General features: G+C 39.5%; 1 protein-coding gene across 1 annotated transcript; it reads right to left on the bottom strand.

The window, feature by feature from the left end:
- Positions 1-106,876: 106,876 nt before the first annotated feature.
- Positions 106,877-569,626, bottom strand: LOC149205295 (ubiquinol oxidase 4, chloroplastic/chromoplastic-like). The gene is made up of 9 exons (XM_089394977.1): positions 569,195-569,626; positions 534,643-534,790; positions 437,418-437,511; positions 437,064-437,179; positions 315,701-315,809; positions 271,189-271,257; positions 108,060-108,131; positions 107,768-107,815; positions 106,877-107,620 (listed from the first exon to the last, which is right to left on the bottom strand). Exons 1-9 carry the CDS (start codon positions 569,356-569,358, stop codon positions 107,388-107,390), a joined length of 1,053 nt encoding a protein of 350 aa, XP_089251103.1. The 5' UTR covers positions 569,359-569,626; the 3' UTR covers positions 106,877-107,387.
- Between the last annotated feature and the right edge of the window lie 7,090 nt (positions 569,627-576,716).

Raw genomic sequence — 576,716 nt, 5'->3', positions numbered from 1 at the left:
TTGACATATTTTACAAGTTTTCACATACTTTTCCACTTCAAATCTCATTTTTGGCCAGAAATAAAATCTGTTCAACTGTTCATAAATCTCCTCTATACTAAAAAGTCCTACAAGTCCACCACTATGTTTCTCTTTGATTAAGTTCTCCCTCATAGAACAATTTGGTATGTACAACTGACTTCTCTTAAACAACAGTCCATATTGTAAGAAATAATCCAACCATTTACTCCTATCCATCAAAACAGGGTTCTTACAAGCTTCAAATGCCTCTTTAAAATCTGAATCTCTTTTATATAATTCTTTAAGAAAATCAAAACCCAACACTTGAATTTGACTCTCTTGAAGTAATACATTTCTCCTACTTAAGGCATTTGGAACTTTGTTTGATTGACCATTTATGTGTTTCAAGACAAAATGAAAGCCCTGAAGATACTCTACCCACTTAGCATGTTTCTGGTTAAGCTTTGGTTGCTGCATAATATACTGTAGTGCATGGTTATCTGAATAAATTATCAACTCTTTTAACATCAGAAAATGTCTCCACTTCTTCAATGACTGCACAATTGCATAGAACTCCTTATCATAAGAAGAATACTTCTTCTTTGAATCATTCAGCTTTTCACTAAAATAAGTTATAGGTCTATCTTTCTAACTTAAAACACCTCCAATAGCTTCTCCGCTGGCATCACATTTCACTTGGAAAGGTTTACTAAAATCAGGTAGAACCAAAATAGGTTTTTCAGTGATTTTCTTCTTCAACAGCTGAATATTTATTTATTTATTTTATTATTATTATTATTATTTTATTTATTTATTTATTTTTATTTTTTATTTTTTGTTTCAGCAATCCATCTAAATGGCTGTTTATCCTTCTTTATTGTCTCAATAATAGGAGCATTGATCTTACTAAAATTCTTTATGAATTTCCTATAAAAACTGGCAAGACCATGGAAACTTCTTACCTCAAAAACACTTTTAGGTGAAGGCCACTCCATGATTGCCTTGATCTTCTTTGAATCCATCTTCAGCCCTTCAGCAGAAATAACAAAACCCAAATACACTAACTCTTCTTTCATGAATGAACACTTCTTCAAATTCAACAATAAATTCTCTTGTTGTAGTCTTTGTAAGACATAATTTAGATGTCTTATGTGCTCCTCCTTAGACCTGCTGTAAACTAATATATCGTCCAGATATACTATTACAAATTTACCAATAAATTTTTTAAGAACTTCATTCATGAGTCTCATAAACGTACTTGGTGCATTTGACAACCCAAAAGGCATTACTCTCCATTCATACAATCCCTCATTTTTCTTAAAGGCAGTTTTCCACTCATCCCCTTCTCTTATCCTTATCTGATGATACCCACTCTTAATATATAGTTTTGTAAAATGCTTTGCTCGACTCAAACAATCCTTTAAATCTTCAATTCTAGGTAAAGGAAATCTGTACCTGATTGTGATTTTATTGATGGCTCTTGAATTAGTACATATTCTCCAGCCTCCATCTTTCTTTGGACTCAACACTGTTGGTACTGCACAAGGACTCAAACTCTCTCTGACCAGTCCTTTGTCAAGCAGTTCCTGAACTTGCTTCCTAACCTCTTCATTCTCTGTGGGAGTCATTCTGTAAGCTGCTTTGTTAGCTAGATTTTCTCTAGGAATCAAATCTATATGATCGCTGATTCTTCTAATGGGTGGTAACTCATTAGGCAAATCATCAACAATTATTTCACAATAGTTGTCCAACATTTCTTGAATTTCAATGGGTAAATCAGAAACTTTAGTGGAAGTTTACATCAATCTCTTGAATCTGCTATAAGTATTCCTTTCCTCCTAGTAATAGAGTTTTTGGATTAGTCTTCTTTCCTGATGCATCTTCTTCTCCCATAGGCAGCAATGTATGACTGATACCATCTTTACCAAACTTGTAGATGTTTCTTTTCCCATCATGCATAGCTCCTCTGTCATATTGCCAAGGTCTTCCAAGCAATATGTGACACACATCCATTGGCATCACATCACATACAATTTTGTCCTTATATTTGCCTAATTGCAACTCCACTTCACACTGTTCATTCACTAGCAGCTGATGTCCCTTTTGTAACCATGACACCTTGTAAGGTGTTGGATGTTTCATTGTCTTCAGCTTCAATTTCTCCACCACTTCTGTAGAGACCAAATTATCAGTGTTGCCATTATCAATGATCATCTGACAACATTTCCCTTGAACCTTACACACTGTTCTGAACAAAGTCTTTCTTTGTGATGGTTCAACTAGCTCATTTGTTGGCTTGAGCAAAACTTTATTGACTACCAAAGATTCTCCTCTCTCTAGTATATTTTCTTCTTCTGTCACCGCTGTTGGTGTTGCTTCTCCCTCAACTTGAGCAACAATTTCATTCCTTTGACTTGTTCTTGCATTCTTTGGGCACTCAAAAGCTCCGTGTCCCAGTTTGTTACATCTGTAACATCTTTTTTCTCTTCCTCTGCCTCTGCCTCCTCTTCCTCTAGAAAAACTCCCTCTGCCACTTGCATCACCTCTTGTGGTTGCATGCTGGGTTGAGCTACAACTAGCTCCATCTTTAGGTGCTGTAGATCTTCCTATACCACCTTGACTTCCCCTTCCTCGGAAAGTACCTCTCCCTTTGGCAGACTGCTTCCTCATGAGTTTTTCTTCAGCTTTCAGTACCATCTGATAAGCTTCCTCTACTGTTTTAGGAGACAATATACTTATCTCATCTTGAATGTCCATCCTAAGACCATTCACATATCTAGCCACCTTCTCATCTGTATCCTGAGTTTGTCCAGCTCTTATGCTTACCTTATAGAATTCCTCTGTATATTCTCTCATTGTCATAGACCTCTGTCTAAGATTCTGCATCTGTTTGAACAAGGTTTGATGATAATTACTTGGTAGAAACTTACCTCTTAGCTTTGCTACCATCCTATTCCAATTTCTGATTGGTTGCTTGCCAAGACTCTTTCTTTCTACCTGCACTCCATCCCACCACAATGTTGCATGTCCTTTTAGCTTGGTGACAACAAAATTTACTTTCTTCTCATCTTCTATTTCTTCATAGTCAAAGAATTTTTCCATGCCATTAATCCAGTCTATCAATTCTTTTGGATTCAATCCTCCTTCATATATTGAAACCTCAATCTTTGGCCTAGTTGTGGATCTCAACACTGACTAGAAGAATCTCATCTCAGGAGTGACTGTTATAGTTTCCTCCTCTCCTTCAACTTCAATTTGAGGCTCACTAACATTTCCATCATCTATATTTCTCCTTGTTGTTAAGGCTTCCATTCTATCCTGTGTCTGTTGCACAGCTTCCCTCACTTCAACATTTGCAACTGGCCGTCCTCTTCCACCACGTCCTTGTCCTCTTCCAACTCTGAAATCCATATTAGGTCTCCTTCTCTTGCTTATGAGATTCAATTAAGTGTCAAAAGATTTCTCTGATACCACTAATGGTGGCCTGGGTGCAAGCGATATTGACAAACGTTCAAACCCTGAAACAATTTCTTCTAATTCTAGCTATATCTCTTCTTCTACCTCCACCGGAGTATCAGTCATTTATTTCTAGACTGACTGTTTATAAATTTCCCTCTTTTTTGGTCACTATCACCAGTCCTTTTCCATTAATCGCCTAACCCTTGTTATTGGGAGCAATTTTCACAACAGAGACCCTTTTCTCACCATCGAAGCTGTAATTCTGAAGGAATCACGTAATACACTATCGGTAGGTTTAACCGTGTCTTAGTCTTTAAGAAACCCGACCATACAACTTAACTGATTCTGCTTTATAACTCGGTCCATAACCTTTTTAGGAACTACATAAAATCACATGGAAACAATGCGCTAACCCAAAAGGCCGGATTCCAAATGTTATATAACCACGCTTATAATTGTCGTTGGCTCCACTTTTGTACTGTCAATTTTATCCAAAATCCAACGGACAACACGCTTCCCGATTTTTGAACCAACTCCACCACTATCAACCGTTGATCTTGTAGCTCCAGATCTAACGATCTAAACAAATATCAGGCGGCTAAACTACGCACCCTAAACTCCCCAATAAGTGGTTTAACTTGCTCCTTTTCCGCTACATGGCATGCTCTGTATGGAATCAGAGCCCAAGGGCTTCAAAACCACTTACGGTCTTTCGTCCGCTCGAAATCTACCGCGGTTTCTATCAAACTTGCGATGCAATGACTATTGCGGACTCGATAGGCTATAAATCCCCTCCTATAGCGTTTCGGATCCGAATGTATCGGAACTTCAGACTTCGGCAGTTCAAAAGGCCAGTCCTTCTCCCCTCAAGTGTTGCGATGTGATAGTGTTCGTGGACCCGATATGGGTATCAACCACACGTAAGAATATTTCAAGTCTAGAACTCAATTCTAACTAAGGTTTTCATGATTTTTCAGTGTAAACCAGAGTTTCGCCTGCGAAACTAAACAATGCATTTAAAGGGAACGGGGCACGTCGATATGAAGGAAAAACACTCAAACCGACTCTCATCAGAGTATTAACTGGAGAAGCAGGGCTGAATCATTGTTATAAGGACTTTAAAAGAAAACACCGCGTGAAAGTCAAAGATATGCATAAATACCAGATTTAACAGACAACAGGTGTTTAGATGCATAAAATGGGTTTCGAAGGTCACAAAGCCTCTGGGATCGACCAATTCACAGAGATATCAACTTTTCCTTAAGCAATATGAGATAAAAACACTCGGTCAAAATCCCATTACAATAGCATCCAAATTACACATATATTGGTTTGTGTTAACAACTAGATCCTAAAACAAAGGCTTAAATTTATTGTAACTATCAGTTCTACGAGACATCCTCCTCGAGAACCTCCACTATGCTTAACTAATCTTATCTGTTCAATGAGGTATTCTCCTCGAGAACCTCCACTACAACTTAACTATTTAACATTTATTACATCATCATTTATTCCTAGATTCTATCTTTATGCTTAACTAGAAAAACATGGAAATTGATGGCTAAAGGATCCCACTCCTTTGCTTGTAGATTTTTTTGTATTTTTGGAATAAGTTTGAAGTTTTTTTTTTTTTTTTTCCCTCCAAGTCTCATGCTTGTAGTGTCCTATCTAGGGTGCTAGACTAGGCTATATTTATTATCGACCAGGATGCGTAGACTTAGAGGCATGCGTCTACAGTATATAGACATAAAGGATTATTAGCTAAGTGGTTATGATGGTAGGTTACAGGACTTCTTTACGGAAGATTGAGGTGTGTTACCTATCACCCAAACACTTAGGTCACTCAGTTAATCTACCTAATTACAACACTGTCATTCAATTCATTTACCAAATTAAAACACTGTGTATCACTTTAAACCAAGATTTCAATCTCCTTACGGAGACACTATGCATAAAACCCCTGTTCAGCAAATACTCAGCATTCAACTAATATTCATGAAAGATAAAGACATACTGAAATCATAAGCATACTTTAAAATGATAACAAAGTTCATGACATTACTTTAAAAGACAACAAAGGGATCGAATCCCTTAAAGGATACGATTCACGATCTCAGTGATGAACTGTTCAAGAACTATCATAAACATCACCCATACGCATTCTATTGAAATCAAAAACCAATTCTAATTGCTGTGCATATCATTTAATACCCTAAGTTGTGAATAAAAAGAAATGACAGTATACCAGTTTAACGCAGGGCCCGTCCGCGTTTCAGAGGTATACTGGACTGTGATCAACCGATTATAGAATCAACGCAACAAGGAAAATCGTGACTGCAACCGTGTTCTTGGTATTAAGTTCAAAACTCTGTTTTCAAAACGATACAATGATAACCAACCACTAACTACACAGAACTGTGTTTACATATGTTTTTACAACCTTTACATTTCGAAAACGAATGCACATTCATGATGCAGCTGTTGTGGCTTTTATCATGTCATGACTTTTAAAATGTTTCTATTCTGAACTGATTTCAAAAAGGAACAAAACTAAATCAGTTTAGAATGCTATGTTGTTGCTTCCTTTGTCGCCAACATGCTATACTTTGACCATTGTTGACCGCGCATGTAGGAGGGTCGGTTCTGTTGTAGGATAGGTATTCGTCCATGCTTGGACATTCTACTTTTCATCCCTACCCTTCGCTCTAGCCTAGCTGTCATGCCACATGTCAAACAATAAACCAATTACAGGATGTTGTAACTTCCTGTAGTCATTTTACCAAAAATTCCTAATTCTTTAACATAAAACTCCTAAATCAATTTTAATGCATTTTAATAACTATAGTACTATTAACTAATCAATTTCAAGGGATCTAAGAGATGTATGATGGAAAGAGGTAGGCAAATGATATGTTTTAGGAGGAAAAAGGAGGTCATGGAATGGTACCAACATCTCTCCCCGACTTAATGAATTAGCATGACCTCATGCTAACCCCGAAGTGCTTCCCTTGAATTTTGTCCCTGCCTGTATCTCTGCTGCCTTCAGCAATATATCCACATTCTTTTTCACCTGGGCATCTTTCTGACCATGGAGCTCCTGCTTTAATCTTTTTTATTTTTCTTTGAGGGTCTTCTTTTGGTTGTACCACTTAGTGGCCCATTTACAAATATCTGTTTGCTCAGCCTCAAGTTCATTGATTCGCTCCCTTAACTTTTCATTCTTCTGTTGAGTCTCTTTACTCTGCGCTCGGAGCATTTCATTTTCTTTCTTGATAACCTTTTCCAGCATATTAGCCTCCATGAGTTCTTCCTTTAATTTCTCAATTTGTTTCTCCAGTTTCTAAATGGGAGGTGGTGAACCTTTTTCTTGCCTGTTATTGCTTTCAACCTCTATATCAGCTCCTGGTCCTGGTTGTGAGTGGGCACTACTCTCAATATCCATCGGTATAGGTGCGTTGGATTCAAGCTGGTCTTCTTGTAACTGGGCTTTTGATGCTCTCCTCGTTCTTCTTGAATAGGTGGTGAAAATTTTATCTTGCTCTGTTTTCTGAGCATCCTCTTTTCTCATTTTCCTAGTCCTTATGCTGTTCACAGGTGGAGGTACCTTGCTTGCTTTGGATACTGGGATCTCTTCATCGATATCCTTCATGAATCCTGAGTTCTCCTGCAGTTCTTCTTTGTCTTATTCATCTTTAATTTGGTTAGCAGCTAAGAACTCCTTCCACGTTTTCCCTCTTCTCTGCAATTCATGCTCAATAAGAATTTTAATTAACCCAAAGTGATATAAGCTCTTGTCTTCATTTCCCTTCTGCTTTTGGATGGTCTTCGACATCTTGGTTAGGCTTTGCAATAGGAAATATGGTAGACTGATAACACACTGCCTTTTCAAGTGTAGCAGTAGTTTAATATGGTATAGATAGACAATACTGTAACGGCCTTCACAAGTTATGAATTTTTGGAGGATATAGACCATCTCGTCCCAGGGATGCATCAACCAACTCCTTGGGACGCCTTTCTTCCAATTAACTGATGAGACTCTGGATCTAGACATAAATTGAGTCCATGACTTCTCTTTAAATTGCTTTGTCTTGAAGTACTTCTCCCCTTCTGGGCTGATCCCTATTGACTGGGCTATGGTGTCTTCCGAAACCCTGAATGAAAAATTACCTATCAGGGCTTTCTCTCCGTTGAATGTGAAAGCGAATTGTTTGGTAACCTCTTCATTACTTCCACGAAATTTCTCTAAAAAGGGAAGCCACTGTATCTCTTTGAGAATTGAAATGCAATCTTCGTGATACTGAGAACTGTCGAACATGCTCGGCTCGACCCTATTGGTCATTTTGGCAGAGGGTCGTGCTCTAACTCTTCTCTGTTTATGTTTTGCAATTCCAACAAAGAAGTTTCAATTTGTTACCTGGTGGTGTCGCTCCCTTAATATCCCATATGATGCTCGGTTGGCTGTCTTGTGATTATGGTGGAAGTCGAACCCGAATGGCTATATTTCCCTCTTGTGGCGCTCACTGCTTTCAATCCTTACTGTGGAAGTCACGGGAGTCAAATGCCAGCGTGAAATAACTGAGAATGATGGTGAAATAACCAACTACACTTACTTCATAGCGTATTCATCTTTTGGAACAGAGGAATGGCTGTACCGCTTGTATGGATGCCATCATAGAAGCGCTGGAAGCGTATATGCAATACTGGGGTATGATTTCAGGGAGTCCTCTGTATCATTTGGCTACGTCGGGTGGTGGAATCATAATTCGGCCGTGTGGGATACAATGAATAAGCCCGCTTAACATTTGTTTCTTTCTTCTTTTTTTTAAAAGAACAATTCACCACGTGTCCTGCTTCTATTGGTACTCGGCCAAATGGAAGATGTTGGTATGGCTGTAAGATACGATTGACATAACAAGGTTGATATGAAAAGGGGTAACGAATTTAGAGGTATGAAATAGGTTGGAGTATGAAAGATGATAAGAATTAACAGTAAGATAAGGGATGATGGAAAATGTAGTGTCTTTGAAATTGATCATAACAGTCACAGTCATTAAATTCAACATTAAAAATTAATCTAAGAAATTAAATGTTAAGAATAAGGAACACATTACACTTTTGTTGGTTGTTGTTGCATTGGCATGCTGAGTAGGACTAGTCTCTTTTGACTATTCTTTGCTGTTCATAACAGGTCCCCTGAGATAGATTCGAATGCAACAGGTCCCTCTGAGATCTTGAAGATGTTCATGCAGCTCCTTTGAAATCCGGAGAAAGAATTATATGTATACAGGTTCTTTGATCTTTGGTATTTGATGGAGTCTTGGTGCCCAGCAACCTGTGGATCCTTGTAGAAACTTGATGAGGCTTTGTTGAAGTAATCCTGAAGTAACAGTCTCTTAACAGGTCCCTTTTATGTGTCTTAAACAGGTCCCATTACTGCTGGTGTTGGTAACATGGTCTTCTGGACAGAACAGGTCCCCCTGCATAATGTTTATAACCAGGTCCCTCTGAGATAAAACAATGACAAAACAACTTCTTTATTGAAATCTGGAATGCTGAAACAAACTGCTTTGGAAATTTACAGTGAGGAGATGAGATAAGAAATCTTTAAGAATTTACAATGGAGAGATAAAAGAACAAAATGCTAATGCTTCTCTCCCCCACTAAAATTTTGACTTGTCCTCAAGTCATTATTCAGTTGATAAATGAAACAGTGAACCAAAGAAAAGGAATTCTTACCCGCCAACGAATTGGTTTTCAAGTAAGAATTCGGGGTTAGAGTGTGCCAGAGTCTGGTTTTCACATCTAACCCAGTGTTATTATATATATATATATTTATATTTTTTAGATTTTGTTTTGTTTTTTTTTTTTAAATTTGTTTTTGAATTTCTAAATTGAAAGGAAATGAACTAAGGCAGGGATACTGCAGCTGAAGGCTGCAGTATCTCAACCTCTCTTTGTTGAGATACTGTTTGGAGAAAATTTTGCTTGCTGATGGGCTTAGTGTATAGTTTCAGGCGATGACCATTGACAGTAAAGGAACGACCTTCTCCATCAATAGTTGTGAGCTTGACTGAACCATTGTCGTAAGCCTGAATAATTTGGTATGGGCCCATCCAATGGGTGGTAAAATTGGCTTTATGATCTCTGAATTTAGAGTCAAAAAGTAAAGCCCAGTCACCTTCCTGGAACTGCTTCTTCTTGATATGTGCATCATGCCACTGCTTCCTTTGTTTTTGCATGAGGATTGTGGTTTCCTCTGCTTGCTGCCTCATTTCATCCAGCTGGTTCAACTGCTGAATTCTTTCTTGTTGTGCTTTGTCCAAGTCAATTTGCAAATCTGCAACCTGTTTAAAAGTATGTATTTGAAACTCGATAGGAAGCATTACCTCGTTGCCATACACCAACTGATATGGTGTAAATCCTGTAGTATCCTTCCACGTAATTCTGTAAGCCCAGAGTGCATCTTTGAGCTTCTCTTCCCAATTCTTCCTGTTCATTGCCACAGTTTTAGTAATGATCGCTTCCAAAGTTTTGTTTGTGGATTCCACCTGCCCATTGGCCTGTGGATGGTAAGGTGTACTTATTCTGTGCTTGATTTGGTATTTGTCTGTGATGTTCTTCACTAACTTTGAGGTGAATTGAGTACCTTGATCAGTCACTATCTCCCTTGGTACTCCATACCTTACAAAAATCTCTTCAAAAAGGAAATTTACCACTGTTTGTTCGGTGGCTCTAACTAGTGCTTTTGCTTCAGCCCACTTTGTGACGTAATCAATACATACTAAGATGTACTTCTTACCATTGGAGGTTGGGTTAATGGGTCCTATAAAGTCTAGAGCCCATTTTTCAAATGGCTCTAGGTGAACTTGGGGCTGAAGGGGCATCTCGTCTGTAGCTGTTGGCCTACCCATTCTTTGGTAGCTGTCACAACTCTTCACATACTTCTTGGCATCCTTAAAAATGGATGGCCAGTAGTATCCAAGAGTAAGAACTTTGAATGCTGTCCGCTTAGCTGCAAAATGCCCACCACACGGTTCATCATGGAAAGATTTTAAAATATCAATTATCTCATCATTTCTTACACATCTTCTAATAATCATATCATAACCAGTGTAAAATAAATCGCCATTAAGCCATGAATATCTAGCAATTTGTTTGACTAGTCTCTTCTTTTCCTTTGCAGTAAAGTGTGGAGGTGTCCTTCCTGTAGACAAATAATTGGCCAAATCAGCATACCAAGGATTTACTATGGAAATTGAAAATAAGTTTTCATCTGGAAAAGAATCTTCAACCGGAAAAACCTCACCTGGATTTTGTAGTCTAGAAAGAAAATCTGCCACCTGATTCTCTTTACCTGGTCTATCTAACACTGTGATGTTAAATTCCTGTAACAATAATAACCATCTGGTAACTCTGCCACTAGTTATTGGTTTATTCATTAAATGTCTAATGGCAGAATGATCAGTATTTACAAAGACTTCATAACCAGTTATATAATGTCGGAATTTATTCACAACATATATGATTGCAAGTGTTTCCTTTTCTGTGACTGTGTAGTTTGACTCTGCAGGTGTGAGATTTTTGCTAATGAAATAAATGGCATAATTACAAGATTCCTCTTTCTGGCCTAATGAGGCACCCACTGCAGTGTCAGATGCATCTGTAAAGATATGAAATAGTAGGCTCCAATTAGGCCCTCTTAAGACTGGTGCGGTTGATAACTTCTTTTTGAGTACTTCGAATGCTTGTTGGCAGTTCTCATTCCAGTTGAAAAGTACATCTTTTGTTAGAAGTTTAAACAAAGGTAAAGCTATTTTACTAAAATGTTCAATAAACCTTCTGTAATAGCTTGCATACCCAAGGAAACTTCTTACCTCTCTTTGATTCTTTGGAATTGGCAAATCAACAATGATCTGGATCTTTGCTGGGTCAACTTTGATGCCTTGAAAAGAAATGTAGTGGCCTAATACTATCCCTTCGTTTAACATCATAAAGCACTTTTCATTGCTCAGGGACAGATTAGCTTCAATACATCTTTTCAAAACTCTTTCAAGGTTCTCTAATGCATGTTCAAATGAATTGCCGTACACTGAAAAATCATCCATGTAAACTTCAACACAATCATGAACTAAATCAGCGAAAATAGCTAATACAGTTCTCTGAAATGTAGCTGGAGCATTGCAAAGTCCAAATGGCAGAACATTGTAAGCATAAGTGCCTCAAGGACAGGTGAATGTGGTTTTGTCCTGGTCTTCTGAGGCTATCCTGATCTGGTTGTAGCCACTGAAACCATCAAGAAAAGAAAATGATGACTTCCCAGCTAGGGTGTCTAACACTTGGTCTATAAATGGTAGTGGGAAATAATCTTTGAGCGTTGCTTTGTTCAGTTGTCTGTAATCAACACAAATGTGCCACTTACCATTTTTCTTGGGCACTATAACCAATGGGGATACCCACTGACTGTCAGAAATAGGATATATAAAATTAACTCTCAACAATTTTTGCAATTCTTCTCTGACAATATCCTGGAGCATGGGGTTCATTCTTCTCTGTGGTTGCCTAACTGGTTTGATAGTACTATCTGTATAAATATGGTGAGTGCATGTGTCAGGGTGAATCCCATGCATATCGGTGTAGTCCCAAGCAAATGCTTTCTGGTATTTTCTCAATAGTCGAATCAATTTCTCTTGCTGAGATGAGTCTAGGTGATTGCCTATGTTCAGAGTTTTCCCTGGACTAATCTCTATGATCTGACTCTGTGTGTTGGTGATGGATTGAATTGGAAAAATATTGTGAAATGTGGTTTGCAAAGATTGAATGGTGCATGTTTCCTGAAAGTTTTGGGCTAAAAGTACATTTGCAGCATGATATTGGTCGTTTCTCAAATTTTCGGAAATATCAGGTTGAGAAAGGAACAATTCTACCAAATCATTATTATTTTGTTCTTGGAAATCATAGATTTGGTCAATGCTAAAAACAGATTGTACTTCTTCTTTATCATTGTATTTATCATCAAGCCAGAAATTGTGTGTTACTACTGGTGATTGTGCCGATGGATAAAGAGTGAGTTGTTTTCTTTCGGTCCCTCTTGAAATGATCATATTGCCTGATCGACATCCTATGAATGCATCAGCAGTCGCTAACCATGGTCTACCAAGGATGATAGGGTGCCCTCCTAAATTGGATTTGGGTTGAAGAACTAAGAAATCCACTGGATACTCCCAAGAGTCTAGTGAGACAATTATGTCCTCCAAAATCCCTTCAAGAATCACTTTAGACCTATCAGCTAGTTCTAGAACAATCGTTGTATGTTGCAAATTTATGAGCTGGAGCGTTCTCATGGTTTCAAGAGTCATGACATTTATTGCGGCCCCAAGATCTATCAAAGTGTTTGGAATTTGTATGTTGTTAATGATGGTGGTCACTTTGGGAATGCCAGGATCAACATACTTTTCCATGGAGATGGTATTGGTCATAAGGCCAGCTAAATGTCCTATAACATGAATGGTTTGAGGATCAATCCTTTTCCTAGTAGGCTTCTTGAGGCACATGTCTTTGATGGCTTTAGTATATATGGGAATGTCTTTTATAGCTTGCAGCAGTGGAATTTTTATGTAGACATTCTTGAGTTCATCTAAGACATCAAACTGTGGTATAGACATTGGAGGTTTTATTTGGACCAATCGGTCTGGAAAAGGTGGATGCAATGGTTGCATCTGCTTATCTTTGGTATCATCGTTTGGTTTTCTTTGATTTGTCATTTCATTTTCATTTTCTATGTTTTCTTCTTGCTTATCTATTATTGGAGAATCTTTGTGGAGTACCCTACCAGACCTCAAGTTGATATTTTGCAAGGGTAGTGTGGGATATGAGGTTCCCTCTTCTACATTGTAGGCTGGCCTCTCTGCTCTGTTATTTGGATTTGGGACAGTTTGAGCAGGAATTTGAGTAGGTCTGGGAGGTTGTGAGTTAGATGGAAATTGCAGTTGTGGTGGATTTATTGGTGGAGGAGCAGGCAGTGCTTGTTGAGTAGGTTGAGGCTGATAAACAACTTGCTGAGGATACTGCTGATATGGTTGAGAATGTGATGAATACGGCTGATGGTATTGTTGATATGGTTGTGAATATGGTTGGTATGATTGAGGATATGTATGATAGGATTGAGAGTATTGTTGAGATGGTCTCCATTGTTGCTGTGGGTGGTTTTGGTGCTGCCATGGCATGGGTACATTCCATGAATTCTGTGCATACATTTGATCATTTATAGGAAATTGCAAATTTTGATTTGGAAACATACCTTGAGGTGCTGGCCTTGGCTGCCATTGTCTCTTTGTGCCCATGTAATACACGTTTTCCATCTCTGCATTAGCTGCCATATTACAGTTCTGCAAAACCTTAACTTTAGGACAATTAAATATATCATGATGTTCAGTACAGAAAGCACAAACTTGGATGTTTTCTAGTGGGCAGTCTTTTAATGCATGTTTCTTCCGACATTTTGGGCAGAAGATAGCCATTATCTGATCTTCATCTTCTTGTTTCTTCTTGGCTTTTAGAGTGTCAATTTGGTTCCCTAGGGTGCTTAACAGATCTGTTTTAAAATCTTCTAACAGATTCCCTATTTCAGCCCTTGTGACACTTGCTGAGGAAGATTTTGTGACTTTGGATGACAGGGTTCTTTTTCCCATTTTAGCTTTGCTCCTTGAATACTTTTCGCATAACTCAACGATTTCTTCAAAGGGTAAGGCAGAAATGTCACCTTTGCCCATAAAGTTAAGATCCTCCGTGTATTCCTCTCGGATGCCTTTCAAGAATATTGTGCGGATCAGATCAAGAGGCATAGTTCGGTGTTTGGATTTTTGTAAGTTGTAGACAAACCGTTCTAAGTATTCCTCTAAGGTTTCATCCTCTTGTTGGCTCATTCTAAAGATATCATCTTTGGAATCTTTGGATCTACAGTAAGGTTGATATTTCCTTAGAAATATTCTTCTCATGCCATCCCAATCAACTATCGCATGCTCACCAAGCCTCATGAACCATCTTAAGGCTGATGCCTTTAATGTCGCTGGGAAGAGTCTAAGCCTATGGGCATCATCTGTATAGCCATATGTTCGACATACAATGTCAAACTCGAACAAGAATGAGTCTGGATCTTCTGAAGCAATACCATAAAAGTTTGGTAGCACGGATGGAGGTATGTTTTTCATTTTGATCTCATCATCTTCTTGTGGTTCATGTATAGGAAACTTAAAAGTTGACTCTTCTTCGTCTCTCTGTCCTTGATTTGGTACTGATCCAGCTCCTTCCTCAGCCATTCTAATAGGTCTCTCTGTGTCAGTGTCACTTGTTTTAAAGAGGAGATTAAAGAAAGATTGTTCGGTCACTGTGCTACTTTCTCCTTGTGTGGAAGATCTAGGAAAGTGCTTCTTCTGCGATTTATGTGTTAATAAAGTTTGCCTTTCGATGAGAGTAAGTCTTTGTCCTGACTTTTGTTTATCCTCTAATGCTTGTATGGTGACTTCCTCAGCTGGTGTTGTATTCCCTAAAGAGTCTGCTCCTGATGATGATGGGTTAGTTTTTGGATGGTGGGGGGTTTTTATGAATCTACCTTGATTGTCTCTAAATCTAGGCATAAATGAACATGATTTCTAAATCTATGTTTTTGCTCGTTTTTGTTTATTGAAATTTTTTTCTTTTTAAATCCTTTAAGTACGCCTCCCCGGCAACGACGCCAAAATGTAGTGTCCTATCTAGGGTGCTAGACTAGGCTATATTTATTATCGACCAGGATGCGTAGACTTAGAGGCATGCGTCTACAGTATATAGACATAAAGGATTATTAGCTAAGTGGTTATGATGGTAGGTTACAGGACTTCTTTACGGAAGATTGAGGTGTGTTACCTATCACCCAAACACTTAGGTCACTCAGTTAATCTACCTAATTACAACACTGTCATTCAATTCATTTACCAAATTAAAACACTGTGTATCACTTTAAACCAAGATTTCAATCTCCTTACGGAGACACTATGCATAAAACCCCTGTTCAACAAATACTCAGCATTCAACTAATATTCATGAAAGATAAAGACATACTAAAATCATAAGCATACTTTAAAATGATAACAGAGTTCATGACATTACTTTAAAAGACAACAAAGGGATCGAATCCCTTACAGGATACGATTCACGATCTCAATGATGAATTGTTCAAGCACTATCATAAACATCACCCATACGCATTCTATTGAAATCAAAAACCAATTCTAATTGCTGTGCATATCATTTAATACCCTAAGTTGCGAATAAAAAGAAATGACAGTATACCAGTTTAACGCAGGGCCCGTCCGCGTTTCAGAGGTATACTGGACTGTGATCAACCAATTATAGAATCAATGCAATAAGGAAAATCGTGACTGCAACCGTGTTCTTGGTATTAAGTTCAAAACTCTGTTTTCAAAACGATACAATGATAACCAACCACTAACTACACAGAACTGTGTTTACATATGTTTTTACAACCTTTACATTTCGAAAACGAATGTACATTCATGATGCGGCTGTTGCCGCTTTTATCATGTCATGACTTTTAAAATGTTTCTATTCTGAACTGATTTCAAAAAGGAACAAAACTAAATCAGTTTAGAATGCTATGCTGTTGCTGCCTTTGTCGCCAACATGCTATACTTTGACCATCGTTGACCGCGCATGTAGGAGGGTCGGTTCTGCTGTAGGATAGGTATTCGTCCATGCTTGGACATTCTACTTTTCATCCCTACCCTTCGCTCTAGCCTAGCTGTCATGCCACATGTCAAACAATAAACCAATTACAGGATGTTGTAACTTCCTGTAGTCATTTTACCAAAAATTCCTAATTCTTTAACATAAAACTCCTAAATCAATTTTAATGCATTTTAATAACTATAGTACTATTAACTAATCAATTTCAAGGGATCTAAGAGATGTATGATGGAAAGAGGTAGGCAAATGATATGTTTTAGGAGGAAAAAGGAGGTCATGGAATGGTACCAACAATGCTCTTGCATCAGTATTCCTCTAAAAACTTCCTATCTGGGGTTACCTTTAGATGCCCGATGAAAGTTCAATTTCACAAATCCTATTGGCGGGGAAACAAAATTGAGGGGGAGTTAATCTGAGAGTGAATGGAAGGAGACCATTGAGATCCCAACATTACTGACAAGAGATCTACTTTTGAAAGAATCTCTGCTTCCTCCCCCTCTTCTTTCTAATCATCGACTTCCCACTTCTATGCCAATATTGATTCCCTTACATTTTGTTTTGTAATGCTCCAATTCATCTAAGTTGAGGTCCTTTTGTTCTTAAATATAATCCTATTACATTCCTTCCACATATTCCATAGAATAAACCTAAGGCTAGTACCCAAGCTCTGTTTATAACTAGATTTTTGAAGAGAGTGCCCCTCCATTTCTCTATGGTTTCCCCTACGCTATTCCTTGAGTGATCTAGACCCCTGAAGGTACTTCTCACTCTACTCTAGAGTTAGTCCACTTTAGTGCATGAATTTAACAAGTGCTCCATACTCTCTTCTTTATTTTGGAAAAATTGATACTAGGAAGGCCTGATATAGCCTTGATGAAGAATATGATCCCACATTAGGAGTCACCGACGACCTAAGAGGCATAAGAAATTCCCTAATGTTGGCCATAACCTGGAGGTACATATTTTCCACCATAAGGGCTCTTTAGGGAACCCCTCATGGCTAGCCGCTAAGTAGTAGGCTTCCTTAATTATCAATGTACCCAATGATCTATAACCCCATATTAATCTGTTAGCCTCTTATGTTAGTGGACTTCTTCGGTCTCGTAGCGTGTTATTGAGGATTAACCAATTATGAACTCTAGTTCTGCAATTGGAAAATCTTTTTCCGTTCTTTAGACTCTCCAAGTTAAATTAGGATCTAGAGCTCTCTAGTAATTTGCAACTGTCATGGCCTCTTTGTTCAATAGTAACTCCTTAAGAGGACCCAAGTCAGTTGTACTATCCAATTTAGGCCAATGTATTGTGATTCTTCTTAGAAACGAGTCATTTTTCCATCATGGAGTTCCCAGAAGATATGATCCTTAATGATGTGATTGTTTATTTGAGCCAGGTTCCAAATAGGGGAGCCCAAGGGGTATTATGCTCCTCTTAACTTCTCTTCTTGTGATCTCCCTTGACTACACTTTTTGTCCCATATTCGCTTCCAAAGCTCCTCCCCTCCTTGAATCCATCACCACCACAATTTTGGGCCCATCACATTGTTGAGAAATTATGGGTCCCGAACCCATCCCCCCATAAATCTTTTGGAGTTTCCACAATAATTTATAGAAAATAGAAATGATTTCTTTATATATTCTTTTTGGGGTTGCAAAAATAGATAGATGAGATATTACTTGCAAAATTTCTTTCAATAAGGTGGCCCACCCCATATTAATCTGTTAGCCTCTTATGTTAGTGGACTTCTTCGGTCTTGTAGCGTGTTATTGAGGATTAACTAATTCTGAACTCTAGTTCTACAACTGGCCGATCTTTCTCCATTTTTTAGACTCTCCAAGTTAAATTAGGATCTAGAGCTCTCTAGTAATTTTCAATTGTCATGGCCTCTTGGTGAGGACCCAAGTCAGTTGTACTATCCAATTTAGGCCAATGTTACTATGATTCTTCCTAGAAACGAGTCATTTTTCCATCATGGAGTTCCCAGAAGATATGATCCTTAATGATGTGATTGTTTATTTGAGCCGGGTTCCAAATAGGGGAGCCCAAGGGGTATTATGCTCCTCTTAACTTCTCTTCTTGTGACCTCCCTTGACTACACTTCTTGTCCCATATTCGCTTCCAAAGCTCCTCCCCTCCTTGAATCCATCACCACCACAATTTTGGGCCCATCACATTGTTGAGAAATTATGGGTCCCGAACCCATCCCCCCATAAATCTTTTGGAGTTTCCACAATAATTTATAGAAAATAGAAATGATTTCTTTATATATTCTTTTTGGGGTTGCAAAAATAGATAGATGAGATATTACTTGCAAAATTTCTTTCAATAAGGTGGCCCACCCCATATTAATCTGTTAGCCTCTTATGTTAGTGGACTTCTTCGGTCTCGTAGCGTGTTATTGAGGATTAACCAATTCCGAACTCTAGTTCTACAACTGGCCGATCTTTCTTCGTTTTTTAGACTCTCCAAGTTAAATTAGGATCTAGAGCTCTCTAGTAATTTACAACTGTCATGGCCTCTTGGTTCAATAGTAACTCCTTAAGAGGACCCAAGTCAGTTGTACTATCCAATTTAGGCTAATGTTACTATGATTCTTCCTAGAAACGAGTCATTTTTCCATCATGGAGTTCCCAGAAGATATGATCCTTAATGATGTGATTGTTTATTTGAGCCAGGTTCCAAATAGGGGAGCCCAAGGGGTATTATGCTCCTCTTAACTTCTCTTCTTGTGATCTCCCTTGACTACACTTTTTGTCCCATATTCGATTCCAAAGCTCCTCCCCTCCTTGAATCCATCACCACCACAATTTTGGGCCCATCACATTGTTGAGAAATTATGGGTCCCGAACCCATCCCCCCATAAATCTTTTGGAGTTTCCACAATAATTTATAGAAAATAGAAATGATTTCTTTATATATTCTTTTTGGGGTTGCAAAAATATATAGATGAGATATTACTTGCAAAATTTCTTTCAATAAGGTGGCCCACCCCACTATATTCAGTGAGCGGAAAGTCTAGATTTCCAGCCTCTTAGAGAGTTTTCTATATAGCTCGCTCTAGTAGGAAAGTCTTGGGGGGTTTTAGACTAAAGGTAAAACTTAGTATTTGGTCGGTAAGGAGTCAATTGAGAAACCCAGAGTGCGAGCCAAGTTTTGCTGAATTGGTTTAGGTGTATTAAAGAAATACAAGTTGGATTTCTCCTTATTTATCAACACACCTAAGGTCTCCTATAAATCTGATAAGATGGAGTTCAAGTCTTGCGTCTCATGCATTGTCGTCTCTCCAAAGAGTAGATTATCATCCACAAACTATTGATGCGTCATTCGAAGATCCTGGCCCAAGATTTTGATTCCCTTCAACTAACTAGACAAAACTGATTGACCCATCCTTTTGACTGCTATAATGAACAAGAAAGGAAAAATAGGATCACCTTGATGGAGTCCCTTAGAAGAGATGAATGTTGATGTGGGGGAATCGTTGAGCATAATGGAAAAGAAGGGGGTCAAGATGAGAGATCTGATTCACTTGATCCACGTGGTGGAAAATCCAAACACCTCGAGGGTTCTAGTGAGAAAGCTCCAGCTCAAACACTCATGTCCCTTGGATAGGTCCAATTTGGCTAGCATTCATGACTTCTTGCTACTTTTGAGAGAATGAATAATTTCATGGGCCACCACTATGCCATCCAAAATTTTTCTGCCCTCCATAAATCCTATTTTCTCCAGACTAATGATATGCTTCAATAAGGACTTTAATATTATAGATATCACAAATGTGATGCAGGAGCATCTAGACCTAGCCAGCAGTGTGATGGAGTGGTCACGTTTTGTGGAGGAAGACTTGGTTGTTAAATTCGTATTAATTTCAAATAAATGTAAGTAGTTAAGAATGGCCTAATTATGAACAGAATTGGGAATAAATGGTGTTAGCACTTGAAATTTCACCTCAGGCTGAAAAGGCAAATCTCAAAGCTACATCAAACCATTCAGCCTCGTAGCTAGCCCTACGGGGCAGGAGAAGGCTCTCTCCGGTCAATCTCGGCAAATTTTCAATGAAATGAGATGACCAATCAAAGGTAACACTGATATTAGGCTAGTAAACTGATTAAAAGGTTGATTTGGGGGTTTTTGGTGGCAAATTGAGGATCTGCAATTTAGGGTGTGGGGATTTGACACAGTTTCTGCAGGGGGGTCTTTGGGGCAAGGTAGGAGCTTGTGTAGATGTCTTTAGCTGAAATGGGTGATCAGGAAGAAAGATAAGAGGGCTAAAGAGAGCAAACAATGGTTTTGAATTCTCTTTAAACAGCAGAAAACATAGAAATTAAACAAATTTGAAAGCAGAGCATGGCAAGCATGAATTCTAACTTTATCACTTCATTTGTTTAATATGCAGCAGTATAGAAAGGAAATGAATCACATAATAAAGCTTACAATAACATGAAGAGACACACCATCAACACAATGAGTCCACAAGAATCCCAATGATGACTGCAAAACCCTGGTATTCCTTAGCCAAAATTGCAGAGATACAAGTGAATAATACAATGATAGTTCCTCCCTCAAGAGTCCAACCATGAAAATGAGCATGAAAGTACATAATATAGATGATCTAACCTCTTCCCTGCCTCCATGGGTCGAGCTCACTATCCTAGGAGCTGTTTGAACAACTTCTAAACTAAGCACTACAAAATAGGCAGTCAAAACAACTTGCCTCTAAAAACTTGGAAACCAGTTCATACAGTCAATTTTACCATTTTACATGAGAGAAACTTCTAGAAGAGTAAAACAAGAGTAAAAGTACCCAAAAAGTGCCACAAGTACAGTCAAAAGGACCACCATCGACCTCAGCAAGTCAAACTGGAGCTAAACTGCAAATTCTGGGCTAAACTGGTCAAATCTGGCAAAGTTCCCTCAACGGGTCGCGCACATCCAGCTCAACGGGTCGCGCACTTTGGAGCCCTGTTTGGAGACCTTCCCGGTGTCAGAATGAGGTGCAGGATAGCTCGTTGGAAAGGTCTCTGAGTCTACTTTCAAACCCAATCGGAATTTTTGGATTTGGAGGTAATTTGACCAGTCAAAAGTCAATTCTCCCAAGACTACTTCTGCAGCTCAAAAAAGGGGCAGAAAGTCAAAATTTGACTGTATTTTGACCTTTTGGAGGCCCAAAACTCCATGAAAACTCAAGGTAATGCATGGGAATATGTAACTTTGCATGAAAAATCCATCAATTCTGAGTTTCCACAAAACGGAGCTACGATGACAAAGGGTCTCACCCGTTGAGAAGCCAAAACCTGTAAATTGCCCAAAAATGCCAAAAATGAGCCAAAACTTCCAAATTTTTTTGTACTTGGTGCTGTGAAGAGGCTAGTGGGTGTCATGATGAGTGAGAGAAGCCTCGGCCAAGATGCGGAGTGGATTGGCCTTCTTCTTCCTCCTAAGAGCCTCGGTCAACCTTCTTTGGAACATTTTCATCTTTGCTTTACAAACGTGCATCCTAGCCCAATAGTGGTTTTTCATGTTCCTTAGCAGCTTTTTCTCTTGGTTGGCCTTAGCCAACAGCCTCTCCAAGTGTGCATTGACCCGGATGAGCATGGATTCTCTCTCAGCAGGCAATAGGTCACCGGGCCTCCTACGGTTTAGGACTCGGTCACTACGAATCCTCCAAATCTCATCAAGTGCCTTCTCCTCCTCCAGCTGTGTGTTCCGCTGCTCTAGATATGTGATAGTCCATTGGGCACCCTCAAGTCTCCGCTGCAAAGCATCATTCTCGGCCCTGAGCTGCTGAATGATCTCCTTTGCCTCTTGGCTAGGAGAACTGACCTCAAGATCAATCACCGGATCCTCATGAACCATGGGCTCTTTGCCCCTCTGCAATACCTGTGCTGGTGATGAAAGCGAGGCCCCTTCCACCTGCTGTGGAGATAACACTCGCTGCTCTGAAGATGAAGGCGAGACCCCTTCCACCTGCTGTGGAGATAGTACTTGCCTAGCTGCTGCAAATAAGGCCCTTGGGCCTTTCTGATAGGTGACCATAGGAGTGGAGCTGACATGTCGGGTGATGGGAGCATCAGGCTGCTGAGATGGTCCCCCCTCCTCATGAATGGCCTCCTGATGTGGCTGAGGTGGCACTGTGAAAAACTCACGGGAGATGAACTCCTCCCATGAGATGCCCTGCTGTGTCAACTGATGCAAAACTATGAGCTGAATCAAACCATAGTGACAAAGGCTCCTGTACTGCTGGGCCGGGGTCTTCCTCTGCAACATGGGTACCATCCTCTGAATGTTCTGAAACAGGAAGATCAGGAGGTTCATCATCCTCACCCGGGTGAAATGCATCAACAGGCGAATGTGATATGAATACACCTGTGAAAATCTGCCCTCACATGTGAAGTAATGCATGATGAGTCTCATGAGGGGGGCATACTCACTCCGAAGAAATCTGAATGGGAAAACACCTGCCAACAGTTTCACAAATGATGGCCGGACATAAGGCTCAAAGTGAACAAAATCAAGTAGTCTGCGCTTAGAACACACCTCACCCACATTCGGTATACCTGTAGCCTCTGAGATCACCTCGGGTGTCAATATGAAATTCACCCCTGTAAGAGTGACATGTCCATCATGGAGGTGTAAGACAAACAAGCGGGCCAACTCTCTATGATGCTGAATCTGAGAGAGCCTCTCACAAAACTGATAGCATGACATGTACTGGAAACAACTCAGTGCCAAAGGACAAGCCTGTAACTCTGCCAATGAAGTAGGCTCCTCCCTCTTATGGTGACCTCCCTTACCCCCTCTACGAGGCCTCCTCTGTTCCTCAATCTCTGTAGATGATGAATGGTCATCACCTTGCTCATAAGTCTCGATATCTGACATGGTTTTGGAGCAAGGTGGGCAAACTGAAGGACAAATTGAACTGCTGCCTCTGCCTGCAAAAGTACTGAACTCTATGCTGTTTCAAGGGGAAAAACATGAGGGGAATGTTAGGGGAGGGAACTTCTTAACAAGGAATGGGAATATATGATAATAACAGGGAATTTTCAAGGGAAACTTTACAAATTGTCATGCATATAGGAACAATTTTAACATTGGGAAATCATTTGCAAAGAACATCTCATATGGGACAAAACATGTATGATAATGAACATGTAAGGGGATACATATATCAATAGGGGCATAGGGACACCATACACCAAATTTGCTTGTAAGAGTTCATGTGTGTCATAAGGCAAATTTTGCTCTTTTTTCTGTTCTTAAGGAGTACATGCACATTAAGGAGTACATACACATTATTTTCACATCAAGGGAAAGTGTTCATGTACAAGGGGATGTCAAGGGTATATAGGGGTTATGTACATGCCTTTAGATATACAACATATTAAATTCACATGACTCTCTTCTTTCTTTACATATCTTTTCTTTTTGTTTTATTTTTTGCATGTGTATGGTAGAGGGAATTAGGGTTTTGAGTGCTTGTGAGAGGGGTAGGGTTTATAGCTTAGGGATGGGGGAAAAAATCAACATTTTATGTGCAAATCATATGGGACAGAGATGCAAGCATGACTATGAATGAAAGAGGGGAAGAAGGAAGGGATCAAATGGGACAAAAACACTTGAAACAGTCACAAAACCCTAGCACTTCACAAACATTAACAAACAGCCACATTAATCCATTCATTTGCAAATTTAGAAGATAAAGTCATGACACACATCATTATTTTCACCACCAATATCAACAACCATGGATTGAGTGCCTACCTCGACCGATTGAGTAATTTTGAAGAGGAGTAAGGGAATTTGTTTGAAGTTTTGGAAGCTGGCAGCTGAACGGGTCGCGCAAAGCCCTGGACGGGTCGCGCACAGCCCAACGGGTCGTGCACGAGCCTGGACGGGTCGCGCACCTGCAAACTGCCCGAAACCCTTGGAATTTCGCCTCCTTCGCCTTTCACTCTCTCACAATCTCACTTGCAAACTTGAAATGCATAATAAGAGTGAAAGGAGGGAACATCACCTTTTATAATCTCACTTTGAAAAAATTTCATCCAAAAAACCCACTTTATAAAGTCTATTTTGACACTTTTAAAAAACACTGATTTTCTTGGTTTCCTTTATCCTGAATTTGACTTTTTGAGTGCTTTTACCTGATTCTTTTTGCAGGGAGATCATCTGAAGGACTGTAGCAAGGGGACCAGGGTTGTTGCTGCCTTTTTGAAGACTTCTTGGAAACTTATTCTTTTTACAAAATTTATCATGACCTTGGCTTTTAAAAACAGGGTTTTTAAATCCAAGGTTAAAAATGAACTATACATGATGAAAATTTCAAAGGAACATGTTTACCATCCTTCCTCTGGCTTGCTGGTCACTCAAGGACTTTCAGAGACATGACCTTGCTAAGACAACTGACCAAAAACCCTAGACCTGGAATTTTTACATTAAGACCAAACAAGGGCAGCTTGACAAACTTCAATGACTGATATGACATGATCCAGCAAAGCCAAGAGGGGTATGAAGAGACCAACTCCTCCATCAGGGTTATGGCATGCCTAACGGGATGTAAACTTTGACACTGATGAGACACCTACTAATGCAAATGCAAAGAGCTTTGATCACTAATGGAGGGCTTTCAAGACCGACACTAACAAATGGCAAATGATCCTCCTTGCGTGGAGATCAAGCCAAGTAGTCTAGTTTGTTTAGATTAGGACAGGACTTGAATTCCAAATGCATAATTTATTCCTCCAATTGTGGAGGAGATGGTTAACTTAGCATATATGCAATTTCCTTTGTTTTCTGAAGGGGAGCGAGAGGAGAGACAGAGAGGGAGAGGACCCGAGAGCACTGTAAGTCTATGGTTGTGTAGAAGGAAGAGGCAATTAATTAGATTAATTAGGCCACAGAAGGGGGAGAGCCCCAAATATATGTTTGTATTTATGTTTGTATACAGAGGATTGATTGGAGTGATAGAACTGTGTGATTGAATGCATTTCTTTTGGGATAGACTGCTTTACTTGTGTGATCAGGCCGAAGGGCGAAGCTCTATTATTTGTTACTGTGAATAATCAGTGTGCATGCATAATCACATAACCGGCCTGTGGAGGCTTGAATTCTTGTTTTTCTATCTATTTTTGAATGCTCTTGATGTCGGACTGTGTTTTCATATGTTTTGATGGAGATCTAGTGTTAAAGGATCAATTGATGAGCGCATTCCATCGTTCTGGTGTCATAAGTGAAAAACCCAAATACATTAAGTATCGGGCATAAAACACAGTTGGATTGAGAATCTGGATCTCAAATCCTTTAGACAGAGATTTTGAATGTTATCGGGTCAGTAGAACCCTGAATCACATAGCCCCTGTGTATTTCCTTGTCGCATCATCGAAAGCCATTTACAAAGGGAAATCACACTAAATCCTTAGCGGATTCGGAGCAACATAGTTCAAAATTTGTACACGGAAACTTTGAGTCATATCGGGTCTGGCTTATCTATCGCATCACGCAATTGTATGGGCACACGACTAAAGCTTGTCCCCAAACCCTTTGCGATTGCGATTGTCGACGTAAATCGCATCGGTCTAGCGGAGTGGGAGTTATATATTATAAAGCAGGCTATACCATCAATGATAGCGATACGATATCACATCGGACCTTCGATAAGGGGATCACTAATAGTTGTTGACCATTGAGACCTCCGATTGCCGATTTAGCGATTGAATCTGAGCCATCCAATCAGGTAGATCCCGATCTGCGACGATAACAAATATGATTGTGTAAAAAGGCAGAAAAGCCTTGTTTCAACATTTTGTAGAGTATTCGGTCACGAAAGGGAACAAGCATGGTTTAAGCTTTTTCAAAGGCTTTCCACTCCCGATAGAGTAAAGGGCCTATATTTTGTAGAGAAAGGGTGTAAAGCGGGGTGATTTGAGATTTTTAAGGGTAAATGCCTATAAAACGCTTCCGATGAATATAAATGTGAGCATGGGGGCATGAAGCTTTAATAAGGGACTGTTAAAGGGAAATTAAGTTCCGATAAGGAGTTTAGGTTGTAGCAACCTGAGGATTACACCATTTTTGGTATCAGAGCAGGAAAACGAAGAAATTTCCTACGAAGGGATGTTTTCCTTATGAAGATTTAAGACTACAGAGGTATGGAAATAACAACATGTTGAATGAATGAAGTTTGGTACTAGATTACAACAGCGAAACTGTACAAGAACTTTTGGGAGGTTCTTAGAGATTGTAGCAGAACGTGCAGAAGCAAGAGACAGAGGAAATCCATTCAAACACAGGTGACAACATAAGAAAGTGTGAAGACTACAACACTATAGAACAAGAGAAGCTATGAGAGAAGAACCAAATGTGTTCTTAAAAGAAGAGCTGTTATGCTCTTAACCTGCAAAGTAATACCGAACATAGAATATGCGAAGAAAAGATACCCAGAACACTGAATATGCGAAGAAAATATACCCAGAACACAGAATAGCAATGATTTTATTACTCAGAGAGAAATGTTCACAAGCCTCTTCGAGGGGGCAACCTCCAATAGAGAAGAGCTCGATTACAAAACAAGACACGATACTCCTCGCAGGGAGTCTCTATCCTTTATATATGACTCATACATGCAATACCACGGGCCAATACCGTGGGTTTTACTAATACCATCTATCTAATACTACCGCCCATTTACCATCTATCTAATATTACCGCCCATTTGCAACTAACTGTGGTCCCGTCATTAATTGCGGGTTAACCACTTACAAATATTAATATGGGCTTTATTGACTCTTGACTATGACGTGATCCCATGACATAAATAAGGGGGTTAGGATGGGACCCTAACATGCCCTCCCCCTTAAGATTAGCCTTGTCCTCAAGGCTGAAGTTGCGGAAACTGCTGAAGAATAGTGGCTGGTTCCCAAGTTGCATCTTCCAGAGAGGTGTCTTTCCATTTGATGAGGACCTCCTTAATCATGCGGCCGTGCAGGTGCTTGTCTCGTGTGTCTAGAACCTGTTCAGGTTGAAGCCAGATTGACCCTTCTTCGTCCAATTCAGGTAGACTGGTTTGAACTCGGAAATTGTTCCCAATCACTTTCTTGAGGCACGATACATGGAAAACTGGGTGGATTTTTGCTGTAGGTGGCAAAGCCAACTTGTAAGCCACTTCTCCAATGCGCTGAAGTACTTGGTATGGTCCGTAGAATTTTGGAGAGAGCTTTTGACAACCCTTGTCTTTGAGTGATGTTTGCTTATATGGTTGCAGCCTCAAAAAGACCTGATCCTCTTCTTGAAATTGGCGCTCTGAGCGATGTTGGTCAGCCTGTTGCTTCATACGGTTCTGAGCTTGATGAAGATTCTCGCGTAGATGGGCGAGCATGGTTGCGCGGTGTTGTAGGAGTTGATCCACGGCTTGTACTTTGGAGCACCCCATGAGATAAGAAGTAGGGGAAGGCGGAAGTTGACCATAGACTGCTTCATAGGGAGTCATTTTGGTGGTGGCATGATAGTTGGTGTTATACCACCATTCCGCCAGAGGTAACCACTGTACCCAGAGGTGTTGCTTTTCTGAAGTGAAACACCTAAGGTAGGTTTCTAGACATTTGTTGACGGCTTCGGTTTGACCATCTGTTTGCGGATGATATGAAGTACTGAGTTTGAGTTGAGTGCCTTGTATTCTGAAGAGCTCCTGTCAAAAATTACTGGTGAAGATTGGGTCGCGGTCGGACACAATAGAAGTGGGCATGCCATGCAATTTGAAGATCTGATCCATGAAAGTTTGAGCAACCAAAGTTGGTGTAAATGGTTGGGGTAGGGCGCAGAAATGAGCATACTTTGACAGTCGGTCCACAACCACCATGATGACTGACTTGTTCCCAGACTTTGGAAGACCTGTAATGAAATCCATGGAGACCTCCGTCCAAATTGACGCCGGAATGGGCAATGGTTGTAATGTGCCTGGTGTGTTTACGGTTTCCCCTTTGTGGCGTTGACAGACGTCACATTCTGCTACGAAAGTAAGGATGTCCTGTTTCATGCCGGTCCAAAAAAATGATCTTCTGGTGCGAGCATATGTCTTCTGAAAGCCCGAATGTCCTGCAATGGGAGATGAGTGCAATTATGCCAAAATGTGACTTTTGAGGGTGGATGTTGGTGATATTACGACTCTGTCCTTGTAGCGAAGAATATCATTCTGCCACGAGTAGCCGTTGCTGGAATTAGGATCTACCTGCAATTGAGAAATGAGTTGGGAGAGCCCTGGATGTGAAAACCATTCCCTGCGAGCCTCTTCAATCCAGTCTGGGATGGGGAGGGAAATTGCGAGCATAGTACTTTCCTCCTCAAATTGGCGCGACAATGCATCTGCTACACTGTTGTCTTTCCCTTTCTTATAAATGATCTCATAATCATATCCCAGCATTTTGGCTAACCATTTATTTTGTTGTGGGGAAGATAGGCGTTGCTCCAAAAAATATTTAAGACTGTGATGATCTGTGTGGATTTGGAAACGTCGCCCCAACAAGTAAGGTCGCCAGGTCTCGACTGCATGTAAGATGGCCATCATTTCCTTCTCGTAGGTAGATTGGCCCAGATTCCTCCCACTTAGTTGTTGGCTGGTGAAGGCCAATGGTCGCCCTTCCTGCATTAAGACCGCTCCAATACCTGTTCCTGAAGCATCACATTCAATGACAAATGATTTGGTGAAGTCCGGTAGTGCTAAGACGGGAGTGGAACACATGGCGGTTTTGAGAGCGGTAAATGCCTGTTGTGCTTCCTCGTTCCAGAAGAAGGAATTTTTCTTTAGGAGTTGCGTTAGGGGCTTCGCTATGTGGCCATAGTTGCGGACAAATTTACGATAATAGCCTGTGAGACCCAAAAATCCTCTCAAGCTTTTCAAGGTCTTAGGTTGAGGCCATTCTTGCATTGCCTGGATCTTTTTGGGGTCCACCTTGACACCTTCACGCCCCAATGTGGCCCAAATACTCAACTTCTTCCATGCCAAACGAACACTTAGACATCTTGACAAATAATTTATGCATGCGGAGCAGTTGCAAGAGTAGATCTACATGCTGAAGATGTGCCGCCCAAGTGCCACTATAGATGAGGATGTCATCTGTTATCACAAAATCACTACTGAGGGCTGCAACCAAGCAAGATTTCATGTAACTCTTTCAACCTAACTTTAGATCAAAGCTTAGCCTCTTTGATCAGAGAGGGCTCTCTCACAAACTCTTGATAAAAATCATTCACTACAACAGATGGCTAACTCTTTACTCAGTCATGAAAGCAAAAGCTGGTTGGAAACATATCAAACTGGTTCTCATTGGGCTATGGAGTCTCATATACTAAGTAAACAAGAAAAACATATTCATTTCATGGAAGTCAAGGCTCTTTGCATTACATGTCAAACATACTCCATCAAAACCACAGCTTGCCAAACACACAGGAAGTCAGAGCATAAGATTATGAATTCTGAGTGATTGTGTTACAACAAGGCTGTAAAAGAACATAAAATATAAAACACCATCATTATATTTGAACACAATAATCCATCGAGAATCTTGAGAAGAAATAAACACTGTTTTACTATTACTGTCACAAGTCTTACAATGGCCCAAATAACTCTGTTTTTGTATAAAATGTCCAACCCCTATTACATCCTAATTTCCTCCATTTATAGGAATACATTCCTCCCTTTCTAGAGGGAGCTCGAAGGCCCTATTAACTACTCCTACATGCTATTTAACTAATGCATTAATTACAAAGTGCTGAGCTGTAATTGCATACAATCCTAAACACTAATTCCATTCTCCTCGTATGCTTGGTTCTACTTGGATGCTGGACAGCTGTATGATTTCTGTTATGGCTAAGACATGTTGAGGGAACATTCACCGAGCAAGCTGGTCTCGGATGCTAGCTGTATAGACAGCTTATTAATTGATAAAGATGATCACCCTATATCCACGGTCCCATGTCTTCCATTCCTCTTCATCATTTAAAAACCACGCTCCAAGCTCTTTAAACCTTTAATGACAACACATAATCACCATATGCCATATGATCTGGATGCTTCGTGGACCAAACAGGTGTACCAACCGAAAATTCTGGTAACCCTACCAATACCCTAGTAGCTCGGTCATAAAGTGCCTTAAAGATTCGAATCCAAAGAAGTGTGCTTTTATCCTTTAATTATCAGGTTTCCACGTCCATGATGTGCTGGCCATTATTCCACGTGCCTGTGTGATGGCAAAATATTTCAAAAAAGATTGGCCGCTTGGTTAATCCTAATTGACCAACTGAACTGTAACATGCAGCTACAGCAGTTTCGTAGCGCGCTACGAAACTGCTGTGTAATCACAAAAACATAGTCTTCTAATGACCACCTGATTAGATAAACCTATCTCTGTTGTCTTCAAGATATTTTTTCTGCTTTCTTTCTGTTAGTTATGACATTCTTTGAGGTGAGGAATACCAGAACAGCTGGAGCCATCTTTTAAAACCTCATCTAGAAACCTTAATCATACAGAAAGTTCACAGACTTCATCTTCCATGAGTCGGTAATGTTTATCAAGCCAACTTCGAATTAGCTCCATATAAATACCAACTCATGAATTTTCCTATCTTTCCAATGGCTGCTAATTCACCGGTAACTGACAGTATCTGCAATGCCTTCCATTAATAGTTTTGGTATCAATAATATCCTTTGCTGATTCCAGATCACCTCAAAAAAAACATGAAAACCATTTTGTTTCCAACCATCATTAACCTCCGCGGCAAGTCTTGGAATAATCGTTGCCTTTTAGGTTTCCTGTTCTCAGTTTCTTTTGGTCACTACACCTATAGAATTGCGCATACCTCTGAACATCCAAAACTTTTTGCATCATAAGACTATTTTTCATCCCAATGAGAAAGCAAGATCCTAGCTTGCTTCACTGATAAGTTCATGGATTCCTGAACCTTCCAAAACATAGGAAAGAGCATGTGGAGCTGCCCAGTATTCTGCTTCTTTTTTTTTTAAATGAGCTGGTCTTCCATAAAACTTCATGCTCCCAATAGCAACAACGCAGCAATAAAGTATAGTACCACCAGGCCCCGCCTCTTTTGATGTGTTGTAAATTGGAAGAGTAAGGTCTGCAATCTGCGTATAATACTGTAGCTCACTCTTCAAAAGACCCGGTGTTGAGAGGCTCAATAACTCACAACTCGCATAGACTAGTTCCTCCTCCGATGCACATTTTCTATCTGGACTGCTGCACCTTCGTATATGAGTATTCGACATAGACGCCACTATAGCTTCAGTATTCCAATCTATGCTTGGAATACTATTACCCTGGTTATCTACTAGTTTCTTTCCCATTAGAAGCGTTTAATTGAGGATGAAGCTCTCTCTATCATGTCGCCTCCTAAAGCAACTTAAATAATACGAACACCTTTCCGGCAACCATAAGCAAATTTTGACCATGTGTCTCTGTCTTTCATCGGTGGCAGAGCTAATGAACGAACAGCTAATATCTTCGTTTGCCACATCTCTATCCCGGTGTCATTAATCATGGCGACCCTGTGGCAATCAAAACCTTTATAAAAACCACTTGACATTTGGCATTTAATCACTGCATTGCATAAGAGAAAATTCGAATGCTGATATTGTCAAACAGTTAATGCGCATTCTCCATGCTAGTTCACGGACATGGCAATATATAGCATCCATACGCGCCTTATGATCAAATGCGCAGCCCTCAACCTTTGCTCTTTTTCTCATAAAATGTGCCAGGTCACTATTAATATCAAGAAGCATTGTAACCGGACTCTGTAAGTGCGGGAAATCTTTTCTGCACTATGGCTAGTTTGGTTTTACAATCATCATCAGCTGACTGAAATGACTGAATCATTCTCTGGATCTTTTCTCCTATTTCCCATCAAGGCTCCTCATGACAATGCCATCAACAACGGGAGACTTTCTGGCCTCTGCATTAGCATTGTCAGGCCCGAGTTTAAATACCTTAACATCTGTTCCCCCAGTGGGCATGAATTATTCATATCTGTATGACCCTTCTCTTCGTACATTTCTAACATCTTGACAAAACTCACATGAATGATTTCCAACCTTTTGAAGTAGCTTTTTCATTCCTCCACCAGCAGAACTTGGGTAGTAAATCATAACACTGTGATCATCTCCATGAACTGGTTTTTCCACAAAAGGCTTCATAATTCACTTTCCATGGACTTGAACAAAATCCCTTGCTCCACAAAGTAGTCCAACACAAGTGCATAACTTGGAGTGGGAATGCCAAATTTTTGAAGGCGCTCATATACCTTTCGACGATCATGGAGAAGATGTTAAGGTCTAAGCTCATTCACAAGGAAAGGCTTTCAAAGAGTAGCATAAGCTTCAACTTTCTCAAAAGGGTAGCTGGTTTAATAAAAAGCAATCACAAATTGGCCACTTCATCGTTGTTTCTTCAAGAATGATGATGTCTCCAAATATTATGATCTCAAATTCACCAAATGCCCTCAGCCAATCAAGGATGTGCTTCTTGGCAGCAGAAGGAACCTTCTTTTCCATTACGCATACTCCAACTGCGATTCTGGAGGGGGAATCACCGACATCCATCCCCATATTTCGCAATTCCAAAGATTTGAAACAACAACTTGACTCCTATGTTGTTTATGTAGCTGGTATAAAGGAATGTTACTGTGCGATGCTCTTTGGCCACCGTGGGGAACTACACCATCGAGTGCCTTGAGAGAATTGACAATCAACCCTAATAGCTCTTCAGATTGCTCTGGCCATTTTGTCTCTTGCTTTTGATTAGAATTGTTCACTCTCGAAGACTCTTGTGCAGTTGATTCTAGAGGTGATGAAACAGGCCAAACTGCAACCTTTCCCGCAGACATTGTTGCCAGTAAGTCAGTGCTTTGCACTGCTTGCTCCATCCATCCCAACATCAAGGCGTTGATCTACAGGATTATTTAGAGATTCCGGTGTTCCATTTTTCCCTCTTAACTCAACAACAGTTCTGTTAGTTGCAGTTCCATTATTATCCAAAATGCTTCTTGACCTTTCAGAAGCATCATTGCATTTTTTCCTTTCTGATGGCTGACAGCATTTCACCATTATATCTAATAGTAAATGGACAATTGCTTGTTGTAATACTTTAACACCTGTTTTGCAAAATCCATAGATCAGAGCATTGTATGCAACAACACCAGAGTTATATCCTTTAGTCAGCATTAGACCTTTAAGCACATCAACCTCATCCACAGCAGTTGTAGCCAGTGTACAATAGGCATGCTAGGATTTGGACCTTCACTGAAAACTCGAACCAATTCCCAATTTCGTAGCACGCTACGAAACCAGCTAAACAGGTAGCGCTGCGAAACTGCTAAAAGAATTCTGGCGCTGCGAAAACACCCTGTCTTTAAGCTAGGCTAAAAATTTTTGGCAACAGCATTTTCAGTGATAACAGTGGCTCCACTTGGGATAGTGTGCCCTTGAGGTACACTAAGAACATGCAGCTCCAGTGCCTTATCCATTTTTGACAAACTAAAATTTGCTTGACAAGCATGACTGTAGGAGAAAGAAAACTATATCTACTGAAAAAGAAAAATGCTCAGTTAACCTTGAGCTTATTTGCATTTACCTACCTACCTACCCTAACAATTCAAACTTCCCTCAGCTCAATCAATATGAAACTTCCAATGCAGCCAATCATTTGCCTCATCTGATATTTGATTTCTTTGACTGTCCCGGAGTTCAGAGCCAATGTGATAGTGTGATGACCGCTGCCACTGAAATTGTCTCTGATCTTCATAGGAAAACTGAAACACTGGAGAGTAAAACTCTTCCATGTAATCAGCTACAGGATCCCAGAATACATGATCAGCTTGGTTTTCGTTGTAACTTTCCAGCTGTGCAAACTGATCTTCAACCACAGTGTTCAGTTCCTCCATCGTGAAAGAGAAAGGAACCAGCATAGTCTCCTTGCGTTCAGCCATAAAATATTTCTGAGAATAATAATCATGATCAGGAAAACTGTATGCCTGAATTTGTCCTTCTAAACCTTCAATTTCTTTCTCAATATCTTTGGCAAATTCATCAAAAAATTTCATCTTATCCTCTGACTTGCAGTCAAAGGTTTTCAGATATGAGGATAAGGACAAAGAAAGAGATTCATTTGTTTCTTCTTTACTATGATCATTATTCCATTGTTTAAAACCTTCAACTGAGGGAGAGTCTGCCACCACCTCTGTCCATTCCTCCAAAAACATAAGCCAAAGGTCTTGAAATGACTTAATGGATTCGGCAGGCAAGCATTCAACCCACTGTTTGCATTTCCCTTGAAGTGAATCATAGAATAACATAATGCAAACATCCTCATGTTTAACTCTAAGAAGCTGTGTAAATTCACAAAAATCTGATATATGATTCAAGGTTAAACTTAAATCCTCTCCGTTGAATTTTGGACCATTCCTTAGAAAGTATGCATCCTTGGGAAAATGATTTGGGAAACCATGAATTCCTGAGAAATCTATGCATGCATACCTTGAACAAAGAAGAGCAGCTTCTGGGTCTTTCATAACTCCAGTGGAATCACCATGAATATATAAACCTTGAATTCTTCAACAATGGAGTCGCCAAGGTAGTTTTGCAGCCTTGAAAATCATTTGAACTCCTGCTACCTTCAGAAATTCAATCTTAAGCTCCCGGCAGACGCACCAAAATGTTATCACAAAATCACTACTGAGGGCTGCAACCAAGCAAGATTTCATGTAACTCTTTCAACCTAACTTTAGATCAAAGCTTAGCCTCTTTGATCAGAGAGGGCTCTCTCACAAACTCTTGATAAAAATCATTCACTACAACAGATGGCTAACTCTTTACTCAGTCATGAAAGCAAAAGCTGGTTGGAAACATATCAAACTGGTTCTCATTGGGCTATGGAGTCTCATATACTAAGTAAACAAGAAAAACATAGTCATTTCATGGAAGTCAAGGCTCTTTGCATTACATGTCAAACATACTCCATCAAAACCACAGCTTGCCAAACACACAGGAAGTCAGAGCATAAGATTATGAATTCTGAGTGATTGTGTTACAACAAGGCTGTAAAAGAACATAAAATATAAAACACCATCATTATATTTGAACACAATAATCCATCGAGAATCTTGAGAAGAAATCAACACTGTTTTACTATTACTGTCACAAGTCTTACAATGGCCCAAATAACTCTGTTTTTGTATAAAATGTCCAACCCCTATTACATCCTAATTTCCTCCATTTATAGGAATACATTCCTCCCTTTCTAGAGGGAGCTCGAAGGCCCTATTAACTACTCCTACATGCTATTTAACTAATGCATTAATTACAAAGTGCTGAGCTGTAATTGCATACAATCCTAAACACTAATTCCATTCTCCTCGTATGCTTGGTTCTACTTGGATGCTGGACAGCTGTATGATTTCTATTATGGCTAAGACATGTTGAGGGAACATTCACCGAGCAAGCTGGTCTCGGATGCTAGCTGTATAGACAGCTTATTAATTGATAAAGATGATCACCCTATATCCACGGTCCCATGTCTTCCATTCCTCTTCATCATTTAAAAACCACGCTCCAAGCTCTTTAAACCTTTAATGACAACACATAATCACCATATGCCATATGATCTGGATGCTTCGTGGACCAAACAGGTGTACCAACCGAAAATTCTGGTAACCCTACCAATACCCTAGTAGCTCGGTCATAAAGTGCCTTAAAGATTCGAATCCAAAGAAGTGTGCTTTTATCCTTTAATTATCAGGTTTCCACGTCCATGATGTGCTGGCCATTATTCCACGTGCCTGTGTGATGGCAAAATATTTCAAAAAAGATTGGCCGCTTGGTTAATCCTAATTGACCAACTGAACTGTAACATGCAGCTACAGCAGTTTCGTAGCGCGCTACGAAACTGCTGTGTAATCACAAAAACATAGTCTTCTAATGACCACCTGATTAGATAAACCTATCTCTGTTGTCTTCAAGATATTTTTTCTGCTTTCTTTCTGTTAGTTATGACATTCTTTGAGGTGAGGAATACCAGAACAGCTGGAGCCATCTTTTAAAACCTCATCTAGAAACCTTAATCATACAGAAAGTTCACAGACTTCATCTTCCATGAGTCGGTAATGTTTATCAAGCCAACTTCGAATTAGCTCCATATAAATACCAACTCATGAATTTTCCTATCTTTCCAATGGCTGCTAATTCACCGGTAACTGACAGTATCTGCAATGCCTTCCATTAATAGTTTTGGTATCAATAATATCCTTTGCTGATTCCAGATCACCTCAAAAAAAACATGAAAACCATTTTGTTTCCAACCATCATTAACCTCCGCGGCAAGTCTTGGAATAATCGTTGCCTTTTAGGTTTCCTGTTCTCAGTTTCTTTTGGTCACTACACCTATAGAATTGCGCATACCTCTGAACATCCAAAACTTTTTGCATCATAAGACTATTTTTCATCCCAATGAGAAAGCAAGATCCTAGCTTGCTTCACTGATAAGTTCATGGATTCCTGAACCTTCCAAAACATAGGAAAGAGCATGTGGAGCTGCCCAGTATTCTGCTTCTTTTTTTTTTAAATGAGCTGGTCTTCCATAAAACTTCATGCTCCCAATAGCAACAGCGCAGCAATAAAGTATAGTACCACCAGGCCCCGCCTCTTTTGATGTGTTGTAAATTGGAAGAGTAAGGTCTGCAATCTGCGTATAATACTGTAGCTCACTCTTCAAAAGACCCGGTGTTGAGAGGCTCAATAACTCACAACTCGCATAGACTAGTTCCTCCTCCGATGCACATTTTCTATCTGGACTGCTGCACCTTTGTATATGAGTATTCGACATAGACGCCACTATAGCTTCAGTATTCCAATCTATGCTTGGAATACTATTACCCTGGTTATCTACTAGTTTCTTTCCCATTAGAAGCGTTTAATTGAGGATGAAGCTCTCTCTATCATGCCGCCTCCTAAAGCAACTTAAATAATACGAACACCTTTCCGGCAACCATAAGCAAATTTTGACCATGTGTCTTTGTCTTTCATCGGTGGCAGAGCTAATGAACGAACAGCTAATATCTTCGTTTGCCACATCTCTATCCCGGTGTCATTAATCATGGCGACCCTGTGGCAATCAAAACCTTTATAAAAACCACTTGACATTTGGCATTTAATCACTGCATTGCATAAGAGAAAATTCGAATGCTGATATTGTCAAACAGTTAATGCGCATTCTCCATGCTAGTTCACGGACATGGCAATATATAGCATCCATACGCGCCTTATGATCAAATGCGCAACCCTCAACCTTTGCTCTTTTTCTCATAAAATGTGCCAGGTCACTATTAATATCAAGAAGCATTGTAACCGGACTCTGTAAGTGCGGGAAATCTTTTCTGCACTATGGCTAGTTTGGTTTTACAATCATCATCAGCTGACTGAAATGACTGAATCATTCTCTGGATCTTTTCTCCTATTTCCCATCAAGGCTCCTCATGACAATGCCATCAACAACGGGAGACTTTCTGGCCTCTGCATTAGCATTGTCAGGCCCGAGTTTAAATACCTTAACATCTGTTCCCCCAGTGGGCATGAATTATTCATATCTGTATGACCCTTCTCTTCATACATTTCTAACATCTTGACAAAACTCACATGAATGATTTCCAACCTTTTGAAGTAGCTTTTTCATTCCTCCACCAGCAGAACTTGGGTAGTAAATCATAACACTGTGATCATCTCCATGAACTGGTTTTTCCACAAAAGGCTTCATAATTCACTTTCCATGGACTTGAACAAAATCCCTTGCTCCACAAGGTAGTCCAACACAAGTGCATAACTTGGAGTGGGAATGCCAAATTTTTGAAGGCGCTCATATACCTTTCGACGATCATGGAGAAGATGTTAAGGTCTAAGCTCATTCACAAGGAAAGGCTTTCAAAGAGTAGCATAAGCTTCAACTTTCTCAAAAGGGTAGCTGGTTTAATAAAAAGCAATCACAAATTGGCCACTTCATCGTTGTTTCTTCAAGAATGATGATGTCTCCAAATATTATGATCTCAAATTCACCAAATGCCCTCAGCCAATCAAGGATGTGCTTCTTGGCAGCAGAAGGCACATTCTTTTCCATTACGCATACTCCAACTGCGATTCTGGAGGGGGAATCACCGACATCCATCCCCCTATTTCGCAATTCCAAAGATTTGAAACAACAACTTGACTCCTATGTTGTTTATGTAGCTGGTATAAAGGAATGTTACTGTGCGATGCTCTTTGGCCACCGTGGGGAACTACACCATCGAGTGCCTTGAGAGAATTGACAATCAACCCTAATAGCTCTTCAGATTGCTCTGGCCATTTTGTCTCTTGCTTTTGATTAGAATTGTTCACTCTCGAAGACTCTTGTGCAGTTGATTCTAGAGGTGATGAAACAAGCCAAACTGCAACCTTTCCCGCAGACATTGTTGCCAGTAAGTCAGTGCTTTGCACTGCTTGCTCCATCCATCCCAACATCAAGGCGTTGATCTACAGGATTATTTAGAGATTCCGGTGTTCCATTTTTCCCTCTTAACTCAACAACAGTTCTGTTAGTTGCAGTTCCATTATTATCCAAAATGCTTCTTGACCTTTCAGAAGCATCATTGCATTTTTTCCTTTCTGATGGCTGACATCATTTCACCATTATATCTAATAGTAAATGGACAATTGCTTGTTGTAATACTTTAACACCTGTTTTGCAAAATCCATAGATCAGAGCATTGTATGCAACAACACCAGAGTTATATCCTTTAGTCAGCATTAGACCTTTAAGCACATCAACCTCATCCACAGCAGTTGTAGCCAATGTACAATAGGCATGCTAGGATTTGGACCTTCACTGAAAACTCGAACCAATTCCCAATTTCGTAGCACGCTACGAAACCAGCTAAACAGGTAGCGCTGCGAAACTGCTAAAAGAATTCTGGCACTGCGAAAACACCCTGTCTTTAAGCTAGGCTAAAAATTTTTGGCAACAGCATTTTCAGTGATAACATCATCAAAGAAGACAAGGACAAATTTTCTGAGATATGGTTTGAGGAGGTGATTCATAAGGCTCTGAAAAGTAGAGGGGGCATTACAGAGACCAAATGGCATGACCAGGAACTCATAATGGCCTTCATGAGTTCTGAAAGCTGTCTTGGGAATGTCGACTTCCTTCATGCGAATTTGGTGGTAGCCTGAGCGAAGATCCAACTTAGTGAAGAATTGAGCCCCATTGAGTTCGTCCAGCAAATCGTCAACCACCGGGATGGGAAATTTATCTTTGACTGTTAACTTATTGAGGGCCCTGAAGTCGGGACACATCTGCCACTCCCCATCTTTCTTGAGGACCATGACCACTGGGGATGAATAAGGACTAATGCTGGGACGAATGACACCTGCTTCCAACAATTCCTTGATGATTTTTTCTATTTCATTCTTTTGGGTGAACGGATATCTGTATGGCCGCACATTTGGGGGTTGGGCCCTTGGAACCAATGTGATGCTATGATCATGTTCCCCTCGCGAGGGTGGAAGCTCATGAGGCTTGTCAAAGACCGTCCGATGTTTATTTAAAATCTGTTGCATCTCAGGATGAATTGGCAGAGACATGGTGTCGACTACCTGGATGGCATTAAATTGAGCTACCACTCCATGATGGCCCTTTTTTAACAATTTTTCCATCCTATGCGAGCTGATGATAGAGGGGGCTCCCGCCTGTAGTCCACAGAGGGTATGTGTGGAGTTGTTCTGCTTAAAACTCATATATAACTCCTGGAAATCCATTGTGATTGGCCCAAGAGTGCGGAGCCATTCCGCGCCTAGGACAATGTCGCACCCCCCCATGTGTATTGCAAACATGTGGGTTTTCAATTGATAATCCCCCATTTGAAGTTTGACATTTTCACAGCGACCTTCACATTTCATTGTGCCCCCATCTGCAATCTGGACTTGGAAGATAGAAACTGCCCTGACGAAACAATGTGCTGCTTCAGCAATCTTTTGATGGATGAAATTATGGGTACTTCCACTATCAATCAAGACTACTACTGGGCGATGTTTAAGAAAACCCCTGATTTTGAGAGTTTGAGGGGAAGAAATTCCTGCCAATGCATTTAGCGAAATAATTGGTTCATCAGATACAATCTCCTTTTGGTTATCTTCTTCGATCGCCTCTGGTTCCTCAAGTGGTGGATCTTCCTCGGTGGAGCTGTAGTCAGTGGCATCTATTTGAAAAAACTTGGGCTCTTTGCATTTATGACCCGGGGAATATTTTTCATCACAGTAGTAACATAGTCCTTGCTTCCTTCTTTTGGCCATTTCTGCAGGTGACACCTTTTGAATCTTAAGTGTCTGAGTCGTATTGGGAGCCTGTGAGGGACGACCTTTAGCGGGGAAGTTGGGGCGGCTGGATTGGGCTGTTAATGCACGTTCCACCTTACGAGCTACCTGGCAAGCCTCTGTCCATGTGGGAGGGTGGTGGAGTAGAACCTGAGCTTTGATGGCTTCTTTAAGACCGCTGATAAAGCATTCCATGTAGAACTCATCTGTGAGACCCCTAGTGCGGAAGGCTAAGGCTTCAAAAGCAGTAATATATTCCTCCACTGTACCCGTCTGTCAGAGCTTAGTGAGATGCCCCAAAAAAGAGTCTTCCTGTTCAAAGCGACTTCGAAGAGCTTTGGCAAATTGGGCCCAATTCTGAAAATGTCCATTGCAACGCTGATGCCATTCCTTCCATTGCCATCGTTCATTGTCCAAGCACATGGTGCCCACCATAAGCTTAGTCCCCTCATCTATGATATGATTCAATTGGAAATACTGCTCCATTTGTGCTAGCCATGCGGACGTGTGAGAATCGTCAAATTTATGCATATCCAACTTGGGAGGTCGCTGACTGGGTGGTGGATGGGTGTGCCAGACGTGATGAGAGTGGCTAGACTCACCCTCATGGTATTCATGGCCATTATACGCCTCCTCGTGGGCTGGCTCCTTGCCCTTTGGGAGTGCATCATGTATCTGGAGACTTATTCCTTTAAGCTCAAGTTCGATATTCTTCATCGCAGTTTGGAGGGAGTTCACATGGTCTTCAATTTTGTCTATCCTTTCATTGGCCATCGCTTGAGCGCGAGTTTCTACCATACACCAACCTGATGAAAAATTGGGATCGCCTAAATTTTTTTTTTACTAAGAAATTGAATGGTACCACCTTGCTCAGCTCGTCGTCCTGATTCTGATGGGCTAGGTCACCAATAAGCGCCCCGGAAGATCTCAGACTTTTTTTTTTTTTTTTGGAAAACTCCTAACGGAGTTTTACTCCTTCCTGATCAATACTGCAGTCGCCAAATCCTCAGAATGTCAATGCCGCCAAAAGTCCTGCGAAAATTATATCCAGGGACAGGAACCCTTCACAACTACTCCGATCTGGTGGATCTGAGAGATCTGAATGGTGGAACAACTGCTGCTGCTGATCTGATGGAGCTGCGTGACTGATGTCGGCTGCTGCTGCACTTGCTGATCTGGAATAGGTGATGTGTGATCCCCCGATAGAAAGGGAACTATGGTCTTGAGGAGTGTCAGGTGCTACAGATCGCAATATACATAAGGGTCTGACAGTAGCACTCGGCCCAATGTTTCAGGGCTCTAACTAAGGAGGATCGACCGTACCCTTAGCCGTACAACCCGACTACCCTATCGTACGGGCGAGTAATCTCTCCGAGTGCTGTTCTCGGTGTACTGTAGCCACAAGACGGCCGAAGGTTTATCTATGGCGAGGCTTCAAGGGAGCTAGGGGGCTTCCTATATACCCAGAGGGTACGTGGAAGACAGTCCGTGCGCGGTTCTGTCTAATGCGCTACTACTCGAAGGGGTACCCACAGGGGTTACAAGGGAGTCCAACAGACGTGACCACCTCTTGTATTTCCTGCGTGCATGCCTCCCCAAATCCGCAGGTTTATGCGCTTAACGACAGATCCCGTGGTTTAAAGACGCCGGAACACGTCTCTAGCCAAAATTTTTTTTTGCTAAAATTTGGAGATCCCACCGAGCCCTGGAAAGTGCTCTGATACCACTTGTTATGCTCTTAACCTGCAAAGTAATACCGAACATAGAATATGCGAAGAAAATATACCCATAACACAGAATAGCAATGATTTTATTACTCAGAGAGAAATGTTCACAGGCCTCTTCGAGGGGGCAACCTCCAATAGAGCAGAGCTCGATTACAAAACAAGACACGATACTCCTCGCAGGGAGTCTCTATCCTTTATATATGACTCATACATGCAATACCACGGGCCAATACCGTGGGTTTTATTAATACCATCTATCTAATACTACCGCCCATCTACCATCTATCTAATATTACCGCCCATTTGCAACTAACTGTGGTCCCGTCATTAATTGCGGGTTAACCACTTACAAATATTAATATGGGCTTTATTGACTCTTGACTATGACGTGATCCCATGACATAAATAAGGGGGTTAGGGTGGGACCCTAACAAGAGCAGGGAAAGCACTCTGAAGTGGCAGTGAACCTGAAGAATTCAACAAGAGATTGGACAGAGAGGACAGCTGAAGTGTTCTCAAGAGAGAGTAAGAGATTTCAGAAGCCTAGAAGGAGCAAACGTGTTGCTCAAGAGGAGGTTCCAGATAGAGGACCATGCTTACCAAAAGACTGAGTGAGGAGAGCTTAGTGAGGTAAGATCACAGTAAGGAGGACTTGTTGTTGCAAAGGCTTGTTACAGAGGAGTAAGGAGCTCATGAAGAGAGAGGAGAAGAAGATGACTATTGATAGTCATAACAGAGGTTCAGAAAGAAGCCACAACAGAAGGAAAGATGCCAAAGCAAATGGCATGAGGATGAGTCAAGAAGAGTTTGACAGAGAGAGAGCTGAGATAGATTTCCAGATTGGAATATTGATGGAGATGTTGCAAAGAAGTGATGAAGACCAGAAGCATGGTTGGACCATGAGAAAGAGAGTAAAGTGGCAGAAGCTACAAGAGAAGAGAAATGAGCAAGTGAAATTAGAGATAGCAAAAGAGTTGAGGAAGATTGAGCAGATATTGAGTGCTCAAGAGAAACTAGAGGAACTCAGAGAAGCAGAAGCAGAAATGGAAGTTTCCATTTGTAGACCAGAATAAGGTGAAATGTTGGGTGAAGAGGATAATGAGAGATCAGCTGAAGATCTCATGGACTGTTGGCATAGTTTAGAAAATCAGGATATATGTTGACAAGGGAAGCAGATGAGGCAATGAAGCCTTGTGATTTTAATTCTCATAGTTTGTGTATGTTTGTAGGATATGTAGAGGATGATGGACAGTCTGGTGAAACCGTCACAAGTAGGAATGAAGCTCTTGAGGTGAAGTATGATGGAAAATTACTTTTAAAGGAAGAAGCTGCTGATCTATTGCAACAGAAGGAGTTCATAGATGAAATTCTGTTTGGTGCGAAACAGTCAGATGAAGTTGATATGGACCAGAAGTCTAATGACAATGCCATAGTGGTATTACAAGAAGGTAAACAAATGAATTTGTTTAATGAAATTGATGAAAGAAGCTTGTCATATGATAGTGTAGAAGATAGGATAACTCAGGAGGATTTCCAGGAAAAGAATGAAGTTGAGAATGGAAGTTGTGATGAACTGCTGGAGAGATTTCACAAGGAAATAGAATTCTTGGAGAGATTGCTCAAGGAACCTGAAGAAGAAATGAAGCTTTCAAAACCTGATGGAGAAAAGGATATGGTTACTATGTATGGTGTGGAAGACAACATTAATAAATATGATGCTGAAATCAGAGAAATTGAGCAGAGATTATTTGAAGGTGAGATGAAAGATCAGGAGCAACAAGGAAGTTACGTCCTTAGAGACATCAAGGAGACAAAAGTATTAATCTAGCAAGATGAAGATGGAAGGAACCTGTTAGTGTCAGTCTTTCCAGCCTTCCTCCAGTGATCAAATATGCTCTTACAAAGTGATCTCAGAGTGTCAAGGTCAAATTTTGTCATTTCAAAGAGTTTTCAAGCAAAATTTGGTCACTAGGCATTAGATCTAGGGTTTGCTTTCACTCCTTCTAAAGTTTCCCAAATGCCCATCTATGTCACTATTCAGCTGAGTTTATCATCATTCAGAGGGTTGTTATTATCATCTCAGTGTCTAATGAGTCATTTTACACCTTGTTCATGCTTCAGTTGCGCCTAGGTAAGGTCATTTCCCTCTCCTAGGGTTTTGAAGGCAATTTCTCTTGGACGGTCAAATCATCGGCAAAAATTGTATCCTGATGTTCATACACCTTCCCCTATCCTTAAAGTACCTTACCAAATGCTTCCCATCACTGAGATCCCCCAAATTCCTCATTTTTGCACAAACCCTAGTTTCTAGCTACAACCTGGCAATTTTCTAGGTTGGGCCTGTGTTTTGCCCTTTTGGACCCCTTCCCCTCACTCAATCCCTGAGATTCCACTTTCCCATGCTTCCTAACATCCCTCCCTACTTCCAAAAATTTCCCCAAGAATTTAGAAGCCCCTTATCCCCTTCATTTCGCTTCATTTCGACAAAATTCCTTGTTTCACACATCGGGGCAAGTTTCACTCAAATGATGTTTCAGAGCAATCAAAGATGAATTTTGCAAAATTGAGAGAGGTTTTTGTCCACAACATGCCAAAGAAGAAAAACCTCCTTCACTTTTTTCACAGGTGTCATGGTTTTAGAGAAATGTCAAAATTACAATTGCCGGATCCAAGGAGGTTGGCCAAGGCACTAAAACGACGGAAAAGGCCCGATCCACTCCAAAATTTGGTCAAAGCCTCTTTGACTGAGCATGGTACTTGATTGGGGACTCCCAACCCAAATTTCAAGAAATTTGGAGAAAATTTTGTCATTTGTGAATTTTTTGTGCCATAAACAGGTTTTTCCGCTTGACGGGTCTCACCCCCCGCGCGACCCTTTCATTTGGCAACTCCGTTCCGGGAAAACTCAGAATTTATGGATTTTTCATGAAAATTTACATATTCTCATCCATTGCCAAGAGATTTTGTGAAGTTTTGGGCCTCCAGAAAGTCAAAAAACAAGCAAAAAATGACTTTCTGCCACATTTTTGAGACACAAAAAGCAGTCTTGGGAGATTGAAATTTTGGAGGGGAAAATGACCACCAAATTCAGAAATTCCAGTTGGGTTGGAAAGTAGACTCACATACCTTTCCAACAAGCCTACTCTTGCCCAATTTGGACACCTGTAAGTGCCCCAAAAGTGCCCTCAAAGGCGCGCGACCCGTCAGGCAGAGGCGCGCGACCTATCAGGCAATTTTCTCAAAATTTCACTGTACAGCTCAGAAAAACGCAGATTTGACCATGTTTGACTTTTTGGAGTGGATTGTTATCCTCCTTGATGTAAATAATGTAATTTTTTTGATACTTTTACACTTATGTATCTCTTCTAGAAGATTCATTCATGAAATAGGTGAAAATTAAATGAATGAATTGGTTTCCTAGCTTATAGAGGCAAGTTGTTTTGACTGCCTAGTTTTCAGTGCTTAGTTTAGAAGTGGTTGAAACAACTCCTAGGATAGTGAGCTCGACCCCTAGAGGCAGGGAAAGATGTTAGATGATCTATATTATGTACTTTCTTGCTCATTTTCATGGTTGGACTCTTTGAGGGAGAAGCTCTTATTGTATTATTCACTGTATCTTTGCAATTTTTGGCTAAGGAAGACCAGGGTTTTGCAGTCCTTTTTGGGATTCTTGTGGTTACATGTATTGATGGTGTGTTTCTCTATGTACTTGTAAGTGTGTTATGTGAATCATTTCCTTTCTTTTCCTTCTGCACATTAAACAAATGAAGTGTTAAAGTAGAATTCATGACTGTCATGCTCTGCTTTTAAGTTTGTTTAATTTCAATGTTTTCTACTGTTTAAGGAGAATTCAAAGTTATTGTTTGCTCTCCTTAGCTCCTCACCTGTCTTTCTCATCCATTCACCTCAATCTAAGGCATCAATATTGTCTCCTATCTCGCCCCAAAGAACCCCCTGCAGAAACTGTGTCCAATCCCCACACCCAAAATTGCCATCTCCTTAATTTGCCACCAAAAACCCTAAAAACCCCAAATCAACCCATTCGATCAGTTTACTAGCCTAAAATCAGTGTTACCCTATTGGTCATCTCACCAATTGAAGATCTTTACCGAGATAGACCGGAGAGAGCCCTCTCCTGCCCCGTAGGGCTAGCTACGAGGCTAAGTGGTTTGATGTTGCCTTGAGGTTTACCTTTATCAGCCTGAGGTGAAATTTCAAGTGCTAACAGAACCAACGATTTGAAAGGGATGATCAGCTACATGAGAATGAATTTGAGGAAGACACTAGATTGCATAAGTATAACAATTGGCAGCAGAATGAAGAACCAGAGATTAGTCTGGCAGTGCAAAGAAAGACAAGAGAAGACTGAAGATACAAATGGAGAATGAAGAAAAGGGTCAAGTGGAAGCTATTGCAACAGTGGTGGAATGGAAAAATGATGAACGAGTTCAAAGGACTTGAACAAATTCATATTGATTTGTTAAAGAAGGAAAGACCTAGAGAAATAGAGTCACAACAAGAAGGATCTGCGGAAATCCAAAAGATCTATGATGGAGGATTGGTGCTTGAAGCATCAAAAGAAAATGAAAGGTATTGTATTTTGAAAACTGAAATTTGTTGTGTGCTTGCAGGTCATATAGACTGGAGGAAAGACAAGCAGTTATTGGAAATTGTTATATTAACAGGTGGAGAGATGACTACTCACAGTCATATGCAGAATAAGCAGGAAGATGTCCAGTCAGATGACATCCAAAGGATAAGTCAAAAGGAGGATGGCAAAAGAATTATTGAGATCAAAGGATACACTGAAGTAAGGCGACTGTTTAGTGTTGTCATAAGTGAAGGGAACAACGCAGATATGATTTTTCAGAAGTTAAAGGAAGGAAACTCACATAATCATGTGAAGCAGAGGAAAGGGCAGCTATTAAACATAGCTATAGTGATTTATGTAGGCATTAGACAACTGTTGAAAGGAAAGCAACTACTGAAAGTTGATACAGAAAACTTTGTAGATGTTAAACAGTCATTGGAGATTATTGACCTTGAAGGAAGCCAGAGTAAAGAGGGACTAAAGACAGATGATGCAGACAAAGAAGATTGTACAAAATTTTTGGGAGAAATTCCAAATGAGATGGCAGATTTGTGGCAAAAGTTAAGCCTTTTGAAGAGGAGGCAAGGAAACCAAGGAACAAGTGATCAGGCTATACAACCAGATCGGAATAAGAATGAAGAAGTTGTCATGGACGATAAATATGAGAAAGAAGTTGTCAGAAGTGTTGACATAATAAGGAAGCAAGGTAAAGTAATTATGTTTAATGAATTGATTAATTCTGATGAAGATTTATATGCAGGTACAAGGCAATGTGAAATGAATTTGAAACAAGGAGCTGATTCTAAAGATCAGATCGAATTAGGGAGGGATGAGATCAGAATGTCTCAAAAAGATGGAATGATGCTGAATCTATAGTATGAGAGTGTTGAACTTGAAATGAATTCAAGAGGTGATAGTAAAATAATTCCTATTATACCACAAGGATTTATTAATAAAGAAGAAGCTAAAGATGAAATTTCAGAAATGTATATGGGAAAATATTGGCACAGGGATTATGATGTTCTTATTCAAGAACACAATAAGTTGCAGGGGAATAGTATTCAACATATGAGAAGTGAAGTGGACAAAGAATTGGTTGAGTTATGGAAACTCATACAACAACATTCCAATAAAACAAATACAGGACAAAAGAAGAAAGGAAGATTGGCTAGAAGGAATGGTACAGGTGAAGGGAATGGAAAACTGCAAATTAAGATGAGCAAAACAACAGTAAGATATGTGAAAAGGATAGCAGCAGACAGTGAGAACATGGCTAATGGGACAATACAGCATAAAAGAGGGAGACCTGAAGGACAACCAACAATAGCAGTAACCAAGGACAGACTACCAAACCAAGTATGGGATCCAAGAGGACACAGATCAGAAGTGCATGATCAGGAGATCATGATTAATTTAAACCTTGGGAGTCTGATGTAGGAGCATCTAGACCTAGCCAGCAATGTGATGGAGTGGTCACATGTTGTGGCTAATACAAGTTTGGAGGAAGACTTGGTTGTTAAATTTGTATTAATTTCAAATAAATGTAAGTAGTTAAGAGTGGCCTAATTCTGAACAGAATTGGGAATAAATGGCAAATGATCCTCCTTGCGTGGAGATCAAGCCAAGTAGTCTAGTTTGTTTAGATTAGGATAGGACTTGAATTCTAAATGTATAATTTATTCCTCCAATTGTGGAGGAGATGGTTAACTTAGCATATATGCAATTTCCTTTGTTTTCTGAAGGGGAGCGAGAGGAGAGACAGAGAGGGAGAGGACCCGAGAGCACTGTAAGCCTACGGGCTGTGTAGAAGGAAGAGGCCATTAATTAGATTAATCAGGCCAGAGAAGGGAGAGAGCCCCAAATATATTTTGTATTTATGTTTGTATACAGAGGATTGATTGGAGTGATAGAACTGTGTGATTGAATGCATTTCTTTTGGGACAGAGGGCTTTACCTGTGTGATCAGGTCGAAGGGTGAAGCTCTGTTATTTGTTACTGTGAATAATCAGTGTGCATGCATAATCACATAACCGGCCTGTGGAGGCTTGAATGCTTGTTTTTCTATCTATTTTCGAATGCTCTTGATGCCGGACTGTGTTTTCATATGTTTTGATGGAGATCTGGTGTTAAAGGATCAATTGATGAGCGCATTCCATCATTCTGGTGTCGCAGGCGAAAAACCCAAATACATTAAGTATCAGGCATAAAACACAGTTGGATTGAGAATCCGGATCTCAAATCCTTTAGACAAATATTTTGAATGTTATCGGGTCAGTAGAACCCCAAATCACATAGCCCCTGTGTATTTCCTTGTTGCATCGACGAAAGACATTTATAAAGGGAAATAATGCTAAATCCTTAGCAGATTCGGAGCAACGGACTTCAAAATTTGTACACGCAAACTTTGAGTCATATCGGGTCCGGCTTATCTATCGCATCGCGCAATTGTATGGGCGCATGACCAAAGCTTGTCCCCAAACCCTTTGCGATTGCGATTGCTGACGTAAATCGCATCGGCCTATCGGAGCGGGAGTTATATATTGTAAAGCGGGCTATTACCATCGTTGATAGCGATATGATATCGCATCAGACCTTCGATAAGGGGAGCGTCGATAGTTGTTGACCATTGAGACCTTCGATCGTTGATTTAGCAATTGAATCTGAGCCGTCTGATCGAGTAGATCTCGATCCACGACAATAACAAATATGACTGTGTAAAAAGGCAGAAAAGCCTTGTTTCGACATTTTGGAGAGTATTCGGTCCCGAAAGGGAAAAGGCATGGTTTAAGATTTTTCGAAGGCTTTCCACTCCCGATAGAGTAAAGGGCCTATATTTTGTAGAGAAAGGGTGTAAAGCGGGGTGATTTGAGACTTTTAAGGCTAAATGCCTGTAAAACGCTTCCGATGCATATAAATGTGGGCATGGGGGCACGAAGCTTTAATAAGGGACTGTTAAAGGGGAAATTAAGTTCCGATAAGGAGTTTAGGTTGTAGCAACCTAAGGGTTGCACCAAAACGACATTATCTTATAAATCAAATTACATAGAAGAATGGGAATAAACCGACTTGGCTTACTGTCTATATTGATTTGGGATCAATGTTATGAAAGTGGCATTTAATCCAGACCATATATGATGTGTCCTACAAGACTCCTCTACCAAGGCATGGATGTATTTGCTAAGAAAGTGTCAATGAGCCTTGAAGAAATCTGAATTGAATCCATCCAGTCCTAGTAGCTTATTGTAAGGCATCTCCTTCACTACAATTTCCACTTCCTCGAACAAGATCTCCCTTAGTAGAGCCTCATTTTTCTCACTTGAGATCAATCTCAAGATGTGACTGGTTACTTTGTTAATAACTTCACTTCGGTCTTGATCCCATTTTGATAGTAGATCTGAGAAGAAAGATATCAGGTCCTCCTCCATCTCCTTGTGTTCCACACAAAAATCTCCTTCCCTAGACGCGAGGGAGAAGATTCTATTATTTTGGTGATGATGAGTCATGGAGCGATGAAAAAATATTGTGCTAAGCTCCGCCTCTTTTAGCCATTGGATGTGGGATTTTTGCCTCCATAGCACCACCTCCTGTTTCTGTATCTCCTCCAGATCATGAATAATCCTTCCTTCCTCCTCTGTGAAATTCTTGGAACACCCTTCCATTATGATTCCACTCTGTATCTCCGCCATTCCATTCTCCAATTTATTCTTTTCAACAAAGTTGTCCCAAATTCCATCTTGTTCCAAGACTTACTTCTTATTTTTAATTTATTTAATTTTCTCTGGAAGATCTGCATCAATCTACCCCCTTGAACTGATATTTCCTTCCACCATTGTTCCATCTTGCTCAGAAAGTCTAGTTGATGGAGCCAGAAGCTCTCAAACCAAATTGGTCTATTCCTTGGCTCTGTTTTCAGATCGATTTCTAGTCTAATCGACCAATGATATAATCCAAGGCTTGGGAGTATCATTGCTTCAAAAAACACGTCTCGAACTAGCACCTCCTTTGAGACGAGAAATCCATCAAGTCAACTTGAACTTGCTATCTCCCGCCTCTCTGGTTATTCCAAGTATGTATGCCATTGCGAGTTTTCACATCCACTAGCCTCAAGTCCTGTATGGTTTCATTAAACAGAGGCATCTTCAGATGTAACCTCATGATCTCCCCGCTTCTCTCCCAGGCTTCTGATCATGTTAAAATCCCTTCCTATAATCGAGGAATGATCTTGAAAGGATTCCTTAATCCTTCTTAGGTCCATAAGGAGTTTCTCTTTCATTCTCAATATGGATGGCCCATATACCACCATCAGAATGAACCATTCCCCTGCTCCTATATATCTCAATATTTTGGTTACACTATGAGGCATCACTACCAAGTCTTGGCATAAATGATTTGAGATCCCATATCATTACAAACTTACCTATTGTTTCACGAGCATCAATATCCATTGCCTCACTTTTTCTCCAACATTGCCTTGCTATAGCCTCTAACTTTTATCCATATACTTTTGTTTCTTGTAACAATACTACTTCATGTTTCTCCTTGTCTGTCTTTGTCTTTAGATATTAGAGATTGCCTTTACTATTTAAGCCCCGAATGTTCCAGGAAACTATTTTCATTGGCAAGATGAAGGGTGCGCGGGTAGTACTCCATGATTTAGATTATTTAGTTAGATTTCCACAAGCATTCACCTGCTTCCTTGAGCGCTTCCTTCGAAGATTTCCATCCCTTCTTCCCTTTCTTAGCCACCAGAGGTTTAGTTTGTGAAACGCTTTGGGCATCACTGTCTTTATTGGAGGTGGTTATCCTCAGATCCCCCTCTGGCTTAGCTAGCCCAGAGCACCACTACCAAAACAAGTTCCAAAAAATGTATAAGTTGGCTAGATGGGATATCCTTCACATACGCTCAGGCCCAAACATGAAATAATTGCAACCTTGTTTTCTCATTTGCATCCAATTTGTTTTGTTTCTTCTCTGCTTCTAGTGTCTTGTGTGGATAAATTTCAATCATCCTCTAGTTCTTCAGGATATTTGTGTTTGGGGGTCACCTTCTCCATCTCTTTATTTTTCGGTTGATCTGTGTCTGATATCTGAATGGCCATGATCTCTACTTAGTTTTCCATGTCGCTTGGTTTTTCCATTTGATTTATGTTAGTGAATGGATTGTTGTCCATTACCTTTGGACTTTGCACTTGAGAGGAATTCTATGTTGAGGGAGTCGTAGAGTTTTGAGGGGTTCTATTCCCTTGTTGAGCTAGTTGATCGTGCAAAGTTTTACCCCTTTGAGGACCCACAAATTGGAAACCCTAGTCGTCTTTTGGCTTCTTGTTCCTATCATATTCTGCTATAGTGAGTGGACAACTTGGAAGAGATGTCTATATTCATGGCACTGTCATCGCTTAAACGACACATGCTCGTAGTCAGGTGATTGAGGCCAAACTGAATCATGGTATTCCAAGTCGATAGAGTCCATAAGAGGTTAAGAGATATTCACGTATACACAGATTTAAACATAAGAAATAAATGTCGTCTTTTGGTAATCACAAATATCTTCACGAAATATCCAATTGCATTACCTATTCCTTCTAAAATATTGGGTTCCAAAAAGTCTTCTGACAGAGATAAAAGGCGAACCCACATCTAAGTTGCTAAAAATTGCACTTTCTTAGGGTTGTAACATTCTTCCTAGAACCGAATGAAGAGCCCCACATTGTTCATGAAGTACGACCCATTCTTGAAGACCCACTCTAATTTGTTAGATCTGCAAATATAATAGTGAATAAACCTTTTTCTCTTAGTCAAAGCTCTATGGGACCCTTCATATTCCATTTTTCCTGGATCCATTGCATGATCTCTTGCTTCTTCGACTAGATACCCATAAACTTACAGATCAAGGAATGGTTCTTCATGAATTACCTTAATTTTTCCAACCGGTTATTCAGAATCACAAACTTGGGGTTTTGGGTTGCTTTCGAAACGAAATGCCCTTCCTCTTTCACTTGCCATTGAGTTCCCAACACTAGGGTCTCCTTCGCTTCCTTACTTCTTGTTGCAGAACCTAACCTCCCATCCACCACTTTTGAAGGACCGATTAAAATATTGTGATAGGAAGATGGATGCACCCGCTCCCCCCTCTCGAGGGGCCGCTCAACTTCTCAATCCTTAGGGAGGTTCTGCGGACTAGCCCAACAAGCGTTGACGTCACCAAAGCCTACAAACTTCAAGGATTTGAACACGATACTAAACGCTGACATAAACAGAAAGTGAAACAAAATATTAATTTTCATTTTTTAATTTATTACTGTTAAAATTTATTATTATTATTATTATTATTATTTTTTCACATAATCGGTTGCTATTTGTATTCCAAAAAAAGATTGGGAGACTGAGCTCCTGTGTTACAGAGTTTTAAGCCCGAGGGCGAAGCTAGGAGATGATTGGGAAGACAAAATTTCCCTTTGCTTCTGTCATTTCTGATTTCTGGAAAACAAGAGTAAGTAAAAATTCTAACAAACTGAGACAGAAGTAAGCAGTATCTGCAACACATATTTAATCTATGCTAACATGGTTGATCTGGCGGGATGTTGAATCTTCTAGATTACTATCGACTTCAGCATTCCTGAGACTTGAAGAACTGGTGCTGGGTGCATTCCTTTTCTCCATCATGTACTTTAGGATTTCGATTGATTCCTGGACATGGCTGCATTTGTTGGCCAGATCATTAAACTGTGTCTAAAGTGAGGAGACTCTGTGTAGAAATAGATTGATATCAGCTTCATATTTCTCACTGGTCAGTTTGGCATGGGAATCTATTTTGGCATCTAGCAGTCTTCGATGCACGCAGATTTGTTCCAGTTCCGCCTGTAGATTAGCATAATGTAGGCAGTCTTCAGATCTTTCCATATTGTAGATGTTGGGAGCTGTCTTAGTGCACTGTGTGGAATGAGAAAGACCTGGAACGATTAATGTGTTCTGTCCAGTCGAAGAAGATAAAGAAGAGGATGGGCTAAAAAGGAGATCGATCAGGAGAATAGAAGAACTGAGGGGGTAACCTTTCTGAGATGAAGAAAGGTAGAAAGAGGGAAGGCGCCGCGGGGAAGCGATAGAGCATCGATCAGGGAACAAAGGGGAATGCAGATGAGGGAGAAGCAGAGAGTAGTAGCGAGCTGGGGAGGCAGTGGAGACCAATGTCATAGCCAAGCCGGGAAACAAGGAACAGGAGCAAAGGGTCGCGAAAAAAACAAGAGAATAAAACTGAGCACAGGAATGAGGGGGGATGCTTGATTTTAAAGGATGAAGACCACAGAGGTGGAGGCATAGGATCACGAGAGAGGGGAGGAGGGAGTCACGAGAGAGAAGGAATCAAGACAATCGGGGTAGATTGGAGGGGGCAATGGGACTGTTGGGAGGAGAGAAGATCTTAATCAGAGATTTGACAGAGGAAGGGAGATGCAATTGTCTGTCAGAGAATCCCATGAAGATGCTGCAAGGGACAGGTTCAGATGAATTACCACAAATCGTGATGAGGGAGAAAATCAAAGAAGATTTCCTTTGGGTTTGCCACAAGCTCTGTTGGCACGAATGTTAATCGTTTGCTGAAGGAAGATATTGGATGCCTTTCGGTTGCAAACCATGAGACTGATGATTGTGGCAGAGTCTCCAAAAATCAACGCTTTTTTAATTCCAAATTTTTGGAGTTGATTTAGACCTTGATAGAGGGCAAGAGCTTCTGCTATGTTGTTGGATAAGGAGTCCAGCCCCCATTCATAAGTGACTATAATGCTACCACTGGGATTGTAGATGACTCCGCCTGCACCTGCTATTCCTGGGTTGGATTTAGAAGCTCCATCGAAGAAGAGATAATGGAGATTGCTGCCTCGGAGCCAGCTAAAAAATTCTTCTTCTTTGTTTCTTATTTTCCAGCTATGATTGGGGATGCTAGACTGGATGCTTGAATTAATTTCAATTTGATTGCTATTATTTCTATCTAACAAATAGCCAATAAAATCCCTTTCCTCAACACAGAGGTTAGCGACATCAATTTTCTTCAGATTTTTGGCAGAAATGGTTTCTAACGTTAAACCTTTTGCCTTATTGTAGAGGTTCCTTATGATGGTTTCCTTGTTTTGGAAGATCATACGGTTCCTTTCCAACCAATATAAGGGAATAGGGGAGGGCATCCCAGACCCGTTTGGCTATATTGTTCTTCTTATGCTGCCAAGGGTAACTCTTCTTCCATAGATTCAGAACCTCGCCAGTGGAGTTTTGGGAATTCCATGGAAGATGATCGTTGGGAAATATTCGTTTCTAGCAAGAAATTGCAAAAGAGCAGGTGATAAAGAGATGCTGGATGGTTTCTTCTGCTTCTTTACAATTTGGGCATCGCGAAGGTCCTGATATACCTCTCTTTTGCAGATTATCAACAGTGAGAATTTTCCCTTTCAAGAGGGTCCAGATGAAGAATTTGATTTTGGGGATGGCCTCGGATTTCGAGACAATTTTCCAATGAGTCCAAGCAGGAGTGTTGGGACTCAGAAATGTCATATTTTCATCCACCTTTTTCTTCACTATTCCTTACATTTCATCATCCCATTAACCTTTTATCGTATCATTTTCATAAATACATTTGGGTTTCACCTTCTTATTTTCCATTTTATTCATTTTTGTATTACAAGTGAATTTATGATTAAATATTAGAAAATATACATATTTTTATATATATCTCAAGAATATGTGAGTTTTGTGATGCGTAGGAAATATGTGAAGAATTAATTCCAAGAGACTTATCCATATCTCCTCCACCATATTAAGGAGATAATTATGCAAGCCTATTCCTAAGGAGAAAAGCATGGAGGATTTGGTTGGCATATCTTATCCAATTCCTAAGGAGAAAAGCATGGAGGATTTGGTTGGCATATCTTATCCAATTCCTAAGGAGAAGATCATGGAGGATTTGGTTGGCATATCTTATTCAAGATATGTGAGAGATTTATTGAGAGATTTGTGGGATCATATTTTGTAATAATGGGAAAGTAGTTAAAAATGCTTGAGAGATTTGTGGGATCATATTTTGTAATAATGGGAAAGTAGTTAAAAATGCTTGAGAGATTTGTGGGATCATATTTTGTAATAATGGGAAAGTAGATTAGTGGATGATCATTATGAGTTGTTACTCATCCCATTGTATAAATAGGAGTTCAATCTCCTCCATTTGTAATCTGGAAGTTTTTGTAATCTTAGAATTTTAAAATAAAGGATCATACTTCAATTTTGCTTCTACATCTGAGTCTCCATTGAAGTGGTATGCTTGTGGAGTTATGGAGGGCCCCCATGGCCTCACTTGCATGCTTATTTGTTTATAATTTATTTTATGTTTTTGTTTGATTTCAACTTTCAAGTTTTGTTAAATGTTCTAATATTGGAAGAGTCTTATTTGAAGGTGTTCTTGTAAGATAACCGTAAGATCTCATACAATTATTAGATCTAGGTTTATTTCATTTCAGCTTTTAATTTCTTATTAGATGTTCTAATGTTGGAAGAGATCTTGTAGAAAGTATTCTTGTAAGAGAATCATAGATCTCAACCAATTGTTAGATCTAGGCTTGATTAGTTATTAGGAATCTTTCTAGATCTATATATTTTAGATAAGCACTTCTAAGTTTACCTTCTCGGGTTGACATTAAATTAAACTCTAATTTGCATCCGCATTTTAGACCACACAAGGAGCATGATATTCTTTGTTACATAAGTATTGGTGGCCAGCTTGAATTGTATAGTTGGAGCCTGTAGGATCCCGTCAGAAACTATCGATGTCATTTTTAGTTATGGGGGCGATGTTGTGGAGATGAGCTTGAAGGATGTCAAAGCTCTCCTTAAGATCTGAGGGTATGGGTGGAAAAGTCCATCCCATCCATATCTACAAGTGGGTGTCCCATTGTGAGATTTGGTCCAGATAGTGAATTCCTTTATTGTAAAGAAAGAGAAGGATTTTATCTGTACCTGGTTGGCTGCTGATAGATTGATTCCCCATAATTTTGTCAGCACCAATTTTTATACTGCTGCCTCCCTTGGGGACTTTGGAGGTGTTTTGGGCCAAAAAAGGGATTACTTTTTTGCATAGTTTCCATATTTTTGAACTGTTTCTAGTGGGTATTTCACAGTCCAAAAGCTTCTGTCTTGGGCAGCTCAGATATTTGACTTCTAGAACTCTTTTCCACCATGCTGGTTGCTCGCTGATTAGTCTCCACACGATCTTGCCTCCAAAAGCCAAATTCGATAGCTTGGGAGATCTGATTCCGAGTCCTCCACACTCCAGGCCTTGAATTACTTGCTTCCAGTTAACAAGATTGTATCTTTCCTTTTTTCCCCCTTGCCAAAGAAAATGGCAGAGAATAATATCCATTTTATTGTGGAATATGGCCGGGGCCTGCATTAGAGTGAATTGATAGAGTGGAAGAGATGAGAGCCCTGATTTTAGGAGTACAAGGCGGCCTACCAGATTAAGCCATGTAGAACCCCACTGTTGCACCTTCCTCTTCATCTTGTCTATAATTTTGTCCCAGATCTCAGCTTTTAAGGGCCCAATGCTCACAGGCATTCCCAGATAGGTGAAACATTCCCAATTCCATTTGCAAGGGACCCCAAAAGTGTTGGCTATATTATGAAGGGTTTGGGCTATTGCATGCCAACCATAGATGTAGCTTTTTTTAAATGATTGATCATGCCTCCTGAATAACTCATGTATTTGTCCAGAAGAGTTTTGAATCGATGAGCTATTGTGACAGATTCCCCTCCTATTAACAAAGTGTCATCCACAAATTGGGAATGGTTTATGTTTTTGACTCCGTTCTCAAATTTTATGCAGCGATGAGACCAGTTCGTCTCTTATGATATAAAGCTTTGCTGAAGGATTCCGCCATCAAGATAAACAGATAAGGGGAGAGGGGGCAACCTTGCCTCAGCCCTCTCGAAGATTTAAAGGGAGGTCCAGGTCTACATTGACAAGAGGGGAGATCCAAGGCCCCATGATGCAGGCTTTGATGTAGAGCCCAGATGGCTCCTCTTATTTCTTCTTCTTCTATCTCCTTACTCAAGCTGTCATTGATTTCTTTGCTAATCCCACTTGGAAGGTATTGCAGCAAGTCTGAATAGTCTTCCTCTCCCTTAGTTTCTGTTAGCAGTTCTCTATAATGATCTGAAGTTGCCTGCTTGATAGCACCTTGGCTGGTTTGTAGGTTGCCTTCTCTATCAACAATAGATGTTATGCTATTCCTAATTTTCCGAGTTGTAGTTTTCTTATGGAAGAAAGCCAAATTTTTGTCTACTCCTTTCAGCCATAACTGCGTAGACTTAATTCTCCATTTCTTCTCTTCTTCTCTATTGATACGATATAGCTGGAAATAGAGTTTGTATTCACGATCTTTATCTTCCTGCTGGAATCCGCGCCCCTCAATTGTGCTATGGAGATCCTCCAATTTGGCTTTGGTCTCTCTTTTCTCTTTTTCCGGCTCAGTGTAGCAATTTTTTGCCCAATCTTTAAGATCATGTTTGACTCTTTTAATTTTGCTTTCCCAAATATATCCCGGCGATCCTTCTATGTGCTGCTGCCAACTACTTTGAATAATACTTTTGACTGTTGAGTTGTCGTTCCACAGGGGACTATACTTAAAGGGAATAGGTCCCAATGAGCAGTGGGTTTCAAGAATCAGAGATGTGGGGTAGTGATCAGAAGCTGTGAAGGGATGGATGAAGGCATATGCTGCAGAGAAGGTGGAGAGGAGTGAAACATTCACCAGGATTCTGTCCAACCTTTCCATAATATTGTTTTTCCCTAACCTGCGATTGTTCCAAGTGAATCTGTGGTTTTTTGGGACTACATCAATAAGGTCTTGGTCCTGCATGATAGTCTCCACCTGGTTTCTGTAGGGATCTGAAGAGAAGCAACCTCCTCGCTTCTCATTGGAGTGAAAAATGAGATTTAGATCTCCCCCCAGAATAATGTTATTATTTTCTTCTTCATTGATATTTTCTTTAAGAGTGCCCCAACATTGCTCCTTGTCTCTATAATGATTTGGAGCGTATACATTATAAATGACTATCCTTTGATTATTTGAAGTGTTCTCCAGAGCAGTCTTTATCCAGTGTTGATTGATTGTTTCTGCTGTGAGACTCCAAGTGTTTTGGTCCCAAAGCGTTGCGATTCCCCCAGAAGCTCCTCTTGATTCACAAACGCTCCTTTTTTTTCTTGAACTAATACAACTCCTGGTTTCTCTTGATTTATTATATCTTTTAAGGTAGATATTTTAGAGGGGTGTCCTAGTCCTCTACTGTTCCAGGAGAGGACTTTCATCATTTCATGTAGGAGTTATGGAGAGTTGCTTGCCATTCCTGTTCCTTGCTTGTTGTATCTTTATCGATTTGTTCCAAGATGTAGGACTCTATGGGGTGTTGAGTGCCCATGGCTATATACTTCTGGGTATTTTCATTTCTCTGCTGCTTGGCTGATTACCTTCTTGGCCCATTTCTCTTTTGAGTGTCTAAGGTTGCACCATGCTCCTTTGAGTTGCTTCTGGTAATTCTAGATGAGGGTGGATCAGGAGGGAGGGTGCAGGAGATAATCAGAGGGAGAGGAGATTCAGGGGCATCGATTTGAGCCACGGGTGGGGGGATTGTCCTCTGGGGGAGTGAGGATATGGAAAGGGTTGGAGGATGAAGGAGGAGGTTGGGAAAGGGGCTGGTCCAGTAGTGGAAGGGAGGAATTAGAGAGGGATGAGGAGGATGGAATGAGAGGATTACGAGCAGAGCCAGCTTCAAGGTTTGACTTGGGGGTTGGGGCTGCTTTCTTTTTCTTAACTGTTTCCCAATGTTCATCTTGCGAAGTGTTCTCTATATCAACTAATTTAGTACAATGGTTAGCAAAATGTCCATATTTGTGACATACCTTGCACTTGAAGGGAATCTGTTCGTAGTCCAATTGCTGAATGTGGGTCCAATCGTCCACCTTGAGCTTGATGGCCTCTGGAAGTCCTTTGCTAAGATCTACTTCTACGCATATGCGGGCACAAGCCTGCATGTTGTCTTTTGGTTCACTGCAGTCAATGTATCTGCCCACAACATTCCCAATAGCTTTGACTGATTCGTCTCCCCAGCAATGAAGAGGGAGATGTGGAAGCCGAACCCACACAGGAACAACACTCGGAATATCCAACTCGGGATCGAAATCCGGAGTCCATTTGTTGAGATATAGCCCTCTTGAATCCATGAAATAGGGCCCATTCCTGAAGATCAAGTCTTTGTCTTCTCTAGTTTCAAAATGAAAGGTGAAGTACCCTTTTCCACAAAATCGAATGGAGATTTTCCCTTGAGTTTTATCAGACCAATTCCTTTCGACCCATCTTTGAATTGTTTTCGGTGATGGCCAGAGCCCAATAAATTGTCCAATGAGTCCTCGTTCTGCTAGTGCAAGAGCAGCCATACGAGGCAGAGCTGGGGGGAGATTGACTTCCTACAAAACATCGAGCTTCTTCACGAACTTGGAGATTGCTGGGCGAGGCCTCTGGGGAGGTAAGGACTTAACCAGATCTGAGAATGCCTGTTGAGCAGCGGCCGCCTCCGGTGAAGCTTCCGGAGGGGCCATGGCGGAGAGCCGAAGGCGAGGCGCGATCAGTCGGCGACAGGGGCTTGACCTAGCAGGGGCGCGCGCTTGCAGTCTTCCGAAAAACAAAACACTTTTTTAAATTAAAATTTTAATATTTAGAGTTTTAATAAAATATTTACCAAAAACTTAAAAAAAATGCATTGAATTCACTAAAATAATTTTTATTTTATTTATTCTTATTTGCTAAAAACAAAATAAAATGGTTTTTCATTGCTTTAGTTTCACCTATGTAATCTTGATTACTTGTTGCTTAAATTATGTTTGTTTATCAATTTTTATTTATTTGATTTATTTTTAATTTATTTAGTTCAAATAATTTATTTACAATAATATTGATTCATAAAAAAGTGTAATCTAAATTAAATATGATTTATTTACAATAATTGATTTATAAAAAGTGTAATTTAAACTAAATATAGTTAATTAGATTTTGGAATTGATTTTATGACTTTATTTGTAGTAAAATGGTTTTAAAATATTGTACTTTTTACTATTTAAAATAAAAGAGATAATATTGGTTGCATGATTTGAATATTGATTTTAGGATTTTATTTCTAATGATATTGATGGTTAAAGTTATTAAAACCTTGAATTAACCTAAGTTTTAATTTAAAACCCCTCCCTAACGCCACTTTTCAATTCAAGAAGTAACTGAAAGTTTTTGTTAGCAACATTATGTGATTTTAATATTATGATTGCAAAAGGTTAATAATGTCTCCGTTCCCTCCATCCACCAAAACAAAAGAAAGAGAGAAACTTATTTACAACATTGTTTTCAATTTCAAGATTTCTTGTGTTTTTTTGTATGTTTAAGACCTCCTATTTTGAGATCACCATTTTCTTCAAATATGTGATTATGCTAACACTCTTAATTTCAAAGGAAAGCAATTAGATTGATAAGTATATCAATGGTGCTAGGAAACACATGTTTGACATGTCATATTTCACTAAGGCCATTTGTGAAATGAAGTGTGATGGAAACATATTTTAGGTTATCAAGAAATTCATATGCACATGATTATAATCTCCAAATCCATCATTCTCAAATGAATTTATTGACAATGAGCCATGGTATTTGTGTTCCATAAAAAGCCATCCATACAAAATGATGTATCATTGTTTTGATCACTTGCATACGAGGACTTATTGGTATTAGAATCATTCTCAATGGGTGATTCAACAAGAAGCGAGGATGTCATGGGGGTTGTTACAACTACTCTTTGTATGATTCTTGTTTTTTTTATTCTTTTAGTAGTCTTATTTCACACTAACATCGTGGAAAGGTGCATTTGGAGAGAATAAATAAATCCCTTGTCATTAGACCCCTAAAAATTGAGCATTGGTAAGTGCCACAAAAGAAATAATATAAGGATTCAATATTACAAATTAATTAATTATTGTGATAATAGGAAACTTTCACACCAAGAATTTATTTTTTTAATGGAGATAAGAGTGTTACATTTGAGAAAAATAATTTCGTAGAGACTTTTCTCTAATACCCGAGTTAAAGCAAAAACTGATCCTAAAATAAAGCTTCTACAAAAATATTTGTAAAAATACTCCATTTTATTACTCTTAACCCAAAAAACATACTCCATACTGAAACTCAAAAACCAACGTGCCCATCAATATAGATATACCATGACTTAATTTTTTTTAAGAAAGAAGCCAAATATTACTCACTAATATAAAATCTTTATAAACAAACCTAAAAAATATCATTTAAGAAAAACCGGGAGAAAAAATATTTAAAATACAAAAAAGATTAGATCAAAATTTCCAAATGTGACATCAACTCGACAACAAAGAAATCCAAAATATATAGATTCCTTCTTTACGTTCTTCATATAATGTTTCCACCTTTTCTTTTTCTCATCCTTTTCACTATTTCTAAAAACAAATAGGAAAAATTAAGAGAATGAAAATAAGAGGAGAGAGAATAAAATTAAACATATTTTGATTGTTTCCCAAATATATAGTGAATTACACTCTCCTCGTGATTCCTCTTCAACTGAATTGAAGGTTAAAGTTTTCATTTTCACTATCCTCATACTGGTGGGGATATTTTTATTTTCAATATTACAAATTAATTAATTATTGTGATAATATGCAACTTTCACACCAAGAATTTATTTTTTAATGAAGATAAGAGTGTTACATTTGAGAAAAATAATTTAATAGAGACTTTTCTCTAATACCCGAGTTAAAGCAAAAACTGATCCTAAAATAAAACTTCTACAAAAATATTTGTAAAATACTCCATTTTATTACTCTTAACCATAAAAAACATACTCCATATTGAAACTAAAAAACCAACATGCCCATCAATATAGATATACCATGACTTAATTTTTTTTTAAGAAAGAAGCCAAATATTACTCACTAATATAAAATCTTTATAAACAAACCTAAAATATCATTTAAGAAAAACCGGGAGAAAAAAATATTTCTCAATTAAAATACAAAAAAGATTAGATCAAAATTTCCAAATTTGACATCAAATTGACAACAAATAAATCCAAAATATATAGATTCCCACTTTACGTTCTTCATATAATGTTTCCACCTTTTCTTTTTTCTCATCCTTTTCACTATTTCTAAAAACAAAATGTCGTCTTTTGGTAATCACAAATATCTTCATGAAATATCCAATTGCATTACCTATTCCTTCTAAAATATTGGGTTCCCAAAAGTCTTCCGACAGAGAGAAAAGGTGAACCCACATCGAAGTTGCTAAAAATTGCACTTTCTTAGGGTTGTAACATTCTTCCCAGAACTGAATGAAGAGCCCCACATTGTTCATGAAGTACGACCCATTCTCGAAGACCCACTTTCGATTTGTTAGATTTGCAAATATAACAGTGAATAAACCTTTTTCTCTTAGTCAAAGCTCTATGGGACCCTTTAGATTCCATTTGTCCTGGATCCATTACATGATCTCTTGCTTCTTTGACAAGATACCCATAAACTTACAGATCAGGGCATGATTCATCATGAATTACCTTAATTTTTCCAACCGGTTATTCATAATCACAAACTTGGGGTTTTGGGTTGCTTTCGAAAGGAAATGCCCTTCCTCTTTCACTTGCCATTGAGTTCCCAACACTAGGGTCTCCTTTGCTTCCTTACTTCTTGTCGCAGAATCTAAACTCCCATCCGCCACTTTTGAAGAACCAATTAAAATATTGTGATAGGAAGATGGATGCACCCGCTCCCCCCTCTCGAGGGGCCGCTCCACTTCTCAATCCTTAGGGAGGTTCTGCGGACTAGCCCAACGAGCATTGACGTCACCAAAGCCTATAAACTTCAGGGATTTGAACACGATACTAAACGCTGACATAAACATAAAGTGAAACAAAATATTAATTTTCATTTTTTAATTTATTAATGTTAAAATTTATTATTATTCTTCTTATTTTTTTTTAAAATTAAAATTTTAATATTTAGAGTTTTAATAAAATATTTACCAAAAACTTAAAAAAACAAAAAATGCATTGAATTCACTAAAATATTTTTTATTTTATTTATTCTTATTTGTTTAAAACAAAATAAAATGGTTTTTCATTGCTTTAGTTTCACCTATTTAATCTATAAAATGGTTTTTCATTGCTTTAGTTTCACCTATGTAATCTTGATTACTCGTTGCTTAAATTATGTTTGTTTATCAATTTTTATTTATTTGATTTATTTTTAATTTATTTAGTTCAAGTAATTTATTTACAATAATATTGATTTATAAAAAAGTGTAATCTCAATTAAATATGATTTATTTACAATAATATTGATTTATAAAAAGGTGTAATTTAAACTAAATATAGTTAATTAGATTTTGGAATTGATTTTATTTGTAATAAAATGGTTTTAAAATATTGTAATTTTTACTATTAACAATAAAAGAGATAATATTGATTGCATGATTTGAATATTGATTTTAGGATTTTATTTCGAATGATATTTACGGTTAAAGTTATTGTTTATGAAAAGTTGTAATTTTGAGCCACAAAATTATGTTATTGATAGCACCACTCTTCAACTTAGGGGTTATTCTAAGATTTTGGTTGTAATGATTAGTAATTAAAACCTTGAATTAATCTAAGTTTTTATTTAAAACCGCTCCCTAACGCCACTTTTCAATTCAAGAAGTAACTGAAAGTTTTTGTTAGCAACATTATGTGATTTGAAGATTATGATTGCAAAAGGTTAATAATGTCTCCGTTCCCTCCATCCACCAAAACAAAAGAAAGAGAGAATATTATTTACAACATTGTTTTCAATTTCAAGATTTCTTTCGTGTTTTTTTGATGTAAAACCATGATTTTTGTATTTTTAAGACCTCCTATTTTGAGATCACCATTTTCTTCAAATATATGATTATGCTAACACTCTTAATTTCAAAGGAAATCAATTAGATTGATAAGTATCTCAATGGTGCTAGGAAACATATGTTTGACATGTCATATTTCACTAAGGGCATTTGTGAAACGAAGTGTGATGGCAACATATTTTAGGTTATCAAGAAACTCATATGCATATGATTATAATCTCCAAATCCATCATTCTCAAATGAATTTATTGACAATGAGCCATGGTAGTTGTTTTCCATAAAAAGCCATCCATACAAAATGATGTATCATTGTTTTGATCACCTGCATACGAGGACTTGTTGGTATTAGAATCATTCTCAATGGGTGATTCAACAAGAAGCGAGGATGTCATGGGGGTTGTTACGAGTGCTCTTTGTATGATTCTTGTTTTTCTTATTCTTTTAGTAGTCTTATTTCACACTAACATCGTGGAAAGGTGCATTTGGAGAGAATAAATAAATCCCTTGTTATTAGACCCCAAGAAATTGAGTATTGGTAAGTGCCACAAAAGAAATAATATAAGGATTCAATATTACAAATTAATTAATTATTGTGATAATAGGCAACTTTCACACCAAGAATTTATTTTTTTAATGGAGATAAGACTGTTACATTTGAGAAAAATAGTTTAGTAGAGACTTTTCTCTAATACCCAAGTTAAAGCAAAAACTGATCCTAAAATAAAACTTCTACAAAAATATTTGTAAAAATACTCCATTTTATTACTCTTAACCATAAAAAACATACTCCATACTGAACTCAAAAACCAATGTGCCCATCAATATAGATATACCATGACTTAATTTTTTTAAAGAAAGAAGCCAAATATTACTCACTAATATAAAATCTTTATAAACAAACCTAAAAATTATCATTTAAGAAAAACCGGGAGAAAAAAATATTTCACAATTAAAATACAAAAAAGATTAGATCAAAATTTCCAAATGTAACATCAACTTGACAACAAAGAAATCCAAAATATATAGATTCCTTCTCTATGTTCTTCATATAATGTTTCCACTTTTTTTTCCTCATCCTTTTCACTATTTCTAAAAACAAATAGGAAAAATTAAGAGAATGAAAATAAGAGGAGAGAGAATAAAATTAAACATATTTTGATTGTTTCCCAAATATATAGTGAACTACACTCTCCTTGTGATTCCTCTTCCACTAAATTGAAGGTTAAAGTTGTCATTTTCACTATCCCCATACTGGTGGGGATATTTTTATTTTCAATATTACAAATTAATTAATTATTGTGATAATATGCAACTTTCACACCAATTTTTTTTTTTTTTAGTGGAGATAAGAGTGTTACTTTTGAGAAAAATAATTTAGAAGAGACTTTTCTCTAATACCTGAGCTAAAGCAAAAACTTATCCTAAAATAAAACTTCTACAAAAATATTTGTAAAATACTCCATTTTATTACTCTTAACCATAAAAAAATACTCCATACTGAAACTAAAAAACCAATGTGCCCATCAATAGAGATATACCATGACTTAATTTTTTTTAAGAAAGAAGCCAAATATTACTCACTAATATAAAATCTTTATAAACAAACCTAAAAAATATCATTTAAGAAAAACCGGGAGAAAAAAATATTTCTCCATTAAAATACGAAAAAGATTAGATCAAAATTTCCAAATGTGACATCAACTCGACAATAAAGAAATCCAAAATATATAGATTCCTTCTTTACGTTCTTCATATAATGTTTCCACCTTTTATTTTTTCTCATCCTTTTCACTATTTCTAAAAACAAAATGTCGTCTTTTGGTAATCACAAATATCTTCACGAAATATCCAATTCCATTACCTATTCCTTCTAAAATATTGGGTTCCCAAAAGTCTTCCGACAGAGAGAAAAGGCGAACCCACATTGAAGTTGTTAAAAATTTCACTTTCTTAGGGTTGTAACATTCTTCCCAGAACCGAATGAAGAGCCCCACATTGTTCATGAAGTACAACCCATTCTCGAAGACCCACTTCCGATTTGTTAGATCTGCAAATATAACAGTGAATAAACCTTTTTCTCTTAGTCAAAGCTTTATGGGACCCTTCAGATTCCATTTTTCCTAGTTCCATTGCATGATCTCTTGCTTCTTCGACCAGATACCCATAAACTTACAGATCAGGCCATGGTTTTTCATGAATTACCTTAATTTTTCCAACTGGTTATTCAGAATCACAAACTTGGGGTTTTGGGTTGCTTTCAAAAGGAAATGCCATTCCTCTTTCACTTGCCATTGAGTTCCCAACACTAGGGTCTCCTTCGCTTCCTTACTTCTTGTCGTAGAACCTAAACTCCCATCCTCCACTTTTGAAGGACTGATTAAAATATTGTGATAGGAAGATGGATGCACCCGCTCCCCCCTCTCGAGGGGCCGCTCAACTTCTCAATCCTTAGGGAGGTTCTGCGGACTAGCCCAACGAGCGTTGACGTCACCAAAACCTACAAACTTCAGGGATTTGAACACGATACTAAACGCTGACAAAAACATAAAGTGAAACAAAATATTAATTTTCATTTTTAATTTATTAATGTTAAAATTTATTATTCTTCTTCTTATTTTTTTTTTTAAATTAAAATTTTAATATTTAGAGTTTTAATAAAATATTTACCAAAAACTTTAAAAAAACAAAAATGCATTGAATTCACTAAAATATTTTTTATTTTATTTATTCTTATTTGTTTAAAAACAAAATAAAATGGTTTTTCATTGCTTTAGTTTCACCTATGTAATTTTGATTACTCGTTGCTTAAATTATGTTTATTTATTTGATTTATTTTTAATTTATTTAGTTCAAATAATTTATTTACGATAATATTGATTTATAAAAAAGTGTAATCTAAATTAAATATGATTTATTTACAATAATATTGATTTATAAAAAGTGTAATTTAAACTAAATATAGTTAATTAGATTTTATGATTTTATTTGTAATAAAATGGTTTTAAAATATTGTAATTTTTACTATTAAAAATAAAGGAGATAATATTGGTTGCATGATTTGAATATTGATTTTAGGATTTTATTTTTAATGATATTGATGGTTAAAGTTATTGTTTATGAAACGTTGTAATTTTGAGCCACAAAATTATGTTATTGATAGCACCACTCTTCAATTTAGGGGTTATTCTAAGATTTTGGTTGTAATGATTAGTAATTAAAACCTTGAATTAACCTAAGTTTTAATTTAAAACCCCTCCCTAACGCCACTTTTCAATTCAAGAAGTAACTGAAAGTTTTTGTTAGCAACATTATGTGATTTTAAGATTATGATTGCAAAAGGTTAATAATGTCTCTGTTCCCCCATCTACCAAAACAAAAGAAAGAGAGAATATTATTTACAACATTGTTTTCAATTTCAAGATTTCTTTCATGTTTTTTTGATGTAAAAACATGATTTTTGTATGTTTAAGACCTCCTATTTTGAGATTACCATTTTCTTCAAATATGTGATTATGCTAACACTCTTAATTTCAAAGGAAAGCAATTAGATTGATAAGTATCTCAATGGTGCTAGGAAACATATTTTTGACGTGTCATATTTCACTAAGGCCATTTGTGAAACGAAGTGTGATGGCAACATATTTTAGGTTATGAAGAAATCCATATGCACGTGATTATAATCTCCAAATCCATCATTCTCAAATGAATTTATTGACAATGAGCCATGGTAGTTGTGTTCCATAAAAAGCCATCCATACAAAATGATGTATCATTGTTTTTATCACCAGCATACGAGGACTTATTGGTATTAGAATCATTCTCAATGGGTGATTCAACAAGAAGCGAGGATGTCATGGGGGTTGTTACAACTGCTCTTTGTATGATTCTTGTTTCTTTTATTCTTTTAGGAGTCTTATTTCACACCAACATCGTGGAAAGGTGCATTTGGAGAGAATAAATAAATCCCTTGTCATTAGACCCCTAAAAATTGAGCATTGGTAAGTGCCACAAAAGAAATAATATAAGGATTCAATATTACAAATTAATTAATTATTGTGATAATAGGCAACTTTCACACCGAGAATTTTTTTTTTTAATGGAGATAAGAGTGTTACATTTGAGAAAAATAAATAGTTTAGTAGAGACTTTTCTCTAATACCTGAGTTAAAGCAAAAACTGATCCTAAAATAAAACTTCATACTCCATTTTATTACTCTTAACCATAAAACACATACTCCATATTGAAACTCAAAAACCAATGTGCCCATCAATATAGATATACCATGACTTAATTTTTTTTAAGAAAGAAGCCAAATATTACTCACTAATATAAAATCTTTATAAACAAACCTAAAAAATATCTTTTAAGAAAAACTGGGAGAAAAAAATATTTCTCAATTAAAATACAAAAAAGATTAGATTAAAATTTCCAAATGTGACATCAACTCGACAACAAAGAAATCCAAAATATATAGATTCCTTCTTTACGTTCTTCATATAATGTTTCCACCTTTTCTTTTTTCTCATCCTTTCCACTATTTCTAAAAACAAATAGGAAAAATTAAGAGAATGAAAATAAGAGGAGAGAGAATAAAATTAAACGTATTTTGATTGTTTCTCAGATATATAGTGAATTACACTCTCCTTGTGATTCCTCTTCCACTAAATTGAAGGTTAAAGTTTTCATTTTCACAATCCCCATACTGGTGGGGATATTTTTATTTTCAATATTACAAATTAATTAATTATTGTGATAATATGCAACTTTCACACCAAGAATTTATTTTTTTAATGGAGATAAGAGTGTTACATTTGAGAAAAATAATTTAGTAGAGACTTTTCTCTAATACTTGAGTTAAAGCAAAAACTGATTCTAAAATAAAACTTCTACAAAAATATTTGTAAAAATACTCCTTTTTATTACTCTTAACCATAAAAAACATACTCCATACTGAAACTAAAAAACTAACGTGCCCATCAATATAAATATACCATGACTTAATTTTTTTTAAGAAAGAAGCCAAATATTACTCACTAATATAAAATCTTTATAAACAAATCTAAAAAATATCATTTAAGAAAAACTGGGAGAAAAAACATTTCTCAATTAAAATACATAAAAGATTAGATCAAAATTTCCAAATGTGACATCAACTCGACAACAAAGAAATCCAAAATATATAGATTCCTTCTTTAAATTCTTGATGTAATGTTTCCACCTTTTCTTTTTCTCAGCCTTTTCACTATTTCTAAAAACAAATAAGAAAATTTAAAAAAATGAAAATAAGATGAAAGAGAATAAAATTAAACATATTTTGATGGTTTCCCAAATATTAGTAAATTACACTTGTAATTCCTCTGAAGGTTAGAGTTTTCATTTTCACTATCCCCAAACTGGTGGGGATATTTTTATTTTCAATATGGCAAGAAGATATATTTAATGGGTTTTGGGATTATAATGTTAATGCTAGAGTTACCTGGAAAAATTAATCTCTTCATATATGTACTCATGTTTTAATTTAATTAAAATTTGTTTACATATTTATTGATATGCGATAAACAAGTTATGTACATTTGTGCATTTTGGTAGATTTGATACATAATCTCATTATGTTTTATAGCTGGTTTATATTTTTATTTGGGGTTTTTAATAAAAATGTATATTTATGTATTTTAATAAAATATATGATGAAGATTTTAAGAATCTCTAAAAATATCTATATGAAATAAGTGAATGAATTTCCATAATATATGAGAAAATTTGAAACATCGTATTAATGATATGATATTTATATATAAAATTTTGAAAAAAATATTAATTAATTATAAAATTTTGTATTTAGGGAATTTTTCACTAAACTATAAAATGATGTAAAGTTATGGTGAATTTTTTGGTAATTTATACAACCATATAAATAACATGAAAAAAATTAATCAATGAAATTGACTCATTTTCCATATTTGTAAAAAGAATCATAATTCGCCCCTCATCAAGACAATATTGCAAGCATCATGGGTTGAATTTGCTAGGGTTCTTACTATACACTCTTGTAAATCCCTCTTTTTTCTTTTGATCATTTTCACCACGAGGTTCCTATATGTATTGATTTTCGTTTCTCTCAAGCTCATGAGACATTAATGTTTTCTATCCTACTTCTATTATGGATTTGTCATTATTGGTTTTTTCGATTATGAAAGGACTCCACAAGTGCATCATGGCGAGAAACTATGGTATTATGTTTGTCTCCAAGTACAATACTTGGAGATGGTTTATTTTATTATGTTATATTTGTTGTGTGTGTGTGTGTAATGTAACATATTTAAACATGGAGGTGACATAGTTATATGGAAGTGATTTGTTGAATACATATGGAGCATAATACCCTAAATCTATTGATTTGAGCTACAAAATGGGTAATGTTGAAACATTTGTTGGCATTGACAAATTTACATATATTGCATTGGAACTTCACTTAAAACATGGAAAAATTCTAGTCACCTTCTTCTCAAATCGCTCATATTCTAGAGTTGCATTTTGAGTCTCCTTGGTCATATGTGTTTTACTTTCTTAACTTTGAAGAAATCATTCCTAATGCTTCCTAGCTTCTGGATTCACATAAATTGGGTTTCGGCATTGAATTTAATTGAATTGATATTTTCTATTGCATTTTTAGGTCTTTGATTTCTTTCATTTGTTGTTCAATATTTCCCAAATTAGGGTGCTCATAAATTCTCTGAGCTTGATCCTCTTTAAACGAGTTTCTGAATACTCATGTTGCTTTTAGCCTTTAACATTTTTTTCTTCTCCACGCCTCCCTCTTTGCCTTTCCTCCAAATATTTTGAGTGAGTTGGAAATGTGTACTCTTAAATGAGATTGAACAAAGTTACCAACTTAATATAAATTGTACCGAGTTCTCACTTTTTTATGGGTTACAAAAAATCATCTATTTTTGAAAAGTGTTGATTCATAATGCACCTTTTGTTTTGGAACATATTTTTTGACACTTTAAATTTTCTTATGTATCAAGTATGATTTTTTTATTTTATTTTTTTAATGTTAGTGATTTTCATGATAATTTCAAAATTTATTGATGCAACATCAACCCTTTTTTTGGACTTATTTTTGACACTTTAAATTTTATAATGTATTAAGTATGATTTTTATTATCATTAAATAGTGGTTATTTAACAATTTTTGAAGTAGTCTTCTTCTTCTTTTCCCTCGAGATGTTTGTTTTTTAAGTGTTTTTCATCTTTTTCCCCAAGATGTTTGTTTTTTAAGTGTTTTTCAGGTTTGTATTTTTTTTTTGTTTTTCTTCTCAATTTTTTTTGCAATGATTTTTTTTTAGTTAATAAAAAGTCAATATTTTAAAGTTAGGATTTTCTACACATTTATGTATCATTAATTAATATTTCAATGTACATCAAATAATTGTTACTAAAAAAATAATACTTTTAAAGATTTGACAAAAAAACATATTTTGAATATAGATATAATAAAAAAATACAAATTTTGGGACTTTCCTTACTAAAAATACATGTCAAATTAATGATTTTTATGGAATTTTATGTCAAAAAATAATAATATTCACATTTTTTTCTTCTTCAAAAAATAATGATTCACATAAAAATTAAAATGAAAATCCCATAATAAAATTATTAGACATATAACAACAATAATTAAATACTTATTCTTATCATAAAATCTGCAAGTCAAAACATTAAAGTATAACTAATGAATAACTCTCAAAATTGAGCTTGATTTCCAAGCATAACTTAAATTTAATTAACAATATCCTGTAATCCGTGCTCATCATCTTCAAGAGCTTCATTATATTGCTTTCTTCCATAATATTCTACATCTCAGTTTGGTCATTTTTCTCTTCTGTTGGATCTCTAATGTCTAAAAATCTCCCAAAGTGTCCCTTTCCAATCATGTCATCTAACTGTGGCTAAGGTTCTTTTGCCTTTTGTACCACACATGATTCATTAAAATCCCCTTTCCTCAAACCAAGTTCTTGCATTGCATCCGGAAGAACTTAATAATATTAATTCTTTGCTGAATTAAACTGCATTGTAGCGAGTATTTTTCAATGGCTATGCAATTCTTTCTTTTTTGTAGGCAACATGCTAGTGTTGTACCTACTCATCAAGTACAAAAGAAATAATTAAGTAAATTAGTATAATACATAAAAATTAAAAAAGAAAATATTGAAATTGATTTTTTATATCATAAAACTTCCTTGAACCTGAGAACAAATCCAAAACCGAATCTCCTTCAGTTGAACATAAATCTATAAGATAATAATCAATGCTTATGATTTTTGATAAATGTTAGCTATCTCTTTTTTTTTTTTCATCTTTATCATCTTATGTTAGTTTTCTTACAACAACATCATGAACCAATACTTGGCTATGATTCTTTCCATCTACTAGATTCAGAAGAATAGGCTTATAACTATCGTCTTTTGTACAAGATGCAACATGAATGAAATCACTCTCACTTATAATTGGTTGATCTTTGCAACCAATAAGATTTGACTTTTTTTCTTGTAACATGAAATAGCAAAAATTCATAACTTGTACATATATTTTTTTCTTAACATTAATCAAACATACAACACAGGACCATTAACACAGGACCATTAACACAGATGCGGAATAGAAGAATATAGCCAGAGGCTTTGATTTATATTATCAGAACTGATCTTTTACAAAAATATCTTCCTCAGATTGACTGCTGGAGCATTTAGTAGATATGAGTTAGCCGAAGCGTAACAAATCTACAGGCTACCTGGCATACCAACAGACTGAGTCTCAAGATTAAAACAGACTTACAGACTCAAGAGACAAACTAAGAACTGGCCACTTTAGGTTCACACTGGCTTCAAGAACCAATGCGCAGGCTTCTCAATTCTCCTAAAGACTTGAGCTCTTCTCATGATGCAAGCAGTTCAGACTGTAAGTCCGCAGATGCAGAGCAGGAGAAAAGTTCGACTCTCACTTCCCAAACCCGAATGCCTCTTACTCCGAAGTTCTCATGTATTTATAGATCTTGGAGGGAACAAACATCCGTGAGTGGGCTATGTACAGATTGACAAAATCAAAAGCAAGATGCTTTGAAAAGAACCCAAATCCGGGCATGAGTGGACTACTCATGTTATCTCATCCCTATTCCGATACGGAAAGCCAGAGGCATATGGGGACCGGATTTACTTTATATTTACACAGAGGAGATTCGTACAAGAGAATCCTCGAAAGACTGAAAAGATGAGATTTGCACATCTCATTATTTACACAGTAGATATTCTTGATCGGGGAATCTACGCAAGACCCGTCCAACTCCATTGTCGGTTGGAAAGACTTTACAACATGGTGTAGTAATCTACTTGAGGCCAGCTATAGTACTGGAGATTCCATCGTTCAATCAAGTAATTTGAAAAGTACTGGACCCATATCTCTTTCTCTGTTTCCCAAGTATTCGTGTCATGAGGGTTTGGTAATTCCAAGTAGCTAAGGTGAAGAAATGGATTGTGTTCTGGATTTATCTGCTGATGAAAATCTTCATAATTGGAATTATTGCTGGTACGAAGTATTCTTTCTTTGTAATGATTCATTACGAACCAGCGCACATGGCCACATCTTCGTACTCCTTGTAGGAAATCAAGATCACTCAAGTTGACAAGATCATTGATTGTTTTTCTTAGGACATCTGTAAGGCATGGTGTCTGCGGAGTGAAGTTAGGAATCTTTAATAAGGTGAAAGAATATGGTTTTAAGATTAATGGGGATAATCCATAAATCTTCCACCAGTCCATGAACCATTCTGGAAGTGGGTCGTCTTCTTCCATATCTTCAACTGGCATATGCTCATACCAAAAAGAGAACTGCACAGAATAGAACAGATTAGTTACAAAATTTTGTAATCCCATACCTGTGTAGAATGCCTGTTCTTGTCGTTCTTCATCAAAGTTGTCACGATCAAGAAAATTGCAGAATCTTCTAAGAGTAATATGACAACTGGTGATGCGAGAACTGTCTTCTTCATCTCTTTCTATCCTGTAGGCAATACTTCCAATGTGTCTTAGATAGTCAAGAGCCTCCAAGGCTTCTTCATTCATTTCATCTTGAAGTGGATTTGTCCATTTGTATGGTATACCAATTCTCTGTCTGACTTCTTTGATTGGGATCCAGTTATGCTCATGATCTGACAAATTCTTCTGTAAATTGAAAGAAACCCATCCAGTTGATGTTTCAATTTCTACTTCTTCTGAATTTCTTCGGATAAAATTCAGGGATAAGGCATGAATTGAATGTTCTTCAAGAAATTCTCTGCTGAGCATGTCAACAAAACTATTTTTATCGCCTTTGACAAACTCGATATCAAAAGAGTACTGGCTAAGTTGCATTCCCCAGCGAACCATGGCTGCGTCTTCAAACTCACACTTCTGAATAGCAAACTTCAGGGCTTGATAGTCTGTTCTTACTATAAAATGTGTGTAAATGACAAAGTATTTAAATTTGGAAATGCCAAGGCATACTGCTCGCAGCTCCTTCTTAAGGCTAGACCAGTTCAACTGGTTTTTAGCCCAAAGACCAGAGGAGTATTGACAAACCTCTAGTGCTCTTTTATCTGTGGGGTTTTCTTGACATAAAACTGCACCCCAGCCGACATGGCTTGGATCCGTCATTATGATCTTTTTCCATTCTTCTCTGATAGGTGAGAGGGGCTATATATTTCTCACTCTTTCTTTAATTCTTCTGACTGCTTCAGTGCAATCTTTATTCCAGGGAATAGGGTCTTTCTATAAACACTTATTTAGTAGTTTCCTTTCCTGAGCACAATGTTTCAGGAACTTTGAAATGTAATTTAAACTACCTAGGAACCTGTGTAACTGATTTTTATCAGTTATCTCATCAGGAAAATGATCAACAAAGTTGAGACTCCTTTGTATCACACTGTAGGAACCATACTGAATATTGTATCCAAGAAAGTCTATCATGGTTTTGAAAAGCTTCATCTTGGACGCAGAGAGGACTATTCCCATTTCTTTTACTCTTTTATAGAAGATCTTTAGATGCTTGATATGTTCAGGAATGTTATCAGAATGAATCAAAAGATCATCTATATACTTCTTTAGAAATTCATCCATACCTTCGAATGTTTCATCCATAATCCTTTGGAAGGCGGATGGAGCATTGATTAGGCCAAATGGCATAATATTCCATTCAAAATGACCTTCAGGAACAGAGAAGGCTGTTTTCCATTTGTCTTCTTCTTTAATCCCAACTTGCCAGAATCCAGAATTCAAATCGAACTTAGAAAAGATTTTTGATTTAGAAATCTGTGCCAGAATGCTTGATGGTTTGGGTAATGGATAAGCATCATAATCTAAAATGGAATTCAGGGGCTTATAGTTAACAACTAGTCTTGGTTTACCCCGGGCCTGTTCCACATGATTATTTACATAAAATGCAAAGTAAGCTATAGGGCTCTTTCTTTTCCTGATTAATCCCTTTTCTAAGAGATCTTTGATTTTTGCTTTGCATGTCTTTAGTTGCTCTTCATTCATAGCAACATCTTTAGATCTTTTGAGCTTGCCATTAAAATCTTTCTTGAGTGGCAACTCTACTTCTTGCTTCTTTATATGCCAAAATGCATTCGGATCATCAGAGCAACATTCTCTAAAATTGGCTGTGACATCTGCAATTTCTCTGGCGTATTTTCCATTGTTAAGTTCTTCTGCTTTTAGAACTTCTTTCTTCACCTCCATTTTGGCTAAGAGGTGTTCCATCCTTTCAATCCTAGATATTCTATTTGGAGAATTAGGATTAATAAAAGGAAAGAAAATTTATTTTTCATCCAAGCTAACAAAATAACCATACCTTCCTGATGCTCGATCTAGCTTGGCGCCATGTTTCTCAAATTTTTGAAGAAGGGAGTCCCAAGATACATGGCACAGTCTATTCCTGGGACTATTGGACAGACAAGATGAACTCCAGTGGTTTCTGTCAAAAAGATATTTACATCTGCTTCATGCTTTGTAGGAATAGTTCCACTGGCAGTTATTACCTTTGGACAGTCTGTAGGCCTTCTTAGATGTGCTGGAACAACTGTATCGCTGACAATATTTAGGCGAGATCCAGTGTCCATCAAAACTTTCCAAAATTCTGTGTGATTGCCAACTTGTACCTTTAGTTTGACACAGTACATTACATCTTGGTTTACATAGTGGCAACTCAAACCCGATCTTTCTACTTCAGACTCATCATCTGAATCTTTCTTTTTAGGACCTGGTTTAGCAATATAAGCCCAGTTTTCTTCTTTCTTGGAGGCTTCTGATTTTGAATATGAAGTAGAAGCTTCATTTGCATGAAGTAATTTGACATAAAGATCTCTGTGATTTTCTATGCATAGTCTTTTATTCTCTTTTACTATTTTCTCAGTTCTTTAATAGCCATATGCATAGCAAGCAATGTCTGTGGTAGATCCTCGCCAAATTCTTCATTCTTGAATTGTCTCGTTAGTGCTTCTATTGAAAATAATGATGCAGGGGGAACATAACCTTGATTTGAAGATGACTTTGAGGTTTTCTTTGAAAGGTGATCTGTTAGCATAGTTTTGTACATTTCTTTTAGCTGCTGATCACTTGCTGCCATCATCTGGGTGAAGAGATTTATGCTAATCTCATCATCTTCACTTTTCATCATACTTATCATATTGCACTTGCAAACATCAGGGTCACTACAGTCACAATCATTGCAATTTGTGCAATAGGGGTCTTTGCAGTATTCTTCTTCTTCTGAGGAAGAGTCATCTGCAAAGTTTAATTCATTCTCTGATTCTGAATCAGAGGAGATTAGCTCATCACAACTGCTTGGAAGGTCAAAGTAATTTACTTTACCTTTCTTGTTCTTATAAGCAATTTTCTTTTTAGAGAACTCTTTCTTCTTCTCAGGACATTTATTAGCAGTGTGTCCTTTCTTCTGGCAGTTGTAACAGATTACTTCTTTGGAAAACATTTCTGTTTTTCTGTATGGCTTCTGTTTTCTGTGCTGAACGTCTTTTTTGTGGTGAAGCGGGGAATTCTTCTTGGAAAATCTCTTTTTCTTTCTTCTCACCCCTTCAGAATTGCCAGCTTTGCCCAAATGCCATTGTTTACATAGCTGCTGATAACCATGCGGCTTCTTAGGATTGGTGGCTGCTCGAGCAATCTTCATTTGAGAGCACAGTTCGACAATTACTGCTTTGACTGCTTGACGAATGATGCCAAATTTGTAGTCGCCAATTTTGCCTGGAAGTTTTGCTACAATTGCTGAAGATACCCAATTAGGCAAGGAGGCAACAAAAATCTCTTTCCATTTTGGTTCAAGAATTAAATCAGGAGAAAGAGTGTGGAGACGATGCAGATATTCATTAAAATATTCATCAAAGTGCTGCATGTTGTGCAGTTTCATTGCAAGCAGAGTAATGACAGTTATATCATTGGTGATCTGAGGAAATCCAATGAAATTAACTGTGATGCCATAAATCAAACAACCTATCATATTATTTACAAGGAGAGTAGTGACGGGGTCCATGTATGTAGTGCCATCTGCATTTAGAATGACTGATTGTTCCCACTGTGAAAGCAGAGTAGGCAACTTCAAAGTCAGTTTCTAAAGTCACTCTTGGTTCAAAGAAAGAAGAAGAAGAAGACTCTAAAGAATTCAAAGGAAGTTTTTCAGAATTCTTTGCTTCATCTAGTCATGATGAAAAAGAAGAAAAGTCAGATGCAACAATTACCAGTGTCAATAAGATAGATGATACACCTAAACTTGAAGAGTTAGAAAGATGCATAAATAATTTCTCTCAGCAGGATAAAGAAAAATTTGGTATTTCAGCATTGAATCCTTCTGAAGAAATAGAGACTTCTGAAATTGACCAGCAAGTCCATGCTACTACTTCTAGATCCACATGGACTTCAACTTGGAATCCTGCTCCTGACTGTCGTGATTTAATGAAATCAGAATATCATAAAGATTGGTCAGCAAGTTCCACTTATTCATGGAACATTGACAATTGTACCGAAGCCGAAGTCATGTCTGTTCTGCATTCTATGCTTGTATGTTATCGCACTTATCTTGCAGATGACATTGGTCCAATAAATTCTACGAGAAGAATAATAGCTGGCTTTGAAGGTACATTAGACTCTTGGCTTAAAGCTTACCATGTAAGCTGCATGCTTGAGTTTGCTTTTCCCTTGAATCTTGATAATACCAATCCAAATCGTGTATTTGAATGAAATGTCATAAATCTCCAAAGTGGTGATGTTGTGACTTCTTAAAATCCCGTAACCACTTTATTTAAAGCTTGATAACTATAAGGCTCACTATGATATCCAATGTTTGGGAAAATGAAACCATGAGGGATATTTGCAATAACTAGGGAATATTCCCTTTTAGGTATGATATTTTCAATGTCTTCACAATCACCTAGTACTACTTGATATTGGACAATGTTGAGGCAATTCCCAATGTATTGATTAATACTAGGATCAAGTTAAACATTCTGAAAACGTTACTTTCTTTGTCTTTCTAACTAAATTTTTTGAATAAAACTTTTGAAAGTATTTGGTACTTCATTTGCATCCTTCTTCGACATCTTTAATGAAATAAACAAAATAAACAAGTATATGTATAAGTAATAAAATGAAAATATTTTACATATGAATAAAATGAATGTATTAAATCAACATACCTTTTTGAATGCAACATAAAAATCTTTTAGTGTAATCTAAGTAGTTGTGTACAACATCATCCCAATTATCTTCATTCGACATTTAACCATTTGTTCTTGTATTCTCATATAAACCTTATGAATAAACAAATAAAATAAAAAATGTTAAGAAAATGATATGTATAAAAAATATTACCATGTTCAACAACATGTTATATTTAAAAGAAAATTATAATCCAAACATAAGTAAAAATAATTCAACAAACTTACTTTTGAAATTCTTGGCACATTTCTTCCAATGATAATTAATCTGACTTCACACGAGATAATATTGATTTGACAAGTGTGTCATCCTTTACTCCTTGCATTGTTCTCCAAAGTGTGATAGTCATATCATCTAGGAAATTCTTAAGGACCTGTCTTACTGCTAATACATATTAAGGGTTTACACTTTCTAACCTTTTAATTTTTATGCCGATATTCTCCCACATGTTGAAAATATCATCAATCAAATCCCATATCTCCCTAGTTCTAAATTCCAACTGGAAATATTATCCATACCTCTGAATACATCACTTACTCTACCACCTTTTGCATTAATTTTTCCTCAATTTGATACTTATTTCCATACATCATTGCTTCCGAAAGCTTTGAGTAACATTTTCCTTATCCCCACCACATTTTTCTTCAAATTAACTATGAATAAATCTGACCCTTTGGATGAAAGTCATAGACATTCTATACTCATTATCTGTATTATGATCCCATGCCAATAATTTTTTTTCTGTATCTGTTAAACCAACATAAGTGATACATTGCATTGTTTCAAAAAGCGGGTTATAGGGATATTCCTGCATCAATTGTCTTCTAGCCTTTGTAGAATGGTTTCCCCCCAGTTACATAATATTTATAGTCAAAAAAATTTGATCTATCAAATGTTTCATTGTTGGGAATTTCAATTGGATCAACAAGAACCACATGTGCATGTGGATTGTACTTAATCAACACTTTCAAGTTATGCACATTCAAGTAGTGTGACTTTCAAATTTGATATTTAGATTGTCCTTCATTTGGCTTATAAATTTATTTGACATTAAGCTAAAATGTATGACCGCCATCAACTAAGTTGCTCTTCATCAATTGATTTTCAATCACATTTTGTTTTGTCACTAATAATTTCATCCTATAAATCAATGCATGGTGTTATGATTTCCGTGTTTCCTTTAGAACTTTCACTATGATCTTCACTGGTACCCATGATTTTTTTTCAAAATGACCATTTTTTTTATTTCTTCCTCCTATCATTTAACATATTTTCTTCTAAGTAAGCTATCTCCTCATCATCAATTGAAATATAGACATCTGTGGGGATTCTTTTTTGTTTGTTTGTTATAGTTCTTCTCCTTCAACAAGACCTCTAATCTCATTGCCACCAATGGCAACATCTTCTTTAGCTTCAACTTCCACATCTTCAAAAGTAACACATATAACTTTACTAGATTGATGCAGTTTAGCCATTCTTTCCTGATTCCGTGTATCTACTCTTGTAGTTTTAGGATCTGTAGTTTTTAATTTCTTTCTCCTTTCTTCTTCTGTTGTATATGTGTGAAAACCGTTGGTCACATTCATAATATTTGTCTATGTATAATAAATTCCCTCCAATGTAATTGAAAGATTCTTAGAAAAATCCTATCACATAAAATATAATATGTCAATGATAAATAAATTATAAAAAAATATAGTGATACTTACAATAATACATAACACATAAATATGTATAAGCGGACTTACAAAGTTATTCATAATGTGGACAATGACTTCATGACACATCTCCATAGAATCTTCTGTCAAGTCATAATTCATCTTTTTAAAATTATATCTAACCCTGTCATGTGTCTTGGGTAGTGTTACAAGAACACAAACAATCGTTGCATTAGACATCAAACATATGTCTCATACTTTGCCAACCACCTCATAATTTTCACCATATTGAATCTGACCACAATATAGAAATATTTGTACACCTTCGTTGCTTTTTCTATCTTTAATATACCATGAATATTTCATTTTATTTATTTCTAGTGCCGTCTTCCATTCTCAAATAATCTTCGGTGATTTTAAGGGGTCAATTGCTTGATTTTTACCATGTATCTCACTTCAGTTTAATTTAGTAGTATTCATAAAAGGTCCAATTGCAACATTAAATGTTGTAATTGCTGCCCTTGATACAAAAACATTCACAAATACCTTCTTTGATGCCATTTTCTTAATAAAAAAAAAAATATAATTATATATTTTATTATGATAAGAAATTCTACTATTATTATATTAAAAAATAACTAAAATTTCATTACACCATAAATTTAAAAAAAGTTAATTATATTAATATTTTTTTTTAAATCAACTTAACAACCAAACAATATAACATCTTTAAACAAACATTATAAAAATGTAACAAAAAAAATAAATGAAATAAAACAAATTAAAACAAACTAAAACAAAAAAAATTAATTAGAAAAACATAAAACTATAATTAAAAAAAACATTAATTGAAATAAAAATAACATAAAAGTAAAATAACATTAAAAAAAACTTAAAATATTAATTTTGTTTATAACATAAACCACATTTTAAAAATTGAAATGAAAAAACAAAATAAAAAACTAACAAATAAAAATTTAAAAACGAAAATTAAAAATAAAAAATATTGAAAAATTATTAAAATTTTATACTAACCAATTTAATTAAAAAAATATATAAATTCAAAATTAAAAACAAATACATTAAAAAATTTAAAATAAAACAACAAAACTATAACATAATTTTAAAAATTAACAATGACTAAATAAAATTCAAATAAACAATATTAAAATTTAAAATAACAAAATGTTGAATTTTAAATAATGGAATTTAAAATATAAAATAATATAATTTAATATATATATATATAGGATTAACAATAAATAAATAAATATTTTAATTTAAATATAGTTGAAGTAAAAAATAAAGACGGAAAATAATGAAAACTTAAATATTTTAATTTATATATATATATATATATATATATATATATATATAAAAAGAATAAGAAAAAATTATCATAAAAACCATTTTTTGAAAACTAGTTTTTCAATGGCTTCAAAATTATGTTTTTTCATCTAATTTTTTTTTAAAATATAGGTATTTTTTAGTATTTTTCCTATAAAAATCTTTAAAATGTGTTTTTATGGCCTTTCCCCTAAAATATGATATTAAAAAAAAACTTTGAAAAAAATATGTGATATTAAGAAAAAAACTTTGAAAAAAAAAGAAAATAGTAGAAAAAAAATTATTTTTGAAACAACATATTTTACCAAATTCATCTTTAAATGATGAAAATAAAAATAAAACTAATCTTTTGAATTGAAAGCCTTCTCGATGACACTTTAACTCCTCTATAAATCACTTTAAGCTTTTTAACAAATGCTCCAAAAGAGTTGATAAACTTTGAAAAAAAATATGTGATATTAAGAAAAAAACTTTGAAAAAAAAAGAAAATAGTAGAAAAAAAATTATTTTTGAAACAACATATTTTACCAAATTCATCTTTAAATGATGAAAACAGAAATAAAACTGATCTTTTGAATTGAAAGCCTTCTCGATGACACTATAACTCCTCTATAAATCACTTTAAGCTTTTTAACAAATGCTCCACAAGATTTGATGTGATGTGAGACATAGAAATAATTAAAGTTATTATATAGCCAAGATTTTGTGATTACTTTAGCATTTGTTGAATGTGAGATTAAAACTAAAATTAAAAAATAATAATATATAGTTAATATTATAGGTTTAGATTAAGTTTTGTTAAATGTGGGGTAAAAAATAAAATAGAAATTATAAAAATTAACTTAATTACCTAGCTAATGTTAAATAATTAAAGTAAAAGATTTATTATTATTTTTGAAGGAAAAAATTTAAAAGAAATTTTGTGTAGAAAATTTTGAATAGAAAGTAGGGTCAAATTTTTTAAGACAAAATTTTAGTAGAATGTTTTGAAATAAATTTTGGAGGGAAATATTTCAAATGAAATTTTTGGATGGAATTTTTTTTGCCAAATTTTTTGGGGGGAAACTTTGGAATGAACTTTTTTGGGGGAAACTTTGGAGAGAAATTTTCATTCTCTAAGTTATATATTATCATTCAGAGAGAATGCACTTGTATCATTCAACATCTTTTGTGAAAGGTCATGAATTTTTGTGATAGTGAAGTTTCTCTTTCTACATCATCACCATCTTCTTCACGCAACAACTCTATTCATATTGATGAGTATAACAAGAATTTTTTCACAATGAATAGAGAGTCAAAATTTTCACTTAGTAAAGAGTTTGATGAAAGTAGAAGTAATGATATTGATCATATTAATCAAGAAAGTCACAATCTTAAGGATTATGAGAGCACCACAAATGAAGGGGAGGATGAAGAATTTCCTCCAAATGATAATTTTAGAGGCACATATTAAGATAATACATTTTCTCTGAGTGAGGATTTCAAAGGTGCTCATGATGATGATGAATTTCCTTTGAGCGATGATTTCAAAAGCATAAATGAGGATGGTGAAGGATTTCCTCCAAGTAATGATTTGAAAAGCACAAATGATGATGATGAATTTACTCTAAGCGATGATTTCAAAAGCACAGATGATGATGGTGAATGATTTCCTGTAAGCGAGGATTTCAATGGAAGAAATGAGGATGGTGGAGAATTTCCCCCGAGCGAAGATTTCAAATGAACAGATGATGATGATCTATTTCCTCTGAGAAAGGATAAAAAAAGCACAAATGATGATGGTGAAGGACTTCATCTGAGCGAGGATTTTAACAGAAGAAATGAGGATGGTGATGAATTTCCTCCGAGCAAGGATTTCAAAAGAATTGATGATAATGATGGATTTTCTCCGAGCGAGGATTTCAAAAGCACAAATAAGGATGCAGAAGGATTTCCTCCAAACAAAGTTTTCAAAGGGACAAATGATCCAGGTGGCTCTAGGAAACCTCCAAAATCAAAGTGTTCAAAAACTTATGAAATCAAGACCAAGTTATAGATCTCAGCTAGAGTTTTCCAACGACGCAAATGACGCCTCAATCTGAGTTCGTATGCAAAAGTTATGGCAAGTCAAAGTTTTGGTCAAACTAGGCAAAAGTGAAAGTGAAAGTCAACCCAGGGTGCCACGTGACAATGCCTACGCTACCACGTGACAGAAAAGTCAACAGGTTTGGTGGGACCCACAAAACTGATGTGGCAGTCTATCCAGCGAACCAAGGGGACCCATAAGCGATATGGCAACACCACAAGTTGGCATATGGCAAGTAGGTGGCAGAGGATGTGGACCAATGAGAGCCTCCCACATGGCCCAATCACATGGTACCACATGGCACCTCAAATTAGGGCCAAGTGGCCTTGGCATGGTGCAACCTCCATTTTTTTCTTATTCTCATGGTTTTGGGAGTAGTTACAATATGGACATACGATTTCCATATATTATATGGTTTGAAAACTATATTGAAACCAAAATTGGGCTTTAAAACCATATTAAATCAACATTTTGACCCTAAAACCTCTCCAACAACAAGTAACTTAATATGACTATGCCAACCATTGTGCTAACCACACACTTTGTGTTATTCACCCTCACACTTTGTTATAAAATGTCATTCAAATGGTTCAAAGGGAACCATGGATAACACATGAGAGATGAAGGTGAAAACAGGGCAATGAAGTCATGAATCTCAAGAAGATTCTATGAATATTGTTAGAGCATATGTTAGGAAATATTTCAAAGAATATTCTCTATGAAGAATCTTTAAGATTCCCCATGGGCAGAATTTTGAGGGTGTAAAAAATATGTCTAGTTTATACTCATTTGAACCAATTTGTCGCAAGGAATGCGATGACATAATGAGTTTCTTCATATGAGTAGCCAAATTTCAGTAAACCCACAAAAGATAATCTTTGAGATCCCCGGGGAGCCCAGATTTGACCTAGTTAGAAAGAAGTTGAGTTAACAGTCATATTTCATGATTTTTCGCAAGAAACGCAATGGCGTAGGCAGTTCCTTCATCCGAGTAACTGATTTTTAGGGCATCCCCAGATTTGGAGGTATAAGATGCATTGTTGCCATGTCTTCATTTGATTTTTGCTAAGATGATAATTTGCATTTGAGATCCACGTATGCCACTTTGTGAGAGGATCACTGTATGTCACTGTGTTAGAGATTGTTACTTTGTCACGCTGGAGGAGAGATTTTATGAGTGAGAGTTCTTATATGAGAACTTCTTGTGGAGAGCCATGCTGTTGAAAATAGCAACAAGAAATGATATAAATACCATTTCAGGTACCAGTGTTGGAAATAGTAACAAGGACTGATAAAATAGAAATGCTAAAAATAGTATTGTTATAAATAACATTTCGGGATACATTCCATTATTAGTTAGTCCCTGAACTAAAATTGAGAATTAAAATTCAAATTTGATCTTAGCAATTGTTTGAAAAATAATTAATTAATTCATCTTGAGTTAATTAGTTGGAGAAAATCAAACATGAAGTTTATGTGAAGACATGCAACAATTATCCCTTTGATTGAGGAAGTTATCCCTTAATAAAGGAGATCAGGATGAGTTGTACTTTGAGTTGTAATTAGTTAGCTCAGTTAACTGAGTTAAGTCCATTTAGATTAGTTCCAACAGTTTGTGGCACTGATTGTGAGTTCAGTTAGTTAATCCATGCATGCATGTAACTAGTGTACTTCAGATAACTGAATATTCTCTCATAAATAACTCATGCATGTTAGTTCAGTCAGAGACCCAGTTGAGACCAGAGGATGGGACAGTGTACTATCAGTTGGAGGAATTTTCCTATATAGGAAACTCATCCAGGCAGAAGGAATCATCTTCTTCATGATTGCGCAGTTATTTCAGAGTTTGGTGAGTTGTGTGAGAGGTGAATTCACACAAGTGGCAACTAGAGGACCCAGGAGTTACTGAGCAAGGAAATAGGAGGCTTGGAGGACTGAAGGAAGGCATATGTGTTGTCTATTCAGTCTATGAGCAACATTGAGGGATTGTACTGAGAGCTGGATACTTTGTGCGCTAAAGCTTTGTGTAATCCAGAGATATTTCCACTTGTATGATAATACAAATAGCGGGGTTTTTAGCTGAGGCTTTCCCTAGAGTATTCTTCTGTGTTCAAGTGTGATTGATTTCTCTTCATCTGTTATATGTGTTCTATTTGATCTTGCTCAAAATCAATTAAGCTTCCGCAAGTTTGTTTGTAGAAGTAGATCAAGTATTTTGCTTTAGTATATTGCATTATCAGGTGATCTACAATGAGAATTTCTACATGGTATCAGAGCAAAGGTGATCAAAGCGGAGAACAATATACAAAGAAGGGAGAAGTTCGAAGGTTGAAGTTCCTGATTATAGAAATCAAATTCTTATCCCATCTCAAATTTCACCAATGGCGTTCAATGGTTTGAGACTCAAGTATGCCCTGAATGGCAACTCGAATTATATGGCATAGAAAGATCACATGGAAGCGGTATTAGAGGACAATGGTTTGAAGGACTTCATTGATCAAGAAGTCCCCAAGCCAGTAGTTGCTAATGCTCAAGAATTGGCAGAATGGAAGAAATGTGTGGCTAGAGCGAGGAGGATTCTTCTGGAGGGAGTTCAAGACCACATTGTCTCAAGTCTCCATGGGAAGGAGACACCGTTTTCAATGTGGAAAACATTGAAGGATTTATATCAGAACAACATCGATCAGAGGAAGCTGGCGCTAAAAGACAAGTTTCGAAAAATCAAGTGTGAAAAGGGCGACACGATCTCTACATATCTAAACAAGCTCACCACTAGCAGGGATGAGCTTGGAAGTGTAGGAATCACGACAGCCGATGATGACATGGTGAGTCTTGCTCTCCTCGGTCTTCCTAAGAGCTGGAACAACTACATAGAATCGGTAAATGGAAGAGACAAACTGCCAGCTTGGGAACCATTGTGGTCGGATATGATGCAGGAGGAGATAAGGAGAAGCACCAGCGATGGATCTTCATTAAAGCATGATGATGAAGAAAATCTAGCCTTAGCGAGTAAGGCGAGGAAAGGGAAGGGAAGGCTTTCCATTCCAAATCGAGTTCTTCCCATGGTGGGAAGAAGATTGACAAATTGAAAGTGCGATGCTTTCACTGTCATGAGGTGGGCCATTATGCTACGAATTGTCCACCGAAGAAATCCAAGAAGGGATCCTCGAAAGGATCAGATGGTGAGGCACTGGACTCACAATTCGAATTGGATTTCACCCTCATCGCATGCATGTTTTCATCGATGGTGGATTGTGTTTGGTACCTGGATAGTGGAGCCTCATTCCACATGACCGACGATAAGAGTTTATTCAGTACCTTGGAGGAGAAGGACCTCCATGTAGGAATTTACAGGGTAAGTTCCTCAGATAGAACACCAAAGGACACCGCTCACAAACAGATCACAGATCAATACACCAATATTTTTGACGTGGTTAAAACCCTCAAAGAGGGAAATAGTCCATGACCTGAGCCAACGCAACCACTTCACACAATTTATTAATAAAAGAATGAAAATTTACATAAGCTTCTCTCATGAACATTTACCCTACAAATGACCCTCCATGCTCTTTAAATAGAGATCATGGACCAATCAAGTGTTAAGCCACAGATCAAGTGTCGGTAATACCGAGGATAGAATGAACCGTCAGATTACTACATATTGTGATCATCAGATTGTAAGGTACAAAAGTACATAGTAAAGAAACACACTTTACGTAACTCTACACTAGACCAAGTTATACTTAACTATTTCCTATGTGTTGGAATATCTTAACATCCCCCCTTAAGAACAACTTGGGATAGAATTGAAGGATGTACAAATATGACACAATAGGAGAAGGAAGGAGGCATTAGAGCCTATCCCCCCTTAGTGAAAACTTCCTGAACTCCAACCATAAATCGAAGTTTAGTAAACTTCGCCTCTGTGAGAGCCTTTGTAAAGATGTCTGCAACCTGATCATTTGTTGAACAATATTGCACTTCAAAAACATGGTCATGAATGAGCTTTCTGATGAAGTGCATGTGCAGTTCAATGTGTTTGCTGCGTTGATGTTGGACTGGATCTTTGCATAGTTGAATGGCACTTTGATTATCACACCAAAGTGTAGTCGGATGCTGCTGCTGAAAGCCAAACTCTGACAGGATCTGACGAAGCCACAGGGCTTCCTTACTAGCTTCTACGACACCACGATACTCTGCTTCTGCTGAAGAAAGAGAAATGACACTTTGTTTCTTGCAAGCCCACGTAATAGGTCTTGAACCAAGAGTGAACACATAACCTGCAGTAGACTTCCGATCATCAGGGTCACTAGCCCAATCAGAATCAGTGAAACCAACCAATAGAGGAGATGCTTCTGCACTGTAATGAATCTCAAACTGAACTGTACCTCGAACATAACGAAGTATTCTTTTAGCTGCTTTCCAATGACTTTCATGTGGGTTTTGCATAAATCGAGCAATAAGGCCAACAACAAAGGAAATGTCAGGACGAGTATGGGTCAGATACAAAAGTTTTCCTACAAGTTGACGCTATAATGTAGCATCAACTTCAGGGGAAATACAAGTGACTGAAAGTTTGGCTCCAGACTGAAAGGGAGAAGGGGCTGGCTTACAAGCTTCCATGTGAAAATGGTGTAGAAGATCACATTCATACTTGGATTGGGAAAGGGAAATACCTTCCTTGGATTGCAAGACTTGAAGACCAAGAAAATAATGCAAGTGTCCTAAGTCTGTCATTTCAAACTTCCTTTTAAGGCTAGACTTCACATGGTTTATAAGGTTGGGATCATTACCAGTAAGGATAAGATCATCAACATAAAGAACAAGAATGATAAGGGACTTGCCCGCTTTCTTGGTGTAAACAGTATTGTCAGAATGACACCTAGAAAATCTAGTTTCTAAAAGAAAGCTATCCATTTTGGCATACCAAGCCCGAGGGGCTTGCTTGAGACCATAAAGGGATTTCTTAAGCCGACATACAAGGCTGGAGTCTGTTTGTATAAAGCCAATAGGTTGTTCCATATAGATTTCTTCATGCAAGTCTCCATGCAAGAAGGCAGATTTAACATCCATCTGATGGACTTCCCATTTGAAAGAGGCAACAAGGGAAAGAACAAGGCGGATAGAGTTCATTTTGGCAACAGGGGAGAAGGTTTCAGTGTAGTCAATGCCTTCAACTTGTGAAAAACCCTTAGCAACAAGACAAGCTATATGTTTATCAACTTTTCCATCTGTTCCATACTTGGTTCTGTAAACCCATTTGCATCTAACAAGTTTTCGTCCCTTTGGAAGGGGAAAAAAATCCCATGTATCATTTGCTAATAATGAACGATATTCTTCATTCATAGCTGCGTCCCAATCTGGATGGCCTGAAGCTTCTACAAAGGTGTCAGGATCATAATTAGCTGAAGCTTGAGCTAGTAATGAAGAGGCTCTATCGAACTGAGAACGTGTACGTCACTGATCTGTAGGATCACCAACAAGAGCACCTGCTGCATCCCGAGTAGCACAGACCCATTTTGGAAGCTGAGGAGTTGAAGGAGGATCCTGAGAAGGTGGGGGAGGATTTTCATCCTCGTTGTCATCGTCTGAAGAAGAAATATTTTCAGAAGTAGAAGGGATAGAGAGAGGTGGCACATCCACCGTACTAGGCCGTAGGCCGATATATTTTCAACAAACTTTACATCTATTCTAATGATAACATTTTTGGACTTAAGTGGAATAAGTCTGTATCCTTTCACATCTTCAAAATATCCAACAAAAATACATTTTTTACTTTTAGGTTCTAAAGCTTTATGTTTCTCATCTGGAATATGGGCCCATTCTTCACTTCCAAAAACACGAAAGTGACGTACATTTGGTTTAATTGAGCTCCATGTTTCTTCTGGAGTGATATTCTTTAAAACCTTAGTAGGAGTGCAATTTATTATGTAATTTGCACAGTTAATTGCTTCTGCCCAAAAATTAAGACTAAGTCCATTAGATTGAAGCATACAATTAGCCATTTCCTTTAAGGTGCAATTCTTCCTTTCAGCTACACCATTTTGTTGTGGAGTATATGGAACAATATGTTGCATTTGAATTCCATTCTCAGTGCAAAAGTTGATGAATTTGTTGTTAACATATTCTCCGCCATTATCAGATCTTAGCGTAACAATTTGATGTCCAGATTGTTTTTCAACAAAGGCCTTAAAGGCCAAGAACATGCTAAATATTTTACTCTTGAGTTTTAAGAAGTATATCCAAGTGCATAAGAGAAATCATCAATGAAAGTTAAGAAATACTTGTAGCCAGAGAATGAAACAACTGGAAGTGGACCACATAAATCACTATGCACAAGCTGTAAAGGCGCTCAGACGCGCTAAGAGACACGTTTTTCAAAACTATCTCGATGATGTTTTCCGAGTACACATTCGGAACAAACACCATCTCTGCAAGATACCATTGGAAGACTTGTCACCATATTTTCTTTACATAGATTCTGAAGGGAGCGATAGTTTAAGTGTCCAAATCGCTCATGCCAAAGTTTGCTCACTTCATCATTATGAGCAACAAATACCGAGGGAAGATTTGATGACCCAAAGTTGTTAAACTTATACAACCTTGTAGAATCATCGGCAATGCCAGTAACTAAAATCTGTCTAGGATATCTTAGGTCCTTAATTACAACATCATGAGGTGAAAATTCAATGATTTTACCTTCACCTGAATGAGTTATCTGATATACAGATAGAAGGTTGCAGGATAAGGTTGGAACACATAATACATTATTGAATTGACCATTGTCTATATGAACATTTCCAATCCCTACAACACTAAGAGATCTATCATCACCAACATATATATTTTTGGTGTTACAATCATTTAAAGAAGAAAACATGGCTTTGTTTTTGGCCATGTGATAAGAAGCTCCAGAATCAATGAGCCACTGATGAGAATGAGAAGAAGAAGATACATTTAGTGCATATCCAGACCAAGATGCATGAAAACCACATGCAGAAAGTGCTATTCCTGAAGATGAAGTTGAAGTCGTTGAGTGCTCCAAATGGATGTTATGCTTCTTCATCGCTGCTTCCAAGGCTTCCATCTTCTTAAAGCATTTAGATTCTAAGTGGCCATCTCGATTACAAAAGTGGCAATGTCTATCAGTCTTCTTCCTTTTGTTTTTATTTTCCTATCATTTTGTTGAAATGATTTTTTATTTTGAGATTGAAATGGCTTAGGACCCTTGTTTGGTTTATGACCATTCTTTTTAGGATACAACTTCTTAGGATTCTTTGAATTTGGTTGTTGCTGGGCGGATAAGGCTTTCTTAGAAAAGTTTCCAAGATTAAGAAGACCAAGATGTAAGAGTTTTTCTTGTTATCTTATTAAAGAATCACAAAAGGCATCAAAGGAAGGGGACTTGTAGTCTTTTCCTTGAGAAATGAAGACTTCTCTTATAGAATGGAAGGTGGAAACAAACACAAAGTAGGCTGGTCACAACTTAGTAAGAATGGAATAGATAAGGTTACCGTTTTCTTTCTTAACCTTAACACCTTCTAAGAGAAGTCTAAGGGTCTTGAACTTGGACAAAAAAACTGCAATGGAAGAAAATTTATTGGGGTCCAATGTAAACAACTCATTTTCGAGTTGATGGGCTCTAAGTTCATTTTTAATTCCAAAAAATTTAGTGATCTGTTTCATTGCTTCATTAGGAGTATCAAGTTCTGCGATATGAAATCTAAAGTCTGGAGAAATAAACATCCCTATCAACCCATGTGCTCGATCTTGCCTATTTTCCCATTTGGTCGCCTTATCTTCATCTTTCGGTTTGGTTTCTTGGCCTGAGGTTATTTTGTAAAGACCTTTACTTCTAAGTAAATCCACAATGTAGGACCACCATTGGAAGTAGTTGGTGCTATCAAGAATAACTTGGCATGGTCTGTCCATTTTAACAGAAACTGAAGCTATAGATGTTGAAACTAAGTGTTCCAATGGAAAGATCTCGAAAAATTACGTTGATTAAAAAAAAACGGCTTTCGGATGAAAAAGTTATGGCTTTTTAAAGAAAAGTTGTTGAAGATGCCGACAAACTGCGGGAATGTGTAGAAATAAATGATAATATTATATTTAAAAAATCCGCCTCCTTTCCAAACTTAATCTAATTAACTCAACAAAAAGAAAGACTTGAACTCAAAACCTCCATTCTCATAAAGTAGCTTTGGACCAAGTGAGCTAGATTAAAAAGTTACTAATTTTTGGAAAAGAGGAAGGGTTTTTGTTTTTCTCAGTCACTGAAACTTTGGGGTGCATGCTTACTTGAGAAAGCTCTTTTTTCCCTGTAAAACAAAAAACAAAAAACCCAACATGGACATAAAAAAAAACAAACCTTACGGCTTGAAGTTAGCTTTAACCGGAAACTAAATATTTTCCTCAATGTTTCTGATTTTCCGAGATCACACTAAGGCGCGACGGGAAAGAGCATACGCATGAGAAAAATTCTTCGTTTCTGTTTCTGATTTGCCCAGATCACGCAGAGTCACGGGGCAAAGAGCATACACAGAAATGAAAGGTATAGATCTGGTAATAAAAAAAACAAAGAGCTAAATAAATCAAAATAAACAGAGAGAAAATAACTAGAAACTGCAAATAAACACTGTATATCTCCAGATCTTAAAAATGACGTAGCTAGGGCTACCGGAAACCTTTTCGCGTCAAATGAAAGGGGTTCCTCACTTGAACAGATACTCCTAACACAATAGAGCAGTCTTCTCGGCCCGAAAGCAGTCAATAACAGTAGATATAGGAAACGACAGTCAGATGCAGTTCTACCAGCTTCAGATTTGGATCACCAATGGATGCAGCCCTCAAATAGCTCTAATACCATGTAGGAATTTACAGGGTAAGTTCCGTAGACAGAACACCAAAAGACACTGTTCACAAACAGATCATAGATCAATACACCGGTATTGTTGACGTGGTTAAAACCCTCAAAGAGGGAAACAGACCACGGTTTGAGCCAACGTGGCCTCTTCAGACAATTTATTAATAAAAGAATGAAAATTTACATAAGCTTCTCTTATGAACGGTTACCCTACAAATGACCCTCCATGCTCTTTAAATAGAGCACATGGACCAATCAGGTGTTAAGCCAGAGATCAAGTGTTGGTAATACCGAGGAAAGAATGAACCGTTAGATCACTACATATCCTGACCGTCGGATTGTAAGTTACAAAAATACATAATAAAGAAACACACTTTACCTAACTCTACACTAGACCAAGTTATACTTAACTATTTCCTATGTGTCGGAATATCCTAACACTCCAGATGTGTGTAGAGATGAGTAATGATGAAAAGTATAATGTTTCAGGTGTGGGCACGGTTTCTTTTCAGAGGGAGCATGGAGCTCGCATTACCTTGACAAATGTGAAGTATGTGCCAGGACAAAAGAATAACTTGGTATCGATCGCGATGTTGGAAAACAAAGGCTATGATGTAGTCTTCAGTAAGGGAAAGGTTTTCCTTAGACACATCACCACGAGACAAGTGAAGCAGATCGGTTCACGAGTCAAGAACCTGTATGCTCTTGAGGTTCAAGATGCATGTAAAGCCTTAAAGAGCAAGGCAACTGTTGGAGACTTGGTGGTTGAGAGGGAAAATACATTACCTCTCAACATGTAGTGCCAAAAGAAGTCTCAGACAATTGTGGAGGAGCCACAATTGGTGAAGCAACTTCAGGAGGTTGTGGAGAAGCCACAACTGGAGAAGCCGAGAGGAGATCAAGTGGAGGCGTCCACTCATGCAAAGACCTCCAGTAGGGGGAAATTTCAAGCCAAGTGGGCAAATGGATCACATGCATCCATACCTCCAGGTAGGAGGTGGGGCAATGTGGAGTGACAGTCCCAAGAAGGCTAAAATAGGGGTAGGATCTTTGAGGTACCCAGCCTCTTTGATTAGACCTTGCTACGGGAGCCCCGACGAGGAGTAGCAAGACTGGCTAAGTGGGTAGAGACCGATGCGGATGGAGCGACAGAGGAAGCCTCAGCATTAGAGGATGTTTCTTGCCCCACAAGGAGGTCAGTTGGGAGATCAATTACTTACTTCTCAGTAACTGAGTTGCAGTGCAGCAGTGGGCAGCACGATGCAACATGATGAGAGGTGCAATGCTGAGGGACAGGACCAGCAGCAGCACAGATGCAGCTGGAGGAATCAATGTGATTGATGCAGTCAGAGATCAAAGTGACAAAGGCTAGAGCAGTCAGATACTGAAGAGCACAGAGGTGCAGAGTTTTTCAGTCGACAAAGACAATAACAGTCAGAGACTTTGATGATAGAGGCATCATTCTGATTTAGGTTGAATATTTTTTTGTTTCTAGAGTTACTGGAGCAACAACACTAGGGAGAAGTGTTGCATGCAAAACATTCCAAAGGTTCATGATCGGGTTCGAGTTGAATGCCTTTCTTGTTGAGGAGTGTTGAAAATAACAAGAAGAAATGCTAAAAATAGAAATGCTATAAATAGCGTTTTGGGTACTAGTGTTGGAAACAACAACAAGGAATGATAAAATAGAAATGCTAAAAATAGCATTGCTATAAATAACATTTTAGGATACATTCCAATTTTAGTTAGTCCCTGAATTAAAATTGAGAATTCAAATTCAAATTTGATCTTACCAGCTGTTTGAAAAATAATTAATTAATTCATCTTGAGTTAATTAGTTGGAGAAAATCAAACATGAAGTCTATGTGAAGACATGCAACAATTATCCCTTTGATTGAGGAAGTTATCCCTTAATTAAGTAGATTAAAATGAGTTGTAATTAGTTAGCTCAGTTAACTGATTTAAGTCTAGTTAGATTAGTTCCAACAATTTGTGAAACTGATTGTGAGTTCAGTTGGTTGGTTAATGCATGCATGCATGTAACTAGTGTACTTCAAATAACTGAATATTCTCTCATAAATAACTCATGCATGTCAGTTCAGCTAGAGATCCAGTTGAGATCAGAGGATGGGACAATGTACTATCAATTGGAGGAATTTTCCGATATAGGAAACTCATCCATGTAGAAGGAATAATCTCCTTCAGGATTACGTAGTTATTTCTGAGTTTGGTGAGTTGTGTGAGAGGTGAATTCACACAGGTGGTAGCCAGAGGACCCAGGAGAAACTGCATAAGGAAATATGAGGCTTGGAGGACTAAAGGAAGGCATATATGTTGTCTATTCAGTCCATGAGTAGCATTGAGGGATTGTACTAAGAGCTGGATAGCTTGTGAGCTAAAGCTTTGTGTAATCCAGAGATATTTCCACTTGTATGGTAATACATATAGTGGGGTTTTTCGCTGAGGCTTTCCCCATAGTATTCTTCTGTGTTCATGTGTGATTGATTTCTCTTCATCTGTTATATGTGTTCTATTTGATCTTGCTCAAAATCGATTCAACTTCCGCAAGTTTGTTTGTAGAAGTAGATCAAGTATTTTGCTTTAGTATATTGCATTATCAGGTGATCTACTGTGGAGCTTTCTATACATGCCACTCTAGTTAATGGAGTTCTTCCTTGAATTGACAAAGATTGTTTCATGTACTCATCATCTTCTTGCAACGACTAATGAAGCGACCTCTCTACTCTTGACACCGAGCCCAAAGACGTAGTCCACACTAGACAAACTCTGTTATCATATCATTAAGTTATGGTTGTTCATAATTATGGCTTCTTATATGTTCCTTATTTCATGTTGATGGTTTTCTAAAGTGTTGTTAGAATATGCATTTTTCATGAGTTCACAAAGAAAATGTAAGCATCAGTAAAGGTCCTCTGTAATGGAGATTTTTGTTTGAAAGCATTCACGAAAATTCCCCGGATCAACAAATGATAAAGTCCCGCAAGGTCCCTAGTGACGTGCATAAAGTCTTTTTTTTGGAGGGTCAAAGTTTGGCAAATGTTGTTGGAGCAATTCGTTGTGAGGTTGGAGTAAGCCTTTTGTGAATTTGGTAAAAGTCATACAATGGATATTTTCATCACTTATTTGAAAAGGGGTTTTTCTTCTTTATCTTTATTTTAAAAGGAGGAATTTTTATAGTAGCATAACTGTTTAAAATGTTTAAGATTTCATCATTTAAAAATAAAAATAAAAGTGAAAGTGAAAAGTGATTTAGTTTTACATGAATTAACTGAGGTTTGGGTTCAGTTTCACCAAAAAAGTATTTATGGTATAAGGATTTGAACGATGATTGTGGCATAAAGTTTGTTAGAGAAGATTTTTATTTATGGTGATTATATGCTTATATGGTTGATTAAAAATAAATAAAAATAAAAATTATTTGAGATTTGGTTATTTTGAAAAGGCGGAAAAAGTTTTTATAAGTATTGTTGATTGGTGAATTGGGGAAATTTGGATTTTTTTTTAAATGACAAATCCATTTGTTGATTCATATGTAATTGAGTGAACCAAGCTAGACAGAGAAAATTATACAAATTGGAAATTTAAGTTGCAGAGGATATTGGAAGGAACCCATGCTTGGTCAATCATGACAGGAGATGAAACCAAACTAACAACACGACGAACTTCAATTCAAGATTGAGAGCGCAAAGAGAGACCAAGGCCAAGGTACTATTGTGAATGTCTGTAAAAGACAATATTATTCCACATATCGGGGATTGTGCTACATCACACAAAAACTTGAGAAACACTTAAAAGGTTGTATGAAACTCTCAATATTAATAGTGTATTATTTTTAAAGAAGAGCTTTTCTCAATTAAAATGGAGGTAAATGAAACTATTAATAATTTTCTTTCTAGAATCAAAGAAATTTCTGATAAGCTTGGTGCTATTGGTGAAAAGATTTCAAGTAGTGATCTAGTGACAATTACATTGAATGGGATGTTAGATTATTATCATATGTTTATCATTGGAATTCCAGCGAAGGGAAAAAGCTCCTACTTTTGATGAATTAACAAGTATTCTCTTGCAAGAAGGGAGAAGGAAGAATATCAATGACAGATCTCCAAATTTAGATTTGGCATCGGTGACAAAGAGGGGAGCAACCATACAAAGGAAATGCATGGAACAAGAACAAAGGAGGCAAGTCATATCCAAAATCACATCAAGGCACACCACCACCAAGGACAAATACCTATATGAAAGGGAACGATGTATGCTTCCACTATGGTAACCCTGGACACTTTGCTTAAGATTGCCATAAAAATAAATTTGATGAGTCTAAGCATAGAAGACATTTAAGCAACTTTGTTGATCAAGAAGTCTCAGTTAGTGGTAATATCAATAATTTCCAATTATTCATTTCAAAAGCCGCCTTATCAACAAAAACTGATGATGATAATGTATGGTTTAGTGACTTTGGTGCTTCAATTCATATGGCAGGCAAAAAGGAATGGTTTAATACCTATCATGAAAATAATAATGGTACTCACATCTATTTAGGAGATAATCTATCTCACTAAATCAAGGGTTATGGTGATGTAAGACAAATACAAAATGTTCTTGGAATCAAGAAGATATTAGAATAATGCTATTTTAATGTTTAATGCTCATTTATGTATTTTATTCAGATAAGATCATCTGTGATCTTATTAGCAGTTTCTTAGTAGAAACTCGCTGTTTTCTTAGTAGAAACTTGCTGTTTCTGTAAATACATTTGTATTATTTATTTGAGCTTCATGGCTCATTGTAATTCACTCATCGATTATGGTACCAGAGCCTGGACCCAGGTTCGATTCCCCCGAGTTGCATTTGACGGGGCGTGTTGGAAGAATCACTGCACCTCTATGGAATGCATAATTTCCACCTGGGGATCCTAGTTACTGGTTTGGAACGTTTACCAACACCTGCGGGTTTTGGTGTAACGGAAAACCTCTTCATGTTTGCCATCGCCATTTGCTGCTGTTGTTGAAACCATTGTTGCTGAGGGTGGTTCTGATTAGGGTTTGTGAAAGGAGGGCCAACGCGTGCTGTGGTTTGCATCATTCTTCCGCCTGAAGCTTACGCAAATGCCTCAGAAATATCCTCAACCTCCCCGAGATCCCGAATTGATGCGGACGATTTGGGTACGAGGAATTTGAATAAGTGGACGGTTCCTGCTGTTGGAAGTGGCGTGTGGGAGGAAGCCCGTGGACCTATCTGCAGACGCCAAGCGGCTCTTGTTTTTTTTTGTGGACTGGGTCTGGGCGCTGTACGCCAACGCAAGTCGGGGAATTTAAATCTGCAAAGAGGGGAGGTCTGAGAATAGATCTATTTAAGGCGTGGTTTGATTCCTTTTGTTTGGTCTCTGCAACAACGTTTACGCATTGTTCTTCCCGTGCCTGCTCGATATTTGAACGCCATAAGCACGACTAGCGATTTGCTCTGTAATCTGCGTGTTTTGGTTCGTGCTACCGCTTCTTTCCTCCTATCCACGTTGCCAAGGATAATTTATTTCCTAACCACTGGTGTGTTTCTCTTTGGCGATATTGCGTGGCTCGTTTTGGGGGTCGTAGTGAGTATGCTGTTGCTGGTTTCGGGCTCTTTTTTCACTGCCGTGGCTACCTTCTCTGCTGGTGCTCTCGTCGGCCATCGTTGCGTGCTTGGGTGATGGTTTTTTTGCAGTGGTCTCTGCACTTCGTTTATCTGGGTTTTCCGCCATCTTTAACAGTTCTTCGTTGATCTACATCGGATTTTTTTTGCCCCACTAGAATTGTAGGATTTCGGCTTGAGTTTCCTGTGGCTGCCATTATCGCTGCGATAAATGAGAACTTTTGTCGATATCAGGCGGTGAGATTTCAGATTTCCGGGGAGCCATAATCAAACACCGACCCGACAGAGGCCGCGTATGGGAAAATGGCCACTGTCCGTTCATTTTCAATGCAGTTATTGCAGATTGAATAATGCATGGTAACCCTGACTTACATTTTTTTTTTGCCCACGCCAGGCCATATCAATCTCTCTCAGTATATATTTATGGTTCTATTTCATATTGCACCAACACCTGTTAGACTTTGTCTGGATTAGCCGACATCTGCATTGAAATTCGTATCGGACTCCTTTGTTGTTTTCCATGTCTTGGGAAACGTGCAGATGGCCTCGCTAACCAACCTGGTGTTGGAAGGCAGTGATCGCTTTAATGGAACCAATTATAACATCTGGAAACAGAGAATGTTGACCATTTTTGAATATAGGCGTCTTGACCAGCTCGTTTTGGGCAAAGAGCTCAGTCCTGGAACACCTGGTGCAGATCAAGATAAGTTTGATGATCGAAATCGAGAGGCTGTTATGCTTCTCAAACTCTCTGTGACTGATGATCAGTTACCACAAATTCCTTCCGACAAGACAGCTACCAAAATCTGGCAACATTTGAAGGAATTGCACGAAACATCCGACAAGAGCAGAGCTTTCTTTCTAAAGGATTAGTTGTTCTCCATCATGATGGATGAACGTATGCCTTTACAGGAACATCTTAATAAGATTAAAGACATTTGAGATCAGCTCGAAGCCATTGTTCGGACCATGGAGGAAAAATATATGGTAGTCATCACTCTGAAAAGTCTACCAAAACCTTATGAGCACTTCATAGAAACACTCAACATTACCTCCACTAATGTTGATATGAAGTTTCCAGAGTTATGCACCAAACTCCTGTAGCAGGATCATTGGAAACAACAGTTTGTTAGTGGTGCTTCATCAGCCTCCTCAGAAAATGCTTTTGCTGCCAAATATCAGTCCTTTCAATCCTTTCAACAGAAAGGTTCTTCTCAGCCTTCTAATCTTGCTAAGAAGAAAAATGTGCAGTGTAATTACTGTCACAAGTTCGGCCACATGAAGAAAGATTGCCGACAGAGGATTGCTTCTGAACAGAAGAAGCAGGGAGGGTCTCATCAGAAAGCAAATGTTGTAGAACATTTCGAGCAAAAGGAATCTGCCTTACATGCCTTTATGGCTAAGAGGTCCTCAGATCATGCACCGTCTTCTGCCTGGTACATTGACTCTGGTGCATCACGTCATTTCTCTCACAGGCGTGATTGGTTTACTAACTTCTCATCTTTCAGTGATTCCGTGGTATTTGGCGGAGGTGAGGAGTACACAGTGGTTGGCAGAGGTACAATTTAGATCTAGTCTGATGGGCACACACTCATCTTCCTGAATGTGTACTATGTTCCCGGTATGGAAATTAATCTGCTGTCTGTTAGCCAGATTATGAGGAACTCTCCTCAGCTCGATGTGGTGTTCAGTGCGCACAAGTGATCCATTATTGACAGGGAAACTCATCTTATGGTTGCTGTTGGCCTAGAGGATCATGGCCTATATAGGCTTCTTGACACTAGTGATTCTCTAGAAGTGGCTCTAGCAGCTTGTGTTTCTCCCATCAACACTTTGTGGCATTAGAGATATGGGCATCTTAACATTCAGTATCTCTCTCAGCGATCTCGGGAGGGACTTGTGTCAGGGTTACCTGATATTCAGACTCAACATTTGGGAGTGTGCAACACCTGTCAAGCTGGCAAGCAACATCGGTCTTCATTCAAGGATGGAGAATCTTGGCGCGCATCTAAGGTACTCCAGTTAATTCATGTTGATATTTGTGGTCCTATGAATACATCTTCAGTTACTGGTTGCAAATATTTTTTGCTTATTGTAGATGATTTCAGTAGAAAGATGTCGGTGTACTTTCTAAAACATAAATTTGATGTATTTAGTATCTTTCAAAAGTTTAAATCCTTAGTTGAAAAAGAGTCTGGTTGTAATATCATAACTCTTAGGACATATAATGGGGGGGAATTTTGTTCTTTTGCTTTCTCCAACTTTTGTGATACCCATTGGCATCAAACACCAGTTAACTACACCCTACAGTCCTTAGCAGAACAGTGTTGTCGAACGTCGCAACCATACGGTTGCTGAAATGGCTCGTTCCATGTTACAACACAAGAGTGTTCCGAACAAATTTTGGGCTAAAGCAGTGTTTACTGCTATCTATCTTCTTAACCGATCACCTACTCAGGCTGTTAAGGGGAAGACTCCAGAAGAGGTTTGGTCTGGCTGTAAGCCTAAGATCAGCCACCTCAAAGTGTTTGGCTCGGTTGCATATGTTTGGATTCCAGTTGCTAAGCACTCTAAGTTGGATTCCAAAAGCCAAAAACTCATGTGATAGGGTACAGTGATCACCACAAGGCCTATACACTGATAGATATAAACACTGATCATCTTATCTTCAGTCGGGATGTAGTATTTGATGAAGACAGAGGGTTCTTTAAGTCCCCTCCTGCTGAACAGTGTTCTGAGGATCAACCTCACATTGTTCTTCTTCCGTTAGGTCCACCTGATGGGAGGGATAATGCAACATCAGTATTTGATGATGCACTACCTGAGTTCCCTCCAGAAAATAATCCTCCTCTCACTGCTCCTGTTGTTCTTGAGCCTCCTCCACCTACTCCAGATATTGGTTCTTCTACTCTCCGGCCTAAATGGTGGGCTAAAACTATTGGTGATCTCCGGGATAATGAGCTCCTTGAAGGTAGAACTTCCAGAAATAAGAGAAAACAACAACCTACAGTAAATTTTGCTCTTATGGCTAACCTACACAGTGTTTCTGAGCCTCAAACCTATTCAAAGGCTAAGGGTATACCTGAGTGGGAACAGGCTATGGAAGCTGAATTCCAGAGTCTTCAGAAGAATCACACTTGGACCCTTTCTGATCTTCCTGCAGGGAAGAAGCCCATTAGCTGCAAATGGGTGTATAAAGTGAAATACAAAGCTGACGGAACCCTAGACAAGTATAAGGCTCGCCTTGTTGCTCGAGGGTTCTCACAGAAGGAAGGCATAGACTATGAGGAGACCTTTGCTCCTATAGCCAAGATGAGTACCATATGACTCGTCCTTGCCTTAGCAGCTCAGTTCAGTTGGAAAGTCCATCAGATGGATGTAAAGAGTGCTTTTTTGAATGGTGACTTACAGGAAGAAGTCTACATGACGCAGCCTCCAGGATTCAAGGTTGCCATCAAGAACAGAAAGTCTATAGATTAGTCAAAGCACTCTATGGTCTGAAACAAGCCCCTCGGGCTTGGTACATGAAAATTGATAAGTACCTAACAGATCATGGCTTTCAGCGGAGTCCATCTGATGCAAACCTGTATATCAAGCATATTGGTGATGATATTCTGTTTGTGGTTGTCTACGTGGATGACCTTATCATTATCGGCAGTTCAACACATTTGATCCATGGGATCAAACAGGATATGTGCAACACTTTTGATATGACAGATTTGGGACTTCTTCATTACTGTTTGGGGGTTGAAGTCTGGAAGACTGAGAACAACATCTTTCTATCTCAGTCCAAGTATGCCAGAAGTCTTGTGGACAGGTTCAGAATGCAGGATTGCAAACCTGCCACGACTCCTATGGAACTAGGGCTCAAACTTTCAGCTTAGTCATCCTCACCACTTGTGGATGAATCTTTATTTAGGCAATTAGTGGGCAGCCTCATCTACCTTACCGCCACTAGGCCTGATATCAATTTTGCAGTGAGATACATTTCACGCTTCATGACAGCTCCTAAGATTGATCATTGGATAGCAGCGAAGTGTGTGCTGCGTTATGTGAGTGGCACTCCTGATTATGGACTTCTGTACACTCGGAGTTTAGATCCTACACTTAGTGGTCACACAGATTCCGACTGGGCATGTTCGGTTGATGATCGTAAATCTACAGCTGGGTATGTGTTTAGTCTGGGATCCGGTGCTGTCACATGGACTAGTAAGAAGCAGCAAGCAGTGGTTCTCTCCTCGACAGAAGTAGAGTATCGGGGAGCAGCTAAGGCATCTTGTGCAGCAGTTTGGCTTCGACGTATGCTTGCGGATATGCATGTTTCCCAGGTAGTTCCTACTCCCTTGTTCTGTGATAATCAGGGAGTACTCAAACTCGCCAAGAATCCAGTCTTCCATGAACGAACAAAGCACGTGGAAACCCATTGTCACTACATTCAACAACTTGTTGAAGACGGATCCATTCAGTTGCTGTATGTTTCCATAACGGAGCAGCCAATAGACATCTTCACCAAGCCCCTTGGTCCTGATAAGTTTGTAAAATTCAGGGGGTCTAGAGGTGTTGTAAATAGATTGAACATTAAAGGAGGGTATTAGAATAATGCTATTTTAATGTTTAATGCTCATTTATGTATTTTATTCGGATAAGATCGTTTGTGATCTTATTAGTACTTTCTTAGTAGAAACTTGCTGTTTCTATTTCTTAGTAGAAACTTGTTGTTTCTGTAAATACATTTGTATTATTTATTTGAGCTTCGTTGCTCGTTGTAATTCATTCATTGATTAGAATAATCTAATCTCTGTGTCGACTATTGTAGATCAAAATCTCAAAGTTGAATTTCTTAAGTCACATTGTGTCATCAAGGATATACAAGATAGCTACAACATAATAGCAAGAGGACTGAGAATGGGAGGCTTACACAAGCTTGATGTGACCATCAAAAGTCATCACGCGTCGGCATCTACTACCATGACAACATAAGCACTTTGGCATCAAAGGTATGGTCACCTTAATTATCATGACTTGTTGCTACTACATAAACAAAGAATGGTAGAGGGACTTCCATTGTTAAAGAATGCATATTCAACATGTGAAGGGTGTGCTTTAGGGAAGATGCATAGGGAAGAGTTCCCTACTCATACAAATAGAAAAAAAAGGGATATTCTTGAACTTGTGCATACAAATGTGTGAGACTATGTAGACTAGATCATTAGGAGGAACATATTATTTCTTGATGCTTGTTGATGATTGCACAAAATATACTTGGGTTTATTTCATGAGAAAGAAGAATGATGTATTTGAATATTTCAAAGTTTTTAAAGACTTGGTTGAGAGGCAAACATGAAAATACATCAAAATGCCGTGATCTGAACAAGGGGGCAAATATACATTAGGAGAATTTGTCAAATACTGGAAAGTCCATGGAATTGTACAACAATACACAATGCCACATACTCCACAGCAGAATGGAGCAGCATAAACGAAGAACAAAACCTTAGTGTAATGTGCAAGGAGCACGATGAAAGGTAAAAATCTTACTAATGCTTTTTGGGCAGAAGCTATTAGTATTGCTGTTTATTTAAAAAATAGAAGTCCCACAAAAATTCTAAATATTAAGACTCCATTTGAAGTTCTTTATGGTTATAAACCAGCAGTAAGTCATTTAAGAATATTTGGAAGCAAAGCATTTGCTCATGTTCCAAAAGAAGATAGGAGAAAACTTGATGCCAAAGCTATCAAGTGTATTTTCATTGGTTATTGTTCTGATCATAAAGCATATAAGATGTTTGATCCTTCTACTCAAAGTTTTTGCAAGCAAAGACGTTTTGTTTCATGAACATGTAGATGAAGGCCATAAGGATGATAGTTATGATGCATGGCATATATTCCTTATGATTGTGATGATATTACAGAAAATGTTGATGACAAATAGGAGCAAAAACAAGAGGAAGAATCTAGTGATATGCACATTTCAAGTAGTGAGAGCACACATAGAGGAGGAAAAACATCACCACAAAGAAAAAGAAAGGATGAAAGCAATGAACAACCAAGAAGGTCCTCACGCCAAATTCAGCGACCAGTAAGGTATAAAGACTATGCCTTGATGACTAAAGTGATGAATGTACTAGAGCCTTTGAACTTTAAAGAAGCTAATGAACATGCAGAATGGAGAAATGCAATGAAGGAAGAATATGATTCTATTATAAAAAATGATACATGGGAATTGACAAAATTACCTAAAGATAAAGTTCCCATAGGATCAAAATGGTTGTTCAAAACTAAATTTAATGCTGATGGAACTATTGATAAATATAAAGCTAGACTTGTAGCAAAGGGTTATTCACAAATAGAAGGGATATATTATGAAGAAACTTTTGCACCTGTAGCTAAAAAAAACACCATTAGAATGATGATTGCATTGGCAACTAAGCATAATTGGAAGCTAAATTAGTTAGATGTCAAATCAACATTTTTGAATGGAGAATTGAAAGAAGAAGTCTATCTTGTTCAACCAGAAGGTTTTGTAAAACAGGGAGAAGAGCATCTTGTTTGCAAATTAAAGAAAGCACTATATGGACTCAAATAGGCACCCAGGTCTTGGTATGTGAAGATTGATAAATTCTTCTCTCAACAAGGTTTTATTCAAAGTAAAGGAGATCCAAATCTCTATATCAAGAGGGATGAAAAAGGACATATTGTTTTGATTTCTGTATATGTTGATGATCTTATCATAACAGGAAGTGCTACCAAGGTAATTGAAAAGATAAAAAGCAGTCTGTCACAGGAATTTGAAATGAAGGATCTTGGAGAGTTGCATTATTGTTTAGGCCTTGAAGTTTGGAGAGATAATGGTAGAACCTTTGTCACACAAAGCAAATACACACATGAATTAATCAAGAGATTCAATATGAATGGATGTAAAGCAATATCTACACCATTGGAACAAAATTTTAAACTCAATAGTGATGATAAAACAAAAGAAGTGGATGGCACATTATATAGACAATTGGTGGGAAGTTTGAATTACTTAACTACAACCAGACCAAATATTGCATATTCAGTCAACATACTTAGTCAATTCATGGCAAAGCCACATGAAAGTCATTGGAAAACAACAAAGAGAGTCCTTTGATATTTGAAGGAGACTAAAAACTTTGGTATTGAATATACTAATGATTTGAATGTTGAGTTGACATGTTATTCAGATTCTGATTGGGCAAGAGATCCAGATGACATGAAGTCCACCTCTGGCTATGCATTCAGTATTGGATATGGTATTGTGTCATGGAGCAACAAGAAACAACCAACTGTTTCTTTTTCTTCCACTAAAGCAGAGTATAAGGCCCTATGCAATGCAACCTGTGAAGCAATTTGGCTAAGAAGAATTCTTGAAGACATGGGAGAAAAATAGGAAGGACCAACAGTTATCAAGTGTGACAATCAAAGCTCTATCAAATTGGCAAACAACCGAGTCTATCATGCAAGATCAAAGCACATTGAGACGCAACATCATTTTGTACGAGAAAAGATACAGTCAAAGGAAATTAATTTGATCTATTGTAATACAAATGATAATGTGGCAGACATCTTTACTAAGCCTTTAGGAAAATACAAGTTCTTGTTATGTAGAGACAAGTTAGGTGTGATAAATAATTCATTTCTCCATTAGGGGAAAACTTGGAGTTAATGGAGAAATAGAATGTTCTGGATTATGTAGAACTCATGAGAATGTCCTAGATTGTGTAGAACTCTCTAGATTGTGTAGAACTGGAGTCTTGAATATTCTAGAGTATAATAAACTCATTTTGTTCAGTATGAGTCAGCCGCAGTTAAGTAAATGAGTCAATTACAGTTGAGTACATGTTATTTTCCTTTATAAGGAAACCCGGTCATGTATTGTACAATCAATTTTGGGCTTTGGTCTGGATTAATAAAATCTCTTGTATGTTTCATCAGATTACTGTTCAGGTTCTTTATTCAAGTCTAAGTCCAAATTATACATTACCAAAAAAAAATCTATATATTTATAACTTACATTTTGGATCCTTAGCATAAACCTGGCCCTGGATAACCATTATACTCAAGTATAATGGTTTAGACAAATTCCAATTTAAATCGGCATTTATTCTACACTCTAGTCCAGGGGATAGGATCAGTGCCTGCGACTCGATTTTTCTGAGCGGGGAGGATTTGAAACTGCCTTTCTCACACAATCTGCAATTCCGGCACACTCTGCTGGAGGTAGACTACACTCCGTATCATCTTCTGTTGATGTTGTATCATGATGTGGGGAAATGAGGTTTCCATGGGTTTGACAAGCCTTCATAGTTTTACAATGCTCTGCTTCATCATCTCGAATATTAAAAAACACATCATAAAGATTTTCTGCAACACAAGGCCACAAACAATCACACATGAAATCATGTAAGCTTTACAACTTTGATGGGGACAGTGAAGAAGAGAGGATTAATTTCCACTAACACAGCTGTACTTACACGTGAAATTATTCTACAGATCACTACTACTACTTACCAATTTTTGGTCTTCGTGAACAAGGTGTACGGTCAGTCTGAAACTCATCTGTCAAAGATATTAGAATAAATTCCTTAGGTTGCAATATTATGAAACAAGAAAGTCCATGGGCTAGTCAGGCATGTCTACTGCTTGAAGTTGTAACCTTCAAATGGGTTTCTCAGTTCCACACCACATGAACTAACCCATTTCAGAATTCTACCTCTCCCCATATAGAGAATCATGTGCTATTCATGCTAAGTTCATCCTAACCTCTTAAGGGTCAAACCATTCTGTGCTTCAAGTGACTTACCAAAGAGATAGAGATCGCCTTGCATGTAGTACTTCACAGCTACATCAGGTGCTGGCAGTTTTTTCAACTCTTCTGCGTGAGACAAAAGGCAATCCATTGACATGAATGAACCAAATGTTTCTGATTTTTCCGAAACACACAAAGTCAAAGAAACCATTCAATCAAATTAAAGTAGAGATTTCCCCTTAGTACTTTCTTCTTATTTTGCAAAATACATCCACATTTGATCTACTAACATCAAAGATCCCATTTGAAGATGGGGCAATCTCGATACCACAAAGATCTCACTGCAAAATATGGAAGTGTTTTTTAAAGCAAGCCTTTTATTTTATTCCTTTCAATTTGAAATGAGGGGGTGATCCATAAATTCATGTACCATTTGTGTTCAGATTATTTATATGGTACACTGGTGTATAGTGCAAGCTAAGTTTGTGATTGAAAGGGCTCCTCTGGTTAAGGTTCGGAGGAAAAATAAGTAGTAGTAAATCTGGAACAATAATTTTCAGAAAGTACTTCTTGTGACATTCTAAACAATCTAGTTATAGATTTCTGATTAGATGTAAAATTATTGAGAGAAAGCCAAAAATAAATTCTCCAAAGAACAAATGTTACTTAGATAGTTTTCAATAACAATAGCTTTAAAAATGAAAAGCAAGAAGAGGCATTTGGCAGAAACTCATCAAGTGAAATAATTGAAAAATGAATGGTGGGCTTCTTTAACAAAAAGAAACAAAATGAGTCAAACATATGATGGAAAAGTAGTTTGTTTAACCAAATCAGCTAGAACAAAAGTGGTGTTTGTGATTATAATGGTGATGATTATATTAACAGTCGCTTAAGATCGAGAAGGCCTCTTAACAAATAAAAGGAATTAGACTAAATATTCTTCATAATGCCATTTTTATATATAAACATGGTGGAAATGAAAGTACCAATCTCATTATGATTTTCATAATCTAGGAGATTTTGAAGAGTAATTAGGTCATGAAACTGGTTGTTATGTTTTATATTACTAAGACCAGGACAAGTTAAAAGGAGAAGTTGTTCATTCTCAACCTCCTTTCTATCACATATTTTACAAATTCATTCACTTCAAGGAGGTTTTGGGTTAGTGCAGCAAACCCGGTTTCACTATAGGGGTCATGAGCATTGGTCCTGGTTTTAGCATTTTCATTTTATTTTTTAAGCTCATGATGTTGGACTCCCATTTGCCTCCCCCATGTTGCCACCTAGGCAATGTAGAAATTTTGAATAATTTAACACATATTCAATGGAGATTATCCTGATCATACAATTATAAGCGGAACATGTATAATACATAACCTCCTCTACGTTGATCATCAATTTACAGAAGCAAAAACATTCACAGGCACACATAGAAGCATCAATCAAACTCATAAACACAGTATGTATCCCGGGGAAAGCATCTCGCTAAAAACCCCACACTATCTGTATATTATATTGATTGAATCATGTAACATTACAAATTACAATGCTTATCACAAGCAATCCAGTACCAGCTCCACCTGTTACACACAATACAGCTCAGATCTGATCTCCAAATCTATTCCACTGCTTGCCTGCCTCTCCAGCTCAATACCTGCTCAAGAACTGATGAGAATAGCTTCCCAAACTCGTTTTTCACCTACAAAATAGTCACTCACTCTTTGTGGACGTGAGCAAAGGCTAAAATGTGGGCCAAATACGTGAGCAAACTCATTGGCATACTCAATCCCTTGATTGTGCAAGATCTGATGCACAACTATAGTCACAACTGATAGCAATCTGATTCTCTACCACTTGTCCCTGTTGAACTGAACATGCACTGACATGCAACTGAGTTAACTGATGTATTCTTTAGTTGTATTATGAGTTAATAATTAGTTTAACAACTCATCATTAGTCTATCTGCAGTTAGACTAACTACAACTAGTTTAACTAAGTCAAACTGAACACAACTCCATCAACTGTACCTCCAGTCCACTAAACTCAACTCACTTGAGTTCTAACTGAAGTCATGCATGCAACAACTCAACTGACTCATAAGAAAAGCGTATTTCCTTCTGACAGCTGCATGTGCCACCTCTGTAGCTCAAACTGAAGTGCTCCAAGAGAATAAGATCAAGTTTATAGTCCAAATATTATTGTGAGATAATAATATTTGACTTTTCTATTTTTGACAGCCAGTCTAAAAATAGACTTTGATCACTCACACTATGATCACTCACACTTTCATAAAAAATAGAAGTCCATCTATTTTTCCCAACTTGATCAATCATCCATAAACATAGACATGATCCATATGTCTAAAAATAGACATAGTCTAAAAATAGACTTGCGCCAAAAATAGCCTGCGGGCCCACTTAGTGAAGGCGACTCTTTTCACTAAGCTCCATCATCTTGTTGCAATCTCAACAAGAATTTCTTGTTGCACACTTTTCAACACTCCCTCTCAACAAGAAAGGCTTCCTCTCAAACCCGATCCTGTAACTCTGGAATGTTCTCCATGCAACACATCTGGCCGGTCCACTTGCTCTGTCATCAAAGTCTCTGACTGCTATTGCCTCTGTCGACTGAAACTCTGCATCTCTGTGCTCTTCAGTATCTGACTGCTCTAGCCTCTGTCACTTTGATCTCTGACTGCATCTGTGCTGCTGCTGGTTCTATCTCCCAGCATTGCATCCGCACTGCACCTCCCAACTGACCTCCCTGTTGGGATAGAAACATCCTCTGATGCTGAAGCTCTACCTGCTGCTGACAAGTGCTCCCTCTCTGACATCTGCGCTACTGCAACATCTCCATGCATCTCGCACCATTGCACACCTCTCTGTGCCACCTAGCACTGTGCAAAACACTTGTGCCTCTCGCATTGCTACAGCCTGCTAGCTATGCGCTGTCCTGGGATTCCCGGCACTGTCGCTCTCTCTGCCGCTCCATCCGCATCTGTCTCTATCCAATCAGTCAGTTCCTGCTACTACACATCGGGGCTCCCGTAGCAAGGTCTCATCCAAGAGGTTGGGTACCTCAAGGATCTTGCCCCTCCTCCTTGGGATGATCAATCCACATCACCCCACCTCCTACCTGGAGGTATGGATGCATGCGATCCCTCAGCCCACCTGGCTTGAAGTTTCCCCCTACTGGAGGTCTCTGGATGAGTAGATGTCTCTACTCGATCTCCTCTCAGCTTCCCCTGTTGTGGCTCCTCCACAATCTCCTGAAGCTGCTGCACCAATCGTGGCTCCTCCACAATCGTCTGAGACTTCTTCTGGCTCTGCATGTTGAGAGGTAATATACACTCCCTCTCAACCACCAAGTCTTCATCAGTTGCCTCGCTGCTCAAGGCTTTGCATGCATCTTGAACCTCAAGAGCATACAGGTTCCTGACCCATGAACCAATCTCATGACAACGAAAGCATCGCACCTTCGACTTGTCAACTTTCTTCCCATCACTGGAAGAACAAGATTCGAAAAGAGAAACCTTCTCCTTCCCCTTCTTCGCCTTACTCGCTAAGGCACAGTTCTCCTCATCCTGCATGGATGAAGAACCGTCTCTGGTGCTCCGTCTAATCTCCTCCTGCATCAAATCCGACCATAGTCGTTCCCAATTTGGCAGTTTCTCCCTTCCATTCACCGAGTCCTGGTAGCTATGCCAACTCTTAGGAAGGTCAAGGAGTCCTAGACTCACCATCCTCATCCGACAGTCACCCCCACACTTCCCAGCTCATCCCGGCATTGGGTGAACTTCGTGAGATACTGGGGCATACTATCTCCATTCTCACACTGAATGTTTCTGAGTATTATATCTTGCTTTGGAATTAAATTCGAATTCCACCAGCACAAAACTCAACTGCTTCCGATCTAGAATTCGTGAGAACACAATATTTCTCGTACAGAGATTGACTGTATGGGCTTTCACTGGATATTTCACCTTCCAAAGGAAGGATGAATCTAGAGGCTACCTAGCCCGATTACAGGCTCTGCCTAGAGAAATAGAATGTAAACACTTCCTGAATAGTAGATCTGATGATCAATCCTCGCTTGATATCTTGTAAAAATCTCTTCTACAAATCAAGCAGCTCCGATACCATGTAGAAACTTTTTCTACAAATCATCTAGCTCTGATACCATGTAGAAATTTTGAATAACTTAACACATATTCAATGGAGATTATCCTGATCATACAATTATAAGCGGAACATGTATAATACATAATCTCTTCTACGTTGATCATCAATTTACAGAAGCAAAAACATTCACAGGCACACATAGAAGCATCAATCAAACTCATAAACACAGTATGTATCCAGGGGAAAGCATCTCGCTAAAAACCCCACACTATTTGTATATTATATTGATTGAATCATGTAACATTACAAAGTACAATGCTTATCACAAGCAATCCAGTACCAGCTCCACCTGTTACACACAATACAGCTCAGATCTGATCTCCAAATCTATTCCACTGCTTGCCTGCCTCTCCAGCTCAATACCTGCTCAAGAACTGATGAGAATAGCTTCCCAAACTCGTTTTTCACCTGCAAAATAGTCACTCACTCTTTGTGGACGTGAGCAAAGGCTAAAATGTGGGCCAAATACGTGAGCAAACTCATTGGCATACTCAATCCCTTGATTGTGCAAGATCTGATGCACAACTATAGTCACAACTGATAGCAATCTGATTCTCTACCACTTGTCCCTGTTGAACTGAACATGCATTGACATGCAACTGAGTTAACTGATGTATTCTTTAGTTGTATTATGAGTTAATAATTAGTTTAACAACTCATCATTAGTCTATTTGCAGTTAGACTAACTACAACTAGTTTAACTAAGTCAAACTGAACACAACTCCATCAACTGTACCTCCAGTCCACTAAACTCAACTCACTTGAGTTCTAACTGAAGTCATGCATGCAACAACTCAACTGACTCATAAGAAAAGCGTATTTCCTTCTGACAGCTGCATGTGCCACCTCTGTAGCTCAAACTGAAGTGCTCCAAGAGAATAAGATCAAGTTTATAGTCCAAATATTATTGTGAGATAATAATATTTGACTTTTCTATTTTTGACAGCCAGTCTAAAAATAGACTTTGATCACTCACACTTTCATAAAAAATAGAAGTCCATCTATTTTTCCCAACTTGATCAATCATCCATAAACATAGACATGATCCATATGTCTAAAAATAGACATAGTCTAAAAATAGACTTGCGCCAAAAATAGCCTGCGGGCCCACTTAGTGAAGGCGACTCTTTTCACTAAGCTCCATCATCTTGTTGCAATCTCAACAAGAATTTCTTGTTGCACACTTTTCAACAGGCAAAGACACAAGTAGGCGAAAAGAAAGAGTAGAACAAATTAGGATTTGTAAATTTTGCTGTAGTATTTCAACTTCCCTTTATTGATGATTTCATTCTCATTCGATGGATGCGAGATCTAATATTTGACACTATTAATTTGACTGTCTTCTTTTATGTTCCAATAATTATGGCAAGCTATGTTGCAGGAAACACCCTCCTAACTGCCGTACCATTATCTAAAATAGCTGGAAACACTGAAACAGGTACAAAACTGCCTGAAAGCACTGCTGGCTATAATGTATGGCATTTCCCAATTTGGAAATGCCATACAGTGAAACCGATGACATTTCAGGGCTGTTTCTGTGCAAATACAAGCCATTTTGACAACTTTTTTGTTGTTGTTTTATGGATAGACTGAAATACCCAACAGTGGCATGGGAGCCCTAGATGGCAAAAAAAACACTTAATTAACCACTAATAAACACATCTAATCTCTCAACATACTCAATCTTTTGATTTTTACATTTATTTAAAAAAAATTAGAATTCTTTATAATCCCTAACAACCTCTTTTTTACTGTAACTTCAAGCACTTCATTCACTCATTGTTCACACTTTTTTCAACAAGAAGAGCTTTCTACAGCAGCAGCAAGCATTTTACTTGTGTTTTGGTGCATTGGGAGCAAGCCTTGGTGCATTTCCAGCGAGAAGAAGGGTGTGGGCAGCAGATTTATTTGGCGAGTAGATTTATTTCTATTATTGCACCTGTTTTCAAAACTGTAGGCTCAATTCTTGAGAGTAGATATAATCATATCTTTTAGGCTCTCTCCATAGTCTAAATTGGATTTTAGAAGAGAATAATGCTAAAACTACACGGATTAAGGTCACAGGGATTCAGAAAGGCTAGGTAGATCATAAAATTCATCACCAACCACCACCAATCTCAAGCAATATATCAAAAACACTCCAAATTTGAGTTTCTCAAAGTTGTTGAGACAAGATATGCCTCAAACTTCCTCATGTTGTGCTGCCTTGTTGAGGTCAAGTCTGCATTCATGAGTATGGTGTGGGGTGCAACTCAGGCTGAGTGGAGACAAACAGATTTAGAGAGGGCAAGTATGGTGCATAGGGTGTTGATTGATGAGAATTGGTGGAGAAAAAAAGTTTTCTTGCTCAAGTTCACATTACCTACATTTGAACTTCTCTGAGATGCAAACACAGACAAACCTTTCTTGAGAGAGATTTATGATGGCATGGATGACATAGCTGAGAAAACCATGGAAATTATTACATAGGAGGCTCCCACCTTTTTTCTTTTCAGATGCTGATTTTGTAGAGCATGCAATCATTGTTACAAGGTGGAATGGCTTTAACATTCCATTGCACACTTGGGCACATACTCTACATCCAAGACTTTATGATGAAAATTTCATTGCTCAAAGCAATGGGAAGAGGAATGCCCTACACAGGGACAAGCAGGTGGCAAATGGAGTGAAGAAAACCTTTCAAAGGTTGTTTCCAGCTTCTTTACAAATTGCAGCAGAGGAGGAATGTTGGATTAGAGGATTTTGCAGACATATCATCTTTGGATGAGAGGAGGAGCATGAACCAAGTTAAATGGTGGACTTCTGAATGGGAAAATGGTGTATAACCTTGTCACGTGTATTTTATCACAAGCAGCAAACTCTTCATCAACAGAAAGAAGTTGGTGCACCTATGGTTTCATTCATTCCATGAAGTACAACAGTTTGGGATCACAAAAGATTGAAGGTCCTGTATATGTGCATTCAAACCTATGACTTGTGTCTTGTAGGGATCAAGAATATAGAAGTGGGCCTGATAAAAAATGGAATATGGATGCAGAATGCCCTAACCTGGAACTCTCTTTTGTTTCTCTTGATATCAGTGGTGATGCAACCAAAAGTGGAGCTACCTCTTCTTTTAATCCATGCTCTAGTTCTGTTGAACAAGTGTCCTGTCCTATTTTTGTTGATGATGATGACTTGTATTAGGATATGTAACTGTACTTGTCTATAACTCAGGTTTTATTTCATTTTCAGCACACATAGCCTCATGTATAAAGGCTGATTTTCGATTTTGCATCATGTAATCATCTATGGGAGTTAATATAGACACGATTTTCCTTCTGAAATGTTATTTATGTGTATCATTCTTTTTCTCTTGCAAGATAATCTCTCTCTCTCTCTCTCTCTATATATATATATATATCTATATCTATATATATATATATATATATCCTTTTTTCCCCGACATATCCTTTTTTTGTGGCGCGGGGAGGAGGGTTCACATTTCCAGGCATTATTGTTTTGGAAACTTCTAAACATTTCCACGTTTTGTGCAACTTCTAGCCCAACTTCTTTTGATTTGTAGTGGTTGTTGCAGTGCTGGAAGCAATAACAAGGAACCTATCCTTGCTTAATCTCACTAGTTTATGTTTATATTCTAAGTATCTAATCATGGCTTTATAGTATATACTCTGTGGAAGTACATGCAATGTCAATCAAGAAAATGGGGTAAGAAGTGTTGCATTTAAATTTAAAATTTTAGGATATAAAACATTTTTGAATTTGTTTAGATTTATTCAAATTCTCATGAGAGACGTTGCATGCCCAAGATTTACAACCATATTAAAGTATTGGAGAACAATTTGTCTTATGCTAATCCTAGAGTTCAACATTTCTGCATCTATTTTCAAAATAATAATAAACTTTCCAACTGCCATTAATTATCTTTCTTTTTTAATGGTAACTTTGAAATTATATTCAACAAAATTTGTGCTTGGATGCACAACAAAGTTACATAGAGATCAACTTAGTGCTGTTACATCGATTTTGGGAAAAACATCATCTTGGTCCAGATCCAAACAATCTATTCTATAACTAAACTATATCAAACTAGGGAAATGATACTATATACACTTTGTAAAACACCCCTCAAATGAGACAAAATTTGACCTGCATGTAGATTTAACCAAATTGAAGGACACCCAGTTCAACCTCGGAGAGCTAGAGCTAAAGTCTACAATTGATTAAAATTTCCAATGTGACTGCTAACTGGGCTGACAACTGATCATTAAGGAACTGAACGAAATGAGACTCTCGAGTTGATTTCCAAGGTTTAGGTGTGGCGCCCACCTATTTGGGTAACTAATTCATTCATTGTGGAGTTGTTGGAGCATAGAAAATGAAAATAAATTACTCTTGGAGGGATTATAATCCTGATTGTATACATCGAAATGTTGACTGGAGTTGAGGGTCGAAGGGGGATGTGCCATAATGTCGGTGCCTTATGGTGTTTTTGGAGTCCCATCTTATAATTTGTTTTTCCAAATGAAGTGAGACTACCATAGATATTCCTTGGAGCAAGGCATAGGCCTCTATTTGGTTGTTGGAGGCATGTCCTAGACTCCAAGAGAAGGTTGTGTTTATTATTTCTCCAGGACAATAAATTACACCCACCCCCCGCACCTGCCACTCCCATGTTTCGTTTAGATGCACCATCAAAACAAGGTACATTAGCATCTCGAGCTTTAAGCCATTGGTGAAAATCGCATGGGGGGAAGGAGGGCTACCATTTCTCCCTATGAATAGGTGCACCTTCATAATGAAGATGGAGATTGAATTGGCAGGACCAATGTTCCTTGTATAAAATCCAAGATCTGCGATTTTTGAAATTGAATTGGTTGAGATTGTAAGTGCTCTACCAAAAGGGATTTGGCTCTCTACTACCACCGTTGGCTAAGTTGATATGCCTTGAAAGATGGCCCTACTTCGGGCTAGCCAAACCTGCTAGCATATGAATTTAGGAATAACTTGCCAAATCCATTTGCAAAGAGATTTTCCTCGAAAATGTGCCTTATTCCTCTTACACCTTGATTTGAAGAGTCGATGAATGCAATTTGCATCTGTAAACAAGAAAACAAGCTTTGGAAGACATAGCCCAAACATTCTCAGTATAATCACACTCCAAAAAGAGGTGGGATGAGGACTCCCTACATGAAGCACATAAGACACATTGAGAGGGGTTGTGAATACCATGCTTTTCTAGATTCTTAGCAATAAGGGGCTTCTTATGGGACAAAATCTAGTAGAAAATGTTAATTTTTAGGGAGCCCATCTGATTTCCAAACATATCTCTAGGAGCTAGAGATGGGAGGAGACCTTTCCAAGAATATTTGGGCTTCATATCCTCGTTTTACAAAATAAGAGGTTGAACCCAAACAACATGAGTCATCATCCTTCAAGTGATTTGGAGCATAGTACGAGAGTTCCATAATTAGGAAATAGGGGAGCGAACTAGGGGAAGATGTGACCATTCCCAAGTGCCAACCAAGCTAGTCACCTTGACTTGACCAGCACAAAATGTCAAACACTAAACATTTACTTGCACTATCCATCCAAACCTTAAGAGGAAGGAGATCTAGATTCCGCCCAATTGAGAGTTTACCCAATATCCTATCTACCCAAATATTGATATGCTTACCATTACCATCAAACCGAGGATAATTTAGACCTAATAACAGGGGGGGTTGTTGAAATAAACTACCAAATCAAATAGCCCCCTTGAGTTGCGGCTGCTAAACTAGACTTCTCTTCCTATCCCTAGCTAGATATTTTTGATGTATAACTTGTCTCCACCACTGATAACTATTTGAAATAAGCCACCAACGGAGTTTATCCCTAAAAGTGACATCCATAAAGGAGGTGTCTCTAACTCCTAATCCTCCATGGCTTATGGGACTTCTTACCACAACCCAATTTACTAAATCATACATTGTGGAATTAGATTTACCTCCTTACAACAAAAAATTGTGTAATTTTTGGGAAATAGAATGTCTGACTGCATATAGGGCTAGAAGAGCAATAAATTGGAAAAAGGAAAAAGTTGAAAGTATTTCCTTGAGAAGAACTAGGCGGACCATTGGATTTAGCTAATGAACCCCCCCATGGGAAAATTTCACTTTGTGCTTCATAATAATAGGCTGCCATGATGGGTGGGGAAGTGGCTTAATGCAGATGGTGATGTGAAGATATTTGAAGGAGGACCAACCCTCTTAAAGAGGATAATGAAGGACTCAATATAGGGCTATTTGGGTTACACGACTTGCATTCCAACTGTAGAGAAAGCATTTCTTGTTGAAGAATGTAATTAGTGTCGGTCTTCATAACTATATTTGAAACGTATTTGTCAAAAGAAAGAAAAATATATTTTATTATTAAATAAATTGGCTTATTAAAGCATGAGGTTCATGTTTGGGTCAATTGTTTTTAGGTCAAAGTCTCCATTGAAGACTTCTAGGGTTTATGTTTAGTGTCCTTGTCCATGTCACAATGTAAAGAACCCTTCTTGGAAAATATTTGTCAAGAAAGAAAATCATTTTAACGTAAATTAGGTCAATTAGGCCGCCTCCACCAAGTTGGCCTCAAGGAAGGACAAGTCGACCTCATTAGAAGAATTCGATCACCTAAAATGACTATATATAAGCAACAACTTGACTCATTTGGAGGAGATCTCACACAAGCTTGAATTGAATTAGCTGGGAAGTAAAAAAGGTGCAAAATTCAAGAAGGAAGCTGGAAACAAAGTTTTTGGGTCTCTCTCTCTCTCATGTGCAACAAAATTCTAAAGCTGCATCAAGGTTAAAGTTGTGAAGTTGCTGCATCAAGGTCGAAGTTGTGAAGCTGCTAGGCTGAAACTATTTAAATTGCTAGATCGAAATTGCAGTCTTGAAGCTGGGTCGAAGTTTTGTTGCCGAGAAGCCGAAATTTCTAGATTGTTGTTGGGTTGAAGCTGTTGGATAAGAAGATACTACTAAATCATCTTGGAAGGTTGACTTGGTCGAGGAGTATGTTGGTCTAGGGTCTGGGTCTATCTCATTTGAATAACTGAAGGAAGAGTTCTTGACTGGGTTTTCCCCTATATAGGGGTTTTGCCCTCGGTGTGCGCCTACATCTAGTGTCCTTGATATTCATGTTTTCGGTTTGGTAATTGCTTGATGAGCTAAGATAAAAAAGAACATAAAAAAAACAATAATAAATCAAAGAAATCACAAGTAATTATCAACAAGAGAAAATCTTTCTGCGTTTCTGATTTTCCAACATGGTATCAAAGCTAAGGTGAAGAAGAAGAAAAAGGCACCCTAAAGATCTATTGAAAGAAAAAGGAGATTAAAGGAAGATCATTAAAGGGATCATATAAGGGGATAAGCCTACTATCTACAAGAACTATGTCTAACTCAATGAAGGGAGAAAACAAACTAGAAGGAGCCTCCAACTACAGGGCATGGAAAAAGAGGATAGATCTCATCCTCGAGAAGAATAAAGTTTTGGATTTAGTTCGAGGAAAAATCAAGAAGCCTACAGATGAATCAAGTGAAGCAGAGAAAGCAAAGTTCAGAGAAACCAAAATATTGGCCATGAACCTAATAGTGGATGGAGTAAAGGACAACCTCATTCCATATATATCCAACATAGATTTCACTCAAGAAATGTATGAGGCTCTATCCAAATTATTCACAATCAAGAACATTGGTCAAATTGCAAGCCTCAAGAATGAATTAAGAACTATTAAGATGATGAAGGACGATACTGTGGCATCCTTCTTTATAAGGATATCTAGAATCAGAGACGAACTTCAAGCAATAGATGAAATTGTACCAGAAAAAGAGCTCGTGATTATTGCCCTTCTAGGACTACCAACATCATGGAGTGCCTTTGCATTAGGAATCAACAGTTGGAAGGATACTCCAACATTTGAACAAATGTGGAATACATGTAGTCAAGAAGAAGCCAGAATATCATTAGTAAGCAACAAGGAGGAGGATGAAGAGGAGAACATCTCAAATGCATATTCAGCGTATCACAAGAAAAAGGGAACCTTCAAGAAGTACAAAGGACCAAAGAAGAAAGTAGACTTATCAAAGATGAAATGTTACAATTGTCACAAGATGGGTCACTACAAAATTCATTGTCCAGAGAGTCCAAGGAATAAGAAGAGAGATAGGGATGAAACAAATATTGTCGATGAAGCTCCACCAGAGAAGAACAAGATGGAAGAATCTAAAGTCAAAGACTTATTTGCTAGGGACTCTATTCCTTACATATACTTCTATTCTAAGTTTTGAGTTGTTTTCCTTTGTGTTTTGATTTCTAAAACTTGTAGGTCTAACATGTCTTGTTAGAACAACTTTTATTGTAGGTTTCCCCCAAGATTGGATTAAGAGGGAGCCTCCACCAATTTACCAAAAGATAAGTATTTTGTTCTTTGTTTCATCTTTTTAGGTTTGGTTTCTCACATCAAGACTTGTTTGAATTATATGCTAATAACCTTTTATATTTTCCGTGTTAGGAAAGCTTGCTAAATACTCAAGGGTTATGGAAGAGACTTCAAAGGATAGACTTGAAGCATGGAAGAAGTTCTACCCTTCAAGAATTGATGTTATACAAGGTTTGTTAAGGAACAACTCGAGGTATGTCTTCAACTATAAGATTTGTTATAAAGTTCCCTTCATGCAAAAGGTATGGTCATTCTTTCTTTTAAAATTAGCTTTACATTACTAACATCGTTATGTCTAAGGTTTTGAATCACAACGATTCTTGTTAGGGTGATTAATCATTAGATTGAATCTACCCTCATTATATTATCATTCTTGTGGAACCTGTTGCACTCAAATTGTCAAGGCTCCAGGGAAGCGGAAGTACCAACATTTTCAACAAGAATCGGATCACATATTGATCTGAAAATGGAGCACTTAGGCTTCTTGTCTAACTTACAAGAAACTCTCCCACTTCCAAAGCCTAAATTATTCCCAAGTCTTTATGATTAACCAATGCGGAATTAAATATGTGCTTGAACAGTAGGTGTATGCTGGTGTTGCTTATTAAAACTGTTTATGAGCTGTGATTTAATGTGCTCAAACTAATATATAAATACATATAACAGTAAATAAAGCAATAGAGACAATGCAACAATAAAACACACACAGAACAACAATATTAATTAGGAGTTCACCCACGACTCTTAGGCTACGTCTCTGTGAGCTCTAGTCAACTCAACTGGGCTATCTGGGATTATGGTATAAGTCTTTTTTACAAGCTCTTGGCTCAACTCCTATTGTTTTACATAGAAACAGTGGGTCCAGACACCATGTCATTCCCTGGCTCTTGAAGCTCTGGCTCTTGGCTCTAACTTTGGCTCTTCGGCTCTGGCTCTAGCTCTGGCTCTTTAGCTTTGGCTTCTTTGGCCCTCTATCAGTTTACAACGCTCTGGCTTTCCACTTGAACTCCAAGTGACTCCCTTGGCTGCGTGCGCTTTTGCTTTCTGTGCTGCTTGTTTTGTTGCTGCCTTTTTTTGCGCTGCTCTCTTACACCTTAGCTTCCTGCTTTGGCTTTGCTTTCAGCAACAACTCCAACAACAAAACCCACTTCTATCTCTAACATTCATGGCTTTTAAGCCAATTGGTGATTGTCTGTTCATTTTCCCCTTCAGGCTCTTCGACTTCCTCAGCCATTCCTTTGTCAACCGTGATCATGAGGAATCATTCCTCTTCCCGGCTCTGCCTCTTCGTGCTTCAAAACGCATCCCTGTTGCAGAAACGCCCGCCTGCAAGGTGGCACAGGGAATGATGGCTGTTTTCCCATGGAAAATGAACCAACGACCTCCTTTCAAGCGAAAATCCACGAAATACTGTGTTTTGGGCTTGAAATGGAAATACACAGGAAAAACACTATCGGGCATGAAATCCGGATGTGAAAGTCCATTAAATTGCCCCTAAAATCCCTATCGGGTTTGCCTTCCATTGCATATCCCAATCGCTTTGGTGGCATGGCCAATGGCCAAAAATCTATTAAACGGGAAATACAAAGGAAAATCCGAATTTCCGGATTTGAAAGTTTATGAAATCGGGCTTTTAAACCCCATTGGGTCCGGTCCTGATTGTAATCGCAAGTCGCAACAGCCGAGGGTCCTTCCCTTTTGGGATTGCCAACAGCGATCCACTGGTATCGGCGATCGCAGTTGCAAGTCGAACTATCGCATCGGCCCGAGGCCTTTGCCTTATGGGTGCATATGCCTGACTCCGACCCGATCATCGGAGATCACTGATCGGGGGTCCCTTATGCTCGACCTTAAGTCCTCCTCTTGGCCTTATGCGATGCGATTTCCTCAAATAGCCTTTTAGGCCATTTTTAATGGAATTTGCCCCTTTTTCAAAGGATAAAGGGAAACTTATTCTTGCGATAACTTCTTCATCTGAAGTCCGTTTTCGCCCATTCAAGTTGCGTTGGATTCAGAATGAAGAGATCTCTGCAATGAGACTATTTCTGAGAGCAACCTGCGACTTTCATTTTCCTCTGATTCACAAAGGATTTGTGCCATTTGGCACCTTTTACCTCTCATATGAAGTCTTTTAGACTTAGAGGTTTATCCAGGATCCATTTTTGGATCATGCCTTCCCACTAAAAGAACTTTTGGTCTCCAAAAGATTGATATACTGTTCTGAACAGTAAATGAGAGTGACTCACCCTCTTCTTTCAGCCTCCTTACACTTGCTTTGCATAGTGCTTCTAACCAAAGTCTCTGACCACTTCCCTTCTTGGATGGGCTGGTCTTCCTGGGAAGAACTGTCTTCCTCCTTGCCTTCCTGCAAAACTTCTGCTGAACTGGTCATAGAAGGTGGTTTGAACTTCTTTGCCTTGATCATTAATCCAAGGTGGCTCAAACAAATGTGAAGTACATCTGCTCCACAAAACTTTCATTTATATGTGTTAGACAAACTGTCAACAACAACTGTTAACAACAACAAAAATACAGACAATAACTGGATGGCCTAAACTCTTGCTTCAACAAAAGAAACAGATTTCACAGCTTGTGAACACCTCCATATCTTCATCTGCATACAAATGATGGACTAGATAACAAGCCCACAAAACATGCTTTTAAACAAATGACTCTTCAAGTCAAGCATGTAGAAAAAGACCATTAGGACTCTTTTTCAAAAGATGAAACACTTCATCATTATCTCCATTTGGAGACCAAGTTAACTTTTCCCAAGTCAACATGGCATCACATGCATGTTAAAGCAATCAACCCTGCAAGTTAATTACACAATAATGTTCAAAAACAAGGAAATCATCAACATCCCTGTGTTCATGCATCTCCTGCTCATGCATGCATTTCATACTTCAACTTTTACTTAAGCACACTATACTTTCGAAGCTGAAATGAAATATAATGTAGATGCATTAATAGACATGCAATCTTAATCGGATAAGAACTCTACCCGTTTCTTACCAATCCCTTTCAAAGGTACTGTTATCACTCAGATTTTCCTAGAAGTTGTAAGAAGAGGAAAGGGGTCCGAGGTAACCACAAACCAACTTTTGGGTACAGAATCTAGCCAATCTGTACCTAGAGAGGGCTCTCTCTTTAAGTTTTAGCTTTGTTTTAGAAGGTTTTAGGCTAGTTATTAGAGCTTTGGGATTTTGATTGAGTTTGTTGGTGAAATTCAATAGCAGAGGGGTATCACTGAGTACTTCAGGCCATTGGGCTAATGGAGTCAAAGGAAGATGGCTCAACTGGATTTGGTTTCTTTGCAAAGGATGGCTTCACAGGGCAATATAGCTAAACAGGGAACAAATGATGATTTAAAAGGGTGAGATGGGCTCAAAAGTGAAGGGCAATTAAGGATCCTTCCACATGTCTTGATAAGAGGGAATTTGGATGATCACCAGTAAAAAGAAATCAAGGATTTCTTACTAAATGACTTTAATGATAAACTAAGAAGCAGGAGCAATTAAGATTTCCTTACTTATCATAGTTCAGAGGAAAACATTAAGAATAAAAACGATTGAAAACAGATTGCACTAAAGCACTTTCTGAATTAAGCTTTTTCGTTTTAATATTCAGATATGGAACATAATTGAAATATTTAAACAGGAAAACAATAACACATGAGTTATAAAATACTTATTTGTCTGATGTATTGCACTTGAATCCTGTGAAAAGTCCTTTGTATCAATTCTACATCCAGCCAGCCATGCAAGATTTGGTCCAACAACACTTTATTCCAAAATAATCAGTTTTACAGCAATGTCTAAGAATCCACCCTCAATACTCTGAATGAGGGAGTATTTATACAAAAATTTTACAATAAAATATCTCATAACAAAGTGAGATATATTCTGGGATGACTAACTATATGTTACATAAAAATAGAGACAGATGGTCTCGTAGATAGCAGATAGAGGCAAACTGATGGTTTGCTGTCCCTTTTCTTGGGAGTGTGCTGGAGTCAGGCCCTATGATTTGGCATCTTGCTGTCTTCTTCGTAAATTAGTGCTGGCTGTTCTGCTTTTTACTTTCTCACTGATACACTTTGACCTGCTCTGATACTCTTTACCTGTTTGATCTCTGTTTATCCTCTTTACCATCATTGACTGTAGTAAATAACCAAAATTTACTTTTTACCAAGGACAAATTACAAAATTTCTAGCATTTCTTCCCACCATTTTTGCTGTGGTATTTTGGTTCTTTGAAGTTTCCTGAGGATTTCATCAGTCTCGGTGTACCTGAAAAAGGTAGGCTGAACTGGAAACAAATGCTTTAACTCATGTTCAACATAGAAGAGGTTCTCCAGATTGTCATAGAGAACTCTGCCCGTAGGCAGTGCCTTTGGTGCTGATGTGCTGGTTGATGAACTTGCTGGGTAATTTGCATATTGATCCAGTTTGTCAACATAATCTATGTGCCTCATCAATTTATCATTTATAACTAAAGGGCTAGGTAGCCCTTTGTTTTGCAAAATACCAAATTTCTCCATAAAAGCATTAATTTCCTCCTGCATGTTTTGGCATCTTCTTTCCAAATTTTGCATCAAAGACCTTTTAGTTAATACCTTTTTGACTTCCAGAATAGTCCCTGTTCTATCTTCAATGCCCAGTTCTTCAAGCTGATACTTATTCTTGCTATTCAAAAAATTTATGAGCCTGGTGGCTTCCTCAGGCATCCTTCCTAATTTTGCTTTTGTCCTCTGAATTTCTTCTAAGGCTGCCTTTACCAAATCAATCTGCTCAAAAATTATTTGTATTGATGGCCAAACATCGTTTATTGACTGAGTGATGTTGGTCCAAAGAATCTTCTTAATGTCTGCCAAAGGCTTGTCAAATGTGAGGTCTTTTTCTAATGATTTTACTTTTTGTTCTAATCCTTTAATTTCCCTCACCTTTTCTGCAAAATTTATCTTTGAAAGATCATATTTCTGCTCTAAGGTAACATATTTTTCCTTTACCTTTTGTAACTCTGAAACTTGGAGTTTCATCTCCTCCATTGATTTTATTAATTCCTCTGTACTTAGACCTGTAGTCTCTGTTGGTGTTGTTCCTGTTGTTGTTGTTCCTGCTATTGCTTCTGCTGTGACCACTGGAATGTTTGGTGCCAGAGCTGTTCCAAGGGTTGAAGGGACTGTAGTGGAAACCACTGGTATTACATTGGGAGGCTGAGAGGTCGACTCTCCCTGCTTATCCTTCAATGATTTTTCCAGTTCTTGTTCAGTCTCCTTCAGCCGTTCATTAAGTTTTAGGACTAAGTCCATCAACTCTTCTTCAGACCTTTGCTGTATGACCTCAACAGTCTGTGGATGCCTTGAAGGAGGCAACTTTAGCTGCTTTCTTAAGGCAGCTATGTCTTCATCTTTCTTTTTAATTAAGGCTTCTACAACCTTCACATCTTTCGGATCATGACCTAACCCAATGATCAATTCTTCTAAAGATTTTATTCTATTGTCTTTAGCCTGTGAGGAGGCTTTCTCTAGCTGTAATTGGGCAGTTGTATTATTCAAAGAATTCTCTAGTCTATGGGCCATCATGGCCTTACCAGTCAATGTAGAGTAGACCATCTCCCCTGTTTGTTTGTGTAACTCAATTTGGTCCAAGGGATGAATGTCCTTTGCCATGACCTCAAAATTGGTTTTGAGGTAATCTGCTGCTGATTGAGGCTGTTGCACTTTAGGTTTGAAATAACTCATTATCATTTTACCTTCTTTGATGTCATAGGCTGACATCAACCTGTTTTGATTAGTGGGAGCCATTTTCAAATACTGATTGTAGACCTGGATCCTTAATGGCTCATTTCTGGCTTTTATTTCCTTAAACTTCTTTTTGATATCCGGATTGTCTTGTCTTGGTGGCCTAAAAGATGATACCTCTACACTTTGCTGTCTCTCCAGCTCCTGTCTTTGTGAGCTTGTAGATGTCCCACCTACTGGGAAAGTTTGATGACTATCTACACCACCTTTCTTTGACTATTAGTAGTTTCTTCAAAAAATTCCTCTTTTGAAAGAGGATTTAGCCTTTGCCTTTTAGCACTAGGCTGTTCTGAGGGTCCACTGGCAAGGGTAGCTACTTCCCTGTCTCTCTTTTTGTTCTTTTCCTCATTCAGAGGAGTCTGCAAGATTGGGGGTTCTCCCACATTGACTTGAGTTGGAGGAGTGTGCATGTGGGCCTGTTCCTTAGAAGTTTCAGGCTGATTAGACATTATTGACTGTTCTGTAGCCTGAGTGCTTGTCTCTGTTTCTTTACCTTTGGAAGTCCCTGTGAGTGGTGTATTGGTCTGCTGTGAGTGCCTTTGAGAGTCCCCAACTATTGAGGCACTTATCCCTGATGTTGACTTCTGAGAAGTTTCAAACTGCACCTATCCAAAAGAATCTAGGTCAAGAGTCTTTTCAAGATCTTTCATTACATTTTCTATGTTGACCTGCTCACTATCAGTTTCTACTAAGGTCCCTTCCCTCCATTCATCCATGTTGGCAAATTGTTCAATCTCTGGGATTCTATGGTGTATATATGGTGACAGCCTATTCTTCATTCTTCTATCATAGATAAAGCTATGAGGGTCATATGGAACCCAACCAAAACTTTTGTGTAATTTAAGGTGATCTTCTAAAATTCTCTCTGCTTCTCTCCATGCTTCCCTATTGTTGCAGACGAAAGGGCCTAATTGATTCTTGATTCTGAGTTGTGCTTTCTTTTTGGCTTTGTGAAAATGAACCAAGTCTGAATGTATCATTTGTCTGAAATATTCCAATGCAAACAGTCTCATTGGAACGTATTTGGGTAGCTTGAAAGGGAAAAGCTCACACCCATATATCCTGATTTCTGTATAATTCTGGTATAAATACCAGTCACCTATTCTGTACTGCTTGGAGAGCTGAAGGATCCTTTTAATGTCACCACTGATCCTGGGAGGGGAAATCCCTGTCAATAAGGTGGTTGCTAGATGAACAAACTGATCAATGAACTCATTATAGGAGTAAGGGGAATCAAAGGATTTATGGAAGATGGAAGTCCAAAAGATAACAGACCTTGGATTGCCCTTGGTATCAAGCTTTATGACAGGAAAGGGAAATTTTCTGACTGATAATAAAGCATGAGATGATATATGAAGGTGGTGTATTTGAAAACTCCTACATTCTCCAGTCTCATGAATTTTATCAGCAATAAAGGAGGCATAATCATACTTAACAGCAGGGGGCTGTCCAGGAGTAAAGATTGACAACAACACTAGGGTTAACTCATCAACAAACTCACTAGTGTTGAATCCCATAACTAAAGATATCATATCAACTATGAGTCTTCCCATATCTGTGAAGAAAGTTTGCATATAAGGAGGTGGGCCCTTAGGCTGATGTTTCTATAATATGAAAGTCTGACAGAGGCGATTAAGTTCTGATTGGGATAATTTAGTTGATTTCTCAAGTAAATCCCCAATGGAAATGGGAGTGAGAGCTTGACTGGGGTGAAATTGCAACATCTCATTGATTGACTCAATAGTTATTGGGAAGAGGATTGTTTGGCTGGGAGACATAACTGCTCTGCGGTTAGGGTCATAATTGGCATGGCATTGATGAATTATATCAGGGAAAACATGGACTAAGGGGAGAAAGTATATGGGAAGATTGGATTCCCATAGCCCTAGGACATCAGAGCCATTTAGGTGGTTATCTCTACTTTGGCAAAAGACTTTGAGGTGATTTTTATCAGAGGAAAGGTCTCTTATTTGGAAGTCCTTATCTGCCAAGGGCAGATGGTCTAAATCTCGATGAGGGGCATTAATGGGTGCAACATTCAAAGCCACCGGGGTTTCCATTTCTGGTTCTTGTGGATTCAGAAGGAAACTGTGGTTTTCTTTGTGAAATGGGGAACACAGAGGCTATGGGGGACTTAAATGACGAAAATAATGACTGAATTATTATAAATTTGGTCCTTTTTCGTCAATTTTCAGTGGAAAACCAGTATTTGTAGGGTTTTTGTTGGGAATTTGATAAATACCTCTTTTTGGGGGATGAACAATGAAATGCAGGTACTGGTGCGGCTGGAGGGTTCTGGGCGGCGTCGGCTGCAAGGTTTGGGAGCAGGTTGGCGACTGAAAACTCGACTGGCGGACCTCGACGTTCTATTGCATGGGCGCACAAGTTTACCGAATAAAACAGTGAAAATGATTTTGTTTTTGTTTTATTGGCAAAAGTCAAAAGATTGGCGGGTTTTTGGTTTTGGACGGGTGATGTTAATGACAGACGACATGACGTTTTGTCGTATTGTGAGGAGGCGGTAAGCGGTTTGATATCACACCGCTTATGGGGACAGGCGGTAATAGACCTCGAGCCAACGATTCCATAGATCTTTTGACGCGTGGCGGGGTACTGTTCAGGAAACTGCTTTGTGATGGTCACAAAGGGCCACGGGATATGCATAAAGGCCGTCAGATCTTGAGAACCTGATCGGATGGTTGTCGGGGGATATGAAATGACGGGGTTATAACGGAGGCGAGCCCGATACATTAACGATTAATTAATTATATCGGGGTTGACGTGATTGGACAAGGAGGCTGTTAATTAACCGTGAGGGTTAATTAATCCTTTATTAATGTGGCGGGGAATTTAGGGCTGTTAATTAGTTACTGTTTAACTAATTAATCCCGATTAAGGATATATTATGGTCATAATTTAACCGAGGGGTGGGATATGTAATATTTCAGGAATTTATATAGTTTACAATAATACAGGAGAGGGTAAAGTTTTACAAGGGATTTATATAATAATATGTTAATAGTTAATATGATAATGAACAAAAAAAAAACTCTAAGTATAAAAACATTTGTTGTGTGTATTTAACTTAGGCTTAAAATGAAAAGGGTTTTTATGGAAAATTTTGTAATTTTCGAAAAGGCTTATGGAGAGGAATGAATGATTTATGAATGGTTTTAAGTTCTTAGGCTTTATAAATTATTGGGCCGAAGGTCCGGTCCCTCTAGAAGTTAGAGAAATGCTCTGAGCCCCTCTAATTTAGTAAATACCTTAGTGCTTTAGGGGAAATTAGTGAAAATTTAGGGAAAATGAATGGGGAAGTTAATTATTCTGACTTTGCTTTGCTTGAGATGTTTTCAATATAATGTATGCCTTGACATTGTGATGAAAGTAATAGATTAACACATTTAGAGTCATCATCCATCATATATGATTTTGCAACCAACATCTACCTACCCTACCTACTTTATCCTAACATTTTTACTTCTTTATTTGGGTGCACTTAGATTGGCAAATCCTTATCAAATTTTCTTTTATTTTACATGGCAAAGCCTATCTAAGTCTACACTTATTACATCCAAGGGCTTAGCTTAAACTGTTGAGCTCCTTTTTCACTCTATCTATCTACTTATCTGCCAAGATTACACTGTTTGGTCAGATATTTATTCTCTATTTCTACAACATGAAATTGAAATATAAACTAGCCAAGTTTAAACTGTTTGACTATTCATAAATTGTGGCATAAGTGACAAACTACACACAATTGTTTATTACACAACAGTAAAAAGTAGTGGCATTTAGACTTGCACACTTTCCTAGTCTTTCTTTTGTTGGGGTTCATTTTCTTTCATTTTTTTGGACCATTTTTATTCTTTTTACCCTTTAATTTTTCTTTTAAGGTATACCCTCTTTACATTTTTTAAATTTTTTGATTTTTTTTGAAAATATGGAAAACCTTTGCAACAAGAAAAGGTATGAACATATTACATAGCTCATCAAGTCAATCATGACATATGACACCTATTGGTATAGGGGCCTAATAGGTACTACCTTTGTCTACACATTAGCATCATCATGTGAATCATCCTGAGACACATCATTCATGGAATCTTCACTTCCATTTCTGCCATCTTCTCTTTCCACTTTCTTTAGCTTTTGTGGAAGCATTGCTAGATTCAAAGTCCAACATTTTGCAGCAAGATGTCCCTGCCTATAGCAGTAAGTGCAACACATGTGCATCCTCTTGACAGCATCATTTGCCTTGTCCAATGGATCTTTGGCTTCTTGCTTCTTTTCCTTCAAAAGTTTCCTGTATGTGGCCATTCTCTTCCAACATCTAGAAACATTATGGTTATCCAACCCACAAAAGGAACATGCAATTCTTTTCCCATACTTATGTGGAAATTTATCATGCTTTGCAAAATCAAAAGGAAAATGTTTAGAACCAGATTTATACCTTTCTCTTTCACCTTTATTGCCTTCATGAGGAGGTGAAGCAAATGAAGAGGTGGCTCCCTTTGGAACACCATCAATCTCTTCAAGGCTGTTAGAGTCTCCCCAACTCTCTGGTTCAAGTGTGTGCTTCTGAACACCTGCATTTTGCAAATGATGTTTCAAGCTATTGCATTCCCCCTGATTACAATTTTCACACCCTGTAATGCAACTCCTTCTTGGAGCTGTTTCAATGGCCTTCATGGAAGCCTTCGAACTTTCTCCATAAGACTCTCCATAGCTAAGACCCAAATACTTAGGCCTTTCCTCAATTATTATTGGCTCAACAATACCTTGTGCATGTCTACCTAAGCCTTTTCCTTCATAGCCCATCTTGGACATTAGCTTGGAACCTATGCCTCTAGTATGTTTTTCAAAAGAACCAATATAAGCATCCTTGGAGGAATTTGAAGACAAACTGGAATGGTTTTCCTGTTCTTCAAGTTGATACTTGACCAAGGCTTATTGGGCAACAAAGCGCTGTGTCTCCAACTCATGCATCCTTTTCAGGTTCATATTTGCAATATGGAGTTGCCTCTCCATTTCCTGCAATTTGTCAGAAAGCAACTGCTTCTCTTCCTCCACGGAATTCAATTGCTCTCTAAGCATGCTGCTCTTCCTTCCATCCTCATACATTTCTCTCACCATATCCATCATGGTGCACAATTCTTGCTTCATGTTTTCATCAAAGAATCTTGTGAAGAACGCAGAATTTGAGGACCCACTTGTAGAAGTTGTCATTATGTCAATGAATAAAAAAACTTCAACAACATAAATAAAGAGCTTATTCAACAATCTTTTGCAACAAACCTCTTGTGCTCCAAAGATTGCCTTGAGGTCCTTTGGGATAAGAAGAGTGCCTTCAGCCCTCTTTCCTTCTTGTTCTTCCTGGATTGAGCTATCAACAACTTCCCCTTTACCTCTGCAAACTCAGAAAATAGTCAGTTTGCAACAAGCATACAATCAGCCTCTGACTGTTTAAACACCTTTCAGACAAGCAATCTTTGCTTTGTCAATCAAGCATTCTGATATAACCTTCTTTGAAGGTGGGGTTAACAAATTTAAGCTCTGATACCACCTGATCTGAAAATGGGGCACTTAGGCTTCTTGTCTAACTTACAAGAACCTCTCCCACTTCCAAAGCTTAAATTATTCCCAAGTCTTTATGATTAACTAGTGCGGAATTAAATATGTGCTTGAACAGAAGGTGTATGCTGGTGTTGCTTATTAAAACTGTTTATGAGCTGTGATTTAATGTGCTCAAATTGATATATAAATACATATAACAGTAAATAAAGCAGCAGAGACAATGCAACAATAAAACACACACAGAACAACAATATTAATTAGGAGTTCACCCACAACTCTTGGGGTACGTCTCCATGAGCTCTAGTCAACTCAACTAGGATCTCTGGGATTATGGTATAAGTCCTTTTTACAAGCTCTTGGCTCAACTCCTACTGTTTTACACAAAAACAGTGGGTCCAGAAACCATGTCATTCCCTGGCTCTTGAAGCTCTGGCTCTTGGCTCTTTGGTTCTGGGTCTTGGCTCTGACTCTGGCTCTTCGACTTTAGCTTCTTTGGCCCTCTATCAGTTTACAGCTCTTTGGCTTTCCACTTGAACTCCAAGTGACTCCCTTGGCTGCGTGCGCTTCAACTTTTGCTTTATGTGCTGCTTGTTTTGCTGCTGCCTTTTTTTGCGCTACTCTCTTACGCCTTAGCTTCCCGCTTTGGCTTCGCTTTCAGAAACAACTCCAACAACAAAACCTCTTTCTGTCTCTAACATTCATGGCTTTTAAGCCAATTGGTGATTGTCTGTTCATTTTCCCCTTCGGGCTCTTCGGCTTCCTCAGCCGTTCCTCTATCAACCGTGATCATGAGGAATCATTCCTCTTCCCGGCTCTGTCTCTTCGCGCTTCAAAACACATCCCTGTTGCAGAAACGCCCGCCTGCAGCGTGGCACAGGGAATGATGGCTGTTTTCCCATGGAAAATGAACCGGCAGCCTCCTTTCAAGTGAAAATCCACGAAATACTGCGTTTCGGGCTTGAAATGGAAATACACAGGAAAAGCACTATCGGGCGTGAAATGCAGATGTGAAAGTTCATTAAATTGCCCCTAAAATCCCTATCGAGTCCGCCTTCCATTGCATATCGCAATCGATTTGGCGACATGGCCAATGGCCAAAAATCCATTAAACAGGAAATACAAAGGAAAATCTGACTTTTCGGATTTGAAATTTTATGAAATCGGGCTTTTAAACCCCATCGGGTTCAGTCCTGATTGCAATCGCAAATCGCAATGGCCCGGGGTCCTTCCCTTTTGGGATCGTCGACAGCGATCTGCCGATATTGGTGATCGTAGTCGCAAGTTGCACTATCACATTGGCTCGAGGCCTTTGCCTTATGGGTGCATATGCCTGCCTCCGACCCGATCTGCCGATCCGATCATCGAAGATCACTGATCGGGGGTCCCTTCCGCCCGACCTTAAGTCCTCCTCTTGGCCTTATGCAATGAAATTTCCTCAAATAGCCTTTTAGGCCATTTTTAATGGAATTTGCCCCTTTTTCAAAGGATAAAGGGAAACTTCTTCCTATGATAACTTCTTCATCTCAAGTCCATTTTCGCCCATTCAAGTTGCGTTGGATTTAGAATGAAGAGATCTCTGCAATGAGACTATTTCTAAGAGCAGCTCGCGACTTTCATTTTCCTCTGATTCACAAAGGATTTGTGCCATTTGGCACCTTTTACCTCTTATATGAAGTCTTTTAGACTTAGAGGTTTATCCAAGATCCATTTTTGGATCACATATCAGCAACCCATGTGTCATGGTTATCCCATTCTACAAGTTGTATAATGTAAATGATCTTAGTAAAACCTTGAGTCTATGTAATGTTGGAAAAAGTAACTATGTTTAGTCTTCAATAATGTACTTGAGTCATTATGTAATGTACCTGTCAAAAGAATAAAGAAAATAATAATTATTATTATTATTATTGTGACTTATTAAAGCATGGGTTTCATGCTTGGCTCACCATGTTTTAAGTCAAAGTCCCCATTGAGAACTCCTAGGATTTATTCTGAGTCTATAGAATTATTGTACATTTAAAGAGACCCTTCTTAGGATTTTGAATCATGTAAAAAGGTTTAGTATTGAGTCAAATATGAATTATGGAACCTCCACACCATGTCAGCCTAAGGGAAGATCAAGTTGGCCTAAGACCCTATTCGACCCCACAAGAAGCCTATAAAAGGAAGGACATTGAATTCATTTGGAGCATCACTTCTCATCAAGTTCGAATTCTCTCTACTTGCGCAGAAGTGTGAAGTGGGTAGTTGGGAAAGTCTGTTGCTGGGAAGCTGAAGTGAATGCGAGTTTGGGTGAGTCTAAGGAGTCAAGGAAAATCAAAATTTGGTGGTGGTCTCTCTCTGTTTCGTGCTCTGGATTGCGAGAAAAAAGTCTTCCACATTGGATTGCTGCCGGAAGCTGTTAGCTGCTGCAAGTTGCTGGGAAGAGGTCAATCTTCTGGAGGCTGACTTGGTGTGGAGGGAAGGTTTGGTCTTGGTATAGGGTGAAGAATCTCAAAGAATACTATTGAAAAGAACAATTACTTTGACTGGGCTTTCCCCTCAAGGGGGGTTTTGCCCTGGCATGTGCCTACATCTCGTGTCCACTATTTTATGTGTTGCTGCTTTTGGTAATTGCTTGATGAACTAAAGAAAGAAGATATAAAGAATCATAATAATAAGAAACATCACAAGTAATTATCAAGATCAAGAACATATTTACTACCTCCCTGATTTTCCAACATGGAATGAGAGCTTTGGTGAAGAAAGAAGAAAAAGGCAGATCCATTCATAGGCACTATCTCAGGGAAGGAATCTATTATATTCAAGGTAGATGTTTAAATCAATCAAGGGTGAGAACAAGCTTGAAGGAGCATCTAACTTTAGATCCTGGAAGAAGAGGATTGACCTAATCCTCGAGAAAAACAAGGTGCTGGATTCGGTAAAAGGAAATGTAAAAAAGCCTATAGAAGAAGCCAGTGATGCTGACAAAGCGAAATTCAGGGATTTAGAATTGGTGGCTATGGCTCTGATGGTAGAAGGGATAAAAGATAATCTTGTCCCATTCATAGCTAACATTAATCATGCTCAGGAGATGTATGAAGCCTTGTCAAAGCTGTTCACTATTAACAACATTGGTCAAGTAACAAGTTTGAAGAATGAGTTGAGAAATACAAAGATGACTAAAGAAGATACTGTGGCAACCTTCTTTGTGAAGATAGCTAGACTCAGGGATGATCTCTTAGCCATCAATGAGATTGTTCCAAGCAAAAAATTGGTGATCATTGCTATATTAGGATTGCCACCCTCTTGGAGTGCGTTTGCTTTAGGTCTCAACAGTTGGAAGGTAGCTCCCACCTTTGAAGAATTATGGAATGCATATAGTCAAGAAGAATTAAGGATATCAATGGTTGCCCATTCTGAAGGAGTATCAAATGCTTATGTTTCCCATCATAAAGAAAAGAGATCGAAGGGACTGAGGAGGAAAGTTGATGTGTCTAAGATAGAACGCTATCAATGTCATAAGAAGGGTCACTACAAAAATGACTGTCCTGAGAATCTAAGGAACAAGAAGAGAGGACAAAATCAAGCCAATTTTGCTGAAGAAGAAGATTCAAAGAAAGTCAATCCTGATGAATCTGACATTAAGGACTTACACTATTAAGTCATTTGCTTTACATAACTTGTTTTATATGTTTTAGAATTTATAGGATTTTAACATATTTTGGAAAAATACATTTTTGTATTGCTTTAAGTTTGTAGGTTTCCCTCAAGCTTTGGAGGGAGTTCCCAACATCTTCCAAAGATAAGTATTTCATGTCTTTTCAGTGTTGGGTTCATGTACTCATTTAGTTTTGATTATATTAAATACTAATCACATTTCTCCCTCTAGTGTCTTGATCATGAAACATCTGAAAGAAAGGAGGATCTCTCAAGACAAGGTTAGTCAAGAAACAAAGGTATGCTCTAAATACATTGATTGAAAGGATTATTCATTTGATGATCTATTACTAACCTTGTTATGACTAGCTGTATTGAATCTTTGTGATTCTTGTTTGGGTGATTCATCTCTTGATAAATCTACCCACCTCACTCTTATCTAATTTTGTAGAACCCTAGACAAGTTCTTGAAAACCCTAATTGAAGGGTATGATATTGTGAAATGATAGTTGAAGTTCTTATTGATGATGTTATGTTTGGGATTTTGGAATGATCAAGAAATCCTAACTTGTTAGGATGGAATGAGAAGGTCTAAAATCCCAGAACCTTCGAGGTTTTGGTAATAGGGTTCGTTGTGTTCTACATTGGAACCCTAGCTCATTAGGGTTTGGTGGAATGTGTGAGCATGACCCTTATATTGTCTTAGAAATGATCTCCTTGGTATGTGTGTGTTTGTTTGATCAAACCCTAGTGTAATCAAGATAGTTGTGTGTCTAACTCTTATTGATATTTGTGAAGTTGGGTTTGACTAACACATGATATGAAACATATTTGCATGATGATGTACTCTAGGCATGTATAGATGTGTCCTCTTGGTTGAATCCCTAGCTTGGTCTAGGTCAAATGTATTTATGATATTGGACATATGATATGCTTATGTATGGTTATGATTTCCTAGATATGTGTTGACCTAGTCATTGATGGTCATAAGTCTTAGGACTTAATAGAAGTCCTTGTTTTAGGATTTAATGGAAGTCCTTGTCTGAAATTCTACGATGATGATATCTGGAAATCTAGGGTTTTGCAGTTAAATCCTAGTAGTGACATTGTCTAGTGTGAAATGAACAATTTGAGGTCTATGTATTTAATGATTGTTGAGATTGTGGAATTCCAAGGTTTTGAAGCTACACCATAGTCAAAATAAAATCTCTAAAATATAATTTGAGATTTGTGAAAGATTGTTGAAATTGGAATTTTTTTTGACGTGATTGATGATTGATTGGAAATATAGGGTTTGCAACTAACCCTAGTAGTAGTTGGTCATGTTAGTGACTGATTGATGGTTGATTGAAAATTTAGGGGTTGGAACTAACCCTAGTGGAAGTTGGTCATGATAATGACTAAGCTGTGATTGACTTTGATTGATTTTTTTGTATGAAATCTAGGATTTGTATGAATCCCTAGTGACAAGTCTAACATGCGTATTTTCAAAGGTTGTTAGATACTTTGTAGATCTATATTTGTGAAAACTGTTTCTAGGGTTTTCTATATGTTGTAGTAAGGCATGCCATTCCTTTGGAAGACACATTGAAACCCTAGATGGAATGAATGTTGTTATGAAGTAGTCTAGGGTGTATAACAAAGTCCCTAGCAAGATTAATGAAGAGTATATGTCTCTTGTTTGTAATTGAGTTTGGGTATCTGATCTGCATAATGATGAAATGCTTCCATGATTTTGATATGGCTAACATCATGCTTCTATAGATTTGGTTGTACTTGCTATTTAAGTTGTGCAGGTACACAATCTTCAACTTGGTGAAGATGCTCATTGATGTGATAAGCATGATGGGGATGATGATAACTCTGATGAAATGGTTGGAAGCCACGAAAGATTCTTCGATATCGAAAAGAAGCTGATCTCCCGAAGGAAGCATGAATAAAAGAGATCTCCCTAAGATTAAGAGGGAGTCTAGATAAAGAGGTGCTTCCTGGTTGAGAGGGAGGGCATAGCTTGGTATTAATTGAAGAATGAATTTCAGAGGATATGTTGCTGCATGAGAAGTAGGAAGGAAAACATATGATTGAGGAATCTTCTGTCAAAGATTCGGTTGATAGTCCTACTATGGAAGTTGAGAAGCAACATTTGTTGTTTGAAAGACCCCTGAGGTTTGTATTTGGTTATGTACATGCGAAAGTATATTATTGATTGGGGTTGTGTTTGTACAGGTGAATCTCTCGAAGGATTTGATAGCATGCTGGTTACCAATCAGTTTGATTGGGAGAGATTGGACATTCTTGATTTGTTGGATCAAGGGGTGTTGAGGCTCTGCGAGTGAAGCATTGCCTGGGAAGACATATGGTTGACACTTTGTGTTGATGTCTGGGTCCTAAAGTTGGAAAGGTGGCGTTGGTCATTGAGCTCTGACACACACCTGGATTTTGGGTTGGTGGTTAGCAAGCTTGATGGTACCTAGAGGGGCTGAAAGCTTGAGTCCACCTTAGTCCCACTTGGATAGATTTCCCTGGTCAGGAATCTAGGCCATGGCATTGCGATGCCTAAAATTGTTCATGGTTGATATAGTTTGAGATCTTCCATTATATATGTACATTATGAATACCTCCCTAGTTAAGAGGGAGTGTTGGAAAAAGTAACTATGTTCGATCTTCAATAATGTACTTGAGTCATTATGTAATGTACATGTCAAAAGAATAAATAAAAGAATTTATTATTATTATTATTGTAACTTATTAAAGCATGGGTTTCATGCTTGGCTCACCATGTTTTAAGTCAAAGTCCCCATTGAGGACTTCTAGGATTTATTTTGAGTCTATAGAATTGTTGTATATTTAAAGAGACCCTTCTTGGGATTTTGAATCATGTAGAAGGGTTTAGTATTGAGTCAAATATGAATTATGGAACCTCCACACCATGTTGGCCTAAGGGAAGATCAAGTCGGCCTAAGACCCTCTTCGATCCCACAAAAAGCCTATAAAAGAAAGGACATCGAATTCATTTGGAGCATCACTTCTCATCAAGTTCGAATTCTCTCTACTGGGCATTAGTGCGAAAATCTTGTTGCTAGGTAGAAGTGCAAAGTGGGTAGCTGGGAAAGTCTGTTGCTGGGAAGACAAAGTGAATGCAAGTTGAGTCTAAGGAGTCAAGGAAAATCATAATTTTGATGGTGGTCTCTCTTTGTTTTGTGCTTTGGATTGGGAGACTGAAGTCTTCCAAGTTGGACTGTTGTCGGACGCTGTTAGCTACATAATCGAAGTTGCTTGGAAGAGGTCATTCTTCTGGATGCTGACTTGGTGTGGAGGGAAGGTCTGGTCTTGGTCTAGGGTTAAGAATATCAAAGAATACTATTGAAAGGAATAATTACTTTGACTGGGTTTTCCCCTCAAGGGGGGTTTTTCCCTGGCATGTGCCTACATCTTGTGCCCACTATTTTATGTGTTGTTGCTTCTGGTAATTGCTTGATGAACTAAAGAAAGAAGATATAAATAATCGTAATAATAAGAAACATCACAAGTAATTATCAAGATAAAGAAAATCTTTGCTACCTTTCTGATTTTCCAACATGTAACAACTTAGGTAAGCCTATAATTTAATGACGAATTCCATCCTAAGAGGTTTTTTAACCTTGCTGATTACTTGTGTTTCTAGACACGACTAATCATAAGAGTTTTTTCCTCCAGCTTAAACCCCAAACAAAGAGTGAAATTTATTGTCGAATTATTAGGTGAGTCCTAGTGTTTTTAGTCGAGTCTGATATAAAAGTAGTTTGAGAATAATTTAAGCTAATTGGCTTAATTATCTTATTACAAATCACTTGGTTTACTAGATCATATTGTGTCGCAGATGGGTGATGTGTCTTGAGGGTCTAAGCTCACTGTGTATTCCCTCTTTGACTCTTGTAAATGAAAAATCATATATTGGAGGGTTGGATAAATAATTAAATCCCCTTGTGTAAATTAATTAATTTTTCTGGCAAAATAAAATTAAATCCTAAGCTAGAAAATTAATTAATTAGAGTCAAATTAAATTGTCTTAAGAAAATAAATTCTCCAAATGGAAAAATTCATGGGTCTTGAAAGAATCAATTTTTAAAGGTCCTCCACCAAGGGAATATTTGTATATTTAAGAAAATTTGGACCCTTGGACCTTGGTAGTTAAGTCAAAGTCAAATTTTTAAGGAAATTATCTATAAATAATTTATTTTGAGTTAATTAAATGAAATTAAATGATAAATTCGAAAATTCCTCAAAATAAAAAATCAAGCGCTAGGATTAAAAGATCTTGAAGTGTTGATAAACGACCAAGATTATTTTGAGAAGGATCAAAGAAATTAGCCGTTATTTTTCCATTTGGAGGATTCATCTATAAATTAGAGAGTCAGTTGAGTCTCTAGCTAGAATTGTTGCTGAAACATTTTGTAAATTATTGTCCTGCTGGGAACTATTTTTTCTACTACAATAAAAGACTTTGGGGTGCAACTAGAGGTTTTCTTGTTAGTTGATCTGTGGTATGTATCGATTACGAGCTTCCTATGTGGTGCTTTACTTGATATATTTTGAGATAATATATAGTGTTTGCAGGTACTCAATCCTTGGTCTCTAAGTTCACACAGAGTGTGAGCAAGGATCATCTTGCTTGGATTCCTAGTTTTTATATGGTGGATTAAATCTTCGCTAGGGATATAGTGAGCAATAATTTTTCTGAAGCGTTTTAGCCATTCTTTAAAAAAAAATATGATAAAAATTATTTTCTCAAAATTGATTTAAAAACCCATGTACAATTTGCTACGTTACCGGATCCGCGGGGGTCAAATGGTGAAACCTCGGATCCCCGAATCCGAAACTGGTACAGATACGGATACGGTGGGATCCGTACGAGCAATTAACAAAATGTTGATTGTGCAGTTCAGGTGGGTTTGGATCTTTAGTTAACTGTTGATCCAACTCAGTTAATTGAAATTTTATTCCTGTTTAACGTCTAGTTTAACTCCCGGTTTAGCTGCAAGGTATTCTATAACAAGGCGATGGTGAAATCCATTTTAGCATGGGCGAATTTGATTAGCAGCGTCGTGGAGAGCAGGTGTCCGGTGTCGTGGGTCGAGCTGTGCGGCGTTCTTTGCCCACAGCAGGCGAGCCATCCTTCCCCGTGGGCGTCGTGGGTCGGGCAGAGGACCAGGCGCGGGTGTCCTCGTTTCAGTTCTCGTTTCAGTTCCCCGTGGGCGTCGTGAGTTGGGCAGAGAACCAGGCGCGGTTTGCATGCGTGGAGTCGGTGTCTCAGTTTCCCGTCGACGCCGTGGGTCGGGCAGAGGAGCGCGGGTTGCAGGTGTGGCCGTTGTGGATCGAGCGCTGCGCGGTAGGCTTTTTAATGTGTGCGTTTTATTTTATTTTTATAACATATATGATATACGTATAGATTTTAATGTGTGTGTTTTATTTTAATTATTTTTATTTTTATAACATATATGATATATGTATACGGTATAACTTATAAATAAAATTTAAATATGGTTTATAATTTTATTTTAATAATTATTCAATATGTATTATGTGTGTTGTTTTTTTATTATTAATATTTAAATTTTAAATGTTGATTAGTTTTTAAAATTTTAAATTATGTATATTTAAAAATTAAATATGGTTAAAAATTAAAAATTAAATATGGTTTATAATTTTATTTTAATAATTATAATTTATATCAATTATAATATTATTCAATATGTATTATGTGTATTGTTTTTTTTATTAATATTTAAATTTTATATGTTGATAATTGGTTATTAAAATTTTAAATTATATATAATTAGTTATTAACTTATTTATTTAAATTTTAAATTATTTATTATAAAATAATAATTTAGAATTTTATTATTTTTTGTAATTTTATTGCGCCCTACACATGCATATATATAATAAATTATAATATATTAGGAATAACAATTTAGAATTTTGTTTTCAGAATGACAATTTTATTAATTTATATTTGGTTATCAACGCAGGTGTGACAAACTATTAAACATGGAACCATTACAGCATGAATCTAGTGAAGGAATAAATGTCAATAAAGATCCAAGATCTCCTTTATGGCAATATGTGGAAATTCTTGGCAAAAACTCTGGTGGTGGTTCATACAAATGGAGATGTAGTGAATGCAATAGCATTCGAAATGGCTCATACACTAGGGTGAAGGCCCATCTCACTGGGCAAACTAACACAGGTGTGTTAGTATGCAACGGTCCAAATGGTCCAAATGGCCAACCTGGGACAGGTTTGAGTCCTGCAAAAGTTAAGTTTTATGTATCTTTGCAAGATGCTGCTGATAGGAAATTTAGCAAGGGAAAACTCCCTATGCAAGCCTCTACAACCAAGTCTTCATTGCCATCTACACCAGCTCTCACAAGTAATAAAAGGCCTACTCTAGGACCTCTTGAAGCAGCGTTCAATAACCAGGGTAGAGAAGTTGCAGATGAGCATGTTGCTCGTTGCATCTATGCAAATGGATTGGCATTCAATTTGGTGCGCTCTCCTTATTGGCAACAAATGATTAAAGCAGTTAATGAAGCACCAAAAGGATACAAAAGCCCCGGGTATGAAAAGGTACGCACCACTTTGTTAACATCAGAAAGAAAATTTGTGGATAGACAATTACAATCAATCTGTGATACATGGGCAGAAACAGGGGTGTCCATCATTTCTGATGGATGGAGAGACCAAAGAAATCGCCCTTTAATTAATGTTATTGCAATTTGTCCTCAAGGAGCAATGTTTTTGAAGGCCATTGATTGCAGTGGAGTGGAAAAAGATGCAACATTCATCTCGACAATTCTTATTGATGCAATAGAAAGTGTGGGGTCACAAAATGTTGTCCAAGTTATCACAGACAATGCAAAGGTTTGTAGAGCAGCGGGCCTGATTGTGGAGGGTCAATACAATCACATATTTTGGACTTCATGTGCAGTGCATTCATTGAACCTTATGCTAGCCAAGATTGGTGAAATTGAGTGGATCAATGAAATATATGTAGCATCAAAGGAGATCCAAATGTTTATCACCAATCACTCAATGTCCCAAGCCATATATCGAAGTTTTGCAAAGTTGGAGCTACTAAAGGTACTCCAATTTTAATCAATGTTATGCATTATGAGTTCTCAATTTTAATGTTCAACTTATTTTATCTCTGATTTAAGATTTTACTTTTCAATATGTTTATGTAGGTTGCCGAAACTCGTTTTGCTTCCCACACTTTAGTCATAAAAAGGCTTTTGGAGGTCAGACAAGCATTACAGGCAATGGTCATTGACCCTCTTTGGGAATCATGGAGGACTTCAACTTCTGATAGAGGACAAAGAATAAAGTATATCATTCTTGATGATGCATGGTGGGACAAGGTCCAATACCTTTTGCAATTCACAGAACCAATTCTAACCATGATTAGGGCATTTGACACAGATATGCCTTGCTTGGGGGAAGTCTATGAAAATATAGATAGTATGTTGGAGAAAATACGGGAAATTATCAAGGCAAGTGAGCATGACCCCTTTGGAGTATTTTACAATGAGGTGAAAGACATAGGTACAAAAAGGTGGAACAAAATGACCACACCATTACACCTTTTGGCTTATGCTCTACACCCCAAATATTACCATTCCAAAATATTGTCTTTACCTGGTAGAGCAGCACCAAACAGAGATTCTGAAGTGGTACAGGGATATAAGACAGCTTTGAGGAAAATCTATAGGGAAGTTGGAATTGCAAAGGATGTACGTGAGGAATTTGGAGCATTTGTACAATCCACTGGGATCTTTTCAGATCCAATAGCCATGGATGATCGGGGGCATATGGATCCTATTACTTGGTGGGGCTTTCATGGTGGAGATAGCACTTATCTCTCAACTCTAGCCACGAGGTTATTATCGCAGGTTGCCAGTTCCTCATCAGCTGAGAGGAACTGGAGTACATATGGCTTCATCCATTCGGTAAAGAGAAACAGATTGGGAGCAGCAAAGGCTGAGGATCTTGTATATGTCCATTCCAACCTTCGCCTTCTATCACATTCTACTTCAGAGTATAAAAAAGGTCCAAATAGGATGTGGGATGTGGAACCTGAAATATCTGACTTGAACATGACATTGAATGCCATGACTCACCTTAATCTACTTGAGGATGCTACACAACCACTTCCTACTTCTACAACAACTTCTAACATTCCTGGCGCACGATCGTCTATTCATGATGTAGAGTTGCAATATGTAGATGATGATGATGTAGACCCATTTCATGGTATATAGACACACCTACTCTATATTATCATATTAATAAAGTGATCATTGATGAAACATTCATTTTGTTTTTACTACTATCATCTTTGTATGAGGCAAGATGCATCATTTTAGTGTTCAGATTCATAAATTGTCTAATTATTTTAGTTCTAATGTTGTGATTCATGAATGGTTTTGATTTTAAACATCAAATGTATTTTTTAAAATTTTAAAAAATATTATTATATATTTTTGTACTCGCCGTATCCTCGCCGTATCCGGATCCTGGCTTTTAAAAAATCCAACGGATCCGTATCCGTATCCGTATCCTGGTAACTTAGACAATTTGTAAAATGATTTTGTAATTTTGAGTGTAAATTATTTTTCTTACCTAGGTTGGGGTTTTAGATCTATTTTGTATATATTTGTGGTTTGGTTGTTTTTATTTTCATTTTTGGAGGTTGGATCAAGGCATCAAGTGAGAGAAGAGCTAGATATAGGCACTTGAGGGTAAGATCTAGTCTCTAAACAATTTTGCAGGGACATTAACTGAAGATTTGACGACAAAATTTAGATCTGGAAGAGGAAAAAAAATTCGAGACACGGATTTTTAGTTTTTGGCCTCGTCTTGCCATTTCACCCCCCAATCTATCATTTTAGCCCTTTTATCCCCACAAATTGGCTTTCCTTGGCAAGCGTTTCTACAAATTGGGTCACTTGGGCAAGTGTTTCAACTTTCTACAATGTCTTGGGCCTAGGGTTTGACCTCTAAACCCTTGTTTTACTTCAGTTTTATTACAACAGTCAAATCAACAACAATTAAGCCCTAAAATCACATATTTAACAGTCAAAATCACTTAAAATTGTAAAATCTTAATTTTCATGAGTTTTGGCCACTTGGGCATCTTGGATTTGACCTAGATCTAAATTTTTGTTTGCTGGAATTTTCTGCGTAAATTGCTGAATCAAGCCTGCAAATTTTTTTGAATCAAATACTTAAAGAGGGCCAAAAATTTTGAATTTTCAATTTCCAACAAAATTTTACTATTTTTGGATATATTGGGGATTGTCTTGAGCATTGCTGGGTTGCTGATCTGTCATCTGTTTACTGCTGTAATAAATTGTTAATTTTAGGCAACAATGGTATGTTCTATGCTTTAGAGCAATTTTACTTCAATTTCTTTATTAGCCCAATATCAATATCCAGATTAGCAATCACATCAACATGATAGTAAATGCAGATAGAACATAAACATAAACAGTAGAAGACAAGCCAAGACAAGAGGACACAAGATGTGGCACCAACCAGGGACAAACCCCAAAGTTGGGAAACCCTTGATCAATTCTTCTTATATTCTTCAATAGTTCAACAGAGAGAGAGAGATAGTACAATTTACAAATCTAATAATTTATGCCAACAGCAAAAGAGCCCTAACTAGAAAAGTCAAAGCTGGTCAACAGGGTAGATTTGACTCTCAATAAATTGGTCAACATCAGCCTCCAAACAACAAGATGAATCAACCCTCAAAAGAACCCAAAATCAACCTAGTCAAATCTGGTCAAACAGCCAACCTAAGGTCAGCCCTCGCTGTAGTCAACGTTTGCCTCTATTTTTGTGCCCAAAAATGTGGCCTGCCCAAACAAGATAACCCCCACAAAAACACAGTCAAAGGAGGTCAACACATGCTGGTCAATGCTTAGTCAAACTATCCAGAAATTCAGTCTCTTAAAATTTAGGCCTCCTGAAATTTCAGACGTATAGAGAGAGAGAGGCCTAGAAATCCGTACCCAATCAATGAAGAGAGAGAGAGAGAAGTGTGAAGATGAGTGTGTCCAAATGAGGCTAAGGCATCATGTATTTATATCAAACGTTGAGGATGAATAGACGTGACTATTGGGCTTTTGAGCCTACATAAGTTTGCTAGCCGACCTTGACAATTTGTCCATAATCAAAATAAATTTATAACTTCATTTGTACATGTCAGAATCAGATGATCTTTAGATCAATCCTACACCTCTCAGAGAGAGGAATCCAAGAAAAAGATCTGCTGTCATAAATAAGATGACCCATGTGGAGTTTGGCCCTAGTTGCCAATTATAACACTCCCTCTCAACTAGGGAGAACTCTATCTGCCAATCTGTACTATCTTTGCCATCAATGCACTGCTCTGCTCTACTGAACTATGAAAAAGAAGTGATCGAGAATGTATCATACCATTCTCTACTGACCCAAAGTCAGTCCCAATCAAAGGAGAGTGTGTGTCATACCACTTTTACTGACCTGAAGTCAGTTCCAATCAAAGGAGAGTGTCTCATACCACTCTTACTGACCCGAAGTCAGTTCCAATTGATCCCAGATCAATATCAATCATCCTAGCATAGGGAGTACGGTAGTACATGATGCGTCCATTGGTAGTACTATGGTCCCTATCTTCATTTCCTTATTCATTGGCCAGATGAGAGGTACTTCCCATGAGTCCCAGACTGCATGGGTAGGATGTCTCAGCAGGAGAAGGATGAAACACCCATCCTGCCTACATGTCGCCAAGGTGTATCGCAGGGGAATGCTGAACCACTCATCCTATACACAACAAACCACTAGGGGAAGGCTGAACCACTCACCCTATGGTTGCTCATCACTCCAAGAAGTACCCCAAGCCCCCAAAGCTCAATGTCCATCTCATAGAGGAGGGGAGGGTCACTCCTCGACTCCAAGTCGTTTTCGGAAAACCAAGAACTTGACCTTCCCCAGGGGCTTTGTCAGAATAAAGGCGACTTGCTCATCAGTCCTAATGTGATGGAGCCTTATTGCTCCTCATTGTACCATATCCTAGATAAAGTGGTACCTTATATCTATATGCTTGGAGTGATCATGAAACACGGGATTCTCTGATAATTGGATCCCACTCTGGTTGTTGCAGAGGATCACGGTGGTATCCAACACATGTCCAAACAACTCACTGAAGAGCTTCCTGAACCAGACAACTTCACATGAGGCCATGCTAGCAGCTATGTATTCGACCTCGGCGGTGCTCAAGGCAACCGATTTCTGCTTCTTGCTCATCCGGGATATCGAAGCAGAATCCAAAGAAAAACAACATCTAGAAGTGCTCTTGCGATCCACCACACTGCTAACCCAATCAGCATCAGAATAACCATGCAGCCTCACATCTTCGGCGGTTTTTCTCAGTCCATCAGTGGTTGTGCCCCGAAGATATCTCAGAAGATTCTTGGCACCAATCTAATGTATATGATGAGGCTCAACCATATATTGGTTCAATGTGTTAACTACAAAACATATGTCCGAATGGGAGATCACTAAGAACATCAGTGCTATTATGAGTTGACGATACTCAGAAGCATTTCCCAATTCAGGTCTAGCAACACTACCACATAACTTATTAAAGTTAAGTTCCATCGGAGTAGTCATAGGCTTGCAGTCCACCATCCCAAATATTTCCAATATCTTCACAACATATTTTCCTTGAGAGGAAAATTTCACTTGGCTTTTGCCAAACCTCCAACCCTAGGAAATAGTGTATTGGTCATAGGTCTTTCATCTCAAATTCAGAAGCCAACTCACTCTTACATTTGTGAATGAGAGGGCCTGCACTTCCATCAACTCCATGCTTGATTTTGTAGAGCCACTTAGAGGTGACAACCGATTTGTCCCGGGGTCTAAGGACTACATCCCAGACATCATTCTTCATAATTGACTCGTATTCTTCATTCATAGCATCCTTCCATACTTGATGCTTCACGGCTTCTTCGAATGATGAAGGCTCATTTTGAATGATAGTGCTCATGGCAGTCAAATATCCTTGATACATGTTCGACTTCTTGCTTTCACAGAAAGTCCCCCTTGGTGCAATGTGTCTCTCGGCATCTTCGAGGGTCTCCTTTTGGAGGAGGAGGGTTCATGAGGAGGAGGATCAATAGTATCCATAGGTTCATCAACATCAGGCATCGTTTCGTCTTCTTTTGCACCCTGATTTCCAGTGTCAGCTTCTTTGTCCTTCCTTAGGATAGGAAGGTTGTTGATCTTCCTGAGGGCCATATCTTTGTCGAAGGTGACATCATGACTTATCTCAACTTCCTTTTGACCAACCACATAAATTCTATATCCCTTAGAATTTTCACTATAGCCTACAAATATTCCTTTCTACCCAGATGCACCTAATTTGCTTCTTTTCTCTTTCGGCACATGAAAATATACAGGACTTCCAAAAATTCTAAAATGAGAGACATCAAGTTTCTTATCAGTGAACATTTCTTCGGGAGTCTTGGAGTCTAATGCTTGATGCGGGCATTGGTTTTGAACATACACAGCGGTATTTGCAGCTTCAGCCCATAGGAACTTCGGAAAGCCTTGATCATGAAGCATGGCACAAACTGCTTCTACAATAGAGCGATTCTTCCTTTCAACCACACCATTCTGATAAGGAGTGTATGGCGTTGTAGACTCCCTCTTACTGCCAAATTCTCTGCAATAATCTTGGAATTCATTGGATTCGTACTCGGTCCCATTATCAGTCTTCAATATCTTGATTTTCTTCTCAGATTGGTTTTTGATCAAGGCTTTGAAGTGTCGAAACCAAGTGAACAGTTCATCCTTCTTCTTCAAGAAGTAGATCCAGGTCTTGCGAGAATAATCATCTGTAAAGGTGAGATAATATAAGTATCCTCCCAAAGAGTTTACGGGCATCGTACCAGATAGGTCAGAGTGGATCAACTGCAATATATCTGTGGTCTTGCTATTACTTGAAGGGAATGGTCCCCTTGTAAGTTTTCATTCGACACATCCTGGACATACACCTTCATGCTCTACTTTGAACTCACACATACCTGTCACCATTTGTCTCACATCAGGTAGGGTCGTATAATGAAGATGCGCAAACCTCCGGTGCCATGGTTCAGATTGTAGAGATGTGTCGCAAGACAAGGCTCCAAATGGACTTCCTCCAACTTGATACAAAGTGTCAACCCTGAACCCAAGAGTAAAAACATCTTTAAAATTTCTTTTCCAAACACATACCTTTCCATCGATGAATGCCACCTTGAATCCTTTGTCCTCCATGGCTGAAATGGACACCAGGTTCTTCTTGAGATCAGGTAAATATAGTATTTCTTGCAAATGAATAATGTTACCTTGATTTAATTGAAGGGTAACATTCCCTACTCCCTTCACGGGATAGGTGGCATTGTCTCCAAGGATGATCTCCAAGTTTGTCTCTTTTTCTATCAGAATAGAGAGGGCTTCCTTGTATCCGGTGAAGTGCCTTGAGGCACCAGTATCAATCAACCAATTTCCCAAAGTGTCCGGAGGAGAAGCAGTGGAGAGGGCTGATATAAGATAGTACTCTTTTTGCTTATTGTTAACAACATTGGATTCTTCATACCTCAAGTTCCTTGATTTCTTGGAGGGTCGACCATTTCCTTGATGTCTCGCATTCCTTTTTCCTTTGCCATTGGACCAACCATTCCTTTGATCGTTATTGTTGAAGTTGCCCCTGGAATGATTGTGATCATCATCATGCGATGTGTCTCTTCTATTTGGACACTCCCTTGCATAGTGGCCAAACTTATTGCAAACAAAGCATCTTCCCTTCCTTCCATTTTTGAATCTCGGTCTTCCTTGACTTTGCTTCTTTAAACTCGCATTGTTCTTCCTCTTGGCATGAGCGGAGAATGCAGTGGGGTTGCTTCTATTAGAAGGCATTTCTTGCTCCACCATTCTTGTTTCTTTTGAATGCATCTTGACATCAATTCTTCGAACCTTGGAATTCGATCATTGTAGAGTATGGTGGTTCTAAATACATACCACTTAGGTGGGAGTCCTTGAAGGGTGGTGAGAGTAAGTTCCCTGTCAGGAATGACCTCTCCAATCGAGAGTAGATCATTCTCGATCTTAGTAATCCTCAAGAAATAGGATAGAATGTCCTCGTCCTTGCCCTTCTTAATATTCTTCAACTTCTTCTTGAGAATTAGAATTTGATTAGCATTACTAACCTTGAACATGCCGACCAACCTGTTGTAGATCTCCTTGGAGGTCTTCAATTCAGAGATATAGGCCACCATATGCTTGTCAATGGAATCCCTGATAATCTTCTTCGCTTTGACTTCAGCCCTATTGTACTTGGTTTTCACAACAACCGGTGCATTTGAAGGAGGCTCAAGGATTTTACCCTGCACATAATCCATCACTTCTTTTTCTTCCAAGGTCAAAACAAGAGACATCTTCCATTCATGATAGTCATATTTATCATGGAGCTTGTCTTCAGCCGGGAAGTAGGATGAGGAGCCCATTAAGCCTTTTGTCCTTGTCCAACTGTCTTTGGTGATTTCTCTTTCACTCTTGCTTGGGCTTTGTCTTCACCTTAGCTCTGATACCATGTTAATTTTTGGCAACAATGGTATGTTCTATGCTTTAGAGCAATTTTACTTCAATTTCTTTATTAGCCCAATATCAATATCCAAATTAGCAACCACATCAACATGATAGTAAAATGCAGATAGAAAATAAACATAAACAGTAGAAGACAAGCCCAGACAAGAGGACACAAGATGTGGCACCAGCCGGGGACAAACCCCAATGTGGGGAAACCCTTGATTAATTCTTCTTATATTCTTCAATAGTTCAACAGAGAGAGAGATAGTACAATTTACAAATCTGATAATTTATGACAGTAGCTAAAGAGCCCTAACCAGAAAAGTCAATGCTGGTCAACATGGCAGATTTGACCTTCAATAAATTGGTCAACTTTAGTCAACTTCGGCCTCCAAACAACAAGATGAATCAGCCCTCAAAAGAACCCAAAATCAGCCCAGTCAAATTTGGTCAAACAGCCAACCTGTGATTAGCCCTAGCTATAGTCAACGGTGGTCAAAGTCAACGTTTGGCCTCGATTTCTGTGCCCATAAATACGGCCTGCCCAAACAGAGATAACCCCCACAAAAACGCAGTCAAAGGAGGTCAACGCATGCTGGTCAATGCTTGGTCAAACTGTGTAGAGATTCGGTCCCCTGAAATTTCAGACGTGTGGAGAGAGAGGCCTAGAAATCTGTACCCAATCAATGAGAGAGAGAGAGAAGTGTGAAGATGAGTGCGTCCAAATGAGGCTAAGGCATCATGTATTTATAGCAAACATTGAGGATTAATAGACGTGACTGTTGGGCTTCTGAGCCTACATAAGTTTGTTGGCCAACCTTGACAGTCCATAATCAAAATAAATTCATAACTTCATTTGTACATGTGGGAATCGGATGATCTTTAGATCAATCCTACACCTCTTGGAGAGAGGAATCCAAGAAAAATATCAGTTGTCATAAATAAGATAACCCATGTGGAGTTTGGCCCAAGTTGCCAATTTTAACATAAATAGATCAAATTTGAAAATTTTGAATCATAGCCTCTAAATAGCCCTAAAAGTTATTTTTTCAAGTTTTGGTGAAATTTTACGATTTTTGAACATCTTGGGCACTATTTTGGGCCTCATTAGTTTGCTGACACGTGATCTATTTATTGCTGTTATAAATATATCAGATCTGAAATATCACTGAATACTTCATCATAAAGTGTGCTAAACAAGTTAATTTACATTTGCTGGTCATTGGAAATTTTTATGTTTCATTGTTGAGCAAAATTTCATGATTTAAAGTGGTTTCCTCATTGTTGTCATACCACTAACAAAGTATGGAATTTCTAAATTATTACTGCTGATATAGATTGTCATAAATCTAATCAATGAATGGATTGAATTAATCTACAATGAGCAATGAAGCTCAATAAATAATACAACTGTATTTACAGAAACAACAAGTTTCTACTAAGAAAGTAGAAACAACAAGTTTCTACTAAGAATATAGAAACAACAAGTTTCTAACAAGAAACTGCTAATTACAATCACAGATGAGCATTAAACATTAAAATAGCATTATTCTAATACCCTCCCTTAATGCTCAATCTATTTACAACACCTATAGACCCTCTGAATTTTACAAGCTTATCAGGACCAAGAGGCTTGGTGAAAATGTCTGCTGGCTGCTCCGTTGTGGGTACATACAACAACTAAATGGATATGTCTTCAACAAGCTGTCGAATGTAGTGACAATGGATTTCCACATGCTTTGTTCGTTCATGTGGCGAGTTTGAACACTCCCTGATTATCGTAGAACAAGGGAGTAGGACCTGCCTGGGAAACATGCATATCCGCAAGCATGTGTCGAAGCCAAACTGCCTCACAAGATCCGTTAACTGCTCCTCGATACTCTGCTTTTGTTGAGGAGAGCGCCACTGCCTGCTGCTTCTTCCTAGTCCATGTGACAGCGCTGGATCCCAAACTAAACACATACCCAACTGTAGATTTACGGTCATCAACCGAACTAGCGCAGTCTGAATCTGTGTAACCACTGAGTGTAGGATCTGAACTCCGAATGTACAGAAGTCCATAATCAGGAGTGCCTCTTACATAACGCAACACACGCTTTGCTGCTATCCAATGATCAGACTTAGGAGCTGACATGAAGCGTGCAATGTAGCTCACTGCAAAAATGATATCAGGTCTAGTGGCAGTAAGGTAGATGAGGCTGCCCACTAATTGCTTGAATAAAGTTTCATCCACAAGTGGTGAGGGTGACTGAGTTGAAAGTTTGACCCCTGGTTCCATAGGAGTCATGGCAGGATTGCAATCCTGCATTCTGAACCTGTCCACAAGATTTCTAGCATACTTGGACTGAGAGAGAAAGATGTTGTTCTCAATCTGCCAGACTTCAACCCCCAAACAGTAATGAAGTTCCAAATCTGTCATATCAAAAGTGCTGTACAAATCCTGTTTGATCCCATGGATCAAATGTGCTGAACTGCCAGTAATTATAAGATCATCCACATAGACAACCACAAACAGAATATCATCACCAGTATGTTTGATATATAGGTTTGCATCAAATGGACTCCACTGAAAGCCATGATCTGTTAGGTACTTATCAATTTTCATGTACCAAGTCCGAGGGGCTTGTTTTAGACCATAGAGTGCTTTGACTAATCTACAGACTTTCTATTCTTGAAGGCAACCTTGAATCCTGGAGGCTGCGTCATGTAGACTTCTTCCTGTAAGTCACCATTCAAAAAAGCACTCTTTACATCCATCTGATGGACTTTCCAACTGAACTGAGCTGCTAAGGCAAGGACGAGTCATATGGTACTCATCTTGGCTATAGGAGCAATGGTCTCCTCATAGTCTATGCCTTCCTTCTGTGAGAACCCTTGAGCAACAAGGCGAGCCTTATACTTGTCTAGGGTTCCATTAGCTTTGTATTTCACTTTATACACCCATTTGCAACTAATGGGCTTCTTCCCTGTAGGAAGATCAGAAAGGGTCCAAGTGTGATTCTTCTGAAGACTCTGGAATTCAACTTCCATAGCCTGTTCCCACTCAGGTATACCCTTAGCCTTTGAATAGGTTTGAGGCTCAAAAACACTGTGTAAGTTAGCCATAAGAGCAAAATTTACGGTAGGCTGCTGTTTGCTCTTATTTCTGGAAGTTCTACCTTCAAGGAGCTCATTATCCCGGAGATCACCAATAGTTTTAGCCCACCATTTAGGCCGGAGAGTAGAAGAACCAATATCAGGAGTAGATGGAGGAGGCTCAGGAACAACAGGAACAACAAGAGGAGGATTATTTTCCGGAGGAAGGTCAGGTAGTGCATCATCAAATACTGATGTTGCATTATCCCTCCCATCAGGTGGACCTAACGGAAGAAGAACACTGTGAGGTGGATCCTCAGAACACTGCTTAGAAGAAGGAGACTGAAAGAACCCTCTGTCTTCATCAAATACTACGTCTCGACTGAAGCTAAGACGACTAGTGTCTATATCTATCAGCCTATAGGCCTTGTGGTGATCACTGTATCCTGTCATCATGAGTTTCTGGCTTTTGGAATCTAACTTAGAGCGCTTAGCAGCTGGAATCCAAACATATGCAACCGAGCCAAACACTTTGAGGTGACTGATCTTAGGCTTACAACAAGACCAAACCTCTTCTGGAGTCTTCCCCTTAACAACTTGAGTAGGTGATCGGTTAAGAAGATAGACAATAGTAAACATTGCTTCAGCCCAAAATTTGTTCGGAACACTCCTGTGTTGTAACATGGAACGAGCCATTTCAACAACTGTACGGTTGTGACATTCGACAACACTGTTCTGCTGAGGAGTGTAGGGTGTAGTTAACTGGCGTTTGATGCCATGGGTATCATAGAAGTTGGAGAAAGCAGAAGAACAAAATTCCCTCCCATTATCTGTCCTAAGAGTTATGATATTACAGCCAGACTCTTTTTCAACTAAGGACTTAAACTTTTGAAAGATACTAAATACATCAGATTTATTTTATAGAAAGTACACCCACATCTTTCTACTGAAATCATCTATAATACGCAAAAAATATTTGCAACCAGTAACAGAAGATGTATTCGTAGGACCACGAATATCAGCATGAATTAACTAGAGTACCTTAGATGCGTGCCAAGATTCTCCATCCTTGAATCAAGACTGATGTTGCTTGCCAGCTTGACAGGCGCCACACACTCCCAACAACTAAGTCTGAATACCAAGTAACCCTGACACAAGTCCCTCCCGAGATAGCTGAGAGAGATACTGAATGTTTAGATGCCCATATCTCTGATGCCACAGAGCGCCGATGGGAGAAACGCGAGTTGCTAGACCCACTTCTGGAGAATCACCAGTGTCAAGAAGCCTATATAGGCTATGATCTTCTAGGCCAACAACAACCATAAGACAAGACCCGCAGGTGTTGGTAAATGTTCCAAACCAGTAACTAGGATCCCCAGGGTGGAAATTACGGATTCCATAGAGGTGCGGTGATTCTTCCAACACCCCCCCCAAAGGCAACTCGGGGGACTCGGGGGAATCGAACTTGGGTCCAGGTTCCGATACCATAATCAATGAATGAATTGAATTAATTTACAATGAGCAATGAAGCTCAATAAATAATACAACTGTATTTACAGAAACAACAAGTTTCTAACAAGAAACTGCTAATTACAATCACAGATGAGCATTAAACATTAAAATAACATTATTCTAATAAAATCTGAAATTGGCTTATCTCATCTTGGTCTTAAAGGTTGTCTAACTTTGCACTCAAAATCTAAAGTTAATCTTGTTGATAGAGTTATCTTGGGCTTCTAAGTTTGAATTGGCATAATATCTTGTGTTGATAATCATTGGTGGATAAGTTGATTTACTTAAGCATCTTGTGGATTGACCTATAGTTGAATTTTGCACTTGTATCGTTAAACACTCATCTTGTATTAAGATCGTTTTTCCCATTGTTGTTAAGTACTATTGGCATAAAGAGTAATCATAACTTAAGTACTTAAGAAACTCAAACAATCTTAATTCAAGATAACCTCACTCATCATCTTGCATTTAGCGTCCTAGATCTAGCTTGCATTAATAATTTACCTCCTAGCATAAGCTAGGTTGATAGAGATATAGGGCAACCCTTTTCACACTAGCTTGAGAGATTCAATTTCTCCTAGTAGTTAACACAGTGACCTTGCAGTCGTCAGAGCAACAATGTTTGCAGTGCCGGTGGCACTGGGTGAGTGGAACAAACGGAGAGGTATCGTTAATCAGGCCATTGCCTGCTTCCCATTGGCTTCCATTTCACAACTAACTTTGAGAATTGCTTCTCAAAACAGTTGGGGAAAATGTTACATTTAGACTAGCCATCTGATTAAAATTTACCAAGATCACTGCATCTCACATAGGTCTTAGGTCTTGCATATCATATAGGTTAGTCAAGCATTCAAACATCGGGTGTCCATCTGATCATTTGGTTCCAATTTATAGAAAGCAATGATTTGTGGCTCCATTAAGGCAGTGGTCTCATAATAGAAAATCTAAATCTAATCAATAATCTTGCTTAATTTCAACCAAGTGGCTAGGCTACTCATCCGTGTCTCCCAAACAAGTTGGTTTCCAACTTGTTTTCCTTCATCTCATTCCATAAGGGACTACCCTCCATAGCTTGCTGTTGGGAGACAACTAGAACAGAGTGGGTGGGGATGAGAGTTACAACCCCCGTCCTGAGCGTTGTCGCGATCCATGTACAATCCGAGCGACAACAAAACCCTAAAAAGGTTCACCGTAAAGCAATAACCTAAGGGTATGTTGATGCTAATATGGAAACCCTAGTCTACTTAGGGTTGTTGACGAAATCTAGAATTCCTATTCTTTTGATGTTTTGGTATTATTATGATAAAATCCCTAGTCCTTTAGGGTTTGCTATCCAAAATTATGTATTGAATCCCTAGAGCTTTTAGGTTTGATGAATTAGGGTTTATGAGCAAAAAACTTATAATATATATAGCATGATCCTAGGAATGAAGCCCTAGGTGTAAGTTCGTCTGTTTGATCAAAACCCTAGCCTGGTCAAAATTGTTGTATGTCTAACTTTAATGTATTGATATTTGTGTCTTGGGTTTACTCAGTAGATATTGTTGTATGCTTGTGCATGATTATGAAATCCTAGATATGTATATATGCTAACCTAATTGTTGATGCTCATAGTTTGTAAATTCTAGGGTTTGTAACAAAGCCCTAGTAGACACATAAGTAGACACCCAAAAAATATCCAAAAACATCATCTAGCTCAACCATTTTATTATATGGAGCAATAATACAATGGGGTATGGAAGGAGTTCACCTGGGCTTGCCAAAATGGCAAGCTAGACAAGTCCCATGTAGAAAAACACAATGCCCAGATGTGGGAATGAGTTGCCCCAACTATGCTCTACGCTGCCCGGAAGTAATTGCTCTGTCTACTCGGAAAAAACCCGCTATAAGATCCTCCTTTGGTTCTTAGAAAATTCTAGGAAATTAACCCCAGGCTCCTCTCCAAAAACCCACCAAAACCCAGAAAGGGTTTGACTTACTTCCAACCTCCGAAATTGACCCCTATTTCAGCGTGCTCCTCAACTGGTTGGGAATTTCAGCCCACCTGATGAATGATTGCTTCAGCCCTTCAAAATGCTGCAAAATGGCAAGGATTTACCCCTCCGGAAATCTCCCCAAATCCCCAGCTCGGATCTGCTCCTATGATCACCTCCCTAGCTCCCAAGTGTGCCCAGAAAGGCCTCTTGTGCAAGCCCACGCAGTCACTCAGATGGCTGCTTTGTTATAGCAGAATTGCTTCCGGATTTGGTTGACTTCTACCTCAAAAACTCTAGCAATTGGTGATGCAAAAACTCACCGAAAATCTTAGCAATACCTTTGCTCTCTGTTGGCTCCTCAAAGCAAATTGAAATCCTCCACTATGTCCTGGAAGCTGCCATAAAACCCCCACAAATTGCCTGAAGACTGATGCTCAAGATGCTCACATGGAAATCAACTTCCCCCTTTGGGATGGCACTCGAAGTCCACCAAAGTAAGGGGTGAGAAACTCGCTTGAGAATCTCGGTGCAAACTCAGCTAAACAGCTCAAGTGTGCTAGGTGCAAGTAAATGTCAAATTGTCAAAAGTCCCAAACTGAAGTGAGCCCCTTCTATTTAACCTTGGTTGCCTCCTCCTCATGTGGGTCCCATCATCGAACTCCCTTCCTCCCCAAGTAGCTCGAATTTCCCAAGTGGAGCGTATTTCCTTCTTGGTGGCCCCCACATTCCACTAAGAGTTCGATTTTGCCTTTTTCCATAGTGTGAGTGCCTCCATCAATTAAAAATTGGAAGTGGGGTCCTCCAACCCACTTCTCCTAAGTTAGAACCCAAAATTGTCAAAATTGTACAAAAATTATATTCTCACTTAGCAATAATTGCTAAGTGGGAATATCACAGTCCTCCCCGCCTAAATGTTGCTTGTCCCCAAGCAACTACAAAGATGGATGCTGGAGTACCTTCTCTCCCTCCCAAGTGGCATCCTCATCAGGCAAGTTTCTCCATCTGACCAAGAATTCTTTGATGACCCTGTTCCGCAATCGTCTCTCACAGGTGTCCAAAATGCTCTCCGGCTCCAAAACCAAATGCCCCTCATCATCCAAGGGCGGTAACTCTGTAGCTGTTGTCACCTGCTGGCCCAGTGCCTTTTTCAGGCAAGACACATGGAATATATTATGGACTTTGCTCCCTGGAGGTAGCTCCAACTCATACACTACCTCTCCAACCTGCCTGGTGATCCTGTATGGTCCATAAAAATGGGGCTTAAGCTTTTGAGCATGGACTATTTGTATGGTTGAAGCCTCAGGAAAACCAAATCCCCAACCTCAAACTGCCTCTCTACTCGGCCCCTGTCTGCGTACAGTTTTTGTTGGTTCTGTGCAGTCTGTAAGTTATCCTTGAGAGCTCGAAGGATATCTTGACTCTCCTGTATCCAATCCTTGGCCCTTGGGGCCCTGTTATCTCCAAATATCATGTTAGCGAAAGTCAATGCATCATAACCGTACAAAGCCCAGAATGGGAACATACTGATCCGTAAACTGCCGTGGATATTCCACTAGACAATTCGTCACAACAAATTTGATAATAGTATATTAAAAAAATTTGAGATTCTACACTATTACAGTTTTATTTAATTTCTAGATTTGTAGATTTTACTGTAATAGTAAATACATGCAAATGGAAATTATGCAGAAAAGTAGAGAACGATAAAATAAGCTCACACACACACATAAGACACAAGATATGTTCTTTGGGAAACCCTTTCAGAAGAAAACCCAGCTAGAAGGTGAGGTTGCTTCGCTCTCTTTCTTTGTCTGGAAATATGGCTACAGGTACAAAGAAGTAATGCTTGTGGCTCGTGGGCTACTATAGTGCACAGATCCTCTCTGTGTGCTCTACCTCCTATCTCTCCTGGCTATCTTTGCTCAACTATGGAACAAAATGCTCTCGAAAGAATGGAATACCTCTTCCTCCTAGTGGCCCGGTTATAACATAGCCCGATAGCCTACTAGTGGTTAATTTTGACTACATCAACTCTTAATTAGAGTTACAATATAGACTCTTCTAGAGTCTTTTACATCACAAACATGTGGTTAGACTCTTTTCCATAAATAATGGGGGATGACGCGGCATCTGCTCAAACTATAGGTGTGAAAACAGGGAGGTCAACTTCTGAGTGGCATATCTTTTGCATACGGACTCCGATTGACATGCTTCTTGCGCCGTTGGAAAGGTCTTTGTGTGTAGAATAACATTAAAAGGTGTTGCGCTAAAGAAAGTTTTACGCCCAAAAAACGTTGTTTGATGCCTCAAAATGCTTCTGGAAGGTTTCAGACCCTGTTTTGCCAAACTGGGTCCCGCCAGTAAAAACGGTCTTGTGGGTTGATTCCTCCACTTTTTCCACTCCAAATGCATCGAGATGGAAGACAGACAATATAATGATCCAATTCGGATCACACCTCCCATTTTGGAAGGCTTTTGGTCCCCAAAAGATTGTATTGAATGAGGTGAGGAAACTTTTCCTCCACTTTCTCTCTGGTGTACCATTTAGCTTTGCCTGGAAGTTCTCCCTTCAACCCAATCTGCGAAAGGTCATGCTGCCCCTGTCTTGTAGTTTTGGACCTCTTTTGCAAAACTATATCTTCTGTCAACTCTGCCTGAGCGTTTGGTGCCAAATCCTCCACAAAAGGTAGGACTTGTTCCTCTTCCTGATCTAGCATGGAAGGCTCATAGAGTTTCAAATTCTCTACATTCACAACTGAGTAAATGCATATATATGGTGATAAACTGAGTCGATAGGCATTGTCATCCACCTTTTCCAGTATCTCAAAGGGACCATACCTCAAAGCCTTGATTTTCTTACCAGGCCCCTGCAACCTCTCCTTGTTCAACTGTAGCCATACTCTGTCTCCCACCTTGAATGATTTCTCTGTTCTATGTTGATCATGCCTGGCCTTATACTTCTCCTGTGACTTCTGCAGTGTTTCCTATACCTGTATATGGATTTGCCTGATCTTCTCTATAAATTTTTCAACCCTCAAAGCATCTCCTGTAAGATCTTCCCTCACTCCTCCTTGCTGCCCATATGCAATATCAAAAGGTGAAGGTGGAAAATATCCAAAACAAGTCTCAAATGGGACTTTCCTGTAGAAGTGTGGACTGCTTTGTTATAAGAATGATGTATATATACCAGATTTTCATCCCAGGTCTTCGGATACTTCTGGTTGTATCCCCTCAGAAGCTACACCAAAGTCCGGCTGACTACCTCTGTTTGCCCATCTGTAATAGGATTTTTTTAGATCTCTTCAACTTTGTGTCCATCTTCTCCCACAATGTAGTCCAAAATGCACTGAGAAATCTTGTATCCCTATCTGAAATGATGCTCCTTGGTATCCCAAAGTGCAACCAGACTTGTCCAAAGAAAAAGTTTGTTGCTTGTTGTTCGTTGATGGTCTTTTTACAGGGCATTAGAACACACATCTTGCTGAACCTATCAACTACCATGAACACCAAAGTCCATGGAAATGCTTTCCCAAGGACGAGTAAGTACAGGTAAGGGATGATATAGACCTTGTTTCTTGTTGCTAGGCTTGCTAGTACAACAAAACGTGCATCCTCTTATGAACCTAGCTACCTTCTCTTACATCTTGGGCGAATACACATACCTTTGCAAGTTAGCCACAGTGTTCCCTACACTAAAGTGCCCTGCAACCTTGGATGTGTGAGACTCTCTAATCAGTTGCAAACACTCACCTTTAGGAACACACAGCTTATCCAGCCTGTAGAGTAACCCATCCTGGAGATGGTAGTCAACAGTGCCGTCGCCATCGTGCACATGACTCTGACTCTGCAGTTGTTGATATACCTCCTTGAAGTCCTCATCCTTTGAATATGCCTCTCTGAATGCATCATGGGTGAATGGCTCCATGTGCATAAGAGTCCCCAAAGTTGTAATCTTTGATGTGGGTGGCCTTGATAGCATGTCGGCCAACGTGTTTGTGCTGCCATTCTTATACTTGATCACCAAATGAAACTGTTGTAAAAAACCCATCCACTTGTAGCGCTTGGTCTGCTGTAGCATACTCTGGGTTTGCAAGTATTTTAACGACTGCTGATTTGTGTTGATTACTGTCTCCTTTCCCATCAAATAGTTCTTCCACTTCTTCACAGCTTGCACCATGGCATAAAGCTCCTTATCGTAGGTAGGGTAGTTAAGAACTACCCCTGAAAAACTTTAGAATGGTAACATACAGGCCTTCCTCCCTGCATCACAACAACTCCCATAGCATACCCACTCGCATCTGTCTCCACTTCAAAAGGATGTTGCAAGTTTGGTAATGCTAGAACTAGTGCTTGACTAATCTTCTTCTTTAACCCCTCGAAAGCCTTCTGCTGACCTTTTCCCCATTGGAAACTCTTGCCACTTGCTGTTATGGCGTGGAGCGGTGTTGCTACTGCTGAAAATGATGCTATGAATTTCCTCAGGTACTGTGCTGCTCCAATGAAACCCTTGACCCCAGAAACATTAAAAGGCACTAACTATTTCATGATGGCCTCCATTTTGGAAGGATCTATCTTCAACTCTCCTCTACCGATCACATACCCCAAATACACCAAACACTGCTGCGCAAACTCACACTTCTTAAGATTTGCTAGCAGCTAGTGCTTCTTCAATGTTTCCAGCACTTGGTCAAATGTGACATATGCTCCTCCCAAGTAGCACTATATACCAGTATATCATCCAAATAGACAATAACAAATGAATCTATAAAAGGGCGCAATACATCATTCATTAATCTTATAAATGTAGTTGGTGCATTACATAGGCCAAACAACATAACTAACCACTCATACAAACCTTGCCTGCTTTTGAAGCTAGTCTTCCATGTATCTTCTTTTTTGACTCGAACCTGGTGATATCCAGACTTCAAGTCCAGCGTGGTGAAGTACTTTGCTTGCTGCAACTGATTTCACAGATCGTCTATCCTGGGCAGGGGGTATCTGTTCTTGAGCGTGATTTTGTTCAACGCCTTGTAATCTATGCACATCCGCCAAGTCCCATCCTTCTTCGACACAATGATGATGTGTGACCCACATGGTGATGTACTCGGTTGAATGACACCTTGTTCTAGCAGTTGCTGCAACTGTTTCACCACCTCAATTGCTTCTATAACAGACTGCTTGTATAGCCTAATATTTGGCAATAGTTGGATCTCATGCTCCACTTCTCTCTTAGGTGGTAACCCTTTAGGCTCTCGGAACACATCCTTGTATGCCTGTAACAACTCCTCCTATTGTTATTTTTGTTTCTTAGTACACCCCTCCAGGGATGCCTTTCCTCTTATTGACTCCTCTTTAGATCGACTCTCTTAAAAACAATAAAACGTACTTCTTGCTGAAACTGATCAATTTCTTGGCTTGGTTGGCACTTATCAGTGAAATTTTCGACTTGCCTTTGTGCGTGTTGATGATGAATGATTTTCCATTCTTGATGAGTTGGTATTGGTTGGCTCTCTTGATGAATATTGCATCGCGCATGTACATGTATGGACTACCAAACACGACTCCACATACATCAAGGGGAACCACATCTAGATCTACTTCATCAATAAAATCAACACTAATAGCAAATCTAATTTTACACTGTTTTGTTACCTTCAACTCTGCATCCTTATTTACCCATCCCAATGGATATGGGTTTGGGTGATCACAGACTTCCAGCCCAACTTCTTAACCAACTCTACTGCAATGAGATTCGCCTGTGATCCTGAGTCAAATAGAGCATCAATCTGTCTTCTTGACCTGTATCTTTATATGGAAGAATTTGGTCATTTCTTTCTCTTGCTGCTGTTGAAGGCTACTCAAATTCACCTCCTTTTGCACTGACATACAGACGATCTTCTCATCCACATCCGAGCTGGTTTCAACTTGGTTGCTCAAATCAGTGGCCATGAGATTCTTCTTCTTGTTCTTTGGGTTTAGCTCTGGATGCAACTTCCAACACTTCTCCTTTGTATGGCATCAATGTTGCAGTGGTTGCTAGGATCTTTGCGTTGGTGTGCTGTGGCCGCTGTCTTTTTCTCTTTTCCCCCTTTTTGCTTCCTCTTCCCCTCCTTAGAAGCTTCCTGTTGCTCATTTTGCTTCGATCCACTTGATTGCGCTCTCTTCAGGCCTATGTTCTCCAGGTACTGTGCTTGTACACAAGCCTTGTCCACCGATTTTGGCTTCAACAACATCACTTGCTCACGCAGATGGCGGTGCAAATCCCCCAAATACTTTAGGAGTACATCTGGGTTCTTTGGAGAGATACCCAACATTATAGCCATCTTCCTGAATTTCGTGGTGTACTCCTGCATGCTTTGGCCTGACTTTTGCTTGAAGTAATGCTACCGGATCCACTGGTCCTCCATGTACCCATGGGATAAAACAATGACTTAATGAGGGTTTTGAAATCCTCCTACTTAGTCACTGGAGGTCCTCCCTCCAACCTCAGGGTTTTCGTGTAGCTCTCCCACCAAGTCAGTGCATGACCCTCTAATTTCAGCCTTGCGAATGAGATCTTTTGCCCTTCGTTGATTTGATGGACACTGAAATAAACTTCTAGTTTCTGCAACCAGTGGTTCAGCTCCAGAGCATTGATCTCGCCATGGTACGACTTGATATCGACTTTTTCTTCCATTTTAAAATAGGGATTGATTCACGACACTCAAACTAGGTTGATCTTTTCCGAGTTATTTCTTTGGCTAGTTCTCCGTGTCTTCTTGATCTCCCAATCCCCCCTCTGATTTGTCCTCTGCATTCAAACCCCCATCTTCTCCAAATATCCCCAACTTATTGCTTAGCGTTGCCATGAGGAGGTTTACATTGCGGTTTATATCCGTGACTTGTTTGAGCAGCTAAAACATCACTTTTGCAGGATCAATAAGTTCGTTTACAGATTCGTCGACCATGATTAGGGTTTTACAATTTTCGGCCCCGTCAATCTACATCCCTGCAATCTCCACAAAATACGCAAAGAAACCTGCTTTAATACCAAATGATCTGTAAATTGTCGTGGATATTCCACTAGACAATTCATCACAACAGATTTGATAATATTATATTAAAAAAATATGAGATTCTACACTATTACAATTTTATTTAATTTCTAGATTTGTAGATTTTACTGTAGTTAGTGCATACATGCAAATGGAAATAATGTAGAAAAGTAGAGACAAAAAAATAAGCTCACACACACACATAAGACACAAGATATGCTCTCTGGGAAAACCTTTTGGGAGAAAACCCAACTGGAAGGTGAGGTCGCTTCGCTCTCTTTCTTTGTCTGGAAATATGGCTGTAGATACAGAGAAGTAATCCCTATGGCCTGTGGGTTGCTATAGTGCATAGATCCTCTCTATGTGCTCTACCTCCTATCTCTCCTGGCTATCTTTGCTCAACTATGGAACAAAATGCTCTCAAAAGAATGGAATACCTCTTCCTCCTAGTGGCCCAATTATAACATAGCTCGATAGCCTACTAGTGGTTAATTTTGACTACATCAACTCTTAACTAGAGTTACAATATAGACTCTTCTAGTGTCTTTTACATCACAAACACGTGGCTAGCTCCTTTTTCATAAATAATGGGGGATGACACGGCATTTGCCTGAAATATAGGTGTGAAAACATGAAGGTCAACTTCTATGTGGCATAACTTTTGCATACAGACTCCGATTGATGCACTTCTTGCACTGTTGGAAAGATCTCTGTGTGTAGAATAGCATAAAACAAGGCTACAATAAAGTTGCAAAGTTTTACCCCCAAAAAATGTCGTTTGATGCCTCAAAACACTCTTGGAAGGTTTCAGACACCATTTTGCCAAATTGGGTCCCGCTGGTAAAAACAGACCCGTGTGTTGATTCCTCCACTTTTTCCACTTCAAATGTATTGAGATGGATGACAAACAATATAATGATCCAATTCGGATCACATACCTATGGACATGTGGTATGTTGTGTTGTAGTAGTATTTGTCCAAATGCAACCATCGTATCCATGCATGCTACTGGCTCGTCACATAGTTGCGTAATAGCTCTCTAGCCACTTGTTCACAATCTTGGTCTGCCCATTGGTTTGGGTGTGATAGCTAGTGCTCGGAGTAAGCCCAATACCCACCCGCTAGAATAACCCCTGCCAAAATCCTCCCATGAATTTGCTGTCTCGGCCATTCACGATGGTCTTGGGGAGACCATGAAGTCGAAACACCTCCTTGAAAAATAGTTCAGCCACCTGTGAAGTTGAAGACTGAGCGGAAATAGCAAAGAAGTGGGCAAACTTGGTCAATCTGTTGACCACCACATAGATGTAGTCCTTGCCTTGGACCGCAGGCAACCCTGTGATAAAGTCCATCGAAATACTCTCCCATTTCCCCTCGGGGATAGGAAGAGGCTGCAACAATCCAACGGGGTGTGTCTGCTCACCCTTGTTCCTTTGGCATGTGTCACACTCCTGGATGTGCCTCAAAACATCTCCCTTGAGGCCCTTCCATGAAAAACACTCCCTAATGGCCTTGTAAGTTTTGGTGAACCCCTGGTGTCCTGCTAATGGTGAATCATGGGAAACTTGCATAATCTTCTCCCTCAATTGGGAGTTGGGCACCAAATAAATCCAGTCCTTATAGTAGATCACCTCGTTCATCACCCTGTATCGGTCATCCGTAGTTGTACCATCAAGAACCTCACATGCATGTCAGTCCTTGGAATACTCCACTAGCAATTGCGCCCTCCAATCTGGTGCAAGGCTCATAAGTGAAATAGTAGCCGACCTCCTAGACAATGCATCGACTACCATGTTTTGCCGACCCTTGACATACTCAATGTCAAAGTCATATGCCTGGATTTTGCTCACCCACTTTTGCTGCCTCTCCTGCAACTATTTCTGCTCCAGAAAGAATCTGAGGCTGTTGTGATTTGTCTTCACCCAAAATCTGTTGCCCACCAGGTATTGTCTAAACTTGGCCAACACATGCATGATGGCTAGCATCTCTTTGTCATAAATGGAGTACAACTGCTCATGGGGAAGTATCTTTCGACTCTCAAAAGCTATCGGGTGTCCCCCTTGCATCAAGACCGCTCCTATGCCCCCCCTGATGCATTGCACTCAAGCACAAAGGGTTGTGTGAAATCTGGAAGTGCCAACACCAAACAACTGCTCATCACCTGTTTGAGGCACTCAAAAGCCTCCTGTGCCCCATCTGTCCACTCGAATGCACCTTTCTTGGTCAAATCAGTGAGGGGTGCTGCCAACTGTGAAAACCCCTTCATGAACTTCTTGTAGTAGGTGTAAATGCCCAAAACCCCTCGTAGTTCTGTCACGCTCCTAGGTGTGGGCCAGTCCAAAATGGCCCTGATCTTCTCCTGGTGCACCCTCACCCCATCTTCTCCAATAATGTGCCCTAGATAGAGCATCTCCGCGAGCCCAAATTCACATTTGGATAGCTTCGCATAGAATTGCTGTCCTGCCAAGATCTTGAGCACCTCTTCCAAATGCTACAAGTGCTCCTCCCATGTACGACTATAGATCAAATTTCAATATGTCATCGAAGAAAACAGGGACATAAGGCCTTAGCTGCCCACGAAATACATGGTTCATGTAGGACTGGAATGTGGCCAGTGTGTTGGTTAGCCCAAAGGGCATCACCAAAAACTCGAAATGCCCATAGTGGCAGTGAAAAGTTGTCTTGGGGATGTCTTGCTCACGCACCCTAATCTAGTGGTATCCTGAATGTAGGTCTATCTTAGAGAAGTACTTAGCTCCTCTAAGCTCATCCATCAACTCATCAATCTGGGGAATGGGGTACCGGTTCTTCAGAGTCTTCTTATTGAGGGCTCGGTAATCAATGCACATCCTCAGCATGCCATCTTTCTTCTTCACCAAGACAATTGATGAAGTGAAAGGACTAGAACTGGGCCTGATATGTCCCAATGGCAACAACTCTTGGATGGCCCTCTCGATCTCATCACGGCAAGCCTTGGGATGTCTGTAAAGGTTGATAATGATCACCTACATCCTCGGCTCCAGCTCAATGGTATGCTCAAATCCTCTGTCAAGTGGCTGTTCTGGTGGGATGTCCCCAAACACTGCTGGGTACTTGTCTAAGATAGCCTGAATATCTGGGTGAGGTGGCTTGGGCTGACCCCCAACCTCCGAAATCCTCAACTCCAAGGCCCACTCAAAGTCCCATGTCCCAAATCAACCTCCATATGATGTGCTGATATTGTCTGTGGGTACGAATGCATGCCCTCAGAACCAATTTTTTAAAACTCCGACTTGGGTTCAAAACCATTCGAGGGTCGACTCCAACTTGGCCCGTTTGACTTCAATGACTCGGTCGTTGTAAAAAATACATTAAATAGTGTTTTTTTTTTTAATTATTTATGAAAAAGCATAATTTTAAAGATTTTAATTCATGTTTCCAAACACAAAGCATTATAATATAGGGAGAATACAACATATGATCAAAGTAGGCTCATGAATATATCCATTATATCAAAATGGCACCCAGTGCACTGTCCAATACATACATGATATAGAGATCAAAATGAAAACACATAACCAAGGAGGCTCTTAATGGCCTCTATACAAAAGTAAAACATCACTAGTCACTACTGGCTACTGCTAGAGAAGTCAACATCATTTGGCTCAGACTCTGAATCAGAGTCAGACAGGGAAACCCATGGCTCCTCCTCCTCATCCAATTTGCAACTGCAACTGCAACCGTAGAAGTAGTAGCACTAGCAGGCGCAACAGCTGCACACTGAGATAAACGAGCTATGCGCTTGCGTCGTGGCTAAGTAGAGGAAGTGCCTGCAATTGGAGGACTTGGGGCTAGGCCTGGTACTAGTGGATCTGCATTTAACTAAACATTATGTTCAACTAATGCCTCCATCTGTAAATCCAAATCAAGACCAATATCCTCATTAGAATCAAACTCTACTGGATGACTCTCCACTACCCAATCTGATGTTGGATCAATATCTTCCAACACAATGGGATCTGTATCAGGACTTTTGTTCAACAATTGGTTGCGTCTTAGCCGAAGGTTATATTGGACATAGACTAGATCATTTAACTGTTTTTGTTCCAAACGGTTTCTCTTTTTCGTGTGAATCCTCTCAAAGACAAACCAGTTGCTCTCACACCTAGTAGCACTGCAAGTTTGACTCAAAATAGGGATTGCAAACTTTTGCAATTGAGGACAATGGCTACCAAATGCCTCCCACGATTGTGTTGCAAAAAACATAGTTGTGTAATGAGTTAGCTCAACAAATTATATCCAACTTTCAAATTATAAACAATTTAGAAAAACAAGAATTTGAAAATTGAAATTGTTTGTTTACCTGGCTCATCTGCTTCCCTTGCAATCCTTGCTAGGTTCTTGCCAAAGGTACCTATGGCTCTGCTGAAACAAGTGATCTATCGGTGTATCTCCAGCTGGTCACTCTCCTTAGGGACCATGTGGTCAATGCAATAAATCAATCCATCTCTAACCTCCCCAGTCAAAGCTTCTGCCTCCAAAGCTTTATAATGATACCTTGGGTTCAGAAAATACCTAGCTGCATGTATAGGGCGATGGAGTTGATTGTTCCATCTTTGATCAATGATTTCCCAAATGGGCCCATACTTAGCCACTCTATCCTTGTATGCTGCCTTTATTTGCTCCTTTGCTTGATCCATAGCCTCATAAATGAAGCCCATAGCCAATCTTTCCCCATCCACCAACCACAACACCTTAACCAGTGGCTCAACAACCTTCACAATCTCTGCTGCCTTTTTCCAAAATATTTCTTCATTAACTTTCTTTCTCACATCTTTGCCATCTTGTTTGCGAGACCATTGACATTCATTCCATTCATCATTGGAAAACACCCTTTGCAAGTTTCTATGTTGGGAAAGCATAGATTACAATGTTGAAAAATGAGTTGCAAATCTAGTGATGGCAAGCTTAACAATATCCTTGCCCCCTATGTGTTTCCTCATCAGGTTCAAAATCCATGAGTGATTGTAGATATATTTTGTTATGCTTTTGGCATGCTCTACAGTGTTCTTGATCCAATCTATTTTACCAATATCCTCAAGCATGAGGTCCATGCAATGTGCAACACATGGGGTCCAAAAGATAGTTTTGTGTTTTTCCTCTAACATTTTACCAGCTAGAACATAGTTAGAGGAATTATCTATGATGATTTGAACAACATTAGCCAACCCCACCTATTCAACAACCTCATCCAAAAGTTTAAACAACAAGTGTGCATCTTTCACCCTATCAGATGCATCAACTGATTTTAGAAACATGGTTCCCTATGGGCAAAAGATAACAAAGTTTATGATGGTACAGTTCCTTTGATCAGTCTATCCATCTGACATGATGGTACATATTGCTTTTTCCTATGAGCTTTTGAAATATTTTAAATATTCATCAATGGACAAAACCTCTTTTTGCAAAAGAGATCCCCTTAACTCATGCATAGTAGGGCCTTTGAAGCCCTTTCCAGCAACAAATATGGCATCAAACATAGGTTCATAATACGGTGAACGAGAAGCATTGAAGGGGATATCAACATCATACCACCATCTAGCTAAGTTGCACGAAACGGGGAAACGGAAACGAGTTTCCGAAACGGGAAGCGAAACGAAACGCGACCTCCCCAAATTTTGGAAACGGGGAAACGCGAATATATATATATATATATCTATATATATATATATATATATATATATATATTAGGAATTTAAGAGATATGTGCAATCATAAAGCATATATGATACATTCTAATTTATTACATTATGATAAAATTGTCAATTGTCAATGCATAGACTATAAGTATCTAAATTTACATCACATTTACTCATGAATAATCACATAATGAAAATAGAAATATCCAAAATCAGCCACGAGAAATTTCTAATTTTTTGTCTCGTGGTTGATTGGGAGTCTCCTCCTACATAGTCGAATGACCTTAGTGCTCTTGATTAAATACAAGTTTCATACCCTAGTACCCTACATTCTCTTGATTATTGGGAGTCTCCCCTGCATAGAGGGCTTTGTTCTCTCGATTAAATACAAGTTCCATACCCTAGTACATGATAAAATCCAATGGAAACATTGAAATCCCCCCAATCCTGAAATCCTGAAAAACAGATAAGTCTGCTGGATTTTGAGTAAGATCTAAAATTCTACTTTCTCCATATGAAATCCAATGACGGCGAAACCACTCTCAAACATCCTGAGTCATTTCATGGTAATGTTAAAAATTTAAGTAAAAGGATGAAAATGAAAAATAAAGGAGAATATCACTTTTACTTTAAGAATTTAACATTACCATGAACTGCATATCAACACTAGGGCAAACAAATGAAAGAGATCTACATTAGAAAAAAAATAAATTAAAAAACAAATGTTTTTTTGGGGGAAACATGGCCCGTACGGCCTGGAAACGCGTTTCCGGCCGTACGGCCACGTTTCCGTTTCGGGAAACGTGGCCGTACGGCCGGAAACGCGTTTCCAGGCCGTACGGTACGGGGAAACGCGTTTCGTTTCGTTTCCCCTGGAGAAACGCCCCCTAGGGCCACGTTTCCTGCAACTTAGCCATCTAGCTATGTAATCACAGGCAATTTCTCTCAATTCTTTCTTTCAATGGTCATCTAAAGTGGGCTGCATTTGACCTCTATTAGCTTGAGGACCATGTGCACTATCAGAGGAAGAGGAGGGTGTGAAATAACTTTTGATAGCTTCCTTTTAATTTTACCCTTTCCCTTTTCTTGAATAGACTCCAAAGAGGGAGGAACATAGCGAAAGGGGTTGGATGCATCAGTGCAAGGGATAGATGAAGAGCCCTCATAATCAAAATTGGGGTTGGCAACCATCATGTGTTTTATACTCCTCTTCCTCCCAATTTCAACCTCTATTTCTTTTTGCCTAGCTTTTTCTTCCTCAAACTTCTCAAATTTTTCTACCAACTCCTTCCTAATATCCCCAATTTGTTCTACTAGTGCTGCACATGGAGCAATTTGGCCTCTAATACCAACCAAGTGTTGTTTCAGCCTATGAATGCCCCCTCCACCTCCCTTAATTTTTCTATGACAAAATTTGCAATGCATTTGATTATCAATCATCTCAGCATATGCCCAAGCAACATCTTTCATTCTAGGAGCCATTTTTTGATATTTGGACTTGGAAATGAAAGGAAACAAATCTGAAAATGAAGAAAAAAAAAACAACTCTTCAATGTTCATTTCTTTTACAAAAATTACTCTTTTCAATTTCCAGATTTGCAAAAAAAAACACAAGCAAAGGCAGATTTGAGAAGTGAAAAAAAAATACCTCTAGGCTCTAGCCTCAATGTTGCTCCAACAAACCAACTCCTCAATGCTGCTCCAATGACTGCCCAAGAAGCTCCTCATTGTTGCTCCAATGATTTCCCAAGACTCCTCACTGTTGCTCCAAAAACCAACTCCACAACTCTTCACAAATGGTCACACAAATGCAATGAGATAGATGTGAGCAAAGGTGAGGGGCATAGGTAGCTTTTATAGCCTTGGGAGAGGTTATATGGACAAGCAAAAAACGTAAAACCAAAAAATAACCAAGTTTGGAGTACGCTTTCCCTCCAAATTCCGCTGTTGACCGGGTTTGACTGGCTCGGCCGAGTCGGTCGGTTTGTTACAGAACCAACCGAGTTGATGATCGGCTTGGTTGATTCGGTAACAGACCGGCCTTTGGACTAGTTTTTGTGCCGAGCTGGCCCGAGCAAGGGTCCGGTTAGGTCAGCTCGACCGATTCCGAATCAGCTTAGTCGAATTTTAAAACAATGCTCAAAACAACCAGCTTTCCATCTGGCCCCACGAACTCCATCTCTAGCTTCTGCCCATTAGTTGTCACTCGCCCTAGAGAGTAGAGCCACTGAACACCCATCAACACATAGGTGTCAGGTACATCCACCACGAAGAAATGATCCGTCACTGAGTAGTTCCCCATGGTCACGGTTAGGTCGGCTCGACTGACTCTGAATCAGCTTAGCCGAATTTCAAAACACTACTCAAAACAACCGGCTTTCCATCTGGCCCCACAAACTCCATCTCTAGCTTCTGCCAATCAGTTGCCACTCGCCCTTGCGAGTAGAGCCACTGAACACCCATCAACACATTGGTGTCAGGTACATCCACCACGAAGAAATGATCAGTCACTGAGTAGTTCCCCATGGTCACTGTCAAGGGGGGACATATGAGGTACACTGCATGGTCCTATCTCTCGACACAAGGATTGAAAACCCCTTAAACTCCTTTGTTGTGATAACCCGCCTTTGAACCATCTGTGCATCAATGAAATTGTGGGTGGCCCCACTGTCTACCAAAACCAAGACACGTTGTCCTTGCATTGTGCCTCTGATCCTCAAGGTCAAAAATTTGGGAACCCCACACAACGAAGCTAAGACTCCTCCAGTTGGTGCGAAAGGTGCTCCCCCAAGTGGTGGTGGTGGAGGTGGTCCCCTCTCTGCATGTGTCTCACTGTCACCCCCACCTATCTCCAACTCCACGTCATCCTCCTGGTCATTGTCAGAGAAGACCTCAATGTAATGGGCCTTGCCCACTGTGCATCTATGGCCTGGTGCCTAAGGCTCTTGACAGGTGAAGCATAGCTTCCTCCTCCAGAGGTCTCTCCTGGTCTCCTCATCTAACTGTCCACACCCCTAGTTGGCTCTCAATGGTGGTGGAGCCATGGTGTCACAACCCTTCTATTGGAAGACAGGCCTAGTGGGCACCTGTGCCTTGGTCCTGGGCAGAGCATCCTGCAAGTCCCAGGCTCTACTAATTGCGTCCTACAAAGTGGTGGGTTTGTTGGACCTCACCAAGCCCCTCAATGGCTTTGCTAGTCCCTCTAAAAACATGAAGACCCTCCTAGCCTTTGATAAATCTAGTACCATCACTGACAACCTCAGAAAATCTGAGATATAGGCCTCAACACTCCCAGTTTGCTTGAGCCATGTCAACTCCCCAAAGTGTTCCTTCAGGTCTCTCTTCTCAAAAATGCTCTAGTACCCTCCAAGTGAAATCCTCATCTGGTTGAGCTGGAAATAGACATCCAACTTCTCAACCCATGCCCTGGCTAAGCTCTTAGGCGATCCATGAAATTTAGGAGGAATAACCTCCCCATCGTGCTCTGTAAATCAATGCCATGTGAGTAGCCTCCTCACTCTGTCCCCTGCTCCTATTGTTTCCCTTAAGTTGACTGATACTTCACAAAATAGTCCCCCATGGGCATCTCCTCCTGCCCTTGGGGCCCTCCAGCACTTGATGCTAGAAATGTGGGGATGGTTGACCTGGGTGGTGTGCTAGAAACAAGGGGGTACATTGGGTGGATTTGTTGCATGGTGGTGCGAAATACCTGAGCCTTCACCCATATGAGTTTCTCCCTGAATCCCCTTGCCCTTGTTGCTGTTGTAGTTTTACTGCCTTAGTTCATCAACACCCCTAGGAAAATCGTTGTTGGCCTTCAAAAGATGTTGAGCGAACTCCTCTTCTTTACTCATCTTATCTCCCTCATTATCCCCATGTTTGGCCTCTCAACCTTTGGTTCAATTGTTACTGAATCAGGAGTAATTTGTAGCTACCTTTATCTACTTCTATACCTTTTCCTTTTGTAAGTGATGTTATGATTATCCTCTGGTGTCATAGATTGACAGCTGCTCCCACAAGTTGAGCCAAGACTATGAGCTCTGATACCACTGTAATATTCCTACTTACGAAATACAGTGATAAAAAAAAAAAAAAACTAACATGCACACACAAAAATTCAAATACATAAGTAGACGCTCAAAAAATCTCCAAAAAAATCATCCAACAAAGCCATTTTATTTTATGGAGCAATAGTATAATGGGGTATGGAAGGAGTGCACCTGGGCTTGCCAAAATGGCAAGCTAGACAAGCCCCAAGTAGAAAAAGACAATGCCCGGGAATGAGCTACCCCAACTATGCTCTCCGTTGCCCTGAAGTAACTACTCTGTTTGCTAAAAAGAACCTGCTAGAAGACCCTCCTCTGGTGCTCAAAAAATTCTAGGAAATTAACCCTGGGCTCCTCTCCAAAAACACACCAAAACCTAGAAAGGGTTTGGCTTACTTCCAACCTCTGAAATTGACCCCTATTTCAACGTGCTCCTCAACTGGCTGGGAATTTCGGCTCACCTGATGAATGACTGCTTCAACCCTCCAAAATGCCAAGGATTTACCCCTCCAGAAATCTCCCCAAATCCCCAACTCAGATCTGCTCCCAATGATCACCTCTCTAGCTCCCACATGTGCCCAAAAAGGCCTCCTGCGCAGGCCCACACAGTCACTTAGATCGCTGCATTGCTATAGCAGAATTCCTCTCGGATTTGGTTGACTTCTACCTCAAAAACTCCAATTGGTGATGCAGAACTCCTCAAAAATCTCATCAATACCTTTGCTCTCTGCTGGCCCCTCCAAGCAAATTGAACTCCTCCACTATGCCCTTGAAAATGCCATGAAACCTCCACGAATTGCCTGAAGACTGATGCTGAAGATGCTCACATGGAAATCGACTTCCCTCCTTGGGTTGACACTTGAAGTCCACCGAAGTAAGGGGTGAGAAACTCGCTTGAGAATCTCGGTGCAAACTCAGCTAAACAACTCAAGCGTGCTAGGTACAAGTGAATGTCAAATTGTCAAAAGCCCCAAATTGAAGTGAGCCCCTTCTATTTAACCTTGGTTGCCTCCTCCTCATGTGGGTCCCATCATCGAACTCCCTTCCTTCCCAAGTAGCTCGAATTGCCCAAGTGGAGCGTATTTCCTTCTTGGTGGCCCCCACATTCCACTAAGAGTTCGATTTTTCCTTTTTCCATAGTGTGAGTGCCTCCATCAATTAAAAATTGCAAGTGGGGTCCTCTAACCCACTTCTCCCAAATTAGAACTCAAAATGATTAAAATTGTAGAAAAATTATATTCTCACTTAGCAATAATTGCTAAGTGGGAATATCACAAAGTTTGATATTCTAGGATATGATGATAGTGTTTTCAATATGATGATTAAATCTAGGGTTTGCAACAAACCCTAGTAGAGTTTAAAATGTAAAGTAGAAATGTTATTTGATTGCATTGCTGATATCTAAGGATTTGTGTCTCTAAGATGGAATCTAGGGTTTGTAATGGATCATAGTAGAATCTATCATATATCTCTGAAAATAATATTGAGGCCCTAGATAGAATGAGACTGATTTCTTGATTAAGTCGCTTTATGTTGTAGTCTAGGGTTTGTAACAAAACCATAGCAAGAAGTTGAAGTTTAGAAGTATGTGTCTCTTGTTGATTATGAACCTAATTAAGTTTAGGTATTTGATGTCTAAAGTCTAATGCTTCCATTATTGTATTGACATGATTCTGATATAGTTAACTTCATGCTTTTGTATTTGGTTGTACTTGTTGTTTAAGTTGTGCAAGTACATAATCTTCAAGATGTTGGAGATATTCGTAAGTAAAGTTGACTTGATAATATTGGTAAACATGATGAAGAATGAAGATGATCAAGATGACCTTGATGTTGTAAAAAGGAATGAAGCCATGATAGGTTCTCTGATGTTGATCTCCCCAAATTAAGAGGGAGGGCATATTATGATAGTCATGATGGATACCTTGAAGAAGAAATTGGAGAATGAATGAAAGTACTACAATGTACTGAGGATGTCTTGGTGTTGTTGATGAAATGAAAGAAGAAAAGCTTTCGACTAGTTGCATATGAATAACTTGATATAAGTGGCATAAGGATGATTGAAGAACCCGAAGGTTTGTGTTTACTTGTATGTATATTTGAAAGTTTATTACTATTTGGGGTCTGTGCTTGTCTGTCCATAAATAGGTTGAACACTTTGGGAGCATGTTTGGACAAATGGATATATCTAGTTTATTAGGGAGAGATGGAGCATCTAATGGCGGATGCTTGGGAGGACATCTAGCCAGCCTATGTGTGTTTGATGTCTAGATCCCGAAGAGGGAGGGTGGCATTGGTCTTGTTGCTCTAGATCCCTGGGTTGATGGTTAGTTAATAAGCCTGATGGTACCTAGACTGGCTGAAAGCTTTAGTCCATCTTAGTCCCACTCGGATAGATTACACTAGTTAGGAATCTAGTCCATAACACTGAGTGTGCTGAACTCTTTGTAGTTCATTTTGGAGATCTTCCATGTACCTCTATAGATATAGGTAATTATGAATACCTCCCTAGTTAAGAGGGAGTATTGAAAAATGTAACTAGTGTCGGTCTTCATAATTATATTTGAAATGTATTTGTCAAAAGAAATATCTTTTTATTATTATTAAATAAATTGGCTTATTAAAGCATGGGTTTCATGCTTGGGTCAATTGTTTTTAGGTCAAAGTCTCCATTGAAGACTTCTAGGGTTTATGTTAAGTGTCCTTGTCCATGTCACAATGTAAAGAACCCTTCTTGGGAATTATTTGTCAAGAAAGAAAATTATTTTAATGTAAATTAGGTCAATTAGGCCTCCTCCACCAAGTCAGCCTCATTAGAAGAATTTGATCACTTAAGATGACTATATATAAGCAACAACTCGACTCATTTGGAGGACATCTCACACAAGTTCGAATTGAAGTAGCTGGGAAGCAGAAAAGGTGCAAAATTCAAGAAGGAAGCTGGAATCGAAGTTTTTGGGTCTCTCTCTCTCTCTCATGTGCAATGAAATTCTGAAGCTGCATCAAGGTCGAAGCTGTGAAGTTGTTGCATCAAGGTCGAAGCTGTGAAGTTGCTGCATCAAGGTCGAAGTTGTGAAGCTATTGCATCAACGTCAAAGCTATGAAACTGCATCAAGGTCGAAGTTGTGAAGTTGCTAGGTTGAAGCTACTGAAATTGCTAGATCGTAACTGCAGTCTTGAAGGTGGATCGAAGTTCTATTGCTGAGAAGCCGAAATTTCTGGATTGTTGTTGAGTTGAAGCTGTTGGATAAGAAGAGACTAATAAATCATCTTGGAAGGTTGACTTGGTGGAGGAGGAAGGTCTTGGTCTATCTCATTTGAATTATTGAAGGAAGTGTTCCTGATTGGGTCTTGCCCTATATAGGGGTTTTTCCCTGGCTGTGCGCCTACATTTGGTGTCCTTGATCTTCATGTTTTGGTTTTGGTAATTGCTTGATGAACTAAGATAAAAGAAGAACATACGAAAAACAATAATAAATCAAAGAAATCACAAGTAATTATCAACAAGAGAAATAATTTCTGCCTTCCCAATTTTCCAACATTTCTCAGTATTGATCTACTCCCCCAAGGCTCTCACACAACTATTTAGGATATTTTTTAACCTTGAGGCAATAGTGACCAAAGCGCCCCCTATAACGAGAGTGTTATATGCAAATTGGGCATGATTTATGTTCTTGACCCCCTCACAATGTGAATGCTTGGAAGATATTCCATTATCTCCTCCAAATCAACCTTTTGACTAAGAGAGTCAACCATCAAAATATTTAGTAGAGACAAAGGAAATCCTTGATAAAGCCCTCTCGAAGCCTTGAAAAATCTTGTGGATCTCCCATTGACCAAAGGAGAGATCCATGAGCTACTTATGCATGCCTAGATCTAGTTTAAAAATCCTCGATTGAATCCAATGTGGCAAAGAATTTCAAAGAGAAAGCTATGGCTGACACAATCAAAGGCATCGGCAATATCCAATTTCAAGATCATCCCTTTCTCTGTATGGATCTGCTAGAGTGAATTGCCTCCTAATCCAGAATAATGTTGTCAACTATTTGTCTTTTTCCCACAAATCCTCATTGGTTTTTTAAGATTAGCTTAGGGCAGAGAGGCTTCAATTGGTTGGCTATAGTCATGGAAATTATTTTATAAGAGACAATGTATAGGAATATTAAGCAAAATTTCTAGGATGATACAAAGTGTTGAGAAATCTAGGGCATAGTAATTACGTAATTTCTCTTCTATTAGTAATTGCTTGTGAGTGTTTTTTACTTCTTTAGATTAGGATCTTCTTTTACTTAAGTTATTAGTGTTCTTCTTCATCAAACAACTACCAATGCATAAACCATAAAGAGATAGGAGACACAAAATATAGGCTATCAGCCAAGGCCAAAACCTCTCACTCTTTGAGAGGAAAACCCAAACAAATTCTTTTTCTTATAGAGATTTCAATTGACGAATACCAAGACCAAGACCCTTGACCTATCTGCCACTCCAAGACCAAGACACAAGATCCTTAGTCAATGATGGTCAACCTTTTGCTCCTTCCTGCTTCTTGACTTCTTCTTCAACCTTGGCTTGCTTTAGACTTTCGACCTTCCTCCACTTCAACTCCCTAGGAGGACTGCACCACTGTTGCAACAAACTTCTCCTCTCCTCGGCCTTCACTACTGCAATATATTAACTTTCAACCTTCTTCCACTTCAGCGCTTGTTAAAATTGGCAACTAGGGCCAAACTCCATGTGGGTCATCTTATTAATGGTAACTAATATTTTTCTTGGATCCTTCTCATCGAGAGGTGTAGGATTGATCTAAAGATCATCTGATTCCGATAAGTAGTCATGTAGATATGAATTTATTTGTGTTATGGGACAATCTGTCAAGGTTGGCCAACAACCAAATAAACCCCACTTGTGCTCAACATTTTAGTATAAATAGAGGTGGCCTTCAAGTCATTTCAACACACACTTGGGATCTCTTCCTCTCTACTTTTCTTTAGGTTTTAGTAGGAGGAGAGATCCTAAGGGATAACACTGCCCTAATCTAGAGGGAGTGCCCTAGGCTCTACGCTGCCCTAATGAAGAAGCCTTAGACACAGGAGGAAAGGGAGATCTAGCACAGTGAAGGAGGCCTAACAGCAGACCCTAATGCTGCCCTATGGAGAAGCCCTAACGTTGCCCTATGAAGAAGTAATAATATGCAGCCATGGAGGGTCTAAGGAGAGACCTTAATACATTGTCAAAAAGGAAGCCTATACACTATCCTAAGGGTGGTATGGATATACCCTAGCCATAGCAAGCCTAGAAGAGAACAACGTGGAGTTAGGAGGCTATTCCAGGAGGCTGAGGAGTTGTTGAAGAGGGCCGTAGTCCATATCTTGAGGTTGAGAGGTAGGGGGAATGTTTTGGGGTAGTTAGGTGAAGGAATATCCCTTAGAAGGGCTGCCGCAGCTAAGGGACAGCTTGTTGTAGCAAGCCGCAGTAGATAAGAGGAGGTCGAAGGGTGGAATAGGGGTTGGAACAACCGAGCATTGCAGCCAAGGCTTTCCTCCCCTCTTAGAAAGGCAGCCACAGTTGTGGAGGGCTATTCTGGCCACATTTTGAAGGCTGTTAGGACTGCTGTTAGAATGCCCTAACTAGTCATGCAATGCAGCAAACAGAGAAGCCTCAAAACAATGATGATGATACATTGAAGCAACAATGATGATGATATATTGCAGCAACATGTTGATGAATGTTGCAGCATGATGGGTATACCTACGAAGTGTATCACACCATAATGAGGGGTAGCACAATGGTGAGGCTCAACTGTATGATATAGCAAGTTCATGGTGCTGCAAGTATAGCACATTGGTACAACAGCATGCAAGGGACAACAAACTAACATTGGGACAGTTGTATGGTACTTAGCAGCAAGTACACCAGGCATGTAATGGTAAAGCAAGCATGCAAGGGGCAACAAACAAACAATGGGACAACAAACATGGACAACATGGTTCAATCATGACAAATGGGACAACAGTACAACATTAGGTACAACAATCATGAGGTACAACATTGTGATGATGGGTGCAGCATGGTGCAACACGGTGAGGTGCAGCATGGTGCAACACGGTGAGGTGCAGCATGATGATGAGATGCAGCACGATGATAGGTGAAGGAGTCACCCTGGAGAATTAGTTGAAGCAGCATGTCTTCAATTGATCTCATGTATCATCTTCTTAGAGATGATCTATGCTCTCATCTAGATAAGTCAAAGTGTTGACTTTAGTTGTAAATGTACTCTCTCTCTCTCTACTGAACTATTGAAGAACATACAAGAAGAATTGATTAAGGGTTTCCCACATTGGGGTTTGTCCTTGGCTAGCGCCACATTTTGTTTCCTCTTGTCTTGGCTTGTCTTCTGCGATTTATATTTATGTTCTATCTGCAGTTTACTTTAATGCTGATGTGATTGCTAATCTGGAAAAGATATTGAGCTAATTGTGAAAATTGAAATAAATTGCTCTAGCATAGAACATACCTAAAACTAACATGGTATCGGAGCTGAGGTGAAGACAAAGCCCAAGCAAGAGTGAAAGAGCAATCACCAAAGACAGTTGGGAAAGGACAAAAGGATCAATGGATTCCTCATCCCTCTTCTAATTCACCAAGGGTGAAGTCGAAGCAGAGAAAATTATCAGAATGGCGCAGCGGAAGTTTCTGATGGCCTACCTAAAGATCACTTCTATGGGAAGTCCGATCTAAGGGTGGAAGGAAAGGCAGTTCGGCCATTATGCAAAGGAGTGTCCGACTGGCAGGGACACATCACTTGATGATGATAACAATCATTCTAGGGACATCTTCAATGATTAGAGGAATGACAGGTAATGCAGGTCATCAAGGACACGACCGACTCTTTAGAGAAAGCAAGGAACCCCAGGTATGAAGAATTGAATGTTGTTTCTGATAAGATAAAGAAGTGTTATCTTGGCCCTCTCCTTCAGATTCTTTGGGAATCTGGCTTATTGATTGTAGTGCTTCAAGGCACTCCATCGGATAGAAGGGTGCTCTCTCTCTAATTTGGTAGAGATGGAAACATTCGTGGGATTATACTTGGAGTTGATGCCACCTATCCCGGAAAGGATGTTACTACTCAATTGAATGAGGGTAACTCGATTCAGTTATAGAATCTCTTTTATGTACCTGATCGCAAGAAGAACCTGGTGTCCATTTCGGCAATGGAAGTCAAAGGTTTAAGGGTGGCATTCATCGATGGAAAGGTACGTGTTTGAAAATAGAATTTTCAAAGATGCTTTTACTCGTGGGTTCAGGGTTGGCAATTTGTATCAAATTGCAGAAAGTCCATTCGGGACCATGTTAGTTGACACATAGCACCGGAGGTCTGTGAGTCAGATGATCACAGGGATGCCTAAATTCAAAAGGAGCATGAAGGTACATATCTGAGATGTACCGAAGGAAAATCTCACAAGGGGACCATTCCCCTCATGTAGCAGGTCCATAGGTTTGGCACAACCCGAGGAGGTTTGAGATTCATAAACGGGAATCTCGTGTGTGCAGGGGGAAAAAAGCCCTCTATGGCTTGAAGCAAATCACCCCAGGTTTGATATGAGATGATTGATAACTATTAGATGAAGCTGAGATTCACTAAGAGTGAAGCCGATCCAAACAATTGTTTGAAGGTTGTGGATGATAGACCTCTCATACTGGCACCTTCTAAGAACGACCTATTTCTGATAGGTGCAGACACTCTCACTAGCAAAAGTAAGAAGGAGTTGGATTTCGGATGTGGAATGGTAAACTGCACGCCGGTGAATACCTCGTCCAGGATCTTAACTTTAAGAAGTTATATGGTGATGATGCCGGACCAGATTTGGGAAATGCCTCTGAGTTTCATAAACTCATTTGCATTGATGTTCTTGGTGAACTTCCGTCCGGATATATGTTTTGCAGTTAGCATGGTGAGCTCATATCTGGTTGAGCCTCACTGGATTGGTGCCAAGAATCTTCTGAGAGATCTTCTTGGCACAACCTCTCATGGATTGAGATACACTGCCAGAAATATGAAGCTGCATGATTATTCGAATGTTGACTGGGCAGGTAGTGTGGAGGATCGCTAGAGCACTTCTCAGTGCTAGTTCTCTTTGGATTCTGCTTCAATATCATGGATGAGCATGAAGCAAAAGTCGGTTGCTATAAGCACCGTCGAGACTGAATACATAGCTACAAGTATGATCTCATGTGAAGCTACCTGGTTGTGGAAGCTCTTCAGTGAATTGTTTGTACACATGATGAATACCACTATGATTCTCTGTGACAACTAGGGGGGGTTTCTATTGTTAAGGAATCCCGTATTCGATGATTGCTCTAGCCGATAGACATTAGATACTACCTTATTTGGGATATGGGAAGTCGATGAGTGAGGAGGCTCCATCGCATTGAGACTGATGTACAGGTCGCATACATTTTGTCAAAGCCCCGGGGAAAGGTCAAATCTGTGACTTTCCCGAACGACTTCAAGTTGTTGAGAGACCTTCTTATAAGGGTCCTGCATGTTGCATGCATTGAGCTCTGGGAGCTCTGGGGGGCTTGGGGTACTTATTGGAGCAACACACGACCATAGGGCGACTCACCCTCCCCTAATGATGCGTTGTGTACAGGGTGAATGGCTTAGCCTTCCCCTGTGATACCCCGTGGCGACTTTGGGATAGGATGATTAGTTCTCCTGTCGAGGCATTCTACCCATGCAGTCTGGGACTCATGGGAAGTACCTCTCATCTGATCAATGAGTAGGGAAATGGGGTTAGGGACCATTAGTAGTACTATGGATGGATGCATCGTTGTATCTACCGTACTCCCTATGCTAGGATGACCCCCATTGATTTGGGATCAGTATCAGTGGTTTGAGACACTCTCTTGTGATATTGATCTAGGATTAATGAAATTGACTTCGGGTCAGTAAGAGTAGTATGACACACTCTCCTCATATGAAACTGACTTCAGGTCAGTAAAGAATGGTATGAGACATTCTCATCAAATCTTCTTCTTCATGGTTCAACAGAGCAGAGCTCATCAGAGCAGTGCAAGGCATTGATGGCAGAGATAGTACAATCGGACATATGGATCAACGGATGGAGTTCTCCCTAGTTGAGAGGGAGTGTTAAAATTGGCAACTAGGGCCAAACTCCATGTGGGTCATCTTATTAATGGTAACTGATATTTTTCTTGGATCCATCTCATCGAGAGTTGTAGGATTGATCTAAAGATCATCCAATTCCGATAAGTATTCATGGAGATATTAATTTATTTGTGTTATGGGACAATCCGTCAAGGTCGGCTAGCAACCAAATAAACCCCACTTGTGCTCAACATTTTAGTATAAATAGAGGTGGCCTTCAAGTCATTTCAACACACACTTGGGATTTCTTCCTCTCTACTTGTCTTTGGGCTTTAGTAGGAGGAGAGATCCTAAGGGATAACACTGCCCTAATCTAGAGGGAGTACCCTAGGCTCCACACTGCCCTAATCTAGAGGGAGTACCCTAGGCTCCACATTGCCCTAATTAAGAAGCCCTAGACGCAGGAGGAAAGGGAGATTTAGCACGATGAAGGAGGCCTAACAACAGTCCCTAATGCTGCCCTATGGAGAAGCCCTAACGCTGCCCTATGGAGAAGTAATAATACGCAACCATGGAGGGTCTAAGGAGAGACCTTAATATGCTGTCAAAAAGGAAGCCTATACGCTGTCCTAAGGGTGGTATGGATATACCCTAGCCATAGCAAGCTTAGAAGAGAACAACGTGGAGTTAGGAGGCTATTCCAGGAGGCCAAGGAGCTGTTGAAGAGGGCCGCAGTCCATATCTTGAGGTTGAGAGGCAAGGGGAATGTTTTGGGGTAGTTAGGTGAAGGAATATCCCTTAGAAGGGCTGTCACAGCTAAGGGACAACTTGCTGTAGCAAGCCGCAGTAGATAAGAGGAGGTCGAGGGTGTAATAGGGGTTGGAACAGCAGAGCATTGCAGCCAAGGCTTTCCTCCCCTCTTAGAAAGGCAATCGCATTTGTGGAGTGTTATTTTGGCCACATTTTGAACGCTGTTAGGACTGCTGTTAGAATGCCCTAACCAGTCATGCAATGCAGCAAATAGAGAAGCCTCAAAACAATGATGATGATACATTGAAGCAGCATGATGATGATATATTGCAGCAGCATGTTGATGAATGCTGCAGCATGATGGGTATAGTGACGAAGTGTATCATAGCATAATGAGGGGCAGCACAATGGTGAGGTGCAGCTGTATGATATAGCAAGTTCATGGTGTTGCAAGTATAGCACATTGGTACAACAACATGCAAGGGACAACAAACTAACATTGGGACAACTGTATGGTACTTAGCAGCAAGTACACCAAGCATGTAATGGTACAACAAGCATGCAAGGGACAACAAGCAAGCAATGGGACAACAAACATGGACAACATGGTTCAATCATGACACATGGGACAACAATACATCATTAGGTGCAACAGTTATGAGGTCCAACATTGTGATGATGGGTGCAGCATGGTGTAGCACGGTGAGGTGCATCATGATGACGAGATGCAACACGATGATAGGTGAAGGAGTCACCTTGGAGAATCAGTTGAAGCGACATGTCTTCAACTGATCTCATGTATTATCTTCTTAGAGATGATCTATGCTCTCATCTAGATAAGTCAAAGTGTTGACTTCAGTTGTAAATGTACTATCTCTCTCTCTCTCTGTTGAACTATTGAAGAACATATAAGAAGAATTGATCAATGGTTTCCCCACATTGGGGTTTGTCCCTGGCTAGCGCCACATCTTGTGTCCTCTTGTCTTGGCTTGTCTTTTGCGATTTATATTTATGTTCTATATGTATTTTACTTTAATGTTGATGTGATTGTTAATCTAGAAAAGATATTGAGCTAATTGTGAAAATTGAAATAAATTGCTCTAGCATAAAACATACCTAAAACTAACAGCTCCCTAGGAGGACTGCACCACTGCTGCAACAAAATTCTCCTCTCCTCAGCCTTCACTGCTGCAATATATTCCTTTTCGTCCTTACCACTATAACAAACTTCTGGCACGGATAAGTGTTTTCTGCCCTTGTAATAGTCCCATAAAGTATCCTAGGAACCTCACTCTTCTTGCCCTTCACTTTGTTGGTTATGAGACTACTCCTTATCCTCTTCGCACTTCCTTTTCTAATTCAACCTTCAACCATGTTCGAAATTTTGTGTCAAAGATGAAATGCAAGCTGCCTATTTATAGTAGTTTGCCTCTGTATATGAGCCGACATGAGTGCATGTGAGCTGACATGTCCTTTGGGGAATTTACATTATTCTTTTTGAAGCTGACTTGAGGAGGAGACTTTGCTTGGTCTTGGAGGGCTATTTATACTTATCTAATGACTCATATAAAATGTAGTATGCCCAAGAAGGGTCCTTCATACATGACATAGACTCAAATTGACTTTTATGACTAGATGACAAATCCTAAAGGCTCTCAATGGGAGCCATCACTAAAAATAAAATTCCTTGCTCATGAAACCCATGAGACAAGCATAATAATAATTTTATTTTTCTTCTTTTCATCAATTACATAAAATCACAATTACACATGTCATTATGAAGACCAAACCTAGTTACTTTTCAACACTCCCTCTTAACTAGGGAGGTATTCATAATGGTACTTGGTCATTCTCAATCTAAAGAATTTCTCATAAGAAGAGTCGGATTGGTAACCCATCTGTTTAGCATCATATCAACCAACATTGTCACATAGCAAGGCCTTGACTAAAAACTCTATCTCTCCACTAGATTTGTGCACAACGCTGGCGAGACCAATGATGTATAAACACCTTCATCATTGTCTCTCCAGGAACATACCCCACTCGGGTTCTCAGGGTGTGTTCCACAAGGACTATTCTTATCTTGGATTTCTAGTCCTCAGAGAATATCGTTCCTCAACGACTACTCTTATCTTGGATGACCTAATACATTCTCAAAGAGCATCAGATGCCATATGTTTACTCAATCCTCCATTCTGTCTTCCCAAGTGAAGACAAGAATCATGTGTTCATCTCTCCCTCTTGATTAGGGAGGCCATAACTATTCCAATAAAGGAATGTACTCATTCCGACAGAAGGAATGTACCTAAGCACCCTCTTGGCTTAGGAATTTCCAAGTAAGAAACTTGTTTCCAAACTTCCTCTTAATTAGGGACCTACGTCAGCTCCTCAGAAGGAGATGATGGGACAACCAGTTGCTTGAGGAACTCCTCTTCATGATGTCATGAACTTCTTTTCGTTATCTAGGAGTCTTCATGTTTGTGACTTCTACATAGGGCACCGACCATCCATCACTTTCATTCATGAGTCAACCATGTCATCATTGGAAAGTGATCCATCAGTCCATATGTATCTTTCCTTCATGCCATGATTATTTAAGGATCTTTCATCCTACTACATGTGCATCGGTTGTGGAAGACATCCATAGATCTTCCCTCAGCAACCCTGCATAAACCCATCCAAATATTTGCTCAAAAATAAAGGAATGAACATTACCTTTGTGATGGTATTTCATCATGACATCTTTTAGTTTGCATCAGCTTTCCTGCATACATATCGACACATCTCCCAAAGATATATATTGTCAAGGGTCTCTTTCTTTTTCAGACTACATCAAAGTCTTCATATCTTCCATGGAGATATCCCAGTCAAATCTTCTTGGTCTTTCAGATGTTGATTGCCTTTACCATGGTTGTATATTCCATGATCTCTTCCTTCCTATCTTCACACATTTCATTCCCAAGAGCTTCCAATCAAAGTTTCTGAATTGTAGTCAAACACCTCATACTTCATATGAGGACATATTATGTTGATTTCATCTAGTGAAAGTGTGACCCATGCATTCATGCATCCCTTTGAGGGAGGAGATCATTTCTTTTGATCATGCTCTTAAGATAGAGCATTGGTTCATGATACTTGCAACCATATGCCATGACTTCCACAATATCAAATGTAAGCATACATACCTCATTTTTCCTTTGGGTCATCCAAACTTCTTGTAGCAACTTCCTTGATTTAAAGAGCTTCAATCCCTTGATCTGCTTCACTTTTATGCTATGTTGCAAGGGGACCCGTCTCGGCCATAATTCATGACGTTTCCTCCATTCTGGCGATCCAGGAACTTTGGAACTCGTCAGAAATGTTCCAAATTTGTCGGGGTCTCCATCGAGGACTTCAAGGCCATCCCCTACCATCCTTCGAAAAATCGGGGACTTCCAAAACATCCCTCGATAAATCGGGGACTTCTGGACGTCCCCAATATAATTTAAATTTACAATTTAAAATAAATATTATATTTTTTTAGTTTCTATAAAAAAATTAAAAAACAAAACTTAATTCATAATTGTAAATAAATAAAAAAATGAAATCGTAACCTACCCTAGCGCATACCTAAAAGTTAAAACATAAAACGTCGCTTTCATTTACCATTCATTGTTCAGCCAACAGGGAGATTTCAAGCATGCAGGTTTTCTTCACGCACGCAGGAGGGTTCAGTGTTTCACGCAAGTTTTGGGGCAGGCATCACGACAGGGGTTCACTTGGACACAGGCTTCATGCCCAACAACAAGTAGCCTTCGTGCCCTTCATGCCTAGCCTTTCACATCCAACAATGAGCAGCTAAACACAGTTTTGCGTTTTTGGAGCCAAAAGTCATAAGTCAAGCTAGAAAAACGCAGGTTAAAACGCTGCAAAATTTTTAATTGTAGTTTATGATTTATCTGTCATCACTAGAACCCATAAATGGTATTTTTTTTTAAGTTTTTGAGTGTGTTTATTTTTTTGTCAGAGTTTTCAGTTTCTTGCTTGGAGGTATCAAAAAACTTGAAGCAAAAGTGCGTTTTTGGTTGCCAAGTAAGTTTATTTTATTTTTATTTTTAAAATTTTTTAAACCAGTAGTATGGTTTGATATTTTTAATTTTTTTCCTTAAAAATTAAAATTTTAAAACAAATCTATTGTATTGTTAAATTTCAGATCCCACTTAGTAAAAACAAATCAAATTGTCAGCAATACTTTAGCAATTGCTCAACCTGAGGGTGAAACATTAGCAGGGGCAACAAAAAATTCTCTTTTCATCAACACAAAGAAACCCTTGCTTCAGTTTGTCAAAAAAATCACCAAGAATAAAAAGAAAAACAGTGGTGGTTCAGAGGAGTGGGCATGCAACCTTTGTGGTCATAATTTCAAGGGAAGCTACACTAGGGTTTACCATCATCTTTTGTCTATTCCTGGAGATGGAGTAAAGGCATGCACTTGTCCATTGGAAAAGAGAATTGAACTTACTAAACTTCACATGGCTGCCACAGGTGGCATTGTAGAGATGGAGGAGGACAACTCTACTGTCTTCAAAAAACCAAAAATTTTAAGCATAGAAGAAGAGTACTCTCAAAGAGAAATCAATGAAAAAGATTCAATTGATTTAGGTTCCAGTAAATCTAGTTCAAGTAAGAAAGGCAAAGCTGTTGTGGCAGAGTGGTTCAATGTGCAACACAAGAATGAGGCAGAGGATGCAGTGGCTGAATTCTTCTTTGCCAATGGAATATCATTTAATGCCACCCGTTCCCCTTAGTACAAAGAGATGATAAAGAAATTCATTGTTGTTGGTCCATCATTTCAACCCCCTGGTTACAATAAATTGAGGACAACATTGTTAGATAGAGGGGTCACAAAGATGCAGGGGGTGATGGAAGGCCTTAAAAAATCATGGGTTGAATATGGGTGTTCAATCGTCATGGATGGTTGGACAAATATTCAACAAAGGCCTTTGTTGAACATCATTGTCACCTCTCCAATTGGACCATATTTCTTAAGGGCAATTGATTGTACCGAAAAGATGAAGGATGCAACCTTTCAATATGAGGTATTAAAAGATGCAATTGAGGAGATTGGTCCTACAAACGTAGTTCAAGTTATCACAGATGCTGCACCAGTTTGTAGGTCTGCAAGGTTGATGATTCAAAGCAGGTACAAGCATCTATTTTGGACTCCTTGTTGTGTGCATGCTTTAAATAATGCACTCAAAGACATTGGTAAAATTTCTTGGATCACCCGCATTATTTTGGATGCAAGAGAGGTGCAAATGTTCATTTGCAACCACCATGCCTCTTTAGCTATTTATAGAATTTATGCAAAAAAGGAGTTCTTGAAACCAACAGATACAAGGTATGCCACCTACTATCTCCTTCTTGACCACATGCTAGAGGTGCAACATGCCTTAAAGGCCACTGTTATAAGTTCTGAGTGATTTACATGGGGGGAATCCAAAACAAATCAGGGAAAGAAAGTAAGGCAATTGGTGTAAAATGATGATTGGTGTGTTAAAGTGAAATACATTGTCTCATTCACTGCTCCAATAGTGGAGCTAATCAGGTGTGCAGATTCAGATTCCCCTTGCCTTGGGGAAATATATGAGTCAATTTATAGCATGATTGGAAAGATCAAGTCCATCATTTGTCAAAGGGAGCCCTCTTTGGGGTTATTTAATGAACTCCAAAGGTTGATTGAAAAAAGATGGAACATGTTTAAACACACCTCTTCATATGGCCATTTATGCACTTAATACAAAGTGGTATGTGGAGAGGGAAGGCAGAGTTCCACCAATAGATGACCCTAAAGTGAAACAAGGCTTTATTGATGCCATAGAAAAGATGTATACATCAGAACAAGCAACCATATTTTGAGAACAATTTTTTGATTTTTCTTTGCTCAGTAGCCCCACTTTCTCTAGAGCTGCAAAGAAAGATTTGTTGGGTATGGCACAAAAAAGTCCCAGTGGATGGTGGAGGATGTATGGGGACAAAGCACCAGAAATACACACTCTTGCTATGCATTTACTATCTCAGGTTGCTAGTTCTTCAGCTGTAGAAAGGAATTGGTCTACATTTAGTTTTATCCACTCTATTAAGAGGAATAGGCTTACCTCTAAAAGAGTGGAGAAACTAGTTTATGTGCAAAACAATCTTCAAACTCCAGAGTATTTACAGGGACTTGCAGCACAGTGGGATGTAGATCCTGAGGATGCTTCACAGATTGATGATGATGATGATGATGGGCCATCTATCCATACAGGATTGGTTAATGTACCATTATATGACATTGAGCTGTAGTTGCAAAGCATTGATGATGATGGGAGAGAAGATAGTGAGGCTCAAACATTTTCAGATAGACTTGATGCAGAAGATATGAATCTCTAAGTAGCTTCAACGTTCATGCTACTATGGATATTGACTCATACTTCCTTTTTTGTTGTCTTGAGACATTTTGATTTTTCCATTTGGCAACTACACTAGTGACTATATTATTTTAATTTTTGCCATTTTGGTTCTTGGACTATAGTCTATAATTTATAAATTTATAATCCATGGCCTTTTAGACTCTAATTTGAGATTTATATTTAAATTTTGACTTTTTCATGTTTACAGCTTTATTAGATTTGAGTACTATTTACTTTTACACTTTAACTGCTATTTAAATTTTGAAATGATTCATCATGCATCATAGAATGATTATGTAGATACTAGACAGTAGTAGATTGTAGGTTGTAACTTGTAACTTGTAAGTTTGTAACAAACTAATAGTACTTCTTAAGTTATGCAATGATGATGAAATTTGTTTTTGTGATGCACAATTCTCAATGACGATTAGATACTATTAGTATTAGACTTTAGTCTTTAGATTTATCATTTTAGTATTTTATTTTGTAATTTGAATTTCAAAACAGTAATAGTTCTAATTTTTATATTTATATTTATCATTTTGATTCATGTTTATGTTGTATTACTAAATTTTATTTTAATTTTTTAATAAATATAAAAATTAGTTGCAGCACTTGCCGTCCCCAACTCGCCACCCCCTGAAAATTTGTGGGTGCGCTCTAGCCGTCCTGGAAACTCGCGCCCCCATCCCCCCCGTCCCCACAACGAATGCAACATAGCTTTTATGTCATCATACCATCATCCCATGAATCCAATAAGATTGGAATTCTTGATGAAACACTTTCTTTTCCTCATGATCAGTGAACCTTTTAATGAAGATTCCATCCGAGAATCTTGAGGATCTAAAGTATCCCCATCAACAAATGTTTCCTTTTGACAGATGTATGATGAACCTTGTACTAGATGACCTTGCCACTTATGTTCCCAATGAGATTCCCAAGAGCTATATCCTTGACTTCCAAACCCTCTTTCATGCTTCTCTATGATGATGTCCCGAGCTCTTGCTTTCAATGCTTCTATGATGCCTTGATGCATCCCATTTAGTGAATCATGATAGCCATATCTTACAACATAAAACTTAGGAAATGAGAAGAACTCGGGTGAGGAAGACTATCTTAGTAATAGAAATCTCTTACTTCCTCTTTCTTGGACTTATTCTTTTCAACTTCCTCTACTTCTTTGGCAATATGGGCTTCTTCTCTTCCTCTTTTGTTGTCCTTCTTGACCTTAGGACAATCTCTTTTGTAGTGCCCATATTCCTGACACCCATAGCATTGAATCTTAGACATGTCCCTTTTCTTTTTCCAAGAACCAGACTTTCCAAATTTTCCTTTTCTTCTTGTCATTGTAGCATAAGCTTGACTTTGCTCACCTGCTCCCACATCAGATTTGGCCTTTAGTCTAGATTCTTCAATCTTGCATAGTGACCATAGATCCTGGAATGGAGTAGCTTCTTTCTTCCCATAAATACTTGAAGTAAAGTTACCCCACTCCTCCGGTAGTGCATTTAATACAACTGTAGTCATTTCACTATTAGACATGACTTCTCCCAGATCTTGTAGTTGATCCTGAATCTTAGATATCCTCATAAAGTATGAGGCTATTCCATCTTCCCTAGACATCTTCAGCTTGTAGAGTTCTTGCCTTAATGAGATGACTTCTCCAGCAGTGCTTACGGAATACAACTCTACTAGTTTGTCATAGATTTCTTTTGAAGTTTCGAGTTTAGATACATATGGGATGAGGGAATCCTTGATGGATTCTATGAGAATCCTTTGAGTCCTAATTTCTCCTTTCATATACTTGGCAAGAGCTTGAGCATCTTCCTCTCCTGGTTTTGTGATAGATCTTTTGACATGTTCCATCACCTCATTTTCAATGAGATTCAAATTTGTCATTTTCTTCCATGCAAGATAGTTTGAAGCCCCAACCAATTTGTTGCTTTCCTTGCAAAAAGACATTTTGACAGATTCAAATGTGGACATAAATATACTTACTTGATAGGATGCTCCTTCTTCTTGTTGCTTTCTTGATGTTGATGATGATATAGAGGATAGAAAACTTCTCCTTGATGAAGGTAGTTTTCTTCAAGAATGATCCTTGATCCCACAAAGAGTGAGATGACACTGCCTTTTGATCTAGCTTCCTTTGGATGAATAGTCTTCAAAACACTTTAACTTGAGTAGATGTAGGGTTTTGGCCTTCTCCCTTTTGATGGTGATTCCAATACTTCTTTGTAGACTTCTTTGATCTAGGGTTTTGACTTCAAGATGATCTTCGCTTTGATGCCTTCCTTGAGATTTGATCCTTGAGTGTCCCTTGATAAGATGCCCTTCCTTGACTTAGTCACCTTAGCTCTGATACCATGTTGAGAAATCTAGGGCATAGTAATTATGTGATTTCTCTTCTATTAGTAACTGCTTGTGAGTGTTTTTTACTTCTTTAGATTAGGATCTTCTTTTACTTAGGTTATTAGTGTTCTTCTTCATCAAACAACTACCAATGCATAAACCATAAAGAGACAAGAGACACAAAATATAGGCTATTAGTCAGGGCCAAAACCTCTCACTCTTTGAGAGGAAAACCCAAACAAATTCTTCTTCTTATAGAGATTCCAATTGACGAATACCAATACCAAGACCCTTGACCTATCTGCCACTCCAAGACCAAGACACAATATCCTTAGTCAACGATAGTCAACCTTCTGCTCCTTCCTCCTTCTCGACTTCTTCTTCAACCTTGGCTTGCTTTAGACTTTCGACCTTCTTCCACTTCAACTCCCTAGGAGGACTGCACCACTGCTGCAACAAACTTCTCCTCTCCTCAGCCTTCATTGTTGCAATATATTAACTTTCGGCCTTCTTCCACTTCAGCTCCCTAGGAGGACTGCACCATTGCTGCAACAAACTTCTCCTCTCCTCAGCCTTCACTGCTGCAATATATTTCTTTTTGTCCTTACTGCTGTAACAAACTTCTAGCACGGATAGGTGTTTTCTGCCCTTGAAACAGTCCCATAAAGTATCCTAGGAACCTCACTCTTCTTGCCCTTCACTTTGCTGGTTATGAGACTACTCCTTATCCTCTTCACACTTCCTTTTCTGATTCAACCTTCAACCGAATTGCAGAAGATGAGATGTCTGAAATTCTGTGTCAAAGATGAAATGCGAGCTGCCTATTTATAGTAGTTTGCCTCTGTATATGAGCCGACATGAGTGCATGTGAGCCGACATGTCCTTTGGGGAATTTACATTATTCTTTTTGAAGCCGACTTGAGAAGGAGACTTTGCTTGGTCTTGGAGGGCTATTTATACTTATCTAATGACTCATATAAAATGTAGCATGCCCAATAAGGGTCCCTCATACATGACATAGACTCAAATTTACTTTTATGACTAGATGACAAATCCTAAAGGCTCTCAATGGGAACCATCACTAAAAATAAAATTCCCTGCTCATGAAACCCATGAGACAAGCATAATAATAATAATTTTATTTTTCTTCTTTTCATCAATTACATAAAATCACAATTACACATGTCATTATGAAGACCGAACCTAGTTACTTTTCAACACAAAGGTGAATGATGGGGTGTCTTCTTTTGATTGCATTGTTCATGATGATGAAGAATGTATTGAGAAACTTTACACATCTCTTGTTTTTTGTTGCTAGCAATATCTTGGAGATCCCATTTATGATAGTAATCATGAAGAAGAGAAGCCAATTTTCCAGATCAATTTGTAGACTCTTTCTATTACCAATTATAGGTTTCATGAAGAGGTGCATTGTTTTGACCATGAGGACTTTGATCAATGTGAGATATCTTTCCCTTTTCCTATGGACAAGCTGGTTTGAGGAAAGCATACATATTATTACATGAAGTAGAGCAGAGTTTACAACTATGTTTGTAATCCTTCCAATATTGACGTTAAAATTGCTCGAAAACAACAAATTAGCCATGGGGACTTGAATCATACAGAGAGTTTATCCTTACATATCCCAATGTTGATTCAAGAACATTTATAATTTGATGAGATGCCATGGCGGCAAGGAGAAAAGCTTTTGATTGAAACAAAAGATAATCTACCTAAAAATGTGTTAATGGTCTCGTGCTGTAATTTGGTTCTTCAATGCGATCCTCAGTTTGATCATTGCCTAGATATTAGATTATATCATGATCTCGTTGAATTGAGGATGTTAGAGGTATTTCCAAAGGCAATGCCGAAAGGTTTTAGTTTTTTTACTTTCTTCTTGTTCATGAATCGACACCCTAAATTTCAGCTAGTGCACTTGGTTGTTTGATAAGCGAGCACATGAAGAATTCTTTCTATCTTAGTAAAATTTGTGATTGGCTTTATTGGAGATATGACTAAGTACATCTTTCATGTAAGATCAATCATTTATTTGTATGGTTGTATTGGTTATACAAATATGTTGATCAATCATAGAAATATATTTTCCTTGATATATGATTGTTAAAAAGAAAGAGAGAAGGATCTAATTTTTTGGGCAAGTTAGTAAGTTCAATGGTACCCTTTGCGAGCTACTAGGTAGGATGAATCATATTTTGTTCTTTTCCTTTGCCTTAGGTCAAGACATCAATTTTTTGTTCACATAATTGTTAGTTTATTTCCCATTGTTTTCTTTCATGTTATGTCAAGTCAAATTTTGGGAGATGGTTTTAGGTTATTAGGGTTTTATTTCAGGATAGTGGTTCTCTCAAGTTATCAAGTCATTTCTTTGTTTTATGTTGAGTTACAAAATAAAGTTGTCACAAAGAGTTGCTAGTCTTAATATTGTTGAATTTTGTAGCTATGGTCGGTCTTCCTAATTTATATTTTTATCCCTTGTAATGTATAAAGAATTTGTAAGACATGTTCTTCATGTCATTTTTATTATTTAGCCCTTGAAAGAATTATTATAAGACATGTTCTTCATTGCAGATTTAAAAGAGAAATTTTGAAATTTGAATTTTGGCTCTAAGATAGTCAAGTCGGCCCTTCCTCAAGTCAAATCAGCCCAGTGAAAAGACACACCCTTTATGGACAGGCATAACATTATATAAAGACATTTGACATCCTCCACAAAGGTACCATTTGACCTCTCACAAGAAAGACAATTTTTGGGCATCCAAGCGAAGGACAGAAGAACAAGTAGGATGAAAAGAAGGACAAAGCTCTTATCTCTCTCTAATCGCATCTGCCTCTCTAGACCTTGCACGTGTGACTTTCTAGGCAACAGTTTCTCGGCAAGCCGAAATTCTAGGCAGTTTCTGGGCAGACCGAAATTCTAGAAGGTTGAGTTTTTTGGCCATATTTTGGATGCCGAAATTCAGCCTAGAGTAGATTAGATTAGAGTGAGTTGCTGGGCAGATTGGGAGGCTTGACTTGAGGGTTGTTGACTAGGTATGACCATAAGCATTGTTGGTTAGTTTGACTTCTTACTATCATAGTTGACTAGCAACATTAGACATATCTCTTGTTGAACTAAAGAATAACTCTAAGAAAAAGGTTGTTGGGTTTTTCCCCCAAGTGGGTTTTCCCAGGGTAAATCTTGTGTTCTCTTTGTGCATTGTGATCTCTATTGTCCTTATGGTTTTATGGTTGAATTTCTGAAGTGTAATTGCTTAATGATAAATTGTAATTGTTAAAAGAAGATTTATATCATTAGAAGTAATTATCAGTATTTCAGAAATATTGTGCTTTGTTGACGATGTTGGACTTGCCAACATTTAGGGGATCTCCCCAATATGAAGTCCCAATCAGACCTCACACCGTTTGGTGTAGGAGTCCCATTTGGTATAAAGGCCCGGTTGCCAAATCCTTAAAGATTTGCCTTGGCTCTAGCTGTCAACACAAGAGAGTGATGCAATGGTGTCTTCGAAAAGAAAGGGGAGTGTGCCTAGTGAGTGTGCAGTGCAATTGTGTTGAGGTTCTTCTACTACAAAGGGGGGAGAGAAAAGTGAGCCTTTAAGTGAGAGGTAATAGTACCACCCAGGAAGAGACACACATGAACCAGAAGGACTCGTCTAACATCCAGCGGAATAGTCCACAACGGATGCGATGGTCGTTACAACCAACAAACAAGGAAAGATTTGTCTAGTATCTCGCGGAATAGTCCACAAGGATGGGACAACGATAACAACCATTACAACACATTCTCAATAAGATAAACACTAAAATAACCGAAATAGTTCAACTATCTTAGTACATGTGAAAGCAAACATGAAATACAAATGTAGAATAAATAGTCTTACAAACATTCATAGTCCATGCAAGAAGAACGCGTTGGCCTTAAAAGGCTTTTGTTATTGAGCAAAAGTTCCAAAAGACATGTTTACAATATACATCACTAGCCCCAGTAGTGGGACATTGGAGCCACTCCTTGCTCCTCAAAGAACTAGCTGATCTCTCTAATGCCTTGCGGGAGGAGCCAAGGTGAAAAGTCCTTTGCTCATACAATGAGGGGGTATATATAACCAAGGGGTGATGCTTCCCCCTTGTGACTCTTTGACTACCCTCATGACTGTTCAACTTCCTATGACTTTTCAACTTACATGACTCTTCATATTCATGTGTGTCCTTTGGACTTCCACTTTACAATACATTTGATTACAATATACATGGTCCACAATAGTGATGTGGCATATGAAAACTCATGACATGACACTACTGACATGGATTGGCTTGATGATGTGGCAATGTCAAGTCACTATTGCTGTTGAGTGCTAGATGTCTTCTTGGATATGATTTCTCTTCTCCTCCGCATAGCTTGGTGATGTGGGGTCTTCAATGATCTTAAGTCTTGGATGGTAGTTGCAAACTTGTGTCCCTTTGCTTCCTCTTGATAGATCCACTTGTAAGTTCAGCTACAAGAGAGTCTTTAGGCATGCTTCCCTCCTCCTCCTCCTTCTTCATCATCTTGCCATGACTTGATAGTGTACTTGTTCCTGCAATTCACTCATGATGGGACGACATCAATCCGAAAACTCCCTAGTCTAAGATGATGCATTATTATCCATGAACTGAGCCCGAGACAAGTGACAGATTGGGAGAAAGGGCCTAGTGACTGTGCATTGCGCAGTTCCAACAAACAAGGAGAGAACTTTATCACTGAGACTGTGCAGTGCGCAGCTCAAACTTGACTGAGGAACTTTTCTGCACAATCCTTATTGAGGAGAAAAATTGCACAGTGTCGACTGAGGCACAAAATTGTGCAGTTCAAGCAAGTAGTGGCTACTGCGGGATGAAGCCCTTGGAGGACAGACTACGCAGTTTCAAGAGGCAAGGGGGGCTAGGCATCAGAGAGGATTGAAGGGAAGATCTGCGCAGTTTCTGAAGGCAGTGAGTTCCGACTAAGGGAAGGGCATTGGTGGAAGCATCTGTGCAGTTTTGGAGGCCAAAGGAGGTTGGGCTCTCTGCTCATTGCACAATTCCAGCAGGCAAGGGAAAAGCTTGAGGGTTGAAGGTGCGAAGTGTGCAGTTCAAGGTAGGCTAGAAGGCACAACTATGTAATTATGGAGGTCAAGGGAGGCTGCTGGGCTTTGGAATTGCGCAAAACAACAACCCTGGAGGATAGTGACCATGCACTACACAGTTCTAGACAGCAGGGTCACATCCAAGAGGGCTAAGAATGCGCAGTGCATAGCTCAGTCAGGGTCCGGTGAAGCTAAGTTGCCCGGTCGGGAAGATTTTCCGAAAATGGCTAAGTGCAGGAAGGGAGATGGACTCGTGATGAACTTTAACTGTGATCACAAACTTAGCATATTTTGACGACACAACAACATAGATCATCAGAACATACAAGCAAAGCATTCCCCTCTATGTGACTGCCTCATGACAAGATGCGACAAGTGCGACACTTAAGATAGACTTTAGGACAACCGTGACGACACTTGTGCGACAATGCTCAAGACCTTGTGTATGAGTGTGACAGATGTTTACATGGTTGGGACAACTCATATACACAAAGACCGACCTTCAAAACCACTAGAAAAGGCTCGCAAACATTATACAACAGTCAAACATGCCGAAAGACGACAGTTAATCCAATAAGAAAAAGGGGCCAAAGAACTTCAAGAAAGCTCATGGAATGAGCTTGAGTGTTTGCAACAATCAAGGAAAAGACCAAGGAAGGCTCCAAAATTTAAGTGCAAGCCAAAATTTTGTAGGGTGTTGTAGCAACACAACATGCTTATATCTATTGCACTTGAAAAATCAACATGGTATCAGAGCTTAGGTGATGAGAAAGGGCATTGAGATACCTCTGGAAGAAGCTTTGGTAAGAGATCATTCTTAAGAAAGACCTACATCTCAATCTATTCGCATGTCTATGACTACGAGTTCCCATATGAAGGCAGAAAACAAATTAGAAGGAGCTACAAACTTTAGGGCTTGGAAAACAAGTATTGATCTTCTTCTTGCAAAGGAAGATCTCTTTGGTTTTGTGAAAGGCAAGGTCACTAAACCAGAAAAATTAAAATTTGAGAAAGATGATATTACAGCTATAAGTATCATGTAGATTTCATCAGAGATGATTTGATCCCATATATCACAAATATTGACTCTTCAAAGAAAATGTATGATGCCCTAAATGGTTTATACGCTATCAACAATATTGGTCAAGCAATGAGTTTGAAGAAAGAACTTCGTGATGTTAGAATGACAAAAAATGAGTAACTATAGCCTCATATTTTATGAGAATTTCTCAATTGAGAGATCAACTTCAAGTGATTGATAAAATCATTCCTGAAAAGGAACTAGTGACTACAACATTTAATGGTTTACCTGAATCATGGGACTCTTTTGCAGCAAGAATATGTCCCAAAAAAGAGGCTCCAAAGTTTGATGAACTATGGACTGCATGTACTCAAGAAGAATCAAGGCTCATGTCAAGGAGGATTCTAAGATCCAAAATAAGGTGACTTGTAGGCATATTCAACATGTTTCAAGAAGGGTGGAGGAGGAAATAAATTTGGATTTCAAAGAAGAAATGGAGGAAGAAGAAACGAAGGAAGAAAACATGCCCCTCAAGGAAAGAGGGATATGTCAAAAGTTTGATGTTATCAACGTCACAAAGTTGGTTACTTTAGACACGATTGTCCTGAAAGATTGAATGATAGAAAGTGAAAGGGAAAGTAGCATGCCTCTGCAACAGATTTTGAAGAACTTCCAAAAAGACCTAAGAATGAAGATCTAGGTAATAAAGAATTTTTCTATTTCTCTGCTCTTACTAGTTCTGTTGTAGATAGTGAAGACTTGTGGCTAGTAGATAGTGGTGCCTCAAGGCACATGATGGGAGATCGAGACAACCTCACAAGTCTAATGGAAAGAAGATTATCACAAAAGGTGGAACTTGGAGACAACAACAATTATGCAGTCAAAGGCATTGGGAAGACATCCATTGAGCTAGAATCAGGTGATAATGTTCATCTTAGCAACATATTATATGTACCAAGTTTGAAGAAGAATTTGGTTTCTATTTCATGCTTGGAAGACAAAGGAGATAGAGTAGCATTTGTTGATGGAAAAGTTCTTGTTTGGCCCAAAGGCTCTAGTATAGATTCTACTAGAGTAATTGGAGTTCATGAAGGAAGGTTGTATAGACTTTTGAAACAACCTACTCAAGCACTTGTACATAATGATATTAATCCACGTGAGCTTTAGCACAGAAGATACGCTCACCTTCACTATAAAGCTTTGCTAACCCTAAAGTAGATGGTTGCAGGTGTTCTAGATTTGCAGGAAGAAAATGGAGGAGTATGTAAAGGATGTGTGCTTAGGAAGAATGTCAAGAAACCTTTTCCAAGCAACAAAAGTAGATCTAAGGAAATCTTAGATCTAGTTCATTCTGATGTATGTGGTCCAATGCTAGTGAAATCTCTTGGAGGGTCTTTGATTATGTAATATTTATTGAATATTTCTCTCACAAGGGCATGTATCTACTTCATGAAGATGAATGAGGAAGTTTTTGACAAGTTCTGGGAGTTCAAGGATGAAGTTGAAAACTTGAATGGAAAGAAGATCAAGATTCTGAGATCTAATAATGGAGGAGAATATACTTTGTTACACTGGAACCGCTCCCGAGAGGTGGGAAACTCGTTCTAATGGTTCTCGTGCTCCCGAGAGCTTTGGAACTGTATGGGAACATTACCTTTTCAGTGGGAGCTGCAATGGGAGCTGGGGAAAGTTCCGAGAGCTTTGAAGGTAGTTTTTTTTGGAGTTTCGGCATTCCCTGGGGCTGGGGAATACAAAGCCTGTAGAGAAATATGTTAAACTACCCACAAAACATAAGGCTATGTTGAAACCTTCGCAAGAAGAAAGGCCAAAAACATCTTTAACACCGATATCCTTAATTGAGAAACTGGAGCAATCTCTTGATGGGTTAAGGAAGGTTGTGGCACCTTGACGTAAGGGCGATATCTGGGATGTCATGTTGATGAGTATTTCTTTCGCTGTTTATGTATACATATCGCAAAAGATTGTGTGTGCATATTGTATGTGGTAGCCAATGCTTAAACATTAGAGTTGTTTTGCGTTTTCTCTTTAGAATAACTAGAGAAACATATGTAAAATTGTTCCTTTGTATTTTTAAGCCAGATTGTTTCAAATACTGGTCATGTGTTGGAGAACTGATAATGAACTTGACATTTTATATATATAAAAGGGGGAGACTCAGGGAGAGAGACACCTAGAGATATATTTATATATAAGAGAGATTATATATTTAAATTGATTTTAATATTTTGATTATTATATAAATTATGTAATTTTTTTTTTTTTATATTTCTAATTTTTTTATTATATTAATATGACCGCTCCCGATTAGCCGTTTCCTGTAAATTTTGTGGAAAACTCTAGCCGTTCCCGACACCCGTACCCAAGTTCGCAACATTCCCACGTTCCAAAATCTCATGCAACATAGAGAATATACCTCCAAGGAGCTTGTTTCCTTTCGCAAAGATGATTAAGAGGGAGTTAATAGTCCCTTACAATCCAACAAAAAATGGTGTTGCAGAAAGAAAGAATAACCAATGAAGAATTTGTTAAGCCAATGATGCATGATCAAGACCTACCTATGTTTATATGGAGTGAGGCATCTATGACAACTGTCTACATTCAAAATAGAAGTCCTTGTCGAATTTTGGAAGACATGACTCTTGAAGAAACTTTCACTGGACAAAAACCTCAGGTTGGTCATTTGAGAATATTTGGTTGTCTAGTTTATATTCATGTACTAAAAGATAAGATAAGAGAATTAGAGCCTTTAGGAAATAAAGGAATTTTCGTTAGATACAACGAGTCATCAAAGGCCTATAGAATCTATGTTCCAGGTCAAAAAAAAATTGAAGTTAGCAGGGACGTGACTTTTGATGAAAATGTTGCTTATTGGAAATCAAAGAAGTTTCAACTTTCCATGGATTTTGAAGCTGGCGAAGAATGTGAAGCTCCCAAAGAAGAAGTTACTAGTCCATCCAATACTGCAAAACATCCTGAAGATCTTCTAGAAAATCCAGAAGGGCCAAGTGAACCAATGGATCTGATTGTTGTTCCTGAAATAAAAAAGAGGCCAACATGGCTTAGATCTACCTTGCAGGAAGTAGAAGGACATGCAACACCACGTGGTGCCTTCAGGGAAAGCAAGAGACCAAAGAGGTATTCTGGTTATGCAGCATTGATGACTAACCTCATTGATGTTGAACCTTCCACCTTTGAAGAAGAAGCTAGCCAACAAGTTTGGAAGGACGCGATGTTGGAAGAATACTAATAAATTATGCAATGAATGGTAGTATTGACAAATACAACGCGAGATTCGTGCCTAAAGGGTTCTCCCAAAAAGAGGGAGAAGATTATGATGAGAATTTTGCTCCGGTTACCAGGTACACTACCATTAGATCTATTATTTCAATTGCTTCTTCTATGGGTTGGAATTTACATCAAATGGAAGTAAAGACTACTTTTCTTAATGGCGTAATTGAGGAAGAAGTATACATAGAACAACCTCAAGGTTTTGAGGTCCATGAGAGACAATCTCACATTTGCAGGTTGAAGAAAGCCTTGTATGCACTTAAGCAAGCACCGAGAGTCTGGTATATACGAATTGACAGTTATCTACAGGACTTGGTTTCTCCAAAAGTGATGCTAATCAAAACAATACTTCAAGGTTGAGAAGAATGAACCCATGATTCTATTATTGTACGTTGATGACTTATTTTTGATAGGTATGGAGAATCTCATCATTAGAAGTAAGAGGGACTTGGCCTCTGAATTTGATATGAAGGATCTTGGGTTGATGCACTACTATTTGGGGCTAGAAGTATAGCAGAAGCCCAACAAAATCTTTCTTGGGCAAGGAAAATATATCATCAAGATCCTGCAAAAATTTGGAATAATGGACTGTAAGTCTATGCTGACTCCCATGGTTACAAAATAGAGAAAGCTGAGAGACTCTGAGTCAGATTTGGTTGATCCATCCATATATCAAAAGCTGATTGATTTGCTGATGTATTTGGTTAATACCAGGCATGACATTTTCTTTGAAGTGAACATGTTCAGCTAGTTCCAAGTGGAACCAAGACATAATCATTGGATAGCAGCAAAGCACATATCGAGATATTTGCGTGGTATTGTTGATTTTGGTTTGAGATATGTCTCAAATGGTGACATATAGCTGCAAGGCTATACAAATGCAAATTGGGCAGGGAGTGCTAAAGATAAAAAGAGTACTTCCGGAGGTTGCTTTAGTTTGGGATTCATTATGATTTCGTAGATGAGCAGGGAGCAAACATCTATTGCACTCAGCACTGCTGAGGCAGAATATATTGCAGCTAGCTTGGCGAGTTGTGAAGCAGTATGGCTCTGAAAGTTACTTGTGGGACTATTTGATCATGTGCTTGAGCCAACTGTAATATATTGCGATAATCAAAGTTGTGTGAAGTTGACAGAATACACAATTTTCCATAACAAGTCGAAGCACATCAAGATCTTTGATCAAAGACCACTTCATCCATAATATGGTGCAGATGGGATCAGTGAAGCTCCAGTGTGTCTCCACTGGTGAGCAGATTGTTGATATTCTTACAAAGCCTTTGTCTAGCGAAGTTTGTATACTTCAGAGACAAGCTTGGACTTGTTGAGAATGCCTCTCTCATTGAGGAGTGCTGAGGAAATAACATTATGGACTGACATTCTCCCTGTGTCAAGTACCACAGGAAAAGCAAGTCAAGTGAGGTTTGAAGTACTAACCCGAATGATGGGATTAGTTGACACAGTTGATTTACCATTCGTCTAAGCATTGACCTGAATTATGGTGAGGATTTACCATAGGTCTGAAGTGTTGACCCGAATTATGGTAAATGATTGATGCTATTGGATTACCATGTGTCACAATAGTGACCCGATTATGGAGATGATTTGTTATAACCTTTTCTTAGATAAATTTGTTCAAAAGAAGAACATCTGTCTAGTCATTATGAATACCTCCCTAGCTAAGAGAGAGTGTTGAATTTTGTAGCTATGGTCGGTCTTCATAATTTATATTTTTAGCCCTTGTAATGTATGAAGAATTTGTAAGACATGATGTTCATGTCATTTTGATTATTTAGCCCTTAGACATGTTTTTCATGTCGGACTTGAAAGAATTTTTTTTGAAGTTTTAGCTCCAAAATAGTCATGTTAGCCCTCCCTCAAGTCAAGTCGGCCCAGTGAAGAGACACACTCATTTTGGACAGGAAAAGCACTATATAAAGGTATTTGATCTCCTCCACAAAGGCACCATAAAACCTCTCACAAGAAAGACAGTTTCCAAGCATCCAAACGAAGGACAAGAAGAAAAAGAAGGACAAAGATCTTATCTGTCTCTCTCTAATTTGCATCTCTCTCTAGACCTCACATGTGTGACTTTCTGGGAAGCATTGGGCAAGCTGAAATTCTAGGTAGTTTTTTGGCAAGCTGAAATTCTGGAAGGCCAAGTTTTTTGGGTATATTCTGGAAGCCAAACTTCAGCCTAGGGAAAATCAGATCAGAGGAGTTGCTGCGTAGATTAGGAGGCTTGACTTGAGGGCTACTGACCAGGTTTGACCATAAGCATTGTTGTTCAGTCTGACCTCATAGTTAACTAGCAGCATTAGATGTATCTCTTGTTGAACTGAAGAATTTCTCTAAAAACGGTTGTTGGGTTTTTCTCATAAGCGGGTTTTCTTGGGGTAAACCTTGTGTTCTCTTTGTGCATTGTGATCTCTATTGTCCTTATGGTTTTATGGTTGAATTTCTGAAGTGTAATTTTTTAATGATAAACTAGATTTGTTGAAAGAAGATCTATATCATTAGAAGTGATTATCAATATTTCAGAAATATTGTGCTTATATCTATTGCACTTGAAAAATCAACAAATATGACATGTTTTCATTGTGTTATTTGATGTCAAAACAAAATGATTTGGGGTCCAAATTTTTTATCATTAATCCCTAAGTCTTGTTGGTTATGTTTCAAAGTTTGAGTCAGAAAAGTCATGTTAGTCTAAAAGTTTGGACCTAAGTCACTTGACACGATGACATAGGAGATAGATGACACAAGAATACAAGTATTCAACAAGAGACAAAACTTCCCTAGAAACGAGACATTGAGGACACACACACACATATATTAGTGAACGACACATGAAAATCGAAATATAGGCAAACATTCAATTTAGAAACTAAAACAATTACATGACGATGATACAAATTCAATCATACAACTAGCATTACATCAATGATGATAAATTGACAAAAACACAAGAAATTGAAACCATAACCTATAGTTTTCTCACTAAGTCATTAAAATCAATATTTATTACATGGATACTGACTCATTGAGTCACTGCTACTATAAGTGGGAACAATGTTGCAAGAAATCGCCACCCCCCGAACCTGGAGGCAAATTCGCATCCTAGATGGATCCACCATTGATCCTCCCACAGAATCACAGTTCCGCCAAATTTCATGCTTCTAGTGAAAAATAGAACCGTTACGGTTTTGTGCACTGTTCTAATGACTCGAGCCGTGGTTATGACATGAATTTTGTGCAGTTTCGCCTTGGATCGTGAGCGGATCCAAAGATAGGCAGACAATTATGCAGACCTCTGCCTTTTTTTATTTCTTTTTGGACTTAAGTTGGGTTTAGATGGGTTCAAATGAGTTAAGGGTGAGTTAGGGAAAAGAGAGGATGAGGTTAAAAGGCATTTCCCCCCTCTTTTCCTCATTCTTGCATCTTTGGAGAGCTTGGAGAAGAGAGAAGATACCCATCTATTTGTGAGAGATTTGAGGAGAGCTTGGAGTGAAGGAGGAGAAGTTAGGAGGAGGAGCTTGAAGGAGTAAAGAATGGTTGCCGTCTACAAGAGCTAAACAAGTAAGTGCAAACACCAAACTCCCTCATTTCTTGTTGTTCTTGTTTGTATTTTTTCTCCTCCCTCTCCTACTCTTTCCCATTCTTTCTTCTTGCTCATTTTATTGCAGGTTGTCCATCTATAATTATATTCCAAAATGGTGTTCTTTTGGCTTATATGTATCATTCCACTTTTGGTTTTCATGGTGTTGGTGGGGAGTAGGCATAGAAGGGAAGAAGAAGAGGATAATGGTCCCCATATGAGTGACCTAATGTATGATGAGGAGGAAGGGTTTGAAGAGGAAGGGGATGAAGAGGGCATTGGAATGCAAGGGGGAAAAGTTGCATTGACACCCTTGTGGAATTATGTGACAAAACTTGAGGGGGGAAGAGGTGGTGGAAGCTACAAGTTTTTGTGCCCTCATGATTTTCATGGAGGAACGCCTTATAGTGGTTTATATACATGCTTGAGGAGGCATCTTGGTGGGGTGTTGGACATTGATGACAAAAAGGGTCCAATAGGGATATCAATTTGCCCTAATGTTTTAGTGGAACAAAGAAGAAAATACATACAAATAGAGGAGGTTGCACAAAGAAAAGAAAGAAACAAAAAACTCATTCTTAATCAAGTGCAACTGCAACCTCTAGATTTGGCAGCTCATCTCCTCACAGTACTTTTGCAAACCTTTGAAAATAGAAGAACAAGAGCGGATTTCCTGAATGTTGCTAGTAGGGATAATGTGGATGGAAATATGGTCTGGTTTCTTTGTGCTTGCAGTGTACCATTCAATGTGCTTCACTCTCCCTATTGGCATGATATGGTTAAGGACATCAATGAAGCCCTAAAAGAATACAAGAGCCCCAACTATGAGAAAGCCAGAACTGCGTTATTATAAAGAGAAAAAGCAAAGGTTCAAAGAGATTTGACATATTTTACAAATGAGTGGGTGGATTGTAGGGCACCCATTGTATCAGATGGTTGGGCAAATGTTAGAAACCAACATTAGATAAATGTTCTTGTTGTTTCTACTAGTGGTGCAATGTTTCTTGCAAGTTACAACTCCTCCTCCATTAGTGCATCTTTCCAAAACATTGTAGATCTCCTATTGAAAACAATCAAAGATGTTGGTCCTAATAATGTGGTTCAAGTGATCACTGATAATGCAGCAAATTGTAAGGGAGCAAGAAAAATCATTGAGTGTACTCATCCACACATCTTTTGGTTCGAGTGCTTAGTGCACACATTGAACCTTTTGATGCATGATATTGTGAAGCATAAAGAATGTGGATGGATTAATGAGATTTACAAGAAAGGGAAGCAACTCATTAAATATGTCACAGGGCATACAAGGGTAAACTACTTTTATGGCACTTACTCCAAGTTGCAGTTGCTTAAACTTTCAAAAATTAGATTTGGAAGCTATTACCTCACTTTTAGGCAACTAGTGAAGGTGAGAGAAGTTTTAGCTCATATGGTGACATGTGAATCATAAAATGACATGAACATTGATAAAGATAGTGCTAATGTAGTCAAAGACACTATTCTTGATAATCACTTTTGGTCACTGATTAAATATGTTTTGCAATTCACCAAACCAGTTTATTACGTGATCAAGTTTGCAGATTCAAATCAACAAATAACTGGGGAGGTGTATGAGCAGATGGATAACACGTTGGGGTAGATTAAAGACATTGTTGAGCCTAGAGATATCACCTTGTACAATTATATTCATGTAGAGGTGGAAAAATGATGGGAAATTCTAAACATTCCATTACATCCCTTAGCATATTATGTTCCAAAACCTAAGTACTATCATCCATCATGGCTTTCAACACCAACGCCTGATGAGGGGACAAGGAGAACCACACCTAGATCTAGAGGTTCTATCTAGTTATATGAAAGCATTAAATAAATTATTCCTTGATGAGGAGTGTGCCATACTACAGAAACAATTGAGCAACTATATGCTTTACTACAAAACAATTGAGCAACTATATGCTTTGCACCGGTTCATTTGGGACCAATCATGTAATTAAAGATAGAGAGAATTTGTTTTCTCTTGAGTGGTGGTACATTCATGGAGGTGCTACTCCATTTCTACAATCTTTAGCATTATGAAGGCTATCACAACCTATAGATGGTAAAGACATTTTCTGGAAAGAGGTATTGGAGCACCTATTCTTTCATCCACAGTGTTAACCAGAACAAGTTAAATGTAGATCGGGCAAACAACTTGGTTTATGTTCACTACAACTTGCGATTGTTGTCCCATTACTGTGAGGATGCAACGAATAATAAAGACCTTAAGATTTGGGACAATTCAAAGGGCACCAATTTAGTGGATGGAGTGTTGCAATTAGAGCAATTGGAGGATGCTCTTATCCAGGGTGATGATGATCGATTTGAGATGGCACCCTCACCTAGTCCCATGGCCCCCATGTTCCATTCTTCAACTAGTGTAACAGGGGCTTCATCTTCAAGCTCAACAGTTCCACAACTTCCACGACCACCATCTTCTTCACTGCCACCATGTGGAGGCTCACGCGGTGGTTGTGGTGTAAGGAGGAGAGATTAGTAGATATATTCACAGTTTTCTACTTTTGTCATAGATTAGACTCTAGACTCTAGAGTGTTAGTGTTGTGAATTTGAACTTTTTTGTCTTACTCTTCCTAGTTCAGTGTGTAGTTGGTGGTGCCCAGGCCTATTTTGTAAACATTATTATTTGAATTTTGGTCATGACTCATGTTGATAGTTGCTCACTTGCTAGATAAGTTATTTGAATGTTTTATGATTTTATCTTCTAAATGTCTACTTTCTATTATATGCTTAAAATTTTGGTACTTTCTACCTTCTATTATCTATGATATGCTTAAAAATTTGATGTATGTTTGTAATTGCTAGAATCTAGATGGTTGATGCTCGAATAATTAATCATTGATGTACAATGGATGCCATATCTATCTTGATTTATGTACAAATATGCATGTTTTCATATCTTCTACAACTAATTTGGTATTTTGGATGTTTTTTTAATATATATATATATATATATATATATATATATATATATATATATAGATATATATATATATATATATATATATATATATATATATATATATGCTTCGCTTCCTAAATTTTTGGAAAATGACGCTTTTGATGCTTCACATCCGAAAAAACATCCCCGCTTTATGCAACATTGGGGTGAGAATGCCAATGGAAAATAGAAAACAAGATAAATACTAGAACTATAGATCACGATGGAAGAATCTCATAACTCATGACTCAGTAGTCCTCCATGTCATCATCATCAAAATCAACATCACTGCCACTTCTCTCTCCTCTGTGCTCCTCTATATCCAATCTCATCTCTGCATCTGCTAGTGTGGAGGATGACCCCTCAAAGGATCACCATCATCAAAAGTGATCAGCTCTAGCATTGCTTCATTAGGATACAAAATTTTCAATGGCAACACAACACTATTGTCCAAACCCATGTCATTAGGAAACACATGCCATATTAACCACTGCTCTATCTACCTATGAATAAGATAGAGGTTGGTGTGCACATACACCGTTGTCTCTACATTAGATTGCTCTAGTCTGCTCTTCTTCAAATTATACAAATTCTCATATGTGCTCAGATTCCTCTCCCAACAAAAGGATGAAGTAACTTGAAAGAGGAAGATCATGGCTAACTTGCCATAGATGAAGGCATGTTGCACCATGAGTTGCCAACCAAGCATAGGGCTTCTTAGCTTCCATGTCTCTAAGCACATCATAGCCTCCAAATCTCCCAATGCTAGTGGAAAACTCTATGAAGGGATCCTCCACCTCACTGAGAGATGCTCTATCCTAATATATCCGTCTAAATGAATCCTTCCCCTACTATGAAATATCACCATCCATGTGAGGAGGGACTCTGCATGATAGCCCACAATTAACCAATCATTGTTTTAGTACTTGGTATTCAATGAGTGAGCTAAGCAATGGAAAATTGTGCAATTCTTACCCCACATGATGACAAGAATATCATGTATGGTGGTGATAAAAGTCTATGTTGATGTCCCATACTTAGGGCACTTATTATGTGAAATAATGGTCTTCATCAATGTTTCACGACTCATACTCGTATAAGGCTCGTCACAGCATTGACTCGTCGACTCGTATAAGACTCGGGAACGACCCTTATAAGACTCGTCAAAATACAAAAGAAAAACTTAAAATGTGGTAAATTTTGAAGCACAAAACAGAAACTAATGACAATTCCAATCCTTATAAAAACCACAATATATGCAATAATTCATAAAATCATCTCATATCTATAAAAGTACAACATAACATATTCAGTCAGTAATACCGCCGGCTCAAATCAGGGGCCTCCTCCTCCACAACCCAATCAGACTCTAAATTAATAGTATCCAATAAAATTGGATCTGTATCCTTTGGTTGCACTTGTTTTGTGAGCATTTGAAGGTTGTAGTAGATGAAAACCAACTTCTCCAACCTCTCATGCTCCAACCTGTTTTTCTTTTTGCTATGGATGTACTCAAACACTGATCAATTGCGCTCACAAGAAGAAGCACTGCAGGGTTGACTTAGAACTCTGACTAAAAATTCTTGTAATTGTGGTGCCTCAGTGCCACGATCTATCCACCAATGAGCTGTAAAAAAATAATAACAAAGATTATCAGTTTGCAATGCCAAACATATAAAAGAGAACTAGCAAAATTGCAAGCTAAGTTCTAACAATTTGCACTTATAAGGCATTTTCTTATCCTTGAGACATTGGCTTGAGCTGAATCCAAACATCCTAGACGCTTCCTTGTACATATCTCGTTGTATGTTGATTTTGTCCTGAATATCTACATCTGGGAACATCTTCTCAATGCATATCATGACACCTCTCATCACCTCGGGATCTCTTTGAATGCTAGACCCCTCATTATAGAATAATCTCGGATTGAGATATGCTCCCGCTGCATGCAATTGTGAATGTAGTTGTTTGTCCCACCTGGAATCAATAATTTGTCATATTGGGAGATATTTAGATTCATTTCCCTTATAGAAAGCCTTGATGGCCTCTTTGGCCCTGTCCATGCCCTCATAAATATATCCCATTGCATGTTTCTCTCCATCCATCAATCTCAAGACTTTCACAAGGGGCTCAGTGAAGCTAACAATCTCAGTCACTTCGTCCCACAAACTATCAGCAAATACAAATGTTTTCACAGACATCGCTTTCAGTTTTGTGCTATCTTTCTAGAATACCCATTGCTAGCTACAAAACATTCTTCTCAAAGCTTGGTACTCATACAAAAGGCTTTGGACGGAAAGAGGGTTTGTAGAAAACTGTGTGACAACTCGGCGACTAAGCTCTCCCTCATAAGGCTCAACACCTAAGCATGATTATAAATATACTTGGTAATATGCTTGCACTCTTAAACAACGTCTTGCACCCACTCCAACTTCCCAATGTCCTCTAGCATCACGTCTATGCAATGGGTAGCGCATGGAGTCCAAAAAATGGTGGTATATTTGGCACAAAGCAACCTTCCAGCTGCCACATAATTTGCTGCATTGTCCGTGATTACTTGGACAACATTTGCAACCCCAACTTCCTCCACCACATCAACCAACAATGAAAAAATCAAATGTGCATCTTTTACATTTGCAGATGCATCAATGGATTTTAGGAACATGGTTCCTTTAGGGCAAGCTACAACAAAATTTATTATTGTTCTACTTCTTTGATCTGTCCACCCATCAGACATAAGTGTACAACCTGTAAATTTCCATGAGCTTTTAATGCTCTCCAATTGTTCCTTGACACACTCAAGCTCCTCATCTAGCTCTTCCCCCCTAAGTGCATTATAAGATGGGGCTTTGTATCCAGGGCCAGCACATGCAATGGCATCCACCATGGGCTGATAAAAATAAGACTTTGCATAGTTGAATGAAAGACTGTTATGGTACCAAAACCTCCTCACTGCCATATCTACCTCCTTCCTCTTCTTATCATTGAAACTGTCCAAGGTTGGTTGAGATCCTGGAGTTGTACAAGGACTGAAGAAAGAAGAGGTTATACTCCTGTTTGCCATAGCAGTTGAAGAGGAGTTACCAATACCTGGACTTTGAAACTATGTTTCACTTTGAGATGAAGATCTACCTATCCCAACAATCTCATCCTTCCTTCTTGCCCTCTTAGAACTTGCTTCTTTAATGGATTCCAAAGCAACTACCATTTCAGTAGTGACTTCATCAGGGAAACTTTGACAACATCCCACACCATGCCCAGGAATTTTGGCTAGGTGGTATTTCAACCTGTTTATGTCTGCATTCATTGTGGCATTGCAATAATTGCACTTGATATTGTGGTCATTACCGAGAATGATTCGTTGACCATGTGCCCATGCCACATCACGAGAATGCCTGAAACCCTTTGGTGGCACGGTGACAAAATGTGGAAGAAAAAATAAACTCAGCCACACAGGGCTGCTGTGTGGCTAAGAAACTCAGCCACATAGCGGCCCCGTGTGTCTCAGAAACTCAGCCACACAACAACCCTGTGTGGTTGACAAACTTAGCCACAGGCATTCCCAAAAAAAAAATTGCAAACATAAAAAAAAAAAGACAAAAAAAATACAAAAATGAATACATGGAAAACATTCTAACTAGGTTCATGAAGCCTACCTGAAGCTTAGTCTGATCCGATGAAGACTCATTTAGCCTCCTCCAACAACTCCTTCACGCTCCTTTAGCTTCACTCTCAAGTTTCAACACTAACACAAATTAGCCAAACACTCAAATGACAAGTGAATGAGAAATGGAAGGAAGAGAGGTGCTTATAAAGCTTTTTTTCCCCTCCAATTACCCTTTCCCTCCACCTCATTTCCAAAAAAGAAAAAAATAAAAATAAAAATCGAATTTTTGGATAGATTGTGGGTTTTGATGCCTGGAGGGCTATGTTGCCAGGAAACGTGGGTGCGGGGACGGGGATGGGGACGGCATTTTTGGAAACAGGGTGCATGGGTTCGTCGGGTAATATAATAATATTAAATTTTAATAATTATATTTAATAAATTATAAATTTATAATTAATAATATATATGAAATTTGAATTTGTATATTTTTTCAACTTTAAACAAGAAAACTTTAATGATAATCATTTAAACATGTTTAGTCTCTCCCATATAAAAACACAATTTTTTCATAGGAGATTCTTCTCAACCTGATAGTGGTCTAGACTTTTCTTGATGTCTAATCATCCACCTGCCCCATGCATGGTGTGCTCTGTGGTAAAGCAATCCCAAAAAGTTAAAACAGTGGCAGCCTTACCCTTCCACAAAACACGCTTATTCATTTAGGCATATTTTCCTAGTTTTAATCTTAACATGATGTTATCAGAATGCTGTGAGAAATTGGCAGATTTTGATATTTAATTTAGCCTTTTCCAAAATAGCCCTTCGCCCTTTAACAGCATCAGCTGATTACAGCTTATGGCTGGTCTCAATCCTACTTTCTATTTGACCGAAAATGTCTGAACCTGTATGTGTGCATTTACAGTTTATAATTTGATGGTTATTAACTTATTTGGCTTGGGAATGAATGTTTCATAAATTCATTCCAAATTGATTTACAAGAATCTGCAGGCTCAAATTACAGAGTAAGAGGTCTCTTTTCCAGTTCTGGTTTCGATGCCATATAATATTAAAGGCATTGAAGATCCACAAATACAGGAGATTCATAATTTACATTGAGACTCTAACAAACCTTGGGCATAAGTTTTGAAATTGTTTTTATAAATTTATAGCATAAGACTAATGGAGAGACTGATCATAAGAGTCTCCTACGGTAGGAAGGGAGTCATGAATGTGCAAACAGCTACCCTTTTTTTTCCAACTATGGTCATCACCTTATTAAATATTTCCACAAAGCTACAGCCAATATGATATGATATTCTGCTTGTGGGATTGTACACCCATAATGTTCCTTTTATAATATTGAGATATCATAATCATATATGATTTCAGAATACTGTGTTGCTCATAAGTTTTGAAAAACTTATCACTGTTGATAAATTTTTACAATGATTCATTACCCTTGAGCAACACGTCATGCCCACAGAGCAATGCTAAGGCATGTGAACAAAGACAGTCTTTGGAAACTGTAATCTTTGGAAATGATGGCAGAAAATTTCCTTGAGAAACATTCAAAAGACCTTACAACCATCTCTGAAGGACAATCCAGACCAATGACCATCAATGACTCCAAAAATAATATCATTCATTTATGGCATATATTCTATATTCTATGGCATATCATTCGTTTATGGCATATCATTTTTTAAATTTCAATAAAAAAAAATTATTTGAAAATTAAATTTTTAATATAGTTTTTTTATGAAGAACCCAAAGAACCCAAAGAACCCAACCCAAAGAACCCGAAGAACCCAAGAACCCAAGCACACGAAGAACCCGAAGAACCCGAAGAACCCAAGAACCCAAGCACCTGAAGAACCCAAGAACCCAAGAACCCGTTAAAGGAAAAGAACCCAAATTTTTTTTTTGAAGAACCCGGTTCTTCTGGGTTCGTCTGGGAAGAACCCGTACCCGAATCCGGTACTTGGGTGCGGGAACCCGGGACGGGTTCGAGAACCCCACCCCCGGGTGCGGGTACCCGTGCAACACAGCTGGAGGGTCTTATACAGGTCCAACGAGGGTTTAATGGGCTACCCTGAGTTTGATGCGGGTAGCCAGATCTTATACAAAACCCGTCGGGTCCAGGTCTAGGCCGCAGGTGCTATGCGGGTGATCTGGCCCAGCATAGGACCTGTCCTTACGCGCGGGTTTTATGAGGGTCATGCTTCACTGGTCTTCATAGACTCAATTGTGAATCTACAGATCAAAACAAAGAGATGATAGGGTCCATGATCTACCCTCTATCACCAACCATCATCTTGCAATGTATTTTTGACCTTTTTTGAAGAAGCTTAATCTATTTTTCTCCATAAAGACCAAAACTTTGAAATAACCATGCACCCAAGAGCAGTCATGACCTCCCTCAACCTCTCAAGCATGATGGATGATGTGTGCAATTGCAAATATGGCATGCAATTGCATCCTCAATAAGACTTCCAATCCATACTACATCGAAAGCAATAGATTTAAGTGCTAAATTCAAACAATGAACAATGCAATGTGTCCAAAATATTTGTAGATATTTATCTTCCATAATCATGGCAACAACCTTGCAATCAGGTGCATTATATGTAATAATTAGCACACATGAATCAATAGCTACATCATCAATAACTTTAATGAAAAAATCACCCATATATTGCACATCCTTGTATTTTCCAAGAGCATCCACCACTTTGAAAAATTATTGGTCCATCCAAGGAAAACACCATGAAGTTGATGAGTGGATGGTATATTGCATTCGTCCATCCATAAAAAATAATACTAACCCTAGATGATGGCCATGTTGATTTAATAGGCTCTAGCATTTTATCCACCTCCTTTGCCTTAACCAACAATGTGATTGTAAGCTTCTCTAAACCAAAAGGCACAAAGCCTATTGAAGCCCCTTGAGTTAGAGCTCCACACATCTCAATAAAAAAAGGTGATCATGCAACAATAAATGAGATGAAGTTGAGATAGAAAGAAAAAAAATGGTAAGATCAATCTCATCTCGCCTCTCTTGTTGAAATATCTTGTCCATTAGACTGATTGCCCACTTTTTTGTTGCTTGAACTGCAATCCCACTCCCAAATGGATAATTACTAGATGATTTTTGCAAGAATGGAAAAGGATTCTTGTTCTTAATTTTCCTACATGTTGCTACCACCACCACCATGGCAACCTTGGCCTCTCTTTTCAAGTCTCTTCATTTGGATGTACTCATTCCTAGACATGCTCCAAGTCCACTAGGTGTTCCCAACAAATGGCCCTTAACTTTGAAGTAGGTGATCTTAAATTGACAATGGAAAAAACTACATGTCCATAGAACATTCCCTCCTCGCTTTAACTTGGTCGTGAGCCCTTGATGACTTGCAATAGACTTTCATGGCGTACTTTTGTTCTTGAGCTTGTTGTCTTGCTAAAATAATGTTTTGTTCAACATATGAAGTTGTTGCAACCCCACTTCTAGCAGATGGAACACTAGCAGACGTTGATGAAAATGAAGGGGGGCAACATCAGTATGGGCATTCCTCCCTTTACTTTGCCCTTGTCTAGTTGCCCTTGATGATTAAGCCATGAATCCTATGAAATAAAGAAGAAAATGAATTTTTGTAGGAAAAATATCTCTCACTGTACTTTGTATCTTTGCTGAACTATTAATATCTAATAGAAGAAGAATCTGGTTGGGTTTTCCCCTTGTGGGTTTTGCCTCGGTCATTGGACCTAAATTCTTTGTGTCTCATTGTGTTCTTGGTTGTCTTCTATTGTGCATATGGTTTATGTTTTATCTACAATTGCTTAACTAATATTGCAGCATAAAGAAGTTTTGTAATAAGTGATTGTTACAGCATAGAACATCAAAATTTCAACATGGTATCAAAGCTTTGGTGATGACAAACTCACGAAGACAAGCTCCATTTGCAGCTCTCTTTCAGCAGCTGAAATATCTCTTGTTGTCTGCTCCATTTACAGCTCTCATTTTGCTGGAATATCTTTTGTTTTCTGCTCCATTTGCAACTCTCTTTCTGCTGAAATATCTCTTGTTATCCCTTCTACTTGCAACTCATTTTTCTGCTGAAATATCCCTTCTCATTTGCTGTTGAAATATCACTTGTTGCCCCTTCTTTCTTACTGCTGAAATCTTATTTGTTGCTCCTTCCTTGCTGCTGAAATCTTATTTGTTGCTCCTTACTTGTTGCTGAAATAAAAAATCTTAATTGTTGTCTTGTTTCCTACTGAAAGCATAACCAAAATTAGATTACTTTCTTGTTTATGCTCTTTCTAGTTCCTCTTGTGCAGATTCTCATGATGGTTGATTAATAGTGGTGCTTCAAGGCACTTTACTAGTTATAGAGAAGTTCTTCCAAATCTGGTTAAGAGAGAGACAGATCTGAAAATTATACTTGGAGATAATTCTACATATCTTATAAAGGGATTGTGAAAATTTCTAGATAGAAATCCAACTGCATTGACTATTATTTCTTCTACTTATTAATTTAGAAATAAGTTATTCACAGTGTTTCTACGGCAAATATCAAAATAAATTCTACTGCAACCTTCACAATTAAAATATTGCAGAAAATAAATGCAACGGAAAATACTAGCCCAAGTACAATCACAATGACAATTATTTTTGGACAATTCTCCTCGAAAAAACCCAATGCGGGAAAACTGATGCAGCAGATAAGGGTTTCTTTATTAATCTTCAACAAAAATCTCATGTACAAGATACAACCAACAAAATAGAAAAGAAATCTCTGTGAGAAATTTACTGACAATTCTGTCACACTTCCCGGCGAGATTCTAATCCAGGAGAGGACCTGCTGCCCCTTCTGCTTCTCACTGCGTCAACTTCTGCGTGAGGATTGCGCAGTCCCAACGTCAGCCTCTGCATCATAGCTTCTGCACTGCCTCTTCTCTTCTCTACGTCATCTGCTCTTGCACTTCCGACTGGTGTTGCTACCCTCTCTCTCCTCGTCACCTGCAACTCTCCCTCCAAATCGATTTCCTCTTGCCGAACTTCGACTAGTGAGAAAATTGATTTTACTTGAGCAACTGAGTATTTGCCTGGTGTGTTTTCCAAATGCCCATCGAAGTCCCTCTTATAATCCTCCAATTGAGAACCAACGATCCATATTAGATTCTAATAAATGGCTAAGATCATTTGGATTCGATCTCCGTCTTCTTCTAGAAGTTTCACTCACAATTTAGATTAATACCCTTTAATTATTTTAATTCCCTAAGTTTGGACTTAGGCCTCTAATAAAAATAATTAATTATTTTAATAAAACTGTCTCTGGGTGGAATTTCCCAAAACAATTTATGGGTATTGTGGAATACATGTGTCTAAGTCTTCCTGCAAATTTTGAGACTTAGAGCATATCCGATGCTACCGGAAATCAACAGGGATTTCGTTTTGTTTCTTTTTATCTGGATCAAGAATTTTTGTATGTACCTGGTTTAAAATTAAGGTGTTGCATGTGTTTGATAATTATGGTTTTGGTATTTGTTGATGCATGTAAAAGTAAAGAATAGTTTTACTTCTGTTTATGCATGTGCAAGAAAGTGTTGTCGAAAAGAAGTATAATGCATAGAAGGTTATGAAAGAATAACTGATAGAAATTGAATGTTGAAGATAGACTGATTTTGATTCTCTCACATTATATGAGAAATGACATAATCTTATGGGTTTTGGTAATTTTGATATTAGAGTTTACTGACAATAGTGGTTGCAGGTAAGGATCATGACTTTTGCAAAAGATGGAATGATAGTTTTCTAAACTAACCTCTTTTGCAATGATCAAAGATGGATTATATCTAATATCATTGTAGGCAATGAAGTCAATATGTATAATTATTATTACATGTCTTCACTCTAGGATCAAGATTTAAAAAATCTTTATAAAATCGATGGAAGACCTATCCATGCATTGATTCATGATAAGTAATCATAAACATAAACTGTGGCACCAAGAGTTCATTCATCTTCACTATAAAGCATTACCTCATGTGAGAAAGATAGTTTCCGAAATCCCTGAGATTAGAGTGGATTTTGATGGAGTTTGCTAAGTGGTGTTCAAGAAGATGTATTTCTTCTGCCAATGACATATGTTTGATGGACAGTGGTAACTTATAGAGGTTGAATCAAGAGGGAGCTAACAACTTCCTTCAATCCCCATTAAAAAAAAGTATTTTCAAGTCTTATGTTGTTTCTTTGTGTCACTGCTCTTTATATATGATTGGTCATTCTTCTTGCATGAGTATTTGAATGATTCTTTCACTAACTCCTTGACGAGGATGCGATCAATAAAAACAGACCCTGAAGATCATTAAGGCGCAAAATAGTGTAGGAAGAGTAAACTCCAAGAGGAAACTAGTGCAAGGATTATAAAGGAACCACTCTCACATCTAGAAAAGAAAAGAAAGCCCTACCTCAGCACCAGATTGAGGAAGATGTTGAGCCATCCCATGACTTGAGTGGACAAGTGCTCAAGACTTCTGCAAGGAAGTTGGAATCAAGAAAAATACCACCGTATCATATAACCCAAAACAAAATGGGCACTTAAGGATCTTTGACTGCCCTGTCTACTTTCATGTGCCAAAGGAAAAGATTACGACGCTGGAAGCTTTAGGTAAGAACGGTATGATTGTTGGTTATTATGAAAATTCTAAAGCTTATAGAATATATGTACCCGGACAAAGAAATATAGAGTTTAGCAAAGATATAACATTTGATGAAGATGCAACTCTTTAAAAAGACATAGACATTCCTCCTGCTAATGTTGAAAGATAGGATGATGCTTTGGATAAACAAGAAGATCCCGAGTCTGAGCCTGATCTTGCTGATGAACCCAAGGATCCCATGGACTCCTTGGATCCTTCTCCATGTGCTAGAAAGAGACGATTATGGCTTCGTGACACTTTAAAGGATGTTGATAAACATGTTGCTCCCCGAGGAACCTTCAGAGAAAGTGAGAAACCATGCCGGTTTTGAGGATATGTTGTAGCCATGAGCAACATTATTCAGGTTCAACCATGAACTTTTGAAGAAGCAATGAAAGATCAAGTGTGGAAAGATGAAATGGTTGAAGAATATGAGTCCATCATCCATAATGATGTATGTGAAGTCATTCCAAGACCACAAGGTAAATTTGTTGTATCTTCTAAATGGTTGTATAAAATTAAACATAATGCTAATGGAAATATTGAAAAATATAAAGCTAGATTTGTGGTGAGAGGCTTCTCTCAGAAAGAGGGTATAGACTATGATAAAATTTTTGCACCTGTTGCTCGTTATATAACCATCTAATATATTGTGGTTCTACTTGCTAGCCAAGGATGGTCTCTTTACCAAATTGATGTGAAGACTGCTTTTTTGCATGGCTTCCTCAACGAAGAAGTATTTGAGGAACAACCACAAAGCTTTGAAGTACATGACTAGAAAACTCGTGTGCATGGCATACCAGCTTAGGGAGAGAGCTCCTCGAAGCCTAGAAGACATGCAAAGTCAAATGCATCGGGAAATTTGATCAAGGCCAAGTCTGGTGGAGGCCTGAGATTCTGAGGAATAACATTGTATACATTGTTAAATCTGGTGCAGTAATCTTGAACAGTTTCTTGTGGACCTCTCTTTAGGTTTTCATATTCTAATAAGATGTGGAGAGGATCTTTTTTCTTTTCCCATCTGTTTAGGAAAGTCTGATAAAGAGCTTCAGGATCATTGATAGTGTTTGCAGGGAGTGCTCTAAACCAGGTTCTAACATCTCCAGTTAAGCTTTGGACAAAAACTTTCGTTCTTACATCATCATCATCAATTTCATAGTTTTCAAAATAATCCATCATTTTCTTGGTGTGTTGTTGAGCTGTATAAGTGCCAGTACCATCAAAATAGGTGATTTTGCTTTGATAATCTTGAGGCATAGCCCCTGGATTAGTAGGTAATTGCAATGGAGCATATCGGTTTTCCATATTTGCAGAGATAAGTGTAACAGCTGGAAGGGTAGAGATACCAGTCGAAATATGTGCTGTGGATGGAGGAGTGGAAAAGATGGTTTGAAGTGCTGATGGTGAACTAGGAGAAGCAACAGTAATGGCAGAAAGGACTAGTGCTTTTCCAAGAGTAAGCTCAGATTGGATAAGGTTCTGCTGGCTTCTAAGGTTCTTAGGAATCAGATTAGGATTTTGAAACACAGGTGGGGGATTTGGATCTGGATTTGATTTTGTGTAACGAATTTTCTTCTTTGGAGCCAGCTTCTGAATATATTTTGGTTTTTCCTGAAATATTTCAGCAATACAACTTTAACAGTGTCTTGTAGGAAGTTTTAGAATATGAGAGTTTTGAATTTCCCTAAAGATCTACTGGAGATAGACTGAAGCAACTTTTATTTATTCCTGTAATTGCATAGCAAAAGCAGTTTCAAAAGCTACCTGCCCAACTTCAGGTTCCATCTGTAGCTTATAAAAATAAACAGCAGTAACAAACAATTATTCAGTACCCCAGTGGAGTCGCCAATGATGTTATCACTCAGGTTGTTCCCAAAAGTTATAAGAAAGGGAATACGACCGAGGTAACCACAGAGCAATCTTTTAGATACAGATCCTAGCCAATCTGCATCCATAGAGGGCTCTCTCTTTATAATTTAACTTTGTTTTGAGGTATACTAGGCTAGTTATGATGTACAAGGGTTTTGTTTTGAGTTTGGTTGGAGGAATGGAGTTTCAATAGAATAGTGAGGTAAAGCTCAAACATTTCAGTCCATTGGGCATGATGGACTCAAAGAAAGATATCTTTCTGGATTAGGTTTCTTATTGGAGGATTTATCACAAAGCAAGGTACTCAAATAGGGGAAATAGGAGCAATAAAGAATTCACTGTTTATGCTAATTTTGAAGAAAACATTAATAATAACAGAGACTGAACACAGAGTGCAAACAAGCAAATTCTGAGCTATTCTTTTTCTCTATTATTTAGACCATGAGACATAGATGATATAGTAAACACAGAAACTGTAAGATACGAGTTAGAAGAAACTTATTGATCCATAAAACGATTCAAGAATTCTGCAACATGGTCCTTAGCATCAATTCTTCATCTAGTGAGCTAAACACAATGGTTCCAACAACCTTTTTATTTCCAAAATTGTTCAGTATTACAGACCAAACTATGAACATCCACCACCAACCAACCCCAAATACTTCGTCTGGGGGGGGATTTATACAAAAATGTCAAGATATCATACAAAATATCTGATAGAAATAATATCTGCTGACAATTAATGTTTCTTTTACATAGATAGAGACAGACAGTCTCGAAAACAGGGAGACAATAAATTGATGTAATAAATTTTATGTTGCGATGGTTGATCCGTCTTTATGAGAAGTACTGGAGGTAGGTGCTGCAAGTCGGTTCCCAGTTGTCTTCTACTGATCCTCTGTGCTGATTTTTCTGCTTTGGCCGAATTTCTTTAACGTTGATGTGATGCGTTTTGACCCGCAGGACCGTGATTTATTTCTGTTTTGCGCATTATAACAGATGGTGCACAATTTTTCATTTGACCAAAGATAAATTTACAGGATTTCTAACATGTTTTGCCACCACTCTGGTCCTGGTATTTTATGTCTCTGTAGCTTCCTTAAAGTCTCATCGGTTTCTGTGTACCTGAAGAAGTTAGTAGGGATGGTGAACAGATGCTTCACCTCATGCTCTATGTAAAATAGATTTTCCAGGCTGTCATAAAGGGACTGGCCAGATGGAAGTGCTTTTTCTCCTGAAGTACTTGCAGATGCATTAGCTTGATTGACAGCGTATGTATTTAATTTATGCACATAGTCCTTGTGCTTCATTAGACGATCATTATCTCCCAAAGGACTTGGCAAACCTTTTGATGCAGGACTGTGAAATTTTCTGTAAAAGAGTCAATCTCTACTTGCATGTCCTGGCATCTTCTGTCCAAGTTTTGCATTAGAGTTCTCATGGTTAGAACTCTCTTGATGTCCAAAATGGTACCTGTTCCGTCTCTAATATCCAGTGCTTCCAGTTCTTCACTAGTCTTGGTATTCAAAAAATGTATTAGCCTGTTAGCTTGCTCAGGGATCTGTCCCAATAAGGCTCTGGTTTTCTAAATTTCTACTTGGGCTACTCTTACTAGATCAATCTGTTCATAAATAGTTTGAATAGACCTCCATACACCACTAAGGGATTGAATGATGTTGGTCCACAAAATTCCTGTGATTTCTGCCAGAGGCTTATGCAGAGAGAGATCCTTTTCTAAGGCTCTTACCTTGTTCTCCAATGCTTTGACTTCCCTTGTTTTCTCTGCCACATTCATCTTAGATTTATCATAGCTTTGCTCAATCTTTGCCAATTTTTCTTTGACTTGCTTCAATTCAGATACTTGGAGTTTCAACTCCTCCATGGCTTTTATTAATTGCTCTGTGGTCATCGTTGTGCTGCTGCCTGGTGCTATTGCTGTTGCTGAGGTACCTGTGATGATTTCTGCAGTTGATGCTGGGACAGTGGAAGGCACTGCTGTTATGACTGTGGAAGGGGTAGTTGTGACCGTTGGAGCTACTTCAGGTGGCTGGGAGGTCGACACTCCCTGCTTTTCTTGTAATGCTTTCTCCAATGCCTGCTCTGTCTCACTTAATCTCTCATTTAACCTCATGAGCAGGTCCATCATGTCCTCTTCGGATTTTTGCTGTACTACATCTGCTGTTTGTGGATGCATAGAAGGAGGCATTTTGAGCTGTTTTCTGAGGGCAGCAATGTCCTCTTCCTTTTTCCTTATTAGTGCTTTTATGCCCTTGGCATCTTTGGGATCATGTCCCAGCTCAATGATAATATCTTCCAAGGATTTAATCCTGTTGTCCTTTGCTAGAGAAGAAGCTTTCTCTAAGTCTAACTGAGCAGAGGTGTTCTCTAATGAGTTTTGCAATTTATGAGCCAACATTGCTTTATCAGCTAGCGTGGAATACACCATCTCTCCGGTCTGTTTGTGTAGCTCAATCTGGTCTATTGGATGAATGTCTTTGGGGAGGACCTCCAGATTTGTTCTGATGTAGTCAGCTGTTGATTGTGGTTGCTGCACTTTGGGCTTGAAATAGCTCATGATCATTTTGCCCTCCTTTATGTCATAGGCAGACATCAATCTTTGCTGTTTTGTGGGGGCCATCTTAAGATATTGGTTATAAATCTGCAGCCTCAATGGATCATTTCTAGCCTTTATCTCTGTGAATGTTCTTTTGATATTAGAGGTCTGTTTGTTTGATGGCCTGGTGGATGAAACTTCCACACTGTGCTGTCTTTCCAGCTCCTGCCTGTGTGAGCTAGTTGATGTGTCTATCACTGGGGAAGTCTGTGGGCTAGTTGCCCTCTCACCTCTTAGGATTTCTATTGTTTCTTCAATGATTTCCTCTTCAGATAGAGGATTCAGTCTTTGCCTTTTTGCACCTGGCTGTTCTGCAGGTCCACTGATGGGTGTGGCCTCTTCTCTGTCCCTTTTCTTGCCTTTTTCCTCATTTAGAGGAGTCTGTAGTGCAGGAATCTCTGCTGCTTTGGTCTGTACTGGAGGAATTTGCTCTTGCTGGTCAGTCATTGTTTGCTGCTCTGTGCCTGCTACTTCTTTGCCCTTTGAAGAACTTGAAACTGGTGTGCTGGTTTCTTGTATAGGTTGCTGTGAAGTTCCAGCAAAAGATGTACCCACTCTGGTTTGCTGAGGCAGCTTGAAAGATACCTGTCCAAAAGAGTCCAGGTCAAGGGTCTTTTCTAAATCTTTCATAGCTTGTTCCATCTTTTCTTGGCGAGTAAGTTCTTCTATTAATGTACCCTCTATCCACTCATCCTGATTAGCATATTGTTCTACTTGAGGGATCCTATAATGTAGGTAAGATGACAGCCAATTTTTTACTTTTCTGTCACTTATAAAGCTATTTGGGTCATATGGCACCAACGAGAAGCTTTTCTTCAATTTAAGGTCTTCCCCTAATACCTTATCAGCATCTTCCCACGCTTCCCTTTTGTTAATGATAAAAGGGCCTAACTGGTTTCTTATTCTCAGCTGAGCCTTTTTCTTTACATTGCAAAAGTGAGTTAATTCTGCATTGATTAGTTGCCTGAAATACTCCAGAGCAAATAGTCTCATGGGCACATATTTGGGCAGCTTATAAGGGCACAGTTCACAACCATATATCCTGATTTCAGTGTTATCCTGGTAGAAGTACTAGTCACCTATCCTGTAGTTTTTGGAGAGCTGCAAGATCTTCTTTATGTCACCAGAGAGCCTAGGAGGAGAAGCTCCTATCAATAGAGTGGAGGCTGGATGTATAAACAAGTCAATGAATTCACAGTAGGTATAAGGGTATTCACCAATTCTGTGAAAGACAGAGGTCCAGAAGATCACATACCTCCTCTCTCCTTTGGAATCCAATTTCCTGATGGGAAATATAAAACTGTCTGGGTGATAATACAACAACAGATGGTATATGAAAGTTGTGTATTTAAACACTCCTTCTCTTTCCAAATTCATCAATTGAGCATGGATTTTGTCAGCAATGAAAGAGGCATAGTCATATTTAATAGCAGGCGGCTGTCCTGGAGTAAAGGTGGATAACAGAACCAGGGCCGTCTCATCCACATATTCACTGGACCTAAATTCCAAGATCACTGATATCATGTCAAGAATAATTCTTCCAGTCTCGTTAAACGAGACACACAGATAAGGAGGTGGGCCTTGGGGCTGGCAATCTGGTCTCATGAATATCTTAGCAATCCGAGCTATTTCTGCACTGGACAGTTGAGAGCCTTGCTCAAGCAAATATCCCATGGAATGAGGAGCAAGAGGCTGAACTGGAGTGAAGTGCAGCATCTCATTGATAGATTCAGCAGTTATGTAAAAGAGAACAATTTGTGATGGGGTCATAATTGCTTTACTGACAAGGTCATAATTGGCACACCAGTGGCGAGCAATATCTAGGAACACATTGACTGAGGGAAGGTAATACCTGGGGAGATTGGATTCCCATATTCCATAGATATCAGAGTTGTTCAAATGACTGTTTCTGATTAGGCAGAAAGTATGAAGATGATTTTGGCAACCAATTGGGTCTTTTATTTGGAAATCTCTATCGGCCAAGGGTAAATGATGCTGGTCTGTATGAGGTGCATTGAGGGGCACTACATTGAGGGCCACAGGGGCTTCCATTGTTCAATTCTCTGTGTTTTTAACTGGGAGGTTGAATTTCTGTGGAAAAAAAGGACAAAAGAGCAATTCTAAATGGGTTGGTATGTCAACTATGGATTGCTGCAGCTTGAATTTGGCTCCTATAGGTATAATTTGCAGAGGAAAACCAAAAATACAGGTTCGGGAGGTGGGATGGGGTAAATACCTGTATTTTGGAGGCGAACGAGTGTAATTTGCAGGTTGACTGATGAGTTGAGGAGCAGAATGCTAGTCTTTGCTTGGCCGGGTGGCGGACTGGAGCTTCTGCAGCTGCTTGGATGTAATTTGCATGCAACAGTCTCGCGAAAACAACGAATAAAAATGGGCGAAAATGACAATTTTACGAGTTTTTTTAACAAAAATTGGCTTCGCGGGGCTTTTTGGTCGGATGACGTCATCGGGATGTGACGTTTTGTCGCCACGCGGGGTACGGAAGCTGATGTGGAGGTGACGTGGCAATGACGTCAGCGGGCAGGGTCAGCGGGAGGGTGGTAAGCAGTATTGGCCCGCATTGCTTATGAGCCAAGGCGATATCGGGTGGAGGGGCTGCGAGCATGGTGGGAGGGCGCCGCGTGTCCCAGGTACGACAGTAATACCGTTGGCTCCCCGGGTGGTAAAGATCGGCGAGGAAGGGCCTCGCGATATGATCGTGAATTGTCCGATTAGTGGGCCCGGATCCAATGGCTGGCGCTTAATGGAGCTGGCAGAGGGGTATGACGCGGGGCCCATGTAATATAAACTATGGTTTAAGACTTCCCGGGGTGATTATTATTGTTTGTCGGGGTATTTGAACTGTTAATTAACCAGATGTTAATTAACCTTTGAATATTTGTGCGTGGGGAGGGTTATTATATGGTTCCAGAGAACCAATAATCCCCGCTTAAATAGAAATATGGCCGTAATCAACCGGGGGCGGGATTATTACACATTGAGGGTTTTATTGTAAAGATATATTAGTACAGGGAAGGGGAATTTGTAAGGGATTTATATATTAGTGTTAGCAGTTAATATGGGTTTATGAAAAGGGAGCTAAGTTATAAAGTTTGATAACTTAGGTTGAGGGAACAAAAGGATTTTTACATAAGAAATGTGGATTCTTTGCCTAAAGTAAGGATGTTATTTGCTTAGGCTTTTTCATGAAATGGAGTGATTTAGGCATATTGAGCAGATCTCAATATCCTTGGGGGGTTAATAAGTGATTTTGGGAGAAGTGTGAAGGGAAGTTAGACATGCCTCATTTGATGTGTAAACAAACAATTTCCATTGTACTTATGATAACCATAAGATGAACCTCCTTGAGAGACAAAATTAATCATAAGCCTGCTTCTGCAGCACCAAAACTGCCTACCCAACGTATTATACCTAACATTTTTTCTTCCTCTTACATGGGTGCAGTTGGGCTAGCAAACCCTTACAATTTTTTTTTTCTTTTCATGGGAATCCTATCTAAGTCTGCCCTTATTTCTTCCAAGGGCTCAGATTTAACTGTTGAGCTCCTTTGCTTCTCTACCTAACTATTTATTTGCCAAGATTGAACTATTTGAACAGATTTTATTCTCTATTTTTAAAAAAAGAAATTCAAACATGAACTGGCCAAGATTAAGCTGTTTGGCCATTCATCAATTGTGGCAAGTGTCAACCAACTGCACACAATGAGATTCTTTGCAAAAATAGACTAGTAGTGGCATTTTGGACTAGCACACTTTCTTGGTCTTTTTTATTTGGGGTTCATTTCTTTTCTTTTTCTTTCAACCATTTCATTCTTTTTACCCTTTGATCTTTCTTTTAGGGCATACCCTCTTTTAATTTTTTAATTTTTTGATTTTTTCAAAATATGGAAACCTTTGCAGCAGGGAAAGGATGAACATATTAGGGACTTCACCAGTCAATCATGAAATATGACACCTATTGGTATAGGAGCATAACATGCAGATCGAAGAAATCCCTCTATGGTTTGAAGCAAGCTCCAAGAGCTTGGTATGCTTGCATTGATAGCTTCTTGATGAAGCTTGGTTTTACTAGAAGTAATGTTGATCCAAATCTTTACATCAAGGCAGTCCAAGGTATGCCTTTGGTTTTGGTATTACATATTGATGACTTATTCTTGACAGGTGGAGAACCTCTTACCCTCTAGTGTAAGAGGGAGTAAGCTTCTGAGTTTGAAAGGAAAGATAGTCATTTGATGCACTACTTTCTGGGCCTAGAGGTATGGCAAGAGACCTAGTGAGATTTTCTTTTTTCAAGGAAAATATGTTGTCAAGCTACTGGAATGATTTGGTATGACATAATGCAAGTCCATGAATTCTCCAATGGAAATGAATTTCAAGAAGCTATGTGGCAAAGTTGTAGGTCCTGATTTGGCAAATCCTTCTGAGTATCGTCAACTGATTGGGGCACTGATGTTCTTAGTGAACACTAGACCGAACATATGTTTTATAGTCAATACTCTGAGCCAATATACGGTTAAGCCATCACATGCACACTGGATTGATGCAAAGCATGTGTTGAGATATCTGCATGGGACCATTAATCTTGAATTGAGATATACAGTTGGAGATTTAAGACTACATGGATATACTAATGTTGATTGGGTCAGTAACTCTGCTGATAGAAATAGCACTTCCAGGTGTTGTTTTAGCTTGGGATCTGCCATGATCTCTTGGATGAGCAGAAAGCAGAAGTCTGTTGCACTGAGTACAACTGAACTTGAGTACATTGCTGCTAGCATGGCTAAATGTGAGGTAGTTTGGCTGAAAAAGATTTTTGGGGAACTATTTGAGCCAGTTCCAGACACAACAGTTATATATTGTGACAATAAGAGTGGGATTCGTCTTATAGAAAATCCCATGTTTCATGACAAGTCCAAGCATATTGAGATCAAGTATCACTATATCCGAGATATGGTGCAGAGAGGAGCAGTGAGGCTCCATCACATCTCCAATGATGATTAGTAATTAACATTCTTACCAAGCCTTTACCGAAATGAAGTTCTTGGTTTTTTGAGAGTAGCTTGGACTTATGGTCGTGACCCTTCTGGGATGCGGTCACAACTGATCAAGAACATTGAGTTGCCTTTCCCCCCTATCAGAGCTCACAAGATTAGGGAATGATGTCGGAAAGCTCCTGAGGATGAGGGACGTCTTGTGTAGTGTGTGCCACAAGAGTAGGCCTCAATATCAATTCAACCCACAATATGGAACGTGGGAATAACCACCTATCTGGCCAATAGGTGTAGTGAGACTTGTCTAGGATGCAGGTGTTTCACCACTTTATGTTTAATGAAACTTGGTTGTGTGAGATCATTGTCATGTGTTGACAAGTGGATCCCCCCAAGAAGTGATGAGCCTTGGATGTGTGAGATCCTTGTCGTGTGTTGACAAGTGGATCCCCCCAAGCAGAGATGAGACTTGGTTGTGCGAGATCGTGGATCCCCTAAGCAGAGATGAGACTTGGTTGTGTGAGATCCTTGTCATATGTTGGCAAGTGGAAATCCCCCCAAGTGAATATAGGGTGATAGATTAATCTCCCCTATTGTCCGTGGATATAGGGTGGTAGCGGAGCTCCCCTATGATGATTCTTCTTCATTAGAGTGAGACATCATTGTTCCACATGATATAAAGCAGGGATGGACAAAGACGCGCAAAGATATTTTGTTGCAAAAAGAAATTCCTCCTTAGCTGAGAGTGAATGTTGAAAATTTGGTAGCATAAGGATGAATTTCTAAAAAATAGAAAGTCTAAAAATAGAATGTCTTAAGTATGACTTTCCAAAAATAGTAAATCACCAATTGTAATCAAGTATTGTTGATGGAAAACCTCTTCTAATCATCAAACAATCCTAATAGTTCAATTTCAACTTAATCATCATTGATATTATTATTATTATTCTTATGATACTATTATATTATTATTAAAAAAAATTCAAGCCTCTCAATTATGGCTCTCAATAATGTTCTCTTACACTCTCAATAATGCTCTTACACTCTCTTATTCCCATTAAAAGACTTGTCATAAAATATTCCTCTTGTTAGTTTCTGTAGCTTGGGATGTGTTCTAGCCACGAAATTTTGTGGAGAGGCTAGAATACATGAGATCTCCAAAACCTAGAAATCGTTTATGGAAATTCCACCTAGAAGTGTCTCAATTAGATTATTAACCAAATTTTAAATATTTCCTAAGTCTAAACTTAGGGAATATAGTTAATTAATCAATATTAATTGAAATAAGGCATGAATCACCTAGAAACTCACACAAATCGACCCAGAAATGATCCTAGCCATTGATTATGTTTTAATCTTGGCTATTGGTGCTCCGACAATGGATTATAAAAGAAAGTCGATGTGGTGATGGAGATCATCTAGTGCAAATACTCAATTGCTGTAATGACCTGCCTATAAATAAAATACGAGTATTAGCATACATATGAGACCTCCATACGATAGCTACATATGCATGGGCCCGCATGTATCACACTATATGTAAACTAGTTACTACAAGAGGAGATATAAATTAAGGTAATAAATTAATATCACACCAGAGTATCATCTTTAGGATAAATCCTTAAAACCACCATAAAATATTAATTTTAAAGTACAGATTAAAATTTACAATTTAAAATTAAGAAAATAATAAATTAATTAAAAAAACATAAATTTAATAAATTTAATTAATTCACTAAAAAATATATAATAAATAAACTTTATTAAATTAAACTATGTATCCAAATAAAGATCAACGAAATCAAATGAGATTTGATTTCATAAAGTACACGTAACCAAAATTTTGACACGGGGATGAGGAGAAAGCGGTGGATGAGGAAATAAAAGAAGAGGGAAAAACCAGTTTGGGGGGGGCAGCAGAGTGGAGAATAATTTTCAGCAGAGTGGAGAATAATTTTGGATACAAGTCTTGATTATACTGATGTTTTTGGGCACGGGGGGAATCAGATTGCTTCAACTGAAAGCTTTCTGAGATTGAGTACCTAGGTTGTACTCAGTTCGGCAGGGTGGTTTTGGCCGTTTTGGTGACATAGCCGGTCAATAATTGCAGGAAAGCAGATAGATTTTTAGCAGAGCAGACAGTTGGACAAGAATTGCAATAAACAGATTTTTAGCAAAGCGGAAAGGTTAGTATTCATTAGATTAAATTTCTTTGAAATTTTGTAATCATTATTTCAGGTTCTGCTATTTCGAATTGCTATTTAGAAATTAGCTTGAGGTTCAGGTTCTTACAATTACCCAAGCAATTCGATTTTCTCAGTGGAAACAACTCAGCAGAGAAGATAGAGCTAGAGGGTGAGTAGCAGGAGAGAAACAACATTTTGGGAGAAAGGTTTCAGTTCCCGGAAGAGTCTAAGGAAGGAAGGCCAAAATATTCAGAGGGCCAATGTAGGGACTGCGCATAGGTTGATGCAGGTCTGCCACGCAGAGGTTGGAGAAGCTATTTCGAAATTCGGAGGTAGGAAATAGCTGTGGGGTGAGAGAAAATTCTCAAAATATTTTTGCCAGTGCAATGTTGCACGAAGCGGGAGCGAAGCGGAAGCGTTTTTTGGAAGCGGGGACGCCGAAGCGTCATTTTCCAAAAATCTAGGAAGCGAAGCGTCCGCGGAAGCGTCTGCTATATATATATATATTTTATAATTTTTTGCATTTATACTCAAAACAAACATCCCAAATACCAAATTAATTGTAGAAGACATGAAAACATGCATATTTTTGCATAAATCAAGATAGATATAACATCCATTGTACATTAATGATCTAGAATCTAGATTCTTCTCCTCTTGTCTAGCCTTTGCCTCTACCTCGATTGTCTAGGGATATTAGTCAACATTGCCCAATTTTGATCAAACTACCTAATTCAAGACTTAAAATATGGTAGAAAAAGCTTAACATGTTTGATCGATGATTTTGACTTGATTGAAAGGTAATTTTTTGCTAAGGGCGTGCTGCGTGACAAAGGAGTTCAACAATTAACACCACCAACACCAGGGTACATATAGGGCTTGGTGCTCTTGATTAAATGCTAATCGCATACCTTCATACTTGATATAATCTAATGAAATGCCACAATCCTATTGATCCTGAATACCTGAAAACTGTTAAGTCTGCTGAATTTTGAATAGGATATGAAATTCTATTTTCTCCTTATGAAGTCCAATGAGGCTGGAACCACTCTCAAACATTCTGAGTCATTTCATGGTAATGTTAAAAATTTAAGTAAAAGGATGAAAATGAAAAATAAAGGAGAATGTCACTTTTACTTTAAGAATTTAACATTACCATGAGGGAGCATCTGCTATATTTATATTTCTTTTTGCTTTCATTTTTCACCCTAACCCAAGGTGGACCCACCCCCAACAAGCAAACTCACCTAAAATTTAAAAAAAAATTGAAAAAAAAAACGATTTTCTAAATGCTTTTCTGGAAGCGTACGGAAGCGTCTGGGAAGCGCCAGCGCTTCCAAATTTCCAGGAAGCGGCTAAAAAATCCGGAAGCGCGCTTCCGGCCAAGCTTCTTAGGCGCTTCCGTACGGGACGCGCTTCGGGGCTTGGAACCGGGGGGGGGGGGGGGGGGGGGCGCTTCGTGCAACACTGTGCCAGTGTTTTGTTCAAATTAGATTGCTAGCTGGGCATCTAAATTATTGTACTCAGATTTGTTGTTGAAGATTAATAATAAAACCCTCATCTGCTACACTGGTTTTCCCAAGTTGGGCTTTTCCCGGGACAATTGCCCAAAAGCCACTATGTCAATTTTATTGTGTGTGTGCTAGAATTTCTCAGTTTCCAGTATTTTATTTTCCGTAGTATTTGTGTGGTTAAAATTGCAGCTGTGATTTTATTCACTGTTTGTCGTAATAAATAAACTGCAAAATTAATTTCTAAGTTAGAAGAATAATCTCCAGTAGCTGCAATAGATAGAATTTTCACATGGTATCAGAGCTTAATTGATCAGCCAGGAAGCTCAGAAGCAGATCAATAAATTTCGCTATTCAGAGGGAGCAATAGATTGAAATTCCCAGAGACACTGCGTAGAGCCCAGTTCAAGCAGTTTGAGTTACTAGGGTAGCAATTCACCTTTTTTGTTTTATTGAGAGGAGGCAGGAAAATCGAATTGCCCAGTTAGTGATTTCAGAAGTCAGAGGGAGTAGTTGCAAACTCAGTTTTTTTGTTGAGCAAAATGCTAGTTGGATGCATAAAAGTTTTGCTGCAGGCTGCAAAATTCGCATTGGGAGGAAAAGAGAAATAGCACACTAAATTTGTTCCAGTTTAGCCATGGACAAAAGTAACATTTAGGAGACTTTAGATTTGTCTTCTAAATTGGAAGACGAATTCGCTTGCTTAGTAGGATTAGCTTCACAGGGAGTCTGGTACATAGACAGTGGAGCTTCAACTCACATGATAGGGGTTAGAGAATATTTCTCTAGCTACAAAGAGGAGCAGATGGATTTCTAGATTACTATGGGAAACAGAATGAAATGTACTCCAACAGGGAGAGGTACCATAGATTTTCAGGGGGAGTCACGAGCAAGCACCAATGCTTCAAATGTATTGCATGTGCCAAGATTGGGTATGAACCTGATTTCAGTATCCCAGTTACAGGATAAAGGGTACGATGTTCACTTTGTAGGGAGGAAAGTGTATGTCAAGCACCCGAGCTAGAAGAAAGTAAGACAGATTGGAGTTCCAAGTAACATGTTACACTGATTACAACTCGATTCTCCAATGGCACTGATAGGCAGCAACGATAGCAATGGGAAGGAGTTGAATGAATTATGGCACAGAAGAATGGGGCATCTATATCATGAAGCACTCTGTATGCTCAAGGAAACTGTAACAGGTGTTCCTAAACTAGGGACTGAACACGATGATGTGTGCAAAGGGTGCGTACTTGGGAAGTATGCTAAGGCGACATTTCCAAGGAGTGACAGCAGAGCTAATGGCGTAGCTATTTGTGGCCCGATGTCCACTAGAGCTCTCGCTGTGCCGAGTATTTCATCACCTTTATTGATGATCATTCTAGGAAAACCTGGATCTATTTCTTGAAGACCAAGGATGAGGTCTTCAATGTTTCAGAGAGTTTAAAGCTCTCGTGGAGACAGGGAAGAAGATCAAGGTACTTCACTCAGATAATGGTGGAGAGTATATTGATAAAGACTTCAAAAATTTTTGTGCGAAGGAAGACATCAAGAAAGAATGGACAACTCCATATAATCCACAGCAGAATGGTGTAGCAGAGCGGAAAAACATAACCATTGTTGGAGCTGCAAATACTATGTGATATGACCAAGATCTACCCAGATTTCTGTGGCCAGAAGGATGTAACACGATAGTGTATATTCAGAACATGACTCCTCATAGAGAATTGGGGAAGAAAACACCAGAAGAAGTCTTCACGGGGAAGAAGCCTGAAGTTAGCCACCTCAGAATTTTTGGTAACATTGCTTATTGTCACGTGCCAGATGATAAAAGGACCAAACTAGATCAGACTGCAGAGAACGAGTTTTTTGTTAGCGAAACCTCAAAGGCATTCAGAATCTACATTCCTTGTAGTAGGAAGATAGTAGTAAGACGAGGCGTGAAGTTCATGGAGGATCGACCTTTCAGGAGGTCTCGAGAGATGCCTGCCAGTGATCAGAATCAGTCCGCAGAAGCTCCTTTAGTCTAGCAGCAGGGGCAGCCACAAGAGCAGCCAATGGGACAAGCAAGAGGGTAGTCACAAGGGTCAAGTACTGTGACCAATACCATTATTTCCTCAGGGGTTGGAAATCTGGGGAGTTTTCAACAGATAGAGCAGTAGAGACAGGATAAGGAGGAGCTAGCAGAACCTCCCATGATTAGTGGTCGAGCTAGCAGAGATGTTAGTCAAACATTAAGGCATGCGAAGGAGTTTATTGGGACTCTTAGGACGAGCAAGATACAACGCAGACCGCCTGATAGATACCAAGCATTAGTAGCTTAGGTTACAAAACCTTCCATCTTTCAGGAGGCCGCACAACATTAGGTGTGGATAGATGCCATGGTATAAGAGTATAGCTCTATCATGATGAATGATGTTTGGGAGGTAGTGCCCAGGCCAGAAGACAGATCAGTTGTAGGTTCAAAATGGATCTACAAGATCAAATATGCGGTAGACGACAGTGTGGAAAAGTACAAGGCTAGGTTTGTGGCAAAGGAGTATGCACAAAAGGAAGGGATAGATTATGAGGAAACCTTCGCCCCAATTGCCAGATACACTTCCATTTGATCATTTATATCTCTAGCAACTCAAATGGGATGGAAGATTCACCAGATGGACGTCAAGACAACCTTCTTGAATGTAGTGATAGAGGAGGAAGTAAAACAACCAGAGGGCTTTGAGACTCGGGAGAGGTGCACACGTGTGCAAATTGAAGAAGGCTCTATATGGGCTCAAGCAGGCTCCCAGGGCATGGTATGGTAGAATTGACACCTACTTGCAGCAAATGGGGTTCGTCAAGAGTGACGCAGATCCCAACCTTTACTATTTGATGGTAGAGGATGAGCCCCTCATTCTAGTTTCATACGTAGATGATCTATTCTTGACAGGATCAACAGGGTTCATAGAGGATTGTAAGAGGAACCTAGGAGCAAAATTAGACATGAAGGATTTGGGGTTGATGCACTATTTCCTAGGATTGAAGGTGTGGCAGAAGGATGGGGAGATCTTCCTTGGGCAAGGAAGATACGCTACAGATATTTTGAAGAGGTACAGAACACAAGATTACAGACCCATGTCTACACCCGTGATTACCAACTGGAAGAAGACAGATGCATTGGATGACAAGGATGTCGACCCCACCTTGTATAGACAACTCTTTGGGTCTCTCATGTATTTGGTCAACACTAGGCCAGACATTTGCTTCGTAGTCAATACCCTTAGTCAGTTCATGGTGAAACCGAAAAGGGTACATTGGGTAGCATTGAGGCATATTCTAAAATACATTCGAGGCATAGTCAAGTATGGGCTGAAATATACTTGAGAGGATGACGTCAGACTTTGTGGTTACACAGATGCAGATTAGGAAAGAAGTTCAGTGCACAGGAAAAGTACCTCCGGGTACTGCTTCTGTATTGGATTTTCTTGGTGTAGCACAAAAGTCAGTAGCACTGAGCTCTGCAAAAGCAGAGTATATGGCAACTAACACAGCTACATGCGAAGCTATATGGGTTCGGAAGCTGCTAGTAAGATTGTTCAAGCAGAGAATGGAGGCGACCGAGGTCTATTGTGATAATTAGAGTTGCATAAAGCTCTCTGAGAATCCAATGTTTCATGACAGGTCGAAGCACATCGATATTCAATGTCACTTCATTTGAGATTGTGTATAACAATCAGCAAGGAGCAGTCCAGCTATAATATGTTCCCACAGAAGAGAAAGTTGCAGATATACTCACAAAAGCTCTAGGGAGAGCTAAGTTCATCTATTTCAGAGAACAAATGGGTATGGTGGAGAACCCGTTTCAGTAGCAGGGACAAGCTATTGCAGATTTTGCAGTTGCAGAAGCAACAGATGAAGAGGGAGTTACAGTGTAGATGCAGTGTTGCAAAGCCAACAACAACACAAATGCAACGTATATCAGAGTTGTGCAGTGGTTGGTGGGCAGCAACAGCCAGACATCAGCAACATGACAGGGTGTTGCTATAGGGGGCAGCAACGCTAGAACACATTCCTCACTAAGAGGGAGTGTTAGTTTTTGTAGCATCGGATGTGTTCTAGCCACGAAATTTTGTGGAGAGTCTAGAATACATGACACCTCCAAAACCCGAAAATCGGTTATGGAAATTTCACCTAGAACTATCTCAATTAGATTATTAACCAGTTTTTAAATATTCCTAAGTCTAAACTTAGGGAATATGGTTAATTAATCAGTGTTAATTGAGATAAGGCGTGAATCATCTAGAAAGTCACATGGATCGACCCATAAATGATCCTAGCCATTGATTAATTTTTAATCTTGGTCGTTGGTGCTCCATCAATGGATTATAAAAGAAAGTCGATGTGGTGATGGAGATCATCCAATGCAGATACTCAGTTGCCCAGGCAATTCGATTTTCTCAGTAGCAGCAGCTCAACGGAGAAGATAGAGCCAAAGGGTGAGTAGTAGGTGGAGCAAGAGAGCAACAACATTCTGGGAGAAAGTTTTCAGTTCCTGGAAGAGTCGAAGGAAGGAAGGCCAAAATCTTCAGAGGTTTAGCATAGGGAATGTGCAGAGACTGACGCAAGCCTCTCACGCAGAGGTTGGGGAAGCTATTTCGGAGGCATAAAATAGTTGTGGGGTGAGAGAAAATTCTCACAATATTTTTGCCAGTGTTTTCTTCAGATTAGATTGCCAGCTGGGCATCTAAACCAGTGTTGCAGGAAGCGCCCCCCCCCCCCCCCCCGGATCCTAGGCCGGAATCGCGTCCCGTACGGAAGCGTTCCGGAAGCGCCCAAGGAAGCGCGATTCCATTTTTTCCGAAGCGCGATTCCGCATTTTTTATGCGCTTCCTGGTTTTTGAGAAGCGTTGGCCCCGAAGCGCGCTTCGGAGGGCGCTTCGGGCCTCCGGAAGCGCCACGCTTCGGGCCCGGAAGCGCACGCTTCACGAGCGCTTCGGAGCGCTTCCGAAAAATCCGCGCGGGCTAAGGAATGACACTTCATTTTTTTTAATTTTTTTTAAAAGTTAACTTAACTTAGCAATGAGGGGGTGGGTTAGGGTGAGTTTAGGGTGAGTTTAGGTGAGGAATGAAAAGCATAAAGCTCCCATTCATTCCTCATTTTCTCACTTTGAGTTTATGAGAGTTGGAGAAGAGAAGAGAGGAGAGGAGAAGAGAAGAGAGGAAAGGAGAGGAGAAGAGAGGAGAGCTTGGAGGAGTGAAGAAGGAGGAGCTAGGAGAAGGAGGAGGAGCTTGGAGCAAGAGCTTGGAGGACTTCATCTACAAGAGCTAAAGAGGTAAGTTCAAACCCCAAACTCCCTTGTTTTTTTGAAAAAAAAATTGTATTTTTCTCCTCCCTCTCCTACTCTTTCCCATTGTTTCTACTTGCTCCTTTATTTACAGGTTGTCCACCACCTATATCCATATTCCAAGATGGTGTTCTTTTGGCTTCTATGTATCATTCCACTCTTGGTTTTAATGATGGCAAGGGTGAGGAATAGAAGGGAAGAGGAAGGGGATGAACTTGGTCCTAATAGTAGTGACCCAATGTATGATGAGGAGGAAGGGTTTGAAGAGGAAGGGGATGAACTTGAAGGGGACACTGAAGCACAAGATGGGAAAGGTACATCAACACCCTTGTGGAACTATGTGACCAAACTTGATGGGGGAAAGGGTGGTGGATCTTACAAATTTGTGTGCCCTCATGGTTGTCATGGAGGAAAACCATATTGTGGTTCATATACCCGTCTGAGGAGGCATCTTTGTGGGGTGCTGGACAGTGATGAAAAAAAGGGTTCTGTGGGGGTACAAATTTGCCCAAACATTTCAACTGAAGAAAGAAGAAAATACATCCAAATAGAGATGGCTGCACAACAAAAAAACAAGAAACAAAAAACTCATTCTGAATCAAGTGCAACCTCTAAATTTGGTAGTTGCCCATCTCCTCATGGTACTTCTGCAACCTCTGGAGGTAGAAGAACAATAGGGGATTTCCTTAATGTTGCTGGGAGGGATGATGTGGATGGAAAGATAGTCCATTTTCTTTGTGCTTGCGGTGTACCATTCAATGTGCTTCGCTCTCCCTATTGGCATGACATGGTAAAGGCCATCAATGAAGCCCCAAAAGGATACAAGGCCCCCAACTATGAGAAAGCTAGAACAGTGTTATTAGAAAGAGAAAAAGCTAAGGTTCAAAGAGCTTTGACACGTTTTACACATGAGTGGGTGGATTCTGGGGTATCCATTGTATTAGATGGGTGGATAAATATTAGAAACCAACATTTGATAAATGTTCTTGGTGTTTCTTCTAGTGGTGCAGTATTTATTGCATGTCATGACTCCTCCTCCATCAGTGCAACTGCACAAAACATTGCAGATCTCCTATTGAAATCAATCAAAGATGTTGGTCCGAATAATGTGGTTCAAGTGATCACAGATAATGCAGCAAATTGTAAGGTAGCAGGAAAAATTATTGAGCGTACTCATCCACACATCTTTTGGTCTGGGTGCCTGGTTCACACATTGAACCTTTTGATGCATGATATTGTGAAACACAAAGATTGTGGGTGGATTGCTGAGGTTTACAGGAAAGGGAAGCAGCTCATTAAATTCATCACAGGGCATACAAGGGTAAACTACTTCTATGGCACTTACTCCAAGTTGCAATTGCTTAAAATTGCAAAGACAAGATTTGCTAGTTATTACCTCACCTTTAGGCGGCTAGTGAGGGTGAGACAAGCTTTAACTAATCTGGTGTGTGCTGAAACATGGGATGAAATTAACACTGACACAGATGGTGCTAATGCAGTCAAGGACACTGTTCTTGACAGTTACTTTTGGTCACAGGTTAAATATGTTTTGCAATTCACCAAATCAATTTATTACATGATCAAGTTTGCAGATTCAGATCGACCAGTAATTGGGGAGGTGTATGAGCAAATGGATAGCATGTTGGGGCAGATTAAAGACATTGTTGAGCCTAGAGATACCACCTTGTACAATTATATTCGTGTAGAGGTGCAAAACCGATGGGAAATGCTAAATATTCCATTGCATGCATTAGCATATGTTTTGACACCTAAATACTATCATCCATCATGGCTTTCAACACCAGCACCTGGGGGGGGAAGCAGGAAAAAACCACACCAAGATAGAGAGGTTCACGAAAAATATATGGCTGCATTGAGTAAATTAATCCCTGATGAGGAGGAGGCTGCATTGGTACGGAGACAGGTGAGCAACTATACGCTCAACACTGGTCCATTTGGGAGCATGCATGCAATTCAAGATCGAGAGACTTTTTCTGCTCTTGAGTGGTGGAACATGCATGGAGGGGGTACTCCACTTCTACAGAGTTTGGCATTGCGGGTGCTATCACAGGTGGTAAACACTTCTTCTGCAGAGAGGTGTTGGAGCTCTTATTCTTTCATCCACAGTGCTAAAAGGAACAGGTTGAATTTAGACCGGGCAGAGAGCTTGGTTTATGTTCATTACAACTTGCGATTGTTGTCCCATTACTGTGAAGATGCAAAGTCTAATAAAGACTTGTTGATTTGGGACAAGAATCCAGAGGAGCCCAATTTGGAGGATGGAGTGTTGCGACTAGAGCAATTAGAGGATGCTCTTATCCAGGTATGTCCATTGTGGTATGAATTTTCCAATTTTCCCTTATAAAGCATTTCTCTAATTCATGTTTTTAATTTTTTTGTTAACTAGTGTTTTTTTGTTTTGCATGAATTTTTTGAGCGATTCTAGGATGATGATGACCGTGTTGATATGCCACCACCCCCACCCCCATCTGGTCCCTTGGTTCCTAGGTTCCATGGTTCAACACCAACAGCAGGGGGTTCTTCTTCCTCAGTTTCAGTGCCACGACTTACACAGGGACCATCTTCTTCATTGCCACCACGTGGAGGCCCGCCATCACGTTCTATTCGTGGTGGAAGGAGGAGAGATTAGTAGATATATTCACAATCTACTACTTTTTGTCATAGATTACTCATTAGACTTGTAGACTTGTGAATTTGAATTTTGAACCTTTTTGGCTTGGCGGTGACCAAGTGACATATTTTGTAAACATTATTATTTGAATTTTGGACATGACAAATGTTGACAGTTGCTCACTTGCTAGATAAATCATAATATGCTCTATGTTTTATGTTTTATAATATGCTTAAATGTTTTATGTTTTATAATATGCTTAAAAATTTGATGTATGTTTGTAATAGCTAGAATATAGATGATTGTTGTACATACTAGTAACTACAATGGAATCATGGATGCCATATCTATCTTGATTTATGCAAAAATATGCATGTTTTCATGTCTTCTACAATTAATTTGGTATTTGGGATGTTTGTTTTGAGTATAAATGCAAAAAAATATAAAAATATATATATATATAGCAGACGCTTCCGCGGACGCTTCGCTTCCTAGATTTTTGGAAAATGACGCTTCCGCGCTCCCGCTTCCGCTTCCGCGCTCCCGCTTCGTGCAACATTGATCTAAACTATTGTACTCAGATTTGTTGCTGGACATTAATAATAAAACCCTCATCTGTTGCACTGGTTTTCCTAAGTTGGGTTTTTCGAGGACAATTGTCTAAAAATAACTGTCAATTTTATTGTATGTGTGCTAGAATTTTTCTGTTTCCAGTATTTTATTTTCCGCAGTATTTGTATGGTGAAATTGTAGCTATGATTTTATTCACTATTTTCAGTAGTAAATAAACTGCAGAATTATTTTCTAAGTTAGAAGAATAATCTCCAGTAGCTGCAATAGATAGAATTTTCACACCTCTTACACATTGCATAAAGTATTTCAATTATGCATGTCATAAAAGATTCCTCTTACATGGTATGTCATGCAAGATTTCTATTACACACTCATTAAAGGCATGTCATAAAAGATTCCTCTCACCCTCTCTGTAATATCCCCAATTTTGATTTTCAGCATTAGAGTTGAGTTTTGGGCGAGGACACAATTTCGGCATTGGGACTTAGCAAGAAAAAGGAAAAATTGCAGCTCAAGTGGAATGTGGGGGCTAGAAGAAAGAGAAATTTGACCGAAGGAGAGAACTCGCACTCTTGGAGGAGAGAGGAAAGAGAAGGAAGTGAGAATTAGGAGAGAGAGGGAGAGTGGGGACCACAAGGAGAGAAGGGGCCAACAAATTATAAATAGAGCTTGGGGGTCTCACTTTTGGACATCTTTGATCATTTGACAATCTAACAATTGTTCTCTTGAGCTGCTTAACCAAGACAACCGTGTTGTTTAGCACAAGGTATTTCCGAGCGGGAATTCCACCCTCATTTTGGAGAACTTCGAGTGTCTCCCTAGTCAAGTAATTTGGGGAGCTCAATTCAGAGTTTCCATTGGGCATCATTGCAGGAGTTTACTTAGGAGTGCGCATTTCTTGGACACAAAAGTATTTCCGTGGAGCACCTTGTGGGAGCAACTGTTGATTAGAGGCTCTCGGTTTTTGCAGGAAATTGTCTTATAGTTAGACTAGAGTTTGGACAGGGATTTTCGGGTTGGATTGGAGGTTATCACTTGGGTCGATTTTCCTATCTCTTGATAGGGACGCAAAAGCTAATTCGTGGTGCTTGGGGGAGGATATTCCCATAGAATTTCTCATCAGAAATTTACAGAAAATTTCCTTGAGGAAGCTCGAAACTATGGAGTGATTTTCAGGGCTAGAGGTACTTGCTTCAGTGTGGGACAAATTTGCCTTCCTAGGGTCTGCGTAGTCATTTTCTGGGCTCAACTGGTAGCAATAAAATCACTTAGAGTTTATGGGATTTGAAGGCTGGATTCTCACTTCTCTTCCAGGAGAAATATTGTAGGAATTCCCAACTCATTGGAGGAGTTTTGAGTAGCAGAGATTTCGGGTCGATGGATTTAGGGCAAACCCTTTCTGGGTTTTTTTGGGTTTTTGACAAGGACTTCAAAAATAATTTAGAAGAATTTTCTGGGCAGATTTTAGGGGTCAAACAAGGGTCTCAATTCAGTTAGCTAGAGGAGCTAGGGGAAATTTGGGCCGAAATTCCGAGGTCAACATTTGGCCAATTCCTTTGTGGGTTATTGGTGGAGAGCCTGAGGTTAATTTACCAGAATTTTCTGAGCACCAGAGGAGGCCCTAACAGCAATTCTTCACAGCCAACAACAACATATTTATGGGCAGTTTTAGGGCAAAGCCAGGACAGAGAAACAATAGATTTGGGAGGGATGCAGAGCTAGGAGAGAGCAGCAACAGATTTGGGAGGGACTTCTTATTGTTCATTTGGGCTTAGCTAGCTTGCCTTGAGTAAGCCCAGGTGCACTCTTTCTAGCATAGTTTTTAAAACTGGCCTAGCTAACCGGTTACCGGTCTAACCGGCCGGTCAGCAGGGCCACCGGTTGGAACCAGCTGAAAAACCCGGTTAAGGAGGCGCTGTGGCGAGAATTTGGCCCTAACCGGTCCTAAACCGGCCGGTTACCTGCCATGCCCACCGAGGACCCACAGTGCGGCTTTTCCAAGGTAGTTTAGGGGTTTTAGAGGGAAATTAAGGGTGCTTTCCCTCCAAAAACACCCTCTCCAAGCCTTTAAGGAACAAAAACGGTTAAATGATCTTGTTTTCGTGCAATACAACCTTCGACTGAGGAGGAACCAAATGATGAACAAAGCACTTGATCTAGATCCCATTGTGTTGGACGATATTGATCCAACATCAGAATGGGTGGAGGAGATTGAAGATCCTGTGTTTGAGGCTGATTTTGATATCGACATGGCTTTAGCGGGGGATGAAGCAGATTTTTTGGTGGCATCAGAATCAGGATTAGTAGTGACATCAAGGAAAGGCAAAGAACCAATGGAAGGCACTAGTCATGCAGGTCGACAAACTTGTGCTTCCATTAGGTCCACTTCTATTGTTATTGGTGGCATTGCTACTGAGGTTGCAGATCAGGCTGAGGCATCCTTAAACTCTGAACCAGCTGATGTCTATGTAGCTCCTGATGATGATCCTATGGCTATTAGTGGTGATGAACTTGATGATTGAGCATGTGTACACTGTAGACTTGTAGTAGGCCAATGGCCTCATAGCTTGCAACATTGTTTTTGGACTTTATAGGCCATTTAGAGCCTCATTGCTTATGTATTTTGCTATTTTGTCGATGATATGTATTGCACTCGGTGCCATTTCGATATATTCACCTTTACATGGTATATAAATGAGCAAACTTTGCATATTTTGTCTCTATTGGCTTGGAATCATGGTTTTAAACCTTAAAAATAGTTTTGTTTCATTAAAAATTAATTATTTAATGTATTTTTCTAAAACCGGTTTGTTTAGACCAAACCAGTCCCGGTTAGACCGGTTCCGGTTGGTAAATCGGTTCATTAGGTGGACCGGTCCAGTCACCGGTTCCGGTTTTAAAAACATTGCTTTCTAGCAATTCATTGTACCCTCTTCATATTATAATAAAATGGCTCAACAACGCAATTTTTGGTGCAATTTCATGGACTGATTCGTGTGTTTGATTTTCATGGTTTTTATGTCTATGTTTGCTTTGTTATTTATTGTAAAAATTCCCTAGGAATATTACACTCTCATCCAAGGCATGTGTTGCCTTTCCATAATGGAATTCAAATTGTCTCTCCTTAATGGCATGAGTTACTCTTCCCTAAATGGCAAATGTAACTCCTCCTCAAGGCATGTGTATTGCTCCTCCTTTATGTCAATAATTCATTGCTCCTCCTATATATATGTGTCTCATATCATCTCACCTCACTTACTTGTGCATTGTGAATTCAAACTTGAGAGAGTTGGAGAGACTTGAAGGAGATTGTGAGAGAGAGACTTGGAGAGTAAGAGCAGAACTTGGTGAGCCAAGGTTGATTATGTGTTTGCTTCAGTTGCTGCTACCAGTGATCTTCATGCTACAACTTGTTCAGATTTGGGTGAACTTTCTCATTCTCTTGATCTCTCATTGTACTTTGTATCTCTGCTGAACTATTGATATCTAATAGAAGAAGAATCTGGTTGGGTTTTCCCCTTGTGGGTTTTTCCCTGGTCATTGGACCTAAATTCTTTGTGTCTCATTGTGTTCTTGGTTGTCTTCTATTGTGCATATGGTTTATATGGTTTATGTTCTATCTACAATTGCTTAACTAATATTGTAGCATAAAGAAGTTTTGTAATAAGTGATTGTTACAACATAGAACATCATAATTTCAACATTTTTATCCTACAATCCTTGGTAATAAAGACATTCAATCATTTTCTTGGTGACTATACTTTGTTCAGTAGGTAAAACTTTCAATCGTACAGAGCAATACTATTGCTTTTAATTATGTTATTTATAGTAATGTAGAAGGATTTGGATATCATCGTCCACCTTATTCACTTTTATCTCCACATTTTGACTCCATAAGGCACTAATTAACTTACTTTAACCTATTAATCTACAATTTTCATGCATTATAGGCTTATAGTGTTGGAAAACTAGTGAGGGCAGCATGTTAATTTATGTTTTCCATTCGTGACAATTATTTGTGATTATATTCTTTATTATGTGTGTTCTTTCATCGTCAAATAAATTCCAAACAATATAGATCATATGAACACAAGATGTAGGCATTATGCCAGGGAAAAACACCTCCAATAGGGGAAAACCTGCAAGAGCTTCTCTTCTTATCAACTTCAAATGAGACTTCCAAGACCAAAGACCTAAAGACAAGATCCTCCAAGATCACGCCAGCCACCTTCAAGGAGATTAGACCTTCAAATGAGACTGCAATAGCTTTTGCCCTTTTTCAAACCTGTGGTAAGATTAGAGACTTCATAGAAACTCGCATGTGAGGGTTGAACCAAGGAAAACATAAAAAAATTCACATCTTCAAGGGTTTCTTCTCTCCTTCACTGGTCTTCCTTCCTCTTCCAAGACTTCACACTATCTTCTAGCTGCATATCAGACTGTGAGTGATGTATCTAGTGTATACTTCAAGGGAGTCAAAATCTTACTTTATATAGTCTTTGTATGGGCTAGAACAAGCCTATCTGGGCCATCTTGTATAGTAGTTGGTTGACGAGATCTTGGAGGTCTTTTAGACTTTCCTAGTTATCAAATAATATTTTTCTCTTTTATTACAGGTGCCGAATGGGGTTATTTACATCATGACTAAGACCTTGTCACAAACCTAAAGCACACTATGGGTGCTTTGCCCTAATGACCATTGACCCAAGCATGAAACATGCTTAATAAGTTAGTTTTATTTTACAATAAAATTCCTTTTTCTTTTCTTTTGACAATACATAAAACTGACACAAATGACAATTATGAAGACCGAAACTAGTTACAATTTCCAACACTCCCTCTTAACTAGGGAGGTATTCATAATTGTCCAACTGGTATAAGGACAATACTCCATTTAAAAAGTTCTTATAAGAAGAGAACCAGATTGATAAGCATCATGTTGACCACACTTTGTCAACAGTCCAAGGATGCAGGATGCAAAACCCAATTTTCGCAAGTTATATTGTAAATGATGGTATTATGATTGCTTATGTATGTAACAAAACCTATCTAAGCCTTTGATTTTGGCAACGGATTTCATCCTAGAAAGTTTTTAACCTCCCTCAATTATGTTTGTTTCTAAACACAAATAATCAACAAAGTTTTTCTTCCAACTTAAACCCCAAATCTAGGGTGGAATCTCTTGACAAGGTCTTAGGCGAGTCCTAGTGTTATATTGAGTCTCTGTAAAAGTGTGTTTGGGAATAATTTAAGCACATTTGGCTAAATTATTTTATTACAAACCACTTGGTCTATGCTAGATCATATTGTGTCGTAGACTTGGGTAATGCCATAAGGGTTTATGTGTACATGTGTTTTCCCCCCTTTGAGAGTTGAATTAATTGAAATATCTGATGTAAAAAAATATTTTAGTGCATGGTCCTTCATACTTAGACACCATGGCTAAAATATTAATCCCCTCTAGTGTCAATTAATTAATTTTTCTGGCTAAATTAAATAAAAAATCTTAAGCCAAGAAATTAATTAATTTTAAGTAAAAAAATTAGAGAAATTAAATTCTCAATTTTTGGAGGTCCTCGACCAAGGGAAAAATGGATATTTTAAAAAAAATTGAGCCCTTAGACCTTGGTGATTAAGTCAAAGTCAGACTTTTGAAAAAATTAATCCAAAATACTAATTTTCAGATTAATTAAAAGTGGGTCTTAAGAAAAATTCAAAATTTTCCTCAACATTAAAATTTCGATGGTGGAGATGAAAAGATGATCAAGCTATTTTCAATGACCAAAATTATTTTGACGGGAATCAAGCCAACTAGTTGTTATTTTCCACTTGGAGGTATTTCTATAAATAGAAGTCATTTTGCTTCTATTGGATATCTTTGGATGATGTAATTCTTAAATGTTGGTATTGAGTTGTTGCTCTGTTGGGAACATTTTGTATCATAATAGAAAATTTTTGGGGTTCATTTCATGGCATTTTTCTTCTGTTGATTTGTGGTACATGATAGCTATGTGTGATCCCATATTGTGCTAATTATTGGTAACAATTGTTATTTCATATGTCGGTGATAAGAACATTCTATTAGTAAATGCTATCTTAGGTAATCTAATTCACCATATGATTTAACAATTTTCTTGAGAAATATTATAGAGATTTACAGGTACACTAGCCCTTGGGCTCCAAGTTCACAGGCCGTGGGGAAGAGTTGACTATGTTTGGGCTTTGAGATTTATTTATGGTATTTGATTTTGTAGGAGGGCTTCATCCAATATTTGGTTTTCGAAATTTGCTCATTCATTGTTATTTATCCAAAATTATTTCTCTAAAAAAAAAAAATTGTAAATATTGTATATTTGTAAATTATTTTGTAAATTATTTCTAACCCATTTGCTTTGCAGCACTTGGGGTTTTATTATTTTTGGGGTTTTACATTTTGTATATATATTTGGGGTTTTGACATGCTTTGATTTATTTGTGCAGGTGAACTTCAAGTTGATCAAGAGAAATTTGATGGGGTTTTGAGGCAGATCTAGGCCTAGGAAGGCAAGATCTATCCTCCAAGCTCAAAGTCCAACCTGAAGAGGAAGTCATCCAACAATTTGGCAATGATTTTCTGGCATTTTGGTATTTTTGCAGGTTTCCAGGAATTTTTTGAAGTCTTTGGCCTAGCTGTCTAGCCTTCTGAGCCTAGTCATGAGGCCTAGAGGCCTCACAGGGCCCTCGAATCCCCTCTCTGGCCTAGCCACGACCCCTTAAGGGCTTTTTGACTGCCTTTAGGATCCCTTGGCCCCTTTGAAACCCTAGTTGTAGGCCCTCTAGGGCCTTTTCTTGCCCAAAGTTAGCCCTAAGGGGTCCCTCATCCCTTTCCGTGCCCTTCCTTGGCCTCTTCTCCCGCTTCTTTTCCCTTGTTTGCCTCTTCTAGCCCTTCTTTGGCCATTTTCTAGCCCTAGTCTTGGAATTTCCTAGCGCTCTAGTCCTTGTCCTTGTTGAAAAGTGTAACTAGGTTCGGTCTTCATAATGACATGTAAATATGATTTTATGTAATAAGATGTAAATAAGAAAAATAAAATTATTTTATTGACTTGCTTCATGGGTTTCATGAGCAAGCGATTTTTTTTTTTTGAGTCAAGACTCCCATTGAAAGTCTTTAGGATTTATTTGTCATCTAGTCATAAAATGCATGTAACAAAGTCATGTTATGCTTTGTAAAAGGTCAATCTTTTCTATGTAAAGTATCCTCCAAGAACTTGTCATCTATCCTCTTCAAGTCGACCTACAACGATGAAGGAACTCTCTAGAAGAAGTCAGCCTACCTCCAGCAGTCATGTTGGCCTAAAGGACATGTGGTGAGGTGTATATATACACACACTCGTCCTCCATTTGAAGCAAGCAATTCGGTCTAACTTCGACAAGCAAAAGTACGAAGGAGAAAGGAGAACTAAAGTGTGAAGAAGGGTAAAAAGGAAGTGAAAAAAAGAGAGAATGAATCTTTCTCCTGGGAAGTGTGAAGATAAGGATACTTCTAGGGCAGTGTGAAGAAGGGTTTCTTTTGGGGTAGTGTGAAGAAGGGTTTCCTCTGGGACAACGAAGTTTCTCTGGGCAAGCGAAGGAGAAGGATTCTTCTAGGAGGCCGAGATAGAAATCTAGAGACCGAGTTTTCTAGAGGAGACCAGTGAAGACTTAGAGACCAAGATTCTCTAGAGGAAGTCAAGAAAACGCAGTGTGAAGGATAGAGACCGAGTTTCTCTAGAAGGAGCCAAGGAGAGTAGTTCAACATCAAGAACAAAGGCGACGAAGGGAAGAGGAAGAGCATCAAGGTTAGTAACAAGATTCTTGGGATGATACTAGAGTCAAGGGTTTGTGTCATGGTCTTGGTATTTATCAATTGAATATCTAGAAGAATAATTTTGATCGGGTTTTCCTCTCAGGAAGTGAGAGGTTTTAGCCCTGGCTAAGAAGCCTACATACTATGTCACTTATCTTTTATTGTGCATATTGATAATTGTCTTGATGAAGAGAATACAATAATAACATAACAAGGAAAATACTATAAGATAAAAGGTAAAAGTATATCACAAGCAATTATCAAGCAGAGAAATATTTTAACTATTCATGCCCTAGATTTTTCAACATGGTTTTAGAGCAAGGTGCTGAAGTCAAAGGAAGGGCATCTAACCAAAGAGACACTCAAGGATCAAGTTTCAAGAAAGGCATCAAAGCAAGTCGAAGGTTATCAAAGCAAAAGATCAAGATCTACATTGAAGAAACCGTAGATCGAAGAAATATACTCTAGCAAGAATCTTGAAGTTATCTTCAAGAAGGAAGCAAGAAGAAAGACCGAAACCCTAGAAGCACTTCAGAAGATCATCACTCATACTTCACCAAGGAAGTGGAAGCTCTTCAAATCTAAGGAAGATTAGATTGAAAGGAAATATTCTCTCTATTGAAGCAAAGATCTCATAGAAGACGGTCTTCCCTCACCGAAGTAAGAATCTTCTTAAAAATTCGAAGTAAGAAGTAGCAAGTTCGTCATCAAGTTGAAGATTCGATCTTCACAAGTAAGTACCTTTTTATTATAATCTAATCTAGTAAAAATGACTTCATGTTTCAAGGAGAACCAAAAGTTGGTTGGGGTATCAAACTTCCTTGTATGGAAAAGAAGGATAGACATAGTCCTCGAAGTAAATGAAGTCATTGATCATGTCCATGGAAAGGTCTCCAAGCCATCCGAAGAACAAGCATTATATGAATATATGGAAAGGGATCTCAAGGCTCAAAAGATTCTTAAGGAGTCTATCAAAGATCCACTCATTTCCTATGTAGCCGAGCTGGAGACATCTAAAGGAATATATGATAAGCTGGGAGAACTTTTCTCTAAAAGCAAGATAGAAAAGATCATATCACTTAGATCCGATCTACATAGATTGAAAGTGTCAAATGATGAAGGGATATCATCATGTCTCTCAAAGGCATCTCAAATAAAAGGTCAATTGCAGGATCAAGGTGAGATGGTATCTGATAACAAAATGATCTCCGTTATTCTAAATGTATTGACTGATGAACAAGGTAACCTCATACCCACTAGGGAAGAGGAAGTTATCCCATTCATCAAATTATGGTCTCTTTGCAAGGCAAAGGAAGACAAGATGAAGAAATAAAGTACCAAAAGATCAGACAAAAGGGAACACTTAGTGACAAGATGAAAAGAAAAATTTGGAAAGTTTGGTACTCCAAAGAAGAAAAAGAAGAACATGGCTAAGGAAAGATGTTATGGTTGTCAAAATCTTGGGCACTATAGAAAAGACTGTCCTAAACGTAAGAGGGACAGGGAAGAAGACTATTCTACTAAGGAAGTGAAAGAACCTGAGACAAAGAAGCTTAAGAAGGAAGAAGCAAAAAGATTTCTACTATGACTGAGATAATCTTCTTCATTAGAAGGTACCTTTGACTCATAATTTATAGATAGGGAGCAATGTAAATAAGATAGGATGCATCAAATTAGAAAGTAGCATCAGGATAGAAGCATTAGAAGTAAGAACTCGTGACATGGGAAGCAGAAAGTATGTCTGGTACAAATTCTACTGATTACAAAGAATATGAAGCTCTTAGGAAACCTCATTGATACTTATAAAAAGAAACAAAGGCCATCATCAATTGGGATCATCATGGTCAATAAGGAAACATTTGTCGGGTTAGGATATGAAAGATCCTCAAGTCTCTTTGATGGAATCCTCATCAAAGGATTCACGGATCTAGAAAGGAAGCAAATGTTTCATCAAGGATTTCATCTTATGGGATTCAAGGGATGATGGTATGATGACATAACAGTAAAGCTGGTCTAAAGGATAAAGTTCTTTTGAATGAAGTTGCTACAGGAAGTCTAGATGACCGAAAGAAAGATGAGGTATGTATGCTTACATAGATATTATGAAAGTCATGTCATATGATTGCAGATAATATGAATCACTATTTACATCTTGGGAAATATGATCAAAAGAAGAAAGGATCTTCTCCTTCGAAAGATTGTAGCAAGGCATAAGTCGCACTAGATGAAATCAACATAATATATTCTCATATGAATCATGAGGAAGTTGAATACAATTAAGTAACTCTGATTGGAAGCTCCTGGGAATGAAGTGTGAAAAGATAGAAAGAGATCGTGATAATATGTAACGAAGGTAGAAGGAATTCAACATCTGAAGTCCAAAAAAGATAGAGACCCTTGACCATGGATATCTATGGAAGTTGTGTCAATCTGCATGCAGGATGTTAATACCTACAGGAAGATGTCATGGTGAAAGATCATCACAAAGGTAATTTTGATTTAGAATGTTCATTTATTATTTTTGAACTAATATCTGGATGGGCTTATGTAGGACTGCCAAAGGGAAATTTGTGGATGACTTCCAAGTGGACCATATAGAAGGATGTAATGTCCTTCCGAAAAATATGGCATGAAAGTAGAATGACATGAAGCAAAGCCAGATGGAAAATCTGATGGATCACTTTCTGATGAGTTGAGGACATGACTAACTCATGGATAAAAGTGATGGATGATCTGTGCCCTATGTAGAAGTTCCCAAAAGATGAAGACTCCTTGACGAAGAAGAAATTCATGACATCGAAGGAAGGAGCTCTTCAAGCAACTGGTTGTTCCAGGATCTCCACATGAGGAGTTGTTGTAGGTCCCTAGTTAAGAGGGAGCCTGAAAAGAAGTTTCTTACTTGGAAGAAACTTGGAAAATTCCTAAGCAGGGAGCTTAGGTACACTACTTTGTGATAGGAATGAGTACATTCCTTTAATGGAATATGCCATCCTGGTTTGAAAAGGAGAGATAAACATGTCGTTCTAGTCTTCACCTGGGAAGACAGAATGGAGAATTGTGTAATCATTTGGCATCCGATACTCTTTGAGGATGAGATAGGTCATCCAACAATAAGAGTAGTCGAGGAGGACCGATATTCTTTGTGGGATCGGGGAGTCCAAGAAAAGAATAGTCCTCATGGGACATATCCTGAGTACCTGGGCAGCGTATGTTCCGAGACAGACAATGATGAGGGTGTCTATAAATCATTGGTCTTGCCAGCATTGAGCTCAAATCTTGAGGAGAAATGGAGTTGTTAGTCAAGGCCTTGCTATGTAACAATGTTGGTTGATATGATGCTATACAAATGAGTCACAAATCCCAATTCTTCTTATGAGAGATTACTCAGATTGAGAAAGTCCAAGAACCATTATGAATACCTCCCTAGTTAAGAGGGATTGTTGAAAAGTGCAACTAGGTTCGATTTTCATAATTACATGTAAATATGATTTTATGTAATGAGATGTAAATAAGAAAAATAAAATTATTTTATTGACTTGCTTCATGGGTTTCATGAGCAAGGGATTTGTTTTTCGAATCAAGACTCCCATTGAGAGTTTTTAGGATTTATTTGTCATCTAGTCATAAAATGTTAGTCATTGTCATGTGATGAAGTCATGTTACACTTTGTAAAAGGTCAATCTTGTCTATGTAAAGTATCCTCCAAGAACTTGCCATCTATCCTCTTCAAATCGGCCTACAACGATGAAGGAACTCTCTAGAAGAATTCGACCTACCTCCAGCGGTCATGTTGGCTTAAAGTACATGTGGTGAGGTGTATATATACACACACTCGTCCTCCATTTGAAGCAAGCAATTCAACCTAATTTCAACAAGCAAAAGTGCGAAGGAGAAAGGAGAACAAAAGTGCGAAGAAGCGTAAAAGAGAAGTGTGAAAACGAGAGAATGAATCTTTCTTCTAGGAAGTGCGAATATAAGGATTCTTCTTGGGCAGTGCGAAGAAGGGTTTCTTCTAAGACAGTGAATTTTCCTGTGGGGCAATGCAAAGAAGGGTTTCTTCTGGGACAACGAAGTTTCTTCTGGGCAAGCAAAGGAGAAGGATTCTTCTAGGAGGCCGAGATAGAAATCTAGAGACCGAGTTTCTCTAGTGGAGACCAGTGAAGACCTAGAGACCGACATTCTCTAGAGGAAGTCAAGAAAAGACAGTGGGAAGGATAGAGATTGAGTTTCTCTAGAAGGAGCCGAGGAGAGTAGTTCAAGATCAAGAAGAAAGGTGAGGAAGGGAAGAGGCAGAGCATCAAGGTTAGTGACAAGGTTCTTGGGAGGATACTAGAGTCAAGGGTCTGTGTCATGGTCTTGGTACTTATCAATTGAATATCTAGAAGAAGAATTTTGATTGGGTTTTCCTCTCAAGAAGTGAGAGGTTTTGGCCTTGACTGAGAAGCCTACATACTGTGTCACTTGTCTTTTATTGTGCATATTGATAATTGTCTTGCTGAAGAGAATACAATAATAATATAACAAGGAATACACTATAAGCTAAAAGGTAAAAGCATATCACAAGCAATTATCAAGCAGAGAATTTTTTTAACTATTCATGCCCTAGATTTCTCAACAGCGCTAGCCTTGTACTCAGTCATCTTTGGTTTTGCAGGAAATATTAGAGCTAACTTGGTGGTTGTAGGTGGCCAATCTCATTGGAAGTCAAACTAGCCATCAACTAAGCCCTAAGGCCTCTTGGTTTGCTCTCTAACCCTCTAATTTTATCATTGTCATAAATTTAAATTATGAAGTATTTCATGACAACAGTATATTGGAAGGCCCAACACATTTTAAAATAACCCTAAATTCATCAATAAATCACCTAGTCAATTAAGAAGTAAGCCTAAGTTAATTTGAGTTCATATAAGTGGTTTTCTTGTGGACTGTTTGGTTTACTTCAGATCTGATATGTTTGCTACAACAACCTAAAAACACTTGCAGCAGTGATTAAATTTCATAATAGTGGCATAATAAATCATCTGTAATCATATTGTATCATTATATTGTCACTTGCACTCATTAGGCTTGCATCTCTATGCATTTTTTATCATTTTTTTGAAGGTTGAAATGATTATTTGAGGTCTGAAATTTACTGCATAAGGTCTAATATAAAATTTACAGTAGTTATAAAAATGGGTGAAAGTTATCTAATCTCATTTAGCCTTTGTTTCTTATATTTTGTGGATCTTGGATAAGTGTTTATTTGAGGAATTGGGTGATTTTCTTATTGTTGCAATCACATGTTTACTGGCTGATCCATATTGCATTTCTGAATCATTGGCATCTATTTGCACTCTTGCATTAATACACATAAGTGCTCTAATCAAGTGGATAAATGTTTAATTGCTCTAAGTGACATTGCCATTGAAGATCTTGTTTCTTATTGTTATTGTTGGATAATTGGATACCTTGTTCATTGAGAAATTGGATATCTCTTGTGAGTTTCATAATCAAACTAAATTCTAATTGTGATAATGAAGCGAACAAAGTTCCTTCTACAAATTAATTACTCCAAAATACTTGGAATATGAAATTATCCATTGAGGATATAAATATTATATTAAATACGGATAAGAATAAGAATGATTTACAATGAGAACGAGAGGCTTGTTTATATACCACGCAAGTGTCTCTTCATGAAGAGTCATGTCTCATTTAGACATGCCTCTTCAACCTAATTACTACTTAATTAATTATTATTTATGATTATTATCATTTACATTATATTTATATTATTTATATATTTTATTCATTACATTGCCTCCTTCCTCAAAAAGCTTTGTCCTCAAAGCTTGTCGATGAAAAAAGGCTTGATCTCTTTTTCGGCTTTGAATGTCTTTCTCTCTCGAAATAGTCATCTTCATTGATACAAGTTGATATGATCTTCTTAGTGACAAACAAAATTGTCGCACTGAGAAGGGATTAGACCATTGGAGATTAATCTTCTGTATAGTATTTTGATCACTGGAATTTTGTAACGAATTGTTAGCATAATACTGGATTGAGATTACATCACTATTATCCAGAACATCAGTTTGTTGTTTCGGTTTTGACTGGTTCAAATATGTAGCATGGTTGATTCGTCTGTTCTCATGATTCAGATTCCGATATGGAACTTTTTTGGTTTGATTTCTCCTTACTAGGCGTGTGCCAATTTTTATATTTTCTTCTGGCAAAGATGCTGTTGAGATGGATATGGAACATTCACTTGGGATGTTCATTGTCTGAATTGCAACATCTACGTGTGTCGTTTCTTCAACTGACTTGTCTTCTTGAATTGTTATATTCACTGGATCGGTATTTGTTGTTTTGTCATCAACTTGAATTCTTACATTTGATACTTCTTTCTTGATAAATTGTTGTACCTTGTTTTCTAATGACTTCTTATCCTTCTTAAGTTTCTTAATTTGCGTCAATAATTTTTCACTATGGTTTTTAAGTCGAGAAACTTCTTCATTTTTGTCAATAGTGATTTTGTCAATTTCATTTTGCATATTTTGTAATACCTTTTTACCTTCTTGAGAAATTACTTTTGAAATATCAGATATATCTTCTGGTGCTACTGAATTAGGTTTCAATGTAACATCTTGGAGTGCTATTTTCTTCTTCCTGTAAGAAAATGTTAAAAAAAAATTCTTAGTATTTAGAATAAAGGAACCTAGAGTTTTCATCCATGGTGATCCCAAAACAATGTCACTATCATTAAAACTTAAGGTTTTCACAGTGAATTGTGAGATAAAAGTATAATCTCCAATATTTATGTGTAGATTGCTTATATCGTATTGTTTGCTAAAAATATTTGTTTCAACTATATTTGATTCAGGAATCACCAATTGATTAGCACATTTAGGACTAACATAATTACTTTTTTCAGTAGGATTGATAGAAATTATGATGTCTCTTCCTACGAGTGATCCTTTGATGTTAAATAGTGTGCAAACACATGTACTATGGGTTTCAAGAAACCTTTCATTACTAGTCTCCATTTTTGCCTTGATGTTTTTACGTAAACAATATGTCAATTGGAGCTATTTTTATTATAAAATATCACTTATTTATTCTATATATATCTTTCAAAATATTCTCCTTTAATGTGAATTGTTAAAACTTGAATACCCTTTTATTAAAAAAATACTCCTTTATATTGTTGCCCTCTATATATGTATGTATTTCTTTATATTAAGACCCCTTTTCAAAATAACTTTATTACCTTATAATAATAATAGTTTCACTTCTTTTTTTAAATAATAAATTGGTCCCTTTTTTTATATACTTAATTACTCCCTTGATATCTTTTAATGTCACTCCACTTAATATAAAAGTCACACTTAATATAAACTTTTATGATGTCACCACACTTAATAAATATAAAGGTCACGTCTTTTCATATGACACGGTCACGATGTTCACAATACTTTTTAAGTAAAAAGTAATATTTACCTTTCATGTAAGAGATTTTGTATCCCTACTTTTTCTTTAACTTTTAAAATACCATGGGCTATTACCATGGGTTGTTTTTAAAACCTCCTATAAAAAGTAATATTTACCTTTCACGTAAGAGCTTTTGTATTCCTGTTTTTTCTTTAACTTTTAAAATACCGTGGGCTATTACCATGGGTTGTTTTTAAAACCACAGGCTTCTCCACGAAAACAGTTTTAAATATACTTGGTATGAGATTTTGTATCCGTTTTGTTTTTTCTTTTACTTTTTTTTCTTCTTTTTATTTTATTTTATTTACTTATATTTTTTTTTTGGTTATTTTTTTTTAATGACCAAAGGCCTAGAAAAATGGAGAAAAGGAGAAACTCCCAAATTCTGAGCAAAATGCTTCAATTGTACAACAACAAGGTTAACGAATTTCGATAGCCAAGGACCTGGATCGGAGAACGAGCTCTATGCACCGGTTAAGCAACCTAGAGGACCAAACTGCGCTAATACCAAATGAAGCGAACAAAGTTCCTTCTACAAATTAATTACTCCAAAATACTTGGAATATGAAATTATCCATTGAGGATATAAATATTATATTAAATACGAATAAGAATAAGAATGATTTACAATGAGAACGAGAGGCTTGATTCTATACCACGCAAGTGTCTCTTCATGAAGAGTCATGTCTCATTTAGACATGCCTCTTCAACCTAATTACTACTTAATTAATTATTATTTTTGATTATTATAATTTACATTATATTTATATTATTTATATATTTTATTCGTTACAGATAAGAGATCTAATTGTGTATCTAATTGGCATATTGATAAGTTCATTGTTGTAATTACTAATTGTATCAAGTAGCATTGATCTCGTCTTTTGAGAAATTCTCTACTTGCCACATTTTCTAGCACCGTTAAGTTTGAGCACTTTTCTCTTGTGGTTGAGATTGTAATTCATCCATTTGTCAAGTACTTCATTGGTGGTAATTGAAAATCATTGTAATCGAGTACTTAAGTAATTAAATAATCTCACCTTAAGAGCACTCATCTCTTGCACTTGCATTCTAGATAGCCTCTTGCATTAATAAATTACTTCCAAGCATAAGCTTGGTCAATAGAAATATAGGCCCACCTTTCTCATCTAGCTTGAGAAGTTTAGTGTTAAAATTGGCAACCAGGGCAAAACTCCATGTGGGTCATCTTATTCATGGCTGATAATATTTTTATTAGATTCCTCTCATCGAGAGGTGTAGGATTGATATAAAGATCATCCGATTTCGATAAGTATTCATGGAGATATGAATTTATTTTGATTATGGAATTATTATCAAGCCGACTTACAACTCATGTAGGCTCAGAAACCCAACAGTCGCATCTATTCAATCACCAACGTTGTGTATAAATATAAGAGGGCTTTTCCTCATTTGCACTCACTCTTCTCATCACATCTCTCTCTCTCTACTGCGCAGAAATGAGTCTCTTCTCTACTGCGCAAAAATGGGTCTCTCTCTCACACATGTGAAGCCGGAAGCTGTTGAACCTGAAGCTGCAACTGCAGATCCAAAGATTGACTTGCGTGGCCTAGAATATCTCCTCTTTGGAACTGCGTTGTAGGTCCATCTGGATCTCCTCTAAAAGCCACAACTTTTGGTGGTGGAATGAAGTCAATCCGATGAACGGTTTGCAAGATATCGACTGCCCTAGTTTGAAGCCAAAAACTACTGAAACTGAAGCTGCAACTGTAGAAGTAAAGATTGACCTGCGTGGCCTAGAAGATCTCCTCATCTGAACTGCGTTGTAGGTTCATCTGAACCTCCTCTAGAAGCCGCAACTTTTGGTGGTGGAATGAAGTCAATCCGACAAACGGTTTGCAAGATATCGACTGCCCTAGTTTGAAGCCGAAAATTGCTGAAACTGAAGCTGCAACTGTAGAAGTAAAGATTGACCTGTGTGGCCTAGAAGATCTCCTCATCTGAACTGCGTTGTAGGTTCATCTGAACCTCCTCTGGAAGCCGCAAATTTTGGTGGTGGAATGAAGTCAATCCGACGGTCAGTTTGTGAGATATCGTCTGCCCTAGTTTGATAATGAAGCCACTAATGCTGATGCTGCTGATCTAGGGTTTGCTACTGCTGATATGAATCAGATTTATTGTACTATTTTTCTCTGCTAAATTATTGAAGATAAAAGAAGATTTGATCAAAGGGTTTCCCCACACTTGTGGGGTTTGTCCCTAGCTAGCCGCCACATCTTGTGTCTCTTGTCTTGGCTTGTTTTCTGTCGATCGTTTAATGTTCTATTTGCACTTTACTTTATGTACATGTGATTGCTAATCTGTGGAATATAATAAGAAAAAGAAGTAAACTGTTATAAGCATAGAACATACCATAACTTAACATGGTATTAGAGCTGAGGTGAAGACAAAGCCCGAGCAAGAGCAAGAGCAATCACCGGAGAGATGATTGACAAGGCTATCCTAAAGGAACTATGGGGTCCTCAACACTCTTTCTTGCCCAAGACAAGCTTCGTGAGAAAGATGACTATCACGCATGGAAGATGTCTATCAATCTAACCCTAGAAGATCCAGGAGTGCTGGACCATGTAAGAGGCAATATTGTTGAGCCTCCATCAAATGCATCCGTTGCTGCATGGAACAAATGGAAAACTGAAGAAGTCAAAATAGAAGATCATCCGGGACTCTATCAACAAGCACTTGGTGGCCTACATCTCTAAACTGGACACCTCCAAGGAAATCTACAATAGACTGGCAAATGGCACTCACGACTCTTGGAGGACTACCATCCGAATGGTACGTGTTCGGGACTACTCTTCTGAACTATAATGTAATTCCTGGTTTCGAGGAATTAATGGTTAGATGCATTCAACAAGAAACAAGGGAAGAAGAGCAAGAAATGCCCATGCCTAAAGGTCCTCCTGCTGCCTTTTCTTCTCATGTTAAGAAAAGAAATAATTCTGGGACTAAATCAAAAGGAAAGGCTGGACCTAAGGGTGGAAGAAAAGGACGACGTTACATCTGTGATAAAGCAGGTCACTATGCAAGGGAGTTGCCCTGATAGAAAGGACTCACACCGAGACGATGATCAAAATCCCTCTGATGGCAAATCAAAGGAATGACAAATTCAACAGCAAAGGTAAGAGGAGAGCTGGGGATCGAGGAAGAGGACAACCATTTAAGAAGGCTAGAAAGTCCAGGATGTATTAAATGCACCTGACCTCAAAAAGAACCTAGTGTCCATCTCGGCAATGGAAGACAAAGGCTACAAGGTAACTTTCACCAATGGCAAGGTATGTATATGGAAAAATAATGTTAAAGATGCCTTTACTCTTGGGTTTAGTGTTGATTCATTATATCAGGTCGACGGAAGTCCGCTAGGTGTCATGTCTTGTGACACAACTCTTCAATCCGAACTTTGGTATCGGAGGTTTGCCCACCTTCATTACAAAGCTCTACCCGATGTAAGACAGATGGTAACAGGGATGCTCGAATTCCAAGTAGAGAAAGAAGGTGTATGTCCAGGATGTGCCGAAGGAAAGCTCAAAAGGGGACCATTCCCCTCAAGCCAAAGCAAGACCTCTGATATATTAAGTTGGTTCACTCAAGCATATCTGACACTGGCATTAAGAGGGAGACTACTACACCACGTACTCATAAGCAGAATGGTGTGGCAGGAAGGAAGAACCGCACAATTGTGGAAGCTGTCTGGGCAATGCTACATGATCAAAGACTTCTGAAGTTTCTATGGGCTGAAACTACAAACACTGCCGTATATGTACAAAATCAATGCCCTCATCAAGCATTGGGTTCCAAGACTCCTGAAGAAAAGTTCACCAGTAAGAAACCTGATGTTTCTCATTTTAGAATTTTTGGAAGCCCTGTATATTTTCATGTGCTGGAAGAGAAAAGAAATAAATTGCGTGCATCTAGAAAGAAGGGAATTTTCGTGGGTTATGGTGAAAATACTAAAGGCTATAGAATCTATGTAGCCGGTCAAAGGGAAGTCGTAATTAGTCATGATGTCACCTTTAACGAAGATATCGCTCTGAGCAAGGTGAACAATCTTTCGACTTTGAGGAGCTCTCAAGAAGCCGACACCAGGGAACCAAAAGAAAAGGATGATGAATCAATGCCTGATGTAGAAGAGCCCATGGATCTGATTGATCCTCCTCCACATGAGCCTTCCTCTTCTAGGAAGAGGCCTTCATGGCTTAGGGGGATACTTGATGATGCTGAAGGACATGTTGCACCCCGAGAAACCTTCCGTGAAAGTAAGAAACCTAACAGGTATCAGGGATACCTGATCATCATGAGCACGATCATACAAAATGAGCCTCCATCATTCTCAGATGTTGTCAAGCATCAAGTATGGAAGGATGCTATGACCAAAGAATATGAGTCTATTATGGAGAATGATGTCTGGGAAGTAGTTCCCAGACCCCAGGACAAGACAATTGTCACTTCTAAATGGCTTTACAAGATAAATCATGTAGCAGATGGAAGTACGGAAAAGTATAAGGCTCGTTTTGTTGCTTGTGGTTTCTCCCAGAAGGAAGGTATAGACTATGATGTGATATTTGCACCTGTTACCAGATATGCGACCATCCGCTCGATCATAGACCTTGCAGCTTCACAAGGATGGAACCTACATCAGATGGATGTCAAGACCGCGTTCTTGCACAGTTCGATCAACGAAGAGGTCTACGTGGAGCAACACGAAGGATTTGAGATTTATGATCGAAAATCTCATGTATGTAGGTTGAAGAAGGCTCTTTATGGGCTGAAGCAAGCACCCCGAGCATGGTATGAGAGGATCGATAGCTACTTGATGAAGTTGGGATTCACTAGGAGTGAAGCCGATCCTAACCTTTACTTTAAGGTTGAAGATGACAAGCCTCTCATACTGGTGCTGTATGTGGATGACCTCTTTCTAAAAGGTGCAGACCCTCCCATTCACAAATGTAAGAGGGAGTTGGCTTATGAATTTGAAATGAAGGACTAAGGACTTGAAGTATGGCAAAAGCCAAGGAAATTTTCCTATCTCAAGGAAAATATGTGGTAAAGATATTGGAAAGATTTGGTATGATGGACTGCAAGCCTGTGACTACCTCAAGGATCTTAACTTTTAGAAGTTATATGGTAGTGATGTCGGACCAGCTTTGGGAAATGCCTCTGAGTTTCAAAAACTCATTCGCGTTGATGTTCTTGGTGAACCTCCGTTCGAACATATGTTTTGCAGTTAGCACTGTGAGCTCATATTTGGTTGAGACTCAATGCATTGATGCCAAGAATCTTCTAAGATATCTTCATGGCACAATTACTAATGGATTGAGATACACTACCGGAAATATGAAACTGCATGATTATTTGAATGTTGATTAGGCAGGTAGTGTGGAGGATCACTGGAGCACTTTTTAGTGCTATTTCTCTTTGGATTCTGCTTCGATATAATGGATGAGCAGGAAGCAGAAGTCAGTTTCCATAAGCACCACCGAGATCGGATACATATCTATGAGTATGATCTCGTATGAAGCTGCCTGGTTGGGGAAGCTCTTCAGTGAGCTGTTTGAACACATACCATTGTGATTCTCTGTAACAACCAGAGGTGGGATTCGATTATTGAGGAATCTTGTATTCGTCGATTGCTCCAGCAGATAGACATCATCTGGGATATGGTAACTTGATGAGCAAGGAGGCTCCATCGCATTAAGATGATGTACAGGTTGATACACCTTGTCAAAGCCCCGAGGAAAGATCTAATCTGTGATTTTCCCAAACGACTTGGAGTCGTCAAGAAACCCTTGTACAAGGGTCCTGCATGTTGCATACAATGAGCTCTGGGAGCTTTGAGGGCTTGCGGTTCTTACTGGAGCAACATACGGCCACAGGGTGACTCACCCTCCCCTAGTGGTGCGCACTGGAACAAGATGACTCGCTCTCTTGTGGGACAAGATGATTCGATCTCTTGTGGAACAGGATGATTCGCTCTGCTGTGTAACAGGATTGATGAGTTCTCCTGTGAGGCCTAGATTGATGTGTTCTCCTATGAGGCCTAGATTGATGTGTTCTCCATGGCGATTGTAGCAGGATTGATGTGTTCTCCTGTGAGGCCTGGATTGATGTGTTCTCCATGGCGATTGTAGCAAGATTGATGTGTTCTCCTGTGAGGACAAGATTGATTAGTTCTCCTATCGAGGCATCCTACCCATGCAGTCTGGGACTCATGGGAAGTACCTCTCATCTGATCAATGAGCAGGGAAATGAAGTTAGGGACCATAGTAGTACCGATGGACGCATCGTTGTATCTACCGTACTCCCTACGCTAGGATGACCTCCATTGATCTAGGAATAATGATACTAGTTTGGGACTAGTGGTAGGAGTTGTACCATACTATGACGCTGACTTTGGGTCGGTTGAGACTAGTCTAGGACCAGTGGTAGGAGTTGTACCATACTATGACGCTGACTTCGGGTCGGTTGAGACTAGTCTGGGACCAGTGGTACATACTCCGAGATTGACTTCGTGTCAGTGCAGTACTGGTCTGGGACCAGTGAGAGTGGTACATACTATGACGCTGACTTCAGGTTGGTTGAGACTGGTCTGGGACCAGTGGTACACTCTCTGAGATTGTGATACTGGTCTGGGACTAAGGGTAGGAGTGGTACTTACTATGAAGCTGACTTCGGGTCAGCTCAGACTAGTCTGGGACCAGTGGTATGCACTCTGAGACTGACTTTGAGTCAGTGGAGGATGATACTGGTCTAGGACCAGTGGAGTTGTACTCACTATGACGCTGACTTCGGGTTGGTTGAGACTGGACTGGGACCAGTGGTACATACTCTGAGACTGACTTTGAGTCAGTATGATACATCCTCGATCATTTCTTCTTCTCCATAATTCGGAAAAAGCAAAGCAAAACAGAACAATGCAAGATTAGAGCATAACAGAGCAAAACAATATCGATCAGTACAGGGCAAAACAAGACAAAGCAGAACAGGCAGAATAGAGCAGAGCAGGGCAAGGATCAGGCTGTACAGGGCAGTGCATTTGATGGAAGAATAGTAACGAACGATAGACAGATTGCAGATGAAGTTCTCCCTGGTTGAGAGGGAGTGTTAAAATTGGCAACCGGGGCAAAACTCCATGTGGGTCATCTTATTCATGGCTGATAATATTTTTGTTAGATTCCTTTCATCGAGAGGTGTAGGATTGATATAAATATCATCCGATTTCGATAAGTATTCATGGAGATATGAATTTATTTTGATTATGGAATTATTATCAAGCCGACCTACAACTCTTGTAGGCTCAGAAGCCCAACAGTCGCATCTATTCAATCACCAACGTTGTGTATAAATATAAGAGGACTTTTCCTCATTTGCACTCACTCTTCTCATCACATCTCTCTCTCTATTGCGCAGAAATGGGTCTCTCTCTCACACATGTGAAGTCGGACGCTGTTGAACCTGAAGCTGCAACTGCAGATCCAAAGATTGACCTGCGTGGCCTAGAAGATCTCCTCTTTTGAACTGTGCTATAGGTCCATCTGGATCTCCTTTGAAAGCCGCAACTTTTGGTGGTGGAATGAAGTCAATCCGACGAACGGTTTGCAAGATATCGACTGCCCTAGTTCGAAGCCAGAAACTGCTGAAACTGAAGTTGCAACTGCAGAAGTAAAGATTGACTTGCGTGGCCTAGAAGATCTCATCTGAACTGCGCTGTAGGTGCATCTCATTTAGGATAGTGAATCATCCTTAAGCAACAAATGTTCATCTGGTGACTTGGTAAATAATTTGTTTTAAGCAAGTAACTGACTCCATATAAGGCACTGATCTTTCAAGTCAAATCCAATTTAATTTTCAACTTGCTAAAATTAACCAAGTTGCTAGGCCATTCAGTTGCGTCTCCTAGATTTGTTGGTTGCCAACGGATTTTCTATCTTCACATTTCATCGGGACTACCCCCCATAGCTTGTTGTAGGGAGACAACTAGAACGGAGAGGGCAGGGATCATAGTGACAACCCTCGCCTTGAGCGTTGCCTCATCTTGCCTGTACAGTTTGGGCAACAACACATCACTCATCATAGCCAGCATTGTCATATTATCCAAGGCCTTAACGGGTACACTATCTCTCACAAGATTAGAGCACAATGCTAGGAAGCATTTCATAGGACACCATATCGCCTCATCATGGTACATACTCCACCTAGGATACCCAAAGTAATCCTACCATCAGACCATTCTTATCCAAGTCCATGTGACTTAGGATCTCCATCCTAATCCATCACATTAAATGACTCTAAGAATGTATGTCCAAGATGCTTATTCAATCCGACATTCTCTTTATCCATGTCTATGTTCTTGACTTAGGACATCAGTCCTAATCTATCAAGGTGCTTAACACAAGGAGAACCAAACAAGTCAACATTCTCCTTATTTGTGATGCATGCACTAGACTTACGACCGTTAGTCCTAGTCTAGTACATGACACAGGGAGAACCAGTGTCCAACCATACTCCCTCTCAAATAAGGAAGTCATCACTTTTCTCCTTTTAATCAGAGAATAGATCTTGCTCCTATTCAAGGAGACTTGATCCAAACTTATGCAGAAATGCAATAGAATACATATATAAACATAAAATCAGAGATGCAACAAAAATAAATCTTCATTTCAATAATATCAAAGAACTGAAAGATGCTTACAAGCAAAATGGAAATAAACTAACTCGGGTGATGGTAGCTTATCTTTGAGAAGAGATGTGGCGGCAACATTCCTTTGAACTGTGTTACAATGAGGCTCAAGTGCCTTTTTATTATTGAACAACAAAAGAAAACCCTAAACAACCAAAACCCTAACCCCGAGAGATGGAATGCTAAGAGTTCATGGACCCCGTTGGGGTTAGTTGGGCAGCCAACTTCTCGAGGTCATAACTTGGTCATATGATCTCCGTTTGGTGCATAAAATACCTCGTTGGAAAGACCTCAAAAAAACATCGTTTTGGGGGTCAAAACAACTCCAGAAGTTCACAACTCGAAAAAAATGCTAAAAATAGTAAATGCTACTATAATCAAGGACACTGATGAAACCGAATGAAGGTCTAGGTGGAATAGGCAAGTGGCCACCAAGATCCACCTGGATCAGTCCTCCCCCCTTAGGAAGCAATGGTACCCATTACGTGCAGAGCTTCCATGAGGTGAGGAAATTTCTGTTGAACTTGGTCCCTGGTGAACCATTTGCCTTGGTAGAGTTGGCCTGCTGTGACAACTCAATATAGCTGGATCCTTTGAGGCGAGTGTTCTTGATCTGTGCGTCCATGATCCTATCAGTTGTGGCCTGTCCGATGTAGCTTGGGTTGAGCTATGTTGGTGTTAGCTACTCAACAACGTCGAATGTGTCCAACAATGGGGCAAAGTATGGTTGCAGTCGGTCCACATTAAACACTGGGTGCAGGCCAAGGAATGGTCGAATGTTGAGCTCGAAGGCATTATCCCCTACAACCTTGGTGATGGTGTACGACCCATATTGGAGCGGGCGAAGCTTGCGGTGGGGCCCAACGAGGCGCTCCTTCTACAAATGTAACCAAACTTTGTCGCCCACCTAGAACTTGTGTGGTACCTGATGTTGATCATGACGTTGCTTGTACTTATCATTGACTCTGTCCAATATGTCATGGACCCACTGGCAGATGTGCTGAACGCGCTCAATGAAGTTGTTAGCCCTATTAGCTTTGGATTGGACATGAATCAAATCTGTTTGAGTAGCTGCAAATGGTATGGCCACATCAATGGGACATAGTCGCTGGAATCCTAATCCCACCTGAAAAGGGGTTGTGGCCAGTTGAGCTATGGAGAGCTCTGTTGTAGCTGTGTTGGACATAGGGGAGGCTTTCATCCCATGTGCGTGGATGCTTCGAGTTGTACATGCGCAAAATGTGCACGATCATCCTGTTGACGACCTCTGTTTGGCCATCAGTTTGAGGAAGGAAGGTCGTGGACTTAGTGTACTCAGAAACCTGTTGTTCCAATTTGAGATAATGGACTGTGGGATCCCAAAGTGTACCCACACTTGTTCAAAGAAGAGCTTAGCAGTGGCTTCTGCTCTAATACTCTTCTTGCAGGCCGCCAGAATGACTATCTTAGAGAATATGTCGATGACCACGAAAACACAGTCATTTCCATGCTTAGTAGAAGGAAGGCCTGGCATGTAAAACCATAGAGATGGATTCCCAAGGCCGACTAGGAGTAGCTAGAGAAGTATATAGGCCCTGCTTATTGATTGTTGGTTTGGCAATGGCATAGGAAGTGCAAGATCTGATGTACTTCCCAACATCTTGTCGAAAGTTCGGCTAATAAAAATACTTCTTCAGCACTGGCACTGTTTTTTCTACTTCGAAATGTCCAGTGACCCGACTATAGTGCTCCTCTCAAATCATCTTTGCATGCTCGCTTGAAGGAACATAGAGGTGTCCCAGGTGGCGTAACACAGTGCCTTCGAGGTGAAAATTTGGATCTTGCTTGCCTTCCAAGAGCATCTAGTATGTGTTGTTGAATTTTAGATCGCTCTTGTAAAGGTGCGGCCACCCCGCAGTCTTGTGTCCACAAGATCCGAGCAGTGGTCAGCGCCATAATCGGTGGTCGGTTAAGCCAATCTGCAACATTATTGGTGTTGCCCTTCTTGTACTTGATGTTCAAATGGAACTGTTGTAGATATGTGGACCGTTTTTTATGGCGATTATTCTGCAACTTTCCTTGTGTCTATATGAATTGCAGGGGTTGGTGGTTTGTGTGGATGACTGTTTCCTTCCCCAGAATGTAATGCTTCCATTTTCGGCAGGCCTACACAATGGAATACACCTCTTTGTCATAGGTGGGATACTTTCGGACTATGTTTGAAAGTGTCTCACTGTGATATGCCACCGAATGCCCCTGCTAAGTAAGAACTGCCTTGATAGAATAGTCGGAAGCATCTGTCTCAATCTCAAATGGTTGTTGCAGGTCTAGTAATGTGAGTACTAGTGCAAAGCAGAGGCAATGCCTCAACTCGGCAAATGCCTTATGTTGGGATTCGAACCAAAAGAACTTTGCTTTTGCTTCGCCCTTGGTGATTTGACTCAAAGGCTAAGTGATATGAGAGAAACCCAACACAAACCTGCGATAGAAATTGGCAAGCACCAGAAAGTTGTGCAGCTCTGCTAGAGTGGTTGGGGCTGGCCAATCTCAAATAACTTGTATCTTGGTTGGGTTCACATGCACACCCTGCTCATCATTGATGTACCCCAAATATTGAACCTGGGTCATACCAAAAGTGCATTTTTCCAAATTGGCACACAACTTGTGGTGTCGCAGGGTTTGGAGGACCTACCGAATATGGTGTAGGTGCTCTTCCCAACTCTGGCTGAAGATCACGATGTCATCCAAATAAACTACCACGAATGAGTTGGTGATGGGCCACAAGATGTCGTCCATCAACCTCATGAAGGTTGTAGGGGAATTTTTCAACCCCAAAGGCATGACTAACCATACAAAAAGGCCCTCCTTGGATTTGAAGAAAGTTTTCCTCACATCGGAGGGTTCGCTTGGCACCTGGTGATAACCAAACTTAAAATCAATCTTGTTGAACTATTTGGCCCCCTTGAGTTGGTCTAGAAGGTCATCAATCCATGGCATTGGATACCTATTTCGGACAATGTTCTTATTCAACTCTTGATAGTCAATACAGAGTCTTCAAGTGCCATCTTTCTTCTATACCAACACGACCTGGCTCCCACAAGGTGATGAACTTGGCCTGATGTGCCCTTTCTGCAACAACTCCTGAATCTGCCTCTTAATTTCATCATTCTCTAGAATAGAGCATCGATAGATTAGTCCATTGGGTAGTGGCGCACCTGGGGTCAGATCGATGGAGTGCTTGACCTGACAGTGCAGGGGTACCGCTGTGGGTGAGGTGAAGATATCCTTGTACTCCACGAACTTGTCCATTTGCTGCTACTGTGTGAAGGAGCCCTGTCTGGAGGCTGTGGATATGGCCACATTCTTCTTCTTGCCCTGAGGGCAGATCATAAGGAAGAAAAATTTCTCGGTCTGGGAAATGATCTTACTGCATTGCTTCGCAGATATCAAAGAGATGGTGGTAGGTGGTGCTACCTCCAGTATCCTATATAAATTATTTCCCAAAGAAATAATGACAGTGCGAGGACTAGATTCATACACAGCATGTCACTTCCACAAGTATGGTTGTCCTAATAATACATCACAAACTTCAAGAGGAGCAACATCACACAGTACCTCATCTGTGAAGGGCTTGATGCTATAGGGAAGGTGACACTGCTGGTTGACACGGAGATCTCGTCCTTGGTGAAGCCACTCGATGGTGTACGACTGCAAGTGTGGTGTGGTCGGTAGGCCCAACTGCTTCACGAACTTTGTTGAAATGAGGTTCTTTTGGCTTCCACTGTCGACAATGAACTGCAGCAAAGAACCCTTCACCCACATGTGTGAGGGGAAGAGTCACTCCTCCTTTGGATCTTCAGGCTCAATCTTCTAGATCTTGGTGGTGGCAATGGTGGCACTGGGCTCTGCATCAATAATCTGCTTCCCTTTATCATTCCCCTTGTCAGGTTCTAACACAGAGTCAGAACATGCATCTGATTTGGAAGCCTTCAGCTTGGCCACCAGTGATTGCTTGGTTTGACACTCGTGTTGTGAGTGGGGCTCTTATGGAACTCACACCATTTCCTTGTGTCCTTCTTTGTCTTTGTGGTGTTGTTCTTTGCTTACAGCTTTGGCGGGTTGTCCTGGGTCGCCCCGCCTTGGCTTCGACAGGTTGTCCTAGGTCAATTCGCAAATCCAAGGTCTCGCTTCTTCTATTTAAATTTATGCTTGATCTTGACAGCGTATCGATAGGTGACAACAAATGAGGAGATGTCTAGGATCTCCATCTCGTCTTGGATGTACTTGTGTAGACAATGGTGGTACTTGAGTACCAAATGCCGCTCAGAATCCTTGATACCCAAATTCGTGGGAAGGGTATGAAAAATATTTGTGAACTCCGACACCTGTTGATCGCTTCCCTGCCGTAGCGTGGTCCACTTATGTATTTATCTTCATAGCTTCCGACAGGGTAATATTGTTCCTTTATGGTGTCTCGAAAAGAATTCCAAGTGGGTGAGGCTGAAAACACTGAGGCTTCCTTCTCGTCCTTCTGTTCACAGTACGTTTCCCACCAGTCCTTGACATGAAGGGTGGCTTTGAGGAGTGCAAAAGTAATCTTTCCCTAATTAGAAAAGTCATGAACCGAGAAATATCCTTCCAACAGATTTAACCATCTATCTATGGCATTTGTATCTATCTGGCCTTCAAATATGGGAATGTCAAAGTTGACTTGTACCTTAAAGGGAGCGGAGCCTCCAAAGTGGCTACTAGATGAAGATGCGTCACCTATGGGTAGCCACAAAAAGATCTGGGCAAAGTTATCCATCATTGTTTTCCACGAACAGTAACTTTGGATGGCTCTTCATCTGTAGGTTCGGATGGATGATATGAACAGAACACATGAACACTGTAGCTTCAGGTGGCTCTTTTCGGTCCTTATATTAAAGCAACTACACTCTGTGGTAGTAATATACCTTCGGACCTGTGTAATACTCTTAAAATTTTAGACCTGTGTATTATGAGCAGACTTCCTGTATTCGTCCTTATTTTGTCTTATCTCTATGTCTGAACTTCAGATTACTGTGATTCTTGGACCTGTACCTTCCCTGTACCTTTGAACTCGGATTCCTGTACCTTGAACTCGGGTTCCCATACTCAATTTGGAATTCTTCAATCTCGGATTATAGGACCTGTAGTTTTTAGATGATTGTGCAATCTTGATAATGATCATGAGTTAGTGATTTTTCCAGCTGCCTTCAATGTAAACCTTAGCTCTGATACCATGTTGGAAAACTGGTTCGGGCGGCATGTTAATTTATGTTTTCCATTCATGACAGTTACTTGTGATTATATTCTTCTTTATTATGTGTGTTCTTTCATCATCAAATAAATGCCAAGCAATGTAGATCACATGAACACAAGATGTAGGCGTCATGCCAGAGCAAAACCCCTCGAACAGGGGAAAACCCACGAGAAATTCTCTTCTTATCAACTTCAAAATTTCAAATGATACTTCCAAGACCAAAGACCAAAGACCTAAAGACAAGATCCTCCAAGATCAAGCCAGCCACCTTCAAGGAGATTAGACCTTCAAATGAGACTGCAATAGCTTCTGCACTTTTTCAGACCTGTGGTAAGATAAAAGACTTCAGAGAAACTCACATGTGAGGGCTGAACCAAGGCAGACATCAGAAATTCATATCTTCAAGGGTTTCTTCTCTCCTTCGCTGGTCCTCCTTCCTTTTCCAAGACTTTGCACTATCTTCTAGCCGCAGATCAGTGTGAGTGATGTATCCAGTGTATCCTTCAAGGGATTCAAAATCTTCCTTTATATAGTCTTTGTATGGGCTAGAACAGGCCTATCTGGGCTGAATTGTACAGTAGCTGGCCGACAAGATCTTGGAGGTTTTTTAGACTTTTCTAGTTATCAAATAATATTTTTCTCTTTTGTTACAAGTGCCCATTGGGCTTATTTACATCATGACTAAGACCTTGTTACAAACCTAAAGCACACAATGGGTTCTTTGACCTAATGACCATTGACCCAAGCATGAAACCCATGCTTTAATAAGTCAATTTTAATTTACAATAAAATTCCTTTTACTTTTCTTTTGACAATACATAAGAATGACAGAAATGACAATTATGAAGACCGAAACTAGTTACAATTTTCAACATATAGGATTAGGCATATCTATTTTGATTTTCATTTTTCCATCATAAAACGGAAAGATTAGCTTGTTGTCTTCTCCTTTTCATGCAGAAAGTGAAAGAAACCTTTCATCTTATGAGGCATTAAAAACACTAAAAATACATCGAAAACAGTATTTAAAATGCATTTAAAGGCATAAAAACAGTCTAAACAGCTTGCTATTCCTGTTGTTTTTGGCATTTAAATTAAGCATTTTACTTTATATTTTGCATTTGGATTTGAGCCCATACTTAGCATTAATCTTCTGCATTGTTGTCCGTGCATTTAGGATTGTTTTGGATAAGTTTATGCTATCTGCTTTTTATATTTTATCACATAGTTTAGAGGGAACAACACTCTTTTGTTGGTTTAAAGGTACTTCTAATCATTTAATAATTCGCAATTAATAGCTCAAGATCAATTAGGAATAACTTCATGAAGTTAACAGGAACTAACTTTGAAGTGAGTGAATTCAAACAAGTGATAGTGGCTTGATTTCCAATGCTACTCAGACTCCCTTAGGTTTTAAGGAAGTGGGAATTTCGAGGTGATATCAGGGACAACAATAGGAAAAAAAAGCTAACTTCAAATTTTGGAAGGATGAAAGAAAACTTTATGAAACAAATAAAAAAAGAAATTGATAAATAAACTTGCCTCCGTGGAGCTTGATAAATTTATCATATGTCGAGTAGGCATGCTTCTCCACATATTCAGAAAAGTGATCTGTCATGAAATCACAAAAGTATTAATGTATGCTGCAAACAAAAAGAAAACATTTATCGATAAATATAGACATGTTACAGTAGTTGTGCCTTCATGCTGACAGAAGGGTTTTGAAAATCATTTTACATTGCATAAGACCGTAGTATGTTATTCAAATTTTATTAAGAGGTCGGATGCTTAGGTGAGAATTTGATGGGATTTAGAACTTTATGCCACTTGCCGTTATACTACAAGAATAAAATTAGTTACTAGTCCATTAGTAATTAAGGTTCTTCATATGATGACCCAGCATTTCCATTTATAGAGTATTCTTACACTAGATATATAAAAGTCTAATATCAACAGATAAAAATTGAAATTCCTCCTTAGAGCACTCCCATCTTAAATTAATAGCAAGAGACAAAAGGGGGTAGATGAAACATTATACAAGAAGCCAATATCAACACTATTACCATTCATTCAGACAAGGCAATTATGGTCTGACAATTTCAAACTGGAGCTTTGTTGCCCGTCACGTAGCATGAGGATTGTCCCAATATAAGGACCCTACCCAAGCAAGTTGTGTTTTGAAGAGACTGGCTTGAGAGCCAATCGGTTGTGCTTATTCATAGTGCATCATCTTCTAGCATCATCATCACATATGTTGGATGGCTAGCATATTAGTTTGATGGAGCACTATTCTTAATGAGCGTGTTGCATACACGTTTACTCATTTGTTAGCCCTTAGGGCCTTAGTGCTTGCATGGAGAAGGATACCCATCAGCTAAGGGTCCTCCCTAAGTTTTGTGCTTCATTTGTTTGATTGGGTGTTAATAGAGATGGTGCATCCCTTTCTAGAGAATGTCTGAGGGAGTTTACCATCCTAGGTTGCAAGAAACATGCAGAATGGGGGTGTACCATGTATGTTTATGTATGGAAATGCGAAAACACATGTGGTACAGCCCTGGAAAACATTTCTCACTGTACAAACATGTCCTCTATGTGGGAAATGACCAATAACATGTTTCCTTGCCATCCACAAGTCATATTTCCAAGAGTAAATGTGCCAATTTTGAATGGGTTTGACTGTTGGGGCCCATCAATTTGGAAGTAACCTCTTTTTAGTGGTTGATTAATCATTAATTAGAGGCTAAATTTTGACTGGGTTTAACAAAAACACGAGCTTGGGAAGTAATGATAATGTTAAATTCTTAAAGTACAGGTTTACATTTTCCCTTATCTTTCCATCTTTCCTTTTCTGTTGACATTTCCTTTATCTTTCCAACTTAATTTTTATCTTTTTATAAATTTTGAACATTATCAATAGGTGTTTAAGGATGTTTAAGTGCTTCCAACCTTATCAGACTTCATATGGAGAAAGTAGAATTTCATATCCAATTCAAAATTCAACAGAGTTAACAGTTTTCAGGATTTCAAGATTGGCAAGATTGTAGCATTTTTGATGGATTCTATCATGTATGAGGGTATGGGATTGGCATTTAATCAAGAGTACCAAGCACTTTATGTACCGCGATGTTGGTGGCATTGATTGTTGAATTCCTTTGTCATTGCCTTACCAAAAATATACCCTTCACTCAAGACAAAATCATTGACTAGGCATGCTAAGCTTTTTCTACTATATTTTAAGGCTTGAAATGGGCAGTTTCATTAAAATTGGATGGTGTTAACTAATGTCCTCGGAGGATTGGGGCAGAGCCAAAGGCTAGATGAGGTGATAGAGGGTGATAGTAATAATGAGGATCCCAATATAAATATGGTGGAACATTGCTTGTCACTTAAATTTTCTTACTCATTTATTCATAATGCTTTATATATATATATATATATATATATATATATATATATATATATATATATTGTTTGAGAATTCATGTTTCTAGTGTGTTTCCATTTCGGATTTGATACCCATTTCCCCATATCATGAAACATAGGTACCATTCCTTTTGGAGGATTTTACACATAAATTGGGAGGAGCATTGTTGAAGATTGGGCAGCATCGGGTGGAATTTCCCTATGGGAAACCCTAACGCCCCATATGAAGCCCATCTTGCCCCAAAGGAAGAACTCAATTGAGCTAAAGGAATTTCAAGCAAAGAAATAATTACATATTGGTTAAAATAGTTATTTGGGCAAGTGATTATACGAGGGCTTGAAAATACATATTTAAATACACTGATAAATTCAAATTTGAAATAATTCCCTTCTAAAATATCAAGTCAGCCTAATGTCGGACTGGCCCAAGAGGCATCTATTTCAAATAGTAATTCACTATAAATTATTCATTAAGGTTGAAAAAAGCATATGGTTTGGAATTATTTTTCTGAGGCCTTTGGATGCATCTTTGCAACTAGCAAGGGTAAAAGTAGGAGATAATACGCAAGGATGCAGCGTCATGTCCCCATTTGTATTCTTCTTCATAGTACAGCCAGGGTGGATTTCCCGGGCAGGGAATGGTCAGGTCAGTTGAGCAGGTTTATATCATCTGGGTTTCTGATGGAGTTTTGAGGAGCTTTTATGGGGTCTGATGGCATTCGCTTGGCATATTCATCATCATGAACAGTTCTGCACATCTTGTTTTTGGTTCTAGGACTTTCTAATAATTCCCGTAAAACGAGGTTATTATTGGCATGACTTAATTAATCATGCTCAAAGTGGCATTTTGGGGAGATTTATTGATGGAACACCTCAGTGTAATAGCTTGTTGGAACCGGAACGAGAACATCTACAGGATGGGCTGCTGAGAAGTGACTTCCAGTGGCCGAAGAGACTATGTTGGGCGATTTACCATTTTCCTTATTTAAAAATTACTTAATTATTCATTTAATTAAGGAAAAATAATTAATTAGAGAAAATGGGCCAAAAGCGACTTAAGTGCAATAAAATAAAATTGAAAGGTCACTTAAGATAAAGTCGATGCAGGAGCTTCTAAAATAATAATAAAATAAGATGCTTCTAGATGTGAAAATTCTACCACTGCAGCAACTAATTTACTTTTCCTACTTATTTCATCATAAGTTATTCATGAAATTACTTCAACAAATATTAAAATAAACACTGCTGTAGATATCACATCGTAATACAGAAACAAAAATATGCACACATTGACACAGTTATTTTGGACTAATGTCCCCGACAAAACCCAATGTGGGAAAATCGGTGCAGCAAGGGAGGATTTTATTATTCAACATTTTTCTTCTACAACAGGGTGCCAAACTGGCTTACCCACAGATAGACAAACTTCCAACACTTTCCTAAACCCAGCGTAGGCCCTACTGACCTCTGCTACAGCCTGAAACCCTCTGCGCAACCTCTCTAGGCTTCTGCGTCACTCCTGCAGCCTCTGCGTGGATGACGTAGGCCCTTCTGGCTCTGCGCAGTCTCTGCTGCCTCTGCGTGGCTTCCTCTGGCTCTGCGTCTGCCTCTTCTGCGCTGATCTCCCGTCTCTCTGTTCCATACTTGCTGCCTCCTGACTGCTCTCTAAACCACTGGTTCAATTTCTCAACAAACCCCGCTCCAGAAATTGAACTGACTGGTCTCCCTTAGTGTATTCTCCAAGTGCCCCTCAAGCCTCCTCTTATACTTTTTCTGTTGACATCTCAATGGCCGAGATTAAGTCCCTAATCAACGGCTAAGATTAGATCTGGCTTGATCCATGTCTTTTGGACCATTCTAACACAGATTCATATTAATACACATTAATATTTTATTTTCCCTAAGTTTAGACTTAAGGACTCCATTAAAAATATTAATTATTTTAATATCTCATGATCTGTTTAGAATCTGCCCAAACCCTTTCTGGGTATTAGAGATCTCATGTGCCCCAACCTCTCCACCAAATTTCGTGGCTAAAGCACATCCGATGCTACCCAAATCAACACTCCCTCTTAGCGAGGATTGTGCTCTAGCAATACTCCTCACTGAGTATTACTCTGATCATCCGGCATCGGTACCTGTGTTGATGCTAGGCCTCCCTACCCAACATCTTCTGAACTGTTGCATCCTGTACTGCTGCCCATGGTTCTGCCACAACCACTGTTGCATTTGTATGACAACTCCCTCTGCATCCGTGCTGTTGTTGGCCCTTTCTCCGAGCACTGCATCCGCACTGCACCTTCCTCTGCATCTGTGTTGTTGTTGGTCCTTTCTCCCAACACTACATCTGCACTGCAACTCCCTCTGCATCTGTGCTATTGTTGGTCCTTTCTCCCAACACTGCATCTGCACTGCAACTCCCTCTTTATTCGTGCTACTAACACACTACTTCTGAAAGGGGTTCTTTACCATTGTAAAAATTTCTGTTTTCCCACCCCGGTTTTCAGTTTCTCCTTATTTCTCCCATGTAGTTAAATGCCCATTCCCATAACCATACATTTAACAGACTGAAAAAAATAAATATTGCTGAAAACACAAATTCTGGAAATTTTTCAGAATGCTGGAAATTGCAGAATTAAAAATCAGCAATCAAAAACAGCCATTAAAACACATTAAAACACTGATATTTTTGGTCAACTTGACCCTGGAAAAACCCCCTACAACTCTTGGGGAAAACCAGTTTGAGAGCTCTTCTTTATTTCTGAAAATTGCCTTTTTACAGTGAGAATCATTCAGCAAAAAATAAGCAAGCAAATTTACAACTTATCTCATTTCCCATGCCTCACAGCAATCTGGAAATTACAGCAAACAGGACAACAATAAATGTTGTACGGCCTCCGTTTTGTGTGCAGAAAAATTAGCAAACTGCTCCTCGATTTTTGTGCAAAAATCTGCCTTTCACTATGTGCTGAATCAGCTGTACAAATCTGCTCAGCTGTTGCCTTGGAATGTGTGCCAAGCTGTTGTCTCCTTCTCCTCCCTGCTCAGAAATCTCTCTTGCTCTCTTGCTCTCCTTCTCCCAATCTGCTCATGAAAGAATGAATGACCTTTTCCTCCTTTTCCTCCTTTAATATAACTCCAAGTAACTTTTGGGTGATCCAAGTGACTTTTGGGTGATCTCTAAATCCAATGGCTGAAATAGATTTAGATCAATGGTTGAGATTAAATGCTCATTTAAATCTCACTTTCTATTTTTTAATTCACCCCACTTTAATAAAGACCCACTTAGTCATTTATTTCCAAAGTCACTTTTCCTTTCTAATTTTTCATTTACTTTAAAATTAGACTTAGTAACTTTATCACTTAAAGTCACTTTTAAATTAGATTTAACTTTATAAAATTATAAAGTCACTTTAGGAGAAAAATTAAATTCTTTTGGACACTTTTCCCTAGGGCAAAGATCAAAGCCTAAGGGAACCACCTGTCCTCCGGTATCAAATTTCAACACTCCCTCTTACCGAGGAAGGTGTTCGTCACCACACCCATCTTGTCTCTGAAGTAGACATGCTTGCCCCGTGGTAAGGCTTTGGTAAGAATATCTGCAACCTACTCATTAGTGGAAATATACTCAAGTTTCACAACTCCCTTCTGAACATAGTCTCTGATAAAATGATATCTGATCCCGATATGCTTTGACCTGTCATGAAATACTGGATTCTCCGTGAGTTTAATGCAACTCTGATTATCACAGTAAATCACTGAAGGTCTCAACGGCTGACCAAATAAGCCAAACAACATCTTGCGAAGCCAGATGGCCTCACAACTAGCTAGACTGGCTGCCATATACTCTGCTTCCGCTGAACTCAGTGCTACTGACTGCTGCTTCTGGCTGAACCATGACACTACTGCTGAACCCAACCCAAAACAGCACCTTGAAGTGCTCTTCCTATCAGAAGCACAACTTGCCCAATCAGAATCAGTGTATCCTGCCAATCTCACTCCATCTCCCTGCCTGTAGTCCAGACCATAATCCACTGTCCCCTGCAAGTACTGCAAAATGTGTTTTGCAGCCACCCAGTGAACCTTCCTAGGCTCACACATAAACTGACTCATCGTGTTGACTGCAAAACAGATATCTGGTCTAGTGTTGACCAAATACATCAAGGAACCAGTCAGCTGCCTGTACAATGTGGGATCCACCAACTCGGAATCCGAAGCATGAAGCTTCTTCCAGTTGGTGATCATCGGTGTCGACATGGGTCTACAATCCTCTATGTGGAATCTGCTAAGGATGTCCACAATATACTTCCCCTACCCCAGGAAGAAATGCCCCTCCTCCTGCCACACCTCCAAACCCAAAAAGTAATGCATCAAGCCGATGTCCTTCATCTCAAACTCTGCCGCAAGATCTCTCATGCAGTGCTCTATGAGTCTCTCTGCACCTATAATGATGAAGTCATCCACCTACAGCACCAGAATGAGAGGCTCCTCACCAATCACAATAAAGTAAAGGTTCGGATCTGCCTCACTCTTTGTGAAACCCATCCCCTGCAAGTATGCATCTATCCTGGAGTACCAAGCTCTGGGAGCTTGCTTCAGGCCATAAAGGGTCTTCTTCAATCTGCACACATGGGACTCCTTCCCATGCACCTCAAAGCCCTGTGGCTGCTCAATGTACACCTCCTCCTGTATGAAGCCATTGAGAAATGTGGTCTTCACATCCATCTGGTGGATCTTCCAACCCATCTTTGCTGCTATCGATATAATGGAGCGGATCGAAGTATATCGAGCCACGGGAGCGAAGGTCTCCTCATAATCAACTCCCTCTACCTGGGAGAACCCTCTAGCCACAAACCTCGCTTTGAATTTCTCAATGCTGCCATCTGCAGCATGCTTTACCTTGTAAAGCCATCTGGAAGTAACCACGGATTTGCCCTCAGGCCTCGGCACCACCTCCCAAACATCATTCTTCATGATAGAAGAATACTCCTCCTGCATGGCCTCTCTCCAGACCTGCTGGCTAGCTGCCTCCTCATAGCTAGAAGGCTCAGAGTCAAGGATGCTGGTAACCATTGCCATATAGCTACAGAACCTCTCAGGTGGTCTACTCTCTCTGACCGGCTTCTTCGGCTCAGCAACAGATGTGGCATCTCTCAAGGTGTCCTGAAGCCACTTGGGCTTCCTCTTCCCTGAGTGCACTTCTCCCATCGGAGAATGAAACTCCTCCTCCTCATCATCATTAGTAGCTTGAACTCCTGACTGTCTGTCTGCTGTCCTCCTGCCTGCACCTGAACCTGTAGAAGCTGAGGTACCGTGTGAACTATCCATCAGTGGACTCCCTAGTGAACTGCTTTGTGAATTGCTCTGCATGCTGCCCGGAGCACCACCCCTCTGGCTCGATGAGCCACTGCTCACTGACGGACCTGACATCCTCATAGATGTACCTCCTGATCCCTGCCCACTGGATCCCTGCGACTGACTCAACTGCTGCTGAGGGTCTGGCTGATCCAGATACTCTAACTCCCGTAACCTCCTAAAGGCCCTGTCCTCGTCGAACTTCACATCCCGTTTGACAACAACTCTCCTCTGTGCAGGAATGTAAATCCGAAAGGCCTTTGAGGTCTCACTGTAGCCCACAAAGATACCCTTCTCTGTGGTGGGCTCTAGTTTGGTCCTCTTCTCCTTGGGTATATAGGAGTATGTAATGCATCCAAAGATATGAAGATGACCAATATCAGGCTTCTTCCCAGAGAAAGCCTCCTTAGGAGTCATGTGCCCCAAGGCACGATGCGGACTCCTGTTCTGCAAGTAAACAGCTATGTTGCAGGTCTTTGCCCACAAGAACAATGGCAACCCCTGATCATGTAACATGGCTTTGGCAGCCCCTATGATGGATCTGTTCTTCCTCTCTGCAACTCCGTTCTGCTGGGGGTTGTAAGGAACAGTGAACTCCCTCCTAATGCCTGCCTCCGCACAATAGTCAACAAACTCTCCAAGGGTGTACTCTCCTCCATTGTCCGACCTCAAGGACTTGATCTTTCGACCTGTCTGAGTCTCCACAAGAGCTCTGAACTCCTGAAACCGCTTGAAGACCTCACTCTTGGTCTTCAAAAAATAAATCCAGGTCCTCCTGGAGTGATCATCAATGGATAAAACATAGTACTCATATCCACTCAAGGAAACATGAGACATCCGACCGCTCACATCGGAATGAATCAAATCAAGTATCCCCGTCGCTCTGCTGTCACTGCTGGGAAAAGGGGATTTGGAAAACTTGCCCATCGCACAACCTCTACAAGTATCAAAGTGATCAGTACTGAAATCTGGCACACCTGTAGTGATCTCCCGCAATGTCCTCAAGGCTCCATGATACATATGTCCCATCCTGCGGTGCCAAATCTCACACAGCTCAGAACTGCTAGCTCTGCTGTCGGTACTACTGCTCAATGCCAAAAGGGGTTGGAATGCAAACTTGTACACCTTTGCATGGCGTACACCTATCACTCTAGCTGAATCAGTTGGAGTGCCCCTGGGATACATCAACACCTGTCCTACCCTGAACAGTACCTCATATCCTCTGTCCTCCAAAGCTGAGACGGATATGAGGTCCTTCCTCATCCCTGGCACATAAAGAACCTCTGACACCTTCAAGGGAGGTTTGGACTCCCTCTGAAATGTCACTGTCCCCACCCTGACTGCTCTAACAACTCTGTCATCACCGAGTACTACCTCAATATCAGTGCCACTCTGAAAGCTCTGAGAAGTACTCACGGACTCCTGTCATATGACGTGAAGCCCCACTGTCCACATACCAGATACCTGAAGATGCTCCGCTAATCGAGGGAAAAGCATGCTCCCTCTGAACCTGTGTGGCAGGTGATCCTGCACTAGAGGACTCACACGTAGTGAACGCAAACTCCCGGTCAAAACGACCTGCAAAGTCCTCAATCTCTGCTGAAGCTGCCACGTCCTGGTTCTTCCCCTTCTTTTCTTCTTCTCCGGACACACAACTGCATAGTGTCCCATCTTTTGACAATTCCAACACTTCACCTTGGAATAGTCCTTCTGTGTGTTCCCCAGTTTACCTTTACCTTTGCCTTTGCCCCCACCACTGCTTGTGGAAGCCTGCTTCTTCCCTTTGCCTTTCTTGCCTCCTACCACCAGTGCTACGTCCTCATCCTGCTCAACTGGCTTGGCTGCCCCAAGCTGTCCTTTCCTGATCTCTGTCTGAATGCAATCATCCCAAAACCTCTCCCATGTGGGAAGGGTCTCACGTGCACAAACCCCATCAGCAAAGTTCAACCATGAACGGGGGAGGCCATTCATTGCAATACGCACCAACTCAGTGGATGGAATGGCCTCTCCAATCGCTGCCAACTCATCTCTCACATTGGTAATCTTTGTGAGATATCCAGCTGCACTATCATTCCCCATCTTAATGTTCTTCAGCTTCTCCTTCAGGACCATCTTCCGGTTCTCATTGGTACTCTGGTAGAGATTGGACAATGCTGTCCACATCTCATGGGCATTGCTCTTTCCTCTCACATGAGGAATGCAATGGTCTTTGATTCCGTCTAGAATCAGCCTCTTACCCTTATTGTTCTTCTTTTTATACTCAGCCAACTGAGTAACATCAGTGGGCACAACAACAGGGTTCTGTGCGGTATGCACCATGATATCCCAGACTTCTGCCTCCTCAAAGATACTCTGCATTCTCTCCTTCCAAACGCTGTAATTTATATGCCCATCGAGCCTATCCTCCACCCTCAATCCCAATGACATCCTGCTGTCCTAAAACTGAAAAATAGCACTGCTGTAGTAAAGATAAAACTGTTGTTTATGAAAAATCAGCTTGCTGGAATTTTCTGAGTGAAAAATTAGCAACTGTAATTTTTCCTTTTGCTGTCCCAAACTGCCCTTCAGCACTCAAGCTCTGATACCATGTAAAAATTTCTGTTTTCCCACCCGGTTTTCAGTTTCTCCTTATTTCTCCCATGTAGTTAAATGCCCATTCCCATAACCATACATTTAACAGACTGAAAAAAATAAATATTGCTAAAAACACAAATTCTGGAAATTTTTCAGAATGCTGGAAATTGCAGAATTAAAAATCAGCAATCAAAAACAGCCATTAAAACACATTAAAACACTGATATTTTTGGTCAACTTGACCCTGGAAAAACCCCCTACAACTCTTGGGGAAAACCAGTTTGAGAGCTCTTCTTTATTTCTGAAAATTGCCTTTTTACAGTGAGAATCATTCAGCAAAAAATCAGCAAGCAAATTTACAACTTATCTCCTTTCCCGTGCCTCACAGCAATCTGGAAATTACAGCAAACAGGACAGCAATAAATGTTGTACGGCCTCGATTTTGTGTGCAGAAAAATCAGCAAACTGCTCCTCGATTTTTGTGCAAAAATCTGCCTTTCACTATGTGCTGAATCAGCTGTACAAATCTGCTCAACTGCTGCCTTGGAATGTGTGCCAAGCTGTTGTCTCCTTCTCCTCCCTGCTCAGAAATCTCTCTTGCTCTCTTGCTCTCCTTCTCCCAATCTGCTCATGAAAGAATGAATGACCTTTTCCTCATTTTCCTCCTTTAATATAACTCCAAGTGACTTTTGGGTGATCTCTAAATCCAATGGCTGAAATAGATTTAGATCAATGGTTGAGATTAAATGCTCATTTAAATCTCACTTTCTATTTTTTAATTCACCCCACTTTAATAAATACCCACTTAGTCATTTATTTCCAAAGTCACTTTTCCTTTCTAATTTTTCATTTACTTTAAAATTAGACTTAGTAACTTTATCACTTAAAGTCACTTTTAAATTAGATTTAAATTTATAAAATTATAAAGTCACTTTAGGAGAAAAATTAAATTCTTTTGGACACTTTTCCCTAGGCCAAAGATCAAAGCCTAAGGAAACCACCTGTCCTCCGGTACCAAATTTCAACAACCATCCCCATCTTTTCTCTAAAGTAATCAAATTTTGACTTTCCAAGGGCCTTGGTGAGGATATCTGCCACTTGTTCCCCTATAGGAGTGTAGCTCAACTATACAGGTCCACGTTGGACACAATCTTTGACAAAGTGACACTGGATATCAATATGCTTTGACCTATTATGCAATACTGGATTCTCAAAGAGTTTGATGCAACTCTGATTATCACACATGATCCTAGTCGCCTCCATGTTTCTTCTGAATAGGTCTACTAGCAGTACTCTAAGCCTTATGGCCTCACACGAAGCTGTGCTTGTTGCCATATATTCTGCCTCAGATGAGCTCAGAGCCACGGACTTCTGTTTCCTACTGCACCAGGAGGTTATTCCTGATCTAATGTTGAAACAATACCCAGAGGTACTTTTCCGATCCACTGAACTTCCTGCCCAATCTGCATCAGTAAATCCACTCAACCTGATATCCTTCCCCTTGTTGTACAAGAGCCCATAATCAACTGTTCCCTATAAATACCTGAGAACATGCTTGGCCGCTGCCTAGTGAGCCCTCTTTGGTTCCACCATGAACTGACCGAGGGTGTTGACAGCGTAGCAAATATTTCGCCTGGTATTGACTAGATATATCAGGGACCCTATGAGTTGTCGGTATAGGGTGGGATCGACATCCTTGTCTTCTGATGCATCAATCTTCTTCCAGTTGGTGATCATTGGCATAGCCATAGGTCTACAGTCTCCCATCCCGAACCTTTTTAGAATTTCTGTAGCATACCTTCCTTGCCCAAGGAAGATTTCTTCTTTCTGCTGCCAAACTTCCAAACCTAGAAAATAGTGCATTTGTCCCAGATCTTTCATATCGAACTTTGTGGCTAGATTCTTCTTGTAGTCTTCAATGAGTCTGAATGATCCTATCAGGAAGAGATCATCCACATATAATACTAAGATAAGTGGCCCGCTCTCTACAACCAGATAGTAGAGATTCAAATCCGCGTCACTCTTGACAAACCCCATTTTCTGCAAGTAGCCATCTATTCGACCATACCACACTCTTGGTGCCTACTTCAGCCCATACAAGGCTTTCTTCAGTCTGCATACATGAGACTTCTTCTCATGAGTTTCAAAGCCCTCTGGTTGTTCAATGTATACTTCTTCTTCTATTACCCCGTTCAGAAATGTCGTCTTGACATCCATCTGATGGATCTCCCATCCCATCTGGGCTGCAAGAGATATCACAGTCCTAATAGATGTATACCTGGCTACCGGGGCGAAGGTTTCCTCATAGTCAATCCCTTCCTTTTGAGCATACCCCTTAGCCACAAACCTGACCTTGTATTTTTCAATACTGTCGTCCGCAGCATATTTGATCTTGTAGATCCATCTTGAACCTACCACAAATCTGTCTTGAGGCCTTGACACCACCTCCCAGACATCGTTTACCATTATGGAGTTATACTCCTCCACCATCGCATCTAGCCAGACCTGATGCTGAGCTGCCTCCTTGAAGCTGGCAGGCTCTCCATCCTGAGCTACTAACACCTGATACCTGTCTGGTTGTTTTCGCTCCCTTTTACTGTTCCTTGGCTCTCCGATGAAGTTCTTTGCATCACACAGAATCTGACGAAGTTCCCTTCTGGTTCTTCCTCTGCCAACAGGTGCTTCTGTTTGCTCCTCTTCCTCATCCTGAGAATCTTCCTGATCTGAGGAAGGATTCTTCACTTCCGTTGGTTGAAGAGGCATGACCAATAGATCCTCTTTCGACTGCTCCTTGGAAGGCATTTCGCGAGATCTTCTGAAAGTTCTGTCCTCCATGAATTTTACATCTTGTCATACTACTACCTTCCTACTTACTAGAAGATAGATCCTGTATGCCTTAGCGTTCTCGCTATATCCTGCTAGATACCCCTTTTTTGTAGTCTGATCCAGCTTCTTCCTCTTTTCTTCAGGTATGCGACAATATGCCAAACTCCCAAATATCCTGAAATGACTAACTTCAGGGGTCTTCCCAGTGAAGACTTTCTCTGGAGTAATCTTGCCCAATGCCTGATGAGGAGTCCTGTTCTAAACGTAGACCGTTGTGTTGCATGCTTCTGCCCACAGGAATTTTGGCATATCCTGATCATACAGCATGGCCCTAGCTGCTTCTACAATAGTCCTATTTTTCCCATCTGCCACCCCATTCTGCTCCGGATTGTAGGGAGTTGTCCACTCTCTTTTGATGCCCTCCTTAGCGCAAAAATCAGTGAAGTCCTTATCGACATATTCTCCACCATTATCTGAGCGTAAGACTTTTATTTTCTTACCTGTCAGATTCTCCACTAAAGCCTTGAACTCCTTGAATCGACAGAAAACCTCATCCTTGGTTTTCAAAAAATAGATCCAAGTTTTCCTCGAGTGGTCATCAATGAAAGTAAGGAAATACTCGGCACCGCTGAAAGCTTTGACAGACATAGGTCTGTAGATATCTGAGTGTATCAATCCTAGTACACTCTTGCCCCTGTGGTTGCTCCTAGGAAATTTCGCCTTGGCATACTTTCCTAGAGCACATCCCCTGCATACATCATCTCGTTCCGTACTCAGATCTGGAACCCCTGTTACAGTGCTCCTGAGAATTCTCAAAGCTCCATGGTGCAGGTGACCCATCCTTTTGTGCCATAGTTCGTTCAAGTCTTTGTCCCCATGACTGCCTACTAGTGCCATTGGAGATTCTAGTTGTAATCTATACAATCGATTACTTTTGATCCCGATCTGCACTTTCTTTTTCCAGCTTGGGTGTTTGACATATACCTTTTCCTTGATGAAGTAGACGTCGTAGCCCTTGCCTTGTAGTTGTGACACGGAAAATAAGTTCATCCCCAATCCTGGCACATGCAGCATGTTTGTGGCATGGAACCACTCTCCCAATTCTATCTGAAAAACTATGGTACCCTTTCCCATTGGAGTACACTTTGCCTTGTTCCCCATGGTGATCTGAAAATTCATCTTCTCTTCTCGATATTTTGAGAAACACTCCCTGATTCCCGTCATATGCCACAAGGCTCCATTGTCTATATACCATACTTCTGATGATGCAGCACTAGTCATGCATGCCACTTCTTCTTCCAACCTAGATGCCAACATAGAGAAATCGAAATCTCTCTCTCTTGTGCAATCTTTTAAAACTCTGAGTGAGTCCCCTAAGGTGGATGCCTCTACATCGTGGTCTCGACCCATAACTGATTTTCCCTTTCTGTCTCTAATTACTTGCTCTGATACCATGTGAAAATTCTACCACTGCAGCAACTGATTTACTTTTCCTACTTATTTCATCATAAGTTATTCATGAAATTACTTCAACAAACATTAAAATAAATACTGCTGCAGATATCACATCGTAATACAAAAACAAAAATATGCACACATTGACAGTTATTTTGGACAAATGTGCCCGAAAAAACCCAATGTGGGAAAACCGGTGCAGCAATGGAGGATTTTATTATTCAACAATTTTCTTATACAACAGGGTGCCAAACTGGCTTGCCCACAGATAGACAAACTTCCAACACTTTCCTAAAACCAGCGTAGGCCCTACTGACCTTTGCTATAGCCTAAAACCCTCTGCATCAGCCTACTGAGGCTCTGTGCAGCCTCTCTGGGCTTCTGCGTCACTCCTGCAGCCTCTGTGTGGATGAAGCAGGCCCTTCTGGCTTTGCGCAGTCTTTGTTGCCTCTGCGTGGCTTCCTCTGGCTCTGCATCTGCCTCTTTTTGCGCTGATCTCTCGTCTCTCTGTTCCATAATTGCTGCCTCCTTATTGCTCTCCAGGCCATTGGTTCAATTTCTCAGCAAACTCTGCTCCAGAAATTGAACTGACTGGTCTCCCTCAGTGTATTCTCCAAGTGCCCCTCAAGCCTCCTCTTATACTTGTTCTGTTGACATCTCAATGATCGAGATTAAGTCCATAATCAACAACTAAGATTAGATCTGACTTGATCCATGTCTTTTGGACCATTCTAACACAGATTCATATTAATACACATTAATATTTTATTTTCCTAAGTTTAGACTTAGGGACTCCATTAAAAATATTAATTATTTAATTTATTTTAATATCTCCTGATCTGTTTAGAATCTACCCAAACCTTTTCTCGGTATTGGAGATCTCATGTGCCCCAACCTCTCCACCAAATTTCGTGGCTAGAGCACATTCGATGCTATCCCAAATCAACACTAGAGGCTTGGATATCTATCCATCAGATCTATCAAAGAGGAGGAGGAGGTCATTTGGAGCAAGATTACTTGGGAGCAGGAGCATGAGCGACATTTTCAAAAGTTCTCGGTTTGGGAGCGATTCAAGGAGTGATTTTATATATATATATATGATATTTTGATGCATATATGTCAACAAAAGCATGTAGAATGATGAATTACATATAGAAAGCATAAAAACATAGATTGAACCATATAACAACAATCATCTAGAATTTATAATCTTCATCAACCACGTCCACAAGTTTGAAGTTAGTAACATAGTAACATACAACATATTTATTCTCATGATTCATGAATCTTAAAGTTTGAAGCTTTCAAATTTCAATATATAACATTTATCATCATTGATCACCAAAGTTGTACTTTTAAGCTAAGTGTAAGCATTACAACAAATAATATCTAACATGAAATGAAATGTTATAAAATGAAATGAAATGAAACAACTTTCAACTTTAACGAAGCATCATATTCATAATTCATTACCAATGAGTTATAATTTCCAACTTCAAACTTCAAACTTAAATTGTCATATATTGTTTACAAAAAATATCATAATAAATATGAAAGAGTCAACAGTGATAAAAACTACTAGAAACTATAAAAGACAAGTAAATCTATTATCTATTGCTAATGCTTGGGCCTCTTGCTGCCATAAGAAATGTCTAAGTTTTCAGTGTTGTTGGAAAATCAGGATCTTTGTCATTAATATCACCCTCTAAGCATTAAAATCCAGAGGTACCTTTATCATTACCTATGTATCTGTATAGGGATCTTTGTCATTAATATCACCCTCTAAGCATTAACATAAGATCGAAAAAACATAGCATGTCAAGTCAAGTTTTGTTTGAGTGATGAGTACATTTTTAGTAGGGTCATGATAGAGGAGTTCGGCAACTAATGTCACTAACATCAAGGTGCATAGAGGGATTGGTGCTCTTGATTAAATAGAGTTCCATACCCTAATACATGACAAAATCCAATGGAAACATTGCAATCCCCCCAATCCTGAAAAATTGATAAGTCTGTTGATTTTGAATGAGATCTGAAATTCTACTTTCTCCATATGAAATCCAATGAGGTCCAAACCACTCTCAAACATCCTGAGTCATTTTATGGTAATGCTAAAAATTTAAGTAGAAGGATGAAAATGAAGATTAAGGAGAATGTCACTTTTACTTTAAGAATTTAACATTACCATGAATCACATATCAATACTAGGGCCATAGGCTTGATCATTAGGTTGCACCACTCAAAGATTATTTGTTTCTTTGAAAAAAAATTGCATTTGGAATGTTACTGCAATTTTTTTTTTGCAAAAAAGGCTAGGGAGCTCCCCTAATCGCTCCTTAAAAACTAGGGAGCATTTTTTTTTAAAGGGAACACGCTCCCGAAATAGCAAATTGGGAGCGGGTTCGTGGTGGGGGGAGGGGGGGCGGCTCCCTAGCAACCCTAATTTGGAGACATCTTGAATTTGTGTATTGTGTTTGTGGAGAGGTTTGAGAATGCGGTTCTCTACTTCAACAGTAGCCCCATGACAGAAATCCTCAGGTGATTTGGTGGATCCATTCAAGGCTCACAGGTTGCAGTTTATTGTTTCCCAATTTGTTTTGGAGGCCGATTGCAGCATTATTGTCGATCTGTTTGAGGCCATTTTATCTCAGCTATATGGGTTGTATGTGCATGTAAACCCCAGTTCTCCTAATATAATAAAGCTGAGAAATTCCTGTTCATTGTGTTATGGGATTGCAGTGCTCTATTTTTTTTATTTTACATGGCAATCTTCGGTTTATGAATAGAATTTTTATCTAAAGAAATTTTAAGTTAGAATTTGAAGAAAATTTTTGCTTGTTCCAAATCTATTTTATTTGGGACACTACAGTGGTATTAGAGCATCGAGCTTGGCTCAGCTTGCGGGTTCGGTTTTCTAGTTTCATTTTTAAGTATTCGAGGGTTTACTTTGGAAGTGCCAAAGCCATCCTTTGTTGCAGAATTTTTATTTTTGTGCCAAGATTGTTGTTGCTAGTGATTCTCTGTATCAAAAAGAATATATTTTGCTAGAAGATATTTGATGCATGCACTATTTCTCAAAAGGCCGTGAAACAAACTTATCAGTTTTTCAGGATTTCAGGATTGGAGGATTGCAATGTTTCCATTGAATTTTGTCATGTATTAGGGTATGGAACTCGTATTTAATCAAGAGCAACAATCCCTCTATGTACCTTGATGTTAGTGACATTGGTTGTCGAACTCCACTAGGATTCGCTCCCAAACCAGGAGCTTCTGAAAATGTCGCTCCCGCTCCCGTTTTCACTCTCGCTCCCCACTTTCGCTCCTGATCCCAAGTAACACGGAGCCATATGATCTTGGCAACTCTAGCCGTAGCCACTAGCCAGTAGTACTGGTCACATACTTTTGTTGTAGAGGCCATCTATAGCCTCCTTGGTTATGTGATTTGTTTTGATCTCTATATCATCATCGTGTATGTATTGGACAATGCACTGGGTGCCATTTTGATATAATGGACATATTCATGAGCCTACTTTGATCATATGTTGTCTTCTATCTATATTCTAATGCTGTGTGTTTGAAAACATGAATGAAAATCTTTAAAATTATGTGTTTTTATAAGAAATAAATATTTAATGTATTTTTTACAACGACCGAGTCATTGAAATTGAGCCGGCCGAGTCGATACTGAGTCGGAGTCAGAGTCGGAGTCGACCCTTGGCCGAATCGGAGTTTTAAAACTATGACTGATTATTTCTAAACAACCAAAATTGTTTCCCACAGAAATTTTTTGAGTACAACTTCACTGTATATCAACAGAAAAAAATTTTTATCAGCAGAAGTATTTTTTTACAGAATGCATTCAATCATCTCTATGGTAGGAATAGTTCTCACTGGCAATGAGAACTATCCTGAATGGTCCCGGATGATAAAACACACCCTCATCTTCAATGAGTTGTGGAAGGGAGTGTGTGTCGGAGAAGGAGACAATGACCCAGTGCAGCCTACATCAAACAAAGAGCTCGTCATTTGGGAAAACAAGAACAGCAAAGCCTATGCATTAATCGCAGCATCTGTAAATGAAGAAGTAAGTCGCCATATTTCATCATATTCAACTGCCTTTGAAGCTTTACAAAAGCTGAAAGAACTCTATGACTCACATTCTGCACTTGAAGTTGTTCAGCTCATGATTAAACTCTTCACTCTCGAACTGAAAAATAATGATCCTCTTGCTCTTGCATCTGAAGTAAAGTCTATAATGCATGATATTAAATCCACTAAGGTTGAGCTGGATATCCCTCTTATTGCTTTTCTCAAGGCACTCTATCCTACCTACTCCAATTATCTTGAGTCTTTACAAGCAAATGGAAATCTTAAAGATATAACCTTTGACTCTCTTGTGAAAAAGTTTGCTGAAAGAGAGAAAGCCTTTGGAAAGAAGACAGCTCCTGAATCTTCTGAAGAGACTGTGTGCCTTGCTCGTAAAGAAAAGCATCCTGCTCAACATTCTACAAGAGGAAGAGGTGGACAAAGAGGAAGAGGAAGATACTTCAGAGGCAGGGGGGGCAGACATTCTCAAGGAGAAAAGGCAGACTTACATTGCATTCGCTGCAAAAGAAATGGATCACATGATGCCTCTACATGCAAGTTACCATGGGACAAAATTGAGCAGAAAAGAAACCAACAGAAAGGTAAAACTGATGATACAGATAAAGGTAAAGCACCTGAATCCACTCACGATATTGAGGCACAATGTAACATTGGAGTAAATGAAGATTTGATTAATGCTTCACTTGCTTCTTCGAAAAATGATTGGTTGCTTGATTCAGGAGCAACCTGTCATATGACTCATAGAAAAGATTTTTTTGAAGATTTCACTGACAATGTTGATGGAGCAGTATACTTTGCAGATCAGTCAAAAATCAAGCCATCAGGGCTTGGCACAATCAGGCTTAAATTGCCTGGTCTTCCAAACTTTCTTCTGGATCATGTTCTATATCTCCCACAGCTCAAGAGAAACTTGTTGTCTTTGGTACACATCCGCTAGCAAGGTCACTCCATTCATATGTTTGATGGCAAGCTTGAGGTAAGAAAAGCATCTGACCACTCACTTGTCATGAGGGGAATAGAAGAAGAAAGGCTTCTCAAACTGCAAGGAACCTCTGCTCATGCACAACATTTCTCATATATTTCTCATCATGAAGAAGGTACACTTCCATCAAGTTTATTATAGCATGCTAGATTTGGACATTTAAACTATGACAGTCTTCGCTTATTGAAGAAAAATGGTGTTGCTGGTTTGCCTACAATTCCTAGGAAACATAAGCAATGTGATGCTTGCATTCTAGGAAAGCATAGCAAACAATCTTTTCATGATTCACATTCAAGAGCACATAGGAAGCTTGAACTCATTCATTCAGATTTATGTGGTCCAATGCCGGTTCCTTCTGCAAATGGAAATAAATATATCATGACATTTATTGATGATTACACCAGAATGTCTTGGGTTTATTTATTGAAGAACAAATCTGATGCCTTTCAAACTTTCAAGAATTTTCATAAATGGATTGAAAATGATGCACAATCTCATATTGGGTCTATTCGCACTGATAATGGAAAAGAATATACATCAAATGAATTTGAAAACTATCTTCGCCAACATGGGATCAAATATCAAACAACTGTGCCTTATAATCCCCAACAGAATGGTGTAGCTGAAAGAATGAATAGAACAATCTTGAATATGGTACGATCCATGCTTTTCTTCAAAAATGTAAAGATAATGTTTTGGGTTGATGCTGTTCTATGTGCTGCATATATAAAGAATAGATGTCCATCTAATGCTATAAGAAACAAGACTCCTTATGAATTGTGGTATGGACATGTTCCTTCGGTAAAACATCTCAGGATCTTTGGTTCCACCTGTTATGCTTTGATACCAAAGGTACATAGAAACAAACTTGGTGCTAGAAGCCGTAAGTGTATCTTCCTGGGGTATTCAAACACCTCCAAAGCATACCGCCTCTATGATGAAGTAAATAAAAAGTTTGTTGTATCTAGAGATGTAATTTTTCTTGACTCATCCAAATCTGACAATGTTGTTGAGCGGCAACTTGATCGCTTGGATAGATTCGCAAAAACGAAATCATTTCAAGAATTCGATCATCAGATTCCACATCTTGAAGGGGGGATTCCTATACTAGAACAGCATGTGGAATCTTCTTCTGAAGAACAATCTCCTCTGCATGAAACTCCAACAACGGATGATGCTTTAAGTGATGTAATTGATAGAATTTGGAGACTCAATCTTGATTCAGTCCCAACTCAATCAACAGAGCAGCCTGGACCATCTCAGAAAGGTCCCCCAAAGTGGCTGACAAAGACAGTTGAAAGTGTTCATCCTGATGAAATTGGAAAAACAGGAACCAGAAATTCAAACCGACAAGATGGAGGTGATGTAGATGACTCTAATTCACCAGTTGATATGGATGTTACTTATGATTGTGAATTGAACTTGTCTAGAGATTTTGAACCAACTTCCTTCAAAGAAGCTGCTTCTCATGATGAATGGAAAGAAGCGATGAAAAAGGAGTATGATGCCCTCATAAAGAATGGCACTTGGAAGCTGGTTGATCCTCCATTTGGAACCAAACCAATTGGCTACAAGTGGGTCTACAAGAACAAATACAAAGCTGATGGCTCACTTGACAAGCACAAAGCTAGGCTTGTGGCAAAAGGTTTTGCACAGAAGGAAGGGGTCGATTATGAGGAAAATTTTGCCCCCACGGCAAAATGGGCCACCATCCGTACACTCTTTGCACTAGCAGCTCAGAACGGTTGGAAAGTCCATCAAATGGATGTAAAAACTGCATTCTTGAATGGAGATCTAAAAGAGAATGTTTTTATGACCCAGCCTGAAGGATTTGCTGTGAAAGGACATGAACATAAAGTATGCAAACTTGTGAAGTCCTTGTATGGCCTCAAACAAGCACCACGAGCCTGGTATGAAAAACTAACTGAGCATCTTCTGAAACTCAACTTCAATCATTTTGATCTTGATGATGCAACTTTATTTGTCAAGAAAGTTGGCAAAACAGTTGTGTATCTTGTGCTATATGTAGATGATCTTTTAGTGACAGGGAACAATGAAAGCTACATTGCATCCATAAAGAAGGAATTGGGGAAAAGTTTTGAAATGACTGATTTGGGCTATGTTCATTACTATCTTGGCATTGAAGTAACCCAACATTCAAAATCCATATTTCTTTCTCAAAAGAAATACATTGGAGATAATTCAAAGCGTTGACTTCTATTGCAAATGTACTATCTCTCTCTCTCTGCTAAACTATTGAAGAACATATAAGAATTGATCAAGGGTTTCCCCACATTGGTATTTGTCCCTGGCTAGCGCCACATCTTGTGTCCTCTTGTGTTGGCTTGTCTTCTACGATTTATGTTTATGTTCTATCTGCAATTTACTTTAATGATGATGTGATTACTAATATGGAAAAGATATTGAGCTAACTGTGAAAATTGAAATAAATTGCTCTAAGTATAAAACATAACTAAACTTAACACACAGTCATAGCACAGATGCAGTCCATTTTGTCATCATGTATGAAAGGTCGTGATGCCATTTGTCGGGAGTTGCAATCTCGATTGTTATCTATTTGGAGGAGAGAGAAGTTGGTCTCACCTGCTGCTTATGAGCTAGCCGAAAGGTTGGTTGAGCAGAATATTGGATTGTTCATGAGACAGTTGACCAGGGAGGAGCTAGTCACGTTTGGGGGATCATGCAGTAGGGATGAGCTAAGGAGGAATGGACTTAGCTTCATTTGCAGGGGACCTTGGGGACTTGACCACTCATTCTTGAGTGACACTGAGGAGATGACAAAGGTAGAGCAGGAGGAGATTCCTTTTGACTCTCAAGGCGAGGATTCTTCTTTAGATGAGTCCATGGGTTAATTCGAGGATGCCTCTAAGGAGCATGAGTCATGTGGAGTTGTTGACAGCAGGCCAGATTTATATTCGGGTGTGTATGGTGGGTAGTGAGTGGATCCTATGGGAGACATTCAGGATAGTGTGTCACCAGTGATGAGTCAGCATGAACAACATATGATGGAGCATGAGTCAGCTGAGGAGGAGGATGCGCACAGTATGCATGATGAGACTTTTAGGGAGATCCAATTGGAGATTCATAGTGACCCTGTGATGGAGGTGGCTGGGCAACCACCCTTGGGGTCATCCATTCATGAGGAGCAGATAGATATACAAACAGATAACAGGGTGGTAGTATTTGCAGACACATGTCTTCAGAAGATGTTGGAGAATGATAGGACAATTTTGCAGGAGATTGGTGGACTGGAGGAGCGTGGAGTTTCCTATTAGTCGAGGGAGATGGTGGTGCATCCATCTTTGGGCCGACCCACTAATGCGGTGCAGGTAGATGCACAGGTAGCTGGCAGAGCTGCTCGACTTTCAGGGAGAAACGCTCTCTAGAAGTACATAGATAGTGCTTGCAGCATAGTGTACCCACTTTTTCCCATTAGAGGGAGAGAGGCAAGATATCTCGGACATGTTTAGATTGATCGAGCAGAGCATCGGGAGTTAAGCATGGACCAATATCAGCATAACAGATGTATCCCTTGCACAAGCCTCCATACATTAGATTGGCAAGAGATCATGAGTTGGTATCCTATTGATGGTGTGATATCCTTAGTCAAGGGTGTAATAGAGCGGGGACTCCCAGACATGTCAAAGACTACATGCTCCAGTTGGCAATGGGATACAGGTCGATGACTCTTCAGCATTCCTTCCCGGCATCAAAAGAGCTAGATTAGCGGTAGATTGAGTCAGGGGTTGGACTGGAGAGAGGTGATGAGTTGGTACGCAGTTGGTGGGGCAACATTCACAGCCGAAGTTATAGCACAGCTAGAGGCTTGGAGCCTTGATCCTTGTTCTTGGTGGAATTGGGATCCAGGAGGATTTTTTGATGACAGCGTCAGTGAGAGATTGGTTTGGGATCCGAGCATTGAGGGGTCCGTTCATGGTGAGATGACAACAGAGCAGAGCATCACCCAATGGTTCGAATGGGATCCAAGGATTGGGTCTCAGTTGCGTCGGACCACCAGATTGGTCCATAGATTTGGATTGCTTGAGGCAAAGCAATCTTGGGGTTGGAGGATTGTCATGTCCCCATTTGTATTCTTCTTCATAGTACAGCCAGGGTGGATATCTAGGGCAAGGGATGGCCAGGTCACTGGAGCAGGTTTATATCATCAGGGGTTCCGATGGAGTTTTGAGAAGTTTTTATGGGGTCCGATGGCATTCACTTGGCATATTCATCATCATGAGCAGTTCCACACATCTTGTTTTTGGTTCTGGGACTTTCTGATAATTCCCATAAAACGGGGTTATTATTGGCATAACTTAATTAATTATGCTCGAGGTGGCATTCCGAGGACATTAATTGATTGAACACCTCAGCGTAATAACTCGTTGGAACCGAAACGAGAAGATCTACAGGATGGGATGCTCAGAAGTGACTTCCAATCGCCGAAGAGAGTATGGTGGGCGATTTACCATTTTTCTTAGTTAAAAATGACTTAATTAGTCATTTAATTATTGAAAAATAATTAATTGGAGAAAATGGGCCAAAAGTGACTTATGTGAAATAAAATAAAATTAAAAGGTCAATTAAGATAAAGTCAATGGAAGAGCTTCTAGAATAATAATAAAATAAGATGCTTTTAGAAGCTTGGAGATCTATCCATCATATCTATAAAAGAGGAGGAGGAGGTCATTTGGAGACATCTTGGATTTGTGTATTGTCTTTGTGGAGAGGTTTGAGAACACGATTCTCTACTTCCGCAGTAGCCCTAGGACAGAAATCCTCGGGTGATTAAGTGAGAGTGGGTGAGCACCCATCTCTTCCCTTGGTGGATCCATTCAGGGTTCACAGGTTGCAGTTTATTGTTTCCCAATTTGTTTTGGAGGTCGATTGCAACATTATTGTAGATTTGTTTAAGGCCATCTTATCTCAGCTATATGGGTTGTATGTGCATGTAAACCCCAATTCTCCTAATATAATAAAGCTGAGAATTTCCTATTCATTGTGTTATGGGATTGCAACGTTCTATTCGTTTTATTTTACATGGCAATCTTTTGTTTCTGAATAGAGTTTTTATTTGAAGAAATTTTGAGTTACAATTTGAAGAAAATTTTTGCTTGTTCCAAATTTATTTCATTTGGGACACTAAATTCAAGACTATATTTTACACTTTGGTAACAACACTATACCTTCGCACATAACTTCATGTTTGATGTTCATCTCGCATTTACTACAAGTTTTATACTTTTGGGCGACTCTTGCCATATGTGTATGTGTGTGTGTGTGTGTATGTTCTTACATATGAGTTAAGCATGGTAACAATGATGTCTCTCACAAGGCTTCTTTTATAATAACTCTTGCGCGGTTCCTTTATTATGGCTTTCGCATACCAGAGATAGGACATCACTTTGATTTTTGGCATCAGACCTGTTACCCACCATTTTGTGGGTGACATCCCTAGATTTTTTTTCTACAAGATGCTCCTCAGCCGATAGCCAACAACCCCTTGCAGCCACCAACTAGCTCGTTGTGCCATTTCTCCGCCACCTGAGCCAGCCATCTGGTCCTTCACCCATCTGTCACGATCGTATGTTTGAAGGTGGGGCTCCCAAACTTGAAGGTATGCCTTGTCATTTGGTAATTGAGTATTGTAGTTTACTTATCATGGAAACTTTTGGGCATGGATTAATGGGGGGATTTGGCGGAAAGAGTGGGCTAGGTTTGTGCTCTTACCCCCTAGACCTCTTTTGGATGTTAACCTTGGACCCTAGTCCCGTGGGATCTCTTTTACTGACCTCTAGGCTTTAGGGATGGTACTTCATGTGAAACCCTCATTTTGGTTTCGGGGTCGCACTCCCTCATCCACATATATCCCTCCCCTTCGCTCATTATAACCCCATTCATCATTCTACCCACCTGGGTCCACATTCCTCCATTGGGTCCACATAGGGTTAGCCTTCTCCTTCCCCTTGCCCACACCTTGGGTCGAGTCTGGAATGATGCACCGAAGGTTGATGCGGCTGAAAAGAAAAGTAAAAACATAATTGACCACATTCAAAGGGAAAATGTACCACAAAATGCAAAAGATGGTCGGGACAAACACATTTAGCACATGGGCAAAAGCCAATACATGAGCTCTACCCCATTATCATGGCTATCACCCTGGTTCCTATAGGCCCTAGATGAGCTTCCTTATCATTCAGGAACCCATGATTGTCCCAACCCCTGGTGGGCAATGAACCACCCTACCCTAAAGCGGGTATCCACTGCTATATCTTACACATCATTGAGCCCCAAGAAGTGAATTAAAGAAAAATCATAAAAGGAAAAAGACATATAAAGAAGGGTGGAAAAATCATAAAAGGAAAAAGACATATAAAGAAGGGTGGAAAAATCAAGGCCGGGGCACCTCATGTACCACGATTGCTCCCTCCTATATACATTATATACCCAAGTGTGGGCTTCCCTTTTTATTAGCTAACCTTGTACCCAACATGTGGCCGAGGGTTACCCCTTTTCATCCCCTACTCCATTCATCTCTTTATCACAAGCCACCACCCTTTAAAGGATGTACCTTGGACATACTATCCCCGTTAAAAGTAGAAACCACCTAATAGAATACTTGGTTAACCCCATTCGAAGCTTGGAGACATTAGCACATGCCAAAGCCCACTATGGAAGGGCATGCAATTATGAAGTGTCAACCTGTTGTCCATGGTTTGTAAGCTCTTTTACTCGACTTCCTTGGTGACTTGTTATACTGGAAGGCTAGGGGATGCATTGGATCTTATGCAGGATTGCAGGTGGTCTCCATTTTGGGTTTGGTCTCTATATACGGGGTCCTAACCCTCCAGAGGGCTACATTAGCCCATGTAGGATGTGTGTTGAGAGCCATGGGCCTCCACAGCAATAGACAACACTCCATGAATCCCCAGAGATGTGAAGAGATTACTCGATATTCACCTATTGTACGAAGAAGATGCACATGGTTAACCTTTGCCCAACTAGCCCCACAGTTGTAACATGCACTTGGAAGATCACCCAAGACTTGTATGCTGATGTGGCGTCATTTATACCATCATTTGAGCCCTTACATATGGTCTATAGGCATCTTCGACTTACTTGGAGACACATGAGGTCACTTGTATGCCCTCACACCCATTGGGAGCACCACAGGTTTATTATGTGGAGAACAAGAGGCCAACCACTTGTCCATTACATTTGGGAGTTCTATTCATCAGTATGGCACTTATGAGTTTCATCAGGCTTCTTAGAGGGTACAACGACATGTATTATTGATCATTCGACCTCTTGAGAGGCTTGTTATCTTGTTCATGCCGGTCCACTACCATCTCCATAGCCCACTGCAATAAGTACCAACTCAAAATCTCTCGCCATCCAACCCCAAGAGAGGGATTGAATATACGAACTCTCATACGTAGGACAAGCTCTCCATCTAGCGAATGTTGCACCCTGCACTGCTCATGTTGTCTCATCTCATCGGCCTGGTCAACACATAAAATATGTCGAAGTGGCTTTGCCTCTCTCCCTCCAAGGTGCAGAGGCAAACTATTGACTCTACAAGCCCCATCTATGTATGTCTGAAGAGGGTTGCTCTAATGCTCTAAAGTGCACTCTAGTGGTACCATTGGGGAATCCAATTGTTCCCCAACGTGAGTCAATTTGGTCGTTGACTCGGCACAAACCACTCTCATGCCCTCCAGCTCGTTTTGTTCTAAAATGGCTTTTCGTATTGTGGTGACCTACTCTCTCAATGCTAGAAGGTCGACTTGGAACTGATGAAACTGCCATGGGTATCTATCACCCGCAGACTCAGTCATAGCTCTGGATAACTCGACAATTATTGGCATCTCATCCATGGGTGGCTCCTTAACAAATGGCTCTATGTGTGTAGGCTCTATCCTCTCCACCAAGGTGTCAACTAGGGCTATCAAAGAGGTCTTGAATAATGGTGACTCTTGCACCACACCGCGTAACGATGTGCTCCTCACCATCATGTGGGCTCTTAGCATCATGCTCAACCTCCTCCTCAGGCTCCTGATATCTAAAGCCAGGTCTCCCCCAGTAAAAGCGCCTGCGGTCTCACCCTCTAACTGTCCCTGTCTTCCCTACTCCTTTTCAAGAGATCTGGTGCCTAGATTCTGTCAGCTTTCCCCACATGGTGTAGGTGGTTGTACTCCCACGCCTTGTGCTCCTCTAGTGTCTTTGTTGCAAGGGCAAGCATGGATCTGGTCTGACACCTTCCTCAACTGAGCCAACCTCTCATCGTTCTAGCGGATTCCACCCCAGAATTCTTGCATACTGAATCTCCCTTGAGCCATGGGTGGTGTATGGTGTAACCTGTTACTGTGCATACATGCCCAAATCTCCCATAATCTTACTAGTTACCCACAGCTAGGCCAAGATCATGCTCTGATACCACTGTAATGTTCCAAACTTAAATAAACAGTGATATGCAAAGCAAAATCGATTTACAACACAAAATTTTTAAACAATCAGGAAATTCACATAAAAACTCTAGAAGTAAGAACCAGCTGAGCCATTTTATTAATCAATGGAGCAAGTACAATAGTATGGAGGAAAGCACCTGGGCTTGCCTCGATGGCAAGTGTGATAGAACCCAGGTGATAATACAATGATCTCAAATGCTGGAAATAACTGCTCCTCTAATGCTCTGTGCTGCGTAGAAAACTACATTGTTGGCTGAAAAGGGACTACACGAAACTCCACCTCCGGTGGTCAAAAAATGCTGCAAATTTAGCTGCAAACTCCTTGACCAAAACCCACAAAAACCCAAAAAGGGTTTGGCCTATCTCCAAGCCAAAGTCGAACCCACAAAATGGTGCAATCGCCCTGTTATAAGACTTAGGATTTTAGGCCCGAATATCATCTGGAAAATTCTGAAATTTTAACCACAGACTCCTCTTAGAAAACCCAGAAAAACACAGAAATAGTCTGGCCAGATTTTGACCTTCCAAAATCAACCCCCAAGAGGCCCTACGCCCTCCAAAACTACTGAAGCGCACAACCTACAAATATACCAACAAAATCCTCCTCCAATGCTCCGGAAAAGTAGCAATCACCTCCACTAGTGTTTCCCTTGTCTCTCCCGACAAGGATCAGCCTCAATAGTTGAGACTCCACCTCCCACATGTGCACAATATTCTCCCTCTGCACTAGCCCAAGAAGTGTGAAAACCCCACTGAATAGAAGCTCTCTCTGAGCTCAAAAACTCATCCAAAATGCAACAAAACACCCAAGCCTCCCTTCCAGAATTTCTCCTGGCCAAAGCTCCTTTGAGAGATGTCGAAATCACAACTCGGCCTCTCCTCACTGCATCCTCCAGGAATACGCACCACCTGGAGACACTGGATACAACTACTGGAAATCACAATGAAAACCTCCTCCAAAAGAATGTAGATGAACCTCTCTAGGGTGGCACTCGAAGTCCCCCGAAGAAAGGGTGAGCTCTCCGCTTGAAGAACTCTTGCTAAACAGCAAGTGACTCGACTAAGCAGCTCAAGCAACCAAAGAGAAATTTGATATGCCAAAGAGGAATCAAATGAGGAGAGTTGCCTTCCTTATATAGATTTCGTGGAGCACCTTTCCCTCCAATTTTACCTCCATCGTGGGCCCTCACTTAACCACCTCCATGCAAAACTTAACCACCTCAAAATAACTTCTCCTAAGTCTAATCTCCTAATAAAATTGAATAGGCCCCACTATCTCCAAAATTGGCCCCAAAATGCAATAATTAGTCTTGTTCCAAATTAATTTAGGAAGGGACATGACACCACACGTGTGAGAGAGAGAAGCTACCCAATAGTTGTACGAACCAATGAGAGAAGGAGAGAGAAGAATGTGTGAGTGATGATGATGCCAAATGAGGTGTGAGGTCACTTGTATTTATACAATTTGCTCTGGGTGAGGAGACACGTCCATTGGGCTTCTTGAACCTACATGTTGATGTGGCCGACCTGAACAATTTGCACAATGTGGGAATAAATTCAAAATCACACTTCCACTTGTCCAAATGAGATGATCTTTATATCAATTTCGGTTCTCTTGAAAAGAGGAATTCAATGCAATCATCATCTCCATCAAATGAGTTGTCCCAAGCTAGAATTTGGCCCTAGTTACCAATTTTAACAAAGATTTATTAAACAATAAGGTTTGATCAACATCATTATGACTAGTTCCTTGTTCTAAATGGACAAATGGAGTCCCTTAGGGTAAATCCAATGAGAATGGTTTTGTTAAGGTGGATAGGATGATTGGGGCATCCACTTTTAAACCCTAGCAATTTCCTTCTGAAGGGAAATTTTAAAAATTAAGATATGCACACTCAGAGTTCTCCTAAAGGATTCCAGGAAAACAATTTCACATATCATAAAGGAGCAAGATTTCAAGATAAATTCAACAATTTATATCATGGCACATCTAGAAACCCTACTACACAAATACAACATGCAAAATATCGAAAATATGTGGTAAAATTACAAAATTTTCCATAAGAATCACTTATCAATCCTAGGAAGCCATCCTTGAGAAAAATACCATCTCCAAGAGAAATCCACACCACAAAAGATCACATTTTGGCCAGATAAAGACACAAGGACTAATGCCCACTCCAAAAGAAAGGAGAGTGTGATTAGTGATTGATGATGATAAAATGGCAAGGCCTCTATTTATATGAGGTCTAACAAGCCTTATTTCAATAATTTTACAAGCAAATCCCTAAAACAAGTTTGTTTAAGCATTCAACAAGACTAAAGCCACAATTGGACCTCAATATAGCTAAAAAACATAACATAAATCCCAAAAATAGCCCACATATACCGCAAATAATGATCTCCACCGTGACATCATCCTCCATAAATGCTTAAGGCGCCTCAAGCGAGTGATAAAATGGATCATGAGTTCTCCTTACTCCATGAAAAACCCAAACTGCATGGGAATGTCTCCAAAAAATTTATCCTCAACCATGATGTCATCCAAATCAGGCCCTATGTCCCCATTCTAGGGTCAACAGGAGTGCTAACATCATAATGGACAAGTGTTGGGGTCCAAAAATGATGTGCAAGCCCTCCCAAGTCATCTCAATAATAAAAAACCATCATCTGGGCACTAGAGCAAAACATCCATTAAACAGTGTCAACGCTAGTCTAGGGGCATCCTAGGTCCATCTGGGCACATCATCAAGCAGTGCAACGTCCAACCCCATTGGCTCAACATTTCATCATCTAGGGGTACATATGGAGTTCAAGTACCATGTGTGTTAAATTTGGACAACTAGGTCCAAACTCCATGTTCTGATGCTCAGATTAAGAGGCTAATATTTTTGTTGGATTCCTCTTTCTGAGAGGTGTAAAATCCATATAAAAATAGTCTTAATCCGATGAGCAGAACTTATATTTTGAATTTATTATTCTTAATAAATTATATGTGCAAAGGTCAGCCAGTTTTGTAATGTAGGCTCACATGCCCAACAGATGTGTCACACACCCTCATTGATGGATATATATATACAGGAAAAGTTGGAGAGAATTGGATCACAAAAACAACTCACATCTTCCTCTCTCATCCTAAAAAGTACGAGCTACCTGGAGGACGAATTTCAGCCACACGTGGGAAGGACGAAGAGGATTTTTTCTGCTGCTAGGGTTTCTGCTGCTAGGGTTTCGCAGAAGTTTGACCAGCGTTGACTTTGGTCAACGCTTGGTCCAAACAAGCTGAAAACTTGTGGGAGGTTCGATTTTTGAAGGCCATACTACCTGGCACAAAAATCGAGGTCAAAGGGTTGACCGTTTTGCTGCTGTGTTGACTTTTAGCTTGCTGCCCCTGCGTTGACTTTTCAGGACAGCGTTGACTTTTGTAGAACTGACTTGGGTTGACTCATCTACTGGTTGGAGGGTTTTTGTGACACATGCTGGGCTGGCTGACCAAAGGAGACTTTGCTGGTTGAAGCATCCTGTTGACCGCCGAAACAAACACATACATTTTTCTTGTTTCTGATTTGTCTTCTGTAAGATCTGCTTATATGTTCTATCTGCATTTTGCTTATCTACTTGTATGATTGCTGTGAGAAAAGTGAAATTGCTCTTAGCATAGAACATCTACAAAACTTTACATGGTATCAAAGCTGAGGTGAAGACAAACTCTATCTATAGCAATCATCATCGAAGGAAATGGATTCCTCTAAGCTTGAATTCAGGGAGAATGACAAGCTGACTGGAAGTGATGACTTCCATGCCTGGAAGATGTTATTAGATCTCAAATTAGAAGATCATGATCTCCTAGATCATGTGACAGGGAAGATTCAAGAACCTCCATCAAATGCCTCTGCTGCTGTTAAACACAAGTATAAGAAGGGAGAAATCAGAGCAAAACTGCTGATCAGGGAATCCATAAATAAGAGTCTGGTTGCCTACATATCTAAACTAGGCACATCCAAGGAGATGTATGACAAACTGATACTTATGTTCCGAGTAAACAATGTGAACCAAGTGCTATTCCTCAAGAACAAGTTGAAGAATATGAAGAAGGGCCGAGACGAGTCTATTCAAACTTTCTTTATGAAGTTGACCGAAACCAGGAACAATCTGCTAGCTATTGGGGAGACAATAGCTGATCGTGAGATGGTTCTCACCGCACTTGGAGGACTTCCATATGAATGGCAAGTATTCACAACTACCATTCTCAACAATAATACCATCCCTAACTTTGATGAGCTTCTGTCTAGATGTATGCAAGAAGAAACAAGGATGAAGGAATTTGATAATGAAAAAAATGCTGCCTATGTTGCTCATTCCCGAAAGAAGAACTCTGGTGGTTCCAAGGACAAAGGAAGGACTAAGACTCAAAAGAAGAAGGGTAAATGTTTCACCTGCCATAGGACTAGACACTATGCTAGAGAATGCCCCTTCCAGAAGAATTCTCCCGATAGTGACGACAACAACAACAACCGAAGGAATGGGAATCAAAGAAATGACAAATCCAAAGGAAAGAGGAAGTCTCACTTTGAAGGAAACCATCCACCTTCTAAAAGGACCAGAAATACCAGGTATGAGGAGTCTAATGTTGTTGATAAAAGAAATGAGTATATTCTAATATCTGCTCTCTCAGCTGCATCTCCGCCCGACACTATGGATGTCTGGCTAATCGATAGTGGTGCCTCAAGACACATCACCGGATTCAAGGAAGCACTTTCTGACATGGTTGAAAGGGATACTAATCTAGAAATTACCCTTGGGGATAATGCCACTTATCCTGTGAAAGGGACCGGGACTGTGACCCTCCACTTGTCTCAAGTACAAGTCCTCCATCTACAAGATGTACTCTATGTACCCAAATTGAAGAAGAACCTTGTGTCTGTATCTGCCATGGAAGACAAAGGATTCAATGTAACTTTCTCTGATGGAAAGGTACTCATGTGGAAGAAGAGCTTCAAGGAAGCTATCTCAATTGGTTTTAGAGTTGGTACACTCTACCAGGTTGGAGGGAGTCCGTTGGGAGCTATGACTTGTGATACTATCCGTCAAACCGAACTATGGCACCGAAGATTTGGACACCTTCATTACAAGGCTCTTCCCGAAGCAAGGAAGGTGGTGACAGGGATGCCTGATTTTGGAAATAATCATAAAGGTGTATGTAAGGGCTGTGCTGAAGGAAAACATACAAGGGGACCTTTCCCCTCAAGTGTCACAAAGACATCTGAGATATTGCAACTGGTCCATTCTGATCTTTCCGGTATGTTGCATGTAACATCCCTGGGGGGATGTTCTTACTATATGACATTTACTGATGACTTCTCTCGCAAAACCTGGATATACTTCTTGAAGAAGAAGGATGAGGCTTTCATGTGGTTCCGTACCTTCAAAGCCTTGGTGGAAAATATGATCGGAAAGAAGATCAAGATTTTGAGGACTGACAATGGCACTGAATATGAGTCAAATGAGTTCAAAGACTTTTGCAGAGAAGCTGGCATTAAGAGGGAGACTACCACTGCATATACTCCTGAGCAGAATGGTGTTGCTGAACGCAAGAATAGGACTATTGTGGAAGCTGCCCGTGCCATGCTATGTGACCAGGGTCTTCCAAAGTTTCTGTGGGGAGAAGCTGCAAATACTGCTGTGTACATTCAAAACCGATGCCCTCATTCCGCTTTGGACTCCAAAACTCCCGAAGAGCTTTTCTCTGGTAAGAAACCTGATGTCTCACATTTTAGAATTTTTGGTTGCCCTGTCTATTTTCATGTGCCGAAAGAAAAGAGAAGTAAGCTGGACGCTACTGGGAAGAAAGGAATGTTTGTGGGTTACAGTGAGACTTCTAAGGCATATAGAGTCTATGTACCTGGTCAAAGGGAAGTAGAGATAAGCCATGATGTCACCTTTGACGAAGATGCTTCCCTGAAGAAAGTAGTAGATCTTCCTAGATCTGAAGAAAACCATGAAGAAAGACCTGGAAATCTGGAAGAACCCCAGGATGAGACTATGCCTGATGTTGAAGAGCCAATGGACCCTATTGATCCTTCCCCTTCTCTAGGAAAGAGGCCATCATGGCTCAGGGACACCCTCGAAGATGCTGAGGGTCATGCTGCCCCAAGGGGAACATTCCGAGAAAGCAAGAAGCCGTGTAGATACCAAGGGTATCTAGCTGCCATGAGTACTATTATACAATCTGAACCTGGATCTTTTGAAGAAGCCATCAAGCATCAAGTCTGGAAGGATGCTATGCATGAAGAATATGAGGTTATTATGAAGAATGATGTCTGGGATGTGGTCCCGAGACCGAAGGACAAATCTGTTGTCACCGCTAAATGGCTCTACAAGATTAAACATGCATCTGATGGGAGTGCTGAAAAGTTTAAGGCAAGATTTGTTGCCCGTGGCTTCTCTCAAAAGGAAGGAATTGACTATGACGATATATTTGCACCTGTGGCTCGATATACCACCATCCGATCCATCATAGCCCTTGCTGCTACGCAAGGATGGAGTCTTCATCAGATGGATGTCAAGACTGCTTTTCTGCATGGTGCAATAAAGGAAGAGGTGTATGTAGAACAACCTCTGGGATTTGAAGTTCAAGATCGAGACACTTATGTCTGCAGGTTGAAGAAAGCCCTCTATGGGTTAAAGCAAGCACCCAGAGCTTGGTATGAGAGGATGGATAGTTACTTGATGAAGCTGGGCTTCACTCGAAGCAATGCTGACCCAAACCTTTACTTTAAGGTTGAGGAAGGAAAGCCTCTCATTCTAGTGCTGTATGTGGACGACCTCTTCCTGACAGGTGATGACCCTCTCATTCATCAATGTAAAAGGGAGCTTGCTGCTGAGTTCGAGATGAAAGACCTAGGACTGATGCACTATTTCCTAGGCCTGGAGGTCTGGCAGAGACCTGGAGAGATTTTCCTTTCTCAAGGAAAGTATATTGTGAAGCTTCTGGAAAGATTTGGGATGGTGGACTGTAAGTCCGTGTCGACACCAATGGAACTCAACTTTAAGAAGTTGAGTGGCAGCGCTGCAGGGCCTATCTTGGCCAATCCTACTGAGTATCGTCAACTCATAGGAGCTTTGATGTTCTTAGTGAACACCCGTCCGGACATATGTTTTGCAGTGAATACTTTGAGTCAACAGATGGTTGAGCCTCATCATTTTCACTGGGTTGGTGCCAAGAATCTTTTGAGATATCTTCGGGGCACGATAAACCATGGGCTAAGATACACTGCCGGGAGTGTGATACTCCGGGGATATACTGATGCCGATTGGGCTGGCAGTGTGGTGGATCGTAAGAGCACATCTGGATGCTGTTTCAATCTTGGTTCTGCTTCGATCTCATGGATGAGCAGGAAGCAGAAGTCGGTGGCTTTGAGCACCGCGGAGGCCGAATACATTGCTGCTAGTATGGCCTATTGTGAAGCAGTTTGGTTGAGGAAGCTCTTTAGTGAGCTGTTCCAACATGTGCTAGATACCACTGTAATACTCTGTGATAATCAGAGTGGGATTCGTATGACTGAGAATCCTGTGTTCCACGACCGATCCAAGCATATTGATATCAGGTACCACTTCATCCGGGATATGGTACAACGAGGCGCCGTAAGGCTCGATCATATAGGAACTGATGAGCAGGTCGCGGATATTCTCACTAAGCCCCTGGGGAAGGTCAAGTTCCTAACCTTCCGTGAGAGTCTTGGTGTCGTGGAAAGACCCTATGATGTGGGTCCTGTTGGACAATGAGCTCTGGGAGCTCTGGGGGGCTTTGGGGATAGCTTCTCGGAGCTATAAGCACTCATAATGCTTCTGCCCCACCCTTGTGATTATTGCGCTGGTTCGCCACTCATTTAATCTGTGCCCCGTATGCATCCTACCCATTGAGTTCAGGGCTCATGGGAAGTACCTCTCATTTGGCCAATGAGGTGTGGAAAAGCTAGAGACTATTAGCAAAGACTGATGGACGCATCAGAGATTGTCGTACTCTCTATCTAGGATGGCATGGTCCAACCACTTGATCTGGGATCAAGATTTGTGAGGTCTGGGACCTCTGGACTGATTATGTCAGTCGGGGAATGATGTCTTTGTGACTGACCCACTTCTGTTCTGAAATAAAGAAGCCAGCAAAGCAAGTTTCGGCGGGATGACTCACGATGTTAATTGCACTAATAGATGGAGTTCTCCCTAGTTGAGAGGGAGTGTTAAATTTGGACAACTAGGTCCAAACTCCATATTCTGATGCTCAGATTAAGAGGCTAATATTTTTGTTGGATTCCTCTTTCTGAGAGGTGTAAAATCCATATAAAAATAGTCTTAATCCAATGAGCAGAACTTATATTTTGAATTTATTATTCTTAATAAATTATATGTGCAAAGGTCAGCCAGTTTTGTAATGTAGGCTCACATGCCCAACAGATGTGTCACACACCCTCATTGATGGATATATATATACAGGAAAAGTTGGAGAGAATTGGATCACAAAAACAACTCACATCTTCCTCTCTCATCCTAAAAAGTACGAGCTACCTGGAGGACGAATTTCAGCCACACGTGGGAAGGACGAAGAGGATTTTTTCTGCTGCTAGGGTTTCGCAGAAGTTTGACCAGCGTTGACTTTGGTCAACGCTTGGTCCAAACAAGCTGAAAACTTGTGGGAGGTTCGATTTTTGAAGGCCATACTACCTGGCACAAAAATCGAGGTCAAAGGGTTGACCGTTTTGCTGCTGCGTTGACTTTTAGCTTGCTGCCCCTGCGTTGACTTTTCAGGACAGCGTTGACTTTTGTAGAACTGACTTGGGTTGACTCATCTACTGGTTGGAGGGTTGTTGTGACACATGCTGGGCTGGCTGACCAAAGGAGACTTTGCTGGTTGAAGCATCCTGTTGACCGCCGAAACAAACACATACATTTTTCTTGTTTCTGATTTGTCTTCTGTAAGATCTGCTTATATGTTCTATCTGCATTTTGCTTATCTACTTGTATGATTGCTGTGAGAAAAGTGAAATTGCTCTTAGCATAGAACATCTACAAAACTTTACAATGTGGAATCATCTCATAGCCCAACGCTCATCTTAGAAGGGGCAACATTCCATCATGAAGGTTGGTACTACTCTCAGAATGGGGGTCTCCACTACTATGATGACACCACCTAACAAAACCCTCTCAAGGTCAAGTAAGATCAATAATCATTAGGGACAATAACCATTAAATCATCATAGTGGGTTGTATCCAATGTTAAGGGAACAAGAATACTTCACACAAAACTCAACTTCAAATGTCTAACAAACTCGAGACCTATAAATAAGTTACCTCACTTATATTAGGGATAATTAACAACCCTATTAGGTAATTCCAGCCCCTAAGGGGAATGACATGTCCTAGGTTAGCCCATCAATCCATAGGTATTCGTGATAATGATGGTTATGAAGTGGGAAAGACTTCAAGGCAAGTGCCATGGCCATGTGACTAGCTAATGGGGATCCAACATATCAGTTTGTAGATGTAAGGAGGGAGCAATCGTGGAGGCATGAGTTACCCCTTTCCTCAGCCTACTTTTTCAGACCCTTTCGTGCGCCTTTTACTTTGATGATTTGTCTGAGTTGGTGCATAGCTCAGAATCCCAAGTTTGCTTTTGTACCTCAATACCCCTTTATGATGTAGCAATTTCTCATTCGTCAGGGTTGGGACTTTCAAGTGTTTTTTTCTTTAGATGAAGCATTAAATGCTTGAGGAACTATGTGATAACTAATAAGGAGGGTAGAGTTGATGTTAGGCTTCTCCAACACATTAAATAATATCCCCACCATCTTTTGCATTTTACATTTCCTTTCATTGTGGCTTTATATGCTTTAAATTTCTTTTAGCTACATCAACCTCTGGGGAAAAGTCTTCAAGCCCTGACTAAAGGATCTAGATGAAATGTGCCAATCACAATGACCAATGACCACCAACCCAAAGAATGGAGATGGATAATAGAGAGGGATGGAGAGTCGTAAGTATGGATTATCTTTGACATGCTACATCAATCAGTGCTTCCCCAACAGTGCCCTTCCTAAACCCTAAAGCCTCAGAGGAGGTCCCATTGGACTAGAGTTAAAGACTAACCTCCCAGTGGAAGTATGGGAACAAGGATACAAACGAGATCAGTCAATCATTTGGTTTTCCCTGTGATCCATCTTAATATGCCCATAAAATTAAATGAAAGCACATGATTGCAAGACTGGTTAAAGTACTTCTTGATAGATGACCCATATTCCTTCAAGAAGAAATGTCATTATGGAGAGAGATCAACCAAAGCAACAAGCGAAGAGTCCTAGCATATTGTTATGTGCAGACCATGACAGGGTTTCTAGCCAGCTGGCTATCCAAAGAAGAGAAAAAAAATTGGTCAGTAACAAGACCAACAAGAAATCTCCAACGTGATGACTGTTAAGAAATCTAGGGCAGTTAGATTAAAAGATTTCTCTTACTTTGATAATTGCTTGTGATGTCTTTTTATTCAACTTGATTAGATTCTTCTTTAACTTTATTATTGTTATATTTTCTATCATCAAACATTTATCAAACAATGAAGATCAAAGAGACAAGAGGACACAAAATGTAGGTTTCTAGCCACGGCCAAAACCTCTCCTCTCGAGAGAAAAACCCACAAGAATTCTTCTCTTCTTATAGAATGTTCAAATGATGAATTCCAAGACCTAAGACCCTTGACAAAGACCCCTCCAAGACCCAGTCAACCTTTCTCCCTGATGAGTTTTCTTTCCAGCAATTTCGACCTCAACAGCTTCGACCCAACAGTTTCTTCTGCAACTTCAACCCAGTAGTTTCTTTTGCAACTTCAACCCAATCATTTCTTTTGCAACTATGACCCAACAGTTTCTTCTGCAACTTCGACTTGCCCAACAACTTTCTAGCACTTCAACTTGCCTAGTAACTTTCCAGCAACTCAACTTGCCCAACAACTTTAGAAACCCTAATACAAGAGAGAGAGAGAGAGGCCCAAAACTTCAATCTTGTCTTTCTTCTTCTTTTTCATCCTTTTCTAGCTTCTATCTTGATCAAACCGAACTTGGTTGTAGTGTGTCTACATGAGGTTGAGTTCCTTCTTATTTATAGGCATTCTAGAGGTACGAATTGCTTCCTTGAGGCCTACTTGTTCCTTTATGTAGGTCGACTTGCTTAAGGCACCATGTCAAGGTCTTGGAAGTTGGAGAGCCTTTTGACTCTATTTGACTCAAATAAATTTCCTTTTACAATATGTAACATGCCCAAATGGGTCTTCCATACATGACAATGACTCAATTGACTTGTAGACTCAATGACAAGCCCTAGAAGCACTCAATGGGTGCTTTACCTAAAAATAAATTTCCCTTCAACATGAAACCCATACCTCAAGAATAACAATAATAAATTTATTTTTCTTTTTACAGTAAATATATAAAATCCTTATTACATTTCTCATTATGAAGACCGAACCTAGTTACATATTTCAACACTCCCTGTTAACTAGGGAGGTATTCATAATCCATACAAGGTACTTGAACATTCTCAAACTAAAAAATTCTCATAAGAAGAGTCGGATATGTAAGCTATCTTATAAAATTATACCAGAGCATCTTATCATACCAACCAACATTGTCACATAGCAAGGCCTTGACTAATAGCTCTATCTCTCCACAAGATTAGAGCACAAAGATGGCGAGACCAATCACTGACAAACACCATCATCATTATCTCTTAAGGCACATACCCCACCCAGGTGTTCAAAACATATGTCCTTTTAGGACAACTCCTATCTTGAAATAACACATCCTCAAGGAATTTCCTCTTCGACTACTCTTACATCTTGGATGCCCTACCACATCCTCAAAGAGTATCATAATCAATCTCAGATGCTTACCCAACCCTCCATTCTGTCTTCACAATGTGAAGACAAGAATGATGTGTCTATTTCTCCCCATGGCCTTCACTAAGACTTACGATTGTTAGTCATGGTCTAGTGTGTGACACATGAAGTAGAGAACCATATTTGTCACTCCCTCTGAACCAAGGAGCACCAACTCATTTCTATAAAAAGGAATATACCCAAGCTCCCTCTTAACTAGGCACTTGTTCAACAATAGCTCTTTGGTGGAGATCATGGTACTATTAGCTGCTAGAAGAGCTCTTCCTTTCAATGTCATAAACTTCATCTTCTTCATTATGGAGCCTTCATCTTCTAGTTTTTCTTTGTAGGGCATCGACCATCCATCACTTTAGTTCAACAAACCATAGGATTGAACCAATAGTCATGTCATCCTTCTTTTCATTAGAAAGTGATATTCTGGCCCACATCTGGCTTTTCTTCATATAGCTACCTCTTCCAAGTCATGTTTCCTTCAAGATCTTCCATCCAACCACATGAGTGCTAGTTGTAGGTGACATCTACAACTCTCTTTCGGTAGCCCTATATCAACCCATCCAGATGTTGTTCAAAAATAAAAAATTAACATCAAATCAAAGTTACCTTTTGTGATGGCCTTTCATCATGACATTTGCTTCTACAACATCAACATCCTACACATTCATAAATATATCTCCAAGACTTTCAATGTCAAGGGTCTCTTTTCTTTACAGACTTTATCAAATCCTTCATATCCTTTCTATGGAGATATCATAGCCAATTCTTTTAGTCATTGGATGTTGATCACTTATCTTATCTTATGTGACCATAGTTGCATCTTTCATGGACTCTCCTTCCTTTCTTCACATATTGTTCCCTAGGAACTTCCATACATAGTTCCTTCATCTTGTCAACTACCTCATATTCCATATGAGGACATATTATGTTGACTTCATTTTATCAATATGTGAACTAGTTCAAGGTATATGCCTTCATGCATCTTTCTAAAGGAAGAGATCCTTCTTTTTCAATCATGCTCATGAGATAGAGCATTTACCCATGTTATCTACAACTATATGATGACATGACTTAATCTATCAAATACATGCATACATACCTCTTTTCTCCTTTTGGTCATCTAGACCTCCTTTGGCAGCTTCCTTTCCTTGCTTGAAAGTACTTGACATGCTGCACTCCTTTGTCATCATAACATCATCCTTCTAAACCAAAGATCCCACCCAAGGTGGAATGTAGACCATCAGCAAAACACTTGCTTCTTCCAAGTAGAAGTGAACCTTCTAATGAAGATTCCAATGGAGGATCTTGATTATCCACATCCTACAAATGCCCCTTTCTAAAGACAATGTATGATGATTATTTTTTATGCTAGATGACTTTCTTCGAATCATATTACTACTTCGGTATGAGCTACTATCATTATGATTGCTACAACCATGTAGACTTTTACTTCAGCTATCCTTTCAAGCTTCTATAATGATGTCATGAGCTCTTTCTTCAATCATATGCTTCTAATATGATGCCATCTCCTAATATGATGCATTCTATCATACCTACAATGCTTCTCATCTTGAAAGTAATCTCTTAATCATAGTAGAGGTCTATTGACCTTCTCCATTTCCTTGTTATGTACTTGAGATACCTTAATAGTGAAGATCTATTCCTTCCTTCTTAGATTTCTTCTCATTAGGTTCTTCTACTTCTTCGGTGATATGGGCTTCAATTCTTTCTTTCCTTTTCTTGTTGTCCTTCTTGAGTTTCAGGCAATCTCTCTTGAAATGCTATATTCCTGACAGCCATAGCATTGGATCTTTGACATATCAATCTTCTTCTTTTTTTGAGGACCAAACTTTCCTTTTCTTCTAGCCATGACAACAAATGGTTGAACTTGCTCATTTTATCCCACATCATTTTTTGCCTTCAATCTTGTTTCCTCCATCTTACATAATGACTAAAGTTAATTGAATGGGGCGGCTTCCTTATTTCCAATGATGTTTGATACAAAGTTGCCCCATTCTTCCGATAGTGCATTAAGAACAATGGTGGTCATCTCTTTGTTGGACAATATATCCCCCAACTCTTGCAGTTGGTCTCTTACTTGTGACACCCTCAGAAAGTATGAGGCTATTCTTTCTAACTTGATATCTTCATCTTGTAGAGCTCAGTTCTCAATGATCACTTCTCCTGTTGTGCTTATGGAGAATAATTCTACCAGTTTGTTATGTCTTTTGACTTCTCTAATTTTTCTACATAAGGGATGAGGGAATCCTTGATTAATTCTATAACGATTCTTTGAGCCCTTAATTCCCCCTTCATAGATTTTGCTAGAGCTCGAGCTTCTTCTTTTGGTGGTTCAACAATTAAACCCTTAATATGTCCAATGGCTCCATTTTCTATGAGGATCAAATTTGTCCTCTTCTTCCATGCAAGGAAATTTGATGACCCAACCAAATTATTGCTCTCCTTGCAAAATAAAGTCATTTTGATAGTAGATTCAGTTATAGATATAAGGATACTTGTCAAGTGAAGATGCTCCTTTGATGGTGATATCTTCAACTTGATGCCTTCTTGAGTTTGATCATTGATATTTGCTTTCTTGAAGATGACAATGCTTCCTCTAGAGATGTCCTTCTTCGAATATGCTTGTGATGAGATTCTTGATTCAAATAGAGGGAGAACACCTTGATTCCTTTGATGCTTCTTCTTTGATGTAGAGACTTCAAGATGCTTCAATGTGTATACCTTCTTTCTTTGAGTGGAGGTGGGGTCCTTGAGGTCTTCTTCTTCTTGTTGCTTCTAGATGGTGTGATCCTTGAAATGGGTAGTCCTTCTTGATGCTCCTTAGATTGTTTGGCCCTTATGTATCCCTTCTTGATGATTCAATGTCCTCTTTGATGTCTTGAACTTTTTTTTATACTCTTTTTGATGGTCCTTCTTTAAGCTGCCTTTCCTTGTCTTGTCACCTTAGCTTTGATACCATGTTGAGAAATCTAGGGCAGCTAGATTAAAATATCTCTTACTTTGATAACTGCTTGTGATGTCTTTTTACTCAACTTGATTAGCTTCTTCTTTAACTTGATTATTGTTATGCTTTCTATCATCAAATAGTTATCAAACAATAAAGATCAAAGAGACAAGAGGACACAAAAAGTAGGCTGCTAGCCAGGGCCAAAACCTCTCCTCTTGAGAGAAAAACACACAAGAATTCTCCTCTTCTTATAGAATCTTCAAATGACGAATTCCAATATCTAAGACGCTTGACAAATACCCCTCCATGACCAAGTCAACCTTTCTCCTTGATGAGCTTTTTTCTAGCAATTTTGACCTCAGCAACTTCGACCCAACTGTTTCTTCTGCAACTTCGACTTGCCCAACAACTTTCCAACACTTCGACTTACCCAACAACTTTCCAGCAACTAGACTTTCCCAACAACTTTAGAAACCCTAATACAAGAGAGAGAGAGAGAGACCCAAAACTTCAATCTTGTCATTCTTCTTCTTTTTCGTTCTTTTCCAACTTCTATCTTGAGGAGATCGAACTTGCTTGTAGTGTGTCCAAATGAGGTCAAGTTCTGTCTTATTTATAGGCTTTCTTCAGGTACGAATTGCTTCCTTGAGGTTGACTTGTTCTTTTATGTAGGCAGACTTGCTTAAGGCACCATGACAAGGTCTTGGAGGGTCTTTTGACTCAAATAAATTTCCTACAATATGTAACATGCCCAAATGGATCATCCATACATAACAATGACTCAATTGACTTGTAGACTCAATGACAAGCCCTAGAAGCACTCAATGGGTGTTTGACTTAAAAATAAATTTCCCATGAGCATGAAACTCATGCCTCAAGAATAATAATAATAAATTTATTTTTCTTTTTACAATAAATACATAAAATCATGATTACATTTGTCATTATGAAGATCGAGTTTAGTTACATATTTCAACAATGACAATCACAACATGGAACCTCATACAATATGAAGTGTAACAAAACCCATAGGAAGATTAAAATCCCCTAATCTATGGAAAATGAAGACAAAATAACCTCTAATTCATTCTCTAATGATACTCAACTTTTACATCCATTTGAGAAAAATATCTAGAAATCCTAATACCCTTTCTTTTCCTATAAGAAACCTCCTCCTTCATTTGCTCGCTCTTGCTGCTCTTAATATTGATGGTAATGCAGGTGGAAGTGGATCTATTTCTTCTTCCAATTGACGATCTAGTGATAAGCAGACATCATATTCTAATTTTTTTTATGATGATGAAGATGAGATAGATATGTATGAGACTTTAGCTCATGTCATATGTTGGCAATATAGAGGTTAATTTTCAACGTATAGCCTTCTCTGTAAGGACTGTTTTTGAATTTTTGAATAGTATAACCATCTATGGGCATTGATACCTTCTAAAATGTTATTCTTGTGTATCATTCTTATTTTCTTGCAAGGTAATGTGTTACTAATATGTGTGTGTGTGTTCCCCAACATAGCTATTTGCGGGTTGGGGGCATCATGTGTCCAGAGAATTCGTATTTCTGAAACCTGTACACATCTCCAAGTTTCATGCAACTTAGCAATATATTCTATAATTCTCTGATGTCATATTCAGGGAAAAATTTAGAAGGATTGAGTGTTTGCCATGTGTACAACTGCTACATTCACTGTTATTGTTCCTAATCATCTTTGATGTGCTGTATTTAGAACATGGTTTGTCTATATCCAGATACATAATTCATCATTATCCTTTTGTGGGATTGATTTCATGAGTCCCTTGCAACTGGAAAAAAAAAAAGTAAATCTCCAAAAGCATTATTAGATCAACAAAATTAAGCATCAATTCAAATAAAACAAGAGAAATCATTTAGAACATGGCTGGGCATTTCATCCTCTAATTACTTACAAGCCATCCTTGGACTCAATATGTACATAAAGGCTGTCATGAAGTAATAGAACACGGCGATATGCTGAGCCAAAAACCGGTCAAACCACCTTTCATTTCCTCCCAAAGCCTGACAAAGCAAAGTGCAAACAAGATAAGTTTGTATTTCTTGCAACTTCAACATGCCAACCCTTTAAATGGTACCATAAACACATCAGCAATGATATTAAGTTAATGATGTAAAAGAATAGTTAATGTACAACACAAATGCTGGAAGATAAACATATACAAATACAACACATACCTACATATCATCAAAATCATTGCCTATATTGGGAACTTTGTCATTAATATCACCCTCTAAGCACTAACATAAGATAGAAAAAACATAGCAGGTAGAGTCAAGATTTTGTTTGAATGATGGGTACATTTTTAGTAGGTTAATGATAGAGGAGCTTGACAACCAATATCACTAACATCAAGGTTGTTAAAATTGGCAACTAGGGCCAAACTCCATGTGGGTCACCTCATTTATGACAGCTGATATTTTTCCTAGATTCCTCTTGCCGAGAGGTGCAGGATTGATCTATAGATCATCCGATTCCGACAAGTATTTATGGAGATATGAATTTATTTGTAATTACTTGACAAATTGTCAAGGTTGGCCAGCGACTAAATGTGTGGCACAAATCGTATAAATACAAGTGAGATTGATTCATTTCGAATCATCTCATCATCTCTCATTCTTCTCTCTCTCCTTGTATGATTAGGTATACACAAGGAAAAGGATCTCTCACACGTGGGAAGCAAGAAGACGCAGGCTGAAAGAGGACGCAGAAATTGTTGACTGAGTTTGACTGAGGCAGCTGAAGGCATATTTGACCTGCGTTGACCAAGCGTTGACTCATCAAGGGTGCGGTTTTGGTGTGCCTGCCTCTCCTAGGCAGGCCGCAGATTTTGGCACAAAAATCGAGGCAATCCATCCACAGGTTTGACCAGCATTGACTACCCTAGTTTTGGGCAGCAAGTTGACTTCAGTCAACAGCAGTTTGACTGTGTTTTTGGGGCTGTTTCTTCAGGCTGTTTGAGGGCTAGTTGACTGCAAATTGACCAAGCATATTGGAGGTCAATTTCAACTCGTTTGACCAAGTTTGACTTTGTTGATCTAGGGTTTGCTGCTGCTGATATAAAATTACAGAATTCTGATTTTGTACTATTTCTCTCTGCTGAACTATTGAAGATAAAAGAAGATTTGATCAAAGGTTTCCCCGCATTGGAGTTTGTCCCTAGCTAGCTGCCACATCTTGTGTCTCTTGTCTTGGCTTGTTTTTTGTTGATCGTTTAATGTTGTTGAATTGAGGCTTCTGTGATCCATAATATTTATAAGAAGAACTTCGGCGTAAATCACATGTAGAAAGACCTTTGTCGATGCGTTTCGAACCAACCAGTGTGGTTCATCGTCAGGACAAGTTGAAGAAACAGATCCAGCTTTGCATGTTAAATAGTATGAGCAGAGCCTCCAACGACTATCTTGACCAACGGCTAATTTTGACTTAGGGACCAGAGTCATAAAGTCATTTTCATAACTTAAAGGAAGTTAGTTATATTTGTTGACCATACCTTTAAAAATAAATAAATAAAATAATTTTAATTGGTGTTTAAGTTAATAGTTAGTTAAAAAGGTATCATTTAAAAATTAAAAATTATAAGTTATTTGTAATTTAAATGGGATTTAGTTATAGGGAAGACTTTTCTTTTAATATAAATATATATAAGGTAATTTTAAGATATTAGTTAGTTAGAATAAATATATATTAGAACGAGACAATAATAAGTTTAAAAAAATAAATAAATAAATAAATAAAAATTAAAAATAAAAATAAAATAATAATAAATAAAAATACATAAATAAATATATAAATAAATAAAATAAGATATATAAAATTAATTAAGAACATAGCTGGTAAAGGTTAAAGTTAGTTGAAAAATAAAAAATAAATAATAAATAATTAATTAAATTAAATTAAAAAAATAAAAATTAAATAGATAACAATAATAAATAAATAAATAAAGATATCCAAGAAAAAAAAATAATGATAATAATAATAAATAAATAAATATATCTTAAAAAAAAGGGGGAGGGGGTTATTTAATAATAAAGAATATTATATTTATTAATATCTATCAGGAAAAATAAATAGAAAGAGCATCACAAAATAAAAAGAAGGAGAAGGACAGGAAAAAAGACCATTAAAAAACACAGAGCAAGAAGGATAAACCCTAGGAGGAAGGAAGGCTCCAGGGGGAACAATGAAAGCTTGAAAAGGATAAACAGGGTGGGGGGGGAAGGAAAGGAAAACTAGGACGAAATGGCAGGGATCCAACAGCTACTGATCTTCCAGCCGTCATCTCTATTGAGATTGTTAGGCCTTCTTTCAATCTCAATAGCTTCCCTGAATTTACGATGATGGAACTGAGCAACTTTGGCCACAACCTTGGCCTCCTCTATACAAACCTGATGCTTGGTCTTTTCCGCATGCTCTGCTAACGCTGAAGACTTGGTTCTCCCATGTCTTAAGTCAGCTGCATGTTCGTTGATCCTCTAAAGGATGGAGCGCCCCTGTTTCCCAGATATAGGGGGTCCCATAAGAACAAGGGATCAAGTAGACCCCCTTCATGTCCTTAGGGTCAACGGGATCTTTCACCAATCGGAGGGATTTACGAATGGTGTTGAGGGGCCTAAACGTTGAGGGAATATCATACCTCTTAAGGATCCGAGCAATCTTGTCAGTGGTTCCTTGGACATAGGGAAGATGGACACCTAGTCGGCGCTCCTTCGATTCCTTTTTAATTAACGCATTTTTAGAGGCTTTAAGGAAAGCCTTCTGACCTAGGCGCCTACTATAGCCATTCTCCACAAAGACATTAAGGAGATGGGATCTCTCCTTATCAAATTTCTCATTATCAGAAATCCTAAGGGCACGAGTAGCGAGGGTGTTAAGAACACCCATCTTTTGAGCAGGGAAATGATGGGAATCGGCATGAAGATACTGCTCAGTATGCGTTTTCTTCCGGAACACAGAGTGGGAGAGAGAGTCATCCTTATTCTTAGATATAAGAATATCCAGGAAAGGGAGGCAACCATTGACCTCTTTTTCCATGGTGAACTTAATGGCAGAGGACTAACATTTGAGGTGATAGAAGAAGAGATCCAGCTCCTCTTGGCCATGGGACCAAATGACATTAGTGTCATCTACATACCTTTTCCATAGCTTGGGAAGGAGACGAGCCGAGGCTAAAGCTTTGGCTTCGAAATATTCCATAAAAAGATTCGCAACAATAGGGGAAAGGGGGGAACCCATGGCAACACCACAGGTCTGTTCAAAGAACTCACCCTCGAAACAGAAGAAAGTGGAAGTGAGACAGATCTCAACCAGATGCGCAGTATCGGGATCTGTTAGGCGATAGATCACTTCCAAGGCCTCCTTTATAGGGATGCAAGTATAAAGGGAGACCACATCAAAGCTGACGAGAATGTCCTCAGGGTTAAGTTTAATATCCTTAAGCTCCTTAATGAAGGATGCAGAGTCTTTCACGAAGGACTCAGTGCGGCCAACCAGGGGCTTAAGTTTAAGGGCAAGGAACTTAGCTAGAAGGTAGGTCGGACCACCAATGGTGTTGACGATAGGCCTCAGAGGGGCCCCTTCTTTGTGAATCTTTGGTAACCCATAGATCCTAGGAGTAATGGGACTGCTCTCAATGTTCTATCTACACTTTACTTAACATATATGCCATTGCTAATATGTGGCTAATAAGAAGAAAACAAGTAAATTGCTCTAAGCATAGAACATACCATAATTTAACATGGTATCAGAGCAGAGGTGAAGACAAAGCCCAAGCAAGAGCAAGAGCGAGCAATCACCAAAGAGAAGGTTGGCAAGGCTATCCTAAAAACTTCATGGGGTCCTCAACACTCTTTCCTACCGAAGACAAGCTCCGTGAGAAGCCTGACTATCACGGATCGAAGATGTTTCTCGATCTGACTTTAGAAGATCAGGAAGTGTTGGACCATGTGAGAGGCAATATTATTGCACCTCCATCAAATGCATCCGTTGCTGCCAAAAGCAAGTGGTCCAAGGGAGAAGTCAAAGCAAGGAACATCATCCAGGACTCTATCGACAAGCACCTGGTGGCCTATGTTTCCGATCTGACAACCTCCAAGGAAATCTACAATAGACTGGTGAGTTTATTTAAAGTTAATGATGCAAATCAAGTTTTGTTCCTTAGAAATAAGCTAAAGGAAACTAAGAAGGGCAAAGATGAGAGAATGAAAGCATATTTCTTAAGGATCACCGAGATCAAGAATGATCTCCTATCTATTGGGGAAGTAGTTCCTGACAGGGAAATGACTATCACAACTCTTGGAGGACTACCACCTGAATGGTATATATTCAGGACTACTCTTCTCAACAATAATGTCATCCCAGGATTTGAGGAATTGATGGCTAGGTGCATTCAAGAAGAGACAAGGATGGAAGAGCAAGAAATGTCCGCACTTAAAGGCCATCCCACTGCATTTTATTCTCATGCTAAAAGAAGAAACAATTCTGGGGCTAAATCCAAAGGAATGGCTGGACCTAAGGGTGGAAGAAAAGGTTGATGTTACAATTGCAACAAAATGGGCCACTATGCGAGGGAGTGCCCTGATAAAAGGGACTCACACCATGACAATGACCAAAATCACTCTCAAGGCAATCAAAGGAATGGCAGGTCCAATGGCAGAGGTAGAAGAAATGCCGGAAATCAAGGAAGAGGACAACCCTTCAAGAAGGCAAGAAACTCTAGGTATGGATCTAATGTTGTTAACAATAAGCAAGATGAATATTGTCTACCAGCAACACCTACTACTGCTCCCCCGGACTCGCTGGGAAATTGGCTTATTCACAGTGGTGCCTCAAGGCACTTCACTAGTTACAAAGAAGCTCTCTCTAATCTGATAGAAAAGGAGACCAACCTGGAAATTGTTCTTGGGGACAACGCAAAATATCCCGTGAAAGGCGTAGGGAATGTCACTCTTCAATTGAATCGAGGTAATACAATTCATTTGCGAGAAGTCCTATATGTACCTGATCTCAAAAAGAACCTGGTGTTCATTTCGGCAATGGAGGACAAAGGCTACAAGGTAACCTTCATCGATGGAAAGGTACGTGTATGGAAAAAGAATTTTAAGGAAGCCTTCACTCTTGGGTTTCGAGTCGATTCATTATATCAGGTCGAAGGAAGTCCGCTGGGTGTCATGTCACTTTAGTTCGAACTATGGCATCGGAGTTTTGCTCACCTTCATTATAAAGCTCTACTCATTGCAAGACAAATGGTGTCAAGGATGCCCGAGTTCCAAGTAGAGCAAGAAGGTGTATGTCTTGGATGTGCCAAAGGAAAGCTCAAAAGGGGACCATTCCCCTCAAGCCAAAGCAAGACCTCCAATATATTGCAGTTGGTTCACTCAAACAAATCTGGTATGATGCCTGTGAACTCTTTGAGAGGATATTTATATTACCTCACTTTTACAAATGATTATTCTCGCAAGACTTGGATATACTTCTTGAAAAAGAAGGATGAAGTGTTCACTTGGTTTTGTCACTTCAAAGCCTTGATCGAGAATCAAACCGAAAAGAAGATCAAGATCTTAAGGACTGATAATGGGACTAAGTATGAATCCAATGAGTTCCATGACTTTTGCAAAGAGGCTAGCATTAAGAGGGAGACTACAACACCATATACTCCTGAGCAGAATGGTGTGGCAGAAAGGAAGAATTGTACGATTGTGGAAGTCGTCTGTGCTATGCTTCACGATTAAAGACTTCCGAAGTTTCTATGGGCCGAAGCTGCGAATGCTGCCATATATGTGCAAAACCGATGCCCTCATCAAGCATTGGGTTCTAAGACTCCCGAAGAGATGTTCACTAGTAAGAAACTTGACGTATCTCATTTTAAAATTTTTGGAAGTCCGGTATATTTTCATGTGTCGAAGGAGAAGAGGAAGAAATTAGGTGCATCTAGAAAGAAAGGAATCTTCGTGGGCTATAGAGAAAACACTAAGGGCTATAGAATCAATGTGGCTGGTCAAAGGGAAATCGAGATTAGCCATGATGTCACCTTTGACGAAGATATGGCTCTTAGCAAAGTTGACAATCTTCCTACTCAAAGGGGTTCTAAAGAAGCTAACACCAGGGAACCAAAGGAAAAGGAAGATGAGACAATGCCCGATGTGGAAGAATCTATGGATCCTATTTACCCCCCTCCGCAAGAGCCTTCCTATTCTAGGAAGAGGCCTTCATGGCTTAGGGGGACACTTGATGATGTTGACGGGGACATAGCACCCAAGGGAATCTTCCGGGAAAGTGAGAATTCAACCAGGTATCAGGGATACTTGACCATCATGAGCATGATCATCCAAAATGAGCCTTCGTGATTCACAGAAGCTATCAAGCATCAAGTATGGAAGGATGCTATGACTGAGGAATATGAGTCCATCATGAAAACTGATGTCTGGGATGTGGTCCCCAGACCCTAAGACAAAGCAGTTGTCACTTCGAAATGGCTTCACAAGATAAAGCATGCAGTTGATGGAAGTACGGAAAAGTATAAGGCTCGTTTTGTCGCTAGTGGCTTCTCTCAGAAGGAAGGTATAGACTATGATGAGATATTTGCCTGTTACCCGATATACCACCATCTGCTCGATCATAGCCCTAGCTGCTTCGCAAGGATGGAACCTACATCAGATGGATGTCAAGACCGTATTCTTGCATGGTTCAATCAAAGAAGAGGTCTATCTAGAGAAACCCGAAGGATTTGAGATTCATGATCGAGAATCTCATGTGTGCAGGTTGAAGAAGGCCCTCTATGGGCTGAAGCAAGCACCCCGAGCGTGGTATGAGAGGATTGATAGCTACTTGATGACGCTGGGATTCACTAGGAGTGAAGCCGACCCTAGCCTTTATTTTAAGGTTGAAGATGACAATCCTCCCATACTGGTGTTGTACGTTGATGACATCTTTCTAATAGGTGTAGACCCTCTCATTCACAAATGTAAGAGGGAGTTGGCTTCTGAATTTGAGATGAAGGATCTAAGACTGATGCACTATTTCCTACGACTAGAAGTCTGGCAAAATATGTAGTGAAGATATTGGAGAGATTCGGTATGATGGACTGCAAGCCCATGACTACCCCCATGGAGCTTGACTTCAAGAAGTTAAGCAAAAGTGTTGCCGGACCCATTTTACAAAATGTTACCGAGTATCGTCAACTCATCGAAGCACTGATGTTCTTGGTGAACTCTCGTCCGGATATATGCTTTGCAATCAACACGTTGAGTCAACATATGGTTGAGCCTCACCACTGACATTGGATTGGTGCCAAGAATCTGTTGAGATATCTCCGTGGCACAATCACTCATGAGTTGAGACACACTGCCGGAGATGTGAGACTACATGGATATACCGATGCTGATTAGGCAGGCAGTGTGGTGAACCGAAAGAGAACTTCTTGGGGCTGTTTCTCTTTGGGATCTACCTCGATATCCTGGATGAGCAGGAAGCAAAATTCGATGGCTTTGAGCACCACCGACGCAGAGTATATTGCTGCTAGTATGGCCTCTTGTGAGGCGGTCTGGTTGTGAAAGCTCTTCAGTGAGCTGTTTGGATTTACATTGGATACCACCGTGATCCTGTGTGACAACCAGAGCGGGATTCGTTTATCGGAGAATCCCATATTTCATGATCACTTCAAGCATATCGCAGGTACCACTATATTCGAGATATGGTGCAGCGAGGGGCAATAAGGCTCCAACATATCGGTACAGATGAATAGGTCGCCGACATTTTGACGAAGCCCCTGGGAAAGGTCAAATTCTTGACTTTCCGAGAACGACTTGGTGTCATTCAGAGACCCTCTTATGAGGGTCGAGTATGATGTATTGAGCTCTAGGAGCTCCCGGGGGGGTGCAGGGTACTTCTTGGAGCGACATGTGACCACAGGGCGACTCACCATCCCCTGGTGGTGCACTATGTACAGGGTGAAAGGTTCAACCTTCCCTTGTGACACCCCGTGGCGACTGTAGGACAAGATGATTAGTTCTCCTGTGGGCCAGGATGATTAGTTCTCCATGGCGACTGTTGGACAGGATGATTCGTTCTCCTATGGACAGGATGATTAGTTCTCCTGTCGAGGCATCCTACCCATGCAGTCTGAGACTCATGGGAAGTACCTCTCATCTGATCAAGGGAAATGGGGTTAGGGACCATTAGTAGTACTATCGTTGGACGCATCGTTGTATCTACTGTACTCCCTATGCTAGGATGACCTCCATTGATCTGGGATCAGTGAGAGTGGTATGACACACTCTGAGACTGACTTCAGGTCAGTGGAGGATGGTATGATACATCCTCGATCATTTCTTCTTCTTCATAGTTCGAGCAGAGCAAAGCAAAGCAGGGCCAAGCAGTGCAGGGCAGTGCATTTGATGGCTAGGATAGTAGCGACAGTCAAACTGATTGCAGATGGAGTTCACCCTAGTTGAGAGGGAGTGTTAAAATTGGCAACTAGGGCCAAACTCAATGTGGATCACCTCATTTATGACAGCTGATATTTTTCCTAGATTCCTCTTGTCAAGAGGTGTAGGATTGATCTAAAGATCATTCGATTCCGACAAGTATTTATGGAGATATGAATTTATTTGTAATTACTTGACAAATTGTCAAGGTCGGCCAGCAACTAAATGTGTGGCACAAATCATATAAATACAAGTGAGATTGATTCATTTCAAATCATCTCATCATCTCTCATTCTTCTCTCTCTCCTTGTACGATTAGGTATACACAAGGAAAAGGATCTCTCACACGTGGGAAGCAAGAAGAGACACGCTGAAAGAGGATGTAGAGATTGTTGACTGAGTTTGACTGAGGCAGCTGAAGGCATCTTTGACTTACGTTGACCAAGCGTTGACTCATCAAGGGTGTGGTTTTGGTGTGGCTGCCTCTCCTAGGCAGGCCACAGATTTTGGCACAAAAATCGAGGCAATCCATCTACAGGTTTGACCAGCATTGACTGCCTTAGTTTGGGGCAGCAAGTTGACTTCAGTCAACATCAGTTTGACTATGTTTTTGGGGCTGTTCAAGAGTTGTTTCTTCAAGCTGTTCGAGGGCTAGTTGACCGGAAATTGACCAAGCATATTGGAGGTCAATTTCAATTCGTTTGACCAAGTTTGACTTTTCTCATCTAGGGTTTGCTGCTGCTGATATAAAATTACAGAATTCTGATTTTGTACTATTTCTCTTTGCTGAGCTATTGAAGATAAAAGAAAATTTGATCGAAGGGTTTCCAACTTTCCCCGCATTGGGGTTTGTCCTTGGCTAGCCGCCACATCTTGTGTCTCTTGTCTTGGCTTGTTTTTTGTTGATTGTTTAATGTTCTATCTGCACTTTACTTAACATATATGTGATTACTAATCTGTGGTTAATAAGAAGAAAAGAAGTAAACTGCTCTAAGCATAAAACATACCATAATTTAACAAAGGTACACAGAGGGATTGGTGCTCTTGATTAAATACAAGCTCCATACCCTAGTACAAGACAAAATCCAATGGAAACATTGCAATCCCCCCAATCCTAAAATCCTGAAAAACTGAAAAGTCTGCTAGATTTTAAGTGAGATCTAAAATTCTACTTTCTCCATATTAAATCCAATGAGGTCAGAAGCACTCTCAAACATCCTAAGTCATTTCATGGTAATGTTAAAAATTTAAGTAAAAAGTCCCTTTTACTTTAAGAATTTAACATTACCATGAATTTCATATTAATACTAGGGCCATAGGCTTGATCATTAGGCTGCTCCACTCAAAAATTGCGTTTAGAAGGTGTTTGCAAAAAAAAATTGCAAAAAAAACTAGGAAGCAAAAATAATTTTAGGGAGTGCATTCAAAGAGTGGATTTGGGGGGGAGGGGAGCTCCCCCACAACCCTGCTGGGGACTTATTAGCTGACCCTAGGGAGGTAGGTCATTTAAGCTTCAATGATCTGGAACAGTTTTACATAAATGACCTTAAACAAATCCTTAAATGGCATTGGCCATCATCTTGACATTCATCAATCTATTAAAAATCAAAACGAGTAGCCTATGTGCTGAATGGAGCCATAATGTAATTGTATGTCTATGAATGCTTTGGCTGACTGCCATGCTTATTTGAATGTACGGGTTTCATGCTTCTGGGCAATTTTGCCTGTAATCAATTTACATAAGATTAAACTTCTCAAGGTAGGTACTGTCAGCAAAGTTGTTAAAGAATTTGTATGTATAGGCACTGTCCAAGACATTATGAGAAGGGCATAGATAAGATGAGACAAGATAATGTTATTAATGTCCACAAATGACCATGGAAAAGGTCAATGTGACTATAAAATACAATCAGCAATCCAAGGATTATGGGATTGTCAAGAACACTCCTAAAAAGGAAAGAAAGAAAAGCTATGGTGAAGAGATACAAACATTCGTTGTGACATTCAAGAGGTATTTTTCCCTTCTTTATTGTTCAGACGGAGCATCATTATGCTTGAAAGAAGTTTCCAAGAGAATACCATCTTTAGGGGAACTCCTGACAAAATACTAGTCTATGGTGCACACTTGTCCTGAGCCATGTCATTAGTTTATAGCTTCTTTCCAGCTTGAATATATGTGTGTTTTGCAGTTTAGTATGTAAATATTATTGCAGTTTTTGTATGCAACTTTTAACATGTTTGGACACCGAATATGGATGAAATCAAAGATTATATGAAAGATGGGTATGATGTGTTATTGATTGCATATCATCTCAATTCACCCTCACATCTTCCATATTAGTCTAGAAATTAAAAACGATATTGATGTTTATGATCAAGCTGTTTGTACGGTATATGATACACTAGTAAGAGGATTTAAAATTTGATTTTTTTCCTCCAGACATGGATACCGAGAACAGGTCAGTGAGACATTGCCCACTATTTCATTCTATTAGGGAGTGACCCACTTTCACTAGCCAATCTGCTTTGGCATACGACCATCTCCCATTCCAAATCAAGTAGTTAGGTGCCTGTTACTGCAAAATCTGGCACCACAGTGCGAAGTCTCACTAAGCAATCTAGATTAAGAGCAACAACAAGAGAGTTATCACTGTCACCTCTGCAACTAATACCCTACTTTCTGTGGCTGGATACAATCCCCATAATGGAGTCTTCCCCAGCAAATCTTAGGGATAAAGTAACCCAAATGGTCTTATGCTAAATACCCCCAAGGGTTCTACTACAAGATTCACCCAAGTACAATTAATCAATGGTTAGGGTTTTGGGTAATTTGGGGTGTAATTTCAAGAGAACGAGTTCAAAGGTCACTATGGCTACTTCTAGAGGGTTTAGTTAAACCAAAAGAGACTCAAATAGGTACCCAAACACATCAAATCAAGAAATTACGCTTCACTACTAGGATTTAAATCAGCAATTCACAGCATGCAGAAGTTTTATGACAGCAGTAAGAAAACAGCCACAGAATCTATGATAAACAAGTGTAAGATTAATGTTGATCAATAAGTAAACAAGAGAATAAATTACAACAATTTCCAGTTGTTGGAAACACATATAACAACAATAGAAACCCAATAAGTCAGCCCTAATTTATGGCTAAAAATGCATGAAAAATATTACTTTTATTTTTTCAAATGAATGCATGCAAAGTCTAACCCTAGGACAATAGGGTATTGTTGCAGCAAAATCTAGCAGGCTTTGAAGAGGGGTACCTACAAGGCTATTACTAGACAAAGTGACAACAATGGGGTGATGGCCCACTGTCACCACAGCCAAATCACCCTCTTCTTTATGGACTTTCACCGATGGGAGGAGACTCCGTATGTATATAGGTCACCTAATACGTATTCCAGGTTTGAGGTATGAGGTGACACAAAGGGGTCTCCAAGGGAAAGACAGTTTCAAGCACAAGGCTCCAAGAGACAAATCGCTTTCCTTGAAAAGACCAAGTTAGGGTAATACAAGACCTAGGGCTTGATTGATAGGTCAAGAGTTGGGATGGCCAAAGGTCAAGATGCCAAGAACGGGTTTCCAACAATATATTCCAACAAAGAAATGGCATAGGAAACCCTCAAGAAGCTTCCAAGTTGAAGCTAAAACCAAACTAGGGTTAACCCTAGGGCAAAGGAAATTATGGATGAAATTAAAATGAATGCCTACCCAAGGAGAATAATCTTATGGAAATCACTCTTACCTTGGCATTTAGACTCTCTAGCACCAAAATTTCTTCTTCCCAAGAAATTCGCTCCAAGCCCTAGTTGGTTGCTTTGGCCTTAAGAGGGCCAAAATAGACAAAAGAGAGAAAAGAAGAAAAATTATGGATAAAAGTTTGTTTAATCGCCAACAATGGATGCCTAGCCCCAGGGTGGAATCTATTGATGTTTAAGGTTAGCTAAGCTCTGCAAAGGAGTAAGGATATTTTTATGCCCTAGCATCAAAACCCTAACTATTATCTTTGTGAGGTATCAAAGGCACTTGGGAGAGCTACAACACAAGTTCCCAAAGGGAATACATTCACATGTTATATAATGAGTAATGCATGCAATAATGATATATAGCTCCTATACAATTGATTTTCAACAAATTAGAGCACAATAGAAAAACCCTAGGTTACCAATATATTCCATACAATAGGCATAAAGAAAAAGTTTATCAAATACAAGGCTTACTTACAAGATAACATGCATGAAATAATCCACCATTGATCCAAGATAACTTCTCCAAAGACAAAGAAATAGTGCCAATACAAATAGCATTCCATAGGTCATATCTCTCCCACTAGAAAAGAGGACAGAAATTCTCTTAAAAGAGGTCGAAATCTCCAAGTGATGATGATTAACAAAGTGATCCTCTCCTCTAGAACAATCCAATTTAGCCTTAAAGCCTCTAAATCTCAAGTAAAATTACAGTGATGAATTGTGTTACAAGCCAACCCACTAGCCAAGACATAAAACATAAAGATTTTCCCACACGTGTGAGTCGTAGGGTTGACATCATCCATGCGTAGGGCTATATGAGCCATGCGTTGAGGCTTCTTGGTGCCAAGCTAGGTGTAGAAGCCTTCTAAAATCATCCTCTGAGGGTTGGCCCTTAGATCTCTATCAATATTCCTCTGTGGACCCCAAATTTCATCTTGGGGCACAAAGGTGGTCTCATGGGTCTTCAAATGGCCACGGTGTCAATCTCTGCTCCAACATTGAGGGTTCCAAGGTGGTCCTAGCCCTCACATGTCTAAAGGGGTGAGACTATCCTCATCTCAGTCCTGGATCAGCTACCATCCTTCATGAAGTGCTAACCCGGTTGGGGGCCTATTGGGTCCAAGTGCATCATCCCATAAAGTCATCAAATGTAGGGAAAAGTGCCAAAACATTGTGGGTACTAGAGTTGCCCAAGTGTGTGTGTGATTCTTTGTTTCTGCTTGGAGTTCTGTGGCTCTCAATTCTCTATTTATGGGTGTCAATATGCTTCTTTAAAGGCCTGGGTCCTAGTTAAGGTGCCCAAGTCATGGTTGTGGAACCACCTAGCAATCACATCACACAGTGTAACAAGCAACAAATCATTACATACAATAATCATTTTTGCATTGAAGTGGACCAAGGTTGAATGTAAAGGGTTATTTTCTAATTCATACAAGGCTTCCCTTAAAATTTGGGGCTTTGAACTTGCCATGGTGTTTCCTCCCTTGGTAGGAGTGGCTACAGGACAACCCTATTAAGTGTTTCCAAACCCTAAGGGGAAGTGACATTTCCCCATTCCATCCTTCAATCAATAGGTCTTATGTGAACAATGATGGTAACAGAGGGGAGAAGACTTCATGGCCAAGTGCCATGGTCAAAGGGACTAGTGTGATGGGGATCCACGTACTGAGTATATAGATGCGAGGAGGGAGCAAACATGGATGCATTAATTACCAATGCGGCTTTTGTTTTTCCACCCCTTTTGTGCACCTTTTACTTTTGTTTGATTTTTCTTTGTATTGTTGCTCATAGCTCAAAGGGTTAGAGCTTGTTTTGAATTATGTATAGTAGTCGTATTACCCCTTGACGATGAAGCAACTCATTTCCCATTGGGGTTGTGACATGCAAGGGTTCCTTTTGTGAGGTATAGGAGCAACATGTGCTCAAAAACCAGGTGATGGCCATAATGAGTGAGGTAGAGCTCATGCTAGGCTTTTGCCCACGTGCTAATGTGTATGTCCCAACCATATTTTGCATTTTGATATTCTTTTATTGCAATTTGTGGCCATAATATGTTTTTTCCTTTTCTTTTAGCTGCATCAACCTCCCAGGGCAAAGTTTCGATCCCTAGCTAGGTATGAGGATGTATGGGTACCAAATCCCAAAGAACCAATGGTCAATTGAACCCGAAGAATCGAAGTGCAATATAGGGCTTGTAATGTAAGATGGAAAGTGGTAAGTATAGAATCGGCATAGATGGAACATGTTTTCTCAATCAAGGTTTCCCAAGTTATGCCCCTCCTATACCCATTGGGCCATAGGGGAGGTCCCACTAGACAAGGTTCAAAGATTCACTTCCCATTTAAGGCGAGGGAACAAAATCACAATCAAAACCCCTCCTTCCAGGTCACGCCATAATCCATATCAAAGCCCAAATGCAAACAAGCATAAGCACCTGATTGCAAGATGAATAAAGTACCTTTTGATCGGAAGCCCACATTCTTCATGTGCTCTTGCGAGATGGGTGAGGCATATGAATAATGTAGGTGGCAGAGATGAATAGTGGCACATCATCGGCTAGTGGTGGCTGTCAGGGGTTGCTAGCTGGCCAGCCAAATGTGGAGTGTAGGAGAAATATTTTCGCCTCTAGAGCCACCCAATTTTGGTGGGTAACAAGTGCAAGACAAATAATGTTGAAAAATAATTATTTTGTTGTAACCTAACCTTAATTTACCTTAGAAAACATAAAGAGTAAAAAAATAGGGTTTTATTTTTATTTTATAGGATTGGAAAAAGAAATAAGACTAGTGTCTTTCTCAATCAAGGACTACTAAAGTATAAGAGCAAATAAATTTACGAAAGAAGATTGATGGAAGTGATTTCAAGTAGAGAAAAACAAGCTTTGTGTTTCTCAATTCCTTAAACCCTAACATCCTTCTATTTTCTTTGGAAATTGAAAGGGAGGAAGCTAAACCTAGGTTCCTCAAGAGAAACTTGAGGAAAATCTTGTTCAAGGAGAAGTTAAATCCACAAAACATCAACAACACTTTGATGACAATTTCATTAAACCCTAAACCTTCAACAAGTACAAGATGGAAAAAGATACTTAAAATAAATTAGCAGATATCATCATAGAATCACTGATAATCATCCAAGAGAGAGAACCATCGAATGAAATATCCTCCCCAAGAAGTTCACTACATTAGTGCTCCATAGTGCACAAGAGAGATTAGGATAGATAGTGTGCATTGATCACCAAGTGTGACACAATGATTCCAAGAGATTCAACTTCCCTTTACTTGCATGAGGGAAACCAAGTCAAATTCTCTTAATTTTAGCCTAAAAGCTCGGAAATAATATTAAATTGTGCTTACAAGTTGGATAGGTCACATATCGACCCCCAAAGATAGCTAAGCCAATGATAGAACATAAAAATAAGTCTCAATTTAACCCACACGTGGGAGCTAAAATCTCTCCAAGGGTGACATCATCCTCCAAAAGGTGTGTCTCTCAGTAAAAAGTGCAATGGATGGACCCAAGGGGTGCATCTCATCCCAAAGGTCATATATGTTGGTTTTTGTGTAGCATTGAGAGGTATTCCCACACGCCAAAAGCCCTTCCAAGTCAACCAAAGAAAATTATGGAATGAAAAATTAAATTTGTATTTTGGGGCTACATGTAGGTCCAAAATGGCCAAGTTGGCCCCACCATGACGGGGTGTGAATTTTGGTCAAAAATCACCCATTTGACAAATATAAAAACACAAGTTGACCTCGTCATTTGAACCAATTCGAATCATCACACATCTCTTCTATTTCTGATCCACTCCTACGAAGTCAAGAGAAGGAAAACTGAAGACTACGTTTGATCGAGTTTTGATTTGCTGACTTTGACTGAGAGTCAAGCTAATCTTGACCAATATTTTGTCCACGTTTGACCCCACAGAATTCAGATTTTGGGCGCAAAATTGAAGGACAATCAACCACAGTTGACCGTAGGTCTGAGCTTGACATCAGGCTGAATTTCTAATCTTTGACCAAAGTTTACCAGCATTGAAGACTACGTTTGATCGAGTTTTGACTTGCTGACTTTGACCGAGGCTCAAGCTAATCTTGACCAATATTTTGTCCACGTTTGATCCCACAGAATTCAAATTTTGGCCGTAAAATTGAAGGACAATCAACCACAGTTGACCGTAGGTCTGAGCTTGACATTAGGCTGAATTTCTAATCTTTGACCAAAGTTGACCAGCATTGAATTCTTTGTTCTTTGGAGGGGTTTTGACCAACAGTGACTCGCTCATATTTGACCAGTATTGACTGGTATCTTGGACTTGGATTTTGGCATAGATTTCTAGAGTATTCTTAAAATTATAAATATTGTTGAAGAACAATTTCTCCTTAGAATAAAAGTTGTTGGGTTTTTCCCAAGGTTGGATTTTCCTAGGGTAAATTTGTTGTTTCTATTGTGCTTGCTTGTCTCTTTATGATCCTAGTGTTTTCATTTCATAATTGTTGAGATTTTCTATGTATAATTGCTTAATGATATAAGTGACATAAGATAAATTGATTGGAAATCATTAGGAAGTAATTATCATATTAGAAATCAATTCATTCTCGTAGAAAATTCAACATGGTTTCAGAGCTTTGTTCAAAGAGCAGCCATTAAAGTTAGCCTTAACGACAAGTATTCAAGCAACTTAATTGGTTTTTGGGTCTCTTGCCTAAAATGGCACCAAGTCTTAGAGTTGAAGACAAGTTAAATGGTGGTGCCATTAATTTCAGATCTTGGAATACAATGATACTCCTCATTTTGGAAGAGTATGAACTTTAGGATCATGTGGAGAAAATCATTGCAGAGCCAAAGAGGGTTGAAGAGAAAGCCAAATATAAGAAGAATGAAGCTAAGGCCAAGAGAATCTTGGTAGATTCCATAAAAGATCACTTGATTCCTCCTATCATTGGAGTAAAGACTGTTAAGGAAGTATATGATGCTCTAGTGAAATTGTATGCAAGTAGCAACACCAATAGGAAGTTAGCCTTCAAAAATTGTCTCCATAATATCACAATGACTAGATCAGATTATGTTGTCTCAATATCTTATGAATATCTCACAGATCAAAGACAAGCTTGTAGCCACTGGAGATACCATTGAAGATTCACAGCTTGTTTCAATTACTCTCAATGGATTTCCTCAATCATGGAATGTATTATGGGCGAGTAATGTATTGAGAGTTAAGAAGTTTGTAGGTTGGTATGAGCGAGGAATGTATTATGGGAGAGTAATGTATTGAGAGTTAAGAAGTTTGTAACCGATTGTATGTTTGGCAATAAAGAATGGTATCAGAGCCAAGTTGCATTTTGTTTGAGCATATCTCTTTGAGTTCGTTGATATCCTGAATAGGTCTGTAGTCTGTTATGCCGCATGGATGGCGCTTGAAGACGTTGAAAGACTTGGATGTAGAACTTGAACTTTTGTTCTAAGAGGAAGCCGCAAAACCAGCTCTGTTTGCGATCATATTTCCAGCGATAATCGGTATTTACTTTTGAGATTCACAGTACTCTGTTTCGCGCAAGTTATTTTTAATCCGCTGCATATATCTATCACTCTGTATAAGTTTCATATTATGGATTCTCGTCCTTCTACTAGTTCTCGTCATGAATTTGGTGATAAATCATTTGAAGAAATTTTAAAGGAACACGAAGATGCAGATATTGAAAGACAAAATTCTGTTACACATGCATCTGTTATACAAGAAAAGTCTGTTAATTTATTTTCTGAACCTGTTCCTTCTGGATCTTGGTCTCTTCCAAAGATAGATCCAGAATTTAGGATTACTGGACACTATCCAGTTTTGGAGATATAAGGTGAAAGAGGAAGTCCTGCAAACTACCTCTAACAATAATATCCTTCATTCTTTAAACATTATCAACCAAGCTGAATTTGACGTTGCCCGGAAAGCAGGTTATAATTTCACCCACTTTGGACATGTCCAAGTGGGAACTCAACCTCTACACAGGGAAGGACAAGATGTGGCCTTCTTTTCATGTATATTTGATCGACGATGGAGAGCTTTTCCAAAAGCTCTCATCATTGGATGCCAAGGTACTCTTGCCTATGGCCCTGCATCATGGTCATGTGTCCTTGACTTTTCCATATCCCTGTCAGATCCCAATGCAATCAATTCTCTTATGCTCGGATTGCAGACACATGGATATGATGACTTTGATGATGATAGCAAAAATATTTCCATCTGGTGGTCCTCTGTGGTAAAATTTTACAAAAAAACTACTCCTTCAGTAGTTAAATCTGTTTCCTCACAGTCAGAATTCACGACATTAATCACTCATGATTATGGAATGAATCTCATAGCACCACAGATGATTCCCAGAGCCGCCTTAAAACCCCCTGCAGAATGGGTTACAAAATGGGAATCTATTAGAAAACCTACCAGACCATCACCTGTAAATTCCTCCACAATTTTTACTTCTAAAGATGGAAATGTTCATACCATCTTCCCAGAGTCACGAGCTGAGCGTGGTGGACCATCTATATCCATTTCCAACTCTGTACATACTCTGCCTCCCATTTACTCAGTAGACCCCGCATTTTTAGAATCAATCAAAAATCTGGTTATGAATCATGTTGCCTCATCTAGCAACCCTTTAGCTGTTGTTTGTGACCATCCTCACTGTTCCAAAACATACTGTCAGTTTTCTTCACAGCCACCTACCCCGCATGGAGATAATCAAGAAGACAGAAATAGGATAAACATGATTACTTTTATACAAGATAAAAGTAAATCTGAAGAGGACTATACCAAAACTCGTCTCTTCAATATTCATGAAGAGATAATCATACAGTCAATACAGCAGAATACTCATAAAGGCCTAGGATTTAATGATGGATCTGAAATCCCATCATACAGGAAAAATCCTATGAATAAAATTCCAAACAGTGTGGAAATTCCTTCAGATAATGAGATCATTGCATTCTTGAAGATCTTTAAAGGAATTAGTCCGTACGATCCAGATGATATGTGGAAGAAGAAAATGTTCAATTGGGACATTTTCACACACAAGTCAGAAAACAGATATGTTGAAGAACTGAAGCTTATTCCCAAAACCGAAAAGAAAAGTTTCAATAAACAAAAGAATGAGGAATGGAGAAATTGGATGAAATCTAATAACCAGTGGATTTCTTTTTATGAATGGTATTACCCTTCCTCGAATCAGATAGAAGAATCCTTAAGAAAATAGTTCAAAAATCAGGCAAAACAAAAAAGGATTCTTGATGTTGATAATTTCATTAAAGGAAAGATGGAATCTAATGCTGTCATAATTCCATCTCCTTTAGTAAGTCCTGACTTTTCTCCAAAAATACAGAAAATGTTGTCTAAACCAAACCTGCCCAAAAATTTGCAGGTCATAAGGATAAAAGGAGAAAAATTGGTGAAAGAAATTTGCAACAGTCTGCAAATAAACATGATTAGATCTGGTTCCCCTCCAAAACACAAATGGGAACTTTTTGATGGACAGATCTATCAAACAGAAAATGATTTTCCACCATGGAAAAACTTTGTTATCAGACAACAGGATGGAAAAATTTATAAACTGTCTCTAGTTCAAACAGAAGATTCAACCAAAGAATCTGTCTTAGCTACAAACTGGATGAACCTTGCTCTTTCCAGTTTGGAAAAATTTCTAAGAACACAGCATAAGTCTATTGAGGACATGAGTAATATTCTAAAAGAAATGATGATTAGAATGCTTCAGAAACAGGACTATGCTACTGTATGTTTAAATGAGAATGTCAAGACTCTTGCAGAAAATGATAAACATATAGTTGAAAGCCTGGATAACCTCAAGTTATCCACAAAAAAGAAAATTCAAGATGTAACAATTATCCAGAAAAGAGAAATTGTTAAGGTTAATTCTAGCCTTGACATACTCAAGATCCAAGTCTCGAATGTCTCTAATTCTGTTGATTCACTCAAAAACTAAGTTGCACGAAACGTGGAAATGGGTATGAGTTTCCGAAACGGGAAGCGATACGAAACGCAACCTCCCCAAATTTTGGAAACGGGGAAACGTGAATATATATATATAAGGACATTTAAGAAATATGTGCAATCATAAAGCATATATGATACATTCTAATTTATTACATTATGATAAAATTGTCAATTGTCAATGCATAAACTATAAGCCTCTAAATTTACATCACATTTACTCATGAATGATCACATAATGAAAATTAGAAATATCCAAAATCAGCCACGAGAAATTTCTAATTTCTTGTCTCGTGCTTGATTGGGAGTCTCCTCCTACATAGTCGAACGAACTTAGTGCTCTTGATTAAATACAAGTTTCATACCCTAGTACCCTACATGCTCTTCATTATTGGGAGTCTCCCCTGCATAGAGGGCTTGGTTCTCTTGATTAAATACAAGTTCCATACCCTAGTACATGATAAAATCCAATGGAAACATTGCAATCCCCCTAATCCTGAAATCCTAAAAAACAGATAAGTCTGCTGGATTTTGAGTGAGATCTAAAATTCTACTTTCTCCATATGAAATCCAATGAGGGCAAAACCACTCTCAAACATCCTGAGTCATTTCATGGTAATGTTAAAAATTTAAGTAAAAGGATGAAAATGAAAAATAAAGGGGAATATCACTTTTACTTTAAGAATTTAACATTACCATGAACTGCATATCAACACTAGGGCAAAAGTTCATTTCTATAACTTTAGACAGGCATCTAGAAGCAACTAGAAGTCACTAGGATAACCTAAAAATAGATTAGAAAACAAACTAAATTATAAAAAAAAAAAAAAAAAAAACACACACACACACACACAAGTAAAAAGCTGAAACGTGAGTCGTACGGCCCTGAAACGCGTTTCAGACCGTACTGGCCACGTTTCAGTTTCGTGAAACGTGGCAGTACGGCCTAAAACGCGTTTCAGGGCCGTACCAAACACGTTTCAGCGTTTCGTACCTATTTCCGTAAGGAAATGCTCCCTTGCCCTACGTTTCCTGCAACATAGGATTAAACCCAATAGAACCGTGGACTGCACAATTTCTAGATTATTTATCAATTCTACAGGACATAAATTCGCACCACATAGTTCACAGTCAAACGTTAATATATATTGTTGTTGAAATTTGGTACTGGAGGACAGGTGGTTCCCTAAGGCTTTCATCTTTGGCCTAGGGAAAAGTGTCCAAAAAGAATTTAATTCTTCTCCTAAAGTGACTTTATAATTTTTATAAAGTCAAATCTAATTTAAAAGTGATTTTAAGTGATAAAGTTACTAAAGTCTAATTTTAAAGCGACTTTATTAAAGTCAATGAAAAATTAGAAAGGAAAAATGACTTTGGAAAGAAATGACCAAGTGGGTCTTTATTAAAGTGGGGTGAATTAAAAAATAAAAAGTGAGATTTAAATGAGCATTTAATCTCAGCCCTAGATCTCAATCTATTTCAGCGATTGGATTTAGGGATCACCCAAAAGTCACTTAGGGTTAGATTAAAGGAGAAAAAGGAGGAAAAGGTCATTCATTCTTTCATGAGCAGATTGAGAGAAGGAGAGCAAGAGAGCAAGGAAGATTTCTGGACAGGGAGGAGAAGGAGACAGCAGCTTGGCACACATTTCAAGGCAGCAGTTTAGCAAATCCGTACAGCTGAGTTAGCCCACAGTGAAAGGCAGATTTTGGCACGATTTTCTAGAAATCCGTATACTTGTTTGCACAGAAATCGAGGATAAGTTTGCACAGAAATCAAGGAGCAGTTTGCTAGCACATTTTCCAAGGAAATCCGTATAGCGTATTGCTATTTTTATGCATGCAAATCGAGGTCCGTACAACATATTTATTGCAGGCCGTACAACAGCATTTAAGGCTGAAAGTGGGCACGAAAATCGAGGAGGCCGTACAACATTTATTGCTGTCCTGTTTTGCTGTTTGCTAGTATTTTCCAGTTGGCTGTGAGGCACGGAAAACGAGATAAGTTGTAAAATTTGCTTGCTGATTTTTTTGTTGAATATTTCTCACTGTAAAAGCATTTTTCAGAAATAAGAAAGAGCTCTCGAACTGGTTTTCCCCAAGAGTTGTAGGGGGTTTTTCCAGGGTCACATTGACCAAAAATCACTGTGTTCAAATGTGTTAAATGGTTGTTTGTACCTGCTGATTTTTATTTCTGCATTTTCCAGAATTTGTGTTTTCAGCAAAAATTTATTTTTTCAGTTGTTGAATGTATGGATATGGGAAAGGGCATTTAACTATAACGGAGAAATAAGGTGAAACTGAAAACCAGGGTGGGAAATGAGAAATTTTTACATGGTATTAGAGCTTGAGTGCTGAAATGCAGTTTAGGACAGCAAGGAGGAAAATTACAGCCTGCTGATTTTTCACTCAGAAAATTCCAGCAAGCTGATTTTTCACAAACAACAGTTTTTATCTTTACTACAGCAGTGCTATTTTTCAGTTTTAGGACAACAGGATGTCATTGGGATTGAGGGTGGAGGATAGGTTGGATGGGCATACAAATTACAGCGTTTGGAAGAAGAGAATGCAGAGTATCTTTGAGGAGGCAGAAGTCTGGGACATCATGGTGCATACCACATAGAACCCTGTGGTTGTGTCTACTGATGCTACTCAGTTGGCTGAGTATAATAAAAAGAACGACAAGGGTAAGAGACTGATTCTAGACGGAGTCAAAGACCATTGCATTCCTCATGTGAGAGGAAAGAGAAATGCCCATGAGATGTGGACAGCATTGTCCAATCTCTACCAGAGTACCAATGAGAACCGGAAAATGGTCCTGAAGGAGAAGCTGAATACCATTAAGATGGGCAATGATAGTGCAGCCGGATATCTCACAAAGATTACTAATGTGAGAGATGAGTTGGCAGCAGTTGGAGAGGACATTCCACCCATTGAGTTGGTGCGGATTGCAGTGAATGGCCTCCCCCGTTCATGGATGAACTTTGCTGATGGGGTTTGTGCATGTGAGACCCTTCCCACATGGGAGAGGTTTTGGGGTGATTGCATTCAGACAGAGATCAGGAAAGGTCAGCTTGGGGCAGCCAAGCCAGTTGAGCAGGATGAGGATGTAGCACTGTCGACAGGAGGCAAGAAAGGCAAAGGGAAGAAGCAGGCTTCCACAAGCAATGGTGGGGGCAAAGGCAAAGGTAAAGGTAAACAGGGTAACACACAGAAGGACCCTTCCAAGGTGAAGTGTTGGAATTGTCAAAAGACGGGACACTATGCAGTTGTGTGTCCGGAGAAGAAGAAGAAGAAGGGGAAGAACCAGAGCGTGGCAGCTTCAGCAGAGGTTGAGGACTTTGCAGTTCGTTTGGACCGGGAGTTTGGGTTCACTGCATATGAGTCCTCTAGTGCAGGATCACCTGCCACACAGGTTCAGAGGGAGCATGCTTTTCCCTTGATTAGTAGAGCATCTTCGGGTATCTAGTATGTGGACAGTGGGGCTTCACGTCACATGACAGGAGTCCGTGAGTACTTCTCAGAACTTTCAGAGAGTGGCACTGATATAGAGGTAGTACTCGGTGATGACAGAGTTGTTAGAGCAGTCGGTGTGGGGACACTGACATTTCAAAGGGAGTCCAAACCTCCCTTGAAGGTGACAGATGTTCTTTATGTGCCAGGGATGAGGAAGAATCTCATATCCGTCTCAGCTTTGGAGGACAGAGGATATGAGGTACTGTTTAGGGGAGGACAGGTGTTGATGTATCCAAAGGCACTCCAGCTGATTCAACTAGAGTGATAGGTGTACGCCATGCAAAGGTGTACAAGTTTGCATTCCAATCCCTTGTGGCATTGAGCAGTAGTGCCGATAGCAGAGCTAGCAGTTTTGAGCTGTGTGAGATTTGGCACCGCATGATGGGACATATGTATCATGGAGCCTTGAGGACATTGCGGGAGATCACTACAGGTGTGCCAGATTTCAGTACTGATCACTTTGATATTTGCAGAGGATGTGCGATGGGCAAGTTTGCCAAATCCCCTTTTCTCAGCAGTGACAGCAGAGTGACTGGGATACTTGATTTGATTCACTCTGATGTGAGCGGTAGGATGTCTCATGTTCCCTTGAGTGGATATGAGTACTATGTTTTATTCATTGATGATCACTCTAGGAGGATCTGGATTTATTTCTTGAAGACCAAGAGTGAGGTCTTCAAGCGGTTTCAGGAGTTTAGAGCTCTTGTGGAGACACAGACAGGTCGGAAGATCAAGTCCCTAAGGTCGGACAATGGGGGAGAGTACACCCTTGGAGAGTTTGTTGACTATTGTGCGGAGGCAGGCATTAGGAGGGAGTTCACTGTTCCTTACAACCCCCAGCAGAACGGGGTTGCGGAGAGGAAGAACAGATCCATCGTAGGGGCTGCCAAAGCCATGTTACATGATCAGGGGTTGCCATTGTTCTTGTGGGCAGAGGCCTGCAACACAGCTGTTTATTTGCAAAATAGGAGTCCGCATCGTGCCTTGGGGCACATGACTCCGTAGGAAGATTTTTCTGGGAAAAAGCCTGATATTGGTCATCTTCGTATCTTTGGGTGCATCACATACTCCTACATACCCAAGGAGAAGAGGACCAAACTAGAGCCCACCGCAGAGAAGGGTATCTTTGTGGGCTACAATGAGACCTCAAAGGCCTTTCATATTTACATTTCTGCACAGAGGAAAGTTGTTGTCAGACGGGATGTGAAGTTCGAGGAGGACAGGGCTTTAGGAGATCATGGGAGTTAGAGTATCTGGATCAGCCAGACCCTCAGCAGCAGTTGAGTCAGTCGCAGGGATCCAGTGGACAGGGATCAGGAGGATCCGAAGGTACATCTATGAGGATGTCAGGTCCGTCAGTGAGCAGTGGCTCGCCGAGCCAGAGGGGTGGTGCTCTGGGCAGCATGCAGAGCAGTTCACAGAGCAGTTCACTAGGGAGTCCACTGATGGACAGTTCACACGGTACCTCAGCTTCTACAGGTTCAGGTGCAGGCAGGAGGACAGCAGACAGACAATCAGGAATTCAAGCTCCTGATGATGATGGGGAGGAGGAGTTTCATTCTCCTATGGGAGAAGTGCACTCAGGGAAGAGGAAGCCCAAGTGGCTTCAGGACACCTTGAGAGATGCTACATCTGTTGCTGAGCCTAAGAGGTCGGTCAGAGAGAGTAGACCACCTGAGAGGTTTTGTAGCTATATGGCAATGGCTACCAGCATCCTTGACTCTGAGCCTTCTAGCTATGAGGAGGCAACTAGCCAGCAGGTCTGGAGAGAGGCCATGCAGGAGGAGTATTCTTCTATCATGAAGAATGATGTTTGGGAGGTGGTGTCAAGGCCTGAGGGCAAATTCGTGGTTACTTCCAGATGGCTTTACAAGGTAAATCATGCTGCAGATGGCAGCATTGAGAAATTCAAAGCGAGGTTTGTGGCTAGAGGGTTCTCCCAGGTAGAGGGAGTTGATTATGAGGAGACCTTCGCTCTCGTGGCTCGATATAGTTCGATCCATTCCATTATATCGATAGCAGCAGAGATGGGTTGGAAGATCCACCAGATGGATGTGAAGACTGCATTTCTCAATGGCTTCATACAGGAGGAGGTGTACATTGAGCAGCCACAGGGCTTTGAGGTGCATGGGAAGGAGTCCCATGTGTGCATGGGAATTTCTGGTTTTCACATTGCAAATTTGTTTTATTTTTGTCATAATTTCATGGTGCATATTCTGCAATTGTTTGGAGAGATTTAAGCAGAAATATAATCCAGGATATTACAACATACATATGAGGAATGATCCATATGGGGAATAAATGAGAGGTGCACTAAGATAATGATGAGATGGGTGTTTCCACCCTTACATAGTGCGATCATCTTTGGAGGGATAATACAATAAGTGTTCCTTTATGCCATGTGTCCTAATAGATCCACCTTTATGATGCTTGAATACCAACATAGGACATAAGCATGTCCATCAAGGCAAGGAGTTACCAGCCACCAGGCAGTAGTTAACAAAGCCATAAAACCAAACACCATGAAGATGAGACTAAGAAGACTGGTCATGATTGCCCACCTAGGGCAAACTAGGATACACTTTCATACTTCATTCCACATGGCCTATAGGGTCATAGATTGCACTCAATTGGGTTTGGAAATAACATGGTCCTTTGTCAAAAATTTTGGGTTACGTACACTGAATGAGGGATAACATTTCTGACAAAGTGGGAACACATCTTATGGGAGACCCCAAAAAATGTAAGAAGAAAATGAGAAAAACGAAAAAATGAAGTGAAAAGTGAACTATCCTAAGTTCTAATCCTATATGTTGTTTTAAACATGTCATGTCCCTTCTCAAACACATTTGTAACAGGGTGTTGCTACACAATTTTGGCTAAGGAAGAGAACCCATCATTTTCGACTTTGGGACTGAGGAGGCAATTCGACTTTATTTGGTTGGTAGTGGAATGTGGGGGGCGCCGACATGGGAGTTTGAATTGGCCCATTCGAATAGCTTGGAGGGAAAGTCAAATAGGTGGATGGAGAGGCCCACATGAGGCTAGGGAGGCCCAAGGAGTTATAAGGAGGGAGCAACTCTCATTTTGGATTCTTCTTACATCTTGCAATGAAAATTACTTGACTGTTCGCTTTGTTGTTTAACTGAGTCAACCAGCTTTTTAGCCACGAATCTATCAAGTGAGAGATTCAACCTCTACTTTGGGGACCATTCTACCCGCCCTATAGAGGTATTTCCAAAAGTATTTCAGGAGTTTCGGGAGTGTGTTACAACCAATGTTGCACGAAGCGGGAGCGAAGCGGAAGCGCGAAGCGGAAGCGCGGAGCGCGGAAGCGTCATTTTCCAAAAATCTAGGAAGCGAAGCGTCCGCGGAAGCGTCTGCTATATATATATATTTTTTTATATTTTTTTGCATTTATACTCAAAACAAACATCCCAAATACCAAATTAATTGTAGAAGACATGAAAACATGCATATTTTTGCATAAATCAAGATAGATATGGCATCCATGATTCCATTGTAGTTACTAGTATGTACAACAATCATCTATATTCTAGCTATTACAAACATACATCAGTATCAATTTGATACTGCTTGATGCCTATAAAATTTCATAGGACAAGCTCAAGCAAGAGAAGGAATGCAATCACAAGGAAAGTTATCAAGTTTCTATCAAGCAAGGGACTGTTAGAATTCAAGTTTGGGAATATGTCAGAGCTGGGCTCAATTGCTCATGAAGGCCACAAATCAAATTTGAAAATGCAAACCATGATTGCAAAGTCCTCCTTCAGCATTTAATGGAAGCAGCCAGCAAGGAGGCTTGGAGAGCTAATTCAAGACTATTTAGGGCAGCATCTCACTTGCTAGATCAGGCCACAAGTCAAGAAGTATTGATGCTTTTTCTGTGCTATTTTGTGGAGGGTTTGTCTCTGTTTACAAGGCTGCAGGAAGGTGCTGCTACAGCTGTATGAGGAGGAGGATTTGAGAGCGCCAAGAGGCCTAGAAGGGACCTACTGCCCTAGCTGCAGTCATCTCAAGCAACAGCACAGGTAAAGGGGGGTGGTTCCTTGTCATCGAAGGAGATTCTCATTCTTCTCTAGGCCACAAAGAAGGGTTGTTTCTACAGCAGCTTGGGGGTCTGTTTTGAGGGGGTGAAGGCCTAGTTAAGGTCCTCTACCCAGGCCACAGTCATCCTGAGGATCAGTGCAGTTATAACCAAGTATATTTTCATGTATATGAAGACCTAGACCTTGCTGTAGCAAAACCGTGAATTGTAGGAGGCTTGAGGAGGAACCTTAAGCCCCACCAGCAGTACATTGAATACCTAGTAGATCAGCATAGGTGGAAGCATAGTTGGACATAAGATCACAGTGATTTGAAGCAAGGTAAGGGCAACAAACTACATTAGCAAGAATTGCAGACTTTACAAGGAAGTCTCTCAGATCTACTCTCACAGTGTATTGATAATTTGATACTGCACCTCTGGAATAATTGGACGTTCGTTATATGGCTATGCTCTTGCTCCTGGTATGATTTACCAATAGTGTCATATGATCATTGGCATATGCTTCAGTATGATTCTTTGCATTATGACATTTGTTCATGACATCAATTCAATATGGACATGTCACTTGCTTCAGTCATATATATGTTATCGTTTCTCATATAGATCAATATTGGTATGGCTTCCCAATATTGGCAATGATGGGTATAAACCTATAAGCAGAGACTTCTTCATTCTTATATGCACTTAGCATTATGTATGGATATCACTGCTCAAATAGCTTGAGTATGGTATTGCTATGTTCTAATTACAGCAGTATATGCATGACCTCAACTTCAACAGTTGTATATATTTATGTGTGTGTGTGTGTATCAATCTCACAAATATGTATGGCATCCCTATGTATGATGGTACAGTATATGAATATATAGAAGTGCATCCATCAGTTCAGTAGATATATATATGGCTCTCTGCTTTGTACGTATGGTACCTCTACCCTTTTTCAATGTATATTCATTGAGTTGGCATTGTATTCAGAGCAGTAAGACCCCTCTACCCTTTTTCAATGTATATTCATTGAGTTGACATTGTATTCAGAGCAGTAAGACCGTATATTCAGGCTACAATGCTCAAGTTATATGGTATTAGGAATCCTATATGAGAATGATGTCATAGTGGTGTAGCTGTAATATCCTCCATCTAAGATATCAATGCTTTTGCTATTATTGATCACTGTATTGAATGCGCAGTATTGATTTTGTTCACAATCGTATTCCTTCAACAGTGTCAGCACATATATAGATACACAGTTTGAACTCCTTAGCTAAACCGTCCTATGAAATTTTATAGGCATCAAGCAGTATCAAATTGATACTGCATCCATGATTCCATTGTAGTTACTAGTATGTACAACAATCATCTATATTCTAGCTATTACAAACATACATCAGTATCAAACATACCGCGGGTTGCGTCCGGGTTGCGTCGGGGTTGCGTGCGGGTTGCGTGCGGGTTGCGTGCGCTTCCGGGCGGGTTGCGTGGCGCAACCGGATGCCAGAATCGCCCTCCGAAGCGCGGATCCGGGCCACCGCCACCTAAAAACCAGGAAGCGTGTTTAAAAAACGGAATCGCGCCACCTGCAATTTGGAATCGCGCTTCGCCTCGAGATTCCGAAACGATTCCGCACGGGTCGCGGTTCCGGGTTAGGATCCGGGGGGGGGGCGATTCCTGCAATCCTGGTTACAACACTACCCTTCAACCAGAACAGGGAGTGCGTATTTCTAGCTAGTTGGAGAATATGCAGGGGGAGTTTGGAGCTATTAGTGATCAAGCATTTGCTGGGAGAGTTAGAGGAATGGGAGAGTAGCAAAGGGCCAGCCTTTCTTGTGAGTTTCATAGCCAGCAAAGCCAGCATCCCAGCGGTTCGAATTACTGGGCTTGGGGACAGCGCAGAGGGCCAGTCCAACAATTTCGTGGAGCTAAGGAGCAGGTGCCATAGGTCGGAAACCCATCCAGGAAGTCAGGGGATTGATAGCAGAGGTCAGCCCAACACTTTGGGTCCATTTCTGGGAGGATTTATAGGCAGATTCCAGCAGGCCGAGTTTTGCAATTGCAGCTGAAGCTGGGCTCCAAGGGGGTCGAATTTCAGAAGTCTAAACCAGCCAAATTCTTTCGTGGGTTTTTCTGGGTTTTGGGCAAGGATCACACTCCTAATTTCATAGAATTTCCTGGGCAAATCTAAGGGATCAAACAGGGGTCCCAACTGAGCCAACATGCTAGAGGAGCTAAGGGGAATTTGGGCCAAAATTTCGAGGTCAACATTTGGCCAATTCCTTCGTGGGTTTTTCTGGGTTTAGGCCAAGGGGAAAGGAGCTAAAATATCATAATTTTCTGAGCATGAGAAGCAGTGATTCCAACCCTTCGAAGTAAGCATACAGAGCAATTTTCTGGGGCAGCGCAGTTCAGTTTGGTGCAGTAGTTGTAGCAGCCTTCAGTTCAACATTTTATCACCTAGGTTTTGTCATGCTTGTCCATTGAGACAAGCCCAGGTGCACCATTCTATTTTACTATTGTATTTGCTCCTTAAGAAGTAATAAAATGGCTCAACAATTCTCTATTTCTAGTGTTTCCATGGGTGCTTAATGTATATTTCATTTTTCTGGTTACTGGATTGTTTGCATGCTTGTATATCACTTATATTCCTGTTTAGGAACATTACAGTGGTATCAAAGCCATAATCTTGGCTCGGCCTATGGGAAAGATTAGAATCAAACAACATGGCGGTCACTTGGAATGAGTTGGTGAGGATACAACAAATGATGATTGATGTGGGGAAGAAGTTGATTCATTCCTCAGTTGGGAATCAGGACATGATTGCAATTGATGTGGAGTTAATGGGTGAAAACTGGAGGGCATACCAATCATTGGGTCATGGCATTCAGACGTCCCTCTATTTTTGGGAATTTTGTGGACTAAGGAGTATGCACAAACCAATGGAGATTTAGTGGGATTTTGCAGGGATGATGAGAAGTATTAAGAAAAGAAATGAAAGAGTAGTTGAAGGGGCCATGGTTGGCAAAGAGATAGTTGAGCATACAACTATTTATGAGGCATCGTCCATTGATGAGGTATTTGGCTCGTGGTTGTAACGGAGAGCGGTTCCATGCCACAAATGTGCTGCATGTACTAGGATTGGGGATGAACTTACTTTCCATGTCACAACCACAAGGCAAGGGCTATGACGTCTACTTCATCAAGGAAAAGGTATACGTCAAACACCCGAGCTGGAAAAAAAAGTGCAGATTGGGATCAAAAGTAATCGGTTGTATAGATTACAACTAGAATCACCAATGGCACTAATAGGCAGTCATGGGGACAAGGACTTGAACGAACTATAGCATAGAAGGATGGGTCACTTGCACCATGGAGCTCTGAGAATTCTTAGGAGCATTGTAACAAGGGTTCCGGATCTGAGTACGGAACGAGATGATGTATGCAGGGGATGTGCTCTAGGAAAGTATGCCAAGGCAGCATTTCCTAGGAGAAAACACAGGGCCAAGAGTGTACTAGGACTGATACAATCAGATATCTGCGAACTTATGTCCGTCAAAGCTCTCAGTGGTGCTAAGTATTTCCTTACCTTTATTGATGAGCACTCGAGGAAAACTTGGATTTATTTTCTGAAAACCAAGGATGAGGTTTTCTGTCGATTCAAGGAGTTCAAGGCTCTGGTGGAGAATCTGACTAGGAAGAAAATAAAAGTTTTGTGCTTAGATAATGGTGGAGAGTATGTCGATAAGGACTTCACTGATTATTGCGCTAAGGAGGGCATCAGAAGAGAGTAGACAACTCCCTACAATCCGGAGCAGAATGGGGTAGTAGAAAGAAAGAACAGGACTATTGTAGAAGCAGCTTGGGCCATGCTGTATGATCAGGATATGCCAAAATTCCTATGGGCGGAAGCATGCAACACAACTGTCTATGTTCAGAACATGAGTCCTCATTGGGCATTGGGCAAGATTACTCCAGAGAAAGTCTTCATTGGGAAGACACCTAAAGTCAGTGATTTTAGGATATTTGGGAGTTTAGCATATTGTAGCATACCCGAAGAAAAGAGGAAGAAGCTGGATTAGACTCCGGAAAAGGGATATCTGGTGGGATATAGCGAAAATGATAAGGCATACAGAATCTATCTTCCAGGGAGCAGGAAGTTAGTAGTACAACAAGATGTAAAGTTCATGGAGGACAAAGCTTTCAGAAGATCTCGCGAAATGCCTTCCGAGGAGCAGTCGAAAAAGGATCCGTTGGTCATGCCTCTTCAACCAACAGAAGTGAAGAATTCTTCCTCGGGTCAGGAAGATTCTCAGGATGAGGAGGAGCGAACAGAAGCACCTACTGGCAGAGGAAGAACTAGCAGGGAACTTCGTCAGATTCTGCGTGATGCAGAGAACTTCATCGGTGAGCCAAGGAACAGTAAGAGGGAGCGAAAACAGCCAGACATATATCAGGCGTTAGTAGCTCAAGATGGAGAGCCTGCCAGTTTCAAGGAGGCAGCTCAACATCAGGTCTGGCTAGATGCGATGGTAGAGGAGTATAACTCCATAATGGTGAATGATGTCTGGGAGGTGGTGTCAAGACCTCAAGACAGATCTGTGGTAGGTTCGAGATGGATCTACAAGATCAAATATGCTGTGGACAACAGTGTTGAGAAATACAAGGCCAGGTTTGTGGCTAAGGGGTATGCTCAAAAGGAAGGGATTGACTATGAGGAAACCTTCGCCCCGGTAGCCAGGTATACATCTATTAGGACCGTGATATCTCTTGCAGCTCAGATGGGATGGGAGATCCATCAGATGGATGTCAAGACGGCATTTCTGAACGGGGTAATAGAAGAAGAGGTATACATTGAACAACCAGAGGGCTTTGAAACTCATGAGAAGAAGTCTCATGTATGCAGACTAAAGAAAGCTTTGTATGGGCTAAAGCAGGCACCGAGAGCATGGTATGGTCGAATAGATGGCTACTTGCAGAAGATGGGGTTTGTCAAGAGTGACGCGGATCCTAATCTCTACTATCTAGTTGTAGAGAACGAGCCGCTTATCTTAGTATTATATGTGGATGATCTTTTTCTGACAGGATCATCCAGACTCATTGAAGACTGTAAGAAGAATCTAGCCATAGAGTTCGATATGAAGGATCTGGGATGAATGCACTACTTCCTAGGGCTGGAAGTTTGGCAGCAGAAAGGAGAAATCTTCCTTGGGCAAGGGAGGTATGCTACAAAAATCCTGAAAAGATTTGGGATGGGAGACTATAGACCTATGCCTACGCCAATGATCACCAACTGCAAGAAGATTGATGCATCCGAAGACAAGGATGTAGATCCCACCCTATACCGGCAGCTCATAGGGTCCCTGATGTATCTGGTCAACGCCAGGCCAGATATTTGCTACGCTGTCAACACCCTCAGTCAGTTCATGGTGGAACCAAAGAGGGCACACTGGGCAACAACCAAACACGTTCTCAGGTATTTGCAAGGAACAGTTGATTATAGGCTCTTGTACACCAAGGGGAAGGATATCAGGTTGAGTGGATTTACTGATGCAGATTGGGCAGGAAATTCAGTGGATCGGAAAAGTACCTTTCGGTACTGTTTCAACATTGGATTTGGAATGACCTCCTGGTGTAGTAGGAAACAAAAGTCTGTGGCTCTGAGCTCATCTGAGGCAGAATATATGGTAGTAAGCACAGCTTCATGTGAGGCCATATGGCTTAGAAAACTGTTGGTGAACCTATTCAGAAGAAATGTGGAGGCGACCAGGATCATGTGCAATAATCAGAGTTGCATCAAACTCTCTGAGAATCCAGTGTTTCATAATAGGTTGAAGCATATTGATATTCGATATCACTTTGTCAGACACTGTGTCCAACGAGGAGTTGTACAGTTCAACTACACTCCTACAGGAGAACACGTGGCAGATATCCGCACCAAGGCCCTTGGAAAGTCAAAATTTGACTACTTCAGGGAAAAGATGGGGATGGTAAAGAACCCCTTTCAGATGTAGAAATGAGTGTGTTAGCAACGCGAATAAAGAGGGAGTTGCAGTGCAGATGCAGTTTTGGGAGAAAGGACCAGTAGCAGCACAGATGCAGAGGGTGTTGTCATACAGATGCAGCAGTGGTAGAGCCATGGGCAGTAGTACAAGATACAACAATGCAGAGGATGTTGGGCAGGAAGGCTTAGCATCAGCACAGGAATCGATGTCAGATGATCAAGGTGATGCTCAGTGAGGAGTATTGCTAGAGCACAGTCATTGCTAAGAGGGAGTGTTGATTTGGGATAGCATCGGATGTGCTCTAGCCACGAAACTTGGTGGAGAGGCTAAGGCACATGAGATCTCCAATACCCAGAAAGGGTTTGTGCAGATTCTAAATAGCTTGGGAGATATTAAAATAATTAATATTTTAATGTAATCCTTAAGTCTAAACTTAGGGAAAATAATATTAATGTGAATTAATATGAAACTGTGTTAGAATGGTCCAGAAGTCATGGATCAAGCGAGATCTAATCTTAGCCGTTGATTAGAGACTTAATCTCAGTCATTGATTTGTCAACGAGAAAAGTATAAGAGGAGGCTTGAGGGTCACTTGGAGAACACACTGAGGGAGACTAGTCAGTTCAATTTCGGGAGCGGGGTTAGCTGAGAAATTGAACCAGTGGTCTGGTGAGCAATTAGGAGGCAGCAAGTATGGAACAGAGAGAAGGGAGATCAGCGTAGAGGCAGATGCAGGGCCAGAGGGAGCCATGCAGAGGCAGCAGAGACTGCGTAGAGCCAGCAGGGCCTGCGTCATCCATGCAAAGGCTGCAGGAGTGATGCAGAAGGCCAAAGAGGCTGCGCAGAGTCTCAACAGGCTGACACAGAGGGTTTTAGGCCACGCAGAGGTCAACAGGGCTGACCCTGAGATCAGAAGAAGTGCTGGAGAATTTGTCTATCTGTGGGTAAGCCAGTTTAGGACCCTGTTGTACTAGAAAATTGTTGAATAATATAATCCTCCCTTGCTACACCGTTTTCCCACATTGGGTTTTTCCAGGGACATTAGTCCAAAATATCTATGTCAGTGTGTTGATTCTTATGCATATGTTTGTTTCTGTATTACGATGTGATATCTGCAATAGTATTTATTTTAATGTTTATTGAAGTGATTTCATGAATAAACTTATGGTGTAATAAGTAGGAAAAGTAAATCAGTTGCTGCAGTGATAGAATTTTCACATCGTTCATCACCGAGCCTACGTCTAGGGATCTAGTCTTGAGGGAGACATGTGTCACTCTTTTCTCAGGGCATGTCGGGACCGAGCATGAGCAGAGGATAGCGATTAAGACTGAGGTAGTTTCCCAACATGTGTTCGGGCTCCAAACGTTATATTGGCACATTATCGAGATGGCAGATGGCAGACCTAGGGGAGATGGTTGGCAGGGACAGGAGGGATCCACATACCTTGAGTCAATTACGAGTATCAACTACCCATCTTTTGGTTGCATTCAGGGGGTAACTCTTTGGCACACGTGGCTTCCAACGATCATTGGTACTACACAATGGCAGGCACAGGGTAGATTAGCATGCATCATATTAGCCCACGATATATGGAGCCTATATAGTGATCACATGCAAGGACTAGAGACGAGGGCCAGAGGGATTCCATCGGTTGACACGGCTATGTCGCAGCAGGTCTGGCTATGGTATGCAAGGTTTCAGTTGATTAATAGATCACTTGTGATGAGCGGAGTCGTGGCAGAGAGTGATATAGTTTGCTCTTGGGATGACACATGGGGGTTCACAGAGGGTTTCATCATATGGGGAGGCAAACATTTTCTGTTGTTGCATAGGTTCAGAGTTAGATTTGGATGGGTAGGCTTAGGTGCCATGCAGATGCCTAGGCAGGATTTGTCTTGCCTCTTTTAGTATTCCACCATCGATTTCCAAGAGAGGAGGACACTGACTGCGCACGATGGGAAGTATGACATAGTCAGAGCAGCGCAGTGTCAGCATGGTGGCATCACTCTGGGACTAGCAGGGAACTGGGGCATCACAACTCTTCACAACTCAATAACCTTTACGGATGCGTCGACTACTGCAGGGGAGATCATACAGATCTTCCATTGGGCTTTAGCGAGTCACTGATGGAGCATGGGACTTCTAGTACTTTCACTAGGCAAGATAGTGAGTGGAGTGACGGGAGCTTGATGTTGAACAAGATTGCTTGGGATCTTGGTATTGAAGGATTCTTTCATATCAGGACAATGCAGAAGTTAGGCACGATCCAGTGGCACGTCTGGGACCCTGGCACATTTTGCAGTGACAGTGGGGAGCAACAATTAGAGAGGTTGTTTTCTCAGGAATTGCTTGAGGAAAAACAATTTTTGGTGCATTGGAAGAGCTTGCCGGATGAGGATGGCACCTGGGAGGGTGAGCACATTTTGGAGCACCCAGTTGTGAGGTTGCTTGAGGGCAAGCAACATTTGGGAGGGGAGGACTGTCATGTCCCTTCTCAAACACATTTGTAACAGGGTGCTGCTACACAATTTTGGCTAAGGAAGAGAACCCATCATTTTCGACTTTGGGACTTAGGAGACAATTCGACTTTATTTGGTTGGTAGTGGAATGTGGGGATTGGCGACATGGGAGTTCAAATTGGCCCATTCGAACAGCTTGGAGGGAAAGTTGAATAGGTGGATGGAGGGGCACACATGAGGCTAGGGAGGCCCAAGGAGTTATAAGGAGGGAGCAACTCTCATTTTGGATTCTTCTTACACCTTGTAATCAAAATTACTTGATTGTTCACTCTGCTGTTTAGCTGAGTCAACTGGTTGTTTAGCCACAAATCCCTTAAGTGGGAGAGAGTTAGAGGATTGGGAGAGCAACAAAGGGTTAGCCTTTCTTGTGAGTTTCGGAGCCAATAGAGCAAACATTCCAACAGTTCGAATTACTGGGCTTGGGGACAGCGCAAAGGGCAAGTCCAACAATTTTGTGGAGCTAAGGAGCAGGTGCCATAGGTCGGAAACCCATCCGGGAAGTTAGGGGATTGATAGCAGAGGTTAGCCTAGCACTTTGGGTCCATTTTCGAGAGGATTTACAGGCAAATTCCAGCAGGCCGAGTTTTGTCGTTGCAGCTGAAGCTGGGCTCGAAGGGGGTCAAATTTCAGATGTCTAAACCAACCAAATTCCTTCGTGGGTTTTTTTTTGGGTTTTGGGCAAGGATCACACTCCTAATTTTATAGAATTTTCTGGGCAGATCTAAGGAGTCTAACAGGGATCCCAACTGAGCCAACATGCTAGAGTAGCTAAGGGGAATTTGGGCTAAAATTTCGAGGTCAACATTTGGCCAATTACTTCGTGGTTTTTTCTGAGTTTAGGCCAAGGAGAAAGGAGCTGAAATCTCATAATTTTTTGAGCAAACAGAACAATTTTCTGGGGCAGCGCAGTTCAGTGTGGTGCAGCAGTTGTAGCAGCCTTCAGTTCAACATTTTCTCACCTGGGTTTTGTCATGTTTGTCCATTGAGACAAGCCCAAGTGCACCATTCTATTTTACTTTGTATTTGCTCCTGAAGAAGTAATAAAATTGCTCAGTAGTTCTCTATTTCCACTGCAATGGGTGCTTAATGTATATTTCATTTTTCTGATTGCTGGATTGTTTGCATGCTTGTATATCACTTATATTCCTGGTTAGGAACATTACAAAACACATGTAAGACAAAAACAAGAATGCAATTTCTTTTTAAATGTTTAGAGCTAAAAGTCATAGGTGGGAGCCAACAAGTTCATTGTACTAATGTTCATATTTGGGAACCTATGGTTGCCATACAAAAGAGTTGATTTACTTCTTGGTTTGTAAATGCATTCATTTTCATTTTGAATAAGTGTTGATGAAATATTATTTGAATTGAACTATATTTACTTTCAGTCCTTTATATGAATCTATCCCTATTAATATATTCAAATGAGATGCTAAACTCTTCTTATATCAACAAATAAACTAGATCGTGTGGCTTCCTGCTAGTACATTAAGTCTAAAGTTAAGTAACAATAATGAATAATAAGTAAAATAAATAATAATAATGAAAGGTCATATGTTAAGTATGTGACATGGGTTTTTAAAAGGAAACCTGCTTAGGAATATTTATATGGGACTATAATATTCCTAATTAGCCATGGCTAATTGGAATATTCGATTTTGCTCAATTTTGCCTTCTATAGTAATTTATAAATAAAAAGGTGGGGAAAGTGGGACATAACTCACTTTTAGAATAAAGTCACTTCCTAGTAGCACAACGTTGTAACTTAAAAGGGGAGCCAAGGGGGGGCCAAAGGACCACGTAGAAGGGGGCCCACGTAGACACTTGGAGGGATTGCACAGATGGAGGGAATCACGTGGCAAGAGAGAGAGGCTACGTTGGAGGAGGTGGGCCTTAGGGTTTGAGAGAGGGCAACGCTATAAAGGAGAGAGGAGCCTCCTCATTTTGGCATTCGATTATGTGCATTTGAGCTAGTCACTTCGACTTAGAGCACGCTGGTTGTTTAGCCTGTCTGCAACACTGTTTAGTGCAACGAGTGTCTCCGTTCGGAGATCTCACCCTTAGCCCCGGGGGACTTTGAGTGCCTGCTCGGGCAAGGTAGTTTCCAGCAGTCTTTTGCAGAAGGATCAATCTTTGGAGTTGTGGAGGAGCTGAGCACTTGATGATTGCGCAGTCTTGAGAGAGGGGGATGCAGTCACTTCTGGTGGGAGTTCCAGATTGGGATTTTGTGGAGGATTTGAGCTGGGAGATTGAGCAAGGCATCAACCCTTGCATATTGGAGGATTTTGGCAAAGTTTCAGGCAGAGTTTTGGAGGATTCTATTCAGTGGCAGCGCAGAGCCTTGAGGGATTGCGTGGATTCTCAAGGGGGTGATTTTTGGGGGTCAGCTATTTTAGAAAAGCTTTCTGGGTTTTTCTGGGTTTATTGAGTAAAGGTTGATTCCAGAGTTTCAGCATTTTTTGACGAGGGGAACAGCCCCAAATCCTCACTTGATTCCAGCAGTAGCAGTAGCACAACAGTTCTTCGGTGGCTTGGATGCAATTCAGAGGGGCCATTTCCTTACTATCCTGAGTGTATTTCTTCACTTTCAAGTCGAGGTGCTATCTTCCTGATCACCTCTTGTACTCTTTCCATTACTCGGTATAATAAAATGGCTTAGCATTTCTCTCTGCATTTCTTGAGTATCTACTATCTACTTATATTCCGTGTATACGTTATTGTATGATGCATCACTGTTATTTTGATCTTTCCGGCTACTATATCACATGTGTGTTATCTGGTTAGAGTTTGATTATCTGGTTAGAGATTGATTGGGTTTGAGGGATATCCCTGAAACGGGATATTACAGTGGTATCAGAGCATAGATTTGGCTCAGCGTGTGGAGCTAGCAGTCTATGACACCGAGGGAGAAGCCCTACATCTGTTACAGAGGTAGGAAATGTAGAGATATTGAACGTAGGTTGGAGAACACCTACGGAGAGGGAGACTATGTTCGGGTGGTGGACACAGAACAGGAGGAGCCTGCAGTGGGCGCAGAGCAGGAGGATCCGATGGCAGATGAGGACGGGAAGAGATTTGCGGACATGCTCCTCAAATCAACGCAGGATTTGTCGAGGCAGATTGAGGTGATGGGGCAGAGATTCATGACAGTAGAGGCTAGACAACGTGAGAACCCATGGGTTTTCCAGGTTGGTGAGGGATCGGGTACATCCCACCATTTTCCAGAACAGGGTGCCACTCAGCATGATACTACTCAGCAGATGGCCTCACATGCCCGTACACGTTCTACCATGCACACTTTCCTAGGAGCAAACATAGGGGCCGGAGCCCAGCAGGAGGCAGAGCCCGGTCATATGGGCGATTATTTTGCAGAGTACCAGGCCTATGGGCAGGAGTTCAGGGATGCCCTCTCATTCAGAGACTTTGTTCAACTCCAGTGGGATAGCAGACCCCGCGACGATCACAGAGGATACTAGCATTATCATGATGGAGACACCCACCGCACAGATAGTAGATTCCACTTGCCTACGTTTGATGGCTCATCAAACAGTTCGGCAAGGTCTTGGGTGGAGAAGCTGGACATCTCTTTCCAGCTTAACCAGATGTCGGAGACAGAGGCCATCAAGGTGGCGACATTACATTTGGATGGTGAGGCCCAGGACTGGTGGTTCCATGGGTTGGTTACACTCAGACACTCCATAGTGACGACATATGCCGAGTTCACCAGGAGATTGATGGAGAGGTTTGACCGGAGGGATCCGGAATAGCACTTTGTTGAGCTGACAAGGCTCAAACAGACTGGGAGCCCAGAGATCTACATCGCAGACTTCTTGCGGGTTTCAGTGATGGTGCCAGATCTATTCGCGGCATGGAGGGTCTACATGTTTGTTGAGGGGTTAGCAGAGCCACTTCGGGGTCTAGTCAGATCCGCTAGACCAGCCACACTTCAGGATGCTATTAGTAGGACCCGGGACTTACAGGATGTCTTACCCAGGACTCGGACACCTTACCCCCAGAGACAGGCTTTCCAGCCTAAGGGGAAGGATGTGAGGATTCTGCCTCCAAAGAGGAATCCAAGACGAGCACAGATTGATGATGATGCCAGGAGGCAGCTGAAGAAGAAGCGGTTGTGTTTTACCTGTCAGGAGCCGTGGGCACCGGGACATAGATGTGCTGCTGGCAAAGCACATTTTATTGAGGTCTTCTCTCAGAGCAGTAGGGAAGAGGATGAGGAGGATGATGTGGAGGCAGGAGATAATCATGTTGCGCAGGATCCTTTGCCACTCCCACCACCAGCAACAGGTGGTGCAGCTTTTGCACCTACCGGAGGGACCCTTGCAGCATTACAAGGAGTTCCCAAGTATTTGACGCTATGCGTACGAGGGACAGTACGTGGCCAGCGAGTATCAGTTTTGGTTGATAGTGGGGCAACCCACAACTTCATCGATGCACAAATGGTTGAGCGGAGAGGTATATAGACAAAGAGCTTCGATGGATTTTCAGTTTTGGTCCCAGGAAATCAGACCATGGTGTGTGCTCGTTATGTCCCAGAGTTATCAGTGACGATGGGCACCTACACACTGACTAACCACTTTTTCGTGGTCAATATTCCCGACACCAACATGGTACTGGGTGTTCAGTGGCTTATCACTCTAGGGAAGGTCATGACAGATTGGAAGGCCCTAGAGATGGAGTGGGATGATGAGAAGATAAGGAGGCATGAGAAGATACGGGGACAACACACATATCCGCCTCAGACTGTTTCGGCTCATCGGATGGAGACAGTCTTCCGGAAGGGAGACATAGAGTGGGCAGTGGAGTTGCGTGCATTAGAGGCATGGACTACAGGACAGACGGTGCATCCAGAGATACAGTCCATCCTTGTCCAGTTTGCCACAGTGTTTGGGGAGATTCCGCCGGGACAGCCACCGGACCGGGGGTTTGAGCACACCATTGAGCTTGAGCAGGGCATACAGGCAGTGATTACTACCCCCTATAGGCATCTCAAGGCCTATCGGGATGAGATTGAGCGGGCCATTCAAGAGTTGCTGGCTCTTGGGCACATTCAGCCGAGCACGAGTCCTTTCGCTTCTTCCGTGGTGTTGGTGAAGAAGAAGGACGACACATTGAGGATGTGCATTGACTACAAGGCCCTGAACAAAAAGACATTGAAGAACAGGTACCCCATACCCAGGATCAATGAGTTGATGGATGAGTTGAGAGGAGCATGGTTCTTCTCAAAGATTGATTTGAGATCTGGGTACCATCAGATTCACGTGAAGGAACAGGACATTCCCAAGACCGCCTTTAGGTGTCACTATTGGCACTTTGAGTTTTTGGTGATGCCCTTTCGGGCTAACCAATGCCCCAACTACATTCCAATCTCGCATGAATCACATCTTCCGCAGTCACCTAAGGAAGTTTGTATTGGTGTTCTTTGATGATATCCTCATTTACAACAGGACTTGGGAGGAACATCTCCAGCACACTGAGACAGTGTTGCACATCTTGGAGGAGCAGAAGTTCTATGCCAAGCTCTCCAAGTGTGAGTTTGGGTTGACGGAGATGTTGTATTTGGGACACATCATAGGGGTGGACGGAGTGAGGGTCCACGAGGAGAAGATCAGGGCCATCAGAGATTGGCCGGAGCAGAGGAACGTGACAGAACTTCGAGGATTCATTGGCATTTGTACTTACTAACAGAAGTTCGTCAAGAGTTTCTCATAGCTCGTTGCACCCTTGACAGATTTGACGAGGAAGGGGGCATTCAGTTGGTCAGATACAGTGCAGCGAGCCTTTGACAGGCTCAAGGAGGTTATGAGCAGCTGCCTAGTGCTTGCATTGGCGGATTTTACGCAGCCATTTGTTTTGGAGTGTGATGCGTCGGGAGAGGGGATCGACGCAGTATTGATGCAGGGAGGTCACCCTATAGCCTTTGAGAGTCGGAAGCTCCTTCCGCACGAGAGGTTGTATCCTATATACGACAAGGAGATGCTGGCCATCATGCATGCATTGGCCAAGTTCCGACAGTATTTAGTGGGTAACAGGTTCAGGGTGAGGACTGATCACAACAACTTCAGGTTCTTTTTGGAGCAGAAACAGCTACAGGAGAGGCAACAGAAGTGGATCAGTAAGATCCAAGCATATGACTTTGACATTGAGTATGTCAAGGGTAAGAACAATGTCGTAGCAGATGCTCTTTCACGTAGACCAGCCACGTTGTCTCTTATGAGCTTGGATACAGATTGGAGGCCTCGACTCTTAGTAGAGTACTCCAAGGACAAATTTGCATGTGAGGTTTTGGATGGTCAGGTGGCGGATGATAGGTACAGGGTGGTCGATGAGATCATCTACTACAGGGACCGGATCTTCTTGACTGAGGGATCTCAGCTCAAGAAGAAGATACTTCAGGCATCACATGACTCACCATTGCCCGGCCATCAGGGGTTTACTGTTAAGTTATGGTATGCTCTATGCTTATAACAGTTTACTTCTTTTTCTTATTATATTCCACAGACTAGCAATCACATGTACATAAAGTAAAGTGCAGATAGAACATTAAACGATCGACAGAAAACAAGCCAAGACAAGAGACACAAGATGTGGCGGCTAGCTAGGCACAAACCCCACAATGTGTGGGGAAACCCTTTGATCAAATCTTCTTTTATCTTCAATAATTCAGCAGAGAGAAATAGTACAATAAATCTGATTCATATCAGCAGTAGCAAACCCTAGATAAGTAGCATCAGCATTAGCGGCTTCATTATCAAACTAGGGCAGACCATATCTCACAAACCGACAGTTGGATTGACTTCATTCCACCACCAAAAGTTTTGGCTTCCAGAGGAGGTTCAGATGAACCTACAACGCAGTTCAGATGAGGAGATCTTCTAGGCCACGCAAGTCAATCTTTACTTCTGCAGTTGCAGCTTCAGTTTCAGCAGTTTCCGGCTTCAAACTAGGGTAGTCGATATCTTGCAAACCGTTCGTCGGATTGACTTCATTCCACCACCAAAAGTTGCGGCTTTCAAAGGAGGTTCAGATGAACCTACAGCGTAGTTCCAAAGAGGAGATCTTCTAGGCCACGCAAGTCAATCTTTACTTCTGCAGTTGCAGCTTCAGTTTCAGCAGTTTCCGGCTTCAAACTAGGGCAGTCGATATCTTGCAAACCGTTCGTCGGATTGACTTCATTCCACCACCAAAAGTTGCGGCTTTCAAAGGAGGTTCATATGAACCTACAGCGCGGTTCCAAAGAGGAGATCTTCTAGGCCACGCAAGTCAATCTTTACTTCTGCAGTTGCAGCTTCAAATTCAACAGCTTCCGGCTTCACATGTGAGAGAGAGAGAGAGAGACCCATTTCAGCGCAGTAGAGAAGAGACTCATATCTGCGCAGTAGAGAGAGAGAGATGTGATGAGATGAGTGAGTCAAAATGAGGAAAAGTCCTCTTATATTTATACACAACGTTGGTGGGTGAATAGATGCGACTATTGGGCTTCTGAGCCTACATGAGTTGTAGGTCGGCTTGATAATAATTCCATAATCAAAATAAATTCATATCTCCTTGAATACTTATCGAAATCGGATGATCTTTATATCAATCCTACACCTCTCAACGAGAGGAATCTAATAAAAATATTATCAGCCATGAATAAGATGACCCACATGAAGTTTTGCCTTGGTTGCCAATTTTAACACTCCCTCTCAACCATGGAGAACTTCATCTGCAATCTGTCTATCGGTCGTTACTATTCATCCATCAAATGCACTGCCATGTACAGCCTAACCCTTGCCCTGCTCTGCTCTATTCTGCCTGTTCTGCTTTGTCTTGTTCTGCCCTGCACTGATCTGTATTGTTTTGCTCTGTTCTACTCTGCTCTTGCATTGTTCTGTTCTGCTCTGCTTTTGTCCGAATTATGAAGAAGAAGAAATGATCGAGGATGTGTCATACTAACTCAAAGTCAGTCTCAGAGTATGTACCACTGGTCCCAGACCAGTCTCAACCAACCCAAAGTCAGCGTCATAGTGAGTACAACTCCAATGGTCCCAGACCAATATCATCCTCCACTGACTCAAAGTCAGTCTCAGAGTATGTACCACTGATCCCAGACCAGTCTCAACCGACCCGAAGTCAGCGTCATAGTATGGTACAACTCCTACCACTGGTCCGAGACCAGTATCATTGATCCCAGATCAATGGAGGTCATCCTAGCGTAGGGAGTACAGTAGTTACAACGATGCATCCATCGGTACTACTATGGTCCCTAACTTCATTTCCCTGCTCATTGATCAGATGAGAGGTACTTCCCATGAGTCCCAGACTGCATGGGTAGGATGCCTCGACAGGAGAACTAATCAATCCTGTCCTCACAGGAGAACACATCAATCCTGCTACAATTGCCATGGAGAACACATCAATCCAGGCCTCACAGGAGAACACATCAATCCTGCTACAATTGCCATGGAGAACACATCAATCCAGGCTGCAATGGAGAACACATCAATCCAGGCCTCACAGGAGAACACATCAATCCTGCTACAATTGCCATGGAGAACACATCAATCCAGGCCTCACAGGAGAACTAATCATCCTGCTACACAGGAGAGCGAATCATCCTGTTCCACAAGAGAGCGAATCATCTTGTCCCACAAGAGAGCGAATCATCTTGTTCCAGTGTGCACCACCAGGGGAGGGTGAGTCACCCCGTGGTCATATGTTGCTCCAGTAGGAACCGCAAGCCCTTAGAGCTCCCAGAGCTCAATGTATGCAACATGCAGGACCCTTGTACAAGGGTTTCTTGCCGACTCCAAGTCGTTTGGGAAAATCATAGATTAGATCTTTCCTCGGGGCTTTGACAAGGTGTATCAACCTGTACATCATCTTAATGTGATGGAGCTACCTTGCTCATCGACTTACCATATCCCAGATGATGTCTATCTGCTGGAGAAATTGACGAATACGGGATTCCTCAATAATCGAATCCCACCTCTGGTTGTTACAGAGAATCACAGTGGTATCCAATGTAAATCCAAACAGCTCACTGAAGAGCTTTCGCAACCAGACTACCTCACACGAGGTTATGCTAGCAACAATATATCCTGCTTCGGCGGTGCTCAAAGCCACCGACTTTTGCTTCCTGCTCATCCAGGATATCGAAGCAGATCTCAAGGTGAAACAGTACCCGGAAGTGCTCTTACAGTCCACCACACTGCCTGCCCAATCAACATCAGTATATCCAAGTAGTCTCACATCTCCGGCAGTGTATCTTAATCCATGAGAGATTGTGTCCTGAAGACATGTCAGAAGATTCCTGACATCAATCCAGTGAGGCTCAACCAAATATGAGCCCACAATGCTAACTGCAATACATATGTTCGGACGAAGGTTCAACAAGAACATCAATGCGAATGAGTTTTTGAAACTCAAAGGCATTTCCCAAGACTAGTCCGACATCATTACCATATAACTTCTAAAAGTTAAGATCCTCGAGGTAGTCACAGGCTTGCAGTCCATCATACTGAATCTTTCCAATATATTTACCACATATTTTCCTTGAGATAGGAAAATTTCCCTTGGCTTCTGCCACACTTCAAGTCCTTGCACCTTCATTTCAAATTCAGAAGCCATCTCCCTCTTACATTTGTGAATGAGAGGGTTTGCACCTATTAGAAAGAGGTCATCCACATAGAACACCAATATGAGAGGCTTGTCATCTTCAACCTTAAAGTAAAGGTTAGGATCAGCTTCACTCCTAGTGAATCCCAGCTTCATCAAGTGGCTATCGATCCTCTCATACCATGCTCGAGGTGCTTGCTTCAGCCCATAGAGAGCCTTCTTCAACCTGCACACATGAGATTTTCAATCATAAATCTCAAATCCTTCAAGTTGCTCCACATAGACCTCTTCTCTGATAGAACCATGCAAGAACGCGGTCTTAACATCCATCTGATGTAGGTTCCATCCTTGTGAAGCCACAAGGGCTATGATCAAGCGGATTGTCGTATATCTGGCAACAGGTGCAAATATCATAGTTTATACCTTCCTTCTGGGATAAACCATGAGCAACAAAATGAACCTTATACTTTTCCATACTTCCGTTTGCTGCATGCTTTATCTTGTAGAGCCATTAACAATTGTCTTGTCCAGGGTCTGGGAACTACTTCCCAGACATCATTCTTTATGATAGACTCATATTCTTCGATCATAGCATCCTTCCATACTTGATGCTTGACGGCATCTGAGAATGACAAAGGCTCATTTTGTATGATCGTGCTCATGATGGTCAGGTATCCTTGATACCTATTAGGTTTCTTACTTTCACGAAAGGTTCCTCGGGATGCAGCATGTCCTTCAGCATCATCAAGTAACCCCTTAAGCCATGAAGGCCTCTTCCTAGAAGAGGAAGGCTCATATGGAGGAGGATCAATCAGATCCATGGGTTCTTCTACATCAGGCATTGATTCATCATCCTTTTCTTTTTGTTCCCTGGTGTCGGCATCTTGAGAGCTCCTCAAAGTCGGAAGATTGATCACCTTGCTGAGAGCCACATCTTTGTCAAAGGTGACATCATGACTAATTATGACTTCCCTTTGACCGGCTACATAGATTCTATAGCCTTTAGTATTTTCACCATAGCCCACGAAAATTCCCTTCTTTCCAGATGCTCCCAATTTATTTCTTTTCTCTTTCGGCACATGAAAGTATACAGGGCTTCCAAAAATTTTAAAATGAGAAACATTAGGTTTCTTACGGGTGAATTTTTCTTCAGGAGTCTTGGAACACAATGCTTGATGAGGGCATCGATTTTGTACATATACGGCAGTTTTGCAGCTTCAGCCCATAGAAACTTTGGAAGTCTTTGATCATGTAGCATGGCCCGAACAGCTTCCATCATCGTGTGGTTCTTCCTTCCCATCACACCATTCTGCTCAGGAGTATGTGGTGTAGTAGTCTCCCTCTTAATGCCAACCTCAGGTATGCCTGAGTAAACCAATTGTAATATATCGGAAGTCTTGCTTTGGCTTGAGGGGAATGGTCCCCTTTTGAGATTTCCTTTGGCACATCCCGGACATACACCTTCTTTCTCTACTTGGAATTCGGGCATCCCTGTTACCATCTGTCTTACATCGGGTAGAGCTTTGTAATGAAGGTGGGCAAACCTCCGATGCCAAAGTTCGGACTAAAGAGTTGTGTCACAAGACATGACACCTAGCGGACTTCCATCGACCTGATATAATGAATCAACACTAAACCCAAGAGTAAAGGCATCTTTAACATTATTTTTCTATATACATACCTTGCCATTGCTGAAGGTTACCTTGTAGCCTCTGTCTTCCATTTCCAAGATGGACACTAGGTTCCTTTTGAGGTCAGGTGCATTTAATACATCCTAGAATTTCTAGCCTTCTTGAATGCTTGTCCTCTTCCTTGATTCCCAGCTCTCCTCTTACCTTTGCTGTTGAATTTGCCATTCCTTTGATTGCCATCAGAGGGATTTCAAGTTGCACCACTGCATACTGTACCATGCTTCTCTAATCATGATTATCATCATGCTGCCCATGTCCATGATTTTATCCATCATAATGTTGCTCAAACTAGTGTGCAACATCATCATGCTATCCTATATGTCCATGATCTCATGTTGCCCTTTATGTCCATGATCTCATTCATCATGATGCTCATGATCTCATACATAGTGACTTGCTTTATCGCAAATGTAACATCGTCATTTTCTTCTAGCCTTAGGTCCAACCTTTCCTTTTTATTTAGTCCCGGAATTATTTCTATTCTTTGCATGAGAAGAAAAGGCAGCAGGAGGACCTTTAGGCATGGGCATTTCTTGCACGTCTTCACTTGTTTCTTCTTGAATGCATCTAGCCATTAATTCCTCGAAACCAGGAATTACATTATAGTTCAGAAGAGTAGTCTTGAACACGTACCATTCGGATGGTAATCCTCCAAGAGTTGTGAGTGCCATTTCTCAGTCTATTGTAGATTTCCTTGGAGGTGTCCAGTTCAGAGATGTAGGCCACCAAGTGCTTGTTGATAGAGTCCCGGATGATCTTCTATTGTTTTGACTTCTCCATTTTTCCATTTGTTCCAGGCAGCAGCGGATGCATTTGATGGAGGCTCAATAATATTGCCTCCAACACTCCTTGATTCTCAAGGGTTAGATCGATAGACATCTTCCATCCGTGATAGTCAGCTTTCTCACGGAGCTTGTCTTCGGCATGAAAGAGTGTTGAGGACCCCATAGTTCTTTTAGGATAGCCTTGCCAATCTTCGCTTCAATGATTGCTCTTGCTCCTGCTCGGGCTTTGTCTTCACCTCAGCTCTGATACCATGTTAAGTTATGGTATGTTCTATGCTTATAACAGTTTACTTCTTTTTCTTATTATATTCCACCGATTAGCAATCACATGTACATAAAGTAAAGTGCAGATAGAACATTAAACGATCGACAGAAAACAAGCCAAGACAAGAGACACAAGATGTGGCGGCTAGCCAGGGACAAACCCCACAATGTGTGGGGAAACCCTTTGATCAAATCTTCTTTTATCTTCAATAATTCAGCAGAGAGAAATAGTACAATAAATCTGATTCATATCAGCAGTAGCAAACCCTAGATCAGTAGCATCAGCATTAGCGGCTTCATTATCAAACGAGGGCAGACCATATCTCACAAATCGACAGTCAGATTGACTTCATTCCACCACCAACAGTTTCGGCTTCCAGAGGAGGTTCAGATGAACCTACAGCGCAGTTCAGATGAGAAGATCTTCTAGGCCACCCAAGTCAATCTTTACTTCTGCAGTTGCAGCTTTAGTTTCAGCAGTTTCCGGCTTCAAACTAGGGCAGTCGATATCTTGCAAACCGTTCGTCGGATTGACTTCATTCCACCACCAAAAGTTGTGGCTTTCAAAGGAGGTTCAGATGAACCTACAGCGTAGTTCCAAAGAGGAGATCTTCTAGGCCACGCAAGTCAATCTTTACTTCTGCAGTTGCAGCTTCAGTTTCAGCAGTTTCCGGCTTCAAACTAGGGCAGTCGATATCTTGCAAACCATTCGTCGGATTGACTTCATTCCACCACCAAAAGTTGCAGCTTTCAAAGGAGGTTCAGATGAACCTACAGCACAGTTCCAAAGAGGAGATCTTCTAGGCCACGCAAGTCAATCTTTACTTCTGCAGTTGCAGCTTCAAATTCAACAGCTTCCGGCTTCACATGTGTGAGAGAGAGAGAGACCCATTTCAGCGCAGTAGAGAAGAGACTCATAGCTGCGCAGTAGAGAGAGAGAGAGATGTGATGAGATGAGTGAGTCCAAATGAGGAAAAGTCCTCTTATATTTATACACAACGTTGGTGGGTGAATAGATGCGACTGTTGGGTTTCTGAGCCTACATGAGTTGTAGGTCGGCTTGATAATAATTCCATAATCAAAATAAATTCATATCTCCATGAATACTTATCGGAATCGGATGATCTTTATATCAATCCTACACCTCTCGACGAGAGGAATCTAATAAAAATATTATCAGCCATGAATAAGATGACCCACATGAAGTTTTGCCCTGGTTGCCAATTTTAACATTTACCAAAACCTACAGGGCCATTAGAGAGAGGTTCTCATGGAAGGGCCTCAAGGAGGATGTACTCTAGCATGTCTGGGAGTGTGATGTTTGCCAGAAGAACAAGGGGGAGATGAGCCATCCTGCAGGATTATTGTAGCCTCTTCCCATTCCGGAGGGGAAATGGGAGTGTATTTCGATGGACTTCATCACAGGGTTGCCCATGGTACAGGGCAAGGATTGCATCTTTGTCGTCGTTGATCGACTGACAAAGTATGCACATTTTCTCGCCATATCTACACACTACACAACAGCGCGGGTCGTAGAGTTGTTCTTCAAATAGGTCTTCAAGCTACATGGTCTTCCTAAGACCATCACCAGTGACAGGGACAACCGTTTCATGGGCAGGTTTTGGCAAGAGCTTTTCTGGTTAGTGGGGACGAAGTTGACACCGAGTACCAGTTATCACCCACAGACGGACGGGCAGACAGAGATAGTTAACAAGTGGCTGGAGGGCTACTTGCGTAACTATGTCAGTGGGCAGCAGTGAGCATGGCTGAAGTGGCTGCATCTGGGGGAGTACTGCTACAACACTACACATCACATGTCCATTGGTATGTCTCCATTCTATGCTCTGTATGGATATCATCCTTTATCTTTTGTTGACGTGGTGTTTGGTGCTAGCAAGGCTTCGAGAGCCAAGATTTGGATCCAAGAGAGTCAGGATATTTTCCGAGCTCTCAAGGATAATATGGCTATAGCACAGAACCAGCAGAAGCTGTTTGCTGACAGGGGTTGGGTGGAGAGACAGTTTGAGGTAGGGGACTTGGTCTACCTACGATTACAGCCATACCGACAGTCGTCACTGAAGCAGAAGGGGGCTGATAAGCTCAAGCCCCGCTTTTATGGGCCATACAGGGTGATATGCAGGATCAGACAGGTTGCGTATGAGTTGGAGCTGCCCCAAGGCTGCAAGATTCATAACGTTTTTCATGTATCATGCCTGAAGAAGGCATTAGGGCAGCAGGTGACAGTGACAGATGAGCAACCCACGGATGATGAGGGGCATTTGGTGTTGCAGCCAGAGGCTATTATTGATACCAGGGAGTGGCAGCTGCGGAGCAGGACAGTTTGAGAATTCTTGGTGAGGTGGAAGAATTTACCGGATGAGGATGCCACTTGGGAGAGTGAGAAAATTTTGCAGCATCCATCACTTCAGTTGCTTGAGGACAAGCAACATTTTACCGGGGGAGACTGTAATATTCCTAATTAGCCATGGCTAATTGGAATATTCGATTTTGCTCAATTTTGCCTTCTATAGTTATTTATAAATAAAAAGGTGAGGAAAGGGGGACATAACTCACTTTTAGAATAAAGTCACTCCCTAGTAGCACAACATTGTAACTTAAAGGGGAGCCAGGGGGGGCCAAAGGACCACGTAGAAGGGGGCCCACGTAGACACTTGGAGGGACTGCGCAGATGGAGGGAAGCACGTGGCAAGAGAGAGAGGCTACGTTGGAGGAGGTGGGCCTTAGGGTTTGAGAGAGGCCAACGCTATAAAGGAGAGAGGAGCCTCCTCATTTTGGCATTCGATTATGTGCATTTGAGCTAGTCACTTCGACTTAGAGCACGCTGGCTGTTTAGCCTATCTACAGAACTGTTTAGTGCAACGAGTATCTCCATTCAGAGATCTCACCCTTAGCCCCGGGGGACTTCGAGTGCCTGCTCGGGCAAGGTAGTTTCCAGCAGTCTTTTGCAGGAGGATCGATCTTTGGAGTTGTGGAGGAGCTGAGCATTTGATGACTGCGCAGTCTTGAGAGAGGGGGACGCAGTCACTTTTGGTGGGAGTTCCGGATTGGGGTTTTGTGGAGGATTTGAGCTGGGAGATTGAGCAAGGGATCAACCCTTGCATATTGGAGGATTTTGGCAGAGTTTCAGGCAGAGTTTTGGAGGGTTCTATTCAGTGGCAGCGCAGAGCCTTGAGGGATTGCGTGGATCCTCAAGGGGGCGATTTTCGGGGGTCAGCTATTTTAGAAAAGCTTTCTGGGCTTTTCTGGGTTTATTGAGCAGAGGGTGATTCCAAAGTTTCAACATTTTCTGAGAACGAGAACAACCCCAAATACTCACTTGATTCCAGCAGTAGCAGCAGCAGAGCAGTTCTCTGGCAGCTTGGACGCAGTTCAGAGAGGGGACATTTCCTTACTATCCTGAATGTATTTCTTCACTCGCCTTATGCAAGTCGAGGTGCTATCTTCCTGATCACCTCCTGTACTCTTTCCATTAAAATGGCTTAGCATTTCTCTTTGCATTTCTTGAGTATCTGCTTGTATTCTTTGTATACGTTATTGTATGATGCATCACTGTTATTTTGATCTTTCCGGCTACTATATCACATGTGTGTTATCTGGTTAGAGTTTGATTATCTGGTTAGAGATTGATTGGGTTTGAGGGATATCCCTGAAATGGGATATTATAGGGACCCCCACATTGTAAAATCATTAACTTTTATTCATTCATCTTTTATGTCTCAAAAAGTCTAAAGTTAAGTAACAATGATAACCTACATTAAGTCTAAGTAACAATAATAAATAATAATAATGAAAGGTCATATGTTAATTAAGTGACATGGGTTTTTAAAAAGGAACCTGCCTAGGAATATTTATATGGGACCCTCACATTGTAAAATCATTATCTTTTATTCATTCATCTTTTATATCTCGAAAACTTTTATTCTCACGTCTCATTTAGTAAATTAAAAAGTGAGCATGCAGTTGCTCCAATTGGTATTGGAACCAATTTTACGGATCTGTAAAAGGAAAGGAGTGTGACATCATCAAGTTGTACAGCTCGTAAGTATATCTGCCAACATGTACAATGGTATGGTAGCCAAATTTGTGTGATGTCATCTGTTGTACTTGCTTGACATCCATACCAGCCATCGAATGCACCAGTCTGTATGTCAACACCTTTTGAATTTCTGCCTTTGTATGATAATGGTAAAAATCAATTGACAATACTGTACAAATAATTAACTGCTTGTGCAACTCATTTGACAATCTATATGGATAACTGATAGTATAGCATAGTTCATATGGGTCAATTGACAGGGCTGTGCAATTTCTGAACAGGTTAATTAACAGCATGTACAAGTCACTTGACAGTTCTGTATAGCTTCCATAGGACAATCCATACAGGTAATTAGGACATTCCATACAATTACGTACAATGGAGCTGATCATCCCCTTAATTCCAAAGTTTCAGAGAATCTTAAAGGTGGGATAAGCAATAAATTGTCTCCATCAAAATTGATCAAAAGAGCACTTCCCTTAACTAGAAAAATGGTAGATGTTAACTCTAGGATGGAGAAACTAGAAAGAAACTACAAACAAAATCACATTGAACTTGATGAAAAATGGATAAAAACGGGGAGAAAAGGGGAGAAATTAGACAAAAAAAACAATGATCTTAAACAGGAGTTGACAGTCTCAAAAATCAGATCATTATAGATATAAAAAACGAATTGAGACAAGGCATGGATAAGCTGCAAATGGAGATAATAGAGGAAATCAACATGGAAATACAAGGCAAAATAGATTCAAGGATAGATACAATAGGAAACTGTGGCCAACTTAAATCCACTGAAGACAACTCCTTTACAATCAAGCTCTTCAGGCACCACTACTCTACAACCTAGTCCTTCGGGTGCAACAAATATGTGACCAAGCACATTTCCCAATGAATTATCAATTGTTAATGTCAACCAAGCACCACCCTATTCAGTTCAAATAATATTTGGATACCCAATGAAAGTAAAACCATAGTTACCTAAATTTGATGGAGATGAAAAGCAAAGTGTGGCTTGGATCATTAAGAGAGAATAATACCTTGAAATACATAATGTTCACCTCTATGAGGAAAAATTAATGTATGATTCTATGCATCTTGAAGGCCATGCATATAATTGGTACATGTGGAAGTCTGTGACCAAGGTGAGCTATTATAGCTGGGCCAGATTCAAAGATGATTTCTTTAAGAGATTTTGAGGTTTGACAAAGAAAGACATCTTTGCAAAACTTACCAGAATACAATGAAAAGGTGATGTAGATGGTACACACATGAATGGGAAGTGTTACCTACCAAAAGTGGATAATCCATAGGAGAAGATTTTTCTCCTCATTTCACAGCCACCCAACCAACAATCCTATGGTGGCCTACAAATAAATTTACATCAGAGCTCTCCATGTATGCTCTAGTAAGTGCTCAAAATCAGCCCTCTAGAGCTTCGATCTGGCTCACACGTGCGACCCTAACAAATTAATTTGGCCCTGCTGGCAACTCACACTAGCTGAGAAAATATGCTTGGCTTCCACTGGAAATCTGACTCCTTTGGAAAATTGAACTTCTTTTGGAAAATAAATCTTCTTCTGGGAATTTTGTTCTTCCTTCAGCAACTCGGCCTCCTTGATCTATTTGCACCACTATTGGGAATTCGGCCTCTCTGCAGAAAATCTGTCTCCCTCTGTCAATGAGAATCGGGAAATCAATGTGAAGAATTTTCTCTTTGGATCCTGATCTTCAATCATTGCTGAAACCCCTGCTGCTAATGTCTCTCTTGCTCGAATTGTGCCCTTGCTATCACTGCAAACTGGGTGATTCAAACTCCTTGATGTGTCTCCAACTGACCCTTTGATTTTCTTTATAATCTCTCGTTGAGAAATAAATGGCCAAGATGAGATCTGAAATGATCTAATCACAACTGATGGCTAAGATCATCTTGACCCTATCAAGTGACATTTTTGGAAGTCTCTAGAGCAAAATTGATTTACCTCAATTAATCTGATTAATTAACTAATTTTCCTAAGTTATACTTAGGAAAATATTTAATAATTGGCTAAGTAATCTAATTAAGGCATTTTCCTTGGAAATATTTTCTGGGTCTTGGAGATAATTATCCTCCTATGTTCCTTAGCCTCTTAGACACCAATAGAGACTAGAAAACTTGTCTATGTTGATTTATGGTAGCATCGAATGTGCTCTAAGTCTCACATTTTGCAGGGAGGCTTGGGCACATGTATTCCAAAGAACCCAGAAAGCGTTCTGGGAAATTCCACCCGGAGATAGTTTTATTAAAATAATTAATTATTTTTAATGGGTTTCTAAGTCTAAACTTAGGAAAATAAAATAATTAAAGGGTATTAATATAAACTATGGGTGTAACTTCTAGAAAAAGACGAGGATCAAGCAGAAATGATCTTAGCCATTGATTAGCTTCTAATCTGGGCTGTTGAATGTCAACGAGGAGATTATTTAAGGAGGCTTGAGGGTCACTTGGAAAGACATACATAGAGAGTTTACAAGTTCGATTTTCTGAAGTAGAGCAGCTGCCGTGAGAATTTAGATAGTGAGATTTCGCAGTGAGGGGCAGGGATAATTTGGTTGGAGGGTCTTCTCCTAAGCCAGGATACGCAACAGAGAGGCAGAGAGACACCAGAAGGAGGCAGTGCAGTAGCTAGGAGGGGTTGATGCTGAGCCAAAAGGGTTCACGCAGAGGTAGTGTAGTCCTCCCAACAAAAGTCCGAAAATTTGCTGGGATTGACGTCTGAGCCGAGAGGGTTGAGAAAATCGACATAGCACAGAGCTGACGCAGAGTCTTAGAGGCTGAAACAGGGCCCACGCAGGAGCAACACAGAAATAACCGGGGACACGTCGGTTCAACTGCCAGATCAATGGGACTTGTTGGGTAGAGTGAGGTAATCTCAAAAATTTCTTTTGCCAATTGTATTTCTCTATAACTAGATTGTCGGGAGGGCATCCAGAGTTGTATTCAGAAAATTACTACATAATAATAAAAACCCTCAGAGCTGCTGCACCAGTTTTCCCGCATTGGGTTTTTCTGGGGACATTTGTCCAAAAAATTAAGTGTCCTTTATGTTGTATCTTTCTCTATCATTCTGTTATTGTTTTGGGCATATTATCTAATTAGTGTAGGCTTCAATGTGTTAGCTTCGATATTTGCTGTAGAAAGCAGTAAATAATTTGTTTGAATAATTAACAAATAGGAGAAGTTTAATTAGTTGCTGCAGTAGGGATTCCGATTTATGGAATTTTCACATGGTATCAGAGTGAGTGCAGGCAAAGCAAGAATAATAGTGCTAGAGAACCCATCACTGAGCAGGAAAGGAGGTCGAAAAAGCTGCAGGAGGCAACAGTTCAAAACCCCAGAGAGTTTGCGTAGTCCTAGCCGGAGGACTAAATTTCGAGGCAAGTCTCTCTCTGAGTGAAGCGACAGAGAGAAGGGCTTCTAGATTGAAATCGTGTCATGGCAGAGGGAGCAACGTTGAAGCCTCAACGTGAGGAGGAGCTGATGGGACGCAATTTTTCTGCAGGCTGTTTTGCTGGGCAGAAAGACGTCAGAAGAGAAGAGAAGCATAGTGAGGGAACTTTTCCTCAGAAGACTTCCTACCAAGAAGTCTGTTCTCTTATTGGCTAAGCAACAACAATAAGAAGAGGAGCAGTTCGACAATTTTTGTGGCAGAAATGGCAACCAGTGGCTTGAGAGATTAGGACAGGTTGGATGGGGCATCCAACTACATCATTTGAAAGGCGAGAATGTCATTCCTTCTAGATGAGCATGCCCTCAAGACATATGTCAACAGCGTGGTGCCTGTGCCTACAGATGCAGATCTGTTGAAGAAGTACAAGGCAGAAATGGCGAAGGTAAAGAGAATTATCCTCGACGGAGTGAAGGATCATGTCGTGTGTCACATCGCTAGCAGAGGGACTGCTAAGGAGACGTGGGACGCGTTGTCTACGCTGTATCAGGGATCTTCTGAGTAGCGGAAGACGTACCTTGAGCAGAAACTGAGATCTGCTCAGATGCAGAAGGGGGAACATGTGGATCCATTCCTCACGAAGCTTCAAGAGACCTGAGATGAGTTATCAGTTGTGGGTTCTACACCACAAGATTCCAATTTGGTTAGACTAGCCCTCAATTCTGTCTCAGATGAGTGAGAAGTCTTTGTCCAGAGTATCCTGGGCAGGGCGACTTTGCCAAATTGGGATGAGATGTGGGAAACTCTCAAGCAAGAGGAGCTGAGGAGAGATCTAGTCAAGTGTAAGCTTGATGGAAGCAACAACAGTGGGTCTAAGCCCAAGGAGGAGGAGGAGAATGCAACCCTTGCATGGAAGGGGCAACAGGAGCAACAGAGACGGAAGAAGGACGTCTCGAAGATAAAGTGCTTCAGGTGTGGTGAGATGGGTCACTACACAACACAATGTTCTCTCAGGAAGAAGGACAAAGATGAGAAGCACGATCCGAAGGCTGCACCCGTGAAGATCGAGGAGGAGTTCGCTATGACAATCGAGATACCTCTAGGAGGGAGGTGAGCTGATTTGGAGTTGTAGTTTGAAAGAGCTACAGATGGGTAGGATCCTTGAGAAACCCACCTCTCGGATCAATTCCTTGCTACAAGAGCCCAAATCAGAAGTAGCAGGATGGACTAGTGTCAGATGGTGCCTAGGAGTGTCACAGAGACCGTTGCAGTGGCTAGGAGGGCCAAAGACTGAACAACGAAGAGCAAAGTTGGCAGTAGTGCAGATGGCACAGAGCAGAGGTCAGCAGCAGTGCAGAAGATTTAGAGGGTCAATGTAGAGACTAGCAACAATCAGGTTCCAACATTCACATGGTATCATACTGAACACAGTTAGTTCAGTAATTTGGGATGTTTTTTCGTTGTTAATGTAGTAACAACAACAGTTTGCACTTGCAGTGTAGAGGTAGTTGGCAATGGCAGTTCCAGCAGCATCATGGATGCAGAAATTCAGAGGGAGATATAGTACATATGCAGTGTTCACAGTGGCAGGGTCAACAACAGTACAAATGCAACATTTGCGCAGTAGTTGGTGGACAACATGTCAGACATCAATAGTGCAGAGGACGATGTTATGAAGTTAGGGTGATGCTTCAGTGGGAGGCATTGCTACAGCGCGTTCCTCACTAAGAGGAGTGTTGATTTCTGGTAGCATCAAATGTGCTCTAAGTCTCAAATTTTGCAGGGAGGCTTGGGTACATGTATTCCAAAGAAACCCAGAAAGTGTTTTTGGAAATTCCATCTGGAGACAGTTTTATTAAAATAATTAATTATTTTTAATGGGTCCCTAAGTCTAAACTTAGGAAAATAAAATAATTAAAAGGTATTAATATAAACTATGGGTGTAACTTCTAGAAGAATACGAGGATCAAGTTGAAATGATCTTAGCCATTGATTAGTTTCTAATTTGGGTTGTTGAATGTCAACGAGGAGATTATTTAAGGAGGCTTGAGGGTCACTTGGAAAGACACACAGAGAGAGTTCAAAAGTTCGATTTTCTGAAGCAGAGCAACTGCCGGGAGAATTTCAATAGTGAGCTTTTGCAGTGAGGGGCAGGCATAATTTGGTTGGAGAGTGATCCGGATTTAAACAGGAATGCAACAAATTACAGAGATAGCCATATACACAAAGATGCAGCGGAAATAATACTTCATTTCATTAATGGAAAATACTGAAATATGCTTACAACCAGAAATGGAAATAAACCAGCTAGGGCGATGGTAGCTTATCTCTGAGAAGAGATGTGATGACTACATGCCTCTGAACTGTTCCGAACTGTGTTACAATGAGGCTCGAAGGCCTATTTATTGTTGAGAAACAATGGAAAACCCTTCACATCCCGAAACCTAACCCTAGAAGATGAAACGCCAAATTTTGGGCCCCGTTTGGGTAAATTGGTACATCAATTTCCTGGGGTCGTAACTTTGGCATACGATCTCCGTTTGACGCGTGTGATAGCTCGTTAGAAAGATCTATCCGAGTACTACCACTTTGGGAGGCAACATCGGTCCATGGACCCATGTTGCCCCAGATTCCCAAAAAAACGTCGTTTAGGGCCTCAAAACGGCTCCGGAAGTTCAGGACCCAAAAAACTGCTAAAAATAGTAAACTGTGCTACAATTAAGGAAACTGAAAATGCTGAGAAAGACAGTTGTGGGGGTCCAAATGGGATAGGTGGGTGGCCACCAACATCCACCTGGATCATTCCTTCCCCCTTAGGAAGCAATGGTCCCCATTGCGTTGAGTTCCTCCATCTGCTGAACTTGGTCCCTGGTGAGCTGTTCTGCAATCTCTGATGTGTTCAGAAATGGTGGGAAGCATGGTCGACGATGGTCCACATTGAACATCCACCTGGATCAGAGAGTCTTCTCCTAAGCCAGGATATGCAACAGAGAGGCAAAGATACACTAGAAGGAGGCAACGCAGTACCCAAGAGGGGTTGACGCTGAGCCAGAAGAGCTCATGTAGAGGCAGCATAGTCCTCCCAGTAGAAGTCCGAAAATTTTCTGGGGTTTGACGTCTGAGCCGAGAGGGTTGACGTCAGAGCTCTAGGAGAGCAAATCGACCTAGCGCAGAGCTGACGCAAAGCCTTAGAGGCTGACACAGGGCCCACAGTAGGGGCAACACAGAAATAGTTGAGGACACGTTGTTTCAGCTGTTGTATCAGTCGTGACTTGACGAGTAGAGTGAGTTAATCTCACAAATTTCTTCTGCCAATTGTATTTCTCTGTAATTGGATTTCCAGGAGGGCATCCAGAGTTGTATTCAGAAAATTACTACATAATATTAAAAACCCTTAGAGCTGTTGCATCGGTTTCCCCGCATTGGGTTTTTCGAGGACATTTGTCCAAAAAAATTTGTGTCCTTTGTGTTGTATCTTTCTCTATTGTTCTGTTCTTGTTTTTGGCATATTATTTAATTGGTGTAGGTTGCATTGTGTTAGCTTCGATATTTGTTGTAGAAAGCATTAAATAATTTGTTTCAGTAATTAACAAATAGGAAATGTTTAATCAGTTGTTGCAGTAGGTATTCCGGTTTACGAAATTTTCACAGTCTGAGCTACTAAAAAGCTAACACTCTCTCTTAGCGAGGAAGGTGTTCTCAACTACTTCCAACTTATCCCTGAAGTAGACAAGCTTTGCCTTACCCAAGGCCTTCATGAGAATATTTGCAACCTGTTGATCTGTGGGAATATACTGTAGTTGAACTGATCCATGCTATATGAAATCTCTGATGAAGTGGTATCTGATGTTGATATTCTTTGACCTATCATGAAAGACTAGATTCTTAGAGAGATTGATGCAACTTTGATTATCATGGTCGATACTGGTCGAATCCAACCACTAACTAAACAATCCCACTAGCATCTTCTGAAGTCAAATAGATTTACATGTGGCCATGCTTGCTGACATGTATTCTGCCTCTATAGAGCTTAGTGCCATAAACTTTTGCTTCCTGTTGCACCAAGAAACAATCCCTGATCCAATACTGAAGCAATAACTTGAGGTGCTTTTCCGATCCATTGAACTGCCTGCCCCTAGTCTGCATTTGTATATCCCATCAAACTGACACCATCACCTTAAGCATATCACAATCCATACTCGACTGTACCTCGTAGATATCACAATACATGTCTGGCTGCTCTCCAATGTACTCTCTTCAGCTCCACCATGAACTGAGTAAGAGTATTGACTGCGAACAAATGTTTGACCTTGCTTTAACCAAATACATGAGAGATCCACTATTGCATCCTCTAATGCGTCTAGCTTCCTCTAGTTGGTAATCATAGGCGTAGACATGGATTTATAGTCCTGCATCTTGAAGCTCTTCAAGATCTCCATAGTATATCTCCCTTGCCCAAGGAAGATCTCCCCATTTGTTTGCCATACCTCTAGTGCTAGGAATTAATGCATTAATCCGAAGTCCTTCATCTCGAACTTAGCTTCCAAGTCCCTCTTGCAGTCCTCTATGAAACTTGATGACCTTGTCAAAAATGGAAGTACTGGTATGAGTGGCTCACCTTCTACCATCAAATAGTAGAAGTTGGAATCTTCCTCGCTCTTCACGAAGTCCATATGTTGCAAGTAGCTGTCAATTCGACCCTACCATGCTATGGGAGCTTGCTTGAGTCCGTATAGTGCTCTCTTCAACCAGCAAACATGCATATCTCTCTCATGTGTTTCAAACCCTTCTAGTTATTCGGTATATACCTCCTCTCTTATCACCCCTTTCCAGAAAGTTGTCTTGATGTCCATCTAGTGAATCTGCCATCCCATCTGCACTGTTAGTGAGATACAACCCTGATAGAAGTGTATCTGGCCACTAGAGTGAAAGTCTCCTCAGTCTATGCCTTCTGTCTGCCCATTACCCATGGCCACAAACCTAGTCTTACACTTCTCTACACTACCATCTGTAGCATACATGATCTTGTAGATCCATCCAGAGCCAACTACTGACCTGTCCATTGGTTTAGGCACAACCTCCCATCCATCATTGATCAGGATGGAGTTGTACTCCACCATTGCATCCTAGCACACCTGACGCTGTGCAACGTCCTGATAACTGGAAAGCTCTTTATCAGTGACCTTTGTCACTGACACCTTATACCAGTCTAGATGTCTGTGCTCTCTGGTGCTCGCCCTATGAGCTCCCATGAACTCTTGCACATCCTTCAATGTCTGAAGCACCTCCCTGTTTCTTCTTCTGCTAGTGCTGGGTGGAGATTCATGCTCCTCATCCTGCCCCTGCTGCTCTGTCTGCTGTGAACTCACCAAACCACCTGCACCTGAGCTAGTGCTCACATTGGTAATAGTACTTATGCTTTACTGTCCCGGCGGCTATTGTTGGCCTACTCTGATCATTTGTTGGCAACTCGTGAGATCTTTTGAAGGGTTTCTCCTCTTGGAATTTGACATCCCATCTCACGATGATCCTCCTGCTAACAAGAATATAGATCTTGTATGCCTTGGAGTTTTCGTTGTACTCAACGAAATAACCCTTCTCTGCAGTGTGATCCAACTTGGTGCGTTTGTCATCTGGCACACGAGAATAAGTTATATTGCCAAAGATTCTGAAGTGTCCAACCTCTGACTTTTTCCTTGTAAAATCCTTTTCTGGTGTCATCTTTCCCAACGCTCTATGAGGGACTCTGTTCTAAATGTACACTTTTGTGCTACATGCCTCTACCCATAGAAACTTAGGCATATCGTGGTCATATAAGATTGCCCTTGCTACCCCAACTATCATCCCGTTCTTCTGCTCTGCGATCCCATTCTGCTGTGGGTTATATGGAGTTGTCCACTCTCTCCTAATGCCCTCCTTTGCACAAAATCCCGTGAAGGCGTTATCTGTATACTCGCCTCCATTATCTGTCCAAAACATCTTGATCTTTCTTCCTATCATGTTTTCCACAAGAGCCTTGAACTCTTGGAAGTGACTGAAAACATTGTCCTTGGTCTTCAAGAAATAGATCAAGGTTTTCCTAGAGAAGTCATCAATGAAGATTATGAAATATTCCCCAACTCCTGAGAGATCTAGTAGACAATAGGCCACAAATATCTGAGTGCATCAACTAAGCACACCACTGGCTCTATTGTTACTCCTTCGAAATGTTGTTTTCACAAATTTCCCAAGCATGCACCTTCTGCACACATTGTCATGTTCTGTGATCACTTCTGGAAATCCTGTTACGGTCTCCCTGAGCAACCTGAATGGTCCATGATGTAAGTGTCCCATCCTCCTATGCCATAGCTCTCCAAGTCTCTGCTATTGCTATTACTATTGCTGCTGCCAATTAGTGCCTTTAGAGAATTGAACTGCAATTTGTACAACTTATTGCCTTGAACCCCAATCTGTTTGACCTTCTTCCAACTTTGGTGTTTGATGTACACCTTCTGCACCACGAAATAGACATCATATCGCTTATCTTGTAATGGTAGTCTTCACAAGGGACCTGTTTTCCATAAACCTTGTTTAGTAGGTCATGGAAAAAGAAAATTCATAATGGAAGTAAGAAAGAAATATTAGGGCCATACAAAAAATGAAAAGGCAAGAGGTTGACTAAATAAAAATAATAATAATCAAGGGAGAGAAAATTACTTATTTGTTAATTTAAGAAGAAGCATTTGAGAATTGGAGGGAATTGTCAATTCCTTGATAGATCTAAAGATAAGATAAGATAAGATAATTTTATTAATGTCCAACAAATGACCATAATAGATCAACGGGATTGTCGGTTACAATGATTACATTTTGCCAAGCCGGTGGACCAAATGGTCCCCTTTAACATTTCTTTTAAAAAGCAGAAAATACATCTATAATCTAAGTAAATGTAAGTGTAGAAGCTAGAAGCTCTTGGCTTCGAAACAAAGCACTGCGATGAAGCAGAGAAGGAGAAGAAGAAGAAGGAAAAAAAAAAAATTGGCTTTTTCTGAGGTGGTTGCACATCATCATCATTATCAATGTTGGTTGCTGACGCATGTTGCATTTCCTTCCTTTTTCTTTTTGGACAATTGGATGCATAGTGCCCAAAATTTTGACGAGTGAAACACTTCACCTTTGACATGTCCTTCTGATCTTGAGCAGGGCTTCTACCTGAATTCTTCTTGCTAAATTTTTCAAAGTCCTTTTTGTCAAATTTTCCAAAATTCTTTCTAGCCTTTCCTTTTCTATTATGAGCTACAAGGGCTTGTTTTTCTTCATTCTATGGAGTTTGTGAGTTATTTCTAAACAATAATCTTGATTCTTCTTGAACACAATTAGTCCATAGCTCATCAAATGTGAGTAATTTTGATCGTGCATAGATTCCTTGAATAAATGGCTTATTACCAAACATAAAATCAGTTACAAACTTCTTAACTCTCAATACATTACTCGCCCATAATACATTCCTCGCTCATACCAACCCCCTTCCCAAAATGAGCTCCTCTTTCTTTTATAGACTAGAGGGCTTGATGACTCAAAAGTAAAACAACTGTCACCAAAAGATTGTCTAGATTCGGATGTGAATGGACAAATTCACATTATCTCGTCCCTTTTCCTTTCGGAAAGCCATCTGGCATATGGGGACTGAATCCAGGACGACTCAATCTTATCGATCTTACAAAGTAGATATTGGGATCGAATCAAGGACGACTCAATCTTACAAAATAGATATTGGGATTGAATCAAGGACGACTCGATCTTACAAAGTAGATACTTTTACTCAAAAGCCTACGAGAAAAGAGAAATATACAGACGCATATTTCATTTTACGAAGAAATATACAAACAAACGTCCTTACACCACTGTCGGTAAGAAAAGACATGATACATTTAGAGTACGAAATGAGTAATCTGAGGATGAGTATAGTGCTGATGTCGGAATCTTTCCAGAAGATAATTTGTGAAGTACTGCACATGCACTTCTTTTTCAGATTCCCAAATCTCATTCTCGTGATTTCCGGGTGGTTGTAAAAAGTTAATAGATATGAAAGGATTTTGTTCTGGATCTGATTGTAGGTGGAATTCATTGTATTCCATTTGAGTCCCATCTCTATTGGGTGTCAGCATTCGTGCAGTGAATTCATGAGTGACGAACCAATGAATATGTCCACACCTTCTTAGTGCATTGATAAAATCAACATCTTCAATTCTGACAATGTCTTCGACATGCTTGTACAAGATTCCTGTCAGGTGTGCATGTGGTTTTGAGAACCCATCAATCTTTAGTCGACATAAGGTATATGGCTTTATCAGGAGAGCACTGAGTCCATAGATTTTCCACCACCTGATAAACCAGGCCGGAAAAGGATCTTCATGATTCATTCGGGAAGTTGGCCAATCTTCATACCTGAAATCAAACTATAGATGATAAAAGAAGTTAGAGGAAATATTTTCTAAATTCATGCATTGGAAAAAAGCAGTCTCCTGCCTTTCTAGATCAAAATCAGTCCTCTGCAGAGGATTATTGAACTGCCTAATAGTAATCCTGCAATTTCCAATTCTGTCATCTTCTTCATAAAAGAGTTCATAGGAAATGTTGCCTATATGGACCAGATAATCTAGTTCACTGATTGCCAGATCATTTTCAATTTCTTGGTCATGCTAGGTCCAAAGATTGGGAACTCCTCTCCAGCAAATTTCAGATACTAGATACCATGTTTCATCATGGTATAAAATGCTTTTTCTCATATCATATCTTACCCATCCCTATCTGCCTTCTATTTCAACATGTTCTTCAGATCTTCTAATAAAATTGCATGATAAAGAGTGAATAGAATTTTTATGTCCAGGAATGAATTCAATTTCAAAATCATACTGACTGAGAGTCATTACCTATGTTGCAGGAAACGTGGTATAGAGGTCCGTTTCCGTACGGAAACGGGTACGAAACGCGGAAACGCGTTTGGTACGGCCGTGAAACGCATTTCCGGCCGTACTGCCATGTTTCCCGAAATGGAAACGTGGCCAGTACGGCCAGAAACGCGTTTCAGGGCTGTACGACCCACGTTTCCTCATTAACTTGTGTTTTTTTTAATTTTTTTTTTTTATTTGTTTTTTAATTTATTTTTAGGGTATGTTAGTGACTTCTTGTTGCTTCTAGATGCGTGTCTAAAGCTATAAAAGTGAATTTTTGCCCTAGTGTTGATATGCAGTTCATTAGGAAGTTTGAGGGATATGCAGTTCATGGTAATGTTAAATTCTTAAAGTAAAAGTGATATTCTCCTTTATTTTTCATTTTCATCCTTTTACTTAAATTTTTAACAGTACCATGAAATGACTCAGGATGTTTGAGAGTGGTTTCGCCCTCATTGGATATCATATGGAGAAAGTAGAATTTTAGATCTCACTCAAAATCCAGCAGTCTTATTTGTTTTTCAGGATTTCAAGATTGGAGGGATTGCAATGTTTCCATTGGATTTTATCATGTACTAGGGTATGGAACTTGTATTTAATCAAGAGAACCAAGCCCTCTATGCAGGGGAAACTCCCAATAATCAAGATCATGTAGGGCACTAGGGTATGAAACGTGTATTTAATCAAGAGCACTAAGGTCGTTCGACTATGTAGGAGGACACTCCCAATACAACAGTGGTCCTTCTAAAGAATGGGATGTGGATGCAGAAAATCCTGATTTGGATCTCTTTCTTGCAGCCTTATAGTCTTTATTGTACTTGCAGCCTCATATATTAATATAAATAAAGGCTGACTTTGAGATTTGGATATATAATAAAGGTTGCTTTTGGATATTCCGATATTTTTATTTTCATTATGTGATCATTCATGAGTAAATGTGATGTAAATTAAATCTTAATGTTTAAGTGTAATAGATTATAATGTATCATTTATGCTTTATGATTGCACACACACACACACATATATATATATTTAAATATTTTCAATATATATATATATATATATATATTCGCGTTTCCCCGTTTCCAAAATTTGGGGAGGTCACGTTTCGTATTGCTTACCGTTTCAGAAACTCGTACCCGTTTCCCCGTTTCGTGCAACTTAGGTTTAATCGTATCATTGATGAATGGTTGAACACGTTTCCCGTCAATATTTGTGGCATTGTTGGAAACTGCCGAATAATTATCGTTACTGAAACTGTCGAATGGTTGAACACGTTTCTCCGCCAATATTTGTGGCATCATTGGAAACTGCCGAATAATATATTTACTTTAATATTGGGTTTTTGTCGTATAGATGTTGAAAAAAAGGAAATAATAAATATATATAATATTGATATTGTTGAACGATATATACTAAGGCTATCATATCATTTGGAAAGAAATGAATTCATTGTTAAAAACTTTGTTGAATTTAATTGTTCAATGAGCGGGAAATCTATTGCCTCCCGAAACCCTATGGTAGAAATCATTTAGTTCACCACAGTGGTTTCAGAGCAGAAATCCTGCCAGCCTAGATGGTGTTTAAAGATGGAACAACCAGAAGTAAATTTTTGGCAAACAGAGTTTTGGAGGAGGCTGAAAGAGCTGCAGGCAGAAAACATTAACAGATTGCAAGAATGGAACAGAATGGTCGGATGCTCACTAAATTCTTTAGGGGGTCAATCAGTAGTTAGTGCAGGGAACCCAAAGCTTCAAGAACTACCCCATAGTCAGAAAGGAGAGCTCACAAAACTGACAAGGCATGATGACCTAATGGACTGCGAAGAGTTCCACTGTAGGCAAGATTTTCCCTCAGATAGTTTTCAACCTTCTCGGCTCCTGTCATCCACTACAGAGGTTCATACATTTTCCTCTAAAAATTCAATTATAAATGGAAGCTTCCATGCTAAAAATAGTGATCTGTGGTTTATGGGGCACTGTTACAAAATGGAATACAAACCTGAATAGTATCAGTTGAAGCTGGATACAAGACCTTCTGAAATGCTGGAAAAGCCTAGTGGTCAAGTCGAGATATTGACAAAGCATTCTCCTAATAAGTCAAACAGAAAAGCTGCAGCATATGAGGAAACTAGAGAGATCAGGCACACATCTGGTAAGCCGAAATCTTCATGGGGTAAAGAAGACCACAGAGACCAAGTAGTGGTACAAAATAAGCCTACAATTGAGGAGTTAAAAGAATTTGAACACTTCAGAGTAAATGCTCGTGAACGAAATGAATGGCAAAGAGTTTGTCCTTTCTGGCATGGTTTACCTGGACACAAGGGACTTGAAGAAGGTCCTGATTTTGTCAAACTTGACAAGCAAACAAAGCAGCAAAAGAGTTTTGTACAATTATCTAACAGTTGTGAGTGACATGCATATGGTGCCAAAAAAGAAGAAACGGGAATGGTCTCTGACTGTAAACAGAATGGAAGTGGAATTTGTAGCAGCTGGACAACTCGATACACAAGTCCTTGCATCGGCTATGGCTACTGTTGAATTTGAACCACAGGCCCCTGCTCTGACTGTGGATTGTTCAATTTGAACCACGGGCCCCTCCATTGTCTGTAGCAGCTGCTCAACTTTAACCACAGGCCCCACCATTGGTTGAGGGTGATGATTAGCTTGAACCACAAGTTTCTGTTTCAGCCATAGGAGCTGCTCCATTTGAACTACAACCCCCAACATTGGCTATGTCAACTGCTCAACTTGAACCACAGGCACCTGCATCAGCAATGATAGATGCACCTTTTGAACCATAGGCTGCTATATCAGTAATAGGAGAGGCGCATTTTGAACCACAGACCCCTGCATCAATGGTAGATGCACAAGTTGAATGTGTCTGTGCATCATCTATAGCTACTACACAACTTGAACCACAGGCCCTTGCATCAGCATTAGAAACTGCAAAATTTGATCCACAGGTCCCCTCAACAGTTGGAGCGGCCACAAGAGCTGCACTATTTGAACCACAGACCCCTCCATCTGTGATAAAAGCTGGTCAAATTGATCCACAGGTCCCCGTGACAGTTGGAGTGACCACAACCGCTGCACTATTTGAACCACAGACCATTACATCTGTGATAAAAGCTGGGCAACTTGCTCCACATGACCCTACTGTTGAATTTCCACGACCTCGGGTCTAGGTTAGAGTCTTAAAATCACTGACGCTACCAAACCAAGAATCTCAACCATAAACTACTTCGCATAGCGGAAATATAAAGCAGTAAAACAAATATGCACAAATATACACGGTTTTTAACAAAATTGTACAATATGTACAATCACCAACCTTCGTTATATTAAACCAAATTCTGAATAATACAACAGTCTATGGTATACAAGATACAATGACAAACTTAGCTGCAGCTTCTATGTCATATCTTGTCCTACCGATCCTTTGCTTCCATACTGCTCACTAGTAGTGCCTTAGTCCATCAAGGCCACTACACATCGAGACTCCAGGAGAGCTGCCACCTAACAATGCTACATGTCACTTCTGCTGCATGTACACGGGCTCATAAATCTGCTCTCTGGGTAGGCCTAATTCCCGAGCTCCAATCTGCCTCCTAGTAGCCTCTTTCATCCATCAAAGAGCTACTCATAAGGTTGCAAACTTCACCCAATCACACGCCAAGCAACGTCCTTCTTGTATGCTGCTCTACACACTGCCCTCCAATCAGATCAATGGTACCCAATTCAATCACTACAAAATATGCACCGATGAAGACTTATGGTCACTCAAACAAAACTCCAAATTGGCTCCCACAAACTACAAGTCAAACTGATCCAATCTAGTCACTGCTTGACCCAACCCAAATCAAACTTCCACTCCAAGTCTGTTGTCTTCACACTGCCCTTGACTGTCACTGGTTAGGGCATACATTGCAGACTGCAACAACCACTAACCGACCCCTGAACAGCCCTTAGCAGCCTCCCAAAATATGCGCCCTAGTCTTAGGAGACCCCTCCTTTACCACACAGTTGTCATAGGCATATATCAGCCCTTAATCTGCCCCTATGCACACCTACTGTGGTGCTATGGCCTGCGGCCTAGCACACAGTAATCTTGTAGCTTACGACCAGCAAGATGATAGAGATCTGCCCACAAAACAGTGCCCAAACAGACTCAAAACACTTACCTCTGCCTCGGCCCTCTAGGGAGCTACCTCGGCCTCCCTTCCAGCAAACTCGGCCCTCAAACAGACCCTAGAAACAACCCTATACTCCACGTTGCCCCTTCCTCCTTTGCTGCAGCTAAATCCAAGTGTCCTTCTCTTCAACAAGTTTGTGATCAAGTGTGTGTTGCACTTTTGGATCCCTAAAACAACATGCTATCACCCTCTTTTTATAGACTAAGGAGGGGCTCCAACGAATAGATGAAGAGACACATCTATTGGCTATTTTTTACATCAAGCCTACATGACTTGAAAACCATAATTAATTGTCAACTTCAAAAATTCATTTCTCCACTTCTACAACTCGGAATTTGATGATTCTCGAAGTGTTGGATTCTCTCCTTTCCGCCCTCTATCGTCTCATGCCATCACATGTAAAAATGTGCCTCCGGAATTTCCCCAAACAATATTGGGTGCAAAACCCCATCCTTGGGTTCCAAGCCCACAAGTGACCCTTGTGGCGCTTTGCCCTCCAAACCCTAAACCCTAGGGCTTGGACTACCTCCCAAGCTACACAAATCAACACTCCCTCTTAGCGAGAGAGTTATGGCCAAGACTAGGAAGTAACTCGTCGTCATCATCACTGCTCGCAACACTTGTCCAACTCCTAGCGCTCACAATCATAGCAATCCCTCTACAGTGAACTACGCGCTTCTCGGAAGTGTCGTTGTCACTGCTTGAAGCACCCTGCTTCTTCTTCTTATCCTGTAACGTCTTCCATTCTCTCCATGATTCCTTCTTGCCAGTTGTAGGAGCACCCTTTCTCCCCAGTGACCACGCGCCCTTCTTGGGTTGCAGAGCCTCCCTCTGAATCTGCAAGCTCCCTCTCGAACTAGACTCCCTCTAAGTCTCTGGAACTTGGATCTTCTTGGGAAGGTTTACCTTCTTCTCAGGAACCTGTACCTGCTCCTTTGAACCCTGCATCTGCACCTGCCCCTGCTCCTACTTCTTTGGAACCTGCACCTACTCCACTTGCTTCTTTCCATGATCCACAGGCTTGCCTGCCAACCTGTAGAGACCATGCTCTCTAACTCCAAGTATAATCCCATCGGACTTAGAGCCTCTGGGCCGGAGTCTTGCCTTCCAATCTTGGAACAAGGCCTCAAACCCCTTCCTCTCGATCATTGAGACAGAAATCACGCTATATCTAAGTCCTGGTACAAACAATACATCTTGGACCCGCATCACACGTCTTGTCTCCATCCTGAATGGCACAACGCCCAATCCTCGGATTTCCAACTGACTCTTGTCACCCAACATCATGTGCAACTTCAAGTCCCATTCAGCTAGAGTCTCAAAACCCTCCTGTGACCTTGTCATATGCTCCGTCGCACCACTGTCCACGTACCATCCATCCTCATTGATAGTACCGTGCGAGAAATGGGAAATCATAGCAAAGTCCTCTCTTCCAATCTTCTGGAGAGATCATCTATCTCAGTTGAAGTGGCAACACCAACGACTTGCTTTCCTTTCTTCTTCTCATCATTTCCCTTCTTCTTCATCGAACATCTCGACGAATAATGACCCATCTCGCCAGAGTTGAAACACTTGACTTTACTCAAGTCCTTCTTTTGCCTACCCTTCATTCGCGCTACAAGTGCCATGTCATCATCTGAAACACTCTTCTTCAGATGAAGATACTCATCTCGCAACTCTTTCTGAATGAAGTCGTCCTACAGCCTATCCCAGTTTGGCAGCTTCTCCCTGGAAACGATCCCTTTGATGAAGGGCTTCCATTCCTCGGTGAACCCTTTCAAGGCAATCCTTACCATATCTCCATCTAAGATAGTCACACTGATGGTAGCAAGCTCATCTTTGACCTGAGACAATCTCGTCAGATACGAGGTCACACTTTAACGCTTTATCATCTTGGTGGACTTCAACTTATCCTCCAATACCAATACCCGATTCTTGTTCTTATTCTGGAACAAATTCTGAAGAGCCATCCACATCTCATGTGCATTGTTCTTCTCGGACAAATGAGGTATTAGGGCATCCTTCACACCATCTAGGATGATCAATCTCGCCCTCGCATCCAAATCATCCCATATTTCCAACTCCTTAGGGTTGGTTGGCTTCTTGATCCCTTTCGTGGCAAAATCATAGATCTTGTTAACCTGCAAGACCAACTTGATCCTTACCTTCCAAGGAGTATAGTTGGACAACCCCTCCAACCTATCCTCATACCAAAGACCTGCCTGCAACTTCGACATTGTAGTGAACCCTTCACTCACAATGTGACCAACTCCCTTTCACACTGTACTTTGTTGCGCACAACTCTGATTCACTGACTTCCAAAGTAGCTCAAACATGCTCTGATACCATGTTGAATTTCCAAAACCTTGGGTTTAGGTTAGAGTCTTAAAATCACAGACGCTACCAAACCAAGAATCTCAACCATAAACTACTTTGCACAGTGGAAATATAAAGCAGTAAATCACATATGCACAAATATACACGGTTTTAACAAAATTGTACAATATGTATAATCACCAACCTTCGTTATATTAAACCAAATTCTGGATAATACAACAGTCTATCTTATACAAGATACAATGACAAACTTCATTGCAACTTCTATGTCGTATCTTGTCCTATCAATCCTTCGTTTTCGTATTGCATACTAGTAGTGCCTTAGTCCATCAAGGCCAACACACATCGAGACTCCAGGAGGGCTGCCACCTAACAATGTTGCATGTCACTTCTATTGCATGTACACAGGCTCATAAATCTGCTCCCTGGGTAGGCCTAATTCCTGAGCTCCAATCTACCTTCTAGTAGCCTCTTCCTTCCATCAAAGAGCTACTCATAAGGTTGCAAACTTCACCCAATCACACACCAAATAACGTCCTTCATATATGTTGCTCTAGGGATACTTTGGGTAGCCAACACACTACCCTCCAATCAGATCAATGGTACCCAATTCAATCACTACAGAATCTGCACCGATGAAAGCTTATGGTCACTCAAACAAGCCTCCAAATTGGCTCCCACAGGCTGCAAGTCAAACTGATCCAATCTGGTTACTGCTTGACCCAACACACATCAAGCTTCTGCTCCAAGTCTGTTGTCCTTGCACTGCCCTTGACTATCACTGGTTAAGGCATACTTTGCCAGCTGCAACAGCTACTAACCGACCCCTGAACAGCCCTTAGCAACCTCCGAAAATATGCGGCCTACTCTTAGGAGACCCCTCCTCTACCACGCTGCTGTCATAGGCATATATCGGCCCTTAATCTGCCCCTACACACACCTTATTGTGGTGCTATGGCCTGCGGCCTAGCACACAGTAATCCTGTAGCTTACGACCAGCAAGATGATAGACATCTGCCCACAAAACAGTGCCCAAACAGACTCAAAACACTTACATCTGCCTCGGCCCTCTAGGGAGCTACCTCAACCTCCCTTCCAGCAAACTCGACCCTCAAACAGACCCTAGAAACAGCCCTAAACTCCACGTTGTCGCTTCCTCCTTTGCTGTGGCTAAATCAGAGTGTTCTTCAACGAATTTGTGATCAAGTGTTTGTTGCACTTTTGGATGCCTAAAACAGCATGCCATCACCCTCTTTTTATAGCCTAAAGAGGGGCTCCAACGAATAGATGAATAGACACATCTATTGGCTAATTTTTACATCAAGCCTACATGACTTGAAAACCAATAATTAATTGTCAACTTCAAAAATTCATTTCTCCACTTCTACAACTCGGAATTCGATGATTCTCGAAGCATTGGATTCTCCTTTCTGCCCTCTATCGTCTCATGCCATCACATGTAGAAATGTGCCTCTGAAATTGCCCCAAACACGATTGGGTGCAAAACCCCATCCTTGGGTTCCAAGCCCACAAGTGACCCTTGTGGCACTTTGCCCTCCAAACCCTGAACCTTAGGGCTTGGAGTACCACCCAAGCTATACAAATCAACCCCTACATCCGTGGTAGGAGCAATGAAGACTTTCAGAAGCTCAAAATCTGTTCAAGGCTATGAGACATATGCACATGGTTGCAAGCTCCAGGGGTTTACATAAATTTTTCCTTTAGGACAGCAGAATGCCAAAAAGGACTTTTTAGTGCTGAGTGGAGTGGATGTCGCCAGAAACCTTCATGATAGCATTGGAGAATTTCCTACACTTGTTGAAATTGTAATGATGGCAATGCAGGAATCTCCCAAGTTTGAGACCATCCCAATCTGTGGTTGTGTTGTACAACAAGCAATTTTTGCATATATCCAACTAGCACATCACAAACTTCATTGTTTGAGCAACAAGCAGGATGGCGTCTTGGATGTTAGACCACAAGATATTATCGGTGTTCCCAAAGATGAATATGAAGATGATTCAACCCAGAGTGGCTCTGATGAGGAAAATCCAGATAATAGGAATGATGCTGCTAGTTGGGAGATTGTTGTTTCTGACGAAATGTCTATACCTGATCAAGAGCAACAAGTTGAGGAATATTCTTTGTTCCAGATTGATGCATACAGTGATCATACTACTGCACATGGGAAAAGTGTTATTCATGCACAAGAAAGATTGAACCAAGGGAATAGTGGAACTTTTTCAATTTCTCAAGCTGCTTTTAAATTTGTTGCACAGCTTGCCAGGGGTTTGCTTGGGTTTCGAGGGTCCAAAATGTTGTCAGATGCATCAAATTTGAGTAATCATGGACAGTGTGCCCATAAACATATTCTTGATAGGATTGATTTGGACATTTTCAAGGAAAAAGAATTCATGAGAGGTTCACAGTATCATCTGCTGAAATCGATGGATGCACTATACCCTATAGATGACTCATCTATGCTAGAAGGGAAAGAGGAAGCAGAGTTATGTACCCCAAAAGAGAATTCAAAATACAGTATTTGTAGGGTTTACAATCAAGGGCAGTGTTTCAAAAAGTGTGTAGATGATTCAGGGGAATGTACATAGTACTGATAAGAAGCAGAAAAAGGAGGATCCTTTGTCTGATTTGGCTGACAACAATGAATCTGAATACGTAATGCATCGTGATATTGTGAAGGATACCGTGGACCATTTCTTCTTAAACAAAACCAGCCAGCCCACTGATCAGCGTCAATGGGCAAAAAAGGTACAACAAGAAGGGACTGCCTTAGAAAAGAATTTGTCAGATGCAATTTATGATAGAATATATGAGGACCAGATAGGTTTGCTTAGGGTTGTAATTATTGGAGCAGCTGACACACCATATCCAGATGACCTTTCCTTCTTTGATATACATCCTCCAACAGAGTATCCTCGCTCTCCACCATCAATACACTATCGTTCTGGAGGTCTTCAATTAAATTCCAATCTGTATGTAAATGGGAAGATTTGTCTTAGTCTTTTAAACACATGGATAGGCAGAAGGAATCAAATATGGGACCCTGTGAGTTCAAGCATCCTTCAAGTTCTTGTTTCACTTCAAAGTCTTGTAATAAATTCAAAGTCTTATTTCAACAAGGTTGTAGATTCCAAGGATGAAGACGTTGTGTGTCCCCGTTTGCAATTGCTTGAGGTCAAGCAATGTCGGGAAGGGGGGACTGTGATGTTCCCAAGAGATTAATTGGCCTAAGGAACGAAATAGCCTATTGATCCCCGTAGGCTACAGTCCTCAAGAAAGGGGAAAACCCCAAAATTTCCAATTCTGGGCGAGTTTTGGGGCAGCTGGGCAAATAAACCCAAATGTGTGGGTTTGAGTAAGGGTCACTCAATCTTTTAAGAAGATGAAACCCCTCTAGAAAAGCTATAAGTAAAGAAGGATTGAGTTCGTTTTGGGCATCAATTGTGGATCATTTGTCTGTCTTTGTTTTTTTTAAACCTGAGGCTCTGAGGGTTTTAAGACCCCTTTCTTCTTGTCAATTTTGGTGGTGAAAGATTCCACCCTAGTTGCACCATTCTACCTTTTCTTCTTTGTTCTGACATAGACAATATCATCTTTAGGCAACGAATTCTCTGTTGGTTTGATTCCTTGTTTGGCACAGGAACTTTGTCTAAAGGGCAACAAGGGTTTTTTGTTAGGTTCTTGAATTTTGTTCTGGCACGAGAATATCACACGAGATTCTGGTCTAAGAATTACAGTCTCGGGTCATACTAATTGTTGTGGTCTGAGGAGATGCAAAATTATAGAATAGTGAACTCTCTGAGAAGATAATATTACTACGATCAACCGAGGGTCAAAGCCCAATAGGGTTGTCTGTAAAATTACACACGGTCTGAAGTAATCCGACACCCTGAACAACGCTGTAATAGAGGCCTCTGAAATAGTCAACTGGTGGAACCTCACATTCTGGAAATCTTGTAGCGGGTTCAGCATTCTGAAGCAATTGTGGACTTTCCTGTAACAAAGGTAGACGACACTCGCATGTATTAAAATTTGTGTTTGTTGAAATCAGTGTTGAAAATATCGGTATCGGCAAAATATCGGCGAGGGTCCAGAAAATATCTTATCGGCAATATCGTCAAAATATCGGCAAGCATAAAAAAATATTTTTTTTCAAATTTTTAAACAGAGCCGATATTTTGCCGATATTTTCAAAATATCGCGATATTTTGCCGATATTTGTCGATATTTTGAAAATATCGCAATATTTTCAAAACAGAAATATCAAGATATTTTCTCTGTGATATATCGTTTGCCGAAAATATCGTGATATTTTCGAATATCGCCGATATTATCAATAGTGGTTGAAATAATTAAGAATTAAGCTCTTGAACCATACAATCCATATATTCCTATAACATAATTCAGTTACCTGAAGTAGTGGCGAATTTTCGGAAGTGGAATAGATGGCATATGACAGGAACAATTCGTAATCAGGTAAGGAAATAGATTTGAAACCAGAAAATTTTGGCTAGGATAGCAATATATATTAATGTTTGACTGTGAACTATGTGGTGCGAATTTATGTCCTATAGAATTGATAAATAATCTAGAAATTGTGCAATCCACGATTCTATTGGGTTTAATAGTATCATTGATGAATGGTTGAACATGTTTCTCCGTCAATTCTTGTGGCATTGTTGGAAACTGTCAAATAATAACTTTATTGAAACTGCCAAATGGTTGGACACGTTTCTCTGTCAATATTTGTGGCATTGTTGGAAACTGTCGAATAATATATTTACTTTAGTATTGGGTTTTTGTCGTATACCTGTTGAAAAAAGGAAATATATATAATATTGATATTGTTGAATGATATATATTAAGGTTATCATATCATTTGGAAACAAATGAATTCATTGTTAAAAACTTTGTTGAATTTAATTATTCGGTGAGCGGGAAATCTATTGCCTCCCGAAACCCTAAGGCAGAAATCCTTTTAGTTCATCACAGATCTCCTTCTCCTCCTTTTAAAGGCTCGATAGATAGATCTGCAATCGTCTAGAGATATTTTATTTTATTATTTTATTATTATTCTAAAAGCTCCCCCTTGACTTCATCTAAGTGACTTATTAATTTTATTTTATTTACTTAAGTCACTTTTGGCGTTTTTCCTTCAAATAATTATTTTCCCCTTCTTTTATTGAATTAAGTGACTAATTAAAGTCACTCTTAATCTGCGAAAATGGTAAATCGCCCACCATACTTTTTCTGGCTACTGGAAGTCACTTCTCATCATCCCATCCGATAGATTTTCTCGTTCATGTTCCAACGAGCTATTACACTAAGGCATTCCATCAAATATTCCTCTTGAAATGCCACCTTAAGCCTAATTAATTATGTTGGCCTCAATAATAACCTAGTTTTATGGGAATTATCAAAATGCATCGAAACCAAAAGCAAGTTGTGCAGACCCTGATGATGAAATATGCCAAGCGAACACCTTTGAACCCTAGAAAACTCCTCAAAATCCCTCTACGACCTTTGATGACATACTCCTACTCCTGTGACCTAGCCATCACGTACCCTGGAAATCCATCCTAGTTGTATTATAGAGGAAACTAAAAATGGGGACTGTTGACCACTGAAGTTGCACCTGAAATTTTTTTTTTGAAAACTCCATTCCTGAGGATATGTCAGAGGCTTCATGTACCATTAGAGTTCATATCACCAGAGTTTTTTAACTCTAACTTCTTCTTCTCATCTTCTTCTGGTGTACTTAGATTCCAAAATCCCTATGGGGGTGATGTAAAGTGATGCTAGTATACTGAGTTGAGTCATGTAACAAGCCTAGGTAACTTGGGACTTTGTCATCAAGTGAGTTTACTCTGGGAGGTTTTTTTTACTTGATTAATTATTAGGTGTTTATGGGGACTTAATAATTAATTGAGCTTTTTCCTCCAAGCATAACCCCAAAGTCGGAGTGCGACTTGATGACGAAGCTTTAGGTGAGTCCTAGTGTCTAGAGTCATTGTATATTACCATACTAAATCACTCGTAAAATTTTGTAGAATTTTATTAGGTCTAAGGGTCAATTTTTTAATTTTTTTAATTTCCTGCAAGGCGGAAATTTGAATAAAATCTAAATGTAAAATGTAATAAGTGATGACTAGAGAAGTTGTATGGGGTATGTGTGCTCAAAATTACACCTCTCACCCTCAACTTTCTACTGACACACTTTGACGGATAAAAAATAAGTTCTAGACCCTCAAAACCCACTTTTCCTAAGTTTTGTGGAAAATATGGCAATAAATTAGCCCAAGAATTAAATAAATGGAGAAAAATAAATATCCACACATGCTCAAATGGTGTGGAAATGAGGTAGAAATTCATCTAAAGGTCAAAGTTGAGTTACCAAGTGATGTGGACTCCACATAAGCCACGAATCAAGCAAATCGAAATTTTTGTGGAGAAGACAACGAGTTCCACTGACAAGATCCATGATTTGAGGAAGTTAACTCGAGCTTCAAGGAGATATCATGAGTTGACTTGAGATTGGATTAGAGTTTACCTAAGTGAGGTGGAGAGCAGTCTCCTAACCGCTCCACTTCACTCTCCCACATATACTCTCATCTAATTCCAGCTCATCATCAAGGATTGTGTGGACCTCTGAGGAAGAAATTGAGTTGCCACTGGGAAATTCAAATTTGTATGAAAGAGCATTGGGATTGTCACCTATTTGTCTTGGGATTGTCACCATTTGCCTTGGGATTGGCACCCAAACTTCTATTTAAGTGAGCAATGGGCACTCACTATGCAATAATTGATACGAGCTATTGGGCTTAAGGATACACTATTGGATTGTACACTCTTTTGAAAATTAATACAAAACAATTTTGGGTTATATTTGAGGTGTTCTTCTCCTTGTGTATGGTAATATCTTGATATTCTTGCTTGTCTATCTACTTATTTCATTATGCTATTATTTCCATTATGTTTTTCAAGTTGTGTTAATGTATAGCTATCTTACATTAGCATAAGGATTATTTACTTGCTCTAGATAGAAAATGCTTTAGTTGATGTCCAATATATCTCTAAAAATTTCACATTATTGCATGTAATTAATCCCATAAGGATCTAATTTGTCTATGTGAAGTTGTGTAGAAAATATTCCTTTGGATCAAACTTCAAGCATGAGGGGAAGTTCTCAAAAGAATCAACCCACTCTTGAAATACTCAAGGAGAACCCACATTTGTCAATTTCCAAAGCCTCATCTTTCAATTTTGTCTTGCAGGGATTTCTTTTAGGCTTTGGGCTTGTCACCACTCAAACTAGCGGGAGTCTTAAAAGGGGATCCTTGAAGGGTTGCTACCAAGTTAAGGGCAACAATGGAGCAACAGCCCACTGTCACCACAGCTAAGACTCCCTAATCTTTACGAACTTTCACCAATGGGAGGAGACCCATTATGATAAGGATCACAAAATGGATTGATCAATGATAGGGTGAGGGGTGATCCTAGAAGCCTATTCACAAGAGAGGCTCAAATATGTGGCTTTCTTGCTTCGGTGTGCAAGTTTGAAAGGCTCTCAAGGAAGGGCTTAAGGAGAATTTCAAGGTTTAGGTTCAAGGTCTGTATCTTATAATGGAGGTTCCTAAGCCCTAAAATTCTTATGAAGACTTGGATTCCAAGGGATCTTTGAAAGATTATCTTTAATGGTGTATGAGACCACATGGGACCTGTCGCATTGAATTTGTCAAAGTTCCAAGGAAGCGAAAGTACCTACTTTTTTCAACAAGGATCGAATCACATATCAACAGTCGATTTGTCATGGTCATCCCATTCTGCAAATTATATATTGTAAATGATCTTAGTAAAACCCTAAGTCTATGTAACAACCTAGGTAAGCCTATAATTTGATGACGAATTCCATCCTAGGAGGTTTTTTTAACCTCACTGAGTACCTGTGTTTTTCGACACGGCTAATCAAAAGAGTTATTCCCTCCAGCTTAAAATCCCAAAGCTAGAGTGAAATTTGTTGTCAAAATACTAGGTGAGTCCTAATGTTTTAGTCGAGTCTGATGTAAAGGTGGTTTGGGAATAATTTAAGTTAATTGGCTAAATTATTTTATTACAACTCACTTGGTTTACTAGATCATATTGAGTCGTAGATGGGTTATATGTCTTGAGGGTCTAAGACGAATGTGTATATTGAATCTTGTAAATGAAAAATCATATATATTGGAGAGTTGGAAAAATAATTAATCCCCTCATGTATAAATTAATTAATTTTTCTGGCAAAATAAAATTAAATCCTAAGCCAGAAAATTAATTAATTAGAGTCAAAATTAAATTGTCTAAGAAAATAAATTCTCCAAATGGAAAAATTCGTGGGTCTTGAAAGAATCAATTTTTAAAGGTCCTCCACCAAGGGAATATTGTCTTTTTCAAGAAAATTTGGACCCTTGGACCTTGGTGGTTAAGTCAAAGTCAATTTTTTTAGGAAATTAGCTCTAAATAATTAATTTTGAGCTAATTAAAATGGAATTAAATGATAAATTCGAAAATTCTTCAAAAATAAGAAATCAACGATCAAGATTAAAAGATATTGAAATATTTATCAACAACCAAGAATATTTTGACAAGGATCAAAGAAACTAGCTGTTATTTTTCCATTTGGAGGCTTTATCTATAAATTAGAAAGTCATTTGAGTCTCTAGTCATCTTGATCTATGCCTAGAAAATTTATATTGAAGTAGCATTGTAACTATTGTCCAACTGGGAACTATTTTTCAATCATAATAAAGACTTTGGGGTGCAATTCAAGGTGTTCTTGCTTATTGATTTGTGGTATGTGCTTGACTACGGGCATCTCTATGTTGTGTTGAATATTGGTAAGATTTGTTTTTTCATTAGATGGAGATAGAACCATACTATTGATAGTTTTGGGCTAATCTTAGGTAGTTTGATTCCCCATGCGATCTAACAAATTATTTTGAGATAAATTCATAGAGTTTGCAGGTACATCAATCCTTGGACTCCAAGTTCACAAACTTAGGCAAGAATCATTGTTGCTTGGATTCCAAATATTTATATGGTGGATTAAATCTTCGCTAAGGCTATAGTATACATTGGGGTTTCTAAAGTATTTTTAGTCATTCTTCAAAGGAAAAAACTCCATAAAAATATATTTATCAAAAATTTAAAATTTTTAAAACCCTTGTATATTTGTAGATCTTGTGAATAATTTTGTAGATCTAACTTGCAAATTATTTTTTAACTTGGGTTTTGGGGATTTTTAGTATTTTGTATATATTTGGGGTTTGAGTGTTTTTATTTTCATTTTTACAAGTTGGATCAAGGAATCAAGTGAGAGAAGAGCTAGATCTAGGCCTTTGACGATAAGATCTAGTCTGTAGACAATTTTGCAGGGACATTTACTGAAGATTTGATGGAAAACTTCAGATTTGATTAAAAAAAAAAAAAAATTGAATCACAAGTTTTCAATTTTTGGCCATATTTTTCATCCTTGTAACCCGATATATCATCCTAGCCCAATTATCCCCACAAATTCGCTTCCCTTTGCCTCATTCTCCAATTTTTGTCCTTTTTTTCCCCAAAATTGACCTGAAACCCTAATTTTAAGTTTTAAGGCTAAATACTTGGCGTTTCGCAGGATTAGGGTCTCAAAAATCTTATTTTCCAAGCGGCAGCGTGATCCCAAAGTTTCAACGATGGGATCTTCAAGGCCTTGGACCTAGGGTTTGACCTTTAAACCAATGATGAGAAAAATCGCAATTTTATCGTATTATCGCGATTTTTTAAAAACAATGATAAAATCGCCCGATTTTTACGCGTATTTTTTTCGCGATAATTTCGTTTTTATTGCAATTCGAAGTGGTTTTTATCGTCAGGCTGGCGGACAACAGGTTATAAACACCACATAATACAACAAAACAAATATATATATATATATATATATATATATATATATATATATATATATATATTCATTTCATCAGACAGCGGCAGCGGTGGATTGGGAGTGACCTAGATGAAAAACCTTGGTCGATTGGGCGCTGATTGGAGGAGAAAACGACTCAAAACCCCCAGTGGATTGAGCGCTGAGGAGGAGAGGATCAATTTTCTCCGGCAAACTGACACGGGCACCAAATTTATGTGTTTTGGTTCGGTTTTTTTTTGTTTTTGGTTGGGCTTGGATAACCCATTGGTTTATCAAATATTTTTGAGTTGATTTGATGGTGTTTTTGTTTATTAAATTGTCAAAAATTCAGTGTTTTCTCATGTTACTCATGTATGTAATTTTTTTTTATTTTTGTAACTTGCAATCCTTATTTTGCCATAGGTTCACCATTCAACTTCAAAGTTCAAACTTCATTTTACAAATTTAAAACTCAAGAGTCAAGAGTTTAACCAAGTTACAAACATGCCAAGAAAATTAGACCATTTGTGGGAATTTGGTGAACCAGATGGAGTGTTTGATAGAATAAACTTGTCTTGCAAGTTGTGTGGGCAGCATATGTCAGAGGAGGGTTTATAGATTGAAGTATCACCTTGCACAAATCCCTGGATTTGATGTAGGGCCTTGCTCAAATACAAATCCGGAAATCATCCGAAGATCCATGAGATCATTGGAAAATTTAGAGCACAATAGAGAGGCCAAAAAAAAAATGAAAAAGCAAATAGCAAAGGTGGTGTTAGGCTCAGGTGAACAAAGAAGTGGCACTAGTTCTACTTCAGCATCAATATCTACAACCAACCCAGTAGCTGCCTCATCATTTTTTGTTCTTAAAACCACGTCTGGTTCACAACCATCTATCACTTCAATGCTTAAAAAAACTGAGAAAGAACACGTTGACAAATTGTTGGCCAAATTTTTCCTTTGAAGTGATATTCCTTTCAGCGTTGCAAAGAATAATCCATTTTTCCAGCCTATTGTTGATGCTATTGCAACTGTTGGCCCAGGGTACAAAATCCCTTCTTATGATGACTTTAGAGGCCGGATTCTTCAAAATAAAAAGGTTGACTGCACCAAAAGATTGGAATTTAGGGCATCATGGGCACAAACAGGATGCACTGTGATGTCAGATGGTTGGACCGACCAAAAGAGGAAAACCCTTATAAACTTCTTGGTTAGTTGTCCCATGGGGACAATGTTTATGAAATCTATTGATGCATCTTCACATATCAAAGATGCAAAAACTTTATGTGATTTGCTGGATGTGTTTATTTTGGAGGTGGGTGCAGAACATGTTGTCCAAGTCATAACAAACAATGCTGCAAATTAAGTTGTTGCTAGCAAGATGCTTATGGAAAGGCATCTTACTTTAATTTGGACACTTTATGCTGCACATTGTATTGATTTGATGTTGGAGGACATAGGGAAAATTTTCTTTGTCAAAAATATTGTTGAGTCATCAAAAAGCATTATAAAATTTATATATAATCATACATTTGTGTTTAGCTTGATGAGAAAATTCACCAACAACAAAGAGTTGGTGCGCCCCGCCATTACACGGTTTTCCACCAGTTTCATACTCTTCAATCCCTCTTGAATTCTATGTGGGATGTGAAGAGAATGTTTCTTTCAGAGGAGTGGCGTGCTTTGACAATAAGCTGCAAACCAGATGGAGAGGCCATATGCAGATTAGTTCCATACCAGGAAGACTTCTGGGTGGAAGTGCAGGTTAGTTGCTCATGAGAAGCCCGCGATGGGCTATTTGTATGAGACCATGGACAGGGCCAAAGAATCCATTCGGGCCTACTATGATAATAAGGGAGATGAGGGGTTTCATAAACAACTCCTCCTATGGGAAGTGATTGATGAACGATGGAACAACACACTCCATCATCCCATTCATGCTGTAGGGATCTACCTGAACCCCGCATTTTCTTACCCATGTGGGTTCGTGTTTGATGCTGAGATCATGGATGGATTCTTAACCTGTGTTCAGAGGATGGTGCGATCTCCAGCAGAACGTATAGAAATCTCCAAAGAAATTGAGACATATAGGATGACAGGTGGCACATTTGGCTTTGACATGGTTGTCACTGATAGGACGACTAAAATGCTAGGTATTTTTTAGTTTGTTTCAAATTTCATTGTCTCTTCAAGTTCATAACTTCATACTTTGCTTCAACTTTCAAATTTCATTTTTTTCTTATGTTTATTTAAAATTTTATTTGTAATTTTGTTGTAGATGCATGGTGGAGAATGTATGGTGCTAGGGTACCCCTTCTGCCAAAACTTGCCATTCGAATCCTTAGCCAAATATGTAGCTCCTCAGGATGTGAGCGCAACTGGAGTGTATTTGAAAAAATACACATCAAGAAGCGCAACAGATTAAACTTAAAACTTAAAATATTGCAAATTTCCAAATAATTTTTTGAATTCATTAACAATATCTTTTTTATAATTATTATTTCATGATCTTTGTACAGGTTGGAGTCCCAGCGACTTAATGACATGGTCTACATCTACTACAATCTTTGATTGTGGGTGAGGCAACTTGAGAGGATACCTGATATGGAGGCCATCTCATTGGATGGGATTGACACCACTGCTGCATGGAGGGTTGAGGTCGAGATGCCTCTCATGGATTCTGTCGATGATTGGTTAGAGCAGGAGGAGGAAGAGGAGAAGGAGGAGCAACAGGAGGAGGAGGTGACACCACCTACTTCGGCTACCCCTGCCACCAGTAGAGAACGTGGTCTACTTCCTATAGCTCCTAGTTCTTCAGCTTCTAGAGCACAACAGAGTCCACTGTCAACTCCACTGGCATCTACATCTAGAGGGAGAGGGAAAGCTATTGCATTTTCCTGCTAGAGGGGCAGAGGAAATCAATAGTATTAGACTTTAGTTATTTGGTTCATTTCATTGTATATGACATTATGAATCATGATATGAGATACATTTTTATATTTTTTGTTGATATTTTGAGGCTGAGTTAGGACTCAGGGGTCAGGACTTACTATTCAGGACATGATTCACTGTTATGTGTGATGTAGCCAATGTTCCCCAAGGTTCCGGGACGAGGGGGCAAGGGAGTGAGGGGGCGCAGGAGCGGCCTATGCAAAAGCTCCCTACCATTTTTTAGGAAACGTGGGGGAGCGTCAGGGTCTTAAAAATTTATAAATATAAAATATAATTTATTAATTGAGTCAACTATGACAATTTGGTTTGAATTGAAAAGCTACAAAGCATGATCATTGATATGAATATCATTTGAAATTATCCAAATTTATAAAAGATTAAAGTCAAGTTTGATACATCAAGAGTCATCATTGGCAAAAAAATGCCAAATGCTAAAGGCTCCCATATGCTCTAAATTTTTATAGAAAACAATTTTATATTATTAGGCACGACTGAAATTACCCTGAAAAAGCCACATTTTGCAGCTGTAGAAACTTTCTTTAATTTGAAATGAACATTGCACTAAGCTTCCAATAGGTATAAGTGTATCTAACTGCAATGATATGTTTCATGCAATATAATAAACTTCAACCTTTAACAGCTTCACAAGACAAATAGTTAGTAGTAGATAAATATGGACATGATTAAAACTAAAAGCGTAAGACATATAAATCTCCAATTTATTATAATTATCTTGTTCGAATATAGCTTGACTGCACCATAAAACCTTCTAGGGAGCCTGAGATGTTCTAAACTGTAACATAGCTTTTTTAGTATTTACAATACTTGTACAGTGCTTCTCCCATTGTGGATCCCTGGTTTGTCCACTCTGACCATGTCACCATTGTCGATGTGAAACGATTCACTCAGAATAAGCATATGATTTTTATTTCCAGCAAGAAATGAAAAGTAACATGATATATTATGGATATCTTTTCATGAAGCCAACCTAATATGGGCCCTCACTTCACCTGGAGAGAGAAATAAGCATATGATTTTATTTCCAGCACGAAATGAAAAGTAACATGATATACTATGGATCTCTTTTCATGAAGCCAACCAAATAAGGACCCTTGCTTCACCTGGAGAGAGAGAAATAAGCATATGATTTTTATTTCCAGCAAGAAATGAAACGCAACATGATATATTATGGATCTCTTTTCACGAAGGCAACCTAATAATGGGCCCTCACTTCACCTGGAGAGAGAGAGATAGACTGCACAAACAGAATATGGTCAGCTTTTATGCAGAATTATATTATATCTCTAAAACACCCGTAAATTTGCAAATCTGAAAATATGAAAGTTGGGCTTTACTCCACCTTGCAAATCTTATGTTCAGAAAGAGCCTCGATAAACATCAGCCAATACAGACGAGACCTTAACTTGGAGAAGTTAGATATTTGCACCAAGTTCAACACAGAAAAACAGAATAAAATGATCATATGTGCAAATATATATTTTAGATAAATTGAACTGAATTTAAAATTCTTATGTATATATGAATACATGGCCTTACTCAAGTATGCCAGTTGGTTGTTAGATATTCACATGAGATGAAATCAGCTCCCTCTGGAATGATGAATCCGAACAATGAAATCCAACGCTGTGAGTGGAGCGCTCAGCGAACTTGCAAAGGCTGTGCCGCTGTGAGTGTGTTGTTCATGGTTCAGGGTGTCGGTTTTATAACATGAAACAACAATTTTCCAAAACCCTAAACGTTAATTAACTCTTAATTAAATATTAAGTTCAGTGTTTAGTTAATTAAAAATTTAAAATGGTTTTTAATGCATTAAAAGTGTGCCACGTCCCCCCTCGTCCCCCCACGTCCCCTCTCGTCCCCCCACGTCCCCCTTTTCGGAAACGCCCCCTCAGGGAAGGGAAAAGTTTCCCTGGCACGTCCCCCCGAGTTTCCTCCATTTTGGGAGCGTGGGGAAACGTCCCCTACTCGTCCCCAAGTCCCCGGAGCGCGGGGGAGCGAGGAAACTAGACCCCTAAGGAGGGGGGGGGGGGGGGCGAGTCCCTGTGGAACACTGGATGTAGCACTAGAAATGATATTACACATCTTATATATTAGTTCTTTTATCACATTTATGTGTCAATGTATTTATTTTATGTTGTAGATGCTTTAGATATTAAAAAAAATGAATATTGTTGTATTTTACGATTTTTTCCTAATTTTTTCCCCTCGCCAATAATATCCCGATAACGATAACTGCAACATTGCTTTAAACCCTTGTTTTGCTTCAATTTTATTACAGCAGTTAGATCATTAATATCTAAGCCCTAAAATCATATTTTAATTGGCCAAAATCGATTAAAATTGAAAAATCTAAGTTTTCACAAGTTTTAGCCACTTGGGCATCTCTAATTTGACCTAGATCTAACATTTTAGCTTCTTGTAATATACTGCGTAACTTTGAAATTCAAGTCTGAAATATATGCTTGATAAGGACTAAAAAATTTGAATTTGAGTTTGAATTTTCTATTTTTAGAAATATTGGGCATCTTTGTTTTGGCTTGATTAATTTGTTGATCTGTGGTTAACTCATTGTTATAACAAACATATCAGTTCTAAAATTCGCTGAGTCAAACTCTCTGAAAGCCCTAAAATCGAAATTTTCAAGTTCTAGTGCATTTTACTATTTTTGGCATATAAGCCATCTAGTTTTTGGCAGTTTTATCTTGTTGGTTTGTCTTTGCTTACTGTTGTAAATCAAGAAATCAGATCTGAAATTTTATTGAATACATCCTCTTAAAGTGATCTAAACAAGCTAGTTCACATTGTTGGCCAAATTGAAAATTTTATGTTTCATGTGTTGGGCAAGTTTCATCATTTAAAGTGGTTTATGCACTGCTGTTATACATTGATAAGATCTTATTCTTCGGAAGTAGTATTGTTGGTATAAACTATCATAAATCTGTGATCAACATTGTTAGCATTTGGCATCTTGTGAAATATTATTGAAATTTGCACTTGTATCTCTAAGCATTTTATCTTGTTTAAGATGGCAATTCACTATTGTTAAATACTCTTAAAAGAATTCTAATTAAGTACTTAAACAACTTAAGAAAATCTTAGCTCAAGATAAATCTCACTCATAATCTCTTGCATAAGCATACTAGATCTAGATTTGCGCTAATAATTTACCTCTAGCGTAAGCTAGGTTGATAGAAACAGGACAACCCTTCTTATTTAGCTTGAGGGGCCTCGGCAACTCTTCGGTGGTTAACACGGTGACCTTACAATCGTCAAAGCCACAGCCCCTGCAGTGTCGAAGGCATCGGATGATAGAAGTCTAACAAAAGGTATCGTTAACCAAGCCCTAGCCTACTTCATGTTAGCCTCCTTCCCACAACCTACCTTGGAGCCCAACTTCAAAATAGTTAAAAAAAGGTTACACTTAAACTAGGCATTTAACTAAAATTTACCAAAATCACTGCATCTCACATAGGTCCTAGGATTTGCATATCATATAGATTAGTCAATCATTCAAGCAGCGGGTGTCCATCCGGTCATTTGGTTCCAATTCATAAGAAACAAGAATTTGTGACTCCATTAAGGCACTGGTCTCATAATAGAAAATCTAATTTAATCAATAATCTTGCTTAATCTCAACGAAGTGATTAGGCCACTCATCTGTGTCTCCCAAGTAAGTAGATTCTCAACTTGTTTTCCTTCACTTCATTCCATAGGGACTAGCCCCCATAGTTTGTTGTTGGGAGATAGCTAGAATGGAGTGGACGGGGATCAGAGTGACAGCCCCCGTCTTGAGTGTTGTCGCGGTGCCTGTACAATCTGGGCAACATTAGGACCAAGTGGACCTAGGATTAGGTCAAGGAGATACGGTTTAGCAACCAATGATATGCTTGACCTATTCCAAGGGATAAAGGGACCAAAGAAGGAATTTTTGTGCAAGGCAATATGAGGGTCCCAATGAGGTTTCTAGCCTAAGGAAACCAAGGGGAAGATTCAATCTCGAGGCTAGGGCTTGAGATATCTCAAAATCCCACTGTCGAAATTTCTTCAAAATGGGAGGGTACCTAGGAAACACACCAGCGCAGAGGATGCCAAGAGATCGAATTTTTTTAGTGGATGGTTTGTGAGATAAATGATGCCCTAGGTGACCTAATGGGCTAGGCCTAGAAAAGAAAAGGTGAGAAAAAGAAAATAAGTTTAAGGTGATCACCTTTATGGTGGACCAGCGCCTAATCCTTTTCGGAGATTTGGAGTCAAGAGGAATTATGACTATGGATATTGAATTTTCTATGTCAAGGAGGCCTCAAAGACAACTTTGCACAACACTAGGGTAGCAACAAAAGCAACTTCAAGAAATTTATACTTCGTTTTGCAAAAATAGATGGCTTATCAAGATGAATTTCAATGAAGAAGCATCTCTAAGAACATTCATTCATAATACATGGCCCATACATGAAGCATCACTATCTAGAAACTGAATTTCCACAACTTCACATAAATGGATGCAATAAATTAGCCCTAGTATAGCGAAATCTCATTAAGAATGTATGTGACAAAAATTGAAAGAGAAAATAGCATTAAATTGCACTTACCTATATTAAGAGTATATCCAACCATCAAGACTTTGCCAATCAAGAAACTCCAAGACAAGAGAAATAATCCAGACATCAAAATTCATTCCATGCTCCAAAATTCGTCCTCCAAGAAGGATAGTGAAGTTCTCTAAAGAGATACAAGTCCAATCCAAGTGATGATCCTAAAATCAAATCACATCACTTGTATTTATACACTTCTAATGAGTTCGATTTAGCTAATTAGGCCTAATTAGCCCCTAAAATAAAATAATGTACAAAATAACTAACTTTTGATGACAAGCCCACCAAACTAGCTTATAAACAAAAGAACAAGCCTCTCAAGAAGTCGAATGACCAATAGTACATGTCGTTGGGCCTTATAAGAGGCCTAGTGAAGTCCATAGGTGCCATAATGAGAAATAGGACTCCCAAAAGTAGTGGACAAGGGGTTGGCCCCTTGTTCTCCAAATAATAAACCTGTGGTGCTCTCAATGGGTGTGGGGGCACACAAGTAACTTCATGGGTCTCCAAATAGATCGAAGATGCTTGTAGACCATCTACAAGGGCTTGGATGATGGTGTAAGTGATGCCACATCATCATACAGGTCTTGGGTCATCTACCAAGTGCATGGTACAACTGTGGGGTCGGCTGGGCATGGTGAACCAGGTGCATCTTCTTCGTCCAATAGGTGAATCTTGAGCAATCGTTGAACGTCTCTGGGGATCCATGGAACCTTGTCTACTACTGTGGAGGCCAATGGCTCTCTACACACACCTTACATGTGCCAATGTAGCCCTCTAGAGGGTTAGGACCCTATATAAGGACACCAAACCCAAAATGGAGACCATCTATAATCCTGCATAAGATCCAATGCTTCCCTTTGCCTTCCAGTACAACAAGTCATTTAAAGAAATCGAGTTAAAGAGCTTACAAAACATGGACAACAGGTAGGCACTTCATAATGGCATGCCCTTCCACAGTGGGCTTTAGCATGTGCTAATGTCTCCAAGCTCCAAGGGGGGTTAACCAAGCACCCTATTAGGTGATTTCTACCTTTAAAGGGGGGCAGTATGTCCAAGCCTCAAGGTACATCCTTCAAATAGTGGTGGCATGTGATAAAGAGATGAATGGAAAAGGGACTGAAAGGGGCAATCCTAGGCTACATGTCAGGGTATAAGGGTAGCTAATAAAGGGAAGTTGACACTTGGGTATATAATGTATAGGAGGAAGCAATCGTGGTACATGAGTTACCCCAACCTTGATTTTTCCACCCTTCATTATATGCTTTTTGCCTTTTATGATTTTTCTTTGATTAACTACTCGAGGCTCAAGGAATAAGAGCATGATGTGTGAAGTATAGCAATGGATACCCCCTTTGAGATGGGGCGACTCATTACCTACCAGGGGTTGGGGCAATCATGGGTTCTTGAATGATAAAGGAGGCTCATCTAGGGCCTATAGGAACCAGGGTGACGGCCATGGGAATGGGATAGAGCTCATGCATTGCCTTTTGCCCACATGCTAAATGTGTTTGTCCCAGCCATCTTTTGCATTTTGTGATACATTTTCCTGTTGAATGTGACCAATTATGCTTTTAGTTTTCTTTTTAGCTACATCAACCTCTGGGGCATCATTCCATGCATGACCCAAGGTGTGGGTAAGGGGAAGGGGAGGCTAACCCTATGTGGACCCAATGAAAGAATGTAGACCCAGGTGGGAAGAATGATAAAATGGGATTATAATGAATGGAGGGGGAGTGATATATGTGGATGAGGGAGCGAGACCACAACCAAAACTAGGGTTTCCCATGAAGTACCATCCCTAGAACCCAAATGTCGATAAAAGAGATCCCCCGGGACTAAGGTCCAAGGGTAACATCCAAAAGAGGTCTAGGGGACAGGAGCACAGACCTAGCCCACCCTTTCCGCCGAATCCCCCCATCAATTCATGCCCAAATGTTTCCATGATAAGTAAACTACAATACTCAATTACCAAATGACAAGGCATACCTTTAGGTTTGGGAGGCCCACCTTCAAACATACAATCATAACAGATGGGTGAGGGACCACATGGCTGGCTCCAGTGGTGGAGAAGTTGCACAACGAGCTAGTTGGTGGCTACAAGGGGTTGTTGGCTGCTAGCTGAGGACCATCATGGAGAAAAAAAAATCACCTAGGGATATCACCCACAAAATGGTGGGTAACAAGGCTCATATCTCAAGCATAATCCATTTAATATTTATTCCTCAAAATATTGTGCTTCATTTGCTATAATCTTGCTATTTTAGAGCCAAATTATGGCTAAGCAAAGAGGGGAGTTTATTCATACTCTTTAGCTTAGCCTTTGTAGACTATTTTACATATATATTTGTAATTTTTTTGATTCATTTCATAGCTAACACTTGGTTTTTTTTTTGCAGCCCTCTCTAACTTGTTCTTGTGGCAGCTTGTGGGATTCATTGTTTGAAATTTTTAACAAGTTTTGTGCAAGACCTTGGGCTCTCACTTCTGTTAGCGCTTGAAATTTCACCTCAGGCTGAGAAAGGTAAACCTCAAGGCTACATCAAACCATTCAGCCTCGTAGCTAGCCCTACGGGGCAGGAGAAGGCTCTCTCCGGTCAATCTCGGTAGATTTTCAATGGGATGAGATGACCAACAAGGTAACACTGATATTAGGCTAGTAAACTGATTATAAAGGTTGATTTGGGGGTTTTTGGGGTTTTTGGTGGCAAATTGAGGAGCTGCAATTTAGGGTGCGGGGATTTGACACAGTTTCTGCAGGGGGTCTTTGGGGCGAGGTAGGAGCCTGTATTGATGCCTTTAGTTGAAGTGGATGATTAGGAAAGAAAGAGGAGGAGCTAAAGAGAGCAAACAATGACTTTGAATTCTCTTTAGACAGCAGAAAACATCGAAATTAAACAAATTTAAAAGCAGAGCATGGCAGGCATGAATTCATACTTTAACACTTCATTTGTTTAATATGCAGAAGTAAAGAAAGGAGATGAAGCACATAAACACACTTACAAGTACATTAAGATACACATCATCAACACATGAGTCCACAAGAATCCCAAAGATGACTGCAAAACCCTGGTCTTCCTTAGCCAAAAATTGCAGAGATACAAGTGAATAATACAATGATAGCTTCTCCCTCAAGAGTCCAACCATGAAAATGAGCAAGAAAGTACATAATATAGATGATCTAACCTCTTTCCCTGCCTCCATGGGTCGAGCTCACTATCCTAGGAGCTGTTTGAACCACTTCTAAACTAAGCACTACAAAATAGGCAGTCAAAACAACTTGCCTCTATAAACTTGGAAACCAGTTCTTACATTCAATTTTTATCCTTTACATGCATAAATCTTCTAGAAATGTTAAACAAGAGTAAAAGTATCCAAAAAGTGTCACAATTACATCCATGAAGATCATCGTTAACCTCAGAAAGTCGAAAAGGGTCAAATCTGCAATTTCTGGGTTGAACTGGTCAAATCTGGCAAAATTTCCTCAACGGGTCGCGCCCCTTTTCTCAACGGGTCGCGCACTTTGGAGCTCTGTTTGGGGCACTTCCCGGTGTCAGAATTGGGTGCAGGATAGCTCGTTGGAAAGGTCTGCGAGTCTACTTTCCAACCCAACTGGAATTTTTGAATTTGGAGTTCATTTGCCCAGTCAAAACTCAATTCTCCCAAGACTGCTTCTGCAACTCAAAAAAGGGGCAGAAAGTCAAATTTTGCATGTATTTTGACCTTCTGGAGGCCCAAAACCCCATAAAAACTCAAGTCCATCCATGGGCATATGTAATTTTGCATGACAAATCTAAAAATGCTGAGTTTTTGCAAAACGGAGCTACGATGACAAAGGGTCTCACCGGGGGTGAGACCCGCCCGGTGAGACTCGTTGAGGAGCCAAAACCTGTAAATTTCCAAAAAATTCCAAAATTACCCAAAATTCTCAAAAGTTTTTGGGATTTGTGTTGTAGCTGATGCTAGTGAGTGCCATGATCTTTGAGGGATGCCTCAGCCAAGATACGGAGTGGATTGGTTTTCTTCCTCCGCCTAAGAGCCTCGGACAACCTCCTTTGGAACATTTTCATTTTGGCCTTGCATACATGCATCCTTGCCCAATAGTGATTCTTCATGTTTCTCAGCAGCTGTTTCTCTCGGTTGGCCTTAGCCAACAGCCTCTCCAAGTGGGCATTCTCCTGAATGAGCATTGACTCTCGGTCAGCAGGCAACGGATCACCGGGTCTTCTACGGTTCAAGACTCGGTCGCTACGAATCCTCCATAGCTCATCAAGTGCTTTCTCCTCCTCCAATTGTTTGTTCCGCTGCTCCAGGTAAGTAATAGTCCATTGGGCACCCTCAAATCTCCTCTGTAAAACATCATTTTCAGCCCTGAGATGCTGAATGATCTCCTTCGCCTCTTGGCTAGGAGAACTGGCCTCAAGATCAATCACCGGATCCTCATGAATCATGGGTTCTTTGCCCCTCTATAGTACCTGTGCTGGTGAAGAAAGCGAGGCCCCTTCCACCTGATGTGGAGATAACACTCGCTGAGCTGAAGATGAAGGCGAGACCCCTTCCACCTGCTGTGAAGATAGTACTCGCCTAGCTGCTGCAAATAAGGCCCTTGGGCCTTTCTGATAAATGACCAAAGGAGTGGAGCTAACATGTCGGGTGACGGGAGCATCAGGCTACTGAGATGGTCCTCCCTCCTCATGAATGACCCCCTGATGTGGCTGAGGTGGCACTGTGAAAAACTCACGGGAGATTAACTCCTCCCATGAGATGCCCTGCCGAGTCAACTGATGTGAGACTATGAGCTGAATCAAACCATAATGGCATAAGCTCTTGTACTGCTGGGCCGGGGTCTTCTTCTGCAACATGGGCACCATCCTCTGAATGTTATGAAACAAGAAGACCGGGATGTTCATCATCCTCACTCGGGTGAAATGCATCAAAAGGCGAATGTGATATGAGTACACCTGTGAAAATCTGCCCTCACAGGTAAAATAATGCATAATAAGCCTCGTGATGGGAGCATACTCGCTCCGGAGAAATCTGAATGGAAAAACACCTGTCAAAAGTCTCACGAATGGTGGCCGGACATAGGGCTCAAAGTGAACAAAATCTAGCAATCTGCGCTTAGGCCACACCTCACCCACATTTGGTATCCCTGTAGCCTGTGAGATCACCTCAGGAGTCAATGTGAAGTTCACCCCTGCCAGAGTGACATGTCCATCACGGAGGTGCAAGACAAACAAGCGAACCAACTCTCTATGATGCTGAATCTGAGAAATTCTCTCACAGAAATCATAACAAGACATATACTGAAAACAACTCACTGCCATGGGGCAAGCCTGTAATTCTGCCAGAGAGGTGGGCTCCTCTCGCTTATGATGTCCACCCTTACCACCCTTACAAGGCCTCCTCTGTTCCTCAACCTCTGTAGATGATGAACGGTCATCACTTTGCTCATAAGTTTCGGTTTCTGACATGGTTTAGGAGCAAAGTGGACAAATGAAACTGCTGTTTCTGCCTGCAAAAAGTGCTGAAATCTATGTTGTTTCAAGGGGAACAAAACATGAGGGAAATGTTAGGGGAGGGATCTTTTAACAAGGAATGGGAATATATAAATATTACAGGGAATTTCAAGGGAAATTTTGCAAATCATATGCATATAGGAACACATATTTGTAATAGGGAAATCATTTGCAAAGATTATTGCATATGGGAAAAACATGCATGAAAGTAAACATGGGAATATATGTATTCATGTTCAATAAGGGAAAAAGGGAAACCATGCACAAAACATGCTGACATTTTACCAACAGTTTTTGTTATTTTGCACATGCATATGGTAGAGGGGAATCAGGGTTTTCATTTTTTGTTTTTGATGCTTTGGGAAAGGGGTAGGGTTTTCATTCTTAATGGCTAGGGATGGGGAAAAATTTGCATTTCATTTATAAAATAATATGGGAAGAGAGATGAACATATGAGTGTAAGTGATAGGGAAAGGAAGGGAAGCCAACCAAAGGGAAAAGTAATCTTGAAACAACACAAACCCTAGCACAATTTGGTCATGAACATAGCAGCCATATAAAGAGTTCCACTTGCAAAATTTTGATCATAAAAGCATGCCCATGACATCCACCATTCATAACAGCAATGAATCCATGTTTAGAGCACCTACCTCGAGCAAATTTGGTGATTTGGAAGAAGATTAGGGAAATTTTTTGAAGTTTGCAGCAGACCGGCTCAACGGGTCGCGCAGGCCTCCCAACGGGTCGCGCACGTTGATTTTCAGAACTGCAGAGAGGCTCTGGACGGGTCGCGCACCTCCCAACAGGTCGCGCACCTCTCTCGACGGGTCGCGCCCCTCTCAACTGCCCGAAATCGCTGCAATTTCGCTCCTTTCTCTCAATCACTCTCTCTTTCTCTCTTGCAAGCTCTAAAATGCACAATGAGAGTGAAAGGAGGGAATTTGGGCTTTTATAAGTCTCATTTGAAAAAATTTCATTTACAAACCCACTTTCTAATGTTTTTTCTTTTGACACTTTATAACACTGATTTTTGGTTTCCTTTATCCTGATTTTGACTCATTGAGTGCTTTGACTTGATTCTTTTTGCAGGTAGATCATCTGAGGGACTTTGGCAAGGGGACCAGGGTTACTGCTGTCCTTTTGAAGACTTTTTGGAATTTCATTCTTTTTTACACAAATTTAACATGACCTTGGCTTTAAAAACAGAGTTTTTAAAATCCAAGGTTAAAAATGAACTGTACATGATGAAAATATCAAAGAAACATGTTTACAATCCTCCCTCTGGCTTGCTGGGCACTCAAGGACTTCCAAAGACATGACCTTGCAAGGATAAATGACCAAAACCCTAGACCTAGGACCTTTGACCTTAAGACAAAACAAGACAAGCTTGAAAAACTTAATGACTGATATGACCTAATCCAGCAAAGCCAAGAGGGGTATAAATAGACCAGCTCCTCCATCAGGGTTATGGCATGCCTAACGGGATGCAAAATTTGACACTAATGAGACACCTACTAATGCAAATGCAAAGAGCTTTGATCACTGATGGAGGGCTTTCAAGACCGACACTAACAACTTCAAGGCTAGATTTCAAGGGAGGTTGTGGGTTGTTGTGAGGGCTACTAATTTTTTTCTCAAGGGCCGATAGCTAGAGGAGGCTTAGCCTCTCTCCTCTTGCATGCATTGTGATTGTAAAGTGGTTGATTTGTGAATACCAAAACAGTCCACACATTGGGCAGATTTGGGAGTGTCACAATTTGATTTTTACATGTAAACATTTCTCCAAGTTTGCAGACTTTAAAGGCATTTTCTTTATGCCATTCATTTGCCAATTACTTTGGGCATCTAAGGAGGAAGTCTAGTGCATCACAAGCACAAATTTTGTAAATATTTTCTTTCTTTTCGAAGTCTCTTGAGAGGTCTCTTTTCATTGTAACTATTCACTAATAAAAACACTAAATTTTCTTGTGAGGGAGCTTGGGATTTTTCCCATGGTATCCCTTCTCCCCATTTAGAGGGAGGATCTTTGCTTGTGGGTGAACTAATCATCTTAGTTTAGTTACTCTAGTTCCTATTTGTTAATTTCATTTCACTCATGCACGATTAGTTTCTAACATAGTACTCACATCCATTTTCATTTTAGCACAAGTTTTACATTTGTTTACATCAACTTCTTAAGTGTTTGCATTGATCTTCTATTACAACACATACAATATTTTTATTTTAAACCAAGCAAGTATTTTACACAATTGGCAAGCTTAAACTAATTTAATGTAGCCATCTTGGTTTCACAAGCCTCTTGAGCACTTTGCTTTATCATTGTCAATTTAATTTATGTGGCATCTTGGTTATTATTGAACATTCTTGTGTTGAAGCAATTTGGCATTGACTCTATTTCTTGCAAAGCAATTGTGGACTTGTGAAGTTTCACTTTCATTTCCATTTGAAGATATTGGTATTTTTACTTAAGCATTTTTCATTATATTCAAGCACAAATACTTTATTTTGGAAGCAACAACATTTACTCAAGCATCTCACTTAGGCACATTTTATTACTAATTCGCATTTCCAAAAATTAACCTCCAACTTAAGTTGGTTGTATAGACTTTAGGGACCCTCCACCCCTATTGACTCTTCATCGTGAGATACGGATTTCCGGGCGAGAATGGAGTCTAGGGACCGGAGTTCAATTGAAACTTTGTTCTAGAATACAACTAATAAAATAAACCAAGAGCATCTATACATCACAATTTCACTTTATTTGCAAATACAACTCTCATATATATGCTATCTTGAATTTATTTGAGTCATATTTGCAAATATCATCATTTTCTCAAGAGGCATTTGCTTTATAGTGCAAGTGTTTGGATATTTTACTTTTGCAACAATTAGCTTTCTTGTAGTTGGCATATCTTTCATTTGTGCAACCCTATTTCAAGTTATTTCATATATTTGTTGCTTCGATGATCATTTTGCTCATAAGCCATTGATGTCATTATCTTGTCATTTGAGCGTTTACTTTCAAGTACTATATCCTTTATAGTTGAAATTGATGTTTATATATGCTCATCTTGGTCTAACATTTGATTTTGCAGGATTGTCTATCATTGTATCTTGAATTCATTTTTGGGCAAGCTATTGTTATTTACTTGAACACACTAGTCTATACTTTGAATACATTATTGAATAATGCTCATATATTATATGCTTGTGAACATCTTGGAGTCAAATTATTTTTTGATAAGCATCTCCCTCTAACTTTAGTCTCCTAGAAATTCACTTTTCCTTTATTAACTTTCCATTAGGAACTGTTACCGCTCAAACTAGCAAGGGACCTAAAGGGAAAAGATGCTAGACCAAGAGCAACAAATGGAGACTTAGCCCATTGTCACCTCAGTTAAGGCTCCCTTCTATTTACAGATTTTCACTGATGGGAGGAGACCTGATATATTATGGAGTCATCGATGAAGGATAAATCAAAGAATGGATATGGAGTGACCCAAATAATCCCCTTCCCAAAAGAGTTGAAAAGATGGAGCTTGCTTGCTTTCTAAGCAAGGTACACTGTCTTCTAGGAAAAGGAAGGGAGCATTTGAGGGTTAAGTTTATGGAATATGACTTGTGAAGGAGTTTCCCAATCCTTGAAATCCTTGTTGAAATTGGTATCCCGGATGGTTCTTGAAGAATTGTCTTTCAAAGGAACAAGACCACACGGGACCAAGTGGACCTGGTGTACGTTAAGAGGAAGCAGTTTAGCAACCAATGGTCTCCTTAACCTAGACATGGTAGGGGAAAGGATCAAAAAAAGAATATTCACTTTAAAGGTGTTGAATTGATCCAATAAGGTACTAGCCTTTGGGGATGTCAGGGTAAAGTTTGATCTCAGAGCTAGGGCTTGGCTTCTCTCACAACTTCACCATCGAGATGGCCTCAAATTTGGAGGAGGTCTAGAGGAAACACCAATGCAGGAGTGGCTAGGAGATCAAACTTTTCTGGGGGCTAGTTCATCGGGTAAATGATGCCCTAGGTGACCCAACTTGGCTAGACTCAGGAAAAGGTGAAAGAAGTTGGTTTAAGGTGACCACCTTTTGGTAGATCAGTGTCATAATCTTGGGAGAATGGAGTCTATGATGAATATGAGTGAGGGCCTTTGGGTCTTGGTTAAGGAGGCCTCAAGACTACTTCGCTAGCCTTCTAGGTCAAAGAGAAGCAATCTTGCAGCTTTTATACTTCGATGTGCAAAAGGTGATAGCTTATCAAAATAAATTCGTCGATAGAATTACCCCTAGGAGATTTCATTCACATTACATGGCCCATACATTGAGAGATTCTATAATAGAGACAAAATTTCATAATTTTAGCAATAAATGCATGCACCAATTAGCCCTAAAAATAGCGAAAATCCCAGTCCAATGTATATGACAAAGTAAAACAAGAATAACATTAAAAGCATGTACTTACATGTAATAGAATATATCCAACCATCCACAATTTGACAAGAGAGAAGCTCCAATATAAGACAGACGAAATCCACACATCAAAATTCATCCACAAAGTTCCAATTCATCCTCTAAAAAAAAGTGCGAAATTCTCAAGAGAGAGAAGAGATCCAATCCAAAGTGATGATGAGAAAATGAACTCATCTCACTTATATTTATACACTAATGAGGAGTTCGAATTAGCCTCCTTGGCCTACATAAGCCCCTAAAATAAAATAATGTGCTAATATTCTAACTTTTGGTAACAAGCCCACCAAACTAGCTCACAAATGAAGGAATATACCTCTTAAGAGGTCGAATGATGAATACTACATGTTGTAGAGCCCTCTAAGAGGCCTGATGAGATCCATGGGTCCATAATGAAAAGCAGGACCCTCAAAAGTGATGGACAAGGGGTTGGCCCCTTGTTCTCCAAACAATGAACCTATGGTGCTCCCAATGGGTGTGGGGGCACAATAATAACCTCATGGGTCTCCAAATGGGTCGAAGATGCTTGTATATCATTTGCAAGGGCTCTGATGATGGTGTAGGGGATGCCACATCATCCTACAAGTCCCGGGTCAACTGCCAAGTGCATGGTACATTTGTGGGGCCAACTGGACAAATGTGAACCAGGTGCATCTTCTTCGTTCAATGGGAGTATCTCAAGCATCTTTGACCATCCTCGGGGATCCATGGAGTGTTGTCTACTGCTATGGAGGCCCATGGCCCTTAACACACACCCTACATGTGCCAATGTATCCCCCTGGAGGATTAGGACCCCGTATAGGGAGACCAAACCCAAGATGGAGACCATCTGCAATCCTACATAAGATCCAATGTATCCCCTAACCTTCCAGTACAACAAGTCATTAGAGAAATCGAGTAAATGAGCTTACCAACCATGGACCACAGGTGGGGACTTCATAATGGCCCGCCCTTCCATAATGGGCTTCAGATGTGCCAATGTCTCCTAACTCCAAATGGGGTTAACCAAGTATCCTATTAGGTAGTTTCTACTTCTAAAGGGGATAATATGTTCAAGGTACATCCTTCAAAAGGTGGTGGCATGTGATGGCATGTGACAAATAGGTGAATGAAGTAGGGAGTGAGAAGGGACAGCCATGGGCCACATGTTGGGGTACAAGGGTAGCTGATAAAAGGGAAACCCACACTTGGGTTTATAATGTATAAGAGGGCGCAATCGTGGTACATGAGATGCCCCGACCTTGATTTTCCACCCTTCTTTATATGCCTTTTGCCTTTTCATGATTTTCTTTGATTAACTACTCGGGGCTCAAGGGGTAAGAGCATGATGCATAAGATATAACAGTGAATACCCCCTTTTAAGGTAGAGCAGTTTATTGCCCACCAGGGGTTGGGACAATCATGGGTTCCTATATGATGAAGGAGGCTCGTAGAACCTACAGGTATTAGGGTGATGGCCATGATGATGGGGTAGAGCTCATGTGTTGGCTTTTGCCCACATGCTAAATGTTTTTGTCTCGGCCGTGTTGACCTCTACTGGTCAACTTCCCATGCAGTACACCCTCTTTTCTTGGCAGAAAGGGGTAGCACCTGAACGACGTGTCCGTACCAGCCTACAGTCATCAGCAGCTTGATCATTTCAATTGTAAACCCAGTCTGCATGTATGAATTGTAAATAATTTAAGCAGATCATAGTCATGTATGTAAAATTGCCTAGGTGGACCTAACTTTCTATGATAATCTATGTCCCGGAAGGTTTTTCGTCTCACCGATCCATGGATCGGCAGAGTTTTCCTTCAAACCTGACCCCAAAGCCGGTATGGATTTTGTCATTAGAACTTTAGGAGAATCCTAGTGTGTTAATATGCTAGATTATAGTTGTGTCGCAGAACTGGGTGATTTATGAGGGTCTGTGTTAAGTGGGCTTGTCCCCTTGAGATGTAAGTTGTAAAAGTCATGATGTAATGTGTCTTGAGGGTCGAAAAATGTTTTAAATCCCCTCGTGAGTCCTAAGTCCTAGGTCCTGGGTGATGTTTCCAAAGGTTTAGTTCGATGATCCATTTAAAAATGAAATAAAATAATAAAATAAATAAAAAATTTAAAAAAAAATGAAATAAATAATAATAAAAAAAAAAAAAAAAATTAAAAATTTAAAAAATAATAATAAAATAATAAATAATAAAAAAAATTTAAAAATTTAAAAAAATGAAATAAATAAAAAATAATAAATAAAAAAAAAAATTTAAAAATTTAAAAAAATGAAATAAATAAAAAATAATAAAAAAAATTTAAAAATTTAAAAAATAATAATAAATAATAAAAAATTTAAAAATTTAAAAAAATGAAATAAATAAAAAATAATAATAATAATAATAAAATTTAAATTTAAAAATTTAAAAAATAATAATAAAATAAATAATAAGAAATTTAAAAAATTTAAAAAATAATAATAAAAAATTAATTGAATAAATCGACGGATGAGATCAAGAGATGTCTTGATCTTCATCAACGGTCGAGATCATTTCTACATGGATCATTCGAACTAGCCGTTGGGATCATTTCCTTTATATAGGGTCTTAGGTGGTCATTTCAGATTCATTCGATCTGTGAGTCAGATACTGAAGAAGCTCTCTTGTAAATCTGTTTCTGGTTAATAAAGGAAGACTTTGGGGTCCATATCTTGCTGGTGTTACTCTCTTGGAATGCTGTGAGATCATTTCATTTTCTGCATATGTTATTTTCAGCCATTAATAATAGCTTTTCGTAGAGTATTGTGAGCACAGGTATCTTGTTCACTTGCTGGGGTTTGGGTGCTGTTAGGGTTTCTGAAGTAATGGCAGGTATCTCCATTACTGTTTGAGATCTAGCAGCATTTTTGCCCTCTTTGTTGACGGTTGTTTTGAGCTGTGCAGAAAACATTTTCTGAAGGAAATTTGTGGGCGTTCGGGGAAGTTCTCGGCTGAACCAGCCAACTCCCGCAAGCATTTTTTTTGCTGAGCCCAGTTGGACTTGATCCTGGGTCTATCATTCGGTTTATTTTTCTAAGTTTGCATGAGAGATTTTCTGAAGTTCTTCACAGTGACGATCTGAAATTTCTGTTCTTTAAAATGTTTTCCGTGCTTATTGTTGAATCTGGTTGTTAAGGGGCCAAATCTGTAAATTAATTAGCTGATCTAGGGTTTTAATTTTTGCTTTATGCAGTTTTTTTATTAGGGTTTAGGGTTTTTTTTTTTGGTTTCATTTTAGCACATTCATCTTTTCGAAGTTTTTTTTTTTTTAATCGCTGGATATCGTTTTGGTCATGTGATTTAGCTGATGATAGATGGTTGCTGTCCATGGTCCATGTTCCTATATCATTTAACAAGTAATCGTTTCTACATCAATCTCTTAATGCACTGGTCTGCTCAATTAATCAAATCCATCACGTCCTTTTTATAGCGTATCTCGTGTCTCCCAACCAACTGGTCGACAGTTGGTCTCATCATCTCACAGGGACTACCCCCCTTAGCCGCGGGAGACAGGCTTAAACGGAGGGATCGGGGATCAGAGTGACAGCCCCCGGTCCGAGCGTTGTCGTGTCAATCCGCGCGACAACATTTTTTGGCGCCGTTGCCGGGGACTTTGTTTTCTCGGCATTTCATCATCTTTTCATCATTCATCATCGTTCATCTGTCTATCATTCGTTTGAGCCGGCAACGCCAACATTTTTAGGCGCCGTTGTCGGGGATAGAGTTTTTCTGTCCTTGGTTTTTCAACATCTTTTCATCATTCATCGTTCATCTGTCTATCATTCGTTTGAGCCGGCAACGCCAGCATTTTTTGGCGCCGTTGCCGGGGACAGAGTTTTTCTGTTCCTGGAGTTTCATCGACATTCATCTTCTCATCTTTCTCATCTCTCATTTGAGTTGGCAGATTCAACCTTTGAGGTTATCATTTGGATCTTTCATTGCCTTATCAGTGTCTCTTCGGTGTGTTTCTTGTTTGGGTGGCGACTCCACTTTCTCATTTTTCCCAGACAAGAAGCTTCCCTCATATCTGCTTGTGATTACTTTTTGGATCCTAGAATCAGATTCATTGTTCAAGTGGCGACTCCACTTCTTTCATCTCTTAATTTTCTTGAGCATAAATCTCTTTCTATCATCCATCTGATCCCTTATTGTTCATCATGGATTATTCATTTAAACCATGTCGTTTTACTCACCGTCTCCATGATTTTCTGGAGGAGGCCATTCCTGAATTACCTATTTTTTCAGATGGTGATCCAATCGCTGCTAAAAGGCATCTAGACTTGTTTATTCGCATCATGGTCATATATTGCAGACCCCCTCAGTTTCATCATGATGATATCAAAATGCGTCTATTCGTCCTTTCTTTAGAAGATGATGCTTTGAATTGGTTTAACAATTTTCCTAAGGATTCTTTCACTTCTTTGGTTGATATTATCAATGCTTTTGAAGATAGATATGGTTATCCAAACAGCTTGCCTTCTGCCTCTAGAATTGTGCAACAGAATGAAAGTAATTTGATAAGAGGTCCAGCTGAAAGATCCCAAGACGATTCATCATGTCAGAATGTGTCATCCACCGGAAATATTGCAGATCAAGTTCATGATAGTGAAAAATCAGGGACAAATGACAATGAAAGGGAAGAGCAAAAGCAAATTTTACGAAATCTAATGATGCTGGTAAGGAATATGGAAATCAACCAAACTAATTATGTCAATGATGTGAAAACTTTATGCGCCCACCTGGAAAAACGTAATAGGGAGATTGAGGTCACGCAAAGTCACCATGCTAGAGAAATTGAGGCCATGAAAACTAAATATGAAACAGAAATTGGAAACATGCATAGCAAGATGTCAGTCTTAGAAGAGAATATGGTGACCATGAAAGCTGATCATGATAAGGAAATTGACTCTATGCAAAACAAGTTATTAACTATGGATGAGGAAATGACTATCATGACGTTCGATCATAATAATCAAGTGGCTGACATGCAAGCGAATCATAAAGAAGAAATAAATTTTATGCAGCATTGCTTGATGGACATAAAGGAAAAGAATGTTAAAGTAATAAAAGACATGCAAGAACACCATGCCAGACAAATCAGTGCTACAAAGGTTGAACACTCTAGACAGATGGATGCCATTAGAATACAGGTTCAAAGGTTTCAGCAATTGGAAGATGAAAGAAACCAGGTAACATCAACAGATCAGGAGCCTTCTCATTTGCCGCAACAAGCTTCATCTTATTATGAGGAGGTCATTAGTTCAATTGAAAGATGGTTAATTGAAGGTGATCCAGATAGATTTAAGAATGATAAAGATCAGATGCAAGATGAAGAAAGACATAGCACGCATATCTTACATACTTCATCTGATAGCTTTGAAACAGAAAGTACCAGGTCATCAGTAATTCAACCAGCCAGAAAGAAAAAGCGCAAGAGAAAGAAAATAAGAAGAAGATTTGACTCATCAGACGGCCGCGAGCAGCTTGATTTTCGGATAGGAAAGAGTCCTACCATATGCAAAATTGGACATGGCACATCCGACAAGCAGCCGACAGATTTGCCTGAAAGCAGGCAAATGCTCAGTATGCACTATATTGAACACATCTGATGCCGTAGGGCATCCTTTGTATCGTATTTCTAACCCTACTCCTTGTTTTTTCCGCATTTTCGTTTCTGCTTTAGATAGTTAATAAATGAAGAGCTTGTATCTTTATTGTGCTTAATGTATATGATGATTTTGGATGGACGCTACTTATTTTTGTGTTGTATGGATGCAAATTCTGGATTCTCACATTCCTGCAAGCAGCAACGTGTCCCCAAGTAGAGCCAGATGTTGACCTCTACTGGTCAACTTCCCATGCAGTACACCCTCTTTTCTTGGCAGAAAGGGGTAGCACCTGAACGACGTGTCTGTGCCAGCCTACAGTCATCAGCAGCTTGATCATTTCAATTGTAAACCCAGTCTGCATGTATGAATTGTAAATAATCTAAGCAGATCAGAGTCATGTATGTAAAATTGCCTAGGTGGACCTAACTTTCTATGATAATCTATGTCCCGGAAGGTTTTTCGTCTCACCGATCCATGGATCGGCAGAGTTTTCCTTCAAACCTGACCCCAAAGCCGGGATGGATTTTGTCATTAGAACTTTAGGAGAATCCTAGTGTGTTAATATGCTAGATTATAGTTGTGTCGCAGAACTGGGTGATTTATGAGGGTCTGTGTTAAGTGGGCTTGTCCCCTTGAGATGTAAGTTGTAAAAGTCATGATGTAATGTGTCTTGAGGGTCGAAAAATGTTTTAAATCCCCTCGTGAGTCCTAAGTCCTAGGTCCTGGGTGATGTTTCCAAAGGTTTAGTTCGATGATCCATTTAAAAATGAAATAAAATAATAAAATAAATAAAAAATTTAAAAAAAAATGAAATAAATAATAATAAAAAAAAAAAAAAAAAAATTTAAAAATTTAAAAAATAATAATAAAATAATAAATAATAAAAAAAATTTAAAAATTTAAAAATTTAAAAAAATGAAATAAATAAAAAATAATAAAAAAAATTTAAAATTTTAAAAAATTTAAAAAATAATAATAAAATAATAAATAATAAAAAAAAAAAATTAAAATTTTAAAAAAATGAAATAAATAAAAAATAATAAAAAAAATTTAAAAATTTAAAAAATAATAATAAAATAATAAAAAATTTAAAAAAATGAAATAAATAAAAAATAATAATAATAAAAAATTTAAAATTTAAAAATTTAAAAAATAATAATAAAATAAATAATAAGAAATTTAAAAAATTTAAAAAATAATAATAAAAAATTAATTGAATAAATCGACGGATGAGATCAAGAGATGTCTTGATCTTCATCAACGGTCGAGATCATTTCTACATGGATCATTCGAACTAGCCGTTGGGATCATTTCCTTTATATAGGGTCTTAGGTGGTCATTTCAGATTCATTCGATCTGTGAGTCAGATACTGAAGAAGCTCTCTTGTAAATCTGTTTCTGGTTAATAAAGGAAGACTTTGGGGTCCATATCTTGCTGGTGTTACTCTCTTGGAATGCTGTGAGATCATTTCATTTTCTGCATATGTTATTTTCAGCCATTAATAATAGCTTTTCGTAGAGTATTGTGAGCACAGGTATCTTGTTCACTTGCTGGGGTTTGGGTGTTGTTAGGGTTTCTGAAGTAATGGCAGGTATCTCCATTACTGTTTGAGATCTAGCAGCATTTTTGCCCTCTTTGTTGACGGTTGTTTTGAGCTGTGCAGAAAACATTTTCTGAAGGAAATTTGTGGGCATTCGGGGAAGTTCTCGGCTGAACCAGCCAACTCCCGCAAGCATTTTTTTTGCTGAGCCCAGTTGGACTTGATCCTGGGTCTATCATTCGGTTTATTTTTCTAAGTTTGCATGAGAGATTTTCTGAAGTTCTTCACAGTGACGATCTGAAATTTCTGTTCTTTAAAATGTTTTCCGTGCTTATTGCTGAATCTGGCTGTTAAGGGGCCAAATCTGTAAATTAATTAGCTGATCTAGGGTTTTAATTTTTGCTTTATGCAGTTTTTTTATTAGGGTTTAGGGTTTTTTTTTTTTTTGGTTTCATTTTAGCACATTCATCTTTTCGAAGTTTTTTTTTTTTAATCGCTGGATATCGTTTTGGTCATGTGATTTAGCTGATGATAGATGGTTGCTGTCCATGGTCCATGTTCCTATATCATTTAACAAGTAATCGTTTCTACATCAATCTCTTAAGGCACTGGTCTGCTCAATTAATCAAATCCATCGTGTCCTTTTTATAGCGTATCTCGTGTCTCCCAACCAACTGGTCGACAGTTGGTCTCATCATCTCACAGGGACTACCCCCCTTAGCCGCGGGAGACAAGCTTAAACGGAGGGATCGGGGATCAGAGTGACAGCCCCCAGTCCGAGCGTTGTCGTGTCAATCCGCGCGACAACAGGCCGTCTTTTGCATTTTGTGGTACATTTTCCTATTCAATGTGGCCAAATATGCTTGTCTTTTTTTTTCGCCGCATCAACCTCCAAGCATCATTCCAAGCCTGACCCAAGGTGTGGGCAAGGGAAAGGGGTAAGCTAACCCTATGTGGACTTAGTGGAGGAATGTGGACCTAGGTGGGAGAAATGATGAATGGGGTAATAATGCATGGAACGAGGGTAATATAAGTGGATGAGGGAGCGGGACCACACAACCAAAATCGAGGTTTCCCGTGAAATACCATCCCTAAAGCCAAATGGTCAGTAAAAGAGATCCCACGGAATTAGAATCCAAGGTTAATATCCAAAAGGGGTCTAGGGGACAAGGGCACAGACCTAACCCATTCTTTCCGCCGAATCCCCCCATTAATCCATGCCTAGAAGTGTCCATGGTAAGCAAACTACAATACTCAATTACCAAATGACAAGGCATACCTTTAGGTTCGGGAGGCCCACCTTCAAACATACGATCATGGCAGATGGGTGAGGGACCACATGGTTGGCTCAAATGGTGGAGAAATGGCACAATGAGCTAGCTAGTGGTTGTAAGGCGTTGTTCGCTGCCTACTGAGGACCATCTTGGAGAAAAAAAAAATCTCCTAGAGATATCACCCACAAAATGGTGGGTAATAGGGACCACCCCCCTTAGCTTTAACTAGGAGAGAGCTTAAACGAAGAGAGTTAGGAATAGGTGAGAACCCCATATCTTAGTTTTGCCACCAAGCCACACTTGTGGGGTTAAGGGCTTTTTCTCACTAACTTAGGTGTGAGTGCAAGGCGGCAAACAACAGGGACATTACAATTCCTCCCACGCCAAGATTGTTTGCCCTTGAGCAATCTATATCTAACCATTGTAAAGGAAACTATACACCAATACCAGGATCCCATACAAACCATTGTGTCACATGCCTTCGCGTCATCCAATCATGCATGGATCCCTTAATACCAGGATCCCAAAGAAATCTCTGGCTCACCTTGCCACCAATAGATCCCAATGCCACAATGGCTAATCATCATCGCCCATACCCCATGGCTCTAATTGTGCTCTTTCTCTGGCTAGAGATTTTGCTCTATCAATTGAATACCAACTTCTCTCCAATCCAACTCTAGGCATAGACCAAGGTGAAACCCACCAAGTTGATGTTGGGCTAGTGCAATGGAAAAGCTAATGAACTTTCGACCTTCATCCCATTGTCAACTAGAGCTTGTAGTATCTAAGGGCCCTTGTTGCATTATGCCCCTGACTAAGAATATCACTCCTTCAATAGGATACCAAGTTCTAACTCATAATCTCCCTCCAATCCATCCGATGAGAAGGATCAAATGCCAGAATGCCTGGACATGGAACAAGTCTATCATGTCGATGTTGTTCCATATTCCACCCATGCTTCTCTGCTCGGCCAACTAATAGGGACGACTCTGCCCCTTCCCCTCTAGTGTATAAAGGTGAGCTACAAGCTCTATTAATGTACCCTTGAAGAGGGCTACTCTACAACTCTGGAAAATGCCTAGTTCGGGATGTTAATTATTCCCCAATGCTAGACAACTTGGCCCCTGACCTGTCGTATGCTACTCAAAGCTCCTCTAGTGTACTGATCTCCTACAAGATAGTGCCTAAGAGTGACTGAATCTGTTGCTTCATCATCATAACATTTGTCCTGATATGCTCTATCTCCTCCTACAAACTAGCATCTGAAAGTATCACAACCATGTTGGTTGCCTATGCATCTGTCTACTCCTCATCAACGGTTGGCCCCAAAAATGGTCGCTCATCCTCCTCCGCCATGGGCTCAACATGAGCCTCTCTAACTGCCTCTCCACAGATAGCTCATCATGCATAACATCCTCATCTAACTCATACTCCTACATGTGCTCTCCCTACTAGATCATCAGTCATAGCTCATCACTCTAAATGCCTCCTCGGTCTTCTTCATTAATGGAGACAATTTGTTGCTCCTCATACTCATCCATTAGACATGGATGCATATCAAGATTGTTGTCAACATCTCCACACGCCTGCTCATGCTTCTGCAAGGTATCCTCATGAAAATCGATGGACTTAACAATAGAAGAATCCTCATCAAAAAGGTTCGATTGAATCTCCTCCTAATCTACCACTATCATCTCCTATGTGTCACTCAAGCATGAGTGTTTAGGCCCCTAATGTTCCTTGAAAATGAATCAAAGACGTTTTCTCCTTAACTCATTCTTGTTGCATGGTCAGACCCTTGTTTCCTCGTCATCACCACAAATCCTCAACAGATCCTCCTTGGTTCGTTGTCTTCTTAACAGTTTTATGTTCTACTCAACTAACCTTTTGACTAGTTCATAAGCAGCAAGTGAGACCAATTGTTCCTTCCTCCAAGTAGCCAACAACTTAAATTGCAGTTGCTTGCATATGGCATCACGGTCTCCCATAACTGAGGAGAAAATGGACTGCATGTTTGTTTTGACCATATCAAGATGGTGTTCCTTAATGCTGAAGAAGCATCAGAACATTTGAAGAATCAAATCATCACACTCTAGATCAACCATGATGTCATATGATTTGACCCTAACCATGATTTCTAAAATCTTGAGCTTTTTCCCAAAGGTAGGACCCATGTTTTTATCCAAGTTTTGAAAGGTTTCTACTATTAGTTGGAAGACTCCCCTCATGATATCATCGTTGTAAGGGGGTACATGAGAGATTAGCCTCATGATCTTACTAAGACAGGAGGCAACCAAAAGTTTAACCCCTTCACAAGGGTGCTCCAAGAACTTGTGTTGTAATAGAGCAAACATGGCTAGTTTGAGAGCCGAACTTAAATTCTTCCAACATAAATGGTTTACCTTGGAAAGGAGTGAGTCTAGTTCTTCCAATTTGAAAAGGGATTTCAATGTAGCGCTCATGAATTTCAAATTTGTCCCAAGTGCAAAGAATTTGTGTCTGATTTCTTGCTCTTTCTGCAAATCCCCTGGCTGCTCTTGTTGAAGAATGGCATGGTCACCCTCTGAGAAGGGTTTGTTGTTATACTTTTTCCTTTGGTCTATATTGTAGTCCACTAAGGTACTACTATGCTGATTTAGGAGGCGTTTTACAAACTTTATTACTGGCATAATCTCAGCAAAATGTCATCACTCTTTGATATATTCAAATGTTAGTTTTAGCAATACATACTAGCAATCACTTAGGCTCTAAGGTACAACATCCTCTCAGCATAGACTCTGCTTAGCCCCAAACCTTTAAAAAGTACAATAGCAGTATAGTAGGCCAAAAACTTTATGTTTCCAAAATCTTCAACAATTATCATTGATGAATTTCTACAAACAGTTTGCACTCAAAGTTTTGTCAAACAGATTGCAAACAACTCAGAAAACGTTTGAGCAACTGTGAATTTAAGAGACAACTCAATGACAACTTTTGTCAAACAAATCATAAGCAGCGAAAATACTATCACAGTAATTGTTTTGGGGCAAATAACAGCTTCAAGAGAAATACAATGAGAAACCTGATACACTTTCAACAATGTATTTTTCCATCAAGATGATATGGTTCAAAGTCACTAATCCACACTCAAATTCCAATCTAATACTTTGCTCCAACTATAAATATTGTGCACAATACAGATCTACTCCTCGTTCTAGGATTCAAAGACTTCGGTCTCCACAAAGTGATGAAGATCTCGGTCCCTCCTGGAGTATTCTTGGCCTGGGAAATTAGGCTCGCAACCCCTCTTGTTCTACTTAGAATCACTAGGAAGATGCCCCACAATGACAACTAATTTTGTTGAGTTTAACGGATGTCTTATATGGTTAATTTTGTCAAACATGTAAAAGACATACTGTTGTAGGTATCATTTTTGCTTAATTTTGTCTTGTAAGACAGATAATATTCAAGATAAAAAAATCATACAAGTTGTATATAAAAGACACTGAAAGTTATGTCGACGTCTTCTTATAATCTTAGAGCTCTCAGTCTTCTCATCTTATGTTAGACACCTAATCCTCGGGATTAAGGTTGGCTTAGTGTGTGTTATGGTGATCAGTTGTTAGAGTCCAAGAAAACCCGGAAACTGTATCCACGGTTTTCTTGTTGCATTAATATGTAGACTATGTGCATCATTCATAGACATCAGTAAATAGTATAGTTGAGTTGGTCTCCAATATTGTCTGTCTTACAGTGGTATCAGAGCACCTTAACCAAAAAATGCAGTTGACTATTGGGTGCACAGTTGATACCATTTTCAAGGACCTTTTGCCGCTTGTTATTTGATCACAAGTTGCTACACGAGCTGCTACACACGGGACACAACAACGAATTAAGCCTAACCTTCGACACCAACTTCCGGTTGCTATTCATATAGTTACCATCGTGGATTTTTTGTTAGTGAATAAGCAAGGCCGTTTTCAAGCAACACCTAAGGGAATCTCTTGTTCTATTGTTTGTGCAAAGGTGTCACTTGAAAACAGCCCTGCTTATTCACTAACAAAAAAATCCACGAAGGTAACTATATGAATAGCAACCAGAAGTTGGGGTCGAAGGTTAGGCTTAATTCGTTGTTGTGTCCTGCGTGTAGCAGCTGGTGTATCAGTTTGTGATCAAATAACAAGTGGCAAAAGATCCCAGAAGATGGTATGAACTGCGCACCCAATAGTCGACTGCATATTTTGGTGAAGCTGCTCTAAGACCATTGTAAGACGGACAATATTGGAAACCAACTCAACTATATTATTAATTGATGTCTATGAATGATGTACATAGTGTACATATTAATACAACAAGAAAACCGTTGATTCAGTTTCTGGGTTTTCTTGGACTCTAACCACTGATCACCATAACACACACTAACCAAACCTTAATCCAGAGGATTAGGTGTCTAACATCTCTGACTGGAAATATACAATTCACCAATATGAAAACTAGACTTTAACCAACAATTAATACATTATATCATACTTCAAAAATAGCACAAATTATTGTTACAGGATATCTCTATAACAAGTTGGAAAGTGCACAAAGCATATATTAACTTGATAATGGAATATACATTGCAAATAGCAGAGGAAAGGAACCCGTCACGTGATACAAGATATGGCAACAATACAAAGCTCAAGCTTGAAGTTCACTTCAGCAACGTGGAACATAAGAGAATGGCCCTTCCATTTCTCTGTTATTTAATCTTTGCTATAGCCACAAACATATCACAGGACACCTTCAGCAAATGGACAATACCATGTGCTCCCTTCTGATAGCCCCCTTCAACAATCTTACTGATTTGGGCTCACTATGTGACTAGGATTTCGACCTTTGTTGATGGCACATTCAACCAGCAAGTGACAGAGAGAACTCGACCTGTTCTAGTGTAAAAAATGAACCCTTCAACAAGACAACATGACCAGCATATAAAGTGTAGATTTGACCCTAAAACAAAGATTAATATCGCTTCTTTTCAATAGGGTTTTTGACACTATACGCTCAGCAAAATTTTATGTGATATGACAGTGAGAAAAGCAGTCTCATACCAACAACTAGTGGCTCCCAACACTTCAAAGAAAACGCCAATATATACTTGACCCATAATAAAGGAATTTGACCCAGTGTATGAACTCGTCCAACAAATAAATGTGAAACTCGTGTTCTACTCATACCTAGAATTCGCCCTTCCTCCTTTTTGGTATTGTTCTTCAAGAGTCTCAATCCACAACTTAACCAATACACCTATGTTGCAGGAAACGTGGTATAGAGGTCCGTTTTCGTACGAAAACTGGTACGAAACGTGGAAATGAGTTTGGTACGGCCATGAAACACGTTTCCGTCCGTACTACCACATTTCCCGAAACGGAAACGTGGCCAGTACGGCCGGAAACGTGTTTCACGGCCGTACGACCCACGTTTCCTCATTAACTTGTGTTTTGTTTTAATTTGTTTTTAAATTTATTTTTAGGGTATGTTAGTGACTTCTAGTTGCTTCTAGATGCGTGTCTAAAGTTATAAAAGTGAATTTTTGCCCTAGTGTTGATATGCAGTTCATCAAGAAGTTTGAGGCATATGCAGTTCATGGTAATGTTAAATTCTTAAAGTAAAAGGATGAATTTTCATCCTTTTACTTAAATTTTTAACATTACCATGAAATGACTCAAGATGTTTGAGAGTGGTTTCGCCCCCATTGGATTTCATATGGAGAAAGTAGAATTTTAGATCTCACTCAAAATCTAGCAGACTTATCTGTTTTTCAGGATTTCAAGATTGGAGGGAATGCAATTTTTCCATTGGATTTTATCATGTACTAGAGTATGGAACTTGTATTTAATCAAGAGAACCAAGCCCTCTATGCAAAGGAACCAAGCACTAAGGTCGTTCGACTATGTAGGAGACTCCCAATACAACAGTGGTCCTTCTAAAGAATGGGATGTGGATGTAGAAAATCCTGATTTGGATCTCTCTCTTGCAGCCTTATAGTCTTTATTGTACTTGCAGCGTCATATATTAATATAAATAAAGGCTGATTTTGATATTTGGATATATAATAAAGGTTGCTTTTGGATATTCCGATATTTTTATTTCATTATGTGATCATTCATGAGTAAATGTGATGTAAATTAAATCTTAATGTTTAAGTGTAATAAATTATAATGTATCATTTATGCTTTATGATTGCACATCTATATATATATATATTCGTGTTTCCCCGTTTCCAAAATTTGGGGAGGTCACGTTTCGTATCGCTTCCTGTTTCGGAAACTCGTACCTATTTCCCCGTTTCATGCAACCTAGCAATACACACAGTACCCTCTGCTCTTATTCTCGGCCTCTTAAGAATTTGAATACTTGCTCATAATTAAACTTGGTACTCTTCCAGTCAAGGGTTCAATATAGCTATTACAAAGGCAATCTGGCCATAAAAAAGTGTATTCGATCTCTGCTTCAGATTTAGCCAACTCATCCTCCTCAAGGATTTGGGGTATGTGGCCCTCAAAAAGCAAGAGTATTTCAACCTTTGAATAATAATAATAATGTTTGTCTCTTTAATAAAAATTTAGCGCTCGACCAATATTTGCCCCTTTTATATAAATTTAGCTCTCGACCTCCTTTTTAAAGAAAATAATTTGGCCAAATTAATTCAACAATTTGATTACATAGAAATTGTCAAACACTTAATATGTCAGAGGCAATTTCACACATCAATAGATCAAGATTCGATTAGCTTGATGGGAGCATAAACCTGACCATAGCCTCAGTAATTCGAAAGGATTCACAAGGCCTGTAGGAAGATATCTCCAACAATATTGACCTTAACTCAATCCATAATACTCCCGCAAATTTTAATGGCATTCGATCTTCTAGAAAGAAGCGCAGATCTGAAGCAATTCAATCTGATATAGTCCACCTGCAATCCAATGATAAGCCAACTAGGGTGGCTATAGAGAACCACCGCAATTGACGAGATTTTAGCTAGGGTGATTGCAAAGAATCACCGAAACTAATTTCTCTTTGGCACTCCCGAAAATAATCCACGGGCTGATCTGCAAATAAGAAACCCTCAGGCTGGCAGGATGCACAGCTCTGATACCTCTGTAATATCCTAGATTATATTTTTGCCTAAATCTCTCAGAAAATTGTTTAAAAATTTTCACCATAAATTTCTCCAAACAATTGTAGAATATGCACAATGAAATTACAACAAAAATAAAACAGATTTGCAATGTGAAAGCCACGAATGTTGTAAACTCATAAGGAATACTGTAAAACTCAGCTTTATTTAATTACTAAATATAAGATTACATGAACATCATTGAGATGAATAAACTGGCCTCCAAAATAATATGCTCCAATGCTAACCCAGCCTCCAAAATTGACTGAAAAATCAACAAGTGCACCTGTGAATTCTGTATGATGAGAGGGGTTTTGCCCACCCTCACCAAATCACCTAAGGGTTTCCGTCCTAGGGCTACCTAAATCCTAAGAACCAAGTTCTCAAAACTCTTCACAAAGACAATACACAAATCCAAGACGTCCCAAATGATTTCCTCCTCCTCCTTTAAAAGGCTTGATAGATAGATCTCCAATCTTCTAGAAATATTTTATTTTATTATTATTCTAGAAGCTCCCCCTTGACTTCATCTAAGTAACTTTTTAATATTATTTTATTTACTTAAGTCACTTTTGGCCTTCTTCCTTTAATTAATTTTTCCCATTCTTTTATTTAATTAAGTGATTAATTAAAGTCACTTTTAATCCGAGAAAATATTAAATCACCAACCATACTTTCTCTGGCCATTGGAAGTCACTTATCATCATCCCATCCCTTAGATCTTCTCGTTCTTGTTCCAACGATCTATTACACTAAGGTGTTCCATCAAATATTCCTCCTGGAATGCCACCTTAAGTGTAATTAATTAAGTTGGGCTCAATAATAACCCCGTTTTACAGGAATTATCTTAATGCATCGGAACCAAAAGCAAATTGTACGGAACTGACCTTGATGATGGAATATGCCAAGCGAATGTCGTTGGACCCCAAAAAAATCCTCAAAATCCATTTGGGACCTCTGATGATGTACTCTTGCTCCTATGACCTGGCTAGCACATACCCTAGAAATCCATCCTGGCTGTACTATAGAGGAAACTGAAAATGGGGACATTACAAATGCACAACTCTCTAGACATGGTCATCATTCTTCATGTCAGTCTCGTAATTCACGAAGATTTTGTGCTCCATGAGGCAATGCTTCACATTCTCCAAGGCAAGGCAAAAGGTTCATTGCACTCTCCAAGGCAATCCGAGTCATCTCCAAGTCAAAGCACCCAAAATGCTCTCTTCAAAGTGCCTTTTCAAGCATTTTTTCATCACTAAAGGTGGGGCGACCCCTCTTGGGGCAGCCATGAGGGTTAAATAGGACAACGTGGCACCTTTCTTGAGCAAAGCAAAAGTCACATCAAGCAAGGGTCACTCCCATGGACCAAGATCAAAAGAAAAGCAAGCAAGCCAAGCTTTAAATCATTAAAGCTAGCAAATGTTGGACAAAAGCAAGGAGCTCTCCATCTTCTATGCAATTGTTGGGAGGTCGAAGGTCAACTCTAAGCAAGCATTGAGCATCTTAAGAGAAACATTGAGCCTTCCTTGCCTTACTAAATTGACTCCCAAGTCAATTCAAGCCATTTTTTAGGGGAATGTTGGGCTATTGGTGCAAATTGGCCTCCTTTTTAAACAAGATGAACCTCTCTGAATGGGACATTCCCTCTTTTCAAGAGCTTTAAGCTATGTAAAATCAATTTTTTGTAATGATTTAGTCTCCATAACTTTTGTGGATGACAAGTCAACCTTTTTTGAGCTTTCTTAGACATTTACTAAGGAGAAAAAGGGGGTGATATGTTGAGATAAGATAAGATAAGATGACAGCCTCTTCTATAAATAGAAAGCTCACTCTCCTCCCAAATTGTTGTGAATTGTTGATATCAATTTTTCCATAATGTAATATTTCAACTTTGAAGTCTCTTTTTATTGCCTACTTTACATATTTTTAAAGGCAACTTTTTGGTTAATTCAAGAATACTACAAGGGTATCAAGATCAATCCATTGAAGGACAACTTTGTCATTTGGAGGGAGATGTCTAGGGTAAATTCTCTCACTTCTCTCTTGTTGGCGTGATGTAAGAATTAATTCTCCTTGTTGGGCCATACCCTAGGGCTTCCTCAATAAGGGTTTTGATTTTATTTCATTCCATAGTTGATTTTATGTTTGAAGGTTTTCCCCTTGGAGGGATCCCTTCTTGTAGGCCTTGGTTCCATCACTTGTCTTGATTAAACACAGAGATAATTTAACTTCTAGGGTTCTACCTTCCTTGCCCTAATCCACAACCATTGAGTAACCAACTTAAAAGGAGAATTCATCTTGACCCCAAATGCACTAGTAGAGATAAGGCATTTAAGCCCTAATCCAAAAACTAACCATTTTTTACAAAATTCAAGTTCTTATTTTTTTTAATATTTATATTATTGAAAATCCATAAAAATAGAAATACAAAAAAAATCAAAAATATTAAAACTAAAAATAGTCTCATAGAATGTGGAAGTTTGGCTTTTGTGCCTCTCCCACATCTAGCAGCCTAGAACAAAGCGGCCCTCTTCTTTTGTGGATTATTTTTTATCTAGCATCATTTATTGAGGGTTTTCCAAGGTCTTCATAAATATGGAATAAAATTGCAGCAACCTTGTACAAGGATTTATGAAGCCCCAGCCTAGGGTTTGAAGAGAACAAGGTGAAATCTAACCATACAAACTCTAGTTTCACTTCTGATTGGTTTTTATTGCATATTCATCTTATTTAGAAGTGTTTTCAACCTCTCAAAGAGATGGAATGTGTTAAACCTTGATTGGGAAACAATCTTCCCTTGACCATAGGGGGATTAGCCTTCCGACTTATGCAATTTATGTTTCAAATTGTTGTACATTCATATTTTATTGCATAAATCTGTTGACGGGATGTTATTTCATTCATCTTTCATAGCCCTAGCACTAGTAACCATGGGTACTTGATCTTGGTGTGTTTCCACACTCTCGGGTTTCTTAAAAGGCACTCCAACCTTGTGTTTTCTGTAGACTTTTATTATTTAGAGGTGTTGGAAGTACAGGACAGCAGCAAGTTTGTCTTCTTTTTGGTCATACGATCAAAAGGAATTCAAGGATAAACCGTCTCTCTTGGTGTATGAACCCTTACCTCAACTTGTGACATTAAAGGTAGTATCTATTTGAAGTATTTCACTATTTCTCAAGAGCTGGTTTGTATTTTCTGCATTATTCATTTATAAATCAGATTTAGCACTTTTCTTTAATTAACTCCTAAACTTCATCATAGATAGGGTTTTTGGGCACTAGTCTACTAAGTTCTAACTTGTTGATGAAGCAATATAGATTCTAGGTATTGGGAAACCCTCCATGGCATGGTAGGAGTTGGCCTAAAGTGAGAGGAGATTGTGTTGAAGTGACAGTAGGTATATCACTTGTGTGCTTACAGATTAGCACCTTGACCAAACCTTGCCAAGGATGCTAATCCGGGTAGTAATAGGGAGCATCCCCTATTTTCAGGGAAATTTCTCTTAAATGAGGGGGATGTCCCAATGCTAGCACCGACACACCCTATATGGGGATGTGCTCATTTCTGACCCTCTAGAGTCTAAAGGATGGGGGCATATCCTCATGCAACTCTAGAAGTCACTAATCAACCAATGGTCATTCTTCGATGTGATTATTGCATTGTGAATGGTATATTCTATTTCCTTCTTTTTTCATTTGTGTGAACCAGGTTATCAATATGTTATGAATAAAATATATATAAAAACAGTAAAAATAATATAAATAATAATAGACATAAACAATGATTAATTAAATAATAATTAGTAGGGAAGAGTCATGTTTCTACAGACATGACCGTTCGTGAAAGGGTACTTACCTGGCTATATATACAGGACCCTCACTCTCAATTGTATCATTCTCATTCATACATTTTAATATATAAATTCTTGTATCTCAATGGAGATCTACATATTCCAAGTCTTCTGGAGTATTTAACTTGAAGAACGAACTTTGTTCGTTCCATTTGGTATCAGAGTTGTTCGATCCTCTTGCCGCTCCACTGTTGCACAGAGCCACGCTCTTTGATCCTGGCCTTTGGCCATCAATCCTCTGTCAACCTTGTTGAGGTAAAAACTAAAGCATTCGCTACACATGTTGGAGTTTCTCCATTTTCGCCAATTGGCCCTTGGTCATTATAAAAAAAAAAATATATATATATCAAAAAAAATTGAAAGAAAAAACTATATTAAAAAAAATATTAAAAAAAAATTGGTTCTTCTAAGAAAAAGGATTATCAAGGATTCATTATTAGGTTTGGAAGGATTAATAAAAAAAAGGGTTACTTTTAAAACCCTAAGGTTGAGTAAAATGTAGTCTAGTTCAGAAATAAAGGTTGGAAGATTCCCATAAACTAAATATAACTATGCCTCAGTGCTATTTAGAATTAAAGGGTCTATTGCGGGAAAAGATGTTACTATCGCTATCTCGCCAACTGAAGATAAAAATTATATAAAACCTAAAATCGCAAACCAATTAGTGATTCCCGAGTCAAATATAATAGAAAAATTAGACTGTTATGACAACAAAAAATATGACATAACCAATTTACAATTAAACATTGGAGATTATACATTTGTATCACAATTCACAGTTCAAACCCTATGGAGCGATCAAGGTGACATTATTTTAGGTTCACCCTGGATGGCAACCCTGGGTTCCTTCAGCCTGAATACGGAAAAAAAGTTTTTGACATTTTCTTACAGAAGAAAAAAATAATGCTACAAGATGTTACAGTGAAGCCGAATTTAGTAATACTAGAAGACATAGTAGATATCTCAAAAGTGATTTTTCAATAAGGTAAAATAGTACTTCAAAATATGTAAAGAGAAGTTGACAAGACCATTGCTGAAAAAAATGAAGTTTCGCGACTTAAAGACCATAGTGAAAAACCACTGACGCAAATTAAGAAGCTTAAAAAGGACAAGAAGTCATGGGAAAACAAGGTACAACAGCTTATCGAGAAGGAAGCATCAAATGTAGAAGTCCAAGTTGAAGAGAAAGGAATAAATACTGATCCAGTGAATATCATAACTCAAGAAGAAGGCAAATTGGTTGAAGAAAAGACGCACTTAGATGTTGCAGTTCAGATGATAAACACCCCAAGTGAAGGTTTTGTAACCAACTCAACAACATCATCACCTGAAGTAAATCAAGACACTGCCACACACATGATAGGGGAAAGACAAACCAAAAGAACTCTTTATCTATATCTGAATCACAGGAACAAACATCTCAATCAATATACAAATTTGTATCACTTTGAACATAAACAACAAACTTATTTTCCGAAGACTATTAATGTCAATACAATTCAGTCTTGTGATGACAATTCACACGAAGTATCCAGTAAGCACAAGATTCCACAGAAGATTAATTTAGGATGGTCAAATCCATTCTTAGTGCGACAGTTTTGTCTATCACTTAGAGCATCATATCGTCTTGTTTCGACGAAGATGACAATTCCAAGACAAGAAGATATTCGAAACAGAAAAAAGAGATCAAACCTTTCATCAATAAGCTTTGAGGACAAAGCTTTTTGAGGAGGAAGGCAATGTTATGAATAAAATATATATAAATATGTTTCGTGTTTTATGCAAGACTTGGGCATCTTTTTTCTTTTGGGTTGTTTTCCTCGATAGAGGAGACCCGAGGAAAAGATGCTTGCTGCTGTTTTCTTTATTACCATGGACTCTAAACATATGGGAAACTGTTGACTCTCTCTTTTTTGATGATGCCGAGGAAAGGAGTTGTTTTCCTCTTTAGAGGAGGCTCATGCTATGCTCAGGAAGCTCTATCTCTCTTAGCTGAAGGAAGGTAGAATAGCCTTCCTGCAGAACTTTATGATGCTCAATCATACAGCAAAAGGAATGCTTCGGCATATGATATGTAACTTTTTATCATGATTATAAAAAGTTCGTTTTTTTCTTTGGAAAAAAAAATGAATAAAATATATATATATATAATAATAGTAAAAATAATATAAATAATAATAGACATAAACAATGATTAATTAACTAATAATTAGTAGGGAAGAGGCATGTCTCTACAGAGATGATCGTTCGTGAAAGGGTACTTACCTAGCTATATGTACAAGACCCTCACTCTCAATTGTATCATTCTCATTCATAAATTTTAATATATAAATTCTTGTATCTCAATGGAGATCGATATATTCCAAATCTTCTGGAGTATTTAACTTGAAGAACAGACTTTGTTCGTTCCACAATAAAAAAACTTGTTCCAACAATAATGATGAAATTATGCCTATATCTTGATGCATATCGCCTAAGAGACAAACAAATGTTAAAAAAATGGAAAGGCAGTGAGTCCTTTTTGAATATTCAAGTATTAAGATTGCAAAAACAAAAGAGAAAAATCCTTCTATTCCAAATGTGAAGACAACCCCTTATGAAAGAAAAGATCTTCAAAATGGAAAATAAATCAAAGATTGCAATGACGTCTCCATAAAATTCACGAATGCAAAGTGGCAAAAGGAGATACCTGAAAAGGTATAAGAAATCGATCTATCAAGAAACAAAATGAGAATGGATCACAAGTGTAAAAGCACAAAATCCTTACCTCCATGATAAGCAAATGGTGTAGTTCATTCCAGCTCTCCGCAAAATGTACCTTCAAGTAATCAGTCCTTCTCCACCAACCAAAACTTTCATACATGTGCAGTACTGATAGAAATGCTGAGAAGCAGTCAATTCAATTGATCAGTTATAAGGAATAAGATGCAAGCAAATCTCAATCACCATGCAAAATTGACACAAGGTGATCATAAACACGAGTTAATTATTACCACAACCATTGCAGCTTCTTATACGATAGAAAGAGCTATTACAATTAGAATAAGAAGACCGTGTACTAATATCAAGAAAGTGAAAATCTCTGATCTGATTGCAGTATAACTTACGATATAAAACATACCAAAATAAGGTACCCTTGCAATTGTTTCCAATACATAGAACCTTGCATAGTGCCGCTCACTGTACAAAGCATCTAAAATCTTTATGACTGTTTCCTGCAAATATAGGCAAGTTGCAATCAATTTCATTTTCACCAAAGGTTATCAAATAAATAAGTAAATCTTCATTGATGAACCTACATCTAGAACGAGTGAGAATAGTGCTTCTGGGTGCAACCAAGTAAAAGACATTAAGAATAGATGATATAATAACATCATTCAGATCGAAGAGTACCATAACAATCTTGCACACCCAATATCATTATAAGAAGGAAAGGCCAGTGAATTTAGTAGGCAACAAGTGGTACTGTCTAATAATTGTATATTATTATTTGTATCTCTACAGTTAGGAAAACAAATTATACGCATTGTTGACCACTCAAGTGTCAACTACATGAATTTGTTAAAGACTCCATGTCAAAGTACATTTCAGAGCATTCCATCATGGTCACAACAGTCAGATTTCAGAACTCTATCATCATCATTCAGCTTCAGGTCATCATGTTGTATCCCAAATTCTGCGGCCCTGCAGGGATGATGTAAAAATGATTCTAGTATGATGAATATAAAGACATGTAACACATCTAGGTAGCTTAAGATCTTTGCTAAAGACTTGTCACTCTAGGGAGCTTTTTCTCCTTAGCTAATTATATGTGTTTATCAACACTAAATAATGTCCTAGTGTATAGAGTTGACGTAAAATGCCATACTAGATCATGCATAAAGTTTCGAAGCATTTGGATGAGTATGAATGTCAGTTTTAATTGTCAAAATTCCCCTGTTGAACGAGATTTTTTATGTAATATCTAATGTAAAAAGTGTTGTCTATAGAAGTTGTAAAGGGTATGACTCTATGAGTACTCAAAATTGGACATCAACACTTCAACTTTCTATCTAGACACAAATTAGGGGTCAAAAAATGTGTCTATACCAATGTTGCAATAATCGCAATCAGTATTAAATCGGCAAGGGTCTATAAAAATAAAAACTCGTAAAAATCAGGATAAAATTAGTAAAAAAACGACAAAATTTAAAAAATACAAGAAATATATTAAAAATTTAAAATACAGATGATTTTTCAAAATGAAAATATCGTCGATTTAATCATTTCAAGGAAAAACTTGTGCAATTATATCACGATTTTTGCAACACTAGTCTATACCCCTCAAATTGTATTATTTCCATTTTTTGGCAAAAACTAGCAATTAAATAGCCGGAAAATAAAATGAGAGAAAAATAAAATTCTCTCCAAGTGGAAAATATTTAAAGAAGGATGTGGACTTTCCCAAGAAAGGAATCAAGTCAAAAGGTGAAAGAATCTCCACAAATCAAGAAGGAAAAATCCCAAAAGAAATTTGTTGGTCCACAAAAGCAACTAATGACCCAGAAAGTCGGTCTTTCAAAGAAGATGGTCCAAGTTGGTTCGATAAAATGAGAATTTTTCGAGAAGGAAAATTGAAAAATAATTTTTAGTGGTCCAAACCACCCCAGCAATCAATTTCAAGGCAATCAGTCGACTCCTTCAAGCAAAATATCTCTCTCTCTCTCCACGATCTGTGTAGGGGCTTCTAGAGGAAGTCGAAATTCTTTGTGGGATCAAGTCAAAGTTGAGTAACACCTTGGACCTGACCAATTTTCTACTTGGAAGGGGAATCTATCCCTCTCATTTTTTCTATTTAAGGAGGCTCAAGCTCCTCATTGTAACATCTAAACTTGGAATCGAGCTCTTCGCTAAGTGAAGCTTTGTTGGACTATGTACTTCAAATTTTTCTAAGTAATAGAAAGAAAGTCTTTGGGGGCTAATGCTTGGTGGTGTTTTTCTTCCGTCTTCTATCGTAAAATCTTATTGATTTATTGCTCTTAATACTCTGTTGGTGCATATAAATTTTTGTTATGTCACTTGCTAGTTGTGGATCTATTATTTGTAAGGGATCTTACATTCATATTTGGGTTTAGAGAAACACTTTAGAATTAGCGACTATAGTGAGTTTTTGGTTGAACCCCTAGGACTCTATTTCATTGTGTTAATTTTAGGTATGTTCTATGCTTAAAGCAATTTATACCAATTTTCACAGTTAGCTCAATAGCTTTTCCAGATTAGCAATCACATCAGTATTAAAGTAAACTGCAGATAGAACATAAACATAAATCGCAGAAGACAAGAGGACACAAGATGTGGCGCTAGCCAGGGACAAACCCCAATGTGGGGAAACCCTTGATCAATTCTTCTTATATGTTCTTCAATAGTTCAGCAGAGAGAGAGAGAGAGATAGTACATTTACAACAGAAGTCAACACTTTGACTTATCTAGATAAGAGCATAGATCATCTCTAAGAAGATGATACATGAGATCAATTGAAGACATGCTACTTCAACTGATTCTCCAAGGTGACTCTTTCACCTATCATTTTGCTGCATACCGTCATCATGCTGCACCTCACCGTGCTGCACCATGCTGCACCCATCATCACAATGTTGGACCTCATGACCATGTTGTACACATCATACTGCTGCACCTTATGCTGCACTGTTGTCCCATGTGTCATAACCATGTTGTCATACAGCATGTCTCATGTGCTTGCAGCACCATGCTTGTCATGTTGTCCATGCTTGCCATTGTCCCATGTACCTTTGCTGCCATGTCACAACTGTCCCATGTATCTATACAGCACTATGTACCTTGTTGTCCCATGCATCTATACAGCGATATGTACCTTGTTGTCCCATGCATTTATACAGCTCTATGTACCTTGTTGTCCCATGCATTTATACAGCACTATGTACCTTGTTGTCCCATGCTTTGTTGCACTAGTTAGCAGTTGTCCCACTTGTGCCACTACTGCTCCTCTATGAAACCAGATTCATCCAAAACAGGCCACGTGTCCAAATGTTGGGTCCCTATAATACTAGTGATTACCCCATTACTATTGTAGTTATACCCCTTATTAATATTGTTGTGCCCCTATTGCCCCCATATTGTTATTACTGTGCCCCATAGAATCCCTCTATTGTAATTTTTGTGGCTTTATATTATTATTGTTAGGTCGGCTGGGTTATATTGTGACTCCTTAGACTCCTATATATAGAAATGAGGTTTTGTCATTTGTATTATCGAAGAATTGTTCATTCATGTAATGTAAAGGAGGTTGCCCCTCGAAGAGGCTGAATTCTAAGGCATTGATCTATCTTTTCTTGAGTTGGTTTCATAACATTTGGTATCAGAGCCTTGGATTCTAGGGTTTCGCTGCTCCCAACAGGTCATCGTGGCATTTTCGCTATAACTTTTTTTCTGCGATGTTTCAGAAGCTAAAAAAAAAAACCCATTTGAGAAGACATCGCGCTGAATCTCGGGTCCGAATTTCAGAACTTTTCGCGCTATATTTGCGGAGATATGATCTGAGGAAGTTGGTCTTTTTGCAGACTCCTGAATTACATTCCAAACAGGTGACTTGGGGAAAATCGTCATAACTTTCTTTCTGAGCATCGGATTGAAATTTCGTAAGAAGGTACAGAAAGAGGACGGACTGTAGTTTCTTGTATATATTTTTTCAAAGCCAAAGGTTGAAACAGTGATTCGTGGCACGTCGTACAAGTTGGCTCTACTGAACTAGTCTATAAGCAAGTCACTGTGGGAGATTTTGCATAACTCTTCCTTGGAGAATCCAATTTGGATCAGACTGGTGGCATTGGAAAGAGGACGCAGAAGGCTACTACAGGTCACAATTTCAAAACTGGATGATCCGAAATTACAGAGATACATCAGATTCAATATCAAGCTTCTATGAAGTGAAAAAAGGTGTGTATTTTTTTTTTTAAATTTTTGCGTAAGCTTGGTTTGAAGGAATTCAAAGGGCATAGTAAAGCATTATTATCGGTAACTGATGCCCCGAGGAAAGAAAATGCAAACACCAAGTAAGGAACCTGAAAGCTCTAGCATGACTCATGAAGAAGAGGAAGAAATGCTACATGATATATCAAAATTACAAGAAGAAGTGCAACAAATGTCACGCTCACAAAAGCTAACAGAAGCTAAGATAAATGGCATGGAATCTAAGATAAATGGCGTGGAATCTAAGATAAAGGGCATGGAAGCTAAGATGGATGATTCGAAGACAGATTTGAAGAGAGACATGGCAGATTTGAAGACAGATTTGAAAACAGACATGGCAGATTTGAAGACAGATTTGACAAATTTTCTACAAGAAATACTTACTAATGGTGAAAAGGTTGTAAAGGAAACTCATGATGCGAACAAAAGAAATGTTAATCATGATTCCATAGACTCTAATGTTGGATCGAAGACCCACCATATTCCAAAAATCGATATGAGAAAGTTTGATGGCAAGGATCCCGCAACATGGATATTACAGATGGAGCAATTTTTTGATCTCAATAATGTGCAAAACACACAAAAGGTACGTATGGCAACTTTATATTTGGAACCAAATCAGTTTGTATGGTATCAATGGCTTTGCTCTCGTAAACAATTTATCACTTGGGCAATTTTTACGGAAGAATTGATAGCACATTATGAGGATACAAAAAGCAACACTTTTTTTAGCCAATTGATAAGTCTCAAACAAAAGGGTTCAATAATGGAGCACATTGAGGAGTTCCAAAAATTGAACATAAGGGTAAAAGATATTCCAGAGGAGCATAGGATTGATGTGTTCATAGGGTCTTTAAAGGATAATATCCAACATGATGTTCGCCTTTGGGAACCTGATTCATTAGAGAAGGCATTCAGGTTAGCAAGAAAAATGGAAAGCAAAATTATGGCAACCAGGAAGCATACCACTCACAACTATAAAGACGGAAGTGTTGTTGCCCCTAGTCTTCCACAACCTATAAGGTTGACACCACAACAATTGGAAGAAAAAAGAGCAAAAGGGCTTTGTTACAGTTGTGATAGCAAATACACTAAAGGTCATAAGTGTGCTGAGAAGAAATTATTCTACATAGATTGTGAAGAGGAAGAAGAAAAGGAGCAAGAAAGGTCAAAAGAAGAGGATATACTCCAGGAACAAAGCCTAGATGAAGAACAAATAAATCCAACCATATCTTGTAATGCATTGGCGGGAATTACCACTCCTCAAACCATCAAGATAGAAGGACAAATCAAGAAGAAAAAGGTAATAGTGTTGATTGATTCAGGAAGCACCCACAATTTTATTCATTGTAAGGTAGCAAAAGAATTGAATTGCTTCCTATATCCAGCACCAGAGTGTCAAGTGATGATTGCAAATGGAGGAACAATAAATTGCTCTGGAAAGTGCCATAATATCAAGCTATCCATGGGAGAATATGTATTGACTAGCCCAATGCTTTCCATTCCAATGGGAGGTGCTGATGTTGTACTAGGAGTCCAATGGCTACAATCCTTGGGTACAATAGCTTTTAATTTTCAAGAACTTTTCATCAAATTTTCTACGGAAGGAAAGGAAGTTGAATTAAGGGGTATTGCAGGGAAACCAGGAAAGATAATCAGCTCTAATGGTATGACAAAGCTTCTAAAAAAGGAGCAAAGAGGTGTAATTGCACAATTATGTTCGCTAGATGTTTCCACATCGGAATCATCTATTTCTCCAGATCTCCAAAAAGTCTTGGACAATCATTCCAAGGTATTTGAGACTCCCAAAGGTCTCCCACCTATGCGTGATCATGATCATGCTATTCATCTGATTCCAGGAAGTGTTCCTCCAAACATCAGGCCGTACAGATATCCCTATGTCCAAAAGAGTGAAATTGAACGTATGGTTGCAGAAATGCTAGAGGCTGGTATAATTCAACCGAGTCAAAGTTCTTTCTCTGCTCCAGTAGTATTGGTGCACAAGAAGGATGGATCATGGCGCATGTGTCCGGATTATAGGGAGCTCAACAAGCTCACTATTAAAGATAAGTTCCCCATTCCTGTCATTGATGAATTACTGGATGAATTGCATGGATCAATTTACTTCACCAAGTTGGATCTTCGTTCAGGATATCATCAAATCAGAATGAAGATTGAAGACATTCCGAAAACAGCATTTAGAACTCATGAGGGTCATTATGAATTTTTGGTCATGCCTTTTGGCCTTACCAATGCACCTTCAACATTTCAAGGTTTGATGAATTCAATTTTCAAACCATTCCTTAGAAAATTTGTGTTAGTATTTTTTGATGATATACTAATCTACAGCAAGTCTTGGAAGGATCATGTTGAACATGTTGACAGGGTGCTACAACTATTGGAGGAGAAACAATTATATGCAAAAAGATCCAAATGTTTCTTTGGAGTCCAGGAGGTGGAATATTTGGGTCATATTGTATCTCATGAAGGAGTTAAGGTAGACCCTAGCAAAATTAAAGCCATTAAGGAATGGAAAATCCCCACATCCATAAAGCATCTGCGAGGATTTCTTGGGTTGACAGGGTATTATCGCAAGTTTGTTAAGAATTATGGGAGAATAGCAGCACCTCTAACAACATTATTGAAGAAAGATGCATTTTCATGGACTCCGGAAGCAACAAAGGCCTTTGAACATCTTAAAGAGGCAATGTGCCAAGCACCGGTCTTAGCTACACCGGACTTCACAAAAACCTTTATTGTGGAATGTGATGCTTCAGGAAATGGAATTGGTGTTGTTCTAATGCAAGATGAAAGACCCATTGCTTTTGAAAGTCGTCCAATCAAGGGAAAGTTTTTAAGCAAAGCTATTTATGAGAAGGAAATGTTGGCAATACTCCATGCACTTAAGAAATGGCGACCCTACCTAATGGGAAGACACTTCAAGGTAAAAACGGATCATGATAGCCTTAAATACTTTTTAGAACAAAGATTATCCTCTGAAGAGCAACAAAAGTGGGTCACAAAGATGTTGGGTTATGACTTTGAAATCATCTACAAAAAAGGGAAGCAAAATGTGGTGGCAGATGCACTCTCAAGAAAGGATGAGGATGTGGAAGCATTGTTGTGCGCCATTTCTATTATCCAACCAGATTGGATAAACGAAGCAAGGGAGGAATGGAAGAATGACGAAGAAGTGTGGGCACTTATTCGAAAGTTACAACAAGATTCCAGTACGTCTGATACATTTAGCTGGCAAAATGATTCGTTATGGTACAAAGATCGCTTATACCTCTGTAAGAATTCCCAGCTAAAACAAAAGATTCTTATGGAATTGCACACTTCTCCCTTAGGAGGGCACTCAGGATTTTTAAAAACTTACCACAGGGTTAAGAAGGAATTTTTTTGGGATGGCCTTAAATCAGATATTCAAAAGTTTGTGGCGGAATGTTTGGTTTGCCAACAAAATAAAGTTGAAACAATTAAGACACCGGGTCTATTACAACCTTTATCCATTCCAAGCCAACGTTGGGAGGAGGTTTCAATGGATTTTATCACAGGTTTACCCAAGTCTGAGGGAAAGAGTGTCATCATGGTGGTAGTTGACAGACTTACCAAGTATGCACACTTTTGTGCATTATCACATCCATTTAAAGCCAGTACAGTTTCTACTGCATTTATGGAAACAATTCAAAAGCTACATGGAAACCCAAAGATTATTGTAAGTGACAGAGATCCCATTTTCACTGGAAATTTTTGGACAGAATTATTTTCTTGTCTTGGTACTCAGTTAGCTCATAGCTCATCTTATCATCCTCAATCTGATGGGCAAACTGAGATAGTAAACAAATGTTTGGAAGGATATCTTCGTTGCTTTGTATCTGATAAACAGACACAATGGGTCAAATGGTTGCCTCTGGCTGAATGGTGGTATAACACTTCCTTCCATACAGCAACAAAAATGACCCCATTTATGGCACTTTATGGGTATCAACCACCATCCATCACATCATATTTAAGAGAAAATTCTAAGGTTCAGGCAGTGGAACATCACATCGAACATCAACAACAAGTCCTCCAACTCTTAAAGGATAACCTCGTGTTGGCACAGAATAGAATGAAACAACAGGCAGATCAACATCGCAGTGAAAGAAGTTTTGATGTAGGTGATTGGGTATTCCTACGGCTACAACCATATAAGCAAATGTCCCTCAAGCAAGCTAAGAAGGATAATAAATTATCACCAAAGTATTATGGTCCGTACAAGGTGTTGCAAAAGATTGGTACTATGGCATACAAATTGGAGCTTCCTGCAGCTTCTCGATTGCACCCAGTTTTCCATGTTTCATGTTTAAAGAAGGTTATAGGCGACAAGCTCCCAGTTCAAACAATATTGCCAGAACTTGACGAGGAAGGAAAAATTATATTGGAACCGGAAGCAGTCACAGAAACAAGAACTCGACAGCTACGAAATCGATCAATTTCAGAGTATCTTATCAAGTGGAAGAACTTATCTGATGAAGATTCCACATGGGAGGATGAGAATTTTATACAGAAGTATCCAGAACTACTCAAGCGTTGAGGACAACACTTTTTTGAAGGAGAGGGGCATGTTGGGTCCCTATAATACTAGTGATTACCCCATTACTATTGTAGTTATACCCCTTATTAATATTGTTGTGCCCCTATTGCCCCCATATTGTTATTACTGTGCCCCATAGAATCCCTCTATTGTTATTTTTGTGGCTTTATATTATTATTGTTAGGTCGGCTGGGTTATATTGTGACTCCTTAGATTCCTATATATAGAAAAGAGGTTTTGTCATTTGTATCATCGAAGAATTGTTCATTTATGTAATGTAAAGGAGGTTGCCCCCTCGAAGAGGCTGAATTCTAAGGCGTTGATCTATCTTTTCTATCTTTTCTTGAGCTGGTTTCATAACACCAAATCCCACGAATCCGACACGATTCGATGGGAATTTGAATCCAAAAATGGGACACCACGTGTCCTAACGGGACACCATCAAATCCCGGTCGTGTCCCGATTTTGGGATTCGAATCCCAAAAAAGTAAGGGTTTATGAGGGAGGTTTTATGAGGTTTATGAGGGTTTATGAGGTTTGTGAGGGTTTAGGAGAGAGGGTTTATGAGGTTTGTGAGGGTTTATGAGGTTTTATGAGGTTTGGGAGGGTTTATGCAGATATTTGAATTTTGTATGTACTATGCATGCTATAATGTTACTAACTTACTTTGTAAACAGTAAAACTAACATCTAGATGAAGATCTATGTTTGAAATCAATGAATTTGTATTATTAATTAGAATTTGTGTAAGAAATTTCTAATTTTTAATATATATATATATATATATATATATATATATATATATATATATATTAATAAAATAATTTATAACGAATCCTATGTGTCCTGTTTTGGGGGGTCAACGTGTCCGAATCCGACACTCAAATCCCCGTATCCTACAAATCCTGAATCCCCATGTCAGGTGACTTAGCTGCTCCTATGATTGCTTGTTGTCCCATTTGTGTTTGCAGCACCATGTGACCTTGCTGTCCCATATTCCTTTGCAGCACCATGTGACCTTGCTGTCCCATCTTCCTTTGCTGCCAACACACCATAAAAACGTTGTTGTTTGTCACTTCATTACTGCTGTAATTTCTGGGATTGGTTAGGGCACACAACAGTCCCTAACCATCCTCAAATCGGACCCAGAATTTCCCTTATGAAATGCGGCCTACCCTAGTGTGAACAGACCTCATTTAGATGACTGCGTCTAGGGTATTCTAGCACTGCAGCTAGGGCTTCCTTGGAACCGCGGCTAGGGCTTCCTTAGGACAGCATCTAGGGCTTATTTAGGACAGTGTTGGTTCGAAACGCGTCGACAAAAGATTGTTTATGTGATTTTGCCGAAGATATCTAAACAGTGTTAGGGCTTCTTTAGGACAACGTTAGGGCTTCTTTCCATCTGCGTCTGGGGCTGCCTTCTATCTGCGTCTAGGGCAACCTATTTTCCTCCAACGTCTAGGGCTTCCACTCCTAGATTTCTCTTCCACTAAAACCCAAGACAAGTGGAGAGAAATCAAGATAGAAGTGTGTGTGAAAAATGACTCTCAAATCATCTCCTTTTATACAAAAACATTGAGCACATGTGGGGTTTATTTGGTTGTTGGCCGACATTGATGAATTGGCTTATAACACAAATAAATTCATAACTCCATGAATACTTATCAGAATCGGATGATCTTTAGATCAATCCTACACCTCTCGATGGGAGGGATCCAAGAAAAATATCAGCTCCCATAAGTAAGATGACCCACATGGAGTTTGGACCTAGTTGCCAATTTTAACACATCGTGCTATCTATCTCCTTGTGATCTAACAAAACTATTTTATGTGTGTAGAGATCTTTCCTGAATTAGATCTTGGGCTTCCAGGGACATTTTTGGTTGAACTAACCAACTCCCAAGAATAGAAGTGGAAGAGCCCATCTTGATTTCTTCCAAAGGCTTATCATTCAAAAAATTTGGCAGGGACTTCTTGGCCATAGATTGTGTAAAGTACTCATTTCATATCCATTTTTCCATATTAATGCGCTTCACTGAATAGATCTGTTATTTTAAGAGCTTATTTTCGCTTTCTAAAGGGCGAAGGTGTCCTCATACCTTTTAGATTAGCACTTGTTAATTTTGTGAATAATTTTGTATATAACCTAACCTTCATTGTATATGATTTTATTTAACTTATATATGCTTGTATTTGTCCTCCTTGGCTTGCACAGATCTAGCTGAAGAAGAGGGTTTGGTTTTGGACTTCTTCATAAATATGTTTTGCAAATAGATTTGCTTGAAGATCAAAAGGAAATCAAAATTTATTGTTTTTGAAGGCACAACCACCCTTGTTCGTGGCTAGAAACCATCTCCTCTCTTTTTGTTTGCGCGGACCTTAGACAGTTAGGGTTTGAAGGGTTTTCAAGTTCGATTTTGAAGAATAGCCATTGTTTGAGGGATGAAAACTCAAATCCAATTTTTGGGATGGGCAATCGAAATTTTTTTGCGGCTCCTTTCTCTTGGATGCAGGTCTAAGAGAAGATCTATTGTCTTCTTTGTGAAATTTCTCTTGGACGTTAGGAGTTCAAGCGAAAGCCTTGAGGAGAAATTCAAATTCTTGTTGAAATTGATCATTGAAGGCTTGTAAAATTAAGATCAGATAATTTTTGGAGCCTTTTCCTCCTTAGCCGTGAACAATAGAGGGTTTCCCTTTCTCTCCTTTGTGCAAAATTTCTTCATCTAAAGTGGCTAGGGTTTGAGCGAAGTGATTGAGGAATTTCATTGTAATCCATTGCTTCAAGCTTTTAAAATTTCTAGCTGTCATATTATATCTTGAAGAGGGGTTTTTCTCTTTCAAATGTTGACTTTCTTGTAAACCCTCTTCAAGGTTTTGAAACCCTCTCTCTTGTCTAAGAGGGTCTCTCCTTGTAATATTAATAAAAGAATTTCTTATTGTGGGAGCTTCGGGTTTTTCCCCCATGGTATCCTTTCTCCTCATTTAGTAGGAAAGCTTCTTAATTGATTTATTGCTAACTCATTATGCTAGTTTAGTTCCTTGCATGCATTTCTAACTATTGGATCTAATCTCTTATCTTCTAATCTAGTTTAGTTTGGTTTCACTGCGCTATCAAATTTGCATTTGAGTAACTCTTGTCTTGACCTCATTTGCATTGTAGTTGAAGTAGTCTCTTTAGTAATATATCTGCCATAATTTCAAATTTTCATTGATCATAATTACTTTTTCTTCATGGTCTAAATCGAATTTTCTCAATTCGTCCTTGAACACTCTACAATTTGCATTGCAAGTGAAGTGATACTCTTGATTGATATTTCATAACTCATTTCACATTTGGGCATTTTATTGAAGCGCTTGCCTTATTTCTCTAAAATTTTAGATCTAATTGATACTTGAGCTAATTTGAATTAGATCTCATTTACTTGTGCTTTATTTAGAAATTCGCAATTGTTTCTTTGGAATTTATTGATCATATTAACACTCAAACACATCCAAATTTGATCAATTAAGGTGGAATTATATTTCATTGCTAATACACTTAAAGCATTTCACTTTTGAAGCATTGTGGTTAATATCATTTGGAGCATTTGCTTAACATTGCATCTCATTTGCACTTGTAGATTTAGATTTGCATTTCTAAAATTTACCTCCAAGCATAAGCTTGGTTGATAGAAATTTTAGGATACTTCTTTAACTTTCATTCAATTTGATAACTTTGAGTTTGGAGCAAAGGTTAAAACATGTGACCTCGTAGTTCTCTTATGGTCGAGACCTTGAAGGAATAAAGGCACATGGGTTTCCTTGAAGTCTATGCGGGTATCATTAATGACAAAATAAGTGCCTCCTCGTCCTAACCTTATTGCAATTCACCACAATCCTTACCAAGTTTCGAGAAATTGAGGGGAAAACTCACCATAGATTAGGCATATAATTAAAATTTACCAAGACCACTTTGTTTCACACACTCATATAACATTGTCTCATCTTGCATTTGTTCATTGTACAAGTCGAATTGTGAACATTTCATTTTACTTGCAAATATTACATTGTATTGCTCTTGTACTTCTTATTTCAGTTACTTGTTCATTGTTCATTGTTCATTGATATCAACTCTATCTTATTTGAGCATTTCTCTTAAAATTACAAGTATAAGTTTCATTTACCTTGCAAGTCTTTCTAGGGCTCATATTTAAATATTGTGATATCATTCCACTAACACTTGTCTTGCAGCATTGTCTATCTTGTAACTTGAAGCATCATTTTCTTATTTTGCAAGTATTGTAACTTTATTTGAGCATTGTTTAAAAGGCACTGGTCTCTCATGTTTTATCTTATTGGATGTCATATCGATCTAATTGAATATATCCCATTAATATTTTCTCATTAATATTCATACTTGCTAATCAATCTTTAATTAAAGTTATATTGAATGGTAATTTCCTTGCTCCTTATCTCCTAGGCCTTGTTATCCTTAACAAGTTTTCGTTTTAAATCATCTTTAGGGACCATCCACCTTAGCTTAGCAAGGAGAGAGCTTAAACGAAGAGAGTTTGGAATAGGTGACAACCCCTTCTCTAAGCATTGCACCTTAAAGACCACACCTGGTCGGATTGAGGACTTGTCCCACATTTCGGTGTGCATCTTAGGCAACAACATTTTCTAGCGTCATTGTCAAGGATAAGTCTTTTGTTCTCGGCGTATGACATCTTTGACCCGGTATACAACAACATTTTTTGGCGTCGCTGTCTGGGATAAGTTTTTTGTTCTCAGAGTTCGACTAACTTTTCGTTTTAGCATTTTGGATCTCTAGAGCTAGATTTATGTTTGAGTTGGCAACTCCACTTGTTTCATCTTCCACAAGTGTGTATACTAGAAGGAATCCAATTAGCTTGGTTAATCCCACTCCGGATCCTGAAAAGGTTTTTAGAGTGCGATTGAACAGGCTCTCTTCTCATAAACTTCTTGTTAATCTTGGACAGGAAACTATCTCTGATATCTATTTGCTTTTTAGGGTGCGATTGAACAGGCTCTCTTCTCATAAACTTCTTGTTAATCTTGGACAGGAAACTATCTCTGATATCTATTTGCTTTTTAGGGTCAATTTCAACAAGACATCATGGATGACTTGTTTGCCCCTTCTAATTTCATTAACATTCAGGGCTATCCGAATGCTATTCCGAAAAAAGCCATCGAGAAGTTGCCTTCTTTTCAAGGCAATAATGCGATTAATGTCAAAACTCACATTAGGAATTTTAACCTTTGTGTAAGTAAGTGGTTTACTAATGCTAACCATAATCATGAGGATGTGAAGATGAGGCTCTTCGTCCTCTCTCTTGACGATGATTCTCTAGACTGGTTCACAGAGTTTCCTGATAACACGTTTGATTCATTGTGATCAATTATTAGTGCCTTTAATGATAAATATGGAGATAAAAAAAGAAGAAAGGCACTTGCTTAATGCTATTAGACGCATAAAGAAGAATGAAAATGACACTGTGGAGGAATTCAATAAGAAGTTTAATGATATTGTAAAGGATCTACCTCAGGATTATAAACCTCCTGAGAAGTCTCTTTTGGTGTATTATATTGATGCATTTACAGTTGATATTTCTTATGAGCTAAGACACGCTAAGCCTAATGATGTAAATGATGCTCAGACTTTGGCTGAAGAATTGGAGAAATGTAGGAAAGCATATGGGAAGTCTGAAATTCCAAGTTTTTCTAGGGGTCATCATAAGAATGAATTGAAAGGTAAAGAAGTTAAAGAAGTTGAAAGTGAACCTATTAAAGAATTGACACAACTCATTAAAACCATGCAAGTTGATCGTTTGAATCAAATGACCACCCTTCATAAACGTTTAATTAATATGGAGAGGTCTCAAGGAAACAAGTTTCAAAATAATAGAAGTAATAATGGTGGCAGAAGAGGGGCCCTCATGGATGGCAAAAGAGGGGCCCTCCTAATGAGCAAAGACCGCCAAATCCGCTTGAGTTTGCAAATGTTGTTGATCGATCTTTGCCATATTATAGACCTTGTGATAATTTTCATGATGAGGCTACTTGCCCTGTTGTGAAAACAATCATTGGCAGTGGAATGGTAGGCACAAGTGATTAGATTAATGTTGTTGGTAAAAAACATCATTTGTCTATGGAGGATTGCATGGAGGTTGTGGAGAAAATTCATGATGTGAAAACGCTCTAATCTTCTTATAGTATTAATAAATTTAATAATGAAAAGGTTATGGTTACTGAGTTGTATGGAGAGAAGCCTTCTCTGAAACAAGTCTCAGAGAGTACGAAGGATAAAGGGTTAACTTATCAACGGAAAAATAAGGAACAAAGTAAGACTCAGATTGCCCCTAGAACTTATAACCTTGGTTTGAATATTGACTTGGGAGGTAGGATTGATAATGCAAAGATATTGGTTCCTGGCACGGAAATATTAAAGATCCCCTCTCAAAAGTCTAAGCTATTGAAGGCTATTGATGCTCCTCGTGGAAAAGGTCCTAAAGAGAATGCTCTAGTGATTTTGCAAGGTATGGCTCGAGATAATAAAGATCATCAACCATTTTTCATTACCTTGCTTGTCAATGGTTTTCGTCTGTATAATTGCATGTTGGATTCAAGTGTATCAGCTTGTGTCATGACCAAGAGGATCATGGAACAGCTTAACTTAAGAGTCTCTAGACCATATCACAACATTTGCTCCATGGATTCCAAGAGGATTGAAGTTCATGGTTTGATCAAGGACTTGCAAGTTCATTTGTCAGTTTATCTTGATATAATGATCGTCATGAACATTGTTGTGAATGATGTCCCTAATGCTTGGGGCATGTTGCTAACAAGGAAGTGGGTTGCTAATCTAGGAGGGAGTATTCAGATGAATTGGTCTTATGCTACTATTCCCTCACCTAGAGGTAGTGGTTTTGTTAGACTTGATAGGGAGTTTGAAAGGAGATTTCATGTGGAAGACCCCAAGATGCCAAATAATGAGATTATATATGAAAGCATTGGGAACTATTTTGTCTTGTCTAACTCTATAGTTCCTTTGGATGAAAAAGTTGATGATTTGAAGAATCAAGTATGGCATATGTGTTTCGATGGTGCAGATTCTAAGCATGGTAAGGGTGCTTGAGTGATGCTTAAATCTCCCCTTGGTCACATTTTTAAGTTTGCCTATAGATTGGAATTTGAAGCTACCAATAATGTCACTGAGTATGAAGCACTTTTGTTGGGTCTTGAGCTAGCAAGAGATTTAAAGGTTAAGTTGCTTATTATCAAGGGGGATTCTAATCTTATCATTCAACATCTCAAAGGCAAGTTTTCTTGTAAGAATGATAGACGCCAGAAATATCGAAATGTGGTCTAGGACACTATAAAGTTGTTTGATGCATTTAATCTTGAGACAGTCCCTAGAGAAAAGAATAGCCATGCTAATGAGCTTGCAGTAGCAGCATCCACTTTGCAAATGTCTAATAGAATGGTGAATGATAAAGTTAAGATGGAAGTTATCTTTAGACCTTCAGTTCCTGATAATGTTGAGCATTAGCAGGCTTTTGATGATGAAATTCATGTGGTCTATTTCCTTAATAATTTGGATGAATTCGAAGATTTTAAGGTCAGTTGTAAGGAAGAGGGATCTAATTTTACTAAGTATGAAGATGTAACAAATACCACTCCCGGGAATATTGTAGCTTTGGAGCAACTCTTTGATAGGCACGGTGCCACAAAGAGAAAAGAAGAAAAGAAGATTGATCCAGGGGGTTTCATAGAAGCAAATATTGGTATCGTTTAGCATCCGAAGATTGTAAAAATTGGTAAATGTACTAGTGAAGAAGAAAGAAATAAATTGATGGATTTGCTTCATGAATACAGAGATGTCTTAGCATTTTCTTATGATGAATTGAAGGGTTATAGGGAAGATGTTATGGAACATACTATCCCATTGAAGGATGAAAATGCTAAGCCTTTTCGTCAAAAACATAGGCAAATTAATCCTAAGTTAATCCCCTTGGTTCAGAAGGAGCTTCAGAAGATGCTCGCAAAGGGAATTATTGCGCATACTCGACATTCATCATGGTGTTCAAATTTGGTGATAGTTAGAAAGAAGAATGGATCGATTAGACTTTGTGTTGACTTTAGAAACCTTAATTTAGCCTATAAGAAGGATAATTATCCTTTGCCTAACATGGAGACTTGTTACAAAGGGTAATGGGGTCAGGTACGATGTCTTTGTTAGACGGTTTCTCCGGTTAAAACCAAGTCTGGATTAAGAAAGAAGATCGACATAAGACAACTTTCACCACACAATGGGGTACATTTGAGTACATCAGGATGCCTTTTGGGTTGACCAATGTTGGAGCAACTTTTCAAAGGGCTATGGATTATGCCTTTAAGAGTTTAATTGGAAAAATTATTGATGATCTTACGGTGTTTTCAAAAGATGGTATTGTTGACCACTGGAGTAGCACCTGAAGATTACATGAAGACTCCATGCCCAAGGATGATCCAGATGACACTTGTACCATCAGATATCGTCAGTCAACAGAGTTTTTTAACTCTATTTCTATCTTCTCATCATCTTTCTTATAGCCAGATTCCACACCCTACGGGGAATTGTAATAAGTGATACTAGTAATGATGAGTTTTGAGTCTGTAACAGGCCTAGGATGTTGGGACTCGATCAACAAACGAGTACACCTTGGAGTGTTTTTTTATCTGGTTAAATTATCTCTTCTTTTTCAGAGACAAATAATTTTTTAGGTTTTTTCACTCACGTTTTACCCCAAAGTCAGGGTGACGGTTTGAAGATTGAGCCCCTTGCACATCTTAGTGTCTAGAGTCGATGTATATTACCAAACTAGATCACATAAAAAATTTCGTAAAATTTGGTTAGGTCTAGGTAGTCATTTTTTAATTTTTTAGATTTCTCGTAAATCAAAAATTGCAAATAAAATTGTATTTAAATTGTAATAAGTGTAGTCTAGAGAAGTTGTATGGGGTATGAGTAATCAAAATTACACCTCTCACCTTCAAATTTCTACTGTAACACACTTTGAGGGGTTAATAATGTGTTTTGGACCCTCAAAACCCACTTTTCCTAAGTTTAGTGGGAAATCTGGCAATTAATTAAGCCAGAAATTAAATAAATGGAGAAAAATAAATATCCACACATGCTAAATGTTGTGGAAATGAGGTGGAAAATTATGGGGGAGTTAAAGTGAAGTCCCAAGCTGATGTGGACTCCTAAAATCAAGGAAAGAACATATGCTCAAATAAAATCGAATTTCTGGCATTAAATGAAAAAGTTGTTTGAAAATTCGAATTTGTGAAGTTAATGCACATTTAAGAGGATTTGGGAGAATATTTGGTGGATATTTTTGTGGGAAATTTTCCCCACATGGGTTACCACCCATATACACTTGTCATTCCACCATAAAATTCGAATTTGGCACATAAGGGAAGAAGAAAATGATGTCCACTTGCCAGAATTCGATTTTTACGTTTGACATTGGAGCTCTATTCAACAAATTCGAATTTCTATTTGGAATTGTCACCTCATGCCACTTGTTTAATCACTTCTACATTGGGATTGGCTCCAATGCCATTTGTCATTGTCATTCTTCATTGGGCTTTGCTCCCAACTCTCTATATAATAGAACCATGGGCTCTCACATTGTAGAAGATTGTTACTAGCTATTGTGTTTGCGGAAGCGCTGCTGCCTTGTACACTTTCAGAAATATCAATAAAGACTTTGGGGTTTCATTCATGAGGTGTTCCTCCTTTTCGAATGTGATGAATTGTTGAGTATTGATATAATTCTTTTTACTCATGCTTTGATCTAATTTGCTTCCATACACTCTTGTAGATTTGTTAATGTAGAGCTAACTTGCATTGACATTTGATTTAGAAGTATGCTCTAGGTATAGAATGCTCTAGTTGGTTTAAATAAATCTCTAGAGTTTCTTATCATTGTTTATTGCTAAATTTATATGGAACTAATTCTTGATTGAATTTTTGTAGAGGGAACATCTTGTTGGGATACAGAATCAAGCGTGAAGGGAAGTCTTTTGAGAGACCAACCCACTCTTGATACATTCTTAAAGGAGCTCTCATTTGTTCTTGGAAGTTTCATAGTCTTATCTTACAAAGTGGTTTTGCAGCGATTCTGACCCATAGCTTGTAAACAAACCGAGAACTTATAAATTTAAATCTCTTTTAAAAAAACATTGTACTTCATTTCTCTCATTGCTATCTAAGAGCTTGAAGATGGCTAAACAAAGACGAGAGTTTACTCTCACTCTTTAGCTTAGCCTTTTGTAAATTATAATTGTACATATACATTTTATCTTGCTGATTTTTCCATTAATACTTAACTTATTTTGCAGCCATTGTTTGGATTGTTTGCTAACCCTTGTGTGGCAAATTTTGAAGAGCAACTTCCCACAACATCTAACAAGTGTTTGCAGGACCTTTGTCAAGTGTTGGGGGTTCGATTTCCAAGGATGTCATGAGCCCTTTTGAGACTTATTTTGGCCAAGTCGAGTTCACTAGAGCGCTGCCCATTTTCCTCTCTAAGCCTGGGCAATTGGAGTAAAGTCACACCTTGTTTCCCTTGCATAAGTTTTGTGAGATCTTGTCACTACTTTCTAAAGAAAAGAGGTCTAGTGTCCAAGTTTCAAGCAATTATTGTGAGGACTCTCCTTCAAGTATAGTTGAGAACTTTGAAGGGCTCTCTTCTCATTGTAATATTAATAAAAGATCTAACTTGCTTGTGGGAGCTTGGGATTTCTCCCATGGTATCCTATCTCCCCATTTAGAGAGAGGCTTCTCGTGGGTGGATTGACATTTGCATGGTTTAAGCTTTCATACTTCATTCACTTACATGCATGCTTTAATTGGGAATTAACACAACCTCACTATCACATTTCATTAAGTTAAAGTTTGTTACAATTTCATTTGAGCTTTGCATTTTCTTTTTCATTGTGGCTTGGAGCTACAAGCTTGCACTTTACTTTGGGCAATTCATCATTTACATGCAAGCATTTTATATTCTTAACAAACTTTGATTCATTTCCATTTACCTTGGTAAATTGTTTCATGAACACTTGAATACATGCTTCAATTGTATGCTACATTGTTATCTTGAGTATTGGAGCAATTTATTGTCATTGTCTATTTCAAACAAATTTTACTTTCAAGCAAATTACTTGTATCATTTTAATTCATTGATGAAACACATGCAACACTTGTAAGCTAATTTTATTCTTCCAATTGAAGTTATAATTGCAACTTATGTTGAACACTATTTCATTTTCAAGCATTGCAAATCAATCTCTTTGAAGCATTTGCATGCATCATTATATTAATTTGGGGAATTAACACAATTTGCATTTCATTTAGGCATTTTAGTGTAGGAAAGCCCCAAGCCTCATTAAAATTTTACCTCCAACATAAGTTGGTTGAAGTAGACATCTTAGGGATCCTCTACTCCTCTATTGACTCCTCACTATGAGATCCATATCATTGGGCGAGGGTGAGGTCTGAGGATTGAAGAGTTAAATTGTAATCTTGTTGTAGAGCTAATTAATAAAATTAACCAAGAGCACTTTCCATTACATTTACTTTACTTGTCTCTTGATGGTTTGAGTTTTCATATGCAAAGTCTATTCCAAAAGCAAGTATTGTAATCATTTCAAACAAGTGTTTTCTTTTCATGTTTCAAGTCTAATTGCATATTGATGTCTTGGTTTAGCACTTCCTTTCTTTTACATTTCCAAGTTAATTACTAATTTTTGGGTTTTGGCAAGATATGTTTCACATGTTTTGATTTATAAAGTTGATTATCTCAAAAGCATTTTGTATCTTACATATCTTGTGCTAACAATTCTTATTTACATTTCAAGGTTACTTTGTTTTCTCTTTTGAGAGCATTGCATTTTACTTTGAGCAAATATATCTTTAAATTGTTGAGCAAATTCCTTATAAGGCACTGGTTTTATGGTTTTTAATCATATTAATGATTGGCATTGTTATTTCAAGTTGCTCACTTCATATTTGCCCATAAATCCTTAAAAGTAATCCATTTTCACTATAACACTCTCCTAGAAACTCACATCTTTTAACTTAACTTTTCATTAGGGACCACCCCCTTAGCTAACCTAGGAGATAGCTCAAACGAAAAGAGTCGGGATTAGTGTGACAGCCCCTTCTCTGAGTTCCCTGCCACCAACCACACCTTGTGGGGTTGAAGGCTTTTACTCACTGACTTGTAGGTAGGTGTAGGCGGCAGGGTCAACAGGTATCATTCATACTAATCATCTCAGGGAAATCTTTGACAGGTGCAGAGAGTATGGAATTTCCTTGAATCCTGCTAAGTTTGTGTTTGGAGTAATTGAGGGAAATTACTTGTCACATCATTTCTAAGGATGGATCAAGATTGATCCTGAAAAAGTTGAGGGCTTTCAAAAGATTCCTTTGCCTCATAACCTTAAATCCCTTTAATCCTTCCTTGCAAAAATTAACTTTCTTAGGAGGTTTATTCCAAACTACGCAAAGATTGTTAAGCCTACTCAAAGTCTCTTGAAAAGAGATGTGAAATTTATTTGGAAAGATGGAGGAAAGAAGGCATTTCATGAAGTTAAGGGTTCCATCACGAAGGCTCTTGTTTTAGTTAGCCCAAATTATTCGAAGGAGTTTATGATCTTTTCTTTCGCTTTGGAAGATATTATTACAGGTGTTTTACTTCAAAAAAAATAAGGAAGGTCATGAGCAACTAATTGCATTCATGAGTAGAGTGCTTCAAAGTTCTGAGTTAAATTATAGTACTATGGAAAAGCAAGCTTATGCCTTGCTTAAATCTTTTAAGCATTTAAAGACTTATGTGGGATATTCTAAAGTAATTGCTTTTGTCCCATTTTGTGATTAAAGATATATTAACTCAAACTAATTGCTTAGGTACTCGAGCTAGATGGGTCGCAAAGCTTCAAGAGTGTGATTTGGAGATTAGATCCACTAAACTCATTAAGGGCTAGGGATTGGGTCAGATTTTAACCAAGGGTAATGAGAAGGTATTAGGCCTGATTTGTCAAAATGATTTATCAAAACTTTCAACCTTGACTAAGCCTCAAAGGTTAGAACTTTAGTGGTATAAGAACATAATTTATTATTTGCAAAATCTTACATGTCCTAGTTACTTAGTTGCTCATAAAGAAGAGCTCTAACTTTGAAAGAAACTAAGTATTGCATCATGAAAGATGTTCTTGGATGGAGAAATTCGGAAGGGGTGATACTTAGGTGTGTTGATGAAGTTGAAGCGAAAAAAGCTTATTTCTAAGTTCCATTATGCTGCAAAGACTACCGCCCACAAAATCTTGAGAGTTGGTTAGGGATTGGGTCAGATTTTAACCAAGGGTAATGAAAAGGTATTAGGCCTGATTTGTCAAAATGATTTATCAAAACTTTCAACCTTGCCTAAGCCTCAAAGGTTAGAACTTTAGTGGCATAAGAACATAATTTATTATTTGCAAAATCTTACATTTCCTAGTTACTTAGTTGCTCATAAAGAAGAGCTCTAACGTTGAAAGAAACTAAGTATTGCATCATGAAAGATGTTCTTGGATGGAGAAATTCGGAAGGGGTGATACTTAGGTGTGTTGATGAAGTTGAAGCGAAAAAGCTTATTTCTAAGTTCCATTATGCTGCAAAGACTACCGCCCAGAAAATCTTGAGAGTTGGTTAGGGATTGGGTCAGATTTTAAGTTTTAACCAAGGGTAATGAGAAGGTATTAAGCTTGATTTGTCAAAATGATTTATCAAAACTTTCAACCTTGCCTAAGCCTCAAAGGTTAGAACTTTAGTGGTATAAGAACATAATTTGTTATTTGCAAAATCTTACATGTCCTAGTTACTTAGTTGCTCATAAAGAAGAGCTCTAACGTTGAAAGAAACTAACTATTGCATCATGAAAGATGTTCTTGGATGGAGAAATTCGGAAGGGGTGATACTTAGGTGTGTTGATGAAGTTGAAGCGAAAAAGCTTATTTCTAAGTTCCATTATGCTGCAAAGACTACCGCCCACAAAATCTTGAGAGTTGGTTATCATTGGCCTTCCATTTTTTCGGATGTGCACAAATATGTTAGAAGTTTCCAAGCATGTCAACTGTTCACCGGGAAGTAGAAGTTAGCTGCCATGCCCTTACAACCAATGGTTGTTGAGGCTCCTTTTCAGCACTGGGGTTTATTTTTATTGGAAAATTCAACAAAAATTCTAGTAATCGCTACTCATGGATTTTAACTACCACTGACTATTTTACTAAGTGGGTAAAAGTCATTCCTATGAAGAATGACACTAAAAAGGTTGTTATGGATTTTATTGAAGATAAGATTATTACTCGATTTGGGGTTCTTGCCAAGATTACCACTAATAATGCCAAGGCTTTTAGTTCTTCAAAATTTTCATCCTTTTGTTTTAAGTTTGGCATTATTTTGTCCCATTCATCAAACTACTATCCTCAAGGTAATGGTCTTGTCGAATCTAGTAATAAGAATTTAATAGCCATTATCAAAAAGATATTAGGGGACAATACGCGGGCTTGGGATAGCAAAATCAAGTATGCATTGTGGGCAGACAAGATTACAAAAAAAAGCTACCAAAATGAGTCTCTTTGAACTTGCTATGGCTTGGAAATAACTTTATTTGAGCAACTTAGGCTTCCAGTTTACCAACTCCTTCAGAATTTCTCCTCTAATAAGGATGTTGTGCAACATAGAATTGATCAGATAGTGGAGTTGGATGAAACTCGAAAAAAGGTTTTTGAGCATAATTGTAAAATCAAGCTAAAGTTAAGAAAAAATTTGATAAATCTTCTCAAGTTTGACCTTTTCAGATAGGAGATTTGGTATTATTATGGGATCGCAAGAATTAGAAGCCATGAAATCACGGAAAGTTCGACGACTAATGGCTTGAACCTTATATTATCAAAAGAGCAACTGGACCAAATACCTTCCACTTGAACACATTAGATGGCGAGCCACTTGACTTACCTACAAATGGCCAAATGCTCAAGTTGCTCTACAAATATGACATTTGATGCCATAGGGCGTCCTTTGTATCATATCTCTAACCCTATTCTTTGTCATTTCAGTTATTAGAATAGATTTCATTTAAGCATTTCTATTTCATATTCTTAGATTAGATTCTATTTCGTGTCATTAGAATAGTTTTTATTTTAAATTGTTAGAATAGTTTTTATGTTCCAACATTTGATTTTATTTGATGATTTATGATATATATGTGAATGGATATTGCCTGATGTAAGTTGTGTGGCTTGGATGCAGATTCTGGATTATCATATTCTTTCATAAAAGAACACGTCTCTACGTGGAACAAGACGTTGACCACTCAAGTGTCAACTACACGAATTTGTTAAAGACTCCACATCAAAGTACATTTCAAAGCATTCCGTCATGGTCGAAACAGTCAAATTTCAAAACTTCATCATCATCATTCAGCTTCAGGCATCATGTTGTGTCCCAAATTCTGGCCCTGCGAGGATGATGTAAAAATGATTCTAATATGATGAATATAAATCCGTGTAACAGATCAAGGTAGCTTAAGATAATTTCTAAAGAGTTGTCACTCTAGGAATTTTTTTCCTTAGATAATTATTTGTGTTTATCAACACACAAATAATTAGCTAAGTTTTTCTCCCACACATTCCCCAAAGCTAGAGTGAGGGTTGATGGTAAATTCTTAGGTGAGTCCTAGTGTACAAAGTCAATGTAAAATTCCATACTAGATCATGCCTAAAGTTTCGCAGAATTTGGATGAGTATAAATGTCAGTTTTTAATTGTCAAAATTCCCTTGTTGAACGAGATTTTTTATGTAATATCTAATGTAAAATGTAAAGTGTTGTCTATAGAAGTTGTAGGGGGTATGAGTACTCAAAATTAGACCTCAACACCTCAACTTTTTATCTAAACACAATTTAGGGGTCAAAAAATGTGTCTAAACCCCTCAAATTGTATTATTTCCATTTTTTGGCAAAAACTAGCAATTAATTAGATGGAAATTAGCCAGAAAATTTAAATCAGAGAAAAATAATATTCTCTCCAAGTGGAAAATATTTAAAAAAGGATGTGTCTTTCCCAAGAAAGGAATCAAGTCAAAAGGTGAAAGAACCTCCACAAATCAAGCAAGAAAAATCTCAAAAGAAATTTGTTGGTCCTGAAAAGTGACTAATGACCCAAAACGTCGATTTTTTAAAGATGGTCAAAGTTGGTTTGATAGAATGAAAATTTTTCGAGAAGGAAAATTGAAAAATAAATTTTGGTGGTCCAAACCACCCCATCAATCAATTTCAAGGCAATCTATCCACTCCTTCAAGCAAAATCTCTCTCTCTCTCCATGATCAGCACAAGGGCTTCTAGAGGAAGTCGAAATTCTTTGTCGGATCAAGTCTAAGTTGAGTAAAACCTTGGACCTAGCCGTTTTTCCACTTGAAGGTGTCTATCCCTCTCATTTTTTCTATTTAGGGTGGCTCAAACTCCTCATTGTAACATCTAATCTTGGTATTGAGCTCTTGGCTAAGTGAAGCTCTGTTGGACTATGTACTTCAAATTTTGCTAAGTAATATAAAGAAAGTCTTTAGGGGTTAATGCTTGGTGGTGTTTTTCTTCCTCTTCTATGGCAAATCTTCCTAATTTATTGCTCTTAATACACTATTGGTGCATATAATTTTTTGTTATTTCACTTGCCAGTTGTGGATCTATTATTTGTAAGGTATCTTACATTCGTACTTGGGTTCAAAGAAACACTTTAGAATTAGCAAATCTAGTGGGTCTTTGGTTGAACCCCTAGGCCTTTATTTCATTGTGTTATCTATCTCCTTATGATCTAACAAAATTATTTTAAGTGTGTAGGGATCTTTTAATGAATCAGATCTTGGGTGTGCAGGGACGTTTTTGGTTGAACTAACCAACTCCCAAGAATAGAAGTCGAAGAACCCATCTTAATTTCTTCCAAAGGCTTATCATTCAAAAAAAATGTAGGGATTTCTTGGCCATAGCTTGTGAAAATTACTCATTTCATATCTATTTCACTCTATTAATGTGCTTTACTGAATAGATCTTCTAATTTAAGAGCTTATTTTCGCTTCCTAAAGGGCAGAAGTGTCTTCATACCGTTTAGATTAGCACTTTTTAATTTTGTGAATAATTTTGTATATAACCTAACCTTCATTGTATATGATTTTATTTTACTTGTATATATTTGTATTTGTCCTCCTTGGCTCGCGCAGATCTAGCTAAAGAGGAGGGCTTGTTTTGGACTTCTTCACAATTATTTTTTGTAGGTGGATTTACTTTAAGATCAAAGGAAATCAATTTTTTTTTGGAAGGCACAACCACCCTTGTTCGTGGCTAGAAACCATCTCCTCTCTTTGTGTCTACGTAGACCCTAGACGACAAGGGTTTGAAGGGTTTTCAAGTTCGATTTTGAAGAATAGCCATTGCTTGAGGCTTGAAAACTCAAATACGATTTTTGGGAGGCCATCCAAAAAAAATTTGAGGTTTCTTTCTCTTGGCCGCAAACCTAAGAGAAGATCTCTAGTCTTCTTTTGTCAAATTTCTCTTGGACGTTAGGAGTTCAAGCGAAATTCCTGAGGAAAAATTCAAATTCTTGTTGAAATTGATCATTGAAGGATTGTGAAATTAAGATCAAATAATTTTTGGAGCCTTTTCCTCCTTACCTGTGACCAATAGAGGGTTTATCTTTCTCTCCTTTACACAAAATTTCTTCATCTAAAATGGCTCGGGTTTGAGCAAAATTATTGAAGAATTCATTGTAATCAATTGCTTCAAACTTTGTAAAATTTCTCATTGTCATATTGCATCTTGAAGAGGGGTTTTGCTCTTTCAAATATTGACTTTCTTTTAAACCCTCTTCAAGGTTTTGAAACCCTCTCTCTTGTCTAAAAGGGTTTCTCCTTATAATATTAATAAAACAATCTCTTATTAGGGGAGATTAGGGCTTTCCCCCATGGTATCCTTCTCCTCATTTAGTAGGAGAGCTTCTTGATTGATAGATTGCTAACTCATTAGGCTAGTTTAGTTCCTTGCACACATTCCTAACTATTGGATCTAATCTCTTATCTTCTAATCTAGTTTAGTTTGGTTTCACTGCTTGATCTAATTTGCATCTGAGTAACTCTTGTCTTGACCTCATTTGCATTATAGTTGAAGCAGTCTCTTTAGTAATCTCATCTGCCATAATTTCAAATTCTTATTGATCATAATTACTTGTGCTTCATAGTATAAATCGCATTTGCAAGTGAGGTGATACTCTTGATTGATATTTCATAACTCATTTCACATTTGAGCATTTTATTGAAGCACTTGTCTTATTTCTCTAAAAGTTTACATCTAATTGATACTTGAGCTAATTTGCATTAGATCTCATTTACTTGTTCTTTATTGAGAAATTCAAAAGTGTTTCTTTGGGATTTATTGAGCATATTAACACTCTAAAACACATCCAAATTTGAGCAATTAAGGTGGAATTATATTCTGTTGTTAATACACTTAAAGCATTTCACTTTTGAAGCATTGTCGTTAATTATTTGGAGCATTTTTTTAACATTGCATTTCATTTGCACTTGTAGATATAGAATTTCATTTCTAAAATTTACCTCCAAGCATAAGCTTGGTTGATAGAAATTTTAGGATACTTCCCTAACTTTCATTCAATTTGATAAATTTGAGTTTGGAGCAAAGGTTAAAAGATGTGACCTTGCAGTTCTCTTATGGTCGAGCCCTGGTAGGAATGAAGGCACGTGGCTTATCTTGAAGTCAAGGCGGGTATCATTAATGACGGACTAAGTGCCTCCTTATCCAGTCCCATGGATGTGGTCCATGTTGAAATTTGTAACTAGGTTCGGCCTTCAAAAATGTATTTGAAATGTACTTATCAAAAGATTGAAGATTATTTCTAAGACTTATTAAAGCATGGGTTTCATGCTTGGGTTATCATGTTTTAGGTCAAAGTCCCCATTAAAAACCTCTAGGATTTATTCGGAGTCATTAGAGTCATTGCACATCAAAAGAGACCCTTCTTGGGCTTTCAAATCATGTAAAAAGAATTATTTTTGACTCAAAAATGAATTTAGTCTCCTCCACACTAAGTCGGCCTCAAGACAAGTAATTCGACCTCACAGAAGGCTATAAATACAAGGAGCTCGAATTCATTTGGAGCATCTCTTTCTCTCTTACATAGTTTGATCTTTGAAGCTAGAAGCTGGAAAAGTGCAAAATTGTCTAAGGACTGGAAAAGAAGCTGGAAAAGTGCGAAATTGTCTAAGGACTGGAAAAGAAGCTAGAAAAGTGCGAAATTGTCTAAGGACTAGAAAAGAAGCTGGAAAGAAGTGTGAGTTTCTAGAGGAAGATAGATGAGCTAAAGATCAAAATTTTGGGACAATTCTCACTCAATTCCGATGTGTATCAAGGGAGATTGAAGTATTCCAAGTTTGGTCGAAGTTGCTGCTGCTACATCTGTTGGGTTGAAGCTAATGTTGATGATGCTAGGTCAAAGTTGTTTGTGAAGGGTTGTCATCTGCAAGAAGAATTGAGCGCTGACTTGGTGTGGAGGGAATTTATTTCTGGGTCTAAAGTCTTGGATTATCTCGAGAAACTATTGAAGGAAGAATTGTTGACTGGGTTTTCCCCTAGATAGGGGTTTTTCCCTGGCTGTCCGCCTACATCTATTGTCTTATTGTTTTGGTAATTGCTTGATGAACTAAAAGATAAAAGAAGAACATAAAGATAAAAGAATCACAAGTACTTATCTATATAAGAAAATATTTCTACCTTTCTGATTTTCTAACATAGTATCAGAGCTAAGGTGAAGGATGAAAAAGGTAGTCTTAAGTATTTACTAGAAGGAATCTAAAAGATTGATCTAGGGATCATATAAGGAGCTCTTAGAAGAGAAGTAGCTCACTATCTTCAAGGACAATGTCTAACACATTAAAGAGTGAGAACAAGTTGGAAGGAGCATCAAACTACAGATCTTGGAAGAAAACGATTGACCTCATTCTTGAAAAGAACAAGGTCTTGGATGTGATCAGAGGGAGGATAAAGAAACCTACCGAAGAATCCAGTGACGCGGACAAGGTGAATTATAAGGAATTGGAGATATTGGCTATGACACTAATAGTAGAAAGAATTAAGGACAATCGTGTCCCATACATTTCCAATATAGACCATGCTCAAGAAATGTATGAAGCATCGACAAAATTATTCACTATCAAGAACATAGGTTAAGTAGCAAGCTCGAAGAATGAGTTGAGGACTGCAAAGATGACTAAGGATGAAATTGTGGCTTCCTTCTTCGTAAGGATATCAAGGATCGAAGATGAACTTCAAGCCATAGATGAAATAGTGCCAAAAAAGGAGCTAGTAATCAATACACTATTGGGACTACCACCTAATTGGAGCTCTTTTGCTTCAGGTCTCAATAGTTCAAAAGAAGCTCCCACCTTTGAACAACTATGGAATGCCTGCACCCAAGAAGAAATGAGGATTTCATTAGTATCCAACAACGGAGAAGGAATTGTGTCGAATGGTTACTCTACCTCTCACAAGAAAGGACACTCCAAGAAGTCAAGAGGACCAAGAAATAAGGTTGACATGTCCAAAATAGAATGCTACCAATGCCACAAGATGGGTCACTATAGAAGTGACTGCCCTGACAATCCGAAGAACAAATAGAAACATCGATCATGCCAATGTAGTTGAAGAAGGATCCCAAAGAAAACTTAAGCCCGAAGAATTGGATGTAAGGGACTTCCACTACTAAGTCCTTTGATCTAAGATTTAGTTATTTCTTTTTGTTTTCTAGCTTTTAGGTTTAACATATTTTGGAAAAACATTTTTATTTGTTCTTAAGGTTATAGGTATCCCTCAAGCTTGGAGGGAGCCCTCATCAACCTCCAAAGATAAGTATCCTATTACCATTTTCATTTTTAGTTTTCCTTACTTATCTGGTTTTGTTTGCATAAAATACTAATCACATTTCTCCTCTTATTTCCTTGTCTAGGAAAATTTGTTGAAGACCCAAGGAAGAAGGCCTCACAAAAACAAAACACTGAAATTACAAGGTTTGGTAAGGAACAAGAGGTATGTTTTGAATTACAAGTTCTTGCTCTCTCCATATTCATTCTTGATAAACTATTACTAACATCTTTTTATCTAGCTCTCTTGAATCTTAAAAAATTCTTAATCGGGTGATTCATCATTAGATAAATCTACCCTCCATATATCTTTGATTACTCTTGTGGAACCCTAGAAAGGTTCATTGTGAAAAACCCTAACCTAAGGGTATGTCAATGATTATGTGTGAAACCCTAATCTGCTTAGGGTTATTGTTGAAAGAAAATGTTTGAGATTTGATGAAGTCTAAAGTAACTGACTAATAATGTCTTGTTTGGGGTTTTGGTATGGTTATGGAAACCCTAACTTGTTAGGGTTGAATGATAATGTCTGAAATCTCGAATCTTTGAAGTATTAGGAACTTAGTGTTTGCTATATTTTCTATTGAAACCCTAAATCATTAGGGTTTCATAGAATGTATAAGCAAGACCCTTATAAAGTCTTAGAAATGATTTCCTTGGGATGTGTGTGTTTGTCTTATCAAACCCTAGTATGATCAAGTTTGTTACATGTCTAACTCTTATTGATATTCGTAGTTGGGTTTGACTAACATATGTTGGGATATGCTTGTGCATGATGATGGAATCCTAGATATGTGATTTGACCTAATTGTTGATGTTCATGAGTCTTAGGGTTTGAAGCTAAGCCCTAGTCGAAGTTTGTTTCTCTAGGATGATAGTATTTGTGAATTCTAGGGTTTTGGAGCTAAACCTTAGTACAAGTGAAAATATCTGATGTGTGATGACAATGTGATAATTTGAGATTTGTGTAAGATTGTTGAAATCTGAGTTTTAGTTATGATTGATGAGCAAATCTAAGGTTTGCAACAAACCCTAGTGAAAGCTAGTCATGTTGTTGATTAAGTTGTGATTTTGATTGTTAAATATCATGTATGAAATCTAAGGTTTGTATGATACCCTAGTGGGAAGTCTAACATATGGATTCTAAAAGTTGTTAGATACTTTGTAGATCTATATTTGTTTGAATTGTTTCTAGGGTTTGCTATATGTTGTAGTAGGGTATGTCATACCTTTGGGAGAAACATTGAAACCCTAGATGTAGTGAAAGGTGTTGTGAAATAAGCCTTGGTGAAGTAGTCTAGGGTGTATGACAAAGTCCCTGGCAAGATGTTAAAGAGTATGTCTCTTGTTTGTAAGTTTGGGCATCTGATATATAAAGTTAAATGCATTCATGATTTTGATATGGTTAATTTCATTCTTCTATAGATTTGGTTGTACTTTCTATCTAAGTTGTGCAAATACATGATCTTCAAGATGGTCAAGATGTTCGTAAAGAAAAGTTGATGTGATAAGCATGATGTGAATGATGATGGTAATAAGGATGGAAGCCATGAACCTGGATGAAATCTCCCTAGGTTAAGAGGGAGCCGGAATGAAAGAAATCTCCCTAGATTGAGAAGGAGCACAAATGAAAGGAATACCCCTAGGGTAAGAGGATGGTTGAGAATACTCCTTGTACAGGAATGATTATATCCTCTATGATTAAGAAGGAGTGAAAGATATGGTTCTCTACTTCATGTGTCATGCACTAGACTACGACTAAGCTGTAAGTTTTAGTGAAGGCCATGAGTGAGAGAATAAAATTGGAGAATGTATTTTGAAAGGTTGTTGAGATAAGAAAACCTTGATCGATTTGTGAAATATGTTGTTGCATGGGAAGTAGGAAAGGAAGTTGCATGGTTGAGGAATCTTCTATCAAAGATTCATTGGAAAATCTATAAATCCTACTATGAAAAGTTGAGAAGCAACATCAAGTTGTTTGGAAGACCCCAGAGGTTTGTATCTACTTATGTACATTTGAAAGTTTGTCACTGATTGGGGTTGTGTTTGTACAGGTAAATCTCTCGGAAGTTTGATAGCATGTTTTGACATGCTTAGAGTTGTCGATCAATTTGATTGGGAGAGATTTGGAAGGATTTGTTACCAATTGGAATAATCGAGAAGTTGAGGCTTTGTGAGTAAGACATTGCCTGGGAAGACATTTGGTCGGCACTTTGTGTTGATGTCTAGTTCCCGAAGTAGGGAGGGTGGCGTTGGTCATGGAGCTCTGACCTCGGATACGCACCTAGATCACTGGATTGATGGTTAGAAACTAAGCATGATGGTACCTAGAAAGGCTGAAAGCTTTAGTCCATCTTAGTCCCACTTGGATAGATTGCCCTAGTCAAGAATCTAGTCCATGGCATTGCAGTGCCTAAACTGTGAGAGGACTTTGGATAGATTGCTCTGGTCAAGAATCTAGTCCATGGTATTGCAATGCCTAAAGTTCTTCATGGTTCATGTGTGTTGAGATCTTCCTTGTACTTGTACTGATGAATACCTCCCTAGTTAAGGAGTGTTGAAATTTGTAACCAAGTTCGGTCTTCATAAATGTATTTGAAATGTACTTATCAAAAGATTCAAGAAAATATTTTTATTATTATTGCTATGACTTATTAAAGCATGGGTTTCATGCTTAGGTCATCATGTCTTAGGTCAAAGTCCCAATTGAGGACCTCTAGGATTTATTCTGAGTCATTAGAGTCATTGTACATTAAAAGAGACCCTTCTTGGGCTTTCAAATCATATAAAAAGAATTATTTTTGAGTCAAAAATGAATTTAGTCTCCTCCACACCAAGTCGGCCTCAAGACAAGTAATTCGACCTCACAAAAGGTTATAAATACAAGGAGCTCGAATCCATTTGGAGCATCTCATTCTCTCTTACATAGTTTGATCTTTGAACCTGGAAGCTAGAAAAGTGCGAAATTGTCTAAGGACTGGAAAAGAAGCTAGAAAGAAGTGCAAGTTTCTAGAGGAAGATAGAAGGGCTAAAGATCGAAATTTTGGGACAAGTCTCACTCAATTCTGAGGTGTATCAAGGGAGATCGAAGTATTCCAAGTTTGGTTGAAGTTGTTGTTGCTATATCTATTCTGTCGAAGCTGCCACTGGGTTGAAGCTATTGTTGATGCTCCTAGGTCGAAGTCACTTGTGAAGGGTTGTCATCTGCAAGAAGAATTGAGGGCTGACTTGGTGTGGAGGGAATCTTTGTCTGGGTCTAGAGTCTTGGATTATCTCGAGAAACTATTGAAGGAAGAATTGTTGACTGGGTTTTCCCCTAGATAGGGGTTTTGCCCTGGTTGTCCGCCTACATCTATTGTCCTTGTGTTATTGTTTTGGTAATTGCTTGATGAACTAAAAGATAAAAGAAGAACATAAAGATAAAAGAATCACAAGTAATAATAAATATAAGAAAATCTTTCTGCCTTTCTGATTTTCTAACAATCCAATGGTTAGGTGGGGAGGTTTGGTCCCCACAGGTCTTGTGGTCCGATCCTAGGCAGGACTACGTATGCTTGAGAGCTACTCCAGACACGATTTCTTCAGTTGAAAAAGAAAGTGCCTCTTCGTCCTAACTTTCTTTCAATTCACCTCATTCCTTACCAAGTTTTGAGAAATTGAGGGGAAGACTCACCATAGATTAGGCATATAATTAAAATTTACCAAGACCACTTTGTCTCACACACTCATATAACATTGTCTCATCTTGCATTTGTTCATTGTACAAGTTAAATTGTGAGCATTTCATTTTACTTGCAAATATTACATTGTATTGCTCTCATACTTGTCATTTCAGTTACTTGCTCATTGTTCATTAATATCAACTCTATCTTATTTGAGCATTTCTCTTAAAATTACAAGTATAAGTTTCATTTACCTTGCAAGTCTTTCTATTGCTCATATTTCAATATTGTGATATCGTTCCACTAACACTTGTCTTGCAGCATTGCCTATCTTGTAACTTGAAGCATCATTTTCTTATTTTGCAAGTATTGTAACTTTATTTGAGCATTGTTTAAAAGGCACTAGTCTCTCATCTTTTATTTTATTGGATGCCATATTGATTTAATCAAATCTATCCCATTGATATTCGTACTTGTTAATCAATCTTTAATTAAAGTTATATTGAATGGTAATTGTCTTGCACCTTATCTCCTAGACCTTGTTATCCTTAACAAGTTTTCCTTTTAGAATCATCTTTAGGGACCACCCCCCTTAGATTCGCTAGGAGAGAGCTTAAATGGAGAGAGTTTGGAATAGATGACAGCCACTTCTCTGAGCGTTGTGCCTTGAAGACCACACCTAGTGGGATTGAGGACTTTGCCCACATTTAGGTGTGAATCTTAGGTGACAATAGGCATAATTCCATTAAATATTCAAACCACTCCAGCACTCCACCTACCCTTACATACTAGTGACTCTATTGATTGATCACATTCTAGTTTTGAAAAACGTATGTATTCTTTATCTAGAGTGTATAGTAGGTGTACAGTTCAACATAGAAATGTAAAACTTGGCATATATTGTGAAGTATGTAACTAGGTTTGGTCTTCATAAATATGAAATGTACTATTGATTCTTGTATATTGTAAAAAGAAGGAAAAATTATTATTATTATTTGTGTAGCATGGGTTTCATGCTAAAGGTCAATTTATTTGTAGGTCAAGCACCCATTGGGTGCTTCTAGCGTTTGTCATAGAGTCAAAAAGTCAATTGAGTCATTGTCATATATAAAAGACCCCATTGGGCATCTTGTAACAAGTCAAAAGAATTTATTTGAGTCAAAATTGTGTCAAAAGACCCTCCAAGGAGGACTATCCATCACATCACAAGGATCACATCATCACAACTCTTGGAAGAAGAACCCTACCTCCATTCAAAGAAGGACTCTACACTTGAAGCATTCTTGGGAAGCCTTCACATTCTACACTACATCCAAAGGAAGCAAGAAGAGCACTCCATCAGCAAAGGAATCAAGGCAATCTCCCTCACATTGAAGAAAGATAGCATCTCAAACATCCTTGAAGAAGATCATCAAGCAATCATCATCTAGGAGGCATCTTCAATTGTCAAAGGAGTAAGTGGAAGGCAACATCAAGAAGACATCATCATCAAAAGGAGCACCTTCACTTAACAAGTAAGTATTCTATATTTTACATCTCAAACTACAATGACTTCTTTCTGCAAGGAGAACAACAAACTTGTCAGGACATCGAATTACCTTGCACGGAAGAAGAGAATAGATTTGATCCTCTTAGAAAATGAAGTTAGTGAATGCGTCACAAGATCAATCACCAAACCTTCTCAAGAGCAATCTCAAGCACTATCAAAGTATATGAAAGGAGAAATAAGGGCTCAAAGGATCTTTATTGAGTCAATCAAGGATTCCCTCATTCCCTATGTAGCAAAGTTGAAGACAATGAAAGAGATATATGAAAAGCTAGTAAAATTGTCCTCTATAAGCATTATAGGAGAAATCATATTGTTAAGAACCAAACTTAACTAATGAAGGTATCAAAGGAAGAAGGGATAGCCTCATACCTTATGAGGGTATCTCCAATAAGAGATCAACTACAAGAACTAGGAGAAGTAATGTCTGATCAAGAGATGACCACCATTGTGCTCAATGCACTACTTGATGAATGGGGCAACTTTGTATCAATTATCTAAGGAAAGAAGGAAACTACCCCATTCAATGATCTATTGTCACTATGCAAAATCGAAGAAACCAGATTGAAGGCAAAGAACGATGTTGAATCAAGTGAACAAACTCAAGCATATGCAACGATGGCAACAAAGAAAAGGAAGTCTCGAAAAAGATCTCAAAAGAAAATCGACATGTCTAAGATTCAATGCTATGAATGTAATGAATATGGGCATTTCAAAAGGAATTGTCCTAAACTCAAGAAGGACAACAAGAAGAGAAAGGAAAGGAATGAAGCCCATGTCATCAAAGAAGCAAAAGAACCTGAAAAGAAAAGTCAAAGAAGGAGGAAGTAAAAGGCCTCTACTATGACTGAGACATCATTGTATACTTATTTCCTTTCAGTTTGTAGAAGATAGCAGTCATGATGGAAAGCATCACAAGTATGACAGGAAGCATTATAGCAGTGATTGAAATGGAATTGTAAGCAGACACCATGATAAAAGGGAAGTAGCACATGGCATCTTCATTGGACGCATAAAAGGATATATTCCTTAGAAAGCTCCAAAATCTAACTTTTCATTCCCCTTTCACACTATTTTCTCTCCTTTCGTGCTCCTATACCATGTCTTATGAACATCATAACCCTAGTCTCAAAATCTTTTGGTTACCTATATGGTAGTTGCAACCATTTCTTGATATCAACTATCTTTAGCACATTAAACATATTTAAATCAATAATACTTTTTTATATTCATTTTGATTTATATGTTCTTTTTAAACTTTCACAATGTAGTCTTTTTGTATTGGCAATAATCCCTGTACATCCTAGGGAACCTCTATATTTGAAGACTGAGTAATTGTGCATGAAGGCATGTAGACAATGTGCCTTGAACTCTTCTACATATTGACAAGATGAAATGAACTATAATGTCCCTTCCTAAGATAATTTTCCTTAAGTTTATTTCCACAACCTTGGCATTTTTGTTAACTATGGGACCCACGAATTTTTGCAGTAAGCCTTAGGAAAAAGGGAGGCTGAAATCTTTTTGCTAGTGGAGCATGGGGGCCACACTCATTTGTAAAATGCACTTGCTTAGGAGGAAATTTGAATTGCCAAGGAAGGGGGTCGAAAAGCTTGTTGGAGGGACTCACATGGAAAAGGCAGCTCAAAAATTATAAATAGAAGAAGCTCAACAACTTTTGGGGTATTTTGTCAATCATACATTCTCTTGTTGCTTGAGTTGCTTAGTCGGGTCACACTGTTGTTTAGCGCAGAGCTTTCCAAAGGGAGAGCTCACCCTTATTTCGGTGGACTTCGAGTGCCACCCTAGGGAGGAAAATTTTTGTCAAGTTGGCGGGGAGATTGGAGGAGATCAGAGCCCAAAGTACATTGTTTCACTCAACTAATGTGTACTCCAGGAGGACGCAGTAGTGGATCACGTAGTGCTTATTTCATCTATCTTATGGGCAGTGATTGCTGGGAGAAATTTTGCATAGAGGCTACAGGGGAATACCAAGCTAATTGGGGAGTTTTGGTGCAGAAGATTGTTGCTTGGAGGCAAGACGAATTTGTTCATCCAGGGCCTGCGTAGGGGTCATCTTCTGGGCACACGTGGGAGCTTGGGGGAAGTGTTGGAGAGCTAGATTTTGCCGAGAGGATTGAGGAGATCTTCTGGGAGGTGAAACTCAGCTTTTTTGGAGATATTGGAGAGCTTTTTCAGGGAGATTGTAGACACGTTGTATTTTCCAGCCAGTTGAGATGGACGTGGTAATTGGGGCCAATTTTCAGAGGTCGAAACCAGACCGAACCCTTTATGGGTTTTGGTGGGTTATTTGAGAGGATCTTGGGCGTAAATTTGCAGAATTTTCTGAGCACCGGAGCTGGGCTTTTCAGCAATATCTTTCTAGCAAACAGTGCAGTTTTCTAGGGCAGCGCAGGGCATCTTTGGAGCAGCTCATTCTCTCATCTGGGCATTCTATTTTATCACCTGGGTCTTGTCAAGCTTGCCATTGAGGCAAGCCCAGGTGCACTCCTTCCATACCATTGTACTCTTGCTCCATATATTTAATAAAATGGCTCAGTTGGATGGCATTTTTGGAGTTTCTATGGGTGTTCACTAAATTTTCTGAATTTTTGTGTTGCATGTACTATTTTGCTTTGCATATCATTGTTTTTCCTAATTAGGAACATTACAGTGGTATCAGAGCTCAGATCTTGGCTTAGCCGTGGGGAAACTTTCCTATGAACAAGGAGGATAGGAAGAACGTTACTTACCGAAGACAGAGGTACCGGAGCAGTGTTGCAGGAATCGCCCCCCCCCCCCCGGATCCTAGGCCGGAATCGCGTCCCGTACGGAAGCGTTCCGGAACCTCCAGGCGAAGCGCGATTCCAAAATTTATGAAGCGCAATTCCTGTTTTTTTATGCGATTCCTGGAATATAGGAAGCGTTGGCCCGGATTCGCGCTTCGGAGGGCGCTTCGGGCCACCGGAAGCGCCTCGCTTCGGCCCGGAAGCGCACGCTTCACGAGCTCCGGATCCGCGCTTCCGGAAAAGTCCGCGGGTGCAGCAATGTAACTCGATTTTTTTTTAATTTTTTTTTAAAGTTAACTTGAGTTTGCATGAGGGGGTGGGTTAGGGTGAGGTTAGGGTGGGTTTAGGGTGAGTTTAGGGTGAGTTTAGAAAAGAATAAAGCCCCCATTCTCTTCTCATTTTCTCACTTTGAGTTTATGAGAGTTGGAGAAGAGAAGAGAGGAGAGGAGAAGAGAAGAGAGGAAAGGAGAGGAGAAGAGAGGAGAGCTTGGAGGAGTGAAGAAGGAGGAGCTAGGAGAAGGAGGAGGAGCTTGGAGCAAGAGCTTGGAGGACTTCATCTACAAGAGCTAAAGAGGTAAGTTCAAACCCCAAACTCCCTTGTTTTTTTGAAAAAAAAATTGTATTTTTCTCCTCCCTCTCCTACTCTTTCCCATTGTTTCTACTTGCTCCTTTATTTATAGGTTGTCCACCACCTATATCCATATTCCAAGATGGTGTTCTTTTGGCTTCTATGTATCATTCCACTCTTGGTTTTAATGATGGCAAGGGTGAGGAATAGAGGGGAAGAGGAAGGGGATGAACTTGGTCCTAATAGTAGTGACCCAATGTATGATGAGAAGGAAGGGTTTGAAGAGGAAGGGGATGAACTTGAAGGGGACACTAAAGCACAAGATGGGAAAGGTACATCAACACCCTTGTGGAACTATGTGACCAAACTTGATGGGGGAAAGGGTGGTGGATCTTACAAATTTGTGTGCCCTCATGGTTGTCATGGAGGAAAACCATATACGGGTTCATATACCCGTCTGAGGAGGCATCTTTGTGGGGTGCTGGACAGTGATGAAAAAAAGGGTTCTGTGGGGGTACAAATTTGCCCAAACATTTCAACTGAAGAAAGAAGAAAATACATCCAAATAGAGATGGCTGCACAACGAAAAAACAAGAAACAAAAAACTCATTCTGAATCAAGTGCAACCTCTAAATTTGGTAGTTGCCCATCTCCTCATGGTACTTCTGCAACCTCTGGAGGTAGAAAAACAATAGGGGATTTCCTTAATGTTTCTGGGAGGGATGATGTGGATGGAAAGATAGTCCGTTTTCTTTGTGCTTGCGGTGTACCATTCAATGTGCTTCGCTCTCCCTATTGGCATGACATGGTAAAGGCCATCAATGAAGCCCCAAAAGGATACAAGGCCCCCAACTATTAGAAAGCTAGAACAGTGTTATTAGAAAGAGAAAAAGCTAAGGTTCAAAGAGCTTTGACACGTTTTACACATGAGTGGGTGGATTCTGGGGTATCCATTGTATCAGATGGGTGGACAAATATTAGAAACCAACATTTGATAAATGTTCTTGGTGTTTCTTCTAGTGGTGCAGTATTTATTGCATGTCATGACTCCTCCTCCATCAGTGCAACTGCACAAAACATTGCAGATCTCCTATTGAAATCAATCAAAGATGTTGGTCCGAATAATGTGGTTCAAGTGATCACAGATAATGCAGCAAATTGTAAGGCAGCAGGAAAAATTATTGAGCGTACTCATCCACACATCTTTTGGTCTGGGTGCCTGGTTCACACATTGAACCTTTTGATGCATGATATTGTGAAACACAAAGATTGTGGGTGGATTGCTGAGGTTTACAGGAAAGGGAAGCAGCTCATTAAATTCATCATAGGGCATACAAGGGTAAACTACTTCTATGGCACTTACTCCAAGTTGCAATTGCTTAAAATTGCAAAGACAAGATTTGCTAGTTATTACCTCACCTTTAGGCGGATAGTGAGGGTGAGACAAGCTTTAACTAATCTGGTGTGTGCTGAAACATGGGATGAAATTAACACTGACACAGATGGTGCTAATGTAGTCAAGGACACTGTTCTTGACAGTTACTTTTGGTCACAGGTTAAATATGTTTTGCAATTCACCAAACCAATTTATTACATGATCAAGTTTGCAGATTCAGATCGACCAGTAATTGGGGAGGTGTATGAGCAAATGGATAGCATGTTGGGGCAGATTAAAGACATTGTTGAGCCTAGAGATACCACCTTGTACAATTATATTCGTGTAGAGGTGCAAAACCGATGGGAAATGCTAAATATTCCATTGCATGCATTAGCATATGTTTTGACACCTAAATACTATCATCCATCATGGCTTTCAACACCAGCACCTGGGGGGGAAGCAGGAAAAAACCACACCAAGATAGAGAGGTTCACGAAAAATATATGGCTGCATTGAGTAGATTAATCCCTGATAATGAGGAGGCTGCATTGGTACGGAGACAGGTGAGCAACTATACGCTCAACACTGGTCCATTTGGGAGCATGCATGCAATTCAAGATCGAGAGCATTTTTCTGCTCTTGAGTGGTGGAACATGCATGGAGGGGCTACTCCACTTCTACAGAGTTTGGCATTGCGGGTGCTATCACAGGTGGTAAACACTTCTTCTGCAGAGAGGTGTTGGAGCTCTTATTCTTTCATCCACAGTGTTAAAAGGAACAGGTTGAATTTAGACCGGGCAGAGAGCTTGGTTTATGTTCATTACAACTTGCGATTGTTGTCCCATTACTGTGAAGATGCAAAGTCTAATAAAGACTTGTTGACTTGGGACAAGAATCCAGAGGAGCCCAATTTGGAGGATGGAGTGTTGCGACTAGAGCAATTAGAGGATGCTCTTATCCAGGTATGTCCATTGTGGTATGAATTTTCCAATTTTCCCTTATAAAGCATTTCTCTAATTCATGTTTTTAATTTTTTTGTTAACTAGTGTTTTTTTTTTTTTGCATGAATTTTTTGAGCGATTCTAGGATGATGATGACCGTGTTGATATGCCACCACCCCCACCCCCATCTGGTCCCTTGGTTCCTAGGTTCCATGGTTCAACACCAACAGCAGGGGGTTCTTCTTCATCAGTTCCAGTGCCACGACTTACACAGGGACCATCTTCTTCATTGCCACCACGTGGAGGCCCGCCATCACGTTCTATTCGTGGTGGAAGGAGGAGAGATTAGTAGATATATTCACAATCTACTTCTTTTTGTCATAGATTACTCATTAGACTTGTAGACTTGTGAATTTGAATTTTGAACCTTTTTGGCTTGGCGGTGACCAAGTGACATATTTTGTAAACATTATTATTTGAATTTTGGACATGACAAATGTTGACAGTTGCTCACTTGCTAGATAAATCATAATATGCTCTATGTTTTATGTTTTATAATATGCTTAAATGTTTTATGTTTTATAATATGCTTAAAAATTTGATGTATGTTTGTAATAGCTAGAATATAGATGATTGTTGTACTAGTAAGTAACTACAATGGAATCATGGATGCCATATCTATCTTGATTTATGCAAAAATATGCATGTTTTCATGTCTTCTACAATTAATTTGGTATTTGGGATGTTTGTTTTGAGTATAAATGCAAAAAAATATAAAAATATATATATATATAGCAGACGCTTCCGCGGACGCTTCGCTTCCTAGATTTTTGGAAAATGACGCTTCCGCGCTCCGCGCTTCCGCTTCGCTCCCGCTTCGTGCAACATTGTACCGGAGCAAGGAGAGGGAGTTGGAGATTACACCTAACACTGAGGCACATGGGAAGGCAGTAGTAGTGGCGAATATGGGGGAGCCAAAGAGTAAGGAGGAAGCAGCATTTGATAGCCTCTTGAAGGCCCTAAATGATTTAACCAAGGGACAGAAGGAGATGTTGGAGGAAATCAAGCAGCAGAATAGGGACAAGAGCATCGATTGTGAGTTCCTATTTGGAGCAACTTCAAGGACCTCACAACAGCATGACCACCCATCACCAGCCACTCACCCACCAGCTTTCAATGGGCGAACCAAGACCACGCTACCTACCTTTCTACCTTCAGCGCCTAGTGAGCAAGGTGGGCCAGATGATCAGATGCACATGAGAGAATATTTTAGGGATTGGCAATCCACGGGGGAAGATTTCAAAGCAACCTTCTCCTACAACGATTACTGCCAGCTCAAGTTGAATGAGAAAGGAAGGTACAGTGGGGGACTAAGTACACAGAGTTCAGAGTTGCAACGCACTATTGGGAGGATGTATTTCCCCACGTATGGTGGATCTACCAAGTGCACAGCTCGCGCTTGGGTGGAGAAGTTGGATACCTATTTCCAACTTAATCGGATGACAAAGGTGGAAGCCATCAAAATGGCTACCTTGCACTTGGAGGGAGAGGCACGCAATCAGTTGTTCCATGGCTTGTCCACACTAGGGCATGCCAGCGTGGCCTCTTATGAGGACTTTACATGGAGATTGGTGGAGCGTTTTGATAGGAGGGACCCGGAGGCTCATTTCAAGGAGCTGACCCAACTTAGGCAGACTGGCCACCCAAAGCAGTACATATCGAAGTTTTTGAGGCTCTCAGTCATGGTGCCAGATTTGTCTGATGCCAGGACAGTGTACATATTTATAAAGGGTTTTCTTGAGCCATTGCATGGGCTAGTGAAATCCCGCTAGCCCACTACTCTGCTAGAGGCTGTGACTTGGGTCAGGGATTTGTAGGGGGCAATCCCCAAGACTAGAGTATTGATACCATCATGGGCTCCTTACCCACAAAAGGGGCATGATACGAGGCCACCACCATAGAGAGCAACCCAGGGGCGTGGGTAGTTAGATGAGGAGACCAGGAGAGACCTCCGGAGGAGGAAGCTATGCTTCACTTGTTGGGAGCCTTGGGCACCAGGCCATAGATGCATAGTTGGCAAGGCACACTACATTGAGGTCTTATTGAATAGCAACCAGGAGGATGACGTGGAGATGGAGATAGCCAAGGATGACAGCGAGACTCTAGCAGAGAGGGAACCACCACCACCACCACCAGGGGGAGCACCTTTAACACCATTTGGGGGTGTCCTTGCTTCTTTGCGTGGGGTTCCCAAATTTTTGACCCTGAGGATCAGAGGCACAGTGCAGGGGCAACATGTCTCAGTTTTGGTAGACAGTGGGGCCACCCACAATTTCATTGATGCACAGATGGTTTAGAGGTGGGGTATCACTACGGAGGAGTTCGAAGGGTTCTCAGTTCTAGCGTCGGGGGTTAGGACTATGCAATGTACTTGATATGTCCCCGCTTTGACAGGGACCATGGGGAACTACTCGGTGACAAACCTTTTCTTTGTTGTCGATGTGTCGGACACCAACGTGGTGATGGATGTCTAGTGGCTCTACTCCCTTGGGCGGGTCGCCACTGATTGGAGGAAACTCGAGATGGAGTTCACCGGGCCGAATGACAAGCTGGTGGTTCCTTGGGGTATGCATTCATATCCTCCACAGACAGTTCCAGCGCACAGGATGAAGGCTGACTTGAGGCATGGGGACATAGCATGGGGGGTGGAGCTGAGGATTTCGGAGGTCGGGGGACAGCCCAAGCCACCACACCCCGACATACAGGCCATCTTGGACAGGTACCCAGTAGTGATTGGGGACATACCACCAGGGCAGCCAACTAACAAAGGATTTGAGCACATGAATGAGCTAGAGCTAGGGGTACATGCAGTTATCCCCACTCCTTCTGGCATCCCAAGGACTACAAGGATGAGATTGAGCGTGCCATCAGGGAGTTGCTAGCACTTGGGCACGTTAGACCGAGCTCTAGTCCCTTCGCTTCATTAGTTGTCCTAGTGAAGAAGAAGGATGGGACATTACGCATGTGCATAGACTATCGAGTGCTCAACAAGAAGACCTTGAAGAACCGCTACCCCATTGCACACAATGATACGCTGATGGATGAGCTTAGAGGAGCCAAGTACTTCTCTAAGATAGACTTGCGTTCGGGGTACCACCAAATTAGAGTGAGGGATCAAAACATCCCTAAGATGACCTTCAGGTGCCACTATGGGCATTTTGAGTTCTTGATTATGCCCTTCGAGCTTACCAACGCACTTGCCACGTTCTAGTCATGCATGAACCATGTGTTCCGCGGGCAGTTGCAGAAGTTTATGTTGGTATTCTTCGATGACATCCTGATTTACAACAGGACTTGGGAGGAGCACTTGGAGGTGGTGTTACACATTTTAGAGGAGCAGCAATTCTACGCCAAATTGTCTGAGTGCGAGTTTGGGTTGACAAAGATACTCTAATTGGGGCACATCATTGGCGCAGATGGAGTGAGGGTGCATGAGGAGAAGATCAGGGCCATCAGGGATTTGCCAGTGCCCCAAAATGTGACTGAGTTAAGGGGATTTGTGACCATATGCACCTATTATAGGAAGTTCGTAAAGGGCTTCTCACAGTTAGCAGCTCCCCTCACAGATCTAACGAAGAAGGGGGCTTTTGCATGGACAAATTGAGCACAGTCATCATTTGATTGCCTCAAGAAGGTGATGAGTAGTTGCCCAGTCTTGGCACTCCTATATTTCACTCGATCATTCACCTTGGAGTGTGATGCATCAGGTGAGGGGGTTGGTGCAATTTTATCTCAGGATGGACACCCCATCGCTTTTGAGACCCGGAAGCTCCTTCCGCATGAGTGTGAGGCTTGCCAGAGGAATAAGGGGGAGTTGACCCATCCAAGTGGGTTGTTGCAGCCACTTTCCATCCTTGAGGGGAAGTGGGAGAGTATCTCCATGGATTTTCTCACAGGGCTCCCGACGATGCAGGGTAGAGATTGTATTTATGTGGTGGTGGATCAGTTGACCAAATATGATCATTTCTTCACCATTCCAGCACGGTATTCAGTGTCACAGGTGGTCGAGTTATTCTTCAAGGAGGACTTTCGCTTGCATGGACTCCCTGAGACCATCATCAATGACAAAGACAGTGGATTCATGGGGGCATTTTGGCATGAGCTTTTCAGATCAGTGGGCACTAAGCTCACCCCCAGCACTAGCTACCACCCACAGAAGGATGGTCAAACTGAGAAAGTGAACAAATGGTTGGAGGGCTATCTACAGAACTATGTGACCGGGTAGCAGAGAGCATGGATTCGGTGGTTGCATTTGGGCGAGTACTGCTACAACACCACCCACCATATGCCCATTAGTATGTCGCCTTTCAGTGCCTTGTATGGTTATGATGCTTTATCTTTTGCTGACATTGTTTTTGGAGACAGTCGGGCCCCAAAGGCCAAATATTGGATCCAAGAGAGCCAAGATATCCTCAAGGCTCTCAAGGATAACTTATTCACAGCTCAGAATCAGCAGAAGGTGTACGCAGATAGGCACAGGATTGAGAGAGAGTTTGAGGAAGGGGACTTAGTTTTCCTACGGCTATAGCCATATCATCAGTCTACATTGAAACAAAAGGGGGTTGAGAAGCTACAGCCCCATTTCTATGGGTCGTACCGAGTGACTAGCAAAGTTGGAGACGTGGCCTATGAGTTAGAGCTTCCAGCAGTGAGCAAGATTCATAACGTCTTTCATGTTTCATGCCTCAAGAAGGTGTTGGGACAACAGGTGACAACAACTGCAAAGTTGCCTCCACTCGATGATGAGGGGCATCTGGTTCTGGAACCGAAAGCCATTTTAGAGACTAGGGAGAGGAAGCTGAGGAGCAGAACCATCAGGGAGTACTTAGTACGCTGGAGGAACTTATCAGATGAGGATGCCACTTTGGAGGGTGAGCACATACTTGAGCATCCAGCACTAAAGTTGCTTGGGGACAAGCAACATTTGGGAGGGGAGGATTATAATGTCCCTTCCTAAAATAATTTTCCTTAAGTTTATTTCCACAATTTTGGCATTTTTGTTGACTATGGGACCCACGAATTTTTGGAGTAAGACTTAGGAAAAAGGGAGGCCAAAATCTTTTTGCTAGTGGAGCATGGGGGCCACACTCATTTGTAAAACGCACTTGATTAGGAGGAAATTTGAATTGCCAAGGAAGGGGATCGAAAAGCTTCTTGGAGGGACCCACATGGGAAAGGCAGCTCAAAATTATAAATAGAATAAGCTCAACAACTTTTGGGGTCTTTTGTCAATCATACACTCTCTTGTTGCTCGAGCTGCTTAACCAGGTCACAGTGTTGTTCAGTGCAGAGCTTTCCAAAGGGAGAGCTCACCCTTCTTTTGGTGGACTTCAAGTGCCACCCTAGGGATGAAAATTTGTGTCAAGTTGGTGGGGAGATTGGAGGAGATCAGAAACCAACATACAATCTTTCACTCAGCCAGTGCGTACTCTAGAAGGACGCAGCAGTGGATCATGCAGTGCTTATTTCAGCTATCTTCCGGGTGGTGATTGTTGGGAAAAATTTTGCATAAAGGCTACAAGGGAAGACCAAGCTAATTGGGGATTTTTGGGGCAAAAGATTATTGCTTGGAGGCAAGACGAATTTGTTCATCCAGGGCCTGCGCAAGGGATATCTTCTGAGCACACGTGGGAGCTTGGGGGAAGTGTTAGAGAGCTGGATTTTGCCGGGAGGATTGAGGAGATCTTTTGGGAGGTGAAACTCAACAGTTTTGGAATATTAAAATTGGAAACTAGGTCCAAATTCCACCTTGGACAGCTCGTATGATGGAGATGATTATTGCATTGGATTCCTCTTTCGAGAGGTCCAAGTTTGATATAAAGATCATCTCATTCGGACAAGTAGAAGTGAAAATTTCAATTTATTCTCTCACATGCACAAATTGTTTAAGTCGGCCTCGGCTAAATGAGGGCTCAAGAAGCCCAATGGATGTGTCTCTTCACCCAAAATGAAGCATATAAATAGAAGAGATCTCTCACCTCATTTGGACATCCATCACTCACACATTCTCTCTTCATCAGATTGGTTCGTACAACTTGGGCAACCTCTCTCTCACACGTGTGGCAAGGAGGACGATTTTCTGGGGCAGAAAATTACAAGTTGAATTTCAGAATTTAGGAACAGGTTTGACCAGCCTTGACCTAGGTGCATTTGATTGAGTTTGACTTCGGTTTTTGGGCCAAAGATTCGATTTTCTCAAATCGCATTGCTGGGCACAAAAATCGAGGAATTTTGGGTTGGTTGACCTGTGTTGACTTCAAGTTTGACCGCAAAAATTTACAGTAGTCTTCTCTCTCCTTTAACCGAGTTGTTTTGGGCAGAATTTATCCTCCTGATCAGGCTGAGTTTGACCAAGGAAGACTGAGCTGCATTGGAGAAGGTTTGTTGTTATTTTGAACAGTGTTGACTTTCTGGTTAGGGCTGAAGTTTGACTGCATAATTTGACAGGGATGATTTTACTATGTATTGGGCAGGTGAATTTGTTTTTTGTACTCTCTCTGGTGAACTATTTAATAATAATAAGAAGATTTGATCAAAAGGTTTTCCCCACATTGGGGTTTTTCCCTGGCATCCACCAAATCTGGTGTCCTCTTGTCTTGGCTTGTCTGTTGCATATGTTTTTATTTTCTATCTGCATTTACTGTCAATGTGATTAATGGTTAATGTGATTGCTACTGAAAATTATTGAAATTGTCAATGGGCTACTAAAGGAACATTGAAGTAAATTGTGTTAAGCATAGAAATACCATTGTTATCTAAAATTAACATGAAAAGATTGGAGAGCTTTTCTAGGGAGATTGCAGACAAGCCATATTTTCCAGCGAGTTGAAAAGGACATGGTAATTGGGGCCAATTTTTGGAGGTCAAAACCAGACCAAACCCTTTCTGGGTTTTGGTGCATTATTTGAGAGGAGCTTGGGCCTAAATTTGCAGGATTTTTTGAGCACCAGAGGTGGGCTTTTTAGCAATACCTTTCCAGCAGACATTGCAGTTTTCTGAGGCAGCGCAAGGCATCTTTGGAGCAGCTCATTCTCTCATCCGGGCATTCTATTTTATCACCTAGGTCTTGCCAAGATTGCCATTGAGGCAAGCCCAGGTGCACTCCTTGCATACCATTGTACTCTTGCACCATACGTTTAATAAAATGGCTCAGCTAGTTGGCATTTGGCAGTTTCTATGGGTGTTCACTTAATTTTTTGAATTTTTGTGATGTGTGTACTAATTTTCTTTGCATATAATTGTTTTTCCTAATTAGGAATATTACATCAACATAATATGACCTCATGAAGAATATGAGGTGGTTGGCAACTAAGGTTCCTATGATAAAGGAACTATGTATGAAAGATCCTGGGGAAGCAGTATGTGAAGAAAGGTGAAAGAAGAGCTTGTGAAAGATGTATCTATAATCATGTAAGATAAGATAACAAGAAGGATTAGTGTAATATCCCAAACAGGATATTTGGCTAATTTTGCAGAAATCTAACTCAACCAAAATTTCTCCATAAAATCACCATTCAATTCACAGAATATTGCCATGTAAAATATAACAAATAGAGTGCATGCAATTCAATAATACGATGAACAGAAATAATCTCAGCTTTTATTAGAACAAAAACTAGGGTTTACATGCTAATACAAAAAAATAGCTGAGATGGAAAATTGGCCTCAAGAATCTACTCCAATGTTGTGTTGGCCCTCCAAACTGAACTGAAATGTCACTGTTGAACTCTCCCGTGAATTCTAGATGAATTCACCAAAGGGAGATGGGTACTCGCCCAATCTCACTAAATCACCCGAGGGTTTTCGTCCTGGGGCTACCAATGAAGTAGAGAATTGGGTTCTCAACCTCCCATACAAGAAGAAAGATCAAATTTGAGATGTCCTCTAATGGCCTCCTCCTCTTCCTTTTATAGATCTGAAGCACCCCTCTCGAAGCTCCTATTTTATTATTATTTTAATATTTAAGCACATTTCCCTCGATTAAAATATTTTTTTTAATGTGGGAAAATGGTAAATTGGCCACCATGCATCCTCAGGCCACTAAAAATCCTCACTAACCATCTCATTCTGTAGATCTTCTCATTCCAGTTTCAACGAGTTATTACACTAAGGTGTTTTGTTAAGTATTCCTCTCGGAATGTCACCTTAAGCGTAATTAAATGAGTTAGGTACAATAATAACCCCATTTTACAGGAATTATCAGAATGCAATGGAATGAGAAGCAAGTCGTGCCAAATCAATCCTAATGATGGAAGATGGCAAGTCAACTCCTCCAAACCCCATAAAACATCTCCAAAATCCCCTGGCCTGTTGATGGCGTAAACCTGCACCTATGACCTGTCTGCCTCAAACCTTGAAAGTTCGTCCTAACCATGCCATAAGGAACACCAGAAAAAGGAACATCATAAATCCTCCCACCCCAAGATTGCTTGCCTTCAAGCAATCCAAACCTATGGACCAATATAGTGGCCCAATGCAACTAAGACCCAATGCCCAAATCCCATACAAACCATTGGGTGATGCTATGCCTTTGTGTCAACCCACCATGAACATACCCCTCAATGCCCGGATCCCAAACCAATCTCTGACTGTCATCAACAAATCCTCCTAGATCCTAATGCCACCAAGAACAGACATTAATGCTCCATGTCTCTCGCTGCACTATGCTCCAGACTGAAAATATTGTGCTACCAATAGGATACCAACTCATGATCTCCCACCAATCCATCTTGTGGGAAGGATCGGATGCACGTGCACCTATATATGGTACGAGTCCACTGAGTTGCACCATGCTCAACTCATGCATCTCTTCCCAACCAATCAACTGGATATGTCTAGGAATCCCTGCCTCTCTCCCCATAAGTGGGCAACCCATGCTACACGCCCTGTCAATGTACTCCTGGAGAGGGCTACGACCTAGAAATATTGCAGCTTTGCTAGCTGCCACTGCATCTCCCTGCACCTCGTTAGTGGCTAGACCCAAGGATGGATGTACTACTACCTCCAAAAGAGCCTCCCTCATCTGACCGAAAACTCCATGCTCCATTGGTCCACTCATCAACTACAAATCAAGTCCCAACGCCTCCTGATGACCCATGTCTACAAATACTACCTCCTTGGTGGTTGCCTATAAATCTTCCTACTCCCCATCAATGGTTGCACCAAGGATGTTTGCTCATCCTCCTCCATCATGGGCTTAGCATCAGCCACCAGCTAACTCTCCAAAGATGGCACATCATGCACACTATGGTCCACTATGTGTTGCTCATGCTGAATGAGTACAAGTTGTTGCTCATCAATGTCCTCTACCAAACATGGTTGCATCTCTGAGTTGTTGTCAACAACTCCCCCTGACTGCTCATGCTCCTCAGAGGTGTCCAAGGACTCAACTATAGAAGAAGAATCCTCATCTTGAAAGTCATAAGGAATCTCCTCCTTATCTCCCCTCGTCGTCTCCTCAGTGTCACCCATGCATGAGTGGTTAGGTCCCCAAGGTCCCTTGCAGATTGTAGATGAAGCAAAGATCCTTCCTCTTCAATTCATTCTTGTTGCATGATCAACCAAACCTGAGCAGCTCCTCCCTAGTCAATTGTCTTTTGAACAGCCCAATGTTTTTCTCAACCAACCTTTCGACTAGTTTATAAGTAGTAGGTGAGACCAGTTGTTCTCTCCTCCAAATGGTTAACAATCTAGTCTAACACTCCCTGCAAATGGCATCACGACCTCCCATACATAAACACAAAATGGACTGCATATGTGTTATGACCATGTCAAAATGATGTTTTCTAATGTTGCAGAAGCATTGGAACATTTCGAGAATCAGGGCATCACAATCCAAATCAAACATGATGTCATAAGATCTAAGCAAGGCAATGACTTTTAGAATCTCAAGCTTCTTCCCAAATGTAGGACCCTCACTATTACCCAAATCCTGAAAGGTCTCTACTATCAGCCCGAAGACTCTCCTCATTATGTCATCACTGTAAGGAGGTATAGGTGCGGTCAGCATCATGATACTCCTGAGACAAGAGGCAACTGGAAGTGTGACCCCTTCACAACTATACTCCAAGAACTTGTTTTGTATTAGGGCAAACATAGTTGGTTTTAGGGCCCAAATTAGTCTCTTCCCCTCCAACCAATGAACTTTGGAAAGGAGTGCATCCAGATCTTCTAGTTTGAAAAGAGCTTTCACCTTGACCCTCATGTGTTTCAAATATGTCCCAAGTTTAAAGATTTTGTGTCCCAACTCATGTTCTTTCTATGGTCGTTCTTGTTGCGCAAAGTAAGTATCCCTTTGGAAAAGGATCGGTTAATTGTTGTTGCTAGCTTATGAAGAGAGTTTATGAAGGTTTCATCCATGTTCGAGACAATGAAGACAAGTACATCAAGAAGTACAATAATCACCAATCGATTCAATTTGTAGATTTCTTACATCAACAACATAAATGATAAAACTGGCCCCAAAGACATGACTCTACTCAAGACTTCAGACTAGCAACTTGCTTTCAGTACATCAGCAATACTGACTCAACTAAGCACAATTGGTCGTACAGGCATCATATATCTCTGCTTATACATCAATTAGTCAAGCAAATAACCCTAGTGAAATCTCTTATAGCAACAACAATAATACCTCTCTTTTTCAATATTGTAGCAGTACCAACAAATACTTCACACATCTCATTATTCCACCCTCATAGTTCTACAAGGCTTCTCAAGGCAATATGACAGTTTCACAAGGTTTTACAATAGCACAATCAATGTTTATACTAGAAATCTTTGTGATGTAACCTAATATAGTTGTGACAAATTGATTTTCTTCACTGTGGTCGTGTCTCGGAGCAGATAATTCAGATGTTTTCGCAAGCTCACACTATATGCTAATGAAGGGGAATGCATTGAAACGGCTTGCAATTCACACTATTATTGGATAGATAGTATGACTAAACTGCTATTTATGAACAAAAAGTTGTTGCACAGACATAATATTACAACAAAAACTCAAAAACTAACCTCAATTCACAATGCTTCAACAAACGTGCAACTGGGGACTCGGTTGTAATTCTAATTCGGCTCTTGCATTAGTTCCCGATTGGGAAGGTCAATCGCACTTGTATCGCACAGCAAAACCAAAATTTCATGTGGGGCAGTTGTCTTTCCTCCGGGCAGCGCTTGACCTTGTTGCTCATTCTAAATGCATTCAGTGCAAATTGATAGCCTCTCACCAATCTTATTTTGATACTTCCTCTCACCAACAGGTCATCGCCATTAGCGAATAGAAAATGATTCTAAGTCTGTGTAGGGCATACACAATTCAGCTATATCGCAGATAGCACCAAATTGCTCGATTGATTACTCAAATTGAGCAACCAAACAGTTGTCAATAATTCACATCATCGCAACGCACCAGGTTGCATTGCATTACTATTCACGCACAGATTCCCCAAGGTAGATTACTCACACCAACATGAACTGGCCATCAGAAATTTATTTCGATTGCAAACTCATCAAATCAAGGCACAATGTCGACACACGTGCTTTGTGCTTGCCAAACAAACCATAAATTAATATGCCCAAAATCAATTTCAATCTGCGTCGAATGTTCCTCTTCCCTCCTTTACTATGTTGGCTCTAAGATCTCACGACCCCATGCACGTGGTATTAGATCGATGCAGTCCCATGTATGAAATTATAAACTCTGCCCCCGTCAATCCTCTGGAAATGGATCCCTATGTAAGGATAACGTACACAATCAAGCTACCATGAATCAACATGCAGTCTTCTTGGCAATGTGATCTTAGCCCCACAGTCTCTACACCACTTCTTTAGTGCCTTTAACAATTTCACCATTTGTCATCATACAACTCTAGATCAGGAATGATACTTCGACCTTCCAATGACGGAGAGCTCGGTCTGATCAAATGGCTACCAGTATAATTTCGGCAAGCCCTTAACAAATATTATAATTTATGACTCTCTGCCCTGAAATTTGATTTGAGCTTCTTAATAGAAATAACTCTACCTTTCACGTACCCAGCACATAAACTTCCTTTGGTACCCTGAGAATTGATCTGAGAAATTCCTATAGCTCAGAAATGGCTCACGACCGGTACAAACAATGCAATCAACCCTTGCTTAAAATCAAATTTATCAATGAAATGCGGCCTCTACTATAAATAATACGATGGCCCCTTAGAAGAATTAATTTTGACAACTCCTTGCTCAAAATAATTTCACAGCCCCTTTTAATAAAAGACAACTGAACCCCTTGACAACTCCACAAATTTGGTCGTGGACTTTGAGTGATGATTCCGCTCCCAAAAAAAATTGCCACGGGCCCTCTTCGGATTATAATAATCCGCCCATGGAAGTTTATTTTGGCCACCCTTAACAATTACTCACAATAGTTTCACGACCTCATTTAGAAATTAAAATTTTTGACCCTTAAATTAATAATTTGACAGACGACATTTTAACTTTCAATATTGGACTCAAATTCGCCATACAATTAATAATAATCAGACAATTGGTTAGGGCAACAATTTGTCGAAAACCTAGCAACCTTTTCTTTTGCAGGAACTTTGATCTCTGGTTTCCCCGGCAAATAGAATTTGGCACCATCGAACAATCTGCAATTAAAACCCTCAGGCTGGTAGGAACGCCAACTCTGATACCACTGTAATATCTCAAACAGGATATTCGGCTAATTTTGCAAAAATCTAACTCAACCAAAATTTCTCCATAAAATCACCATTCAATTAACAGAAGATTTCCATGTAAAATATAACAAATAGAGTGCATGCAATTCAATAATACAATGAATATAAATAATTTCAACTTTTATTATAACAGAAACTAGGGTTTATAAGATGATACAATAAAATAGCTGAGATGGAAAATTGGCCTCAAGAATCTGCTCCAATGTTGAGTTGGCCCTCCAAAACTGAACTAAAATGTCACTGTTGAGCTCTCATGTGAATTTTGGATGAATTCACCAAGGGGAAATGGGTACTCGCCCAATATCACTAAATCACCCGAGGGTTTCCGCCCTGGGGCTACCAATGAAGTAGAGAATCAGGTTCTCAACCTCTCTTACAAGAAGAAAGATCAAATCCGAGATGTCCTCTAATGGCCTCCTCTTCTTTTATAGATCTGATGGACCCCTCTACAAGCTCCTATTTTATTATTATTTTAATCATTGAGCACATTATCCTCAATTAAAATATTTTTTTTAATGTGGGACAATGGTAAATTGGCCACCATGCATCCTCAGGCCACTGAAAATCCCCACTAACCATCTCAACCTGTAGATCTTCTCGTTTTGGTTCCAACGAGCTATTACACTAAGGTGTTTTGTCAAGTATTCCTCTTGAAATGCCACCTTAAGCATAATTGAGTTAGGTACAATAATAACCCTGCTTTACGGGAATTATCAGAATGCAATGGAATGAGAAGCGAGTCGCGTAGAAACAATTCTGATGTTTGAAGATGGCAAGTGAACTCCTCCAGACCCCATAAAACATCTCCAAAGTCCCTGGGCCCGCTGATGACGTAAACTTGCACGTGTGACATGTCTACCTCCAACCTTGAAAGTCCATCCTAACCATGCCATAAAGAACAACAGAAAAAGCAACATCACAATTAGCTATGACATCTCCGTGGAGAAGGTATGAAGACCCTAATACGTATGTTGGGAAAGGAGAACCTTGGTAATGTATGTCTTGGAGATAGATTCATATGGTATATGAAAGGATGTTGATGTTGCAAGAAGCTTATGTCATGACGAAAGGTCGTCCTAAAGAGGTAATGTTGATTTAATGTTCATTTTGATTTTTGAGAAAGCATCTGGTTGGGTTGTAATAGGGCTACCAAAAGAAAGTTGTAGAAGTTCATCTACAACTGAGAATGGATGGAAGACCCTAAAAGAAACATGAGTTGGAAGAGGTAGTCGTATGAAGGATAGCTAGATGTGGACTAGAAGATCACTTTCCGATGAAGAGAAGGATGATATGACTATTGGTTCAACACTATGTTTCATTGAAGGCAAGTGATGGAGAAGATGATCGATGCCCTATGAAGAAGTTTTGGAAGAAGATGGATCCATGATAAAGAAGTTGAAGTTCATCCATGACATGATGCCCAAAGGAGGAGCCCTAGTAGAAGTTGACCGTACCATGATCTCCATCGAAGAGCAGATAGTTGTTGTTGAAAACAAGTCCCTAGTTAAGAGGGAGCTTGGGTATATTCCTTTTATAGGAATGAGCAGATCCCCCCTAGTTGAGAGGGAGAGATAGACACGTCATTCTTGTCTTCATGTCATGAAGAAAGAATCAAAGATTGGGTGAGCATCTAAATTCCAATATTTTTTGACAATGAGGTAAGGCATCCAATAGGTAAGAGTAGTTGAAAAGGAAATTCCATGAGTATGTGTAAATCCAAGATGGGAATGATCCTAGAAGGACATACCTTGTGAACATTTGGATGAGGTATGTGCCTTGTGTTAGGGTCCTATAATTTTTTATAGGATCGTTTGATTATAGCTAATCATTATTATGTTTGAAATTTTGTAAATAATATTTCATCTTGCAAATTATTTCCAAAGAGACACCAAGTATTAGGATTTAAGGAGATTTTTGCATGACAAGGTTTGGATCAGATCAAACTGCACATGTTTTCATCATAAAGTGCTCAGAAGCATCTTTCTAACGGTATATCCTATGCTCAAATCTGATTCCTGGATTGAAAGATAGGCCAAAACGAAGTTGAACTTCAAAAGCAGATAAAGTACCACCCCACTTTCACAGATTCCTATTTCCTCCGTATGACTCCAGTCATGATCCATTTTTCCTCTGTTATCATATTAATTCCCAAACTCTAGTCTTAATCCATTATTTAATTCTTAAACCATGTTATAGTCGCTAACCCATTTCGCTTTGTTTTATTTCAATTCCCAAACCTTAGTCGCATTTCCATTTCATTTACAAACTCTAGTCACGTTTCCATTGACCTGGTTAATATTCAAACTCTAGCCGTGTTTCCATTGTTTATTAAACCATCACATCACATAAAGCCTTGCACCACTCCCAAGGCAATAGACCAGTGACCCACCAGCCACATGTTATCGCAATATAATCGGCCCTGACCCCATGGCCCCTTTGTATTGCGCAATAGCAATACACATAGACACAAATCATATCCCTATCGGCCCCTTTCCTTTTGCAATAAGCTTCCCCCGCCGATTGCGATAACTGCGCATTCCACCGATTTTGTGATCGCAATCGCAATTCCCATATGTCAACAAACTCCGCCATCCCCCTCCATATTGCGATTGCGATGGATCCGAAAGGATTTTACATTAAATTTTAAATTTTTCGGGTCCGCCTGTCCTATGCCCCCCCATGTAATACACGGCCCGCTTTTGGACCCAACAATATTATAAATTGAATTTTGAAAGAGTGGTTAAGTCCCAGTCTAGATGCGATATGTTATAGGGTGAATTTGAAAGGCTTTCGGGTTCGCGTCTGCATTAGAGTCCTATGTGCTCCCCTCCAATGCGATTGCGATCAAGCGAAAGCCACCGATGGATGCAATATGTTATAGGGTGGATTGAAAGGGCTACTAGGTCCATCCCTTTTCAAAGGCCGCGTATTAATTAAAAGCTCCTCATCTTTGAACGGCCTAGATTGACTCCGCCCAGATCAACGGCCGATAGTGTTTTTTGCTCCCCCCCCCCCCCCCCCCGCAGCCATGTCTCCCGTTATCGGCGAGGGGTGGTCCAAAAAAGTGGTTTTCCCACCAGGCCCCACTGCTACGTGTCCCTCCTATATTATTTCGCATCCCCCCCCCCTCACTTAGTACTTACTGCTCATACCCCCCTTCGAAAACCACTCATCCTCACACCCTCCCGCCATCATCTCCCACCTCCATGTCACCTCTTGCCTCCATTATCTCCGATAGTATGTTCATTTCCTCCAGTCCCCAGCTGCCACGTGCATCCATTCACAATTCGAAAGAATCGGTCCGCCTGGCTTTAATCGTTAAAATGGATCACAATGAGATTTCCAAAACAATCGCCCCCTTTGCTCCAGATATATATATTATGATTAAAAATTATTTCCCCAAATTTCCCAATAGTCTATCAATGGAATTAAATTAATGTAAAGAAAGGGGAAAATGATGAAACTAAAATAACAGCAGAAGCGGCAAAGGAAAAGAAGACAGCGAGGACCTTTCCAACACGTTTTAAGCAGCAAAAGGACAGAGGACAGCATTGCACATTCATCACAACAGTGATCAAAACATAATGTAGTGAAAAGTGGGACAACACAGCACATCTGCCAGCAAGACAACAACATTGCACATTTGGAGGGCCAGTCACCACCAGGATTCCTAAAAAACAGTGCCAAAACTGAGCCAACCAATATTTTTTAAACAGTTTAGTCTATTTTTATACTTTCTATAATAAAATCTTGAATTTTGTTTCAAGATATTTGTAACAAATCTTGATATTTTTCAAGATATTTTAGTTTAGGATTTGTATAAATACTTCATCATTTGAAGTAAGACATGTTGATTTTTGCATTCCAGAACGCTATTGTACTTTTTCATTTGATGGGTTGATCAATAATAAAAAGGACATTCTTCACAAGATTCATGTGTTGGACTATTTGGTGAAATACTTCTCTCACTGTCTATGTGTTTATTTCTTTGTTTCCATACTTAAGTTTTCTTAAAATTTGAATTATTTAACAGAAAGTTGATGAACAGAATTTGTTGAAAGATACACTCTGATTCTGGTTGTGGATAATTTAAATGTTTTCTTCTTATAATGTTAAAGAATTCTTAATTGCTCTTTAACTCAATTGAACTTATATCTTTTCTTCTATTACATTTCATTTAAATCTAAAAGATCCAGTTAGTTCAACTACCTTGCCCTGTGAAACTCCTTTGAAAATCTGAGACAGATCCCTGTTAAGTTGTAGACTCCATAGCCCAATGGAAATTTCAGGCATTTAATCAACCAAATCAATTTTAAAATCAAACTCCGAACTCTCATAACTAGCCTAATATCTAAATACAACAAAGTTAAATCTGATAGAGAGATCCCTCTCTGAGTTTAGGAAGGCTAGATCCTAAGCTCCAAAGTGGTTTTGTGGTTACCTCTGTGGTTCTCTTTTGCAACCTCGGAAAATTACAGAGTGATAACATTCTGGCGACCATACTGGGGACCTGAACATTTCAGATTCCTAAGAAAAGCATATCACGTTCCAAATTTGAATATTGATGGTGGACAATCATCAGACACAAGAAGGTTGTATCATTCACCTAGCAACTCCATATTCAAGAATCCATAGCTCAAAGCTTTCATTGCGACTCCATTGCCAAAAAAATCTAGATTGTAGAACACTCATGATGAATCCATTATGTGAAGGTCTATAATTTCATCAATCATTGTTGATTGTTTTCAAAATGAGTTCAAGAATAGAATGATGGTATGCTCCTATGGACAAATCTAGTATCTTTGGCTTTCCACATTGCATGCCTTGCATAGATTGGAAATCCTATTTTCCGGAGTTCAAAGATGAGAAAGGTAATAATGTTGTTTTACATATTATCAAATTCCATATGCATTTATGGAGGCTTCAGGTTGAATGGCATGAAGATTGTCTTATGAAGATGTTCATGCTTACTTTGGAAGGAAATGCCAGGTCTTGGTATGAAAATTTGCCAGCTGCTAGTATATGTTCTTTAAAGCATTTTCATACTATATTTTTTGAGAAATACCAAGAAGATTATCCATCTTCGTTGCAGTTTCAAGACTGTCGTGATCATTTTGAAGGTTTTATACAATACTTGGTAGGTTACTATGAAGATGATCAGTGTATGGATGATTAGGTTATAGAGGCTATTCATGAGAGACTTTCCACAACGAAGAAGTTGAAGAAGTTGGCTGCTATGACACTCAAGAAAATTTTCAGCAAGTAGTTATTTCTCCCATGATTGAAAATGAAGCAAATCTGCATTTCAATGATTTAATTTCACATGAACTTGTTGATGACATTTCACAACCTCTATACATCCCAGAACAAGAGAACAAGAAGCCCAGTTGTAATGAAGAAACAAAGCTTACCGATGATAGTTTGCAGCAATCTTCTCAGATTTTCAGAAATACAAATCTAGTTGCCTTGCATTCTCTTCTTCTCCTGAGTTTTTAATCCAGGAAAAAAATTCTAAAAATCAGAATTCTAAGTTTGCTAGCGTAGAAACTCAAGAAAACCATGATCCATCCATTATTTTCAGCAATAATACGCAGCAAGTTTGTTCCTTTAAACTTAATGCAGAAATTTTTGAAGAGCAGATTGTTTTAGACCCTGTGGGGGTAGACCTTTTTGTTATTCAAGATGTGGCTACCCTAATTGAAAATTCGCTTCCAGAGTCAAATAATGAAGATTTTGCTGAAGAAGAACAGGTTGTCCCAAAACCTGTGGATGTTATTGTTGTGGATGAATTGGTTGTTTCAAATGAAGATAGTAATATTGATGAACAAATTACTCCCCTTCCCTTAGAAGGCAGTCCTTTTGCAAATCATCAAAATGTAACTTTTCATTTTTTTTCATGATCCTTTGGTCAATTCATTGCAATCATCAGTGAAGGTGGAATTTTCTTGATTTGCCAATACAGGTATTGGATCCAAATGGAAGTTTGAGTTGGTATTCTTTAAGTTTTTCTTTTTCTTTAAAGACAATGTGAGTAGGGGGCAATCGAGCAACCACTCTCTTGATTGGTTGCATTGGCACTTTTCTGTCACTTAATTCAGCAATTGATATCAGTTATTAGAGTGAGTAGGTGTGATGAATAAGCTCCACTCTTTGAGCATTCTTTTTAGTTTCATAATGCAATTTCAGATTTCAGTTCAAGTGTATATTTCAGTTTTCAGTACGCAGAATGGTTTTGATTCCAATTTGAAGAGTTTTAGTCGTGGAGATTTTATGGAAAAACAGGTTGCAGGTTTCGAGATCAGCCCAATGGATCAGGCTACTAGTCTACCATTCTTGACACCTCACAAGGGGAGTGCCATCCCCTGCTGGAGCCACTGTTAGGGTCCTATAATGTTTTATAAAATCGTTTGATTATCGCTGATCATTATTATGTTTGAGATGTTGTAAATAATATTTCATCCTGCAAATTATTTCCAAAGAGACACCAAGTATTAGGATTTAAGGAGAGTTTTGCACGACAATGTTTGGATCATATCAAACTACAGGTGTTTTCATCAGAAAGTGCTCAGAAGCAACTTTCTAACGGTATATCCTGCGCTCAAATCCAATTCCTGGATTGAAAGATAGGCCAGAACGAAGTTGAACTTCAAAAGCAGATAAAGTACCACCCCATTTCATAGATTCCTATTTCCTTCGTATGACTCCAGCCGTGGTCCATTTTTCCTCTGTTATCATATTAATTCCCAAACTCTAGCCTTAATCCATTATTTAATTCTTAAACCATATTATAGACGTTAACCCATTTCCCTTTGTTTTATTTCAATTCCCAAACCTTAGTCGCGTTTCCATTGACCTGGTTAATATTCAAATTCTAGTCGTATACCATTATTTATTAAACCATCGCATCACATAAATCCCTGCACCACTCCCAAGGCAATAGACCCGAGACCCACCAGCCGCATGTTATCGCAATATAATCACCCTGATCCCTGGCCCCTTTGTATTGCGCAATCGCAATACGCACAGACACAAATCATATCACTATCAGCCCCTTTCCTTTTGCGATAAGCCTCCCCCGCCGATTGTGATAACTGCGCATTCCGCCGATTGTGATCGCAATCGCAATTCCCATATGTCAACAAACTCCACCATCCCCTTCCATATTGCGATTGCAACGAATCCGAAAGGATTTTACGCTATATTTTAAAGTTTTCGGGTCCGCCTGTCCTATGCCCCCCCATGTAATACACAGCCCCCTTCCAGACTTGACGGGATTATAAATTGTATTCTGAAAGATTTCGGGTCCGGGTTTGTGGTTAAGTCCCAGTCCAGATGTGATATGTTATAGGATGGATTTGAAAGGCTTTTGGGTCCGCGTCTGCATTAAAGTCCTATGTGCTCCTCTCCAATGAGATTGCAATCAAGCAAAAGCCCTCGGTGGATGCAATATGTTATAGGGTGGATTTAAAGGGTTGTCGGGTCCATCCCTTTTCAAAGGTCGTGTATTAATTAAAATCTCCTCATCTTTGAATGGCCCAGATCAACGACCAATAGTGTTATCCCCCCCCCCCAAGTCCCCTGTTATCGGCAGGGGGGGTCCGAAAAAGTGGTTTTCCCACCGAACCTCACTACTACGTGTCCCTCCTATATTATTTTGCATCCCCCACCCCCCCCGGCACTTACTACTTACCGCTTATACCCCCCTCCGAAAACCCCTCATCCTCACACCCTCCCACCATCATCTCCCACCTTCATGTGACCTCTCGCCTCCACTATCCCGATAGTATGTTCATTTCCTCCAGTCCCCAGCTGCCACATGGCCCCTCCACGTGCATCCATTCACAATTCAAAAGAATCGGTCCCCCTGGCTTTCATCGTTAAAATGGATCACAATGAGATTTCCAAAAGAATCGCCCCCTTTGCTCCGGATATATTATGATTAAAAATTATTTCCCCAAATTTCCCAATAGTCTATCAATGGATTAAATTAATGTAAAGAAAGGGGAAAATGATGAAACCTATGTTGCAAGAAACGTAGTACAGAGGTCCGTTTCCGTACGGAAATGGGTACGAAACGTGAAACGCGTTTGGTACGGCCGTGAAACGCGTTTCCGGCCATACTGCCATGTTTCCCGAAACGGAAACGTGGCCAGTACGGCCGGAAACACGCTTCACGGCCGTACGACCCACGTTTCCTCATTAAGTTGTGGTTTTTTTTATTTTTTTTTTAATTTGTTTTTTAATTTATTTTTAGGGTATGTTAGTGACTTCTAGTTGCTTCTAGATGCGTGTCTAAAGTTATAAAAGTGAATTTTTGCCCTAGTGTTGATATGCAGTTCATCAGGAAGTTTGAGGCATATGCAATTCATGGTAATGTTAAATTCTTAAAGTAAAAGTGATATTCTCCTTTATTTTTCATTTTCATCCTTTTACTTAAATTTTTAACATTACCATGAAATGACTCAAGATGTTTGAGAGTGGTTTCGCCCTCATTGGATTTCATATGGAGAAAGTAGAATTTTAGATCTCACTCAAAATCCAGCAGACTTATCTGTTTTTCAGGATTTCAGGATTGGGGGGATTGCAATGTTTCCATTGGATTTTATCATGTACTAGAGTATGGAACTTGTATTTAATCAAGAGAACCAAGCCCTCTATGTAGGGGAAACTCCCAATAATCAAGATCATGTAGGGTACTAGGGTATGAAACTTGTATTTAATCAAGAGCACTAAGGTCGTTCGACTATGTAGGAGGAGACTCCCAATTCAACAGTGATCCTTCTAAAGAATGGGATGTGGATGCAGAAAATCCTGATTTGGATCTCTCTCTTGCAGCCTTATAGTCTTTATTGTACTTGCAGCCTCATATATTAATATAAATAAAGGTTGATTTTGAGATTTGGATATATAATAAAGGTTGTTTTTGGATATTCCGATATTTTTATTTTCATTATGTGATCATTCATAAGTAAATGTGATGTAAATTAAATCTCAATGTTTAAGTGTAATAAATTATAATGTATCATTTATGCTTTATGATTGCACATATAATGTAATAAATCATAATGTATCATTCGTGTTTCCCCGTTTCAAAAATTTGGGGAGGTCGCGTTTCGTATCGCTTCCCGTTTCGGAAACTCGTACCTGTTTCCCCGTTTCGTGCAACCTAGGATGAAACTAATATAACAGCAGAAGCAGCAAAGGAAAAGAAGACAACGACGACCTTTCCAGTGTGTTTTAAGCAGCAAAAGGACAGAGGACAACGTTGCACATTCATCACAACAGTCATCAAAACAAAATGTAGTGAAAAGTGGCACAACACAGCACATCTGCCAGCAAGACAACAAAATTGCACATTTGGAGGGCCAGTGACCACCAGGATTCCTAAAGAACAGTGCCAGAACTCAGCCAACTGATATTTTTTAAACAGTTTAGTCTATTTTTATACTTTTTGTAATAAAATCTTGAATTTTGTTTCAAAATATTTGTATAGATATTTGTAACAAATCTTGATATTTTTCAAGATATTTTAGTTTAAGAATTGTATAAATACTTCATCATTTGAAGTAAGACATGTTGATTTTTGCATTCCAGGATGTTATTGTACATTTTCATTTGATGGGTTGATCAGTAATAAAAAGGACATTCTTCACAGGATTCATTTGTTGGACTATTTGGTGAAGTGCTTCTCTCACTATGTGTTTATTTCTTTGTTTCCATACTTATGTTTTCTTAAAATCTGAATTATTTTACAGAAAGTTGATGAACAGAATTTGTTGAAAGATGCACTCTGATTCTAGTTGTGGATAATTTAAATGTTTTCTTCTTATATCATGTTAAAGAATTCTTAACTGCTCTTTAACTTCAATTGAACTTATATCTTTTCTTCTATTACATTTCATTTAAATCTAAAAGATCCAGTTAGTTCAGCTACCTTGCACTGTGAAACTCCTTCGGAAATCTGAGACAAATCCCTGTTAAGTTGTAGACGCCATAGCCCAATGAAACTTTCAAGCATTTAATCAACCAAATCAATTTTAAAATCAAACTCCGAACTCTCATAACTAGCCTAATATCTAAATACAACAAAGTTAAATCTGATAAAGAGATCCCTCTTTGAGTTTAGGAAGGCTAGATCCTAAGCTCCAAAGTGGTTTTGTGGTTACCTCTGTGGTTCTCTTTTGCAACCTCGGAAAATTACAGAGTGATAACACCCTGAGACACATGTTGATTTTTGATAGCATCAGATGTGCTCTAAGCCTCAAAATTTGCAGGGAGGCTAGGACACATGTATTCCGGAATACCCAGAAATCGTTTTAGGGAATTCCACCCGGAGATAGTTGTATTAAAAGAATTAATTATTTTTAATGGATGCCTAAGTCTAAACTTAGTAAATTAAAATAATTAAAGGGTATTAATTAAACTGGGGTGAAACTTCTAGAAGAAGACGAGATCAAGCCAAAATAATCTGAGCCATTGATTAGAATCTAATCTAGGTCGTTGATTGATCAATGAGAGGATTATAAGAAGAGGCTTGATGGGCATTTGGAAAACACATCAGGTGAGAGATCAAAGATTGATTTTCTCAAGAGAGCAGCGCAGCAGTTGTCGGAAAAGGTGATCGAAGAGATTTCTTGCAGTGAGTGGCAGGGATAATTTCCGGAGGAAGTTTTCCTGATCCGTAGAGTGCAAGGTAGAGAGGACAAAGAGTAGTCCAGAGAGGTAGCGTTGGGCCACGCAGAGGCAGCATAGAGCTACGTTGTGGCGAAGCAGAGCTTCAAAAGGAGTCTGTATTTCTGTTGGGGAACAGTGGGGATCTAATGTCGGACTCGGGGTGTAAGACCGAGAGGCCAAAGGGCTGAAGTTTCCAGCGTGCAGAGGATCGAGAGGAGGTGCAGCGCAATCCCAACAATAGTGACGCAGTAACTGCGTGGGTGTGACACAGTACTGCGCAAAGATAGCACAGAGGCTTATCTCCAGCACAGAGGCTCATCTCCAGCACAGAGGCTCATCTCCAACGCAAATCGGTGTCGGATTTCCCAGTGACAGGGTAAGATCATCTCAATATCTTTTTGTCCAGATAGATCTTTGTATAGGACTCCCAGTATGGGCATCTGAAGAATTGTACTCAGAAATTACTGGATAATAATACAAACCCTCAGCTGCTGCACCGGTTTTCCCGCATAGGGTTTTTCCGTGGGCATTTGCCCAAAAACAACGGTGTCACTTGTGTTTGCTATTTCTTTCTTTCCTCAGTTCTTGTTTCCGCATATTATTTAATTTGTGAAGGTTGCAGTTGTATTTATTTCGATGTTTACCATATAATACTGTAAATAACTTGATTCAGTAGGAGAAATATAATCAGTGGCTGCAGTAGTGATTCGAGGATTCTGAATTTTCACATGGCATCAGAGAGCAGACCGGAAGTGTTGAAGAATCTAGGGCAATTAGGTGTAGAGTGATTCTTTGGGACTAGATAACAATTTGTGAAGTCTTTTTATGATTTGTCTTTGTTAGCCTAATCTTCTTGTTCTCTTATTAATGCATGTGTGTGTGCTTCATCAAACTACTATCAAAACATAAAAACAAGAACACAAGATGTTGGCTCTCTGCCAGGGCCAGAACCTCTCTTGAGAGGAAAACCCTTCGGTAAGTTTTCTCTTATTGAAGCTTCTTTCTTGATCAATGCCATACCCTAAACCCTTGACTAGAAGATCCTCCAAGCACAAGTCAACTCCTTCCTTTTCTCTGCACTATGTTTCCCCAACACTTTGTCCACCTCCTTCCGGCACTTCGTCCTTCTTCCGGCACTTCATTCTTCCTTCCACTGTTAGTAGATCTTCTAGAAGAGATACTTATCTTTTGTACTTAGTGATATCCTTCACCTAAGTATACTCCTTCCTTCTCTTGATCAACCGAGTCCCTTCTTGATGTATAGTGGTAGGCTTGGTGTGATAGCACTGCAGCCCTAATTCTCGCACGTGTGAGAGATCTTGTTGAAGTTATATGGTTCATCCTCCCTTCGCTTGAGGTCCTTCCTTCTTCGCTTGGATAGGAGGCCCAGTAGGCCTAGTTTGTAGCCCAAACGATGAGGTATGATGGGAGGTGACTTGTTGTTGTCCTAACCGCAGATAGCCCTTCCTTCTCTTCGCACATGTGGCTGGTATTTGCCCTAAAACAGTCCCAAAACCTTCATTCTTTCTCCTTGCTTCTTCGTTGCACTAGAGACTCCTTTTTCGTCCCTTTCTCGACTTCTTTTTTGGTCCTCTACCTTCATTGATTTCAAAGTGAGTTGCTTGTCGTTTGAGAGAGTGGACAACCTCTATATATAGAGGATTGTCCCTCCTTTAGGCTGACTTGTAGGCCGACTTGCTGCCTTGAGGCCGACTTGACTTCCTTTGCTTCGATGGGTGCTTTTAATGGTGCCATTGCTTCTTTTGATGGTGTCTTTGCTAGGAGGAGACTTGACTTTGCTTGGAGGTGTCTTCTTTGACTTTCATACATAAATATACAATGTGTAACATGCCTTTAAGGTCTTCAACATAATTCTTTTGACTCTTTGACTCACCTATAGCACTTTAACATGTGCTAGACCTACTTCAATGAGCAAGAAACTCATTGACATATATTATAAAAATAATATTTCTTTTCTTGAATAAATACAAATATCAAAAGTACATTTATGAAGACCTAAGAAGCCAGCGTTGAAGAGAAGGAGGGAGATCGAAGTGCTGCATAGGCAGCAGATCGAATCCCCAGAGGGATTGTGCAGTCCAGGCCAGGAAGGCAAGATTCTCAAGGAAAATCTCTATCTGAGTGAGTTGACAAAGGTAAGATTTCCAGATCGAGGTTTGTCAGCGGCAGAGGGAGCAGCGCAGCAGAAGCTTCAGTAAAGAGCAGTCTTCAAGTGAGACGCAGTTTTCTGCAGCAGTTGTTGGGGCAGAAAAACGTCAGAAGAAGGAAGGAGACACTTTTCGAGGGAATTTATTCCTCAGAGAATTCCTAGCCAGGGAATTCGATTTCTCAATTGCTGAGAAGTAGTAGAAAGGAGCAGATCTACTAACTCCAGCAAGGAGTGTGTAGGCCAGCCTAGCAGCAACGCAGAGGAGAGAGGAGGCAGTTCGACATTTTGTTGGCAGAGATGGCAGCTAATGGGCTGAGAGATCAAGATCGGTTGGATGGAGCATCCAACTATGTGATTTGGAAGGCTAGGATCTCCTGCCTTCTGGATGAGCATAATCTCAAAGCCTATGTCGATAGTGTGGTAGTTGAACCTGTAGATGCAGATCCACTCAAGAAGTACAAGGTTGAAATGGCGAAGGCCAAGCAGTTGATCCTCAATGGAGTGAGGGATCATGTTGTATGTCACATTGCTGGCAAAGGGACTGCCAAGGAGATGTGGGATGCCTTGGCTACGTTGTATCAGGGATCTTCCGAGCAGCGAAAGATGTACTTGGAGGAGAAAATGAGATCCACGAGGATGCAAAAGGGGGAACACATTGATCCATTCCTATCAAAGCTTCAAGAGGTCCAAGACTCGTTGGCAGCTGTAGGATCAGCGCCTCAGCCCACCGAGATGGTGAGGTTGGCCCTGAATTTAGTCTCAGAATAATGGCAAGTGTTTGTCCAGAGTATCTTGGGCAGAGAGAGATTGCAGGATTGGGAAGGGATGTGGGCCACTCTTCAGTGGGAAGAGATGAGGCGAGACTTAGTCAAGTGCAAACTTGATAGCAGCAGCAACAATGGGATGAAGCCCAAGGAAGAGGAAGAGAATTCGGAACCTGCATCAAAGGGGCAGCAAGAGAAGTGGAGGCAGAAGAAGGACGTCTCAAAGATCAAATGTTTCCAGTGTGGTGAATTTGGTCACTACGCTACACAGTGTCCTCTCAAGAAAAAGGACAAGGACGAGAAACATGATCCGCAGGCTGCAACCGCTAAGATCAAGGAGGAGGAGTTTGCCATGATTGCCGAGATATCTCCACGGGAAAGGTGGGGTGATCTAGTACTGTAGTTCGAAAGAACTAAAGATGGGCAAGATCCTTGAGGAGTCCACCTCTTGGATCAATACCTTGCTACAGGAGCCCATATCAGAAGTAGCAGGATGGACCTGTGTCAATTGGTGCAGAGGAGTGTTGGAGTGACAGTTGCAGTGGATAGGAGCGCCAAAGACTGAGCAGCACAGAGCAGAGTTGGCAGCAGTGTAGAGTCAACAGCAACGCATAGGCTTCAAAGGGTCAGCGCAGAGACTAGCAGCAGTCAGAACTCAAGCAACAAATGCATCAAGTTGAACACATGTTCAGTATTTTGGATGTTTTTCTGTTGCAGTTGTTGCAAAAGGCAACAGCAGCAGTTGGAGTAGAGTTGCAATGCAGATGCAGTTGCCAGCAGCATGCAGAGTCAACAGCAGCACGGATGCAGCAATTGCGCAGTAGTTGGTGAGCAGTGATGTCAGACATCAGCAGCATAGAGGGAGATGTTACAGAGTTAGGGTGATGCTTCAACAGGTTGCATTACTAGAGCATATTCCTCACCAAGAGGGAGTGTTGATTTTTGGTAGCATCGGATGTGCTCTAGGCCTCAAAATTTGTAGGGAGGCTAGGACACATGTATTCCAGAGTACCCAAAAATCGTTATGGAAAATTCCACCCTGAGACAGTTTTATTAAAATAATTAATTATTTTTTATGGATACCTAAGTCTAAACTTAGGAAATTAAAATAATTGAAGGGTATTAATTAAACTAGGGGTGAAACTTCTAGAAGAAGACAAGGATCAAGCCAAAATGATTTGAGCCATTGATTAGAATCTAATTTGGGCCGTTGATTGAGCAACGAGAGGATTATAAGAAGAGGCTTGATGGGCATTTGGAAAACACATCGGGTGAGAGATCAAAGATCGATTTTCTCAAGAGAGCAGCGCAACAATTGTTGGAGAAGGTGATCGAGGAGATATCTTGTAGTGATGGGGCAGGGATAATTTTCGAGAGGAAGTTTTCCTAATCTGGAGAGTGCAACGCAAAGAGGACAAAGAGTAGTCCATTGAGGCAGCGCTGGACCACATAGAGGCAACGTAGAGCTACGATGTGGCAGCGCAGAGCTTCAGAGGGAGTCCATATTTCTGTTGGGGAACAGTCGAGATCTAGTGTAGGAGCCGGGGTGTGAGACCGGGAGGCCAGAGGGCCAAATTTTCCAGCGAGCAGAGGATCGAGAGGAGGTGCAGCGCAATCCCAGCAGCAGTGATGCAATAACTGTGTGGGTGTGACGCAGTACTACACAGAGACTGCGCAGAGATAGTGCAGAGGCTCATCTCCAGCGCAGATCAGTGCCAAATTTCCTAGTGACAAGGTGAGATCATCTCACTATCTTTTTGTCCAGTTAGATCTCTGTATAGGATTGCCAGTTTGGGCATCCGAAGAATTGTACTCAAAAATTACTGCATAATAATACAAACCCTCAGCTGCTACACCAATTTTCCCACATTTGGTTTTTCACGGAACATTTGTCCAAAAACAACGGTGTCACTTGTGTGTGCTATTTCTTTCTTGCTCAGTTCTTGTTTCCGCATATTATTTAATTTGTGAAGGTTGCAGTTGTATTTATTTCGATGTTTACCATATAATACTATAAATAACTTGATTCAATAGCAGAAATATAATCAGTTGCTGCAGTGGTGATTCGGGGATTCCAAATTTTCACAAGACAATGATGAAAGTGTCTATTAGTCATTGCGTCCCCAGCATTGTGTTCTAATCTAGTGGAGAGATAGAGTTGTTAGTCAAGGCCTTGTTATATGACAATGTTGGTTGATATGATGAGATGCACTGATATAAGTTGAATAAATAGTTTATGAGATGGCTTACCAATTTGACTCTTCTTATGAGAATTCTTCAGTATGAGAATGTCCAAGTACCTTGTATGTATTATGAATACCTCCCTAGTTAAGAGGGAGTGTTGAAGTATGTAACTAGGTTCGAGCTTCATAAATATGAAATGTACTCTCGATTCTTGTATATTGTAAAAAGAAATAAAAATTATTATTATTATTTTTGTAGCATGGGTTTCAAGCTAAAGGTCAATTTATTTGTAGGTCAAGCACCCATTAAATGCTTCTAGGATTTGTCATAGAGTCAAGAATTAAATTGAGTCATTGTCATATATAAAAGACCCCATTAGGCATCTTGTAACAAGTCAAAAGAATTTATTTGAGTCAACATTGCGTCAAAAGACCCTCCAAGATCAAGTCGGCCTACAAGAGATCAAGTGGGCCTCATGAAGGCAAATCATACCCCTGGGAAACCTATTTATTAGAGGCATTCAACCTTGTTTGGAGCACACACCAAGACATTCATTCAAGCAAGAGAAGAAGTTTGATTATAAGTAGAAGAAATCTAAGGAGCAAACAAAGTTCAAGAAATACGCTAGAATCAAAGTTATTGGGTCCCTCGCTCTCTCACATGCCAAGAAGCTACTAGGACAAAGTGAAATTGCAAGGTCAAAGTGAAGCTACATCTGAAGCTACTAGATCAAAGTGAAGTTGAATGAAGGTTGAGCTACATCTAGGTCGAAGTTGTGAATTTGCATCAAGGTCGAAGTTGTGAAGGAGCATCAAGGTTGAAGTTGTAAAGCTGCATCAAGGTAAAAGTTGTGAAGTTGCATCAAGGTTGAAGTTGTGAAGTTGCATCAAGGTCAAAGTTGTGAAGATGCATCAAGGTAAAAGTTGTGACGCTGCATCAAGGTAAAAGTTGTGAAGTTGCATCAAGGTCGAAGTTGCAGAAATTGTTCTTGGGGATCGAAGTCGCTAAAGAAGTTGTTGGAAGGTCGAAGTTTGTAGTTGGAAGTTGTGTAAGGAAAGATCATCAAGAAGGAAGGTTGACTTAGCCTTGGAGGGGTCTTTATCAAGGGTCTTAGGTCTTGGAATTCGTCATTTGAAAATTCTATAAGAAGAGAAGAATTCTTGTGGGTTGTCCTCTCAAGAGGAGAGGTTTTGGCCTTGGCTAACAACCTACATTGTGTGTCCTCTTGTCTCATTGATCCTCATAGTTTGGTAGTTGTTTGATGATAAGAACAGAATAATAATCAAGTGAAAGAAAAAATTAATTACAAGTACAAGTTAAGTAAAAGAACATCACAAGCAGTTATCAAAGTAATAGAAATCACCCTAATCTAGCTGCCCTTGAATTCTCAACATATATGATATATAATAACACATATATCATAGATGATTCCCGTTGCCTAGTAATCCTAGCTGGACGAAAAGACTTCCATCCCAAAATTTCACTATAATATAATTAAAATAAATTTGGTACATTACATGCCCTCCCATCTAGGAGACTTTCTCCTCAAAGCAGATAATGAGACAAAACAAAATGATCTTCAAAGATGCACACATTATTGACATGTTCTAGAATAATCAATCCACCTTAGGTAGGATTTTATCGAAATTGTATGTTGATAAAACTCTCAAACGAAACTTCTCTGATTATGACTCTATATCTTTGAAATGAATAAAAGTATTGAAATTTTTTACTCTATAGAATGCAAATAGAGTCTAGTCTTTGTTCATAATAATGTTGAAATCAACGAGTTGATTGATAAACACGACAACTTTTGTAACTTGGGTGTCAATAAGGTTTATTGAAAAATTCTTCTTTTTGATACCCACTTTAGAATAATCCTAATTCACATTAAGTTGTGAATTTATGTCTTCATCAAAATACTTCTATCAATTTGTCTATACATTATTAGCAATAATAGGATTTTTAATTCAATTTGGTTTACACATGTTTCCTTATTGACGACTTGCACTTCAATTTTTGATAATGTTCTTTCCATCATTTTAACCATTAGTTTTTTCTATTGCTTTGAGCTTGTTCTCCGTTAACCATCAATTTCTATCATATCCTATTTTTAGGGATTTTCTATTTTTGACAATTCTATTTATATACTAGAGTTGATTAGTTCACTATGGATTAGTCATCAATGAGTTATTTGCATCAAAATAATGAGTTAAGCACTTGGCATGTGTTGGCATTTGTTCACCACCTACAGTAGTGAGCTTAGCATGCATTGGCATGTGCATAGCTATTCTTGGTTTATATGGGGCATATTTCATAAAAGGTCACACCTATATATTTTTGGACATTTTTGTGTGCATGGACCCCTCTCTTAGTCTATAAAAAGAGATGGAAGTAACTTTTGTAAACAAGTAATCATTGTACTTTATTTTTAATATTAACAAGATGTTATGTGATTGTGCTACAGATTTCTACCTCGCTGGTTTTTTAATTGGACACAATGTTGCAAAATTCATACTCAGGAATAATCGGCAGGGATCTAAGACTCTAAAAAATGAAAAAGTCGTAAAAGTCGAGAGAAAATTGAAAAAAATTGCAAAAACTTGGCAATTTCTTTTTGTAAGTCAAATCTTTTTCATTTATGAGGCAAAACTACATCCACAGCTTGGCAAAAAGCTATTGGCCTCAATCCTACTGGATTTTTTGGCCAATAGAAAGTTTCAAAAAATGCTAGCTCTAAGCCATGACCTGTAGTCGGCTATCCAAAAACTAGGAGGGACACGATACCACAAAACAAGTAAGATTAAAACACAACAAATTGACATTATGGTGTTGAACCAGGAGATGGTGGTGGCTGGAAATCACAATGCACATGTTTTTCCATGTGGCTCAAACGACCATCCATGCAGTCTAAGCTTTACTGTAGGTGCCATTGACAGTGTAGGAGGAAGGCAAGGTTATCTTGCATGTGCTATTGATTCCGCTAAAGATCATTCATGCAGGCAATGAGATCAATCGTCATCATTTATAGCCTTTACGAGTTGTTCCATAAACACCTAGTGTTGCCTGTGCATGGTAAGCAGTTCTTGTAACATATTTGAATTTGCTCCATGATATCTTGTGCATCATGCAACACCCTCAAAGCAATGGTATTCTTCACGTCAGTTGGGAAAAACTAGTTCCCGAGTAGGAGAAGGTTCAGGTGGAAATGAAGACTCTAGAGGAGGGAAACTAGATTGGCCCCTATCCCCACCACCCTGGCAAACGTGTCCAAGTTGGTGTGGTATGGCCACCAAAACCCCAAGACAACTAACATTGAAAGGAAACCCGATACAGTTCACCAAGCTAACAGAAAAATACCTAAAACAGGCCAAGACTCGAATCCTAGGGGAGAATCCAGCTTCTGTTAGTTTTTGGTTGATTGGTAGCATCAGATAGGTGTTCTAGTCTTAATTTGTGTCTAAGAGGCTAAGGAACTCGAGATCTCGAAAACCCAGGAAATGTTTCGAGAGAAAACATCTAGAAACCACTCAATTAAGTTAATTGATCAATAATTTAAAAAATGCCTAAGTCTAACTTAGGAAAATTGATTAATTAACAACAATTGTTTGAGGAGATCGACTTATGCTCTAGAGACTTCCAGAAAATGACTTGGGTGAAGTCTAAGATTGTCTTAGCCATCAATCACGATTAGATCTTAGTCGTTGGTGATCCAGAGACAGATTATAAGAGCAAGTGGATGGGATGGAGTGAGACACGGTTGAGAAGTGAGTTATCTTGGCAGATCGAGCTACCCAATGCACAAAGATTTAGCAAGGAACAAGTTCGAGCTGGAGGGAGAGCATCGTGATTGAGGGAGCAGCAGAGGAGAATTCTAGAGAAGTTTTCCAGTGCTTTTCAAATGCCGGAGAGGTAGGAAAAGGGAGGCCGAAATTTATCTATAGAGAGGTTGAATAGCCAATGCAAGCAACCAAAAACCCCAGTGCGAGCGTCGAAAAAGAGATCGTTTCAATTGATGGAGGTCGTGAGATCACTCGAAAGGCAGAGCGAGTCATTTCTAGTAGCAAAGGGAGGTTGGACGACTCAGTTGTAGTTGAGAAGTAAGCAATGCGAATTTACCAAGCCTAGCAGTGCAAATTTGCCAGTAAGGGTTTGAGCAAGCCAGAAGGAAGCCAATTTGATTGCAGAAAGAGAAAAATTCTCCTCTTTATTATGCTAGATTATTTTCCGAAGGATTGCCACTTAAGGCATCCAGATTATTGTACTCTCCATATTTTGTTGCATAATAATAAAAATAAACCCTCATCTGCTGCACGAGTTATACCTTCGGGTTTTTTTTGGGGACGTTAATCCAAAAATTAGTGTCGATTTTTATATGTGCACTTCAGTTCCTGATTTTACTTTCGCAACATATTTATTTTGTGAATAATTGCAGTGTGATTTATTCGATAATTGTCGTAAACAATTAAATTGTTAATCAATTAGAAGGATAAATTCTAGTTGTTGCAATTTCAAGGAAATTTCACAAGTTCTCACCATGTCGAGGCCACCCAAGGATCTCTGGTGAGCCAACCAATTGTGACTGGTCAAAGCCAGAAAGGTCAAGCCCAACAACTTCACAAATAGTGTCCCGAACAAACCACAACCCACCAAGAGCCCTAATTACCAACCACCCACCAAAACTAGGCACGGATTGAGAATAACTTGATGGGCTATGCAGTCACACTCCCACAAGGACATTCAAGATCTAGAGAAGTAGACTAAAGCAAACCTCACCCAACATCCCCAACAATTTTCAACAGACAGGCGTCCCTCCCCTTCTCGAGTTAAACTAGTGCAATTAAACGAAGGTTTCAAGAAGATTAACTTTGCTTCCTAAATTAGTTCCAAAAAATTGAACCCCTGCCACATATTAATAAAAGAAAAAGAAAAAAAAAACCACCAAACCTCAAAAGTCACTGCTAGAGGTATATCGTCGAGATATTTTACTCAGAACCGAAATAAGACTATAGAGCCAAATAAAGCAGTAAAGGTCTCTTACCTCCAAAGCTTCTAAGTTGCAAGCAGAGGAATACCACTGCAACCCTGTCGCCTGTGGAGGGAGCATGGCTACGTCACACTACAGCTTCTAGAAACTTAGAAATCCACCAGGTCTCGGGTCCCAAATTACATTCCCATGCCCTCATATCCAACAAGAGTCTCTACAATTGGATTGATAAGAAAGACTTTTACCAATTTTGCAGCATCTTACCAATTTTGCAGGGCCTCCATAAGGTTGGCCCTTTCTCTCTTGCCAACACCATGTTGGAAAATGTAACTATGTTCGGTCTACAATAATGTACTTGAGTCATTATGTAATGTACTTGTCAAAAGAATAAAGAAAAGATTTCTTATTATTATTATTTTGACTTATTAAAGCATGGGTTTCATGCTTGGGTCACCTTGTCTTAGGTCAAAGTCCCCATTGTGGACTTCTCGGATTTATTGTGAGTCTATAGAGTTAATGCACATTTAAAGAGACCCTTCTCGGCCTAAGACCCTATTCGACCCCACAAGAAATCCACACCATGTCGGCCTAAGACCCTATTCAACCCCACAAGAAGCCTATAAAAGGAAGGTCATCGAATTCATTTGGAGCATCACTCTCTCATCAAGTTCGAATTCTCTTGTTGCTGGGCAAAAATGCGAAGTTCTCTTGTAGTTGGGAAAAGGTGCGAAGTCTATTGTCGGGAAGCCGAAGTGAATGCAAGTTCGGGTGAGTCTAAGGAGATAAGGAAAATCAAAATTTTGGTGGCGGCCTTTCTCTGTTTCGTGCTCTGGATTGGGAGATCGAAGTCTTCCAAGTTGGACTACTGCCAAAAGCTACCAGTTTCCGTAAGTTGCTACATAGTCGAAGTTGTTGGGAAGAGCTTGAAATTCTGAGGGCTGACTTGGTGTGGAGGGAAGGTCTGGTCTTGGTCTAGGGTGAAGAGTCTCAAAGAATACTATTGAAAGGAAAAATTATCTTCACTGGGTTTTCCCTTCAAGGGGGGTTTTGCCCTAGCATGTGCCTACATCTGGTGTCTATTGTTTCATGTGTCGTTGCTTTTGGTAATTGCTTGATGAACTAAAGAAATAAGATATAAAGAATCGTAATAATAAGAAACATCACAAGTAATTATCAAGATCAAGAAAATCTTTACTGCCTTCTGATTTTCTAACATGGCATCAAAGCTTTGGTGAAGAAGGAATAAAAAGGCAGTCTCAAGCACTTGATTCATTCATAGGTACTATCTCACGGAAGGAGTCTATCATATTCAAGGAAGATGTCTAACTCAAGGGAGAGAACAAACTTGAAGGAGCATCTAACTTCAGATCCTGGAAGAAGAGGATTGACCTAATCCTCGAGAAGAACAAGGTGTTGGATTTGGTAAAAGGAAATGTAAAGAAGCCTATAGTAGATGCCAATGATGCCAACAAAGCGAAATCCAAGGATTTAGAATTGGTGGCTATGACTCTGATGGTAGAAGGGATACAAGACAATCTTGCCCCATTCATAGCTAACATCGATCATGCTCAAGAGATGTATGAAGCCTTGTCGAAGTTGTTTACTATTAAGAATTGTTAAGTTATGGTATGTTCTATGCTTATAACAGTTTACTTCTTTTCCTTATTATATTCCAAAGATTAGCAATCACACGTACATAAAGTAAAGTGCAGATAGAACATTAAACGATCGACAGAAAACAAGCCAAGACAAGAGACACAAGATGTGGCGGCTAGCCAGGGACAAACCCCACAATGTGTGGGGAAACCCTTTGATCAAATCTTCTTTTATCTTCAATAATTCAGCAGAGAGAAATAGTACAATAAATCTGATTCATATCAGCAGTAGCAAACCCTAGATCAATAGCATCAGCATTAGCGGCTTCATTATCAAACTAGGGCAGACGATATCTTGCAAACCGTTTGTCAGATTGACTTCATTCCACCACCAAAAGTTGCGGCTTTTAGAGGAGGTTCAGATGAACCTACAGTGCAGTTCCAAAGAGGAGATCTTCTAGGTCATGCAGATCAATCTTTACTTCTGCAGTTGCAGCTTCAGTTTCAGCAGTTTCCGGCTTCAAACTAGGGCAGTCGATATCTTGCAAACCGTTCATCGGATTGACTTCATTCCACCACCAAAAGTTGCGGCTTTCAGAGGAGGTTCAGATGAACCTACAACGTAGTTCCAAAGAGGAGATCTTCTAGGCCACGCAAGTCAATCTTTACTTCTGTAGTTGCAGCTTCAGTTTCAGCAGTTTCCGGCTTCAAACTAGGGCAGTCGATATCTTGCAAACCGTTCATCGAATTGACTTCATTCCACCACCAAAGTTGCGGCTTTCAGAGAAGGTTCAGATGAACCTACAACGCAATTCCAAAGAGGAGATCTTCTAGGCCACGCAAGTCAATCTTTACTTCTGCAGTTGCAGCTTCAATTTCAACAGCTTCCGGCTTCACATGTGTGAGAGAGACCCATTTCAGCGCAGTAGAGAAGAGACTCATTTCTGCGTAGTAGAGAGAGAGAGAGATGTGATGAGATGAGTGAGTCCAAATGAGGAAAAGTCCTCTTATATTTATACACAACGTTGGTGGGTGAATAGATGCGACTGTTGGGCTTCTGAGCCTACATGAGTTGTAGGTCGGCTTGATAATAATTCCATAATCAAAATAAATTCATATCTCCATGAATACTTATCGGAATCGAATGATCTTTATATCAATCCTACACCTCTCGACGAGAGGAATCTAATAAAAATATTATCAGCCATGAATAAGATGACCCACATGAAGTTTTGCCCTGGTTGCCAATTTTAACACTCCCTCTCAACCATGGAGAACTTCATCTGCAATCTGTCTATCGGTCGTTACTATTCATCCATCAAATGCACTGCCCTGTACAGCCTGACCCTTGCCCTGCTCTGCTCTATTCTGCCTATTCTGCTTTGTCTTGTTCTGCCCTGCACTGATCTGTACTGTTTTGCTCTGTTCTGCACTGCTCTTGCATTGTTCTGTTCTGCTCTGCTTTTGTCCGAATTATGAAGAAGAAGAAATGATCGAGGATGTATCATACTGACTCAAAGTCAATCTCAGAGTATGTACCACTGGTCCCAGACCAGTCTCAACCAACCCAAAGTCAGTGTCATAGTAAGTACAACTCCACTGGTCCTAGACCAGTATCATCCTCCACTGACTCAAAGTCAGTCTCAGAGTGCGTACCACTGGTCCCAAACCAGTCTCAGCCGACCCGAAGTCAGCTTCATAGTAAGTACCACTCCTACCACTGGTCCCAGACCAGTATCGCAGTCTCAGAGAGTGTACCACTGGTCCTAGACCAGTCTCAACCGACCCGAAGTCAGCGTCATAGTATGTACCACTCTCACTGGTCCCAGACTAGTAGTGCACTGACACGAAGTCAGTCTCGAAGTATGTACCACTGGTCCCAGACCAGTCTCAACCGACCCGAAGTCAGCATCATAGTATGGTACAACTCCTACCACTGGTCCTAGACCAGTATCGCAGTCTCAGAGAGTGTACCACTGGTCCCAGACCAGTCTCAACCGACCCGAAGTCAGCGTCATAGTATGTACCACTCTCATTGGTCCCAGACCAGTACTGCACTGACACGAAGTCAGTCTCGGAGTATGCACCACTGGTGCCAGACCAGTCTCAACCAACCCGAAGTCAGCGTCATAGTATGGTACAACTCCTACCACTGGTCCCAGACCAGTATCATTGATCCCAGATCAATGGAGGTCATCCTAGCGTAGGGAGTACGGTAGATACAACGATGCGTCCATCGGTACTACTATGGTCCCTAACTTCATTTCCTTGCTCATTGATCAGATGAGAGGTACTTCCCATGAGTCCCAGACTGCATGGGTAGGATGCCTCGACAAGAGAACTAATCAATCCTGTCCTCACAAGAGAACACATCAATCCTGCTACAATCGCCATGGAGAACACATCAATCCAAGCTGCCATGGAGAACACATCAATCCAGGCCTCACAGGAGAACTAATCATCCTGCTACACAGGACAGCGAATCATCCTGTTCCACAAGAGAGCGAATCATCTTGTCCCACAAGAGAGCGAATCATCTTGTTCCAGTGTGCACCACCAGGGGAGGGTGAGTCACCCTGTGGTCATATGTTGCTCTAGTAGGAACCGCAAGCCCTCAGAGCTCCAGAGCTCAATGTATGCAACATGCAGGACCCTTGTACAAGGGTTTCTTGCCGACTCCAAGTCGTTTGGGAAAATCACAGATTAGATCTTTCCTCGGGGCTTTGACAAGGTGTATCAACCTGTACATCATCTTAATGTGATGGAGCTTCCTTGCTCATCGACTTACCATATCCCAGATGATGTCTATCTGCTGGAGCAATTGACGAATACGGGATTCCTCAATAATCGAATCCCACCTCTGGTTGTTACAGAGAATCACAGTGGTATCCAATGTAAATCCAAACAGCTCACTGAAGAGCTTTCGCAACCAGACTGCCTCACACGAGGTTATGCTAGCAACAATATATCCTGCTTCGGCGGTGCTCAAAGCCACCGACTTCTGCTTCCTGCTCATCCAGGATATCGAAGCAGATCCCAAGGTGAAACAGTACCCGGAAGTGCTCTTATGGTCCACCACACTGCCTGCCCAATCAACATCAGTATATCCAAGTAGTCTCACATCTCCGGCAGTGTATCTTAATCCATGAGAGATTGTGTCCTGAAGACATCTCAGAAGATTCCTGGCATCAATCCAGTGAGGCTCAACCAAATATGAGCTCACAATGCTAACTGCAAAACATATGTTCGGACGGAGGTTCACCAAGAACATCAATGCGAATGAGTTTTTGAAACTCAGAGGCATTTCCCAAGTCTGGTCCGACATCACTACCATATAACTTCTAAAAGTTAAGATCCTCGAGGTAGTCACAGGCTTGCAGTCCATCATACCGAATCTTTCCAATATATTTACCACATATTTTCCTTGAGATAGGAAAATTTCCCTTGGCTTCTGCCACACTTCAAGTCCTTGGTCCTTCATTTCAAACTCAGAAGCCATCTCCCTCTTACATTTGTGAATGAGAGGGTTTGCACCTGTTAGAAAGAGGTCATCCACATACAAAACCAGTATGAGAGGCTTGTCATCTTCAACCTTAAAGTAAAGGTTAGGATCAGCTTCACTCCTAGTGAATCCCAGCTTCATCAAGTAGCTATCGATCCTCTCATACCATGCTCGGGGTGCTTGCTTCAGCCCATAGAGAGCCTTCTTCAACCTGCATACATGAGATTTTCAATCATAAATCTCAAATCCTTCAGGTTGTTCCACATAGACCTATTCTTTGATAGAACCATGCAAGAACGCGGTCTTAACATCCATCTGATGTAGGTTCCATCCTTGTGAAGCCACAAGGGCTATGATCAAGCGGATGGTCGTATATCTGGCAACAGGTGCAAATATCATAGTCTATACCTCCCTTCTGGGATAAACCACGAGCAACAAAATGAACCTTATACTTTTCCATACTTCCATTTGCTGCATGCTTTATCTTGTAAAGCCATTTTGAAGTAACAATTGTCTTGTCCAGGGTCTGGGAACTACTTCCCAGACATCATTCTCCATAATAGACTCATATTCTATGGTCATAGCATCCTTCCATAGTTAATGCTTGATGACATCTGAGAATGATGAAGGTTCATTTTGTATGATCGTGCTCATGATGGTCAGGTATCCCTGATACCCGTTAAGTTTCTTACTTTGATGGAAGGTTCCTCAGGGTGCAGCATGTCCTTCAGCATCATCAAGTATCCCCTAAGCCATGAAGGCCTCTTCCTAGAAGAGGAAGGCTCATGTGGATGAGGATCAATCGGATCCATGGGTTCTTCTACATCAGGCATTGATTCATCATCCTTTTCTTTCGGTTCCCTGGTGTCGGCTTCTTGAGAGCTACTCAAAGTCAGCAGATTGTCCACCTTGCTGAGAGCCATATCTTTGTCAAAGGTGACATCATGACTAATCACGACTTCCCTTTGACCGGTGGTGAACATTTCTTCAAGAGTTTAGGAACCCAATGCTTGATGAGGGCATCGATTTTGTACATATACGGCGGTGATTGTAGTTTCAGCCCATAGAAACTTTGGAAGTCTTTGATCATGTAGCATGGCCCGGACAGCTTCCATCATCGTGTGGTTCTTCCTTCCCACCACACCATTCCGCTCAGGAGTATGTGGTGTAGTAGTCTCCCTCTTAATGCCAACCTCAGGTATGCCTGAGTAAACCAATTGTAATATATCGGAGGTCTTGCTTTGGCTTGAGGGGAATGGTCCCCTTTTGAGCTTTCCTTTGGCACATCCCGGACATACACCTTTTTTCTCTACTTGGAATTCGGGCATCCCTGTTACCATCTGTCTTACATCGGGTAGAGCTTTGTAATGAAGGTGGGCAAACCTCCGATGCCAAAGTTCGGACTAAAGAGTTGTGTCACAAGACATGACACCTAGCGGACTTCCATCGACCTGATATAATGAATCAACACTAAACCCAAGAGTAAAGGCATATTTAACATTATTTTTCCATATACATACCTTGCCATTGCTGAAGGTTACCTTGTAGCCTCTGTCTTCCATTGCCAAGATGGACACTAGGTTCCTTTTGAGGTCAGGTGCATTTAATACATCCTAGAATTTCTAGCCTTCTTGAATGCTTGTCCTCTTCCTTGATTCCCAGCTCTCCTCTTACCTTTGTTGTTGAATTGTCATTCCTTTGATTGCCATCAGAGGGATTTCGAGTTGCACCACTGCATACTGTACCATGCTTCTCTAATCATGATTATCATCATGCTGCCCATGTCCATGATTTTATCCATCATAATGTTGCTCAAACTAGTGTGCATCATCATCATGCTATCCTATATGTCCATGATCTCATGTTGCCCTTTATGTCCATGATGTCATTCGTCATGATGCTCATGATCTCATACATAGTGATTTGCTTTATCGCAAATGTAACATCGTCATTTTCTTCTAGCCTTAGGTCCAGCCTTTCCTTTTGATTTAGTCCCGGAATTATTTCTTTTCTTTGCATGAGAAGAAAAGGCAGCAGGAGGACCTTTAGGCATGGGCATTTCTTGCACTTCTTCCCTTGTTTCTTCTTGAATGCATCTAGCCATTAATTCCTTGAAACCAGGAATTACATTATAGTTCAAAAGAGTAGTCCTGAACACATACCATTCAAATGGCAATCCTCCAAGAGTTGTGAGTGCCATTTCTCTGTCAGTAATAGTTTCCCCAATAGATAGGAGATCGTTCTTGATCTCAGTGATTCTTAAGAAGTATGCTTGCATACTTTCATCTTTACCCTTCTTGATTTCCCTCAGCTTATTTCTAAGAAACAAAACTTGATTTGCATCATTAACTTTAAATAAACTCACCAGTCTATCGTAGATTTCCTTGGAGGTGTCCAGTTCAGAGATGTAGGCCACCAAGTGCTTGTCGATAGAGTCCCGGATGATCTTCTATTGTTTTGACTTCTCCATTTTTTCATTTGTTCCAGGCAGCAGCGGATGCATTTGATGGAGGCTCAACAATATTGCCTCTCACATGATCCAACACTCCTTGATTCTCAAGGGTTAGATCGATAGACATCTTCCATCCGTGATAGTCAGCTTTCTCACGGAGCTTGTCTTCAGTAGGAAAGAGTGTTGAGGACCCCATAGTTCTTTTAGGATAGCCTTGCCAATATTCTCTTCGATGATTGCTCTTGCTCTTGCTCGGGCTTTGTCTTCACCTCAGCTCTGAAACCATGTTAAGTTATGGTATGTTCTATGCTTATAACAGTTTACTTCTTTTCCTTATTATATTCCAAAGATTAGCAATCACACGTACATAAAGTAAAGTGTAGATAGAACATTAAACGATCGACAGAAAACAAGCCAAGACAAGAGACACAAGATGTGGCAGCTTAGCCAGGGACAAACCCCACAATGTGTGGGGAAACCCTTTGATCAAATCTTCTTTTATCTTCAATAATTCAGCAGAGAGAAATAGTACAATAAATCTGATTCATATCAGCAGTAGCAAACCCTAGATCAATAGCATCAGCATTAGCGGCTTCATTATCAAACTAGGGCAGACGATATCTTGCAAACCGTTCGTCGGATTGACTTCATTCCACCACCAAAAGTTGCGGCTTTCAGAGGAGGTTCAAATGAACCTACAGTGCAGTTCCAAAGAGGAGATCTTCTAGGCCACGCAGGTCAATCTTTACTTCTGCAGTTGCAGCTTCAGTTTCAGCAGTTTCCGGCTTCAAACTAGGGCAGTCGATATCTTGCAAACCGTTCATCGGATTGACTTCATTCCACCACCAAAAGTTGCGGCTTTCAGAGGAGGTTCAGATGAACCTACAGCGTAGTTCCAAAGAGGAGATCTTCTAGGCCACGCAAGTCAATCTTTACTTCTGCAGTTGCAGCTTCAGTTTCAGCAGTTTCCGACTTCAAACTAGGGCAGTCGATATCTTGCAAACCGTTCATCGGATTGACTTCATTCCACCACCAAAAGTTGCGGCTTTCAGAGGAGGTTCAGATGAACCTACAGCGCAGTTCCAAAGAGGAGATCTTCTAGGCCACGCAAGTCAATCTTTACTTCTGCAGGTGCAGCTTCAATTTCAACAGCTTCCGGCTTCACATGTGTGAGAGAGAGACCCATTTCAGCGCAGTAGAGAACAGACTCATTTCTGCGTAGTAGAGAGAGAGAGAGATGTGATGAGATGAGTGAGTCCAAATGAGGAAAAGTCCTCTTATATTTATACACAACGTTGGAGGGTGAATAGATGCAACTGTTGGGCTTCTGAGCCTACATGAGTTGTAGGTCGGCTTGATAATAATTCCATAATCAAAATAAATTCATATCTCCATGAATACTTATCGGAATCGGATGATCTTTATATCAATCCTACACCTCTCGACGAGAGGAATCTAATAAAAATATTATCAGCCATGAATAAGATGACCCACATGAATTTTTGCCCTGGTTGCCAATTTTAAAAGAATATTGTGGCAACCTTCTTTGTGAAGATAGCTAGACTCAGGGATGATCTGTTGGCCATCGACGAGATTGTTCCGGAAATAGAACTGGTGATCACTACTCTATTAGGATTGCCACCCTCTTGGGGTGCCTTTGTTGCAGGTCTCAACAGTTGGAAGGTAGCTCCCACCTTTGAAGAATTATGGACCACCTGTAGTCAAGAAGAATTAAGGATTTCAATGGTTGCCAATCCTGAAGGAGTGTCAAATGCTTATGTTGCTCATCATAAAGGAAAGAGATCGAAGGGACCGAGGAAGTAAGTTGACATGTCCAAGATAGAGTGTTATCGATGTCATAAGAAGGGTTACTACAAAAGTGACTGTCCCGAGAATCCAAAGAATAAGAAGAGAGGAAGAGATCAAGCCAACCTTGCTATAGAAGGAGACTCAAAGAAAGTCAAGCCCGAAGAACCTGACATTAGGGACTTACACTATTAAGTCTTTTTCTTGTAGCTTTACATATCTTGTTTTATATGTTTTAGAATTTATAAATTTTTAACATATTTTGGAAAAGACATTTTTGTATTTTTTTAAGTTTGTAGGTTTCCCTCAAGCTTTGGAGGGAGCCCCCAACAACTCCTAAAGATAAGTATTTCATGTTTTTTCAATCTTGGGTTCATGTACTCATTTAGTTTTGATTATATTAAAATACTAATCACCTTTCTCCCTTTGTTGTCTTGATTAGGAAAACATCCGAAAGGAGGAGGATCTCTCAAGACAAGGTTAGTCAAGAAACAAAGGTATGCTTTGAATACATTGATTGAAAGGATTATTCATTTGATGATCTATTACTAACTTTATTATGACTAGCTGTATTGAATCTTAGTGATTCTTGTTTGGGTGATTCATCTCTTGATAAATCTACCCACCCCATTCATATTCTTGATTGACTATGTAGAACCCTAGACAGGTTCTGGAAAACCCTAACCGAAGGGTATGCTAATGTGAATGTTTGAAACCCTAAACTGCTTAGGGATATTGTGAAATGCTAGTTGAAGTTTTATTGATGAGGTCATGTTTGGGATTTTGGTATGATCGGGAAATCCTAACTTGTTAGAATTGAGTGATAAGGTATAAAGTCCCAGAACCCTTGAAGTTTTGGTAGTATTGGTTTTGCTATGTTTCTACATTGGAACCCTAGGTCATTGGGGTTTGGTGGAATGTGTGATCAAGACCCTTATATTGACTTAGAAATGTTTTCCTTGGTATGTGTGTGTTTGTCTGATCAAACCCTAGTGTAATCAAAATGATTGTGTGTCTAACTCTTATTTGATATTGTTGTGAAGTTGGGTTTGACTAACACATGATATGAAATATATTTGCATGATGATGAAATCTAGACATGTATAGATGTGTCCTCTTGGTTGAATCCCTAGGTTGGTCTAGGTCAAGGTGTATTAAAAGTTGTTGGACATATGATATGCTTGTGTATGGTAATGAATTCCTAGATATGTGTGTTGACCTAGTCATTGATGGTCATGAGTTTTAGGATTTAATGAAAGTCCTTGTCTGAGATTCTAGGATTCTGATATTTGGAAATCTAGAGTTTTGTAGCTAAACCCTAGTGAAATTAAATTGTCTAGTATGTGTGATATAACAATCTGAAATCTATTAGATGATTGTTGAAAATGAAAATCTAGGGTTTTGCAGTTAATTCCTAGTAGTGACATTGTCTAGTGTGAAATGTAACAAGCTGAGATCTATGTATTTAATGATTCTTGAGATTGTGAAATGGAATTCTAGGGTTTTGGAACTGAACCTTAGTCAAAATAAAATCTATGAAATATGATTTGAAATTTGTGTAAAATAGTTGAAATTGTGAAATTGGAATTCTAGGCTTTTGGAGTCAAACCTTTGTCGAAGTAGAAATCTCAGATGTATGGTGACTATATGATTATTTGAGATTTGTTGAAATCTGAATTTTTGGTTGAGATTGATGATTGGTCGAAAATCTAGGGTTTGCAACTAACCCTAGTGGTAATTGGTCATGTTAGTGACTCATTGATGGTTGATTGAAAATCTATGGGTTGGAACTAACCCTAGTAGAGGTTGGTCAGTGACTAAGATGTGATTGACTTTGATTGATTCTTTTGTATGAAATCTAGGATTTGTATGAATCCCTAGTGAGAAGTCTAACATGTGTATTTTGAAAGATTGTTAGATGCTCTATATATATTTGTGAATTGTTTCTAGGGTTTGCTATATGTTGGAAGGAAGGTATGTCATACCTTTGGAAGAAACATTGAAACCCTAGATGGAATGAGAAATATTCTGAAGTAGTCTAGGGTGTAGGTGACAAAAGTCCCTAGCAAGATGTTGAAGAGTATATGTCTATTGTTTGTAATTGAGTTTGGGTATCTGATATGCATAAATATGAAATGCTTTCGTGATTTTGATATGGCTAACATCATGCTTCTATAGATTTGGTTGTACTTGCTATTTAAGTTGGGCAGGTACACAATCTTCAACTTGGTGAAGATGCTCGTTGATGTGATGAGCATGTTGAGGTTGATGATAACTCTGATGAAATGATTGGAAGCCACGAAAGATTCTCTCATGTCACAAAAAAGAAGTTGATCTCTCGAAGGAAGCATGAATAGAAGAGATCTCCCTAATATTAAGAGGGGGTCTGGATAAAGAGGTGCTTCTGGTTGAAATGGAGGGCATAGCTTGGTATGAATTGAAGATGAATTTCGAAGGATATGTTGCTACATGGTAAGTAGGAAAGAAAAATGTACGATTGAGGAATCTTCTATCAAAGATTCGGTGCATAGTCCTACTATGAAAAGATGAGAAGCAACATCAAGTTGTTTGAAAGACCCTGGAGGTTTGTGTTTGATTATGTACATGTGAAAGTATATTATTGATTGGGATTGTGTTTGCACGGGTGAATCTCTCGAAGGATTCGATAGCATGATGGTTACCATCAGGTTGATTGGAAGAGATTCGCCATTATTGATCTGCTGGATAAACGGGTGTTGAGGCTTTGTGAATGAAGCATTGCCTGCAGCCTGGGAAGACATTTGGCTAACACTTGGTGTTGATGTCTGAGTCCTAAAGTTGGAAAGATGGTGTTGGTTATTGAGCACTGTGTTGGATACACACCTGATTTTTTGGGTTGATGGTTAGCAAGTAAATCTGAGGGTATCTAAAGGGGCTGAAAGCTTGAGTCCATCTTAGTCCCACCTGGATAGCTTGCCTTGGCCAGGAATCTAGTCCTTCAATTGCGGTGCCTAAACTATTGAGTGATTGTTTGGATAGATTTCCCTAGTCAGAAATCTAGTCCATGGCATTATGGTTCATATAGTTTGAGATCTTCCATTGTATATGTACATTATGAATACCTCCCTAGTTAAGAGGGAGTGTTGCAAAATGTAACTATGTTCGGTCTTCAATAATGTACTTGAGTCATTATGTAATGTACTTGTCAAAAGAATAAAGAAAAGAATTTTTATTATTATTATTGTGACTTATTTTAGCATGGGTTTCATGCTTGAGTCACCTTGTCTTAGATCAAAGTCCCCATTGTGGACTTCTAGGATTTATTCTGAGTCTATAGAGTTATTGTACATTTAAAGAGACCCTTCTCGGGCTTTTGAATCATGTAAAAAGGTTAAGTACTAAGTCAAATATGAATTGTGTAACATCCACAGCATGTTGACCTAAGGGAAGATCAAGTCGGCCTAAGACCCTATTCAACCCCACAAGAAGCTTACAAAAGGAAGGTCACTGAATTCAGCATCACTCTCTCATCAAGTTGGAATTCTCTTGTTGTTGGGCAGAAGTGCGAAGTTCTCTTGTAGCTGGGAAAAGGTGTGAAGTTTGTTTTCGGGAAGCCAAAGTGAATGCAAGTTTGGGTGAATCTAAGGAGATAAGGAAAATCAAAATTTTGGTGGTGGTTTCTCTTTGTTTCGTGCTCTAGATTGGGAGATCGAAGTCTTCCAAGTTGGACTAATACCGGAAGCTGCCAGTTGCCATAAGTTGCTACATAGTCAAAGTTGTTGGGAAGAGGTTGAAATTCTGAGGGGCTGACTTGGTGCAGAGGAAAGGTCTAGTCTTAGTCTAGGGTGAAGAGTCTCAAAGAATACTATTGAAATGAAGAATTATCTTGACTGGGTTTTCCCCTCGAGGGGGGTTTTGCCTTGGCATGTACCTACATCTGGTGTCTATTGTTTTATGTAATGTTGCTTTGGGTAATTGCTTGATGAACTAAACAAAGAAGATATAAAGAATCGTAATAATAAGAAACATCACAAGTAATTATCAAGATCAAGAAAATCTTTACTGCCTTTCTGATTTTCAACACACCAAACTACCATTGACAGCTAGCAACCGCACCAAAATACAGACAATCTTCGTATCGAGCTCACCATGCTTCTTATTAAGTGTTTGTGTGTGAGTTTCGTAGGGGGAGCATACCACATCGCCCCCCTGCCTTTTAATACCCTCGGGATTCGGTGGGGTCGCTAGCGCTCCTCCCAATTCCAGTATTGCTTTCATTCCCCCCCCCAAATCACGGAACAACTATCATTTGCCAGGAGGCTGGATAGTTGTTCCTTGCCTTCAAACTTAGTTGCAGGTGGCCATGGAAACGTGAAATCCAGCTCATTCATTCGGCTTCCCCAATTTGCTAACATGTTTGCAACTTTGTTTCCGGTCCTGCGGGAATGTAAGGTAATGAAATCTGTTAAACTTAATAGAAGCCTTTGGACTCTAAACACCAAGAGTTCCAATCACGTGTTCTTGAGAATTTTTGTTGCAGGGGCATCGTAGATTAACTTCTATGCTCTCTAAACGACCAAGTGAGAGTCCCCATCTATTTGAAGATTTGAGGAGCCGTCTTCTACCACAATTTGAATGCCCTCTCAAGGGCCAAGAATTCGGCCATGTTGTTACTGGTTGAACCACAACTTCCAACATACACTTTTAGCGTCTTTCTAATCCAATCTCTGAATACAACCCCAAAACTTGCGAGGCCTAGGTTGCCTTTAGAGGCCCCATAAACGTTTAACTTAATGAAGCCCCACAGTGGGAGAGTGAAATGTTCTGGGGAAGAAGATGAGGGATTGTTAGCACAAACTAAGCCCGGTGAAATTATAGATTGGGCAATTTCCATCATATTCAATATAGGTACTTCCAGAGGTGTTACCTTCCAATCATCTAGGCCCCAAGGTTCACTAACAATAGTCCCTTGATTTGTTCTCTTATAATATGCCAAACTAGGTCGATGGGCATTTGCTTGTCTTGGAAAATTCTTCGGTTGCGTTCCTTCCATACTGGCCAGAGTGCGAAATCTATGGACAAAGTCCAAGCTCTACTGACCACAAGATTGTTAAAAAGAGATAAACGCCATCTTTCTAGAGTTTCATGCAAGTTGTTGGAAGATCGGTCCAAATTCCCAAATAGTAACATTATCCTTTGCCAGATTTATGATATATAGGAGAAATTATTTAAGATATGGGACACCATCCAAGTGTCCAAATTATGTGCTATATGGGTTCCTTAGGGAGATCCTAGTGGCCAATTAAAAGGGAGTATGCTTCCTTGAGAGTAAAACTCTTATGGGCTCTATATCCCCATCGAAGCTTATCAGAATCCTGGGCCACTTGTAGTTTTCTCTCTTTCAACCCCTGCTCTAGTAGGGGCCATGAATTCATTGCTTGGCTATCAGGCCAATCTGCCCGTGTCTTCCATTCACACCATTTGTGATTGGGTTGGCTTTCTTTCTAGTAGTCCTGCACAGCTAGGTCCCCCTATTCCTTAATTTAATCCTGTAAATATCGGAGCTTCTCCCGATTTCTCAAAGCAGGGAATTGCTACCATGCTTCCTCCCAGAAGAGGGTTGTTATGCCATTCTGAATCTCCCAAAATGCATGATCTTGAATCAGGTTCTTGTTGGCCTACATTAGATTCCAAATAGATGATCCTACTTAGGATAGTCGAGCTCGAAGTTTTTCTACTTGAGAGTCGTGTTGACTATATTTTCTATTCCATATTCCTTTCTGCGAGAAATATCGCTTATTGCAATCAACCAACAATTATCCAATGTACTTAATTCTAAGAAAAACTATTTTAGTACAAATACTGAATAAAAACACAATTGCAAGATTCACCAAAAATAAATTGCGGTAACTTTGAGAGGAAACCAATCACAAAATGGACAATAATTTTGGACAAAACATCCCTAGAAAAACCCCGAAGGGAAAACCAATTCTTCAAATCTAAAAGTTTTATTATTCTCTTCAGCAAATTCTACAATTGATAAATATTACAATATTGCTTGCCAAACTCCAACAAAGCTCCGGCAAAATATTTATTCACCTCCACAAGTTAATCTTACCCCTGGAAGGCTCACGGCCTCCCTCTATGAGTTGACACAGCCTCACACTAGAAAATACATCTTCTACGACCCCACACGTGTGTCTCCTAGACCCTCTGATGCTCACGGCCTGGAAGGAATCAGCGTCTAGTCCCTTCTTACAACTCGTACAACCCTCCTAGCAATCTGGTATGGCCTCCTCCTAGAAAATACAGCATCCACAAGGAATATCGGCCTCTCCAACACATAACCAAGCTCTCTTAGAACCCTCGTGACCTCAATAACTCAAACTCTCTATCTACAGTAGAATTTTGGGAGAATTCCTCCTTCGAAACTCAGAAACTCAAAGAATATTGATGAAAGAAAACACAAAAAAATATTCACTGCTTCAACTACTGTTGAAACCCTCGTTGGTGTTAATCAAGATTCAATATAACCATGATCATGATCTCCAAGGCTACCCATCACTTTCCTTTATAATCACTCATTGAGAAATCAACGGCCAATATCTAGATCTGAAATGATCTAATCAATGGCTATGAAACTTTTCTAGAAGACCCTAGAGGAAAATCGACCATGTCTCAATTATTACTAATTTATTTATTTATTTCCCTAAGTTAAAACTTAGGAAAATAATTAAAATTGATTAATTAATTTAATTAAGACATTTCCATTCAAAAAAATAAGTTGGGATTAGAGATATTTTCTGCTTTTGTGTTCTTAGCTTCACTAACACCACTTGAGGCTAGAACACTTGTCTGAGCTACATCAACCAACATTCCCTCTTAGTGAGGAAGGTGTTCCACATTGTACACCATCATGTTCCGTGCCCACATTTGGAACACCTTTCACCTTGAGTACCCCATGGCACATTCCACTATGCCACAATTCTCCTGGACTATTGCTACAAGTGATGAGTGCAAACTCATCCTCTAGTCGATTGGAAAGCTCACCTACGGCTGCAGCTATATGCTTCTCGCCCTCCTTGTCACCTTCTCATGAGGGCAATTGTTGCAATAATGGCCAAACTTATGACAGCGATAATACTTGATCTTCGACATGTCCTTCTTCTTTTCCTCCTTGGAGTTGGACCCTTTACTAGATCCCTTCTTCGCTTTTCCCTTGCTTACAAGAGCAACATTCTTGTTGTCATCTCCCTTCTGCTCGAAATTGCTACTAGTACCATTGTTTCCCTTCACAAGGCTCAATCAAAGCTCTTTTTGTGTGAATTCATTCCACAAGCGGTCCCAAGTAGGAAAAACAGATCTTCCACTAACCACTTGCAGGGAAACATACAACTGCTTCTGAAACCCATTCAAGGTTGTTCTCACAAGCTCGTCATCATTAACCTTCTCTTCAATGGTTGCTAGCTCACCCCCCAATTGCCCTGATGCGGGTGAGATAACTGACAATGTTCTCTCCCTTATTTTGTTTGGTGCTTCTGAGCTTTTCTCTTAGGATCATTTTCCGATTCATATTTTTATCCTGGAAAAGTTTTTTGATGGCATCCCAAATCTTCTTGGTTGTAGTTTCTTTCGTCAAATGTGGAACAATGTGGTTCTTGACCCCATCTAGAATAATATGTCTGGCCTTGGCATCATCTTTCCGATACTCATGCAACATGATAGGATATGTTGGTACAACAATATGTGTTGTAGCAAATTCCTTCAATCCATGCTCTTCCAAAATAAGAAGGCATTGGAATTTCCAGACACCAAAGTTAGATCCACCATCCAACCTATCTTGGTCCCTCAATCTTGCTAAAGCCATTACTAAACCCCTTGAGAGAAAATAAAAATAAATATCTCTTCTACCAGCTAACAAAAGTACCTAGAAAACCTCACAGTCTCCCTCTGCAAGTGATCTCAGCTTCTCTAAGAATTTTCAGCTCTCCTGGAAAGCAATATGACCCACACGTGTGGCCTTTATCTAGCAATCTGGCCTCACAACCTTGCCTTCAGAAGTCTCGGCCTTCTTAAAAGGACTCAGCGTCACCTTGTCAACCCTCCTGGAGTATTTTGGTTCAACCCTCCTTGGGTATTTTGGTCCTCAACATAGCCTTAACACCCCACACATGCGGCTAGATCTAGGTAACACAACCCTCCAAAAACTCTCACTGTCTGGCTAAAAATCTCTACCTCTCCTATATAACACCAGTAAACTTACTCCAAGTAAACCTGGAACAAACTGAATAAATTGATCTAGGTATTAAACCCTTGGCTTCCTCTTCTAAACCCCTACATTGATCTACTTCGGTAAACCTCGATGCTTGATATATGCTCTAATACCATGTGAAAAATCAATAGAAATGTTGCTTATTGCAATCAACCGATAATTAGCCAATGTATTTAATTCTGAGCAAAACTATTTTACCATACATACTGAATAAAAACACGATTGTAATATTCACCAAAAATAAACTGCAGAAACTCTAAGAGCCAAACAATCACAAAATGGACACAACATTTTTGGACAAAACGTCTCTGGGAAATCCCTGAAGGGAAAACCGTTCTTCAAATCTGAGGGTTTTATTATTATCTTCAACAAATTATGCAATTGATAAATATTACAATACTGCTTTCCAAACTCAAGCAAAGCTCCAGCAAAATATTTCTTCACCTCCACAAGTTGAACTAACCCCTGGAAGGCTCACGGCCTCCTTCTACAAGCTGACACGGACTCACACTAGCAAATACAGCCTGTACGACCCCACACATGCGGTCATGGGCCCTCTAATGCTCACGGCCTAGAGGGAATCAGCCTCTCGGCGCTTCTGGCAACTTATACGACCCTCCTGGCAATCTCATATAGCCTCCTACTAGCAAATACAACCTCCACAAGGAATCTCGGCCTCTCCTAGAGAAAACAGGGCCCTCCTGAAATCCTTGCAGCCTCAATAACACAGCCTCCTTGTTTGCAAAAGAACCCTAGGAGAATTCCTCCTCCAAATCTCGAAAAATCAAAGGATATTGATGAAAGAAAACCCCGAAAAATATTCATTGCTTCAATTGTTGTTGAAACACTCACTGGTGTCAATCACAATAACCATGATCATGATCTCCAAGGTTGCCCATCGATTTCCTTTATAATCTTTCATTGAGAAATCAACGGCAAATATCTAGATGTGAAACGACCTAATCGATGGCTAAGATTGCTTTAAAACTTTTCTAGAAGTCACTAGAGGAAAATAGACCATGTCTTGATTATTACTAATTAATTAATTAATTTCCCTAAGTTAAAACCTAGGATTATAATTAAAACTGATTAACTAATTTAATTAGACATCTTCATTCAAAAGAATAGATTGGGCTTGGAGATATTTTTTGCTCTTGTGTTCCTAGAAATGAGAATTGCGCACATAAGAGATCAGTTGCAAAGTATGGGTGAAGTCATTTCTGAATCTGAATTAATCACTACTTCTCTCAATGGCCTACCAAATTTATGGGATTCATTTGCAGCTGGCATTTGTGCTAGAAAGGATACTCCAAGCTTTGAAGAATTATGGACCAATTGCACTCAAGAGGAATCTAGACTTATTGCTAAAGGGAAGATCCAAAGACATGATGAAGGAGAATCTCAAGCTTTTGCTACAAAATCTAGAAGGAATAATGGTAAGAAGTTTGGTTTTCAAAATAAGAATGCAAGTAGAAGATCCAATCTCCAAGGAAAGAAAGACTTGTCCAAAGTCCAATGTTATGGATGTCACAAATTTGGACATTATAAAAATAATTGTCCTAAAGCATCGAACAATAAGAAGAGGAAGGGCAATGATGATGATGAGCATACTCCTGAAAAGAAATCCAAGAATGATTCTTCAAAGGCTTTAGCATCTGATGTTAAAGACTTATATTACTAGGATTACTGCAAGTAGTCTAGGAGCAAGAGGGATCTGAAAGGGTCCCTCACATTAAATTAGAAGTGTTTAGAACCTTTCTTAAAATAGTCCCTAGAAAATTGGAATTGTTGATAAGAAAGCTCTAACGTCTATGGATAAAACCCTAGAATTTAGACCTAGTTCAATCCTTCGACTAAAAGAAGAAACCCTAGCTCTTGAGAGGAAGGAATAACACCTAAAGGATGGCATGGACAAAGTTGCACATGGATGCAAGAAGTATAAATATTAAGAGGGAGTTGACATTCTTCTCAAAATATAAGTATTCTATATCTTTCTTATTTGATTTATTGTTGTTATTTAGTCTCTTGTCTCTAAATTCTCTTCTTGGTTGTAATTGTTCTTCCATGGCCTCCTGTGAGGATTGCAGGTACATAGTAGAAGCTACCAAGGTGTTGATAACGGATGGAGGAACAGAAAGAATGAAGCAAAGCAATTTCCAGAATTTATAAATTGTACTACATAAAACCCTAGCTCAGAGGGAATGGACTGTTTGAAGTATGCCAAAAGTCAAGAACCAAGCATGCAACAGATCACAGCTTGGCAGCAAGATTTGAGAAGGTTCTCCCAACAAGAGGGAGTGGATCATGTCAAGACATTTGCCTCAGTTGTAAGGGTTGCCTCATGTCTTTAAAGGACATGAAAAGAAGCCTCATGATTAAAGAAGACTTTTGGGCTTAGTTGAAAAAACCAAGGATGATCTTATATATTATTTGCCTTTAAAAGAAGTGGAAGGACTCATGTGTCAGAGGGAGCAGTTATTGCCTCCAGAAGGAGCAGTCAGAAAACCCTATTATGATCTAAGAGAAAGTTGACCTCAGATTCTTGGATGATGAATTGTCAGTTGCTTATGTTTGATTTCTTGGATAAGCAGGAAGCAGTATGTCAGACACAATGTATATTGCAGCTAGATTGGCTAGTTGAGAAGCATTATAGCTTCAGAGGTAATTTGCAAGTTTTGATCAAGTGTAGGTGACGACCATGATGACAGACATGGTGCAAGCGGAAGCAATGAAGCTCAAATATATTTCCACTGATGAGCAGATAGTCGATATGCTGACAACGCCTCCTTCTGAAGAGAAGTTTGAGTTGCCTCTTTGATTGAGAGGGAGTGATGATTGCATCATAGATATGGTTTATCTCTGTGTCATATACTTTGAACAGAATTAGGGAAGCTATCCATGTGTCATGTACATTGACCAGAATTAGGGAGAATGGTTTGAAAGATTAGATAGCATCATGGACTGACATTCTTCTTGTGCCATGTACTTTGCCCTGATTAGGGAGGTTATCTTTGTGTCAAGTACTTAGGCCTAATTAGGAAGAATGGTTTGGTGGATTGGTGGACTGGCATTCTTTCTGTGTCATTGTACAGTGACCTAATTAGGGTTGTAGTCCTTGTTTCATTTTGACCTGAATTAGGAAGAATGGTCCGATGGACAGACATCCTCCAGTGTCATTGTATAGTGACCTAATTAGTGTTGTAGTCCCTGTGTCACATTCACGTGTATAGGAAAATGGTCCAGCAAAGGACAATCATTCTCTCTATGTCATTGTATAGTGACCTGATTAGGGAAGTTATCCTTGTGTCATTTTAACCTGCATTAGGGAGAAAAGGTCCTAGAAGTTGTACCCTCCCAGCATCTTGCTCTGATCATTTTCTAGAGAGAGTATCTTTGATAAGGCCTATGGTATCTCACTTAGACTATGTCTATAGTTGTTTGATGGTGAAACGTGATTATTTTGAATCTGGTGATTATGTTATTGATAATGATGCTTATCTTAATCTTGACCTTTCCTTAGAGAACTTGTAAACTTGAGGATCATCTTGATAGTCATTATGAATACCTCCCTAGCTAAGAGGAAGTGTTGGATTTGTAGCTATGGCCGGTCTTCATATTGATGTACTTGTCAAAATTTGAATTATCAAAAGGAACAAAAATTTAAATTTTTGAAATTTAGTTTTGGCTCCCAAGTGTTCAAGTCGGCCCTCCATCTCCTCAAGTCAGCTCAGCTAGCAAATGGCACCCATTCGACCTCATAAGTGGCTATAAATAAGATTTATTCATTCTCCTCAAAGGCATAAGTCGTCTGAACACAAAGATCAATATATTCTGGGCATATGAAGGAAGAAAAAGAAGCAGATCGAAGCTTGTAAGAACATCATATCGCATGAGGCTCTCTTCATCCACTTAGGTTCAACACAGACTGTAACCTGTTCAACTGGACCTCCAAGGATCTGGGTACAAGTCATTTTCAGTTTCATGAACAAATGTGACTGTGCTGTTGCAACATATCTTCCAAACTCAAACAAGTAGAAGACACCTCTTTTCTTATCCCCACACTTTATTCTTGTACTTTTTGACTGCTGAAAATGCACCCTTCAGGATGTATAATTCAATCTGCCTGGTTTATTCATGCTCTAGACCCTAGTAGTCTTTCTTATGGATTCTGGAAATGTCATGATCAAATGCTGGTATACACTGAAACAAATATGCAAATTCAGGTTGCTTGTTGGTCATGATCATGGTAATTCCCAAAATATTGCCTATCTATGGACTTGATTGTCATGCAAGTAGTCAAAGTAACCTCTGGTTGGAGCACTGCAGCCCAGCTCATACCTCTACCGTTTATGCTTATGTTTAAGCCATTTTACATCCTTTAGCATCATTTTCCTTGAAACTGTAGCTTGTTAATTTGTTCATATTACTTATGAAAGAAACCTTTCATTCAAATGCATGCCAGTACTGTATGCTATACGAATTACATTGTCTCCTCTATATCCCATCAACTTGTTAGTGATAAGTACCAGGGCTTTTCTACTCAGCCTGTTGGAAATCTCCATGAGGGATAGTGCCATATTTGTGCAAAAAATGATGCACAATTAAGCACCATAAATATGCCTCCTCCTTAAGGGATATGTATCTAACATCGTCATGACCATACCCTGAATGGGACAAAAATTCTCAGAAAAAAAAAATTGTAAAAGGACCATTTGGATGAGCCATTCACCTTTCTGGAGCCACACATGCCACTTGGAGAATTTAAAGGGCTGAAGTATACTGCTGTTATAACTTGCCCATTGCTGTAATTTCTGATATTTTATGCAAGTTTTATAACAGCATTTTGTAATTTTCAGAAGTGGACTGTTCTCGAATTATTTTTTCCTTGAATAATAAGCCCTCTAAAACAACCCTAAAGTGAATAAAACTCAGATTTGGAATTCACTTTGAATAACCACCTAATCCATCATTTGTTTGATATATTTAGTTAGTGGTAAATTGGGTAGCTATCTAAGAGACCTTACACTTGATTGTTTCTTGTCTTAGTAAACCTAAAGGCTACTAGGGAAGCCTTCCATGTGATGATCCACCTTCACTAAAATGAGGAGAGAAGTTCCTAGGTGATAGTGTTAACACTTCTAATATTCCACCCATTTTGTACCTTGTGAAAGGTTTGCACTAAGGTGCAAGATTGTGTGGTAACACTCTAAACACTAGTTGCCATTATACCATATGCCCTTCAACAACCAAGTTCAAAACTTACTAAAAGTAAAGGAGCTGGAAATCCAATAAACCAAAACTAGCCAAAAGCCAACCAATAATACAAAGGAATAAAGCAGCATGTGACTCAACCTTTGGAGAGATGAGGATATGTAAATATGGGGATTGCAACCCTAGTCGAGGACTCTTTCTTGGATACTTGAAAGACAAGATATTTGCTTCAATTTTCCTTTCACACATGTACGATGAATTTTTACTCTTACAAGTAACTTTTACTCTTTTGTAGCTTCAATGCTTATAAATACATTGAGAGTCCTCCAATTATGTTTTATGCGATCTAAGAAGCTCAATAAAATGATATTTCATGTCCTTCACATCTAACAAGATAATACATTGTGCAAATTACTTATTCTAAACAATTTTTTGTGTCGAGAAATAACCAAATACAAACATTGAATTTTTCATGATTACTAAAAAACACACGACATGTTAAGCATACTTACTATCAAAACTATATTGAAAGATTGCTCAAACTGAATTGTCCATCTCTCGAGCATCCCTGACGGATTGCCAATAATATTGCTCTCAAGTTCATTCTCATCATTTTTTTGGATTAGTGTGGCTTGGATAGAAATCAACTTCCTGCTAAGACTAGAAAAAGAAATAAGCACACAAATCAGAAACTAAATGAAGCAGAATAAGAATTATGATACCCTATTTTGATTTAACAAAGCCCATTATAAGGTTATTATATAAAATATATGCTAAAGAGTATTTGATTGGAAACATTACAAATTTTTACTCCAATAATTTATGAGTATATCCTACTCCTTGATCTAATTGGTCCTAACAAAGGTATTGATATGTACCTTTTCCCTTAATCTTGCACCGGGAGTCTGGACCAGCAAGGAGCACTAGATCTAGTTATGGCCAGCAATGTGTTTAGTGGTTGTTTCAGAAGTGTCTTCCCCTATAGAAACCTGGAGCCGGCATATTTCTAGCCTTGAATTTGTTGGTGAGAACAAAGTATCATTAGAATATTGCTTCTCCTTAATCTAGTTGAGGCCAACAAGGGTTTTCACTATTCCAAATCACTTGGGAATAGGACTCCCATGCCCATGGCTCCTTTGCTATAATATTTTCCTAGCTCAATGTGACATTCATATAGAAAATCGCATGGTTGGTTGATGAATCCTTCCCTTAGAAATCACTCCCCCCTGCCTATACTTTGCTCTAATGTCAAAGTGAGGACAGAAATTTGGAAAGAACTCTACTCTGCTTTGAATTGCCTCTGCTCTAACTGTGTTGAACTAACTCTGCAATAGATCCACAATGAAATGGTTCCATAAATTTTACTCCACTTAGCACTACATCTACTCTGACTCCAGTTTGAACTAATTACACCCTGATTCTGATTTGGACTGATGTCAGAGTTGTTGAAGAATGTAACTAGCATCGGTCTTCATAATTGTATGAGTCATAATTGTATATATTTATCAAAAGAAAGAAGAAAAAAAATATTATTAAATAAATTGATTTATTAAAGCATGGGTTTCATGCTTGGGTCAACTGTTTTTAGGTCAAAGCCTCCATTGAAAGTCTCTAGGGTTCATGTCAAGTGTCCTTGTCCATGTCATAATGTAAAGAAGCCTTCTTGGGAATTATTTGTCAAGAAAGAAAATTATTTTAATATAAAATAGGTCAATTAGGCCTCCTCCACCAAGTCGACCTCAAGGAAGGACAAGTCGACCTCAACAAGGGAATTCGACCTCGCCAACTCACTATATATTGGAGCAACTCAACTCATTTGGAAGATCATCTCACCCAAGTTCGAATTACAGTAGCTGGAAGCAGTAAAAGTGTGAAATTCAAGAAGGAAGAAGGAAAGGGCTAGCGAAGGAGGAAGAGGTCGTTATTTTGCTAAGGAAGTTGAAATTCTTCCTCTCTTGTCTCACACATGCGAAGGAACTAAAGCTGCTGGAGGGACGAAATTGCAATCTTGAAGCTAGGTCGAAACTCTAATGCAGTAGGGTCGAAAATATGTCCTTGATACAATATTGATGCAGTACTGAAGTGAGGTTGATGCAGTATCATTGCAATTGATCTTTGAAGGTTGGAAGAACAGTTTAAGCGCTGACTTGGGGGAGGAGGAAGGTCTCTTGGTCTAGGATCTTGGTCTATCTAATTTGAATTACTGAAGGAAGAGTTCTTGATTGGGTTTTTCCCTATATAGGGTTTTTTCCCTAGCTGTGCGCCTACATCTAATGTCCTTGATCTTCATGTTTTGGTTTTGCTAATTACTTGATGAACAAAGATAAAAGGAGAACATAAGAAAGATAATAATAACTCAAGGAAATCACAAGTAATTATCAACAAGAGAAAATCTTTCTGCCTTTCTAATTTTCTAACATGGTATCAGAGCTAAGGTGAAGAAGAAGGAAAAAGGCAAGTCGAAGATCTATTAAGGAAAAGGAGATCAAAGAAAGGTCATTAAGGAAAAGGATCATATAAAGAGACAAGCCTACTATCTACAGGAACTATGACAAACTCAATGAAGGGAGAAAACAAACTAAAAGGAGCCTCCAACTATAGGGCCTAGAAAAAGAGGATATACCTCATTCTCGAAAAGAACAAAGTTTTGGATCTCATTAAAGGAAAAATCAAGAAGCCTACTGATGAATTAAGTGATGCAGAGAAAGCAAAGTTTAAAGAAATCGAAATCGTGGCTATGAACCTCATAGTGGATGGAGTTAATGATCCAGGTCCGGGTGTGACAAAGGACCCTTCCAAGACCTTTTACTTTCGTGATGTGTTAAATTGCATTTTTAAAAGAACATAAATGAATACATCTGCATGCTGCAAAGAAGAGGAACATGACAATCATCAGCAACATAAAAACATAAGCGTTGATAACGAAGTTCGTCCAGGAGGGACTACGTCTCCGGGCCCCGGTGTCAAGATGGTGTAGGTCGCTGCATTAAGTGCTGTCAATAGTGATGATGTACATAGAGGTGATGTCGCTATCATACAAGGAAAATGCCCTCACACAGGAGTGACTTTAAGAGATGTTCCACTACAGGAACTCTCAGTCAAAAGACTCCTATTAGTATGACACAAAACTCATGAACGATGAGTATCCCGCCAACATGGCATAAAAGGGATCTCAAAGCAACATGCATGGCGACACATGAGTATCCCATCAACATACAACAAAGGAATCTCAAAACACAACATGACAAATCATGACAACAAGTACATCACATAGGCAATTCTGCATCACATCAAGCAGGAATCATAAAATGAGTAAGAAACAAGATCCCACATCAAACATCAACAAGGATCTGTGCAGCACAATGCATAAAGAAGAAGTACATGAACACATCATATACCTCACAACCAAGGGCCATCTGAAGAAGCGGATGTCAAACTGCTGAAGCTGTTCGAAGCATCGATCTCATGGCATCGATCGCATGAAAATGACTGCTCGCACATGAATGTGGACATCTGCATTCCACTTAGAAAAGTGGCTGAAGAATAGAATAAGAGAATGAGAAATCTGAACGCACCATCAGATTTGTGGCGTCGAATAGTGCAAAATCGACTGTCCAAAATCTGAATTCTGAGAAGTTGAGACTCTGGGGCTCAAGGAATCTGTTAGATTCCCCCAGGATTCCTCAAGATTCTACTCCATGGGGGGACTGGAAATCTGCAACTCAAATGGCGAATCTGACCTCACCATTGCGATCCCTATGGAAAACCGTGAAAAACAAGCATAAACTTGACTATATTCCGACATGGAAAAAAATTACCTCCTCGGGAAGATTTCGAGGTTCATGGTTCCGCTCCCTTTTTTTACAGAGATCATGGTTCCACCTTCACCCTGAAAATGGCCGAAAAATGCAGAACTCCGATGGAGACACAGACAGCGTCATTGCATTCGTGGCAAAGAGAAGTGTTGAATCCATATAAAATTTGTCAAAATCTGACAAAGTGGAAATTTCGCCCTCCTGCAAAATTCATGGTTCCACTTGCATTAAAAATTAATTAAAGCTCACTGCCTTGAAATGTGTGCCCGCTCCTGGTTCCTCCATCTATCCCCCACTGAGAGAATGGACAGGTTTATATAAACTTTCTAGGGCTGAGTTTACAAGAAATTCGTTGTGGATGGATTGGCATAAGATCGAAAATAGAGCAGGAGAGGTCGGGAGGTCAATCCCCGCCCCTCTCATTATAGTTGTTTGTTTTTTTGTTAAAAACCAAAAATGAATTTTAAAAGGGGTCGGGTCCGCATTGGGCGGCCCACCCCATGTCTTTCACACCAACCAAACCATATTAATCACGGGCGCATTAAGTTCGGTGGTTATGTATTAATGTTTAGTTTTTGTGTGGTATGGTGTGATTCACGAGGCTGGCCCACATGGCCGGGCGGGTTCAACTCCCGCTGGCCTCACCTTATGGTACGTAGGTTGGTTGGGGGGTGGTGGGATTGGTGGCCCCCACCCCCTTAATATATATATAAATATATATTTATATATATATATATATATATTTGTTTTAAATAACAATAATGCACCTTTTTAAAATTCATTTTTTTAACCCGTAGGAGTCAAATTAACGACCCCACAATTTCGCCTGGAATCCGGCCGGAGTTGGCCAGAATCTGGTGGTCGGGTTCGGTCCAAATTGTGGCCTCCTTAAGCTGCCCAGTCATCAAAAAGTCAACCCAACTTTGACTGCTTCTAACTTTCGCATCCAGACTCGGATTGACGAACCGTTCGCACTGCTACGATCAGCAAGACGAGATCTACGCTCTGGTCCTGGTTCGAGCATAATCCAAACACTTTCATTTTTGAGCTTCTCTGGGTCCTCCTTGTCCTGTGTGTCTCTGGAACCACCTGGATCAATTCTCCCCACTAGCTCCTCTTTGATCCTCCAAAAGCATGAAAAATAATTTGCAACTTCTTTGTACCATGTCTGCATCACAAGCGTCCTAAAAAGGTCTCGCTTCCATCTCCTTCACCTTTGTTCTTCGAAGCCTTAAGTGACGAGCCAACACCTGCTACCTCTGCAACCTGTAGTACATTGTTTTGCAAATTACATGCTTGATTGACATGACCAACTAATGACCTAAACGTCCCATGCTTGCCACGAGTTTATAACACATACTCGACAGTCAAGTTTACATCAAAATGGACACAATACCCCAGCTATGACAATAAGGCCAACATATCATTGTTGCTTCAACAAGTGATGAAAACACATCATCACTGCAACACATGATTTACAAAGATAAGGCCAAACATTATTGTTTTGACAAGTGATGGAAACATAACATCACTTTCAGAGTGTAAAATGCGACTCAAAATAAGACCAGACATCATTGTTGCTGAACAAGTGATGGAAAACACATCATCAATTTTACATTTTAAAATGCAACAAATGATTTACAAAAGAACGACCATGAAACGACAACATGTCTAGAAACCATTTTTCACTTATTAATGTGAATGGGTCGCCTCCGTGTGGCGATTTTGCTTGTCGAACAATTGTTTCACCTGGTTCATGCACCAACGCTTTGTCTTTAAGGCGTTGCTCTGGATGGAGCCTCCAACAAGTGGCTCTTTGATGGCCACTTCTATCGCAATGACTGCAGTAGGTTTTCTTCCTCCATATCTGCGTAACTTGTTTCTTTTCATGTTGTTGAGAGGGTCTTTCACGCCTCATCCTTTTGTGTGCTTCCATTCTTTTCCAACACTTAGAAAATGTATGGTTATGTAATCCACACGTACATGTTTTTCAATGCCATGTTTTACACTCATCATTATCAACATGATCATAATCGAAATGAACATTTGAAGATCGAAAGTGGTTATACCTTCCCTTGCTATCTCCGATGTAAGTATGGCGATGAGAGCTTGCCTCGACTCTTCCCCTGCAATGGAAACTGCCATGGGATGATGGGGATGGGTTCCTATCATTCTCTTTCCTCGACGATTTTGACGATGTCTTGGAAGCATATGACACCTTTGAGCATTCTCCTTTGGTGTATCTCGAGCCTGCAAATTGAGGTCTCTGCCCAACCTCCAATGGTTGAGTTATGCCTTGGTTATTAACACCAAGTTCTTCTTCCTCCTCGTGCCTCGTCCTTGTAAGGAGCCTCCTGTTTGTCCCTGTAATTGGGATCTCCACATCTCCAATAGAAGTCATACTATGTGACGAAAAAACTGAAAGGAAATCAACATCTTTTACCTCCTCTTTCGATTTGGAAAGAACTGATGAGGGTTTCTCATCATCTATTGTTGGCGGTTCGCTAACTGTCGTGGCGCATTCCCCAACTTTCTTTCTAACATACCCAAGTCCTGTTCGACACAGTAATTCCTCTACTTTGATGGGGTTGACAATGCCTTGGCCATTAACGCCCAAGCCTTTTCCTTCATACTCCATTTTCTTCAACAGTTTGGAGCCAATTCTTGTGGTATGATTTTCAAAAACAGCGAAATCATCATCAAGAAACATACATGAAGATGGAGAACTACTTTTTACCTCACATGGGTCACGCTGCAGTTTTTTCAAGGCCTCATCCTTTGCTTGCAGTTGTCGTAGCAGACTATGTTTCTCCTCTTTCTCTTCATGTAGACGCATCTTCAATTCAACGTTCTCTGTTTGAAGATTATGTTTGTTTTGCTTCAGTTCTTCCAGGGCCTCTTCCGTGGCTTGCAAATGAAGTTGCAATCGCTCATTTTCCTCTGTCTCTTTCTGTAGAGTTTCATACATGATTTCCACCCTTTTGGAAATGTTGAGCATGGTCTCATACATCGCTTTTTCATCCTCTGTCGCTGCACGTTCCATTGTTCATGCTGCAATTCACATCAACGCAAAGACCGCTCTGATACCACTTGATCTAGGTCCGAGTGTGACAAAGGACCCTTCCAAGACCTTTTACTTTCGTGATGTGTTAAATTGCATTTTTAAAAGAACATAAATGAATACATATACATGTTGTAAAGAAGAGGAACATGAAAATCATCAGCAACATAAAAACATAAGCGTTGATAACGGAGTTCGTCCACGAGGGACTACGTCTCCGGGCCTCGGTGTCAAGAGGGTGTAGACTACTGCATTAAGTGTTGTCAAAGTGATGATGTACATAGAGGTGATGCCGCTATCATACAAGGAAAATGCCCTCACACAGGAGTGGCTCTAAGAGATGTTCCACTACAGGAACTCTCAGTCAAATGACTCCTATCAGTATGACACAAAACTCATGCATGATGAGTATCCCGTCAACATGGCATAAAAGGGATCTCAAAGCAACATGCATGGCGACACATGAGTATCCCATCAACATACAACAAAGGGATCTCAAAACACAACATGACAAATCATGACAACAAGTATATCACATAGGCGATTCCGCGTGACATCAAGCAGGGATCATAAAATGAGTAAGAAACAAGATCCCACACAAACATCAACAAGGATATATGCAACGCAATGCATAAAGAAGAAGTACATGAACACAGCATATACCTCACAACCAAGGGCCATCTAAAGAAGCGGATGTCAAACTGCTGAAGCTGTTTAGAGTATCTATCGCATGAAAATGACTGCTCGCACATGAATGTGGACATCTGCATTCCACTTAAAAAAGTGGCTGAAAAATAGAATGAGAGAATGAGAAATCCGAATGCACCATCAGACTTGTGGCATCGAATAGTGCAAAATCAACTGTCCAAAATCTGAATTTTGAGAAGTTGAGAATCTGGGGCTCAAGGACTCTTTTAGATTCCCCTGGGTTTCCTCAAAGATTCTACTCCATGGGGGGACTAGAAATCTACAACTCAAATGGCGAATCTGACCTCGCCATTGCGATCCCTGCGGAAAACCGTGAAAAACAAGCATAAACTTGACTATATTCCGACAAGGAGAAAAATTACCTCCTCGGGAAAATTTCAAGGCTCATGGCTCCGCTCCCTGTTTACAGTAATCATGGTTCCACCTTCATCCTGAAAATGGCCGAAAAATGCAGAACTCTGATGGAGACACAGACAACGCCATTGCGTTCGTGGCGACGAGAAGTGTTGAATCCATATAAAATTTGTCAAAATTTGACAAAGTGGAAATTTGGCCCTCCTGCAAAATTCATGGTTCCACCTGCATTAAAAATTAATTAAAAATTACTGCCTCGAAATGCATGCCCACTCCTGGTTCCTCCATCTGTCCCCCACTGAGAGAATGGACAGGTTTATATAAAATTTCTAGGGCTGAGTTTACAAGAAATTCGTTGTGGATAGATTGGCGTAAGATCGAAAATAGAGGAGAGGTCGGGAGGTCAATCCCAGCGCCTCTCATTATAGTTTGTTTTTTTGTTAAAAACCAAAAATGTTTGACGGTATGTCTACTTGGGCAAAGCCTGGGAGACCGTAGTTCAAATCTCATTGAGTACACTAGCCTGCTGTGGTAGATGCTCGAGAAGCAGATTCCCCAACCCGCCTTGGCGGCACGAGAGTTTCGCTTTGCTAAAACCATAGGATCTTAGTATATCGACTCGCAGGTAGTTGGATGTACTCTTGGTGTTATAGTGGCAGCTACGAGGATTGATCCTGGGTCTCCCATAGATTAGGACTGGCAGTTACCAATTCACCATGTGGTTAAAAAAAAAAAAAAAAAAAAAAAAACCAAAAATGAATTTTAAAAGGGGCCAGATCCGCATTGGGCGGCCCACCCCATGTCTTCTGCACCAACCAAACCATATTAATCACGGGCACATTAAGTTCGGTGGTTATATATTAATGTTTAGTTTTTGTGTGGTATGGTGTGATTCACGAGGCTGGCCCGGTCGCCGAGCGGGTTCAACTCCCGCCAGCGTCACCTTATGGTATGTAGGTTGGTTGGGGGGTGGTGGAATTGGTGGCCCCCACCCCCTTAATATATATATATATATATAACAATAATGCACCTTTTTAAAATTTGTTTTTTTTTAAGCCGTAGGAGTCAAATTAACGACCCCACAATTAGGCCAGGGATCCGATGGTCGGGTTCAGTCCAAATTGTGGCCTCCTTAAGCTTCCCAGTCATCAAAAAGTCAATCCAACTTTGATTGACGAACCGTTCACACCACCGCGATCAGGAAGACGAGATCTACGCTCTGGTCCTAGTTCAAGCATAATCCAAACACTTTGATTTTTGAGCTTCCCTGAGTCCTCCTTGCCCTATGTGTGTCTCTGGAGCCACCTGGATCAGTTAAGGATAACCTAATTCCATACATATCCAATATAAATTCCGCTCAAGAAATGAATGAGGCTCTCTCCATGTATTCACAATCAAGAATATTGGTCAAATACTATGTTGCACGACATTTCTAGGAACCCGGCATTTCGAGACGTACTCATACCCGAAACTTTGAAACTCGACCGAAACTCGGCCATAATGTAATCATCTCTGAGAGTTAATATAGACTTGGTTTTCCTTCTAGATTGTCATCTATGGGTCTTATTCCCTTTTTTTCTTGCAAGATATTGTGTTATTCATTTATTTATAATGTTTTTTTTATATATATAAACATATATGACATTTCGAACGACGTTTTGGCTGACGTTTCCATTTTTGGGAGGTGACGTTTAAACATACCCATTTCGGAAACTCCGAAACGTTTCATCGCTGCGTGCAACTTAGGTCAAATAACAAGCCTCGATAATGAAGTAAGAACTGTTAAAATGACAAATAATGATACCGTTTCATCATATTTTATAAGGATATCTAGAATCAGAGATGAACTCCAAGCAATAGATGAAGTTGTCCCAAAAAAGGAGCTCGTAATTACTGCCCTTCTAGGACTACCAAAATCTTGGAGTGCCTTTGCATCAGGACTTAACAGTTGGAAGGATACTCCAACATTTGAACAAATGTGGAATGCATGTAGTCAAGAAGAAGCCAGAATATCGTTAGTAAACAACAAGAAGGAGGATGAAGAAGAAAACACCTTGAATGCCTATTCTGCTCATCACAAGAAGAAGGGAACCTTCAAGAAGTTCAAAGGACCAAAGAAGAAAGTGGACCTATCCAATATTGAATGTTACAACTGTCACAAGATGGGTCACTACAAAATCCATTGTCCAGAGAATCTAAGAAATAAGAAGAGAGAGAGGGAACATGCGAATGTTGCTGATGAAGATCCACCTAAGAAGAACAAGACCGAATAATCAGAAGTCAAGGACTTATACTACTAAGTCCTCTCTCTCTCACATAGCCCTCTCAATCTTTTTTTTTGTTTTGAATTGTTTTCCTTTATGTTTTGATTTCTAGAGTTTATGGGTCTAACATGTCTTGTTAGAACATTTTTCATTTTTATAAGATTGTAGGTATCCCTCAAAAGGATTGGTTAAGAGGGAGCCTCCACCATTTTACCAAAAGATAAGTATTCTATTCTTGGTTTCATCTTTTCATGTTTGGTTTCCTCCTTACAGCAACACTTGTTTGTATTGTATACTAATAACCTCTCTTTATATTTTCCTTGGATAGGAAAGCTTGTTGATTGCTCAAGGGTTATGGAGGAGACTTCAAAGGATAGACTTAAAGCATGAAAGAAGTTCTATTGAAGCCCATCAAGATTTGATGTCCTACAAGGTTTGTTAAAGAACAACTCAAAGGTATGCCTTAGACTATAAACTTTGTTATAAGGTTCTCTTCATAAAAGGTATGTTCATTCTATTTTAAATTTGCTTTACATTACTAACATCGTTATGTCTAGGGTTTTGAATCACAAAGATTCTTGTTAGGGTAATTAATCATTAGATTGAATCTACCCACATTATAATATTATTATTCACTGTAAAACCCTAACCTAAGGGTGTGTCAATATTAATTATGAAACCCTAGTCTATTTAGGGTTGATTGAAATCTAGAAAACCAATTCATTTTATGTTTACGGTTTTGGTGTTGTTATGATAGAAACCCTAGTCCTTTAGGATTTGATGTTAACTTGAACACTAGATCTTTAGGGTTTGATGAATTCGGGTTTATGAGAAAAACCCTTGTAATATCTATAGTAATGTCCTAAGATCCTGCAAATCAATTCATGCGGGAAAGAGATGCGCTCGGAGCTCTGGCGATCCCGCGCCCTGCTGCCTCTCTGATCTGACCCCTCTGCGTGCCTGCGCCTGGCAGCGCTGCTGCTAGGCTGCGCCCTCCCTCTTCTGTCTCCCTTCACGCCCGGGGCCTCCTGCCCTCTCTTTTCTCTGGGCCTCCTGCCCTCCCCCTTTTCACGGGGCTTCTGCTGGAGCGCCGGCTGTGCAGTAACCATGCCTGCATTGGATCCTCCCTCTCAGGATCAGGAAGATCTGGAAAAGTCCTTTGCTTCGCTCATCCCAGAGAATACTTCGGGAAAAATCCGTCCTACAGCTTCAAGGTTCATCAAAAAACTGGATGAAATCCCGGAAGTCTCGCTCCCTCCCGCCCTCCCGAGGAGAGCTGCTGTTGCCTTGGCAGAACGTGGCCTGGTAGGCCAGTTTACGGGATTATGGCCTTCTCCTCGCACTGTCCAACGCTGGGTAGAGAGGAACTGGAACTCGATGGTCCAAGGAAAGATAGCAATAAGGTTCTGTGGGAGAGGGTTTTTCACCTTTCTCTTCGAATCAATGGAAGACCGAAATCTCATCTTCAGAAATGGCCCCTACTTTATGGATACCAGAGGCCTTTACCTTAACAGATGGACCCCTGATTTTGACCCGGAGATGGATGTTCCCAACGCTGTCCCTGTTTGGGTTCGCCTTCCCCACCTGCCGCTTCACTGCTGGGGAGATGAATCAGTGAAAGCCATAGGGAACGTCGTTGGAAAATATATTGACAGATCGGAACCAAAGGAGAACATGCACGCCTGTGCACGGATATGTGTAGAAGTTGATCTGGGAAAAGGACTGCCGGAAGCAATCAAACTTAAAGTCGACCAATGGACGCACATACAGCAAGTGGACTACGAGCAGCTGCCCTTCAAGTGCAAGGTATGTCATGAATATGGGCATTTTGCCAATAGATGTAGCAAATCTAAATCAAATGTTTTTGATATCAATGTTGAAGCTCCGGAAGAAGCATGGGAAATAGTTAAGAAGAAAAAATCAAACCCCCCTCAAGGAACATTCCCAAAGACCCCCTCTGAAACCCCCACCCCGCCCTCCCAACCCTCTGGATCTGGCCCTTCCTTCCCTTCATCCTCCAACCCTTTCGAAACTCTGTCCGCAGAAGAACCCCCATCCCCTCCCCCTTCCCCGAGAGGTCCCAAGGTCACCCCTACCTCTCCTCCTCCAACCTCCCCTCCCCCAACTGTAGAAAGAATTCTAACTAGGAACAAGTCAAAGGAAAATAGCACCTCCACTGATCCTCCCAGAAAAGTCGGAAGGAAATCTAACAAAGAGATAAGGGATGAGAACGCTGCAAAAGAAATGGCCACAAGGACCCAACAGCCAATGGACACATATCTAGATAAGACCAAAGGAAGCGGAGAGAAGATGAAAGAGAAAAGCGGGGCCCACAACAAACAAAGTAAATGATGATTTTGGTCTCTTGGAATTGTAGGGGGATGGGCTCCTCCCTAAAAGCAAATGCAGTCCGAGATCTCCTCAAATCAGAACATCCAGACATTCTCCTACTCCAGGAGACCAAAATCACTGAACAGGAATTTCAAAACGGCATGAAAAGAAGCAGAATTTATGAAGGAATAGCATTAAGTGCAGTTGGTGCCTCAGGAGGCATAGGGACAATTTGGGACAAAAATAAATGGAAACTTAAAGACCACAGGCAGAACAGATGGTGAATAAGATCAGAGATGCAAAATATAGCTTCGACAGAAGAGTACACAATTTATAATGTATACGCACCCCCCCACTTCAGAGAAAAAGCCTCTTGCTGGGAATCAATCACCTCAGACCTAATGACTGCTCAAGGAAGGAACATCTTCTTGGGAGGCGATTTGAATTTAATAAGGAATGCTGAAGAGAAGATGGGAGGGAACTTCTACGCAAATTCCTCAAGAGATGCACTAGAAGAAATCATTCAAGTCCACAATCTGGTGGACATACCACCGCAAAATGGGCGTTTCACATGGTCAAATAAGAGAACAGGCAAGAATAACATAAAAGAGAGGCTGGATCGTATTTTGGCACAAGAGAGAATAGTGGCCAATTTCCCAAGCATTCAAAGCTCAATTATTCAAGGCTATATATCAGACCACAAACCAGTGGTTTTGAAACTGGACAAAGGGAAGAATATGGGTCCGCTCCCTTTCAAGTATAACAGAGCCTGGGACAGCAGTGATGATTTCAGAACCTTGATAAAAGATCATTGGGCAATAGAAATCTCGGGCTCCCCTCATTACATCTGGGAAACCAAGCTCAAGCTCCTCCGGATCGCCATCAAGCAATGGGCAAGAAACCACGCAAAAGAAGAAGGCAAAAAAAAAATCGATCTCCAAATAAAACTAACACAGTGGAACCAAGAAAAGGAAAGTAGACAAGACACTGAAGAGGATCAAGTTAAAGAAAACGAACTGTATAAGGAGCTGTACAAACAGAATAGAAGGGAGGAAGAAGAGCAAAGGCAAAAGTCTCGATGCCTATGGCTCAAATCAGGAGATCGAAATACCTCCTTTTTCCACAACAGCCTCAAACTAAGGCGAGCAGGGAACAACATTGAAAGAATAACAGTGGAGGGAAGAGATCTAAAAGAACAAGTGGAAATTAGGGAAGCAGCGACCCAACATTTCCAAGCTCTCCTAACAGCAGATTCGCACTACATGGAAAATCCGGAATTCCTCAACATAATGGAGAATAAGATCTCAGAAGCCCAAAATGTCGATTTGGACAAGGAGATCACGACGGAGGAGATAGAATGGTCAATTCACAGCATGGCCTCGGACAAGGCTCCGGGCCCTGATGGTTTCACAGTGGCCTTTTACAGAACTCACTGGGATATTATCAAGAAGGACTACATCAGAATGGCAAAAAACTTCTTCACAAAATGCAAAATGGGCAGCAGCATAAAATCCTCCCATCTAGCCCTTATTCCCAAAGACCCCAATCCTCAAACATTTGATCGATTCCGCCCTATATCCCTGTGCAATGTCTCCTATAAAATCATCACTAAGATCTTAGCAAACAGGCTAAAAAAACTCCTCCCTTCCCTCATCTCCGAGAACCAAGGAGGCTTCGTCCCTAGGAGACAAATAACGGATAATGTCATTCTTATTCAGGAGGCTATTCAAAGTAGCATATCTAGAAAGGAAAGGGGCATGATCATCAAGCTCGATATGGCAAATGCCTTTGACCGGGTTAACCATTCATTCCTCCAGGCAGTTCTAAAGAAATTTGGCATCTCTGAGTTCTTCATCAGCAGGGTTATGGAATGTATATCCTACAACTGGACAGCTCCTCTCATTAATGGCAGGCCCAGCAAAGCTTTCAAAAGCTCAAGAGGCTTGAGGCAAGGATGCCCGCTATCCCCCTTCCTCTACATCCTCATGGCTGAAACTCTAAGCTTGCATCTGGAGAATATGCGCAAGTCAAAGGAAATAACAGGGGTAGATATAGTTCGAGGAACCAAGGGGATTAATCACTCCCTTTTCGCCGATGACACATTGTTAATTGGAGGTGCCTCAAGCCTCATGGCCCGGAGGTTCAAGAAAACATTGGATCTATTCCTTCAAGCCTCTGGAGGCAAGCTTAACAACAACAAATGCATGATCTACACATGGAATGTCCCCAGACACATAATTCAGAGAATCTCTATAATCATGGAAATCCCTGCTCAAAGGAACTGGACTCATTTTATGTATTTGGGGCTACCCTTAGCCAAGGAATCAATTAAAACTGAGATTTGGGCCAAGCTAATCGAAAAACTGAGAGGGAAACTACAGAGCTGGGGAGTGTATTGGCTTAACTTGGCGGGCAGAACAATCCTCATCAAAGCCATCCTTTCAGCTCTTCCAATCTATCAATTTGCCATTACTCTCGCCCCGGCCAGCATCCATAAGCACATGGAGCTGATAATTAGAAGCTTTTTGTGGCAGGGAGGAAAGCAAGACACAAAAAAGTTCAGCTTGGTAAAGTGGGACAAGGTCATTCTTCCCTTAGAGAAAGGTGGGCTCGGAATTAGAATTCCAAGATTAGCAAACATGGCTATGGGCTACAAATTGATCTGGAGAATTCTCAATGAGAGAGGAGCCTGGTGGACAGAAGTCATCAAGAAGAAATATCTGAACGGGGTCAACAGTAATATCCTCTCAGAAACCATCATAGACAGGCAGTGTACACCCATTTGGAAGCTTATCAAAAAAACTCTCCCCCAATTCAAATCCTGTATCTCCAGAGTTCCGGGCAATGGCAGAGATATCAGCATTTGGGAGGACAGAATAATGGGATCGGAGGCTAGGGAAGCGCTTCCTAAATTCAGGCCCCTGCAACGGTGGATGGCAGAGGCAAACTTCAAGACTCTTTATGACATCTCCCTTTGGGAACACAACTGTTGGATAGGTTGGAGGTCTATCACTTTTCCCAACGATCTCACAAATCTCTGGGCTGATCTTAAGACTTCTCTCATAGGCTCAGCTCCCACTCATAAAACGACAGATGACAAATTTGTATGGGACCCCAATGGTGGCAGCTACACGGTCAAAGAGGGCTATAAAACACTTCAGAATGCCTCAGCAATAAACAACTGGCCTCTTCACAAAGCAGCTTGGAGAACTGAATGCCTGCCAAAGGTAAAACTTTTCAATTGGACCCTTCTCCATGGCAAAATTCTCACTGCGGAAAATCTCAGGAAGAAGGGCATACAAGGCCCCTCAATCTGTTGCATGTGCAGGGCTGCGGAGGAAAGCAGCAACCACCTTTTTATAGAGTGCCCTTTCGCAAGAGCTTGTTGGAAACTCATCACCAGTCCTCTAATCACAGGTGATCTTCCCAACCAGATTACTCTTCTTCAGAAAAATTGGGAAAAAAGTTTCCCCCAAAACAAAAAAGGTAAGACCCTAGCTACAAGGTCGTGGAATAGTATACCCCCAAATCTATGCTGGCAGATATGGATCGCCAGGAACAAGTGCATATTCAACAACAAGAAACCAAGCATCTCTGGCACCTTGGCTAAAGCGATCGCACTCATTTCAGAGACTATTGAAGCAAATGGTATAACCCAGATAGACTCGGAATCGACAGATGCAAGAGTAAAAGAGTGGGTGAGCAAATTCAAGTATGAAACAAAAACAAAAAAAAATATAAACACAGGAAAAGGAAACTTGGATTGGAAGCTAAGAGGGACCAAGGAAGAAGTCAGAAATTGGATTCAAAAACAAAGGAGACCCACCCTCCAATTTGATGGGGCATCAAAAAATAATCCGGGCCAAGCTGGAGCTGATGGCATCATCAGAGATCCTCAAGGAAAAACCATAGTGACATATGAATGGGGTTTAGGCACTATGTCAAATAATAAGGCAGAGGCTTATAGCCTCCTTCTGGGGACCTCTATCGCTAGAAAACTTGGCCTCCAAAACCTTCTTATTATGGGCGATTCCGCTATTATAATAGCGGCCATGACCTCAGGGAAAGACTTCAAGCAAATGGCCTTGAACAACATAAAAAGCAGGATAATGGAAAACATCAGGACATTAAGCGGAGTCACCTTCAAGCATGTGCTAAGAGGAAACAACACGGAGGCGGATGAACAAGCTAACAAAGCTACAAGCAGACAGACAGGCCAGGTCAGAGAGAATGATGCAGTTTATGAAAAAGATATACCCTAAGCAGCCCTTCCCCATCTCCTCATTCCAGAACATCAGTCACCTCAGGCACCATTTCCATCATATCAGGCTCTTCCCCAAATCTCCCTTCCCCTCCCCAAATCTTCTCGACTGCACAAAATGGTACCAAAGAAGACAAAACCGCCCCCATGATCCGGTGCACATCATTAAGCTTTATCTCATCATGAATTACCTTCTGTTCAGCGCAGTCATTCTCTGGCTGCGCGATCGAGCCCATCCCTTTCGCACGCTCCTTGACAGTAGCAGAATCATTTCAGAGGATCTCAATCCTCCCAAGATCAGATCCTCTCAGCACCGGATTAAGCCTCTGAGGAGCTTCTCTCCTTCTATATATTGCAGCTTGGACCTCAGGGACTCCACAGCTCGCGGCTCAGCAAGGCATCTTCTATGCGTTCTCACCAAGCGATGGCATCGTTCTGAAACTCCCAGCTCTCATTGGGATCCAGAGCTCCGCTTCTTGCTCTTGGTAACTGCTGGTATACGTTCTGTTGTTTTATTTATTGCTGACATTTTGTCTCTTGATCACTGCAGAGCTCCCCGCAATCCACTGCTGCCCATCCACCTCAATCCCCAGCGCTCTTCAGTCCTCACATTTCTGAGCCACCTGCTCTGTATTATCGCCTCCCCTCCCGCTATCTCCCTTCTCCCCGATTTCCACCTGTCTTCTCATTCTACAGACTCTCTCATCCTGTCCAGCAACATGGCGAATCAACAAGATCAGCCGAACGCTCAGGAGCCAGCAACTAATCCAATAGACAGGATCTTCAACAAGGAGTGCACTATGTGCAAAACTCACACAATCATGATTAACAGATTTGTCAAGCACTTTAACGATCTAAAAGACGATTATGAAGCCGACAGCAGATCGAAGAGGAAGAAGTTGGAGAAGCAAAAAGAAGAAATAGAAAATCTGAAGGGAAGGTGCAGCCATCTGGAGGAAGCCATTGAACAGATCAGAGCCCTTTCCCAGAGCTATCAAGCTGAAGCCTCAACTAAAGCCAGCGCCAGGAAAGATCCCCTCCCCGATGATTCGGTCACCCAGAAACTTCCCTAGATAATATGGACTGTAAATTTTGTTGGTTAGGTGGTGCTTTTGTTCGGCAATATAGCCGTTTCCTTTTCACTTTCAGTTATCATAGAGGCAGCAATGAGGAAAATGGGTCTGCGCACCCGGTTTTGTCCCTCTTCGCCCAAACTATCGATATTTATGTATTAGAACTATGCTTCTGAGTTTTTATAATACAAAAGTAACCGATTCTGTTAAAAAAAAAAAAAAAATGTCCTAAGATCGAAACCCTAGGTGTATATTCGTTTGTATGACCGAAACCCTACTCTAAATGAAATTGTTGTATATCTAACTTTGATGTATTGATGTTTGTATCCTAGATTTACCTATTACGTATGAATATGAAATGCTAGTGCATGAAATCCTAGATATGTATATGCAAGAATGTTAACTTAATTAATGCTCATGTTTTAGTTTAGGGTTTGTAACAAAACTTCATTAGAGATTAATATTCTAGGGCATGATGATATTGTTTTTTATTATTGATATGATTAAGCTTTGATGATAATATCTAGGGTTTGCAACAAACCCTAGTAGTGTTTGACATGTAAATTCTAAAAATTATTGAAACCGTAGATGCATGGTAGAATTGTTATTTGATTGAATCACTGATATCTAAGGCTTTGTGTCTCGAAGATGGAATTTAGGGTTTGCAGTAAATCATAGCAGACTCTGTCATATATCTCTAAAAGTAATATTGAGGCCCTGTAGTCTAGGGTTTGTGACAAAACCCCAACAAGAATATGAGTATGTAACTTTCTATAAACCTAACTAGGTTTAGGTATTTGATGTCTAAAGTTTGAATGTTTTGATGCTTCCATTGTATTGACATAATTAACTTCATGCTTCTATATATTTGTATTTGGTTGTACTTGCTATTTAAGTTTTGCAGGTACATAATCTTCAAGATGTTGAAGATGTTCGTATAAAACATGATGAAGGAAGTTATATGAATAAGATGACCTTGATGTTGTAAAAAGGAATGAAGACATGAAAGGTTCTCCAATGTTATAGAAGAAGGAAGTGGTTGATCTCCCCAAGTTAAGAGGGAGCATGGTTAGAAGAAAAGAATACATCTCCCCAGTTGAGAGGGAGGGCATATTATGATAGTCATGATGAATATCTTATAGAAGAAATCAGAGAATGAATAGATCTACAATATATTGAGGATGTCTTGGTGTTGTTGAAGAAATGAAAAGCTTCCAAATATTTGAATATAAATAACTAAGTGGCATCAAGATGATTAAGAGCCCCGAAGGTTTGTGTTTACTTGTATATGTATATTTGAAAGTTTATTACTAATTGGGGTTGTGTTTGAACAGGTAAATCTCTCTGTAAAGAAGGACAAACACTTGGGAAGCATGCTTGGACAAATGGATATATCTAGTTATTAGGGAGAGATGAAGCATCTAATGGCGGATGCTTCGGAGGACATCTAGCTGGCCTATGTGTGTTTGATGTCCAGATCTCGAAAAGGGAGGGTGACGTTGGTCTTGGAGCTCTAACCTTGGATATGCACCTAGATCCCTGGGTTGATGGTTACCCAGTAAGCCAGATGGTACCTAGACTGGTTGAAAGCTTTAGTCCATCTTATGTTGAAAAATCTAAGGCATTCAGAATTACAGAGATTCTTCTTAACATGATAACAATTTGTGATGACTTTTTACATTTTTATCTTAGCTTGATCTTCTTGTCATTAGTAGTGTGTGTATGTTAGCTTCATCAAACTGCTATCAAAACAATAGACAAGAACACAAAGTATTTGGCTTTTTGCTAGGGCCAAAACCTCTCCCTCTTTGATAGGAAAACCCACGCAAAATTCTTCTTATAGAGATTCCAACTGACGAATACCAAGACCACGACCCTTGACACACTCTGCCTCTCCAAGACCAAGACATCAATCCTCTTGCTCGAACACTGCTGAGATTATCATGACTGTTGCACCATTGAAGTCATCACTGCTGCATCTTTCTCATATCAATGAGATCTATTGAGATCTTCACTGTGATCTTTATTCTATGCTTTCATTAATGCACTGAGGGCTTCATTATGACAATCATTATGATGATTGCTTCATCATGTTTCCATAAGCACTATGATCATCATTGTACCTTAAGATCGTATGCCAAGAGAATATGTCGAGACTGTAAGCATAACTGAGAGATCACTGTGATTCTCCTTATGCCGAGATAGTGAGTCTTTTATCCTCATATAAATACATCCATCGAGATTGTGATAATGTTCTAGATCCTTACCCTTTTAGTGATGTCGAGATAATAATGGATATTGTGCACCGAGACTATTGTGATTAGGACTGCGTCTTTGTTTTCACCGATACTGTAACCAAGTAACGTTGCACTGGGATTTGTTGAGGGTATGCAAGGTAGTAAGAGCACAGATACACTTATAAATATGCCAAGACTATTAGCCCAGACTTCATGCCAATACTGTGTCCTCATTTGCAGTCCTCTCTGCTTCATCCATCCAAGATTTACTAGGTATGCCGAGAATGAGATCTCTGCTCCATCCATTCGAGATCTGCACCTTTAGATCATGGGTATGCCGAGAATCACTGTCATCACCGAGATTCATTTTATGGTAATGCCGAGACAGTATGCCGAGAGTGCAGATCTAGCTACTGTTGCTCATTATGTCGAGGTTGCTACAGGGATACCACCGATATATATATATATATATATATATATATATATATATATATATATAGATATATATATATATAGATATATATATATATATATATCAAGACCATTGAGAGATCAATCCATCCGAGATCTATTTCACTGTAATGTCGAGATTGTCATCACACGAATTATGTTTGTGCCGAGAATGTATCTAGCCCAGAACTCAAATCAATGTTGCGTCCTCGTCCGAAGTCATTCCTGCTCCATGCATCCGAGGTCATGACTGCACCTAATACCCAACCGAGGTGCAATCAAACCCTAATGTGGATTTGCTCCTTCATGCGAAATTTCAGAGGAATGCGAGAACTCCTTGTTATATTTTCGCTGACCCTAGACGGGTATTTATAGTGTTGAGCCACCTATATTGAGCCGACGTGAATTCATGAACCGACATGTCATTTGACCAAGCCGACATGACTGCTATTTATTTATTTAATTCAATATTGAAGCCGACTTGATGAGTTTTGTATCGATTTGCTTGCAGACTTCTTGAGCATGCCAATGGAGGATTATTCTTGGTCTTGGAGGGCTGCTTTGACATAAATACATTTTACATAGGCTCTTAAAGAGCTTCTCTATGACATGACTCTTTGACATAATAATAAAATCCTAAAGACATCAAGAAGAAGTCTTTTACCTAATGACACTTCTTGCTCATGAAACCCATGTAGCAAGATATATAAAAAATAATAATAATAATTTTATTCTCTTTATTACATCATTTACAAAGATCATGTCATTATGAAAACCGAACCTAGTTACACTTTCTTCAACATCTTAGTCCCACCCGGATAGATTACCCTGGTCCGGAATCTAGTCCATGGCACTGAGTGTGTTGAACTCTTCGTAATTCATCTTAAGATTTTCCATGTACCTCTGTAAATAGGGGTAATTATCAATATATCCCTAGTTAAGACTTAAGAGGGAGTGTTGAAGAATGTAACTAATATCGATCTTCATAATTGTATATATTTATCAAAAGAAAGAAAAGGAAATTTTATTTTTAAATAAATTGACTTATTAAAGCATTGGTTTCATGATTGAGTCAATTGTTTTTAGGTCAAAGGCTCCATTGAAGGCCTCTAGGGTTCATGTCAAGTGTCATTGTCCATGTCACAATGTAAAGAAGCCTTCTTGGGAATTATTTGTCAAGAAAGAAACTTATTTTAATATAAAATAGGTCAATTAGGCCTCCTCCACCAAGTCGGCCTCAAGGAAGGACAAGTCAGCCTCAACAAGGGAATTCGACCTTACCAACTCACTATATATTGGAGCAACTCGACTCATTTGGAAGATCATCTCACACAAGTTCGAATTATAGTAACTGGAAGCAGTAAAAGTGTGAAATTCATGAAGGAAGAAGGAAAAGGCTAGCGAAGGAGAAGGAGGTCATTATTTTGCTAAGGAAGTCGAAATTCTCCCTCTCTTATCTCACAAGTGAGAAGGAACTGAAGCTATTGGAGGGTCAAAATCACAGTCTTGAAGCTAGGTCGAAATTCTGATGCAGTAGGGTCGAAAATTTGTCCTTGATGCAGTATTGAAGCAGGGTTGATGCAATATCATTGCAGTTGATCTTTGAAGGTTGGAAGAACAGTTTAAGGGCTGACTTGGTGGAGGAGGAAGGTCTCTTGGTCTAGGATCTAGGTCTATCTGATTTGAATTACTGAAGGAAAAGTTCTTGACTGGGTTTTCCCTCATATAGGGGTCTTGCCCTAGTTGTGCACCTACTTCTAGTGTCCTTGATCTTCGTGTTTTGGTTTTGGTAATTACTTGATGAACAAAGATAAAAGAAGAACTTAAGAAAGATAACAATAACTTAAGGAAATCACAAGCAATTATCAACAAGAGAAAATATTTCTGCCTTTCTAATTTTCTAACAAGAGTGAGGTTATGGAATTTCCAAATTTCTACTCCACTTTTACTTTTCTTTCAATTGGCTCCAATTCATACTAATGTTAAAGTGGAACTTGGAATGTTAAAAACATTCTTCTCTGTTTTGTATTGACTCCTCTCTCCCTCTGCTTTGTATTGATTTCAAAGTGAAGGCTTAGAATTTATTATACTCTGTTTTGTGCTAACTCCACTTCTATGTTGCAGGAAACAACCCTAAGCCTAACATATCAGTACCGGAAATGCCATTGAAACACATTGGTCGTATCGTGTGGCATTTCACAATTTGGAAACGCTGTATGGTATGGCCAGTAATGTTTTAGCCCAATTCCACCACGTTTCAATGCAAACCCACACAAGCATCCAAGAAGGGAATGCAACCCTTATATGGCCAAAAACAGTTAAATTTATCATTGCATTTTACTTTAATTCACTCCACAAACTAATTAACCCAAATTTACATTCATTTCAAAATAAAAACAAAAACAAAAAAAATCTCTATAAAACCTAATAGCCTCCTTTCAATAAAAAAGAACACTTCTTTCACTCATTCCTCACACATTCTTCAGCAACAGGAGCTTCCTACATAAGCAACAAGCATTTTACTTGTGTTTTGGAGCATTGGAAGTAAGATTTGGTGCATTTCCAGCAAGAGGACAATTGTGGGCAAGAGGAAGAAGGATGTGGGTAGCAAATTTGTTTGGTGAGTGGATTTATTTACTGTTGTTGCAGCGTTCATGGCTTCTCAAAGTGGTATTTCTAGTGCCCCTGGAGCTTCTCAAGCAAACAGACAACAAGAGTACTCTCCTCTTTGGAAGTATCTTACCAAACTCAAACAAATGGGTGGTGGGGGTTCATACAATTTATGTAAAATTGATTGGACCTTCAAGGGCTCTTACACAAGAGTCAAGGCTCACACTTTGGATAAAGAGCTAAAGGGTGTTGAGGTTTGTTCACATACTAAAAATATTGAGGTGTGAGCTACATTTAAGAGAAAGAAAGATGATGTTCAAAGGTTGAAGGATCAAAGATGCAAAATTGGTATAGGTGGCACTAGCACTCCTCTCACGTGTGCTAGCAACAGACCCGTTACCCACCAAAAGTGGGTACCCCTAGGAGAGCTTTTCTCCTATTCATGTTCTTCCAGTCGGTAGCCAACAGCCACCTTGTAGTCAATGTGATGTGCCACTTTATCTTCGCCACCTGCATCAGTTGTATGTTTCCTCACCCATTTGTCAAGAGCACATGTTAGAAGGTGGGCAATCTGACCGAAAATGTATGTTTTTCACTATCCAATCAGGTGTTTATGCTTGTTTTTCGGCACGGATTATTGGGTGACTTGGAAGAAGGAAAGGCTTTGACCATGGTTTTGTTCCCTTACAGGGTTGTGTGCTAGCAATAGACCTGTTACCCACCAAAAGTGGGTACCCCTAGGAGAGCTTTTCTCTTATTCATCTTCTTCCAGTCGGCAGCCGGTAGCCCTTGACAGCCACCTTGTAGCCGATGTGATGTGCCACTTTATCTCCGCCACCTACATCAATTGTATGTTTCCTCACCCATTTGTCAAGAGCACATGTTAGAAGGTGGGCAGTGCGAACCCAAAGTTATGTTTTTCATTGTACAATCAGGTGCTTATGCTTGGTTTTCATTTGGGCATTTAGGCATAAATTATTGGGTAACTTGGTAGAAGGAAGGGCTTTGACCATGGTTTTGTTCCCTTACCTTAAATGGGGAGTTAATCTTTAATCCTAGTCCCATGGGATCTCCCCTATTGGCATATGGCTTTACGAAGGGCACTACTTAGGAAATCCCAATTTTGGTAGTGTGGTCCCGTTTTCCCATTCCATATTATCTCTTCACCCCGCGCATTACAAGCCCTATTCACTTTCTCCCTTCTTTGGGTCTATAGGGCGCTGGCACACCCCTCCCCTTGTCCACATATCTAGGTCGAGCTTGGAAACATTGCCCCGTAGGTTGATGCAGCTAAAAGAAAGTTAAAAGCATATCATGGCCACAAGCAAGAAACAAAAGGAAAAGAAAATCATAAAATGCAAAAGATGGTCAGAACATTAGATAAAGCACATGGGCAAAATCCAAGCATGAGCTCTACCCCTTATCATTATGGTCATCACCTTGGTTCCTAGGGCCAATGATTGCCCCATCACATCATACAAAGAACCCATGCATGTCCCAACCTTGGTGAGCGATAATGTTAAAATTGGCAACCAGGGAAAAACTTCATGTGGGTCATTTTATTCATGGTTGATAATATTTTTATTAGATTCCTCTCGTCGAGAGGTGTAGGATTGATATAAAGATCATCCGATTCCGATAAGTATTCCTGGAGATATGAATTTATTTTGATTATGGAATTATTATCAAGCCGACCTACAACTCATGTAGGCTCAGAAGCCCAACAGTCGCATCTATTCACCCACCAACGTTGTGTATAAATATAAGAGGACTTTTCCTCATTTGGACTCACTCATCTCATCACATCTCTCTCTCTCTACTGCGCAGATTTGAGTCTCTTCTCTACTGCGCTGAAATGGGTCTCTCTCTCTCACACATGTGAAGCCGGAAGCTGTTGAATTTGAAGCTGCAACTGCAGAAGTAAAGATTGACTTGCGTGGCCTAGAAGATCTCCTCATCTGAACTGCGTTGTAGGTTCATCTGAACCTCCTCTGGAAGCCGAAACTTTTGGTGGTGGAATGAAGTCAATCCGACGGTCGGTTTGTGAGATATGGTCTGCCCTAGTTTGATAATGAAGCTGCTAATGCTGATGCTACTGATCTAGGGTTTGCTACTGCTGATATGAATCAGATTTATTGTACTATTTCTCTCTGCTAAATTATTGAAGATAAAAGAAGATTTGATCAAAGGGTTTCCCCACACATTGTGGGGTTTGTCCCTAGCTAGCCGCCACATCTTGTGTCTCTTGTCTTGGCTTCAAGGTTGCACGAAACGGGGAAACGGGTACGAGTTTTCGAAACGGGAAGCGATACGAAACGCGACCTCCCCAAATTTTGGAAACGGGGAAACGCGAATATATATATATATATTAGGAATTTAAGAAATATGTGCAATCATAAAGCATATATGATACATTCTAATTTATTACATTATGATAAAATTGTCAATTGTCAATGCATAGACTATAAGTATCTAAATTTACATCACATTTACTCATGAATAATCACATAATGAAAATAGAAATATCCAAAATCAGCCACGAGAAATTTCTAATTTTTTGTCTCGTGGTTGATTGGGAGTCTCCTCCTACATAGTCGAATGACCTTAGTGCTCTTGATTAAATACAAGTTTCATACCCTAGTACCCTACATTCTCTTGATTATTGGGAGTCTCCCCTGCATAGAGGGCTTTGTTCTCTCGATTAAATACAAGTTCCATACCCTAGTACATTTTAAAATCCAATGGAAACATTGAAATCCCCCCAATCCTGAAATCCTGAAAAACAGATAAGTCTGCTGAATTTTGAGTAAGATCTAAAATTCTACTTTCTCCATATGAAATCCAATGACGGCGAAACCACTCTCAAACATCCTGAGTCATTTCATGGTAATGTTAAAAATTTAAGTAAAAGGATGAAAATGAAAAATAAAGGAGAATATCACTTTTACTTTAAGAATTTAACATTACCATGAACTGCATATCAACACTAGGGCAAACAAATGTAAGAGATCTACATTAGAAAAAAAAAATTAAAAAACAAATGTTTTTTTTGGGGAAACGTGGCCGTACGGCCGGAAACGCGTTTCCAGGCCGTACGATACGGGGAAACGCGTTTCGTTTCGTTTCCCCTGGCGAAACGCCCCCTAGGGCCACGTTTCCTGCAACTTAGCTTGGCTTGTTTTCTGTCGATCGTTTAATGTTCTTCTGCACTTTACTTTATGTACATGTGATTGCTAATCTGTGGAATATAATAAGAAAAAGAAGTAAATTGTTATAAGCATAGAACATACCATAACTTAACATGGTATCAGAGCTGAGGTGAAGACAAAGCCCGAGCAAGAGCAAGAGCAATCATTGAAGAGAAGATTGGCAAGGCTATCCTAAAAGAACTATGGGGTCCTCAACACTCTTTCCTGCCGAAGACAAGCTCCGTGAGAAAGCTGACTATCACGGATGGAAGATGTCTATCGATCTAACCCTTGAAGATCAAGGAGTGCTGGACCATGTAAGAGGCAATATTGTTGAGCCTTCATCAAATGCATGTGCTGCTGCCTGGAACAAATGGAAAAATGGAGAAGTCAAAACAAAGAAGATCATCCGGGACTCTATCGACAAGCGCTTGGTGGCCTACATCTCTGATCTAGACACCTCCAAGGAAACCTACGACAGACTGGTGAGTTTATTTAAAGTTAATGATGCAAATCAAGTTTTGTTTCTTAGAAATAAGTTGAGGGAAATCAAGAAGGGTAAAGATGAAAGTATGCAAGCATACTTCTTAAGAATCACCGAGATCAAGAACGATCTCCTATCTATTGGGGAAACTATTACTAACAGAGAAATGGCACTCACAACTCTTGGAGGATTGCCATTTGAATGGTATGTGTTCAGGACTACTCTTCTGAACAATAATGTAATTCCTAGTTTCGAGGAATTAATGGCTAGATGCATTCAAGAACAAACAAGGGTAGAAGAGCAGGAAATGCCCTTGCCTAAAGGTCCTCCTGCTGCTTTTTCTTCTCATGCTAAGAAAATAAATAATTCTGGGTCTAAATCAAAAGGAAAGGTTGGACCTAAGGGTGGAAGAAAAGGATAATGTTACATCTGCGATAAAGCAGGTCAGTATGCAAGGGAGTGCCCTGATAGAAAGGACTCACAACGGGACAATGATCAAAATCCCTCTGATGGCAAATCAAAGGAATGACAAATTCAACAGCAAAGGTAAGAGGGGAGCTGGGGATCGAGGAAGAGGACAACCATTCAAGAAGGCTAGAAAGTCTAGGATGTATTAAATGCACCTGACCTCAAAAAGAACCTAGTGTCCATCTCAGGAACGGAGGACAAAGGCTACAAGGTAACCTTCAGCGATGGCAAGGTATGTATATGGAAAAATAATGTTAAAGATGCCTTTACTCTTGGGTTTAGTGTTGATTCATTATATCAGGTCGATGGAAGTCTGCTAGGTGTCATGTCTTATGACACATCTCTTCAGTCTGAACTTTGGCATTAGAGGTTTGCCCCCCTTCATTATAAAGCTATACTCGGTGTAAGACAAATGATGACAGGGATGCCCGAATTCTGAGTAGAGAAAGAAGGTGTATGTCCATGATGTGCCGAACGAAAGCTCAAAAGGGGACCATTCCCCTCAAGCCAAAGCAAGACCTCCTATATATTACAATTGGTTCACTCAGGCATACCAGGGGTTGGCATTAAGAGGGAGACTACTACACCACATACTCCTGAGCAGAATGGTGTAAGAACCACACGATGATGGACGCTGTTCGGGCCATGCTACATGATCAAAGACTTCCGAAGTTTCTATGGGCTAAAACTACAATCACCGCCGTATATGTACAAAATCAATGCCCTCATCAAGCATTGGGTTCCAAGACTCCTGAAGAAAAGTTCACCGCAAGGTGAACAATCTTCTGACTTTGAGGAGCTCTCAAGAAGCCGACACCAGGGAACCGAAAGAAAAGGATGATGAATCAATGCCTGATGTAGAAGAATCCATGGATCCGAAGTATCCTCATCCACATGAGCCTTCCTCTTCTAGGAAGAGGCCTTCATGGCTTAGGGGGATACTTGATGATGCTGAAGGACATGCTGCACCCTGAGGAACCTTCCATCAAGTAAGAAACTTAACAGGTATCAGGGATACCTGACAATCATGAGCACGATCATACAAAATGAACCTTTATCATTCTCAGATGTCATCAAGCATTAACTATGGAAGGATGCTATGACCATAGAATATGAGTCTATTATGGAGAATGATGTCTGGGAAGTAGTTCCCACACACTGGACAAGACAGTTGTTACTTCAAAATGGCTTTACAAGATAAAGCATGCAGCAAATGGAAGTATGGAAAAGTATAAGGTTCATTTTGTTGCTCGTGGTTTATCCCAGAAGAGAGGTATAGACTATGATATTTGCACCTGTTTCCAGATATACGACCATCCGCTTGATCATAGCCCTTGTGGCTTCACAAGGATGGAACCTACATCAGATGGATGTTAAGACCGTGTTCTTGCACGGCTCGATCAAAGAAGAGGTCTACGTGGAGCAACCCGAAGGATTTGAGATTTATGATCGAAAATATCATGTATGCAAGTCGAAGAAAGCTATCTATGGGCTGAAGCAAGGACCCCGAGCATGGTATGAGAGGATCGATAGCTACTTGATGAAGTTGGGATTCACTAGGAGTGAAGCCGATCCTAACCTTTACTTTAAGGTTGAAGATGACAAGCCTCTCATACTGGTGTTGTATGTGGATGACCTCTTTCTAACAGGTGCAAACCCTCTCATTCACAAATGTAAGAGGGAGATGACTTCTGAATTTGAAATGAAGGACCAAGGACTTGAAGTGTGGCAGAAGCCAAGGGAAATTTTCCTATCTCAAGGAAAATATGTGGTAAATATATTGGAAAGATTCGGTATGATGGACTGCAAGACTATGACTACCTCGAGGATCTTAACTCTTAGAAGTTATATGGTAGTGATGTCGGACCAGACTTGGGAAATGCCTCTGAGTTTCAAAAACTCATTCGCATTGATGTTCTTGGTGAACCTCTGTCCGAACATATGTTTTGCAGTTAGCATTGTGAGCTCATATTTGGTTGAGCCTCACTGGATTGATGCCAGGAATCTTCTGAGATGTCTTCAAGACATAATCTCTCATGGATTAAGATACACTGCCGGAGATGTGAGACTACTTGGATATACTGATGTTGATTGGGAAGGCAGTGTGGTGGACCGTAAGAGCACTTCCGGGTGTTGTTTCACCTTGGGATCTGCTTCGATATCCTGGATGAGCAGGAAGCAGAAGTCGGTGGCTTTGAGCACCGCCAAAGCAGGATATATTGTTGCTAGCATAACCTCGTGTGAGGTAGTCTGGTTGCGAAAGCTCTTCAGTGAGCTGTTTGGATTTACATTGAATACCACTGTGATTCTCTATAACAACCAGAGGTGGGATTCGATTATTGAGGAATCTCGTATTCGTCGATTGCTCCAGCAGATAGACATCATCTTGGATATGGTAAGTTGATAAGCAAGGAGGCTCCATCGCATTAAGATGATGTACAGGTTGATACACCTTGTCAAAGCCCCGAGGAAAGATCTAATCTGTGATTTTCCCAAACGACTTGGAGTCTGTAAGAAACCCTTGTACAAGGGTCCTGCATGTTGCATACATTGAGCTCTGGGAGCTCTGAGGGCTTGCGGTTATTACTGGAGCAACATACGACCACAGGGTGACTCACCCTCCCCTGGTGGTGCACACTGGAACAAGATGATTCGCTCTCTTGTGGGACAAGATGATTCGTTCTCTTGTGGAACAGGATGATTCGCTCTCCTGTGTAGCAGGATGATTAGTCTCCTGTGAGGCCTGGATTGATGTGTTCTCCATGGCGATTGTAGCAGGATTGATGTGTTCTCCTGTGAGGCCTGGATTGATGTGTTCTCCATGGCAATCGTAGCAGGATTGATGTGTTCTCCTGTGAGGACAGGATTGATTAGTTCTCCTGTCGAGGCATCCTACCCATGCAGTTTGGGACTCATGGGAAGTACCTCTCATCTGATCAATGAGCAGGGAAATGAAGTTAGGGACCATAGTAGTACCGACGGACGCATCGTTGTAACTACCGTACTCCCTACGCTAGGATGACCTCCATTGATCTGGGATCAATGATACTGGTCTGGGACCAGTGGTAGGATTTGTACCATACTATGAAGCTGACTTCGGGTCGGTTGAGACTGGTCTGGGATCAGTGGTACATACTCTGAGACTGACTTTGAGTCAGTGGAGGATGATATTGGTCTGGGACCATTGGAGTTGTACTCACTATGACGCTGACTTTGGATTGGTTGAGACTGGTCTGGGACCAGTGGTACATACTCTGAGACTGACTTTGAGTCAGTATGATACATCCTCGACCATTTCTTCTTCTTCATAGTTCGGACAAAAGCAGAGCAGAACAGAACAATGCAAGAGCATAGCAGAACAGAGCAAAACAGTATAGATCAGTGCAGGCAGAACAAGACAAAGCAGAACAGGCAGAATAAAGCAGAGCAGGGCAAGGGTCAGGCTGTACAGGGCAGTGCATTTGATGGATGAATATTAACGACCGATAGACAGATTGCAGATGAAGTTCTCCATGGTTGAGAGGGAGTGTTAAAATTGGCAACCAGGGCAAAACTTCATGTGGGTCATCTTATTCATGGCTGATAATATTTTTATTAGATTCCTCTCGTCGAGAGGTGTAGGATTGATATAAAGATCATCCGATTCCGATAAGTATTCATGGAGATATGAATTTATTTTGATTATGGAATTATTATCAAGCCGACCTACAACTCATGTAGGCTCAGAAGCCCAACAGTCGCATCTATTCACCCACCAACGTTGTGTATAAATATAAGAGGACTTTTCTTCATTTGGACTCACTCATCTTATCACATCTCTCTCTCTCTACTGCGCAGATTTGAGTCTCTTCTCTACTGCGCTGAAATGGGTCTCTCTCTCTCACACATGTGAAGCCGGAAGCTGTTGAATTTGAAGCTGCAACTGCAGAAGTAAAGATTGACTTGCGTGGCCTAGAAGATCTCCTCATCTGAACTGCATTGTAGGTTCATCTGAACCTCCTCTGGAAGCCAAAACTTTTGGTGGTGGAATGAAGTCAATCCGACGGTCGGTTTGTGAGATATGGTCTGCCCTAGTTTGATAATGAAGCCGCTAATGCTGATGCTACTGATCTAGGGTTTGCTACTGCTGATATGAATCAGATTTATTGTACTATTTCTCTCTGCTAAATTATTGAAGATAAAAGAAGATTTGATCAAAGGGTTTCCCCACACATTGTGGGGTTTGTCCCTGGCTAGTCGCCACATCTTGTGTCTCTTGTCTTGGCTTGTTTTCTGTCAATCGTTTAATGTTCTATCTGCACTTTACTTTATGTACATGTGATTGCTAATCTGTGGAATATAATAAGAAAAATAAGTAAATTGTTATAAGCATAGAACATACCATAACTTAACAGATAAAATGCCCAACCTTTAAGGGGGTAATAATTGTTATACATCATTCACAGCATGCTCTCATTCCCTGAAGCTTTGGGCAATAATACAAAGAAAAATCATGAAAAAGCAAAAGGAAAGTAAAGAGGGGTGGAAAAACAAAGGTTGGGGTAACTCATGCTTCCATGATTGCTCCCTCCTGACATCTGTACACCCAATATGCATACTTCCTCATTATTGGTACCCCTTTGCCCATGGCATTTGGCCCTGAGACCACTTTATCACCATTATGTTCCATCATTATTCACATGCCACCTATTGATTGAAGGATGTATCGGGGACATGTCTTTTCCCTTAAGCATTGGGAACACCCAATATGGTCATCTATTAGCCACTCCTACCTAGGGAGGTAACACTATTACGTGATCAAAGCCCCAAATTTGGAAGAGAAGCCCAATATGAAATCTCATTTTTCCCTTGGTTAACAAGCTTAGTTCACATGATGCACTAATGATTAATTGTAGCTAATGGTGAAGATGCAACACTGGGCATTGTGTGTGACTAGCAAGGCATTTTCATCATGAGTTGGGCAACTTAACTAGGGCTCAGGTCCACTAGAGGAGTATTATGACACCCTACAGGTGAAGCATTGAGAGCCATGAGACTCTTATCACTTGCAGAGCATCACTCCATTCCATGGGAACCTACAGCACCCCACCAGTATGTGCTTTGCCCCACATTATTCATGAGATGATTGTAACGAAAAAAGTTCGTATACGCATCAAAATACTCAGGAAGGCACTTGGACCAACGTGCCCCCTGTCAATTTTGCAGTATATATGGGTTTTGGCAATTGATCTAAGGCACAGATGACATTTGTATCACCCCTTAACACATGGGAGGGCTAGCACCATCCTCTAAGCCCTCAACGTTGGAGAAAAATCAATTTATCCTATCACCAGGAGACCCATTTTGTGCCCCAAACACAAAAATGGGGTCCACGGGATGATTTGCATGGAGATTTAGGGGTCAACCCCTAGATCCAAATTTTTGGAGCCATCTACACTTGACTTGGCACTAGAGGAGCCCAACGCATGCCCTAGAAGGGCCTACACATGCATGACATCAGCATTTCGACCTCTTTTGTGGGTTATTTCTTGTGTTTATATTGGCTATGAGGTTGGCTTGTAACCTTACCTCATATCAAGCCCATTATTTTACAATTTAAGGGTATTTAGGCTAAAATTAGAGATCATTAGACATGTATAGATTGGACAGAGATTATTCTAATCTCTCATTGTCATCACTTGGAGAATTTAGACCTGTAAAAGAATTCACACTTGTTTCCTTCTTTGTTATTGGAGTATCTTGGATGCATTTCGATGTGTGGAAGTTATTTTGGATTTTCTTTAGAGCTATTTCTTTGATGAATGGATGGATATACTACACGTTATCTTGTAAGTACTTATTGATGAAGATTTTCATTTTGAGATTGTCTAATGTATGGAATTGTTGCTTCTATATTTTGCTAATTTGTGCCCTAATTTGTCGAAAGTTAATTTTAAAAGGCCATATAGTTGAGAATTGCATATGTTACTCATTGTATAGCATGTAATGAATGTTCCTAGTGGAAGAATTCTTATAACTCTACATCAAACTCCATTTATCATTGAGTGGGTAAATGTTGGAATTTTGATACCTTGGGGATCAAATTCCAGCCTCCTTAGCAACAAATTAGGCATATCTATGCATCCTTGACCCCATATGCCCAAAGGACAAGGCACTAGTCCAAGTCTTTGGTGATCAATCTTAAACTTTCTCCACAATTTTCTCCTCTCAAATTCGGTCCTATTAAGGCTGGGACAAAAATCTAGGGCTTGGAGCCAAATTTTAGGGAAGAGGCTTTTTGGGGATTTGAGAGCCTAAACATCAAGTGATAGGTCTAGGCTACCTAACCTATCAATTTGGTGGACACCCACTCAAATTTTGTCCATAAATCTCTTGCCCTAGGTGTTGCTCTAAGAGGGAAAGTTTACACCATCATCTTTGATTGTTGACGTGATGGAAAAAAAATAAAAATATTCTCAAATTTATTGTCTCTTGTCCTAGGGACGCTATGTTCCTTGAAAGTGTTGATGTATCTTACAAAGTCAAGAATGCGCAATTGTTATGTGATTTCATAAAGTATATTGTTTCGAAGGTGGGAATAGAGCATGTTCTGCAAATTGTTACCGACAATGCTTCCATTTATGCCATTGCTGGTTGACTTCTAGAACAATAACCCACAAATTTTCCAACCCTAAATGCAACCAATTGTATGGACCTGATTTTAGAGGATATCTAGGGAAGATTGCATTGGTAAAATCTATTGTGATAAAGCCAAATCGATAACCAAAATTATTTATAATTATGCAACATAAGGAAACATGCAAAAAACCAATGAGCTAGCATGCCCTAGTATCAGTTAACCCTCAAACAAACTTCATTTTGCAAACCTTATGTACGCAAGAGAATAATCTCAAAAGATAGTACGTCAGGCTAGAATGGATGAAGTTAAAAAGTACAAGAAAAGGACACATAAACCTGGCTTTTTGGCATTGTTATTCAGTTCTTATTTTAGGAAGGATGCTAATGAAGTTGTAAGTGATTTAGATCCATAGGACAAAGCTTTGAAAATGGTAGATGGAAATAAACCACCTACGGGCTTTATTTAAGAGACCATAGAAAGGACCAAGAAGGCAATTCAGAAACATAAGGACAAAATGAGGAGGAACGCAAGTTTATTTTAGACATTATTGATTACACGTGGCAGCCTCAGTTGGCTCCTTGAATGCCTGATACAATCTTAACCTAGTCCTTCATTGACAACACAGGTTATGGGATGACTATACCAATGCACATGGAAAGAAGATTTTGTAGTAGTAAAAGCTATACCAAGATGTTACAAGATAGGTGGATCCAGCTGTTGCTTCACATAATACAGCGGGCAGAGGAAGAGGGGAAGACCAAACAAGCAACCATACTAACCCCGCAACTCCAGATGTATAAGAATGATGACTACTATTTGTTTATGATTGCCAGCTTCAACCCAAAAGAATGTCTTACCAGGCAGCCCCTTTTGCCTTTTCCTATTTCATTAATTTGTTACCCTTGGATGTTGTTCTAACTTCATTTTAAAATTTAGAATTATAACCTATAAGTCCATGCAATATGCAAGGTGTGTCATGGGAGAACTTTGATACCCATACACCCCTTTGCAGACGACTACTACCCATGTTTTGAGAAAATAGTATGTGTATATATATCAAATAGCAGTTTCAAAACATTGATTTTGCCATGGTCATTTAAGCAAGCTAGATATGAATACTAATGACTTAAATGCTGCTCACCTGGAGACCCGTCTTTGCTTTGAAGGGACTCTCGTGAAAGAGCGGTTTGAATTTGGTCGCAGCTGGTTACCTAAAGTCTCAGCCTTGTAGGGTGTAGTAACAGCATTCCACTTACACGGCGTGGATGAGTACACACTTAACGAATTCCCCAGCGAAAACGCCATGCCCAGACGAGTGAAGTCCGGAAAAGGCTTCTACAGTCTATAACTGGGTGTCCCTCATCCACACATACGACTACAATGTCCAAACTTTGGATGACACACCTCTGTCGATCCGGCCCATGCAGAGTGTATGTAGGAAGCAATGAAAATGAAGAGATGGAGGCTTTCCTGGGATGCGAAATATCCGAATGAAGAGAGATATGGATGCTTTCCTTGGTTGCGCATAAATATCCGAATATGTTGATGCCTTCTGTTCTCGTCATACCCTTAAGAATCGCAAAACTTGAGAAATAGGTTTGTAGCTTTTGGGCTTCCGCTGCTTGCCACGTAGATCACTATAGGCCGCTCTTGGAATATATTTGGCTGCCATTATTATAAGGTTGATTTGTGGTGAATATCGACTCCGTGTGGGATGATGATGCTTATGTGTTGAAGTGCAGTAAGCAATATGGCTTATAAGTCTTTAAAAGCAATTATGTAAGGCGTTGATTTTGTAAATGCCGTTGTCTACATATTCCACGTGTGTTTAATTTATTTTTAAGGGTGGAAATAGATTTTACATTATTAAAATTTTCAAAATTTTCCTATAATTTTCATTATTTTTCAAACAAAATGATAACTTTAATTTATTTTTAACGGTGGAAATAGATTTTACTTTATTAAAAAATTCAAAATCTTTTTATAATTTCCATTATTTCCCAAACAAAATGGTAACTTTTAAAATATTTTGTAATTATGGTTTTTTAAATTAATGGTATAAGAATTTTAAAATATTTTTTCAGTTTAAAAATGTTATTAAATATTCAATAATTTAAAATAGGTAGAAAGATTTTGATGGAAATTTTTGGAAACAATGTTCTTTTATATTAAAATGTTTAGGTTGAAAGTCACTCACCTCAACGAATGGAAGAGATATGGAAAATTAGATTGTACATAAAAATAAAAAAAATAAAATCAATAATTATAATTATTAATTATTAAACTAGCCTAGATTTATTTTGACTTCAGGTGTGTCAAGCACTAAGAGGGATTAAATCTCTCAAGTTGCAAATCTCTTACCAAACTTGAAGAAAGATTTACACCTGAAGAAATTTGATGCTTCTTAACTCGTAATAAATCTTGAGTGAAGATAAATATAAATTGGTTATTAAAAATTTATAAAGAAAAAAATAAACAATTTACTTAAAAATAATATATTTCGTAACTAAAATAATCAAATGTAAAGATAACAACAACTCCTCACATTATTACATTTAAATTTATAAATAATATATGAATTAAACATAGAGAATGCATTTACATTTATTGGAAAACACTTCGGTAAGCATTTTGGTGAACCATGTAGTTAATAACAAATTATCACTATTACAGCATTAGTATTATACAGCGTGAGTGGCCCATACAGCTTGAGTGGGCCTAATGGTTAAGAGCATGTGTTTCTTCCTAAGAGGTCACAGGTTTAGGTTCAAAACCAGAGAGGGGTAGAGACTAGAGTATGTATGCCTTCATAGACTTAGTAGTCAAATCCTTGGGTGAAGGTGGGTCCCTTGTCCCACAAACAAGGGGATCTCATATTGATGAATTTGATGTCTAGCTTTGGCTTTGACCTTAAAATTGGATAGTAATAATTAAGTATCATAATTTTTCATTTTGTTTTCTTGAAAATTGATTTAGGAAATAAACCTTGGTTATAAAATAAAATTAATTAATCTATTAATTAATAAAACAAAATAAAATTTATTAGTTTATTAATTTTTATAAAAATAATATTAAAATTATTATTATCAAACAATTTTATATTATTTTTGTTAGAAATATTTTAGGATGCATTTATTTGTTTAAAAATATAATATAACATTTTTTTTAACCATGGATATTCACCCTCACTTTACCATGGATATTATTAACTTGTAAATAGGCATTGTGACGATACCATGGCTTATCAATACCAATCCATAACTCATTTCACAATCAAAATAATTTGACTTTATAACATTTTTTAATTAAATCTAAAAGAAAAAAGGTTATAGTTACTTTTGAGATATCTTTGAACTCTTTGTCCTCAACACTACTAAAAATATTATGTAGATATTCTAGAGAGAGCAAAGAGGGGGGGAGAGAAAGAGAGGGAAGAACAAAGACATAGAGAAATAGAGGTGGAGAGAGAGAGAGAGAGAGGAAGGAAGAGATAGAAGGCTTGAGAGAGAGAATGAGAGAGCCAGAGAGATAGGAGAGAGAAAGGGAAGAGAGGGGGTTACTTTTAGATGTAAAGTATATAATTTATTTGAGCCTTAAGCAATCCAAGCCTTATGTGACATGATTACCACTAGCAAGAGTTGTACAAAGACTCATGGACACATTATAATGTTCACACTTGTGCGAGTGCACGATAGTGTATCTAATGAATAGTTTAGTGGTAAATTATAAGCGACTTCAAAGTTGGAATAAACAATTAACTTGGTTTTTTTTAATATGTTTATGTATTTATGCTAAAGATAAAAACTAAAAATCTTATTTGTTTATGTAAACAAGTTTACATCCATCTTAATTTTGGAGGATCAAATCTCTTGAGGTGCAACCCTCTTTTAGAGTGAAAAAGGATTTTGATCCCTCTCATCACTTGGTAAATTTGGAGTTAAGATGGATCTAGGTTAATTTAATAACACAAAGGTGTTCAATCACCATGTAAGAAATAACACAAAATGACACAATTGATAATATATATGAAAATATCACTTTAAGATTCTTTTTTGTATTTAGAAAATATTGTGAGAAGCAAGACGACATTTTTCTAACTTTTCGTTTTACCTAAATGTAAAATTGCAAAAAAGATAGGATAAACCCACATCTAATGGTTCTTATAAAATTAATAGAAAGAAACATTAAACTTCTTAATAAAAAATAAAATGTTAATGTTTAACTAAAAAATAATCACATCTGATTGAGGATGGGCCTCATTAGCAAGGAAACCCATGATCAAACCTACGGGGGGTGGTTGTGTCATGTGCTAGGGGAGGAGACATGCTAAAAAGTCTAGTCAGCTAAGGGTTGGTGTGGCCCAGGCAAGGTGCGATCCCCAGGTGAATTTGACGGCTTAGATTCCCCTAGGTCGCGACTCATCAAGCCACGGGTCAAGCCTAGAGGATCACATATGACTTGACAAACAAAAAATAATAATAATAAATTTGTTTAGACTTATATATAGGAGAACTTAGATAGGTGATTAGGTGGAATGGTTGTTATTTTCCCCACTTAGGTTCAAATCTTGGTACTAATAACCTCACTCTAGCTCAAGGGAGGTTGATTTCCTTCCTCAGATTAAAAAAAATAACATAAAATAATATTCCTCAGATTAATAAAAATAATAATAATAATTACTTAAAACATTTTGACTATTTTAATCCTTAAAATGATTAAATAAATCAGTAATATTAATATAACTCATTATAAATCCTCGTTTAACAAACTTTGTGTTTCCCCTTAAGTATTTAAAGTCATCTAGATCATTCACCACCACATTAAGGTTTTGTCAATGGATAATATAAAATTTGGCATTAAGCATCTTGTGAATGGAAAAGATAAAAACATTTAAGGATATGATGTTAAGATCTTAAAACTTAGGAGTCTAATCCTTTTGTCTTGAATATTAAACAATTTTTTAATCATGTTGAAAAGCAAGGCTTCCTAAAATGGATTGAAAGTTTAGTTGCACCTATTTTGAATTTGGAAGTTAAATGTATTGATAAATTATTACATTGTCATGATCAACCCCATTTTAACAAAGTTATTGAGGTTGATTCTCGCAAGATATATAGTAAAAGGATTCATGACAATAATAAAAAGGATAAAGGGCAAGGTTGCTTCAAAGGTTAACTTGTTACAACTAAACACCCTATCACCCTATCATTCTTAGATTTATTGCCAATCATTATAGAGAGAGAAAAATATATCATTAAGTTGCTTAATTTTAACAAAGCTTTCAAAAATATATTTAAAGGCAGTGTATGGAAAAGGATGGAAGAAATAGGTGTCCCTCTTGAGCTCTATAGCATTGTGATTATGCTCTATGGAAGGGTTATTTCTAAGATGAAATGTAATAATGAATGGTTAATAAACATTAATCGTAATATTGGTGTAAAGGGTGTCCCTTTTTCTCCCACACTCTTTGGAATGGATTCAATATAATTGAGCAATATTTAATAGAGGAGGAATGCATTCTTATTAACAAGGTCAAATCATTGTCATCATTCTCTTTTAAATTAATGATATTGTTCTTCTCATAAAAATATTTTGACAATATTAATACGCAACTCAAATTTCTCAAATAATTCTATGAAAAATATGAACATACATTTTTTATAAAACCAAAATTTTAAAAATGAGATCTAAAAAAAGCATTTATCCTCCAATTTTTATGTTGGTAACATCATGGGCCAAGGGGGTTGGATCTAATGGTGGAAAGAGAGGAGTTTTTCACTAATGGGTAAGGTTCAATTCTCATGAGTGCTTAATTTGGAACCATGGGGTCACCTTAAGGTAGTGGTCAAATGTATAGTTGCACCCAAGGAGATCAATATAAATTGATCTCATAAACCATGCACATATAAGTGGATTAAAGCTAACCCCCATGTCCTTCAACTTGAAAAATCCTAATGGGTTACCTCGAGTGGTTGAGTGTTGTGGATTCTAAGTAGGATGCCATGGGATCAAGTCCTCTAGCTAGCTATCTTTGTAGATATTATTAGGCTTCGCTCGATATCTCCATTGGGTTAGGTTGCCAAAATTGCAACCAACTGATTTACCCGAGTACAATCCTATAAATGAGGGGAAGGGCCCAAAAGGTTTCCTCGAGATGTGAATTCAATCAGAAAAATAAAAATAAAAATTGTGAACGCCCTTGAAGACGTATAATTCACTGATACTTTAAGCAACAATTTCAATTTCCATTTAACCTAAAATCATTATATCAATAAAAGAATAATTGTTGGTTGAAAAGCTTAACGATCTTGAAAACATATGTATAAATGTTAAATCGTGGGACAAGGAAAAGAAAAAAAATCCTCAATAGTTATGACAATTAATTGCCCTAAGAGGCGCTCTACAACCTAGTATAGTATAGGGGAGATGTGTAGGTGTAATGTAAGAAAGTATGTAAACATTTTCAAATGTCGGATCAATATGTTCAATTTATATTAATATGTTCAATTTATATGTATAAAGGATTTGTAAACATTTACATGTGCCCTCAATTAAAAAATAATAAAAGGTTAAAATTAATATAGAGCCCATATCGGTGGAGATATTATAGTGTCTTTGAAAATTTAAAAGTAATCAAAATAATGAAATTCAATTTGGTTTATTATAATTTCGTTTTTATTAATAAAATAAGAATAACTTTTTAGATAAAAGAAAATCATAATATACATATTACATTAAAATATAGAACATATAAGTGGTAGATATAGGTTAAGATTCATTTTACCTTCTAACTTAAAATAACAATTCCATAACTATATTTAAATTTAATTAATAAGCACATAAAATCTTTAATATTTACAATATAACAACGTTTTTAACCATGGATATTCATGCCCACATATTATTAACTTGTAAATAGACCTTTTTTTTATAATATCGTAGGTCAATACCATGGCTCATTAATACCACATGCACAAAAATCATTTCTTATATATATATATATATATATATCTTGCGGCTTGCGAAGAGCAGCTTTGCAGAAATTGAACGATAATGACGAACTCACTCTCATCCAGGAGAGGGAAAGGACTTTCTGTTCGATTTGAGCAAAAGAAGATTGAAGAGGTTACACTTGAGAAGGATGTTGTAGTATTTGTTCCCCCTCCCAGGTGGCATCCTCATTTGCTAGATTCCTCCATCGAATAAAAAACTCCCTAATGACCCCATTACGCAGATGTCTCTCCCTGGTGTCCAAAATGGCCTCTAGTTCGAGCACTAAATGATCCTCATCGTCCATAGGGGGTAGCTCTGTAACAGCTGTAACCTGTTGTCCCAATGCCTTCTTTAGGAAAGACATATGAAAAATTTTGTGCACTCGGCTCCCCGAGGGTAACTCCAGCTCATATGCTACCTTCCCCACCCTCCGAGTGACACGATAAGGCCCATAGAAGCGGGGTTTGAGCTACTCAGCCCCCTTCTACTTGAGCGTAGATTGTTGGTACGGTTGGAGCCTAAAAAATACCAAGTCTCCTACTTCGAACTGCCTCTCAAATTTGGCCATGTCCGCATAAAACTTCTACTGATTTTGGGCCATTTAGAGGTTGTCTTTAAGAGCCCTCAAGATATCTTGGCTCTCCTGTATCTAGTCCTTGGCCCTTGGGGCCCCATTGTCTCCAAACATAATGTCAACGAAAGATAATGCATCATAACCATATAGAGCTTGGAATGGCGACATACCTATATACATGTGATGTTTAGTGTTGTAGCAGTATTGACCCAAGTGCAGCCACCGTATACATGCTCTCTGCTACCCTGTAACATAGTTACGCAAGTATCCCTCCAACCACTTGTTGACTATCTCCGTCTTCCCATCTGTCTGAGGGTCATAACTGGTACTCAGGGTGAACTCATTACCCACCAACCGGAATAGCTCATGCCAAAATCCACCCTTGAACCTGTTGTACCAGTCACTAACAATGGTCTTTGGGAGACCATGTAGCCGAAACACCTCCCTAAAAAAAAATTCAGCCACATGCGAGGTGGAGTACCGAGCTCGAATGGCGAAGAAGTGAGCGTACTTCATCAAGCGTCCACCACTACATAGATGCAGTCTTTGCCCTATATTGTAGGCAACCCAGTAACGAACTCCATCGATATGCTCTCCCATTTCCCCTCCGAAATGGGAAGCGGTTGCAATAGGCCTGTGGGGTGTGTCTGCTTTCCCTTGTTCTGATGGCATGTGCCACACTCCTAGGTATGCCTCAAAACATCATCCTTGAGGCCCTTCCACGCAAAATGCTCCCTAATGGCCTGGTACGTCTTTTTGAACCCTTGGTGCCTACTAATGGTGAATCATGAGTAGCTTGTAGAATCTTCTCCCCCAACAGAGAGTTGGGTACCAAGTAGATGCAATTTCAATAGTAGATGAACTCGTCCATCACCTCATACTGATCATCTGCCACCAACCCATCAAGGACCTCACACGCAGACTTGTCCTTAGAGTACTCCACTAATAACTGCACCCTCCAATCTAGAGTGATGCTCATCAAGGAAAGAGTGGTTGGCCTCGTGGACAACGCATCAACCACTACGTTGTGCTTCCCTTTGACATACTCAATGTCAAATTCATATGCCAGGAGTTTTTTGACCCACTTCTTCTACCT

This window comes from Pinus tabuliformis, chromosome 1_2, assembly GCF_031772625.1.
Source record: "Pinus tabuliformis cultivar Carrire ecotype Pingquan chromosome 1_2, CPIR1, whole genome shotgun sequence".
NCBI lineage: Eukaryota > Viridiplantae > Streptophyta > Pinopsida > Pinales > Pinaceae > Pinus > Pinus tabuliformis.
Note: the sequence above shows the minus strand (reverse complement) of the source record. Positions and strands in the feature narration are given on the sequence as shown.

Coding starts and splice junctions, on each gene's coding strand:
- LOC149205295 (XM_089394977.1), bottom strand. CDS start 569,358: ATGGCGTTTTCGCTGGGGAATTCGTTAAGTGTGTACTCATCCACGCCG. Junction 315,810..437,063: donor ACCATTTGCTTATCATGGAG/GTAAGGATTTTG, acceptor TTGCTTTGTCAG/GCTTTGGGAGGAAATGAAAG. Junction 107,816..108,059: donor AGGCGATCTCTATCTCTTTG/GTAAGTCACTTG, acceptor TATCTTTGACAG/ATGAGTTTCAGACTGACCGT.